General features: G+C 41.9%; 8 protein-coding genes, 1 long non-coding RNA gene, 1 other non-coding gene and 1 pseudogene across 19 annotated transcripts; 6 read left to right on the top strand and 5 right to left on the bottom strand.

Annotated features, from left to right (window-relative positions):
• Positions 1–4,379: 4,379 nt before the first annotated feature.
• CEP89 (centrosomal protein 89) lies at positions 4,380–133,761 on the bottom strand. Of its 4 annotated transcripts, none has more exons than XM_050923068.1 (19): positions 133,625–133,761; positions 131,477–131,583; positions 128,500–128,658; positions 127,624–127,825; positions 122,141–122,246; positions 116,838–116,869; positions 102,698–102,752; positions 98,798–99,016; positions 97,254–97,396; positions 93,684–93,734; positions 91,932–92,015; positions 89,954–90,061; positions 83,521–83,632; positions 80,373–80,553; positions 78,016–78,183; positions 73,423–73,564; positions 53,899–53,988; positions 31,007–31,176; positions 4,380–7,677 (listed from the first exon to the last, which is right to left on the bottom strand). In XM_050923068.1, the coding sequence occupies exons 1-19, from the start codon at positions 133,661–133,663 to the stop codon at positions 7,434–7,436; spliced, it is 2,412 nt and encodes an 803-aa protein (XP_050779025.1). In that variant the 5' UTR covers positions 133,664–133,761; the 3' UTR covers positions 4,380–7,433. The 4 variants fall into 4 exon arrangements, with proteins under 4 accessions (XP_050779025.1, XP_050779026.1, XP_050779028.1 ...); XM_050923069.1 differs by having other exon boundaries at positions 116,838–116,866; XM_050923071.1 differs by lacking the exon at positions 131,477–131,583 and having other exon boundaries at positions 133,625–133,737.
• On the top strand, positions 31,229–41,918 carry LOC127034358 (E3 ubiquitin-protein ligase RNF182-like). The gene is made up of 2 exons (XM_050923123.1): positions 31,229–31,297; positions 41,090–41,918. The coding sequence occupies exon 2, from the start codon at positions 41,106–41,108 to the stop codon at positions 41,829–41,831; it is 726 nt and encodes a 241-aa protein (XP_050779080.1). The 5' UTR covers positions 31,229–31,297; positions 41,090–41,105; the 3' UTR covers positions 41,832–41,918.
• LOC127034370 (uncharacterized) lies at positions 105,694–112,937 on the bottom strand. The gene is made up of 2 exons (XR_007769364.1): positions 107,313–112,937; positions 105,694–106,292 (listed from the first exon to the last, which is right to left on the bottom strand). It is a non-coding gene; the product is annotated as an uncharacterized LOC127034370 (long non-coding RNA).
• On the top strand, positions 132,875–146,419 carry FAAP24 (FA core complex associated protein 24). 5 transcript variants are annotated; one of them, XR_007769362.1, is made up of 6 exons: positions 133,941–134,090; positions 135,100–135,243; positions 141,181–141,320; positions 141,794–141,946; positions 144,016–144,993; positions 145,025–146,419. XR_007769362.1 is itself a non-coding variant. In XM_050923127.1 (5 exons), the coding sequence occupies exons 2-5, from the start codon at positions 135,132–135,134 to the stop codon at positions 144,262–144,264; spliced, it is 654 nt and encodes a 217-aa protein (XP_050779084.1). In that variant the 5' UTR covers positions 132,875–133,185; positions 135,100–135,131; the 3' UTR covers positions 144,265–146,419. The 5 variants fall into 5 exon arrangements, 4 of the variants coding, with proteins under 4 accessions (XP_050779084.1, XP_050779085.1, XP_050779083.1 ...); XM_050923127.1 differs by lacking the exon at positions 133,941–134,090 and adding an exon at positions 132,875–133,185 and having other exon boundaries at positions 144,016–146,419; XM_050923128.1 differs by having other exon boundaries at positions 133,928–134,021; positions 144,016–146,419.
• Positions 146,420–147,068: 649 nt separating this feature from the next.
• RHPN2 (rhophilin Rho GTPase binding protein 2) lies at positions 147,069–196,095 on the bottom strand. The gene is made up of 15 exons (XM_050923079.1): positions 195,983–196,095; positions 178,604–178,719; positions 169,847–169,975; positions 164,103–164,178; positions 161,314–161,391; positions 159,989–160,113; positions 158,890–159,056; positions 157,970–158,157; positions 156,214–156,370; positions 155,581–155,700; positions 154,812–155,006; positions 153,436–153,512; positions 153,204–153,350; positions 151,955–152,110; positions 147,069–148,520 (listed from the first exon to the last, which is right to left on the bottom strand). Exons 1-15 carry the CDS (start codon positions 196,037–196,039, stop codon positions 148,266–148,268), a joined length of 2,043 nt encoding a protein of 680 aa, XP_050779036.1. The 5' UTR covers positions 196,040–196,095; the 3' UTR covers positions 147,069–148,265.
• On the bottom strand, positions 174,645–175,070 carry LOC127034368 (10 kDa heat shock protein, mitochondrial-like; annotated as a pseudogene).
• A 17,130-nt stretch (positions 196,096–213,225) lies between the features above and the next one.
• Positions 213,226–242,789, top strand: GPATCH1 (G-patch domain containing 1). 3 transcript variants are annotated; one of them, XM_050923378.1, is made up of 20 exons: positions 213,226–213,322; positions 216,908–217,042; positions 217,402–217,487; positions 218,213–218,373; positions 218,729–218,826; positions 219,015–219,065; positions 221,013–221,257; positions 222,833–222,980; positions 224,269–224,348; positions 225,588–225,792; positions 229,402–229,680; positions 231,983–232,161; positions 232,422–232,549; positions 232,959–233,095; positions 233,470–233,636; positions 235,849–236,062; positions 237,613–237,720; positions 239,948–240,072; positions 240,644–240,792; positions 242,298–242,789. In XM_050923378.1, the coding sequence occupies exons 1-20, from the start codon at positions 213,247–213,249 to the stop codon at positions 242,326–242,328; spliced, it is 2,802 nt and encodes a 933-aa protein (XP_050779335.1). In that variant the 5' UTR covers positions 213,226–213,246; the 3' UTR covers positions 242,329–242,789. The 3 variants fall into 3 exon arrangements, with proteins under 3 accessions (XP_050779335.1, XP_050779336.1, XP_050779334.1); XM_050923379.1 differs by having other exon boundaries at positions 219,015–219,073; positions 221,021–221,257; XM_050923377.1 differs by having other exon boundaries at positions 219,015–219,073; positions 221,012–221,257.
• A 3,814-nt stretch (positions 242,790–246,603) lies between these two features.
• WDR88 (WD repeat domain 88) lies at positions 246,604–280,598 on the top strand. The gene is made up of 11 exons (XM_050922201.1): positions 246,604–246,771; positions 249,984–250,094; positions 255,899–255,987; positions 260,967–261,030; positions 261,570–261,708; positions 265,404–265,533; positions 268,454–268,638; positions 275,473–275,555; positions 278,822–278,890; positions 279,340–279,432; positions 280,356–280,598. The coding sequence occupies exons 1-11, from the start codon at positions 246,664–246,666 to the stop codon at positions 280,491–280,493; spliced, it is 1,209 nt and encodes a 402-aa protein (XP_050778158.1). The 5' UTR covers positions 246,604–246,663; the 3' UTR covers positions 280,494–280,598.
• Positions 280,599–291,673: 11,075 nt separating this feature from the next.
• TRNAT-AGU (transfer RNA threonine (anticodon AGU)) lies at positions 291,674–291,747 on the top strand. The gene has a single exon. It is a non-coding gene; the product is annotated as a tRNA-Thr (tRNA).
• Positions 291,748–330,489: 38,742 nt separating this feature from the next.
• Positions 330,490–364,812, top strand: LRP3 (LDL receptor related protein 3). The gene is made up of 7 exons (XM_050922817.1): positions 330,490–330,579; positions 336,478–336,525; positions 348,132–348,270; positions 357,393–357,601; positions 357,894–358,980; positions 359,483–359,615; positions 360,523–364,812. The coding sequence occupies exons 1-7, from the start codon at positions 330,513–330,515 to the stop codon at positions 361,336–361,338; spliced, it is 2,499 nt and encodes an 832-aa protein (XP_050778774.1). The 5' UTR covers positions 330,490–330,512; the 3' UTR covers positions 361,339–364,812.
• A 10,908-nt stretch (positions 364,813–375,720) lies between these two features.
• Positions 375,721–452,010, bottom strand: SLC7A10 (solute carrier family 7 member 10). The gene is made up of 11 exons (XM_050922829.1): positions 451,745–452,010; positions 399,126–399,330; positions 391,742–391,893; positions 390,426–390,551; positions 388,831–388,984; positions 386,601–386,724; positions 386,402–386,505; positions 385,144–385,240; positions 380,042–380,191; positions 379,421–379,598; positions 375,721–377,785 (listed from the first exon to the last, which is right to left on the bottom strand). Exons 1-11 carry the CDS (start codon positions 451,893–451,895, stop codon positions 377,658–377,660), a joined length of 1,569 nt encoding a protein of 522 aa, XP_050778786.1. The 5' UTR covers positions 451,896–452,010; the 3' UTR covers positions 375,721–377,657.
• Between the last annotated feature and the right edge of the window lie 35,577 nt (positions 452,011–487,587).

Raw genomic sequence — 487,587 nt, 5'->3', positions numbered from 1 at the left:
GGACAAACCCATTGTGCTTCCCCGGGTTGTTCTGGCCTCCCTTGTGTGATGGACCAAACTGTCCAAAGTCCTAGTTGGCACCCCCTTCACACCTCCAAACCCCAATTCCACTCTCACAGTGGATGCCTACCTCACCGTCTGGGGCGGCCACCTGAATGGTCACAAAGTCCAGGGCCTCTGGACAGCACGAGAAGCTAGGATGTGTCAACATCTTGGAGATGAGATCCACTTGTCTTGCTTGTCGGGTGTTCCTCCCCCTCATACAATCCCATCACATTCAACTGCTCTCCGACAATATGTCTGCAGTAGTCTATATCAACAAGCAAAGTGGTGCCAAGTCTCCCTCCCTCTGTGTGAGGCTGTCTATATCTGAAACTGGTGCATCAAGCACAGTGTTATCCACAGGTTGCATATCTCCCGGATGCCCACAACTCCCTGACGGACATGCTCAGCAGGTTCTTCTACACAGACCACAAGTGGGAACTGCACAGTCCCACCTTGCACTCCATTTTCCACAGGTGAGGCTCCCCTTACTGGGACCTCTTCATGACCAATGAGAACCATAAACTCCCCCTTTATTGCTCCAGAGGATATTGTGGAGGCAGTCTCCTAGGGCAACTTTCGGTATGCCTTGCTTCCCATTGCCCTGCTCCCCCAGGTCCTGTGCAAGATTCACCAGGACTGAGCAACGGTCATACTGATAGCCCCTTTTCAGCCTCACCAGTATTGGTTCACAGATCTCCTTTGTCTCTCCGCTCATCCCCCGCTTTGCCTCCATGCACATCCGGATTTCCTCACCCAGGCATAGGTACATCTCCAGCACCACACTCCACTCATGGCTTGGTATTTGAATGCAGCTCGCAAATAAACAGAGCATGCTCTACCCTGGTGCACAAGGTCCTCATGCACAACAGAAGACTGTCTACCAAGGCCTGTTATCAAGCGAAATGGAAACCACCTGGGATCACTGCCACCATTACCCGCTGGACTCCATATCCATTGCTATTCTCTTTGACCACCTTCTTCAACTCAAACTGCTCCTTAGACCTGCACCCCAAATTCATCCCTAAGGTAGTGTCTGCATTCCACCGCAACCTGTGCATCCACTTCCTGGACTTCTATCCCAAACCTCACACCTCTCACAGAGCCAGAACCTTGCACTCTCTTGATGTCGGCTGTGCACTGGCCTGCTACCTCCAACACATCTGTGCCTTCTACACTTCATCCAGGCTCTTCATTGCCATTGCCAAACGTGGCAAAGAACAAGCCTTCTCCTCGCAATGCGTCTCCAAATAGATCTCTGTTGCATTTACGAATGCTACTCTCTCCAAGATACCTCCACCTCTTGAAGTCACAGCTCACTCTGCGTGGATGCATGCCATCACATTGGCAGGACGTTTGCTGAGCAGCCACATGGAGCACCGTCCACACCTTTACCTCTCACAAAATCATCACTCCAGCAGTGGATGCAGCCATCAGCCATGCTGTCTTGCAGTCTATAATTTCTTGCAAATCCTCACACCCACCTCTATGCTGATGACTGCTTTCTACTCACCCATGTTTGGAATCCATATAGGGACCATAACTTGAAGAAGACGTTATTTACCTGTAACTGGAGGTTCTTCAAGGTGTGTGGTCCCTATTTGGATTCCAGTATCTGTCTGTGCTATGGACTATGCTGCTTAGTTGTAAAAGAGATACTGGAGCAGGGTCAACCCACATGGCCTCTTATAGTCTCAGCTGCGGACACAAGGATAACACACGTGCAGATCAGCAGACACTGGTACAGAATGGTTCTGGCTCTGACACATGGCGTGCATGTGCACCCACGTTTGGAATTGAGATAAGGACCATTCATCTCAAACAACCTCCAGTTACAGGTAAATAACCTCCTCTTCCCACTTTGGTTTAAATTATGTTATATAAATGTAAGGGGGCAAGTACTAGCTAAGGGAAACAGGATGTAGAGCATCCAGGAATAACTGGAGCAAAGAGGCATGCCAGCCAAGCTCTACCCTGCAGCTTGACAATAAGGGAGCTGCAAAAGTGATGCCCCTCAAACTGCTCCAGTGCTTGAGCATTTGGCCCATAAACTGTAAAGTGGATCTGATTACGTCTGAGCTGTAAGTAGAACCACATAAATCTTCTGATATCGTATTGCTGTGGGAAAACTAATCATAATCTTGATCACCTATAAATTCATAATAAACAGGATTAAACAAGAAGCTCTTTCAATGTGGCATTAGAACTGGTGGAGAAATGGGATAGTAATGTTCAAACAAATACCCTGTAAGCTTTATGAAGTGTTTCAACTGAAGTGTGATTTTTAGGGGGCATTTTAGTAAAACAGTAAGGCCAGCTGGTTTATACTGATTATTTCCTACAGAATTATCACCTGTTTAACGTCATCTGTAATGCCACGTGGCACAGCATACAATTTGATCACTATGAGATACAGATCTCTGATTTCAGAAGTGAAAAATCTTAGAAATATATTTTTAACACTAACTGATACAGATGGCTGTCTGGGTTTTTAGTTCTCTTGTTATTCCTTTTCTTTATGTGGCTGGATTTTATATAGCTAAAACACCACTTTTCGATGGTATCTGAAGAAATATTTTAAAACAAGTTCAAGTAAATTTTTGAGCCCCAATGCAAAAGTGTCTCAGTGTTTGAACCACTAGGCTGATGCCATAAAGTATTTTTCGTTCAGCTTCTGGATCAGCTACTTTAATTGCAGGGATTGTGGCAGTAAAGGAAAGGGGGTGCTCCCAGTCCTCCCTGGACAGCTGTAGCCCCGATTGGTACCTAAATAATATTACCAAACACATCTGCCAGGCCACCTGCAAAGTCCTGAAACTGAATGCAGATCATAGGTCTAATCCTGGCTTGGTGCACTGATACCATCTACTACCCAAGTGATGCCGTCAGATCTCATGTAGGGTGCTCTGGCCAGAAATCTGAGGAGGGTTATTTAAGTCAATGGTAAGTTGCTATGTCCTTATATTATTTTCCCTCTTACTCTATTTGGAAAGAGGTTGCTGCTCCAGTGCCAGCAATCCTTTTTCACTGGGTAACCTTTCACCTTCATACACACAGCCAATATTGATTCAAATAGTATATTATTTGCTTATTTTTAAATTCACTACTACTGGAAGCAAAAAAACGTATTTTATTCTTCTGAGTTAAAAATACACCCTGCTTTTTGGAGGGCTTCACTTTGTAGACAAAACATATTAATGAATTCCTGGTGCTGATCTTTTTTTCTCTGTCTTGTGTTTGGTTATGAATTAAATCTGTCATTCTGAAATAACAGATACAATAAAATACTCTTACTGCACCCACTGGGAATTACATGACTGTTAAGTGTTCTGGCGCTGGAGGGGACTCGTGAGCAGCTAAAAATCCAGAATCTGTCCACTTACTTTTGTCTCCAGTGGCTCATTTGCTTTCCCTAGAAGTTAAGGAAATCTTTAAAGGCTTTCAGGCTTTTGACTGGGACTTGGCATTAATTCTGGTGTGAACCACTATCATGCTAATTCAGTCAGGGACTCGTTTTAGTCAACATTATTTATGACTTTTGGATGAAGTATTTGTTTAACTGGCTGTACTGCCTAATAGCCAACTCTAACCTGTATGTTACAGCTTTTGTTATTTATTAGGATCTTGTATATTTTTTATTTTGGCTTTTTTACTGTATTTTAGTATACCATCTGAATGTAAATGATATTCAGAATAAAATGATTTGAACTAAAATAACATGCTTTCAAAGTAATAGCTTTCTGCATAAAAATGCAAAATGCACTCTTTGTCTAGTCCTAAGACCAACAGTTCACAATAAACTGCATTATTTTTCTACCTATAAACAGGCTTTAAATATAAAGTATTCTGAAATGAAAGCTAAACAAATTGAGTCTAATACTTGTTTTTCACTGGTGAGAGATTTAGAGGGAAATCAACTTTAAGCTGTGCAAAAAATAGAAGAAAATTACTGGTTTCTTTCATAACTCATAATTTCGCAGCAGAAATATCCCTTTAATCATTAATTCTATTTGTATTAACTCCATATTATATTGTGCACTCTAGCCAAGATGCTTTTACTTACTCTTCATTGTGAAATTTCTCTAATCTCAAGGGTTTCCAACATCTCTGGTTTGATTTTAAAACTCAAATAAACTCTTCAACTAATCAGCACTTTAATTGCACATATTATATACTTTCTAGGGCTAAAAATATGTATTTCAACATACTCATCAAAACAATCTGGGATGCCCAATCCTTTACATGCATAATTCCCATGTGCCTTTGGGAGCTTTTGGTATGCACGGAATGCGGGATTGGTCCCACATGGGAATATGCCATCACGTTTTCTGAGTTCCTTTAATCCAATGCAAATTTTATTTGAGAGAATTTCACAGGATGAGAACTTCTTAAAGAATATTTTTATTAAATTTTACATATTAGAAATGTTTGACATATAGTGCAGCCTTTGGTCATGCAAGTATTTATGATTATGTTCAATAAGCTAGAAAGTTACATTGTGAAGATACATAAAGGCACATAAAGTTTGTTTTAAAGGCCTAAAATGAGAGCTATACAGAGGAAAGGAGACACAGCAAAGAAGGAAAGGGAGGGAGGTGGAAGTGTGTCTCTAGGGTGGGCTCAGAGGGAGTTTTACTTTTGACCTCATTGGCACCAGAATTAGGCCAACACTGAGTGACTTTGAAAATCTTACCCCTAGTTTCTAACCAGTTATAACTGGAGTAGTTCATGCTGATCTGTTAGATGTAAGCCAAGAAGGGCAGGGTTTCCAAAGAAGGAACCTAAAATGTCCAGCCAGATGCAAACAGGTAATTAAAATCTGAAAAGTGTGTAATCTCTCCTATTCTTCGCCTGAGCACTCATACTGTGCATGGGAAATTCAGGTGCCCCCATTTTTAAAAATCTGATGCACAGTATCTGATTTTTTAAAACCTGTGAAGTACAAGGCTATGCAAAAAAATTGTGTGCAGCTCTCTCTGATATGTATGCACAATTACTGTATGTGCATGTCTAAGTTGTCCATTTGTGCACACTGAAGTTTGTCTACTATATTAGATGCAGAATTATGCATGTACATAGTCTGTAATGTTCTTCTCTGTATAACAGCTGAATTGATACTGTGGGTATTGCCTCTCAAATTAACATAGCCACCTCCAAGACCTCAGAGAAACAGGAGTGGTTGGGCTACAAGATCTAGTGAAAGTCTAAATGAAAATATTAGATATTATTAGCTCATTCTCTCAATCCTTGTCTGGTGTATTACTTGATCTTATTAGGTTTAGGCTTTTGTAATTTTACTGTTATGTCACAGCCATTGAACCCAAAAACATGATAATTTAAAAAAATTATCCTGTTTGTAGTTAGGTGTCTGGGGGAGAGGGAGATGATAATTCTGTCTTTGTAACTGAAAGCTCTAAAATGTAATAGTAAAGATAAAAGTATCTGGGCTGGTAACAAGTCTGCTGCAATTTAGTGATTTTGCACGCTTTAGACCCCAATTCAGGAAATCACTCGAGCGTGCGTTTAATTCTCATGGACTTGAATGGGACACAGAGCACACACCCTATCTTAGGGTATGAGCAACAAGCCTGTCTACACTGCAAAAAAAACCCCAGAACCCTGCAGTAGCAAGTCTTAGGTCCAGGTCAACAGAGTTGGGCTTACTGCGGTCACACTATGGGACTAAAAATAGCAATGTAGACATTCCTGCTCAGGCTTTGAAACCGGGCAAAGCAGAGCGGGTCTCAGAGGCCTGAGCTCCAGCCCAAGAGGCAGTGTCTACACTGTTATTTTTAGATCCATAGCATGAGCCCAAGTCACTTGACTAGGTCTCTCAGACATGCTGCCTAGAGGTTTTTTGGGAGTGTAGACATACCCATAGTGTTCAATATGTCCACCCTCACTAGTATCTGAGCACCTTACATGTAAAATCACTAAAGGCTTTGCTATTGGACTTCATGGAGTCTGTGGTTCATCTCTATTTTGGCATGTAAACTCTGCTGCTTGTACATTTTTCTTTTCACCCTTGTTTAAGCCCTCCTTCCTGAATACCAATGCTTTCCTAAGTGAGGCCCTTAATGTGAAGTAGAAGACTCTACTAAATAAGTGAACTCTCTCCCAGATCCACACCAATTGGAGTACATTTTCGTTTTTTATGTTGATTTTAAGGGACCTTTGTTTCCCTAATTTTATTTTTGCTGTTTAGTTCCTGTCAACAAGCATTATGAGATTATATATGTTGTAGATTTACACATTTAAGAAGTATTATTTTCACCTTTTTGTTTTCAGTTCACAAACAGCTGTCAGTTCTTTAGCTAGGGTAATAAAATTAGGCAGCAAGCTAAAAATTGCAGAAAGATCATAGACTTCCTCCTGCTGCAATGCCCTTTGTGAAGGGGTCTAGCTAGAGCAGAAAAAATTGAGGAGTTCCCTGCAAATTTTCTCTTAAAGGGGAAGTGGTTTCAGATGCTGTTGAATTTGCAGAGGGCAAAGCCGCCTGATCCTGGGAATGTCTCATGCCTCTTCTGACTTTCCATCCCCTTAGCAGCACAACTCCATCAGGAAACGTGCTGCTACTGGTTGGGTCCCTCTATAGCTATTCATAAGCAGTCATGGATTCAAGCAGCACTAACTCCCACTTGGATGTCTGTGAGGTAGCAGGGGATGTGGTGCCACTAACTTGCCCTGCCTTGTCCCCAAATTCCTTACGCAGTTGGCACTTCCTCTCTCTTTCTCCAGATAGAGGGCAGAGATTTTTTAAGACAATCAATCCTAATAGTAACACATTGCATCCAAGTATATTAAAGTGCTTTACAAACAGTGAAATAAAGATTAGACATTGCAGATGTTTTCTATGTATTTTTTGATTAAATCTCCACGTTTTGGATACTTAAACTACTGTATGAGATCGTTTATAGATGAAAACTGCTAGCATTTCAATTAAACCATATAAAAACATAAGCATTATTTAGCAGAGAGTCTCTGCTACAAAACAAGTGAATAGGAAATATTAACCCTAGGATTTATGTGCTCTGTGAATCTGGCAATTAAAATGCCAAGCTCTGCAATTATATATCCCTTTAATTTGATAAGTACTGCCAGCTTTAGAGTTGTGACTAGTGCTATACTACATTTCTACTGGATTAGCAGTGGCCTTTTATCAGATGACATCAATAATATTAAAATCTATATTAAAAATATAACTCTACGAGAGCGAGAATATGCTGTTATCAATTCCAGTTAATGTATATATCAGTATCAAAGAGCATAAATGCTTTTTTGTTGTAACATATTTTGTGGTTGAGGAGAGTCTGGCTCTACATCTGAATGATTATTCTTTTGTTTCTTTGGGATCATCCTTTCTTGTGCAAGATGTAGAGGCACCTTTGTCCTTAACAGGGAGGTTCCTGTTTACTTTGATTTTTTGTGGGTGATGGTGGTTTCACATCACAGTAGCTAAAATCATATCCAGAAATAAAGTCCTTCTGAGAGATTTCATCTAAATATGATTCATAAACTTGGACAGTGCTCCACCTGTTGTTCTTCTTCTCCAGAGATTTATGCAAGAATTCTTTCATTCTCCGGTTCTCTTTGGAGGTAGATTCCCAAACTATTTCAAGTTCACCTTCCACTTCTCTGAAAGAACAAAAATAAAAAAAGAGGATGCTGATTTCAAATTCAGTTAGTTTAAAAGTTCATTTGTACAGTATATGCCTTTAACATTTAACAAATAGTGTAATTGCATGATACACGTCTTCAAGTACCTGAAGTGTTTTAATTGAATTGGTCTCCATTGTGTTTAAAAAACACATTAAGTATTTTAAAAGGTTAGGAAGAGAGGATGTGATTAGAAGCAAGACATGAGTTCTGGGCTCATGCAATAACATATTGTAAGAAACACACTATTTTGCATCAGTCCTTCCCAGCACATGGATATGGATCCCCCTCAAAGCACTAGCCTGTGGTCAAAACAGTTCTTCCTTATTCCTCCACCATTTCTAGGGAATATCATGGGTCAATTTCTCCTGTTACACCAGTAGAACTCCCCATTTAAGTCGCTGATAGTTGTATTTGCATAAATGAAGGGAGAAGTCAAGCCCATGTCTGCACTTATGCTTGATTTTGCTCCCTCTCTGGACAGCTATGAACATGGCACTTGTACTGTAGGGGAGAGAAAAGAAACTCTATGGATGTTTAAAGAATCTGCCAGCAAAAGTCACTCATGCAGATATTACCCCACTTCCTTAGGCATCCAGTAGCATCACCTGCAGAGCGCACTTAGCCCTGCGAATAGATCCCAGCGGCTCTTGAGCACCGATGCATAGGCTTCCATCAAGCCACTTCTGACCATTTCATTGCACATACTGCTGTTTTTTTTTTAAATTGACTGGTTTTGGGGACAACTTAATCTAATGTTGACACTTTGATAAAATAACCCTTTGAACAAGCCATGATGATTATCTGCCACTTGCTCTAGGATGCTAAGCATGAGAATCCTGGTAGATGGTATCTTTAGAATATCTCCATTACCAAGGAAAGGAGCTGACGACTTCCTGCACTGCACTTCACGGAGTTACCTCACTCACATACAACTACTCTCCAAGTGCTGCCTAATTTGAATTTGACTCAGTTCCCTTCTTGTCACATCTGCTGAGAACGCACACAGTCTTGTCAGTAGGCAACTGAATGAAAATGGCTGTGATTTGATATCCGTTTGTACCTTTAAGGCTTCCTCTGGTCTTGTACAGTGGCTGGCTTTTATAACTGCACTGTGGTTTTTATTTGGCATTATATGCTTTTGGATAGGCTCACAACCTACTAGCTTAATGAAAAGCAAGTGGCTCTCTTCTATTCCCTGTATACCCATGTGATCTCAGATTAATGCATTCTAGATCAGCCTGTAAATAAGGGAATAAGTTGGCATAAATACTGATGTGTGAAAGTTAGAATCCTTGTATTTGACTAGGATTTTTTTAATTTTGTGATAAATATCTGTGTGACTTTCAGCTGATAAAGCATATGACCAGCTGTAATATGGCAATAAAGCTATTTCAGCATCATAACACTTAATTGTACTACTCAATTGTGCATCTATCTACATGCTGCCCATATGCTGATATGCAATGCCATTCTCAGATGTTCTGAATTTTTCTTTTTGGATCCAATGTTCATTTTAAATCTACACCACCTCTCTCTCCTACGTACACACATGCAGCATGTATATACCATTCACACACACAAGCCTTAAATCCACTCTTGAAATCTCGTCACTAGCTTTCTCTTGCCTTCCAAACCAAGGCACTATGTTATCCTTCCCTGCCTACAGCTCTGCCCTTCTTAATCTCTCTTGCTCCCCTTGCTCTGCCATGCCTCTCTTCTCACTGTGTCATTTCTGTGTTTTCTTTCACTCCATCCTTTGTATTTGGAACTTCAGAAATGGGTGAAATCATCTTAGTGAAAATGACTCTTGTACCGTGTAGATCTGTTGTAGGCCCTGCTCATTATTCGGCCAGGTCGGTAAAAAAGAGAAGCTTGCTGACATTTGTAGGAACTTCACACTGCATGCAAAAGATATTCGGGGGGAACTAAGACTACAGGGAAAGAGGATCCTGGATACTTACTACATTCCCAACAGCATTGAACCAGGGCGAGAAAATGCAAAATTTAAGAGCTGGAAGGGATTCAAAGAGTGCTAGCTGCTTAGAAAGGCAGAATGTTACATTATTTACATGAGACAGATTTTAAGAACTAGACAATGTTAAAAACTTTTGTTTTAATAAGATAATGCTGCTTTCCATCCCAAATTAGACAATGAAACCCACTTCAAAAGCAGGAACCTAAACAGTAACCAGAAGTACTGAAGAAAACTGTGAAACTGAAACAATTAAGGCTACACGAGACTTTCTTTTTTTAAAGAACTGCTTCTGGAAGTACAGTATGACCCGACCCCACTGGTGAATAGGAGGTGAAGAGAGTGGGGCTGTCTCTGAGGTATAGCAGAAATTTCAACAGGACCATTATTGTGTCTTTTTTCTGTTGCTTTTATGAGAGAGATTGAGTCCACCTCAGAACGGAAATAAAATCAGTGTTTTATGGATTGTTGCATCAAGACCTTTCTTAGTCTTTCCAGGTACATGCAGATATTTGCATATGCTGAATGCTAGTTGCAGTCCTCTCTCTTGCTGAAATGCAAGCTGCACTACAGCAAATACCTAATGTGAGTAGCATGCAGCTGGGTCTTTTTGGATGAGAACTTAATAAACAAGACTGTGTGTGACTGTTTTTCATACGGTTAGGCAGAAACCTGTGTCTTCCTTTGTGTGCTCTCTGAATGAGGTAAATGTGCGTGGCCCTCCTCTTCTTAGGAAATCTCTTGGTACTTTTTGGAATGTCCTTGGCCAAATTTCTCTTTGCTCTTGTGCAGAAGACTGTGTGCTGGCTTTCTCTAGCAGTGGTTGGATTTCAGTGTTTGTATAGAAGCAGCTAAGTATTGTTAAATTCCTTTAGTATGACAGGTCTTATAGTGTAGAAATGTGAAACATTAATAAATAACTGACCTGACACTACTCAGGGTGGGGAGAATAGCACATCTTAAATATTTTTGACTCTCTGTAGCCACTTGGCCCAAATCTGACTTAGAATTAAAACTGTGTGTTAAAAGGGGGTTTATGAATTCATTCTGGTATAGGGAGGTGCCAAGTGTTTAAAAAATACTCCTTCTCTGACACTTCCAGTCTCTCTGGAGCACACATGGAAGCCTTCACTCCTAGTGAAGGGGATTTCTGGAGAGTAGATGCTGTCCCTATACCACACAGAGCAATGTAAAACAAGCCTTGAAATGCACCTTTTCATATCTCAATTCTTTTGCAAGATTGTGTTAATTGTGAACTAAGCCAAAAATGAAGGTTGTATGGAGAGATTTGAAGGCTGGAAATCATTCCTGTGTTTCAGGAAAAGTGTTCCAGATAAAATGCTTTAACAAATCTCATTAAGCAAGTATCTGCTTCTTAAATATTTAATCCTTGAGCCCTGCAGGAAGTTGTGGGGGCGGGGAGAGAGAGAGAGAGAGTGTGTGTGTGTGAGAGAGAGAGAGAGAGGAAGAGAGAATAAATTGTGCCTCTGTTGTCTTTTGTAGCAAACTGGTCAACTGAGGGGATGCCCCATATCTACAAAATAAATTGCAGCACGCTGTTTTTGAGAGACCACTTGTGAGTGAATGAAAACCCAGCTAGTTTTGGGAACCAGGTAAGTGAGTGAGTTGCCATCAGAGCGATGTTCTGCTTGATGCATAATTTCCAGAGGCTTATCACCTCCTGACATTTGTATGGAGTGGGTCGTTCCCCCCCCTCCACTCTTCCCCCCTGTCTATTTAGATAATACATGGCAGTTGTATTGTCAGTTAGAATCTGGACTGCTGAATCTTTGACAAGAGAAGGGCCTGGGAAGCTCTGTAAATTTGCTGTAGCTTCAGGACATTAATGTGAAGCCTCACTTCCTGGTCTGTCTGTATTCCTTGCACCCATGAACTATTCAGGTGAGCACCTTAGCCTATTGTAGAATTGTTGGTTACAACTGCCTTCATTGCAAGGGGACTGGAAAAGGTGTGTGTGTGGGGGGGGGGGGGGAGAGGAAGATTCCTATGCTGTCCTGGTCTGTCCACCATTCCACAGAATGTAAGACTACAGGGGTAGCTTGGACCAGCCTGTCCAGATGATGCCTGCTTGGCCGGTAAACTGACTTTAGCCATGCTTATAGAGGACAAACTTGGAGTCCCGCATGGTCATATATTTGCATGCAGCCATGTGACCTAGCAACCTGAGGCATACTTGGGCCCTGGTGGATGGGTGAGACTGCAGCCAATGATTTTAGTGTATTATCCATTTTATTGTGTGATGTTATAATTAATATATTCATTGTATATTAATAAGAGTTAATTTGTAGGGTTATAAGAGTATAAGATTGATCAGTATTTAGAGGAACCGAGTATTAGACATGAGAAAGACAAGCTGAAACACAAAAACCTGTAGGTTGAGGCCTGCAAGACCTTAGCTTAGCTATTTTAGGCCTTGGAGGCAAGAATTATGACATAAATGACCGAGGAATAACCCAATGCCCTAAATTATGGGAAAAGAGGTACCAAGTGATAATATTGCACAAAATTACCCAGATTAATATTAGATCATAAAAATACCGTAAAGGCGCATCTGTCTCAGCCATATATCTTAACCAAGGGATACAAGTTGTGTGTCAATGCTAGTGAGAACAAAGGGAACTTACACAGCCTAGAAAACTGGGGTTGCTTAAGTCTCCAGGGGACACAGACCAATAAGAGAAAAGAGGGTTGACACTTGTATGGACATAAGCAGAATGTAGGTATAGACAGAATCATATTATAAAAGGGGGATGCCCAGAATGGGAAAATTGAGCTCCCTCTGGGAGACTCCAGTAGGAACCATCCCTCTGCTGATGACTAAGCTATGAGAGACCCATCAGACCCTAACACTATTGTTAAGGATGTGAGTATAAGTATATTTGTAACTCATGTATAGATCTCTATGGAATTTCTATATGCTTGGGTAATCATAACTTTAACTGTAACTTTAATAAAACTTGTAAAATAGACTAGACCAGTGGTTCTCACACTTTTTTTTCCACAGACCACTTGAAAATTGCTGAGGGTCTTGGTGGACCACTTAATGATCTTTCCAGATGTTGTTTGTACCATTCGCTAACTATTGTAAAGCGCTTGGATAAAAGCACTATATAAAAAAACCCATAATAATAAACTTTTTTTGTTCTACAGATAAAAGCACACAACTCTTATTTTAATATCAATAGTTTTACCTTTCTAATGCAATGGATGTGCCCTCTCTCACCCACCGCGGCAGCCCCCGAATTGCAGCTGGGAAGGAGAGCCATTTCTCTCCAGCAGCCACAGCCTTGGAGCTGGGGAAAGTCGCCTCTTTCTCTTGCTGCCGCAGCCCAGCACATCCCAAATTCCCCCCACCCCCACTTCTCACCCTACTGTCCCCTGAGTGAAGAGCTTAAAGGCAGATTTTTCCACAGATTGGAGCCTAAGCTAGAGGACTTTTTTCTCTGAGGTCTATATCTCCTTTTTTGGGTTGTCAACTTGTCTAGGCTGGTAGAAAGGGTGTCTATAGTATTGCTGAGAGTATTGGATATGCAGAGTTTTATGTCTTTTTCTTGGGCACCAGGGCATAAATTCCCAAGGATTGGAGGGTCACTCAGGAGTCATTAAATGAATGCAGTGTTTCATCAGTTGTAGCCAAAAAAAAGGGAAGCGCCCATCAAATGGAAGGTCTTCTGTAGTTTGCTGTATGTCAGGGGTTATACCATAATTATATAGCATTACAATTGCAGAGCCCAAAATCCTATAGGAACCATCAATGATATGTTCCCTATGGCCTTTGCTGGCTTGGAAAGTGCCTCATTAATTGGGAGGCTACCCTTCTTAAGTTTGCACCTTGAAGAATATCCAACAGCTTGTGGGTATTCTCCTGTAAAAACTTGGCTTGTATAACAATCGCAGAGGCCATTCTTCAAAGCAAATTCTGAGATTGTGAGGATAAGCCTGCGACTACTGAGTCCTCTGGGGAGGGCAAGGATAAATTGACTGCAGTCAAAGTAGCCTTCTAAGGCTAAGTCTACACTGGGGGGCAGGGGTCGATCTAAGATACGCAACTTCGGCGTATTTTAGGTTGATTTTACCTGGCCTCCATTTCCGCCTCTCGACTGCGGTAGAGTTCCGGAGTCGACAGCAGAGCGATCGGGGATCGATTTTATCACATCTACACTAGACGAGATACATTGATCCCCAATAGATCGATCACTACCTGCCGGTCCGGCGGGTAGTGTAGACATCCCCTAAGACAGAGCTCATTCCTCCAACAATAGCTCATCTTGTTTGGCTTGTTACTCAATAGGAAGAGCTTCTAGTTGTTCTTCTAGTACATGAGGTTCTGATGTGGATGGTTCTGAGGATCTTCTGGAACAGGGTGGAGCTCTAGATCTGGAAGATCTAGGAATCTATGAAGGGTTTCACATCAGCTAATATAGCACTGGAGGCCAAAATGTCTCAGGCTGCACAGGCTTCTCCTTGCTGTGTGATTGGTACAAATCCTGGTACCAAGGTTGTCCCTCTTAAAGTAGCCTGGATGATTCACTGGACTTTCTGTGGCTTGGCAGGGATTAAGAAGAGCTAGAGAAGTCTGACCCAGACTGAGAGGGGCCCTCCAAATAATCATTTGGCATAAAAGGAGCCCAACCAGGCAGGGCTACTGGATGACCCAATCTGTCCAACTCCCAGCTGGGCAGAGGTAAGGTTGGTACTGGTGGTGGTACTGCAGTCGGTAAGGTGAATGTTTCTCAAGAAGCAGGCTCTGTTGGAGGCAGTGCATAGCCTGGCATCAACACCCAGGCTGACAAAGGCCCTAGTACCGGTGCCAATGTTGAAGACTGTCTCGGGACCAATGAAAAGTGCATTTAGGTGGTGGAAGATGCAGATGAGGCAGTCTTAGATTGTGTCCTTTGCCCAGGTGCCGGCACATTCTGTGTCCGGTGCTGAAAAGGTTGAGGTCCTGGAAAGAGACAAAGGTAGTAGCAGCCCTGCAGACTCCTGCATCAGTGGCAAATCAGGGGCAGACAAAATGGGCCTTCGCTGCCTCATATGCCTGTGGGATTGTAGGCACTAAAACAGGCATCACTGAAACAGCTTGTGTTGGTACCAGGCTCACTAGCCACCATGGCAGTTGACGGTACAGTAGGAGGGATTTCTTGCCTTTGTACTGGGAGACATAGGCCAATGGCCCAGTTCTCCCCTGGGTATCTGGTGAATCTCATTGTTGCTCCAATCTACTTCTCTTGGAGCAGGAGTGGCTCCTATCAGTCTTATGGGTTCTTTTGCAAGGGACCTAGGGTGACCAGATTGCAAGAACAAGATATTGGGACACATGGGGAAGGGGCAGAGAACGCATGGTCCTGGCTCCAACCCCTGTCACAAGCTGTGGGTTTGTCAGGGGTACACATCTTCAACTCCCGCCGCAAGGGGGGGTGTCAGGGCTGGAGTAGGGGATTGGGACGCAGAAGGGGTGCTGACACCAGGATGGAGTTTGGGTGCGGGAGGTGGCTCAGGCCTGGGGGTTGAGGTGCGGGAGGGGGTGTGGGCTCCAGACTGCGCTTACCTCAGGCGGCTCCCCAGAAGTGGCAACTCTGCTTCTGGGTCCCAGGCAAAGGCGCGGCTAGGTGGCTCTGCGCGCTGCCTCACCCACAGCGTTTCCTGGCCAATGGAAGCTGTGCAGCAGGCACTCATGGCAGGGCAGCATTTGGAACCCCCCTGGCCGTCCCTGTGCCCAGGACCCAGCGGAAGATGTCACCATTTCCAGGGAGCTGCACTGAGCCAGGTAGGGAGCCTGCCAGCCCCATCCAAACTGGACACCTGGGAACCCTACAATATTGGGACAAATGGCATCCCGATCATACATCGGTCAGGACGCAGGACAGAGTTAAATATCCCAATTTTATCAGGACATCTGTCACCCTAGAGGGACCCTACAAGAGAAAGATTGTCCTCTCCTTTTCCATGAAGAGGAGTGCAAGCTAAAGGTCTGTTCGAACTCTCTGCCATAGTAACAGTTGACTATGCATGGACAGAATGATCTGGTGCCAGTGCTGAGCTAGGCCTCTGGCCTGTTCCAAGAGGTGCAGCTTGAGGTGTAGATCCCTGGAAACTTGAGTATGTTTCTTCAAGGAGTGGCAAATGTAGCTCCTCTCCTTGATGTGTCCTTCCTCAAGATACAGCAACAATGTGTATAGGGATCGCTATTAGGAATAGATACCTCACACAAAGGTCAGTGCTTGAAGTCCGGAGAGTGCTGCGTATCCCTGGAGCATAGCACCACCAACTACATTAACAAATAAACTATAAATAAAAATTGAAAACAATAAAGGAAACCTGTCTAAAGGATACTAACTGCTAACTATGTACAGAATGAAATAAGCTAAGAGCTAGCTATATCACAGAAAAAGGTGTGAGAACCATCCACGGAGTTCCAACTCAGCTGTGAGTGGTCGCTGTCAATGCCTCAAGGTCGATGACGATCTTTCATAGGTTTTATTTTTTTATTGGTCCTTTGGTGACTGAGGAGTCTGATCCTTGAACCACAGACTCATTAGCAGACTTGCAGGTGATGATAGAAGTCTGGGTTGGGCTGCAATTGCTGCGTGACAGTTGTCTGTCCTTTCTTTTCTGGCATTTTTCTCCAACCAGGGCAAGACGATTTTCCTCAAAAATGGACATTCCCTCTCTGACAAGTCTTTGCCAGTTATCCCGATCCTGGGCTACTGTCTCCCCAGTGTGTGGTGTCAATGCCACATCTCCTGATGTTTATCTTGCGAATATCTTTGAAGTGTTTCTTTTGGCCTCCCTGTTTCCCTTCTCCTTTGGTGAGTTGGGCGTACAGGTTTTTCAGGTGTTTTCTTTAGGTCACCCAAGTCTCACAGCCATAGAACAGAGTTGGGATTACTACCACTTTATAACCTAAAAGTCTAGTGTGTGTTCTCATGTTGTGATTGTTGAACACCTGGCAAGACAGTCTGCCAAAGGCAAGGCTGGCACAGTTCTTCTTTGCAAATGTATATCTTCCTTGCTGGATCTGATGATTGACCAAGAGCTGGCTGGTGGAGAAATTTTGTTTTGCTGATGTTCACAGTTAGCCCTAGGCTTTTGTAAATTTCAGAGAAGCTATTAAGGGCTATTTGTAGATCCTCCTTTGTGCAACTACAGGACAATCATCTGCATACTGGAGTCCGTTATAGTTGCCGATATTACTTTATTTCTGGCACAGAGATGAGAAAGGTTGAAGAGGTTGCCGTCAATCTGATATTGGATGCCTACCGCCCTGTGGTGGATTGTCTTGGGTCAGTGTTTTCATAGATGCCAAGAAAATGGAGAAAAGGGTGCGTGTGAGTACAAAGCCTTGTTTTACCCCAGTTCGGATGACAAAGAGTTCACAGGTAGAGCCACTGTACAGGATGGAGACAGTCATCTGGTCATGGAGGAGTCTTACAATGGTGATAAATTTGCTTGGGCAGCTAAACTTTGACATGATTTTCCACACAGCCTCACGGTTGACAGAGTAAAGGCTTTGGTTAGATCGATAAAGGCTATATACAACTCCTGGTCGTGGTGGTGACATTTTTCCTGGATCTGCCTGCGAAAATCATGTCAGTGGTGCCTTGTGTTGGTCTGAAGCCACACTGGGACTCTGCAAAAAGCAACAAAGAGTCCTGTGGCACCTTACAGACTAATAGATGTATTGAAGCATAAGTTTTCATGGGTGAATACCCACTTCGTCACTGGGACTCTGGAAATATTTCCTTTGCAAGAGGGAGCAGGCAATTCAGTAAGATTCTAGCAATAATCTTCTCAGTGATGGAGAGGAGGGCAATGCCTTGATAGTTGGCCCTGTCTCCCTTTTTGAAAATGGTGATGACGCTAGTATTATGTAAGTCAACGTGGATTTCTTTGGTGTTCCAGATTTTGAGGAGCAGCAAATGAAGGTAGTTAATCATTGTTTCTCCTCCCGTTTTCAATACTTCAGGTGGTATGCCATCACAACCTGGGGCTTTATTGTTCTTCATTTGTTTAATTGCTTTGCAGACCTCCTCAGGTGTTGGTGGGTTGGCAGAAGTTTCCCAGATTGGGTGCTGAGGGATGGAGTCGATGGTGTTGTCAGTCATAGCTGATTCTCGATTTAGAAGCTTCTGGTAGTGTTCCTTCCAGAACTCTTTGATGGATTCGTTACCTTTAAGAAGGGTACAATCATTTTCAGATCTCAGCGGTGTGAGGCCACATGAGCTTGGTCCGTAAAAGGGAACTGAACGGAGTCCAGGTGGTGCCACCTTTTTATCACCTTTGGAGGGGCCATAAGGAAGTGCCAGGTGCATGCACTGCCCTGACAGGTACTGCTGCAGAAAGCTTTTCCAGCTCCGGTGTGCTAGGCACATACACACCTGGGTGAAATACATATTTGCATCCACTCAAATACATTTTTACGTCCTGGGGCATGGGGGGAAGGTTGGATTTCAACAAGTTTCAGCTGGTCACGGTGAACTCTAGCCTCTCTTCTAGAATTCATCTCTGCCAGCTAGCATGTTAAAATCCAGTGTGCGCTGTCTGCATGTAGTAACTATTATGTTTTGAAAACTATACTTTTTTATTCTGGCATGGACAGGCCGTTGTTCTCTGTAATGGACTCTACTCTGGGATGGTCTGCACTCAAGGTGCTTTCTCTTCACTGGTACTTCAGCATGTTGTCTGAACAGCTCCTAGCTCCTGCTATCCCAGGAATCGAGCTCAATCTGGGTTTCTCAGGTGGTAGTGCGGAGTGCGGAGAATTAAGTATTGGGCCACCATCCAGCCTTATAACAGATTTATTTCTTTCTAAGTGGCTGGAATATAGAGAGGCAAAGAAACCTTGAGATCATAATGTGGTAGATATTTGTTTTTTTAATTATTATTATTTCAGCACTCTGCCTTTAATTTCCAACAGCAAGAGCCCTCCTGGGTTGTGGTTATGGTTTGGTGAACTTCAAGGCATCAAGATTTTAATGCAGTGATGAGACAAAACTAAGGAGGGCTCAACTCTGAACTGCAGTTTAATGTCTACAAGGTACCTGACAAAAATGAGGGGCTGAGAAGGCAAAAGAAATAGAGATCAGAATATAAATTCTTTGACGTGTCACTTTTCCTTCATGCATTGCTCAGTTCAATGTTAGCTGTATTGATATATTTAAAATAATAAAAAAGCAAGCATATTTGAAGTGGCTAACCTTAAAAGTCAATTTGGGTTTGCACCTCTTGAATATGGCCTCAACAGCAAGGGAGCCTTTGAAGGATCCTAAATAAAACTTAAATAAACTGGAAATAAAGCAGCTGAAGCTGCCTGCTGACTTTATTTTGGTCAAAGCATGTTGCTGTAAGGAAGTTCATCATATATGCCCTTGGCTTTTGTTTGCACTATGCCACAGTCAGAGTGTGGTAGCCTACAGTATATGGTGCAAGACATCTTCGTAATGTAGCTATTTGTTCTGTAGTCAGCTACTGAGAGGAGGGTATTATCACGAGGTTGTGGCTGGCAACAGTGGGCTGTCTTTCTATCCACTGATATTATACTTGTTTTGTTTTAAATTCTTATAAATGAACACATATGCAAAAGTATAGGGAGTCATACAAGGCTCTTCATAAATAAAACAAACTCCCAGTCCAATCAAAATGGCAGCCCAGCACTGCTCAGAACAGGAAGAGGGTAACTTGAATTTTCTGAGCCTACTGGAGCCTGAAAGGTTTTCTTTGTTTGTTTGTTTTTTGGCAGGGTGGCAGGGTCTGGCTTGCTATTGCCCTTTTCAGTCACCGGAATCTGGATTTAATCACTGCAAGGCCAGTACAGTCCTAAAACTTGGAGGCAATAAAAGGGAGATCTGTTAATCCTGGGTTTCCATTAAAGGTTCAGGTTTTCTCCTCTTTTTACACCACTCTTTGCCCATATTTTCCATGTAATGCTCCTACTTCACAGGGACCTGTTGCACCTCTCCAGAACAAATTTCTTCAGATCCTGCCCTGGCATTAGCATCCTGTTTTGACATTGTCTGTAAAGGCCCTTAGTTTAGAAGATTTCCTCTCATAGAACTGTGCTAAACATCATTCTGTCTTCTGTGCCATCTCTTCATTTTGGTCAAGAGTTAATAATTGTACATGTAAAATTAGTATTTTAAAAGTGGACATTCCTCCAGCAGTGAATAAAAATCCCAGTTCTAAACACGACTGTACAAGATAATAACCTTCTGTCTGTTTGTCATTAACAAATGATTGCCTAACTTATTAAAGATGAAAATGCAATTAAAATCACAACTAAGCTAAAGAGTGATGAGACTGAATACCCTACTTGCTGCTACCAAAAAGCGTTAATACTAAGATGTTTTAGGAGAGCAAAGGCAGATTCAGTGATTTTTCCCAAAATTGAACCTCTATTTATCTCAGATCCTCATAGATTCATAGACTCTAGGACTGGAAGAGACCTCGAGAGGTCATCGAGTCCAGTCCCCTGCCCTCATGGCAGAACCAAATATTGTCTAGACCATCCCTAATAGACATTTATCTAACCTACTCTTAAATATCTCCAGAGATGGAGATTCCACAACTTCCCTAGGCAATCTATTCCAGTGTTTAACTACCCTGACAGTTAGAAACTTTTTCCTAATGTCCAACCTAAATCTCCCTTGCTGCAGTTTAAGCCCATTGTTTCTTGTTCTATCATTGGAGGCTAAGGTGAACAAGTTTTCTCCCTCCTCCTGATGACACCCTTTTAGATACCTGAAAACTGCTATCATGTCCCCTCTCAGTCTTCTCTTTTCCAAACTAAACAAACCCAATTCCTTCAGCCTTCCTTCATAGGTCATGTTCTCAAGACCTTTAATCATTCTTGTTGCTCTTCTCTGGACCCTCTCCAATTTCTCCACATCTTTCTTGAAATGCGGTGCCCAGAACTGGACACAATACTCCAGCTGAGGCCTGACCAGCACAGAGTAAAGCGGAAGAATGACTTCTCGTGTCTTGTTTACAACACACCTGTTAATGCATCCCAGAATCACGTTTGCTTTTTTTGCAACAGTATCACACTGTTGACTCATATTAAGCTTGTGGTCTACTATGACCCCTAGATCTCTTTCTGCCATACTCCTTCCTAGACAGTCTCTTCCCATTCTGTATGTGTGAAACTGATTGTTCCTTCCTAAGTGGAGCACTTTGCATTTATCTTTATTGAACTTCATCCTGTTTACCTCAGACCATTTCTCCAATTTGTCCAGATCATTTTGAATTTTGACCCTGTCCTCCAAAGCAGTTGCAATCCCTCCCAGTTTGGTATCGTCCGCAAACTTAATGAGCGTACTTTCTATGCCAACATCTAAATCGTTGATGAAGATATTGAACAGGACTGGTCCCAAAACAGACCCCTGCGGAACCCCACTTGTTATACCTTTCCAGCAGGATTGGGAGCCATTAACAACTACTCTCTGAGTACGGTTATCCAGCCAGTTATGCACCCACCTTATAGTAGCCCCATCTAAATTGTACTTTCCTAGTTTATCTATAAGAATATCATGCGAGACCGTATCAAATGCCTTACTAAAGTCTAGGTATATCACATCCACCGCTTCTCCCTTATCCACAAGGCTCGTTATCCTATCAAAGAACGCTATCAGATTAGTTTGACACGATTTGTTCTTTACAAATCCATGCTGGCTATTCCCTATCACCTTACCACCTTCCAAGTGTTTGCAGATGATTTCTTAATTACCTGCTCCATTATCTTCCCTGGCACAGAAGTTAAACTAACTAAATCCTAATTCAGTCTTCTAGTTCATGAATTAGCTATCTCAGTCCACTCTGTAGTGATAAGCATCCTCATCACAAAGACCAACCCCACAACCAGAACACTTCATGATAATTTCATCCGAAAACCTCAGGCATAAGACTATATGGACCCTTTCCTCTGATTATATAGCATTGCAAAGTTTTGTATTGCTGCACCTTTTCTGAGGATGAACACAGGAAATTTAGTCAAGATTTTCAGGCTCGTACTTTACAAGTGCAAAACAGCCATGCCATTTCTTCAGAAAGTGTAACAGCTGTGACAAATTACTATGTACTGTACCACTGCAGAGGATTTATATGATATAATATGGTGTGACATAGAAAAATCATAGAGGAAGGAAAAGCTGTGTTCAGAAACATAAATAAGATGTGATAGCAAACCTGATTTCTTACCCTGCAGCTATTCACAACTTAGATTATTACATATGTAGATATAACATTTAATTTAAAGAAAGATGTGTGAAACGATATTCTTCATAAGCCTGCTCTATAAACAAATAATAGCATCAATCGAATATTACCTATGTTAAGTGGGAAAATCACACCAAATTCTTCTGAGCTTTGTGGGGCAAAAGGTTACTGTGAATTTCCAGTATTTTTGGAAGAAGGCTGTAAAAGTTAAGAAATACTGGGAACAGGAATTCTCTCAAGGGAATCCTAAATGTCAGTTTGAAAGAACATGGAATGTGTACATTCTTCCTTTAGAAGCTATCAAAATGTCTTTAGTAAACAACAATAATTTTTGTTGGTTTGTTTTTTGGGGAAAACTGTCTCTTCTCAGGTTGTTTCTAGTGATCACTTTCTTGTAAATGTTAGGACAAACTGAGGAAGCAGACAAGACAAAGAGATAAATGTTGAATGTCAAGAAGTTAGTAGACCCAGCAGTGTACTAGGAGTTTCCACTGCAGCTCAGCTACTCCAACATCTGATGAGAACCTCTGGGAAAAATTGATATACGTTATGCTGCAGGAAACAACTTAGGTAAAAGAAGACAGCCTAAAGAATTATAAATAACAGATTACACTTGGAATGGAGCTGCAAAAATGGAAAGACTACTACTGCACTGGTGACGCTTGGCTCATGGAAAAGGAAAACAAAGTTACAGATACACCACCAAGATAACCAGATATATGGAACATGTTTTCTAAATATTCTAAGAGAATTACAATAATTAAATATGCAGGATTGCTATAGCTTTCTTGGTTCCAGGATATTGGAGTGAGAAGGTGAGTGAAGTAATATCTTTTGTTGGACCAGCTTCTGTTGGTGAGAGAGAGAAGCTTGAGAGCTTACAGAGCTCTTCTTCAGGTCTGGAAAAAGTACTCACACTATGTCTATGCTAGCACTTTCGTCAAAACTTATGTTGCTGAAGGGTGTGAAAAGATACACCCCAACCGCCATAAATTACCTCAACAGAAGTGCCGATGTGGATGGCGCTATGTTGCTATCCTGCTGACATAATTGCTGCTTGTTGAGGATGGTTTAATTATGCCTACAGGAGAGCTCTCTCCCATCGGCATAGATTGGCTACATGGGAGACCTTACAGTGGTGCAACTGCAGCGGTACAGCTATGCTGCTGTAAGGTCTCTAGTATAGACAGCCACAGCCTTGTTTGCACAGATGTTGATCATTTCATACATCCATCCCACAAGATTTTACAACATTAAGTCAACCAACTGCATCCTTACCCTTGCTACACTGTGCAGCACCTAGCACATTAGCAGTAGTATTCTGAACCCTAGGAGTCTTAACCCTCTATTCCGTGTTGTATGTAGCATGTGTAATTGCCTGGTACTTTAATATAAAATATCACTATTTAGTAATCTCTGTGTCAATTTCAAGTTTGCAACTTTGCTTCAGTTAGAGACATAACACCTTCCCTGCCAAAGGTGACAAACTGAGGAACTTAACTCAGTTAGTCCTTCTACAACCACCTATTAGATGAAAACAACTGTTAATCTGTACCAGGCTAGGCTAGGTTCAAACTGGTTACTCAGGTGAAAAAGTTCTATCTCATTAGCAATGCCCTGAGACATTCAGGTCCTGTTTTCCATTTAGGGCTTGAGGGGAGGGTGTCATGTGACCTATAGGGAAGTTGGCTGCTTGACTCTTGGTCTCCTCAACCCTCATGCACTAATCCTCATCAATTAAGGCCTCTCAAGTAGCTAAACCATAACTTTGTCAGAAATTTACTAATTAGGTGAGGAGGACCCTTTTAGTTGTGTTATGAATCCTGCTGGGAAAAATAGAAATGCCAAATGACCCAAGCCTGAGCCCTGGTCTACACTACGAGTTTAGGTCGAATTTAGCAGCATTAGATCGATTTAACCCTGCACCCATCCACACAACAAAGCCATTTTTGTTGATTTAAAGGGCTCTTAAAATCAATTTCAGTACTCCTACCTGATGAGGGGATTAGTGCCGAAATCAACCTTCCTGGGTCGAATATGGGGTAGTGTAGATGCAATTGGATGGTACTGGCCTCAGGGAGCTATCCCAGAGTGCTCCATTATGACTGCTCTGGACAGCACTCTCAACTCCGATGCACTGGCCAGGTAGACAGGAAAGGCCCTGTGAATTTTTGAATTTCATTTCCTGTTTGCCAAGCGTCGTGAACTGATCAGCACAGGTGACCATGCACAGCTCATCAGCAGAGGTAACCATGGAGTCCCAGAGTCACAAAAGAGCTCCAGCATGGACCGAATGGGAGGTACTGGATCTGATCACTGTATGGGAAGACGAATCTGTGCTATCCAAACTCTGTTCCAAAAGACGAAATGCCGGAATATTTGAAAAATCTCAAAGGCCATGAAGGACAGAGGTTATAACAGGGACCCGCAGCAGTGCTGTGTGAAACTTAAGGAGCTGAGGCAAGCCTACCAAAAAACCAGAGAGGCAAACCCCCAGACATGCCGCTTCTATGATGAGCTGCATGCCATTCTAGAGCGTGCCCCTACAAGTACCCCACCCCGTGCTTTGAGTCCATCAATGGACTCTCATACAACAGGGGTGCAGATTTAGGGGACGAGGAGGAGGAAGACGTTGAAGTTAGCCGACCAGGAGCACCCATGTCTGCCCAGGCAACCCTGATCGACCTCACTGAGGCCGGCTAGGAGCAACCAGGAGACAGCAGCAGATGGCACAGTATGACTGCTAACCGTCTTTGCCAACTTGCAAAGGCAAGGAGCTGCTGCTGTGTAGCACTGCAGTACCGCATCTGTCAGCAGCACCCAGGAGACGTACAATGACAGTGAGCTGAGCGGGCTCAATGCTTGCCGTGGTATGTCATCTGCACGGGTGACCCAGGAAAAAAGACCAGAAATGATTTTTTCCCATTGCTTTCACGGTGGTGGAGGGGGTCTGATGACATGTACCCAGAACTACTCACAACAATATTGTTGCCCCATCAGGCATTGGGAGCACAACCCAGAATTCCAATGGGGGACGGAAACTGCAGGATAGCTACCACAGTGCAACGCTCCGTAAGTCAACGCTAGCCTTGGAACTGTGGACGCACACTGCCAACTTAATACACTTAGTGGGGGGACACACAAACAACAGTATCAAATAGATTTCTAAAAAATCGACTTTTATTAAATCGACCTAATTTCATAGTGAAGACATACCCATGAGTCTCCAAAGAAAAGTATGGCTGAGAAAATCCAGCAGTCTCACAGAGAGGACTTTGCAGCTATGAAGGACTTTCAAACTACCAAGTTTCATCTTTTATCTCAAGATATACATGGGCTCTCTAAAGATGTGGGGGAAGTCAAGGCTTATTTGACCTATTTAGAGAACTATGAAAAACTGCCATTGAACTGAAGGAGGTTAAAAGGCAGAATGCTTCTATAAGGCATGGACTAACCCAGTCTTGAGGAAAAGCGAGATCTTGAAAACAAATGACACAGGAGTTATTTGTGGTTAGTGAGGATCTCTGAAGGGCTGGAAGGAAAAAACACATGATTAGCTTTCTCCAGAACATACTCTCTGAGGTACTGGAATTAGATCCCGGCTTGCCGCCCCTGGAGATTGAAAGGGCTCATTGAGTGGCAGAGGCCAGGAGAGAGAACAAGAATCCTAGACCCATCACTTTTAAAATGCTAAGGTTTAATAACAAAGTTAAGAGGATATCTGCTGGTAGGAAAAAAGGAATTCAAGTACAGGGATTTTAAATTTTCTTTGTATCTAGACTGATGGGTAAATTTAAGCAAGACAGAAGTATTTAATGGCATCAAACAAGCTCTCAGGTGATACGATATCTGAGCTGTATTAATATCTTATGAGTCTCCTAATGAAGCTGACAGACTCTGTGAAATACTTCAGTACCCCCAGCAAGCACTAGAGGAACTGAGATCAGATCTCTGTAAGGGTAACAGCATGATCCTCTCAAAGGAAAAGAAAGAGGAGACTTTAAGCCCTGAAGAACAAGGAACTGTGACTTGAAAAACCAGGAAACTCATGTACATATATCTGACTTATCTGTATATTTAATAGTGTTATAGGGTATAATCAGTACTGTTAGACATGACAGTATAATATTTTAATATATTGATACACCAACGTATGTATATCTATATATTCATAGTAACTGTATTACCATTATCTCCTTATTTCTACTTATATTTATATCTACATTTATAAGTCTTATTTAACATAAGAACCTAATAACTTCAGAATGACTATACTGAGTCAGACCAATGGTCCATCTAGTCCAGTAGCCTGTCTTCTGAAAGTGGCCAATGCCAGATGCTTCAGAGGGAATTAAATGTATCAAGTAATTCACCCTGTCATCCAATCCTAGCTTCTGCAGTCAGAGATTTAGGTTTATTTAATACATATATTATGGTAACATGTTCATAACTACTTACCTGTATGTTATTTGTGACTACCTGTATCACTTTATATAGGCAGTTGTATATTCTTATGCTTCTACCCACAGTTAAGGTTTATACATTTATAATATGTGTATGGTAATATATTCATATGTATTCACACACATCGTCTGTCACTTCATGTTTATCTTTTTTCATTAATCTATTGGCGTATTTATAAACCATGTGCATATCAACATTTATATACTATATACTATTACTTATACATTGATATCTATGAAGCAATCGGTTCTTCAAGTGCTTGCACATGTCTATTCCAATGTAGGTTTGTGTGCACTCCAAGGACAATTGCTGGAAATTTTTCCCTCAGTTGTATCCATCAGATTGGCTCTGACGCCCTGTGGTGCCATGCACTCACAGAGCCAATATAAAGGGCCTGGCCTGCGCCCCCTCAGTTCCTTCTTATTGCCCACAGCAGTTGCTGAAACTGCAATTTTTGCTTCAGCAAACTTTCCAAGTGATTTTTCACTGTTTTTTATAGTGTATGTAGTTGAGTTACTTGTAAATAGTTAGTTTTTAGTCAATAAGTGTTTGGAGTTTTTTCTCTATCAGTTATTGGAGCTCATTTGTTACCTGATGCGGAGGCATGCCTCGGTCACTGGGCTTCAGGCCCTGTCCTTACTGTGGCGAGGCAATTCCCCTGAGCAACCTGCATTGCAGTTGTCTGAATTGTCTGGGAGAGACTCATATAGAGGACAGCTGCCAGATCTGCAAGGACTTCAAACCGCACACACAAATGGACTGGGAGGCAAAACTGACATACAAATGTGAGTTGTCAGCAGGGATTGAGCCCAGGACATTCAGATCCACAGCATAATCCTCTATTATTTGAGCTAAAGGGATAACCCATGGCAGAAACAAACTGTTGCGTATGTGGACCAGACCCTAGAGCGCGGCGTGTGATATACTCTTCATTAGTGGCTTACATAGCTACTGGTGAGACAGCAGGGGAATGTCAGGTATCTGGATACCAGGGTTCCTTTACTGGCTCTGGTTCAATGGGTAGAGGAGGGGTTGCAGGAAGTATAGCTAAGCAGTTAGACTGGCACATTTATTCTTAAAGTGTGGTTAAGGGAAGACGATGTGAGTCTGTTACGTTAGAGGTATGGGTTCTATTCCCAGATAGGGGTATAAGGCCTTATTCAGTTTATGAATGGCAGAAATATTAATATTGATCTTTGGAAGAGTGAGCCTAGTAATCATAGCCCTTCCCAGTCCAGTGCTCCTTTCTCTAGGCTAGAAGGAATTTTCTGAACAAGTATCTCTCTATCGTAAGACTGCCAAATGTGTGACCGTCATGCAAAAGGCATAACACTTAGCTATCTATGCTGTACAGCTATTTTAAATGATCTTGGTTCCTTTAATTACATTGATTGAGGTGTTAAAAATGTGTGTGTAGGAGAAAAAACTATTTTTGCACAGGTTAGAGCACCATCGTTTAAATATGCTGTCCTTGACCCTTTTTTAGTATCACATCTTGAATTAGAAGGTTGGCCATTTAGAAACTGTTTATTTAGAGACCCTGTTGCTCCATGAAAGCTTTGTATATTTCTTTAATAATATATTTTAATAATTCTATGTGACTCCATTTAAGTGTTTTTTTTAACATACAAAGATTTAAAATGGAAGTCATTTTCATGAAGACTGTTTCTGACACTGTTGTAAATGCAGACTGAATATGCTCCCCTGCAGGAGTCTGTAAGCTGTGAATTCTGCTCAACAGGAATGGCTGTTTTTAAAAATAGCACTCAAAGCTAGCTCATCTTCTAGCAATCAACTCCTCAAAGCCAGGTGAGTTTATGGCAGATCCTCCACATTTGTTAGCAACTAGAACAATGCATGCAATCATAAGCAAGTTTAGGCATAAGAAATAGCTTTGTTGGTTTTTTTAATAAAGTGCCCATAAATAATTATAGTACATCTAGCCTCCTTATGAAAGCAAAGATTGTCAAGGTATGAATAAAAGTTATAGCTGATATCCTGATCCTAGCTCTGTTATAAAACAAAATTTAAGAAAATAGTATGAGGAAAGGACATTGCATCATCCCAGGTTCTTCAATTTACCTAAGTGTATTGCTTTTGGTTAGAATTTAATGTCAGGGTCTTTAAAATTATTGTTTGATTTGCTTTATAGCAAGAATAATTGCTGTAACATTAACACAAAAACACTGCTAACCAAATAGTCCACATATCTTCAGTTAACTGTTTTATCACATCAGCTTTCCTGATTCAAAATTCTTGAACATAGTTTGATTTTAATTAAATGGATATTCCAAATGTACAATCTAATACATGAAGCCTGCATGTGGTAAGTTATTTTATACCCATCTTATTTAGTATTTAGAATACTTTTATCTTTATCACCAACTATTTTAAGTTCATAATTGAAATTATGTGTTGAAAACAGTTTTCTGTTCTGCAGATTTGTTCCTTGAACAGTGCTGGAGGAAATAAATCTATAACAGTCCATTACTGTCCCAGCACTAGTGATGCTGGTTGCCAAGCTACAGATGATTAGTGACATCTAACCTACAAGTAATTCTTCCCTCCACTTTATTCCTCTGTCAGTTAGGGGAGAGTGATAAAGATAAACCTTACAAAGCTAGAAATATATTGAATTGACAGATGACAAGAGCAATGAATTTTTATATGGCAGACATACTATAATATGTTAACATTCCTTTAAAATGCTTGGCTTGGGATGACTAGTAAATATGTTATCAGGTGACAATCAGAGCTAGAGCAATCTTGATTTGTTGACAATACAGTGTTTCAGAGGTGAATGAAACAACATAAGTGAGGTATTTTAACATAATTAATGATACTTACCATATTAAATTAAAAAATCTTTATAGTTAAAAATAAAAAGGATAGTCCTAGCTTTATAATAATAGGATTAATCTGGCTTTTCAGCTACAGGTATTTATCTATTTCAGTTTAGTGTTTTTTAACATAACTGCCACAGCAAAATACAAAAGATGAGTTGAACTAAAACAGGAGAATTAGAAAATGAATAGGAAAGTAGATATCAGAACCTAACATCAATACTGTACTTTCTATCAGCTGTATGCATCATTTTATGCTCCAGTAAACGTTATCAAGACTGAGCAACCATCAGTAAATTCAGTCAGTGACTACACGGTTATGAAAGGGACTGCTTGAATGTAAAGATAGTTCTTTGTGACATTAGTATGATTGTTTGCACAAACCATACTTTCCACTACTGTTATATTGGTAAATCAAAGAAAAAGCAGTAATATTAACAATGTTACAATGCCAAGTGAAAATGTAGCTTCTTAAAAGTGTAAAATTGAAGTTACTGATAGGAGAGTCTTTAATCAAGGAGAAATAGTCAATTCAGAGTATAGAAAAGAAAGTGATTAAGTATAGTCAGTGTATCTGTGAAAGATAATGTTTGATACCAATACTAATGTTGTTCAACTGTGGGGTTTAGATTGGCTAACTTTACCTCCTTTTCTTGGGGACATAAAGCCAATATCTAAGAAGCTCATATGATGGCACGATGGCTTTATACCGCAAAGTATATCACATAGTTCTCCTCCTTTAACTAGTTATTTTTTAAAACAGTTGGCACAGGCATGCGTGGAGAAGAGTCACTTAAATAAGTAAAAATCCTAAGTAACCATTTCCCAGACAAATAAAGAATGATCAGAATACTCTATTTTTCTGCCAGTTTTCAGAGATGCAGCAAAATGATGCTTATTATGTATCTACCGGCAATTGAATGCCATCTAATGACACTGTATGCACTAACAAGAAACAGAACTGTGCTGATCTTGTAGATGTAGATGGTACTCTTTTCGAGCTCTGATTTCCATCATTTTAAAATCCATATTATCTCACCATGGCTGAGGTGACTTGCAATATGACTGCTTAATTAGCTCTCACTTATTGTGCTGCTTTTATGCCGATAATGGGAATGTGCTATTAAGTCTTCCACCACCAGGGGAAAAAATCTCCTTAAGGAACTATTTATATTAATAGACTATTTCAACACTGACAGTCATAATCTTGTCAAAATCTGTTAAACTATTTTTATTTTCCTTTTGTGCTCTTGATGGTGGCAGTCTACAGTAGTGGATAATAGAATATTAAGATGTTATCATTATATATCACTCCAAAACTAGTCCCCTCTCGGTGTACTCATCTGACAAGGTTCTCTGACTGCTTTCACTTCCCATCTGTCAGAAAACTGTCAGCAAAAACAGTACTTCAGTCTTCACTGAAAGATAATTTATTTACTATCATATGTCCTAGTGATGTATAGACACACAAAAGAATTAAAGGCTGGATTCAAGTTGATATTTGCTACATATTTCTTTTTTGTTGAGATGCAATGAGCCATTGGGTGGATTTTTAATTAAGAACAGCTGTAGTCTTCCATGGAAAACTCCTTCCTTGTAAGATTATTTTTTGGAGGTGGGAAGAAGACAATAAGGAGCATTTCAGTATTTTCTATATAGCTAAGAGATGAGTGAGAGAAGGCTCCCAGAGCATACCAGATGGAGTTGTGATTAAAAGCAACTGCCTGCAGCTGTGCAGCTGCCCCCTTTTTACCACTCAATCCAACTGGCTTATTTTTGACTGTGACTGACTTACTTTTTCTGCTGCAGCACTTCATCAAGGGTTTCTTGCTTGTCTTGCAGCAGTCGCTGGAGATGCTTCATTTCACGCTGGTACTGAGAAGCCTTCCCAGCAAATTCCTTCTCTTGCTCCGTCATTTTGAGATTGATGTCTCCAAGCTTCCCAGCAGCTTTCTTTTTGTATACCTATGAGAGTTGAAGATCATGGGGAAAACGTGGTTATGGCAGTCTCAAGGATAATTACTATGGACAAAATAACCAGCTAAATACGTTTTTTACTCACTCGTGCCTTGCTTAAATAAATCAGGTAAGGTGCACTGATATGATCTTTTTTTAGAATATTTATTAATTGATAGGTATGATGCATGTACTTTCCACTGCATATATCAGAGATGTGTACAGTCTGAATACTACATATTATGCCTATGTTTTTATTTTGAGTGAAAATGACAGAAAGCAGGAAAACAAAATGGGTTTACTTTTCTGGCTGTAAAGCTGCTCTTCACAACACATGTTGCTTACCCACTAATTCAACAGTCAAGTCTAATTATCTGTCTACAACACAAAGAAATAGGAATAAATACTATTGGATGGCATATTTTTAATCTTACAACAATGAGAAAAAATTAGACTGATTTTCTTATTAAATTAACTGTATAATGGTTTTTCATAATATGAAAAATATTTTATTGGAATTACTGTACATGAACACTTTCTCCTGAAAAGGGTACTTTTCTAAAACAGCTCACAGAGTAAATATATTGCCAGAAAATATGCTCTATACATTTGTCATGTTAAAATATTTTGCCACTTCAGCTAGTAGTTGCTTTTTTAAAAGATTGTCCTAGTGACGTTTTTCCTTCCTATTAATAAAATAACCAATTATGTAAGTCTGAACCCTAGAAATTTTTAAAAAATACTTCTGATAAAATGTATCTCTTCAGCTTTTAGAATCAATTTCTCTGTTACATTGCATGTCACCATGTGGAACCTCCAGGAGTATATGGCTTGTCAGTTTAGCATCATGATACCCCATGCACTTCTTTTTTAAAGGGGGTTTTCTGCTAATGATTCCAGATGGGATACAATAATTCATCATAGGCTGTAATTTTGATACTCTCCTCACTACATCCATGTGATCTGAAAATAGAATCTTGTGCTGGAAGCAGCTCATGCAGTATGACTAGAAATTCTCTGAACTGAAATTTTGAAAATATTTATCTTCAACTGTTGCAAATTCAAATATGCCCACATGGCTGTAGTCTTAAAAAGACAGATTCTGCTTGCTTGTAAATAGGTGCTCTAGGGGAGAGGGATGCTGTAGAGAGCTCCCCCTTCCCCTTGTACATCGGCACATGGAGCAGCTAAAGTTTTCAGCTAAGCGTTTAAACAAGTGCTTAATAGGAATGTAAAAGGTTAACCAGATAAGCAGTAGTTTTACCAGTTAACCCGCCTTAACCGTTAACCCCCGAGCCGGCCGGCGGACCCCAGCAGCCCTGTGCTGGTCAGAGTGGTCCCAGTCTCAGCTGCGCCGGCCCTGGCCGGAGGGGCCCCAACCCCAGCCACTTAATCGGTTAACCATTTAAATGGTATGTACATCCATAGTGCTTAAGTCCATCCCTATCCAGTAAAGCATTTAGAACTTGATCCTAAAAGGTGCTGATGAACCATGCACCATTCCAGCAAAGAACTTAGCAGGTGAGTAGTCCCACTGAAGTCAATAGAACTATTCGTGTGCTAAGTGCTTTGCTGACTAAGGGGGGATATTCAAATTGGGCTTGTGCTTCCTGATTCTCCACTGCCCTGCAATTCTGTAGCCATTTACAGCTGTGCAAAGTGAACATAAAACATGACTGTTCTAATTTGATAATATTTTATACCCACTTTGCATTGGTGTAAACGAGTGTAAATGACTACATAACAGAATGGAAGGCATAGGAGTGTTTGTGTACCAGTGTGATAAACACCTAGTCAAGGCATGGCCCTGGCCCCACTCACTTGCAGCTAGAGCTAACACAAGCTCCACCCTTTTAAGCAGCCTCAGAGGGTATGTCTACGCAGTCTGTGGCAACAAGCCTCACAGCCCAGATGCGCAGACTTGGTTTGTGGGGTTCGCAGTAGTGCTCTAGAAATAGCTGTGCAGACAACACTTTGAAGTTGCAGCTTGGGCTCTGAAGCCTGATCCCTCACTAGCTCTCAGATCCCAGGCACCATTCTGGGCCACATCATCAAAGTGTAGTCTACACAGTTATTTTTAGAGCACTAGTGTGAGCCCCACAAAGCCAGGCTGAAAGGTTTGCTTCCACAGGCTGTGTAGATATACCCAGAGAAGGCACTCTGTCGGCATTCTGCCTGTCTCTGCCCTCCATATGCTGAATTCATTTAGCAGCACTTGCTGGTGTGGAACACATCCACACACCCCAACACAGATGTAGCTTTAGAATCAGAGAATATCAGGGTTGGAAGAGACCTCAGGAAGTCATCTAGTCCAACCCCCTGCTCAAAGCAGGACCAATGCCCAGACAGATTTTTGCCCCCAATCCCTAAATGGCCTCCTCAAGGATTGAAATCACAACCCTGGGTTTAGCAGGCCAATGCCCAAACCACTGAACTATCCCCCCCTCCCCCAAAGCTAATAAATTGGTCAAAAATGGGACAAACTTGGCCGTAGTCATTTCAGTTTTTAATCCTTCTGATTTACATTAATCTGCATTTCAGGACTCTTGCAGTTGGGGAGGAATCAACAAAATTGGGTGATAGATCCACATCAAATATTTGCCCCTCATCCATTTTTCACTATTCTGACATTTCTTTGATTCTTAAACCCCTACAGAGTCACCATCTTTCTTAGAGCTAGATTGGTAGCTCTTGGGCCTTGCAGAAGACCAATCTTTTTTCTACAAGACTTACTCTCTGCCTTGACAAAGCCTGGGACAGTAACTGGAAAGTTCTGGCAGAGGTAGACAGCTTGGAACGCAAAGGGTTTCTACAAGTCTACTCTGAGGACAGGTTACATGTAGACATCCCTTCTGTCCTCCTCCATACTGGCTTCCTAACCACACCTAAAAGAACAATTCAGATTGAGAACTACTTATCAACCCAGTCTGTCTGCAATCCACACCTGAGACCTGTATCGTTTGCTGGGAGGAACTATTATCTTTTCACAGAGAAGATCACCCACATCCAAGGTATCTCAGGATAGTGTGAACCAGAAACCACACACACATTGTATCTTGACACCTTCCTATTCAAAGTTCTGTCCATTCATGCAACAGTAAGTCCAGGATACATTGAACCTTCTTTGGGTCCAATCCTTGCCCTTCCTAGTTGGCAAAGGAAAGCGAAGGATAAATATGATTTCTTCCAAGAGAGATATGGTCAATGCACCATTTGAAAAATTAACTTTTTCCATCTCCTTAAAGCATGCCATAAACCTATGAATTCTGAAGAAACGGTCACTAGATGCAATGGAACTTGACATCTACTACCTGGTGTCAAATCTCCCTTGGACTTCTAGGTAGCATTGCATATGGTAGATCATACACTGCTGCTCTTCTACCTAAGAGATGTGGCAGGTATCAATGGAAATGTTCTAAAACTATTTGAATCCTTCCTCAAAGGCTGTACACAGGATAGTGATGGGCAAATACTCCTTTATCACTAGGCTTCTTGCCTGTAGAATACCTCAAGATTTAATTCTCTCTTCTGCCCTACTCGGCATCTATATATAGCCACTGGGGGAAAAGATGAAACTTCATCACAGGCTCACATACCAGAAATATGCAGATAACTCTATTATTCACATATGCAAAGACCTCAATCACTCAGATATCTTAGTGCCTGGTTAATATCAGCACATAGATGAGGAGCAGTTGGCTGAGACAAAACCAGGAATGAGGGAGGTTATGTTGAAGTAGGTTCACCAGACAGCAAATGTAAAAAATCGAGACGAGACTGGAGGGTAATAGGAGCCTGTATAAGAAAAAGACCCAAAAATCTGGACTGTCCCTATAAAATCGGGACATCTGGTTACCCTAATGTTGAGGTGGCTTTAATATTGTGTGTAGGATCATCACAGTCATGCACATGCTATGCATTTGTGATCTTTTATTTATATATATAAATAAAATCTAAAATATAAAATCTGTTTTGACTAAGTTTCACATTAAATAAAAAGAATTGCCATTGTGCATTGAAGAGGCGCGTTAAGATAAATGAAAATTCTGCATTTCATTAGTTACTTCAGACTTACTAAATTCATGAACACTGTGGAGATAAAATACTCTGCAAACTGATTCAGTATTATGAAATGGTATTAAAACACTGGACACAACTAGTGTTTTACAAGATTTCAGAAACACTGGCCTCTTGACACTGTCTGGAAAATGTATAGTCTGAGTCCCTTTAGGAGTAACGCAACCGTCAACACAGCCATGGGGACTTCTAGAGGAATTACTGTACTTCTAGAGTAGTCACTTGAACTTTATCCTTGTGTCTTGTAACATTATATAAGATATGCTATGCTATAATCAGCTTTGTAGAATGATTTTCAGAGTGGTGTTTATTTTCTTCAATGGAAGTCTCCTTGCTCAATATCTCTGAAAATCAAACCACTAAGCACCAAATACTATAGTCCTCATGCAGGCTCTCGGAAAAGTGCAGATAAAGTTATTTCTGTTCAAATTTGTAATATTTTCAAACCCAAGCTTCCAAATATCATGTCAGGACCCCAAAATTCATGAGACTGGCTTACAACTCATGAAATTTTTAAGCCAATAATGTGGCATTAATTTTCCTTCTCATTTGAGTCTTTAGGTTGCACTGAAGTCGTTTTCAAGGTTTTCGCAACAAAGAGGAGATGGTCTGCACAAATGGCTAGCCACTGATTTCCATTTCATAGAAACTGAGCACCACCACAACAGCAGGACAGGTATCTAAAACAGCTGTAATAGGAAGTCACTAGGGTCACTTTTTGCCCTTGTCATCTTACTGCTTTATGCTATGACCAGAGTTCAAAAGCTACATACAAGTTAAAAGTAAACATCTATATTAATTTTTCTAGGTTATCCATTACACTTCATCACCAGGCTTCAATCATTTTCCTATCACACAGAAGCTGTCAATGCTGTTCTGTATGTTAAATATAATAGGGCTTGATTCTCGCACCAAGACTTCAACCTAAGCCTTAACTTAAGGTAGTAAATGGTATCTCCATAAGGAAGGAATAAGTCTTCTTAATTACACATGTGTATCCTTTCTGTGCACATACTTAAGAAGCCATGGCTAGGAAGCAGCTTTTATTAAAAGAGAGAAAGAATGAACATAATAAATTAAATGGCTGGGTTGTCAGGAAAAAGGCAGAACCCATTTTTTGGAGATGGGTCTCACTGTTTTTGATGGTTTTGCTACTTGATACCTGGGAGTGATCTGTCAGTGAACCTGGAAAACTTGCTCAAGATTTAATAGACTGATGATGACCAATACCTGCCTAGTTATATTGGTTTGTTTGCAACCCAAGCCATTCTATCTTGTAAGAAATCAATAATCACTGGTATGCCTGAGTCTCTTGGTTCTGTCTGCCATTCTTCACACCAGAAGCAAAACTTTGACGAGGTTGCTGAATATTTTTTGACAGTAGATTTCTACCTTAAAGTCAGAAGTCTCTCTCTTCTCATAGAGAAGATGATCTGGCTTAGGTTTTCCTATTCTATAGTCACAGAGTCAGCTGCAGATGGTCTGAATTAGAATGTATTTAAGAGGTCTGTCATAAAGAATCTGTGGACTTCTAAAGAGCCTCTGCTCAGTCCATCTGCCTCTTGATTCAGGGTTCCTTTGGCTCTGACTGAAAGAAGCTGGACCTCTTCCAAGGACAAGGTTTGGGCTTCTGGTCCCACCATGATTGGACAAACCAGGATTCTGGTGGTGCCCAACAGTACTGTAAGGTAGCATCTGATAATCTGAGTTTAGAATTTGAGAAGAGCTAGTCTGACCACTTGAAGCTCCAGCATCATGGTTTTCTCCTTCTTTAGGCCTTGTGCAGTCAGATTGTTCAGGCATGCTCCCCACTGCTCAAGGTTCTTGTTGGCAATGAGCTCTAAAGGTTCCAGAAGCGTGTGAGATGACCCATGCTTTGTGTTTAAATCCACAAGTGTTGTATACACATGGAAGGCCTCTGGAATTTTTGTCAATGATATCTAAAATTGCAGAGGTTAGCAGGATATTATCACCACAGAAATTAGTGCCATCAATGCAAAAACTACATGAAGAGAAAGTAAGGCTGTGATTTAGAGCTACACATCAGGAAATTCAGAGCTTGGGCTCCTGCAACACCTAGAAGTGCTGCTTGGCACATATGCATTATGGGCCTGATCCAAATCCCACTGAAGTCAATTGAAAGACTCCCTTAGATAGCAAATGAGGTCTGTAGTGTGTAGCACTGGATAAGGGAATATACTCTGGATGACCAAGTTGTATGTTTTATTATGAATCAAGGGTCATACATATTGAAATGTCAGTAGTAGCCATTGACTTATCATATTATTGCAAATTATGACATTAAATGAAAATTTTAAAAAATTCTAATGTTTGTAATGTTTATTTATAGAGTGCCTAAAGTAAATACTCAACATACATACTTTAAAAAGCATAAATAATCTAAAATAATATTTCAAGACAATAAATACTGCCATGTCTACTAAATGAAAAGGAAGAATTCCCATCCCAATTCTCAGAAAAAGCCTGAGTAAATACAGGCATAGATGCTTGTAATGCTATTACTGGAATTTCTCTCTTCTATGTATTGGAACTAATTGGGGAAAAAAGCTTTTGCTCTTTAATACATACAATTTAATTTTTGATCAATAGGATGAATGCATAATTACACTGTTATAATAGTTTGTTTTATGTGCATATGCACTGAGGAATTACGTTGAATAACTTGGCAGTGTGTAGATTCTCCAGAGTAGTACCTAAGAAAGATCAATTTCAGTCACATTCTGTTGAACGGGCTGGGCTGAAGGGTTTGGAGTGTGGAAGAGGGCTCCAGGCTGAGCCTGGGGTAGCGGGTTGGGGTATGAGGGGGCTCTGGGAGGCAGTTTGGGTACAGGAGGGGGCTCTGGTCTGGGGCAGAGTGTTGGGGTACAGGAAGAAGTATGGGGTGCTGGCTCTGGGCTGGGGCAGAGGTGCTGGCTCCAGGAGGGGGCTCAGGACTGGGGGTTGGGCCAGGTTCCTGCTGGGCAGCACTTACCTCAGGCGGCTCCCAGTCAGCAGTGCAGCCAGGCTAAGCACGGCAGGCTCCCTACCTGCCCCAGCTCCCGGAAGGGGCCAACACACCTCAGGCTGCTGGGGGCAGGGCACATGGCTCCGCACGCTGCCCCTCTTTGCAAGCACAGCTCCCACTGGCCGCAGTTCCCCATTCACAGCCAATGGGAGCTGCGGGAGCAGTGCTTGCAGGCAGGAGCAGCACATGGAGACCCCTGCACCCAACCCCGGGGGAGCATGCTGCGCTAGTCACTTCCGGCAGTGGTATGGGGCCTTAGTGGCAGTACTGTGTGGCTGGACTTTTAGTGGCCAGAGATCACTGGGAGAGTCTCCAGGATTGACCAGTTGATCATGATTGACCAGTTGGTGACCACTGCTCAAGAGGAAAGGAAAATTAAAACATTCAGGTCAAAAATGGCAATCTGAGGGATTTTAGGAGCCTAGGTTCTTTTCTGGGAAGCCCTGACTGACCAGTTTTAACTGTCCTCAGTCTCTAATCACAGGGTATACTAAGATTAGATTGACATGTTATGATAAAGAAATTGACATAGCATACAGAACAGATTTCCATAATCTTGTCTTCTGAAGGTTGAATGCAGCAATAATGGTAATTGCAATACAAATTACACATTAAACTTGTTTTATTAGAGTCAGTAGAAGAAAGCAAATGAATTATGCTTCAGCCATAAATTTTTCTAGAATTGAATAACTGAGTTAAACTAGTGCATTGAGATTTCTTTAAAAAAAAAAAGAGTTAAAAATTCAGTAAAACACCAACATTTTTTCTTCTAAAAATAGTGACACACTTTCTACAGAGAGAGAACACCAGTTCCCATGCTGAGGATGTAAAATTGAGTTTAAAATGTAACTTACAAGGAAGATTCAAAAATTAAACAGCAAGCTTCTTTGAAATATATTTTAAACTGCACACATGAAGGAAACATTAGAATAATTTAGGATTCTGTGCATTCCTCTGTAAACAATTTGTAATTATTGATATTTAAATCCTGAAAGATGTCTTTCACTTAAGTCTACTTTTTTTATCCCTACCAAATATAGTGTCTCACGTCAGTAGTCATACAGTACATGGTTCACAGGTCAAAGACTCGTACAGCTGTTGCCAACATGAAGAAGCCTGTTAGATATCAATGTCATAGGTACCTTTGGAACTTTACCCATTAGAGTAGTTCAGTTGCCAAGGTGATTTATACCTTTTAAAGGGTCTGATAGTACACCCAAAATGGTAAACATAAACAGAGTAAAGAGACTCAAGATCATGACAGTCCCAAAAATAAAAATGGTGAATTGACTCAATCCATGAATTCAAATACTTTAGGCTCCAATCCTGCAAACATATGGGCATATAACTTCATGTACATGAATTCCATAGGAACATTATCTTAATAAAGTTACTTATATGTGTAAGTGTTTACAGGATCGATATCTTAATTTTTACTACTTTAAAAGAACGTGCAACTTTAATGCAAGCGGGGATTGGGTCCCATCATGTACCTCTTTAAGTCAATAGCAAAGCTTTATTATAATATCATCTTGCCTGTTTCCATTAACACAACCTGCTATGTAGTAATTTGAGCCTGATGTTCTGAGAAAGGACTAATTTTACTTACTAACAAATCAGAGTGGAAATTAATTAACTTTTCTGGAAAAAAGCTGAGGAAAAACACATTGCTGAGAAATGCCGTGTCACACTGGTCAGAAATTGCTATAGTTTCACAAACAGCTGTATAATCCCAAAGCATGACTAATACAAACGTGCCACAGGGAAACCACTATAGTTAAACAATCATGTCTCTGTTCAGTAACTTTAAATATATTGCACTGCTAAAATGAGCAACTGTGGTGCCTCCTTTTTGGATTCAGACATACAGAACCGTATTACAGGAGTATTCATGATTGATAACAAGATTCATCTCCAAGGCAAAGCAAACTATAAACACTTGTCAATGTTAGATTGTAGGAAGTGCCTTAGTAGTCATTTTGGGCTATATTACTCATACCTTGAATTACAGATAACATAAAAGTACTTTTGCAACTTAACTTGATGGCATTTTTAAAACTCTCTGTTCCACTGATGAACATTAAAATATCAACAGTATGCAATAACTGGCAATCTCAGATAAGAAAAAATGGGTTGCTGCCTGTTAGAACTGATGTATTCAGGTAAAGCTGGATAGAGAATCTTGCCTATATATATACCCACATGATGCTTGGTTCAGACAGTTAAAACAGCCCTTGCGTTTTCAGGAAAAAATAAAATTCAAAAAGGCAGGGATCCTGTGAAAAGTGATGGGGCGGGGAAATGGTACGTGAGGTGAAACTTAAACTCATGGTCTTCTGCCTCCTGGCCCAATGCTCCTTCCTTCCCCTAGATCAAAAAGTATTTTTATATGGCAGTGAAAAGGAGGAACATCCTTGTTTTTCTCTCATCCACATGTTCTGGTCTTCATGGCTGCTTTAAAGTGATGCACGAAAACGTGCATTGCAGATGGAATTCTCAGAAAATGTAAGAAGCAAGCCTCTAGCAAGTACTACTACTCATACGCAAATGGCAATTTTTCTGCAGCTTACATTCGGTCTGAGCCAGATACCAAGCATAGAAAACTTGAGCCAACACAGCTCAAACTTGGCAAGTTATATACAATTGAAAACAAAGGAGGTTATAGTGGAATGTTAGGCGATTTTAATATGAGGCTTGCTTCCAGCTCCTTTGCCTACTCCTTAAAACCAACAGTAGAATTTATTCTTGGGAAAATTAATGTCAAAAGATTTTTAGAGGCATACAGTAACTTGTTGTTTCTCTGACTTCTTCTTTTGACAGTGTGCCTAAATTAAAGATGAGTTACCCTCACACTGAAGGGGAAGAAAAGGTGCCAAATGATGAGCTGGAGTGCAAAATTTGTTACCAGAGATTTAACATTCATAGTCGTAAACCCAAAATACTGAACTGTCTTCACAGAGTATGTGCTAGGTGTTTGACTAAAATACTTCACATAGGAGATGGCTGTCCTTGCATTAGTTGTCCTTTTTGCCGCCGTGAGACACAGTTGCATGAAGATGAAGTTGAAGGACTACCTAATGATACAAACGTTATGTCCAAACTCATGTTAAAAGACAAAACAATATGGAATTCCGACTATAAAGAAGTAGTTTTAACACCAAAGAACTTGGCTTTCTCAAGCCCCTCTCATGGATCTTCAAATTGCTTAGTAATAACAATTATGGAAGTACAGAGAGACTCTACTAGGACGCCAAGCCAAAACACTATCTCAGATTATTACGCAGACCATAGCCTTGACTCAGTATCTGTCAGTTCTCACAGTCAGCTAGACCAAGATCTCTTCTCTAAGCTTTGTAATCATGTACCCAGAATACTGGTATGGCTGTTAGGATTTTTCTACTTTGGCTCACTGCCTCTTGGAATCTATTTATTAGTGATTCAGAAAGTGACCCTAGGAATTGTGTGCGTCAGTCTTGTTCCCTCAAGTCTAACTGTATGTCTTGTGTATGGTTTCTGTCAATGCCTCTGGCAGGGAATGTGTGACTGCTCTTCAAGAAGCTGAGGAATTGCGTTATCAAACTGTACATTTTAATTAAACTTTGAATGATAACTACAGACTTCCAATATTATGGACTATTAAGGTGATTGCAATATGATTTTAAGTCTTTCGTGGTCCCATTTCTTAGCTATAACTAACACAAAGGCCTATGTTTAAACAAACAAAAAGCACCACCACCATTTGTGTAAACTCCAGAAAATTGGCAAGGTAATATTATTATTAAATAGGTGGTAGCTAATATTACCCTTTCCTTGAACAATGTATAATTTCATAAACACCTCATCGTGTCAAGAATACACAGGTGAAAGTGATAAAAATGAAATTGATGTTTTCTACATTATGCTGGTACTATTTTTTTTAAAAAAGAATGAAGATCAGAAATATTTTGAGTACAACTTGCTATAAAAACATATTTCAAACATCACCTTAAATTACTTTTTCAAATTCTGTATGGTACTTGATTGGACACTTAAATACTCAGATGATGAGAACCAATACAGGATCTAGAATTAAAAGCAAAATAAAAGTGCAATAATTTTTTTTTAATTAAGAACTCATGTACTGTTGAAACCTTGGAGAAAGCAATATATAGTTAAACTAAATCTCAAAGGGACATAAAAACAAATTAAGTATTTTCGAAAGAGACGTTTCCAGAATCTTTTCAGAAACTATGGCTATTTCTAAAATATAATGCTCTGAATAGTGTATGTCAGAGCACATCAGAGTAGAAATGGCTTTAAGAACTGTCTTCAAAATGTTCTGTAAAAACGCCTACTAATATATATGGTGCCTTAAAATCAAGGCATTAATTACAGGCAATTTAAAAAAAATACAGAAACGAGTTTTTATTTTATATTAATGTTAATTCCACATGCAAAAATGGTTGATTCATTTTTCTGAACATTTTTATTGAACCTACTTGATATTGTTGCATTAAATTTTATTTTTAAAAAGGTAATTGAATTTTGTATGGTTCTAGTGTAAACCAGAATCTAAACTGAAAAATGGTATGCACGAGGGCTTTTATATAAAGATTTGTACAAAATAAGTATCTAGTAAATCCCCAAACTACCAATGGGTAAGACTTCTGAAGAATAATGAAATTTTGGTAGCAAATTAAGAATAAACATGCATAGCTTTAAAATAGGTGTTCTTACAAATCCATGTAATAAACATTATATATAAAAAACAATGGTTTTATGCTTTTTTAAGTGGTCATGCACTATTTCATTTTAAAGCAATCTATAGCTATCCCAAATGTTGTTTAATATGCCAACAGATTAAATATCAGCTCCTGATTTATTTTTCATTGAGGCCTCAAAATCAAAGATCATTTAACTTGTACTCTATGGAACTCAAAAGGAAATGTACGAAATTATTTTTTTTCTCCAGAAGAGCATATAAAAAGGTGGAACTGTGTGTCACTAAACCAAATCCACTCATGCACAAAGGCTAACTAAACAGGCTTCACAGAGGGATGGCATTCTCTCTGCCTGGCTTTTGTATACCCTCAGTGATGGGGATACACGCTGTACAGAGCCACTGAACGATTGTTCAGCTTCAGCCTGCTCCTTCCTTTCCCTTTCCCCGAAATAACCTTTTTGATGCTATGGGAGGGGCTCCATGAAGTCTCCCAGCACCCTTCCCTTCTCCAACATGCAGGTGAACTGCCCCCACTACACTGCTTTTTGGTTGTCACAAGTCTGCAAAGTTAAAAGTAGGGTTTGCCAAAACATGAACTTCACTCAGTCAGCCTTTCTATAAAATAAGTGTATTGTTAATTACTACTGTTAGTAGTATTAAAAGACCAACATAGGGCTGGATCCCCCATAGTGCTACATACTGTATAAATGCACAGTAAGAGACAATCTCTGCCTTGACAAACCACCTTCTCACAGGTTGTTCCTATAACTCAGAAAACGCTGATTTGATTATTCAGGTTCTGGTCTCTTGCTATCTAATTCAGCAGAGGCTGATAGTTTTGTGACCATAAAAGGCTCAGTTCTTGGGAAAGAAGGAATGTATTGTAGCACATCTTGCTTTGCATTGATCCCATGAATGATCTAAGGACAGCACTGACCGGCTCCTAAGCATTTTCCCATCCCACATAAAGTAGGGTCTGTGTAGTCCCAAGAGATCCTGCTATTCAAAAATTCCAAGGTTGTACACTCAAAGCATGTTTACAGTGGAAGATCCACACAAGCAAACTTCAAAGAAGAAACATCCTTTTCTCCTTCCACGCTCCTTATACTGGGATCTCTTGAATCTTTGTCACCTCTACTTGCAAAAGCAGAGAATACAATATGGCTCTATGTGAGAAACTGTGCTACTAGTTAAGATTAAAAAGGTACTGCAACTATAAAAATATTTAATAACTTTGATAATACTTGTGCTTAGATCAAAAATTAAGCTTATTTTAATTTTTTCCAGTTTTAAATCAATACAAGAATCAGACTCTCTACAGAACACTCAATGACTTGTATTTCTGTATATAGGATATTGTGGTTAAATTATCTATCAAAATCTCTATTTAATAGGCTGGATTAGCTGATATATGATTAGGGTGTAAACAAATTACAAGTGCTTGTAAGAAAGACATAAAGCTCATAGTTCAGATAACACCATAATCATGATTGCTGAATATGCTGCCAAACTTACTTCTGAGTGGTTGTCATATGCTTAAATAACATTTTTATTTTTGTTTGCAAGTTTTTTTGTTTAAGAAAGCTTTGTTAAAGACATGTATTTTTTTTTACTTTTTATTAGTTCCTATTTATGCTTTTCCTTTCTTTATTGCTGTAGTCCCCAGTCAGCTTTTTCAAATTTGCATTAATAATTCAAGGTCCTAATGTATTTAAAGTTTATCTTATGCTCTGGATTTGACAAGCTTCTGAAAATAAGAGACTTTGTCACTGAAAGTTGGTAGTGTGTATTGCACCTAAATTATTGGCTAATTTTTCTGAAAATGTTTTCTCCAGCTCATACATTAGTGTCACATAACATGACAAAAATGCAGTTAAATAAATGCAGATTTTCTGACATTTAAGAAGATTACAAACTGGCATCTTTTTAAGGGATGCATTTACTAAACTTGGATACATATGAATGGGAGAAAAACCATGGCTCAAGCATTTTATAACTGTATTGGTAAAACTGTAGAGTTGTGTAAAATTGCTACAGTGATACTTTGATTGTGATTACCTCCCCTAAAAACTGCACTGCTTCATTTTTTAACTTAGCATTGGTAAATGATAAACCTGAAAGAGTTCAAAATAAAATGAATCCGTATTTGTTCAATCTATAATCAGAATTCCTGTACAGCCAATCAGCCTCCCTGCTGAATGTGTGAGTCTCTATTTAGAACATCTGTGCTGAGAAAACATAGGAAAATGTGGTGATAAATCTGTAGAAACTTAAGGGGATCCAGATGAAAGCATGGTAACCAAATACTTTTAATTCCCTTTTTGAAAATGATTAGATTTCAAGATGACTGTCCCTTTTATTAAAATAATTCTTCATAAAAGACTGAGGGGGTGTGAAGTTGGCTGGGCGCTCTATACCGGTGCTAATGGCACATGGCAGCAGAGGGTGCTTAAGCTGCTTGAACAGGTACCACTGAGGGAAAAATTTCCAGCGATCATGCTCGGGATGTGTGCACTTAGAGTGGAATGCACATGTGCAGTCACTCAAAGAAGAATAAAAATTCTGAGTCCTTTGCCAGGACATAATACTTTTAATCTGCTCTCTTGCATGTAGGGAGAATACAAGATGGAACATGCCAGATGATCTTCCTGGCTTAGTTGATAGGCGAAGCTAGGCAGGCGGATGAGGGTGAATGGAGGATATTGAGCAGCTTATGATGAGGCTCAAGGAGTCCACAGCTCTCTTGACTAAACTCTAGACGTGCTTACAATATCTGTCAAGAATGGAGAAGGAGGCATGAGAGACCCATCGCTGACTGGGACCATCTCCCAGCATGCAGACAACATCTGAAGCAAAACCTCGTAGTAAAGAAGAACTACAAACTAACTAGTATCTATCTAAATACAATACGAGTGAAAGAAAAAAAATTAAGCTACACTATTACTACTTATTAACTATTAATAAGAAAAGAGGATAAAGTTGAGGAAATCTCAACAGGACAACTGCCAGAGCTCTGTCTCAGGCTGACGCAGCTGAGAAGGAGCTCAGGGTGGTTCACCCATGCAGCACTATACAACGTCATGGTGCATGAGACTAACATGCACATGTGGGCTGAATAGACGCTGCTATGAGAAATCTCCAGTAAAAGGCACAGGGGTTACTAGCACATCTAGAGTGGAGCACCCATAAGGACACTACTTGAAGAAGAAAGCTTACATATGTGCTACCCAGGGAATATGTACCCCTGGGCCCAGGACAGCCTCCCTAAATCTTCTTTCTCCTCTATATAGTGAAATGGTTTTTGACACAAGGAGGACCTCTGGACCTGGGGAAGATGGGGAAAGATTTGTCCTTATGGCGATACATTTACGAGAGGGAGAATTGTTTCCTATCTTGACTGGATCTCATTCCTTCTGCTCTGAAGAGGAAGCGGTCTCCCTTTGAGGAACCATTGCCCTTGCCTCAGACCATGCAGAGCACTGCACATTGAGGTGGGGCAGGGACAGATTCTGAATACAGTATAATTCCATAAATCTCATTTGATATCTAAAGGGCCCAATATTCTGCCATCACTTGTACATGTGTAATAAAGTCATGACTGCCAGTGTGACTTAGATTAGATTGCATAGTATAACTGTTATTGACTACTGTGACTGAAAAGACTATTAAACAGTAAAGTTCAGCCTGGATTGAAATAAAAAAAGAAAAATATGGATGAACTTGCTTTCAGATTTGATAGCTCTTATGTATTTATATTTTCACTAGAAGAATGGTATCTGTCAATGTAATTCCTTTCTTTTTGACTCCAATGAAAAGTGATTTTTGCAAATTACTATGTTTATGTAAGTGAAAATTTTTAAAAACCTGAGTTGCTCAATATATTTAAAAGTGGTGAAAAATATTGCACCTTGATTGGGTGAAAGGTACTGTAAATCTAGAAAAGGCTATTTAATTTTAGCAGAAAAGATCAACAAAATTAGACTGACTGCCAATGCACTTCTGTGGCTCTTCCATTTAATCAAATCTTTAACTTACAGCTAAAGAAAAAACAAAGAAGGCAAAACAAGCTTATGAAACAGAAAGAAGAAAACTGTCCTAGCTTGAGGTAATTTGACAGTAAAGGGTTATCATGTTTATCACTGTAGTAATTGCTGTGGAAAAATTAAAATGACGTATACAGCATTATATGGCTTTTTACAACATCCTCCTTATTAAAGTAACATTTTTGTCATGATATAAAAGTATAAACTAGTTTTATAATAGCATTTGAAAGCTGTAATTAAAATGTCATCACATTACATTTGACTTAAAATGGAGGTGAATTTAAAAAAAAAATCCAAACATCTCACTTAAGGCAGGAATTCAGGTGCCTGCTCTGCACACATTCCAAAAGCAAAAATGCAATGTTAGGTAGACACTTGTTGGCACACTGTCATGGATATGGTAAATATAGAGATGTCTGTGGAAACCAAACACAGCCATGTAACTCATGATTGCTAAAAGAAGACACACCCTTGGATTGTTAAGGTAGGAACCAGAGCCTGAGGAGGGTACTATGCCTAAGCTAGTGAGAGCCAGAAGTATTTAGTTAAGTTAGGGAAAACGGCACCCTAGGCAAACTTGCTTTTTAGTGACTCTGGCCCCTGCGGGCACCCCACCACCACTGCCCCAGCCCCTGCAGGCTCCTCACCCCCATCTTCATTTGCCCCCATAGCTCCCCAGACTCCCCACCGCCTATCACCTCCGGGCCACACTGCCTCCCTCACACGTTGAATATGTATTGAAAGAGGTGTCAGAGCTCAGTCTTGGCATAAATTAAGCACTGGCTGGGCAATCAGATAGCAGTGGCTGCTGGCTGGGAACCCAGCTCTCTAAAGGCAACACCTCTGCCAGCAGGAGCGCAGAAGTATGGGTGGCATGGTATATGGTGTATTGCCTCCTTACTTCTGTGCTGCTCTGTGGCTCATGGTGTCTGGTGCTCAGCCTACGGCTCAAGGCGGGCTCTGTGCTGTCAAATAGAGGTTGCATCTTGGCAGAGCCCATGGCCATCCCGCAGCCCTCTGACCACTCCTGGCTCACCAGGCATGCCATGTCAGATGAGAGGGGAGACAACTTTAACCATGATTCCAGGGGCTACTTAGGCACCTGAAAACTCTAGGGTATTTTTGCAGATAACTTAGGAACTAGCTGACAGGAGTACTGTATCTAATTCCTGTATAAAGAAAGAAAAAATATATACAAACATCAATTAGAGCCAATATGCAAATTTTGAGCAATCAGGAGATAATACAACAAGATATTCCCAAACCCAAAACTTGAGGTATCAATTCTTGAGTTTTAACATAGATATCAGAAATATAAGTTTGATTCTTTGTACACTATCTTTGGTAGAGATAAATAAAAATAAATAAAATCTGTTTATTTTCTCTAAGACACACGCTGTGTTACTCAGGACCGGCGCTAGGGGTTTTAGCGCCCTAGGCGCACGGCAATTTCGCCGCCCCGCGCGCTGGTCCCGCAGCTCCAGTGGAGCTGCCGCAGTCGTGCCTGTGGAGGATCCGCTGGTATGTGGCTCCGGTGGAGCTGCTGCAGTCGTACCTGCGGGTGGTTCACTGGAGCCGCGTGAGCAGCCGACTGTCCGCAGGCATGACTGCAGCAGCTTCACCGGAGCCGTGGACCCTCCACAGGCACCACTGCGGCAGCTCCACCGGAGCCACCTGCCGCCCCCTCCGGCAAAATGCTGCTCACCAATAATCCTGGTGCCCTAGGCGATTGCCTAGGCCACCTAAATGGAAGAGCCGGCCCTGGTGTTACTGCCATTATCCACTCTATTTCAGTCAATTGTTTTTCACTCCACTAAAATTGTATTTACTTAATTTTAACACAGGCAATTAAGTTTTTTTTCTCTTTTATTAAGAACAGGAATTTATTTTTCTAATTATTTTGGCATTTATATTTACTGATCACAATCATGTATGTGACTCACTAACATTTGACACTATCATTACTATGAGTATCATACTTGGAACTGCATTTATTTTTGTAAGAATTTTAAATTATTTTACAGATATAACTAAAAATTCAATATGAAAATAAGCAACCTTCATCTGCACAGTGTCTAAAGTTATGTGTTTAGCTTATTTTCTTTAATTGGTACTGCTAAGGTGAGTACACGCTAAATTTATATTTTAAAAGAATATTAGTATTTGATTGTACCATTTTAAATAATGAATGGCAAGCACAATATGGGAATAAAAGTAATAATAATTACTCCAGCCAGGACAAGTTAGGCATTTTAGAGCTCACTACTAAAAGAATTAAATTTAAGCTTAAGTGAGAAATACACAGACCAGTAAAAAAATAAAATAACAGCACTGTAATCCTTAATGATCTTTGAAAGAATAAAATTACCACAAATATATGTGCATTGCGCATTTTGACAGGAAGTACCAAGAAATAATTACAATAATAATAAAAGTGTGTTGGGGAAGTAAGTGTGTGTGTGTGTTGGGGGGAGTGTGCGTAACAGTGCACTGTTTTTTTAAGCAGAGAACTCACTAGCCTTAAGGCTTATTCAAGCAGCAGCTTCCATGCTTAACCCAGAGGCAGCAGCACAGACAGGCTCCCTGTCTCCCACGCCAGCTCAGTGAAAACTAGGTACACGAATGGGGGGAGGAGACACCTTGACATTAGCCCCACCCTACCCCGTGCTGCACAGCAGACAGGAGGCTCCTGGTCCCAATCAGCTTGGCCGGGGCAGTTCCAAGGTGGAGGGAGGGGCTGCAGGAGCAGCAGGGGAGGAGGGGCACCGCTACTCCAGAGGCACCTCCTGCATGCACTGGCCAATCCTGCCTACCCCGAAGGCTGGCCTTGGGTTGATCTCAAAAGACACACTGTGACACAGAGGCCCACTGTGCCAGCTGGCAACGCGTTCATGGTTCTTTACAAGCAACTCCTGACTCAGACCTGACAAACTTAACTATACCTAATACACTGCTTTCACGGTATTTATCCATGAAGGGTAGTATATGAGGTCGCTACTGAAAGCTTGTAACTTGTAATATTTAAGGAATAATGTAACTATATTGAAAATTATGCCATATAGTCAGAGTAAATGTTAGTCACCAGGCAATCATTTGTCTTGGTGATGGCCCATTCACGGTCTATGAACAAAGTATGATTCAGGGTGGAGGAAGACACTCTGCATCCATTCACTGAGGAGAAGTGGTATTTCATGACAGATTGGATTCAGCCAGCTCTGCAACACACTGAACTTTTGGTGCCAGGCAAGAACCTACTTTATTAGACAGAAAAGGTAATTACTACTAAGTGTAGGGCCTAGTGTGTGTGATATGATTTTGTTTTGCATTGTGTGACAAAGTCAAACCAGTCAGCTGTAAGAGACTTGTGGAAGGCAGATATACCGTCCCTAGAATGGTAAAGTTCCTTTTCCCCATGAGCTGAAATGTTACCTCAGGTAAACCAGGGACAACGAAGTCCAAATAAGGGCTGCCTGTGACTGTTAAAAACCCCTTTTCTGGTGCAAGAGAGGGAGGAGAGATGGGAGATTAAAGTGCATCAGGACAAAAGGCTTCTCCTGAGTGCAAGGCTGCTCTCCTCCATATATGGGAAGCAACCACTCTAATGGACTATTTGGAGAAGGATTGGCACACAGTGCCTTCATAACAAGACAACACCCCAGAAAGGGGGGAGGGAAAGGTATTCCCTTTTCGTGTTATGAACTTTTCTTTTTGTTTGGCTGAAAAGTACTCCCTGGGCCTACCCTGAGGTCCACCTTGTAAATATGGAAGAATAAAAAGCCAAGTGAGGAATAAAAACTCTCCAGAGTGGATCTAATTTACTCCAAGCTCCCCCACTGCCAGAGGGAGAAATGCCATGCCCAGCAAGGAGAAGGAGGTGCCTTTGCAAAACTGTAACTATTTGTTTCCATCACTCTCCCTTGTTTTTAGTGGAATCTCTATTCTCTCTTAAATAAACCTTATTTTGTTTTATTATAAATGCTCTCAAGTGCTGTGAATTATCCAGAAGTGGTGATTTAAGGCAGTGGGTCTTAATCAGTGATATCTATACCCCTGGAGTTGTGCAAAGGTCCAGGGGGTACATCAACTCATCTAGATATGTGCCAAGTTTTTACAACAGGCTACATAAAAAGCACTAGTGAAGTCAGTACAAACTAAAATGTCATGACAACAACTTGTTTAGACTGCTGTATATACTATATGCAGAAATGTAAGTACATTATTTATATTCCAGTTGATGTATTTATAATTATATAGTAAAAATGAGAATAATCAAATTTTCAGTAATAGTGTGCTGTGACACTTTTGTATTTTTGTGTCTGATTTTGTAAGTAAGTAGTTTTTAAGTGAGGTGTAACGTGTGGGTACTGTGGTGGAGCACCTCCCCCACACTGGCCTGTCAGGGGTTAATAGAGCCCTACAATGGCTGCACAAAAAGCAGCCAATAGGAAAGGGGTTGCAAGGAGCAGCCAATCATGGCCAGGAAGGCCCATATAAGAGGAGCTGCAGGGCAGAGCAAGTTCAGTTGCTCCTTTGCACTCGAAGAGCAAGACCTTACTGCCTTGTAGGAGGAGAAAAGCTAGTACCTTGGACAGAGCAGGAGTGAGAGTGAGCTCCTGGCAGACTGCTAAGATGGCATGCTGAGGCCCTGAGATAAGGGTGGAGAAGGTACTGGGGCTGCAGGGAAATGGCCCAGTGAAGTAGACTGAGAGGTTGGAGGCCATGCAGTGCGTGGCTGCCATTTACAGGGTCCCTGCGCTGGGACTTTGAGTAATGGCCAGGCCCAGGTTCCCCCTCACTCCCACTTGCCACTGAGGAAGTGCTGGACCACTGGACTGCAGTACATTCCCCCGGAAAGGGGGAGTACAAAGTGTGGCACAGTTGGAGGGCTGTGTCCTGAAGAGGACGCCATGGTCTCTGAAGCAACATGGGTCCAGGACTGGAAATGATGGTGGGCGAGACACCACCGAGAGTTGGCATACTGATCTGTGGAGCTGATCTGCAGAATGACCAGCAGGAAGCGCACCCTGTCACAGGTACGCAAGACATATCAGATACCTGAAAGGGGTACAGTAGTTGGAAACAGTGAGAGCCACTACTAAATAGGGATACACTGTTCATTTTGGAGCAGAGGATCTCTGAGTTTTGTGAGTAGCCAGTTTTAGGGGCTGGATGTCACAGCAGAATTCTTCAAGGGGACCCAGGGACTGGGCTGCACCTATCTTTAACCTGCAAGGTAAAGACAAGGCTGGCATAGCCTGGAGGAAAGTGCTTGAGGGGCTGACAGGTTGGTGGCATTAGAGAGCTAACACCCAGACTCCCTCACAGTAGAGGCAACTAGCACAGTAAGGGCACGTCTACACTACCTGCCAGATCGGCAGGTAGTGATCGATCTATTGGGGATCAATTTATCGCGTGTAGACATGATAAATCGATCCCCGATCGCTCTCCCATCGACTGCTGAACTCCAGCCCTGCGAGAGGCAGAAGCAAAGTCAACGGGGGAGCCACAGCCGTTGATCATGTGCTATGAGGACGCCAAGTAAGTAATTTTAATTCGATCTAGGATACGTCGACTTCAGTTATGCTATTCTCGTAGCTGAAGTTGCATATCTTAGATCAATTTCCCTCCCCTTCCCCCAAATCTCGCCCCCAGTGTAGACCAGGCCTCAGGGTCTAGCATATGGGCTCAATAGCCTGAAATAGAGACCCTAGGAGCAGCCATGGTTAGGGAGAAGGCTAAGCTGAACTCTGCTCTGTTATTGCTAATTTCTTTGTTAACAGAGTCAAACTGCAGGAAGGGTTGTGTGGACTTTATTTTAAAATAGATTGGAAAAGACTTAAAGCTCAACAGAAGTTTTCAATTATTTAAGAAAAACAATAATTACCAATGAAGAACCCAGTAAGTAATAGAATGTGTGACTAAGATAAACATAGGGTCTTGGGGTTCTGGTTTTTACCACTAATTGATTTGCCAAAAAAGACGTAACTTGACAATGCAGATTCTTGATCCCATCCTATCAAATCTCACTGTACATATAAGAAGAAACTTGTTAAGAAACTGTATGTGCTATAGAAAAAAACCACTGGGTTGTATAAATATTTAAACAGAATTTCTGTAGCATCAGACAGGTTAAAACTGTGAATGTGCTAAAGAATTAAAATATAATTCACCCAAGTTTGCCATTAAATTGCAATGAAATGCAAAAATTAATAAGAGATACATGGTAAAGACTATATACTTTTATAGCTGACTATCTGTATACTTTAGACAACACACTTAGGACCCGTCTTCACTACAAATACAACCAAGTTGAGGCACCCAGTTACTTAGATTTCTGACTTAATTACTCTACAAATGGAGCAGTGTGGTAGATAAGAGTATAACTGTGTTTTGGAATTAGGTTAAATCTTTGGATATGTCCAAATTCCCTGAAACTGAGGTACAACCCTATAGTCATCTGAATGCACTTTGACAGTTGTTGTATATGCATCTCAATACTTGTAATTCTAATATTAATAAACTCTAGGTTGAGAATATTTTTCAATTTTCCCCATTATTATGGACTTTTTAAAAGGTACAAAGAAAAGGGTTGGGATATATCCTGTAAAATAAATATGAATAAAATGTCTGTTTTTACCATTCTACAACCTGCAATAGCTCCTACAAATCATCAGAACACTATGTTCGTATATAGAAAGCAGTGCTGTGTAAAATATGCTAAAAATCCCATTTATCTTCTAAAATCCATTCTAAAAAATATCCATAAAATGTTCTTACAAAAATATACTGCTATATTGGATTAAGTACTGATTTTAAAAAAAAAAAAAGCAACTTGTAATAGATATGGAATGGTAATTAATATTTGATTTATGAAGTCTACTTACCCGAACCTTCTCTTCTAATCTTCCTAAGCGTACATTCCCTTCTATTATTTTGTTCAGAACTCCATGCTTCTCACTTTCCAAGCATTTGACCTGCAAACATAATATGTAGATGAATGTAGGTTTTGTATTCTGATATATGTAAGGAAAAGAAAAAGAGCATAATATTGTTTTAAAGTGCTGTTTTGCCATCATGACACCTTTTTGGGGTATGAATGGCTCTTACTACACAAGTCTATCATATACCTAACTTGAAAATGTCTTGCTGGCATTTCTAAAAGGAAGCGTGTCTCACAATGCCTACAGTTGCAGTTTTTGGAGAGAGGAGAGGCAGACCTAAGATGCTGATAATGTTCTACGAAGAGACAGAATGACCCAAAAGGGACTTCTCTGAATATATTCTTTCCTTGTATTACCTTACACTGAGGCTGTCAAAAGACATCGTAATTATTAGTAATTTCTCATTACTTTCTTGTATGGGAGGTATCTGTAAATATTATTTCCTTTTCTCGCATGCTCCACAAGCATTTCCATGCTATCATCCATCTTATCTGCTATGCTTGTAATGCCCTATTGAAACTTATTCACTAAGCCACTTTCTGTGCCACATTCAAATCTCTCTTACAGACCTATTTCTATGAAGACTACAACAAGCAAAAAAGAAAGATAACTAATCAATAGTAAATAAAAGGGGAAAGAACCAAACTATCAAAATGCATACGTGCCTCATTATTGTCACCCTATCCTTCCCTTCCCTCTTCCCCCACACTGGTCTGTTTCTGACCTGCACTTGTGCAGTCATGTTAAATCAGGATTGGACAGTTTTCTGGGCAGTGATTGTATCTGTGTCAATCCTTATGCCTTTTTTGAGTTTTGAGAAATAAGAATCCATAAGTTTCATCCACAACTATTGACAATAATATGTGTCAAGTTTCTATACCACCTTTTAAAAAGATTTCTACAAACAAATCATTAAGTGAAATGTATCTTATTTTTCAAAGTGCTGTTTCCCAGAAGTGTCATGACTAATTAACCTCCAAATTCACCTCCTTACACCCTCCCCAAATTCTCCTCTGGCTAGAGATCAGATATATGGGATTCCAGGTACAAAGGATATTTTTTGATGGAGGCTGAGGACAAAATCAGGCTTATATAATTGGGGGAAAAAAACAGCTAGAACCTTGACTATGGACTCACTACCCTTCCTTCAGAATACTTCTTCAGAGCTAGTCACACTAATTAGACTATACTGCTGTTATAATATTCATATATAGTACATACAATAAAAATGGTAGGAAAATGTGTTTTATTCAGTAGATGAAGGTTACTCACGTGTAACCAGAGTTCTGTGAGATGACCTGTGCACATTCACACTCTTAGGTTTTTCCCAACCCTTCACACTCTCAAAGTGAGCACAAGAGTTGAAATGTGCACAGGCCACGCAAAGAGGAACCTATTTTTAAAATAATACTAGGCAAGATCATCAGCTCATGTAAATTGGCACTGCTCTACTAAAATCACTTTTTATAAAATCGTTTTTAGGCTGCAATCTATATAGAAGAAGATTTTTACCCCCGTTTTTACACTCTCTGAAAAATACAGATTTCTAGCGAAAATGTTGACACATTGGTGGCACCAACCATGCCCCAAAACTCAGTGAAAATAACTAACTGTGGCAGTAGTTCATTATTGCTCTGTGAATAAAAAAAAATCCTGTGCACTCAGTTCATTGACTTCAAAAGGATTACCTGCTTTCATGCTCATATTTCATCCTGAGGGGAGTCTAAATGTCAGTGAACTGAGTCTGTAGTCGTATGTAACGTAAAGACCTCCTATAATATTCAGACTTAATATTTATTGCAAAACTACTAGAATAAATTAATAATATATGAGAAAAGCAGGAGATGCAGAAAAACAACTCCCTAGCACTCTACTAATTCTATATTTGTAGTGATTGGGCTTGATTCATGCAGGATTTGGGCAAGCTTCTGCTAGTACAGATCTGGGGCCCAATCCCCCCCGAGAGGGCTGTCCAGTTGCATAAAGGGTACATAACTTCTGCTACCTTGAGGAGTTAAAATCAGCCAGTATGTCCTTCTAAATCAGAGGTTCTCAAATTGGGGGTTGGGACCCCTCCAGGGGTCATGAAGCTATTATATAGGGGCTCGCAAGATGTCAGCATCCATCCCAAACCCCACTTTGCCTCCAGCATTCATAATGGTGTTAAATATATAAAAACATGTTTTTAATTTATGGGGAGGGGGTTGCACTCAGAGGCGTGCTATGTGAAAGGGGTCACCAGTAAAAAAAGAAATAAAAAATAAAAAGTTTGAGAACCACTACTCTAAATGGTCAGTATTGGTTGAAAAATATTTGAGACTCCTTACTGGCACTTTGAACTGCTTGAACTGAAAAGAGCCCTTGAAATAGCAGGAGGTCAGGTTTGAAGTACAGAGATGCATGAGGAAGCTTATGCATTGCCTTCATACTATATGCTTGGCTCAGTTCACTGTTATGAATCCATCACTTTGTCGTAAACACTAAGTTCACTCACAGATCTAAAAGAAAACAAAAAATTGAATAGACTGCAAATATGAAAAGATAAACTCTTAAATCCACTGACAGTATTCAAAAGAAAAATAACTGTGTTAGAATTAGTGATGCTTGACTGCATGTGAAGTATACACATCACTCCTGTCTATTCCAGAGAAACAACTCCCTTCACAGAAAATCAAAACTCACCAGCATCACAAAAATATGAGCTTTGTGCTGTCACTGAATGACATTTTGACTTAGTATGTGGCACCTGCATCATAAAATAATGATTTTTGACAGCTGCTAACACTGGATTATAGCTTAGCACTATTACTCAGACAAAACTGTTTTAAATAAATTGTTACTACCCTTTTATATTACAATTTGATTTTTATTAGAATACTGGCCTGATCCTGCAAACAATAAAGCTAACTCTGTGTGTGTACCTGCAGGATTGGAGCCATCAGGCAAATGCTGGGGGGGAGCTTGTTTTCCCTTAGATTCCTCTGCACATTAATCACTTCCATTCTATGTGTGGGAATGGGACAAGCTAGTGGAAATGTAACTCTTTGGACTATTACACACACTCATAACTGCTGAAGGAAATCTGCAAAACCATTAACACAACCTCCAAACTACATTTGCTTTTCTGTAGCTCCTATTTGGCACTGTGGAATCGTCATTTCCAGGAGAAACTGCTGGTGGAGGAAGTCTGGGAAGCACAGCTCCAATGGAGCCACTCTTTCTGAATCAGAAGTGAATGGTAGGGATCCCAGAGCATAGAGGCACAGAGTTCTGTTATTTGAGGGGACAGTGAATCAGCAGGAAAACTAGAGAAGACCACCTTGTTTGTTCTATGGGTGAGCAAAGAGACCTGTCTCCATAATAGAACAATTTGAGGAAAACTTTGCAAGGGAAACCTTTTTCCTCTCCCCAATGGCTCTTCCATGGGAAGGAGCAATAGGGACCAAACAAATATTCATTGATTATAAGATTGCTTTCCTATTAACTGTTTGAATTGCTCTCATGTCAAATGTGATAAAACATCAGAAATAGTTTTTAGTATGGGCATTTTTCCTGCCACTCGAAGTATGATAAATATCAAAACACTTTTTTTATGAAAGTGCATGTAGGACAAAAAAATTGAATTACTGTAACCAAAGTAATATTTGTACGTGTAAATAAATCACCTTTAATTTCACACATACATTCCACTGGCCACCTTAAATTAACTATTAAATATTGTAGGGAAAAGTCTTCAGCTGTTAAGTAACCTTAAAGTTGATATCCAGACTTAGACTCAAATCAACTTTTCTATAGCGAATTTCATTGTCAGCTTTTGCTGCAGGCACAGAATTATTCTCTAATTGTAACTGTAACTTTAATTCTTCAATTTATTAAGAAAATACATTTCCAATGCTTGTTTTTTAAATGTCAGCAGAACTTACAGGTGACCCAAATGAGGGGAGGGGGAGGAAGTGACAGTTATGTCCACTTTATTATGTAGGAAGGGGCATGGAAGGTTGCAAAGGGCCCTAGAAACTGTGAGAAGGGATCTTGAGAACTATCAGAGGGAGTAGTATCAAGCAACTGATCTGCCCTAAAGGTTCTCATATGTAGGTCTCCACCTTGTGATCTCATATTGTTCAACGCCCAGTAATCTAAGAAGGGGCCTTTCCAGCTACTTTGTCTGTGTAGAGTTGTAGTTGTCTTGAAGGGTTGTGGAATGTGAGACAGTCTCTGGGGGGTGAGGGGGAGACAACTGTTACTGACCTTTTGTAACTGTTCTTTGAGATGTTTTGCTCCTATCCATTCCATGATAGGTGTGTTCACACTGCGTGCACTGTTGCCTGGAAATTTTCCCTTAGTGGTATCCACTGGGCTGGTTCTAGTGCCCTCTGAAGTCGTGCACATATTCACTGATATAAGGGGTGCTGCTGGCCCCACACCCCCTGAGTTCCTTCTTGCCGGTAGCTCCAACAGAAGAGTAGGAGGGTGGGTCACGAAATGGACATGAGCCACACGTCTCTAAGAACAAATGTTACAAAAGGTTAGTAACTGTTTGTTTCTTCTTCGAGTGCCTGCTCATTTCAATTCCATGCAAGGTGATTCACAAACAGTATCCCAGGAAATGGGCTCCGAGTTCATTGATGTGCTTGCCTGCAACACTGCTCACCCGAAACTGGCACTGTCACAGGCCTGTTGGGTGATGGCGTAGTGGGAAGCAAAAGTATGAACTGACAACCAGATTACGGCTCTGCAGATGTTCCGTATTGTTATCTGCACAAGGATGATGGTTCTTATGGAATATGTAGTAAAGATGGCCAGAGGCAGAACATTCACCTGCTTATAGCAAGCTCATATACCAGCAGTTATCCAGGATGAGATTCTTTGGGCTGACACAGGTAGCCCTCTCATCCTTTCCACCACTGCTACAAAGAGTTGTGTGGCCTTATGGAAGAGCTCAATTTTCTCAATATAAAAGGCCCACCTAACATCCAACATATGAAGCTGATGTTCCTCTAAGTTTTCGTGAGGCTTTAGGAAAAAGTCAGGTAGAAAAATGACCTGGTTGTTGTGGAATTGTGCCACCATCTTTGGTAGGAAGGCAGGATGAGGATGCAGTTGGACCTTGTCCTTGAACACCATCTAAGATGGTTCTGACGTAAGGGCCTTGATCAGAGACCCTTCTGGCCGAGGTGACTGCCACCATAAAGACCTTCCAGGAGAGAAGCAGTAGGGAGCACGATGCTAACAGCTCGAAGGGGGGGGCCCAGTGAGCCTTGACAGGACTGGGTTTAAGTCCTGGGGGAGTTGGTTCGCAAACCTAAGGGTAGTCTTTCCAGCCCTTAGAGAAGCTGGACCATCATCTCATGAGAGAATACTGATCTGCCATCCACTGGAGGGTGGAAGGCTGAGATGGCTGCCAAATGAACTTCAATAGATGAGACTGCCAGGCCTTGTTGCTTTACGTGGAAAACATAGTCCAAGATAGACTGAAGAGAAGAACAGGATGGAGAGAGATCCCATTCGGAGGCCCAGCAAGTGAAACGTTTCCACGTAGCCAAGTAGGTAGCCCTGGTGGAAGGCTTTCTACTGCCTAGCAAGATGTGTAAACCTGTTCTGAGCAGGCCAAGGGGGCCATTTCAGATTTTGGGGGGAGGGGCAACTTTAACTATGATTTTAAGGGGCTACTTAGGCATCTGAAAACGTTAGGTTTTTTTGCAGATAATAACTTGGAAAATAGCCAGAAAGAGCACTGTATCTAATTCCTATATAAAGAAAGAAAAATATATATATACAAACACTAATTAATGACACATTTTAAAGTTTTATATGTAAGCTTAGAACAATCAGCAGATAATACAGCAAGATAGTGACAATCCCCAGCCTTGAGGTATCAGTTTTGGAGCCTTGACACAGATATCAGATAAGACGGTTACTCACCGTTGTAACTGTTGTTCTTCGAGATGTGTTGCTCATATCCATTCCAGTTAGGTGCGCGCGCGCCGTGTGCACGTTCGTCGGAGAAACTTTTACTCTAGCAACCCTGGCGGGTCGGCTGGGCGCCCCCTGGAGCGCCACCGCTATGGCACCCAATATATACCCCAGCCGACCCGGCCACCCTTCAGTTCCTTCTTGCCGGCTACTCTGACAGTGGGGAAGGAGGGTGGGTTTGGAATGGATATGAGCAACACATCTTGAAGAACAACAGTTACAAAGGTGAGTAACCGTCTTTTCTTCTTCGAGTGATTGCTCGTATCCATTCCAGTTAGGTGATTCCCAAGCCCTACCTAGGCGGTGGGGTCGGAGTGAGATGTGGCGGTATTTAGAACTGCTACGCCAAAGGCTGCATCATCTCTTGATTGTTGGACTATTGCATAGTGTGAAGTGAATGTGTGGTCCGATGACCAGGTCGCTGCATGGCATATCTCCTGGATAGGTACGCGCGCCAGGAAGGCCGCCGCCGCCGCCTGAGCTCTCGTGGAATGTGCCGTGAGGTAGCCAGAGGGGACATGAGCTAGATCATAGCATGCGTGAATGCATGCATTCACCTAGGAGGAAATCCTCTGAGAGGAGATTGGTAGACCTTTCATCCGTTCTGCGACCGCCATGAACAGTTGGGGAGACTTTCGGAACGGCTTCGTTTGCTCAATGTAGAAAGCGAGTGCTCTGCGTACATCTAAGGAGTGTAGCTGCTGCTCCCTCCGAGAAGAGTGGGGCTTCAGGAAGAAGACCAGGAGGAAGATGTCCTGGTTGGTATGGAAGGCAGACACAACCTTAGGGAGGAACGCCGGGTGGGGACGCAGCTGTACCTTGTCTTTATGGAAAACGGTGTAGGGCGGGTCCACTGTGAGAGCTCTCAGCTCGGAGACTCGCCTGGCCGATGTAATGGCAACCAGGAAAGCCGTCTTCCATGACAGGTACAGGAGCGAGCAAGTAGCCAGTGGCTCAAATGGTGGAAGCATGAGCCTGTTTAGGACCAAGTTAAGGTCCCAGGTAGGAGCAGGGCGGCGTACGGGGGGGGGGGGGGTAGAGACGCTCCAGGCCTTTAACGAATCGCGCGACCAAGGGGTGGGAGAATACGGAGCGGCCACCTTCTCCTGGTCGGAAGGTAGATATGGCCGCTAAGTGTACCTTCAGGGAGGATGTCGCTAGGCCCTGCTGCTTAAGGTACCAGAGGTAGTCTAGGACCGTGGGAATCGGAGCCTCCAAAGGGGTTACACCCCGAGTCGCACACCAGCAAGAGAAGTGCTTCCACTTGGCCATATATGTCGAGCAGGTGGAAGGCTTCCTGCTGCTAAGGAGGACATGTTGAACTGGTGCGGAGCAGTTCAACTCCGCTGCGTTCAGCCATGCAGGAGCCACGCCGTGAGGTGAAGGGCTCGTAGGTCCAGGTGACGGAGCCTGCCGTGATTCTGTGTGATCAGGTCTGGGTGGAGAGTGAGGGGGATGGGAGGGTCCACAGACAGATCCAGCAAAGCGGTGAACCAATGCTGTCTGGGCCACGCAGGTGCGATCAGGATTAGACGCGCTTTGTCCCTGCGGTGTTTCAACACCACTTTGTGCACCAGAGGAAATGGAGGGAAGGCATACAGCAGGTGGTGACTCCATGGCAGGAGGAATGTGTCCGAGATTGACCCGGGAGAGAGACCCTGAAAGGAGCAAAACTCCTGGCGCTTCCTGTCGGACCTGGTCGCGAACAGGTCTATGCGGGGAAACCCCCACTTCTGGAAGAGGGAATGGATGACATCCGGTCTGATCGACCATTCGTGACATAGGAAGGATCGGCTGAGCCTGTCTGCCAGCGCGTTCCTGACCCCTGGGAGGAAGGATGCCACAAGGTCTATCGACTGGGCTACGCAGAAGTCCCAGAGTCGAATGGCTTCCTGACATAGGGGAGACGAACGGGTTCCCCCGTTTGTTGATGTAGTACATGGCCGTTGTGTTGTGCGTGAATACGGAAACACAATGGCCGTGCAGGTGTTGTTGGAACGCCTGGCAGGTGAGGCGGACAGCCCTCAACTCCCGGACATTTATGTGGAGTGACAACTCTTGAGACGACCAGAGGCCCTGGGTACGCAGGTGCCCTAGGTGGGCTCCCCAATCCAGGGATGATGCATCAGTTGTTAGAGTCATCGACGGTGTCTGTGGGTGGAACGGCATCCCTGCGCATACTAGGGATGGGGTCAGCCACCAGTCGAGGGAGCGGAGGGGGCCGGAGGGGACTGTCACCAATACGTCTAGGTGGTCCTTGCCCGGGCGGAATACCGAATGAAGCCACGTTTGGAAGGGTCTCATTCGGAGCCTGGCATACTTTGTCACATAGGTACATGCGGCCATATGCCCCAGTAGTGCGAGACAGGTGCGAGCTGCGGTGATTGTGGAGGCCTGCAAGCTCCGTATGATGGAGACGATCGTCTGGAAGCGGGGTTGAGGTAGGTAAGCCCTGGCTTGAGTAGAGTCCAGGGTCGTGCCTATGAAGTCCAACCTCTGCGTGGGGACCAGGGTGGATTTCTCGGCGTTGAGAAGCAGGCCTAACTGGGAGAAGAGGTCCATAACCACCTCGACATGCTGCCGCACCTGCGACTGGGAGGACCCCTTAAGGAGCCAGTCGTCGAGGTACGGAAACACGTGGATCTGCCGTCGACGGAGGTGGGCGGCCACGATGGCCATGCACTTGGTAAACACCCTCGGGGCCGTGGAGAGGCCGAAGGGTAGGACTGCGAATTGGAAGTGCTGATGTCTGACCGTGAAGCGAAGGTACTTCCTGTGCGGTGGAAATATGGCAATATGGAAGTATGCATCCTTCATGTCGAGGCGGCATACCAGTCTCCAGGATCCAGGGATGGGATAATAGTTCCCAGGGAGACCATGCGGAACTTCAACTTGAGCATCCATTTGTTGAGGCCCCGCAGGTCTAGGATGGGTCTGAGACCTCCCTTTGACTTGGGAATCAGAAAATATTGGGAGTAAAACCCCTTTCCTCTCTCGTTTAGAGGTACCTCCTCTATAGCTCCTGCTGCGAGGAGAGACTGGACCTCCTGTCGGAGGGTTTGCTCGTGAGAGGGGTCCCTGAAGAGGGACTGGGAAGGGGGGGCGGGAAGGGGGTGAGGAAGCAAGCTGTAGGTGGTATCCTTGCTTCACTGTGCGCAGCACCCAACGGTCTGATGTTAACTGGGACCACGCCGGGAGGAAGTGGGAGAGGCGGTTGGAGAAGGTGGGGGAAGGATCCTGTCCTGAGGCTGGTACGCCGTCCCCGGGCGCACCTTCAAAAGCCGGACTTGGGGCCCGGTGGTGCCTTGGAGGGCCCTTGGTTTTGGCCTCCCTGGGAGCTGGACTGGCGTCTGCGGCCCCCCTGGCCACGCCATCTACTAAAGTCCTGTCTCTGGCGGGGTGGGAAGTATGGTCGGCGTGCTTGGGGCCTGAAGGGTCTACTCTGGGTCGCAGGGGTATGCATCCCCAGCGAGCGTATGATGACTCAATTGTCCTTCAGGTTTTGAAGTCTGGAATCCGTTTTGTCCGAGAACAAACCTTTGCCATCAAAGTGTAAGTCCTGGATGGTATATTGCAGTTCTGGGGCTAGGGTGGAGGCCTGAAGCCAGGATATGCGCCTCATGGTGATTCCCGAGGCCAAGGTTCTGGCTGCTGAGTCGGCCGCGTCGAGGGAGGCCTGTAGAGAGGTCCTGGCCACCTTCTTACCCTCTTCCAGGAACGCGTTGAATTCCAGGCGTGAGTCCTGGGGTAGTAGCTCGGAGAACTTACCCACCTCCGCCCATGTGTTGTAGCTATATTGACCCAATAGGGCCAGTTGGTTGGCTACATGGAGTTGCAAGGCCCCAGCTGAGTACACCTTGTGACCCAGGAGATCCATCCGCCTAGCCTCCTTGGATTTGGGGGCCGGTGCCTGCTGGCCATGTCGTTCCCTGTCGTTGACAGACTGGACAACTAGGGAAGAGGGAGGAGGGTGGACGTAGAGGTACTCGTACCCCCGAGAGGGTACCATGTACTTTCTCTCAACTCCCTTAGCCGTCGGTGGAATGGAGGCTGGAGACTGCCAAAGGTTATCGGCCGTGGTCTGGATAGTTTTAATGAATGGGAGGGCTACCCGGGTAGGAGCGTCCGCCGAGAGGATGCTCACTACTGGATCTTCTCTGGGACCTCCTCCACAGGTAGGTTGATGTTAAGGGCCACTCTGTGGAGGAGTTCCTGGTGGGCCCTGAGTTCTATCGGTGGGGGCCCTGAAGCTGAAGACCTGGCCACGGCCTCATCTGGCGATGAGGAGGAGGAGGATACTCCAGGGATGAGGGCCTCCTGGTTGGTCTCCTGCTCCTGGACTGGTTCCTGCTCCAACTGACCCAGGGAGTCTGGTGGCAGTTGTTCTTCCGACTCAACCGTGGGGGGGGCGGGAAACAGTGGCCTCTGGTACCCGATGTTCTGAGGTAGCAGAACGGGTCTGGGGCAGGGGGCCACCCTGGGCCTGATGGTATGCCCAGGGTGTCCAAAAACCCCACTGTTGGGATCCCACGTCCTGCGGGTGGGGGTCCTGGAACACTCCCAGTGGTACTTCAGGATCCTGGTCCCGGTCGTAGTAGCTACCCGCCTGGGAGGATGCCGACGTGCCTCTGGACGGCCATGGTGGAGCAGCTAAGGTTGGAGCTGAAGTCCCAACCGACCTTACGCCTCTGGGTTGTGGTGACCGGTGCCGGTATTGGTGGCGGTGCCAAGAGCGAGACCGGGACCTGCGACCAGGTCGGTGCCGGGAGGTCGACCGAGATCTCGAGTCTCTCTGTCTCGACCTGCTCCTGGAGGTGTGGTTCCCGGTGCGGTGCCGTGAGCTGGAGCGGTACCGCGAGTACCGGGTCGACGCTCGAGATGTCGATCAGTGTCGGGAGCCGGACCGGTGCCGGGAGCGTGAGCGGTACCGAGGTGAAGGTCGGTGCCAGGAGCCTGAACGGTGCCGAGGTGAATGCCGGTGCCGGGAGTCTGACTGGTGCCGAGACCGAGATCGCTGCAGAGAGTGTGAACGTCTCCTCGATGCGGAGCGTCCGCGGGACCGCGATCTGGAGCGGTGCCGGTCTGTGACGCTGACCGAAGCTGGTCTGGTCAGGGTCGGCTTGCCCATGGAATGCAGTACCCGTGCCGGCGGTGCCGGGAGTAAGGGTTGTGGTGCATCGGTGACCGCGATGAGATCCCTCCCCACGGCAAACGTCTCCGGGGTAGATGGTGAAGTAAGCTCTACTACGGTAGGCACCGGGACGCCGCCAGGTGCCGGGCTCGATGGCCCTCGTGGGGTCGGAGTCGACGGTGCTGGCTTAGTCGGTGCCGCGGCAGGTATCGGTGCCGGGCAGTCCGGCTTTGGTGCAGGCTCTGGCTGCGAGGCGGATGCTGGTGGGATGACCTGCGCCTTCGCCGTCTTCGACCTCGGGGAGAGGGAGCGGCTCGGAGCCAGTTTCGGCGCCGGCGGGGCCCGGTGCCGTGAGTCCTTGGTGGCAGCGCTCGGTGCCGCGGTGGTGCCTTTGCTTATCGGCTGGCTTGTGCTCGGTGTCGAGGGCGGAGGTGTCAGGGCCGCTTCCATAAGGAGCTGTTTTAATTTAATGTCCCGCTCCTTCTTGGTTCTCGGCTTGAAAGACTTGCAAATCGAGCACTTAGCCGATAAGTGTGACTCCCCGACGCACTTTAAGCAGGAGTCGTGGGGGTCTCCAACCGACATAGGCTTGTGACAAGCCGAGCACTGCTTGAACCCCGATGAGCCGAGCATGAGCTCCGGCTCCGGGTGCGAGGAAGGGGGTGAACCCCAATCCCCTCAATCACTAACAACTACACTATTAACACTAACTATATATATACAACAATTAACTATAATTACGGTATAACAACGATAAGAAGACTATGAGCTGCTAGGGAGTGTGGAGGTCAGCAAAGCCGCGCTCCACAGTTCCAACGACCGACACGGGCGGTAAGAAGGAACTGAAGGGTGGCCGGGTCGGCTGGGGTATATATTGGGCGCCATAGCGGCGCCACTCCAGGGGGCGCCCAGCCGACCCGCCAGGGTTGCTAGGGTAAAAGTTTCTCCGACGAATGTGCACGCGGCATGCGCACACCTAACTGGAATGGATATCAGCAATCACTCGAAGAAGAAACACAAGTTTGGATGTTAGCAGCATGGAGCTATACAAACAAATTTTGGCAGCCAAATCTTACAAATTGTTCAGAATGGTTTGGGTTTATGTTCACTGAAGGGCTTATACAAATAGTTACAATAAACACAAAGGATTAAATTGGAAGGAGATTTCAAGTGTGTTGCTGTAAGGATTGGTGAGAGTAAACATCACTGCTATGAAATTCACAGATGGTATTCAAGCTTGCGAGACTCTGCCGTACTCTCAGAAATGTATAAGTGAAAGTATAACAGGAGATATGAATACTTACCTGCTGGAAGAGAAGGAGATACAGCTGCAAAATGGCTGCTTGAGGGCAGCAGTTGAGGGGACACAGCTTCTCAAAAAGTATTCTAGAAAAAGGTACAAGAAAAGTGCAATCCCCCTCTGGGAAGATTTGGTAAAATCCAGGCATTCACAGAGGAATCAGTGTTTCTGTATCACAGCCTACAGATCTGACCCAGTGTAGGCAAAAAAACAGTGTAGGCAAAAGAGAGACTCCCACAGACTAGTGGCACTAAATGGCAAAATAAATGGCCACACTGGAGTACTGCTAATTCACTACAAAATTAGAGACTTGGAAAAAAATTGTGAACGTTTTAAGTGTAACTTAAACAATATTTGTGGTGGTGATAACACACATTTGTTTCTTCGCAGCAGGAAAGATTACAGGTGGTCTATTTTGAAGTGCTGCTCTTGCAGCCTGAAACATCCAAAGCTGGCTGTCTGTGAGGATAATTTATCCCCTGAATATGCCTGAGGCAGCATCACTCTCCCCATCTGAGCAGCCTCCTATCGACTGGTGTCACAAAGGGCTCGCCTTACAAGCAAAAGGCCTTTTTTTACATGTCGACATATGAAGGTGAGGGGCAGATCATGATGAAATCTGCAGCATCTTTCACCCTAAGCATAAAGTTTGAGAGCTTCCTTCCTCCCACCGCTTCCTGAGCATGTTTGTTTCAGGAATGAAAAAGTGCTGCAGAAGCTCCCAGCCCTGCTATTGGATCTACCAGATACACCCTTGCATTCTTATTTGCTGAGCAAAGACTAGGCCAGTGAGGGGAAGTGGGGAGAGGAGCAAGCAACATGGATTAAGTGTTGTCTGTCAGGACCTGCACCACTTTGCCTGAGATCTGAGGAAGAAACACTTGGCTACCCAAGTACGTTAGTCTCTAAGGTGCCACAAGTACTCCTATTCTTTTTGCGGATACAGACTAACATAGCTACTACTCTGAAACAAGTTCCCTGATGTTGATGCGCAGGGAGAGTTCTTGAGATCAGAGGCCCTGAGTCTTGAGGTTGTTGAGGTAGGCTCCCCACCCTAGGTCTAATGTGTCTGAGCCTAAGGCTACTAACAGTTATGGGGCAATAAACGACACTCCCTTCATTAATGATTTTGGGTCTTTCTACCAGTCCAGGGAAGCAAGGACCAGAGGCTGGACCATGAGTACTGAGTCTAACTTGTAGAAGTCTGCTTGAGGAGTAAACTGATGCTAGCCACATCTGGAGGGGCCTGAGGCACAGACTTGTACACTGTACCATGTAAGTACATGCCACCATATGTCCCAATAGCTTGAGACAGACCTGAGCACTTGTGATTGGGTGGACCGTGATCTTGGATATCAGATTTGACATGATCCAGAATCAGACATCCAGCAGAAAGGCCCTGGCTTGGGTCAAGTCGAGAACTGCCCTGAACAATTCTACTCTCTGAACCACGACCAGAGTTGACTTTTGCTCATTTATCAGCATGCCCAGAGCTCTGAAGGTAGCTTGGACTGTGCTGATGCTGTTCTGCACTTGGGCCTATGAGTGGCCTTTGATCAGCCAGTTGAGGTACAGGTAGACTTACCCCGTCGCCTGAGGTAGGCTGCTATGACCGCCATACAGTTCGTGAAGGCCCAAGGGCTGCTAGTAGGCCAAAGGGTAAAACAGTGAATTGGTAACGGTGTTGACCCACTACAAACCTGAGAAATCTTCTGTGGCCATGGAAGATAGAGATGTGAAAATAAGCATCCTTTAAGTCGAGGATAGCGTACCAGTCTACTGGATCCAGGAAGAGAATGATGGAGGCCAGGGAGATCATGTGGAACCTCAGTTTCTTGAGATATCTTTTGAGGCAACATAGGTCCAAGATGGGCCAGAGGCCCCCTTTTTGGCCTTCAGGATTAGGAAATACTGGGAGTAGAATCCCTTCCCTCTCAAGTCTTGAGGAATTTCCTCCACAGCCCCCACACATAGGAGGGATTGCACCTCTGGACAAGGAGAAGGGTCCCTGAAGAGGGATGGGGAGGGAGAGGTGCAAAGAAACTGCAGGGTATAACTGGCTGTAACTGTGTGCCGGGCCCAATGATCTGACATTATGAACCATCATGCAGGGCTGAAGAGCAACAGACAGTCCGAAAATAAAAGGGGAGACTAATTTGAGATGTGACAGGTACTGTGCCCTTGGGCACACCTTCAAAAGGCATGCATGGGCCCACCCAAGTATCTCTGAGACCCTCACTGGGAGGCTGACGTGGACAGGAGAGGTTGGCGCCATTTGTAACCTCTCCCTTTTCTCTTGTAGGGCTCCTGTCTTTGAGGTGTAGAGAACTAAGGAGGCTGTTAGGGCCTGAAGTGCTTCCTGGAAGCTGATGGGGTATAAAGGCCTAAGGAGTGCAGGGTTGCCCTCGAGTCCTTCAGGACGTCCAGCCTCATGTCTGTCTGTTCCAAAAAAAGAGCAGCTTTCAAAGGGGAGGTTCTGGACAGATTATTGGACCTCTTCTGGGAGTTCGCAGGACTGGAGCCAAGAACCACCTTATGGTGATGGCTGAGGGCATTGTCCTGACTCCCCAGAGCCACACCCAGAACTGCCTGATTGGAGGTCCTGGCTACATTCTTACCCTCTTTCAGGAGGGCAGTGAACGCCTGCCTCAATTCATGTGGCAGTGAGTCTTTAAATTTATATGCAGAGTCCCAAAGATTAAAATTGTATCTCCTCAGCAATGCCTGCTGGTTGAAGATACATAGCTGAAGGCTACCCATTGAATAAACTTTCCCTCTGAAAGAGCTAGTCTGTTTGCGTCTTTGTTTCAGGGTAGCGCTTGACTGGCTCTGCCTGTCCCATTCATTTGCTAGAGTGACCATCAGGGTCCTTGGGGATGGGGTGTTGCAAGTACAGGTATTCAAACCCACTCGCCAGTATACAGTACTTTTTCTCTTCCCTCTTTGAGGTGGAGGGCAGAGAAGGAGTTTTCCACAGGGCTTTGACTGCTCCCATCATCGCCTCACTGATGGGCAAGGCCATGTTGGAGGGTGCTGGCATCCAGGATGTCAATGAAACTGTGTGCTGACTCTTTGAGCTCTTCTATCTCTAGACCCAGGTTTGCCATGACCTGTTTGAAAAGGTCCTGATGGAACCTGAAATAATCTTGCAGAAGCAGGCTACTGGGCCATGCAACAGCCTTGTCAGAGGAGGAGGAGGATTGCACCAGAGGAGGGGCTCCTTTCTCTTCTTCCACTTCAACCCTGACCACTGGAGTAATCTCCTGGATGTTGGCACTGGGATAGGTGCCAGAGCTGGGATCTGGTGCCAAGTAGGAAGGAGTGATAGTCTGTTTCTCCAAAGCTACCGTATAGAGCTATGCACAGATACAAAATTTGTATCTGCATCTGATCCGCAAAAATGATCCACCGATATCAAGCTGATATCTGCAGATTTTGCAGAGCTCTATGAATAAGAGCAGTGGGAGGAGGGGTCCCACATTGCGGGAAACTCTGAGGGTTACGGTATGGCCACTGCATCAGCCAGAGACCTGCTGGACAGATACTGGCACCAAAGTCCGGTGGCACGTAGGTTGGATACTGGTGATATGCCCTGGGTGGAGCAAAAGATTCTACTTCGGACTCTGGAGAGGAGTCTTTTCTCAGGGACCATCCTGGATCCATACCCACTTCTGTCTCCACGTGATTCCGGGATTATGAGGAACGCCAAAGAGTCCATGACCGTGTTGCCAGGATCATGGTAGGCTTACCCTAGAGAGAGCCAGGAGTGCCTGGGAAGGAGCCCAACGCTTCCAGTTGCTTGGGCTGGCAAGTGCCCCCTTGTAGTCAATGGGATTGGAAGAGAGAAGAGGTTATTCATCACTTGGAAAGCCTCCAGGGCCAAGGGGACCGCTGGACTGCTGGCACTGCAGCAGCTTTCAGGGTCAGTAGAGGATCTTGCACTAGACTCAACGCTCTAGGCAGAGATGACAGTGCCATCTCTGGCTCAGGGGAGGCAGAATGGCCCAGCACACTGGCTTGTCCCTCTTCTGCACCAGCAAGCGCCCTCTCTTGGTGCGCTGCTTTTGTGCCTCTTCCTTGGCACCAGAGATGGAGAACGGTGCCAGAAAGAACATGGTGCCGAGGAAGCACTTCACCTAGATGTCAAAGTGCTTAGTACCAATTTGGAGCAGCTCTGCTATGAGAGAGGTCAGAGAGCTGTCAGCCTCTATAAGGAAAGCCGTCAGCCTAATGTCTCGGTCTTTTTTGGTGCAAGGTCTGAAGTGCCTGCAGATCTGGCACTTTGTCCTTTACTTGGGTTTCCCACAGACACTTTAAGCAGCTAGTGTGTGGGTCACTCACTGGCATAAGTTTGCCGCAAGAAGCCCTGAGAACTCTGGGGCAAAGAGTCCCTCAATGACAGGGGCTAATTATTCACACTACTATATTTGTTAACAATAAGAACTATACACACTAACTACAATAACTACAAACAGAGAAGAGTCCAACCACTGTTAAAGAACCCTTGCCACGCAAAAAGGATCATTCCAGTAACCGTCATGGGCGGTAAGAAGGAACTGAGAGGATACAGGGCCAGTGGCACCCCTTACACCGGTGCATATGCACATGACTCCAGAGGGCACTAGAGCCGGCCCAACGGATACCACTAAGGGAAAAATCTTCAGCAACAGTGGATACATCAAGCAAACACATCATGGAATGGTCATGAGCAAGTAGTCAAAGAATATCTTGGTTCCAATTCATAAAGAACATTTTCGAGTACGATCAGAACTTAATTCTGTTGTGAAGTAAATGGAGTTAAATAAAACAAAAGGAATGATGTATTTTGGGTAACCAGACTGCAAGTGTGGAAAAATTGGGATGGGGGTGGGGATAATAGGAGCCTATATAAGAAAACGCCGCAAATATCGGCACTGTCCGTATAAAATCAGGACATCTGGTCACCCCTAGATGTAGTCACATTAGTCTTTATTGCATATCAGGTGCACTGCTGCAAATCACATCTAGTCTGTGCAATGACAGAGGCTGTATCAGTTTTATTGCTGCAGTAATCTAGCTCCGAAGTGGCTAGGCTCTTTCTGAATAGAGGGGGCAGAGTTTCTTGGCCAAAGTGAAAATGATAGGCAACAATGTGAGCTGCACTGCCAACACATCCTATGAATGTGAATGGACAGAGTCAATCTCTAAGAACTCTGGTGACAGGTTAATTTCCCTATCATTGTGGCAATCTCTATATCCAGGAGTAGAAACAGACCCAGCATGACACTGAGACTTGTCACCAGATAATCTGTGGTGTGCTGCCTTCAGAATACTGACAGGTTCCATAGTGTTTTTCCCTTTCTGCTAACCACCTGTTTTTCCTGAGTTAAATTTGAGCCAACTACTTTTAATCTCTGATCATCTCTTTCAGGACTTAGGAAATCTATGTAACAAGGAGTTGTTGTACTGAGAAAATCGGCTAGGATGACTGTCATTTTACTTTTCTTTATTGGGTTGATGTTATGTTCTTTACTTTCAGGACCAAAATCATCAGGAGCTCTCCATGACCGTTAGAGTCCTAATGCTCATCAAGTTTTCAGTGTTTTCAGGGTCTTGCCCAGAGCAGGACTACACAGGCCACCTGGCCACCGGTCATCTACAGTGCCACATTAGCTTTTATTCATTTCACAGATAGTTTGTTCAAAAATATACTTTAACACTGCCTCAGAGTTAAAACACACTAAATCCAATTGAGGGGGAAGAGAGGAGGTTTGGATGAACACCAATGTTTAGATTTTTCTAAACTGAGCATATACAAATGAGCACAAATTTCTGCTACTTTAAAAGTAAATGGCTAGTGAAATGCATAACTGTCCAGAAATTATGCTGTATGTGAAAAGTAGGTGCACAGTTGCATGCACATTTTGTGGGTTCATCTCCATGCACACAGTTTACAAAACTGGGCCCATCAAGTCCTTGACTGGGATAATTCAACACTCTCAGACTAACTGTACACTGTTACAGTCCCCTACTCTCACTCTAATTAAGTCTGTTATATTATTTCTAATCATGGTCCCTGGGATTATTACAGTTGCTTTCAAACACTGATCTATAAAATCTCTTCTTTTGCTCTTTCTATCCACGTGCTCAAATCTGTTTACACACCTAAAACAGTGGTCTCCAACCTTTTTACACCTAAAATCACTTTTTAATTTAAGGGCAACTCAGGATCTACCCCGCCCCTTCCCCGAGGCCCTGCTCCGCTCACTCCATTTTCCCCCTCCTACCGTCGCCCACTCTTCCCCCACCCTCACTCACTTTCACCAGGCTGCGGTTGGGGTTCAGGAGGGGTGTGGACTCTGGGATGGGGCCAAGGAGTTTGCAGTGTGGGAGGGGGCTCCGGGCTGAGCATGGGGCAGGGAGTTGGGGTGCAGGAGGGAGTGAGGGGTAAAAGCTGTGGGAGGGAGTTTGGGTGCAGGAGGGAGCTCTGGGCTGGGGCAGAGTGTTGGGCTGCAGGAGGGGGTGTGGGGTGCTGGCTCCGGAAGGGGCTCAGGGCTGGGGTGCAGCCTCCTGCCAGGCAGCACTTATCTCAGGCAGCTCACTTATCTCAGACTCCCTGCCTGCCCGAGCCCCACGCTGCTCCCAGAAGGGGCCAACATGCCCCTTTGGCCCAGAGGGGCGGGGGGACATGGCTCCGTGCACTGCACCGCTCTGCAGTCACTGCCTCAACAGCACCCACTGGCCACAGTTCCCCATTCCAGGTCAATAGGAGCAGTGGGGGAGGGGCTCGCAGGCAAGAGGACTGTGTGGACACCTCTCCTCCCTGGAGCTGCGGGGGCATGCTGGCTGCTTTCGAGAGCGGCATGACCAGGGCAGGCAGGGAGCCTGCCTTAGCACAGCCCTGCTGCACCACCGGAGATTGCGATAGATTGGCAGAGCCTCTAGGATCAACCGGTCCATCACGATTGACAGGTTGGTGACAACTGATATAAACCATTACATTTTGAAATATTAATCCTCATGTTAGTTTTTTCTTTTTTTCATAATAAAACAAGGAAACCTGAAATATCCCTAAATAATTTACCAAATGTATAAGATGGTCACGTTCCTGAGTTATATTCTCTGCCAAGCTAATAAGATTTGCTAAGTACTGATGAGCTGCCACTTCCTTTTCCATTGTTTCATCCAACTGCTGTTTCAGAAGACATATTTTCTTCTGTGATTTCCTACAAAATATAAAGATAAAAACAGGAAAATCTTATTTTTAAGCACTAAACTACTATATAACAATTTAAAAGCATTGTTTTTGTGCATACATTAGCTTTTAAACGGTACTGTCTTACGAGTCAAATCACATGTAAGGAAAGATTCTGAAACAAGATGATTTTAAATATAAAAGGTCAATAATCTAACCGTAGTACATTTAAAAAAAAAAATCATACATCATCTTTGTCAGTTTACAGGAAGACCAAACCTCTATATCCTCTAATTTTTGTCTGTTTTGTTTCAGGCAATGAGTACTACTGAACTATCTGAATGACTAGCAAATACAGTGAAAACTTTCTAACATACTACATGGATATAAAAAGATGCTCCTGGAATGATAAATATTTTAAAAAATTCTTGTTCACTGAAATAGTTTTATCTCATGGGTATCATATAAAAGAAGTTTGTTCAGTATGGAACAATAAACTCTTCCATAACACTGAATAATTTACCAGTGTTTATTATTTATTAACTCATCATATGCAATCTGACAATTTATCTACTTTTATCAAAGACCTAAAAAATAATCAAATATTTTTTCAGATATGAACTGGCTCAGGATGCTTGGGTTACCACAAGCATAATGGCTTGTGACGACTTTGTATTCTTTCCTGATTTGATGGAGCACGTGATCATAACAAATAATCATTCCAAGAAATATCCTGTGATGCATGATAGTTAGAAATTCATGCTCAACACCGTGCAATAGAAGGGTAATCCAGCATTCTAATAATTACAACACTTTTTTTTTATCTGATGGTTCAAAAATACATTTCAAAATAACATTATTCCGATCATATTTTTGCATGTTCTGTTGTGTTGCAAAAAGCATCGTGGCATGAGACCCAGCAAATCTGACCCATACTTTGTCTTGCATATTTTTCCTAAATTCATTTGTTCACATCTTGGAGATTTTATTATTTTCCTAGGTTCTCTAACATTCTGTCCAGTTCATTACACACAGTCCGCCACAATAGTCTACTATAAGTTGATGATACACATATACTTTTGCTGTTTTTTATAAAAGCAGCAAAGAATCCTGTGGCACCTTATAGACTAACAGACGTTTTGGAGCATGAGCTTTCATGGGTGAATACCCACTTCCTCAGATGCATGTAATGGAAATTTCCAGGGGCAGGTATATATATGCTAGCAAGCAAGCTAGAGATAACGAGGCCAGTTCAATCAGGGAGGATGAGGCCCTGTTCTAGCAGTTGAGGTGTGAAAACCAAGAGAGGAGAAACTGGTTCTGTAGTTGGCAAGCCATTCACAGTCTTTGTTCAATCCTGAGCTGATGGTGTCAAATTTGCAGATGAACTGAAGCTCAGCAGTTTCTCTTTGAAGTCTGGTCCTGAAGTTTTTTGCTGCAGGATGGCCACCTTAAGGTCTGCTATAGTGTGGCCAGGGAGGTTGAAGTGTTCTCCTACAGGTTTTTGTATATTGCCATTCCTAATGTCTGATTTGTGTCAATTTATCCTTTTCCGTAGAGACTGCCCAGTTTGGCCGATGTACATAGCAGAGGGGCATTGCTGGCATATGATGGCGTATATTACATTGGTGGATGTGCAGGTGAATGAACCGGTGATGGTGTGGCTGATCTGGTTAGGTCCTGTGATGGTGTCGCTGGTGTAGATATGTGGGCAGAGTTGGCATCGAGGTTTGTTGCATGGACTGGTTCCTGAGCTAGAGTTATTATGGTGCGGTGTGCAGTTACTGGCGAGAATATGTTTCAGGTTGGCAGTTTGTCTGTGGGCAAGGACTGGCCTGCCACCCAAGGCCTGTGAAAGTGTGGGATCATTGTCCAGGATGGGTTGTAGATCCTTGATGATGCGTTGGAGGGGTTTTAGCTGGGGGCTGTATGTGATGGCCAGTGGAGTCCTGTTGGTTTCTTTCTTGGGTTTGTCTTGCAGTAGGAGGCTTCTGGGTACATGTCTGGCTCTGTTGATCTGTTTCCTTATTTCCTCGTGCGGGTATTGTAGTTTTGAGAATGCTTGGTGGAGATTTTGTAGGTGTTGGTCTCTGTCTGAGGGGTTAGAGCAGATGCGGTTGTACCTCAGTGCTTGGCTGTAGACAATGGATCGTGTGATGTGCCTGGGATGGAAGCTGGAGGCATGAAGGTAGGCATAGCAGTCGGTAGGTTTTCGATATAGGGTGGTGTTAATGTGACCATCACTTATTTGCACCGTGGTGTCAAGAAAGTAGACCTCCCGTGTAGATTGGTCCAGGCTGAGGTTGATGGTGGGGTGGAAGCTGTTGAAATCAGGGTGGAATTTTTCCAGAGTCTCCTTCCCATGGGTCCAGATGATGAAGATGTCATCAATGTAGCGTAGGTAGAGAAGGGGCGTGAGTGGACGAGAGCTGAGGAAGCGTTGTTCCAGGTCGGCCATAAAGATATTGGCGTATTGTGGGGCCATGAGGGTGCCCATAGCAGTGCCACTGATCTGAAGATATATATTGTCATCAAATTTGAAATAGTTGTGTGTAAGTATAAAGGCACAGAGCTCAGCAGCCAGTTGTGCTGTGGCATCATCAGGGATAGTGTTCCTGACAGCTTGTATTCCATCTGTGTGTGGGATGTTTGTGTAGAGAGCCTCTACATCCATGGTGGCTAGGATGGTGTTTTCTGGGAGGTCACCAATGTATTGTAGTTTCCTCAGAAAATCAGTGGTGTCGCGGAGATAGCTGGGAGTGCTGGTGGCATAGGGTCTGAGTAGAGAGTCCATATATCCAGACAGTCCTTCAGTGAGAGTGCCAATGCCCAAGATGATGGGGCGTCCAGGATTTCCGGGTTTGTGGATCTTGGGTAGTAGATAGAATAACCCTGGTCGGGGCTCTAGGGGTATGTTGATTTCTTCTGGTGTTAGTGTAGGGAGTGTCCTGAGTAGATGCTGTAGTTTCTTAGTGTATTCCTCAGTGGGATCTGAGGGAAGTGGCCTGTAGAATTTGGTATTGGAGAGTTGTCTGGCGGCCTCCTTTTGGTAGTCAGGCCTGTTCATGATGACAACGGCACCTCCTTTATCAGCCTCTTTGATGATAATGTCAGGGTGGTTTCTGAGGCTGTGGATGGCATTGTGTTCTGCACGACTTAGGTTGTGAGGCAAGCGATGTTGTTGTTCCACGATTTCTGCCTGTGCACGCCGGCGGAAGCATTCAATGTATAGGTCCAGGCTGTCATTTCGACCCTCAGGAGGAGTCCATGTGGAGTAAATGCACACCGCACCATAATAACTCTAGCTCAGGAACCAATCCGTGCAACAAACCTCGATGCCAACTCTGCCCACATATCTACACCAGCGACACCATCACAGGACCTAACCAGATCAGCCACACCATCACCGGTTCATTCACCTGCACATCCACCAATGTAATATACGCCATCATATGCCAGCAATGCCCCTCTGCTATGTACGTCGGCCAAACTGGACAGTCTCTACGGAAAAGGATAAATGGACACAAATCAGACATTAAGAATGGCAATATACAAAAACCTGTAGGAGAGCACTTCAACCTCCCTGGCCACACTATAGCAGACCTTAAGGTGGCCATCCTGCAGCAAAAAACTTCAGGACCAGACTTGAAAGAGAAACTGCTGAGCTTCAGTTCATCTGCAAATTTGACACCATCAGCTCAGGATTGAACAAAGACTGTGAATGGCTTGCCAATTACAGAACCTGTTTCTCCTCTCTTGGTTTTCACACCTCAACTGCTAGAACAGGGCCTCATCTTCCCTGATTGAACTGGCCTCGTTATCTCTAGCTTGCTTGCTAGCATATATATACCTGCCCCTGGAAATTTCCATTACATGCATCTGAGGAAGTGGGTATTCACCCATGAAAGCTCATGCTCCAAAACGTCTGTTAGTCTATAAGGTGCCACAGGATTCTTTGCTGCTGTTACAGATCCAGACTAACACGGCTACCCCTCTGATACGTGTTTTTTATAGTTCTGCATAATACCTGCTGCACTGAGGTAGGTACTTAAATTCTATGACAATATTCCCTTTTTACTTGTGAAATGTTTGAATATTGGGCTTAATTTCTAGCTTCACAATATGCCTACAATTACTGTGATTGCTTACCTAAATCAGGTAACTGGCTAATTATAATTTTCACATGCATTTTCTCAGTGCAGTCATGGTAATTGTGCATGAAAATTATACAGTTATTTGGCTAACATATTAAACATCAGGCCTGTATAGGTAATACAGAAGTTAAATCATATTTCACTGGAAAGACACACAAATTTTAGAGAATATACTTAATTGGCATCAATAAGACTTTCTGTGTCTGGAGAAGGCTGTAGGGGTCAAGGGCCAACAATATTTTTTCAGCGAGATATTACTTTGTTTTTTAAAATGTTAGTGTCGGTGGAAGGAGATATCCAAATGAAGAAGAAAAGGATATAGATAAACCTATTTGTCTTTTGTGCCATTTTCAGCTCAGCTTCCAGGATCTTGTTTTCAGCAACTAGGTCATTTTTCTCTAAGAGCAGGCTCTTTTTCTGTGCTTGCAATGATGCTAGCCTTTGCATTAGATCTTCCAGCTCAGCACTTCGCTTTTCCTGTTCCTGTTGCAACTGACTGCAGAAAAAGACAATATAAAATGGGTATCAAAGATCTACTTCACTGAGAAAATGGACAAGTTACATATTTGACAGTATATTATTGTTTAGCTTACATTTTACTTAGGTGTCAAAGATACAGATGTTAAAAACTTTGCTACAAGTCAAATGGCCAACAAAGCATAATGCCAATGCAATTACTCAATGGAAAGATGTGTACTGGCAACCCTGCTCTAAACAGGATTTATATGTATGCTATATAGTCAAATGTATCCTCTTCCTTCTATTTGGTTTTACTGGTAAATCAAATAATCACCACTAAAACTGCATGACCAGCAGTGCAGAAACCATGTCAATGGATTACTCTCAAAGGTAAAAACATGCTATGCCAAGAGATTAACACATTTCCATCATACCTAGTCTTGAGCAAAAATAACTCAGCTGAATGTCATAAAACGTAATGAATTAAATTCTAGACAACCTGAGGTAGAAAGTTAACATTCTCTCTTAAATATGTCCTTTAAAACTCAAATAATGCCATAAAATATCACAGGCCATCAAGCAATGAACATATTTTCATGGTGGAGGCAGGAGGTAGTAAAACAGTTCTCGGTTCATTAAAATAGCTTAGCCCGCATTTTTATGAGAAACTGAGATACATAAATTTAAAACACACTGATGGTTAGTTAGCTATAATTCATTTTAAACTACAAGACATTGAAGGGATTTAAGTTCTGATATATTTCATTTTTATTATTAAAAACTAAATCTTAGTGAATGGAAAGAGAAGAAATGTTTCTGCACCAGAAGAAAAAAGTAAAAGCTTTTTACTTTTCACCAGAGGCTTGTTTGATTCAGACATGTTGTTTGATCAGACTGGATTTATCAAAGTGATGTGCTCCTAGGACCTTTTAAGTTTATCTGTATCTTTCCCCTAGAGTATGGGTTAGCAACCTGAAATATTATAGACTGTTGGGCATGACATGTTTATTGCTAACTTTTGTTTATTCTGTAAGTGGTATCTTGCTAGACTTTTCAAGATTTTATAAAGGGGATGGACATTTAATTGACATATCAGATTTGTTTTTCCCAATCTGTTGTACTGTAGTGTTTGGCATTGCTTAGTGTTTTGTCCTGATCTCTCATACTTGAAATTGTGGAAAATGGAGAAAAATAGTGTTTTCAGTTTGAGATCTGAGTATATTTTATACATTTGCCACCAAAGAAGGGAACAAGAAATTGAAAACAATTCAGAAATAAGGAAAACAGCTTCTAAGGTTATTACAAATGTTAATATGAATTATCTTATTTTCAATAAAGCAGTTTTCTTATAACAAAAAGACTTCGGTATTTACAATACAAATTCTGCATCTTTGTGCTAGGGCATGAAAACCTAAGTTAAATGAATTTTTAAGATGTAATCAAGCAATGGGAATAGTCAAAAATATATTAGGATTTTTAAATTCAGTTTTAATTGTCCATAGCATTACCGGTAATGACATTTGTTTTCTAAAATATAATTTTTAAACCTAAGGTGCATTTTTTGTTTTAGTTTACATGCTGTTTTATCTAGGTATAAATATGGGTGAAATCCTGGTTCTGTGAACTGAATGGCAAAATGCCCATTGATTTCAATGGAACCAGAATTTCCCTGTTTTTATCAACCTACAAAATTAAGTTAACAGTTTTCTAAAATAGCATTTCTCTACCTTCTTTGTACTCTGCCAGCTACCTTAATAACATATGGATCTTGATGGAAAAGAACACTGGTGATTGGGTCCTGGTGCAGCAAAGGGATCTGTATGGGTATAAGAGCCTGCTCATGTGGATACTTTGCAGGATCGGGGCCTTTCACTCCACGTCTGTATACAGCAGGGTTAGGCAACCTATGGCATGCATGCCAAAGGCGGCACACAAGCTGATTTTCAGTGGCACTCACACTGCCTGGGTCATGGTGACCAGTCCGGGGGCCTCTGCATTTTAATTTAAATTTTAAATGAAGCTTCTTAAACATTTTGAAAACTTACTTGCTTTACATACAACAATAGTTCAGTTATATATTATAGACTTAGAGAGAGAGAGACCTTCTAAAAACATTAAAATGTATTACTGCCATGCAAAACCTTAAATTAGAGTGAATAAATGAAGACTCGGCACACCACTTCTGAAAGGTTGCCGACCCCTGGTATATAGTATATAGACCCATACCTTCTTAATGCATTCACCAAAGCAACATGCTCCTCTGCTGTTACTCTGCCATTCAGATTTGCTTTCAGTTCTTCACATGTGGAGCATAAAGACTTCAGCTGCTTCTGATTCTCTGATATCTCCTCTTCCTGGCTTTGTTTCTTAGCTTCCAAAACCATTAGCTGTTTGGTCAATTTTGAAACTTCATGGGGAATGAAAAAAAAACTGTTGACACAACAGAACTAATCCACAAATCAAGTCAAAATTCTAATTAAAACAATAGGACATAATTTAATAGCTGCATTAAGCACTGGACCAATCATTGCTTGACTTGTCAAATTAAGTATTGCACTTTCATCCTATGGCTTCTGCTATCTATCAAGCAGTTTAGCGAGATGCCAGTCTTATCCACAGTTAAGAACAAAGAGAAAATCCTTGTTCTATATCTGAATTTTCACTAACTTCTGGCTTGGCCAAAACTAAACCTCAACCAACCCACCTGAAATTCCATATGTGTGTTCTTATGGCAGGGCGTGGTGGGGGGGGAGTTATTTGTTAGTTTCCTGGAAGATTTGAGGCAAACTGGAGAACTGTTTGGAGAGAGTGTGTATGTGTGTGTGTATATATATATATGTGTGTGTGTGTGTGTATATATATATAAAATATAAAAAGCTGTTAACTTCTTGGATATTTTCTTGATGTATTTTGGCTCATCACAACCCCAGAACAGTTTGGCCTAGAAACTTCAAATCAGTTTGAATCTGTTGGTCTTGGTGAGGACTGGTGCCTTTTTAGTAGCTTTGAGTTACAGAATGAATGATATTTTTTTTAATTTAAAAACACTTGCTATGAAAATTAGCAGCCTGGTGGAGTTCCAAACTGTGCATGGGCCCTGATGGAAACTTCAAAAGTTTCATATGCCAGGTGCAGATTTTACACAGTTAGTATTGCAGCCCATGAGTTAAGACCTCTTCAATGTTCCCAGTCTACACAGAAACTTACCAAGACTGTGGACTTCTGAAAGCCAATTCAACTAAAGCACAGAAGCCAAGGGACTTTAAGATTTTACTTTTCTCATGGCTCTCTGAGAAGTCAAGGGAGGAACACCTATATGGCCTCTAATTTCAGTAATATATACCCTATAACAGAGGTGGGCAAACTACGGCCCGCGAGCCACATCCAGCCCATGGCACAGTCCTGCCTGGCCCCTCAGCTCCCAGCAAGAGAGACTAGCCCCCGGCTCCTCCCCTGCTGTCTCCCCTTCCCCACAGCCTCAGCTCCCTGCGCTGCCAGTGCTCTGACTGGCTCTGGCATGGTAAGGGACAGGGGGAGCGGGAGGATCTGGGGGGCAGTCAGGGGACAGGGAGCGATTGGATGGGGTGGAGGTTGTGGGGGGCAAGGTCAGAGAACTGGGAATGGGGGCGCTGGATAGGTGTGGGAGTCCCGGGGACCTGTCAGGGGGTGAGGGTGTGGATTGGAGCAGTCAGGGGACGGGGGGGGGTTGGATGGGTCAGGGGCTCGCGGGAGGGCAGTCAGGGGGATAGGAAGTGGGAGTGGTCAGATGGGAGCGGTGCAGGCTGTTTGGGGAGCCAAAGCCTTCCCTACTTGACCCTCCATATAGTTTTGCAACCCCGATGTGGCCCTCCAGCCAAAAAGTTTGCCCATCCCTGCCCTATAATGTAAGTGGTGAGTGTTGCTTAAAATGTACATAGCCAAAAATTAATATCCTTTAATATCCTCAGGTAAATTACACCTACAAGATTCCTTCCTAGGTTCAAAGAATCTCAGTGACACATCCAAGTTGTGTTATACATGGCAAATAGCTACTATTCTAGGATACTTGTCACATTTTTGCAATCATACCTTCAATAGAAAATGTAGGGCTTGTGGGACACAGTTAAGATTTTTCTGGGTGCATTAAACTGAATTTCCATACTTTCAAAATTATTTTACTTAGAAGTGTGGCTTTCTATATTCGGGTTTTAAACTACAACATATTTTAAGGTGTTTTTTTTCCCCTTAGATCCTGTTAAAAGTTTCTAAATGTTCATAGGATTTTGCTGGTATAATAATACACCAAAAGTAGCAGAATGATTCTTTATCTAGAATCTTTTCCCTCTTACTTTGTTTTCTTCCTTGCATGTAATTAATGTTCTGAAATCAACCACCAATTAAGGAGTACAAATCTGAATTAAACTGTGTATGTTGTGGGCTTGATTCCTCACTGCAAAAGATGTCATGAAATTTTAAGCAAGGTAGGTTATAAAAATCAGTAGACTCAATCATGTTATTTTTTAGATAATTAACTATTGTAAAGCAATGAACATTACCAACAAAACAGAAAATAAAATCACACAGACTCCAAATGATTTATCTTATACAATATTTAAATAAGATCATACTGTGTTTAACATATTTAATACTACATAAAGTTAAAAGCATTCAAAATTACTAACAAAACATACATTTATACATAAATAAAACATTATTTTAACTTCTGGTCACTATTTCCAGTAGAGAAAGTGACTTCTGATTAACACATTGTGGTTCAAGACAGTATGTATTACATAATGTCTGCAAGGGAAATAACTTGGATATTGATTGTAATTTATATTATTTTGACTTAACAGTGCTTTTAGGCATGTATTAATTAAAATAGTGCTGCAGTACTACCTCTGCTACAATTCAAGTAATCCACTCACACCCCAGTCATGGCCTCACAAAGTTGCCAGACCTCCTCGTTAACCTTCTTCCAGTGCTGGCCAAGACAGCCATCTATTACACCAGGAGAAAGCTGGACAGGGTAATGTTCTGCAACTATGGGGTCTATTTCCATTCCCTTGTCCATTTACAAATCCAGGCAGAGTTCCTCTGGGCAGTGTCCAGTGTCAGTGTCCTCTGACTCCCTAGATGCCTCTGAGGAACAGTGGGCACTGTCCAGGGTTCTCTGCTCGGTATCATCCTCCGGATCCCTGATTCTTTACCTCAGACCTCACCCTATTCCTGTTGATTCATTTGCTGTCTTCCGTATTCAACTGATGCCTGAGTCCAGTGGTTCTTCCTCATTAATTGAGGGGGAGGGGCCTTTAGTTTTGGGGAGGCCTATGCCGGCCCATCCCCAGTACCTCAAATAGTACAGTCAAAATAAGTAGCAATTGAAGTATCTTACCTTCCTGAACATGTTGGTTGTAACTCTCCTTTGCTTTAGCCTGCTGAATTTCAAGTTGCTCCATCAACACTCCATTTTCTTCCAAAACCAGCTTTGCCTGAGTTTGCAGCTGCTGCCTATGATGATGATTGATTTAGAAATAATGTACCACTCAAACATTAGTAAGTTAAATAATTAAAAGAAGACAATGAAATGAACCTTACATTAATTTTAGACTGGTATTTGCAGCTTTCTGTTCAAGAAGCTTACTGAAGATAACGACTGAACCCAGATTACTATAGGTTATTAGAGTGAAATTATTACATTACAATGTCATTTTCATATGAAATACCTCCTTAAAAGTAGGTTTTACTTTCTAGAATGTTGAAAACAAAATATGAATGAAGAGGGAAATGCAATGACAATGCAGAAAAAAAGATGTGTATGTGGATGGCAATTTCCTGAATATCCCTGAAAGACCTTATTGAATTAAATTTAAGTATCTTTGGGGTCCATTATATTAAATGGATAGTTTATGTATTATTATGGTCTGGGATTGTATGTACCCTCTCAAAGTAGATGTGATAGATGCGTGACCTGCGGGCTCAGAGGACTATACTGAACAGTGTGCCAGAAAAGAATGGACTCTTGGAAGAAAACACGGTAAGTGGTTTTCCTGGGGAATATCTAGGGGGAGGTGAATGCAAATTCCCCACACTCACCACGATTATGCAGAAACCCAGTCTTTTGAAGCTATGCCTCTGAGGAATGAGCCATTGTCTGCTGTTCACCGATTACATGAGGCCATGATAAATGGCCCAAGCTGTATAAAGGAAAGACTGACCTATTCGTGATTGTTCTTGTTCAGAATCTGAAACAGTTATGAACTTGTAATCACAGGAAAACCCAGCTATGGGTTTTGAAGGACTGACATCTACCAGAGCCTGAGGTTAGAGTTGGTGTGACTTCTGGTAAGCTTTTCAGCATGCAGTTCTTTTATTGTTTTAAAGTTTTCTCAGTAATGCTTTCCCCTTAAGAATAAATGTTTAGTGAGAGTTATGTGGGAGCTTGCTGGTGCCCCTGAGGGACCACAGAGTGGGTATAAAGGTGCGGTTGCTGTGATCTGTGAACTGTGATCATGTATATTTGAATTAAAGCCAGAGGGCTCTCATTTGTGCCAAGTGCATGAAGGAGGGGATAGCCAAATGCTTAATACTAGATCACATAACATATTTCTTCGGACTTGCTAAGTCATCAGTTCACGGCTTATAGATCTAGAAACAGCTGCCAGCGCTAGTCATATAAAAGCTATTTATGGGACTCGGAAAAGAAAGCCTTCTAATCTTAGCTACCTCTAGCATACAACTGACCCTTTGCTCTATACTAGGCATTAATATAGCCTTCTAGGAAGCAAATACAAGTTTTTTTGCTGTTAGGAAAAGTCTAAGGAACTATTTGTGTTCTGATGTGATAGCCAGAAAAGTAGAGAAGTATTATCCAGGATGCAAGCAGAGATATAAGAAATGTGGACACTCTGAAGACAAATAAGATGCCGTTCATTTGTTTGTGACCACCTGATATCATACAAAACCTTGATTAAAGCACCCACCAAATCAATTAGCTTAACTTTACCCAGTCATAAGGCAGAGGGCTAACAGTTATCAATGATATCAATATTAACAAAAGTTTATAGATGTGACCAAAACAAGAAAATTGTAGCCTTATCATATATAGAGTGTTGAAGTATGCACGGCTTGATAATATTGTCTTTTACAATACACAGAGTGTGCAAAATGACTATGTCAAAAAGACTATGAGTACGCAGCATCACAGGCTGTAGAAGGCCACACAGGACCTGGGTATGTAATCAAGTGGCTAGACAGTGCTGCTGCAGCTTCAATGCTATTGTTATTTGAGATAAACAGATAAATCAAAGCTAGGTCGGATATGTCTACACATGAGGCAGTTACACTTCTGACTGCAGTGTAGATATACTCTATACTCCCATTCTTGTCTAACTATATTATATAAATGTAGTGTGAGTGTTCATTAATTTAATTGCAACATGTTTGGATTAGGTTGCTTGTGGATGCCCGAAACACATCCTGGTGGCCACTAATCATTTGACCTTAAAATATGAAGCTGGGGTCTGATCACACAAGAATGCACCAATGATCATAGCTGTCCTAAAGATTCCTACAGTTCTGATTAGCAAATTGGACAATGATGGACAAAATCATTTTAAATCTGTGGGGAAATCTAGATAATAAAAATTGCCTCCCTCTCCCCAATATTTTGCTACTCATATGAAGGTGGGATTATGTTGCTAGCAGATTTTTTTTTCCCAAAGACTTCTGTAATTTGGGGAACAGCCAAATCCCTTGAGATTTCTAAAGTCCCTACATTTCTGAGTCCCTGCTGTTGGGCTAGTGCACCCTACCTGTGGAATTTGGAGGTGGTCCAATGTTATTACTGGTGGTTCTAGGACTAAGCTCTGCCCTTCATCTCTGGCCACCAGAAGAGTTCTTCCACAGCGGTAAAAACACTCCAACAACTAATCATTAGCATTAAGAAAATTTGATATAATGTATTAAATTAGCCTTAAGACAATATATGTCTATGTCTCCCTTTAGAGACAATTTATATTCTGGTCATTAACCAGACTAGTAGAGTGGCCTGAATTCAGAGAGAGCTGCTAACAGGGGGGAAAAAGTTACCAGGTAAGAAATTTCTCATTTTGTTGCACAGTTTCTTTCCTTATTCATTACTAAAGGGAAGTAGCAAGCAAGAAATCCTAGAAGCATGGAAGGAAAGGATAAGTAGATTTTTATAGTAGAATTACAGGCAGGAATGGAAGTCTCCCTCCCCTGCACCTCATTAAGCAAGAATTTCGTAAACAAAGGAGTTATGTGGGAACCAACCCAGTAGCAACTTCCTACAAAAGGATGAATCTGCAAAGGAAAGGAAACTTTGCAAAGTTTTTCAGATGAGGCTCATACATTCTCCACCAGTGCCTCTAGGGACTGCTGTGTATAGTTTCCCAGATACCTAGAATGCCAACTGGTGCAGGATTTTCACATCTTGCCTATAGCAACTTTGAGACTTAGGGCCTTAGCATTTTGCATACAATGAGATGAACAGGGTACAGTTGGCATATGTACTCCACTTTACAGTTCTAGGAATGCTCATTTTATGCCACAGCCTTCAAGGACACAACAAAATGATGAGATTCCAAGAATTGTAGAAAGAGAGAACTTACTTTAAACAGAGAGGTTTCTAGAACTATAAGAATAGTCTTTCTCTCATGAAAAAAGCAGTGTGGTTCTTGTATAGATCATCATCTCCTTTCTCCCAGCACCAAGGTTCAGTAGGGCTGATGTTATGAGTAGATTCCATCCATATCTGTTTTGAACCACGATTTGAGCTTGTTGGGGTGCTAACTGGATGGTTTTTTATACCATATTATACCACTGTCTCCTTGGATGTCAACTGCTTCTCTCTCCTTGCACTCTTCCACAGAAAACAATCTTAGGCAGTTGTTGCTAGAATAACCCCCTTCCATGGCCAAGCCATTGTGGTTGTTTCCTTGTAATGACTGTAGTCACAGACTGCACTTTCAGTCTTCTATAGATGTCATAATTTCTTAGCCTATCTAGCCTTTGTCACATCTAGAATATGTTTGAAGTTTCTGCTAAAGATGCATTGTCAGTACCCATGTTTCACGCTCATAAAGTAATGTAAGTACAATGAGAATTGAATATTATCTGTCTTTAGCTTTTCTAGATATTCATTTAAGCCTACAAACATTTTTATTCAGGCATGCAAATATTCTGCTGGAAGTAGCTATCTGCTTGTTGATGTCATTCATCTTCATAGCAGTTGTCATAGGTTATGATGGAACACAAGTAAGAGAAACTGTCTACTTGTTTAATGTCTACACCATAATGTCTAGTTTAGCCTGTTTCTTGATGTTACCATTAGTTTGATGGTTTGTTCATTCTCTGGCTGTTATGTACAGGTTAGTTGCTGATTCTTGGTTGTATTCCTCCATAGGCATTATCAATATATGTCTGCAAAGTCAAGGTGACTGATAATTTGCCCCAACATTTTGCAGCCTCCACCAGTGCTACTAAGGGAGTTTGACAAAATGTTTTTCTACATATAGAGCAAAAAGTACTGGACTGAGTACATATCCCTGCTAACATACATCATATCAGCCGCTAACACATATTGCAGTGGTTCCCAAACTTTAACAGCCTGTGAACCCCTTTCACTAACACGTCAAGTCTCACGAACCCCCTCCTAAAAATGAATATTTCCAGGGTTTTTCTCCTATACCTAAGTATAAATTATAAAAGCAGTAAACTTGGAAATATAAAAATTGTTTTTATGTCATGCTTATTAGACACTATTTAGTATTAATTACTATTTATCATTGCAGTATTTTTATTACATTATGAAAAAGGCAACACTCTTCCAAGATCTCACTTTCCTAGTTTGTATCACTTTGAATAAGCCTGTTATAAGACAACGCTCCTATGTTTCATCAAGAAGTATCAGATGTGAAACAGCAGGAAGGGATTTAAGAAGCCAACTCAAAGATTTCCTCCTACACAAGCATTCAGGTCTTGAGCAGTCCAGGCAAACAGTGCATGTTACAACAAAGCTTAAACTTGTTCATAATAATTTAAAAAACAATACTAGCTACCTATTTAATTTTAAAAACAGCAAAAAATATTCACCTCCCTTTCCGTTTCTTATAAGGAGTCTTGAAGTTTAAATCGCCTCAGTGTGATAGATATGCTTTCTTTGATCTGCTTAGCTCTTGGAAGTCCAGGGGCTCCAGGCTGCTGGCCCTGTGCTGCCCAGGGTCCCTAGGGACAGCTCTGTCCACCATTAGGGAATTTTTTTCCCCGAGAACCTCCTGTAATATTTCACAAACCCCAGTTTGGGAACCACTGCCACACAGACTCTGCAGTATCTGAATAAACTTGCTGATAAAACCATATCACTTGAGTGCCCTCTAGAGTCTCTCTGTTAATGGAGTCAAAAGCCCCAGCAAACACTCCCTGAGGGGGAGAAGGGAATAGAGAAGAGATTTAACCCCTAATTTTCATCCCACTTATTCTTTAACAATATTAATTGCTGCCTTGCAAAGGACACATTTGTTTTTTTTCCTTTTTGGGACCCAGACTCTCTGGGATTTGCAAGACTTCCCCTTGAGTACCCTGAGAAGCCCCCAATTTCCAGTGGGAGGAAGAAGAGCTGTGGAGGAGTCCTGCTTCTTCCCCTAGGGAGTGGAAGACCCACTTTGGTTTCTGGAGGAGGGGACAAGAAAGAGACTCTGGATCCTTTCCATGATTCCCATTCCATTCCAGACTTGTTGTGAGACTTACCCCCTGAGTTGGCCAGATAACTTTTTCCTCATTCTTAGACTCTTTTACCAAAAGCTCAGAAGCTCCTGAAGAGGCTTGTTTGCATTAGAGTCCCAGTTCCTTGGGGCAGTGGAGAACTGACATGCCAGTCTGACTCTGAGCACCACACACTGGCAATGTGCAAGATGAGGGTCAGCTAGCTGGGTATAGGAAGGGCACAAGTGATCCTCTGTAAAGCCTGTAAATGCTGCCTCACACATGAAACACCACTTGGATTTAAGCCAGGTGTTTGCAGGACAGTTCTGACATGCATGCCTGAGTGGGAGCAAAGAAGTCCAGAAAGTAGGTGCTGAAGCAGCAGATCAAATGGTTATAATCGCCATGTTGCTATTTACCCAATCTGCGGGGATTTAAATTGCAACAAAAGGTTTTAAAACAAAATGGTTGGAAGAAACTGAATCGCAAACTTGTTCTACCACCAAAGACAGATCTGGGTGGCCTGAGCTGAAGGGCAGAGCTTAGTCGTGGAACATCCAGCAACAACGCTGGATAGCCTCCAAATTCCATAGGTGGGGAGCATTTGTAATGAATGAGGACAGAAGCAGTGCAACAGAAATAGTCAATTCTGGTAAAGTTGAATAATTTTTTAATTAAACTTACTTTATTTGATTTTAAGATTAGTAAATTAACTGATTAAAACATTTGAGAGTTTTATAGATAAATGGTTAGTGTACAGTGTACACTGACTCTCTTCTCTTTTGGGATATGAAGTTTACTTCAAATTAGATCAAAGAGACTAAAAATCATTCTGATCTATTGTCCTAGAAAGTTCACAGATATCATGAAGATTTGTACATTGGACAGATCTTAACTAACATGTATCAAATGTATAAAATCTTTCCTACTGGTATTGAGCATTTGACATTAAGGCACTACGTTTCAAAATCAAACTCCCATTGACTTACATCGAGCCAGGATTTCACCTGTCATGTTTATATGCTCTTAAAAGTCTGTTTGTATAAGAGTAGTATAATAAGAGTACTTTTTCACTAATGCTAATAAATACAAACAAAATCCACTTGCCATTCCTTCAGGGTAATAGAACTATTTTTATTTAATTGCTGGTGCAGTTGTTCATTTTCCTTCACCAGTTCTTCAACTCGTATCCTAAACTTCTTCATGTCCTCCTGAAATACAAATAAATTCACATAAAAATATCAAAATATACACATTTTGCTTCAGCCTCATGCTATAAGAAATATTTTATTAACATATCTGAGTGTATTTATATCATGCAAGAATAGCAAGTTTACTTATCTGCCCATCATTAACTCAGTTTGTTAGTGTCAGTGCTGCTGAAGGAAGCATACCCATACCTACATTGAAAATTGCTTAACTGATTTAAATATAATTTGGTAAAAAATACATGCATTTTCTGTTTAAAAAAATAATAATAATAATAAAAAGGTTTTGGCTTCATGTCTTATGAAATAGCCAAATTATAACTCCTGAATAATGGAGGTTTATTGGAGTTACCAGATGATGCTATTAATTTTCATTATACTTGATTATGGAAATATATTATGGTGAATTTACAAGAACAGAGCCCTAGGTATCTTTTATTCTGCTTAACAACTTCATCCTTGTGAGGAAGAAGAATATTGAAAGATACAAGACTTTTGCTCTGAGGCTAAAATTTATTTCCTTGCAGTTGACCCAAAATATCTTCTTGTAGAGAGGAATGAACACAGCAGATGCACAGGAAAGCTTTGCAACTTGTGTCCATTGCAGAGGTGGGTTCTGTCCTCTCTCTAAATTAACCAATCACTGTTTTCAATAGATTCAGCGGCCAAGAATTCTCCCTGAGAGTAGGATTGCCAACTTTCTGATTGCAGAAAACTGAACAACCTTGCCCCACCCACTGCTCCACCTTTTCTCCAAGGCCACATCCCTGCTCGCTCCATCCCCTCTGCCTTCATTGCTCACTCTCACTCACTCATTTTCACTGGGCCGGAGCAGGAGGTAGGGGTACAGGAGGAGGTGAGGGCTCCAGCTGGGAGTGCGGGGTCTGGGCTGGGGCCAGGGATGAGGGGTTTGGGTGCAGGAGGGGACTCTGGGCTGGGGCCGAAGGGTTCAGAATATGGGAGGGGACTCAGGGCTAGGGTGAATGTGCAGGCTCTGAGAGCGAGTCTGGGTGTGGGAGGGGGCTCAGGGCTGGGGCAGGGGGTTGGTATGCAGGAGGGGGTGTTTGGGGTGCGGGTTCCAGGCAGCACTTAACTCAGGAGACTTCCGGAAGCAGCCGACATGTCCCTCCAGTCCCTAGGTGCAGGGGCAGCCAGGGGGCTCTGCACATTGCTCCCATCCACAGGCACTGCTCCCGCAGCTCCCATTGGCTGCTGTTCCTGGCCAATGGGAACTGGTGGAGCCATTGCTCAGGGTGGCACCTGCTCTGCAGGCAGGGGCAGCACGTGGAGCCCCCCGGCCACCCTTGCGCCTAGAAGTTGGAGGGACATGCCAGCTGCTTCCAGGAGCCATGCAGAGTCGGCTGATGCAGCCAACTGGACTTTTAACAGCAGCTGACCGGAGCCACCAGGGTCCCTTTTCGACTGGGCATTCCGGTCGAAAACCAGACACCTGGCAACCCTCCCAGAGAGGGTGGAAGAAGGCAGTGGTCACTATTAAAACCTCTGGTTTGAATAGTAGGGGCTGCAATGCAACCTTACAGTCTTCCCTATTGGTTGCAAAGGTGAATTCTTTCCTTCCCAAACTACAGTTGAGACCTCCGCACAAAGTCTATTTACTCTGGTTTTCACCCTGAAAAGGACAATTCTTGTACATCTCAATGCTCTGCCAGCTCACAAAAACAAAACAGAGAAAGCACGCAGAAACAACAGAGGGCATAATGTGTATGCAAGCCAAAAATCAGAGCAAAGCTAGTTCTAATTTTAGGCCTCCAGCAACTTTGACAAGATCCCTTTAAGGATTTCAACAGTTTGTGATGTGTTCCTATTTATTTCCACTTTACTGTTAATTTTTTTAAATTATTTGCCAACTTGCCTCATGTGCAAGATTTAAATCCTCCTTTTCTCGCATTCTGTCTTCATATGCCAATAGGAGAGGTGACAAGTATTTCATATCTAGCTGAAGAAAAAGACCCAATGTATTTTAATCCATGGAAATATATTCAAAAATATATTATAAATATTTTAGGTTCCTTTTTTAGTTCCATATTTAACTTTTAATGTAGTCAGATTCAAGCCAGAATTTAAGTAAAATGAATGAATACACTGAAAATGTAGAACTCCGCACAATACACAGACCATAGATTGTGCAAAAGCAAATGAAAAGATGAATTTTTATAAGCAGAAAATAAAGGCCTGATTTTACATGATGTTGTGTGCCCCCAACTCCCATTAACTGCATCCGCAGGTGATTTCAATGAGAGTTCAAGGGACCCACTAGCTCATAGAATTCCTTATAATGAGAACTATAAAAGACACTTTACATTGATTCACAAACTCAGAACACCATTAACTTCAATGGGAAATGTGAGTGCTTAGTACGTCCCAGGAGATGGCTCAGCACTGCAAGTTCAGCCTGTGTGCTAAATTCTGACTCTCATAGGTATTTTTGTAAGTTGGAAAAGTCACAGCTGAGAAAGAACTGCTCAACTGGTGAACCTGAACCTGTCCTGGCTACCTAAAAAACAACAGGCCTCACACTCAGCAAGTCCTCCATGGTTCTGATTGTGAAGGGGTGTGGTCGATTTTAGCACATTCTCACTGAGTGAACCCCAATGCACTCACCTTGCTTGAATTATTTGTGCTCTTGGTACATTGCGCAGGTGATGGTGCAGGGATTATGCAAGCATTCACAGGCCAACTAGAATGTCCATATTTTCCATGGACATTATTAAGCCAAGTATTGGTAAAGTTTGATCCTGCTTAGTTTGAGATCTGACAAAATCACACACCAAGGTGCTATGGCTACAAACTAAGAGCATCTTTTTCACTATCCTGCCAAATTCTAAATTCAGGATTGAAGTCAATGAGGCTATTCATGTGTTTAAAATTAAGCACCTGCATAAATGCATTCTGGTCCATACATCTAAGAAGTTGGAGGAAGGACTTTTATCTTCCATTTTTGATATTATTTAAAGTGTTTGACTAAATATAGAAGGGTCAGGAGGAAATCTTGAATTTAGGATTTGGCTGGAAAATTGAGACATTTTGTTATAAATATACAGATTTTATAAAATATAATTTAAGTATTTTGTTCCTCTTTTAAGATTACCAACTTTTAAAATATTGTTTTTCATAAAATTTTGCAGTTCTTCTTTAGGGAGGATATACTCTCTGCAGTAACTGGATAAAATATGCCATTTGTTGTCATTTGAGCTGTGCTTTTTTGTAGCTCTTTAAATAATCTTAAAAATACAGTTAATCAACAGTTCGTGCAATTACATTACATATTGGACAATATCAAACAATAGCAATTTTTTCCACTTCTCACTAATGTGTTTTTGAATGAAGGCCATAAGTCATAATAACTTTAATAGCAGATGTACATGTTTACTGCAGGGCTGAATTTTGCCCTCTATCTTAAATCATAGTATAAACATTAATAAATGCCCATCATCTCATAAATGCTAGCATGCAGTAGCTCAACACAGTATCCAAACAATATTCTGTAGATTTAAATATTTCTGTTTCAAATTTATTTGGAAACTATACAAATTTTAGAAAAAGCTAAAATTAAATACAACAATTAACCAATATATTGTAAAGGTAAAAATACTGATTTACTTACCAGCCAGGGAGGGGGTGGCCCTTTTGCTGGCAGACCTCCAATTTTTATATTCTAAAATAATTTTAGAAAATTGGAATTCAAATTAAACTGTTTCTGCTTTTTGATTCCTCAAGCATTGTCCACTCGCAAGCCGTATGACTCATAGGACTCTTTATACTCAGACATATGTTTCTAAGTAGATAATACGTATAATACTTACAGATTCACCAAAACTGAGACTTTCTATTCTTATTGACATCATGTAAAGCATAATTTAATCCAGGCTAGTTTTAGTAGTAAACTCTCAATTTAATTTTCATAAATATCTTAAATTCTCAGGTTGACACAGATATGTCTGAAGAGTATGGTATTATAAAAGGAACTCTAAATAGAATGTAGGAATACTGGTAAATTTTGGTGTGAAAAGAACCATAACAAATGGTCATGGTGAGGAAACCATTCCTTTCATGAGTTTATTTTAATAAGAAAAGGATTTTAAAAATCTCTACTGAAGGCAAAGGGGTATATTTTCCACCAGAAGCACACGCATAGTTTCAATTAAGCATAAAATCAAGTAGCCATTTTGATGTATCTGTGAAATTTATACAGCCTCCATTATCATAGTAACTGCGCATCTCACAATCTTTAATGTATTTATTCTTACAAGGTAGGAGGTACATAAGGACATAGAACTGTAGGGGACCTTCTGGATCATTGAGTCCAGCCTCCTGCTATCGCAGGCAACCCCGTTGTATCATCCCATTCATAAACATTCAGGCTGCATCCTGACAGTAAATATTCTTCCCCTTTGATAGATGGAGAACTAAGGCACAGAGAAACTGGGTGATTTGCCTATATTCAGAGAGGAAGTCTGTAGTGGAGCAGGGAAGTGATTCCAGGCTTCCCAAGTCCCTGGCTAGTGCTCTAACTGCTGAGAAGGATAAATGTGAAACTTCTCTTTGCTCAGTTACCCCATGTTAACACTTGCTTGCGTGATTTACAAAAAATAGTTGTAATTTACTTCTGATTATTTATAAGTCTTTCCATGGTGCTCAGCACCAATCAAAGGTTCTCAAAAGGCTTTATGATTAGACCTACTATCTAATTTAACCATACCAATGTCTTTCACTTTTCTAAGTATCTAAGCAATAAACGGAATTAAATGTATGCCTAGTTATACTGTGTACTGCTTAAAGTAGTAACACATTATTGTATTTATAGACTTACAGAAAAATATTGTGAATCATGACTACCATCACAGCTAGCATTAGTTTTCATTCTTGTAGTAGTCTCAGTAGAGGCCACATATTGAACAACCATTTACAAAAAAAAAAAGGCTACCCATTTGTCAGAAGCTTCATATTTAAAGCTTATTATTTCCACTTTCATCTATTTGCTAGTTCCTCCTTTCAAAAGCACTGAACTCAGACCACAAATAACAAAAAACTCTTGAGGATTTTGCCGCCAGCTATAAATTATGCATTTTAAGATATATTAAAACTTAAAAGCATAGTGGATTCTAGTCATATCTTTTGAATGAAAAAAAAAAAGACTTAGTTGAGAAATAGTAAGAAGGATGGAAGTATCTCTAGGGAGCTAAGGTGTAGGATTTACTGTCAAGAAGAATTAGCAGGTAGCAAGGTGGTTCTGCTGCAAAATGGCCTTTACCTCTTCTGTAAAAAGCTTAGTGAATAGATGTCTGAATCATAGTTCAATGAGCTTTCCAGCATTTGCAAAAGATTAGTTGATAAAGGAGAAGTATCTGAACGAGAAATGCCAGCAAGCATATAATTTACTGTTTCCTTAAATTAAGTATATTGAACAGCAGAGTAGCTAACCATGTCAAGTCGTTAAACTGGATAATATTTCTTAAATGCAGACTTTTTTTTTTCAGCCCAAAAGACTTCTTGTATCAACATTTTCTTTGTAAATCAGGGTTATGTAACTATTCGGATCTTACATTCATATGTTTCAAAAGAAAGAATAGATGACATTTGACCTGGAATTTAAATGTGAATCTCTACTCAGCCAATCCATCCTTTCCAATCCATCCTTTCTACAGCTAGTACAATAAAGTGGGCAGGAGGTAGTGCCAAAGTAACATCTTACTTGCAGAGAGCTAGGTCTTAAGAGGGAGGAAGGGAGCAAAATCCTTCTAAGTCTCAGAGGAGATCTTGAGCCCTCTAATGCCTGAAGGTCTGGGAGGAGAAGGAAAGAGAGGCACAGTGTTTGGTTTGGTTTTATACTGCCTGTCTGGAGTTTACAAATTGTTAGGATGGATGAAGGAAATAGAGTGTGAATTGAAGCCTAGAAATAAACTAGAAATAAAAAAAAAACATTTGTTGCTTAGTCTTGGCTTCCTTTGAAATTTCTCTCCAGCTGTTCAGGCTCTGGTCCTGCCAAAAATTCAACAGGGATTTTTTAAAATCTGTTCTTCCTACAGTAGGTAACTTGGTGATACACTTATCATTACTAATTAAGGCCTCCCTATCCTGCAATCTTATCTGTGCAGGCAGATCCTTATATCTGTGCTGAGTCCCAATGAAGTCAGTGAGGCTCTGCACATGGGGCTGCTGGCATGGATCTGATTGCAGTACAGGGGCCAAATGACTGAAGTTAATTGGTCTACTTATATGTTTAAGGAGTATTCATAAGGTTTTGTGGGATCAGGCTTTCAGTAACTGATTTATACACTCCCTACATTACAGATTGGAGATATTAAAAATAAAAATGCATTGTTCCCCTTTTTCCATGAATTGTACTATGTATTGGGGAAAGTAATCTCTTGTACCTAAGTGATGGCTGCATACTATACAGTTTCTGAAATGATAGAACAAATGAAGCAGACAGATAACACAGTATTTCTGTGCACCAGGGCTGCCCAGAGGCACTTCAGCGGCGGGTCCAAGAGTGGAAGGACCCCCCACCGCCAAATTGCTCCAGAAGAAGCTCCAGGGCCCCCCAAAAACTCTCGTGGGGGCCCCTGTGGGGCCCACGGCAAATTGCCCCTCTTCCCCCCCGCAGACAGCCCTGCTGTGCACAGGAAAAAATTAACTTTGATAGCTGAATAGTCTCATTACAGTAATTTCAGATAAATGTCCTATAGTCACATCATCTCTTAATTTTCTGGAAACCACATAAAAACATGAAAAATACATTGGTGTATCAGCTAGCTGCCTAGATACTAAAGTAGGGGTAGGCAATCTATGGTATGTGTGCCTAAGGCAGCACACACGCTGATTTTCAGTGGTGCTCACACTGCCCGGGTCCTGGCCTCCGGTCCGGGAGCTCTGTATTTTAATTTAATTTTAAATTAAGTTTCTTAAACATTTTAAAAAACCTTATTTACTTTACGTACAACAATAGTTTAGTTATATATTATAGACTTATAGAAAGAGACCTTCTAAAAAAGTTAAAATGTATTACTGGCACGCGAAACCTTAAATTAGAGTGAATAAATGAAGACTCGGCACACCACTGCTGAAAGGTTGCCGACCCCTGTGCTAAAGCGATCTATAGGTATGCAGATCCTTAAAATCTACCAAAACCCCCAAATATTTCTTTACAAGCAACAGTAACCAGGAATATTACCTCATCTTGGGACAATGGCCTGAATTTGGTTTGATAGCGACTCAATTCCACATTCAAACGATGGACAGCCATTTTCAAACCATCATTTTCATCTACCAGTTCCTGAGCTTGTTGTCTCAATGAAAGCAGTTCTGCAACTTCCTCTATATTTAAAAAAAATAAAACCAAATCACAACAGTCTGACAAACACATGACACCTGCATATTAACTTAGCTGTCAAAATTCCCTAATCAGAAACGGAAAAATTACAGGATAAATAACTTCTATTGCCACATTAGTAACCACACAAAAATTATTAAACTCCGAATAAGAAATAACAAAAGGAAGAGCCATTTCATGTGTTCTGTGGCATAATAACTAGTTAGTTAAGGGTCACATAAAAACATTAACATTCCTACATTTAATACTTATTTCTATCAAACAGTTTAAATAACTTAATTTATAAACTATTATTGCATGATAAATGTGGGTTTTGACTTCTGCACTCTAGGTAAACATTTCCAAACTATATTTCTATATCTTGTATGCTAAAAATGACATGGATGTGGAACAAAGAAATATGCAGTGCCTGTTTTAAAAAATAGTGGAGGATGGCTTTATTAGTTTCAAGTAATGGAAGTGAATGCCTTCTCTTACCCAAAAGGAGACTTTATTTCAGTGGAGTCCTATGCACCAAAAAGACTACAAAGAAAATGAAAACATGCTGTTTTTCTACTGAGGGGAACTCCATTTGTACCACATACTGCAAAATCAGTATTAAAATTCCAATAGATTATGTGTTTAAGAAACATGCAAAGCACTGCAGAAGAGTCCAATCTTGCTCCCATTCCACTAAATGGGAATTTTACTCCTGATTGCAATGGACTGGGCCAAAGTCTGAATCACCAATACCAGGACTGCCAAGGTGTTAACATGATTTACTTAAAGTTGCAAGGGAGAGGGACTGCTAGTGGAATTAAATTTTAACAGACTTAATTTTACTTAGCAACATATTCTGTTGGCCTTCTCCTTCAATGGCCAAAGGCCTGCAAACAGATATAAAGCATTATTACAGCTTCTGCTTATTGCAGATTCTCCTTTAGCTCAAGTAGTAGAGCTACCATATTGCTTTGGGATGCAGGGATTCTCAGCTACAGTGACTTTCTCACAAACTTAAAAAAAAAACAAAAACCCCTCACCATTCAGTGGACTAAAAAGATGCAAGGGACTCAAAAAAGACTTTCTTAATGTCTTCTGATGCATTGCTAAGGGACTTCCAAGGTGCCACTCCAGCACTGAAGTTTTTGTGGGATTTTGAGACATCAAGTTCACCTGCAGATTTATTAGACTAATTATGACCAAGACTTATTTAGCATTCCATAAGCTATTTAAAGAACAGAGCTGATTATATTCTGTTACCCTTGGAGAATTATTTCTGTCTGGATATATGCTGAGGTCACCCAATGTGGGGGCTCAGTTATTGAGGGGACAGGTTCTGAGTGAGTTAGAAAATAAAGCAAGATATAGTTCCCTTCAATAAAAGATACTCTAAAGTTGTATCCCACCTTCCTTATGTGAACTCTCTGCAGCTTTTCTACATTTTTTATTTTCTTTTTCCAGTGTCTTAAGTTTTAACTGTAGTTCCTTTATTTGTTGCTTTAGTTCCTCAAGTTGTAGGGTCATAGTCTGATTTGCATTGATTAGAGACCAATTTTCTTGTTTTAGTTCTTGGAACTTCTCTTTAGTTTTCTCCATCTGTCCTTGTCTTGTCCGAACAGATACATCTACAGATGACAGAGAAAACATGTTATAAAACATACAGTATTCACATGGTATTCAGACTTTTCTACATTATTAGCTCTAAGAGAGGGAAAAATAATATCAGTCTTTTCACAAATTACTAGCATTCTATTATGGAAAAATAAGTATAGCTGGTAGAATAAGAGTACATTAAGCTAGAATGCACGTTAAATTATTTTAAGGAAAGGATCCGTAGGACACAAATCAAATCATGGCACTGATGAGCCTGTGGGGCCAAGAGGGACAAAAAACTATGGAGTGAGGAAGGGTGTTGCGTAAAAGGATCATCACCTCTGCTCAAGTGCTTCCAGTTACCACCAGCAAAGGTAGTAGCAGGCTTCCCCCACCCCCAGTATATCTGCTGAGGTGAGCAGGCCAAACCTGCTGCTCTCTTCTCCTGCTACAGGTAGAGTCCTCTGTTGGGATGGTGTTGGAGGCTCCCCTCCACACCCCAAACAATTGGTCTTCTAGTTATAAGGTGGTAATTGGAGATATACCAATCTCCTAGAACTGGAAGGGACCTTGAAAGATCATTGAGTCCAGCCCCCTGCCTTCACTAGCAGGACCAATTTTTGCCCCAGATCCCTAAGTGGTCCCCTCAAGCACTGAACTCACAACTCTGGGTTTAGCAGGCCAATGCTCAAACCCCTGAGCTATCCCTCCCCCCACATTTTTGGGAAGCATGAGGTCGTTCATACCCTGCAGAGCTACAGTTTCAGGCTGTCTGCAGAATCAGGCAGGTATCACTGCATCAGTTATACTTTGATCACGTTTTCAAACTTTTCTCTGTAGCCATATGAGTTAGAAAACTTGCTTTTTAAAAAAATGAAAGTTGAGAGTCTATCCCCACCAACAGACTCCAGGAGCTGGAGTCCTAGGTATAAGAGGCTGGGGCCTACAGTGCCTACGCCTGAATCCAGCTCTGCTTAGGCCAACTGTAGAAGGAGGCTTCAGTAGTATAGATATACATTCCAAGAGCTGCTTAGGGAACCTGGAGTTATTATCTATATCTGTCTAGATATCAGATAGCTATAATATAGTGGTCTCCAACCTTTTTACACATAAGATCACTTTTAGAATTTAAGTGCAACCCAGGATCTACCCTGCCCCTTCCTCGAGGCCCCTCCACTTCCCCTGAAACTCCACCTCGCTCACTCCATCTCCCCTCCTCTATCCCTTGCTTTCCCCCCCACACCCACTTTCACTGGGTTGGGACAGTGGTTGGGAGAGGGTGCGGGCTCTGGGCTGGGACCGAGGGGTTCAGAGCGTGGGAGGGGGCTCCGGACTGAGCCTAGGGCAGAGGGCTTTGGTGCAGGAGGGGGCTCCAGGCTGGGGCAGAGTGTTGGGGTGTAGGAGGGGCTACAGGGTGCTGGCTCCAGGAGAGGGGTCAGGGCTGGGGCAGGGGTTTGTTGTGCAGAAGTAGGTCAGGATGCAGGAGGGGGCATGGGTTGATGGCTCTGGGAGGGGGCTCAGGGCTGGGGTGAGTCTTGGGGTAAAGGAGGGGCTGAGGAGTGCAAGCTCTGGGAGGAAGTTTAGGTTCAGGGGAGGCTCAGGCTGGGGCAGAGTGTTGGGGTGCAGAAGGGGGCATGGGGTGTTGGCTCTGGGAGGGAGTTTGGGTGCAAGAGAGGGCTCAGGGCTCGGACACAGTGTGGGGGTGCAGGAGGCGGTATGGGGTACTGGCTCTAGAAGGGGAGTCAGGGCTGGGATGCAGGAAGGGGTATGGTGTGGTGGCTCTGGGAAGGGCTTAGGGCTGGGGATTGGGGTGTGGTCTCCCGCCATGTGGCACTTATCTCAAATGGCTCCTAGTTGGCGGTGCAATGGGGCTAAGGCAGGCTCCCTGCCTGCCAAGGCCCCTCGCCGCTCTCGGAAGGGGCCAACGTGCCCCTGTGGCACCTGTTCGGGGGGGGGGCGTAGTTCCCCATTCCCAGCCAATAGGAGCTGCGGGGGTGATGCCTGCAGAGATGAATAGCATGTGGAGCCACATGCCCCTCTGTCCCCTAACCAGGGGTTGCAGGAGTGAGATGGCTCCTTCCGAGAGCGGCGGGGGACAGGGGCAGGCAGGGAGCCCGCCTTAGCAGCAGCCCAGCTGCACTGCCAGCCTTTAAGTGCCCGGAGGTTGTCATCGACTGGGGAGAGTCTCCAGGATCAACCAGTCGATCGCAATCTACAGGTTGGTGACCACTGCTATATTAAAACACAAGAGGCTTGTCTATATTACAGCCAGTTTATCTGGTATTGGGTGTGTTGGGAGTTGTTAACCTTCTCACATGGCATATGCAAGTGTGACGGCATAACAGCTTTTTATATAGGAAAAACCTTTGAAAGGAAACAAAAAAAAATCATAAATTTGAACATGCGTAAATATACCATAGACACCTCTTTAGGAGATCCACGGAGCTGTGCCTAGAATTGCTGGTTAGATGCAACAATCCATAGACTTGGCAATAGCTGAAGGCAATGCCATGTGTGGATGTACTGCATCACTGCAATTTACACCACTTCAGTCACATTGGTGCAAGCAGCACTGGTAAAATTCTCAAGTGTACACAAAACTTAGGTGACTGGGGAGAAGGGGAAGGATAAATGTTACAATATTGCCTTTCATTCAGATCTCCTAGAGTATGTCAGAAAGATGAAGATTCCCAAGACTCATGAGGTAAATAATAATGCTTAGGTATTATGAATTTCTTTAATTCCAAGTTCCTTCCTCCATATTTCACTATTGGCTTTATATTCTGTTAATGGCTATTTCTGTACCTGACCTCTCACTGGGAAGTCTGGCAAATATCATGCTTTATACCTGACACTTACAATGACTCTTCAATTTATTAGAGCAACAAGGGGGGTGAGGCAACATATTTTATTGGACCAACTTCTGCTGGTGAGAGACAAGCTTTTGAGCTACAGAGAGCTCTTCTTTAGGTTTGAGAAAGGTATTAAGAGTGTCACACCTAAATACAAGATCAAATAGATAGTTTAGCATAAGTAGTTAACACATAATCTAAAACACCATTCAAGGTGAAGTGGCCTGTTAACACCTTTGGAGACATAGGCCAAAAAGAGGGGTTAGTGGGTTACAGATTACTGTAACAAACATAAATCCAGTGTCTTTATTAATACCATTATTTTTAGTGTCCAGCAAAGCTTTGAATTCAAGCTCCAAGTCTCATCTTTTGAAAGTGTTGTGCAAGTTTCCTTTGGGGATGAGGACTGATAGGTCAGATACAGAGTGATCACTTTGTGAAAAGCTCTATGTAGCTCGAAAATTTGTCTCTCACCAACAGAAGTTTGTCCAAAAAGAGGTATTACGTCACCCACCTTGTCTTTCTCCTACCTGGGACTGACAAGGCTACAACAATAATCTTTAATTTATTAGCAGACATGCTATGAAAAGAAATTCCCTTAAGTGCCTATGATTATTACCTAAATTAATCATATTCAGCCAAAATGCATTCACATTTGGAAAATAAAAACAAATATAAATAATTCATGTGAAGAAAAGCCTGGAGTTACTGCTTTTGTACATGTCACTGAGTATTCAACCTTTTCTATCTCTTGTACCTCAAATATATAACTTTTGCTTTCTGTGTAAAAGCAGAAAATGTATTAATGTACTTTATTCTAAACCTTTCACTTTAGGTATTATGTCAAAAACAGAGTAGTACCTGGGGATGGTGGAGGCTTTTCGCTTAGTGGATTTTCAACTGCCAGTTTTTGCTCCTAGCAAATAAACAAAATAATGTGAGATAATTTGCTTTAACAGTTATCCTTTTCTATTTTAACAACCTCACCACCAACACAGAAACTACACTATTTATCAAACATTTAAGATCTAAGTTTTATCATTACAATTTTGTAGCCCTTAGTCTCTTTGTATGTAATGAATATTTTGTCTCGTTAAACGGATGACAAAAGAAACTATAAGTATAAGGGAGGAGTGTGCTCTTTTAGATAGAAACAGACTCTGTCGTTGCCTCCATTACCCCTGCTGCAAGTCAGTTTAATATCTCTGTGCATCAGTTTACCTATTTGTAAAACTAAGTATTAGCAGTGCTTGGCTAGTTAGGCTGAGGTATAGCCACTTATACATTTTTCCTCACTACTTGATTGATAAAAGAAAGGGGGGGGCGGGTTGTTTGTTTTTTAAGAAAAAGAGGAGAGAAACAATGGTTACTTAGAATAGTGGCTACAGTCCTTTGAGATTACTGCCTACATGAATACAATCTGTGCATGATGCACATGCCTTGGACTCAAAACTAACAATTTTCTAGACAACAGTGTCTGATGGCCCACTGACTTCAAAGGAGTTGAGAGCACTCAGCATCTATGAGGATTAAGACCTAAATTACATTGATCTATGGTAGTGTAAGTAATTTGTATCTAGCTATAAACAAATATTTCATTATATACAACCTGTCCACCTAGATAATTATACAGCGACCACACTGTAGTATCTGAGCACTTAAATTACAAAGAAAGCAATGCTAAAGGCCAGCTTCTATCCACAGTCACCTGGTAAAATACTATTTACTGGCAAAATCTGTGAGAGTTCCCACCTCCTTCATACCTCACAAAGTAGTAAGTAGCCAGCTGTTTCACTCATTTCTGGCCACCTACACAGATCTTTCCAACTGTGTAAATTGCATTATAGTCAATTTGCTAAGGCAATTAGAAATGGAAACCGCTTCCAAACTAGGGATATTTTTCAGATGAGAAGGAAGATTAAATATGTTAAACTTTTTAATTGTTGATAGAGACTAATGGTTTATTTGCTCATTTAAATATCAGTATAATACTTAAAAGTGTATAAATGAAAGTGTAGTGTCAAGGCATATAGTTGGGTTTTTCTGTCATATGACAGCCATCTAGAGTCCTCTAGTGGCTATTATAAATTGATTTCACTGTACTCTGAGTGGAGAACTCTTATACAGGAAAGCTAAAAACTCTGAATTTGTTTCCCTTAATCAACAAAGTGCTGGTGAAGGTACAAGAGCCTCACAAAGTCGTGCTGTGATCCTGTCAAGCAAAGCAGAATAGGGCTGGATCGAGAGACTGCCTTTGGATTCAGCAAGAATAACAGTTCCCGCAGTCTCCCCCGCCCATTGGAATTCTGGGTTGAGATTCCAGTGCCTGATGGGGCAAAAAACATTGTCGCTGGTGGTTCTGGGTACAGCCTCACCCCTCCCTCCATGAAAGCAGCAGACAACCGTTTCGCACCTTTTTTCCTGGGTGAACTGTGCAAATGCCATAGCACAGCAAGCATGGACCCTGCTCAGATCAAGACCGCAATCGTGGACGTTGTAAACACCTCGTGCATTCTCGTGCAGTCTGTGCTGAACCAGGACCTGCAAAGCCAGGCGAGGAGGCGGAGGCTACGGCAGAGCAGCGACGAGAGTGATGAGGAGATGGACACAGAATTCTCTTAAACCGCGGGCTCCTGCGCTTTGGAGATCCTGCTGGTAATGGGGCAGGTTCTAGCCATTGAACGCCGATTTTGGGCCCGGGAAACAAGCACAGACTGGTGGGACCGCATAGTTTTGCGGGTTTGGGATGATTCGCAGTGGCTGCGAAACTTTCACATGCTAAGGGCACTTTCATGGAACTTTGTGACTTGCTTTCCCCTGCCCTGAAACGCCAGAATACCAAGATGAGAGCAGCCCTCACAGTTGAGAAGCGAGTGGCAAAAGCCCTCTGGAAGCTTGCAACGCCAGACAGCTACCGGTCAGTCGGGAATCAATCTGGAGTGGGAAAATCTACTGTGGGGGCTGCTGTGATGCAAGTAGCCAAAGCAATCATTAAGCTGCTGCTACAAAAGGTTGTGACTCTGGGAAATGTGCAAGTCATAGTGGATGGCTTTGCTGCAATGAGATTCCTTAACTGTGGGGGGGCGATAGATGGAACCCATATCCCTATCCTGGCACCGGAGCACCAGGGCACCCAGTACGTAAATCGCAAGGGTACTTTTCAATGGTGCTGCAAGCACTGGTGGATCACAAGGGACATTTCACCAACAGCCACGTGGGGTGGCCAGGAAGGGTTCATGATGCTCGCGTCTTCAGGAACACTACTCTGTTTAAACAGCTGCAGCAAGGGAATTACTTACCAGACCAGAAAATAACAGTTGGGGATGTTGAAATGCCTGTCGTTATCCTGGGTGACCCAGCCTACCCCTTGATGCCATGGCTCATGAAGCCATACACAGGCACCCTGGACAGTAGTCAGGAGCTGTTCAACTACAGGCTGAGCAAGTGCAGAATGGTGGCAGAATGTGCATTTGGCCATTTAAAGGCACGCTGGCGCATATTACTGACTCGCTCAGACCTCAGCCAAACCAATGTCCCCTTTGTTATTGCTGCTTGCTGTGTGCTCCACAATTTCTGTGAGAGTAAGGGGGAGACCTTTATGCGGGGGTGGGAGGCTGAGGCAAATCAGCTGGCCGCTGATTACGCACAGCCAGACACCAGGGCGATTAGAAGAGCACACCAGGAAGCGGTGCGCATCAAAGAAGCTTTGAAAATGAGTTTCATCACGGGCCAGGGTACGGTGTGACTGTTGTGTTTGTTTCCCCTTGATGACCCCCCCCCCAATTGACTCATTCTCTGTAAGCAACCCACCCTCCCCCTTTGATTACAGCTTGCTTAAGGAAATAAAGTCACTATCGTTTAAAAATCACGTATTCTTTATAAAAAGAGGCAGAGAACTGACAAGGTAGCCCGAGTGTGGTCTGGGAGGAGGATAGGAGGGAAGGAAAAGGTTACTAAAAAAATTTCAAAGTAATGACAGTCTTTTGGTTGGGCTGTCCAAGGGGATGGAGTGGGCGGGTGCACGAAGCCTTCCGCCACACATTCTTATACATCTGGGTGAGGAAGATATGGACATGGTGAGGGGTGAAGGTGGTTACACAGGCTGCAGCGGCACTCTGTGACCCTGCTGCTGTTCCTGAAGCTCCACCAGATGTCGGAGGATGTCAGTTTGATCACGCAGCAGCCCCAGCATTGCATTCCGCCACCGCTGATCTTCCTGCTGCCACCTCTCATCTTGAGCGTCCCTCCTCTCCTCATGTTGGTCCCTCCTGTCCTCACGTTCACTGGCATCTTTCCTGTAATTTGATACCACGTCCTTCCAGTCATTCAGATGAACTCTTTCATTGCGGGTCACTTCCATGATTTCCGAGAACATTTTGTCTCGAATCTTTTTTTTTCCGCCGCCTTATCTGAGATAGCCTTTGGGATGGAGTAGGGAGGCTTGAAAAATTTGCAGCTGCATAAGGGAGGGAAAAAAGGGAGAGAAGTATTTAAAAAGATACACTTTACAGAACAATGCTTATACTCTTTCATGGTGAACAACACTATTCACCTTACATAGCACATGTGATTTCACTACAAGGTCGCATTTTGCATCTTAATATTGAGTGCCTGTGGCTCTGGTGTTAGAGATCTCACAGACGCAGGTCCGGGCAGCAGAATTCAGCTTGCATGCGGCCATGGTAAGCCATTGTCTTTCGGCTTCTGCAGCCTTCATATACACACTGCCCTCTTTTCCCAAATATCAAGCAAATCCCGTTCAGTGCTGCTTCTTTCCTGTTAACATGCAGCAGCAGAAATCACCCCCCCATCCAATTTTCTGGGATGATCACTTTACCCCTCCCCCACCACGTGGCTGGTATCATGGAAGATCACTGCTAATCACCCCCCTTTCCCCCGCACCGCGTGGCTGGTAGCAGGGAAGATCCCTGCTAGCCAAACACAAAAAAGCTCAGCGCCATTTCCCCCTCGCCCCCGCCTGGCTACCTGCAAGGAAGGATTTCTTTTAAGCAACAGGCAAACAACCCAGAGTGAATAACCATCTCTGTCCACTTAATTAAATTCCTGAATTTCAACCAGGTTACCATAAACGATATCACTCTCCTGAGGATAACACAGCGAGATAAAGAAAGGATGTTGCTTGAATGCCAGCAATCACCGGGACCATACGCAGCTAGGCTTTGTCATGCAATGATACCAGACTAATTGCTACATGCATGGCGTGGTCAAGTGTCCTACCATCATGAACGGAATAAGGCTGCCTTGCCCAGAAACCTTCTACAAAGGCTTTTGGAGCACCTCCAGAAGAGCTTCATGGAGATGTCCCTGGAGGATTTCCGCTCCATCCCCAGACATGTTAACAAACTTTTCCAATAACTGTACTGGCCGCAAATGCATCCCAAGTCCTCAGGGCAAATCAAGCATTAAAAAACACTTGCTTTTAAACCATGTTTTATATTTACAAAGGTACACTCACCAGAGGTCGCTTCCGTGGCTTCACTGTTTGGGCTAGTGGCTTGGGAGGGCTGGGAGGGTAATTCCGTCTGGGTGAGAAAAAGCTCCTGGATGTTGGAGAGAACGGAGTGCTGTGTGCTCTCTGCAAGGCCGTCCTCCTCTTCCTCCTCCTCATCTTCCCCATCCGCAGAATCCTCAGCCATGGCTGACATTACCACCCCCACCTCGGAATCCACGGACGGGGGTGGGGTAGTGGTGGCGGACCCCCCCTAGAATTGCATGCAGCTCAGCGTAGAAGCGGCATGTTTTCGGCCCTGCCCCGGACCTTTCGTTTGCTTCTTTGGTTTTCTGGTAGGCCTGTCTGAGCTCCTTAACTTTCACTCTGCACTGCACTGAGTCCCTGGTGTGGCCTTTCTCCATCATGGCCTTGGAAATTTTTTCAAATGTTTTTTCATTTCGTCTTTTGGAACGGAGTTCTGTTAGCACAGAATTCTCTCCCCATATAGTGATCAGATCCAGTACCTCCCGTGCGGTCCACGCTGGAGCTCTTTTTCGATTCTCAGGAGACTGCATTATTACCTGTGCTGATGAGCTCTGCGTGGTCCCCTGTGCTGGTGAGCTCTCCACGCTGGGCAAACAGGAAATGAAATTCAAAAGTTCGCGGGGCTTTTCCTGTCTATCTAGCCAGTGCATCCGAGTTCAGATTGCTTTCCAGAGCAGTCACAATGGTGCACTGTGGAATACCGCCCGGAGGCCAATACCGTCGATTTGCGGCCACACTAACCCTAATCCGATACGGTAATACCGATTTCAGCGCTACTCCTCTCGTCAGGGAGGAGTACAGAAACCGGTTTAAAGAGCCCTTTATATCGATATAAAGGGCCTCGGTGTGTGGACAGGTGCATTAAATCGGTTTAACGCTGCTAAAATCGGTATAAACACATAGTGTAGACCAGGCCTTACAGTAGCTGTGTTCCTTCTGGATTTGCTGTCCATATATATTTCACTGGCGGGTGCGCATGCACCCAGTGCACTCAAGTTTGGATTATTTTGGCCAACAGTGTCTTTTGGGGGCTGACCTGAGAGTCCTCGTGCCTCCTACCAAGGACATAAAGGGAGGAGCAATCCCAACAACCCCTCAGTTCCTTCGCCAATACAGAATTAAGGTGTTATCAGGTTTCATACCAGCGGGGAAGAGAGATGGGTCGTGGAATATACATGGACAATACACGTTAAAGAACCACAACTACTACATGTAAGTAAACATTTCCTTTTCTTTCAGTGCTTGTCCATATATATTCCACGGTTGGTAACTCAGAAGCAGTGACCTAGATCACTGGAGGTGAGTGCTAGGAGTCTACCTAAATAGCAGTTGTAGGAGAGCTCCACTAAAATTAGCATCGAATCTTGACACCTCCACTACAGGATAATGCTGGGTGAATACATGTACTGCACCGCAAATAGCTGCCCTACCTATCTCCAATACGGGAACTTTTCTTACAGGAACACCACAGTGATCTGGTAATAGTGCTCACTCTATTGTGCCCAGTAGGGTGAGCTGTCAGTCTCCTAGATGGGGCTATCTTGCTAATATATAATACAGCTAGATACAAGCAGAAATCCAGTCAGAAACTGTGTTGAAATGACCTTTTAGCCCTGTATTCATAAACTATGAAAAATCTGGGGGATATTCTCAGTGACTTAGTTCTATCTATATAGAAAGCAAGGGCTCTAAGACCATCTAAGGTGAAAAGCTATACCTTGCCTTTTATTTGAATGTAGTTTTAGGGGAAGAATAGGTAGACGGATGACTAGATTTAAGTTATGGGCAGGGATCACTGCAGTTGATGTTTCAATGACACCTTCTCTTTATGAAAAATTGTATATGGGGTATGACCCTACACTCTGTATTATTCATAGAGATATGATATGAATATAACTACAATGTGTTCTATGCAAGAGTGGTCATGTGAGATATCACTGGAAAGTTTTTGATTTACTGAATATGATTATCCTACTTTATACATGTATAATTTCTGTATCTGACGTTAGGAATATGGCTTATGTATCAGTTACAAAAATTTTTGCACCTGGGGAATGCCCACCAGACAAAATGCAATCAGTCTGGCTGGTCAGTCAAAGGGCCATTAGGGAGAACAATAGAACTTTAAAGATGCTACTTTCCCACCTTCCTGAGAAGTTTCCTGGGATGCTGCCTTGGCACTGCAGGGTCATGTGATCATGTCACCTGGTACTGGACCCCATCTTGGCCTACTAGTATTTTTCCATTAGTAGGGGATGGGGACCAAACTGGGAAACAAAGGATTCCCACCATATATAAATCCTATTTAAGACAGGGGAGTGAGTTAATCAGAATTCATTCTTCACTGAATCCTCGCCCAGGATGACTGCTGAGAACATCTAAAAAAAAAAGGGCGGGGGGGGAAGAGATAAGAGTTGAGCCCAGGCTGGAAAAGGTGTCTGGCCTATGAAAGAAATGCCTAAAACAACACTTAGGGTGAGAAATTACTACTTGTAACTAGTTTATTTAATGCATTGAGCTTAGTTTTCACATTTGTTTTATTTGCTCAGTAATCTGCTTTGATCTGTTTGCTAATCCTTATAATCACTTAAAATCTACCTTTGTAGTTAATAAACTTGTTTTGTTTATGCTAAAACCATTTGAGGGATTCTGGGGGCGCTGGGGGAAGCTGTGCATATCTTCTTCCACACTGAGAGAGAGAGCAACTTTCATGAGCTTATGCTGTACAGCTTTCTGTGCAGTGCAAGACCATACAAATTTGGGTTTGAAGCGTGTGTCCCTAACCTGTGTGTGTGTGCTAGAGGAGGCTTGAGGGCCTGGCACAGCAGGATAGGGTGAATGAGCCCAGGCTGCTGGAATGGGTGGGCTCACTAGGACTCCAGTACATCAGGTGGCACCCCAGAGTAGGGGGTAACCCATCACACGGGGGTCCTGCCATGACTGCCTCTATCTCCTCTACCCTTCCGATCAATGTTACTGCTACTCGAAAGATGTTTTAATGGAAAGATAAAACAGGGAACATGTTGCCAGTGGCTCTACAGGTGAGCCTATTAACCCCATTAGTACAATATTTAGATCCCAAGGAGGGTGAGCATCAATGACATGGGGACATACCCACATACAGCTTTTCAAAAATCTAGCTAGCATAGGGCCTGAAAATATGCACTACCCCTGAATTAGAGAGTGGAAAACTGCTGTTAGTGAGTTGGCTACTAGATGATCTCAGGAAATTCACTGACAATCCAGGGTTCTTTAAAGAGAGAAGGTAGTCCAGTATGTTTGGTATTTGTGACAGGGATAGGGATACTATCGTTACTGCACCTGGGCAGTGAATTTCTTCCATTTAGCTGCATAAGCACACCTTGCTGAGTCTTCTGTTATGGATTAGGATGCTTTGTATTTCAGATGAACGGTATCTTTCCACAGAGGTCAGCCAGATAGCATCCATACTGTGAGGTTCAGAGTGAGTAGAATGGGATGGAAGATTTGACTGCATCTCTGCAATATTATGTCTGCCTGGAGAGGCAACTGTATCCAAATTTGGATGGCGACATTGTTTAGGTCCCAATACCAGAACTGTCTCAGCCATGCTGGAGCTACCATGATTCTTTTGGCTGAGTCCTGCCTAGGCCTTCTGAGAACACTCAGGATTAATGGAACGGGAGGATAAGTATACATCAGACCTGTGACAGATATGGCAATTTCTTGAAAGATCTTATTGTATTAAGTTTACATATTATTGTGGGCCAGGATTGTACGTAACCTCTTGAAGGGGGAGATGCGAACAGATGTAGAACCTGAGAGTTCAAAAAGAATATACTGAAAACGTGCCACACAGGTATGAACTGTTGGGACAATTATGTGGATTTCCTGAGGAATCCCTAGGGCACAGTTAAAGCAAATTCCCCAACTACGATTATGCAAAAACCCAGCCTTCTGTAACTATGCCCTGAAGAGAGTGCCATTGTCTGGTGATTACGTAATATAAAAGGCCAAGCTATATAAAGAAATGGCTGATCCACCCAGCTGTTCTGGTTCTAAGACAGATGACCTTGTAACCATCGGAAAACCCAGCTGTAGGTTTTGAAGGACTGGCACCTACAAGAGCCTGAGGTTGGGATGACCTCAGGTAAGCTTTTTAGCATGCTTGTAGGTTGTTTTACTGTTTTCAACATATTTTCTCTGTACTGCATTTATGTTAAGAATAAATGTGCTTGCTTAGAAGGAGCTTTATGGTAACTTACAACCGCAGGCAATACATGGGTCAGAGCTTCCTCAGAGAGAAAGCAAAGCACGAGTGCCAACTTTTTAGGCAGTTTGCTTACTCGGGCTATCACAGTGTAAGGCATGGATCTGTGAAGCCTTAAAACTCCTGGTCAGGAAGGAGTGAGACACAAGTCTCTGCCCATGAGAGACAATGTCGGAGAGCCAAAAGCCTAAAATGTGTGCCCTTGGTGGAGCAAAAGGACGATTACAGGTACAGTTGCCCTGTAACTGTGACAAAGCCCAGGGACCATGTTATCATGAATGCATCAGATAGGAATCCCTAATTATGTCCTCTCTGGAGCAGAGGTTTTGATATTTCTCATTTTCTTTGGTGGCAAAGAGGTATGTGGTGCAATAACCCCACTTTAGAAATAGGTCTTGGATTATGCTATTACTGACCACTTGTGGGCACTTGAAAATTGTCTGCTGAGATGATCTGTCAAAATGTTCTGTAATCCTGATAAATGTACTGCTATCACAGTAATTTCATGGTGAATACAAAAGTTCTATAGATATACAGCCTCCTGACATAGAGAAGTACATCTTGCTCCCCTTTGCTTGTTATATAAAACACGACTATAGTAGTGTCCATCATTTGAATTATCAGTCCTTTCAGAAGCAGGAAGAAAGCTGTGCATTCCCGATAAATGGTTTTTAGCTCAAAGACATTTATGTGGAGTCATGTTTCCCCAGAAGTCCAAGTACACTGTGTTTTGAAGATTGTCCTCATCCTAGTGTGGAGACATCTATCACTAATGTCTTTGAACTCCCTCACAGAATTTCAGAGGATCCTTCCACCAATTTAATGATTATGGGCCTTCTGATGGAACACATACTAACATATCCACGTGTGCTTGGCCGATACACAGACTTTAACTACCCTTGCATGCAATGAGATTGAAGTCTGGAATGCTGAGTTACATAGGTACAAGAGGCCATGTAAGTTCTCAGACTGAGACAATTTCTCGACGATATCCTAGAGTGAGCGTGTAGGTGGGCAGATAGGTGTAGTATAGGACTTCAAATCTTTCTTGTGGCAACATGGAGTCTTATTGCTCTTATAGAGTCTATCTTTTTGAGTTGGAGTCAGTATTGACTTTCCTGTTTAATTTTAGGCCTAAAGAGGCAAAAGATGCAGAGTACACTGAATGGAGTCTGTTACTTTTTATGCAATATTCTGAAAATGAGACAGTCGTGCACATGTGAAAACACCTGTACTCCTTGTCTCTGGACTAAGCATTTCGTGACTATCGTGGGTGCTGTTGCTATGCTAAATAATAGCATCCTGATAGTAGGCACTGCCCACCTGAAATGTCAGTTATCTTCTGTGGCCAGAATTAATAAGAATAGCCATATTGGGTCAGAGGTCAAAGGTCCATCCAGTGCAGTATCATGTCTTCTGATAGTGGCCAATGCCAGGTGTCCCAGAGGAAGTGAACCTAACAGGTAATGATCAAGTGATCTCTCTCTTGCCATCCATCTCCACCCTCAGACAGAGGCTAAGGACACCATTCCTTACCCATCCTGGCTAATAGCTATTAATGGACTTAACCTCCATGAATTTATCTAGTTCTCTTTTAAACCCTGTTATAGTCCTAGCCTTCACAACCTCATCAGGCAAGGAGTTCCACAGGCTGACTGTGCACTGTGTGAAGAAGTGAAGAACTTCTTCCTTTTATTTGTTTTAATCCTGCTAACAATTAATTTCATTTGGTGGACTCTAGTTCTTATATTATGGGAACAAGTAAATAACTTTTCTTTATTCACTTTCTCCACACCACTCATGATTTTATATACCTCTATCATATCCCTCTTAGTCTCCTCTTTTCCAAGCTGAAAAGTCCTAGCCTCTTTAATCTCTCTCATATGGGACCTGTTCCAAACCTCTAATCATTTTAGTTGCCCTTCTCTGAACCTTTCCTAATGTCAGTATATCTTTTTTGAGATGAGGAGACCCCATCTGTCTCCTCATCTCAAAATGTGGGCGTACCATGGATTTATATAAGGGCAATAAGATATTCTTCTTATTCTCTATCCCTTTTTGAATGATTCCTAACATCCTGTTTGGTTTTTTGACTGCCACTGCACACTGTGTGGACATCTTCAGAAAATAATCCATGACGAATCCAAGATCTCTTTCCTGATTAGTTGTAGCTAAATTAGCCCCCATCATATTGTATGTATTGTTGAGGTTATTTTTCCCAATGTGCATTACTTTACATTTATCCACATTAAATTTTATTTGCCATTTTGTTGCCCAATCACTTCGTTTTGTGAGATCTTTTTGAAGTTCTCCACTGTCTGCTTTGGTCTTAATTATCTTGAGCAGTTTAGTATCTTCTGCAAACTTTGCCTCCTCACTGTTTACCCCTTTCTCCAGATCATTTATGAATAAATTGAATAGGATTGGTCCTAGGACTGACTCCTGGGGAACACCACTAGTTACCCCTCTCCATTCTGAAAATTTACCATTCATTCCTACCCTTTATTCCCTGTCTTTTGAGCAGTTTTCAATCCATGAAAGGATCTTCCCTCTTATCCCATGACAACTTAATTTGTTAAGAGCCTTTGGTGAGGGACCTTGTCAAAGATTTTCTGGAAATCTAAGTACACTATGTCCACTGGATCGCCCTTGTCCACATTTGCTGACCCTTTCAAAGAACTCTAATAGATTAGTAAGACATGATTTCCCTTTACAGAAACCATGTTGACTTTTGCCCAACCATTTACGTTCTTTTATGTGCCTGACAATTTTATTCCTTACTACTGTTTCAACTAATTTGTCCGGTACTGATAATCTGCTATATGAATATAAGAATCCTAGAGATCAAGATTTGCATACCAGTAATTTGGAACTAGAGTTATAATTACTGAGGCCAGAGTTACCATCCTTAACTTGAAATTGTGGGTGCAAGTGTTCAGTTGTCTCAGAACCAGAATATGGTGCTAGACACCTTTCTTTTGGGGAATCAGAAGGAAATGAGAATAAAGTCCCTTCCCATTGCATTCCTGAGGTACTTATTCCACAGCTCCAACATTTAGAAATGACTGCATCTCTTGATGTAACAATCTCCTGAGAGAGGAGTCCCTGAAATGTGAAAGGGAAGGTGTATGTGGGAAGGTCTGGAACAATGGTGCCAGAACCGGGGAGCTCCCACTTTTCACTGTGACAGACACCAGCCGCTTCTCCTCTTCATCCAGAGGCACCATTCCCCAACCAGGCCAGCGTGAAGCCCACCTGGGCAGCCCGAGCAGTTGTGGGAGCCGTGACAGACCCTCCACCTGCCTGGGTTGCAGGGGGGATGAGAGCCTGTGTCCCTGACCCCTAATCTCCCTGCCTGGTCCAGGGCAGGCGGACAGTCCATGACTCCATGCTGGCTCCCCACAGCTGCAGAGAATCCACAGACTTGTGCGTTGAACAGACAGCGAACTGGTGCTGGCTTAAGAACGGGCTTGCTAGGTTCCTCAGTCAATCAAGCAGGGCTGTCCGTTAGGCAGCCTGGCTGACTCGGCAGACTAACGGAATACTGAGCAGGCACAGCTGCAGGGCCTTACTCCTGACACTTCCCCAGGATGCACTGACCTTTTCAGCAGGAGCATTTTCAGATAAGACTTCCTAGCTCTTTGGGTTGTTTTAGAAAGTAATTTACAGAGAGCGCATCTTTCTGTAAAGTGCCTCTCACCCAGACGTAATCAACAAATGGTGTGCTCATCATTGAGAGGCATTACAGCCTAATACGAAGGACAATTTTTAAAACCTGGAGATTTGTGTTCAGTCATAATGATGTACCCCACAACAGGGCCTAACTCCCAAGTAAACAAAAGGAGTGAATTTCCTTCTAAAAGGAAGAAAGGAAACACTATCAAAACTCTGTAGCACTAATGACTGATTAACTGCTAAACACCTATATTTATATTTACATAGAAAAGAATAGTCAGCACAGTGAATGAAACTTGGAGTATGTCTACACTACGGGATTATTCCAATTTTACAGAAACCGTTTTTTAAAACAGATTGTATAAAGTCGAGTGCACGCAGCCACACTAAGCACATTAATTCAACGGTGTGCGTCCAAGGTACCAAGGATAGTGTCGATTTCCACAGCATTGCATTGTGGGTAGTTATCCCATAGTTCCCGCAGTCTCCCTCGCCCATTGGAATTCTGGGTTGAGATCACAATGCATGATGGAGCAAAAACAGTGTCGCGGGTGATTCTGGGTAAATGTCATCACTCAATCCTTCCTCCGTGAAAGCAAAGGCAGACAATCATTTCACGCCCTTTTTCCCTGGATTGCCCTGGCAGACGCCGTAGCATGGTAACCATGGAACCCATTTAGCCTTTTTTCACTGTCACCGTATGTGTACTGGATGCTGCTGACAGACGCGGTACTGCAGTGCTACACAGCAGCATTCATTTGCCTTTGCAAGGTAGCAGAGACAGTTATCAGCCCTATTACACCGTCCGCTGCTTTGGAAATTGGTGATGATGGTTACCAGTCATATTGTACCATCTGCTGCTGTCATGGGTACTCTTGGCTGGCCTCGCTGAGGTCGGCCAGGGGTGCATGGACAAAAATGAGAATGACTTCCCAGGTCATTCCATCTCAAGTGCACTGGGTGTATGTGCACCCAAAAGAGGAATACATATGGACAAGCATCTAAAGAAGAAATGATTAAATTGGAGGCTTGATGGGGCACTCTTTTCCTCCACTGGTACTAAACCAATGCCCCAGCAAGGTAATTATGGGACACTGAGCCTACATTACTTTTCACAAGAGTAGGAAGTGTTAAACTCAGTGTCCTGCCTAAATTCTAGCTCAGGAACACCAAATCCCCTTAACTTTGGTGAAGCTTGGAATAGATTCTGAACTTTTATATATGTCTCTTGTTGTTATATGCTACCTCCCTAAATTCCCCTTGCATTTCCACTTCTTTCTTCCTCAGTGCTTGTGTGAATCTTTCTGTTATGTAGTGTTTCTGCATCCTGCATTGTTGCTATGCTTCACCTCAACAGTGGTTGCATTTCACTAAAGGGTGATCCTGTTATAGAGACCATCCATATAATGTGCTTTGGGATCTTTTAAAATAAATGATTATCTTCATTAACCTATAGGTCACTTGTAAAAGGCTCCCTAGTGACAACAAAATAACTTTCATCAAGGTCAATTCTTAGTCATCAACCCCGCTGACTTTTTTTTCCAAAATGCATTGTAATCATTACCTTCACCATACCTTACCTTTAAATTCAGAACAGGAGGTTCATCTTCTGTTAAGGAAAAAAAATACATGGTCTTTGAACCAATTCAAAACAAAAATCTTTACAAATCCATAAATATTCCCAAATGAGTGCGCAGATTAGATAATTTAACTCCTCTTCCATTATAATCCAGATATTTTATTATAATATTGATATGATGTGTTTATTTTAGCTAATATTGCAGAGAGAAAACTGTGGGAGAAATCAAGTTTTATTGCTGTCTTCCTCTAGCTTATTTTTCTATTCTTTTAGGACCTCATCCAAAGTACAAATGAAATACTCTGCAGTGAGGCGGAGTGGCCTCCCACTGAGCCAGAAGGGGCAGGACCACTCTCTAAGCTTGGGTGGGTGGAGCCAGGCTGTGCCTGCCCCTCCCACCGGAAGTCAAAAGGCAGGACAGGAAGTATAAAGGGCAGGTCCTGGAGCTTAATTGAGCTGTAGACTCTGGAGGAGACAGATGCATTTTGCCCCTTTCTGAGCCTGGGGACAGAAGAGGAGCCCCACCACGCTGAGGACTGGCAGAGCTGCTGGAGAAGCCAGCTGACTGAGACACCAAGGACTTGCTGGGACTGCTGCTGACTACCTGCCCTGAGGAGATGGAGAACACCCACAGATCCAGGTACACCCTGAGGGGAGGAAGTGGCCCAGGGACAGCCAACTCCAGTCTGGCCGCATTGCTGCCTGAAATGCAGTCAGTGTGTTGCGGCTGGATTCCCCACTGAGCCAGTGGTGGAGCACTCTGCCACTGTTAAGGTCCTGGTCTGGGACCCAGTGGAGTTGGGTGGGCTTGGATGGCAGTCTCCCCACCATGGGCCAAGATGCTTCCAATTGTCTGCAGTCTACTGGAGCGAGAAATAGACTGCCCAATGCTCTGCTCCACCTCAGGGGAACTCCCCTTCCAAGCTCCCTAATTGTTTGGTACCCCACCCTGCCTGAAAGCCAGGGCCCTTAGACTCTTCTTGCTGCTCTGCCCTGCCTGAGCGCCAGAAGTCTCTAGACTGTTTGCTGCTCTGCCCTTCCTAAGGGCCCAAGCCCTAAACCTTTGCTGCTCTGCCCTGCCTAAGGGCCTGAGCTCTAGACTGTTTATTGCAGCCAGAGCATACAGATGGCTTATAGCCTGCCCGGCCTGAAAGCCAGATCTCCTTAAGACTGAGGGCTTGTCTACACTGGCAAGTTTTGTCACCAAAACTGCATTTTGGTGACACAATAGCAAGAGCGTACACACTACAATGGGACTTTTGTTGCAAAAAACATCCAGTTTTGGTGACAAAACTTCCACCTCTAAGAGAGACTTTTGTCTCTTCCCTTCCCTTTATTGTCAGCAAAAAGCCAGTGTAGACACTGCTGATTGTTAAGTCAACAGAACTGGCTCCAGCCAGTATCTCTCAATGCCTGCCCTGATTGCTCTGCTCAGTGTTTTTATCTCTGCTGCCCTGCAGGCATGTGGACATGATCTGTCGACAGAGGGAGCAAGTGTGAACACCCTTTGGTGATTTTTGTTTTGTTGACTTCTGGGTGTCAACATAAGTTTTGTCAACAAAACTTGATACTGTAGACAAGCCCTGAATCCACTCCACACTGAAATTCTAATTCCCTGACTGTAGGCGATGCCCATTAATGTAGTAAGATGGAGTGGCCTCCCACTGACCCAGAGGGGGAGGGACCACCGCTAACCCACTACACTCCTATTGATTTCACTGGGCATTGGTTTTACTGCTACTCTGATCAGGGCCAAAACAATTCTGTGACAGTCTAAGATTCTGAGGCTAAATAAGATTGTGAGGGCCGTAGATACAATAGTATTGGGTCCCTATAGGTACCTCAGACAGATAAGCTATGCTAAGGCCTGATCCACACTACAGTGTTAGGTGGATGTAAGGCACCTAATGTCAGTATACATGCTACAGGCTTGCTCCCACTGATGTAAGTGCCCTACTACACCACCATAATAACTCCACCTCCACGAGAGGCACGGGGCTTAAGTTGGTGTAGTTAGGGTGATGCAGTGCCCCTGTAGACACTGTGTTACTTATATCTATTGGCTGTCATTCTTAGCTGGAACTGTGAAATTGACAAGAACACTGGCTCTCGTCTCTCTAACAGGACTGCTGCCTGGTCTCAGCTCCAACCTGGGCAGCCACCCGGGCTCCCAACTCCAATCCAGGCTGCCACCTGGACTCTCAGCTCTCCAACAGGAGCACGGCAGCTGACTGGACTCTAGGCGCAGATCTCCCTGCCAGGAGCTTGGCTGCCCCCCAGGCTCTCTGCTCCCTGCCGGGAACAGGGCAGCCGCACTGGACTTCTCAGCTCCCCACTGGGAGCATGGCTGCACCTAGTGAGGAGTTTCGCACCGAGAGTCCAGTCAACTGCCATGCTCCCAATGGGGAGCGGGGAGCTGAGAGCCCAGGGGGACAGCTGGACTTTTGGCAGGGAGTGGGGACCCAGGCTGCCCGGGGGGGAGCTGCACACATTGCTGAGAGCCCTGGCTCTCAGCCCCCTCTTAAGTCAGCGGAAGCACTCCTGGTGAGGACACACCCCACCAACAGAAGAAGGGCAATCTGGGCACGAACCACTGCAGCAATTACTGCGGTGGCTGTAAGTCAACCTAACATAGTTTATAGGATAGACATGCCAGCTGAGTAGAGGAGACTCAGCATCTCGTGACCATTAGGAGCTGCAGATTTAGAGAACTCAGAATATGAGACTGTGGGGGAAAAGTAGGAGTTCCTTATCAGAATCAGGAGACTTAACAGGCTGCTTCTTGAATTGCCTGAAAAAAGACAAGCCATTGCTTGAGTGCACTCTCTTTTTCCATCAGTCAGATACTCTAAACATGCTGCCCTAATGATACCCAACTCTGACAGTCCAAGAATAGTGGGACCAACCTGAAAACCTGAACTGAGATCCCCTGAAGAGCAGCATAATTTCTTTACATTGAAAGAAAAGCTAAATGATTATTTTAAGCTTTAAGAGGTTATGATAATTGTATTATACATTTTGAAAGCAAAGAATACAATTACAACAATAATGAAAATACGTTGGGAGAGAGTTCAATTCATTTTAACTGATCTTGTATATATGCTAAATCTTCCCTAGTGCTCCAGCATTTTAGTGTTTTGTAGTGTTTTGGTACTAGGCTAAACGCATGAGCTACTCCCTCAAAAGCAGGATGGGAATAGATTAACCTAGTTCAAAACTGGGCAGTTTTAAATCACTGGAGAGGAATATAGGAAGAATAGCTGTTAAATGAAAACTTGCAACTAGAAATCTAGTCAATTTAAAAATATGACTTAGAGTAGCTTCAGGTATTACACTAGCTTATGAATTTCTCTGCCAATTCTTGAAGTTTTTACAGTCACGTTTATCTGTTAAAAATGTCTACTCTCTTCACGTTGAATACTCAGAGAAAATGGACTATAACAGAGTAAATGGTGAAAATGACTGTAAACAAGTACTGCCAAACACACACAGCAAACAACTTGGGGGTGGGGGGAGGGAAAAAGATGTTTTCCTCTAATCTTTTCAAGGTATAACTTTAGAAATTTGTTTTAACAATAGCAGCTAAAATATTGAGACAGAAATATTTTTTTAACTAGATAATGTCTCTAAGTGCTATAAAAAGTCACTCTTAAGCCTACTTATTAATAAATAAAATTACTTCTCTAAAATACATTTGCCAAATAATTTAATTCACAAGTCTTTTGTATTTTAGGCCTGACTTAGATTACAACTCATTTATTTTGTAGTAACTTTAGTAGAAAATCACAAAGATCATTGAGTCCAGCCCCCTGCAATCAGTAGCAGGACCAAGTACTGATTTTTGCCCCAGATCCCTAAGAGGCCCCCTCAAGGATTGAACTCACAACCCTGGGTTTAGCAGACCAATGCTCAAATCACTGAGCTATCCCACCCCACTTTGCATATATTTATTTTGTATTTATCAACATTGAATTTGATCTGCCATTTTGTCACCCAATTTGCAAAGTTACAAAGGGAGCTTGCTAGTCAGTTTTGGACTTAAATATTGTGAATAATTTTGTATTGTCCTCAATTTTTGCCACCTCACTATTCACCTCTTTTTCCAGATCATTTATGAATAGACTGAAGAGCACACGTCCCAGTACAGATCCTTGGGGGACCCCACTACTTACCTCTCTCCATTGTGAAAACTGACCATTTCTTTCTACCCTTTGTTTCCTTTTTACCAGCTATTGAGCCATGAGAGGACCTTCCCTCTTATCACATGACTGCTAAATTTTTTTCAGAGCCTTTGATGAAGGACTTTGTCTCAAATACTTTCTGAATATCCAGGTATACTATATTGACTGGATCACCCTTGTCCATCTTTGCTGACTGACCAAAGAATTCTAATCGATTGGTGAGGCATGATTTCCCTTTACAAAAGAGCTACTGACTCTTCCCCAACACACTGTGTTTATCAATGTGTCTGATTTTGTTCTTTACTATAGTTTAAACAATTTGCCACAGGGCTGTGAGCACAGGCGTGTACTTGGCATGGTTTACTCGTCCCCAACACCTGCCCCTTTTGCAGCATGAAGGAGACTCTGGCGCACATTTATTTAGAGTGCGCCAGGTTGCAGCCCGTTCCGGCTCCTCTTAAATCTCTTCTTGCATTTTTGGTTGCACTTTTCCCCTCACCTGTTTATCTATGCACTCCCCATCCGAGGCCCCATAAAGTTGCGGGATCTCCTTCTCACCCGCCTCTTGGCCCTGGCCAAACTAGCCATCTACAAAACCAGGGAGAGGAGGTTGGCCGACGGGACTTCCTGCGACTGTGGGGCCTATTTCTGCTCCTCCGTCCGTTCATGCATCCGGGCAGAGCTCCTCTGGGCAGCGTCCACTGGCTCCCTTGACACCTTCGAGGAGCAGTGGGCGCTGCCCGGGGTTCTCGGCTCGGTTTCCCCATCAGGTTCCCTTTGTTTGGCCCTATGACCTCACCCCTGATCCTGTTTTTTTCATTGGTTGTCCCAAGCAATTATTTGGTATCACAGACCTGTGGATCCTCCCCTTAGGCTGGGGGGAGGTCCTTTAGCAGTGGGTGGGCTTCACCTGCCCACTTCCTGGATACCAACAGGATGGAAGTTAGGCCTGTAATTGCTAGGATCACCTTTGGGGACTTTTTAAAAATAGGCATTACATTAGTGATCCTCCAGTCATCTGGTATTGAGGCTGATTTAAGCAATAGATTGCAGACCACAGTTAGTTGTTACCCTGGGAGGTTAAAAAGTAGAAAAAAATCACTTTAAAAGTATGTGTGTTTACCTTCCACTTGTATATTTGACTGATCTACTAAAATCGGAAATGCAGCTTCATGGGATGAAATTTCATTCTCATCAAGATCAACACTAGGAGATACTGGAAGCTTTACCTGGATGAAAATATCACAAAGAAGTAACCATATTATATAAATTCAGAGAACATCCTAAAAACAGTCCATGCACATTTGCAGGCACGCAGGTGCATGCAACACATTTATAGCATTAATGCTCACACCAGTCCTTAGAATGATCGTTGCAAGGAAATGTCTTAAGATAACACTTAAGTTCATATTTTCTACTTTTTTCCCTTTAGATTTACATCCATGAAAATCTTAACAGTAGATAACGAATTATGGTATTTTCTTAGCTTACAACAAGGTAATGGTCCCTCTATTTTGCCCAGTTAATAAGTCTGTAAAAGCACCTTACCTTTCACTGGTTACATACAGTATCTAAACTCACTGTTTATACATAAATCATATACACAATATGTCTCAATCTGTTCAATAAAATTACTGTGTGCATATTTAGGAAATCAAGAATATAATATACCTTAAGATTGTATTGTCTGAGCTGTTTTACCTGTCAGCTACATACTAGCACCCCATACACTTCTCTCTTCCTTTCTCTTTTCTTTTCTTCTGCTCTTTCACTGACTATCCTCTCTCTTCTTCACCTAAGGGTACTTTTTGCTTCCTTTCACAGATATAGCATTTTTCTGCTTCTCATCTACTCTGTTACTTTTCTTTCTGTCTGTTAAAATGTTAATATTTTGACACAAAGCTCCAAACTGCATTTTACATGTGCCCTAGAAGTGTTACATTGCGCGCGCTCGCTCTCTCTCTCTCTCTCTCTCTCACACACACACACACACACACACACACACACAGGCAGACAATCCAAATCTACTGGAATCAAAGATACAGGGTCTTTCTGATAACTGCTGTATAATTCAAAATCCCTCAGTCTCTAGGCATGCTGTCATAGATCCACAGGATCTGGTGAATGACCAGTTTGTAACCCATCCCTTGGGAATGATCCCTTTAGTGTGCCAGGCCCTGAGAACCCACATGGTTCTGCATAGGCAGGCCCCTAACCTCCAAGACTGGGCCTTTAGGTACCAGCAAATCCTGTCTTCCTCATGGCTCCCTGCAGCACATCCAGCCAAGCCAGACTCCCATGGGAGGTTTGTACTGTACCCCTTCACTCCCAGTGAGTATTTCCAGAGACAGTAGGCAGCCTATGGAATCTGAAAGTCCTTAGGTTAGCAAAGATAAGTCATAATCCATCCCAGCCAAGTTGTGATGGACTCCATCTCTGTCCCTATCTCTCTCTCTCTTTTCTCATCCCAGGTGAGAGCAACCAACCCTTTATCCCTTGGCTGGTCACTCCAACCTCCCAGTCATTTGTTCTCCAGGCAGGGCCATACTGAGTTCACAACCCCCGCCTGACAGTGCTTCCTCCTGTTGAATGTAGATCATTCACTTTCTGGACCCTCTGTTGATCTGGGTTGATTTCAACCAGTTCCTTAACAACCCAGTCATTCCACCCCAACAAGGAAGTGACACACACACTTCATATCTCCTGTGCTGTTCCACGAACAGCATTAACCCTTTTGCCCCTCACCGGGTGAGAATGCAAAATACAGAGGGCAACTGAGGCACATATAGGACTCAAACATATTACAAAAAATCTCCACTTCCTCACATAGGCATCTATCTGCTCATCACTGTGATATTGGAGCAATATCTAAGCTTCCAATATTCGTAAAAGTGATATTTCTTGTACTTCTAGGTTAAAAAGTAATCTTTATAACATACAGTAAATCAGTAATGGTTAGACACTTGAGTCTTCAATCTGACTGGCTGAAACAATAACCTCAAAGAGATCTTGATTCTGAGAACTATGCATCCCACACACAAACTATTGGCTCTTCCTACAATTACTCATCACCTCAAGATTAGATTATTCTAATGTACTGTCCATGGGGTTACACTTTAAGGTATTTGGAAACAAGCTGATGTGGCACATAGTTGTCTGTACCTTAAGTGGTGCAACAGGCACGGAGAACATTATACTAACAGTCTGAGATCTGTACTGGCTTCCAACTAGTTTCCAGGTAGAATCTGAAGTGTTTTGTCACCTGTAAAAAGCTCAATGGTTTGGGCCCAGACTACCAGAAGGACCACCTGTATCTCCAGGTAATACCGAAGCACACTGTGATCATCTGCAAAGACACTCAAGTTAACAGCTCCATATCTATGATGGACCTTTGACTCTAACTCGCCTCCCACCTCTGACAAAGGCCAGATTTTTGGCCTTTAGGGCCTGTTGCAGATCTCTATTTCCCCAGGCTTTCCAGGGAGGGTGGGTTGAAGCATGTGGTTGGGAATGGTTGAGTGCAAATTATTATTTAGTGGCGGTGGTTGCATTAAGACTCAACTTATTAAATGAACTGAGTGTGGTATTAAAATATGCTATATCATTAAGTGACTTTGGGTGATGGAGGTTTTGGTTTTATTTATCCTTTTGTTTGTATATGTGCATAGAGCTTGGAAGGATGCTCTTAATATATCTTGGTAAATAATAAGCAAACAGATACTATGCTCACTCAGTTGGACAAGTTTAAAGGAATGGGGTATGCTATTTCTAATCGTTATATAGGTTTTTGATGTGCAATTCTGCCAGTATGCTGTTTTGTAGATTTTAACCATCTTTGTGCATCAATAAAAAGCTGGTAGGTCAACTTTCATGCCTGCCAGCCATCACAATGTCCCTTTCAGGAAATATATTTCAAATAAATGTAAAAATATTGAAAACTACTTTGAAACTGCAATTTTTATTTTAAACTTGATTTTGCCCTATATTTTGTCCTAAAAAACAAAATATAGAAACAGCTCTATCTTATGACCATGTTATCTATTTGTAATTGAAGTAAGGTCAGTGAATGCATCCTTTGGTTCAGGAGTCAAGACTTTCTTGAATTAAGAAATATACATAAAATGATGTCAACGTTTACATAAAGCAAAGGTGATGGAACTGTTAGGCCTGAATAAAGATGTTGCAGACAAAACCAGGTATGCCAACCTGACCAAAGTCAGGCTAACAGAGGTTTGTGGGTAATCCCTGAGTGGAAAACACTGAGAAGCAGCAGCACGTCTCACAAGCGCTGGGAAAAAGTGAGATAAGAGAGAAGCTGCATTCCTGGCATAGTACCAGATGTGCTGTGTTGGGAGCAGCTCGTTCGAAGAACTGATAAGAGCCCTAGTTTCCCAGCCTCCTTGTCTTCACTCCTTGGTTTTGTTCTTTGTTTGTTTTTAACTCCTCTACATTTCTAACTTTAGGCATGCATGTATACTAAAGGTGTCTAGTTTCTAGTTGTTAGAAGAAGGGGGTGGGTTGCTCCAGTGAATAATTTATGACGCGATGGAACTGTCTATATAGGCTTATACTAAGATGTAAAGAGCAGGCTGGTTCTCTCTGGAGACGAGCTGCTCTCTATTGATGCGTGCACTTGTCAATAAAGAGCTTTTGATCGGACCTTGCTGGTGTTGCCTGTCTCTCTCGCGGTCAGACAACGAACTTTGCCGTCTGGGTTAGAGTCCCTGACAGAACTGATTCCTATTTCTTTTATACCAATGTCATTCAGGATTAATTCCACTTACGTCAATGGGGACGGACTAGTGTAAAACAGGTCTGAAAGCAGAATCAGGAAATGGGGTCTAATGTGTAAATCAAACAAGTTTTCCAAGTTAAGCTGAAGATTGTTTTTACATTTGTTGGTGAACGAGAGACTCCTTCTATAGCAGGTATCTAACTTTTCCAGCTGAACATATATATTTTCAGTTCCTAACGTATCTGAGCACAAAAGAGCCACTTGGTTGCTAGAGATAACACAGTCATAATGTTCAATGCCTACATTGTTTTAAATTTACTAGAAATTCAGGCAATTCTAATACATTAGGAACAAAATGTATTGTTTAGCTTATATTTTGATTAATAAAAGTAGCAGTTCTGTTGTTACGGGTCACTACGCTCCCTGAAATGCCTTTATATGCACGGTAACAAGTTATTTCCTATTATATCTTGAGAAAATACTGCAAGAAACAGAATTATTTTTTTCCAAGATGGAATGACTCCAAATCTAATCAGGCAAGGAAAAAGTTAACAGCCTGAGATGGAGGAAATGGGAGAGGGGCCCTTCCTCACACCAAAGAAACTGCCAGGGCTTCCAGTTATGAAGGGTGGATCCTCCAGCTGGGGCTCATTAAAACAGGAAGAAATAAATTGAAGGCATTAGTAAATGAACTTATTCCTTTCTAGGAGGAAAAAGAGGTTGAGGAGGCTCTTGGACTGGACCAAAATTCTCCTGGAAAATCTTCTATACAGAAAATCTTGATCCCAGGAGAAAGCTGTGCTTTGCTGTGGGGAAAACAGTGAGTGAGAAACTGTTTTGTCTTTTTATTTTGGATCTGGCTAAGAGAAGTCTTGACAGATGTCCTTACCCTTGATTAGGGCTGAAAATTCTCAGTTGTGGGTATATGGTGTCCTTAAAAGAGTAGGATGCTTTTTTTTTTTAATCTGCTGGTTAATAAAGGCTCTATGAAGCTATTTGATTTAATGTAACTTGGGAACAATCACAGGTCCTTAGTGGGTATTTTTAATATTTGGGGATCTGAATGCCTAAAACTATGCTACCAACCTTTACTGTCCCTCCAGCTATAGGCAGGTCCATAAAAATAAGCATAATCAATGGGGTAGGAGGAGGCAACTGAGGTTGACAAAACACAGAAGCTGAAATGGGCTTGGCAAGAAGACTGACTAGGAGATGGGGAGAGACTCAAAGCCAGATGGCTGGAGAGGGAGGGAGCACTGACATTGAATGAGGAGCTGAGGGGACTGGGGACTGGCTCTATAAGCCAGCAGTGAAACTCTGGGGACAAATTTTCAATAAGAGCTTCTAATCTTTCCAATGCAAACAACTGAGGGTACAAATGACACAGTTTAAATTACTATCTGATTTGTGCCCACAAACATTTGCAGCTGTACATCACGTTAACAGATACCTATAATCTGTCATTTGTGCCTGCAAAATTGCAGGTGTAAAATAAGGTTGGACTGCAGCCTTTGTGGAAAATTTTGCTTCCAAAATGTGGACTGAGGGTTGCATGCTTTCCTCAGCTAATTATGCAGCCTCACTAAATGTAAAATAAGGTGCCAAAATACCACATTTGTTTCCTGGCAACTTTTAAATCATTCTGACAAGAAAAACCCCCAAACCATCAGAAAAGTGGGTGACTCTGAATGTTTGAATGAAACTAACTTGGAGAACTCCAATCAGAGGTAAGTGAAGCATGAGGCAAGAATGAAAAATGCAAACTGGGAACAATGTGTATGAATAGCAGAAAAAGGTGTAATAACCCTTTTTCAGACATTCGGATTCTTACATTTTGTATTAAAATGTGCAAAAGAAACTAAGTGACCAACCTTTTTATTTTTATAGGGAACAGCATAAATAGCATCATTGCTGAAGCCTTCCTCTCTTTTCTCTGTACCCTGATAGTTGTGCTCTGGCTCTTTTTCTGTCTCTGAAAGATGTGTGTCCATGTCCTCATCTTCACAAAGATTGCCTGACCCTTCCAGTGACTGCACAGGAGATCTTTCACTATCATCATGCTTCCAATTGGGCCTGCAAATGGAGAACACTTTAAAATACAAAGTTGTTCTTTTCCAAAGAACAAAGGCTAGTAAAGCTGAAAGGGTCACACTGAACATATATATCAGATGCAACAGCAGCTGCCCAAAAAAAGACAATTACATTTCTTTAGCAGCAAACACAATGGTCCAGAATTTCAACTGTTCACACTCTTGTTTATGCCAGTGAAACTGGAAATTTGCATCCCATGCTTCTGGTAGTTAGACACATAAAACCGTGTATTTTTATGGGAATGCCAGATTGGGGACAGAGAAAGAGAGGTCTACCATTTCTACATATGGAGTAGTCTGTGGAGAATATAGTATGGGTCAAGGGAATTACCTTATGTGCAACTCAGATGATTCCCTAAAAATAATTGTGCAAATGGGAGTGAGTTGGCAAACATTCATATGCAGATTTTTACTAGTATGCCTTGCTGCACTATTCAGTCTTTCCCCTCTGGAGTCTGTGGCTATAATATTGCCATACATGAAATGGAAAATGGGGGAAAGGGAATGGGTGGGCACTCTGGACTCAGTCTAGGACACTGAAGGAAAAAAATAAGTGTAAATGAGTAACTTCAGTGCTAGGGATTATTATGAGTACCACCATATCACTTTCAGATTTTATTTCCAATGTGAAGTGCTAAAACAGGAAGCGTACATTACCCCAGTTTGAGCTCAGTGACTGTGGCATAGGGCTCAATAAAACATTCTTGTTCCAAACAGCTGGTATCACTTTCAGAAAGTGATCGTTGACGAGGCTGGGGAATAGCAACGGTACGCCCAGTTAAAGTTGTCACTAGAATAGCTGCTGCTAGGGCAGATCTAGAAGAAAGGAAAATAAAACAGTGAAATAACAGACTGTGATGTATACTCTATGGCTCAAAACTTGTAGCTGTACCTTTTGTGAAGCACCTTCACTAATTAGGCAGTAGCACAAAGATTAAGATTTAAATCATATAATAAAAAAAATCTTAAAATACTAAGGCAACTGATTTAAACCACCAGCCCACAAAGATAGTTAAGGCATAAACTCAGCTATAACTAGGCACTGCAGAATTCTGTGTAAAATGTATTCCATATCCCACTTTCTTACATCACATGCACAGAAATCTCAGTTACTTTCATGGAGTTACACATAAGAAACGGAGGGCAGAATCTGCCTCAAGCATTACACAGTACCCAGTATTGTCCCCAGGTGATGTGTTGTAAGGAGTACCCGAGGTCCTGCCATGTAGTTGGTGGGCCTATATTCCCTACTCTGCTTCTGCTGTTGACTTTGAGGCTGGCAACTAGTGCTGTAGGATTGTGAACTGGGATAAGGGAGAGGGAGTGTATTTTGAGGGGATGGAGTTGAAGGATGAGGAGAGCACAGGGAAAAAACAATGGAATCAGAGTAAAAAAGGTGAAATAAAATCACAAGAAAAGAGAGAACTTGAGGGCCAAAGAGAAGGTAGAATGAACTGGAGCTGACTGAGGACATACTAGACACAGGAAGGAAACAGATGGGGACTGCCACAGAAAGAAGACTGAAAAACAACTACCTGGAGTGAGGGAAAATGTACAGAAAGGAGAGAGAGTGGACTACAGTAGGGGACTAAAAATGGAAAGGAACAGAAAAATAACTTCTTATAACATGCACATAGTACTATGGGTATGCATTGCTAACTCAAAGGATATTTTATTCATTTTCTTACTTTAATACCTATTTTAGGAGTATCTGTTGAACGGGTGATTTTTTTAATTACATAATTCTTTAATAAATTGTAACTTTTTTTTCCCTTTAGTGTGGGGATATTAATGCATTCTTCACTTGAGGAGACCAATACTTCTAAAGCTAGTCCTGACAGCACCTAAATATATTGAAGTAGGAAAGCTTTTTTTTTTTTTTTTTAATTGTTTTCCTTCAAAACAGCTTTTTGGTGTTAATTCAGTCATGCAACATTTTTTTTCTTTTAGATTTTAATTCGGTTTCTAAATTCTGATTTAACTGAGGTTGCATTTTTTTGCAATTACTTTAACAATAATTTTTTTAAAATAATCTTATTCCACCCCTTATGACAAATTTCTTTCCCCAAATAAAAACCTACTATTTGGTCATATACCTCTCATTTCAATCAGTGCTTGCAGTTTAAAGAAAGCTTCTAGGCATGTCAAATTATGAAAGCAGTTATAAACACTATCAACTTGCCTCATGACTTTTCTTTTTTTTTTTAAATCTGTCATTTTAAAATATTGTACTATTACACTGAAAACTCCAGTAACAAAATAATCATAGCTGTTTACTAGACAGAAACTACTTTAATTTATTTCAGTGAAGAAGCAAAGACATATAGTAATAAGTTTCATAATCTGGGCACTCTTGGTAATAATTACTAAACCATAAAAGTGGTTTTACCTGGGTTAGCCAGGTAATACAAAGATTTTATAATTAAACTTAATTTTTCAGTCAATTACTCATCCAAACACAGCACAAATGTAAGCAACTTATTTGAAATTTATGGAGTTGTGACTGCTTATGCTTGGCATGAACTTGGCCTAAAACAAAACAAAAAAATCAGGCTATTTGATCAATCTGCCTCTGTAAAAGGCAAGTTTCAAGATTTATTTAACATTAAATGGCCTGATCCTGCAAACATACATATGAGTAGCCTCTATGAACTCAACTTTTGTCGTGTACATGTGCTTACAGGGTCACGCTGCCTACTTGTCTGCATGCGATGAACTGCAGGATTGGGGCTCTCTTTTGTACTGATGGTCTTATTTAGAGATAACGCAGTCACTCTGTAAGCAAACTAATAGGAATTTTGCCTGTGTGGAGGCAGCAGCATCACATTCTTAAACTTAAAGCTGCTGGGCCAGGGACCTTTGTCTACATTTAGAATGCTTGATATGCTGCTGGCCTTCATTAAATATTGAATATCCAGATGCTCAGTTTTCATGAAACAGATTTTTTTTATTGCTTAGACTACCTACAAGAAAATGGAAACTCAACAACCGCCACTTAATATTTCTGTACTCTAACAACACATTAAGTAACTTTTGTCAAAACATAACAAAAAAAAATCTTTTGGCATTGTCAAGAAATTACAGTGCTTCTCACACCTGTATTTAATCCTTGATTATAAGAAATAAGAGGAATTCTGTTTGCCAGAACCTAGGAATGAGCGACTGGGACACTTGATGACTACCTGTTCTGTTCATTCATTCCTTCTGGGGCACCTGGAACAGGCCTCTGTCGGAAGACAGGATACTGGGACAGATGGACTTTTAGTCTGAACCAGTAGGACCATTCTTATCACAAGCTCCACTTGGACAAAAATAGTCCAAAGTAGACCTTCTGCATGTAACAATTCCTAGTAATTTCAATAGGAGTTACATGTACATAAAGGCTAAAGGGTATGGCCTTGGCATTATTCTGGTATTAAGAATGGTTGGGGAAGGGGAGAATAATATAGATTTTAGTAGTTCCAACAAATTGTCCTATACAGAAAACATATTCCGCTTGAGAAAAAGGTAACGTAAAGGAGGTACAGTATAGATATGCAATTATTCTAATCATGCAGTTCTACTACACTGATTATTGTAATTCCATTGTAACTAATGATACTTAAGAGAGGAAAAAAGTAACTTTAAAACCTACCTGGGCCTTTCTGGAGAAGGGTTTGGACTACGAGGGGGAGGGGTGCGGGGAACTGCAGGTTTAGGAGCTATGGTAGCAGCAGGGACCAGGCCATGAGCTATATGTTTCTAGACAATTTAAAATAAAGTTAGTTGGCAATGATCTGAAGGATAACACAAAATTGAACATGTACACTCACCATACAAAACAACACAAAAGGGGAGAACACTTACATGCAAATTAATGTCCATAGATGATTTCAAGAGATTCTAGATACGATTTTTAAATTATATTAGTAATTGTTACCACTAGGCAACAGTTTGATTCATTCAAATCCCACAAGTGTATTTCTCCCATTACTCCCAAGTCACAAAAGTAAGGTTCTAAACTAGAGTTGCTACCACCACTACTTTTTGTGCATGTGTAGGGGTAGTGGTGCCAAAAAAGAATGTGTTTCTTCCAAATTTTTTAAACTCTGCCTCCCTAACATTACTGCAATGTGATCCTTGCTCTAGTGAAGATGACTACATACAGGTCACTAGTTGAAGGGTCTATCAGTACTACCTCTTCAGTCACAGGGGATCACCAGACAGAGCAACATGAGGAGATGGGGAAAGAAATTAAAATTACACCAGTCATAACGTTTAGTTTGAATGGGGGGGGGGGGATATTATGAAGTAGCTGCTGAGACTTGCATAATGCTTAGTACTAGTTGAGTAGAGCCAGCACTAGTGACTCTTTTGCAAGGGAGTTTGCTGCACCAGGGCCCAATCCTTTGGGCAAATTTCACTACTTTGGGGGGTATGTATTTAAGATTTCAGCTGAAGGGAATTTGTTCTGATCCTTAAATGTCCTTTTCTTATCTTGGTGTGGGAGCAAATTGACTGCAATACAAATTGGAAAGGAATTTTGCCTTTTCAGGCAATTCTACTAATTTACTAGCTCCTGAGTTGGTGCAACATAGAAACTCTCTCCTTCATTGAATCACTGCTTCCAGATCCTGGATTTAATAGACAATGTTCTGAATTGACATGACCCATCCTCTTTTTTTTTTAAGTGAAACATTTAATGGTCCAGTGATTAGTGCAGAGGTCTTCCTATTAGTATTAAGAGGTAAAAGTAACAGTGTGCATAACAGGCTAGTACTCCACCCAGAGCAGCAAGAAAGCAACAAAAAGCTGAACGATTCATTTTTTTATTCTCATAATGGAAAATAAATTTTAATATGCATTCTAAATGTTCTCTGAAACCCAAGAATGCACATGTCCGAATCAGTTTTTTAAAAAAAAGTTATGTGCTGGGTTTTTGTGAATTCAAGCCGTCTTTGCAATTTAAATTTCTATCTGTTGAGCTGCAGAAACAGCACAAGCTAGATGAGTGCACATGTGTTTCTTGGACAAGTCTAGGCAGCAGGACAAGTCTATAGGCATCACTACATTGTACAAGTGGCTATTGCCTCAGCCTGCATTGGTATCCCCACTTCTTCCCTGCCCCAAAGGTGAATTATAGGTTGGGACTGGCCGTGGGGGACACAGTGTGGCATTTTGGGGGCGGGAGCAGAAGACGGAAGAGGTAGTTAAAGAACGGAGTGAAGAGAGGGTGGGCCTTATTTACTGTCTCCTCCCAGATGCCAAACCACTCCTGCGCAGAACACCCCCTGATCATCCAGCATACCTGGGACGAGTCTTCTGGTTTTGAACAAGCCACCCAACCCTCAATTCGGACGTCAGGTTAGCGCCAGGCACGATGAGATTTACGTTGCCGGGGATGAGCGGCGGGGGGGGGGGGGGAGACAGCTAATCTGCAGGGTTTAGACGGTTCCCCTTTTCACAGCAGATAGAGACAAGCGAAAATGCTGCTAAACTTTTGTCTCAGAAAAGGGATAACGATGGTTCGCCCAGGACTCCCCTACGTGGGACTCTTGGCCACCCTCATTATCGGGATTCGCGTTTGGTGTCACGGGCCTGGGAAGTGCTTCACGTTCACCACGGTCTCTGCAGAAGGGGCAGGTCCAGCCTCTGGGGCCATTGGGCCAGCCTAAAGCCGGACTGCACGGAGCTCGGCCGCCTCCTGTTCAGCACTGGGGGGGGGGGTCCACCCGCGCACCGGCCACGTCCCCGGGGTCCCCTCCGTTGGACAGCGACCCCCTCGGACTTGCGGGATACTCACAAAGGGGCCCTTCCGGCCTCGCCTGAAACTAAGCGCCATAAGCGCAGGCTGAGGAGGGGAGACTAGAGCCAGACTGCGACCAGCCCCTCTGCCGTGGCCATCTCCACTCACAGAAGCTTCACAACCGGCCTTGCAACAAACGCGTTCCTGATTGGAGAAAGGGAAAGCCGCAGCCAATCAGCGCTGGCCTTACTTATCCTTCCGCTCCCCTTAGCAACCCTCAACCGTTACAGAGGTCTACCTTCCCGCCCGCCTTTGCTATTGGCGTCTCTCGACTCCCATTGGTGGTTGCCTGTGTCAATCATCTTCGACATTTGGCGCGGGTGACTCATGGGCTCTGGTTTGGTTTGCTCGCTGCCGCGCAAGCCGAGGACGGTGGTTCTGGCGGCACAGAACGGTGAGGACAGCCGTTCTATGACGCCAAACAGCTGCCGGGGGTCGAAAGCGGATCTCCCACGGCGCTCCTGTAACCCCGCGTCGTGGCTGGCCTGCCCCCTTAAACACGCTGATGGTTCGCGCCGGGGCTTGTGCTGCTGCTCTCGCCTATCCGATGGGGCTGACTGAGCCCGAGGTCCCTATTCAGCCTCTGACCTGCCTCAGGGCTGAGGCGTCAGTACAAGCCTTCACCTTAGTGAGGCACAACCACTCCCACTTAGGGTGACCAGATGTCCTGATTTTATAGAGCCGGTCCGGATAGTTGGGGCTTTTTCTTATATAGGCTCCTATTACCACCCACCCCATCCCAATTTTTCACACTTGTTGGCTGGTCACTCTATTCCCAGTGTGAACTACTGCTAGGCACTCGGGAAGGAGCCTGCAAGTATGTGCTGTGAATGTCTGTCTCCGTGAGACTAGTTGGCTTCCCTGGCACAGTTGCAAGTTCCCAACATCACTGACTCATGGGATATTTGGTGCTTTTTCTTAAAGTCTTGTTTCTTGGAGTCATGTGATTACAGGGGAACCTAAGTATGGTGCTAGCCCTCATGGTTGCAGAGAAAAGCTTGGAGAGCTGAGCCCTGGAGACTTGAAACTAGTGGACAAAATTAAAAAAACATTTTAAACTAATCTCATTTCTGGGAGCCTGACTGGATTTTTGGCCACTTGGCATTGGCAAATATTTCTTCAGTGACCTTTCTATTAAAAATACAAAAAACTTTTAGAGACAACTGAAGGAATTGAAAGGGCTTTTGAAGGTTGATAGATGAAATTGTGGGGCTGAACTTTTTAATTTTTTTTTTTCCAATTGATGGCAGAGCTGGGAATAGAACCTACCTCTCCTGATTTCTAGGCCTGAGTTTGAACCACAAAAATATCCTTCCTCTCCTTTTTTATTATTTTAACCATCTAATATAGTGCATTTTGAAGGACTGGCTAGAACCTGTTGTAGATGATTGCAGCCGGACTAGATTGTTGGATGGATTTTGAGGCCTGGGTAGTAAGGGATGAAATAACATTTTTCACATTCCCCTTTTTAGTTGCTGGTAAATAACATGTAAAAGGAGTTTAAATGACAGCAAAAGAAACCACTTCTGTCAAAGCAGGAGCTGTCAGTGTCCCTTACGGACATGTGATTGGAAATGAGAAATGGAGAGGGTCACAGATAGCTCAAGGATTACAAGGTAAGCATGTAAATAGAGCACAAAAATGTATGAATTAGTCTACATGTAGAGTAACTCTTTTCAAAGTGGTTTTAATACTGATTCCAGCTAATCAAACAATCTGCTTTGTCTTGTATCGAATTTTAAAATAAAGTAAACTGCAATTCTACTGGCTTAAAAGTTCCCTTTGGTCCATCATAGCATTGTTTTCCATATCCTAGCTTCAGTCAAGTCACTCTCACTCTCTGTGCAATACGAATGAGAAGCTGCCAGTAATGCATATTAGAATTCTATTTTTTACAAACATAGGCCCACATCCTGCAAATAGATCCATGAGGGTAGACCCCATTGAAGTCCTTGGGCTCTTGGGTATAGAGACCACATTAGTGTGCCTAGGTTCAGGATCAAGTCATATTTAGGAGATACTTTTAGAATCACATAGAAGTTAGTAGAAAGTCATAATAAAAAGCTTGGTTTTTGTTCAAAATGTGCTTTACTGAAGAGAGCTCCCATTCTTTGACTATATATTTTGGAAGTTAACACAAGAGCCTCCCATTCCCCTCTGAATCTTTCTCGTCACAATGAAAACATGCTTCAATCTTTCCCATCTTAAAACTGCCCTTGACCCCACGTGCCTCTCCATCTATCACCACTTCTCCCTTTTATCTCTTAAGCTCATTGAATGGAGCTCTTTACAGTTGTTTTTTGAAGCTTCTCTTCTCCAGTTTTGTCCTGGACCCTCTCTGTTCTGGTTTCTGCCCCTTGCACTCACTGAAACCCCTTTTTTTCTAAACTCTTTAATTACCCCTTCTTAGCCAAATCTCAGAATCAGTACTGCAGCCTCATCCCCCTTGGCCTGTCAGCTACCTCCAACACTGTAGACTGTGATGTTTTTTAAATATGTGCTCTTTTGGCGTCCGTGACTCTGTCCTCTCCTAGTGGTTCTACTTTTATAATCACCCCTTCAGATGATCCTTCTGTTCACCTTCTCTCCCTCCCTGCCAGCTTTCTGTGGGGATTCCACTGGGTTCTGTCCTTGGTCTCCTTCTTTTCTCCTTCTCCACCTTATCTCTGGGTAGTCTTACCCACAAACACAAATTCAACTACCATCTCTATGCTCACAACTCACAGATACACTTCTACTTCAGATTTTTCTTCTCTGTCCAAAGTAAAAACTCTGCTTGACTCTGATATCTTGCAGATGTCTAGTCATTGACTGAGCTCAACATGGCTAAAGCAAAGCTCCGTTTGCATACATCTCCTTGCTACCTCATTTACTGATCACTGTGGACAACACTACCATCCTGCCTGTCACTCAGATCCATGTCTTGGGTGTCCTTTTTGACTCGGACCTCTCTCTAGGTCCTCAAATTCAGATTATTGTAACATGTTGCTGGGGATACCCAGAGCTGTGAGCCACTGTGTTTTCTCTGCCTCACCAAGAGTGAGCTTTGCTGTAGATTAGATTGTCAGCTCTTTGCCACACCAGCCTGTCTTCCTTACCAGCAAACTCCTCGAGACTCTACCAGGGTTAACCCTTGCCTAGCAGGTAACAATCACTGAATTCCAGCCCCTGAGCTCCTCAGAGATGTCACTCTGCAAGGCCCAGCACTTATCACTATACATTTGCAGAAGACATTAAGTTCTCTGCTCTTTTAAAGAGTCAGTACATTGCAGCTTATTAACTTAACTGGGGTTAACACACCCTTCCCTTCAAACACTGCACTGAGTTGGTTTATAATAACAGTTTTTTTTAAATGAAGTGACATAAGTTAAGTGATACCAGGTAGAAGGAATAAAGATAGACTCGGTTACACAAGCAAAAGTAAAAATACACTTTCTCCTGGTTAAAACCTACATGAACAAGCAAGTCTGTTCAAGGTAGCTTCTTCACCCATCTTCCTTTCCTTTCAATAGCTGGCTAATTCATAGATAGGATCCCTGCAGGGTCCAAGGTGTTGGTTTTCCTTGTCTGCTTAGGTGAAGGATAACTTAAGGACATGCAAAAAGTCTTTTTTGTATCTTAAAGTCATCTTTTGTTTCTAGAGTCAAATTGAGCCCTTGGGGTTCAGTCTCTGGCCTTTTCTGCTCCTTATTCATCTTAACACTATGCTTTCCTTTGTTCTAGTTCTTTCCCAAAATAATAAAAACTGGAACTTTTCTTTGACTGTTCCCAGCCTTTTCTCTTGAAAATCACTTAAAACTATTTTACCAGTGCCACTGTAAAGTGCCACAGGTTTCTGCCTCCCTTTCCTTGGCTCTCAGATCAGCTTTTCTGGCTTGGTGTGCTTTCCATTTTTGGTGATCACAGTCCTCCATATTAGCCATTTCCATCTTTTTGGTCCACTTAGCCACATCCAACTTCTGTAACTCTGTCTCAGCCCGTTTGAATTGTGTGTCTGTGTCACTGGGGGCTACGTCTTTGCCTTTGTTTCCTTTAGCATGTTTACTCATATTTACACTTCCTTTTGTTCTAGTTCCTCACCCAAAATAAACAAACAGAAAATAATACAACTATAACCTTTTTCCAGCCAGTGATTCCACTTGAAAATCACTTAAAACTATTTTACCAGTGCTTGAAATGTAAACCGCAGTTAAAACAGCAAGCTATGTGTAAATCCTACCAACTACATCACTGTAACATGCTGCTGGGACATGAAATTTGACCCTACGTTCTGATAAAATCTTTTTAGAGAAACCCACTGTGTTGAAAATACACCTCTACCCCGATATAACACTGTCCTCGGGAGCCAAAAAATCTTACTGTGTTATAAGTGAAACCGTGTTATGTCGAACTTGCTTTGATCTGCCAGAGCACGCAGCCCCACCCCCTGGAACATTGGTTTACCGCGTTATATCCAAATTCGTGTTATATCGGGTTGCGTTATATTGTGGTAGGGGTGTAGTTAAAAGGGCTTTTGCCACAGGGTCAGCTTCTGTGTTAGACAGAGCTACTGCCTTTGGATATCTAGGGGCAAAATCCACTACAACCAAGATCTCTCTTCCCCTTTTGTGTTGGACAGGAGATAGGGCCCACAATGTCTGTTGCTTCCCTACATATCTTGTATCACAGGCAAGGGGTGAGGAGGAACTTTATAGAGTCATGCAGGTCTCTTCTGACATAACTCACAAAATCTGCAATAATTCTTCACATTATTCTGTATCCCTGGCCAGTAAAATTCTTCTTTAACTTATTGAAGGTTCTCTTTGCCCCCAAGTGGCCAGCAAAAGGACAGTTGTGGGCTAGCAACATTAACTCCCCCTAGTGCAGGGCAGTCACAACTAGTTGCTTGTATGGTTTCCCAGGTTTTTGTCCTTCCCCGTAGGAGCTTTCCTTCTTCAAAAAACCTTTCTGCATTGTCCCTTACTGAGGTTCCCTCAAGGACATGTCCCCTTAAGCACTCCACAGTGGGATCTGCCCTTAATTCAGCTGCAAAACACTGGCACTTGACAACAGGGACTGCTTCTGCAGTAACGGGTTAACTCCTCCCCACATAGCCCCACTCTCATGCTGCTACTTTCTGCTATGCAGGAGTTTGAATCAACCTCACCCATCCATGAAAACACACTGCTTCCCTCTGCTGAGCAAGAGCTGGAAGTGTTTCCTCTCCATCCACAGTAGTTTCTGTGTCTTTACCATTCCCTTCTGGCATCACAGAACAGTAGTCCTTTTTACTATGGGTTACAATATTAACCATTTTAGACATCGTTAAGATGTCACTTCCCACCAGTATTTTCATGAGAATACAATCTGACGCCCCAACTTTTTAAGGTACACTTTGAGCCTTCCCACTCCAGATGCACCTTACCCAAACCTTATATCTTCCCAGTGCCAGGAACTCTACCTACTGGCCAAGTAACATGTCATTCTCTTTGACCATGCTTTCCCTGACCAGAGAAATCTGGGCACCAGTCTCTCCCCACTCTAGGCATTCTTTGCCATTCACTTGGGCAACTTTAATAAATTCCATGACCACCTCCAACAGGTCAGACCTCACCAAATTAATCAAAGGCCCTGGAGGCACCTCTGTGCTAATGACAGCTGCTGCCTTAACCTGGGTTGGATGGGATGTGGCCTTAGATTCATGTTAGTTTAGGACAGTTTCTCACGTGTTTGGTGGAACCACATATGAAACACCTTCTTGGACTGTGCTCTTATACAGAGGCCCTGGGAGTATGATTCTAGGAAGGGATCCTTTCTGGGGAGGTAAGTGCCTGGTCTCCCAACTGCCCTCTTTCTTCCTAGAGATAAAACAGGGTCTCCCTTTTACACTGGGCTTCTGCCCCTCCCTTTGTAGCTTGTGGTCACGGATGCTTTTAGGTTGCATATATGCATCAGTTTAGATCAGCAATTTTTTGGGCTGAATCCAGGGGTTTATCCTAAATAGCTTAGCTGATCTCTTCAGAACTTGTGCTCAGGAACTGTTCCTGGGCTAAGAGATCAAAAATTTGGTCATAATTCTCTGCCCCCTTCCTCTTGGCCCATTTTATCATCAGATCACACAAGTTATACACATCTTGTCATTCATTCTGAGACCTCTAAATTTTGCTCTAGGCTTCAGGAGTAATCTGAAATCTTTTAAATACGGCCTTTTTAAACTCAGCATATTTCAAAGCCTGTTCAGTTGACATTTCATTAAATACATTTAATGCTTGGAGGGTTTAGTAATCAAAGTTGGGACTTCCTTGTCCTCTGGAATGTTATGTACCTCACATAACCTTTTAAAAATGGTCAAATATTCTTCAGTATAGTCTGCTTCCTTGTATGGAGGGCACAGCTTGTCCCAGCTGAGTATTTCTTAGTACCTGTAGCTGTGGGATCAGTCTGTCATGTCCAGGTTACATAACCTGTCCTTCACTTGCATGTCCATCAGTTGTCAGCATGCAGCTGCTGATCTAGCACATACTGTTTATCTATAATATACGTACATATGCAAACTACAGCATCTAATGACCGCAAGCCACAGAGGTAAGGACCTCTCTCTAGGTCCTCAAATTCAGATTGTCTAAATCTTGCAGTTTTTTTCCTGCATAACAACTCTAAGTTATGCCCTTTCCTATTCATCCACATAACTAAAACTGTCATCCAAGGTCTCACATTTTGTGTCTTGATTACTGCAGCCTCCTTCTCTCTGTCCTTGAGAAATGCAGTCTCGCCTTCTGACAGCCATTCAGAATGCTGCTGCAAAAATCATTTTCCTAGCCTGTCATTTTGACTGCGTCACTGCTCTTTGCATCCCTCCTATCTCCACTCTACCTATCATATCTCTCTCTATGTCATTTCCTGCCCCCCCAGTCAGCCCATGATACCAGTCATTTGTTAAAAGTTCAAACAAGCACCTTTATACTTTTTCTCCTGCTGCCCCTTATGCTCTGGTAATTATCTGCAAAACCACTTCATTGTGTTCCTTCAAATCTCTCCTTAGAGCTTTCCTTTGCTGTGATGCCTACACAAAAATCATGGCAGTTAAGTTGCTGGTGTGCTGAGAACACTGCCTGTCATGCTGACCAACACCGTCTCACTGTTTCCTTGTACTCTCCTGTCTGTATCCATCTCTCGTTTTATATTGGGTTGTATGCTTTTTGGGGCAGGGACTGTCTTTTTGTTCTGTTTGTACAGTGCCTAGCACAGTGCAGTTCTAGTCCATGTCTACGGTTCCTAGGCTCTACAGTAAGGCAAATAACATACATTTTTGCAGGATTGGGGCGTCTGTTTTTTAAGGGAAACAGTTTGACACCAATTTTCAAAATACATTGTCAGAAGAGAGTGAAGACTTTTCTAAGGCACACAATATATAGTCAAACAAGCTTTCTGAAGTCAGTGGGACTTAACCACATGCATAAGTGTTTGAAAGACTGGAGCATTAAGTTCCTGTATTTTAATGAAAAATATCTGGCAAGGCAATATAAAACTAGGTTTTATTCTTACAATTTTCTTTTTACAATCTTATTTTTAAGGGAAAATTAAGCTAATTCTTGAAGATGGCTTAGGATTTGTGGATTTTCATCTTTCACACAGATCTTGCATTTTGTATATTTCGGAAGCAGATTTGGTGGCAGGAAATGGCTTCAAAAGACGTCTTGTTCGGTTTAGAAATGTAAGTCCTACACAACGTTTAATGGGGGAAGGAAAAGCTCCCATTAGAAAACCTGGGCTTATTACCCCTTAATAGAAGAATCCACATTAATAATGCATTCAATTCATTATCCTAAGCTTCCCAAATAGAAAACATTCTAATAATCAGATTTTGATTAATATTTTGTATCCTATTGGACTTAAATTCATAAAAAAAGTTTTCCATCTGAAAACTGACTTAAACATCCACTAAATCTGTTTAAGCACTCTTGTTTTCTAGAATTTCAAATAAAATATTGCAGCAAATACTGTGGGTCATCTCTAGACCCATACTGACTCCTTTTTAGGCTAGTGTAAAAGGGAGTTTGATGTACATTTCCCTTTCCACCTTCTTCAGTATTGACTCTCTGATGAGCAGGGCTGTTGCTTTAACCATTTGGAGTATTGCTAGGTGTAAGATTTGTTTCCCCTCACTGTTGTTTTTCTTTATCAAAGGCCAGCAGTCTTCATGGGATTGTGATAGTTGAAAAAACCCAGATAAGTGATCAATACTTTCCGGCAGTGCAGAAGTTCATTGTGCTAGAACTTGGAATGACATTGCTTCCGGTGGCCAATCAGGGAGAAGCATCTCAACTTATTATTCAGCTAGTAAGTACTAGCGTCTGTGCCAGTGAGCAGACGTCAATTAAGTCTTGAAAATGTGTTGCTTTTTTCATGTCTCAGCAACTTGTATTCCAAGTTAAGAGTTAACACATGATCCTTTCCTGTATTTTCAACTCTGCTTTGCGGATTGACTGTGGAATAGAGAGGTCACTCAAAAATAACACATCGCTCCCTCCTTGTCGCAAGGGGCCAAACTTGGGGGAGACTGAATTTGGATTCCCCATGTGGGCATGCATTGAGGTGCCATTAGAATATGCCAGCAAGCTTTCTTCTTTGTCCAGTATGTGCGTGTTTAGGGCTTTGAGGTTTTCTCAGCCTAGGAGTACTATATCTATCTATGTTGTCTTTAAGATCTGGTACTCTCACTGCTATATTTCCAATTGCTCATTTATCTGATGTACTGGGAAACAGCAGATGGTGGGATCAGAGTGCTAATTTGTATTAGGAAACAAATAGATTTTTCTCTAAGACTTGGCAGGCCTTCATCTAAACCAATGGGAAATATATGTTTGCCTTTCCAAAATGATTGCTTTATCAAAGGCATTTGACTGTGAGGAAATCATCTGAGAAAACTGAAGTGCTGGTAATAAAGATCAGGTCAGACAAAGCTCTGCTTAAAGAGTTACTTCAGAGCAGAGCCCAAGATATGAAAGCCTCAACAGAGGAAATACAACACAGACCTGATGTAAGTAAAATTTTGGTTTTACTATGAAAACTGACTGCTCCCAGTGTGTTTTCAGGGTCACATTTGCTTCCCTTTGTGTCTGAGATAATCATTTATACTGGTTTTTTCTCCTTTTAATATTTCAAAGCCAATGTATTGGAGAGAGTAAGCTGGATTCTATTCCTTCTTGTGCACATCAACAGAAACATGTACTAATCTTGAATTACAGAATAATCAGTTACCCGTTTGAAAACCAACTGAAGACCATGGAGTTTGCACAGTTATCAATCAGAAATCTGAAGACAATAAAGTTATACAGGCGTAGTGAGAATGTTGTTTGGCTTTAGAACCTTTATTAAAAGTGCTGAATGAAATGAAAAGAACATGTGTTCCTTCAAACCTCAGATTGCGCTTACAGGGCCAACAATTATACTTTTTTTTTTTTTTTTGTAAACTTGAACAGTTAATTGGGAAATCTTGGGACTACATTAAATATGAAACCCCAAAATGCCACTTTTGTGTCCTCCTTAAGAGGACTGCATTTTAATTTTACATGAACTGATGACTGATCAGCACTCAAAATAGATTTTAAACAATTGTATTGCCTATTTGCTTTGAGTGTCCTACTGAGGCATAGACCAGTGACATTCCTTTTTTTTCCTCTTAATTCATGGAAAACTTCATACATTCTGTCTCTAGCAGATGAAGCCTTTGAATAGTTAATCCAACAAATAATACATGATCTGCTCTCAAACTCTCAACACTGCATATCTTGTAAAATCAACTATATACTTAAATTTTGACTTCTGAGTCTTTTGCAGACTGACCACTTAAAAATCTGTTGTTTGGAGTGTGAGGGGAGGGCAGCCCAAAGTTTGTATTTTCAGTCCAGGGCTGTGGTGGTGTCTGCAGCATCAGTGTCAGTAACTTTTTCTGTTCTTGTTCCATCCTTCCCACATGACCAGAGAAGTAAGAATGGGCGAGTATGAAGAAGGTGACTAGTCTCCTAGTTGCTACAGTAATGCAAATAACAACAAAGTTGAGACCTATGCTTTGAGACTGTCTGCCAGGAGTCACTACCCTCCTCTGGTCTGCCCTGTTTTTGTCCTCCTGTACCTGTACCTGTTATCTTAGCCCAACTAGTAGACTGTATAATTCCACTTTTATTCCCTTAATATTTCTCATGGCTCTATCTTTCTCAGCTAAGTTCTAGCAATTACACGTACAGTTACATTACATGTTACTCTGGAAAAGTGCATATTAACTGGTAAATGAGTGGAAGTGATTACAGAATTTCCTTTTTAACCTAAATGAAATTCTCTAAGAAAAACAGAAACCAGGGCTCCGCTAAATAAAAGGAGCTCAGCTTCTACTTTCCTTTTTGTTTCAGGTCCATGAGCAAAGTAAGGATCACACGAGTAACCCTTTTCTTCATAAGAAATGTTCCCAGCTAGCGGAGGCATCAATACTTCGGACAGTCCAGCAGATTCCAGGAGTTGGAAAAACAAAAGCACTGCTTCTACTACAGCAATTCGTAAGCATCCACCAGCTTTGCAATGCATCTGTCCAGGATCTCGAGCTAGTAGTAGGACAAACAATAGCACAACAAATTCATGCTTTCTTTACACAGACAAAGTGACATTCGCTCATTAATATCTCAGACAAACATGAGCACTTTCCCCTTTGGAAGTGGAGAGTAATCTTTGAGTCCTATCTAGGTGGAATTGATTTATATTTTTTAAGAACAATTCAAGGATGGACTCCATTTCCACATAGTGTCTATGCTGAAGGCATCGTCACCCCCAATCAGCAACTAAAAAGAGGTGAGCATGGATCTTGAGATTTCAGCCCGCTACTTATGTTACAGCTTCACACACACCACATATTGTCTTCTCCCCACCCCCAAACTCTGCTTGCATTGCCAGATCTTCAGCAGACGTATGTGGATGTAGCTGCATTTAAACCAAGTTGTGATATGTCCCCTTGTATTTCATGTTCTGAGTGCAGTTTCATGGTGATTGTCAGGGAATTACTTGAGTTTCTCATTGTGCATGAACACTTGAGTTGTGTGCTATTCCTTGTCTGAGCTGGTTTGCTTTTTTTCTATAAACCTCATTTAGGGCCCAATCCTATAGCCTCTGGTCATGCCATTTTGTTCTGTTCTCTTTAATGGGACTAGCATGAGTATGAGCTGCAGTACTGATCCTATGCTTTATTACTTTGGAGGCTGCTTTGAGCAGTTCAGCTGCAGTTTCTTAGGCTTTAAATTTCCATGCTCATTTGAATAGAGCCATTTTCTAATAACCTGCTGGATATTATCATACGTACTTCCTCCTTATTGCAAGATGTCCAATAAACTAGGATGTTTGTTCATACCTTTTAGTTTTTTCTGGATTAAGGTAACTATAATGCTTTATCGGCATGCCAACATCATCTGCCACAAATATACAATTTCACAGTCCAACTTCCTTTCTCCTTTACTGGCCCTTCTGAAAGTTTCCTATAAAGGAAATGGTTGCTGTGCATTCCTGGCTATCTTGGACTTAAACTGTCAATGGAGGTTCCCTGTCCTACCATTTCTTTAGAGCAAAATTGTCTCTTGCCCCAGACACCAGTTATGAAGTCTATCTAAGGTGGGCTACTTGCATTGCAGGTCTGTGTAGTGGGAAAGTAGCCTTTGCAGTGCTGCTGCTCCCCCCTCATTCAGATGGGTGGAGAGTGGCGAGGAAGGAGCAGGGAATGGACCCCTTCACACCCACCCAAGGCACCATCTAGTACAGAAGGAAAGCAATTACTGGTATGGACTCCTTATTGGTGGATGACAGTAAACTTTCATTCTAGCCCTAAATGTTCAAATTACTGAACGGCAATGATTCCTGGAACTATAGAGCTATTGCGCTCCTGGGGCTTGCGTCTGAGTTTAAATCTCATAAAATACATGTTCATGGTCCCTTCTCTCACTCCTTCCCACATACACGCTTTCCTTAAGTAGACTGTGGGGCTATAAAACCTTTCTGTTGTACGCTGTGATGTGTGTATTGCCTGGCAATCTTTTATCTGTGGGTACTGCAGGACAAGCACTTTTTAAATATTTCAAATGGCAAGCTGTTCAGTAGATTAAATAAATCAAGAAGGCAGGTAATTAGAGCAGTGACTATTAGTGCTAATGGGCTGAGCTGCTAATCTATTACCAAACCTGTATTTCCAAGATTTGGTAACAGCCATAGACATTCCTTGTGAGTGATCCTTGTAAGGATCTTAGCCCTAAAGTAATCTTTAAACATACGTTGGACAGAGTGTTTGTGCTGCACAAACAGCTTTATTTTTCAAATGCAATTTGCTGTGAAATTTGGTAATATAAATCCTAATGATTTTGGTCATTTAAAAATAAGCTCTGAGATAAGCTGTAATGAGTCTCCTGTGAGTTGCCAGAAAATATTGTAAAAGTTATGAAAAATTAGTTGGTATTTGGGTGGGGCGTCTCTGATATTTAGCCATGTGAGTGCAAGTACATTTTGAGAAAAAATTTTGATGAAAACAATTTTTAAGAGGACTGGTTTGGGTTTTTTGTTTTGTTTACCCTGGTAATAGGCTTAAATTATAAAAGACAAAGTAAGCCCAAAAGAGGGGAAGATTTACGTGAGCACTATCTTGTCATGCTGAGGGTTATTGCTGTATACTTCTACAACAGAGTACCATTGAATTGCATGGAATGTCAGACCTCAACAGTTTGTATTATATCACCCTCTAGTGACTGCAGCCTGCATAAAAATAAAATCTCTACTACCTGTGTCCATTGGAAATCCTTTGAGTCTATCCTAGACTGCCACATGATGGCAATCTAATTCAGAGTAGAGAAAGTGAATAGTTAAAGGAATAAGTGATTTGCATCATTTGTAAAAAATTTAATGAATAAAATTATAATAATAAAATAATAATTGAAGATGACAACCCTTTACAAAATAACTCAAGACTCCGGAAAAATTTTAGAATACTTTATCTTGTAATGGTGCTAGTTTTCTAGGCTTAGTTCCAATATTGCACAATGAAAGTCTAACTTGAGAAAGTTGTCTGCTAATTCAGTGTTATTCTTTATGAAGAAACTATATGAACATGAGTCTGCTAGCAGATAGCTTCAAAACGAAGTCAGTAGTGAAACTTTTGTAAGTTATACTGTCTCATCCAATCTGTAGAAGAATGAAAGAAGCCACTACTAAATGGCAGCATGATTTTTATTCTTAAATAAGCTTTCAAATTTAACATATTTACATCTATCATATAACACAAAACCAAACACGAGTGAAAGATTGTACCCACGGTGTCTCAAAATGTGCATGATACACACTTTTTTCCATTATTGGTTAGTGTTTTGAGTATCAAACAGCATAGATCTACTCTGTAGATAGCATCTTAATCTAACACTACAGTGTTAGCAACTTTGAAACAAATCTTCTCTCATAAGGAAATTAACACACAATTGCACTTTAGATGGCTTCCTAATTTGCTTTAGTTCAATATGGAGGTGGATTTGGCTACTTGCATTGTAAATTCTTTGAAGCATAGCCCTTGTTCTCATATGTCCATAAAGCACCTAGCTCTCATTTGGCACTATATAATAAAATAATGATTTATTGCTGAGTGACTTAAAGACCATTTTAAAAGTAGACACTTTAAAAGTGTGATCATAAATTGTGTATTTTGACTCTGATTATTTTTGCTGTAGAAGTCTGAAATTATACATAACTTTCACTCATTTTAACAAGGCTAATACTACAAAAAGTTTGTATTTTGAGTTAAATAATTTCAAGTTGGGAGCAAACCTTGTTTCTAATGAATTTAACAAGACGTAAGATATTAAAAGTTAATCTTGTTTTTTTTTTAATTAGTGCTGTCCGAGTCTTTTGTAGCTGAAATGTGATCTCCTTTTGATAGTTAAGTTATTGAAATTATTCTTTTTCTACAGTGAAATTCACATTTATGTAGAAGGAAAACACTCAAGAGGGCTCAAAGTGTGAGCTACAGGGTACATAGGCCTTGTACTGTTCCTTTGCACAGTGTAAATTTCACCTAAGTGAGTAATAGTTGTCATAACAAACTCCTCTGTTCTTGTCATTTGTTCTTTAGTTAGCCTTAGTTTAAACTGATGCTTAGCAATTTTTTGTTATGAGTACTAAACTTTTACATTTAAAAAAATCCTTCATTTTATGTCCAGTACTACTCTATATACAGTATCATATGTAATAAATAACTGTCATCTAAAGTGTGCATTGAAATGAACTGAAACATCCCCATACTGAAATTCCAAGAGAGTCCAGTTTCAGTTAAAGTAAGTTTTTGTTTTTTACATATGATTCCCCGATACCCCACACATTACTTCTGATTCTGATCAAACAGTACATGTAAGTTCAAACTCTAAACAATTAGTTTTCAAAGTTACTATTTTGCACCGTTTGGCCTCCAGTTGCATCAGTGTAAATGCACAGTAACTACACTTCATGTCAGTGGAGTCTCTATTTACACAGGTATAAAAGATTATTATCAAGCCCCTTCCATATATGTTTCACATTTCTGGCACATGCACAAAGATTCTTCTGCATTTAGAAATAGTTTCACATTAAACAGATTCTTCTCTTTAAAGACTCAGTACAATGAACTTTCAGTGTCCAGGACTGTCAAGCGAGAATCAAGTTTCTTCTTAGTCTGAGAACTTCCAGCTACAGCATAGGGAAGGCACAGGGTGCTTGCAGCCTTCTGCCTATTTTTGGTTCCCCAACTTAGAAAGGACAGTTTTGGAGTGGCTTTCTTGGTCTCATGGATTTTATCCTCTTCCATGGCTAAGCAGATCAAGGAGTATGTCTTTTGCATTCCCACGGAGTAAGTGGCACTCTTATTATGCTGTAGGAAAAGGAATGGGAAGAGGAAGCATTGATTTTTATTTTTTTAAATCATCCATGAGGGTTAGACATACCGAAGATAAGTTTGCACAGTGTGTGAATCATTTTCCAAGTCAGACCGCAGTATTCTTCTGCATTAATTACATTCTAACTGAATACAAACCCATCCAGAGTGCTGAAGATCGAAGTATTTTGCTTATGTCTGGATACAGGTGATACAAAAGGCAAATAAATCATAATGGGAGGTGTCCTCTGGTGAATCTTTCTGCAAAGATTGTCTGAAAAGTGTTAAATTATAATTCTAGATCCCAATAAGAGTTGTCAAGGGAAATGGAATGATTGTGTGACCACATTGGCTTTGCAAACACATCTCCACAGATATCTTCTTTTCTTGGGCATCAGGGCACAAGAGTGCCTGTTACTGCAGCCTATAGGGTTTGCCTAGTTGCAGCCCAGTGAGTGTTCACCAGGCTGGACCCCAGCTCTTCTCCCCAATGCTACAGGGAAAGCTGCAATGGGACACTCCTCTAAGATGCTCATAAAGTAGAGTCCTCTATATGGCTTATCCACAGCCACATCCTGCAGCGATTCCGTTGTATTCCAGCCTTCTGTGCTGGCAAAAGGCTGGGGAGGGGATGTGCCAGATTGTTCTTGGCTATTACTTATACTGTGGTTCACTTATATTCACAAAAGAGAGGCTTAAACCTGCGGAAATGATCAATTTATGAAGTTGAAATACAGGATGGCAATAGCATGTGCCTAAAGCTTGCTGGGGAATGCTGGAAGGTATGCAGCATTAGGCTTAGCTGAACTACAGGTTCTTTATTTTGCTCACACTACAAAAATTATTTTCTCTTGGGTTACTTAGGGTTTAACATTTTTTTTTTAAATCTTGTGATCATTTTCCCTGGGTCTAAAATTTCTATAGTAACTAAGTAACTGGATTTATATATTTTTGATTGGCAGGGTTAAAATAGTTCCTTAACCTCTGAATATCTAATCCATTAGTCAAGGATGCTGATCTCATCTGTTCATAGAAATAGTCAATTGAGCACATAGCTAGGAGTTGAAAGACTTAGGTTCTCTTTTCTCTACTCTGCCACTGACGGTGTGTATGCTTCTCAGTGTGGAGAAAATACACGTTTTTTTTCTGTCTAGTGCTACCAAATGGGGGGGTGAGGGAGGCTGGTGGTTTTTTACCACTGAGTAGGTAGTGCACTCTGTCTACACTATGACTTCCACCAATGGAGCTGCATGGACAGACAAAAATGTTTACAAATATTCCTAGAGTAAACATCATGTATAACCATGGGCAAGTCCATTCACTTCTTTCTGTTCAGGAGTTGCTCCATTTGTCAAGTGAAAATGACCCCACCTTTTTAAAATCACTCTGAGATGTATACATGAAAAGGCATGGTGGAAAGTGGTGATGATACAGTATTTGTAACTTTTTTTGTTCAATTTTTGTATACACCAGAAACTTTTTTTTTTAAGTTTTAAGTATTGAGTTTGCAGCCGGACAGTCTGAACGATAACATGGAGAGATGTGATTGATTATTTTGACTGCAAGCTCTGTGGGACATAAATTGTCTTCTTGTTAGATGCAAGTGCAGTAGTTAGCATAATGGGAGTCTCAGTCCTTTATTAGGGGTTTGTGCTACAATACAAATACAGTGTAAATTTCCCCCATTCAACTTTAAGGTTCAGGGAGAGGGAAAACTTGGAAGACACAAACACAGGCCTCTCTCTGCACTAAAGATATTGTCTAATTTGTCTGGTGCCAGTGCTAGTAATGGTAAAGCAGCAGTGTCGACCACCAGTTATACAATATGCTGACAAAAATGTCAGCAGCCATTTTAGACCGTCTGCCTTTACAACCATTTGTGGATATGCATGGGAGGTAGGCATGATATTTGCAGGGGGACAGTCTAAAGTACAACCTCTACTTTCCAGTCTTGCCTATGCTATGAAACAGAAATGTTAATGAAAATGGTTTTAAGCAACAGTTTTCCCAGAAGGCTTAAGTACTGGAACCAAATCTCTACCACGGTTTCTGACACAGTAGTAAACTGTTTCCCACACAGTGAAACTTCCGCTCTTGGTCCTTCTGCAGGAGCATTGAGATTTGTTTACTGCAGGTGTTATCAGTTGGCATGCATGTGTGTTCTCTCCATATGCGGTCCCATCCCTGCACAGATAGCTGATTCAACAGACCTCAGTAGCACTACCCAGAAAGACCACGGACTTGGTTTGATGGTAAAGGCACTCAGACAGGTTTGTCGGCATCAAAGCATGGTCCTAGTGCCCTGGGCTCCATGGTTACAGGTGCCCTAATACATGTATGCTCATGACAACGGACCAGCTCAGTCAGCATTAGAAGTTTCTGCTGCCCCCTCTGCTGACAAAGGTTGCCCCTTCTATGACTTTTCCTTTAATCCATTGATACAAACAAGTTATGTATTACATTCCTGATATCATAGGTTACCAACCCTATGCCTTGTACCTGTTGGTTTGAACAAAGCTTCCTCATTCTTTATCCCGTTCTACTATCCTTGTCTTACTTAGGGTTGGCATGTTCCTGTACCATCTCCTATGATTATATTATACCTCTACGTTGGGGTGTACCTATACTAGCCTTCTGGAATGTGTTTACATAAGTACCTAGTACTTCTTAGAAGTGCCTTATGCTTTAGCATTACTTGCCATGCCTTTGCTAAGTTCATGTACCAGACAGTGAACTTGTAAGCAAACATCTGCTTGATGACAGGGCCTGACATTTGGTAATAGCATGGCTTTTGCTGACTCGCATCTTGCACCAGGCCACAGGCGCTCTCTCTAGCAAAGCAGGCACTTCATGGAAGTAGGGCTTTTGAGGAAGGCATGATGTCATGGAGTGGGAAGCAGGGAGGGGGTCCATGAGCCTAGCTAGATATCCCAACAGCTACAGGAATTCCTTGCAGAATTCAAGACAACCCCCTACCCCCCGCCTGCCCCCCTTTAAGTTTCGGGGCAGAGCACCATACCGATTTTGGGTCAAGAGACGAGCTACAGAAGACAATCTCCACCCTCATGCTCAATTTGGAAAGAAAACTGATGTAACTCTTGGAATTACCAGTCGGATTAGTCTTTGTGGAGTTTCACTGCTAAAGCTGGCAAGACGGCCCTACATATATAGAAATCACCTAGGGCCTTCATTAAGCAAAGCATTTATACATAGGCTTAACTGTAAGCATGTGAGTAGACCCATTTATCTCAATGGAATCCTTTAAACACATGTTTTAAGTGCTTTGCTGGATTTAGGCCTAGATTCACCAGCAATCCACAACATCTGGCTATATCAAATTAGATAGCATTCACTACCCAAATTTTGAGGCTGGTTTTTTTCAATTTACTGAGTGTTCTTCAGGTTAGAAAAGTAGCTGTCTCATTACTTACCACAGAAGCCATCGTATCCTGACAACTAATAACCTTAATCTCAATGTCGTTCTCTCTCATGCTTTTGAACTTTTCCAAGACGTCATTCACTTCCAGCCATTTGGAATCCAGGCCATTAATTGAAACAATATAGTCTCCTTCTTTCAGACCCTTTAACTGTAAAATAATGAAGTGTAAATTAGCATCAGCTGGAGTTGTTGAAACGTTTTTCTCCCCTTCCAGGCTTCATCAACCAGACAGCACAGGACAAAACACCCAAGCACTATTTTAATGCACACAAAATGGCCCTTTTTTGTGAACGGCCATACATTAATTTGATTAGAGTATAATTATTAAATTTTCCTATCTCCTGTTTGTGGTGTTTGCTCTTCTATTTTTCATTCATAAAAATCTTTAAATATTTAAAACTGTTTAGTCTGGCATTCCCATCCTTTTACTATTAGATGTTTTATCCTTCTGTAATATTTTTCCTTTTCATTTCTTGCTTTCCCTTTTTTTAATTTGTTCTTTATATAAAAACTTATTTAGTCTTATGTTTCTGCCTTTTACTGAGCTTTAGTTATGCCTCTTCTTTTCTCTTGTGAATGTTTTCTCTCCTCTGTATCCCTCCTTTTCCATTTCTTCTCACTCACAAAAGAGGATTACATATTAGGGCACACCAGTATATTCTTTTCCCTCCCATACTTTTTCTCCTTCCTTTCCTGATATTTGGCGCTCTGCACTACCCTTTTTCTCATGGCTTTTCTCCTTCCAGCCTGCTGAAAAAGATTGATGAATAATGTATTTGATTATGGCATGTGTGGGTCATCTTTATTTATTAAATGTACACAAAAGAAGGAATCAGTCCTAGTTTAGATTTTAAAATTGTAATCTTCATATTAGAGTCAGGTAATATTAAAGTTAACACTGCACTGTTAACCTGCTCCAATTGCAGACGCTGTATGTAGTATGGCATTGCATTAATTAAAATCCAGAAATGCCAATACAAGTGAGCTGCATTTCCTGACGTCATGTGTTCACTTATCACTGCATTTATCTTGTCTTTTTTTCATTTAAAATGGATAATGTCTAATGTTGGTATTACATTTTAGTTCTTTAAAAAACACACTGATGTGATCGGTACAGAGAATATTTTATTTACACAAATCTGGGTGCATTACTGTTGCATATGACTTGGCTAGACTGAGAAATCACAGCAAATCTGGAAGAACCTAGAGAGAGAATTCTTAAAACTCCAATCTCTACTTACTGCTGCAGAACACTCTGGATCAAGACAGTGAACTTGCACAGGTGGGCCCCCTTTAAGAGTGAATCCCAATCCCCTTTCTTGACAATGGAAATTAATAGTGCGTGGGACTGTCCATCTCTGCTTGGCTGAAAACACAGGCAATGGACCCTGTAGGATGCAGAGTGGCAGAATGTAGTCATTAACAGCAAAATGGCTCACAAGCAAGTGTTAGGCATTATAGTGTACTACCTACCAGCCTCTCAAAGAAGTCTTTCACTTTCACCTTGGAGAACTGAGGAACAATCATTTCTACTTTATGCTCTGTTTTAGCTAAAACAAAAGTGAAAAAACATAAACTCGTTTTCAAGTTCCAGATAGATGCTTTCAGTCTCTGGCTTTCAATGGACAGGATGGGCAGAGGAAGCGTCACATGCTACCCCTTTTTACATTTAAGCTATTAGTTTCTCCTGTACCACTACTAGACTATAGAACAAGTAAGCTTGTCAGAACTCAACTTTTGTTGTTGTTTTTTTTATAATTTTAACAATTTTTTTTTATTTTTAAGAACTTTTTAAAATCAATTTAAATGTTCACAGTTGTGGGAAACAGAGGGCCAGACAATTATTTAATGACAGAGACAGATTCAAAACCTTAAAACTTAAACTATTAAAACCCAAATTGTCAATATCCCATATCAAAAATATACAAAGTAAAAATCCTTTAACTCCAATAAGTTCTCAAACAGTATTTTTCTTACTTTGCCAATTTGTACATTTGGATTATTATTGATGGAAATATTTGTGTGCATGTGTACAACAAAACTGACATTTATCAACGTTTGCCAATTAAAAATTTAATCCTTCCAAGACTCAGGATAAATCAACATGTGGAGACAGACATTATCTTAGCAAGATGAAATGTCAGGTTCCACAAGGTTTCTTCAGAGTAGTACTAAAAACCCAGAGAAAAGAACCCAGTCTGTTTATGCTTTTTAAAGGGGTAGATGGTATGGACTGATGCAGGAGGAAGCAGTAGCATTCAAGTTCACAGTCAACTAACTTCTCTTTCCTATATGATTTTCTATAGTACAGATCTTATGCCAATAACTGTGGGAAGATATTAAAAATATAATACAAAGTAAACCATATTTTGTAGCCAGAGAGAGATTTTAACTAATAGAAGGTGTTTTCTTCACCCACCATATCCCACAATATCTGGAAGATGCATTCACCAAAGACTGACAGGCTTTCTAAGGAGACCTTCTTATAATCATCCCCAAAATATGAAAGTGCAAAAAAGACTTCCTGAAATCTGATCTCAGGCAACCAGCCTATATGGTATGAATGTGTTTACAGGCACCAAAGTAGAAAAACTGCACAATTATTTCACTGTTACTTAGGGACTAATCAACAGTGAATCTAAGTTCACTGTACAAAACGTGCTTCTCCATGCAGTTTGGCCACAATTTTTTTGGTGTGTAACTCGAGACACCTTTAAAGGGGGCTGGTTTTTCAGAAGTGGGTGCTCACCACTTTCTGAAAACTAGGCCCCTTTTAACATGCCTTAACTTGGACACCCAAAATTGCTAGTCCCTTTAGAAAACCTTGATTTTCAGTTGGGGATACTTACGAAGGACAGAGGAAGCTTCCATTAAACTCAGGAAGTCATCTTCCTGCTCATGCTGAGCATACTTGATAAGTGAACGCTTGTGAGCAACTGTCAGAATCTCCTGAAGAATGTCAATATTCCGAAGCTTTTTGCACAAACCACAGACCCTCAGTGCTTCTTCATGATAAACAATGGCCTTGCGTAAATGTGCTTTCCCTAAAGAAGGTAGAAACCATTAGCAATTGTTTGCCTTTCATTTATTTTAACTGTAATGTAAACAATACATAAGGCTAAGATGATTTTTCTAACAATCCTCACCAAACATTTTATCCCACAGGAAGGCAAGGCTGAAGGCCCAATCATGTGATTCTTGATCAGCTAAGTGATTCTCATGTGAGTGGGTCCCACCGATTTTCTGGGAGCAACAGCATGAGTAAAGATTACTTATTCACTTAAGTGTTGCAGAATCAAACCCTTGACTTAAGATTTAACTTGATAACATCAGTGTTTTTAGTGCCTATGTATTCTTAATATAGAGACATTTGCAAAAGTAAGTCATCTTCATGTATAATTCTGAGTCACTGTAACACAGGAAGTTGGGACTATGTTCTTCCACATTTCAATTGATTTTAATGAGCTACATGGTGTAACAGAACCCAATTAATCCCATTATTGCCACAGCTTGAATTCTGTATATATATTGCTAACTAGATTTATTTGTATCAGACAGTATTTCTCTGTATTATAATTTAGAACAATTATACACTTGCTGAATGGAGTCTGCAATTACCTAATCGTTTTCGCTGAACTTTATCCCTTAAAATGGTTAGGGACGTCAGTCCTTCTGGCATGCAGTCATGCAGTTGGAACCAGGCCTTTTCCTGTTTGTCTTCATCATCACTGGGATGCACTATATCAACATACATAAAATGTTAGCTACTTTAATGTGTCTCTGTGCCAGCTACCTTCAGGCAGGTGGAGTGCAGATGGAGAGGTGGGGAGAGAGTAAGTAGTAACATTTTGGAAACATTCTTCTAAATATGTGATTTCACTCCAGTTTATTATTTTGACTTTTTTTTTAATCAAGAACTAATTTTACTAAATGCTGCCTGAACTCTAATTTTCTATTCATGAGAACTGATTAACTTAGTGATAATATTATTTAGCTCATAAATAACACTTTTCAAATCTCTTTGTAAGTATTAGCTAATAAACGTTCTTAATACTCCTGGAAAGAAGGGCAGAAAGTATTATTTCCATATTCCAGATGGGAAAATGACAGAATAACTCAAGGCCATAAAGGGATTCCATGGAAAAAGTCCATATTAGAACTCTGTGGAGTTCCCGGTCCTGGCCTCAGTACAAACCTTTCTTAATAGTAGTTGTTTATATGGATATATAAATAAAACCAAAGGATTCTTACACTGGTGGTCACTCAGTAGAGTAGCAACGAAGTAATGTGCCAGAGCTTTGTAATGGTCTGATTTTATTTTTGCCATATTTGACCAGGAATAAGGGACGTTCGCCTTGACTGGTGCCTGATTCATTGCAGTGTTAACAAGCGTGTAAACCTCTCCAACCTAAAATAAAACACACATCTAGATATGAGAAGTTACCTTTAAAACTAGGAGCTCTTTTATTAGCAAGAGGGGATATGATAACCATTTACAAATATTTGAAGGCTTATTTACACCACAGAGAGCAAGAGGAAATTTTACACTGACACAAGGACTAGGAGGATGAAATTAAAAGGAAAATTGAAGCTTTATCTCTAGAGATATTTAAAACCAGACTGAACACAACACTGTAAAATATATTGTATAGAATAATCCTGTATGGCATTGGACTAAATCACTTGGTCTTTTCCATCTCTAATTTCTATGATGTCACAATATGAAATATAATATAAATATCCTATATAATATAAATATCCACACAGTTCTATAATTTGCAAGCAAATCTTGGCTTATTAATGCAACTGAAAGGAGGGTAAAGCAGATCAGTGTTTTAATAAACACATTTGTCAGCTCAGGAAAGCTGGATTCAAAGTTGACATTAGGTTACACGTGAAATGAGTTTGGTTCGTGGAGGCTCTTTAAGGTTGGCAGGACAAATTTTGCCCATCCTATTTAGAGTCAGGTACTGTTTGACCTTTATCTGATAATATGAATTGGTTGAGTGAACCTGCATGTCTCATTTTGCTACCTATGTTCAAATGTCACCACCCTCCATGGAGTATGGTGGATTATCTTCCATGTCAGAGCCTGCCTTCTTATTTGCGAGTAAACCCATGAAAGTTTTGCAATCCCATCACTACCAAACCATAACTAACTCTTGCCCACTATGCTGCCAGTACAATACACAGAACTCTGGGAAGGATCAGTGAATTTTATGTATTTTTTTTGGAGGCGGGGGTCAGGAGGATCATTAGTGGGCAGCATATATAGCCAACCCCAGTTTCCAGCTGCAGAAGTAAAGCCAGGTCTGCATTTGGCAACAGTTAATAGGAGAGGGGCATAAGTGGTGCCACATAAGCAATTGACACCTCCTTCACATGTTGATCTGGGGGCAGAAGCTGGTCATCTACTTTATGGAATCAAATGCTATTGTCATAACTACTCATACATTTTTGTCAGAAATAATCTTATTAATTCTCAGTGAGAATTACAAGGAGTTGTGTACTTTAATTTGCTAAGATGAACCACACAGAACTTCAGTAAATAAATTATTCTATCCAGTTGCTGTTCTGGTATTTGTTTCCATTAGATACATTTTTTAATGGAACAGCTCTTATTATGTGACAAGATTACCTGCAGTAGCAGGGACTGGACTCAATGATCCAGGAGGTCCTATCTTCCTATTTTAGTGGCACTGTTGAGGATGTGTCAGTATTTCCATCATAACTAGCTGTATTTGTTAGAACATACAACCTTGCAAACAGATTATATTTTAGGTTCTCATACTGTGCCAACAGCTTGACATGAGTCCCTGTAACTTCATAGTTTCAGTTTGTATTAAAAACATTAACAGTAATTAGCATTTTGCACTCAATACTTTAAACCAAAGTCACAAAAATGCTTTAAAGGTTTAATGGGCACGATGGCAGAGTTTTAAGCTAGTGATTTGGCACTGGAAACAAACTTGGTGTGGGTTTAAAAACACGAAGTCTCATGGCTTACCTTAGCAACTTCTTGAGCCATCTTCACTAGTGTGAAAAATTCATTTCGTATTCCAGGTAGACTGATCTGCTCAAAGACACACTCTTGAGCTTGAGCAAGCATCATTTTGACCAGTACACTCAGCATGGCCGGGCTCATGTCATAACTTGGTGTGTGAGTAAATGTTTCCTTTAGGTAGTTTAAAATACCTGAATTTTAAAAAAGTTTTTCTAATTATTACAACAGAAAAGTCTGACCTCCAACCCTGCCCCTTCCACCCAAGGCCCCGTTCCTTCCGGGGGCCGGCTCCAGCCCCCCATACCGGTAAGTCTTCGGCTTTACTTTCACCCCTGCCTCAAGGGGTGCAGCTCCCATTAACTCCCACAGACACAGCAGAATAAAAACTCCAGTGATTCATTATGGGTATAGATCCTGCTCCTATTCGGAGTCAAAGGCAAATTTACCATTGACCTCAACTGAACAATAAGCTTGGTTTGGGATCAAAATAGATTTGATTGTTTTAAAATGTAGATGCTATAGGACTGATTATCCACTCCCATCACACACATTTACACAAGTAAATGCAGTTACAGTGATGTAATGGAGAACAGGCAAAGAAAAGGTGAATGTACAGCTAATTAATCATTAACTACAATATTCACTTTGTCTTTACCAAACATGTTCAGACAGCAGTTCCAGGTTTTTGAAATGTTAGACTATGGCTAACAGGAATGTTTAATTAAAGCCTAGTACAGATCCTTGTGAGGACCTTTGGGTTTCAATCCACCTCCTTTTCTGTTTAAACTGTGTTAATAAAACCAAAAGTCAATATTGAATGTATAGCTCTGTATGTAAGAGACAGATTGAGACCTCCCCAGAAATAATCTTCCCCCGTATTTTCAATATGCAAATGAACCACAGCTCCTTCTCTCTTTATATACCTGCAGCTCTCTGAAAAGCATCAACAGCATTTTCAAGTCCGGCCTTGGTCTGCCGATTACATCTTGTACCAATCTGTGTGTAGAGGGCTCCAATATTAAATAAAATACTGGCCTTTTCTAGCAACAAATTCTGCTGACAGACAGGGACGCCTGTGAAGGAATCATACCTGGGGGGATGGGAGGGGGAGAGGAAAGCAAAATGAAGTAAGTATAAAAAGAGAAGTGAGCACAGAGTTACCAATGTTTTCATTTTACTGTTCAGAAGAGAATAGCAGGATCTGTAATGCCTTTTCTGCTTCTGCTGAAACTTATGGTAATTCATAATCACATGCATGTAATGCAAATACATCCCTGAGCTCCAGGAGCTAGTGAGTGGATTTATTGAGCTTTCTTAAAAGCAATGTTTCCCTTCTTGCAATGCTTGACTAGAACTCAAATAGCTTTTCTTGACCAAATGGTAGAACTCTCCTGTTCTAGTCACAAACACAAGATTTAAATTCACTGAGTCACATTCTTCTCCCGTTGATAATGGTGCAGTATATCATAGCACTTCCCATTCTGAGCCAGTGCAGAAGTCTTTCTACAGTCCTCTGATATTTTCAACTATGTAGTGTTTCCTATTCATTACAAATTAAGATAGACAGTAGTAGATACTCTTAGCCTATAAATCTTGTAGTTCCAATAACACAGGACTGGATTGTGTTCCATACTACAACCTGAGCAAGGGATGAGGTGTAAATTGTACCACCCAAGGACTATCAGCAGCAAATCACAATACTCCCCCATTCTCATCATGCTGCCCAGCAAGCAGTAAGGATGTAGTCAAGGCTCTGCTCATTCCCCACCTGCTCCTATGTGCTCATATACACCAAGACCCAAAATCCAGGTAGGATGTGTAGATGTTTAAAGAGAATTCTTATGGCCCTTCATAGACCCTACCCCCAGTGTAGAAACTCTTTAGAACTTTACTGTACAAACTAAAGAGAGTGCGTATCAGTATAAATATGAAAACACACTGTCCAAGAAAAATATAAGTGTTTCAAATTACATAGAGCTAGTTCAAGGTTAACAGTATTCTAAAAAAAAAAGCCAAACTTACCAGGTAAATAAAATCCCCATTTGTCTGGTAGGTGGAAAAAATCTGTTCTCTACAAAGCCAAGTTGAATGAAATAGCTCATCAACATCTCAATGCCGGATTCATCTCTGCTGGGAGTACGGCAGGCCTTAAAGTTCAGATATGTAAAAACATACATTCACACAATGCATTCTGTTTAGTTTCAGTGTGAATAATGTAACAACTGAGAACACAGTTCTGCTCAACTAAAATCAGCGGGACTTTCGCATAATATAAAAGTGTCTGGAATGTAGGAATTAGAAGCATAGATTCATAGCGTGCCCTTGATGTGTGCACCCAACTCTGAATAATAGAGTTGTGCTGGAGAGGGCTGTACGTGGCCCTAAGGAAGCACATGGGAGACAGTGTGTGACAGGAAAATCTCACATGTTGAAATACAATGTTGGACAGTAGGTATTGTGTGAACTATAGAAGAACATTTGAACAAACAACATTCTATTCTAATAAATAGAAATTACTAGTATTGTGCTACAGATCCCTACTATTTACTCCACTCCTGCTTTCATGCCTCACTTCAAACCCTTTAGTTTATTCCCCCATTCCAATTTAAACAATAATATTTTAAAAACAAACAATACTTATGAATTTACAAGTTGTGTTAAACTGCTCAGTTACTTTGCTTTCCTGTTACATCATTTTATCACCCCCGAGCACTTCGTCACCCGTTTTATCTATATCATAGAATTAAAAGGGACCACAAGGTCATCTAGTCTAAACTCTTGCCAAAATGCAGGATTATATGTGAGAAATAGCCCTTTTTTCCCACACCACTGCACTGGGAGCTCCTACAGAGGTATATGTCCACTATGACCCCCTAAATCCTTTTCAAAGTCACTGTTTTCCATATTTCAGTCCTCCCACTCCCCTCATTCTATAGGTATGGCCTGCATTCCTTATTCCTAGATGTACAACTCTGCATACAGCTGTACTCTTCCATTTTGTTTGAATGGGTCCCCACTGTCAAGTAATACAAATCACACCACATGACTAGCCTATACTCATTATTTACCATTCTGCCAATCTTTGTCATTTGCAAATTTTATCAGTGTGACTTCCAAATCACTGATGGAAATGTTGCATTATAGAGTCCTTGGGATATGGAGGCTGTCATTTTATATATCTTGGGAGCTAAAACCAATGGAAGTAAAGTAACCTGCAGCAAAGTATTAGTCATTAAGAGTGCCATAATCTAACCATATATGAACATTATTAATAAAAAATCTGCAAGATTAAAATTGGATATGGTGGCACAGTCACAAAGAGAATTAACATGCAAAATCAAACCTACTTGTCTCAAATCCATAAGATCAGCTATTTCATCTTCATAGTCAGAACTGTCTTCACTGTAATGTTCCAAGATAAAGTCCTAAACAAAACAAAATGTGGAATATGCTTACTCTTTCAGGTCTAAGTTTCTGATTTCTCTGCAAATATGAAGTGTCCTGAATATTTAAAAATCTTCTGATTTCCAAAGTTTCTACTCAGTAGTAATAAATGGTGTTGTATTTATATATGTCAAATTTGCAAAAAAGGGGGGAAACTGTAACAGACAAGATTTCAAGGTAATATCTTTATCTTGTATCAAATATAAGAAACTCCAATCTTGCGTAGCGGACTCTAAACAGCTATAATATTTTTCTGCTATTTTTTCAAACTGAGTTAATAGTTTTGAAATTGACACCTGAACCTATTAAATACAAAACAACAAGGGAATCAAATGATCATGAAAATTCATTAATAGAAAGATATTGTGCCAAATTCTGCTCTTACTTATATTGGTGAAACTCCACTGGTATAAATGGCAGCAGAATATCGCCAATCAAGAATAACCTACAGATGAAGAAGTGGGGCCAAATTCTTAAGTGATGTCTAAGGGAGTCTAAAGCAGTAGAAGGGGAGCTCTCGTTTTACTTCAGTGTAACTCCATTGACTCCGAGGAGTAAGTTAAAGTAGGATGTGGTTTTTTTCAGCTTACACCTTCTTCTGGCTCCTTGTCATGGTTAGATGCACCAACTTAGATTCCCAAAGTAGGAGATGAGGGGGTATACAGAGCTAAGGGAGTCTGTATGTGGGAGTCTCAGTTAGTGTAAGGGAGTTTAGCTTACACCCAGGAGCGGCGCCAGGGTTTTTGGCGCCCTAGGTGGGGGTCCTTCCGCACTCCCGGTCGTTGGCGGCAATTCTGCCATGGGGGGGTCCTTCCACGCTCCCGGTCTTCGGGGCACTTCGGCAGCAGGTCCCGGAGCAAGTGAAGGACCCGCCGCAGAATTGCCGCCGAAGACCCGGAGCGCAGAAGGACGCCCCACCGCCAAATTGCCACCAAGGGCGACAAAACGCCGCCCTCCCAAAATCCTGGTGCCCTAGGCGACTGCCTAGGTTGCCTAAATGGAAGCGCCGGCCTTGCTTACACCAGCTTTACAATTCATCCTCTGAATTTGAGCTATAAAGTTCAAAAAGGATCCAAAGTAGTAGTGAAAAAGAGCTTTCTTCCTGATTGAAACAGCTATTTCCCACTAAGTAGCATGTAGAACTTGTACAGTTGCTGTCAATGAAAACCCAAAGAGAATTCTCCTTGATTCCAAACATATACTCATTTCTAAGACAGAACTCCCATTAAAGTCAGTGAGAGTTTTGCTCAAAAGAATGCAGATTAAAGTCCCTTGTGAAGCTCTGAATCCAACTGGCTCTTGGCTTGGTAAAACTGTTGCTGTTTACTTGCTCCATGGAGAATTATTCCCGATTGTTTTATTTCCCTGCCTCTGGCAAAGAAAGCCTTCTTCCATGGATTTCACTATCTAATTCAAATACAAATATGCTGAACATAGCTGAGCTCACCTGAATAAATATCCATAACAGGCATAGACTTTGCGTGCCCCAAGGATGATCTTTATGATGTTCACAGAAAATTATATTACATAATTAATCAAAACATAGAAGTAATAAAGACCTTTTAATTGAAAAAATGTTAAAGACTACATTTTCTGTAGGAGCAAAATTCTGCTCTCAGTTCTATCAAATGCAATTTCATGTGACTGCACTGGCAGCTACACCTATGTAACTGGGAGCAAATTGGATCCACTCTATGGTCTGATCCCTGGACCCAGTAAAACTATTTTGCACCATAAAGCCCCCTTAAAACTGGCACACACAGATAACTGGGGCTTCCTCTGTCCTAGCTGGGTATTCCCCTAGTGCAGAGCTGTCATTGCTGCCTCTGCACCTCTTCCTGCCCCCAGGCATAGCATGCTCTGGCCACGTTTCCTCCCCAGCAGAAAATCTTAGTCTAAATCAGAATCACTTGAATACACTGGGACTACCCTCCTGGGTGCCAAACCATCCCCCAGCTGCCCTTGTGGTAGGGGGCGAAAAAGGTGAGTACACCCAGTTTATTTAATTAGTCTTTATTTAGACTGTAACATCTGGATAGGGACCTTGTTTAATTTGTATTGTAGAGCACCAAGAACAAATTTGGGCAGTGTACAAACAATAAATGGTGGTGGTTGTTATTATCATCATCACTAGCTGGGCCATAGAACAGTGGGCATGGGTAGTGGGTGAACCTCAATATTCCCCCAGCCCTGCCCCTTCTGCCCGAGGCCCTGCCCCAGCGCAACCAGAGGAGCCCCGGCTCACCCCTTCCAGCCGCCCCATGCCAGCCTGCCCTAACCCAGCCAGCCCAAGCCGCCTTTGGCTGAGACCCTGACAGCTTTAGGGAAGAAAGGGAGCAAGGGTGGGGCCTCGGGCCAGAACATGGGTGGGGTCACTGCCTGGGTTAGGGAGGCTTAGAACCCCCAGCCTTCAATACCCACCGCCCATGACAGTGGGCCTGATTTCACTTGCACAGAAATATAAATCAACAGTCAATCCATTGAAGTCTCTGGGAAAGATCTTCTGAAGGACATAACTGATCTCAAATCCTTGATAATTCTTGGTGTGCTAAATTCTTGGTTCTTGATCAGATTAGTGCAAATAAAGCATAAAAATATGTTTAGAATTTGCACACAATGCTGCGCACCTTCAACCATACAGCAGTGTTACATGTTAAATATTGATTCTAAAATCTGTATCTTCGAAACTTACCTTAAGAGGGATTGTAAAGTCCCCTTCTTTAGTCTCCTTCAGGCCAAGTGGTATCAGGGGAATGCTAAAAGTCTCTCTGTGGCAAAAGAAAAGACAAACAGAAATTTAACTCCTTATTTTCTATTGTTCTGTTGGCAAAATTACCTGTGTTGTTCCATGTGACCATAGAGAGAAGGAGCTGTGTCTCTTGATGACAGCATATGTAACATGCACCTTTTTATTTGCACTAGGAGGCTTTCAGCATTTCAGATTTGTGTAACGCTCCCTTTACACAAACTGTTCTGTCCTACACAAGTTATTTTCCGTATTTAAAAAAAATAATTTTTATTATAAAACCCAAACATGAATGCTCCTATTTCAGGAATGACAGAAGTGAAGTAAACAGCTGCAGTGTTAGGCCATGTCTACATCTAAAATTTTGCAGCGCTGGTTGTTAAAGCTGTATTAGTACAGCTGTATAGGGCCAGCGCTGCAGAGTGGCCACACTTACAGCAACCAGCGCTGCAAGTGGTGTTAGATGTGGCCACACTGCAGCGCTGTTGGGCGGCTTCAAGGGAGGTTCGGGGAACGCGAGAGCAAACCGCGGCGAAGCTGGTCTCCTTTCCCGGTTTGCTCTCTCGTTCCCCAAACCCCCGAACAAGCAGGTCTCCTTCCCTGCGGTTTGCTGGGTGGTTCGGGGAACGCGAGAGCAAACCGGGAAAGGAGACCAGCTTCGCCGCGGTTTGCTCTCGCGTTCCCCGAACCCCGAGCAAGCAGGTCTCCTTCCCTGAGGTTTGCTGGGTGGTTCCGGGAACGCGAGAGCAAACCGGGAAAGGAGACCAGCTTCGCCGCGGTTTGCTCTCGCGTTCCCCGAACCACCCAGCAAACCGCAGGGAAGGAGACCTGCTTGTTCGGGGAACGAGAGAGCAAACCGGGAAAGGAGACCAGCTTCGCCGCGGTTTGCTCTCGCGTTCCCCGAACAAGCAGGTCTCCTTCCCTGCGGTTTGCAGGGTGGTTCCGGGAAACGCGAGAGCAAACCGCGGCGAAGCTGGTCTCCTTTCCCGGTTTGCTCTCGCGTTCCCGGAACCACCCAGCAAACCTCAGGGACGGAGACCTGCTTGCTCGGGGTTCGGGGAACACGAGAGCAAACCGCGGCGAAGCTGGTCTCCTTTCCCGGTTTGCTCTCGCGTTCCCGGAACCACCCAGCAAACCGCAGGGAAGGAGACCTGCTTGCTCGGGGTTCGGGGAAAGCGAGAGCAAACCGGGGAAGGAGACCAGCTTGATTACCAGAGGCTTCCTCAGGTATGCTGGGATACCTGCTTATTCCACGGAGGTCAAGAAAAGCGCTGGTAAGTGTCTATATTTGATTACCAGCGCTGGATCACCAGCGCTGGATCCTCTACACCCGAGACAAAACGGGAGTACGGCCAGCGCTGCAACTTTCTGATGTAGACAAGCCCTTAGAGATTTTATCAGGAGACTCCAATAACTTTTTTTGTGGACAGGGGGAGCTCTTGATTCCCCAAGAGTTTATTCTGCCTTCAAGTCTCAATTACAATTATAGTGTACAATTACTCCTTCTAGCCACCAGGGGCCTCTGTGATGTGAGTAAGGAGTGAAGGAAAATTGTCTGGTCTCTTCTTCCTTTTTCTATCTCCCCTGCTTGCCCAGCCAGAATGAGACACTGGGGGAGGAGGAGGCAGACGCCAGCTGCATTTGGCAATGTGGTGAGCGGGATGCTTGGGAATAGGCATAGGGATGGAAGCTCAAAGGGAAAGAGTCTGAAGAGCATGAGAGTTGCCCTTGAGCTGTTGTTCCCCCAGAGGAAGAGGGGGCCAAGGAAACAGAAAGTGAGGACTGACAGATCACTTGTCTGTATCAGTTTGGATCAAACTTTCCACATCTGGATAAACCACATGTGCAGAAACCAGCTGCTGCAGGGAGACATACACAGGTAAGGGCTATGATAATTCCATATGCTTCAATATTCTAGTATTCCATCAATGTTTGATATATATAAATTGTCTCTAGCACATTGGAAAGTAAGGCCTGAGCTCACTGATTTTGATATAAGTGGAGCCTGATAGTAAAAAGTTTGAGAACCACTGCATCATGTGTATTTAACTTTTAGAAAATGTTAGGGTGGGGGAAGAATTCAACCCTGGGAAGGCTCTCCAGGGAGAGTGAGGAGGTAAAAGATGGCAATGTTAAAAAAAACAAAAACAAAAAACCCTTGATCCTCAAGGAAAATAAAACTCTTGATCAACTCTTGATCACATTAGAAGAGTAATCTTATTGTTTGCTAGTGGGACTACTCATATGAATAAGGAGATCATGAGCATTTGGTCCCAACTGTGAAATCTGACTGTACCACTCTTTTCCTAAGCAAAATGTCCCATTTCAAGCAGAGATGTCAGGATTTCTTCCAGCTATTATTTACAATGTGTTGAGTGGGAAAGATGGAATAGTGTCTGTTTAAAAAAAAAAGAGTGTCCTTGGCAGCTGGATATGTTTATCTGATATTTTCTTTTTCCAGCAGACACTTAACTGACTTTCTAATAATTGTTCATAGTGACCTATTTTCACTATGAAATACTGTGGGAGTGATTCACTCACAGGTTGCTGCCAGCAGAACCTGGGATGCATGTCCCTGGTGCTGAAAAGTCTGCCAGGGGAGCAGCAGTGCAATCTACTCACAACTCCAGCTTAGCATAAGAAGGTCCCTATAGCTGGCTGGCACAATCCAGAAAGTAGGCAGAGCCAGTTGAGGAGGAGAAGAGCCAGGGCCCCAAGGAGCAGTGCTTATTCAGCTCACCTACCGGGCATCTGTTATTTCAATGCTTTTACAGCAGTTAGTTACCTTTGAAAAATAATCTGATAAAAGCCAAGGTACTAAAAATACTACACATTGATTTAATATGTTCTTTCATGATCCATCTTCATTAAGCAGCCAAGCTTGTGTACAATTTCCATGGACACCAGTGTTTCTGCCAATTCTAAGATGAATGTAAAGACATTCAGTATCTACTTTTAGCTACTGAAGTGCCAAACCCAGAGATTAAGTAATAGACTTCTCTAGTCTTATATACTGGGTGTGTAACACTCAGTTTTGAAAAACATCCTTTGACCACGCCATAAGGATTGGCCCACAGGCACACTAGCAGTATTTTTATGGCTACAGGGGTATTGTCATGTACATGCTCAGGGAAAACTCTCCTCCCACCTCCTGAATAAGTGTATAATATTCAATAGGAAGACAAAAGAAACAAGTGGTATTTGCATTTTCAGGAGTCCTGTCTCCACCTCAGACACTTTCTGGGCCAAATTTTGCCCTCAGCTTTTACTGTGAGGGTTGCACAGGTATGATTGCTGGGAGAATATGGCCCTCTGTTTAGAAGCAGATCTGCTTGACAGGTTTACCTGTCTTCTCTCACTTTCTGGTGTCTAAAAAAGTGTCAAAAAGTGCCCAAAGTTGTATCCATTCTTCAAGGATGGTCTTACCAGAGTTGTATAAAGACACATTATTATATCCTTTGATCAACAGGAGATCCCTGTCAACTGGCAAACATATGGTTCACATCATGCCTAAAACAGGAGAGAAGGGCATATAGCCCTCCTAAGAAGTACAGCTCTCTGAGAGCTCTGCTCTCTCTCTCTGTAGCAGTCACAGCGGGGAGACGGGTTGTCACTGAGGTAGTAATATGCCTATACCCCCCGTTTCCCCTATATGGCTTCCCTCTTCTTAGCACTATTTGGGACTTTCCCCTTTTCTCTGCACTACGTAAATGGAGGGGAGTATACAGTCTATAGATATGGAGAAAGAGTGCCACTCTTTGACACAGAAAATATTGATGTGTCCTTTATGCAGACTTGGTTAAACTATACATAACATAATACCTGCAGTTTTGGGTTCTTTATTATATAAACAACATTGGAAATGTAGGAAATAGTTCAAAGGAGGTCAACTAAAATGACAGTCACAAGGGCCACAGTTCCAACACTCTCCAGCCACAAGATCTTCACCAAAACCTGGGTCTTCACCTAAGTTCCCTGTAAGCTGTGCGGCCAGAAGCGGGGACCTGCTGCGGCCAGGGGAGGGGCACCCCCCGCAACCCCCAGCCTGCCACGGGAGGGGCGCCCCTCCTCCAGCCCCAATTTAGCCTGCAGCCCGGACCTGTCATGGCCAGGGCAGCATGGCTGGATCAGGCCCGGCCTGAGGTGCAGCCTGGGCAACAAGGCCCGGCCCCAGCCACAGCCAGGGAAGCACAGCCCAGACCAGCCTTGGAGTGGCCCGGACCAGCCCGGACCCAGGTGTGGCCAGGGCAGACCAGCCCCGGAGCAGCCCAGACCCAGCCTACCCTGCAGCCCCAGCTCCAGAGCTCCAGTGGCAGGGAGAGGCGCTTTTCCACCCCAGCCTAGATGCTGCTGCAGGGAGAGAGTGCTAGGGGGAGCCTTCTCTCCCCACCGTAGCCCCGGAGTAGCCTCCTGCACCCCAAACCCTTCATCTCCGGCCCCACCCCAGAGCTCATGCCCCCAGCCGGAACCTACACACCCCTGCACCCTACCCCTCTGCCCCAGCCATGAGCTCCTCATCCCCGACCCCATCCCAGAGCCTGCATCCCCAGCCAGAGCCCTCACACCCCTGCACCTCAACTCTCTGCCCCAGCCCTGAGCCTCCTCCCCTACTCCGAACCCCTTATCCCCACCCCCACCACAGGAATTTTGTTATATGCACCAATATGATGGTGATGTGTCACACAACAAAATTCATTCTGCACATGGGTGGGAAAAATTAGAGGTAACACTGGTCTTCACCATCAAAGAGCAGAATGTTTTAAATTATTTTCTCAAGGACTTGTAGGAAGGTTAGAGAGGTGGAGTATGTGCTTCTGGAGACTGTCACAAACCTGCTCCCTCTTCTGTCACTATCATCTTCCCTACTGCACTCCCTGTGCATGTTTGAGAGGTGGAAAAAATCTGAACAAAACATTTTCCCCTCAGAAAATGAGATTTGTGTGAAAATTTTCTATGGGAAACTTGATTTTGGCAGAATTTTCCTTTGGGAAAAACAAAATGTTTCATTTCACATCAGGACAATATTAATCTTTGTGTCCGCCTGAGTTGCTGCGGTGTCTAATGGGAGCTGCCCCCATTTTCCTCTATGGCAGGGTTTCTCAAACAGGGGTCGCTGCTTGTGTAGGGAAAGCCCCTGGTGGGCCGGCTGGTGTATTTACCTGCCCTGTCCGCAGGTCCGGCCGATCACGGCTCCCACTGGCCACGGATCACTGCTCTAGGCCAATGGGAGCTGCTGGAAGTGGCGTGGGCTGAGGGACTTACTGGCAACCCCTGTTTGAGAAAACCTGCTCTATGGGCCTTGCTCCCCTGCTCTGTACCTGGGGCTTAACCTCCGCAGCGCCTCATGCACCGTAGTGGCAGCTTAGCTACAAGGGAGAGACTGTGATGCATCATGTGAGATGTAGTCAGGCCTGGAGCATGGTCCATATTGGAGAATGGAGGCATGAGGGATCTTGAACTATAACTCCCATAAGGTACTGCGGCAGCTCAGGCAAGTGCACAAAGAGCGACTAATATACAGACTATGTGGTCAGGCTGTTGACTAACAAAGTATATTCTCCTTCTATCATGTTCTTTGTTCACTATTTTTTCATGTAATTACTGACCAGCATTCACACTCATCCAGCACCAGTTTTATTTCCAGTCGGTAAACAAAAGATGGGTTGATAATAGAATAGATTTTCACTTACTCTGTATTCTGATAAACTTCCACTGAGATATTAAGTCCTTCTAATTCCTCCTTTAAGATTTGTAGGTCTGAGTTTACAAAACTCAGTTCAAGAAGTGCCTGCTCTCGCACTTTGTTGTTGGTGGTTGCTCTGCAAAGAGAAAGAGATATGCACCTCTGTGACTTCCCAGAGAACAGGCTCTGTATTGTACACCAGCTTCGTTGAGCCCCCTTACTGGCATTCTCATCATTTTTAAGATTTTTTTTTCTTAAGAGATGATATGAGAACTCAAGTTTCAGAATTTACTTAGTTTGCTGCCAAGATAGAACTTGGAATAGGTTTCAGATACAAAACAGCATGCAGACACTTAACAGGTTTACTATGTGCTGATCTTTTTGGACTGATTTTAAGATTTAACTTTGAAGACAAAGTAACAGTGAAACAGAAGGGTTTACATCTTAATTATATTCTGATAATAAAAATCTGAGTTGATTACAGGGCTTTATACTAAAATGAGCTGTAAAGAAAAAAGTACATGTCTAACTTTGGTTAAACCCCCTCCCCCATGCCCTTACGATCACTGGACAATTCATTAATCATCTGGTATGATTACTGTTAGTATTATTTTCTTTAAAAACAAAAAACAGACACTTTTCTCCTCACAAGTAGAATTTCCCTTTAGTTCTGTTTTCCTGATGTGTCTGGATAATCATTTTCTTCCATTTGCAATTCATGTATAGGTGTAGCACCTTTTATACCCTTAGCATAATAGATCTGTCTTGAAATGTAGCCCCTAAAGCTTTTCTGCATGTTTCTACTTGGAGTATTTCTGGGTGTCGCTATATTAACACCTGCTTCTAGCATGAATAATCATATAAGCAACCCAATACTGTGTGGTACCTAGAAATCTCATGTTATTTATCATAAATGCTGTTTTAAGATAAACAATTGGCTGGCAACACAAAAATCCATTAAAAAGTTAAGATTGAACAATCGCTTATTTGCTTATGGATTGATTCTCTGAACTTTGGTCCATATAACCAAATAGTCAACAGCCCTATAGAATTATTAGTTAACAAGATCAGTATTTGCTATATAAACATTCCAACTTAGATTAGGACACACCTGCTAACCCATAATTCTCTGTGGAAGTATAAGTCTCATTATTTTACTTGTGTTTCAGCCAGTAATAAAGGAACCAGCATTTCCAGTTTTTCTCAAACTACGTTAAGAGAGGCTCTCTGTGGACAAAAGACTGGCTTGCTGCTTCTGGAGTCTGCTGAAATGCAAATAAAATCTCAATCTTTGATTTCGTTTCTTTTCACTTGAGGAGTACTTTGAGTTAGTCCAACTATGTGAACTATCACCCAGCGGCATACCTAGAAATGAGTCTGAAACACAGTTTGCCCTGGGAGCAGTTGTTTACCTCACAGCACCTACAAAGGACATACATTTAAATAGTCTAACTGAATATGTTCTGATACAATTTGATTTTAGAGATGTACTTGGACTTTAATTACATGGCACACACACACCAGAATTAGGTCCGATCCTACACTCCTTACTTAGCCAGAGCTCCTACTGAAGTCAGCAGCAGTTGCATTTTCAAAAAGTAGACAATGATTTTGGGTGCCTCTTTTTGGCATCCCATGTCTTCTGAAAATTAGCCCCAAGTTGGGCACCCAGAAATTAACACAACCAAATTCAGTGGCTGTTTTTAAAAACATTGGCCTAAGAGTTCTGCTTGGGTAAGGAATGCAGGCCCAGGTCCTTTTTGAGTAAGGTTTCAATTACTCATGTTAATAAATATGAGAGATGTTACTTTGAAATCAGCATTAACAACAATTTAACACATCTTAATTTAGAAAAGAAATGTGGCAAATTTGTAACTTTTATTTAAATGACTCTTCAAATTATAAGGCTGGTTATTAAGCAATAGAATTAAGAGAAATTAAGCAATCCGATTCCATGGTGAAGAAGAGGGTGGTATAAGAAAGTGGATGAAAACTCATACCCTAACTTCCCTCTAAGCTCTGTGGCCATGTAGCAGCCTATTAAGTGCTGTGCCTGCGGTGAGCAGAGATGCCTCTCCCCCAGCCTGGCCCGGCCCTGCTGCAGCCTGGCCCGGCCCTGCTGCAGCCTGGCCCGGCCCTGCTGCAGCCTGGCCCGGCCCTGCTGCAGCCTGGCCCGGCCCTGCTGCAGCCGGGGGAGAGGCGCCCTTTCCCCAGTCCCGGCCCAGACTGGCCGGAGCTGGGGAAGAAGCGCCTATCCCATGGCCCCGGCCTCGGAGCTGCTGTGGTGGGAGAGGCGCTTCTCCCCCCCCCCCAGGCCAGGTGCTTCTGCGGCGAGAGAGAGCTGGGGGAAGTTCTCTCTCCCCGCCATAGCACCAGGGCAGCCTGTACCCTAAACCCCTCATCCTTGGCCCCACCCCAAATCCCTCACCCCCCTGTACTCCAATCCTCTGCCCCAGCCCTGAACCTCTCATCCTCAGCCCAAAACCAGAGTCTGCACCCCCAGCCGGAGCCCTCATCCCCCCACACACCCTAACCCTCTGCCTCAGCCCTGAGCCTCTCATCCCTAGCCCCACCCCAGAGTCTGCACCCCCAGCCAGAGCCCTCACACCACCCCCCCCCCGCACCCTAATCCCTTGCCCCAGCTCTGAGCCCTCTCCCACACTCCAAACCCCTCGGCCCCACCCCCGCTACATGAATTTTGTTATGTGCACCAATAACATAACCTTCTTATTGGTGCACATAACAAAATTCATTCTGCACGTGCGTGGAAAAAATTAGAGGGAACCCTGCTCAGACCCACCAGAGTATTTGAAAGGTGTGTTTCCCCTCATTTTACAATCACTTTTCCTCATTGTTGTTTTTTAGTAACTCTTGTTTGCAGTGTTGTTGTAGCCATATTGGTCCAAGGATATTAGAGAGATAAGGTGGGTGAGGTAATATCTTTTATTGAACTTCTATATCTTTTTATTGGACTTCTATATCTTTTATTGGACTTCTGTTGCTGAAAGAGGCACGTTTTCAAGCTACACAGAGCTCTTAACACTTGTAAGCTTAAAACTTAAAAATCACTTGCTCCATTGTTTCACTGCCTGTGCTGTTAATTTGTTGCTGTGAGACTGCATTAGGAGTGAGGCTGGACTTCTAGCACTGTGTTTCTCTTATCATTTGGCTTTGGAAGAAAGAGATTCGAAGATTTACATGGCGTTTCAAAACCTGTACCAAAAAAAAGCAGGTGAAATGGTGGGCCAGCCTGTCAGTATTGACTGTGTCCCCTTTAGATTTGAATTTTCACCAAGGATTCTTTATAGATAAAATGTCCATTTTATATCTTTTTCTGGAAATTCAGCAGGAAAGTAAACAGGAAACTATATTTTAATTATTCTGCCGAATGTCTCTATCAGGGTAACTGATCCCAGATTCTTTCCTTTAATAAAACTCTTTTCAAATACATTTAGAAACTGTCACTTCTGTGGGCAGCAGAAAATAGCCAGCACGGCTGCCACCCCATGGGTGCATCACAGGCCTCCTGAGCTCCATAGTGAATGCAGGTTTTTCCTGTTGTAAGGGGGAATAATGTCTTTTCTGGGATCCACAGTCATCCTCTTCTCAGAGGAAGAAACGGCCACCATTCCACCTGATCAACATAGTGAGTCCCCTGAAGCCCTAATTTGAGACAGATTTACTCCTGGCTCATTGAGTGTCAGCCACCCGCTGGGTTGTTTTAAAGGAGATGCAACCCAAAGTGAATAGGGGGGTTAGCCAAGGAGATGTAGAGAGGTGCCAGGAAGCCAAAAGGTTAATATTTCCCTCCATCTAAGAACAAACATTTGTGATATTCCCTTATACACCATGAAGTGACTGCATTTCAATGAAGGTATTTGTACGTACACATAACACAGACCCTGATTTTCTGTGGGCGGGATTGAACCCGGGACCTCTGGAGCTAAATGCATGAGCCTCTACTGCAGTGGTTCCCAGACTTGTTCTGCCGCTTGTGCACGGAAAGCCCCTTGATGGGCCGAGCTGGTTTGTGTACCTGCTGCATCTGCAGGTTCTGCTGATCGCGGCTCCCAATGGCTGCGGTTCGCTGCTCCAGGCCAAAGAGAGCTGCGGGCCGAGGGACGTACTGGCCGCTGCTTCCAGTAGCAATCATTGGCCTGGAGCAGCGAACCACAGCCACTGGGAGCCGCAATCAGCTGAACCTGCAGACACAGCAGGTACACAAATCAGCCCAGCCCACCAGGGGCTTTCCCTGCACAAGCAGCAGAACAAGTTTGGGAACCACTGCTCTACTGCATGAGCTAAAAGTCATATGGCTCTTAGCTGAGGCTGTAGCAGACTCATTAATCTCTAAGTGGTCTCAGTGCCATTAGAGGGGACAGAACACCACACTCAGGAGCTGTGCAGGTTACATAAACATGTGACATGTAAAGTCAGAGAGCCCCATTCTGAAACTCAGTGCCCTTACCTCAGTGGCCTATAGAACAGCTCTTTGGTGAGCATGAAACAGAGAGATCTACAAATTTTAAGCAAAATAAATAGCCAAAAAATATCTCTATGGCAAGATGAGCACCAAAATAAAAGTCAGTCACTGAGAGGCAAAAAATCCCCAACTAGTGTAAATTGTCTAGCTCCATGAAAGTCATAGGAGTTAGGATGATTTACATCAGCTAAGAATATGCCCCTGAGTGTCTGTCACTTCCAACATCTCAGGGGTAAGGCAGGTGTGCAGGCAAGTGGGAATCTAGTCAAAAAAGTCATGCTTCAGAAAAGTGTTTGGTTTTTTTTTTCAGAGAGACTGGTTATCTGTTTATTATAAAATAAAAAACAGGAAATTATCTACATGATGGAAAAAGATTTCAGCACTTTAGTGGAATGGACAACTTCATGATACTGCAGCCATTTGAGAAATTTAGTCCACATACTTTCCAAGAATGTCACCATCTCTAAATAAGTAATACTCCTTGTCTTCCAGTACTACTTTAGTACGCCATATTCTGGTAGCAGAGTCTTCTCACCAACTTTAACACTAACTGGCTGAATCTCTCCACTCTTTCCTTTGGATCCCGATCCAACTGCCACTACTTTGCTTGTAGCACTCTTCCTTGAGATTTATCTGGAAGCATGATGCCTCCTTTGGTTACAGTCTCAGCCGCACATCTTTCAACCAGAAACGGTCAAACGGGAAGAAACTTCCTAAGTGTTTTCCCTGCCATGGCGCGCCGAGTCCCTCCACTCACCGCCCTGTGACTTACATGAGTAATTTTCTCTGAAGAAATCACATTGACTGAATTCTTGCTCTTGTACACTGAAAACTCTCCACAAACCCACAGATTCTCCAGTCATGGCAGATTAAAGACATCATATGAAGCAGTTTTAAATACCAAGCGGAAATCCACATCCACAAATAACAGGAGGGAGAGCTGTTGGGGGGAAATTAGCAACTAAGTGGTAAGGGTTAGATCAGGGGTTCTTAAACTTTTGTACTGGTGACACCTTTCACACAGCAAGCCTCTGAATGCGATCCCCCTTAGATTAAAAACACTTTTTTATATATTTAACACCATTATAAATGCTGGAGGCAAAGCAGGGTTTGGGGTGGAGGGTGACAGCTCGCGACCCCCCATGTAATAACCTCGCAACCCCCTGAGGGGTCCCGACCCCCAGTTTGAGAGCCCCTGGATTAGATGGTCCTTATTGTGGGACAATATAAGGCTTATACTGCAAGGCAGATATAGGTAGGGGCCTACATAAATGGTTTGTTTGTTTTTTCGTTTTTTAATATATAAAAAAGCCTTCCAACAGCAGGCAAATGAAAGAGAAATCCCCTCCCCACCACAGACCAGCTATGGGGTTTCCCCATAAACACTGCAAGGTCAGATTTTTAAGATAAATAACTCAGAGAACTAAAGAATACCAAAGTGGAAAGACAGAATCTCAAAAAGCAAGTGCACAAAAGGAAGGAAGTTCATGCTTTACAGATGTGAAGTTGGGAGATTGTTTTAGTTCTGTGGCAACCTGACACTTCACTCTAGATAGCACGCAGGGTTTCACACAAACCAGGGGAAGCCCAGAGATCATTTTATGCCATCAAGATAGGAAGCGTTTTTTCCTTTCAGAATCAGAAACTGGCATTACAGACAACTGAGCCTGTATAGCAGGCACCTGCAAAAACTCCAGGAGTGGATTAAGTCTGTAATGGGGTACAATTTTTAAAGGCTCCTATTGATTTTCCTAAGTCCAATTTTCAAAAGTCACTTAGGCTCTTAGGAGTCTAAGGCCTGGTCTACACTAGGAAATTAGGTTGGTATAACTATGTTACTCAGGGGTGTGAAAAATCCACTCCTCTGAGTGACACAGTTAAACCAACCTAACCTCCAGTATAGACAGCACTAGCTCAGAGGGAGAATTCTCCTGTTAGCTTAGCTACTGCCTCTTGGGAGGTGGAGTACCTACATCAATGGGAGAACCCCTCCCGACGGCATAGATAGCATCTTCACTCAAGTGTTGCAGCAGTGCACCTGTACCGCTGGAGTGGTTTATATGTAGACAAGCCCTTAGTCTCATTGAAAGTCAATGGGACTTAAGCTCCTAAATATCTAAGTGACTTCTGAAAACAGGACTTAGGCAAGTCATTCAGGCACTTTTGAAAATTTTACCATGGGGCCCAGGTCCAGGAACATTTTTTCTTCAACCTTCAAAAAAAATCTGGCCCACTGCGTCATCTAGCCTGCTGACCAAGTCAGTCACATGCCTCTCAGATGCAGTCTATTCCATCCTCTTCTTTCAGGTCATGTCATAATGAAGCCTAAGGAATTAAAAGGGGCACAATGGACATAGGTCCTGCATGAGCAACAGCTAGCAGCAATCAGCCATATGCCACGCTGCCTGCTGCTCACTAACTCACTATTCTGCTGGTGAGACCCTCTGCCAGTGGGCCACAGATCTGAAGGATCTTGGGAAGATCTGTTTTGAGGGAATCACACTCTTAAAGACAATTAATATTCAGAAAAATGTTCATTTATTTCCTTTACAAGCAGGCATCATGCTAACAACCACTATCTAATGAAAGACTCCAGGAAAAACTGAATTAGGATAATTTCAACAGTCTTCAAACAGAGTCATTTAAGAACTTGAGTCTAGTGCAATGCCCTTTTTCTGCAATACAGTGGCTTTCAAAATGCACTTTGAAAACATAAAAACAAAATACAGTAACTCCTCACTTAAAGTCTTCCCAGTTAACATTGTTTCATTGCTGATAAATTAGGGAACATGCTCGTTTAAAGTTGTGCAATACTCCCTTATAATATCTTTTGGCAGCCATCTGCTTTGTCCACTGCTTGCAGAGAGAGCAGCCCATTGGAGCTAGCTGGTGGGGGCTTGGAACCAGGATGGACCGGCAGCCCCCATCAGCTCCCTGCTTCTCTAAGTTCCCTGTGCGGCAACCACCATAGCCGGCAGTTCAGCTGTCCCTCCCCACACTGCCATGTGCTATTCCTGCCCTCTGCCTTGAAGCTGCTCCCGGGAGCCTTCTGCTTGCTGTCCGGGGGGCGGGAAGAGGGGGACTAATGTCAGGGTGTCCCCCTCCCCCCTGCTCCTGCACCCCACTTACTCCATCTCCATGGGGAAAGGGGAGGGGAGGACACGACATGAAAGGGCTCAGGATGGAGGGAGCTTCCTGGAAGAAGCTGCTGTCTCAACTTTCTGATCTACTTAAAAAGGCAGCGTACTTAGAGTGTGGTCAGCCTACTTAAAGGGGCAATCTCTCTCTCTCACACAGGGTGTGTGTCTCTGTCTGCCATGCTGTCTCCCCTCCCTCTATTCGTGCTGCCTTGTAGAGTGTGAGGCTACATTAACAACAGTGGGTTAACCCTGGAGGGCTCAGCCAAAAGCTAGTTCATCATTTAGCAGTAAGGCATTCCCTGGGAAATATCTCACCCTCTTCCACCCTCTGACTTCACCACCTCAACCAAGCTTCACAATCATCATCGCTGTGTACAGTATTAAATTGTTTGTTTAAAACTTATAGTGTGTGTGTGTGTGTGTGTGTGTGTGTATGTATATATATATATATATATATATATATATATATATATATATATATATATATATATACAGTCTTCTGTCTAGTGCAAAAAATTCCCCTGGAACCTAACCCTATTTACATTAATTCTTATGGGGAAATTGGATTTGCTTAACATCATTTCACTTAAAGTCACATTTTTCAGGAACATAACTACAACGTTAAGCGAGGAGTTACTGTATAACAGTTAATGACTTTATAGAGATGGGGCATTACATAAGGCTGTTAGCAGAACATCCAGCTGAGTTTATTCAGCAAATTAAGGGAGCAGCGAGGCAGCTATCTGAGAACTGAAGGACACCCCTGCTGAAAGAACAAAAAACATTTTGTTGCTTTAGACCGGGGGTCGGCAACCTTTTGGAAGTGGTGTGCCGAGTCTTCATTTATTCACTCTAATTTAAGGTTTCGCGTGCCAGTAATACATTTAACAGTTTTTAGAAGGTCTCTTGCTATAAGTCTATAATATATAACTAAACTATTGTTGTATGTAAAGTAAATAGGTTTTTTAAATGTTTAAGATGCTTCATTTAAAATTAAATGAAAATTAAGAGTCCCCTGGACTGGTGGCCAGGACCCAGGCAGTGTGAGTGCCACCGAAAATCAGTCTGTGTGCCACCTTCAGCATGCATGCCACAGGTTGCCTACCCCTGCTTTAGACAGAAAAGAGTGATGGAAACATACCGTAAAAGATTTTCAGCACCAGTTCTCAACCTTACTGCTTTCAGGATCTGCTGGTTTAGGGCAGCTCTTTGATTTTGCAGTTTGCTTCGGCCAGTCTCAGCCAAAGGGTTACATCCCTAGAATAAAGGAAGCAAATTATTTTTAAGAAGCTTACAACAGGACCAAAAGAAAAAAGTGAATAGCATTGATTTCAAAGACATGGATATGAAAATCTTAACCGATAAAGCATGACACGTAAAGCCATTTGATTAAAGAGTGTTCTTTATTTTAAACCTAAGAAAATTTATTCCCAAATTTAAAAAAGAAAAAAAAAACCTCAGCTCAGGCTGACGATTTCTCAGTTACCCTGCAGTAAATTTACAGTTACTTCCTTGATGTCAATGGAGTTTGTGTGAATCTTGAGCAACTACACTGAGGTCCATAGAGTTACTCCAAAGTTACACAACAGTGTGCCTGAGAGAAGAGATGTTGTATTGTCATGATAAAAATCCTAATATGATGGTAAAAGGAATGAAAAGTCACAGATCCTGGCCAGGGTTTTTTAATTAAAATCAATTGTTTTTTAAAAGAACAAAAGTGATTTTTAAGGGTAACTGAAAAGGCCTGGGACTCTTCAGTTTAACTTCTTCCCTAGTCTCCTCTGTCTAGAGGTCTAAGCCCTAGTTTCAGGCAGAACACTGTGCACAGTCGTCTACCAAATACACATAGCAAGGATGGCCAGCTCTTGAAATCTACCTTGTAGAATTCCACGCTACTATCTTCTTTCCATACAAAATACCAAAAATGTGCACCATAAAACACTGGATTTTATAATTTGCTTCATATGTACATGTCTCCAGTACTAAGTGTGATGGTTTGTCATCATACTAACTTCTGTTCTTTTCATGGAAGTGATTTAATAGCATGAGCTGGCCGTATGATGTTTGTTTATGGAGATACTAGCTAGCTCAGCATCAAATGACATTTGAAAAATTGGCTACCATATGGAATGACAGGCCCAATTTTGTGAGAACTGAGTGCTTTCAACAGCTCACAAGATCTGGCCCTTATAAAAGTGTATAGAATAACTGCCTTCAATGTTATTTGTCCAGCCAGGAATATCTACAATTTTTGTATGTGCTCTGCATATGAGTATAAAGCAGACCCTAAGACAGCACAACTAGTATATGGTTAAGACTGAGCCATTCTGGTTTTTGTGGTCACTGATAAAATGAAACTGTTATGGATGGATAAGTACTTTTTTCTGAAGTTTACACGGCTTTTCTAAGGAGGCAGAAGTAAAGCTGTTTGAGTGCCTTGTTTGAGAAGTGCAACCTTATCTATGGATTTCTTGGGTTTCTAATTTTTTTCATATGTTCTTGAACGGTAATATGCACTCACACCACTGATACACGCATGCAATCTTAACTACTTGATTTTGAAACAAGTAGGGGCAACACTTAGCACAATGTAACCTAACCCAAGCATACCTATTTAATATTTCTTAGGTGTCTTGTCTTCACAACTTGTTCAGCATTTATTGGATCAAGGCCTATGTTATGATTTCATCTAGCCTATTATAATTAATTTAAAAGTCCTCATTGCAATATTTAATTTTGAAAAGTTTGCATTTTACACGGTATCTACTAAGTAGGTAAAGTAGCAGGAGAACATGTGTAACCATCTACAGCAGCACAAAGTTTGCCAGATTGCTTGAAAAACATGTCAAGTTACATTACTCTCTAGTTACTGATGAGCTTCAGCACTGAAGCCAATTATAGTGGAGGCCTGAAATTCAAAGTTTTGGTGCATAGTAAATGTCCTTCTTTGTCAAGTATAGTGGGGGATTTACTGGAGAAAGCAGCCATATGTAGCAGACTCGTGCATTAATTTAAGGACAGTAGAATAGTTATCTCAGGCATGAAGATGCTCAAATGTAAAATTCCAGTTCTAGAGAATTTTATACTGTTTTATATGCATACAGAGATATCTGTGGAGGGTTCTTATGCTCACAGACTTTAAGGTCAGAGGGACCATCATGATCATCTAGTGTGACATCCTGCACATTGCTGACTACAGAACCTCACCCATCCATTCCTAAACATAACATATACCCAACAGGATGGCATGGTATCCCTTTCAGTCCTATGATTCTATGTCTAAATGGTTCCCTGATCTCTTTGCTGCTGATCTACCCTTAGCCTGCTGTGCTGTCCCCTCTCCTCTTGTACTGCCTATATTCCATTTTGTATAATCCCTGCCTCTGCTATAGCTGCTCATTATCATAAAATAAATCAATTCGAATATAAACATTGTACTTACTTCTCAGTGTATAGTATATATAACAGTATAAGCAAGTCATTGTATGAAATTTTAGTTTTAATGACTTCACTAGTGCTTTTTATGTAGCCTGTTGTAAAAGTAGGCAAATATCTCAGAGTTGATGCACCCCTGGAAGACCTCTGCGAACCCCCAGAGGTACGCGTACCCGATTGAGAACTACTGCAGTAGCTCAAGTGTACTAACTTGAGCTAACTACTCTAGTGAATACAAGACTTAGGACTGGATGTGCTCCCTCTCTGTCTGTCTGTTCTGCACTTTTGTCTCCCTGATGGAGGGCTCTCTTGGGACCAGGGGTCTGTTTCTGGGGAAAGTTGCTGCAGGACCCCTTCTGTACAGAGTCCTGGGGTAGCTGACTATGCCCTGGTCTACACTAGGAAATTAAGTCAGTATAACTATGTTGCTCAGGGGTGTAAAAAATCCACACCCTTGAGCGATGCAATTAAACTGACCAAACCCCCAGTGTAGACAGCGCTAGGTTGACAGGAGAATTCTCCCCTCAATCTAGCTACAAGCTTTTGGGGAAGTGCCACTGCCAATGGGAGAACTCTTCCCATTGGCATAGGTAGTGTCTTCGCTGAAATGCTGCCACATTTTAAGTGTAGACAAGCCCTATGTAGGATTCACTGGCAGGCTGGCTCCACTAGAATCAGGATGCCAGAGAACTGGTGCACAGGAGTCAGCATGGAGATCAGTGCCCTTGTGCAGATAACCTGTATCTCCAGCAGATGTCGGGGATCTATGCAGTTTGGAGTGAATTTTCTCTCCGTCTGCAAGGGGGGTAGGCATATAACTCTCATATACCTTGATTTGGATAAAAACTCCATGAAGGGAACCAAACTGTATTTTACCTCCTGTAGGATCTCCACCTCCACCATGTCTCACACATTAACAAACAGGTCTTTTTGCAGGAAAGTAAACTTTGGTTCCATGTTTGTAAAATGCCAAGAACATTGTTAATGCTCATGACATAGCTGGGATCCAGATCTCTGGTCTTAACGCACAACACTTTGTCTTATAGTAACTATTAAAATTACTCTCAAATGTTTCCTTTTCAATAGATGTTCATTAAAGTGTGACATCAGAAAAGTGGCTGCATAAAAATGGAAACTTCTTACTCAACAGATTTGTTCCTTGTGTGTACTGGCAATAGTCATATCTGTTTAGATGTGTTACATAACTTCCTTGTACTCCTGTTGGCTCTGCAGAGCCAACATATAGCTCTGAGAGGTGAGCTGGATTATATCCTGGCTCATGGATCAACAGTAAAATTATTCCAATTTAAGAACCTTTATTGCTACTGATGATGCTTAATTCAGAGATTCCAGTCTGAGTTTGCAGTTCAGGTAATTAGAAAAAGATTGTTTTATTTGTAAACTGAACAAATTTGCTATGAAATTAATAAACAATGAACCTTATGCTGCCATTTTATAGTCATTTTTTCAGAGTATAATTGCAGGTTATATATGCTGTTGCATATAGCTCAAATGCTATATTGAGTTCATAAAGCAATGAAACCCCCTGTGCTGTCTAAAATTCATGTAGTTATTTACTACTGTAACTTCCTGCTTCGGTGAATAGTGTTGGTAAACTACACAAACAGGATGCTGGAGTATTTTTAATGAATTCTTATCAGAGGCAAGCCCCATATGACTCATGTTATAGAAATGTACCACATACTCTTGATATTAAGTAACTTCTGCAAAGAAACTGAAGTTACATACAGACTCCAAAATCAGAAGAGATTATGTGGACTATCAGTGCTTCCCTGTGCAGGTTGCTAGCTTGTTTGATAGCAATCCATTGGCTAATTAATTAACAATGCAGACAGATTTCTGTTTAGTTCTTCTATTTATGATTTAGGGGACTTTTAAAGGAGGAAAGTGGGGGTTCCTCAGTGCTCTGTCAGGAATGTGTAAGACTAAGGGGAGTAAAGATAGAAGAACTGTACCCCTTTTTTCTTATTTTCCTAAAAATTGTGCAGGTCTCTCCTGTTGCTCATGACATCCAGGAGAATACAAGCCTAATCACTTGTTGATAAATTAGTCTCAATTTGCATAATTTTGTATCCAGACAGCTTCATCAAAGTTTAAGAATATCTGATGTAAGAGCATATTGTGGAGATGATCCCAGATTAAATTGTATTCTCTCTACATTTGGGAAAGCTGATTATCATGTCCTTGTTTCAGTAAGAGTGAAAGAAGGAAATGCAGAGAGCTAATAGGTTGTGGCTTCAAACATACCGCAGCACACAGAAATATTCAGCCTGAGAGATGATCATGAATTGAGACACACCATTTTTACTCTGTGTGTTGAGGCCATCGTGGCACTCGCTGACGTGGCTGATTTTGAAACTGAAAACAGTTAGCTTTCAGAACTTTGTCCCTTTAACACACAATTTGTGTTGGCAGTGAGACCTCTAAGCAAGCAGCACACTACCTGGTTCAACATAAAACCTGACAGTCAATAGTCTCAAGGTGACGCAGCTGATAATACTCTCCCCTGTGGGCCAGATGGTCGTTCAAGTTCCACATCATGACAGGGACCCAGATTTGCAGTTCAGTTTTAGGACACACTGCATCACCTTCTTCCTATTTCTGCCCTTTGCCAAATGAAAATTAAAGTTTCTCTGGCATGTTTCACTAACAGTATAGGATAACCCTAATGTCCTGGTTGATGGTACAATACCTCCCTCTGCAAAACAGATTCCAACATTCAAATCTAGAGCATGAACTATTGTTGAAAAGCATGCAGGTTGTGTAAGCAAACAGAGCAGTCACAGCACTGCTAGTACTTAACTAATAATTTGGGTACCAGCAATATGAAAAAGTTATAAATAAATATATTTTTGATCTATTTAACTATATTTATGTATTTAATATACACAATGGCACTCACATGATCAGTTTCTGTTATGGAGTATCTGAATCTGTTAATCAGACTACCCATACTTTGGGTTTACCGAAAATGTTTTGACTTGAAAGTTGGACAATAAGTGAAGAGCTTTTGTCTGACTGTGTCTTCTAAAACCTTTGGAGAACCACACTGGAAATGGATAACTATAGTTTTATTTATTTTAGTTCATATATATTAAAATCACCTAATCTCCACACTAGCTGTTATCATAATTTCTAAAACAACAGTCAATACTAAATAAGACTATCAATTAATCGTAGTTAACTCATGCGATTAACTCAAAAAATTGTGATTTTAAAAATTAATCATGATTAATCACAGTTTTAATCACACTGTTAAACAATGGAATACTAATTGAAATGTATTAAATATTTTGGATATTTTTCTACATTTTCAAATATATTGATTTCAATTACAACACAGAATACAAAGCGTACAGTGCTCACTGTATATTATTTTTATTACAAATATTTGCACTGTAAAAATGATAAACAAAAGAAATAGTATTTTTCAGTTCACTTCATACAAGTACTGTAGTGCAATCTCTTTATCGTGAAAGTGCAACTTACAAATATAGATTTTGTTACAAAACTGCCCTCAAAAACAAAACAATGTAAAACTTTAGAGCCTACAAGTCCACTCAGTCCTACTTCTTGTTCAGCCAATTGCTAAGATAAACAAGTTTGTTTACATTTACAGGAGATAATGCTGCCCGCTTCTTATTTACAGTATCCCTTGAAAGTGAGAACACTCATTCGGATGGCATTTTTGTAGTCCACATTGCAAAGTTTTACATTCCAGATATGCTAAACATTTATATGCCCCTTCATGCTTTGGCCATCATTCCAGAGGACATGCTTCCATGCTGATGACTCTCATTAAAAAAATAACGTGTTAATTAAATTTGTGACTGAACTCCTTGGGGGAAAATTGTATTTCTCCTACTCTGTGTTTTACCTGCGTTCTGCAGTATATTTAATGTTATAGCAATCTCGGATGATGACCCAGCATGTTGTTCATTTTAAGAACACTTTCACTGAAGATTTGACAAAAAATGCAAAGAAGGTACTAATGTGACATTTCTAAAGATAGCTACAGCACTGGACCCAAGGTTTAAGAATCTGAAGTACCTTCCAAAATCTGAGAGGGACAGCGTGTGGAGCATGCTTTCAGAAGTCTTAAAAGAGTAACACTCTGATGCAGAAACTACGTAACCCAAATCACTAAAAAAGAAAAACAATCTTCTGCTGGTAGCATCTGACTCAGATGATGAAAATGAACATGTGTTGGTCTGCACTGCTTTGGATTGTTATTGAGCAGAATCCATCATCAGCATGGATGCATATCCTCTGGAATGGTGGTTGAACCATAACAGGACATATGACTCTTTAGCACATTTGGCACATAAATATCTTGCAACGCCGGCTACAACAGTGCCATGTAAACACATGTTCTCACTTTCAGGTGGCATTATAAACAAGAAGCAGGCAGCATTGTCTCCTGCACATGTAAACAAACTTGTTTGTCTCAGCGATTGGCTGAACAAGAAGTAGGACTGAGCAGACTTGTAGTCTCTAAAGTTTTACATTGTTTTATTTTTGAATGCAGTTTTTTTGTGTGTGTAATTCTACATTTGTAAGTTCAACTTTCATGATAAAGAGACTGCACTACAGTACTTGTATTCAGTGAATTAAAAAATACTCTCTTATTTTTAGTGCAAATATTTATAATAAAAATAAATATAAAATGAGCATTGTATACTTTGTATTCTGTGTTGAAATTGAAATCAATATATTTGAAAATATGGAAAACATTCAAAAATATTTAAATAAATGGTATTCTATTATTAACAGTGTGATTAATCGTGATTACTTTTTTTAATCGCTTGATAGCCCTAATATAAAAATCTAGCAGCAAATCCCAATTTACAGCAAAGTCGTGATCTTAATGTTCTTCTGAACAACAAAAGACTTTAAAAGGGAGCTTAACACCAGAAAAGGAATTTGAGGTTGCATTGTTTCCACGGGTTCACATTATTTTCATACAAAAGTGCCATGGCATATTGTTTTTGACAGTGGCATGCTCTTGCCCTTCACTGGTGGAACCAAATACCAACAATCTACTTTATTTCTTTTCCCCTGGAGGGTCCCTATTGGATGTCCCCAAACACTTAGCAATTTTCTTCATGCCTTTTCTTCTACCCCTTGATGCCCTGCATTGCCAATTACTATATTTCTGGCCCAGAATGACTCAGCAAAAATCAACTTTAAAACAACTATGCCAAATTAGAGAAGCTGATGTTGAATGTAACGCAGCCCCCAGGCTGAGTACACTCATATCCTGAGCATTAAGTGGTTGCCTAGTACCATGATAATCTTGAAATGGGGAATCCCTGTAACACTACCTTTGCCCATATTGGTAGTCCATGCATAATATGGCTTTATTAACACAGTACCAGGAAGAGACATTGGATATCTGGAGCAAAAAATGTGAGCTGTCCCTTTTGATCCCCAATCTATGAGATACTGGTAGTTTCTTTGTAGACTAGGAAGATATAATACATAGCCCACCCTTACAAATGGAAAATAGCTGTCCAGAGTACAGTGATCAGAAGGGAAAATGTGGTCTGGTCCCCAAATGAAAAAGCAGATAGTATCCTTCATTTGACTGGATGCCAGAGCGCTTTACCTAAAAATAGATTTCTTTTTCAGCATCAGAAATTCAGCTGTGACGTACACAAAATAATGATTACTCAACTGTTTGGCAATCAGAAGAGGTATTAATGTCAGTGAATATGATGCATAGTAGGTATTTGAACTGAGAGGGTGAGTCATGATATGCTAATTAGAGATGGTGATGCAGAGTTGAAACTGGGTGTGCGTCCTTGCTTCTCCACCCAGTGTAACCTGTATTGCTTGTGAAGCAAAGGGCCTGATCCTGCAAACGCTTACACATGTGTGTAACTTTACTTACACAAGTTGTTTAATTGACTTAAGTAGGGCTAGATTTCTGAGTAAAGTTATTCGTTTGAGTAAGTATTTGTAGCACTCGGACTAAAGTCTGCCAATGAACATCATAAATATAATAATATCTTGTCCTGCTACAAATACCAAAAGTTTCTCTTGATATTTTATCAGTTCAGTGTTGTCAACTCTGTGATTTTATTACATGTATCTTTTGTTACTTGGTGTTTTTCTTGAAGCTACAGTTATTAGAGTCATGAGAATCTCAGCTTTCATTTTAAAAAAGCATGGTTGCATAGAAAAGCTGGAAAATATGAACCCTAAAGGCTCAAAAGACAGTAGGAAAATAGAGAACTAAAAACAAATAATTTTCTCTATAAAGTCATGAATCATGACTTTTTGGGGCCAGGCTCACATTTTTTTTTTAACATTTCATCTTTACAATATAGAATCATAGAACTTGAAGGGACCTCGAGGTGTGATCTTGTCCAGTCCACTGCATTCATGGAAGGACTAAGTATTGTCTAGAAGACCATCCCTGACAGGTATTTGTCTAATCTGCTCTTAAAAATCTCCAGTGATGGAGATTCCACAACGTCCCTAGGCAGTTTTTTGCAGTGCTCAACTACCCAGACAGTTAGGAAGTTTTTTCTTAATGTTTGCTTTGCTTCTTGTTCTATCCTCAGCGTTAAGAAGAACATTTTTTCCCTCTACCTTGTAACAACCTTTTAATGTACTTGAAAAGTATTTTCTCCCCTCTCAGTCTTCTCTTCTCCAGACTAAACTAACGCAATGTTTTCAGTCTTCCCTCATAGGTCATATTTTCTAGACCTTTAATCATTTTTGTTGCTGTTCTCTGGACTTTCTCCAATTTGTCCACATCTTTCTTGAAATGTGGTGCCCAGAACTGGACACAATACTCCAATTGTCAGTTGCTTCTAGGCTTTGCTATCAAATAAGAAATGGCCAGTTGCAAGTGATTGTGTATTGTTATCTAAATATTAAGACAGAATAATTGTTTTACAGAGATGGCTAGAAACATCAAACCAATAATATATTCCCTTTCAAGAGAAGAAAAGACTACATTCTTGTTCACACTATTTACTAGAATTTTCCAGCCAACCTTTTGATGACTGTTATAAGTCTATAACAGGGAAAAAAGGGAACCTTAAGATCTAGTGTAATTGCACCATGAACAGTTATGGCACTTACAAATAATTGTTTACTTTAGTTAATTTTTTTTTTTAACTCCAGGCACTTTAAAAAGGTGAAACAAATGTTTAATACAAAAGTTAATACATTAGTTAGAGATTTTTAAAATAGCCATAATATAATCTACACCAGTGCTTCTCAAAGCCGGTCCGCTGCTTGTGCAGGGAAAGCCCCTGGCAGTCCGGGCCGGTTTGTTTACCTGCCGCGTCTGCAGGTTTGGCCAATCGCGGCTCCCACTTGCCGTGGTTTGCCACTCCAGGCCAATGGGGGCTGCAGGAAGGGCGGCCAGCACATCCCTCTGTAGCGGCGAACCGCGACCAGTGGAAGCCGCAATCAGCCGAACCTGCGGATGCAGCAGGTAAACAAACCAGCCTGGACCACCTGGGGCTTTCCCTGAACAAGCGGTGGCCTGACTTTGAGAAGCACTGATCTACACTATACTATAGCAACCAGCCACAACATAATATTTGCCAAACAAAATCAAAAATAGTAATAATGCATCACAGAAGTCAGTTTCTTGAAGAGACAGTCTGGGTTGGTTAGTTCACTCTGAGATTCAGTTCTTTTTCCTGTTGGGGTGTTCCTGACATAGGGGAATGAGCATGTGTGTGACTGTGATACAGAATGAGAAAGGTAGTAAATTCTTTCTGTCTAATCATTGCAACATTCTTTCTCTCTTTCCCAAGATAGAAAAAAGGACAAACAGACAAATGAATATTCCTACGTAAAAGCTAATGATGGTTGCCTGACTACTAATCACTGTAAGAGCCCCACCAGCCCTGCTGGAGGCACAGCTGTAGCAGGTTAGCAAATGGAAACCTTATGCACAGGAAACAGGATAACACCCCAAACCTTACAAATAATAAGCCTAATATTTTAGATCAAGATCCCAATATCTTTATTGGCAGTAACCTTTATTATGGAGTTTTGGTTGGTTGGTTTTTGTTCCTTTCTTCAAAATAGGGAGAATTAACAAGTTCTGATTTCTTTTACCCTGACTGGTCTGCAGCACCCTTTTCTTTATGAACTGACCCAGCTGTTTGGTCTGTATGGCAAATATCCAATCAGATCAGGCCAAAGTAGTTTACAGAGACATAGTGCTAAGAAAGAGAAGCAGGATGAACACATCAAGCTGACCAGGACTTACAAATTAATTAAACTGGCTACCCTTTTAGTCCAGCTATAGCATAATATATATCCTACAAAGGAATCTAAATTCAAGACTCAAGGTTGGTCAGTCACCCCCAGGCCAGTAGAAACTTGGAATGCTGCAAAAGTGGTATGCTCAGTAAATGGGTTGAAGAAGCATTTTAAATCACTCTATTTCAACCTTCCTGATAGCTTTGGGAGTAAGTGATGATAGTCCACCTAGAGTAAGAGTTATTATAAATTGTGGATGGGAAATGTCTACTAGATGGAGCTGGTCAGAAAAAAATTTCTGTGGAAAATTCAGATTTTTTTGTTCCGTAGGATAATGGGGCTGAAAAATTAATGTTCCAATGAAAAACAATTAACAGAAAATGTTTAGCCAGTCCTACTACTAGATAACTGAATCTGCAAGTACAGGATGTGGTCTCTGGGACTGAATTGGAGCTGTTCTGTAATAATCCATGAATACTGTATGTTGACATGGTTATTGGGATGTTTACTGACTGAATATATTGGTGTAGTTTAATAGGGGATTGTAAGGAAAAACAAGCAGGAGGAAAAAGAATAGCTCAAGATAAGCCACTTCTCCACAAAAACTTGAGAGTTGAGATTGTGTGAGAAGAGGAAAAGGTCCCTGAACCCAGGAGATCAAAAGAAGCAAGGTACGTTTAAGAGGAAATACTCTCTCTAGAGGGGTGGTTTTGTTTGGGGAAACTAGAGTGGGACACAGGGCACCCATTGGGGTGTCTGAAGAAGTACCATTACCATCAAGGGATCTTCAGGTAAAATAGACGTGTGTGGGCAGTTTGTTGCTTTAAAATCCTCTCCCTAAATGCTTTGTTCCTACTGTAAAATAAATAATACTTTGGTTTAAGAAAGTTTCGTCCAAAGTTTTGTCAACAAATGAAGATTAAGGTAGCACAAACAAACAAAACAGAAGCCTCAGAGCTAAGAAAGGTTCTGAGAACCCTTCATAGAACAAAATATTAATTAAGCAAGAATGCTAGTTTAGCATTGGTAGGCTGAGAGAAGCAGGATTAAGCTTATACCTGTTAGTAGTAAAAGGACACTGTCCATATGTAAGATATATCAGTTGATGCAAATAAGTTGCTTTCTGTGGTAATGACAAAAGAGTTGCCAAAAATCAGAAACCCTACAAATTTTGACGTAGGGTGTAAACTGATCTATATTAAAAGTTTCACTGTTTGTATAGTAAACTTGTTCTTAAAATGATTAAAGACCTTTGATGGGTATCAGGAGATCTGATCTTTATTCCTAGCTCTGTCAGACTTCCTGGGTGTTCTTGGGCAAGTTCCTGAAGCAATCTGTGCATTAAAATAAGGAAAAATACTTCCGCACTTCAAAAAGATAGTGTGAGGCTAAATTCATTGTTTGAAAAGTGCTTTGAGATCCATTCATGAAAGGTGGTATTGAATAGAAAATAAATGTTTCTATTTGCTCCACTGTCTTGAGATTTTAAGTCAGCTGTTTAATTAAGTGGTTTTCTGATGGTAATACAAAGGAAGTATCTTTGAAAGATATCCTTGGTGCATGCACCAACAAAATTTGTGAAACAGTCCTTAAAGCCTTAGAAGAAAAAAGTACTGTGTAAAATAAGATCTTTACTTTAAACATTTCAGGATAAGCCTAAGAGTACAAACAAACAATGCAATCGCCAGTTCAATTGTATAGAGTCCTCTAGGGCTCTATTCAGGCTGGAATTTGATTTCCACACTTCAGGCCATATATACAGCCACAGGGTTTCCATGGCTTGACTGCTTTAGAGCCTAATCCTGTTCCAGAATCTAAAAGGGGGGTTTATTTGTAATGATTTGTGGAACTGAGGCTCTGATCTTTGACAGTATTATCTACCAATGCATAACAGGAAGTATTGTTTCCTCGCTTACATTTATATACACCTGTTGAAGACTGAAGACTTTATACTTTCAGCCAAACCGTTGACAGTTTTTCAAAAATTTGTTTATTGGACTAATCTAAACTCCTCAAAAAATCTAGAGTAGATGGGTGGAAGTGCCATTGTAATAACAGCTCATTCCAAACCTAGATACCCAGCCAAAAATGTATAATCCAGGTTTTGTTTGACCTGCATTTCTAACCTAGTTTTAGAGCAGTAGCCGTGTTAGTCTGTATCAGCAAAAATGAGGAGTCCTTATGGCACCGTAGACACTAGAGACTAACAAATTTATTTGGGCATAAGCTTTCATGGGTTTTAGCCCACGAAAGCTTATGCCCAAATAAATTTGTTAGTCTTTAAGGTGCCACAAGGACTCCTTGTTGTTTTTAACCCTAGTTTTGTAACCTCAAATTTCTTTTGGCATAAGTGGAAGTCTTGGGTGCATAAAAGAGATCTTATCTGGTCCATCAAAATGTACCGTGGACAAAGTGAAGGCAAACTGATCAGACTTCTTTCTAGTTTTGAAACAATGGACAAGACTTTGGTTTAACCGTAAATCTGAAGTAACAAATTAAAACTATGCCTATTTATATTTAAAGTAAACTGTATTTTTCCTTTTACTTGAGTCTTACATCAGTGCAACACCATTGATTTCTGGGGAGTTCTCCTAATTTACACCAGTGTAACTCAAAGGAAAATCAGTTCCATTTTTTTAAAGTTTGCCTAAAGAACATATATTTCCTTAAGAAGGTTGAGAGCTAACTGAAACACTGAGATAAATCAGGCACTACTGTAATGCATTTATTTTTATTTAACTTGTAAAAAATACTGCCTGTCTTATTTGTAACCTTTCTTCAAGTTCTTAAGCTTCATTTTCTAGCAGTCTTGATTTAAAGTACAGCCCATGAGATAACCAGATGTGTAATACTGCAGAAAAGTTGCTGGAGAACTAAGCACATCTAATACAAGCCACACCAAAAAAACAAACCAAAGGGCAATCACTTACCAGTGACTTCAGTGACGCTTTTCAAATTAGAACAGCAAAGGATTTGAGCCAAAGTTTGTTTGTCTGTCTAGCTACTTGTATGGCAGTATGAGCATCCCCATGGTGCTAGAACAGGGGTGGGCAAACTTTTTGGCCCAAGAAACACATCTGGGTATGGAAATTGTATAGTGGGCCATGAATGCTCACAAAATTTGGGGTTGTGGTGCCGGGGGGCAGGGAGAATGGGGGGAGGGCTCCAGCTGGGGGTGCAGGCTCTGGGATGCAAGAGGAGGCTCCAGGCTGGGACTGAGGGATTCGGAGGGTGGAATGGGGATCAGGGCTGGAGCAGGGGGTTGGGGCATGAGAAGGGGTCAGGGGTGCAGGATCCGGGCAGTGCTTACCTCAAGCAGATCCCAGAAGTAGTGACATGTTCCCCCCACTCCAGCTCCTACGCCGAGGTGCAGCCAGGCATCTCTACATGCTGCCCCTCCAACTCCCATTGGCCGCGGGTGCCAGCCAATGGGAGCTGCGGGAGCTGTATGGAGCCACGGCACGTGCGTAGCGGGGCAAGCCCCCAATCCCACTCCTCGGCTGGAGCACTGGAGCGGGGCAAGGCCCGGACCCCACTCTCTGGCAGGAACTCGAGGGCCTGATTAAAACGTCTGATGGGCCAGATGCGGCCCCAGGCCGTAGTTTGCCCATGCCTGTGCTAGAAGATGCACCTGAAACATTACTATAATGTCAGTCTTGAGTCTCTCCTGAGCAAAAACCACCAATCCTATCTAATCTGGAACTTTAGTGATATGGAGATGAACTACTACAGACAAAAGCTCTTTCACGCCACATGGCAGAGCAAGGTTCCTGCACCTCCTAAAGCCAATCTAGTCCAAATGGTGGTTGTAAATGCACTGTAGAGGGCATTTCTGCATGTGTGGATGTGATGTGTGTACAGTTGTACTAGGGGGGCCACAAGGTGGTTAACATGCCAGTTTTTAGACAGAGCCTTAATTTGTTTAAAATATGGCTACAGCCTTAGACCCTGATTTTACGCTGAGCACCACAGTGATGCATCCCTGCACCCATGCCCCTGCATTGAAGTTAGTGAAGCTCCACAGAGAGACCGGGGTTTCTCCACAAAGAGAAGGTGAGGGGAGTGGGTGGATGGGATTTAATAACTATAAACTGAATCATAGCTGCTTGAAGATGGCCTGAATGCCATCAAAGTTAATAGGAGCCAGCATCTTACAGGATTGAATCCTCAGTGACATTTTAATATTGGAACCTCTGCTATGTAAAAGTAATGCAGGTGTGGATCACTGCCTAAACCACCTACTCTGTTTAAAAAGTAGTTATAGAGATGTGCATGATAGATATTCCAGTATGAAGCCATTGATGAGTGTCTTATTTCCAGTCAGATGCAACATACATACATAACAAAATTAGAACAAATATTAAAATGTGGATAAGCAGTTGTAGTGGGCATGCAATGGGGAAAGAGCTTTGAGATTTTACATTAATGCACACAGTGACAGTGTATTCTATTATTTTAAAAGAAAAACAGCACAAGAGCTGAAGTGTTCATGCTGAGCCCTGTGAGGAAGTTGATGTTCACATTAAAGTTCACGGGGAATTTTGCCTTGCCAGGGAGCTTGGTCAGAATAGGCAGCATCAGAACTTTCTGAAGAGGCACCAGATGAAACCTATATACATGGGAGCACTCTAAAGAACTCACAAAGTAAAAGGTGCCCTAAGTTCAATATGTAATTTAATACCCAGAAAGAGCTTTGCTTAGTTTTGAGCACTGGTCCTAACTGTCAAGTCTTTGGCAAGCTAAAAATACTCAGCTCTAATCTAAATCCCCTATCACATTTCCTTTGCAGTTCCTGGGCCAGCTCCCTTTATCGGTTGCTTTTAATTAGAGTTAACTCAGCTTTAAACCAGATCATCTATATGTAAGGAAACAGCTCACAACATTTTGCAAAGAGTAAACAGAGAAGTAAATAAGTTAGACCATAACCAGTATTCATGAAATGTAGACTCTAAATGGATTAACAGACTGCAGGTGCTTATCTGAAGTAACATTAATAACTGTGGTTTAATATTAAAGATAGGGGGAGTCTTGGAGACCCTCCAGATCTTTTCAATGCCCTATCCTCTGCACTGGTGGTAAAAGCAGGAAGATATGCAGAGTTGGAGGCACTAGTACTGGGTTAACAAAAGTGCAAGTGTCACCAGGTCCATACTGGGAAGGGGCCTATTATGGACCCCTCTAACCCATCCAGAAGGCCAGGTCTGGACCCTCACACCAGGCAGTCCAGCACTAGGTCTTGCTGCCTGAGCGGCTCACAGCCAGCAGATCCTGTTCACCTATAGGGAGCTTGCCACCCAGCAGCCAAGCTTCACCATGTCGGGCTGGGCAGGGCTGCTGGCTGCAGGGCCAGCAGGCTCTCAGTTGTGTCGCAGGAACCTGCCCCATTCCCCAGTGTGGCTCCAATTCCGAGCAGTCTCCCAGCACCTGCAGGGCCCCCAGCTGCCTCCCCAGGGGCCAAGTTGGCTGGGACCTGTGCAGAGGCTGGTCTGGTCTTAGCCAGTGGGGGGGAAGGAAGAGCTGGTGGGGAGGCAGGTCCCACCAGGCAAGTGGATCCTGCTCCAGTCTGGCTGATCCGCACTGCTCCTGAGGGACCAGAGCAATGCGAAACCCGCCCCGCCGCGAGACCAGCCCTGAAGCACTGCTGGCTCAGCCCAGCAGTCAGTCACCTCCTAGTTAGGTGGGGGGAGCAGGGGACAGGGTGTGGAGGAGTGGGTCTCTGGGGAGTCTGTAGAGGGGCACCGGGCAGTGAGGGGGTAGGGGATGCTGGATAGTGGAGGAGGTTTGTATGTTTTGGGTGCTGGGCAGTGGAAGGCCTGTGGGGAATGCAGGAAGTCTGTGTGTGTTGGGGTGCGGCAGTGGGGGATCTGTCAATCCTTCCCCTGTGCAGTTGTGGGAAGGGCTATAGAGGGAAGGCACTGGGGTCTCTGTGGATGGACAGATGGTGTGCAGGGCGTTGTGCAGTTAGGGGGGTTCTGGGCATGGGGTCAATAGGGGTCTCAGCAGTGGGGCACGTTGTCTGGGGGGGATCTCCAGGCAGGGGGGTGCTGGGCATAGCGGTCGGGGGGGGTCTCTGGGCAGGGGGTGGGAGGGCATTAAGGGGTGTGGAGAGCACTGTGACAGTGCAGGCTGCTCCCGAGGGGAAGGGGCAGGCTGGCAACGCAGCAGGCCAGCCCAGTGTGCCTCGGGTGGCTGCCGGCTTGTAATGTGACTTCGCACTGGGCTGGGCATTTGTGTCATGCTCCATTGCCCCCAGCTGGCGCCTCGCTCCAGGGACCCCGCCCCTCCACACCAGGCCCCACTGCTTCCATGGGAGCCCACAAATATGTTTGGCCCTGGGCCCTCAAAAGGTTAATCAATCTGGCCTGGGGCGGCGGGGGCGGCACTTGCCGCAGACCATTACAGTCAGTCTGATTTACAGTAAAGAAAGGGGACTGGTGTGTAGGGAGACAAGACATCCCATATTCGGGGCTTTGTCTTATATAGGCAACTATCCTCCCCCACCCCCAAAAAGTGTCCTGATTGTTCGCACTTGCCAGTCACCCTTCTGGTGCGGGAGAGGCTGAGCCTGGGGCAGGAGACCCTGGCAGGGTGGGGGAGGAGGAGGCTCCCGTCCCGCCAGCAGAAGCTGTGTGGGAGAAGGCCGGCCCCAGCCACCTGTGTCTGCCGCTGGCCCCGCTCTCTGGGTCCGTCTGGTTGGACACCTCACCAGCGGCTGTCTAGTGCCAGCGGGCTCGGGCTAAGAGGCTATTTAACTGCGCTGCCGCTCTCCCGCCCAAGGTGCCACAAGCCCTCGCAGGCTCGGGGTCCCCGCGGAGCGGCCCGCCCTTACCTTTCGGAAATAGCCGCGCGCCGCCCCGCAGCCCCGGGGCACCAAGGTGTCCGTCATGTCCCGCCCGCTGTGCCGCGCTAGCCCAGCCGTGTGAGCGGAGCTGTGCCCGGCCTGAGTGAATCCCGTCCCGCAGCCCAGCTCCACCCCCCGCACGGGGCGGGGCGGCTGAGCCAGGCCGCGAGACCGCCGCCGCACCTCCCTGGCCTCGGTGTGCTGAGGTGGGTGGCCGCGACAAGTCACTTTTCCCTGGCTTCCGCTTGATCTCCCCAGGCGCGGGATTCGCCCTGCCCCGGGCTGTCCGAGTGGTACCCTGAGGGCGGGACGCGGGGTGGGGGGAGGCATGGAGGCCGTGGGCGGCCTGCTCATTTCGTTACCCCCTGATTTCCTTCGCTGCGACTTTCTGCTCGTGCCCTTGTGCCGCCACACCTACCCCGGGCGCGTTGTGTGCAGGCAGGCTTTAGGGAACGGGCAACACAAGTGCCCTGACCCAGAGCCTGCCTCCCGCCTGATTAACAGGGCAGCGCCCAGCCCGCTGCCTCGTTGTACTGGACCGGTGGGTGCCGTTTGCCTCGCTCCCCTCTTCCCCTAGCAAGAAACAGGTTCCTGTGATTCTGTTTAGTAAAATTCTGCCCCTACTCTCAACCTTCCTTATGGCAGGCACCCAGCCTGCTGCTGTCTGGACAGCTCTGCTGTTAAACGAATAATCTGTGGTGATGGCATATTATTATGTGGCCTCAGAAGACTTTATTCATGTTTGATGTATTTCCCCTGGTGCATTTTCCTTCTCATGCAATCGTGTTCAATACCAGGCTTGAAAGCTTGCAGGTGCACGTTTCATCAGCTCGCGTAGTTGGAGACAATGCCTTCTATTTGCCTGGAAATTGTCCCTGCAGGGCGCACTCTCCCTCTGGCGCCGGGCGCTGCTGGCTTTGTTTTCAAATACACATTGTCATACCAGTCTTCCTGAGGCCGTTTACTTCCCCTGATTTCTCTGTATTTGAAGCTTTCAAACTCAAGAGATAATATGGTCACCATGGCTCATTACTCTTCTCCATGAGTGATTCATTCTTCAGCGCTTGGGGGAGTATTTACAAAATGCTGGTCAAGATAATTAATAGCAGGAAAGAATTATTGTATGTGCTGTGCACTTACAGCACTCTGTTGTTTTCCTGTTAAAGCCCATTGTACAGCAAAATAATACAAATGATAATTCAGCAGCTAGGGGGGCAGGAACTGTTTTTATTTTTTCTTGTACAATCAGGCTCCATTATTTATTATTGTTAGCTATTTAGACTAATGTATTAGTTTTAGTACACCTTTGGAAATGGTTACACATTACACTTTTAAAAACAAATTCTTCCCAAATCGATATAATAAACTGTAACCTACTTCTCAGCCCTTTATCACCCAGAGGCAGCAGAAATCGGGGAACAATTTTGACAAAATCTGTGTTACTCAAGGAGCCTAATTCTGCAGGCTTTACACAGACTAAAGTCCTCTTAAGTCAATGACAAAAAAAATAAGTAAACAATGCAATATTGGACCCAAAATATTTGAGAGCGTTTTCCTCAAAATTGCACAAATCTGCAGCGCTTTAAATTAAAACCTCTCATCCAAAAAAAAAGTTCCATTGTATAACTGGTTTTGTAGGTATTTTTGTTAGTCGTACAAAGAATTTTAAATATTAGATACCAAAATAATGTGCTCATTACTGCACAGTCCTGACCTAAAGAGATCTGTGGAAATGTACTGATTAAAGATGCAATATATCAAAATACTTTCCCTTAGTAGAAGTGAGTGTTTGTGTTTCTTGTTTTTTTCCAGCAAATGCTCTGTAAGTTTAAAGTGTCTGGTAACCACAGTCTTCAGAAAGAAGACAGAAAATCTGTGGAGGCAACTCCCCATTATCTGGAGAAAATATCTTTGGACTTCTCTCTTCTTTTACTGCAGTTGCATTTTTTTAAGATACCAATGTTTGTAGAGTTATTTATGAGTTGTAGTCTGAAAGGCTGCACATCTATTCTGTTCCCATGGAACTGAGATATGTTAGAAACAGCAGCTCAGAAATTTGGCTCTAAGGGCCCGATCCTGCCCCTGTTTAAATCCATCAGAAATTTGCCGTGATTTCAATATATGAATTGCAAGTACCTTTCACTAATCTGTCAGTTGTAGGTCCCATCCAAGTCAAAAGCAAAGCCAGACCCAGCTGTTTTATCTTTTTAACTGTCTTTGCTGCTTTTAAAATGTGTGTGACTTCCAGAAGCACTTTCCATTCAATTGACTGACTACTACTGGAATATGACAAACTTATATGATGAATATAACGAATATAGTAATTTTCAATCTCTGAGCTCTGCGAGTCTTTTGAGTCTGCATTCCTTGTGGACACATTTGAAAAGTGCACCTTTGGAGAATCACCCATCACACTTTCTCAACAAAAGAGGGAAAAGAGAAAGCAAAGCCTGTATCAAAGGCAGTCATAAAATAATGATGATGAGATGTGTGGGAATTATTTTCAGAAGTTTGTCATAGTATTACATCAGTACATGATGATACTGTGTCATAACAATGCAGTATCAATATGCAAAGATTGCAGCATAATCAGGATAATCCTTCCTGTGGCTTTTGTGAGACCCCATTCATTGACAAAATGACTTCCCAGTTCTTCAAGGCTGGGGATCACTGTTTTAATATGTTGTCCAGTGGATAGTAAAGCTGAGCAAATAATGGATTTTTCAGTTTGGAGTTTCCTGACCCAAAAATCCAAAAAAGTGTCAGTTAAATTTGAACTGAAATCTTTTTTTCACTGATTTTTTGTTGAAACAAACTCAGAAAAAAAATTGTTTTGAGTTGACGCCAGTGATTTCAGTGGTATCGGTCAGGAAATTTTTAGCAGTGCATTTCAGAATCAGGATCAGGAAGTTGGTGAAACATTCACGCAGAGGAGATTGGAAATAGATATTAATTATAAACCAGCTTTGATTCTCTTCAATCTGAGGGACTTTCACCCCATTCTCACTGCCCTGCATATTTCCTACCGGGCACTTTTATTTACACTAGATTAGACTACTTTAAAATGACCCCTGACACTGATAACGGCTACTTGACCATAATAACATACTATACGTGTAGGGTTTGATCATATATTCCTTACATAAATCGATGGGAGTTTTATCTACATAAAGAGTACATAATCAAGCCCTTAGCAACTTTTCTCCCCAAGAACATGCAACATGTTGATTGTATCATTTCAGTAGCTATAGTTGAGCTGTGTAATCACTGGGTAGGAAAGCTCCATGCCCGTGGAATGTAAATCACAAGTTTGTACTTTCCAAGAGCTGATTTACTCTCAGACAGTCACATTTCTGATCTTTCTTGGAACCAGATGGCCAAGCATCCCTCATCTATTACCAGCTACACATTATTATATCTGTTTCCTTGCTATTAGAAATCTTAGGTAGACATGGACCCAAGCCACAAACTCTGCAGGGTTCCAAATAGGTAGTGATCGGGGTTGTGGGTTTGCTCCATTATAAAAATAGGAGCAAGAGTAAAGTATGGATCTGTCCTCAAAGTTTGGGGTGTATGGATGTAAGATCTTGGTTCAAGGCCACTTCTATTATTAGGAGAGAGAGACTATAGCAAAGTGCTACACTTGACATTGGGCTTTCTTTACCAAAACAACATTTCTTTGCTACTCACAGGTTTGGCTCTAAAGAAACATTTAGCATCTTTTGGTTAAAATAAAAATAGAAAGCACTGAATCTAGCTCTGAATCAAAATAAATATTCCCCTTTGTCTCTTTAAAGATCACTGTACTAGTTGATTTTCTTTATGTTTACAGATGAACCCACCACTTAATCAAAACAAAGTCTACATGAAAAACAGGCACAGAATTGCAAAGTTTTAAAACAAAGGGCCTAAACCTGGTCACACTGAAGTCTATGTAATGGGACCAGGATTTGGGCAACATCACCACAGACACAAAATCCTATGTGCGTTACATATAGTAGGTCAAATTTTCTTCTGTGACATTGGTGTCACCCAATAGCCCAATGTGTTCTTTCTGAACATCTGCCCCATGAATATGTGACGCTCTAGTCTTTGCTTTCTGGGCTGGGTACCTCCCTGTTCAATCATCTTAGGCCTGGTCTACACTGGGGGGCGGGTGTCAATCTAAGCCAGTGGTTCCCCAACTGGGGTTTGCGAACCCCTGGGGGTTCGCCCCGAATATTACAGGGGGTTCACCAGAAAAATTTCACTAATGGCCTACAGAGGACCCTGGGATTGGAGGCAGCAGGTGGGACCCAGTTCCAGGGAAGACAGCCCGAGTGGGCCCCAGGGAGAGCAGGGCTGGGCAGTTGGGGCTGTCAGCCTGAGCCCTGCCCCTTTCAGCAAGGGAGCCGGCAGCTCAAACCCCAGCACTCCACGTGGGACTGGCAGCCCCAGGGAGAGCGGGGCCAGGCAATTGGGGCCAGCAGCCTGAACCCCAGTGCTCTGAGCGGGGCTGGCAGCCCGAGCCCCAGGAAGAGCTGGGCTGGGCAGTTGGGGCCGGCAGCCTGAACTCTGGCGGTCAGCGGGACCTGCAGCCCGAGCTCAGTGGTCCGGAGTGGTCAACGGGGTCACCCAGCAGGAGCCCCACGGAATGCAGAGCTGGCAGCCCAGACCCTGGCACGGGGCCAGTAGCCTGAGCCCTGTGGTTGGCAGGGCGGCAGGAAGCTGAGACCCCAGATGCACAGGTGGCAGCTCAGACCCCTGTCCTTGTCAGACAGGGGAAGTTGGCATCGAGGGCAGAGTGAGCAGAGGCCATGCTGCACATGGGGGACGGTCAAAGCTAATTTGTCCCTCACACAGGGAACCCTTGTGGTGGAAGTAAAGCTGTTTGTGATCAAAACCAGCCGGAAGCACGTTGTAGCCAGCATAGCAGTGTTCAGGTGCCTCAGTAATTGTAACTTTCTCTGGAGTGCTGTTTTGCTTCAGTGAGGCTTGAGTGAATCTTCTCATTTTCTAGTTTTGTTGGTTGTTAGCAGTCTGTGTTACCAGACCTGAGACTTTATTTTTCTCCAGTGGTTCCGGACTTCCAAGAGCTATGCAGAGCAAAGCAAGTGCATTCATCACACTGAGGAACTTTAAACTTAAATCCCTGGAAATATTCATTTTTAGGAGGGGGTTCACGAGATTTCACAATTTCATAAAAGGGGTTCACGGGCTGTTAAAGTTTGGGAACCACTGATATAAGTTATGCAACTTCAGCTACGTAAATAATGTAACTGAAGTCGATGTACTTAGGGTACGTCTACACTACAGGATTATTCCGATTTTACATAAACCGGTTTTTTAAAACAGATTGTATAAAGTTGAATGCATGCGGCCACACAAAGCACAATAATTCGGTGGTGTGCATCCATGTACCGAGGCTAGCGTCGATTTCTGGAGCGTTGCACTGTGGGTAGCTATCTTGTAGCTATCCCATAGTCCCTGCAGTCGCCCCCACCCATTGGAATTCTGGGTTGAGATCCCAATGCATGATGTTGCAAAAACAGTGTCGCGGGTGATTCTCGGTAAAGGTTGTCACTCCATTCCTTCCTCCGTGAAAGCAATGGCAGACAATCATTTCACGCCCTTTTTCCCTGGATTCCAGACTCCATAGCATGGCAACCATGGAGCCCGTTTTGCCTTTTGTCACTGTCACCGTATGTGTACTGGATGCCGCTGACAGAGGCGGTACTGCAGCACTACACAGCAGCATTTATTTGCCTTTGCAAGGTAGCAGAGACGGTTACCAGTCATTCTGTACCGTCTGCTGTGCCATTGTAAATTGGCGATGAGATTACAGTTATCAGTCGTTCTGTACCATCTGCTGCTGTCAAGGGTGCTCCTGGCTGACCTTCGCTGAGGTCGGCCAGGGGCGCAAAGACAAAAATGGGCATGACCCCCCAGGTCATTTCCTTCTTTATATTGTATCTAAAAATAGAGTCAGTCCTGCCTAGAATATGGGGCAAGTGTACTAGAGAACCAGTGTATCAGAGAACCAGAGAGCACAGCCGCTCCATGTCAGGTTCCACAGAAATGATGAGCTGCATGCCATTCTAGGGGGTGCCCGTGCAACAACTCCACCCATTGCTTCCCTCCTTCCCCAACCCTTCTGGGCTATCATTGCAGGGTCCCCCCTTTTGTGTGATGAAGTAATAAAGAATGCAGGAATAAGCAACACTGACTTTTTAGTGAGATAAAATAAGGGGGAGGCAGCCTCCAGCTACTATGATAGCCAGGCAGGACATTAAACGGTGGAGGGGAGAGGAGCGCAGCATCCCGCTGCTATGATAGTCCAGGCAGTACAGAATCTTTTCTTTAGACATGAAAGGGGGAGGGCTGATGGAGTTCAGACCCAAGTTGCTATGATGAGGACGGTTACCAGCCATTCTGTACCCTCTGCCGGGAATAACTGGGATTTTTTTTCCTATTTTTATCCAGGTGCCCCCGGCCAACCTCACCTGAAGCCAGCCAGGAGCACTCACGGGCTGATGACGAGGACGGTTACCAGTCCTACTGCACTGTACCGTCTGCCACCGGGGAAGGGAGGGGAGAGGATGCTGCTGTTCATTGCCCCAGCACCATGTCTACCAGCAGCATGCAGTAGACGTACGGTGACATTGAAAAAAGTCAACAAATGATTTTTTCCCCTTTTCTTTCACGGGGGGGAGGCGGAGTAAATTGACGAGATATACCCTGAACCACCCCGGACAACGTGTTTGACCCTACAGGCATTGGGAGCTCAGCCAAGAATGCAAATGCTTTTCAGAGACTGCGGGGACTGTGGGATAGCTGGAGTCCTCTGTCCCCCCTCCCTTCCTCCATGAGCGTCCATTTGATTCTTTGGCTTTCCGTTATGCTTATCACACAGCACTGTGCTGTGGACTCTGCATCATAGCCTGGAGATTTTTTTCAAATGCTTTGGCATTTCGTCTTCTGTAACAGAGCTCTGATAGAACAGATTTGTCTCCCCATACAGCGATCAGATCCAGTATCTCCCGTACGGTCCATGCTGGAGCTCTTTTTGGATTTGGGACTGCATCGCCACCCATGCTGATCAGAGCTCCACGCTGGGCAAACAGGAAATGCAATTCAAAAGTTCGCGGGGCTTTTCCTGTCTACCTCGCCAGTGCATCCGAGTTCAGATTGCTTTCCAGAGCGGTCACAGTGGTGCACTGTGGGATACTGCCTGGAGGCCAATACCATCGATTTGCAGCCACACTAACCCTAATCTGATATGGTAATACCGATTTTAGCACTACTCCTCTCGTCGGGGAGTACAGAAACCAGTTTAAAGAGCCCTTTATATCAATATAAAGGGCCTCATTGTGTGAACGGGTGCAGCTTTAAATTGGTTTAACGCTGCTAAAATCGGTATAAACGCGTAGTGTAGACCAGGCCTTAGACCTACTTACTGCAGTGTTTTCACTGTGGTAAGTCGACTGCTGATGCTCCCCTGTCGACTCCACCTCTGCCTATTGTTCCAGTGGAGTATCGGAGTTGACGGGAGAGCGCTCGGCAGTCAATTTATCATGTCTTCACTAGATGCGATAAATTGACCCCTGCTGGATCGATCATTCTGGAGGTAAGTGTAGACATGCCCTTAGTTAATCTCAATTAACTTTAGTTAATCTCAATTAACTTTACAGGAGTAGTTAACAGTTAATGAGTTATAGTTAGTGAGGTAATTACTGTTAATTACCACTTTAAATGGATCACGGCATTAAACACATTACAATCCATGACAATAAATGCTTATAATAAACTGTTAACATATTTACAAACACGCTCCTAAATTGATTTTTGTCTAACCAAAAAAGATATTGAATCAGTTATATTTCAGTATGGATACTAATGCAATTTAATTATAAACCCCCCGGTGCCTTTTGGTGAACTGTGTTTTATTATTCCTATAAAATACCAGTGAGATGAAAGCACTTAAAAGAAGACAACTTGGTCTAAAAGTCTGCGATCCTTCTTCCATTGCAGTCAAGAGCAAATGTCTCATTTGTCATAGTTCAGGGAAACTGCACCTGTTTTCTGCTTCAGTGGTCCATGAAGGGCAGACACTTTAGGCTCCCCAGTCTTCAGCCATCACCTCTCTTGCATGGAGACCTGTGCCTCTCTTCCTCCTGACCAAGTTTTTCTAGGCTGTACAGTTCCCTGCCTATACTGTGTTATTCCTTCTTTCCTAATAACAGCTGCTATTTTTCATTAAGGCAGCAGCATACAAACAGAAGCACAATAAAATGGGACCATGTGGAGATGGAGGCATAGACTAGCCAATGCTGTTTTTCATGGCACATTGGCAGAGTGACCATATGTCCCATTGTGGCTGGGACATTCTGCTTTTTAAGTCCGTCCTGCACATCCTGCCTTTTTTGTCAGAACTTGGCATTTGTCCTGTTGGCAAGAGCAAATGAGACAAATACCCAGTTTTGCCAAAAACGTGGGGTGCTTCCCTAACGGGGGTGCAGAGGAACATTTTGAGGAATAAGCAATAACGCCAGCCCCTCATGGTAGGGCTTGGGCGAGCGACTCGGACCAGCCTCATGTGGAGTAGGAGGGTTCGGGTGAACAGCTAGGGTTAGCCTCACACAATGTCCCATTTTCACTGTGAGAAATATGGTCACCCTACACACTGGGCTATTGACTTGAAATTTTTCTTTACCTTTATTGAAGTTTATTGACACTAAAAATGTGAGCAGACCAGCTGCCCTAACACGGTTCAAATGTGTGCAAACATAAGAAAAAATATAAACCCTTGTCACAAATAAGGAAAATGTACATCATCACTGTATCCATGGCCAGTGGGTGAGCCGTAGATTTGGGGATGCTAATCCTCCCCAGCCCCACCCCTTCCACACACACCCAGAGCTCAGCCACCCTTCCCCCCCCCCCCCCGTGGCTGCTGGCCCTGCCCCAGGCTAGTGCCCACAGCCACCCCTCACCCCGGACCCGGAATGTCAGGAGGCCGGGCAGCGTGGCCTCAGTGCCCGCCACCGCTGGGGCCATGATGAGGGGAAGAGCTGCCTGCAGAGCATGGGAAGCAGGAAGGGACCTGGGGGCAGAGTGTGGGTGAGGCCACACCTGGCTGTTTGGGGAGGCTTAGCCTCCCCAGCCTATGATACCCACCACTCATGACTGTATCAGTTCTCTTCCCCTATACTAGAGCAGGTGTAGAATGCATCGGACACTGCTGATGATGTGGAGGTTCCATGGCTCACTGACTAACTTATCCAGACATTTATGACCGTAGGTTGTAGGACATGGTAAATCGAGGCAAATCCACACAGCTCGTCTGCCTCAGGGATCACTCCTCAGCTCATCAGCCTGAATAATAATACCTAACTCATATATTGTACTCTTCACCAGTAAATCTCAAAGCACTTTACAAAGGAGGCCAGTATCATTATCTGCATGTTACAGATGGAGAAATTGAGTCACAGAAGGTGACTTGCTCTGCCTAGTAGGCCAGAGTGCTCTGAAGAGAATCCAAAATACAGTCTTTCAAACACATAGCTGTTGAACTCCATGTTTCACTCCCTTATCTCATGATCTTGCCAGAGATACTGTCAGCAGCTTCTCCTTGGATCTTTGTCCTCCTTCTTTTGCTTCCCTTTACACTCCTTATCTTCCTTTCTTCACTTTTTGGGAGTGCCCAGTACTCCCTACAATGTCCTATTCAGCATACACAGCTGCATCAAAAAGTAGCAACTTTTATCTTAAAAGAACAACAGTTCTCTTTGCTGATTCACTTGGCTAGCAAACTTCTGCCTTTTGTGAAGCTTTGTAAAGGCGTTCTCTTCCAGGGATAGTTTTAGTTTTACTGCAAGGCAAACTAGATGAGGTCAACCACAAGTGGGGGAAGAGGGAAGAGAGAGGGTCATAGCGCTAGAGCTATTTAATGTTAATTATCTTGATGTAAAAAACCAACTCCCTTTGTGAGACAAGGGGGGTGAGGTGGTAATATCTTTTATTGGAGCAACTTCTGTTGGTCAGAGAGACAAGCTTTCAAGTAGGGTGGGACAGTCCCAATTTTGAGGTCTTTTTCTTATATAGGCTCCTATTACCCCACCATCCCCTGTTCTGATTTTTCATACTTGCTGTCTGGTCACCCTACTTTCAAGCCATACAGAGAGCTCTTCTTCAGGTCTGGGAAAGGTACTCCCAGCTTCACAGCTAAATGCAAGGTGGAACAGATTGTTCAGCATAAGTAGTTAGCAAATATTGTAAGGGACCCTTCAAAAGGTAGACTGACCCATTATCACCTTTGCAGTTATAAGATAAAAAGAGAGGGTTAGTGGTTACAGGTTGTTGTAATAAGCCATAAATCCAGTGTCTATGTTATGCTAAACAATCTGTTCCACTCTGCATTTTACTGCTGTGCTGGTAATACCTTTCCCAGACCTGAAGAAGACTTCTGTTTATCTCAAAAGCTTCTCTCTCCCACCAACAGAAGTTGTTCCAATAAAAGATATGGCCTCACCCACCTTTTCTATCTAATATTCTGGGACCAACAGGCTATAACTACATTGCATACAGCTCCCTTTGTGTCAGTAAAGACAAAGATGCAAAATCGGTCCTAAGCCACAGGGCGGGATGGCTGCTTTGCTGTGTGGTACAGTGTGGATGTGTGAATGTGGAGTGTAGTAAGAGAGAACCTTCAGTGGAACCTGAGTTAAGTACCAGCAGTTAAGTCAAAGCCTTTATTTCTTCTATAATTTTGGTAAAATAAGAGAGTTTAATTGATTTCATATTGTTTTGTGTTCTTCTTGTTGATAACGTTTTTAATCTCTTTATTACCAGGTTTAAAATACTCCCATCAATTAATCACCTAATTTTATGTATTTAATTAAGAAGTTTATAATGTGTTTGTTACCATGGCGTGTCAGTGACTCACATTTAGTTTAAAACCAAACATTACACTACCTATTTGAGAGGTTATTTCTACACAAAAGATATAATAAGCAGCCTCTTAACGTATTTAATTAAAAACAAATGCAATGAGAAGTACTGGCAAGCTTCACTCTGCCCTTAAAAATTAAAACAAAAATTAAATCCATCTGTCGGTTTAGGGCCTTCTTCCTGGTTTTGATGTATCCTCCTCTGTTTGAGCTTTCATATAAAAATGATGATGTTTCTGCTAGCCTCGCCTATCTGTGGCAAAAAACTTTCACAACATATATACCTACATCATTAACAATGAACTACTTAATTGATGGGTAATATATTAGTGATCCTCAGTGTTGTAGAATCTAGAGAGCTACATTGTCACTGTTGTAGAAAGGCACTGGAGTCATCACAGACCTCACAACTTTCCATTCCAGTTGAAAGGCACATTTCTTTGACCTTGCCCTGCAAATGGAGTGGAAAGTTGTGAGTTTTGTGATGATTCCAGTGCCTTTCCTTCTCTCATATAAATACACAGTAACCAGGGCTGGCCCTAGGCCAAATGGTGTCCAAGGCAAGGAGCATTTTTGGCTCCTCCTCCATTTCTTAAACTTTTGAATACCTTCTTTTTTTATTGCATTTGTAGCTCATTTAATGAGTTTGATGCACAATTTGCATGTATGATTTATCCCTGTCACATAAGATGATACATTTGCATGCTAGGATCTGTAAATCTGTATTTATTCATGCTGTGTATAAGCAAATAAAAAATGTCATTTCCCCATAGCTTATAGAAACTTTAATTTTAAGAATAACTGAAATGTACTAACATCAAGAAATTGAACTGTGCACCAACATTGAGTGGACCAGTATTAAATAGTGTCTCAGTAGGTAACAGCCTTAGAATGTTAACTCTAGTCTTTTAGTTCAAAAATTTGCTTTTCTTGCCTTTACCCTTGAGAACTGAACCACAGTGTCCAAGAGATCCAAACAGTGGCCAATGACATTTTCAAGTGATAAAATAACAAATGATTTCAGTCTTTTATATTGTTCCATAACTAGGAGTTCGATAGATATCTCTGGCATCTCATTAAATATGTTCTTTATTAGTCACTACTTACACTCTTCAAGTCTTAAACATAAGCACACTTTCAAATTACACAATAAAACAAGGTTCACAATATTGCAACTGTTAACTTACTTCACTTCAGTTCATTCTTATATCTCACTGTTTGGCTGGTGAGTCCCCACCCCTTGTATACCTGCAAGGGGATGGCATTCTAGGCAGTTGGAGGAAAATGTTCTCAGAACGTCTGGCAGATTTCATAAGATTCTACAAAGATCTAGAACATTCTAGGAGGTTAGTGAAAAATGAATCCAAATATGAAATACCTGAAACATGTTACTTCAAACATTTATTTTCTCTTTTGTCATAACAACAAAAACAGCACCCCAAGCCCAGCACCCCAGGTGGTCACTTGGGTTACCTGCCTTAAAACTGGCACTATTAGCAACATGTATATTTATTTATTAATAATAAAAAACCCTACAAAAATAAGACATTCCGCTACAAATGCTGCTCCACCTGGGGAGAGGATGAGACAACAAACATGTGACAGATGTGTAGTCATGTTACTTAATGAACTACTGGAAAGTGCTCAGATACTATGTGATGAGCGTCATATAAAAATATATATATAGAATGTAACAAAATCATCACATATTCTCCCACCAACTTATATAATGAATGCAAATTATTTATTGACTTGAGGAGATAACAGTTTACTATGAACAAAGTAAGCAACTCTATAATGCAAGATGTAATTCTCATCTGGTAAAGGAAAGTCAGTATGATTGAAGAAGGAGCTGGAGACTTTATTACCCCATCTCTCTGTGTGTACCAAACAAGACATGGAAGAGATTTGTTAGTAATGTTAATTTAGTGCAAAATCAAGCTTGTGTGTATGTGTCTTGATGGTTATAAAGTCTTTAGGATCAATTATTTACTAATCAAAGGAAACCTCCTACCATACTAGTAACTAACAGCTCATTTTACCATTAGGTATTCTGGCCAACTGCTCAAAGTAATTAGCAATGATGAGAAAAAAGATAATATATGTAAATATCCATTGTTCCCTTCTCTACAGTTTTAAAGCTGGATTAAAGCCACAAATTATGTAGATAGGGAGGATTCTATTTAAAGCTGTGTAAATATTTCCCATGAAAGCCTGAAACCATATGAAACTCATCTAGTTTCAGTTTGAACACAGAAATCAAAGCAGCTGAGCTCTGTGCAAAATATTGTTGGTCCTAAGAGCACCTGATTTAAATTCAAAGCAAAACATGTCACAATCTAGGATTAGAATGGAATTTCTCAAGTTTGAGTGTTGTGATTTCCCTTCAGTGTTTTAAAGAAACTTGTGACAGTTGCTCATATGGTAAATCTTCTGGATCAAAAGAAACCTCAATAACCCACCTGCAGCACAGAATTTAACATCAGATGTTTTTAATAAAGTTTTGCATTCAGCATCTTGACCTTGAATTAACCTGAATCTTAAGAAAAATGCAAGGTTGGGAAACCACTTGACTCAAAATGTACATAAAAGTTTCTCTCTGATAATAATGGGTAAAGCCATAAAATTAAAATGCAGAAACAGATTAAAAGTTGCAGGATTTCAGATCTAGAGGTTTGTTTGTATTCATTATATAAAGGCCAGTTTGCAAAAACTGGATCCAGAAACAGCCCAACATCTGGATGTATTTGGGTCCAAGGTTTTGGGGCAGGCCCAGCATTAGTTTCCACCCATACAAACCAAAAGTGGCAGGTTTGCACAGCTCTAGTTGAGCTCTCATACAACATACAGCAGTGCTTTTGCTGTCCACTTACATTCTAATAATTGATCACACAGCTGTGACTAGATATGATTAGGGTAAAAGGTAAATACTGTACGTAATCAAACCCTGCTTGTTCTCCTTGACTACAGTGAAGGAACAGGTTGGGTGGATGTCACCATTTTAGATTCCTACCTGGTGCCTAATGAGCCACACCCAGTGCTGGTCCAAAGGGCAGGTAAGACCTATCAACACACCTTGTGTATAGACTGTACATGAAAGGTAAACAAAGGTGACTGAGTTTACATCAGCTTTTTCTTTTAATAAAATGTATTTTCTCCTTTGTATAATGATTAATGCAGAAATAAATTTACTGAGAGAAAAAGAGAGAATGTGCTCAAAATTTCCTAGGGTATATATTATAAAAGTGGAGCTTATTTGCAGCAGCTAACAGACATGACTTTCCAGTTCACAATTGTTTCTAACACCATCTCAATAACTGCCTTACAGAGTAAACCTTCTTCATATGTGAACTGGAAAAAAATTGACAGCACAATTATTTCCCCCTACATCTTTTAGTAAAAAAAAATTTTTTGGACATCCCTTCTAACCATGTACACTAATTCCTTTAAAACAATTCCTTTAAAACTGTCTGTACAAGTAATTGGATACCTCAGGAGACCAGTAATAGCACCTAGAGCCTTTAACTTATATCTTCCTGGTTTCATTTAAATGAGTCTTTGGAAGGCAATTTGGTGTCTTGTGAAATGAAATTTTGTGGTCTCAGTCCAGTTCTTAGTGGACAGACATCCACATCGCAAATTCATACTGATTCCTTTTTGGGGCGTCCCCCAAAGTCAAGAACTAAATGGACACTGAAGCTGAACTGGCCCCTTACTCCTAGAAGTTGTCCCTTCAGGTCAGGGTTGAGGAATAGTGGCAAGCCACAACAGAGCTGTTTGTACTGCCACCTTCTGTACTGGAGAAGCTCTGTGCATAGAAAGAGGACTTCAGTCTCTAGGGTTGTGAAACTGACACCTTTCACAAACCCTAAACATATATTTATACAAAATACATTAGAGAACTAGTTCTATGATACAATACTCTTCAGAGAAACATGAACATTTCTGAAAGTGGTTTCTTCTTTGAGCCGACCTGTAGAGGCACCCTTCTTTCACCATGTCAACTCATTCATTAAGGAACACTGGAATAGACCTAGTCTACAAAATACACTTTTGGGACTGACAAAAATTGGTTGCTTAGCTGAAGTGGTCTTCTAATGAAGATGGGGCAGAACTGTACATTTTAGTGATACTCTGGAACAGTTTCTTAAGAAAAAGGTTATCTAATAATGGTGGTTTCTTGTACAGGTTTCATTTAATATTATAGATGGTTGTGAAGTAAAACCCCTGCCCCAAACTTTGCTTGCTCAGGACCATCTGTAGTATATCCTGGTAGGCCTTCATGGAATAAGGGGTGGAACCAAGTCAATTCACCCATGGCTGTCTTCTATCCTTTGGATAAATGAGGCAAATGTGAGTGATCACTAATGGTAAAATATCTAGGAATGTTAAGGAAATGTGTATGCCCCTGTTTAAATGTAACTTGTAACAAACTGGAGAGAATCTAGAGGAAACCAACAAAAATGATGAAAAGTTTAGAAAATGTGACCAATGAGGAAAAGATTGAAAGACCTGGCCATCTTCAATCTAGAGAAGAGAAAGCTGAGGATACACATAACAGTCTTCAACTACGTAAAAGGTTGTTAGTGGATGGTGATCAGTTCTCCATGTCCACCAATTGCAGTTTGCAGCCAGGCAGATTTAGGTTCGATATTAGGAAAATCTCTAAGTATAGCTAAGCACTGGAAAAGGTCCTAGGGATGCTGTGGAATTCCCATCCTTGGAGGTTTTTAAGAATAGTCTAGACCTGTCATGGGTGGCTAGAGTTTGACTCTTCAGGGCTAAGAGGGGGGAAAAAAAGTAGTAAAAGCTTATTTTGACACTATCAGCAGACATGACTCAATGAAAATAGAGAACAGCTCTGTTAAGTACCATAATGCAGTTTCTGCACAAACACTTTTTGAGTAGAGCAGCACTTTAAATAAACTGGACCAAATTTGGCTCTGTGAGTTTTATCAGTTGTAAGTCAGTAACATCCATGTTTCCCCTGTTCCACATTGAATACACATGGAGTATGTTTTACACTTTGATTCTGGAAGTGGATCTATTTCACAAAATTGCAGTTGCTATTATCCATTACTCTTCAATCCTGACAGCAGTAGTGATACTAGTACCCTGTCCTAGATTCTTTCCATGTCTGTTGTGGGATCATATCTGGGATTTGTTGGCCTTGTTAACTCTGAGTTTGGAAATTATTACCACCTTTCTTGCAAGAATCATGCTTAAACATGGTTAACTACAGTGTTTCAGACCACTCATTTGGAACAATACACTGTAGTACTTTTTATAGGGGTATATCTCATGCTCCCCAGGTTAAAAGGTCTGTAAAGGCAAAGGGGCTAGCTCCTGGGATCAGTAATGTTGCTCTTGAGTGACCTCTTTTGGCTGGTAAATGTAGCTCTGAAGGAAGTCGTATCCTGCCTATTCATCTTCATGGAGAAATGTTAGTGTTGCTGTGTGATAAAGCTACAGGAAATTAAAGATGGAATCGCAGAGGAACCTGGCCCCACTCGCACACCATTCCAGAAGAGGCACAGGAATATGAAAGGGATCTCATACACCTGTCCTGTTATGTCCAAGTTCATTGTGATTTTGCTGTGGTAGTGCTGCATCCTGCAAACATTTATGTGGTCATAGATGTTAGAAATGGAAAAGCCCTGTTAGGAAATGCAGTCTTACTCCCTCTGCAAGTACAGGGTTTCTTTCTGAATATGTTTTCTATTGTATTGCCCCATCTAGATTTAATCTTGCCAAGGGCAAGTATTAGTGGTGGTTCTGCTTGCTTCTTAACTTGGGAATATCAAGATGTAAAATACGAGCCAATGAATGATACATTTAAAATTATTAGGGTTAGAATTATTATTAGGGTGCCCACCCATCCCTCATTTCAAGACACTGTCTCCTATGTCATTGATTTGTCCCGTACGATGCCCACCCATCCATCCCATATTTTAAGATGTACTGAAATGTATGAAAACTGATCACAAGTTACATTTTAACCATTATATTGAAAGTTGATGACGATTGCATTGTACACCTGAGGGGAGCAGAAATATAACCTGAGAGAACAATATGTGATACTTCACACCGTCCCTCAGCACCCCAAGGGCTTAATGGGGGAAGGGCCCTGAGCTGCAGCAGCCCCCTGGGGTTGGGGGCTCTGGGCACCTGAGCGCACCCCCAGCAGCCGAGAGCCCACTAAGTCCGAGCAGGTCGCAGGTCGTTCTGCTCCATCCCCACGCGGCCATGGCAGCGCCCGCCGAGCGCCCCGCCTCTCTCACGTGACAGCGGCCTGGCCCCGGCGCCAGGCGCCCTGGTCAGAAGATGGCGGCGCCGGAGGCCAGCGACAGCGAGGAGGAGCTGGCGGGCTATGGCACCGCGCTGGAGCCCCTGCCGGAGGGTAAGGGAGCTCGGGGGAAGCAGCCGCCCCGATCCTGGCTTGCGCGGAGGCGTCCCCCTAAGGAGCCTGGCTAACGCTGCGGGCGGGCGGTGAGCGAGGGGCCTTGTCTCCCCGGAGCGCTCTGCCCACAGGAGGCGGGAGGAGCCTCCTTGCAGCCAGACCCAGCGGGGCAGTCCCCGGCTCGGCAGCCGCAAATCCTGTCTGCTTCAGGGAGCCAGACGAGCCAGCGTCTCTCGATGCCCGCCGCCTGGTCTGCGGCTTCCTTCTCGTCCTGTCTCCCGCAAGTGCCTGTCCCCTGCCCCGCGCCTGCGAGAGACCCGCCCGCTCTCCCCGGTCAGGGCTCAGTAAACACGGCCACCTCCGTCTAGCCCGCGAGGTTCCCTCTCGCCCGGGAAGGGAGAGACGGGGCCGGGTGGACGCATACTGACGCTGTTGTGCTGCGGGGTGTTAATAGGGGAGGACGGGGTTGAAGCTCTGGGCTTGGCCTGGTGGTTGAGGAGGCTGTTATGTCGCAGTTCTTAGTGCACACTGCACAGTCAACACAGTACCGAAGGGGAGGGATAGCTCAGTGGTTAGAGCATTGGCCTGCTAAACCCTGGGGTTGTGAGTTCAATCCTTGAGGGGGCCACTTAGGGATCTGGGCCAAAATCAGTACTTGGTCCTGCTAGTGAAGTCAGGGGCTTGGACTTGATGAGCTTTCAAGGTCCCTTCCAGTTCTAGGAGATAGGTATATCTCCAATTATTATTAAAAAACAACAACACAGTACCAGGGCAGGTCTACACTACAGCTGGGATCCACCCTCTGAGATCAAGAAGTGTAAGATAAGTTTATTATAGTAGAGTTTCTCCTGTCAACCCACTGTGGTAACTCTGCCTAAGGTACATCGACTCACGTAGCTGGAGTTGCATTGCATTGGTCCGCTTACCACAGTAGTGTAGACATAGCTTTGCGGGGGAGTGGGTAGTATGGATGATAGGCCAAGAGCTGGCAAATGTACAAAACAAACAAACTGGAGGGGGGGTGCAGGGGATTCCCTTCTAATCTTTGAGGTCTTATCTACACTAACCGCTGGATCGGTTAGTGTAGATAATTGATCCAGTGGGGGTCGATTTATCGTGTCTAGTATAGATGCAATTAATTGGCCGCTGAGTGCTCTCCTATCGACTCCGGTACTCTACCAGAACGAGACGTGCAAGTGGAGTCAACGGGAGAGCGTCAGCTGTCAACTTACCGCAGCGAAGACACCGCAGTAAGTAGATCTAAGTACGTCGACTTCAGCTATGCTGTACATGTAACTGAAGTTGTGTATCTTAGATCAACCCTTCACAGTAGTGTAGAAAAGCCCTCAGTTACTGAAATCTCAGGTGTTACTTGTTGCAGTAGGTGGTCCTTAGTTTTCAGACACGAATGTGATTAAGGCCTGCGTCTGCACAAGGATTTTGTACAAATTCAATTACGGTTGTGATTTTGTTTACCAAAATAGTTATACCAGTGCAGCTCATAGTGTGGACAGAGTTATGCTGGTATAAAGATGCTTTATGTGAGTATAGTTTATTTCCCTTCATATACAAGAATAAGCTAGACCACTTGTACTGCTTTAATAATACCAGCGCTGTTAAAGCTGTACAAATTCTGTCTGTAAACAAGGCCTAAGTTGACAATATCTCTTTGAACAATGTCACTGCTAGGCCAAGTTCTCAAATGACTGTGCTTAAATGGAACATGAAAAATCCTGGCACCATTGAAGCACTAAGGCTTCAGTTCTCAGTACATTCAGACTGTTTCAACAACCTGGAAGTTCCATGCATTTCTGTAAGGCCTTGTTGTTGGTGTTCAGATTTTTAAATATAAAGCAAAGTTATATTTATTAACATTGACCTTTTTTTTTTTCACGTCTGTACTCAGATGCAAGGCTTTTGCTGTAACAGAATTATATTTCTCATAAATGTTGGAATAGAACTGATGGAAGTAAACAACGGAAGCCCTCATTATTATTTACTTAGATAAAAGTAGAAAGCAATTAATTGTTGTAGAAGTTAGACTCTACAGTTGTACAGTAAAATCCCCCTGTGGTTTGTAGTGCGTCTTACCCAAGGTTTAAATACAATATTGCTCATTTTAATACTGTTTCTTATTGCCTTATAAGGTTCAGGGTCAATACTTTTTCTGCTATATCCAGTTTCATAAAACTGCCCTGCAGCTGGATGTAAATATTCATCCTACCATCAAAAACACAGAGTGCATGTAACCAGCTGTGGGTGGGTGGGTGTGCATGCGTGTACATGCACAGGTGCACTGGCTGCATGAATGTTTATCCTTCATCCCATGTATTGTATATGTACAGTATTATATTTCAAAGGTCAATATTTGCATAATGTAAGGATCCTGCCCTTTAAAGGCCAGGACAAGAGTTTTGAGGTCTTAGAGGCCTGATCCTGCAAGCACTTCATGGTGGGGCTTAGTGCTCACTGCTGTGAGTAGTGTTGAAATCAGTGGGCAGTAAGCACTGCATACAGCAATGTTTCAATTATCTATCCCTGAGATTATAAATCTCTTGGAGAAATGACAGTATTTTACATGTTTTTGCCAAGCCAAGCACGTTTTTGGTTTTCAGTATATAAGAATGAGTTTACACACAACAATGAGTTTACACAAAAAGGAGATTATATATACACTGTAAAAGTGCTTATTATGCAAATCCGTCTGTTCCCTTGAAGTCGTCTTGTTAAAACGTGATTTCGGCACAGTCAGCTGTATGAAATCTTTCAAGGTCCATGATCCTGCAATAGATTGCATGCAGCAGATGTTTGCACCTGTATGGCGCCTCATTGACTTCTCTTAGGGGGACGGTACTATTGCAAGTGAGGTTCTGGCCACTTAAATATATCCCTGACTTTTAAAGATCCTGTTGACTGTTTGCAATGATAGTGTTGTAAGTTAACCTCTGTATTGATTAATTTCAAAATTGGATCGTTGTATTCATCCTTCCAAATTCCTAAAGTTTCAGTTGGATATGATGATGATATCAGGGTTGGAAGGGACCTCAGGAGGTCATCTAGTCCAACCCCATGCTTAAAGCAGGGCCAATCCCCAGATGGCCATCTCAAGGCTTGAACTCACGGCCCTGGATTTAGCAGGTTAATACTCAAACTGCTGAGCTATCCCTTATGCAAGTCCTCTGTTATGATGTTAATAACACTTAGCAATTTTCATAATGCTTTACAGTCAGTGCTTAGAGCACCCTCTAAAATAGGAAAATAAATATTATTCATTGCATTTTACAGATCGGGACATTAAGGAGACAGATAGTTTGTGGTTTGCCCACAGCCATGGAAAAAGTCGATGTAAGAACTGGGATTAGGATTTAGAAACTCTTCATCACTGTTTTTATTTTCTTATTCTCTCAGTTCCTGTTTTAAATAGCAGCATGTAGTACTGGCATGCACACTTGAACTGCTGTCACTTTCCTCTTCAGAGTTGGCTGCTATTCCTGTGGGGAACAAATAGTTACTGAGAAGAGTGGGGATTTGATTCTCTGTTCAGGTTAACTCAGTTTCCTGTTTTTTGTATTTTGATAATTGTAGGTGAACGAATTAAGAAGCCAATTCCTCTTCAAGAGCAGACTGTTAAAGACGAAAAGGGACGATACAAACGTTTTCATGGAGCATTTAGTGGTGGTTTCTCTGCTGGCTACTTCAACACTGTTGGTTCAAAGGAAGGTCAGAGATTGTGTCTGAAACTAGTTCCTCTCATGGAGAAGAACTGCAGTAATACTTTATCAAAACATAACACTACTACATTTATTTTTGGGAAAACAAATGTAAATTGGTATTATGTATTTTTTTTCTGCTGATGTTCACTGTAAATAGTTATACTTTTCTATTAAAATGAACATCATTGAAGCTGTTACCCTTGGAATGCTCTGCTTATGGATGCATCACATTGTGTTGGCGTGTCCTTAATGTGTTTCTGATTAATAGAATGGCAAAATGGAAACATACAACCTTTCCTTGCTGCATTCATACATTATATTAGAGTTTCTTTTTATACATTTCTTAAAGATTTGCTTTCTTTTAAGGATGGGCCCCTTCAACTTTTGTATCATCACGTCAGAAGAGAGCAGACAGAACAGTCCTTGGACCAGAAGACTTTATGGATGAAGAGGTAGATTTTAAAAAATTATACAAAAAGTTGCGGCATGACAATACTTCAGATGTTTGGCCATTTTATCATTCTGTATGTTGTTGCATGAATTTATGTAGATATGGATAATTAAACCACTTTTATTGTAGATAGTACTAATAAGAAATTTGTAAGAATGATCCATTATTTTAAATTTTCATCAAATAACTGATTTAATCTTGTCAGAGACAAGTGTGCATTTAGTGGTGGTGGGTTCCGCTTACTACTTAGCTTGGAAATATCAGGATGTAAAATATGAGCTTCCCTACATTTGCTGGCATAGTTTTGAGGCTGATAGGTGTGGCTGGGAGCTGTTTTAGCCCTTGAATGTTTGTAGGCAATTTAAAAACCCTATTTTGTTCAATTAAGAGTCTTCTCGGTAGGACCTGTTTAAAACAAACAAAAAGAAAAACCTTACGAAACAGAAAGCAAACAAAACTTTCTAGGGCTCCATTATAAAGAAGCCTATGTAAATAAAGACTGTGATTTTTGAAGGTGCTTAAGGGGAGATAGGTGCCCAATTCCATTGAAATTTAATTAGAGTTGGACACCTAACTCACATAGGTGCCTTTGAAAATCCTGCCAAAATAAAGGGCATAAATTCCAAGTTTTCCTTGGATGGTCATCTTTAATATTAGTCTATATTTGAAGAAAAGTTATTTCTAATTAGAATTTTTCCATTTTGTGTGTGTGTGTGTGTTTCTCAGGATCTAAGTGAATATGGGATAGCCCCTAAAGAAATTACAACGACGGATGACTTTGCTTCCAAACCCAAAGATAGAATAAAAGAAAAAGCTAGGCAGATTGCAGGAGTAACTGCATCCATTCCAGGAGCCACTGCACTGGATGATTTAATAGCACCAGCAAAGTGAGTAGATACAGTGCCTCACCCCCAAAACACCTATGATGTATTGGCAAGTAAAGGAATATCTGACTACTGCAGTCAGTGCAAATTACTGCAAAATATATAAAATTGCCTTTTCAAAGGGACCTCCACCTACCTTCTTTTTTTGCACATGCAAATTTGCACGCACTGTCATTTGCAGTTGTGCATGCAAGGTACATATACAAATGATAATACGTGAAAAATTGTGCTTACAAAAAACTGCTAGGAAAATTTGGCACATACTGTTATGAATTTATTTATAGCTTTCAGGAGCCTCACTATGAATACTTTAAAATTAGGCTGTCAGCATAAATGTTTTGTTCTTAATTTTTCTTAGAATAACTATTGGTGTTGAATTATTGCGAAAAATGGGCTGGAAAGAAGGACAAGGAGTTGGACCTCGAGTAAAGAGAAAGCCACGCAAACAAAAACCTGGTATGTTCAATTAAGTTTTGAGTAATGGAAAATGAAAAGTTTCTAGTCTTCTCTATGCTATTGAGAAGATCTTGTAAAAACCTTTTATTTGCTCTGTGGTTATTATTATTATTATTTTTTTAATGTAACTAAGAGTAACTTACTGAAGAATTGTAACTTTATAGTATGGTGCTGTTATGTCTTTACAGACCCTGAAGTAAAAGTATATGGCTGTGCCCTACCACCTGAAGGATCTGAGGGATCTGAGGTATTATGCAGGCAAAAGTTTCTGTTTTTTATATAAAAGTAGTATTTGTAAGTTTATATTTAAAGTATAACTTTCAATATTTGTAAAAAAGTATAACAAAAAAATCTGACTGTTATATGACTAGAATACTAATATTTGTAGTGTTGATCCCAGAACATTAGCTAGACTCATAGACTCTTGGACTGGAAGGGACCGCGAGAGGTCATCGAGTCCAGTCCCCTGCCCTCATGGCAGGACCAAATACTATCTAGACCATCCCTAACAGACATTTATCTAACCTACTCTTAAATATCTCCAGAGATGGAGATTCTACAACTTCCCTAGGCAATCTATTCCAGTGTTTAACTACCCTGACAGTTAGGAACTTTTTCCTAATGTCCAACCTAAATCTCCCTTGCAGTTTAAGCCCATTGCTTCTTGTTCTATCATTGGAGGCTAAGGTGAACAAGTTTTCTCCCTCCTCCTGATGACACCCTTTTAGATACCTGAAAACTGCTATCATGTCCCCTCTCAGTCTTCTAAACAAACCCAATTCCTTCAGCCTTCCTTCGTAGGTCATGTTCCCAAGACCGTTAATCATTCTTGTTGCTCTTCTCTGGACCTTCTCCAATTTCTCCACATCTTTCTTGAAATGCGGTGCCCAGAACTGGATACAATACTGCAGTTGAGGCCTAACCAGTGCAGAGTAAAGCGGAAGAATGACTTCTCGTGTCTTGTTTACAACACACCTGTTAATGCATCCCAGAATCACGTTTGCTTTTTTTGCAACAGTATCACACTGTTGACTCATATTAAGCTTGTGGTCCACTATGACCCCTAGATCTCTTTCTGCCATACTCCTTCCTAGACAGTCTCTTCCCATTCTGTATGTGTGAAACTGATTGTTCCTTCCTAAGTGGAGCACTTTGCATTTATCTTTATTGAACTTCATCCTGTTTATCTCAGACCATTTCTCCAATTTGTCCAGATCATTTTGAATTTTGACGCTTTCCTCCAAAGCAGTTGCAATCCCTCCCAGTTTGGTATCGTCTGCAAACTTAATAAGCGTACTTTCTATGCCAACATCTAAATCGTTGATGAAGATATTGAACAGAGCTGGTCCCGAAGCAGACCCCTGCGGAACCCCACTTGTTATACCTTTCTAGCAGGATTGGGAGCTGTTAATAACTACTCTCTGAGTACGGTTATCCAGCCAGTTATGGACCCACCTGATAGTAGCCCCATCTAAATTGTACTTTCCTAGTTTATCTATAAGAATATCATGTGAGACCGTATCAAATGCCTTACTAAAGTCTAGGTATATCACATCCACCGCTTCTCCCTTATCCACAAGGCTCGTTATCCTATCAAAGAATGCTATTAGATTAGTTTGACATGATTTGTTCTTTACAAATCCATGCTGGCTATTCACTATCACCTTACCACCTTCCAAGTGTTTGCAGATGATTTCTTTAATTACTTGCTCCATTATCTTCCCTGGCACAAAAGTTAAACTAACTGGTCTGTAGTTTCCTGGGTTGTTTTTATTTCCCTTTTTATAGATGGGCACTATATTTGCCCTTTTCCAGTCTTCTGGAATCTCCCCCGTCTCCCATGATTTCCCAAAGATAATAGCTAGAGGCTCAGATACCTCCTCTATTAACAAAGTGGGTAATGTAATATCTTTTGCTGGACCAAGTTCTGTTGGTGAAAAAGACAAGCTTTCAAGCTACACAGAGCTTTTTTTCTGAATATTAATGATTGGATTAAGGTAAACCTAGAGCAGCTCCTTTTCTAGTCAGGCATGTGCAGTGATATCTGTATATATTTAGAGAACTGTTAAACTTTTTCAGAATTGGACTTCACCTTAACTAAATGTTGCTGTGGAACTTACATTTTTATACTGCTGTACAGAGTTTAATGTTTTATTTATTGTAATGTACTTTAACTTTGTAAAAGGATGAAGAGGATGAATATCAGCCAGAGAATGTGACGTTTGCACCCAAAGATGTGATGCCTGTAGACCTGACTCCTAAAGAGAATGTCCATGGACTTGGTTACAAGGGTCTAGATCCCACCAAAGCATTGTTTGGGGTTTCAGGAGGAGAATACCCCAATCTTTTTACTGATGGTTCTGAAAAGACAAGTAATCTACTTGGTGATCTGAGACATAGTAAAGGAAGAAAATTGGGTATCTCAGGCCAGGTAAAACATTACTGTATATAGTGTGTTGAAGTGCCAGTTATAGGAAATAAATATGTTTGTCTTCAAAATCTCTCTAAAATGGAATTATAACAAATTTTTAACGCAAATTGAAAATACCATTTCTCTTATTAAAAATAATACTGTGTACTACTCTGCTCCCTTTTCTCTGAGAATCTGAAAGAGAACATGAATTAAATCTTAATATACCTTGTGATGTGGGATAGTAGTAGTATACCAAATTTGAGATGACACAGATAGGTAAAATGACCAAACACCAATAAACAGGGTCAGCCTGAATCTTGAATTTAATATATTTTTATTGGTTGAAAGAGGCAAGGATCATTGGTTCTTTTTACAATATGCATGACATTCCAATATTAATATTGTGTTGGAAATAAATTGTGGGAGAGTGGAATAAAACGTGTACTTTTTTTTTTTTTTTTTTTTTTTTTTTTTTTTGCATTGAATGTACACTTAAAATTGCAGTAGAATCTGCAAAGGCCAAATGCTATGCTTCCTAGTCCATAATCAGGCAACACTTCTGTTTAAGTCAATGGCAATTTTTGAGGTAAATGTAGATATTTCTGTTATTACAGTGTTATTTCGTATTCTCAGAGAGCCAGGAACAGTAGAAAAAAAATGACACTTTCTTATCAATGTGAAGCAATGCTTTCATTAAATGTTCCTTTTCATAAGGTAGTCTCATTTTTTTCTACTGTTCCTAGCTTTCTGAGAAATAAAATGTAGATAATTGATATTTATTTCTCCATGAGGAGAAAGATGGAATGATCGCAAGAAACTTTATGTGGTTTGAGAACAGGACTGAAAGGCAGGCAGGCTACCTTGCTTCTGTTCCCATAGACTTGCTAACATAGACTTGCTATGAAGCCATGGTTGAGTCCATGAAGCTTCTATATGGCTTAGTAAGTTAATGGGTATAATGTAATAATATGCCGAGTGTGGTATAAGTAAAAATGAAAGTGGAGTAAAATGAGCTTTTTGTGAACCAAAGATGTTTAATTTTTGGCCATTTCCTTCCAACGCTGGGTTCTGTCAGCCACATTCAATTTTCCTTTAACACTATGCCCTGTGATTCATGTTTTCACACAGAGAAACACTCTCAAGTTATGTGATTTTTGGGAAGAAATAAATATGGTCGAATATGGTTATATTTATTCCCATTACGTTGTTCTTCTCCTCTTTAAAGGTCGCCTGCCAGCATAATTATTTTATTCCTTTAGAGCTCAACTTGTGCCGTTCATATTTAGATGGCAGGATACATTGTTAAGTGTTATAGCTAATCCTGCCAATTATAAACCAAACATGCGTCTGACATAGCGGTCCCAGTCCCTCTCCGCTGGAGGAGCTGGAGGACACGCTCGCTGATTTGATCATTGGTCTCCCATTTGGCAGGGTAAAGTACTTGCTACATGAAAGTTATCATACTGGTCCCTAACATGTAATTTTAATTTCAGAGTCTAAATATACATATTCTGACATGTTACTTTTTTCAAGACAGAACTGTTATATTTTGACACTGTAAAATTCTAACCATTTAAAATTTTTTTTTCCTAGGCTTTTGGTGTAGGAGCTTTGGAAGAAGAAGACGACGATATATATGCTACTGAAACATTGTCAAAATACGATACAGTTCTGAAAGATGAGGAACCTGGAGATATGCTGTATGGTTGGACTGCACCTATGCAGTATAAAAACAAGACAGGTAAGAATTATAGATAGATCTGAAGTTTCAGTATAATTATACTTAAAATGTATATAAGAATGCTAACCTCTATTTCCCAAATATGTTCTTTTATAAAGAATTGATATTTTCTAGCCCTGAGATCTCAATATTTCACCTAGTCTCATCCATTATCATTACTTGTTGTTCAAAAGCAGGTTAATTTAAAACTTCTGATTTCTTCGGTTTAGTCATGTATTTATCTGAAAACATTTTTTTTCTGCTGCAGTAAAAATAGTAAGTGAAAAGCAACACCACTATAAAAATACAGATGATATTAAGAGAGCTTATTCCAAAGTTGTCTATGGCCAAGGTATAAAATATTATATGGAAAAAATGTTAAATGTCATGGTTGAAAAGCACTCAAAAGTTAGGAAATGCCAGGATGAAAGTTGCCAATGCAATAGATATGAAACTATATTAGCATTATACAGCTCAAAATGACTATGAAAGAGGGCAGTTGTAAGAGGAAAATAATTACCACTAATAGTGGTAATTGTTCACCACTAACATTTGTGGTTATGGTTAAATATCTCAGAAATACTGTGTGCACTAGATTAGAACTAATACTAGGCCATGATAGCGTACACAATATTTTAATGTCAGAAAAGATGCATGAATATTTAAGAATCCTTCAGTAATTTACTTGCAAATGTAGGACCTGATTTTGTAGCCCTTACTAATATGAGTAGTCTTGGAGGTTTGAGTGGGGCTGCTCACATGAGTAAGTGCTATAGGATCAGATGTATAGCCATTTGCTATGTATCATGCAAAGCAGCACTTGGTTAAGTACTGTCTTTGGATTTAATTTAATGTACATACATAAACTTCTGAATTTATTTCAAAATGAAATTGCTTCCATCAACATTGGCTTGAATTTGGTTCCATCAGCATACATAGTATATAGCCAGTCGCAGCCATGGAGGCTTCGATAGATTCTGAATGGGATAGGCATGCCTCAGGGATTGTTGTTAAGCAAAAATTATGCAGGATATGAAAGTCAGTGGTAACTTTTGCATATTCTGTTTGTATAATACAATGCATGGTAGTATTACTTATTGCTGATTATTCACAAGTTGAGGAAAACTAATGGTTTTTAATAAGGAATTAAAAAATATCAGGACATACTAATTAAAGGATGCTGTATCAGAAAATAGAATTGTTTGAAATTGTTTAGTTAAAAAATTAAAGTTGAATATCTCTGTCTATGAAGTTAATTCTATAGTTGTTGGCTTTGAAAGTTATGACTAATTCTGTAATAATTTTATAGGAATGGAGAAAGAAGTTAGATATATTGGCAAAATTCTGGATGGCTTTTCCTTGGCTTCTAAATCATCAGCTCCAAAGAAGGTAAATAAAACACAATTTTTCTTTTAGCAAAAACAACTATTATAATTTTGCCATCTTTATGTGCTTAAATATAGACAATAAGTAATCACTCGTATGTCAATAATAATCAAATAATTTATGAAGGAAAGATGTAAACAAGCCTAATATAGATCTGTAGAGTGATATGCAATTTGACTGCCCCCCTTGGTTATTACTCTGTTCTACTTCATTCGTATTGTGTCTTGTAATAGGAATAAAATATGTTGGTTAAGTAACAAAGGTATCTTAAATGGTCAAAACTATAGGTTTTCAGGTTGATAATACAAACCTGAAGTTTGTCCATCCACTAGACATTCTAAATGCATTCAGAGCTGCTCACTACTGTTTGGCAGCAGTTTGGAGAACTGGTTTTAGCAAGAATAACGTATATATTCTGCTTGTCTGTTGTTCAAACATAACATCATATTTTCTTAGTGACCAAGATCTCTCAAATTCACTCATAGTGACAAATTTGTTTTAACCCTATTTTTAGGACTTAATTTTAAGTACAAGATGTATCAGTATAAGTGTAGAATGGGGTAAAATCCTAGCATATGTAAAATTTTGTGACAGTATGCTTTTCCTAAAGAGGAAATAGAAAGAAAAATCCACTTAGTATACTTTACCATAAGGAGGCTTTGGGACATCTTTTGTTCATTGAGGACTATTCTTTTAAAGATATGAAAACAGAATTTCAGTGGAGGATACTAAGATATTTTAGAAGCTTAGGGAAACTATTCAACTTTTAAAATTTAACGTTTGAAAGTGCATGTAATTCCCATTTTAAGGAAGGTAAATTCTTAAGCAATATCCAAAGCATTTTCTGAAATATTTTTTTTTAAAAAGCAGTTCTTGATTTGCTATTTGATCTATGGTATAATGTTTATAAACTGACAATTTGGTAATTATTTTTTTCAAGTTTCAAATGTTCCTGTTTATTACAATGCCATTTATTTATTGACTCAGACTAATTGAGCCTGTCCAGTTTGTTTGTTAGCTTACTTTTCTATTGTTTAATGTTCACAAATTAAGTTGACAGTACTTAAAGGAGTATACAGGTTGTAGATGTCCTTTTCTGCAAGTCTGAGCAGTATATACTAGTAGTCTATAGTAAGACTAACTTCTGTATGCTGCCCAGTGGTTTTGGTGAAGGACATCTCATCTATAAATAACAAATATGAAACTACATCTCTCACTGTGTTTTTCTGTTTGTTTTGGAAGACTTATATACCGCCTGACCTGCCAAGGGATTACAGACCAGTCCATTACTTTCGACCAGTGATAACAGCTAGAAATGAAAACCCCCTTTTACTTCAGGCATTAGTTGAATCAACTGGGAAACGTGAGACTGATACTCTACAGCAAAACAGACACACACTGAATGCATCTCAGAGGAGGGAATTGCTAGGAGAGACTGCTCTAAAAGGTATGTGACATAGTGTGTGACCATACTTCTCCTTGTTTCATTATAATATAGATTCACTTAACACTGACTAAATACTAGGTTATCTCCATAATAATTTTAGCACAGGAAATACTTGTTTACAGACTTGAATGTTTTTACAATCTTGAATATATATATTTTCTAATTTAATAAAACAAACTAAAACACTCCTTATGTTAGGCAAAATATTGGACAATATGATCCCTAAATGTCAATTACTGGGAATACCTACAGGTGTTTAAAGGAGAAAAGTGTGTGTGTGTGTGTGTGTGTGTGTGTGTGTGTGTGTGTGTGTGTGTGTGTGTGTGTGTGTGTGTGTGTGTGTTTAAAAAGGTATTTCATTTTTTCCTTCCATGAAGCTTAGTTTATTTTTTTTAAATTTCTGCTTGTGGGTTGTTTGTTTTGTTTTTAACCTTAGAAATTCAGATCTTGTGTAGCCTGGAAGATTTTATAGCTCTCTAGTAACTAATGTTACTGTGACATTATATGAGTCTAGAGAAAATAGCAAATAAGAGGAAAAGGGGATGTTAGACTTCTTAAAACTTTTTTTTTTTTTTTTTTGGTTAACATCTGTTTAATGTCAACCAGTAAAGGATACTGGAGAAAGAACATGTTAATTGCCTTTCCCTTCAGTTAAGTTGTGAGGCCACAATACTCATGCTGCGAGACTGGGTGGATTGATTTAAATCACAGATTTTAATCTATAAGCAGGTAACCTTTAGTAAAATAATCTATTTTAACCTTGCTTTGCATTTGTACATTTGAGTTGTTATGCTAAAGAAAGGTTGGTTCTCATTGGTTGCTAACCATTAAAATACGTTGACTGGCAACTAAATGTAGCCTTTGTACTAATTTTGTTCCTTCTTTTTGCTAACCAAGATATTCTGTATTTATACACATTTATTTAAGCAAGTATATAATTTAATTTACATTTATTCATATTAATTTTTACATTTACAGTGTCTAGAATATGGTAAATGATGCATTTCTTTACTAGATTGTGCATTTTTAATTAAATTTCTATTCAAACAGAGCTTGATACAAATCAAGTAAAAAATGAATAAGCAAGCATTTTAAATATTATTAGACAAATAAAACTATCAAGTGTATGTGATACATAAAAAAACCCAAGTCTTTATCAAAATTAGTTTTTCATTTAAAACTGACTTATTAAACAAAGGAAGTATTATATGTAGTTACTGAACTCTTTGTTTCTCATCACTATGTCCTACAAGATTTTAGAACTAATAGGCCTCATTCTCTCACATAGTTTTATTAATAGATTAGAAGAAAAGCCATTGCGTTTTTTACTTTTGAGTGAACTAGTCATTGAACTGAATTAGTTGAATAAACTGATATGAAGAAAACATTATTTCTTTGCATGTAGAAGAGGCTACTCTTTCCAGTAGCTGATTTAGCACTAGAACAATATCAGGTTCCAAATGCTTAGCCAGTGCACTTCCCACCAGTGCAGTGGTTTGACTTTCTTTAAAACTTGGCGGCAAACATGTACTGCTTAATATTTGGTATTTAATATAAAAAATGTTAATAGACTATAGTAAGTTTTTAGGCCTTGACATAGGTTGTCATCATTTCAAATTTAAGTTGAAATAGGTTTATTTATTAAAAAAAAAAAACCTACTTATTATTTAAATAAAAAAATCTGAATTTAATAAAAGCCATCTGATTGATTTGATTTTTTTCTTTAAATAATAGATTTTTATCCACCCTGCTCTGAGACCCCCTGCCCCCCAGAAGAAGGGGCCCCCGCAAAACCTGGAAAGGTCAGACTTCACATTTCTCAGTAAAAACCAAGGAGGACGCTTCCTTTTTGTCTTTAGCCTTTCAAGCCTTTTCCACACATCATAAATAAGCAAAATATGGCACAAACATAAACTTAAAAAAATATCAATTACAGGTCAGTCTTAAATAGCTGAGACAGAATTAAGATTGTGTAATAACATCAATAATGCTATTTTGTCAACTTTTAAAGCATTCCACCTGGCAAAGCTCCATGGCATGGCCTTTAACTTTCTGGCTCATGAGAACTGGAGATAGATACTCTCCGAACTAACAGTACTACTCTTTAGTCAACAGGAATAGTTGTTGGGTAATATGAATAATTCCCTCACCCTTGCCCCCGATGGCTGAGCATGACACTTCTGTAGCATCCCCAGCCCTTCTTCACTTGGGAAGCAAGTGACAGGGACCAGGAGTTGCACTGTACATGGCAGAGTTGCACTGCACATGGCAGAGTTTGGCACTGAGACCACTGGGCTAACCAAGCGCAAATTATAACTGAAAACAGCATAATAGATTGCATATAATTTATTTAATTATGTTTATATAATATGTTTATATAATAAAAGAAGAAAATATATGGGATTGTCCAAAACTTTCAAACCACTAATGTAACTACAGTAAAAGCTATGTTATCCATTACTTTACCAGCTGGAAATCTCTATAAACTGGCATTTCTGATCTTCCTTGAAAGTCCGGTTAATAGTCCGGTTGGTGCGGGGCTGGCAGGCTCCCTAGCTGGCTCCACATGGCTGCCTGGATGTGGCAACATGTCCCTGCTGCTCTAGGCAGAGATGCAGCTAGGCAGCTCTGCGCGCTGACTCCACCCCGTCCAGGTGCTGGCCCCATGGTCAATGGGAGTTGCAGGAGCAGCGCCTGGAGGTGGAAGCAGTGCGCAGAGCTACCTAGCTGCGCCTCTGCTTAGGAGCAGCAGGGACATGTTGCTGCTTGCAGGGAGCTACCCGAAGTGAGCGCTGCCCGGATCCAGCACCTCCTCTTGCACCTAAACTCCCTCCCAGAATTTGTGCCCTGCACCCACTTCCATGCCCCCGCCCTGAGCCCTCTTCCCCCATCCAAACACTCTCCCTCTTAGTTAACTGGAGTTTTTGACTTACCAATGCCTCCCATTTCCCCAACATGCCGATAACATGTTTACTGTATTAGATTCTGAAGGGTTTTTTTTTTTTTTAATGGAGCATATACATATGCTGTACAAAATTTTACATTCCAGATTTCTATGAAGTCTAGATTTTTATACTATCAAATGTAGACATCCCTGGTTTATAGTATGCCAGTTGATTTGTTTTTCATCATATGTATCTCTGTATATCTATCAGTACAGAGATCTGGTGGGGCACAATACATACGAATGAGTGTGAGGCGCTATCCTGCTCCTTTCATAAAAGATGCATCCACTCAAACAGCAGTAGGTTCACCAAAGATGTAGCTTGTAAAAACGATGAGTGTCTGTCTATAATTTTTTATACTAGTATAAAAATTGCAGTGAGAGCCACTTCTGGGGAAAGAAATCTCCTCTCTTTAAATGACTATTTAAAAATATTCCCTCAGGGTTTCCAGCAAAATTGTGACATTTAAAATTAACCACTACTAGAGTATTGATTTTTGATGATTGCTTGGGTATCTGAATGTATGTACATCCTATATTTAGACCCATTTTTGTTTAGGTAGGGAAATAATATACATGTAATATGTTTTATTCCTGACAGTAGAGATAGTTACAAAGATGTTTTCTTTTTCAAATATCTCGTTATTGCTTTTTTCTATCCTCAGGTCCATGTCCTTCTGTTTTGGAGTATCTGTCAGTGAAAGACAAAGAGAGAATCAAAGAAGCAAAACAGGCAGCTGAACAACAAATGAAAACACAAACTTTGCCTCAGCAATCCCTGAATATATCATCTTCCTCAGATGGTGTTCATCACAAGTGGCAAATGGCATTGGGGGGGCAGTTAGCCACCCCTGGTTCTAGTGACTTCAAACCATTTGCAAAAAATCCAGAAAAACAAAAAAGATATGAAGATTATATAGAGAGTCTTAAAAAAGGACAAAAAGGTAACTAGCAAATGGTCATGAAACTCTTCTGCATTTTTTTTATTTGGAAAAAGTTATTTCTGCAATTTTGATTAAGTATTTCATTTTAAGCTTCTCATAGGCTTGATTCCAGAATTCCATATGTAGTGCTTTTCCTTCTGTTTCCTGAGGCCCTAATCTTGCAAAATTTAGGCACATAAGTAATCGCATTGACTTCAGTGGGACAACACATTTAATTTAAGTGTTTGCAAGATTGGAGGCTTTGATCGTACTCATCTTAATTTCTCTGATCCCTTGTAATGTAGCTCACAACCTCACAAATGAGAAGTTTTCAACCTTTTTCTTTCTGAGGCCCACTCCAACATGCTATAAGAACTCCACGGCCCAGCTGTGCCACAACAAATGGTTTTCTGCATATAAAAGCCAAGGCCGGTGCTAGGGGGTAGGAAGTAGGGCAACTGCCCACCAAGCTACATTGCTCTGGCTTCAGCTTCTGCCCCAGGTAGTGGGGCTTAGGGGCCTGGACTTCAGCCCCATGCAGTGTGAGACTTCATCTCTCTGCCCTGGCTCACAAAGAGTCTAACACTGGCCCTGCTCATGGCCCCCAGGGGGCCCTGTACTTCTGGTTGAGAACCGCTGTCATGGACCATACTGTGATCTTCAGTTTTTGTTTTGTTTCCTTCTTGTTTACCTTCCAGCTCCATACCTTCAACCTGCTTTTAATACTCATCTCTCTTTTGTAATTAAGACCTATGTACTCTGGGTACAGTGGGACCATAGTAATGTTAATTTAGTCTGTCACCAGGAAGTATCTTTCATTCCCTACCCCCACACAACAGTTTCATGTTCCAGAATACCCATTGATGTAAAATATGATGATTTTCAGGAGTTATTATTTTCAGGGATGGGTATTTTTGCTATGCTCTCCAGACCACCTTGCTCCACTCTTCAGGTCCAGCTTAAAACCTTTCCCCCTGCTCCCCAAATATGCCAGGGAAATGGGGAGCTCGTAGTTGGCTTTATCAGTTAATATCCAGGGCTCCCTGTTCTTCAGTGGCTATGCTGTTCTCCAGGAAAATCAGCTACACAGCCTGTGCTTCTGGGTTCCCTCCACTTTCCATCTGCAAACTGGGCTTCAGCTCTGCTGGGCTTCATGGATCAGTGTAGGGAGCAGGTACTGTAATCCAGCTGACTTGCATTTGGTGGGGAAAACTGGATAATGAGAGATAGATCTCAGCAAGATGGAAACAGAAAACAAATGTCAGATGCCCAGTTGCAGCAAATTCTGTGGCAAAAATGCTGATTTTTGAGGTATTTTTGAAAAAAGCCATATCTACGGAGTCCATGGGGTCTCTTACTAAAATGAAGGAAAGCTCGGAATCAGAAGTTGGTCTGATAAAAAATGTTACTTAACCCACCTTGTGTCTCTGAGATGGAGGCATGTTACTACTTTGTTTTTTTTGTTATTTCAGGTGCATTTGGCTGTTCTTTGATGTTGAGTTCTGTCTTTGTGCCAGTAGTTTGTCTGCTTAGGACATAGATTGTGGCTTTGTATAAAATGGAACAACTTAAATGTATTTATTAGTAGAACTGGATGAAAATGCAGGAAATCTTGAAATAGTGGAAGGTCAAAAACCTCATATCAGAAGCTCGGTTTGGTGTTGATTTTGTTCCTGTCTCCTCTAGAAGCAAATATGAACCAAAATCTGTTCCTTGTAAACAGGAAGGGATGATTATTTATTTTTTTTAAAGCTACTTGGCAATCTGAATTTGCATTTATGAGCACACACATTTCATGCATCCAAAAAGCCAATTTGAATACTCAAGTACAAATCTAAACTTCACTGGCAGGTTCACATATTGAGCTTTTTACCTTTACATTTCAAGCATTTTGCTGGAGTTGTGCGTAATGTTTTGTTTTGTTTTGTTTTCTATGGAGCAATTCATATTTTGTATATGCCAGTGTACATTACAGAGCAGTGAGTTAGGTATCAGTAGTACAGTAATGGGTTAGGTAAATGAAGTAGCCATCATTCATTTGTCAAAGATTGGCATTCTGACACTATCTTGGGCTATCATCTTTGGCTACTGAAGAATAGTATATCCAGCAAGACACCCAGGGTTACCCCTGTTCTTTATTTCTGAAATTTTTGGCACATTTATATTCAACTACATATTCATCAGACCCTTGTGGAGATGAGCTTGGCTTCTGGCATTGTTTGAAAGAATCACACAATGAGTTAAACCAACATACAAGTGTATTTTATACTTTAAAGTAACTTTTAAGGGCTGCTAAGCATTTCTATCCTTTAACTTACAATAGATACACCAGAGAGTCATTCAGATCCAGGTATGACAGAGTGGGAGCGAGGAAGGGAACGAAAGGAGTTCTTCCATGCAGCGGTGCTCTACAAATCCTCCAACTCAGTCCTGTCATCAAGGTTTACTCGAGCCAAGCATGAAGATGACACCGACAAAGTGGAAGTTCCTCGAGACCAAGAGGTTCATGCTGTTAATAATCCTATATTGTGATTACTTGTGTTAACACAGTCCAATTTATTTAAAACATCATTGTAGAAGATAAATATAATGTTCTGTTGCCTTAAGAAACCAAAAGGAAATATACAATACTGCTCGCACAGCAGTAGTTAAGTATTTATCCTTTAAGTTCACTGAATCTTGACACCATTACCATAATAGCAGGCATTTTAAGAAGGTGATTATATTCTGTAGAGTATATAATCAACATTTGAATTTTACAGATGGATGTTGATGACAAAGAATCTGCAGTGAAGATGAAGATGTTTGGCAAGCTCACAAGAGATAAGTTTGAGTGGCACCCTGAGAAGCTACTGTGTAAAAGATTTAATGTTCCTGATCCCTACTCTAAGTAAGATGATTAATCAAATATCTTAATGCTTTCAAAAGATTTTTTTAATTGTTCTGAAATGTATGTTTGTGTAATGTTTGGGGAACATGCCAGCTTGATATCTCTGAAGGCTGAAACCCTCTCTTTATCTTCAGAATAGATGCAACCCAGGTAGAACAGCAGGCAGGCTTCCTTCTGATAACTTGCCAATTTGCTTTTTACCTAAAGTAGGAGGATCACCTCAGAGATACTTTGAATGGAAATACGTGATCCCCCCCACCCCCCAGAACATAGTGGATGCTCCTTTGTTAGGGTTTGTATTCATAGACTCTGCTTGTTTTGTGGATAATCTGAGACTTCATTTTCCAATGTTGTCCATCCATCCCATCATTAAAAACAACAATTGACAAATAATTTCATTTTCCTCTAGTTCATCAATTGTTGGATTACCCAAAGTGAAACGTGACAAGTATTCTGTATTCAATTTCTTAACTCTACCGGAGTCTACCACAACAACTATATCTCAAACAACAAATGAAAAAATACAACAGAATATCAATCCTAACAGTAAGTGGGTCAGCATTTTTATTAGTGTAATCCCAATAATTAATGATTTAAAAAACATAGATGTACTCGTCATGGAATGTGTAATACCAAGATGCAGTTTCCTTAAAAATAAATGGAAACAGTTTGAAAACTCAGAGCTACATATATAAGGCCAGAGCAGTTGAAATCAGTGGAGTTATACTAATTTATAGCACTGAGAATCTGGCCAATAGAGATCTTCTAGTTTTAAGATTTTTTATTTTTTAAATATAGGCAGTAATGATAAAGCAAGTATTAGTAAATAGTTGACCCGACCATGACATGCTGTGGTAGTTAATATAAAGCTAATTAACCATGCTGCTTGGGATCTTGTACCATTTTTTTTTTTTTTTTAGAGCCAAAGAAACCATCAAGATGGGATATATCTGACAAAGAGAAGAAGAAAAAGGATTCTATTAGTGAGTTCATAAGTCTTGCTAGATCAAAAGTTGATATTCAGCAGCAACAACCAGAATCAGTAATAGAAGACAGAAGTAGAACAAATGAACCCCTTCCCAATAAGGTATAAGATCTCCAAAGGTTTGACATTTTCAGTAACATTCAAGCTATTGCACATTGCTCTTCTCTTTGTTGATCTTGTTTTGAAATGCCTTTCCTTGTGCATGGAAAGAGTCAGTAGTAGCAACTCATGCTAAGTTAGAAAAGACATGTCTGCACTTGAGGCCACATTATGCCCTCCACCTGTGGGAAAGAGAGCTTCTACTCCACAGTGTCTCCTATGGAAGCTTCTCTACTGGGGTTCTGCAAGCACTGGGTTCCTCAAATGGAGAGGCTGCAGGCCCACGGCAGATCTAGCTGCTCTGCAGCATCATACATTCACAAATGTACTCTAACTTAACTCAGGTTCCATACTGTGAGCTTAAGCTTCCATCCCCATGAAAGAAGGGCAGTGGCAGGGGGGATCCTGGTCATCACAGCTCCTGCAGCAATACGTTGTCAAGAAGATGACGAAACCAGGAGGCAGTGTGAAGGCACCAGCTGGCTATAAGTGGCACTGCATTTATCTTGGAGTTCCATGGGTTCTTTGGCCTGAATCTCCCTATCGTGTGCAGTGGGAGGAAAAACACCAATTTTGCCCCCTGCTCAGACAGAAAATGGGGAAAAAACTCTGCAACAGTAAACTATTAAATTTTTAGTCTTCTTCATGGGGGAACATATTATACATTGATGGGGAATCTGGGATATTGCCATGACATTATTTAGCATTGAAATGCTTTGTATTTTTATTCACATCATTTTGCCCTAGAATTTCCTACATAAAGCACATAATTTTAATATTAGTGGTTCTCAGCCTGTGGGCGTGTGCTGCTGGTGGTGCATGAAGAGCTGGCGATCTCAGGCTATTGGCAGTCTTTGTTTCAATAAGACAGCTGAAAACAGATCTCTCATAAGCAGGTCGGTGTAGTTGCCACAGGAATATGTTTGAAGAAAAGCTGTGTCCATTTCTAGAAGTTGGAGGGGAAGTGGTCCAAACAATGGGGGGGTTGGGGAAACCGCAATCCTTGCTTTCTATGGAGAAATGTATAGTTTAGATGAAGGAAAACACTTGTACTTCTAATTCTTGCTGTTTTACTGAAGAAGCAAAACAGTAATCTGATGTACATGAAACTGCAGGCATGTAGATCTTGATATGAAGTAGGAAATTTATTTTGTTTGAATACTAGCTGCTATAGAGAGCAGTGTGATTCTATTACCTGTGGGGATGAATTGTGGAGACCTTCTGTAGCTCCAATCATGAGAAATTACAGGGGTTAACAAAAAGAGCACAAATTGGGTAGTTATCATAAATAGCAGTTACCTCTTTTGCTTGTGCAGTTTTAGCAGATATGCTGGTGGAGGCCATTTGAAAATTTGTCCTTAAAAGTGAAATTTGTTAAGGGCTATCAGTTTTTTAGGTTAGCAGGATAGCTCTTTTGTTTGCATTAACTAACATTGGTTGACTCACACACTTGACCTTGATTTTATTGTGAATGGACTTGGGGGCTTGAACAAGGCACATTTAATAAAGGGGTGAGGGGAATTTATTCTTTGGAAAGGGTATGCAGGCCTCTCTGTGGTCCATGTAAGGACTGTGGGGGGAGCTAGGCTGCAGACAGAATCACCCTACAGTCTTTGTAATCCCTAAGTGTTCTGCACTGTCTAGAAGAAGTTGGTGCAACTCATGGTGAGCAAAGGCAAACATGAGATCTGTGCTTACAGGAATTGTGTGATTATAGCTCATACATGGAGGACACAAGGGTTGCAAGTATAGTCTGGGATGATGGCTGTAGAGGCTGTGATGCCTTGGTAGGTTTAATTCCATCTACTATACCACTGATTTTCCTGTACAAATTCCATTTTTCTCTGCTTTGTACAGGGACTGATACATATTCTGAAGAAGATGATAGATTTGCTTGTTGTGAATTTAAGCTAAAGAAAAAGTATCTAGAGTCTATTGACTCAAAAATAAGAAGTGTTAATATTTTATATTCTTTCAAATGAGCTGTTCTGACCTGTATGAAAAAGGCACAGGATGAGGTGTCCTGTATTGGAAAGTGACTTAATTTAGCAGTATCTGAGCTCTACTACTGTTTATAGACTTCAGATTTACTGTAATTTGCTAATTTTCAAATGAAAATATCATTGAAAGTGTCACAATATTTTATCTTAATGGAGAGACACTTCTTTCCTCTGTCAGTGTTTAAATTTTTTTCCTTATGGGCACTGTTATGCAGGCAGTTAATGAAAGCACAGATCAGGAAAAAGAAGAAGAAAGAAGACCATCTATGGACTTATTTAAAGCCATCTTTGCCAGTTCCTCAGATGAAAAATCATCCTCATCTGAGGAAGACAGTGATGAAGAGGCACATCAGACACCTTCTTCTGTGCCAAACTCAGAAAGTACAAAGCCTGGTAATCTACCAGATACCTCCTCAGCTGATGTACAAGGTAATAGTTAACAGTTTGTTCAGTTTCATGAAGTTCTAGTAATTTTATAATAAATTAAAACATTATGAGCCTAGTAGAAAAATGCTTTACACCAGTCTTACACTGATGTTACTCTGTTGAGAACAGTGTAGTTGCATCAGTGTAAAACTGGAGTAATAAAATGCTGAATTAAGTGCTCACTATTTAAATATTATCTATATAGCCATAGGCCAATGACAGGTTTTACAGATACACTGTCAGATGCATTTGTTTGCTAAACAGAGTGAGGGATGAGGACAAATCCTGTATTACTCTGTAAAGAGAGCCCCAAAATTGGGTGATTTTATACACCTGTAATAAGGTGTATGATATATGATAAAGTATATATATTTAATGATGAAATTTTGACCAGACTGGAAATAAGTATAATTTTGCATTTATTTGAAAAAGGAATTTCCTTCCTATATTTTATTATCATTTAATATAATATTGAAATGGATTTTTAAATAGTACAGTAATATAGCTGTATCTCATCAGTTTTCACTATCGATTTACAAAGCAAATAAATTCATGGGATGAGGAGGAAGCAGTCTTGTTCTATTAGTTAGCAAGATTTAATAGCAGAGTATTATAGGTAGTTCTCATACTAGAAATTAAAGTAACAAAGTACTAGAATACATTTAATAGTTTACTAGGAAATATTAGTAAGCGAAATAACATTTATTTTGACATTTAGAGATGATGTATCTTTAATTTTTAAATTGACCTTTGTGTGCTTGCTTACCAACTAGAAAAAAGGCAATATGCAGTGGCTGTCTCAGTAATTAGTGCCAGTTAATCTAATTAGTGCAAATGGCAGATGGACTAATAAATTCCTAAATAAAAATAAGCTAATGCCCCCCATTCAAATGTAAAAGAGCCTTATTTCATAGTAAAAATACCAATGTATATATACTTTTTAATGTGGAAACTTTTCAAACTGCTAGGTCTATAATCACCTTTTAGGTTATTATCGTATCTTCAACACTGGAATTTTGCATAATTCTTGAAAAATTTGCAGGTGTGAATCTGTTTTTTACCCTTTAAGTTATAGATTATTTTGTTAATATTTATACTTGTGTTGCCTGCCTTTTTTGATTTTAATTTAAAAATCAGTAGCACTGTGATCAAATATTTGGTGATCCCAGCCAGTGCAACCAATCTTTGAAATGCACAGGAAGGTGCAAAAGGAAAAGGCATCAACTTCTCTTTGATATAGATTTTTGAAAAGTTAAGAAGGTTATGTACAAAAAAAAAAGCTTAAGAAATCATATATTTATGTAACTGAAGTCCTTTTAAAAGAATTTATGTAATTATTGGGGGCTTCTGAGGATCCCTTTAATAAGAAATAAGGGTGAGAATCACCTTCTGCTTCTTTGAAAAACTAGTAAGTGCAAAATCTAAACAAGGGTGCAAAATTCATTAGCTTGTCTTTATTTGATATTTCCTTTTTAATGGAATATTTTCTCAGCTGTCTTGGGTATGGGAAGTACTGTTTCCTTTTAAGTTAACCTATATGTTTGTTTTTCTAGAATGTATGGCTGTTACAAATGAGCCTGACCTTGTACCACCTCTTTTGAAGGAGAAGCTGGATAAGGAAGAGGAATTTGGACCGAGGTTGCCTCCAGTTTTCTTTTCTAGTAAGTGCTGAAGATTTTAAATTTTTACACTGAAAATATATGTTTGCAGTTATTTTATTTCTGCTCCCCATAAACATCTTCAAAGTTACCTCCTTATCTACCTTCAAATCCCCTTCTCAAAACTCTCCTTTGTTATGATGCCTACAAAAATCTGGTGTGCTAAAACCACTGCCTATCATGATAACCAATATTGTTTTATTACTTCCTGGTAGTTCCTGGTCTCTCTGCCTTCATCTATTGTCTCTTGTCTTTTATAGTTAGAGCCCTGTAAATCTGTGGATATCTGCTTTATATCCGTGAATATCAAATGCAGATATCTGCGGACCATTTTTGCAGATCGCGGATCAGATGCAGACAGGTGCTTTCGCACCCCCTGGCTTGAAGTGATTTCCATTATATACAGGGTTTACAGTTTGGTTCAATGGCTCTCAGTGCCTGCCATTATAAAAATTGTTCCAGCACTCCTGGATGTGGCTACAAATTTTGTATCCATGCAGGGCTTTAAATATAGGATCTCAAAGGTGGGGAAGCAGCTGTCTGCAGCTCATAGCCTATGAAGCTGCTTCTCCACCTTCCAGAGCCTATATCCCCCGCCACCCATTTACTTTGCAGAAGCAGCTGCCTTCCTCTCCAGCTGACCTGACACAGCAATATGAAGTTGGGAGAGGTTTCCTAAATATCTTGGATGCTTAAACCATAGCAATAGGAACATAGTGAATTTTGCTGCCTGTCTTGATCTAACACCTCCCCTTTCTCCATATACCTGGGAGAAAGGGATATAGGCTCCTTCCCCACCTTCCAGATCCTGTATTCCCTCTCCTCAGTATACCGAGAAAGAGGAAGTGATAGATCAGAAGCAGCTGTCTGCAGCTCGTAGCCAAAGAGGATCTGGAAGGTGGGGAAGTAGCCTCAGAGGCTATAAGCTGCAGACAGATGCTTCCCCACCTTTGAGACCCAATATACCAGGGGTCGGCAGCCTTCGGCTTGTCAAGGTAATCAGCTGGCAGGACATGAGACATTTAGTTTACATTGATGGTCCACAGGCACGCTTCCCCCTCCCCCGTTCCGGCCAATGGGGTCTGCGGGAAATGGCAGCCAGCATGTCCCTACACAAGGCTCTACTTATATTTAGACTGTAAGCCCCTCAGGGCAGGGACCATCTTTTTGTTCCGTGTTTGTACAGTGCCTAGCACAATGAGGTCCTGGTCTTATGACTAGGGTTCCTAGGTGCTACAGTAATGTAGATGAGGATAATTTCATTTTTTTATACTGTTTGTATTTCAGAGGGCAATTTATTGACTGGTCTTTGATCTGCAATTAGGTACTATGCAGAGATAGAGATACAAGTGAATGTTCCACTGGCTTAAAGCCTAGAGTTGTTAAGCAGCTGTCCCCATGCAAGTAGAAGGTATTTTTGGTACAGAGATATTATGGGTCAATAAGTATGTATGTGTGTGTATTAGTGTATATATATACAGATACATACATTTAATCTGGCTGTAAATTTGTGTTCAAGTCACTAAAATTCAGAACTCCTGTGTAGTTACTGTCTTTTACCCAGAATCAGACCTTACAGATCTTTCAGTAGGAGAACATATGCTGCTGCTATTACCTCTTGAATGTTGAACAGACAGGGCTTTTGTTGTTGTTTTTAATCCCTTTGTTTAACCACGTTCAACAGATTTAGAGTGAATAACAAGGCATTGTTACTTCATCTGTGGAAATTTTGCGCACAGATTAAAGATTCTATGTGTTATGTCATATAATTTCAATTCAGATCCAGGTCCTTTCTTGGAAACTATCAGAGCACGGGGGTCCTTCATTCTTCCCTACAGCCCCACATACACCTGTGTACATTAAAGTGATATTGTCAAAAGCTTTGATCCTACATTTGGATCCATTGACACAGACTTTTGTGCCTGTGAAGATTCCCACTGATTTCACTGGGGCTCTGCACAGACTCAAGAGTCAGTGCTGAAAGATCCTGATGCAAAATCGGGACCAAGGTTGACATGATGGGTTTTTTAATATCTGATTATAAAGGTATGTCTATAGAGTAGAGAAGTTTCAGATGAATTGGAATTCATTTGGGAGTCCCAAATCGCTTACGTAGCTTTGGAAATCTCAGCCCAAATATTAGGGATTTTAAATTTTTGTGTAGTTTAATATTGTGTTTGTCTTTTACTTGGTAATGCATTTATTTCTCTCTATTTGATTTTTGCTTTAGGCACTACTCAGAGGCATGAGCCAGTACCACTGGCAAGTTCTCTTGAAGCCAGTCAGAAAGAGAAAACTAAAAAGAACAAAGAAAAACACAAGGCTAAGAGAGAGCACAAACACAAAAAGGAAAAGGTGACTAACTGAAATAAATTGGTTCTTTCTTTCTTTGGACTGATTTCCTCAGTCAAGTGAAAACTACCATGATATATGCTAGATTATGGAAAACAGAAATAGAGTTGGGCTGCGTGGACACCCTCCCTTAGACGCACTTAGCACTTCTAGCTTAGAACAGAAGATACATTGGCTGAACAGGGTGCTGCTTGTTCTTTATGTGCTTAGGGACATATGCTTGTTCTTTATGTGCTTGTTCTTTATGTACATAGTTTGCTTAGATACTGCATAATACTGTAGAAAACTTTGATACAATATAATAATAAAATTTCTAAATATATGTTAATTTAATTTATTTAGTCCTTGCCTCCTAAAGACTGTGGCTTGTATTATTTAAAGTTTACACAACTGAAGATGTGCAGGTGCTGTTGTTACTGCTCTGCTCCAGTTAACTTTGGAATTTACACTGAAATATGTTTCCTGTAATCCCAGTTGCTCTTTTTTAGTGACCTTCTGTTTTAATTTGACCAACTCTTTGTAAAATTAAAAAAAAAAAATGAATAGCAAACTCAACTATTTCTTTTTTTAACAGAAAAAGAAACATAAGAAGCACAGGCACAAAGGCAAACACAAGAATAAAAAATCAGAGAAAAACAGTAGCTCAGACACTGCTGATAGCAGTGACAGCCTTAGTGACATAGAGGAGATCACAGATTTGTCATCCCAGGAACTTCTAAGAAGGTAAACAGATAATTTCCCAAAATCTTGGTAATTCTGGCAGCAATAATGAGCCAGATCTTTGCCAATGTAATTTGGTGTAGTTCCGCTGAAGTCAGTGGAACTACGCCAATTTAAACCAGCTGTGGATCTAGTACAATATGTTTGTGCCTAGAATACATCTTATTTTGCTAATCAAGTCTAGAAAAGATAATTTATCCTAGGCTTTTGGATCTAAATGTGCCAGATAAGAACTAGTTTTAAGATAAAGTGCTCCAGGGAAAAGAGCGTTGAGCGGCTAACTCTGCAAGCACTAGATAATGAAAGTTAATTTGGGTGAGATCTTGGTGTCATTGTAAATTACTATAAATGGGAATAAATACTGAGTAGGTAAGAGAAGTGCAAATGGTGAGAAGTGTTGTTCCTACATTTGTTCAGAAGACATAGTGAAGGTTAACAAAATTTATCCCTCCCCTGATAACTATGAGGTATTGCCTGATAGATTTTTAGTATCCAAAATAAATGCTGTAATCTGGCTAAAATCCTTCATAGCTGAATGACCCAGCTCCAGCAGACCCAGGTTGCTGGGCTGATTTTGGTTCAGTCAGGACTTGTCAATATCACACACCCGGTCACTGCTTGCTGGTTCTGTTCTTGTGAGATGGCAAGTTATTGACGTTTAGGAGCATTCTGTGCTTGAATACAAGGTACTGTACTAATATGGAGCAGGCAGGCAGAACTGAGTAGACAATGAGAAACTGCTTGAATCAAGTGCGCATTTGTTCAGCAAGCTGAAGTGAAGGTAGTAGGTCTAATTTTAGACAGCATGCTCTTAAATATTTTATAAACCATAGACTTGAACAAACCAGTATTAAGCCCATGAACAGTAGACGAGAACGCTGACTTCATTCTGCTTTCAAAGTGTGTTCCATACACTTCTAAAAAACGCAGCCAAATTAAACATAAGTAACTTCAGCTCCAAGAATGCTCTGGGTGGAGGAATCACTACATCACACTCCAGTTAAACCCTCTGGATGATTGAAGGAGTGACCTCAACATGTTCTGCAGAGTAACCACATTTTCTTTCTTGATGTAGGAAACTCATTGTGGTATAAGCACCTTAGTGGGACAAGGGAATATGAATAGGAAAACTAGGCATTCCAAAGGACTATTCCCATCCCTCCTCTGTTCATTAAAAAACAAGCAAACAAAAACCTGATGAGCACAATTTAAAAATGATTTTTAAAAATTAAGCTTTGTTTCAATATAACTTTTTTTTTTTTAAAGGTACTTTTTAAGGGGCTTGCAAACAGGTAGCTCATAATTTGCAGCCAGACCTGTCTTGTTTGTGAAAACTGACATGTTGGAGGCTCTTAGAAGATTTTCCAATTTTGTCTTATTAAAAGCGCAAAAACACATTATGGTTAAATTCAGATTGAGGATTTGAGAAACCTTTTCATTCTTGTTAAAGTGATTATATGTCCGTGATGATGGTGTGTATAACTATTAAATATGGTCTTTTTTTCCAGACTGAAACATCTTCCTGCAATGAAGCAGTAGCTTGCTTTCTTCAATACTGTATGACTTTTGGTCTGAAACTTTGATTTCCTCCATGATGGAAGATCAGTAATGTATAGATTGCACTGTAAATGTTGTATTTATGCTGAATATATGTTTGAAATAATAAATTTATACATTTGTTTTGTGATATTTTGCCATTTTAAACTATATGAATTGTGGAATGTTGGAAAGATCTTTCTATTTTTTTTTAACTGCTAGCATGCATTATCAAAAGTAATAGTTCAGGCTTTACATTTAATTAATATGAGGGCTATCGGTAGCAAGCGCGCGTGTATATGAGAGTAGGACTTCTCCTTTACACTCCGATGTTCTACTTAAAAGGTAGGCTCAAAATGGTGAATTCTTGGTTATTTTGAGGAACCCATTATAGTTTGATTAGAGCTACCTTTAATTTAAACGAAACTTTAGATATTTTAATAAACTGTATATTACAAATGGTATTTCTGGTGTGTTAAATCATTGTGTGAAAGTTCTTAAAATATTATAAACAAGAATATAAGTCAATGCTGAAAGAAGTGAAGCTAGAAAGTTAAAAAGGCATAATTTACATGAAAACAAGTCATTCTGTGTCTCATGCAGATATTCAGAATACAGAATTTCTCTGTATTTCTAAATGTGTTAATCTGCTTTTCAGACTTTTTCAGTATTAGAATTTTATATATTATCCATCACCATAGTATGGCTTTTTCAATAAATTAACAAATGGTATGATGCATGTTAAAATAGCATTACAGTACTGGATTATCTTGAACACTACCTACATAAAAAATTTCATCATCAGTATCGGCATTATTCTACATTCATGTTTATATTTAACGCAAACGTTATGTGAAAACCCCAAAGATTCTTCAAAATTTTCTTGCTTGCTCTGAGTATAAACCTGTGCTGTATTGTACACTTAAAAGGTTAAAATTTCATTAAAAGTCCAAATAAGTTTGTAAAGTCCTATTATGATTACAGGGTTGTTTATGATGTGAACTATAAAATAATACTGAACCACATGACTGTCTGACCTCCTTGAATGGATCAAGCTGTTAAAACCAGCTCATCATGATTTATTATGAGACTAAAAGAATGTTCTCCATTTGCAATTGCTAACAAAAAAAATCAAACAAGCTCAAGGTTTTAGATGATGTTGTATTGGACTAGCTAAAAATAAAGTAAATTTTCAGCATTCAGTCTTTTTAATAGGTCATTGGATTTAGAGTAAGGTGGTATAGTGTTGATTTAGGTTTTGTAATTTAAATTTAGCAATTAAGAGGGAACTTTATAGAAAGGGAAAAAGTTAGTAACAAATGTGGATTTGGAATGCTGTCTGGATTACAAGAGTGGGTAAATGAAGCAGCAGAATAAAAAAAAAATTAAAAGTAAACTCTTAAGTATAGTAAACAGATTTTTTTGGTACACTACCAGTAGTACAGTATTGTTATAAAAATCAGTGCCTCAAGATCTGCTTCTCTCAGAGGGAAAAAATGGCTCCTATAAAATCAGACACCAATTCTCAATCCTTTCCATTTAGAATTACCTCTCACTGATTATTTTAAAAAATTAAAAATGCCATGAAGATAAAAAGTCATTGTTTCTGTTTTTTTAATCTACCAGTGTGACACACAATTTCTTGGATTAGTATAATTTGACAGGATTAGAGAAAAATATTAACTTTTTCAATTTGTTTACCTGTACATTTGGCAGCACTTTTTGTATAGTTATTTTCTCTGTACAGTCCGTTCCTAGTTTTGTTCACGTGGGTCTCTTCATATAGTAATATAGGAGAAGAATATTTTAAAAGATACGAAAATCTGATTGCCATCCTAGAAAATTGGCAGAAAGATTTAGGAGCAGGTGTGGTCTTTGAAACTTTTTAAATGTCTTTAAAATTAATGAGTTTTCAAATTAACAGTGCCCCTTTAATTTCTTAAGTCATCATATATCCAACTTGTTTTTGCAGAAGTACGTCTTTGTAAATCAAAGCAGCAAAGAGTCCTTTGGCACCTTATAGACTAACAGACGCTTTGGAGCATGAGCTTTCGTGGGTGAATACCCACTTCGTCAGATGCATCTGAGGAAGTGGGAATTCACCCACGAAAGCTCATGCTCCAAAACGTCTGTTAGTCTATAAGGTGCCACAGGATTCTTTGCTGCTTTTACAGATCCAGACTAACACGGCTACCCTTCTGATACTTTGTAAATCAGAGAAGCCGTTTTCAACGGTGCATTAATAGAACAGGGATTTCAATCTTTCTTTTCCCTTGACCCCCAAACCAGCTCATTTCTTTCCTGACTCCAACCCTGTAACTTTTGTGGCCACACATTTCTAATTCGTATATTGTAAAAATTTAACAGCAAATAAATGCTTCTGAATAAGGAGTAATGAGTATGCCCAATGATTAAAGGAGTTGCAAGATAAGCAGTGAAGGGAGCCTTGATGCATTTCCCTGTACCTCTTTCCTTACGTCTGCAGAAACTCCATTTAAAGAAGGCAAAGCAGCTGGCAGAGAGCTGTGAGCAGTGGGTCCTGGCAGCCAGCTCCACTCTAAACAGCACTTTTCCAATGTTGAGAGCACAGTGCAGGTGAGAGTATAAAAGGTGCAGTGGAGGCAGGGCCGAACAGCAATAAAAAGGGATGGAGTGAGCTTCCCTAGTCCTAGAGCAGTGTTTCCCAAACTTGGGACTCCGCTTGTGTAGGGAAAGCCCCTGGCAGGCTGGGCCAGTTTGTTTACCTGCCGCGTCTGCAGGTCCGGCCAATTGTGGCTCCTACTGGCTGTGGTTCGCTGCTCCAGGCCAATGGGGGCTGCTGGAAGCGGCAACCAGTATGTCCCTCGGCCCGCACTGCTTCCCACAGCCCCCATTGGCCTGGAGCAGCGAACCGTGGCCAGTGGGAGCTGTGATCGGCTGGAACTGTGGACGCGGCAGGTAAACAAACCAGCCCGGCCCACCAGGGGCTTTCCCTACACAAGCAGCATCCCAAGTTTATAGACTCATAGACTCTAGGACTGGAAGGGACCTCGAGAGGTCGAGTCCAGTCCCCTGCCCTCATGGCAGGATCAAATACTGTCTAGACCATCCCTAATAGACATTTATCTAACCTACTCTTAAATATCTCCAGAGATGGAGATTCCACAACTTCCCTAGGCAATCTATTCCAGTGTTTAACTACCCTGACAGTTAGGAACGTTTTCCTAATGTCCACCTAAATCTCCCTTGCTGCAGTTTAAGCCCATTGCTTCTTGTTCTATCATTGGAGGCTAAGGTGAACAAGTTTTCTCCCTCCTCCTGATGACAGCCTTTTAGATACCTGAAAACTGCTATCATGTCCCCTCTCAGTCTTCTCTTTTCCAAACTAAACAAACCCAATTCTTTCAGCCTTCCTTCATAGGTTTGGGAAACACTATCCTAGAGGAAGCCAATTACCAAGTAGGCTGAAGCCCTTTTAGGTGGGGGAGATCTTGGGCAACATCCAGGTGCAGCTTGCATTGAGGTTGTGACCTTGTTATTGAGAAATTAGACTAGATGATGGTGTGATGAAAGGACATGGTTGGACTGAATTTGGGATGTTACATGCCCTACCCAAGAAGTGAAGACAAGTGAATTATGCAGCTGTCCTAAACTTATGCCAACAAAGCCTCTAGGCCTCATGCTCCACGTAATCATTTTTTTGTGTATCTTCATCTAAATACTCCCCTCTTTAAAAATATATATATTTATTTAGAAGTTATTTACAAGGATAGCACCGTTTAGTGCTTGCGACTTAACGCCTGATGCTTGTAGTGACCGTGTCCAACAGCACGGATCTTGAATATGTGAGTGGCTCAAGCCCAGGACTCCAGGCACCAAGCAGCCAGGTACTGATGTGGGAACCCTTCGCCCTGTAAGGTTTGACTTTACAGCTAGAGCCGAGATGGGGAGCTCTGGGCCGTTTGGAGGCCCCTTGACAGCTTGGTTTGCGGCCCCCCCGGCGCCGCCAGCCCGTGTCCAGCTGCCCTGTCAGCCCCAGGTCACAGCTGCACCGCGCTGACTGCAAGGGGGGCGGCCGGGCGGGCTGCGGCGCTGCTCCTGGCTGCGTGGGAGAGTCGAAGCCGGTGCCCTGCGGGCTGGGGCCAGCAGCCGCTGCTGAGGGTCAGAGGCCGGGCGGGCGAGAAGCGGCCTGCGGTGTCCTAGCGGTGGGTTAATTGCTCCAGTGTTGGGAAGGCGCCGGGATCCCCGCGAGGCGCGGGCGCGCGGCTGGTGGTGCGTGCGGTCCCCGCTGCCGGCTCTCGCGGGGGCAGCGTGACGCTAGGGGCTCCCGTGAGCGGCGGTTACCTCGGAGCCGTGGAGATGGCCGGGGCCAGCGGCGGGGGGGACCCGCTGGCGTTGGAGGAGCCTCCCCTACCCAGGCCCTCCCAGCCGGAGAGCTGCTTAGGCGACCAGGACAGGCTCGCCAAGGTGGGGGCGGGGAGCGGACGGCTTCCTTCCCGGGGGAAGGCGGTGCCTGGCTGAGAGACCGGGGGGGGACGGGGGCCGGCCGCCCAGAGGGGTCCCAGTGGTGGGGGTGGGTGAGAGACGGGGGGAGAGTGTCAGTGTCTGGGAGAGGGGGTGACAGCTGGCGGGGGCGGGGTGTTTCTGTCTGCGGGGGGGGGGGTAAGAGCAGGGTGGGTGAGAGACGGGATGTGTGTGTCTCAGTGCGGGGGGGGATACTGAGAGTGTGTGTGGGGGGGTCTTAGTGCCTGAGGCAGGTCTGGGGGGCGGGGGAGAGAGGATATCTCAGTGCATCAGGAGTTGGGGGGAATCAGTAGGAGCACTACTGGGATGAGCTGCAGACTGCCCTGTTCATATAGGGCCAATACATGCCAGAGGCTGCTGGTTGGGGACAGCTGGGACTAGATATTTTCTTCCACCACCTTCCCCTATCCGTGGAAAGTATCGCCAGCCTAACTCCTCTTTGCTACCAGCAGGCTGCCCATGTGCTCCTTTAAGGGTTCTTTTATTCCCAAGAGATCAGCCCACACAGCCAGGTCAATGTATAATTCAGATTTTACCCAATAATCACACTGTTGCCAATCCTTTAGTATCTGATATCTAAAGGTTTATTTATAAGAGAGAAGAAGAGAGCAGAGTTAAAATGGTTAAGGAAGATAAATATATATGCTATTTTCAAAGTTTTTATATCAGGTTTGAAGCAATGATATTACAGACTGCTGGTTTGTAAAGACTCTGGTAACTTCCAAAAGACTGGAAGGTCCTCAGTCCATTGGTTGGAATGCTCCTTTTAGGCCATGGCTACACTTACAGTTTTGCAGCGCTGGTAGTTACAGCTGTGTAGGGCCAGCGCTGCAGCGTGGCCACACTGACAGCTACCAGCGCTGCAGTGTGGCCACATTTGCAGCATTTGCAGCACTCTTGGGAGTGGTGCATTGTGGGCAGCTATCCCAGGATTCAAGTGGCTGCAACGTGCTTTTCAAAAGAGGGGGGTGGGGTGGAATGTGACAGGGAGCGTGGGAGAGACAGAGAGATTGGATTTTTGGAGCTGACACTGTTCTCAGCTCCGTGCCTTGCAAGTTGTAAGGACTGGAAGACACACAGTGCCTACCTTCAATCATTTTAAAAGTTCTGACCCCTTCCCCCACCCCTCTCTCATTCACTAAATGCAAATTATGCACTCCTAAATAGCCGTCAGACCAGATAAGCATCTGCTCAACATGGACTTCCTCCTCCTCTGCCCTGTGAGCCTGCTGTTTCTCTCTTCAAGCAAACAGCTGTGAACATTCCAAAGTAATTCCGCTGCCTGCCTCCGCTTGCTCAGCAAACAGGAGCTGTGTTTGTTTTTTAAATAAGCAGTTTGGCTGAACTCCGAGCTCCCCCTTTCTTCCGGTTTGTTGTGGACAGGAATTCTGGGATACCTCCTTATACCCCGGAGGTCGATAAAAGCGCTGGTGGGGTCCATACTTGCTGACCAGCGCTGGATCACCAGTGCTGGAATCGCTACACCCGAGGCTCGACCGGCTGTACAGCCAGCGCTGCAATCAGGGAGTTGCAGTGCTGGCCGTGCTTTGCAAGTGTGGCCATATCCTAAGGCCACGTCCAGACTACCCGCCGTATCGGCGGGTTAAAATCGATTGCTCGGGGATCGATATATCATGTCTAATCTAGACGCGATATATCGATCCCCGAGCGTGCTTATATCGATTCCGGAACTCCATCAACCCCAACGGAGTTCCGGAATCGACAGGGAGAGCCGCGAACATCGATCCCGCGTGGTGTGGACGGGTGAGTAATCCGATCTTAGATATTCGACTTCAGCTACGTTATTCACGTAGCTGAAGTTGCGTATCTAAGATCGATTTCCCCCCTGTAGTGTGGACCAGCCCTAAGTTGCAGCGCTGTAACCCCCTCACCAGCGCTGCAACTCTCTAGTGTAGCCATGGCCTTAGTGTAAGTCCATAGTCCAAGGATCAGAGCAGGAAAAATGGAGATGCTTCCAGGGGTTTTTATACCTTCTCCCATGTGGAGGGAACTTCTCTCAGTCTTAGTTTGTGGAAAATTACAGGCACAAGATGGAGTCCAGGATCACATACAGAGGCAGATTAAGGTTTCCTGGGGTCCTGGGCCAGAGCAAGTGGGGGGGCCCTCTCCACCCCTTCCACTTGTGGTCCTGTCCCTGTTCCTCCCCCCTCCACATGTGACCCTGCCCGTGGGCCCACCCCTTTCTTCCCCTTCTGCCAAGGCCCCACCCCTATTCCACTGAGGGTCTCCCCATTCTGCTCTTCCACCACTGTGGCCCCAAAACCAGACAAGCTGTCTGAGAACTCCAGTCCTGTGGCTGCAGCAGGAGTCCTGATGCTGGAACTTTCCCCACCCCGGCTCCTGGCTGCTGATGGGGTTGGTGGGCTCTGGGGGTTTCCCCCACTGCCTCCCCCAGTGCTGCTTCCTGGGAGGGAGCAGGGTCAGGGCAGTGGGGCTTTTCCCACCCATCTGGGTCTCCAGGCCCCTGGGCATGGGCCCCACAGCCCCAGTGGCTGATCTACCGTTGGTCACATGCCCTTGCATGCTTCGATGACTCATAGGAATGGCTGTTACCCATGTTCTGGCTAAAGTGTCCGCAGAAAGGCTCATGGGATGAGGACAAGCTTCGTCTGTGGCTCATTAAGAGTTTACTGTTCCTTAATAGGCCATCAACACATTTGAAATACAGTCAATATTCATACTTTTAGATGCAAAGATGATACTTGCAGACAAACAGGATAATCATATTTGATAGATTATAACTTTTCCATTGATACCTTACATGACATACTTTATGTAAGATTTGTTGCAGTTGTCTAACAGTGGCAATATTAATTATATAAATGGTCATATTTCAGTCATACAGTGTATACAAGGTACTTCAAGAATCAAAATAGATTTTTTGAAACTTAAAGAAGAGCAAGATCTTTGTCATGTACAAACAGGTGCTTAAAAAAAAGTGTTGCTGTGATCTGCCAAATCAACTGCAATCTAATAACAGAGAAAGATGAGTGTGAATGCTCTCAAACAGCAGGAACTAAAATATTTTAATCGGGTTATTACTTTCAGACTATCTCTTGAGGACTAACTTGTCAACAAGAAGGATTTATTATATAAGATAAAAAGTACTTTATCTTTGTTCTGTTCATTTACAGATTCACTTTAAAATTTTGAGAGGGCACTGTGATACTGTGAGCTCCTGCCATTTCTGCTTTGAAGATACAAAAATTCTTTCTTGCTCTTATGACAGAACAGTGAAACTCTGGGTATGTCATGAATCTAAAACAATTCAATAGTCACGCCATAATAATGTCTAAACCAAGCAAGAAATGTCGTGTAAGTATGGCAGTTGAGTGAGTCATAAATTGACCTTCTAAACAGCTTTTTATTCAGTCTGTAAAATAACTGAACTGTTTCACAGGTACAATTACAGTGGCAACGCTCCTATTCCATACTTTTAACATATTCTTTGACATTCAGCAGTGTTCCATGTAAGCACCTGGAGATGAATGTTCTTACACACTAGTGAAGGAGAGCTCTACTACAATATTATATAATATGTCAACTCTTTCTGGGAAAAAAACATTCCATTTTGACTTTTTTCAGTGGGAATGTCATCTTGTGCTGCTTTTATAGTGTTAATGAGTTTTTTTCCCTAATTGTCATGTTTTTTCCTCATTAATTGCCTGAACCTAGTCTCTGACTCAACAAAGAACTTATGTATGTAGACCCTATTGACTTCAGTAGGATTTTGACATGCATTTAAAGTGCTGAATAGCTGTGGACTTAAGCACATGCTTAAGAGTTTTGCTGGATCAGCGCTCTAGCTCTTTGAATAAAATACTTCACAACAATGGCTTGTTATACTATTTTTGGTTTCTTTTGATCCGGAGGTTCATTTTGCTCACCATCACATTGTTTGATGCGTACAGTCTTTCTTAGAGAATAGTGGGAATCAAGGATTATGCACTATAGGCACTAGATTTAGCTATCAGCAACGGCGTAATGTTTTTTACACTTTGCATGTGTTGCCTTTTGTTTGCAATGAAGTCGAGTCTATCTGTTCTGATGCCCTTAGCCAGTTTTATGAAGTTGCCCAGGGTTTCCACAAAATTCCAACCAGATTGGTTACAGCAACCAGGGTTACCTGAACTGAGGCACACAGGAACCCTGGCTGATGTGATGTGATGTGAAGGTTATTTATTTCAGTCTGTTCTAAAAGATGGCCCAGATCCTTATTCTTAGATAAGTACTATACCTGACATTCATATGAGCAGCTGACAATTCATTATGCCTGGCATATATGAACTGGTTTGTAACTTGATTCAAACACTTCCTACTGAAGCTGGTATTACGGGATGGTAATGCCTTAATGTTGTGAATACAGGCGGAGAGGCTATGGTGCTATAAAGAGATCTTTAGTGCTGCACTTTTATCCAGATATCATGCTTAGCTTCCATTATGACACGTTAAGAAATTTTCTAATGAACGTTTGGGAACAGATGAAGAACAAAGCTTAACTTGGGGTCAGCTCCGGCATCCACAGTGTTCAGCACTTCCATGGTGTCCAAGAGACTAGACTCATTCCATCTTTAGCTTCTCCCATGAAACAACTGAAGAGCCGCTCCCTTTTTGATAGGTTTCAAAGCAAATAATCATGATTACAATGATGATGTTTAAGAAAATATTTGTAGGAGGCAAGACAGTAAATAAATGTGTCCAACCAAGTGGATCATTAAGATGTTCACAATTTAATGTTGATAATTCCATCACATTGTCAGAACTATATACTCACTCCTCATCCTATCACAGAACTGAAATTTGTAAAGTATAGATTCTTCTATTTTAAGTGAAAACCTATGGTACCAAACTTGCATGTCAAGAGATTTAAATCAAAACAAGAAAATAATAAGGTAATTGCAGAATCTTCCTTAAGTAAACTAGATGGAGGGGACACGTGAAAGCCTGTTCATTGAAAAGAGAATATAATGTATTGAATATTTTTTTCTTCAAGTATGGAAAATTAGTACTGTCTGATGTGACTTGCTTATCTTGGGCATAGTTGTGTAAGAAAATTTTTATCCAGCGCTTCTTGAGATATTTTTTGTCAGGAGCTAAGAGAATCTACCTGAATGTTGAGGGCTTCCTTATAAGCAACACATAAGAGAGACAATGGTTCATTTATCCTGATAACTTCCACTTTGTCAGGACAACTCTGATTTCCTTCTTCTGTAGGAGTAGCTGGGCCAGTTAGGATTCATAAAAGACCAGGTTTGATAACAAAGAGCTAGGGAAACTCTCAGTTCCCTTTGAAGTCTCTGTTTCTTTTGAATGAGTAGGTATCAAATGTGTATCTAAGAAAGTATTTGGAATTCCTCTTGTGACTAGAAAGTATTTCACTGGCAGTGCACACATCCTTTGGAAAACACAAATTAATAAGGCACAGTACACATGATCTAAATCAGTGGTTCTCAACCAGAGGCACATGTACCCTGAAGGTATGCAGAGGTTCTTCCAGTGGGTACATCAATTCATCTAGATATTTGCCTAGTGCAGGGTTTCTCAAACAGCGGTTGCCACTTGTGTAGAGAAAGCCCCTGATGGGACGAGACGGTGTGTTTACCTGCCCAATCCGCAGGTCTGGCTGATTGTGGCTCCCACTGGCCACGGATTGCTGCTCCGGGCCAATGGGAGCTGCTGGAAGCGGTGCGGTTTGAGGGACTTACTGGCCGCTGCTTCCAGCAACTCCCATTGGCCTAGAGCAGATTAGGGTGACCTGAGGTCCTGATTTTATATGGACAGTCCCAATATTTGGGGCTTTGTCTTAATATAGGTGCCTATTATCCCCACACACACCTCCAATCCCAATTTTTCACACTTGCTGTCTGGTCACCCTATGAGAGAGATGTAGGGTGGGGATAGGACATGAAGGGCCTTGAAAGTGAAACAAGTAACTATGTTTGATGCAATAAAGCTAGGAAGATGATTGCAGCAGAATTCTGAATGGATATGAGCAGGGCCAGATTAATGTTATAATAAGAGAGACGTGAGATGGTCTGAGAGCCTGGAGAAATGTTTTGGCTGTGTGGATGGATAGGAAAAGCCGTATTTCAGAGAAGTTATGCAAAAAGAATATGTGTAGCTTGGATGTGAAGGCTAGAGAGGACCTGGTGAAATTGGAGGAGAGGCACTCCAGACAGTGACTGTAACAGTGTGTTTAATGAGGTTAGAGATTAAATGAAGTGGTAGTTGGAGAGGCAAGTGGGATCAAACGTGGTTTCTTTAAGATAGGAGAGACTAAAGCATGCTTGCATAGTAAGAAAAAAGAGAGGAGAGTGAGAAGTCGTGGAGAAGAGAAGGGAGGGGATTAAAGTGTGCACAAGGGAAAGCAGGGAATGGGATGGCATCACGGGGCAATGGAGGGATTGGAGGAGAGCAGACTAGGGGTATGTCTACACTATGGTATTATTCCGATTTTACATAAACCAGTTTTGTAAAACAGATTGTATAAAGTCAAGTGCACATGGCCACACTAAGCACATTAATTCTTTGGTGTGCATCCATGTACAGAGGCTAGCGTCGATTTCTGGAGTGTTGCACTGTGGGTAGCTATCCCGTAGCTATCCCATAGTTCCCGCAGTCTCCCCTGCCCATTGGTATTCTGGGTTGAGATCCCAATGCATGATGGTGCAAAAACAGTGTTGCGGGTGATTCTGGGTAAATGTCATCACTCAATCCTTCCTCCGTGAAAGCAATGGCAGACAATCATTTCGTGCCCTTTTTCCTCTGGATTGCCCTGGCAGATGCCATAGCATGGCAACCCTGGAGCCTGTTTTGCCTTTTGTCACTGTCACCGTATGTGTACTGGATGCTGCTGACAGAGGCGGTACTGCAGAGCTACACAGCAGCATTCATTTGCCTTTGCAAGGTAGCAGAGGTGATTACCATCCCTATTGCACCGTCTGCCATTGTAAATTGGCGATGAGATGACGGTTATCAATCATTTTGTACCGTCTGCTGCTGTCATGGGTGCTCCTGGCTGGCCTTGCTGAGGTCGGCCGGGGGCGCATGGACAAAAATGGGAATGACTCCCCGAGTCATTCTCTTCTTTATGTTTTGTCTAAAAATAGAGTCAGTCCTGCCTAGAATATGGGGCAAGTCTACTAGAGAGCCAGAGAGCACAGCCGCTCCATGTCAGAGCCCCAGAGATCCCACAGAAATGATGAGCTGCATGCCATTCTAGAGGGTGCCCCTGCAACAACCCCACCCATTGCTTCCCTCCTCCCCCAACCCTTCTGGGCAACCGGTGCAATGTCCCCCCATTTGTGTGATGAAGTAATAAAGAATGCAGGAATAAGAAACACTGACTTTTTTTAGTGAGATAAAATGAGGGGAAGGCAGCCTCCAGCTGCTATGATAGTCCAGGCAGGACATTAAAGGGTAGGGGGGAGAGGAGCGCAGCCTCCCACTGCTATGATAGCCCAGGGAGTACAGAATCTTTTCTTTAGACACGAAAGCGGGGGGGGGGGGGGCGCGATGGAGCTCAGGCTCCAGCTGCTATGATGAGGATGGTTACCAAGCATTTTGTACTGTCTGCCAGGAATGACAGGGAGTCATTCCCATTTTTACCCAGGAGCCCCCGGCCGACCTCACCGAGGCCAGCCAGGAGCACTCATGGGCTGATGACAGTTTTCCACCATTTTGTACCGTCTGCCATTAGGAAAGGAAGGGGAGGGGATGCTGCTGTTCAGCGCCATAGCACCGCGTCTACCAGCAGCATGCAGTAGACATACGGTGACATTGAAAACTGGCAAGAAACGATTTTTTTCCCTTTTTTTCACGGGGGGTAGAGGGAGTAAATTGACGAGATATACCCTGAACCACCCCGGACAACGTTTTTGACCCTACAGGCATTGGGAGCTCAGCCAAGAATGCAAATGCTTTTCGGAGACTGCGGGGACTGTGGGATAGCTGGAGTCCTCAGTCCCCCCCGCTCCCTCCATGAGCGTCCATTTGATTCTTTGGCTTTCCGTTACGCTTGTCACACAGCACTGTGCTGTGGACTCTGTATCATAACCTGGAGATTTTTTCAAATGCTTTGTCATTTCGTCTTCTGTAATGGAGCTCTGATAGGACAGATTTGTCTCCCCATACAGCAATCAGATCCAGTATCTCCCATACGGTCCATGCTGGAGCTCTTTTTGGATTTGGGACTGCATCGCCACCCATGCTGATCAGAGCTCCACGCTGGGCAAACAGGAAATGCAATTCAAAAGTTCGCGGGGCTTTTCCTGTCTACCTGGCCAGTGCATCTGAGTTCAGATTGCTTTCCAGAGCAGTCACAATGGTGCACTGTGGGATACCGCCCGGAGGCCAATACCGTCGATTTGCGGCCACACTAACCCTAATCTGACATGGCAATACCAATTTCAGTGCTACTCCTCTCGTCGGGGAGGAGTACAGAAACCAGTTTAAAGAGCCCTTTATATCGATATAAAGGGCCTCGTTGTGTGGACGGGTGCAGAGTTAAATCGGTTTAACGCTGCTAAATTCGGTTTAAACGCATAGTGTGACCAGGCCTAGAAATGTCTGTGAGGGAGAGAAGGAAGAGAAATTTGTATGAGGGAATGAGAAGATGAGCTAAGCAGAGAGGGAAAGTCAAGTTGTGTTTTGTCAATTTCCTCTGGGAAGAAATTTGTGATTCATGGCTCTCATTGTGTTAGGCCCTGTACAAAAAGTGTTCCCTGACTCAGAGAGCTTACAGTGAAAATATAAGAAAAGAGACAACAGGTGGATACAAACAGACAGTGGAGTAAAAGGACATAACGAGACAATATTGGTCAGCATGTCAAGTGGTGGTCTCAGGACCACGTCAGGTCTCACGACACCAATATTGTTAATTGATTTGTGTAACAGGTGAAAGGTCATTTTTTTCATGGATAAAGGTAATAATAATCATTCTGATTCTCAGATGCTACAACTGAGACCAAGTTCACTGATTTAAGATCTTTTATATGTTGTATTTTATCTTTTCAAAGTCATTAATCAAGCTCCTTTGGATTTATTTAAGGATGTTGAAAAAGGTGTTCCTGTTCAAGTCTTTGAAGAAGAACACACAGCTCCCATTTCTGAGTGCAGCTTGACTCCTGATAACAAAAGGTGACCTTTCATTTGTAGTTCATATGTAAGTATAAGTAGAGAGGAGAAAGTGGTGCTATTTGACTGCTAGGTGTTACACTTTTATAGCAAACGAAAAAAAAAACAGAACGAAACTCAGGGCAAATACACTGAGTATTGCTCTGATGCTTCCATATAGATAGATTTTTTAGAGAGGAAATTGAATTAATTTTTTCTAAATACACAGAAATCAGCTCGTTGAAGTACAGAAGTTAAACAAGTACAGATAGAAAAACTAGTTAGCTTATCTTTGACCATTTAATATTACTTCCATAATGCCATAAAATTAATGATTGTTTTGGTGTAAACAGATGTTTGAAATGAGACACACAAGTATTGGAACAGTATTCTGTTGTTATATTTAGAGCAATAGCATTTACAGAAATGACTGTGATGATTACACTACATAGTTAAAGTTCCAGTCTACTCATTCTAAGCTCAGTATTGGTTTCCTCTCTCAAATCCACAAAAAAGGCATTACCTCAAAACTGGTATGTTAGATCTGAGGCCAAAGTAGAATTTTTCTTCCAAATTTGATGTGAATTTGACAAAAGGTTCCTAAATTGAGACCCTACAGAAGTTCACTAGCAGCCAAACTGTGTTTGCCACATTGTAGCAAACTCCTCTGACAGAATGAAGGAGAGAAACTTTGGCCAGGTCTATGCTGTAGACTTGTGTTGGTATAACTATGTCACTAAAGGGTTTGAGAAATCCATACCCTTGAGCAATGTAGTTATTCTGACCTAACCCCCAGTGTAGATAGTGCTATGTCAATGGGAGAGTTTCTCCCATCAACATTGCTATCACCTCTTGAGTACAGCTTCTCCTTACAGTCTTCACTTAAGCACTACAGTGGTGCCAATGCAGCATTTTGATTGTAGACTTACCCATAATTTAGTTTACTGATCTAGCTAAGACTTTGTGTCAGATTGCTAGTTCAAGAATGATTTCAAAAGATATTAACTTGACTGGGAATTTTGCTAGAGATCATCGATTCTAGCAAGCTTACAGCATGTCAGATAACTGCCAGAGACCTATGCTTTCATTTAAAAAAAAAAAAAAAGTCTCTCTTTCTTGCAGACACTTGCCTCATAGTCAGGGCCGGCTCCAGGCACCAAACGACCAAACACATGCTTGGGGTGGCATTTTGGGGCAGGGCAATGCTTGGATATTTTTTTTTTTTGGTTCATTGGGGCAGCGCTGGAGGGTTGTTTTTTTTTTGTTTTGGCATCCCGGCTCTGGGGGAGCGGGGGCTTGGCGCAGCGCTGGGGGGGACAGGGGCTGGCGCAGCGCTGGGGGGACAGGGGCTGGCGCGGTGCTTGGATGGAGGGCAAGGGCACAGCGCTCGGATGGGGGGCGGGCCTTCAGGTGGCATGGCGCTCGGGGTGGGGCTTCGGGCAGTGTGGTGATCGGGGGGCTGGGCTTCGGGCAGCGTGGTGCTCGGGGATGGGCCTGGCGCAGCGCTTGGAGGAGGGGTGGGGGCTTGGGGCAGCGCGGTGCTTGGAGGGGGAGGGGTTTCAGGAAGCATGGCACTCGAGGGGCGGGGTTTTGGCGGTGTGGCACTCGCATGGGAGGGTACGACGGGGCGGTGTTCTTCTTTTTTGCTTGGAGCGGCAAAAATGTTAGAGCCAGCTCTGCTCATAGTGTAATTTCTTTGTTAATAGATATTAGGGGGTTTATTCCTTCACCCTCTCACTTCCCTGGTCCTTCTTGCATGATCAGAGAGCAACAATACCCGAAGTCCAAAGGCGCAAACAATTCGATGTTTATTGGGGTGAACTTCCAGCAAGCATGTTTCCATTTTTCTTCCTTAGTGTCCCCCTTCCCAGCTCTGACACCACAGAGCCTTGCCTGTGTCCCTGTTTCTGTTCCCATCCCCTGTTCCCATTTCCCCCTTTAGCAAAACATGATCCCAATTCCCCCATCCCTGTTCCCATTTCCTCCTCTCTCACATCCTGATTGACTGCAGACTATATAGTAAAACTTGAATTCTGCTTAACTATACCTTAACCAATCATTTTACTGAAATTTAACTAACCAATCTTAACATGTTGTAACATGGTTATTTAACCAATTGTATCCCACCACCTTAACTGGTTTACACCCAACAAAATTGCCTCTGTCTGCTATATAATTAATCACAGAACCAGACAGAGACCATGCAAATAAACATACAAAACAATACAGAAGAGAGGATTTTACAACTACATCTATACAGACATAAGGGTTTTCCAGCTGTGTCTATTGATAAGTGAGTTCTTATGAGACAGATGCTATGAAACTAAGTTTTCTTTTACATCTTCTAGGCTCTTCCCTTTCTCTGGAGGTGATAGATCGGATCACCTTCCTAACAGCCCCAGATTGCCTTATTTTAATATGGCTAAACAAGGCCGCAGACTGTCACAGTAAGAGAAGGCCATTACACAGACAGACAGTGATTTTTGATTCTTTCTTTTATATCTCTATAACTAGCTAAGTGATAAGAATGCACCTAAATTCTTAAAGTATAGGCCTTTGCAGGCAGGCCTGAATATCTATATCGTAACAATATATAAGCGTGGTTTTATATACATTATCTTCAGCAGTATTCAACATTAGATTTTTTCTGTTGTGAGACATCCCCCATGCTCTTTACTCTCCCAGAATAAGAATCATGAGATGATGGTGTCTTTAGAGAATGGAACATTATTTATTTTGTGATTCTGCTTTTTTGAAGAAGGATTCTTCACCATCCACATGGGGCAGAGAAAGTTATTGTATTTACTATGCAGTGCAAGATGTTGTGGAGCTCTTGCCTCCCAGTCTTGAAAGTCACTATCTGAAATGTTTTGGGGCCTGTGAAGTGGGAGCAGGTTCAGCTGGGGGGAATCCCAGAGCCAGCCTAGTCATAAATGTTAAGACGGAGAATTTCCTGAATGACTTGTGCTGGTGGCACAAGACCCAAGAGTGAGGACCCTGCAAAGTGTTATCTTCATAATAAGAAGGTAAGTAATTTCTGTTTGCAGTAATATTAACGAAGTACAGCTTTCCTCACTATTCCCCCGCTAAACCCTTTGTCTTAGTAATTTTTTGTCGTAAATGCCTTAAAATTCTCATCTCAGGACTTCCTTGCCTCTCCCTATTCCAGTCTACACAAAGTGGATGAACTCATCTTGCCTCCTCCTGTTCCAGTTGTATCATCCCCTCCTCGAGTCTCTTCATTGACTTCCTGTCTTTTATTATAGTGAATTCAAACTTCTTTTCCTTACCTTAAAGGTCCAACATAAACTGGCCCCTGCTGTTATGTCTTCTCATTCCCCCTTGTTCTCTATTTTCTTTATCCTCTGCATCTCTTTCTTTTCCTCCCTCTTTTCTGCACTTTCATTCATGCTAGCCCTACACTTGGGACAGTCTCATATCTACAAAGCTCCTTCTCTACTTTCAGATCCTTAAAACTCACTTCTTCCAGGAATTCTTCTGATCTTATTCTCATCAACAGCTTGTCCAACACTGCTTAAAACTTTCTATTTTAGAACCCGATACAATGCACATTAAGGAATGGGAATCTTTCATTTGGCTTCAGTGAGTGTTAGAGCAAGCTCTTCAGGACACACAACTTTTCTAGATTAGACTGTAAACTCTATGTATTTAGAGAGATGTAAAGGTATGCCATTGTATAAATTAATAATTTGTGAACTAGCCTAGGATCATGGGTTTCTTCTGACACTGGAATTTATATATTCCAAAAAGTTCTGTCTTGTCTGTATTGTTTATCAGCATTCTATATCTCTGCAGGCAGCTGTTATAATTTTGTTATCTAATGTCCTGCCATGGACATTAATCAGTACAAGAGCTGTAGAATACACAAACAGTTGAATGTGTAGGTCAAGCAATGTCTCTCGGGGTATTATTCCTGGTATTGCTATCAGTGGAGCATAGTCCAGATCAATTCCAATCAAGTTGGAAGATTGACAAAAAAAATTTAAAGTAGTGAAAAAACTTTGGTCACCACACTTTAAATATGCTAATAGTGCCTTTTGCTGTTGCCGGAGTTTTTGAAGATTGCTAAACAGACAAGCAGAGTTTCATAGTTTGTTGACCTTTATCTGTTTCCAGTCAAAAATAGCATTGATACATATGGCCTTTATGTGTTAGATGATGTCTACTGAAGAACAGAAAATACATTGTCAATTGTCAGAAGATTAATATATGAAATTCCTTGCCATCTAGGTTCCTTTTATTCTTTTAATATATTTTAAATCCATTTTCATGTTGAACTTGTATAAAATGATATTCAGTGACACTGTAATAAATTGGTCAAAAACTGAACAAGTGAAAAGCCATTAGGGTAATAAAGAATAATTATCATGTTCTTTAACATTCAGAATAAATGTATTTCAAATATGTGGGAATGTCTTAGGAAAACCTGTCAGTTTCCAGTAAACTTTATTAAATGGCTTTGTTGTGTAATGTGGCTTTGTATTTGTGCATAGCAAGGTCAGTGGTGTTACGCAGCAATATCAACTCCTGAAAATGCAAATAACTAGCAATGAAGATACTTCACATTCATAACAGCAAACCCACCGTAATTGCTTTACATGCATTTTAAAATTAGTGATAATTAAATAACTTGTAATAGGATGAAATGAAAATGAATAGGCTGTCTGCACTCCAAATTACATAGAAGGCATTCTTTTGTTAATTTCCAGTGCGAAAAATTCCAACTTCTATTTCAAAATTTCCAACTGACTCCTTTTTTTGGCTATAGTTTTTGCAAAAATATAAAAACAAAATATATTTATCTTAAATTGTTGGGAAGTAGGGAGAATACATAATTTAACAGAAAACTGAAGGTGTGTGTTTGTTTGCTTTTCCCCCCACAAAGACAAATTTGTATTGTTTCTACACTAACAGCATTTTAAGTCTGAGTTCTTTCAATGAAAATGTTGATTGTTGTTTTTGTTAATATGCTTAATTTTTAGAGTTATAACATCATCATATGATAAAACAGTAAAGGCTTGGGATATGGAAACAGGAAAAATGCTTGTATGTATTGATTTTTTCAATGAGTTTAGCTTTTAGCAGAAATTGGTAACATTATCAAATTCATAAAGATTTTTAAATTGGAGGTACAATAAAAAATGCAATTCTCACATTGGTCAATAATGTGATCTAGTTGGAGTCTGTAGGTTCGGCTGTGAGAGCGATTAACTGTGTGACCTAGGGCAAATGAATTTCTTGATATGCCTCAGTTACCTCATCTGTAAAATAATATAAGAATGATTAGCTACCCCACCCAGAAAGCTACCTTGCGGTTGAATTCATTTAATATTTCTGGCCAATTTTATGACCTCAGCTGGCCGGTGCTATCTAATTTTAAATTTCCTGCTAATGCAAAATATTAAGTAGGTTTTAAAAAATTGAAATACTGTAAACGCACATCTATCAGAGTTCATTAAAATATCAAACAGTAGCAAAAACTATTCCTTCTGAGCCTGTTTACTGATTATAGAAGAACTGATAAGAAACTGTCATAACTAATCCCAAAAAGCATGACTTTCAAAACAGTTTATTTTCTTCTTCAGTGGACTGTAGACCAAGAAGGCCTTGTAACTTCATGTAATATTTCATGTGATGGTAAATATGTGGTATCTGGCTTGGACATGGAAAATGCTATATGTGTTACTGATGCAGTAAATGCCACAACGGTGGCATATGTCCAAGGTAAGACTTTAAAACTTCACATTGTTTAGTTCCGTTCTTGAGTCTTGCATCTGATGAGATAATTTTTGATTGCATAAAGAAAGTCATAATAACTAGATTAATATTAAATTCAAGACCTGTTGGATTCAAACAATCTTTTGTGAGGTTGGGAAACAAACCAATGTGTGAAGAGGGGAAGCAGAATTTAAGACGACATATCACAGACATGCCTTCCACGTGGCAGTGAATATGGAACATCAGGATTTAATTTCTGTAGGATGTTTTTGTCCAGTCACACTTTGTTCAGCTTTGTCAATGCGTATTCAAATGAGTGTGTGCAAGAATCTTAACCATATATGTTGGTTAGCATTTTGCATCTCACCCTTCCTTTTCTCCCATCTTTTTCCTCTCCTTTTGAAGTGTTTGTTTTCTGTAATAGACTCCTCAGAGGATTTTTAATTCTAGATTTTTTCAGGATCACTAGATTGGTGTTGTCTGGTGTGAGTGCTGAATTTGAGATGCACTGATGATGGAATTTATCCCAGTTCACTAGGACTGGTTAAGCTTCCTGCATTACAATAGGCCCATGTAATCCCCTGAGTCTGCACAAGCCTTATGCGCTCTTTAAATGGTGTAGAGGGTCTTGGATGGGCTCTGTGCATTCTGGGTAAGTTGTATCCCAAGTCTAGTGACATGAGTTAATATTTCCTTTTGTTTTCTTCCCAAAACCTCTGAGATCGCTACTATGCTATCATAAAAGCATCAGGAACTGGAGGAAGATGGGATAAGAGAGAGATCAGTGGTAATATGGTGCATAGATAAACATGTAAGACTGAATTCCAGTGGTTGCTTTGCAGTAACCAAGAAGGCTTGTGTGTTTTCTCTCCGTATGTACATAAACGTATTGTCTTGTCAAATTAAACTAACTACAATTATTTGTTACAAATATCACTTTAGATTGTTACAGTTTTGAACAATCTAATTTACTTTTCACAATTTATTCAATTTTTCTTTTTTAAAAATTTCGTCTCTTTGGCCTGTAAAAAATCAACTATTTAATATCACTTTGCTTTATAGTCAGTTTCTGGTTTTCATAAATTGGCACAGTAACACATATTTGGGATGCAAACGCTGCAAGGGCATGTTTATTTGATTTAAAATAATATTTCCGTGACTTTGTGTTTGTTTTTAAAAAGTTCATGGAAAAACTTTTATTTGTCTTAGACATTGTAAGAACTTGTTTCTATAAAAACTATGTTGTGGACCAAAATTAGCCTGACAGTGGTTTTGATTTTTACGCACAATTCCCCTTTGAAAGCAATTTCAGTGCTGAGACCGCAGTCCAGAAAAGCACATCAGCACATGTTTAAGGACTTGATTCTTGGATATGCAGAGCACCTTCAACTCCATTGAAGCCTTTGATAGGAAGTATTTACAAAGATAATTGTTTTACTATGTGTCATAAAGTTTTACTGTGTGTCATGAAGTTCTACTTGCGCCATGTTTACACGTTCTCATTGCAGAATAGCTGACAACTAATATAACAAATATGAGTCAATATTTTCATAATAGCATTTCACTTTGGTAATATGTTGATAGTAAATATAAGATTTATATTTGCTCGTCTACAGTTTCATAGGATTGTATCAGGGTTCCCTCTCCACTCTGAACTCTGGGGTAGAGATGTGGGAACCCACATGAAAGACCCCTTAGCTTATTTCTACCAGCTTAGGTTAAAAAATTCCCCAAGGCACAAATTCTTCCTTGTCCTTGGACAGTATTGCTGCCACCACCACCAAGTGAGTTAGACAAAGATTCAGGAAAGGGACCACTTGGAGTTCCTGTTTCCACAAAATATCCCCCCAAGCCCCTTCACTCCCCTTCATGGAGAGGCTCGAGAATAATATACCAACTGATAGGTTAACAAAATGAGCACAGACCAAATTCCTGGGTTTTAGGACACTAAAAATCAATCAGGTTCTTAAAAGAAGAACTTTATTATAAAGAAAAAAGTAAAGGAATCACATCTGCAAAATCAGGATGGAAGGTAACTTTGCAGGGTAATAAAAGATTTAAAACACAGAGGACTCCCCTCTGGATTTAACTTTACAGTTACAAAAAAACAGGAATAAAACTCCCTCTTAGCATAGGGAAAATTCACAAGCTAAAACAAAAGATAATCTAACGCATTTCCTTGCTTTACTTACAATTATTGTAATTTTAGATGCTTATTTCAGGTAGGGTTTTAGGAGAGGTTTTTTTCCTGTCTGGTTCCTCTCTCTGTCCCGAGAGAGAGCGCACAAAGAGAGCACAAACAAAACCTCCCCGCACAGATTTGAAAGGATCTTCTTCCCTTATTGGTCCTTTTTGTCAGGTGCCAACCAGGTTATTTGAGCTTTTTAACCTTACAGGTAAAGAAGGGATTTTATGCTACCCTTAGCTGTACATTTATCAGAGACTGCTTAATGAATCGTTCTATTGTATGATAAATTTCAGTCTAGTATAATTATCCCTTCAAATCCGTGAGGAATGCATGTCATCAAATTAAATCAGATAATATCTGCAAGATTATTGCTTACCTTTTTACTTCAAAATTTCCTTTTGTCTTAGATATAGGCTCTTAATCCTTCTCTCACGTAGTGACAGCACCACAACACCCTTTTCTCTGCTTGGAGAATAAGATAGCTGCTGTCTACACTATTCCTCAGATTAGCCAAAAATCAGTGCTTAAGGAACAAAGTGTTGTGCCCTCCTCTAAAGAACTAGCATATCAACTTCATGACCTGCCAGGGGTTGCAAGTTTGGATGGCTTGCATATAATCTAATTCACTTCTTTCACAGGCAGTTAGCCAGAATGGCTTAGCAGAGAGAGTTATCTGAAGTCATCAGTGACTATTTTGACATGACATTCTTTCTAGGATATTTAAAAGAATTGTTATAAATTACCAATTAAAATCAGTTTGGAGTACATGTCATGAAATAATGTATTTTTTAAATATGATGTTTGTGCGGGATTCTCACTCTTGGACTCCAGCTCCCTAGTGTAAAATAGGAGGAACTATCTCCCCAAGGTCTGATGGTTTTTAAGACTAAAGGTTAGTGGTAAAAGGTAGGGAATCCAAGGCACCACTTCCACTGTTGTTTCATGCCCAAAGTTTATATTGCTTGTTCACGTTATTGTTATTGGACTTGTTCTTGTTGCCTGTTGAGGTTGTTGTTTTGGGGTATTCCTAGAGCTGCTTACTCCTCACGAATTAGAATCTTGGCTAGAAGATATCATTAGAGAAGGGGGAATACTGATTCTTATTCACTCAACCTACTTACCTCCTCTCAGAGTTCAGAAGGGAATTTTTTCTTACTTTTGATATTTTATTGTGCTACCTTTTGCCAGCTTACATTTTCCAACATTTGTTTGTTTTGTTATTGGCTAATTTTTGTTTGTTTTTTCCCCTTCATTTCCTACTTAATCAGGACTGGATGGTTTGAAGGGCAGTAAGTTAGTTCAGGTGTTTTGTATGACACCAGTTGGGGAGGAAGGGGGGATTGTGTTCCTACTCACTGCCCTTGGTGGGGAAAAAAAAACATCAAGAGTTTAAGGAGTTCTGCCTTTCTTGAACTACAGAGCTGAGACCCAGATGTGAGAATCCTGAAAATAGCATCTTCAAGGAAGCAGAATTACAAGGTAGGTAATATTCTTGTTTTGGTTTTTATTATAGGTCATCACAGAAGCACAATCACAAAATGTTGTTTTGACCCTGATAACGAGAGAGTCTCTTCAGTATCATCTGATAAGACCATCAAGCTTTGGGATATTATAGCACAATCTACCACTATCACAATTGATGAGTAAGAAAAAATAGTATATCTATATTAGGCAAGATTTATATGTACTTTTAAAAAGTATCAGAGAAATTTGTGTTACAACTTATACTGGGAAAATGAGCAGTAATTATGTAACCAAATAGCATAATACACATGGAAAGGCTGAATAACCTACCATCTAAATACACATGTAAGTGGGGAATGATCCCGCTATTATGGGGAACTGTCCTGGCTTATACACTACCCCATTGAAATGGGCCTAACGAAAGGATCTGAGTCCTCTCTCCCACTTCCTTTACCCAGAGTCCTGCCTGACCGCAAGGACTCCCCTTCCACTCTCCTGTGTGGCAGAGTCATCGTAACCCCAACAAGACTAGGCCCAGGATTCCTGAGGGGCTCAACCCCCAACCTTGTTGTGGTCACTTAGGGCAGGGGCTAGGGTGTCCCCACTCTAGGGTGCTCTCTCTGCACTGGACGCTTCCCTGACTCACTGATCATTACATACAGTTCAAAGCAAATACAATTTATTACGCAGCAATCAATTTTTAAAAATAAGGAAAAAATGGGAAAGGCTCAAGGAAAACATATAACGCTGCTCTGTGGCATGGGAACATCACAACCAGCACTCTCTGGAATGTAAGGGAAATTCAGTCTGTTCCTCACAAGTCCCAGGCCCCTTCTGAGCCCCTGGTTGTGCTGTAGGGATGGTGTGGGCCACACTCTCAGGCTTTAGGTGGCAGGACCCTTCTTCCCAGCGTAGCCCCCACCCTGTCAGGGTTACGATCCCCCTTCAAGTCTGACCTGCAAGGCCTCTTGGCTGGGGGTGTCTCCCTGCACTGGGCCTGCTGGCCAGGGTCGCCCTTGCTCTCCCTAGCCGCTCACTGCACTTGGCTGTGGACTGCTCCAGCCCCAGCTCCACTCTGCCTCAGCACTCCTGCTGCTGCTGCTGCTCTGTCTCCAGCTCTCTGGGCTGCTTCGCTGGCCCCATTGCCTCTGGTTACTGCAGCTCTCCTCCCAGCATAGGTCTGCACTTTGGGCTGCTTTTGTGACTCTGCTCCCAGCACTGGCCTGCTTCCTGGGCTGTTTTTCTGGCACAGCTCTGCTGCCCAGCTCAGCTTGGGCTCCTGCATTCTCCTTAGCTTGGTCCCATGCTGTCGACCCAGGCAATTCCAATTCACCAGGAGGACGGACTCCCCTGGCCTCCTGACTCCCTGATTAGCTTCCCTGTCCTGTCAGTCAAGCCGACCTGGAGCATTGGCCTCTCCCCATTGTTCCTGGGGACTGTCAGTCTCAGGATCCTGATTTCCCATCGACCCTTCCCCTTTCTTTTGGTACTGGGAGCTAGCCAACCAAAACACCCCCACTGAGTTTTAGTAAGGGGACAATTGTTCACTTACACAAGAAAAGGTTAAATAATATGCTATATACAAGCTTCTTGATGTGAATGATAGATGAGTTGCATCTGTAAGCATTAACTAAAGCTAATCATAGTTTATAGAACAATAGCATGGGGAATGTGCTGTTGAACTGGAAGCTAGTTACTGATGTTTCTCAGGACTAGCAACGCTGGATAATAACATTAACAAATGTGAAGAAGATGAAACACCATTTAGCATGGTTTGGGTCTCAAAAAGGACTGCAAAATGGAACATATACATAGTACAGGATATATTTTTGGAGAAGGATAGGTTTTGATCTGAGTGTGGAATCAGAGTAAAATTATCTGGAGAGAAAACTCACAGCTGGTAATTCACAATCTAGAGTTGATGGCTTATGAATCTGAAACTCAGGTGGAACCAAAAGGTCAAATCTTGAGAGGTTCAAACTGTCCCTTCATCATTCTGAGGTAAATAGATTGACTTCTGTGCACTGGCTGGAGGCATTTCAGATGAGAACATAACACCTGACATCCATTCTGATCATAGTGACTGTCAAGTTCCTATAGCACTATTCTTAATATTAGGGATTTCCCTAATATCCAGGCCACCTTTCTGTTGCTGAGTGTGTTGCTGCATTTTATGGGTGTATGTGCATGTATCCTGATCCTGAGAGAAGCTCCCACAACTTCCACTGAAGTCAATAATACATGAAAATCCTTATATAAAGATAGAATGCTATTGTCTGTGTAAGAAGGGAGTATGCAACAAATGAAGGTATCAGATGCGCTACTGAAAAACATTAACAATGGCGTTAAACAAATTCAATGGTTCTGGTTTTAAATCATAAAAGCATTTATCATAAATTGTATAAAAAAGTACTATTAAAGTTACCCTTAAAAGGATTAGGAATTTACTTAGAATGGGAGACACAGAGCTGGAACATTTTACTAATCCTTCTTTTAAATTGCAATGGATATAGCATTGTTTCCTGCAGAGATGCTTGTAATCCCTTCCCCATTGCGAATTGCAGGAATTGCTAAAGTCCTGTCAGGTTCTGGAACTTTGAGATTTCTTTCGTGAAATCCACTCCCTGTTCTCAAAATTTGAGTTCATTCTAGAATTCAAATCACTATATAGTTTCATGACATATATAGAGAGAAAGATTGATACTATTTATTTGAAGGCATCCATAGCTCATCCTTCAATGTAGGCTTTTAATTAAACTTGTGTGTAGTGTAGTAATCAGAGGATTTTTTGTTACCGTGTGGGTGACAAGAAGCAGGTGATAAGCTGTACTTAAAACTTGGTTAGTACTCAATCCTGTGAGATGTTAAACACTCTGACCGCATCCAGAAAAGCACTTAATCACATGCTTAACCTTTGGCAAATGAGAAGTCCCAGTGACTTTTACAGAACTACTCAGATGATAAAAGCTAAGAATGTGCTTAAGTGCTTCACTAGATGGGGCCAGAGTGCTCAGACCTTGCAAGATCAAGCCCTTACAGCATTCTAATGGCTTTGAAAATCACAGTATCCTGGTACAGTCATTTTCACTTGTATTTCAGGGCACACACCAATGTCATCTCAGACTGCTGCTTCACCATAGATGGTCATTACTTGTGCACAGCATCTTGGGACAAAACCTTAAAAATATGGGATATAAAAACAGGGGAGTTTCGTTATCATGGACCTATTTGTTTGAACCAAGGTCATGAAGGTTCTGTTAGTTCCTGTGTTTTTAGCAAAGATGGTGAGTTATGTTAAATACCATTATACATGTATATACATGTAGGTCATTTCAGATAAGTCACATGCCAACCATATGACTAATTTATTTCTCAATTCCAAAATTAAATGTTTTTCATTCTGATTAAATGGCTATACACATAATGTAACTAAATTGAAATTGATGGTCTGTATTTTGCTTTACTCAGACATCTGAAATGCTGCTTAATTGATATAATCAAAGATTTTCTGTAAAAAGATCATGATTGAGAGAATATAGTAGAAACAAACTACTGAGCCACCTAATGGACTGAACGCTTGCTATTACCCACCTGGTAATGGTTGTAAGGCACTCTGAAAATATAAAGCACTATATACAGTATAAGGATATATATTATTATTGTTAAGCATATTGAATGAGAGAGAGGATGTCACTGTATCTTTAGTCAGTACCTCCAGGAGTAAAGTTTCTGCATGGTTCAATTAACATTTTCCAATAATGTGATATTTCAAAAAAACATCTTTGTGGTATTTTGTGAGATACAGTAGAAGAGCACTATGACTCCTCTGTATAAAATGGTTGATATTTTAAGACTTTTGTATCCCAGGTAATAACTGTGTCCTGGACTAAATAATCTCTGAAGCTGAAGCTTAGATGTTAATTTGCCTGTGATAGTGCTATTGCAGAGTTAATGAAAACACCATCAACTTGTTATATTGAAATGGCATCTAGCTTCTTTGCTGTGCTTGGCTACTACAAATCTTCATGCCTTGATTGGCTCTCAGAACTTCCCATCTTTATACCCAGAACAAACATGGCCTTTTAAAGTACTGACCCCTCTTCACCTTGTGATCCCATCTAAACCCAGTCTTCTCAGTTTGGTGACTTCAATCCTAAACTACACACTTGGGGGGGGGGGGGGAGGGGAATTCTGGGAATGAAAACGTTGAAGGTGGTAGTACTAAGTAGTTTGGCAGTAGCATTCATAGGGATGGTAGCTAACTTGCAGATAGGCCTCTGAATATTGGTGTTTGGAAGTATCACCTCTGATTCAAAAATCTTTATTGTGGTTGATTCTGTTCAAAGCTAATCTGATAGGGAGATCATTACAAGAAAGTTTTCTTGACATTTTCCAACTAGCTCTGCCTCATGTTAGAAGAATATGCTCTAGTTTGGAGTTAAGGAAATAGATTTGCCTCAGGAAAGGTTTTGGAGAAGCTCCTAGTGCAGGGGTGGACAAACTTTTTGGCCCGAGGGCCACATCTGGGTGGGGAAATTGCTCGCAGGGCCATGAATGTAGGGCTGGGGTAGGGGGTTGGGGTGCAAGAGGGAGTGCAGTGTGCAGAAAGGGACTTGGGGCAAGGGGTTGGGGCAGAGGAGGGATGTGGGGTGTATGCAGGGGCTTGGGAAAGGGAGTTGGGGTGCAGAAGGGGGTGCACAGTGTGGGAGGGGGTTGGGGTGCAGGAGGAGTTTGGGGTGCGGGCTCCAGCCCAGTGCCGCTTACCTGGAGCAGCTCGGGGGTGGCAGTAGCGCACTCCGGTGCCAGGGCAGGCTCCCGGCCTGGCCCTGCGCTGCTCCCGGCACCATGTCCCTGCGGCCCTTGGGGAGGGGGGCCAGAGGGCTCTGAGTGCTGCCCTTGCATGTGGGTATTTCCCCTGAAGCTCCCATTGGCCGCGGTTCCTTGTTCCCAGCCTATGGGAGCTTCGGGGGCGGTACCCACAGGCAAGGGCAGTGAGCAAAGCCCTCTGCCCCCCCTTCCCCTAGGGGTTGCAGGGATGTGGTGCTGGACGCTCACTGGAGCAGCGCAGGGCCCTCGGGAGCACGGGGATGGCAGTCCGTCATAGTTTGCCCACCTCTGTCCTAGTGAATGAAGTGGATTTTAGCCACTGGTTCTCAACTGCAGCAAGTACTAAACTTACCAGTAAAAGAAAAGCTATAGTAATGAATAAATGTAGTTGTTTTGCTAGCCAAAGCTTAGTAATTTTAAAAATAACTTTTTGCTATTTTAACTTTTTTTAAATAAAATGTCTCATCAAGTTTCATGTCATCAGCATTTTCTTTTACTTTGTAAGCTCCGTTGTATTTTTGATAACAATTTTATGCCTATGTTTATACTCATTTAAAAAATCCAGGGACTTTCATTACCTTATAGATTCATAGTTTCTAGGACTGGAAGGGACCTCGAGAGCTCATCAAGTCCAGTCCCCTGCCCTCATGGCAGGACCAAATACTGTCTAGACCATCCCTGATAGACGTTTATCTAACCTACTCTTAAATATCTCCAGAGATGGAGATTCCACAAACTCCCTAGGCAATTTATTCCAGTGTTTAACCACCCTGACAGTTAGGAACTTTTTCCTAATGTCCAATCTAAACCTCCCTTGCTGCAGTTTAAGCCCATTGCTTCTTGTTCTATCCTTAGGCCATGGCTACACTTACAGTTCTGCAGCGCTGGTAGTTACAGCTGTGTTCGTACAGCTGTGTAGGGCCAGCGCTGCAGTGTGGCCACACTGACAGCTACCAGCGCTGCAGTGTGGCCACATTTGCAGCACTTGCAGCGCTGTTGGGAGTGGTGCATTGTGGGCAGCTATCCCACAGAGCACCTCGTCCCATTTTGGCGCTGTGGCTTGTGGGAAGGGGAAGGAAGTGTGCGGGTCTTTCCGCTTCCTGTTCGAACGCCCCGTGGTGCTTTGCTACACATTCCAAGCAGTTTGGCGGCATTGTGAGTCTGCAGCGCGATTTTTGAGATTTCTGTTACAAATGGAGCCTGAGCTGCTGAGGACCTTGCTGATGAATGTTGCCAGCACATCACACATGGCAGTGGAGCTATTCCTTCAGCTGCAAAGTGACAGTGAGGAGTCAGACGATGATATTGAAACGCCTGACGCTCAAGGCACTCAATTGCTTGTGGCAGTAAAAGACGTGCTCAGCACCGTGGAACGGCGCCTTTGGGCTCGGGAAACCAGCACTGAGTGGTGGGATCACATCGTCCTACAAGCCTGGGATGACGAGCAGTGGCTGCAGAACTTTCGGATGAGAAAAGCCACTTTCATGGGACTGTGTGCTGAGCTCGCCCCTACCCTGCGGCGCAGGGACACGAGATTGAGAGCTGCCCTGCCAGTGGAGAAGCGGGTGGCTATTGCAATCTGGAAGCTGGCAACTCCAGACAGCTACCGATCGGTGGCGAACCAGTTTGGAGTGGGAAAGTCCACCGTTGGAATGGTGCTGATGCAAGTTTGCACAGCCATTAATTGCACCCTGCTAAGAACTGTGACTCTGGGGAACGTGCAGGACATTGTGGATGGCTTTGCACAAATGGGTTTCCCTAACTGTGGAGGGGCAATAGATAGGACGCATATTCCTATTCTGTCACCACCCCACCTGGCATCAGAGTACGTTAATCGCAAGGGGTATTTCTCCGTGGCTCTGCAAGCGCTTGTGGATCACCGTGGGCGTTTCACTGACATTTACTCAGGATGGCCTGGAAAGGTGCATGATGCATGCATCTTTCGGAACAGTGCCCTGTTCAGGAAGCTAAGGGCCGGGACTTTTTTCCCAGACCGCAAGATCACAGTAGGGGACGTCAAAATGCCCACTGTGATCCTTGGAGACCCCGCTTACCCCTTAATGCCTTGGCTCATGAAACCGTATACAGGGAAGCTTGACAGGAGCAAGGACTGGTTCAGCTACAGGCTGAGCCGGTGCAGAATGACTGTGGAGTGTGCTTTTGGCCATTCGAAAGGCCGCTGGAGGTGTCTTTATGGGAAGCTAGATTTGGGGGAAAGCAGCATCTCTGCTGTTATATCCGCGTGCTGTACCCTCCATAATATTTGTGAAGGGAAAGGTGAAAGATTCAGAGAGGAACAGACCTCTGAGGTTCGACGCCTAGAGGATGACTTTGCACAGCCAGAGAGCAGGGCTACTAGAGAGGCCCAGGAAAGGGCTTCAAGGATTAGGGATGCCTTAAGGGAGCAATTTGATGCTGAGAGCCAACAGTAATGTTTGGTGCCTTTGCTGTGCTCCTTTCTACCTTGGGGTACAGTATTTACCACTTTCTGCAATAATAAAAACTATTGTAAAAGCCATAAAATCCTTTATTCAAAGTACAGTACATAAAAGGCCTGGGGGGTTAGGGTGGTGGACTGTACATTCAGAGGTTTGAATATGTCCTTTTTGGATTGCTGTTCAATGTCTGCTGCACTTCAGGATTACTATGCTGCAGAGTAATAGGGGTGGAGTGCACAGGGTAAGGATTGTAGTTATCAGGGCCGGTAGGTGATCGTACAGGTGTTGGGGGCAGCTGGGGGTAATAAGAAACTGGCTGCTGGAGAAAGGTGTTTTGTGCAAATACTGGGGAACAAGAAAGAGAGCTTTGGGAGGGTTGTGGGTTACCACGGTACAGATCTGCCTGCATGGCTACGAGAGACTCGAAAGAGTCAGTTTGGCGAGCCAGGAGGCTTATCATGTGCTTTGAGTTTTTTTTGGTAGCCAATTCCTTTCTCCTGCTTTGTGTTTGCCTCCACTCATACATTTTCTCTCTCCATTCCTGCGTCTTCCTACTTTCTCTGTTGTAGTGATTCATAACTGCTTTGATCAATTCTTCTTTTGATTTTCGTGGATTTTTTCTCAAGTTCTGCAAGCTACGTGAGGCCGGTGATCCGGCTGCATTAGTCAAGGTTACTAAAAAAAACATAGATAGAAACATGTAATACACAGAGGCTACATTGTTTATTATCACACAGTGAAGGAGTTTGTAGACTTTTTGTAGCATCATTCCCACATACCTAACATAATACAGAGAGGCCAGGGAAGCGAAGGCATGGCGAGCAATGGGGTGAGTGTTTCTGCCCCGACTTCACCTGGGAGGGGGAACTGACTGATGGCTCACTGGGGTTTATCTGCACTGGGTAGAGGAGGTAGCTGGTGGCCTGCACAGGGGACAGTAGGGAACATGAAGCTGTCGAGCTGCTGGCGAGGGGGGGCGGTCCGCGGAACTGCCGGCCTGCAGGGGGGGGGAAGACAGAACGCACAGCGGTGCTGGCTACCTGCTTGAAGGGGGGTGGGGAGACCGGAACGCACTGCGGTGCTGGCTACCTGCTGGAAGGGGGGGGGGTGAGACCGGAATGCACCGCGGTGCTGGCTACCTGCTGGAAGGGGGGTGGGGAGACCGGAACGCACCGCGGTGCTGGCTACCTGCTGGAAGGGCGGGGGGGGGGGGAGACCGGAACGCACCACGGTGCTGGCTACCTGCTGCCGGGGGGGGACGGGGGACCGCGAACCTGGCGCCCTGCACTGAAGTATCCCTAAATTCTCAACAGGGTTTCCTACTGCCAGATATATCACTGCTGCGTGTTACCTGGGAAGAGAAGGAGGGTCTTCTACAGCAATGTGGATTCCGCCCTGGCCCCTATGCAGCTTGCCTGTGTGCAGCCATGGTACCCCCACCCCTCGCTGCACAGTGGATCGGACAAGTTAGCCTGACCAGGACAAGGACCACGGTTGCTCTCCCTATAAACTTGCGAAAGCACATTGCCCACGCTCTGGCTGCAACTTTTCAAGAGATTACCGAGGCCGATTACAGAGACGTGATAGAGCAAATCAATGGGCTATTCCACACTTAGGTATGCATGCAGGCAGCCATAACCCAAACCGTCCTCTCCCAAAACACAAAATCTGCTTACTCCGAGCACGCTCCTCTGCTTCTTCTTCACCAGTAACTTCCCACTGCTGCGACTGGCTAGCCTCCTCCTGGCTTGAGAAGAGCTCCTGGCTGCATGCCTCCTGGGACTCTGGGGTGTCTCCCTCCACCCCAGTAGCCTGACTCTCGGCTTCCTCTACATCTTCCCCCTCTTCTCCCTGCTCTGAACTCTCCATCGTGCTCCTAGGATTGGCAGTGGGGTCACACCCAAGTATGGCATCTAGCTCCTTGTAAAAACGGCAGGTCGTGGGGGCAGCTCCTGAGCCGCGATTTCCCTCACGGGCTTTGCAGTAAGCACTGTGCAGCTCCTTAATTTTTACCTTGCACTGCAACGCGTCCCGTTCATGGCCCCTTATCAGCAAGGACTGTGATATCTGCCCATAGGTATCATAATTTCTCCAGCTGGCGCGCAGCTGTGCTTGCACAGCTTCCTCACCCCAAACACTGATGAGGTCCTGCAGCTCGGAACTGTTCCATGCTGGGGCTTGTCTGGGGCATGGAGGCATGGTCACTGATTGATTGCACTCCACACCTGGCTGAGCAAACAGGAAGGGGATTTTTTAAATTCCCGGGGCATTTAAAGGTGGGGTCAGCTGAGCCCAGGGCAGTGGAGTGTGCAGGATTACCAGAGAGGCTTAAAAGGTATGCTGGGATACCTCCTTATACCCCGGAGGTCAATAAAAGCGCTGGTGGAGTCCACACTTGCTGACCAGCGCTGGATCACCAGCGCTGGAATCGCTACACCCGAGGCTCGACCGGGTGTACAGCCAGCGCTGCAACCAGGGAGTTGCAGCGCTGGCCGTGCTTTGTAAGTGTGGCCACATCCTAAGTTGCAGCACTGTAACCCCCTCACCAGCGCTGCAACTCTCTAGTGTAGCCATGGCCTTAGAAGCTAAGGTGAACAAGTTTTCTCCCTTCTCCTTATGACACCCTTTTAGATACCTGAAAACTGCTATCATGTCTCCTCTCAGTCTTCTCTTTTCCAAACTAAATAAACCCAATTCTTTCAGCCTTTCTTCATACCTTGCTAGAGCATAACAAATACCAGTGCATTATTTAAATTCTGTTAACAGTCTGACTTAAGTCTGGATAGGGCTTGTTCTGTTAGTCTGTATGAAAAAACCCAGAGAAATAATATGGCATCTAATTTTGTATTTTAGCATCTCTTGTAGTGTCTGGAGCATATGACAAAACTATAACTCTGTGGGATGCAGGAGCAGGATATAAAAAGCTAGCGTTAAAGGTACTAAATTCCTATTTGCTCACTAGTTTAGTGAGAAGCTATACAAATGTACAACTAGTATGAGTATTGTGTATCTCTTTTACATTAACTGACGTGTGTGTCTTTTTCTCTCTCTTCCCCACACCCTAACCCTCATAGACATAGACAAGAATCTGTCATGTACTGTATGTGACTTTATTTTCCTGGAGACAATTTATTCTTTTATAATTACCGACTATTTTCTTTGTCAGGTGTGTTATTAACATACTACTAGATTTCTGTCTTACTGCATCAGCTATGTTAGTAACTGCATTGTGTAGAACAGCATATTTACCTTGGAAGATCATGACTTTCCCCCAGTAAGAGACTGGTCAGTGTGTGTATAAATTTAAAAATGCTATACCCCTTTGTATGTATATATGTATCTATATAATATAATGGTCTACATTAAAAAAATGTTAGGTCACAAAGGAGATGCACTCAAAAGTCAGGAAATGCTAAAGTTAAGGTTGTCCTTTCAACTTTAACTCTGCCCCCCCATTCGTATGTATTATAATACATCTTTCGTTAGGGGTGCATGCTTAACCACTCTCTTATTCAGTGTTCGGGGTAGATGGTGCTTAGTAAATGAGTCAGCTCCCAGCTGTGTGATATTTACTTTATCCTCATCGCTCAGCGTTAGCCCTTGTTTCTCATTCACTCCACACAGTACGACTGCCTCATACCTGAGGCAACAAGGTGGTACTTCTGTGGAGGAAGCACATTATGGTCCATGGGAGCTAGTAAGTTTAGTACTTTATGGTACACATTTTCAAAGGCCCTCCAAAATGTACCATTAAAATTTGATTATTGACTTGAAATGACCAGATGTTAACTGTGGACATGATGGATTTTACCTTTTAAGAGTACAGCTCTTAATTTCATGCTCTGACATGATGTCCTTAATCCAGTTTTGGTGACATTAAGATTGGTCTGCTGCCGTGTCCGGTACATTGACTGCCAAAGAAACACACTCCTTGCTTGTGGCAAGTGCAGAATACAGTAGCTGCACAGTTACTGTGGGAGGTCAGAGAGATGCAGGGTATCTGTTGCTCTAGTCACTGCAGTTTGCTGGCTGGCTGGTGCAAGAACTGAGTTTAAGGTTTTATTTTGAATGGTTAGGTGTATCATTTTCAAAAGGCCTCAGAGACAGTGACTGAAACTTACAGGTGCCCTCCTTGTGCTCGGGTTCCCATTTTGGAACTGTAAATGAGAAAAGATCAGTATTATACATCTGAATAAAATTCTGATGACAAAAAACATCAGTGAACTATCTTAATTGCTGAAAAAGACATTTAGCTAAAACATTTACCTTCAGAATTTTGTTTCTTCAGTCCTACTCTTTGTTCATCTCACTTAGAACTGACTCTTTGGTTTTAAAGAACTCACTCTGAACCCAGAATCTAAAATAAGAATTATCCTTCTTGCAAGTGACTGGGTGTGGAAGAGAGCTTGAGAGCACCAACTATCATCGCCACAAGGACTGCTTTGATATGGAAGTTACTGTTATGATCTAGAGTATGATTCAATAAGTCAGTCACTTCCAATGTTATTTAGGTATCTGATATTAATGTCCAATGCATGTGGGTTTTAAAACCTTTCAGTAGAACCTAGCAGTGAATTTAGAATATTAGTGGTGTTGACAGTAAGGCTATTTTTTTGTACCTCTGGCATACTTTTAATCCCATCTTTTCAAATCTGTGTGTGCAAGATGTGCTTGTATTATTTACACATGCAGGTACTATGACTGTATGCACAATAATAGTAATTTTACATGCAATTTTGTAAAGTTTGGCCACAATATGCATAAAGTTGGGCCATGTTATTGGTTTGATGGAGGTTGGGTAAAAATTCATTGAAGCTGGTGGGTGTGATAGCTGCCATTCATTCAGGATAAATCTAAGGAGCAGTTAAGCTCCTTTTTGGAGTAAGATAGTTGAAACAATAGGAGCACCACCCCAAAACATAGGTCAAATGCAAGGCTAGTCAGGAGCTGAGCTATGTGGGAGGAGAGTATGGGGAGAAGGGTGGATCTCTGGGTATTGTTTGATGTAGATGTGCACATCTGTGGGCAGAAGCAGGCAGAGAGAAGCAGCCAAAAAGCCAAGCAAACAGCAAGAGAAGCCCTGGAAATGTTGCTGGGAAAGAAAGCAAGGAGAGGAAGTTTATTGGGTAGAGTGCAAGCTGAAAAGAAGCTTTGAACACAGAGCAAAGAAACTGTCTCCTGTTGTTTGATACCCACTGTGTTCAGGGAAATAAGGACTTTGTGAACATGCTTTGTAAATGAAAACGATTGCATCAAAGAAATACATGACTCTAAAATGGCAAATTTACCATATATCCTACTAAATAACGTCTTTGCCTTTGTCCTTGTATTTTAGAAAATATGAATGCATTTCTTTTTGATAAATGTTAATGCATACTTTTCATATGTGAAGTTTGTCTATCAAAATGAAAAACATCTTTTTTTTGAACTGGAGGAGTTTTCTCATTCTATTAATTTTTTAATATACTCACTGTGTGGGTTACTTCTTCATTTTTGGTTTTAGCTTGATTCTCTTCTTGTTGTAGCAGACCTAATGGTGCTCTCACAAATCTCCATGCAACCTCAGTGATCATCTGTGCAGCAGCAAGCAGGACCAGCCCACCCAATGCAGCTGGCTGCCTTCTGAATCATCTCCCTTCCCTTGAAGTGGGGAAAGGCTAGTGGCTGCCCTCAAAGCTCTCCCCCTTGCCATCTGACCCACATCTTCAAACTGCTCTACACTATGTACACTAGAAAACAACTCTCTCCCTGTCTTTTTTTCTCCCTCCCTCCCTCTGTCTCTCTCTATATATATCTCCCTCTCTCTCTCTATATATATATATATATTTGCTAAATTATTTAAAAATGTAGAAAGGAAAACACACAAACAATTAATCACACACACACACAAGGAGGACTGGAACCAAAAATAACTACCACACTATCTGCCAGCACTGCATCCACCAGAACTACAATTCTAACTGAGATGCTGCTGTTACACAAATCCTGGATAGAGGATTAGGCCCTGTCAAGTATATGCAGAAAAAGATTAACCTGATAGCAGCTATTCTTCTGACCAGGGACAAGTGAGCATGCATAGAGATTTTGCTTACTGTAGAAAGGGCTGCCAGAATGGATTTGTGGGGAAGACAGCTATTTCCTTTATTATAAAAGTAATAAAGTTATTACGTTTGGTCTACAGTTACAATTTGCTTTGCTCCAGGGCCATGGAGACTGGGTGATGGATGTTGCAGTTAGCAACAACAAGAAATGGATCCTTTCTTCCTCAAAGGTAACAACTAACTTACAGATGTGGTATAGGAAGCTAATTTGGAAACAGATTTCACTATATATTTCAATCTTTATTTTAGAAAAATTATAGTGTATCAGTTGACTCAGTCTTTCATTTGTAGTTTTATGATTAGTTGAAAAGCAATTACAGAAAATATTAAAAGGAATTTTATATTTAGGTGTACATGTTTGGTGTGATCCATAAACTCAGTTTCTAAGATTATTAAATATTTGTGGTAAGTAAAACACATTTTTGCTTTCAAAGTAATGACAGATTTAAAAATAATGCCCTCTCTTATCCAAGAAGTTTTCCTGGCTTATAAATAGAGTTATTTGTGTTTGTGCAACTGATGAGGCCTTTATCCATTGGACAAATACTGTAGCTTACTGTGGTGCTTGACCAGTGATAACATGTATATACATGTCCTAATTGTAGTTTCTGACTTTTAGGATGCTACTTTGAGATTATGGAACATTGAAAAGGCTGATCACGTTCCTGCGGCAACAGAAAGCAGAAATACAAGAGGCTCAAAAATAGCTCAAGTAAGCATTATGTGGAGTTACAGCTGATGGGTCTGTCCTTTTAGTCTCCAAGTTATACCTCACTCTGTTCAAAATCAAAATATGAATGGCTGAAGAGACATTGTCAACAAGATTGCTGGGTTCAAAAATTGATTTACCTTATTTTTCTCTTTTGTTCGCAAAATTCATGTAATAATTTATATGCGAGTTGGGGAGGGAGAAGAGAGAATTTCAGAACAAATGCATCAATGCTTTTCTTTCTTTTTTTGAAAAAGTATTTGGTAAGGATGCAGAAGTCCATGTAAAGATGCCATTATATTTTTAGAAACAATAGCAAATCAAATAAAACATTTTTAAAGTAAAAAAATCCTTTGGCTTCCAAATCTGATGCTTAGTAGTATGATTGGCTGCATACAATACTGCTGGCCTCAGGCAGTGGTATTCATGCACTCATGTACATTTTTGGCTCCCTAGTAAACATAAAAAATATTGAGTTTACAAAAGAAGGAAGAGAAAATGTATTAAAATCACTATCAGAGGTTAAGAGGAGGGGGAAAGGAGAAATTTTGATGACAATTCAGTTTGTTTTAAACCATGTGAGATTGGGAAAGGGAAACCATCTTTATTTGTTTTATAAAACTCATCACACCCCCAGTGCTGTATAAACTACTATTAATAAATTTGCTAAGGCAATATCACAAACTACAAAAATATACTATAAATTTAAGAAAACTTCCTGCACAATGACTGAATGGGCCTGATTTTGAAGAGTATTGAGCACCCACTGCTCCATTTGAAGCTAATAAAAGCTGCAAGTGCTCAGCACCTCTGAAAATCTGGGCTGCATATTTATAGTTGAGCATCAGTGGTAAAATGATTCATGTCTGGCACATATGATTAACTAACATCCTTTTTGTTGTTTTTTAATTTTATGTTTACATCAGTGTGAAGAATGTGAAAAACCTTTCTCACTCCTACAGTGTGATGACTCTGAAGCAGTAACCAAGTGTGTATTCTGTCGACTGGCTTCTCCTTCGAGAAATATTTTGCCATTACCACCTATTGTAGCACCTGATCTCTAAATTCTTCCCAACAGACTATTTGTGCAAATATAGTTGAGTTTTTAAGTATATGCCTATACATAATTGTGATTATCAGTATATTATATTGCATATACATACAGAGGCAAGGACTTCCTCCATACTGCTGTGCCATTCAGTGATGTCTATGTTAAAAAAATAGTCTGCTGATTCATTGTACACATGTGAAATATACATACTGAGTTTTACAGTGTAACAGATGACTGGATCAAGTCCTAAGATTTTAAATCTATTCATATTGTACAAGAAAATAAAATTACATCCATCCCCGTTAAGTGAACGCACTTAATAAAGGTTGTTGTAACAAAGAAAATATGTGACTATGAAACTTGCTGACAGTTGTCCTTAAATTGTCTAAAATAAAACCCTCCTTTTTTTACTCTGGAGTGGAGTATACTAGAAATATTAAAAACATTTACATCAATTGAAATGCTAAAGGGTTTTGAAATTTGAATGTGGAGAAGGCATTTGGACCATGAGGTTTGTATTTTGCTTCCAACATCCCCTACAAAATGTTTCTAGGAACTTTAAATCACAAGAATACATTATTTGTGTTTGACATGACATGTGGCAAACTAGTCCCCAGGACCCAATCCTGCAAGGTGCTGTGCAGCCTCATTCCAGCACCGCTCAAGATTGGTCCCTAAAAGTCTATACCTCTGCACTAGCTCTGTGAGGATGTCAATTAATATGAGATTAGTGTTTCAAGATGTAGGGGCCTCATTCATCAAAAACATGTTTCAGCAGATTATATTATTTTAAAAGGGATCTATAAGGAGAAAAAATATATTGTACCAGTCTAGAATGCAGTTAAGCTATAAAATAAATTGAAATCTATTATGGGTCTGTCTTTCTCTTTTAAGCCATGTGAATTATTTAGCCTTGGTAGCTACAGTTGCACTTGACTCCAAGGAAAATGATTTTTTAAGATATAATATGCTTTATCCAGATTTTCTGCTTTGAATAAAACAATGAGGTGACAAGTTGCAACATATCCCAAGACATTGTCCTCTTTATTAAATATTGTTGGTTTGCAGTAAAAAGTTGAAAAATATGCAGTTTATATGGTGCTGGAATTATTTTTGGAGAATATATAAAATGTGCCTGTCTTATTGTTGGAGTAATTACCCTTAAATATGAATAATAATAATGAACTAATTTCTGCATGTTTGAAAATAATCTCAGTTTAATTAAATAATATTCTTATAATATTTGATTGGGATTGTCCTTTATTTGCTCTTCCTGTCCCATTTAGCTGAAAAATCAGACTTCTAAGATTTTCCATTGAGGGAGCAAAGCCAATTACTCTATAGAGGGATTTTTTGTGCATAAAATAGTATGACATTCAGAGACGGATAGGTTGGAAATTTTCTTTTGAAAGGGTCTTTTATTTCCCAAATTAAGAAAGACAAATCAAAAGGATACTTTGCTGTAGCAAACATAAATCTTATTAAATCAGTTTGTACTTTAATGCTTATTTAACAGAATCAATTTGATATATCAAGACAAAGAATAGAGAGAACTGGAAATTTGACAATTATATCATAGACCAGTGGTTCTCAACCAGGGGTCCGCGGCCCCCTGGGGGGCCGCAAGCGGGTTTCAGGGGGTCCGCCAAGCACAGACTGCATTAAACTTGCTATGGCCCAGGGCAGAAAGCCGAAGTCCCACTGCATGGGGCTGAAGCCAAAGCCTGAGAAATGTAGCTTCGCAGGGGCAGTTACTCTGCTTGCTACCCCCTGGTGCTGTCCCTGGCTTTTATATTCAGAAAAACAGTTGTTGTAACACAGCTGCGCAGTGAACATAAGACCTTAAGAACAGCTATACTGGGTCAGACCAAAGGTCCATCTAGCCCAGTATCCTGTCTTCCGACAGAGGCCAATGCCAAGTGCCCCAGTGGAGTTTTTATAGCATGGTGAGCACTGATCAGCATCTCCCCTTCCCTCCCCGCACCTTCTGGTCAGCTGTTTTGTGGTGTGCTTGAGGCTGGGGCGGGGGAGGAGGGAGGGCACGGCAAGCTCAGGGGAAGGGGCGAAGTGGGGGCAGGGCCTGTGGCAGAGCCTGGGGTTGAGCAATGAGCACCCCCTGGCCCATTGGAATGTTGGTGCCTGTAGCTCCAGCCTCAGAGTTGGTGCCTATACAAGGTGCCGTATATTAACTTCTGAAGAGCCGCATGTGGCTCCAGAGCCACAGGTTGGCCACCCCTGAGATAGAGCATTCAAGAGTTACATAAAAATACTTGTTTGATGAATAATGGCTCAAGAACTACTCAAAACTATCTAGTCTGTCCCTCTTGAGCTACTAGCACCATCTTCACTGCTGCCTGACTTCCTGTGTTTTTGCACTTCTCTGCAGGTAATTATGCAGGGGGGAGGGATAGCTCAGTGGGTTGAGCATTGGCCTGCTAAACCCAGGGTTCTTCTTCGAGTGATTGCTCATATGCATTCCAGTTAGGTGTGCGCGCGCCGCGTGCACGTTCGTCGGAGAAACTTTTACCCTAGCAACCCAGTCGGGTCGGCTGGGCGCCCCCTGGAGTGGCGCCGCCATGGCGCCCAATATATATCCCAGCCGACCCGGCCACCCTTCAGTTCCTTCTTACCGCCCGTGTCGGTCGTTGGAACTGTGGAGCGCGGCTTCGCTGATCTCCACACTCCCTAGCAGCTCATTTAGCTTTCGTTGTACATAGTTAATTATTGTATATAGATAGTTTATAGTTATCAATAGTCAGTAATTTAGTGTTGTTAGTTTAGTTTTTAGTGGTAGCGAGGGGATCGGGGTACCCCCCCCCTCCCCCACACGGGGAGCCGGAGCCCATGCCCGGCTCCTCTGGTTTCAAGCCCTGTTCGGCTTGTCACAAACCTATGCCTGTGGGAGACCCTCATGACTCCTGCTTAAAATGCCTAGGGGAGTCGCACTTAACTGCTAAGTGCTCAATCTGCAAGTCCTTTAAACCAAGGACCAAAAAGGAGCGGGACATCAGATTAAGACAGCTCCTAATGGAAGCGGCCTTGACACCTTCGCCCTCGGCTCAGAGCGCAAGCAAGCCGGTGAGCAAGGGCACCGCGGCACCGAGTACCTCCTCCAAGAAGGCGGCACCGAAACCGGGCCAGAGCCGCTCCACCTCCCCGAGACAGAAGGCGGCGAAGGCACAAATCGTCTCACCATCAGCCGCCCCGCAGCCAGACCCTGCGCAGAAGGCGGATTGCCCGGCACCGATACCGACCGCGGCACCGCCCAAACCGGTACCGTCGACTCCGGCCCCGCGAGGTCCGTCGAGTCCAGCACCTGGTAGCTCCCCGGTGCACACAGTGGTAGAGCTCTCCACACCTACTACCCCGGAGACATTTGCCGCGGCGAGAGAGCTGATCGCCATTACAGAGGCACCCATGCCCTTACCCCCGGCACCGCCGGTGCGGGTCCTGTGTTCTATGGGCAAGCCGACCCTGACCAGACCAACTTCGGTCAGTGTAACAGACCGGCACCGCTCCAGGTCGCGGTCCGGCAGACGCTCAGCTTCAAGACGCCGTTCAGGCTCACGGCGTCGGTCCCGATCCCGATCCCGGTACCGATCGAGCTCCCGGCACCGATCACCGCGACGGCGATCGCCTAGGCACAGGTCGAGCTCTCGGCACCGATCACCCCGGCACCGGTCAGGCTCCCGGCACCGGTCAGGCTCCCGGCACCGGTCGACGTCACGTGCGTCAACTTTGTACTCCCGGCACCGCTCCAGCTCACGGCACCGCAGGGAGCACCGTGCCTATAGAAGCAGATCCAGACAACGGCACTCGCGATCCCGGTCGACCTCCCGGCACCGAGCCGGTCGCAGGTCCCGGTCTCGCTCTCCCCACCGATACCAGCACCGGTCGCCAGTATCCAGAGGTGTGAGGTCGGTCGGCACCTCGGCACCGACCTTTGCAGCACCACCGTGGCCATCAAGAGGCACGTCGGCATCCTCCCATGCTGGTAGCTATTACGAACCCGAAGTACCGCTGGGAGAGTTTCAAGACCCACACACACAGGACACGAGTGCCCAACAGTGGGGTTTCTGGACACCATGGGCTTACCAACAGACCCAGGGTGCCCCCCTACCTCAGCCACGTCCCACTACCGCAGAGCATCGGGTGCCAGAGGCCACTGTTTCCCGACCTCCCGTGATTGAGTCGGACAAACAGCCGCGTCCAGACTCACCGGGCTGTCACGAGCAGGAACCAGAGGAACAACGAGACGCCGCACAGGATGACCTCATCCCCGGAGTCTCCTCCTCCTCCTCGCCGGACGAGGCAGTGGCCGGGACTTCAACATCGGGTCCTCCACCAATAGATCTCAGGGCCCACCAGGACCTCCTCCGTAGGGTGGCCCTTAATATCAACCTCCCCGTGGAGGAAGTCTCAGAGGTTCAGGACCCGGTGGTGAGCATCCTATCGGCAGATGCCCCTACCCGAGTAGCTCTACCGTTTATACGGACTATTCAGTCTACCACCGAAAACCTGTGGCAGTCACCAGCCTCCATCCCGCCGACAGCTAAAGGGGTGGAGAGGAAGTACATGGTACCCTCTCGAGGGTACGAGTACCTGTATGTACACCCTCCCCCCTCCTCCCTCGTGGCCCAGTCGGTCAACGACAGGGAACGACATGGACAACAGGCACCGGCCCCCAAGTCCAAGGAGGCTAAGCGCATGGACCTCATGGGCCGCAAGGTCTACTCAGCGGGGGCCTTGCAACTCCGTGTGGCCAACCAGCAGGCCCTTCTAGGACGTTATAACCACAACATATGGGTGGAGGTGGGTAAGTTCGCAGAACTGCTACCCCAGGACTCACGCCCAGAATTCAACGCATTCCTGGAGGAAGGTAAGAAGGTGGCCAGGACTGCCCTCCAGGCCTCCCTCGATGCAGCTGATTCGGCAGCCAGAACCATTGCGTCAGGAATAACCATGCGGCGCATCTCATGGTTGCAAGCCTCCACACTACCTCCAGAACTACAATACACTATCCAAGACCTACCCTTTGACGGGAAAGGGTTGTTCTCGGAGAAGACGGACTCAAAATTGCAAAATCTAAAAGACAATCGGGTCATTATTCGCTCTCTGGGGATGCATACCCCGTCCACCCAGCGTAGACCCTTCAGGCCCCAAACACGGCGCCCATACTTCCCACCCCGTCAGAGGCAAGACCTCAATAGACGGCGTGGACGCGGGGGACGCAGACGCCAACCCAGCTCCCAGGGAGGCCAGAACCAAGGGCCCTCCAAGTCACAACCGGGCCCCAAGTCGGGGTTTTGAAGGTGCGCCCGGGGACGGCTTATCAGTCTCAATTCAGGATCCTTTCCCTACCTTCTACAACCGCCTCTCCCGCTTCCTCCCGGCGTGGTCTCAATTAACGTCAGACCGTTGGGTACTACGCACAGTAAAGCATGGATACCATCTACAATTTGCTTCTTCACCCCCTTCCCGCCCCCCTTCCCAGTCCCTCTTCAGGGACCCCTCTCACGAGCAAACCCTCCTACAGGAGGTTCGTTCCCTCCTGGCGGCGGGGGCCATAGAGGAAGTACCTCTAGCCGAGAGAGGCAAGGGATTCTACTCCCGATATTTCCTGATTCCCAAATCCAAGGGAGGTCTCAGACCCATCCTAGACCTTCGGGGCCTCAACAAGTGGATGCTCAAGTTGAAGTTCCGTATGATCTCCCTGGGAACCATTATCCCATCCCTGGATCCTGGAGACTGGTACGCCGCCCTCGACATGAAAGACGCGTACTTCCATATTGCCATCTTCCCACCGCACAGGAAGTACCTCCGCTTCACGGTCGCACATCAGCACTTTCAATTCACAGTTCTACCCTTCGGTCTCTCGACGGCCCCGAGGGTGTTCACCAAGTGCATGGCCGTCGTAGCTGCCTACCTCCGTCGGCGGAAAATCCATGTCTTTCCGTACCTAGACGACTGGCTCCTGAAAGGTTCCTCCCAGTCGCAAGTACGACGACATGTAGAGGCCGCCACGGACCTCTTTTCCCGACTGGGACTGCTTGTCAATACCGAGAAGTCCAGCCTGGTTCCAACACAGAGGTTGGACTTCATAGGTGCGACCCTGGACTCGATTCAGGCCAGGGCCTTCTTACCTCAACCCCGCTTCCAGGCGATCGGTGCGATCATCCGGAGCTTGCAAGCATCCCCTCTCACCTCTGCTCGAGTATGCCTCACACTCCTCGGTCATATGGCCGCTTGCACTTACGTGACAAAGCATGCCAGACTCAGAATGAGGCCCCTCCAAACGTGGCTTCATTCAGTATACCGACCGAGCAGAGACCACCCGGATGTGTTAGTGACGGTGCCCCCCGACCCTCTTCGCTCCCTCGACTGGTGGCTGACCCCATCGTTGGTATGCGCGGGGATGCCATTCCATCCGCAACAGCCATCGATAACTCTAACAACCGATGCGTCATCCCTGGGGTGGGGAGCTCACGTAGAAAACCTTCGCACCCAGGGCCTATGGTCGTCCCACGAGCTAACACTCCACATAAATGTCCGGGAGCTAAGAGCAGTCCGCCTTGCCTGCCGGGCATTTCTCAGTCACCTGCAAGGCCGTTGTGTTTCCGTACTCACGGACAACACAACGGCCATGTATTATATCAACAAACAGGGGGGAACCCGGTCGTCTCCCCTTTGCCAAGAGGCCATTCTACTCTGGGATTTCTGTATAGCCCACTCGATAGACTTAGTGGCATCCTTTCTCCCAGGGGTCGAGAACACGCTGGCGGACAACCTCAGCCGATCCTTCCTCTGCCACGAATGGTCGATCAGACCGGACGTCATACATTCCATCTTCCAGAGGTGGGGATTTCCCCGCATAGACCTCTTCGCAACCAGGTCCAACAGGAAGTGCCAGGAGTTTTGCTCCTTTCAAGGTCTCTCCCCGGGGTCGACCACGGACGCTTTTCTCCTGCCGTGGACCCGCCATCTCCTGTATGCCTTCCCTCCGTTCCCCCTGGTACACAAGGTCCTGTTGAAGCTGCGCAGAGACAAGGCGCACCTGATCCTGATCGCACCTGCGTGGCCCAGACAGCACTGGTTCACGGCCTTGCTGGACCTATCTGTGGCCCCCCCAATTCACCTTCCTCTCCATCCAGACCTGATTACCCAGAATCATGGCACGCTTCACCACCCGGACCTGCGAGCCCTGCATCTCACGGCATGGCTCCTGCATGGCTGAGCTCGGCGGAGCTCAGCTGCTCTGCACCGGTCCAACATATACTTCTTAACAGCAGGAAGCCCTCCACTCGCTCTACGTACAGGGCCAAGTGGAAGCGTTTCTCTTGCTGGTGCGCTTCTCAAGGGGTGGACCCTACACAATCCCCAGTTTCCATAATCCTCGACTACCTCTGGTACCTTAAGCAGCAAGACCTAGCAACTTCCTCCTTAAAGGTGCACTTGGCGGCCATTTCAGCCTTCCGACCAGGCGAAGATGGCCGCTCCATATTCTCTCATCCCTTAGTCACCAGATTTCTTAAAGGACTGGAGCGACTATACCCCCCTGTACGCCGCCCTGCCCCTACTTGGGACCTCAACGTAGTCCTGAACAGGCTCATGCTCCCACCATTCGAGCCACTGGCGACGTGCTCGCTCACACACCTATCATGGAAGACGGCTTTCCTGGTAGCCATAACATCGGCCAGACGGGTCTCAGAGCTGAAAGCTCTCACAGTGGACCCACCCTACACCGTCTTCCATAAAGACAAAGTACATCTACGACCCCACCCGACGTTCCTCCCTAAGGTGGTGTCCGCCTTCCATACAAACCAGGACATCTTCCTCCCCGTCTTCTTTCCGAAACCACACTCTTCTCGGCGGGAGCAACAGCTACACTCCTTGGACGTACGTAGAGCGCTTGCTTTCTACATCGAGAGGACCAAGGGGTTTCGGAAGTCCCCTCAGCTGTTCGTGGCGATCGCAGAACGCATGAGAGGGCAACCTATATCCTCTCAGAGGATCTCCTCCTGGGTAACTGCTTGCATCCGCGCATGCTACGACTTAGCTCGTGTCCCCTCTGGCCACCTCACAGCACACTCCACAAGAGCCCAGGCGACATCGGCGGCCTTCCTGGCGCACGTGCCTATACAGGAGATATGTCGTGCGGCGACCTGGTCATCGGTACACACTTTCACCGATCACTATGCGTTAGTCAGACAATCTAGAGATGATGCGGCCTTTGGCGTAGCAGTTTTAAATACCGCCACATCTCGCTCCGACCCCACCGCCTAGGTAAGGCTTGGGAATCACCTAACTGGAATGCATATGAGCAATCACTCGAAGAAGAAAAGACGGTTACTTACCTTTGTAACTGTTGTTCTTCGAGATGTGTTGCTCATATCCATTCCAAACCCACCCTCCTTCCCCACTGTCGGAGTAGCCGGCAAGAAGGAACTGAAGGGTGGCCGGGTCGGCTGGGATATATATTGGGCGCCATGGCGGCGCCACTCCAGGGGGCGCCCAGCCGACCCGACTGGGTTGCTAGGGTAAAAGTTTCTCCGACGAACGTGCACGCGGCGCGCGCACACCTAACTGGAATGGATATGAGCAACACATCTCGAAGAACAACAGTTACAAAGGTAAGTAACCGTCTTTTGTGAGTTCAATCCTTGAGGGGGCCATTTGGGGAACTGGAGTAAAAATCTGGGGATTGGTCCTCCTTTGAGCAGGGGGTTGGACTAGATGACCTTCTGAGGTTCCTTCCAATCCTAATATTCTATGATTCTGGGTCTGCTATAGGAGAAAGAAAAGGCATACTGACATAGCCATGATTTGGTTCTAAGCATGGCCCATGGATTCCTGGTAAATTGGCATAGTGATCCCTGGCTTTACTGTTGAGGAAACCAAGGACCTTTATACCCCTCCAGATCTGATTGCAGGAGCAGAGCCACAGATTCATTAGCTGTTATTTCTATTTTTATTGTAATCAGTTTGCTTGGCATAGCACAAAATAGAGTGTTTGCCCCCAAGAAGCTAACACTGTAAAGTTTTAGCTCTCTGAGAGAGGAATTCCCACTGATGTCTGTGGACATTTGGCATGTGGAGGGCTTATCAGACTTACCTCTAAATTAGAAAAAATAACTTAAATTATATAAATTTATTTATGTAATGTGTGATCTTTTCAGTCATTAGGATAGTGTGTACTACACAAAAATCACAATATACATATACCCACAAATACATAATCAGTGGTATTATGACTTACTACAAATGTCTAAAACAAAATTAAATGAAAATGTTAAGGTCCTGATCCTCTACAGAGATCTGCTAGCATGGACTCTGTGCCCACTGGGACTCTGTATAATTGTGTGCCTAGGAAGTTTTGGAACTTAGGCATGTATAATCTTACATGCCTAAATAAGTTTGCCCTGGCAATTTTAATGTTTTGTGCCAATGCTAAAGTGTATGTACATGCACACACTCTCGTGCATCTCAGTGAGTTGCATGTATGGGCAGATCTACACTACAGTGGGGAATCAATCCACCAGCGGTCAGTCTAGCGGGTCTAGTAAAGACCTGCCAAATTGACTGCAGATCACTCTCCAGTCAACCCCTGTACTCGACCCCTGATGAAAAGAGTAGGGTAAGTTGACAGGAGAGACCCCTTGTGATGTAGACCCTGCGGTAACTTGACCTAAGGTACATCGACTGGAGTTGTGTAGCATAGGTCAACTTACCGTGGTAGTGTAGATATAGCCTATGTCTGCGACCTGCCAACCTGCTATTCTGATTCTGGTGCCATAGCTATGCTGTCATATCTGCATAGCATGGATAGGGTTGCCAACTTTCTAATCGCAAAAAACTGAAAACCTTTGCCCCGCCCCTTCTCCAAGTCCCCATCTCCCCTCCCTCTGTCGCTTACTCTCCCGCACCCTTATTCACTCACTTTCACTGGTCTGGGGCCGAGAGGTTTGGGGTGCAGGAGGGGGTAGGAGTGCAGGACGGGGTGGGGCTCCGGGAGGGAATTTGGGTGTGTGAGGGGGCTCAGGGCTGGGGCAGGGAGTTGGGGTGTAGGAGGGGGTGAGGGGTGTGAGCTCTGGGTGGCACTTACCTCAGATGGCTGCTGGGATGTGGCTGGCGCGTCCCTCCGGCTCCTAGGCATGGGGTGAGCCCATGGGGGATCCGCGCACTGTCCCTGACCCAAGCGCTGCCCCTACACCTATGAGCCAGAGGGACATGTCAGTACTACACTGGCTGCTTCCCAGGAGCCGCACACAACCGAGTAGGGAGCCTGCCTGTCCTGTGCCAACTGGACTTTTATTGGTGCTGACCGGAGCCGCCAGGGTCCCCTTTCTGACCGGATGTTCCAGTCGAAAACCAGACACCTGCCAACCCTAAGCATACATGCAGTCTACAGCGACAAAAGGTCTTTTTCTCTCACTGTTGGAACACCAATTTTCCAAGCGACTGTCTCAATCAGTGGAAAGATTCTTCCATCAACCTTGCTGAATCTATGCTGGGGTTTAGGTTGACATAGCTATAGGCTCGGCGTACCTCCCACCCAGCCCAAATTTGATTGGCCGCGAGAAGTAGCACATGGGGCCGCAACACCACTCGAATTTGGTGCGGCTGCTGCCCCTGAGATGGAGGCAGCCAGACCAAGCCTGACTGGCACTGAGACACATTGCAAGCTGGCACGTGGGGAAGCCCAGGGCAACTGCCCCCTTTGTCTCCTCTCCGCAACCAGGTGGCCCTGAAGGTGGGAAATGTTCTGTTTCAGCCAGTACAGTGGCTTGAAGGTGCAGTTCAAAGCTGGACAGCCACACGAAACCCTGGCAGGTTACCGTGCTCGGGCCTTGGATTTCCCACCCCCCTGAATGCCCTAGCTAGGGCGACCTACATTTTAAGTGTACCGCAGCCCCGGGTGGCAAGGGCAAGGTGGACCCCCCCCGCCCCCGCTCTGTGCGGGTTGGAGTGGGCGCCTCTGCCTGCGTGGCAGGCTAGGAGAGGGTGTGAGAGCCTGGGGGGGTGCCGCTGAGGCGCAGTATTATGCTGCGGGCTCGCAGCACTGCTGGGGCATTAGGGGGTGTCGCTTGCACCACAGCCCCACGCGGTGCCTGCAGGCACCTCCCTTTGTGCGAGAAGAGCAGCCGCCTGGCTGCCGCCATGGATGGGGCCGCCTCGCCACACAAAACAGCAGCCGGCGCCGTGGCTTAGTTGGTTAAAGCGCCTGTCTAGTAAACAGGAGATCCTGGGTTCGAATCCCAGCGGTGCCTCTACGGCCGGGTCCGAGTTTTGCCCCCGGTTATTTTTATCTCCGCTCCCTGCTTGTTTCCCAGGGCAGGGGCTCGTGGCGGGGCCGCCGCTGCCAGTGGTTCAGCTGGAGACGCCGCCGCCAGTGGAGCCGGGTTTCCCCTTCCGGAGCTAGTGAACGCCCTCCCCGCAGCTATGATCCCGGGTACCCCGGCCCTGCCCGGGCCCTGCGCCGCTTTCCAGAGTCCCTACAGTGCTTGGCCCCCGCTGGCTGTGCCGCACCCCGCGTAGCGCCCGCCCCCCTCCCTGCTGTGCTGTCCGCCGCGTAGCGCCTCCCCTCGCCCCCGCTGCGCTGCCCTCGTGTAGCCCCCCTGCCCGCTGTGCTGTCCCCCGCGTACCGCCTCCCCTCGCCCCCGCGTAGCGCCTGCCCCCTCCCCACTGTGCTGTGCCCAGCGTAGCGCCTGCTCCCTCCCTGCTGTGCTGTTCCCCGCGTAGCACCTGCCCCAGCCCTGCCCAAGTCTGCTGTGCTGCCACCCGCATAGTGTCTGCCCCCCTTCCCCACTGTGCCCCATGTAGCGTCTGCCCCCGTCCCAGTGCCACTCCCCACGTAGCACCTTCTCCCTCCCCGCTGTGCTATGCCCCACATAGTGCCTGCCCCCTCCCCGCTCTGCTGCGCCCCACGTAGCACCTCCCTCTTCCCCCGCTGTGCTGCACCCCACATAGTGCCTGTCCTCACGGCCAGTGCAAGAATATTTTGCACCCTAGGCGAAACTTCCACCTGGTGCCTCCTCCCCTACCCCCAAAGCATCACTTATTATAAACTTTCAAAATGAATACTGCATAATGTGCATTGTTTATTAGAATTAATACACATTTGGCTTGAAAATTTATTAATTTCATTATTTAGTTTACATATTTAATGAAACTAAATGGCCTTGAGTTTCCTGCACATGGCTAGAGTCTCTCCTGTCCCCACTTTCGGATCTGGAAAGGGCTGTTTTGGGGATCAGAGACCAGAGCTGGGAGTCAGGCTCTGGCTTCTATTCTCCACGCTGGCAGCAACTCACTGGATGACTTCAGGCAAGTTACTTCCCTGTTCTGGGCTACAGCTCCCCCCAGCACTAAGGTGTGAAATGGTTCCTTGCTCCTGGGCTGGAAAGTGCGATGCAGGTGGGAGCGGGTGTCCGAAGGCCTGTCTTCCCCACAGGTGTGAGGCGAGGAGAGTTCCAGCCTCTGTCATGATCATCCTGGTTGCTTTACTCTGCCCCAAGCCAATCGCTGCTGAAGCCCCTTACTCAGCTCTGGCCCAGGGCAGAGGCATCAGTGTCATTCTGGGCCTGATTTTCAGAGATGCTGAGCACCTGCGGTTACCCCAATGTCTATGGGAACTCCAGGGTACTCAGTACCTCTGAAACTCAGGGTAATTTATTTCAAATGCTGGGCCAGGACTGAGCCTGCAAAGGCAGGTCCATATGCACCTCTCAATCCACAGTAGATCTCCCATCAATAACAACACAAGCAATCAGGAGAATGATGAGGGGCAGTTGGCTCAATGCTGGGAGTGGAGAGGATATGGCCCTAATGTGATCACTGAACATCTACCTAGTAAAGTTATTAGTGCATCTGCTGTCATTCAGTAGGAGAACAAAAATCTCTTGGGTGCTGCAGTCTGCCCAGGGTTCAGCTGCACTTAACCTGAGTGCTCGCACACTTGCAGTGGTTGTGCACCATGCAACTGGTCACCCATGTTACGTGAAAATCTGGCTCTGACAGTGTTGTAATTAAACTTAACAGTTACTACCGCATTTCCTAGAGCTGTTGTTCCAGGCTGGCTACAGACTCAGACAGACAGAACTGTGTCGGCTAGACGCCCATCACCTTTGGAAGATTTTCCTTGTAGCCATAAGGGCTCGAGACAGCCATGTTTCTTCACTGAAAACTTACAGTGTGCTACCCCTGAATCCCAGATTAATACCTTGTATGTGCAGGTGCAGAGCTCAGGGCTTGAAGGCCTCTGGTCTAATGGTCTGAGCCAGTGCAGAACTAGGAGTCTCAATCTCCTATGTTCAAAACAGGACTCTGACAATGACTCCCCGGGTGACCTTGGGCAAGTCATGTCCCTGTTCTCTGCCTCAGTTTCCCCCAAAATGGGGCTCTATTTACCTGCTCCACAGGGCTGCAGGGATGGATGGGGATGAAGCCTTGGAGAGTGGCACATGCTGAGGACGGTTACACTTTTGCAGCTCTTAAACCCTGTATCCTCTCGCAGGGCCATGATCCACTCCCGCAGGTAGTCGTGGTCTTCTCTTCCTTTTGCCCCACCCCCCTCCCGCTGCTGCATTGCTGTCAATAGAGCCAGCTGCAGGCGGGCTGATGTTACCCGCTCTGATCTGCAGCTGGCAGCCTTTGGGCAGCAGCCGCTGCTGCGGCAGGGAGTCTGGGACTGCCAGAGCCAGAAGGAGTGGGCTAGGGAGCGATGTGGCAGCGTGGGGGCTTGCTGAGGAGGCAGCTGTGGACTGACGGGGGATGCGAGTAGGCAGTGATGTGGGGTGCGGCGGGGCCCGCAGTTGGAGAGGATGCCCGCAGAGGTAGGTGCTAATGCTGCTGCGAGCAGCCCGTCCCCTCGCCGGGAGCAATAGTGTAAAAAAAAATTGGGGGGCACCGCTTTTCGGCATCCCCAAATCTTGGCGCCATAGGCGGCCGCCTAGTTCACCTAGTGGTTATACCAGCCCTGCCTGCGCCCCTCTCCTCTCCCTGCCCTCCACCTGCTGTGCCCTGCATAGTGCCTTCCGTCTCCTTCCCCCTGCCTGCTGTGCTGCGCCCTGTGTAGTGCACCCCCCTTCCCGCTGTGATGCTGAACATACACAACTCCGGTAGGCAGAAGATGGATCCTCCAGCTGCCAATGTGCTCAAGCTGATAGGTAGCTGCTCTCTAGGAAGCTCTTGTCCCACCAATAGCTCCATCCTTTATAGGAGAAGGAGCTAATGCATTCACTAGCAGAAAGTCTGTAGTGGTGGTTCTTCCGTATTTACTGGTTTGTACCAGTGGGCTTATTTTAACCATCCTGAGTATCTGTAACCAAACTGTACCTTAAGTTTAGAGAATATGACATGATCCTTTTTTTTGGTCAAATAAAAATGACATTTTAGCATATTAAATTTAGCTGATGTGTTTTATATGTCCTGAACTGAGTACTTTTCTAATTGTTTGAACAAGAGATACTAAGCTTCTCTTTTGATCGGAAGAGCAAGGTTCAGAAAAAAAGGACAGAAAGAAAAGTTACCTCTATACACTGCTTCCCAGAGTGCCTTTAATGAGGCCAGAGGGTGTCTAAATGAGTTAACAGGGTTTTCTTTGTTTAGTGCCATTTCAGTAATTTCAAAGCAGCATGTATTATTAAATGCATCAATTTAACATCAAATGGGTAATGGATAGAGTGGTTACTTATTATTTATGGTGCATGTTATACATTACTCTGGGTCATTGCCAGCCTGAGGATGATTAATAGTGGGGATTTAATAATATTTCAATAGGGTGTTTTCTACTAGGCAGTTTATTTAACCACAGATTTACAATGCCTATCACCATTATTCTTGTCCTATAGAATATTGTGTTGACCCATGTTGCTGTAATTGAAGTTATACAGAGTAATTGGTTATTTTTATATTTTGAAAATATAAACCTACTATATCTTCTCATAGTAGGTTTAATCAGTATTTTAGAATGTTTAAACAAGTGCTTTAGAGATAGCTAAAGCGCACGTTAGTTTGAATCAAATTGAAGGAAACATCATATTTACTATAAAGGCTTAGAGTGCCTAGTCCATGTTTAATGTTAAATCAGTTGTGGTGGTGTATGTTTGGGCTGCTTAAGTTCTGTTGACAATTTCAGTTTTCTATAACAGAATTTTGAGGTGCCTATTCCTTGATGAGCTGAAAAGAGTATCAAAGGCCTCAGCCTTTCAACAGTTTTTGGAGATTTTCATTTACAAAAAGGCAGGGAAATTCCCATCTCAAAACTCTGAGTTCCATTGCTCTAAATCTTCAATAGCTTCTTAGTTAGGGAATGAACTTATTCTTTTCTCCTCTTTTTTTCCTATACTTGGCATTTATATTTGCAAAACGTATTACAGAAAAGTATTGACATCACTGAACAGCTTTGGGACTTTTTATTTAGCTTCCCCTACTGAAGGATTTCACAAATAAATCACTGTCTGTTTCCTGTGTAAAGTAGAAACAAGTTCTCTGTGCCGTTAGTAATGCTGGGTGCATAGGGGAAAAAAGTAACATTTTAAAACTGAACCTTCAAAAATATATATAACATTTAAGAGCCATATTCTGCCCTCAGTTATGCCATTGTATTGACTTCAGTAGTGTTAGTCCAGACTTACACCAGTGTAAATTAGAGAAGAATTTGTCCCTAAATCTAATGGCAAAAGGCCAAATCCTGCAAACATTACCAGGTGTAATGAGTAACATCAATGGAGTAAAGTTAAAGTGACCAGATGTCTCGATTTTATAGGGACAGTCCAGATAGTCAGGGCTTTGTCTTATATACTGGCCTATTACCCTCCACCCTTGTCTCAGTTTTTCACACTTGCTATCTGGTCACCCTAAGTAAGTATTAGAGGTCCCATCCACATGCTTATACATGTGAGTAACCGTAGTCATGTGTGAAATTCTGTAAGCTATTAAGGCTCTTAGTGTGAATAAAGTTACAAGAGACTGACATTGGTTTCTTTCCCCCAGTTCCTTATTCATATTGTCAGCTTCTGATTTGTGGTTGTTTAAGATCATCATTAACATGTGTGCAGAACTAGGGCTATCAGATCTGCATGCACAGAATTCTGTGCCTATACAGATAAATCCCTTTGGGGCTATGAATGGGCACAGCAGAATACATGCGTCGAATGTACAGGATCAGAGCTTCAGATTGTAAGATGCTCAAACAGGGATCTTTCAGCTGCATTTATTTATAAGGTACTATATAAATAATATTTAATAATAAGCAATATAAAAAGTAAGCATAATCCAAAAAGCAAACTTCAGACGTTAAACAAATTTTACATTGAAAACTGAAAAAAATGTATTTTGGAGCATTTGGGTATCCTGGAAACAAACTTCCTTGTACAGACTTTATATATAAATTGTATGGAGTAGAACAAAAGAACTGTAAGATGAAAAAATTCAAACGAAAGAATAAATTAAGGCCATATTGATCATATTACACTGTGATACTTTTCAGTAGTTCACTGATTAGTATTGTAAAGAAAACTCCAAGAAAAAGAAACTACTAAGCAACCTGCCCATAATGCTTCCAGCTGATCTTTAACTCTTGGAGTATATATCCCCAGCTTCATAGAAAACAATGATTTACAAAAAGTAAAATCTTGTATAAAGCATTTTTCTACATCTTTGATCTTATTGTATGATAAGAACAAAATTACACAACTTCTTAGGATCAGTTCTGAACTAAAACCCTGGTCAGAAATCCACATCAGAGGAAATTTTATTACGGATAAGGATGCGATTTAGTCACAGAGGTCATGGAAGTCACAGAGTCCCTGACTTTACCGGACCTCCATGACTTCTTCAGCTTCAGCTGTCAGTGGTTGTGGCCAGGGACAGAGCTGGGGCTGTGCGCCCCTTATCCCTCTGCGGCTGTGGCCAGAGCTGGGACTGTGTGCCCCCATGGCTGCATCTGAAGCCGGGACTGTGCGTCCCCGCCCCATGGCTTTGGACATGGCTAGAGCTGGGGCTGTGTGGGTGCAGCCGGAACCAGAGCTGTGTGCACCTCTGTCCCTTGGCTGCAGCTAGGGCCAGGGCTGTGTGCCCCCTGGCAGAAGAGGTTGGGCTGTTAGTGCCTCCCCCATGGGACTCCAGCTGTCATTCCCCTGCTTCCCCACTCTGTCCCGTTCTCTCCTGGCTATTTTTTGTAAAAATCACAGATAGGTCATGAACTCCCATGAATTTTTGTTTATTGCTCACAACCTGTCCATGACGTTTACTAAAAATAATTGTGATAAAATCTTAACCTTAATTATGGAATGTATTAGTGGTGTTACTTCAGATTGTGTAGTAGTCCTTTCAGACACTAGGAAAATGAGCACGAACATCCTGTGTTTTGGCAATTCTCTCACATACTGTATGTAACTAAACCAACTTGCTCCTAGCTCTTACACCAGGGGTTGGCAACCTTTGGCATGCGGCTTGCCAGGGTAAGCACCCTGGCGGGCTGGGCCGGTTTGTTTACCTGCCGCGTCCACAAGTTCAGCCGATTGCGGCTCCCACTGGCCGCAGTTCACCACTCCGGGCCAATGGGGGTGGCAATCCGGGAGATTTTAATAGGATATTTTAAGAAAATGACATTATGTCATGTTGGGGAAAACAACCTCCTGGAATAACTTCAGTCAGAGCTGGCAACCCTAGTGAAGGTTGGTTTTGTGTTGGTCTGTTTTGGATAAAGTGTTATATCAATCTCTGCACGGTTGTTTTTATGGGAACATGATTATTCAGGGTCTTTTTTTGCTAAATGTGGTGCAGTCAATACACATGTCCCGCAGCTTGAAGAAATGCTGCACACAGGAAGAAATCCGTATGTGAGTCAGACATTTATGAACACTTTCTACATGAGAGTGAATCTGTTAGATGAGGTACCAGTAAAGTATGTTGTATTTGAATTATTACATCAAAACCAATAATGAATATTCTTTTACAATTTATCAACAGGAATGGCCTGGTGAGTTAGCCAGCATGGCTCACGAGTGGGCTGATAAATGCACTTTTGAAAATGGTCAGTCTGAAAGACACTTTAACACATTTGAGGAAATGAGGCAAAATCTGAATAGATTCGGCAGCACAGATCCAATTTGTCTTGACTCCGAAAGAATGATTCTTTTTTTTTTTTCAGTTTGGCTACCCAGAGTAGTGAAGCCCAGCGTGCTGTAACAGATATGTTATCTGAGAAATAACTAATATTTTAAAACTATGTTTATAAAATGCTGATGCTCCTGGAATGAATCATGGCACTGATTTCTTTCCATAGATAGATTAACATAAAATAAATACATCACATGCGTTTTTTTCTGTGTTTTAAATCTAGCCAATCAGGCAAACTGCTCTCTCTGTACATAAACTCCCATTGACTTCAGGTGGGAGAGGGGTCAAGAGTCTTGTATGGATGGGTCTATTTGTTAAATGTTATAAAGAAATTCCTGAAATAATATGAAACCTGCTTGGATGTATTCAGTCACCATTCTGCTGCGGTATCAGTCTTTCCATATCCAATATATTTTCCAAAGTTTGCAACCACTCTGCTTTGAAAGGAAGAATTAAGCATGTCCAATCTGTAATGTTTGAAGAAGACAACCATTTCTTATTCACTTGTTTCAAAGTTTTGTACAACTTTGTGAGGGACAAAGGTGACTTGAAATCCAAAAAATCGTTCAGGACTCAGCCTTTGTCTCAGAGGGATCAAATACATGGGCACACCCATGTGATGGTATATCCAGGCCCTGACTCTGCAAATACTTACACATGAATTGTGAGCAGGCCCACTGAAATCCAAGTTAAACATGTACATAAGTGTTTGTAGGATCAGTGCCAAGGAACATTGATTCATTGACTTGTATGAGTAGTTCCATTGACTTCAGTGGGGCCATTCACATGCTCAAAATTGCTCACATGCATAAGTGTTTGCTGGATTGGTATCCCAGTTCTCTCCTAGTATTTATTTCCTATATCTAGGTAATATATAGCCAGTATCTTGGGACTTAAAGCAAACCCTCAAGAAATGAATTAATCAGCATGACTCTGAAGTGTTTTAATGCAAACATAAAATTGATATTCTCTTTTAAAAAATTTGGAAAATTATTCATGCTAAGATGATTCTATACAAATATTATGCCATGTAAAATACCATGGAAGAATGTTTTGTAAAGCAATTAGAAAATGTGAAACAAATGCTAACATTTAATCTTAATCATTTTTGTGTGCATGTGTATGAGCATGTTCTCTTTATATTTGTATAGGGTTATTTGACTCCCAAGTCTCTGGGGCTTTTGTTTGTTTTCGGACCCTTCATCCCCAAACCCCTTTCTCTTTGATTCCTCCTCCCTGCTGCACAGTTTAAAGAGTCTGGAGCAGCAAAAGGGGCAGGGAACAAAGAACAGAAAAGGATGAGGAAAGAAAAGTTAATTTAAAAAAGATCCGAATTCTGTGGCAGTGCTAATTAACACTCTGGGGACTGCTGTAGCCTGTTGAAGGCCACTTATATTTAACATAAGAGTGTAGTTACCAGTTTTTAAACATCCTTAAAGTTCATATGTCATCTGCCAAGTAGCAGGTTGGAGCAGCTGTCTGCCTACAAATATTTCCATTTTTGTTTTACAGGGACTTCAGCAAGTGTGTCGAGTTTTCCCACCCCCAGCACTTGCAACATCATGTCACTTAAAAAGAAATTGTACAGTTTATACCATTACATTGCTCTAGGTTACAGCAAGTGATGCTCATAGGTAGGGCCCTATCAAATTCACGGCCATGGAAAATGCATCACAGACCATGAAATCTGGTCTTTTGTGTTCGTTTACCCTATACTATACAGATTTCAAGGGGGAGACCAGCGTTTCTCAAATTGACGGTTCTGACCCAAAAGGGAGATGCGGGGGGGGGGGGGTCAGAAGGTACCATACTATACCTTTACATACCATGCCGCCCTTACTTCTGTGCTTCAGAGTTGGGTGCCGGAGAGTGGCAGCTGCTGACTGAGGCCCCAGCTTTGCAGGCAGCAGTGCAGAAGTAAGGGCGGCAATACCATACCATGTCATCCTTATTCTATGCTGCTGCTGGCTGCGGCTCTGCCTTCAGAGCTGGGCTCCCGGCAAGCAGCCACCACTCTCCAGCTGCCCAGCTCTGAAGACAGTGCCGCCACCAGCAGCAGCACAGAAATCAGGGTAGCAGTACTGCAACACCCCCCCAATAACCTTGTGACCCCCCCAACTCCTTTTTGGGTCAGGACCCTTACAATTATTACACTGTGAAATTTCAGATTTAAATAGCTGAAATAATGAAATTTACGATTTTTAAAACCCTATGATTGTGAAATTGACCAAGATGGACCATGAATTTGCTAGGGCCCTACTCATGGGGCAGTGTACCCAGGCATTTAAGTTAATGAACATTTGCAAGTGTTCATTAAGTTAAATGTGTTCTGCCAAGCAGTGTCATTTAAAAAGGATATAGGCAAGCAAGACCTGCTTGATTTTTCAACATACAGGTGAGTCTCATCTTACGCGGGGGTTCTGTTCTGCGGTTTGCGCATAAAGCGAAAAATGTGTATAGTCAAAATTACATTGACTTGAATGGCGGGCGGAATCACCCGTACTACAGGAACAGTATTAAAATTGTTATTTTTCTCTTTTTTGTTTGTTTGTTTTTGCCAACCGCGTAAAGCTGAAATAGTGCATGTTAAATGTGCGTAAGATGCAACAGACCTGTACTGCTAGAAAGGTGGTCTTGTATAGTCAGATAGTAGCCCTGGAAGTCAGGTGAGCTGGGTTCTAGTCCCAGGCTTAGTACTCACATGCTGTTTGATCCTGGGCAAGTTAACTCTCTGTAGTGCATTTTCTTACCTGTAAACTGGCGATAATGCTACTTCCCTACTTCACAGGGATGCTGTGAGAGTTAGTTAATATTTTGTGAAGCACTCTGAGCTCCGGGATAAAAGCTCTTTTTTAGTGCAAAGTGTGATTAATAAACCCAGTACTCATGTAACACAGGCCACATTTACAGGAGGTCTCTTCATTGGCATCAGCAAAATCCACCAGTTTATTTGGGCTCTGCATGGCTTCACGGGTCTACCCACCTGGATCTGATTGCAGGATTGGTGCCTCTGTTTGCAAATGTAACTCTTTGGAGGCTTAATTGAAAAGGTCCTTAATTGAAAATTTAGCCCTAAATATTTTTATTCTGTGTAGTATTCCATGCATCACTAGCAGATGTTCTTTGAGCATTGGGCTTGACAATGTATATACCACATATTTTACACTGAAATATTTTGCAGGGCTGGAATTTTTTCATTTTTGTGTCTCAAAATATTTCAGAGTTTTACAAGAAAGGGCTAGTGAAATATATTTGATATTGACAGGGGAGAGAAAAATATAATAGATGTAGCATGTGATGGCATAGTTAGAAGCTGCTTTAAAAATGTCTCAAGTCTTTTGAAAGCCAGCACACTGAAAGATGGCTGTGGACACACTGGAAGACAAATGCCCAATTTCTTATGACAGTTTCCTATACTGGTTGCAATCTTATTTTAAATGGAACAAATTAATGGTTGGTTGAGGACAGGTAATTCTTGAAAGTTAACTTAGGGACGGTGAATTGACTAACCTTTCTCAATGATCATCTGTGAGGGCATCATACTGACTACTTGATCCATCTGTTCATGCATACCAAGGTGTAACTGGCCCCCATATTGCGAGGTTTGACCCTCTTGCAGCCTACATAGGACACTGTACAAGCAGGATAGTAAGGACTGGTAAATTCTACAGTGATATTTTTAACTGCACATAATGGTGAATAAAGGCCTATTGAGTAATATTAAGAAATATTGTTTCTGGCCAAGATGGCTACCTCAGAATTTACAACATTCACATAAACATTTCTAGAATGATGATGAAGCATTAAAGTTATGCACGGATAGAATATCCAAGAAATGTACAGAAATGAAGAAATACACTCTTTTATTGTTTAAGCTGGATACTTGGATCCATTTACCTTTGGAGATGTGGTGGGATGAAGCAAGCTGGTATAATTTTGAAAGCAGTGACTGCTCAGGTCCTCTCTGTAGACATTACACAGAGTTAATGTGATAATGTCCTTCTCTAACATTTGATAAAGTACATATTATTCTCCTGGTCCTCATCTGTGGATTTTTACATTTAAAAAAAAAATCTTTCCTGTCTGGGCAAGGATGAAGCATATCAGATGTGGTTATGTGAATGGTCTGCAATGCCCTGGATTGTTCACCTCTGTTGTTTGTAACTATAGTCCTCTGTAAGTAGTACACAGTATATTGTAATAATTAGAAACTTGCATTTTACACTGCTAGATGTATTAATTACTATATAATGATTATTATCCTGCCACCTGCATATAATTCGTTTTTACTTGTTTAGTAGTGAAAGCTTTGCTTAAAATTACAGCAACTTGGTCAAGCGTACCTCTGGCATGAAGCTATTTAATCTTTATTCATGAACTCATGGAACCAGAGTTTAAAAGAAAATGTTATAACATACAATGTATAGACAGAATGTTTGCCATCTGGAACAGATGGGGCATACGTTATTGGTTTTATAGCAGCTTTCAAAATTCATGTGGGATGAATAAGTAAAATAATCATGAATAAAATTTGGGCCTGGGCTATTAAATATTCATGAAAATTTGCAAGACTGTGCAGGTAAATTATTTTTTGCCTCAGCAATGTCTAGCTTCTGTAGGTGAGAAAAGGAGAAGTGAACTGTTTTCATATATAACTTATAATATAGACACTATGTCAAATTCACCTTTGGTGTAATGGCATTGATTTCAGTGGCATTACACCAGGGATGATTCTGTCCTAATGATTATATATAATCACTTATGAGAACTGTGGGGAAGCCAATGGAACCACACTAATTTATACCACCTGAGGATCTGGCCCTGTCATAGGTCAGCTGCACCCAGAGTGCTCTCCTGCAGCAGGCCTGCCTCAGTTTCTCTCTGAATCCCCATGGAGTGTTCTCAAGTATAAATATAACCCTTGTGGGGTTCATTTATTACTGAAGTTCCATGCAGATAAATCATAAGAATCCCACAACCATAATTTAAAATTCCCTTGCACAGTCCCAAAAGTACATGCAACATGCAGCCCTGATGTCTTCACCGCACCCCAGGTCTCCAGCACAGCCCTCTCCTGTCCTTTATCAGCACAGACACCCCAAACCTGCCAACTCTGCTCTTCACAGTAGGAGCCCCCACAGCCTCTCTGCTTGGAGCATCCTTCACTCTTCCTGGTCATCTTGCAGTTTCTCAGGGTCCAAGTCCATCCACAGATCCTTCAGCCCTCTCCAGCCCTGGCTCTCTGGCTTGGGGACAGCAGCCAGAAAACCCCTCTTGCTGCTCTCATGCCCTCAGCATTCTCTCAGGTCCCAAATATACAGTCTCATAGCCAATTTCTCCCTCTTCCCAAGGATGGCCTGCAGAGAATAGCAGTGAGATGAGGTCTCATGTTGTGTAGCCTTTGCCAAAAATAAATAAATAAAAATGCGGCCAGAGCTTTTGAAAATGCTTATCCACAGGGATTTACTCCAATAAATCTTCAGATCCTAGATTATAATATCTAATACATTTGCCCAGAAGCTTTTTCAGTACTGAAGCCCATCTTGTCCTTACAAACTTTATCCAAAACTTACCCCAGTATGGTGACTTCATGCTCCTTGCTCGGTGAAGATGCCTGTAAGTGCATCATCACTTGAACTCCCAAACATGGACCAGATCAAACTTGATTTTTCAGCTCTCTGCTTCTAGGAGTAGCAAAAAAGTGACACAGTTCCTGCAGACAGATCTGCCCATTGGGGCCATCTTTGTCATACAGATAGCTGCCTAAAGAAGATAAGCCTTAGAGGCAGTCTAATGTTTAGTGGCTGTTTATTGTAGCAGTGATTGTAGGTTGTCGGGGTGGATATTTTCTTGTTTGCCTAAGAGAGCAAATGTTGCTGCACACTTATTCCTCACAGAGGTTTGGGTAAGAACTTTTGATGCAAATATTGACTGAAGTCTCTTCCCTCATTAACCCCAGTTTGTAAGATTTCTTGTTCATATTCCCTGGCATGCCATTTTGTGAAGTGTCATACTGTGACAGGCATGTCCAGTTACACATTGTCGTATTAATATAATTTAATGTGATATACATGTCATGAAAAGATTTTCTGGAATGTAATATGTCAGCTCTGAACTTCAGAGGGGAAAAAATAATTTTTTGTAGCCCATAGTTTGCAGTTGAGAAAACAAGGTCTTTTTGCATTGACTACTTCAGTGTCAACGTACAAAATGAGGTTCTACTGTTTGTGAAAAGATTTTAAATGGTTGTTTGCTACTTGAATCTTGTTAATGAGAATGTTAAAAATGACTTGTGGATGTGTTACAAGGTTTCCACAGTATTGTCTTACAAAGTAAAACAATAGTATTAAAGTGTGGTTATGGACAGGAAAGTGACTGTAAAAAATGGTTCCTTACCAGTACTGACTTGACAGTGGCACCAGTGGTGCCATGGCACTGGGCCCACACTCAGAAGGGGCCCTGATACCCAAACAGTGGCCCCACAACCCTGCTCAGTCTGTGCTCTGCCCCAAGGCCCCTTTCTCCAGGACACAACTGACCTTCTCTAGGAACTCCAGAATATTAACAACCTCCCTCAGAACACCATTCTTCCTGCCATGAGAGTTACTTCCCTGTACACCAACATTTCTCACAAGGATGGCATGCTACCTGCCTCAGATATCTACATGACAATGGACAATATTCTGATCTCCATCCCAAACACATCACCAGACTCATCCATTTCATCCTCACTCATAACAATTCTACATTCAACAACAAACACTTGGTCCAAACCATGGGAACTATCGTGGGTACTAGGATGATTCCCCAATAAGCCAACTTCTTCATGGGCTACCTTGATGAAGAATTTCTGGACAAATGCACCATGAAACAAATGCCTGAGGTACATTGATGATATTTTTATCCTCTGGACGGATGACCTAAACTCCCTCATGAATTTCCATCACAACTTCAACCACCACCCCCCAGTCATCAAACTCCCTCTAGAACACCACTGCACCAGCATCAACTTTCTGGACACCATAATCAACTGCAACAATGGAACTCTACATACAACCATATACAAGTTGCCCCCGGATCACTACATTTTCCTTCATGGATCCAGTAACTACCTCAAACACGCCAAGAAATCTATCTACAGCCAGGCACTCAGCTATCACATAATATGGAGGAGGGATAGCTCAGGGGTTTGAGCATTGGCCTACTAAACCCAGGGTTGTGAGCTCAATCCTTGAGGGGGCCATTAAGGGAACTGGGGTAAAAATCTGGGGATTGGTCCTGCTTGGAGCAGGGGGTTGGACTAGATGACCTTCTGAGGTCCCTTCCAACCCTAATAGTCTATGTCTATGTTCCGAGGAGAAAGTCATGGATACACCCCTTAACATACTTAAAACAGGTAGATTCCACCAGAGAAGTATATCACATCATGGAACAGGTCACCCAAATACCCTGTAGTGAGACCAAGTGGGCTCCCTCTGGACTTGAGAGTGAGGGACCACTACATTCTCCCTGATGGGTGGAGCCAAACCCACCCCACATCCCTTGTTGGAAGTACCGGGGTAGGGCAGGAAGTATAAAGGGAGAGCCCTACAGATCAGTTGAGCAGGAGCCAGGGAAAGAGACAGACATCTCCAGCCCACTCCAGAGCTGAACCTGTGCTGTGCAGTACCCTGCCCCGGGAGAGAGAGACTCCAGAGAGGAGTTGCCAGGCCTGCTGTCCACAGTGTACCCAGAGGAGACAGAGGACCCTTGGACTAGGGACTCTCTCCCCAGACTGTGGTAGGAAGTAGCCCAGGGAAACCAGACTTTAGTCTGGTTTTGTTGCCATTCGCCACTGTTAGGGGGCTGGGCTGGGACCCAGTGGAGTAGGGTGGGCCCTGATCCCTCTACCCCCTGCCACCAACCCTACCCCTGTGTGGTGGGCCATTCACTCCTAGACCAGAAGGCTTGCGTGTTGCTTGTGGCTTGCCCCAGCCAGAGACTGCCGAACCAAGACTGTTTGTGGGCTGCCTTAGCCAGGAAGCTTAGGCTAACTCCTGCTCCCTGCTCTGCCCCTCCCCAAGAGCCAGAGCTTCCCTTATGGATTGTTAATTACTGTCTGCCCCATTAATTACTGCTTGTGCTCTGCCTTGCCTAGAGGGCCAGAGCCCTAGACACTTGAATGGTGGCAGCCCTAGTTGTGAGAATCTGGGCTAAAGACCGCTTACTGCTCTGCCCTGCCCAAGTGGGCTAGAGCTCCAGACTGTTAAATGTTGTTTGTCCCTGCTAGGAGGCTATGAACTATAAACTGCTTACTGCTTGGCCCTGCCTGCGGGACCTGAGTCTGAGTGCTGCTGACTGACGCAGTGAGGCAAAGTGGCCGCCCTCCCCACTTGAAAGCAAGGGGCCACTGTATACCCCAAGAGAACCTGCTTCAATACAGGAAATATGAACCCACTGACCACACAGCCCTACTTACTGGTCACCTACCACTCCACACTAGAACCCATTAAACAGTATCATTAAACAGTTACAACCAATACTTGTTGGGAACCACATCCTGAAAGAAATCTTTCCTGAATCCCTTCTTCTGGCCTTCAAACAATCCCCCAACCTTGCCACACTTATCATCAGAAACAAACTACCCGCAGACCAGGACCCAACAACTCAAAGTGGCACCAGACCCTGCCATAACAACAGACACAAAACCTGCAGACCTATCTACACTGCTATGATGATCAATGGTCCATCCCTACAATGCACCTTTCATGATCTCTGGGTCCTACGCATGCCTCTCCCAGCCTGTGGTGTACCTCATCCAGTGCACAACAAATGCACCAATAACTATGTAGGTGAAACCAGACAATCACTACACTCTTGAATGAACTTGCACAGAAAAATGATAAAAGTCAAAACTGCCATAGCACTCACGGGAGAACACTTTTCACAAAATAATCACTCTATATCTAACCCCTCAGTCCTCGTCCTCAAAGGAAACCTGCACAACACATTCAAAAGATGAGGCTGGGAACCCTACAAGTGGCAATGTGCAGACTACAATTTATTCAGCAACAACAGAAAAACAAACAGTCCATCTCTGCTTTTACAGAATTCAGAAGATAATGGCTGAAGAATTAGGAAAAAGGAATCCTCTTCCATTTCTGTTGCAATGGATACTTTCACTCCTTCAAACTGTACAATGGTAGTTAGGTCGTGGTCAAGGTGTACATGTATGGGGATGTCTGCAATGTTAGTTGGGAAGATAAAACGGAATTGACCTCATTGATGACAGTGGCAAAACTCCCATTGATTATACTGGGGCCAGGATTTTACACAATAAAAATAAGATAATAAAGAATTTGTATAATAATGGAGGGAGGGAAAGCTGAGTCAACAGAAGCTGTGTGCCTATATCACAGGGTAGACTTTTGTCCATGTGAGTTGTGCAGGGGTCTCAGGATAGCAACAACTATCCTATATACTGTAGTGTTCATAATTACCTTTTAGTTACATGGGACCAAGAACAATTAGACACTGCACAGTGCATAAGAAAATGTTAAGGGACAAATTTTCATGATTTTCAATTAAAGCTGTTGAGTACTGAGCTTTTTTGAAAATCTGGCCCTAACATTTTTAATAGAACTAATAGTTCAAACTTTTCTCTTCATTAAATTATAGCTCTTTCTGATATTTTGTTTTTTCTTAAACAGAATATACTTTTTCATATTTAATTTTTCTTCTCTTTTTTCCCCTCATGAAAGGAACATGTAATAATCAAAACCCTGGTAGGAGCAAATAATTTATGAGCATTTACATTTTTTAAATTCATTGTAATATTTCCCTCTGAATTTATGTACAGGAAATTCCTAGCACAGAGAATATATTATAAATAAGTACTGTTAACTAAATATTATTGATTTGGTTGAATATCAGAAAATTACTCATTATATAAATTATTCAATTAACTTTACTTTTTTATTTGTTGACTAAATCATTTGACAAAGGGTATTCGACCAGATATAGAGCTGTTCAAATCCCACAAAAAATTATTTTCAAATAAATAATTTGACTATTAATAACAGCAAAGGTTGTCAAAAATGTATTAAACAAATAATCTGCTCACTCTAGTTATTGAAAAGGGTCTCTTGCTATTTCCAGTACTACACTGTTTTTCATGACTGTTTTAATTTGTATGTCTATCTCAGTCAAAAACTAATTACTCAGTCCAAATGCAAGTTTTTTCTTTTGCTGGCATGGGTTGTGCTGTTGTATTGAATCCTTCATGGCTGTTTGGATTGCTAAATTTCATGTAATAAAAGATGTACATGAATGCATTACTGTAACTAGGCAAATATTCCCTACCCAAAGTACTGGAGTTCCATTATTTCCATAACTTTAAAGCAACAAAGTCTCAGTTTAAACAGCAACTTTCATTGCACTAGCTGAATTCTAACATTTTGTTTTTCTCCCTTCTTTTTAATAGCATGTCCTTTAAAATGTAAGAATTGTGGGATCCTTAACCCTGATAATTGCACATGTGCCTGTGATGAAGGATGGGATTATATAGACTGTTCAGCTACAGCTTTATGGTTTAAGTAAAATAAAGATATATTCAGAACAAATCTTGATTACATAAGATTCTCATTCTACTGGCTGAGAAATAAAGGTTATTTAAGCTGTTTCTTACAAACTCTTGTATTAAAGCTACAATAAGGTATGTACTTCTTAGAAGTGATGTTCCTTTTCAAGAAGTAAGAATCAGGCTATGCTAGCTGATGCAAAATCTCAAGATGCTAAGGCCTCTAGTCAGCCAAAATGATATGTGGACTTTTGGGGTCATGAAGTGCTATGTATATTGACTACACAAAAGAATAATCTGTCCAGGGGAATAGGTAGTTCAGTGAAGCAGGTCAAAATGAATATTCTTTCCTGGCTGCCGTGGGAAAAATCGGTGGTTCTCAGAATTATTCTCGTGAGGTTAACTGCGATATATGCTGGCACTCAGGTGGGTCAGAGTTTGTGAAAGCATAGTCTGAGAGGATGTTGGAGCCTCTGTAGACCAGCAGTTGAAGATGTAAATTTGGACCGAATGGTGTCCTAAACTGTTATGTCTTAGCTTGTCTCTTAGTAAGATGCTAGTACAACTTCTTATGCTTTAATTAGATGTTGTGGGCCAAATTCTTATTTACACCAGTGGAAATGAGAGCAGAATTTAGCCATCTCTTTTAGTACCATCTTGTAGATCTTCTGAGCTAATATTTTCATGGGATTTTTACATCAGAGACTCAAACCAATGACATAGTTGCTGCCAGTTTCCATATCTCAGCAACCGTGAACAAGGTGCTCCTGAGAGCACTAAATCTATTTTTCCGCTCTATCTTGGCACTATTGACCTCATGCCTGATACTGATCATTACTAATTTGACTGGAAAACTATTGGTAGATACTGTGAAGCTGAAGTTGATCTAAATCTATCCACTCTGTATGTATCTTCTCCACTGCTAGATACTTCAGTGAAAATATTGGTGAGTGATTAGTATAGTAAAAATTGCCTGAAAAGGGCAGAGCTTAAGAAAATTATTCTTTGGCTTTGTTAAGAAAACACTAATAAATAGTTAATGTAAAGTTATGTTGTATATTGAAAGTGCTGTGAGCTTTTGTGCACCAAGATTTATGTATCACAAATGTTTTATTGCATACCTATTTTGTTTCCAGTGTACTATGGACATGTTACAGCGGCTTGTGGAAACTCTAAGGAGACTTTCTGTATAGGGATGCATCAAGTAAACTGTCCACAAATACAGCCAGAAGGGTGCAGAGCTAAATATGAGCAAGGTAGTAAGTAACGGTGATGGTTTCCAATTGGAATTACTGTACTTTATGTAAATATATATAAGTGGAATAAAATATTTAAAATTGCTTGGCAGTTAAATATTTGCCAGAGCCTCATCTTTAAGGAGTAGGAAATCTCTGTGATTTATGTCTCTGATCTTGCACCATTAAAGTCAGCAGGAGGTTGGTCACTGACTTCAATGAGTGTAGGGTCAAGCCCCAAATGAACTACTCATGGAATTCAAAAGTTGATGCTGATAAAGGAAATGAGAAGAATTAGCTGTAATAGAGCTACAGAAATGGATCAATGTCATGTTGCTTATTGAAACAACAGTACTAAATATCAGAGGGGTAGCCGTGTTAGTCTGGATCTGTAAAAGCAGCAAAGAGTCCTGTGGCACCTTATAGACTAACAGACGTTTTGGAGCATGAGCTTTCATGGGTGAATACCCACTTCGTCAGATGCATGTAGTGGAAATTTCCAGGGGCAGGTATATATATGCAGGCAAGCTAGAGATAATGAGGTAGTTCAATCAGGGAGGATGAGGCCCTGTTCTAACAGTTGAGGTGTGAAAACCAAGGGAGGAGAAACTGTTCTGTAATTGGCAAGCCATTCACAGTCTTTGTTTAATCCTGAGCTGATGGTGTCAAATTTGCAGATGAACTGAAGCTCAGCAGTTTCTCTTTGAAGTCTGGTCCTGAAGTTTTTTTGCTGCAGGATGGCCACCTTAAGGTCTGCTATAGTGTGGCCAGGGAGGCTGAAGTGTTCTCCTACAGGTTTTTGTATATTGCCATTCCTAATATCTGATTTGTGTCCGTTTATCTTTTTCCGAAGCGACTGTCCAGTTTGGCCGATGTACATAGCAGAGGGGGATTGCTGGCATATGATGGCGTATATTACACTGGTGGACGTGCAGGTGAATGAACCAGTGATGGTGTGGCTGATCTGGTTAGGTCCTCTGATGGTGTCGCTGGTGTAGATATGTGGGCAGAGTTGGCATCGAGGTTTGTTGCATGGATTGGTTCCTGAGCTAGAGTTCCTATGGTGCGGTGTGCAATTACTGGTGAGAATATGTTTCAGGTTGGCAGTTGCCTGTGGGCGAGGACTGGCCTGCCACCCAAGGCCTGTGAAAGTGTGGGATCATTGTCCAGGATGGGTTGTAGGTCCCTGATGATGCGTTGGAGAGGTTTTAGCTGGGGGCTGTATGTGATGGCCAGTGGAGTCCTGTTGGTTTCTTTCTTGGGTTTGTCTTGCAGTAGGAGGCTTCTGGGTACACATCTGGCTCTGTTGATCTGTTTCCTTATTTCCTCATGCAGGTATTGTAGTTTTGAGAATGCTTGGTGGAGATTTTGTAGGTGTTGGTCTCTGTCTGAGGGGTTAGAGCAGATGTGGTTGTACCTCAGTGCTTGGCTGCAGACAATGGATCGTGTGATGTGCCCAGGATGGAAGCTGGAGGCATGAAGGTAGGCATAGCGGTCGGTAGGTTTTCGGTATAGGGTGGTGGTAATGTGACCATCACTTATTTGCACCGTGGTGTCTAGGAAGTGGACCCCCCATGTAGATTGGTCCAGGCTGAGGTTGATAGTGGGGTGGAAGCTGTTGAAATTGTAGTAGAATTTTTCCAAAGACTCCTTCCCATGGGTCCAGAAGATGAAGATGTCATCAATGTAGCGTAGGTAGAGAAGGGGCGTGAGTGGACGAGAGCTGAGGAAGCGTTGTTCCAGGTCAGCCATAAAATATTGGCATATTGTGGGGCCATGCGGGTGCCCATAGCTGTGCCACTGATCTGGAGATATATATTGTCATCAAATTTGAAATAGTTGTGTGTTCACACCTCAACTGCTAGAACAGGGCCTCATCCTCCCTGATTGAACTACCTCATTATCTCTAGCTTGCCTGCATATATATACCTGCCCCTGGAAATTACCACTACATGCATCTGACGAAGTGGGTATTCACCCACGAAAGCTCATGCTCCAAAACGTCTGTTAGTCTATAAGGTGCCACAGGACTCTTTGCTGCTTTAACAGTACTAAATGAAATCTCTTCAGTCTTGTTTTTTCAAGTTAATATAATGCCCCTGTTATGGAGCTGAAAATTCATTCTGGATTTCTGCCTTTTGTAAAGTGGGTGGAAGACAGTTATTTGATTTAACTAATAAAGAGATCTGTAATTGTCATAATAGTCTCTCTACTTTCTAAAATTAACAAGTACCTCTTAATGGAATCATATATTAGAATGTGTATACTGGCCTAAAACCACATATATTACACACAGGCTGCTTCCCTTTGCATTTCACAATATAAACAGGCATGTATGCATATATTTTGGCTTTTTTTGGTTACTGTTTTAAGGTGGTCTTTGAGTAATGGCGGAAGATATGAAAACTCTTCATAAAAATTTCCCAAAGCAGATTCTTGGTTGATTTAGCAACTGAAACAGCAAAGTATGGTGAGCATCTAAATACTTTTGACAAAGTAAATACAAACATAAATATATGCTTTAATTTTGACCTATCAATTTAAATATTCTTAATCTTCACAGCACCTGTTAAAAATGTGACAAGTGCAAGAATGTGTTGTCAAGGAAAATATGCTACAAGGATATTTGAGTACTGATCACTGTGAATGCATTTGCCAAGATGGGTACCATGGGGATATTTCTGGTATGTATATAGTATAAGAAAGAACTGCATTACTCTAAAACTGTGCCACTCTCAAACCTCCGTGAAGAGCAGAGTTCCTTTCAGTTAGTTACTTTTTCCTGGAATTTTGTCTCTAATTGCTGTTTTTTTCTACAGTCTTATGTTGCCTTTATAACAGAATTCTTAAAAATATATACTTTTCACTGTACCCACTGTTGTTGTTTGCTTTTGTTATTGTTGCTGATTGTTGCAGCTTTCCTCTTGTTTTTCTTTTGGAACATCTGTTGAGTTTTTTAGTTTCCAGGAAGTGAGAATCCTGTATGGATGAGGTCCTTTGAGAAGGGAAAACTACCTACCTCTAATTCTGCTTCTCTGAAGGTTTTTGTCTTACAGGACTCTCTCATGTGCCCACCTCCCCACACATTTTCTGAGGTACTTTCCCTCCCCCACCCACACATTATTTTCTCCTTTCCTTCACGGGGTATTTTTAGATAATTTTAGATTGACTTTTCTTTCTGGGAGCTTTGCCTCCCACTCAAGCTGAGGAAATCACTGGAATGTTCTTATACATGGGGAAAGGGTGGCATATAATGGCCAATCGTGCATTCTACGACACTACAATTATACTGAAAGGTAAATAAATACGTGTAAACCTTAAGGAGTACTGCTAGTCCTGTGCTAAAGAGCTAATGTACAGGAACGAGGATCCTGCAAGATGGTATCTTCAGAAAAGCGGATGTGCAAGGTCCGTAATCTTTCCATATTGCTCATCATCAATGACAATGGCATGCATGGCCGAAGACCCACTATTCAGTGGCAATGGCATCTTCCTCCTTGGCTTCCTCCTTCCGTTTTTGGCAAAAGGTTTATTTTATCTCCTGTGCCTAGGCTGCTGTTTCTCCCACCTGATATCATGTTTACCTGACGATAAGGTTGCTTTGCAGCATTGTAGTATATTTTACAGGCCTCAGAAAGTGATCCTAGGCACCCCCTAGCTCTCTGCAAACACATAGGATTGCTCTGTTAATATGAGCTTGATCCTGTAAATCTCTGGACACATGACAACCTTATACCCTCTGTTTGCAGAGAGGGAATACAGCCATTCATCTGGCATGAGCTATGTGTGTTTTGTACCTGCTGGATAAATATTTTGCTCATTCAGAAGCGCTCTCAGTTGTTTGATTCTGTGATTTTTTTCCCCATGTTTTTAATATAATTCAATTCACACCATTCTTTATTACTTGCATGTTTTGCTCTGTGTGTATGGATGGCATCCATAGCTCTGTTCATAGTTAGAAGAGTATATTGGATTGATCTGGTTCTTTTTAAGCAGAAAAAAGCCATCTTTTCATGTTCTTAAGCTTCATTGAAAGATTTCAATGAGTTTGATTGTTTTGTAAATCTCTTTATTAGTTTTGTTCCATGGTTCGTGCTTATCCAATGTTCCCATTTTCTCCAGTTCTTTCAGTGATTTATTGTCATTTATCATACAGGTTTGTCATAACTGGCCTACCGTATATTAGTCATTAAACTACTCATTCATCTTTCTCTTTATTATAGTCAGCCTGTCTCTCTCTTCCTCCTCATTTTGATATTAAGTGTCATCTACAAATTTAAAATGGTCCACTCTTACTCTGGTAAGGTCTTTCTCCCTTGTGCAACATGCAAAAATAGCCTCCTCAATGAAGAACAGAAGCAAAATGATAAAGCCTTTCAGGGCAGCTAGCCCTTCTCTGTATTTACATGATGCATGATGTGGTCCCAATTCTTGACTGGGGCCTTTTACTGCTTATGTAATATAAATATTTACATAATAAATGGTACAATCGCTGAAAATGTCTGTTAGTGTGCTATCTTCTGATGCTTTTATCTATTGAAATACGAAACATCAGAGGTGGTAAGGTTTTTACATCACTGCACTCCACTTCATGGACATTTTAATGGTGGTTGCTCATGTGTGCCCTATGTCCCAGCCATTCTTAGTATTGGTATGATGCCTGCAGCGTGATGTGACATTTGGCCTATGAAGATACAGAAGATATGTTCTAATACTCTCATGAGAGCCCTTAGCTCTCTATCATCATATGCCTTTTTATGGATTACTTTTTTTCAATATATAAATTAACAGATTGATTTTCAGGTTGATGGGACACTACACTAAGTCCTGCTTCTGTGCCGAGTGTTAAACTGTCTATGCCATGATCCTTTGTGTATTATACACGTGTGAAAAAAATCCAAATATTTTGCGAAGAATTTGTAAAAGTAAAAGACAGGTGAGCGTGTATTCCTTGAAGTCCTTTTTTTAACCTCTGTAGAGCAGCGACACTGAAGCATTGTTCCAGATTTCTGAGCACTTCTCGATGCATATTAATAGTTTTGCATATGTTTAGGAAATGAGTTACAATTTTCTCTGTTAAGAATCCAAGAATTAATTAGCTATGAATATGAATTGAGAACAATACAAAAACATGGAGAAACTGCAAAGGGCATCTTAATAGCATATACTTAATGGACTCCTTTCTAGCCATAGAGGATACTCCTAAGAGTAAAGCACAAGATTCTTTATAGAAGAAGAAAAATGGTACAAAGGAGCCTTGTAGCCCAGAACTCATCAATGGAACTTCTAAAAATATAGTATTTTAGTGGAATGTGGAAAAACAAAGGAAACTAAATCACAAAATCTCTATTATACTATATCCATTCCAGTAGGTCTAGGCTACGCTGTATCCTGTCATTAGGACCAAATGCAGCCACAGTGTAAATCAGTCTCTGGGCCAAATTCAGTGAAGAAGTAAATGGCTCTGTAAGCCACACTTTGGGCGTAAGTGGTGATGTTAGTGTTATTGATTTCGCATTGAAGGACTATGCAAAATAACTTTATGTACATACCAGTGATGGCCTGAGGTAGGTGTGGGTGGGAAGGAAGAACAGATTTAAAAATGTTATTAAGATGATGTTTTTAAAAAGTGAACAGTACAGAGTTTAAGCATAGAAGTTTCTGGTTATCAGGGAATAACGTACAGATTATCAAGGGGTGCGACATTCGGTTTAAGATCAGATGGCGTGAGGAATACATAATCTGCAGTATCCCTGATTGGGGGTAAAAGATTAATGGGTCAAAGTACAGACATTGAGATATGAGGGTATGTTGTTTATATGATGGCTATGTTCAGGTGTGAGGTATAATGAGTGCATGCAATTATGAGGATGGATTAACCCTCCTTTGGTGAGATTTAATGTTTAGTGAATTTATGGTTCCCATTCATATGGTCCAATGGAAAAAGTCTCTCGGTCCCTGTCTCGTAGTCGATGCACGATGTCGCTCCGGCTCACGCCTCCTGGTACTGTCGGTGGCCGGTGATGTGTTCAGTGTAGCTGTCCCTGGATTGGATGGTGTCTGAGACTATGAGGCGCTGCATGAGCTGTGCGTAGCATCGCCCTATCCCGCAGGTCCGCAGTACACACTCATTGCAGGAGTCCCAGTCGCCCAGGGCTCCGACGATCAGGGCGTCCATCTGCATCTTGTAGCCCTTTGCTCTCAGGGTGTTGGCTAGGGTAGTGTACTTTTCCAGCTTACGAGCTTGGGCTTTGCGAAAGGCCGGGGTCCTGTTCTCAAAGGAGACTGTGACGTTGATGAGGATGATCTTTTTCTGGGCCTCATCAGTGATGACAACATTATTCATCCAGTGTCCTCATTTTCTTGCTGAACTAATGATAGGATGCAAGATAAAGTAGCCTTTTCTTCAACTTACATTTGGGAACACAGGACTATAGACTTATTTCAAAATGTAAGTGAGAGACTAAACAGCTCAGGGTTTGGAAACAGGACCAAGCTTTTCATCTTCAGGTCACAGGATGAACCCAGTGAATGCACATTAAAATGGTTCCTCTTGGGTCATGGAGTCCAGTCCCCTGCTATTGCAGGCAGCTTCATATAATCTAATTAGTAAATTTACCAAGCTCCATCTTAAAACTAGTTAGGTTGTTTTCCCCCACTACTCTTAGGGCAGGGCTGTTCCAGAACCTCACTCCTTTGATGGTTAGAAACCTTCCTATTTCCAGCCCAAACTTATTCTTGGTTTATACTTGAACCATCCTCAGCACTCACAGAGTCAAACTGAGCACTGGCTTCAGTAGAAGTTGTGCCTATTTATACCAGATTAAATTTGCCCCCCACATAGCACCAAATCATTTTTAATTATTGAATTCCAGGTTGGTAAGAGTTACACTGTTGTGCCTCATTTATTGACCAATATGCATCACAGATTTCAACCTTTGCAGAGGATATATAATGACACAGGGTGAGTGAGGTAATATTTTGTATTGAACCAACTTCTGCTGGCGAGAGAGAGACAAGTTTTAGAGCTTACAGAGAACTCTGTGTAAGCTCGAAAGCTTGTCTCTCTCACCAACAGAAGTTGGTCCAACAAAAGATATTACCTCACCCACCCCATCTCTCTAATATCATTGACCAACACAGCTACAACAACGCTGCATACAGTAATGATAATGGTAGAATATGACTTCAAATATTATTAAAGTCCTCAACTAATCGGTAATGTTACATATATACTTCAATCCCTTGACTCAATAGGGTTGTTTAAAGATGGCTGTAAGTCTTAATTATATATTTCTTTGCTTTTTGGGTATATTCAGTTTTATTTATTTCTGTTTGCAAGTAATCTTTTTATTTCTCCCTTTTTTCTTATAAAATTGGAAACTAGAAAGAAATGGCTAAGCAACCTGATGTTGATACTTTTCATGTGCTCTGATAGTGATTTACATGTTGAGCAAATAAAATATATCCCCCTTTCTTAAGGAACCATTTTAATGTGCATTCGCTAGGTTCATCCTGTGACCTGAAGATGAAAAGTTTGGTCTTGTTTCCAAACCCTGAGCTGTTTAGTTTCTGACTTACATTTTAAAATAAATGTATAGTAATTCACACAATTAGCAGGTGTTTGGCTATGCTTGTTGATGTGGGTGGTAGTGTCTATGACAGGAGTTGGCAACCTTTCAGAAGTGGTGTGCCGAGTCTTCATGTATTCACTCTAATTTAAGGTTTTGCATTCCAGTAATACATTTTAATGTTTTTAGAAGGTTTCTTTCTGTAAGTCTATAATATATAACTAAACTATTGTTGTATGTAAAGTAAATAAGGTTTTTAAAATGTTTAAGAAGCTTATTTAAAATTAAATTAAAATGCAGAGCCCCGTGGACCGGTGGCCAGGATACGAGCAGTGTGAGTGCTACTGAAAATCAGCTTGCGTGCCGCCTACGGCACGCCTTTCATAGGTTACCTACTCCTGGTCTATGACATCCTCTTCTTAACTTCTTTTCTGATTTAAAAGCAGGAAAACAATAATGCATTCAGTGAGACCTAAGATCTATGGAATAAGTTATCCTTATCTGCTTGAACTTGTATTATGTGTAGGATAATTCTCATATACACATACCTCAGACCCAATTAAACCATGTTCTTGTTTTTTATTTTTTTTTATTTTCTGATTTACAAGCAGATGAGAATTGCTACTGAGTCATTTCTAACGCTTATTTATTACAGTTTTTATATATCAAGGACCATAGAAAATCTTTCAATGACTCCAGCTAATAGAAAGAGTGAACATTTACATAGCTGAAGAATAAAAGGATTTATCATAAACTAAATTAAATTGTCCAAAGTCTGTTCACCATTAGATGTGGGGGAAGAGAGAGAATTAAAAATCAATATAGCATCTTAGTAGATCAGGGTCTCTTAATACTGTCGTATTATGCTTTTCCAATATGTTGATAATAAAAATTAACACTTAACCGTGGTATAAATCAATCCAAATATACAGTTATTAAATGTTAAAGGTTGACAGGGGATCTAGGAGGTTCAGTGGGTAGAACTGGCTTTTGACCTCTAGGTCACAAGTAAAATTAATGATGAGGAGTTCATTCTATTTGTAAGTCACAGGACTACTGCATAATTTGGCATGACTGGCACACTGCTGAAATGATACCAAGAACTGGAATTGCAGAGTGTATTGCAGGACAGGATACATATATGTTGGCAGCGGGGTATTTATGGAAGCTTGCAAAACAATATGCATTATTCCTGGCATAAACCAGTGCTATTAGTCCCTACCTTTTCAATGAATTCAGTGCTTGTAAAATTTAAAGATGAGTAGAGAGAGGAGAGACAAAAGACGTGCTCCACTTTGCCTGCTATCAGGTGGATTTAAAAAAAAATTACCCAAAATAGCTCCACTATAGCATCTGTTCTTCAGCTGATTTTGTCTCTGTGTAATCTTGTGTAAATCCCTTGATCCAGTTTTGTCAGGATTAGAATCTGAGACTGTCTTGGTTCCTCACCAAACCACGCTGCTGTAAACACTTCAAAATGAGACAGTGAGGAAATGGAAAAGATTCTGATCTGCATTCACTGGTATTAATCTGAAGTAACTCCGCTGACTTCAGTGGAGTTACTCTGTACTAAAATCAAACTCTAGCATGATGTATGTAGATAGTGAGCAAGGTAGACAGGCCTTCGAGTGTATAAAGATTAGGTAAGTCAGAAGTACTAAAAATTACATTGATTTATGCTGCCTGGATAACAATTAATAAAGCCAATTGAAACCTTTCAAGAGAGAAATTAAACTTTTTCAAGCAATTGTCCTAAAATAATTGCTAATTTAAATCTGGCCTGCTTAATATAAATTCTAGCCTAGATTGAATACTCAGGATATCACACAAGCCTTTTAATCTAGTTTCTTCACAAAAATTACAGATAAATTGCTGACCTCGGTGATAATATTTCTCCATGAATTATGTGTCATCTTGACCAAGTTGTTTGGCATACCTACTTGATCACGTTAACTCTCCACCTACATGCATCCGACGAAGTGGGTATTCACCCACGAAGGCTCATGCTCCAATACGTCTGTTAGTCTATAAGGTGCCACAGGACTCTTTGCTACTCTCCACCTGTTTCACACAGTGAGTGTGAGTTATTAGAGTTTCAATTCATTCTATCACACATGGATAATTCAGTTCTTAAGCTAGGACAAGAGAATTATCTATAGCTTGGTAATGACCTATGCATGATAGGTGGCGATAGGAATAGTGTGAAACTATTGGTTGCAGAGGGTCATAGAGAATTTGTTTTCTTTCTAGGGATGGATTGGCTGTTACTAAACGTAAATATTATAAATTACATGATGATACTGTGGTAAGTGGGGGGCATATAAATGTCTGTAGTAATAAAACAGAACAAGATACTGCGTGAGGTTGAGACAAATAGCGTTTATTACTTTATAAACTAACCAACTTGTATTTAATACGTACCAAGTGTTTAAAAGGGAGCAATCATGACTAAAACACATTCGGGTTTTCAGATTGTGTCTTATGTGCAGAACACAACATGTGTTATTCCCTCGGGTTGATTTAGCAAGACAGAGAGCAGTGTGTTGAAGAAATTTGTGGCAGCCAAAACTATCTCCTTAGATTAGAAAAACCTCACCTGAATGAATCCCAAGAAAAAGAATTAAATAACAGAAGTTTAAGCTGCAGTGAACAATCAAAACTAAATATAGAAGACTCTGATGTGGAGAATCTAATAAAAGTATAAAGTAGTCAGACTAAGTGTGCTTACTCACATGGATAGGATCAGGCCTGAACTTATTGCTATAACTTTCATAATATATGACTGTTGCTTCAGTTCTGCATTATTTTCTCTGACACCCTCACTTAAACTACTTTTGTAAGAAAATAACTTGCACTGTCAACTGTTCCCACTCAATAAAGAGACCTAGTAACTAAAAATATTTTTGCCTTATTATAAATACATGAGTTATTTTTGTGATCATGGTCAGTGAGGGAGTCATAGGCATGGAAACGGATGCATGTATGTGTCCATAACTCCAGAATTTTCAGTAGATTTATCTTTTCTCGGTAATGGTCTGCAAGAGCCTTGACCATACTACAGATTTTAACTGTATTAAAGAGAGTTTGATGGTTTAAAAGTAGTTAACATTTTGAAGCCACAGTCCAACCTTAGGCTACTGTTTTACTGTCATGTTAAATAATGGTGTTCAAATCATGCTGGAGAGAAGACTGAATGTGGTTCTGCTGAGCACAGTCCATGCAGTGCAAAGGCCATCTACATTTGTTTCCAGAGCGTTTGGGTGGGTGCTGTAACAAGATCACAAAATGGTTGTTCTTCTTTGAGTAGATGCAGACGTGTATTCCAAGTAGGCGTGTGCACCCTCCGCACATTTGGTGCAAAAGAATGGAGAGGGGCCTCATATAGCCAGTGGAGGGGCTACAGGCATGAGGTGCACACATCACCCATCTATGAGTACTGCTAACAGGGGCGGCTCTAGGCATTTTGCAGCCCCAAGCATGGCAAGCAGGCTGCTTTTGGTGGCTTGCCTGTGGAGGGTCCGTTGGTCCTGTGGCTTCGAAGGACTGCGGGAGGTCCGCTGAAGCTGCAGGACCAGTGAACCCTCCTCAGGCATGCCGCCGAAGGCAGCCTGCCTGCCGCCCTCGTGGCGCCGGCAGAGCACCCCTCGCGGCTTGCCGCCCCAAGCATGTGCTTGGTGTGCTGAGGCCTGGGGCTGCCTCTGACTGCTAAGCAAAATTCTGCAGCTCCAGAGTGCATGGTGCATGCATACATATTTGGAATACATGTCAGCATCACATTTCGATGAACCACAGTTACAGTAAGTAACTGTTTCTTAATCTGAGCCCTTCTTAAATCCCCCTTCTATTTTGCTTTACACTTCTCCCTTCTCAAGGTCTTGCATTACAATAACTATCCTGACAACTGTGACCTCAGTAGCTGTTTTTGGAACATACAGAGTACCTAGATTCTCTCTGTAAGCCAGAGACATATTCACTCTAACATCTATCTGCAAAACATGCATCTGTCATTGACTCATACATGCAAGCCTGCATATATGCATGCAGAAAGGAGAATTGCAATATCGTCATGGATACAGAACATACAAGTACCAATTTGCTTATGTAATTATCTGATTTGTACACAAAAAATGATATTATATGCACAAAAAATATGGCGGCAATTTAGGAGACAGTCTTTCAAAACTTAAGTCTATTTAAACTCCAAAATTTGAAAGCAGTTTACAGAGTGAGTGTGGTTTTTGTCTCAATAATTTAGTGACATGGATGAATTCTGCTAAAGTGAATAAGCAAATGAATATTTTTATTTCTGATGCGAATGTTTTACTATAACTGCAGAAAAAAGCAAAGAGATTTTTTTTTAAATGAGAGATGCACTTTACTCACAATTATCATAAAAAGAATTAATGCAGAATGTAGGGTGACTAGATACATCTTTTTATTAAAATAATAGACTCACTGAGGAACAGCTCTTTTATGACACATTCCATTATTGCAGCTACAGACCCATAATTTAAAAATTACTGCCCTAAAACCCTGGCAGAAATGATTTTGCAATCATTGTCCTGTTAAAGTTTAAGAATTGTCTGGTTAGGTTAGGAAGAATGTAGTTGTATTAAATGTGTTGTGATTTGTAGGATAAGTATAAAAATAAATAATTTAAGTTTGGTTCAGAAAATAACATTTTCACCTTATAGTTTGTGGCCAGTAGGGAAAAGGCTCCAATCAGCAAGTAAATGCAGGCTCTGAGAATAGTAAGCAGTGTTACTTGTCTACACTATGAGTTGTTTCAAGGAGAAACAAACAGAACTTTCACACCGTAGCCCCCTGACCAGGCATGAAACTGGTTTTCAAAGCTTTTCTGATGTGCAACACACACTGCTGTGCTCTTCTAGTCACCCTGGTGTCTGGCTGTGCATAATCAGCGGCCAGGCGATTTGCCTCAACCTCCCACCCTGCCATAAACGTCTCCTCCTTACTCTCACAGATATTGTGGAGCACACAGCAAGCAGTAATAACAATGGGAGTATTGGTTTTGCTGAGGTCTAACCAAGTCAGTAAACTGTGCCAGCGAGCTTTTAAATGTCCAAAGGCACATTCTACCACCATTCTTCACTTGCTCAGCCTATAGTTGAACATCTCCTGACTACTGTCCAGTTTGCCTGTGTATGGCTTCATGAGCCATGGCATTAAGGGGTTAGGCTGGGTCCCCAAGAATAACTATAGGCATTTCAACATCCCCAACGGTTATTTTCTGGTCTGGAAAGTAAGTCCCTTGCTCCAGCCGTTGACACAGACCAGAGTTCCTAAAGATGCGAGCCTTTTCTGGCCATCCCATGTTGATGTTGGTAAAACGTCCCTTGTGATCCACCAGTGCTTGCAGCGCCATTGAAAAGTACCCCTTTCGGTTTGTGTACTCACTGCCCTGGTACTCCAGTCCCAAGATAGGGATATGCGTTCCATCTATCGCTCCACCACAGTTAGGGAATCCCAATGCAGCAAAGCCAGCCAGTATGGCCTGCACATTTCCCAGAGTCACTACCCTTGATAGCAGCAGGTCCAAGATTGCTTTGGCTACTTGGATCACAGCAGCCCCCACAGTGGATTTGCCCACTCCAAATTGATTCCCGACTGACTGGTAGCTGTCTGGCGTTGCAAGCTTCCAGAGGGCTATCGCCACTCGCTTGTGAACTGTCAGGGCAGCTTTCATCTTGGTATTCTTGCACTTCAGGGCAGGGGAAAGCAAGTCACAAAGTTCCATGAAAGTTCCCTTATGCATGCAAAAGTTTCGCAGTCACTGTGAATCATCCCAGACCTGCAACACTATGTGGTCCTACCAGTCTGTGCTTGTTTCCCGGGCCCAGAATTGGCGTTCCATGGCATAAGCCTGCCCCATTGTCACCAGGATGGACAAATTGCCATGGCCCGTGCTTTTAGAGAAGTCTGTGTCCATGTCCTCATTGCTCTCATGACCGCCCTGCTGTCGGCTCCTCACCTGCCTTTTCAGGTTCTGGTGCTGCATATACTGCAGGATAATGTGCGTGCTGTTTACAGTGCTTATAACTGCCCTGGTGATCTGAGTGGGCTCCATGCTTGCTGTGCTATGGCATCTGCATGGAAAAAAGGCGCGAAACCATTGTCTGCAGTTGCTCTCACCGAGGGAGGGGTGATTGAGAGTTGTAGCTATCCCACAGTTCCCGCAGTCTCCGCCAACCATTTGAATTCTGGGTTGAGCTCCCAATGCCTGATGGGTCAAAAACATTGTCGCGGGTGGTTCTGAGTACATGTGGTTAGACCCCCGTGAAAGCAATGGGAAAAAATAGTTTCTCACCTTTTTTCAGTATCACCATATGTCTCCTGGGTCTGCTGGCAGATGCGGTACTGCAGCGCTACACAGCAGCATCCTCTTGCCTTGCCTTGCGGATGGCAGATAGTGCAGTATGGCTGGTAGCCATCATCGTCATCCTGTGGGTGCTTCTGGCTGGCCTCGATGAGGTCGGTTGGGGGTGCCTGGACAAAAATGGGAATGACTTTAGTTTAAGTTTTGGGTAATGGAGATTCAGTCCTGCCTGGAATATCATGCCAGCTGGAGACTTCTGCCTCAGGCTGCTCTCCCAGTCGGCAGCATCGTGCAGTCGCACCTACTCCAGCTACCCCTTGCTCCCATGGCTCATGAAGCTTGGACAGTAGTAAGGAGCAGTCCAACTATAAGCTGCGCAAGTGCAGAATGGTGGTTCACTCTACTTCCCTGTAAGCCAACTGCCCTCCCCTTCCCCCTTTGATCTCTGCTTGCAGAGGCAAAAAAGTCAGTGTTGTTTCAAATTCATGCATTCTTTATTACTTCATCACACAAATGGGGGGATAACTGCCAAGGTATCCTGGGAGGGGTGGAGGAGGAGGGAAGCAACTGGTGGGGTTTTTGTAGGGGCATCCCCTAGAATGGCATGCAGCTCTCATTTCTGCGGGATGTCTGACCTAGAGTGGCCATTTGCCTCTCTGGTTCTTTAGTAGGCTTGCCTGATATTCCAGGCAGGACTGAATCTCCATTACACGGCCAGGAGCACCTATGACAGCAGCAGACGGTACAGTAAGACTGGTAACCGTCTTTGCCAACTTGCAAAAGCAAGGAGCTGCTGCTGTGTAGCACTGCAGTACCACGTCTGTCAGCAGCACCCAGGAGACGTACGGTGACAGTGAGCTGAACGGGCTCCATGCTTGCCGTGGTATGTCGTCTGCATGGGTAACCAAGGAAAAAAGGTGAGAAACGTTTTTTTGCTGTTGCTTTCACGGGGTGGGGGCGGGGGATTGAAAACATGTACCCAGAACCACCCGCAACAATGTTTGCATTGGGAGCGCAACCCAGAATTCCAATGGGGGGTGGAGACTGCGGGAACTGTGGGATAGCTACCATAGTGCAACGCTCGGAAAGTTGACACTAGCCTCGGTACTGTGGATGCACACCACTGACTTAATGCGCTTAGTGGGGACACACACAAACAACAGTATCAAATCAATTTATAAAAAATTGACTTCTATTAAATTGAACTAATTTCGTAGTATAGATATACCTGTAGTATAGGAAGGATGTATGGTTCCAAAAGTAACTAATAAAGTAAAAGCTGCAGTAACAAGACAAAAGCAGCAAAGAGTCCTTTGGCACCTTATAGACTAACATACGTTTTGGAGCATGAGCTTTCGTGGGTGAATACCCACTTCGTCAGATGCATGTAGTGGAAATTTCCAGGGGCAGGTATATATATATATGCAAGCAAGCTACAAAAACCCCACCAGTTGCTTCCCTCCTCCCCCACCCTTCCCAGGATACCTTGGCAGTTATCCCCCCATTTGTGTGATGAAGTAATAAAGAATCTAGCTTGCCTGCATATATATAGCTGCCCCTGGAAATTTCCACTACATGCATCTGACGAAGTGGGTATTCACCCACGAAAGCTCATGCTCCAAAATGTCTGTTAGTCTATAAGGTGCCACAGGACTCTTTGCTGCTTTTACAGATCCAGACTAACATGGCTACCTCTCTGATAAGTAACAAGACAAACAGTCTTAAAAGAAACAAGCCCAAACCTTCCTATTGTTCTGCTGGTAAAGTGGTGGTTATGGTGGGGAGAAGATAAGAAAGAAAAGGAGTTGGGAAGAAAGGAGGCTGTGAATCTTATCTGGATTAAGACCGCAAATAAGAGAAAATTGTCTCCAATTGTTTTTTAGGTGACGTAATTGGCAATGACATTACTTGCTTGTTAGAGGGTATAAAAAGTAAACTGTTAAAGGGATTCATTGCTAATACCTGCCTGACTACATTGGAGCCCACCTGTATGGGTCAAAATGCCCCTGGATTTAGCCTATTTGTAAGTACTGTATACTGATCACATGCTTTTAAATATTGTTACTGTATTGGATGTAGTAACTGTTTATTGTTAGGCTGTTAGACATGTTTAGAGCAACTTTATAAAATACTATTTGGCCTTTGGATTTAATAAAGGAATTAATGGTTAAATTAGTGTTTGGTGGTTTTCCATATGAATATTAATAATTCCAACACAATATATCATTATTATTATTTTTAAATACAGAGAAATATGTACTTTAAAATATATTATAAATCATTCTAAATTGGCAGAGCATCCCAATGCCCTCTGTGCTATGTGTGTGAGGCCTTCTCACTTGTTCATAGACTTTGTTTTGCATTTTGTTTGAGCCAAGAGTATTATGTTTTGCAAGTGTGAAGTTCACCCAGGATATGGAGTCACCCAAAAATATCATTATAGCCTCATTTTACAGTGGTAATTTAAAAAAAAGCAGGAATCTTGCTCTAACATATTTTTCATCTCTCTTACTATTCTCCATTGAACCGTCTATTTCCTGTTGTTACCAGATCCCTTCCTCTCTATTAATTCATTTTACTTTTTCCTACTGTTCCCAGGCCTCATCTCTTCTCAAAACTTTGTACCAAGTATCCTCATTTTAAACAAAGCTACAGTAGTAGGTTTTATTTCAGTGCCGCCAAAATAGTTTCAAGTAAAAAATGCCCATGGAATGATTTCAGTGTAGGCATATGTGAATGTTGGTTGTTTTTTTCTATAGATGGAGTAATGTGTTTAAATTACACTCACGAATTAGGTAAGTGAAGATCATACTTTTAAGTAATTAATGTTTTTGTACAGCATGTATGTATTCTACATAAAGAAGCATGTCAGCACAGAAAAATTAAGTTTTCTCCCTCACATATTATGCTGACTCCTTTTTGACAGTATGGGCCAGACTTCCAGAATTGGGTGTGCATTTTTGCATAGCATGTATGATTACAATGTATGTGAAAATCAGGTATCAGCATATGGACAGCTACACATCAAACAGGTTATCTGTGAGTAAATGGATAATTTGTGCATGCAGTTCTGAAAAATTGGCAGGTTCTCCACATGTCCAATCAGATCCCTCCTTTTCAACATTCCTAAATTTTCCAATTATAGAAGTTTTAGCCTCATCTCTGAACAATTATTTACTTTTGAACCTGCCCTTGGTTTGCAAGAGATGGCAATTAAAAGTTTGCAGCAGCAGAAAACTTTCAAAACACCACAAGACAAGAAGGTTGTTAAATTTTCTTTTGCTATTCATAAGAATCATACTGTAGTCGTATTGTCTGCATATGCTGCTAATAGATAGCATTTACAGTTAGCAAACACCTGTTTGACTTCAGTATGTCATTCCCTTAAGCAGTATACTTGTATATTCCTCCTCATGAACATTATCCTTTATGTATATTTACTCTGCCAAATCTAATAGGTCGGTGAGAAATGCTTACTTACTCTGGATCCAAGGATAATGATAGAATAATGGAGTCTGAAGCTTTTATAACTGAATTGCACCTAATGCAACTTAGATTGTAAACTCTTTGGGGGCAGGGATGGAGATCATATGTGTTTGTACAGCACTAGCATGGTTTGTCCTTGATGCTTATTGAGTAACAAATCTTAAATAGCAATAACTGTTCACTTAGAAATTATATTTTAGTCGAAAACCTAATACAATTGTGGTCACTTTTCAGTATTACTGGTTATTCCATAATGTTGATAGTGTAAGTAAACAAGCAGAAAAACAATATGTTATACGGATCAGAATCTAACATAGTGTGGGCCCAGTTTCAGCAGCGTTTTAAGTAGGGGTACCACATGCTTTACCATTCTGGTAACACTTATGTGAAATAAGCAGAGACTGTAAAATGCAACCATTTTTTTAGCAATATAGAGACATTTACAAGTTGGGGCTTTCAATGCATACATCTGCTTTATGGGAGATGTCTACAAGGGATCAGGTAGGATCAAATTCTGCCTTGACTTGCATCCTAGCAATTGCAGTGTACATCAGAATTTGCAACAACATTTTGAGTATTCTGCTGGTGAGTAATAGCACACCTCCTAAAACCTACTGGCTCCAAATCCTAAATTTGTTCAGTTTCCAAATCATAATTAACTTAATCCTAATGGCCATCTCAAATCTTAACTGCTAAGCAGATCTCAAGAGCAGGCCCAAAATGTCTGCAACCAAGGAACCCTTGAAACAAAGTGGCAAATTAGGTCAAGTGGACTGGAAGTTTCTTTTAGGTTCTCCTCCATGAAATCAGCTAGATGCTAGGAGATGCCATTGCTTGCAGTCTTAGCTATCCTATAAAGTTCTCCTCCAAGCATGAATCTGACCTTGGTCACATCTGTCTCTATGATTCATGTATATGCAAAAGCCACCCACATGCTGTGGTTAAAGTAGGTGGGGAGCAGTGGGGAAAAAAAATCACAGGGGAGCATGACAGACATGGCAATTTCCTGCCATAACCTTATGAGACCTCATTGAATTATGTTTAAGTATCTTTGGGGTCCATTGTATTAAATGGATAAAACATAAACTATTATGAGCTGAGATCATATGTAACCTCTCAAGGGGGAAGATGTGACAGATGTGAAACTGAGGGATTCAAAAGACTATACTGAAAATATGCTAGTGTGGACTTTTTGGGACAATTGAGTGTGAAGTGGATTTCCTGGCGATTCCCTAGAGAGAGATTAATGCAAATTACTCAACTCCAGTTATGCAAAAACACATCCTTTTGAACCTATACTCTGAGGAAAGTCTTTGTCTGCTGTTACCAAAGACCAAGATCAGAGGCATGAGCTGTATAAAGAAATGGCTGCTCTGGCCAGCCTGGGTTCTGGTTCTGAATCTGACACTTATGAACATGTAACCATGGGAAAACCTAGATGTGGGTTTTGAAGGACACCTACCAGATTCTGAAGTTGGAACAGGGGTGCCTCTGCTAAGCTTTTTAGCATGGGTGTAGTCTCTTTAAAGATCCCCTGGTCAGGAGGGGGAGAAATGTGGGGCTCTGCCCAAGAAAGATGGCAGCCTAGAGTGGAGGCCCTCAAGGGATCACGAAAGGGGAATACAGGTGTATCTTCTCTTTATTGTGACAGGTAGTTTCCTCTCCTCTCTCTGGCCCGGAAGAGAAGCCTTTTGCCCCTAGCTCTTCCTCTTCCTTGTCGGGGTTGGTAGTAGTTTCCATCTTCTTTAACTGCAACCTAGAGGGGTCTCTCAAGGGTGTAGGCTCTGGAGTAGAGCCGGTATCTTACTCTGCATTTGTACAGGGCCAAATTCCCTGGCAGCTTGTCTGAGTAAAGCCCCTGGTTGCTACTGCAATACACACACTAAGGCCATATGAATAGGCAGGTTTCCTGGGGGCATCCTGCCTGCAAGTTGACCTCAGTGGTCACTGAAGGAAGGACTGGAATAGCAGTGCCCTCCTGCCTGGGCAGTAAATCAGTGCAGGAGCCCAGTCCCTGTGGGCTCAGCCCCCCGTGTCTCTAGGGGTTCCCAAATCTCTGCAGCCTCAGCCCCTCGTGCCTCTGGGGGATCCCCTAATCTTTGCAGGCTTAACCCCATGTCTATGGAGGTCCCACAGTCCCTGTATGCTTCATCTCCTGTCTATAGGGGGCCCCCCAGTCCCTGAAGGCTCAGCCCCCTCATGCCTCAGGATTCCCCAGTCTCTGCACGTTTAGCCCCGTGTCTGTGGGGGGCTCCAGAGAGAGAGACAGAGAAAGAGAGTGTGTGTGTGTGTGTCGGGGGGGGGGCAGTCCCTGCAGGCTCGGGAGGGGGGGGAAGGCGGGTTTCCCCGCTTGTCTCCCCAGCGGTCCCTGCTCTGCCTGCAGCCCAGGTGCCCCTGAGGTGACTACGGGGCCGCCGCCACTGGGAGCTAAGGGCGGCCGCGCGTCTCCGGCCCGGCCGCCGCAGCTGCACAGCGAGCGCGTCACGTGGGCGGCGGCGGCGCTGCGCCGTGTCCCTTCCACCTGCCCGGAGCGGCGGCGCGCGGGCCGGCCATGGGGCTGCGCCAGGGGCAGGCAGCGCGGGATGCTCCGGCGCCTCCACCAGCCCCCCGGGCGGCAGGGGCGCCCCGGGCTCGGCGTAGAGGGGAGGCGGGCGCGGAGAGCCCGGCCGGAGCAGCAGCGAATTCCCCCCCGGCGAAGGGCAGGCGGCGGCGGGGACCCGCCATGGAGAAGGCGGCGGGCGCGGAGCTCCGGCAGGGCGCCCTGGTGCCGCTCACCGCCATCTGCCTGGGTAAGTGCAGCACCCCCCCGAGCCGCCGCCGGGAGCCGGGGCGCTAGTGCGGGCCCGGGCCGGCTGCGGGACAGACCGACCGACCGACAGACGGACGCTGGGTGGATGCGGAGCGGGAGTGTGACGGACACGCTGGGCACAGCTGGGCACGGACACGCGTCCTGGGCACACTCTGGGTGTGGACAGTCACCCTGGCCACAGATGGACACATGGGCATCCTGGCCACGGGTGGGAACTCTGGGCACATTCGGGCACGTGGGCACATGGGCCGCATGGACACGGACGGGCATCTTGGGCACATGGGCACCCTGGCCATGGATGGGCACTTTGGTCACTGGCAGGTAGCCCTATGGAAACCCTGGGCACTCTGTGCACTGGCAGGCAGCCTTATCGGTGTTCTGGGCATTGACAGACACGGAGGCAGCTGGGGCACTGGCAGAAAGCTATGCCCACAGCTTGAGCATGGAAGCACATTGGCCACCTCTGGGCTCACAGGGCACAGATGGACATGCAGACACAGGTGGACACATGGCGGTCGTGCATGCTCCCTGGGCATGGCCAGACATGGATGAATACATTGGGCAGGAACAGACAGACAAGCTGGTCACAAAATATACAGCTGCTGGACACACTGGGCACAGTGACAGCACAAGCTTATGTACTTTGCTTGTGCAAGGAGACTGCAGACTGAAATGGGATCAGCTCTGCCTGCTGTGGGAGATGACAATGTCTCCTAGAGCTGCGGTCAGGTATGCCTAGGAGAGTGACTTGTGTGGCTGCATTTGTTCTCAGTTGTGTTCTCTGTTTCTGCATAGTTTTTTGTAAACAGTTATCAGTCTTGTGGTAGCTAGAGGTTGTTTATTGGAAGTTAGCAGCATCATAAGTATGTAAGTAAGGTGGGCGTTTGGGGCTTGTTTATGGTTTACAAATAAGTCAGCATGGTTTCCCTTAACAGCATTTCTTATTGTGTGTGTTCTATGCTTCACACAAATTCGAAGAAAAATAGAATATTCTTACAAATGTTACCAATTCTGCTGCCACCACATAAATACACAACACTTTTTATAACCAGTGTTGAGTGTTATTTATTTCAACATACCTGTACATGTTCAAACTTCATAGCAAAATCAGGGCCGGCACTTCCATTTAGGTGCCAGGATTATTGGGGGGTGGCATTTTGCCGGGGGGCGGCAGTCGGCTCCGGTGGACCTGCCGCAGGCATGCCTGCGGAGGGTCCGCTGGTACCGTGGCTTCGGTAGACCTGCTGCAGGCGTTCCTGCAGACGGTCCGCTGGTCCTGTGGCTCCGGTGGACCTCCTGCAGACACGCCTGCGGCAGCTCCACCAGAGTCGCGGGACCATCAAACCCTCCGCAGGAACGCCTGCGGCAGGTCCACCGGAGCCGCGGGACCATCGAACCCTCCGCAGGAACGCCTGCGGCAGGTCCACCAGAGCCGCAAGACCAGCACGCGGGGTGACGAAATGGCCGTGCACCTAGGGCGCCAAAACACTGGCGCTAGTCCTGAACAAAATACATATTAATTGATGGCTTAAAGGAGAAAGTTCATAATAAATTATAGTTTAGGATACACAGTGCAAAATCTGTGGATCTGTTATAGTTTCTGTTTTAACTATTTCTTCCCAGTGGTTTATAACATCTCTGTAAAATAACTTACACTGCACTGAAACTTGGTGTATAAGGGCACAGATGTTGGATAGATAAATATAAAATCTATATAAAATTTGAATTTAACTGCAATTCCCCTTGACTTTGAAACCATGATTGCAACCTTACATAATGCTTAGACAGTTTACCCATATTTGGACAATTTCCCCCTTTTTCATAGTCTATACCCTAATCTAAATCTTGTGATACACATTGAAGGTAGCACTTATTCGTCAACAGTGCCACAAGGACTCTTGTTCTTTTTGCTGATACAGACTAACACGGCCACTACTCCGAAACCTGTTAAGGTGCCTCTGTGTCCGTCAGTGCCTAGAACGCCATAGGGCTGCCTGCCATGCCCAGGTAACTGACCCCACATTCTGAACTGTTATGATACCTAGATATCTTGGCTTGTATTTGAACTATGGTGGCCTATCAAAATAAAAAGCACTTTGAAAAGGACCTTCTTTGCTAATATAATAAATTAATATTGACTTCCAAGAATACTTAATAGTAAATAATACTAATTGTAAAAATGCATTGTACAAACCCCTATGCTATGTACTTAGGCATCTAGTTTGAGCTGCCATCCATACTGCCCTGGCCACACTGCTATTTTTAGTGCAGTAGCTGGAGCAGAGCTGCCAAATGAATGTCCACTCCAGCTGGGAATCGCACCTTCCAGCTGCTATGTAGGCATATACCCATGGTTACCACTTACGGATTAACTTTAAATTAAATGATAATCAACTTCTGTAGAAGATATTTTTGGTTGCATAGTTTATTGGTGTCAAAGCAGAAGTTGACAAGAGCTATTTTGCAACCCAAAGGCCTCATCCTGAAAGGCAGAGCTCAGTGGAAGTTGCAGATGTTCAGAACCTTATAAGACTAAGGTCTAAAGCACAAAAGTGGACTGTACAATAAACTTACCGCATACAGTACAATCCACTTACTGTGGACTAGGAAAACTGTGACTCCTTGTTTTTCCCAGCTCTCCTGTTTCATCCCATGATTCCACTGAACTTTCTATGTGCTATTTTCATTGCAGTTTGTCTTCTATACCCATACCTTTAAGGATTCCAGTGTTGTGGGGAGACCTAAGGGCCAGTACAGATGTGTGTTTTCTTCTGGGTCTCTAGCATTTGTGAGAGCATGGAAACTTGCACAACTAGGACCTAACAGAAGGCAGTTTGATTTGCTATAGTCCCATCAGTGAGAAGGGAAAGGACATGGGAAGCCATGGACTGATTCTCCATCTGGGGAAGGTAAAATAAAACTCAAACTGCAGTTCAGTCCAAGGCCCTATTTACAATGCTGACTTAATTTGAAATGAAAGACAAGCACTCGGAACTCTTGGTCTCAGCCGCCAGAATCCTTTCTAGCTTTCAGCAGCCTGGGAAAGTAGGCACTCCCTTCTTTTTGGATAGCCTTTGCTAGAAACCTAGGTCTTCTGCTTGGTCCTGTCCAAGGGCCTTCCTTCAAAAATTTATCTTAATCCCCATCTTTGAAGACCAACCTAGAAAAGCATTTTATAGTGTCTCCGGCAGGCAGTCACATGATACTGAGTCAGCTGAACCATCTCCATCGTGTGTGCTATCTGCAGATTACAACTCCCAGAAACACCTAGTCTTAAAAAGGTATGATCTCAAAGGGCATAGCCCCAGACCTCAAAGGTACTTAGGTTCCTACCTTCCATTGATTTCAGTGGAAATTAGAAGCCTTAGTACCTTTGAGAATCTAGGTATATCCCAGTAACAGACATGCTTATGTGCCAGTGCTCTGTTATCATCATCTGGAATGTTAGGTAGAGTCAGGATGTCTGTATGGAAACTTACTGTTCTGTCACTAAGTAGTCTGAACTAAGCCTCTGAGTCTGAGCTTTTTCCTGAAATTGGCATTTAGTCAGTCGCTGCCCACTCAATTATAGTGTATCTTCAACTTGCCACTAAAGTCTCTGCTCCTTTCCCAACCGAGCGTATTAGTTTCTCTCTGCTTTGTAGACTAGCTCCCTTATGAAAAGCATGGAGGTACTCTGACCTAGGAAGACCAAGACAATCTGAAAAAGGTTGTGTGATGTGAGGAGAAGAACTGATCAGTGGATGGCGCTGGCAGATGTGATTAGATAGGAATATGTCTGAGCGAGAGCTAGCTGGGAAGAGCCAGATCGAGTGGCGTGTTGAAGCAGAGCATCAGTGAGCTTTAATACAGTATTAGAGTATTGCCCTAAGATATACTTACCAACATATCATGAGTAAGCTAACACTGTGAAACTAATGAATTAATTACACAGCATTACATACGTTACTGTGTGTCAATTACATAGTAAAATTGATGCTATTAAAGTAGTTTGAAGATAGTGTTAATAATGCTTATTAATACAAATCTGCACCTCTATTTCTAACACAGAATGCACAAACATCGCTACTCAATTGCCCTCCTGCCCCCATATTTTATTACAATATGCAATCCTTTTTAGCCATTTAGAAATTACAGAAGGTCATGTTACTGCTTCAGTTCTTCACTCCGTTTGCCACCAGCCTTCTCCTGGCTGTGTTCATCGTAATATCACCAATTCAACAATTGCAGATTTGTGTGATTAGTAGTCTGTTAGGGCCACTTGCTATCTTCAGTTGTTAGGGATCTCTCCCTTGAGGTGGTGAGTGATTAGCTGAGGTCAGTGAGGGTCTATTTAGCTTTTGGACTTTTGATTGCAAGGAAGAAACATATTCCAATCAGTGCCAACCAAGGTGGTCTTTTAATGTGGATTCCTGTCCACAAAAATCCCTACTGTTTGACACAGGGCACTGAATTGCTGTTATACTGGGATAAGTTTCAGTGGTGACCAGAACTGGATTTGAACTGGCAACTAAGGGTATGTCTAGAGTGCAGTTAGACACCTGCAGCTGGCCCAAACCAACTGACTTGGGCTTATGGGGGTTGGGCTGTGGGGCTGTTTTATTGGAGTATAGACTTCTGGCATTGGGTCCCAGCCCAGCCCGGAAGTCTATGCTCCAGTGAAACAGTCCCACAGCCCGACCTCTGGTAGCCTGAGTCAGCTGACATTGGCAAACTGCAGGTTTTTATATGCAGTGTAGACATAACCTTAGCAGCATATCCCATTCTCTGGATTTTCCAGTCCCCTGTGATAGATACTTAATATTTCTGTTATGCTAGTTTTAATTCTATTGTAAGCTCTTCTGAGCAAGGACCATCTTTTTATTCTGTATTTGTATAGCACCTAGCACAGTGTGGCCCTGCTCCATGGCTAGGATCCTAGGTGCTGCCGCAGTACAAATAATAATAATTAGGCGCAGTATCCCACGTGACTATCAGAGGAGAAGAGAATCAGGCCTGCTCTTCCTGATGTTGTTTTTACACTTTTGTTTCTGATCATATCTAAATTATTTTTCAGTGTTTCTAATGCACTTGTCACCAGAGTATCTGGATGCTGTGCATGGATTATAGAAAACTGTCCAAAAGGGTAGTCAGGAGTAGTGAAACCGCCTTATTCATGAGGCAGGTGCTTCATTTACTTCCATGTCAGTCTGTTGCTGTATCCCTTGCTAGAGACCTTCTGGTAATGACTGTTCTAGTGAATCACTCTTTCTGAGGCTGTATTCTGAAACATTTCCTCATGAGGTGAGACTTTGGAAAATGAAGATTGTTTGGGGAGTAATTTGGTGGTGGCAGGTATCTCCATATCCCTCATGATTAGCACTCATCTCTTTAAAAAAAACAAAACACAAAACCCTCCATTTAATAGTGTTGAATAAGTCAAACTGGGTGCGTTGGCTTTTGCAGCTTCTGCAGAGTGACATTTGTTGAAAAGGAGTAAACTTTGCTATATATAGTTGGGCCAAACTTAAAAATAATAATCATAATAATTAATTTCCAAAATTGAAACGGGTGAAGTGACGAACTCTTATCATACATGTTTTAGTGTAATTGCACTTCCTCCTCCCCCAATAAATAACCAGTAGAAGATAACTTAAAGTAGATTGGCAATGGATTCTCTTCGTAGCACAGTTGACAGACATTCAGCTAACATTCTATTTTCTGGATAGCAGAAGAATAGCAGATTATGTGAACTTTCACCACGGATAAGCAAAGTTCTTGTTTGAAGAATGCAGCACATATGAATGCAGTATCACTGCAAATGCTTAGAGTAAATTATTAACTGCCACTTCAAGCCAATGGACTCTGTAATGAATACTGTTTTTTGTATCTTACGCAGTGAATCTCTTCTTAACTGGGAAAATAGAAAGTGCTGTTACCTCATTAGGTAAGACACATTTATCTTATTTCCTCTAACCATTTGAGTTTCTTCTTATTTTGATGATGATGCTGCCATTTCCCCCCCTGCACGTAAAGCTGTTGCTGAAACTGGATGACTTTGTCAGAGAAGAAGTTTAATAATGGATTTTTAGAAAGTTCTCTGTTTTTACATTTTAAATCTCTATATGAGTGTAATATTTCACCAAAATCAATACTGCTGTCCTAGACAAAACATTTAGCCTTAGGTAATGTTCACAAATACACATCAATATTTTCAGCGGAAAAAATTCTTAAACAGAGTGAGAAGACAAAAGATTGAGATACTATATTTTATTGGACCAACTTCTGTTGGTGGAAAAGACAAACTTTTGAGTTCCACAGAGCTCTTCTTCAGGTCTGGGGACCGTAACCAGAGTGGTCAAGCTAAATATAAAGTTGAACACTGCAGTATCCCATCTTGTATGTAGCCTGAACACTGATCGACAGGGAGAAGTTGGTCCAGTGAAAGACATTACTTCACCCACCTTGTCTGTCTCCTATCCTGGGACCAACACAGCTACAACAACACTGCATTTAGGGTGACCAGATGTCCTGATTTTATAGGGACAGTCCCGATATTTGGGGCTTTTTTTAATATGGACACCTATTACACCCCACTCCCGTCCCGATTTTTCACACTTGCTGTCTGGTCACCATTGAGCAGTGTCATGTTTTTGTAGAAAATGGGAAGCCATGAAATTCATGTGTGTGTGTAATAGGGCTGTCAATCACAGTTAACTCATGCAATTAACTAAAAAATATTAATCATGATTAAAAAAATTAATCACAATTAATTGCAGTTTTAATCGCACTGTTAAACAATAGAATACCAATTGAAAAATTATTAAATATTTTGGATGTTTTTATACATTTTCAAACATATTGATTTCAATTACAACACAAATATATCAGAGGGGTAGCCGTGTTAGTCTGGATCTGTAAAAGCAGCAAAGAATCCTGTGGCACCTTATAGACTAACAGACGTTTTGGAGCATGAGCTTTCGTGGGTGAATACCCACTTCTTAAGATGCATCTGAAGAAGTGGGTATTCACCCACGAAAGCTCATGCTCCAAAACGTCTGTTAGTCTATAAGGTGCCACAGAACACAAATGTACAGTGCTCAGTTTATATTATTTTATTACAAATATTTGCACTGTAAAAATGATAAAAGAAATAGTGTTTTTCAATTCACCTCATACAAGTACTGTAGTGCAATCTCTTTATCATGAAAGCACAACTTACAAATGTAGATTTTGTTTGTTTTGTTTTTGAGCGTAGTTATATAACACTGTAAAACATTTACAGGAGATAATGCTGCCTGCTTCTTATTTACAATGTCACCTGAAAGTGAGAACAGACATTTGCATTTCACTTTTGCAGCTGGCATTGCAAGGTATTTACATGCCAGATATGCCCCTTCATGCTTTGGCCGCCATTCCAGAGGACATGCTTCCATGCTGATGACGCTTGTTAAAAAAAATTATGCGTTAATTAAATTTGTGACTAAACTCCTTGGGGAAAAATTGTATGTCTCTTGCTCTGTGTTTTATCCTATTCTGCCATATATTTCACTTTATAGCAGTCTCAGATAGTGACCCAGCATGTTGTTCGTTTTAAGAACCCTTTCTCTGCAGATTTGACAAAATGCAAAGAAGGTACTAATGTGACATTTCTAAAGATAGCTACAGCACTTGACCCAACATTAAGAATCTAAAGTGCCTTCCAAAATCTGAGAGGGATGACATGTGGAGCATGCTTTCAGAAGTCTTAAAAGAGCAACACTCCAATTCAGAAAGTACAGAACCTGAACCACGAAAAAAGAAAATCAGTCTTCTGCTGTTGACGTCTGACTCAGATGATGAAAGTAAACATGCATTGATCTGCACTGCTTTGGATTGTTATTGAGCAGAACCCATCATCAGCATGGACGCATGTCCTCTGGAATGGTGGTTGAAGCATAAAGGGACATACGAATCTTTAGCACATCTGGCATGTAAATATCTTGCAATGCCAACTACAACTGTGCCTTGCGAACACCTGTTCTCACTTTCAGGTGAAATTGTGAACAAAAAGCAGGCAGCGTTGTCTCCTGCACATGTAAACAAACTTTTGTCTGAGTGATTGACTGAACAAGAAGTAGGACTGATTGGACTTGTAGGCTCTAAAGTTTTACATTGTTTTGTTTTTGAATGCAGTTATTTTTTGTACTTAACTCTACATTTGTAAGTTCAATTTTCATGATAAAGAGATTGCACAGCAGTACTTGTATTAAGTGAATTGAAAAATACTATGAGGAGTCCTTGTGGCACCTTAGAGACTAACAAGTTTATTTGGACATAAGCTTTCGTGGGCTAGAACCCACTTCATCAAATGCATGGAGTGGAAAATACCAGAGCAGGTATAAATACATGAAAAGATGGGAGTTGCCTTACCAAGTGTGAGGTCAGTCTAACGAGACAATTCAATTAACAGCAGAATACCAAGAGAGGAAAAATAACTTTTGTAGTAGTAATGAGATTGGCCCATTTCAAACAGTTGACAAGAAGGTGTGAGTAACAGTATGGGGGAAATTAGGTTTAGATTTTGTAATGACCCAGCCACTCCCAGTCTTTATTCAGGTCTAATTTGATGGTGTCCAATTTGCAAATTAATTCCAGTTCTGCAGTTTCACATTGGAGACTGTTTTTGAAGTTTTTTTTCTTGAAGAATTGCCACTTTTAGCTCTGTTATTGAGTGACCAGGAAGACTGAAGTGTTCTCCTACTGGTTTTTGAATGTTATAATTCCTGATGTCAGATTTGTGTCCATTTATTCTTTTGCACAGAAACTGTCCAGTTTGGCCAATGTACATGGCAGAGGGGCATTGCTGCCATATATCATGTTGGTAGATGTGCAGATGAATGAGCCCCTGATGGTGTGGCCAATGTGGTTAGATCCTATGATGGTGCCATTTGAATAGATATGTGGACAGAGTTGGAACTGGGGTTTGTTGCAGGGTTTGGTTCCTGGTTGGTGTTTTTGTTGTGTGGTGTGCAGTTGCTGGTGAGTATTTGCTTCAGGTTGGGAGGCTGTCTATAAGCAAGGACTGGCCTGTCTCCCAAGGTCTGTGAGAGTGAGGGATCGTCCTTCAGTATAGGTTGTAGATCCTTGATGATGCACTGGAGAGGTTTTAGTTGGAGACTGTAGGTGACGGCTAGTGGTGTTCTGTTACTTTCTTTGTTGGTCCTGTCTTGTAGTAGGTGACTTCTGGGTACGCTTTTGGCTCTGTCAGTCTGTTTCTTGACTTCACCAAATGGGTATTGTAGTTTTAAGAACACTTGATAGAGATCCTGTAGGTGTTTGTCTCTGTCTGAGGGATTGGAACAAATGCGGTTGTATCTTAGAGCTTGGCTGTAGACAATGGATTGTGTGGTGTGGTCTGGATGAAAGCTGGAGGCATGTAGGTAAGTATAGCGGTCAGTAGGTTTCTGGTATAGGGTGGTGTTTATGTGACCATCGCTTATAAGCACTGTAATGTCTAGGAAGTGGACCTCTTGTGTGGACTGAGGTTGATGGTAGGGTGGAAATTGTTGAAATCTGACATCAGGAATTATAACATTCAAAAACTAGTAGGAGAACACTTCAATCACCCTGGTCACTCAGTAACAGACCTAAAAGTGGCAATTCTTCAAGAAAAAAACATCAAAAACTGACTCCAACGTGAAACTGCAGAACTGGAATTAATTTGCAAACTGGACACCATCAAATTAGGTTTGAATAAAGATTGGGAGTGGTTGTGTCATTACTGTTACTCACACCTTCTTGTCAACTGTTTGAAATGGGCCACTCTCATTACTACTACAAAAGTTATTTTTCCTCCCTTGGTATCCTACTGTTAATTGAATTGTCTTATTAGACTGACCTCACACTTGGTAAGGCAACTCCCATCTTTTCATGTATTTATACCTGCTCCGGTATTTTCCACTCCATGTAACTGATGAAGTGGGTTCTAGCCCACGAAAGCTTATGTCCAGATAAATTTGTTAGTCTCTAAGGTGCCACAAGGACTCGTTGTCGTTTTTGCTGATACAGACTAACATGGCTACCACTCTGAAACCTGAAAAATACTATCTTTTATTTTTACAGTGCAAATATTTATAATAAAAATAAATATAAAATGAGCACTGTATACTTTGTATTCTGTGTTGTAATTGAAATAAATATTAGAAAATGTAGAAAACATCCAAAAATATTTATATAAATGGTATTCTGTAATTGTTTAATGTTGCAATTAATCATGTGATTAAGTGCAATTAATTTTTTTAATTGTGTGATTAATTTTTTTAATCACTTGACAGCTCTAGTGTTTATATACACTCTGTCCTTGTTCCAATACAGGAAGATATAGAAATGCTAAGTGGGGGACCCCTAAACAACCTTAATTCTGCCCCTTTATTCCTGCCACATTGTGCGAGATGGATATGTGTCTGACCAGCATCACAGCTCGTTGATAAGTTTAATCCTGAATACCTTGCCTGTTTGGCCAGGAATCTGGGCAGCTGTGTACTTGAATGTTTCACTTGTGCCTTCAGACTTCTTGAACTAGATCCACGTCTCTTAATTTTCATGGAAGACTCCAGACTTACGATACTTTTTCCTGGCCTCCTGAGCAGCTACCTGAATCTCTTTGGGAACAAGGAGGCTTAATGGGAAATTAATATGACTGGAGCAACCTGAGACCAAAGAGAATAGGAGTTTATGTGGGTGAAACATTTTCCCCGCATTCTGATCATGAGGTGCTTTGAGGATAGAGAGCCTCTTGGTCACTTGGAAACTGCAACTGTGAAGATGCAGCTCCTGTGATTCATCTGTTAAGCAGCTGGGCAGGTCATAACAGCACTCCATAGAAAGACAGTCTCATCTGAAGGAGCCAGCAGCCTCAGAGCTCCAGCTGCTCAGGCTTCTATATGAACCTCGGTCCTGTTCTCCTGAGGGCTGGGAACTAGCTTGTCACAGTTATAAACTCCCTCTCTCCCATGACTTTCAGACTTATACAGCTCATTGGAGATTTAACAGGTGATGTAAGTGCAAAGTATTTAGATATTACTGGGCCTGAGAAAAATTATGAGGCCACTTATGTTCAGAAGTTTAGTCACGAGCCGCAGGATCCAGTTAGGTATTTTCAGCTTTGTTGTTTTATGCTTGAGATGCAAATAATAATTTCTCATTATTAGTATAATTTTCTAGTCAATAGCAATATTATTACTTATATGTATTATTATGGGTAACACTGAGTCCCATTGTGGGAGACACTATTCAAACACATAGATACGCATAATCCCAGCTCAAAGATCTTATAATCAAAATTTAAATAAGACATAATAAGTGAATGTGACAAACAATAGGAGGAAAAGAGAAGGCGGGAGGATGAAGTAACCATAAGATAACATGGTCAGCTAGTTACTGCACAACTCGTTGCTTTCAAAACAGAACTGGGGCTTGGGAGTGCAACTGCAATGGGAGAAGGTAGTTGGTCTTGTGGATTAGTTTACACACCAACGGAAGTGTGGGTGGTGTGCAGAACTATTTTAAAATATTTTTGGAACAAAACTGAACTCTAGTCAGCTTTCTGTCTGAATGATTCTTTAGCTTTTGCCCTGTATTCGTTACTCTGTGTTGTATGTGAGGTCACAGATTACTCCATTCAGGATTGCACTGCTTCTTGTTGATTTAGTTTAATTCAAGAGGTCTTGGCATTGCCATTTTAAAAATGGTGTTTCTGGTTAGAAGCTGGCAGAGGTAGATGGGTTTTGTTTCAGGAAGAATGTTGAGATACTGTAGCTCTTAAAGTTTCTAGGCTTGGTTCTGCCTTGGGTTACTCTGTCTTCTGGCAGTGCAACAGGAATGGTGGAAAGTGAATCTAGAGGGGCATTGTAGTGGAGTAAGTCACATGTAACTACTTCTGTGCCTGGGTTTTGTAGAGAGGGGAGAGTAGTCCAGTGCAGCTCTAAAATTTATGCTCATGGTGAGGGAGGGTCATAACAAGGGAGGGGCATGGCCACATTCCCAGAGCATTTGAGAATTCATTCTCTGCCAGTTTTATGTTAAAACTGCCCTTCCATGACTGAACCCTCAATGTAAGTCAGTTTTGCAAACACTCCTGCCTTCCCATTTTGTTGAATCTCTCTTCTGGTTCAGTTGCTTTGGCTGACCCAGGGGTTGCAGTTTGTGTCTTATCTCTGAGAACGTGGGTGGATTGATTCCTCTGTGTATAATGGCTATCACAAACACAAGGGAGAAATTGATAGGCATATGGTACTATGCATTGGAATCTTCATCATGGACATTTGGTACCAAGGAAAGCACTCTGTGATGCAGTTTATCTGGCCAGCAGACCTTGTGTCTGTTTACATTCCATTTGATCAGTAATAAGAATCCACTAGGGATTTGATTCAATATTCCATACAGAGGGCATTATTAAGATGCATTTCTGTTTGAGAGAAGCTCTCTGAGCCCAGATCTCTCATGGCAAGACTTGCATAAAGAATTTGTATACAGTATTTTTAAAAGATTAAATATTGTTGTCCTAAATATTGATTTTGTTTTTAAATACAGCATTTCTGAAAATAATGTACTGTTATTTAGGGCTTATCATTCTCTTGTGATGTACTGTTCTGGTTGGCTAATCTTAAAGGCAGGAAATGTAGGCTGTACTTGACTTTTAATAGACTCTGTTCTGACTCTTCAGAATTTACCTAAAAGATTGAGGAAAAACAGCTATTGAACAGTAGTTTGAAACAGCTGCCAGTAATGTTACTTATAAGACTTGCAGAGTTGTCCAGAATTTCTTTCTTTCTCCTTTAGAGCTTTTCCTTTTCACTTAGATGTTTTCATAATTTGATAATAGTAACACTGTCACACTAAAGTAAACTTTAAAAACCATAATACTATCGCATATGAAGTCTGGATACGTTTGACTTCAAGCCCTGTAAATATACTCATTAATAATCGCCATGTTTCCATCAATCTGTTTCTGAATTAAAGTCCATTCATATAATACTTAAACATCTGTTTATCATCAGTGGATGTTTTGTCTTTGTATGGACTGGGTGATTGGGTCCAAATGTATTAACATCAAAATCCCTTCCAAATCATGGAGTTATAATTATATAACTGGACAAGTGGCATATGAGGTGGCTTATTCTACTACTATGCTGTGGAGCTCCTTTTCTCTTTGCATTGATATCACTCTCCCTCTCGCTCTGTCTGCTTCCACTCTCTGCCCTTAACTCCCCAGTGATGCCCTTTTAGGTTATCACTCTAACCGAGAAAGCACCGTGAACTTAGTTTTGAACTGAACGCAAACTTAAAAACATTTGATGTGACTGAAATGACTTGTTTTCTGTTTTGTTACCAACATTTAAGGCTTTTAGTAAAAAGGTACTGAGATTTAAAAAATATATATTTATCATTTATTTTAGCTAAAACAGTCTCTATAGAAGCTGAAAGAACAGCAGCTTGGAAAGCAGACTTGAACTGCTCACTATGTATAAATAGCTCCCTATTATTTTGCAGCAGAGCCAATGCATAGTGGATAGAGAAGAAAGAGGAGGAGGCAACTAACTAGGAAGGAGACATGGTAATGAGCACTGATGGGAAATGAGGTACATCAAAAGCACGTGCCAGTCAAATGAGAGTTGGGTAAACATAATAGTACTTTTTCAGTTTGTCTTAATGTGTCAGTGATTTTCTGTCTGTGACACACAAATATTTTTTATTTTAATAGGACACAACAGAAGGATAAGCTTTGATATTAAACTGTTGCCCAATTAGATTAAAAGAACAGGATTAGTTGAGACTAACGAATTTATTTGAGCATAAGCATCCGATGAAGTGGGCTGTAGCCCATGAAAGCTTATGGTCAAATAAATTTATTAGTTTCTAAGGTGCCACAAGTACTTCTGTTCTTTTTGCTGATACAGACTAACATGGACTGCTACTCTGAAACCTGCCCTTTAGATTAGGAATTTTAATAAGAGCGGCGAAGCCCAGACAGAGTGTTCTTGCTCTGTTAGAGGAAGGAAGCCATTATAAGATTACTAGAACCAGTGGATGTTATCAGATAAATTGCCTAAATTGGCAAAGCTTTGTTTCTTTTATGTCCATTTCTGCTACGTACATTTTCAGATGAGTTATTTAGTTAGCATTGTATATAGTTCTTTTAGGGTGTTGCTGATAGCAGTGATGCAGAATTAACTAGAAAAGCACATCTGAAAAACTAAAATCTCATGCTGCATCAAATCTACTGCATGTACTTTCTAATATCGAAAAAGTTTAACTGTTTGAAGCATCTGTTACTCAGGGTCACTCTAGTATGATCACTCTAGATACTGCTCCATCTTAAAATTATGAAAACTGAATATTCTTGAAAGTGCAGTTTTTACTTGATCTTAAAAATACTGATTAACGGGTGAGCATTGTGACATTAGTCACTCAGAGTCACCAGTGTGTCTGTGTGACTCTTTCAAAATCAGGATTGAAATAATTTTGCATGGCCAAGATCTCTGTATCCTATTGTTCCGTAGTCATAATGCATAGAGTATCAACAACAGGTGTTAATACAAAACCCAATAATTAGTGTAAGGATGATAGGAATAGTTGTATTGCTGTTGGTGGAAGCCTTAGGACAATAATATATAACCAGTGGTTTTGGTTCCCTGGTCAGTGTGCTGAGAAGCTTTTTTTAAAGGGACCTAATATTTATAAAGTTTTAGTTGCAGCAGTTAGGAGATCTGATCTTTGCAGGCTCAGCCCATATGGTTTTAGTTCTGCCCATGATGCATTTATACAGTGATGATTGTGGAGGAGAAACACATTTACCATTCTAAGTACAATCTGTAGCAGTATGTGTAATGAGAGAACTTGAGAGCTATGGTGGGAAAATCTTGTGGATCTTATCTTCATTACAGTTGCATCCACTTCTCAATTTCTGCCGAAGAGCAGTCTCACTGGGAAGGCACTTTGGGACCGCTTTATTTTTAGAAATGTGAGCAGCCAACATTTTCTTGTTATAAAATTAATTGTGGAATTTTTATGTTGCAAAAATGTGTAATTGAAAACTATTAATGTAAGCTAGATGTCTGGGTGTGTTCGCTGTTTACAAGTTGACAGGAAAGTTTTTATATCCTATGCCTCAGGTAAGCTATCTGCCTAATGGTTTTTATATTCATGTGGCCTCCACTTAAAGTACAATACATAGTGCTTACTGCATATTAAACTAGTGTATTAATTTAAAAGTAAATTTTTTTTTGTGGGGGTGGATTTCCAGCAATAATGTTAGCCCATGATTTACAGCATGTTGATGGTATGTTTTGAATGTACATATTCACAAGGAAATCCAAGATTTGGAGCATCCTTTTTCTCCTTGTAAACTTCTAGGCTGTGAGAAGTTAGGCTCCCATCACAAGGTAACACATTCTGCTGTTAAGAGCAAATCATAAAATGCTTATTCTTGATTTGAAAATAGATTTAGAAATATTTTCAGAGCTAACAGAGAATGTTCAGACTAAGTATTAAATTTCACATAGTTTCCCTCCTATACCGTATTGAGTATATTTTGAGAAAAACTTTGGCCATTTGTTCTTGGAACATTTCACTTTCCTCTGCCATTGAATTGGATGTTTGCAAATTAGACATATTTGCGGTCCCTAATTTAATAATTGACACTCCCATAATGTCCTCTATATGAGTATCTGAAAGTGCTTTGAAAACACTGGGCTATATTTAGCATTCCTACTCCTGCACCTCTTTCCAGAAACTTCTCATTGACATCAGTAGTACTTGCTCAGGATTCCCCAGGAGTTTTGTGGGGTAAAGATTGCTGAATAGGGGCCCATAGGCATTTAAATCTCATAGCATCCTTTGGAGAAGGTAAGTATTATCACATATTTTTACAGAAGAGAAAACCGAAGTGGAGTGATTGAGAACCTGATTTTCTGAAAGTTAAAGACACAAATCTTATTGTAACTGCATGCCTAATTTGCATGCACACTAACTGTGACTCTATGCAAATAAGTATTTGTATGTGAAAATAGCCATTTAAATGTATAGTTGGCCATGTTGCAAATGCATTTGTGCTTTCAACTTAGCAAACCTTTTCTGTGTCTCAGGGCTTGGCTACACTCGAAACTCCAAAGCGCTGCTACAGGAGCGCTGCCGCTGCAGCGTTTTGAAGTGCGAATCTGGTCGTGGCGCCAGCGCTGGGAGAGAGCTCTCCCAGCGCTGCAGGTACTCCACCTCCCCATGAGGATTAGCTTGCAGCGCTGGGAGCCGCGCTCCTAGCACTGGGGCACTGTCTACACTGGCGCTTTGCAGCGCTGTAACTTGCTGCACTCAGGGGTGTGTGTTTTTTCACACCCCTGAGCTAGAAAGTTGCAGCGCTGTTAAGCGCCAGTGTAGCCAAGGCCTAACTATTTCAAAATCAGGTATGAAAGGGTGTTCTTTGAGCTGTCAATCACTCTTACCTCCTCCTGAAGTCATGAGAATTAAGGGTGCTACACACCTGATAGGATTGAGTCTGGAGTGACTTGGCCAAGGTCATACAGGAAGTCTGAGGCAGACTCAGGAATATAGCCCGGGACTCTTGATTCCTGCTGCATTGGGTTAACCACCAAATTAGCCTTCCCCTCCCCCACTTTACAAAACAAACAAACCTAACTCCATATTAGATACTCACCCACTTTCTCATTTATGTATCTTTTCTTCTGTTGCTTTTGAAATATAGGTATAAAATTTTCAAGAAATTTACAAAAAACATCTATGCCTTGTTAAATTAACAAACCATGTCGGAGTTCTGAACCTAGGTATTGTGCTACTGACTGAAAATTAGAATATGTAATGAATCAGTGTAGCTCAGTTGTGCAAATGGAGTGAAATAAAACCATATACTTAAACATATACATTTTCGTAAGAGCTTGGCTCTTGAGTGGTCTGTCTAAGCATATGGTTTAAAGCAGAGATGTGTTTGTACCAGTGCATCGGCTCTGAACACCCCCAAACTTCGGGAGTATTTGAAATCAGGATCTAATTTTGTCTCTTTCACTTCTTTCCTGTATCTGAGAACTCTCTGGCTAAAAATTAAAACTCTTGAGGCTTGTGATTTGATTAGGAGAATAAACAATTTTCCAGGAACTTACCTTTGAAAAGAAAGGTTCTAGATATTTCATGTTGAATATGGATCTCCTCCAGTTGCTGAGTGGCATACCCAGTCTCTGGGAAGCTGGTAAGTAAGTAAGACAGTTTTCCGCATCATTATATCCTCTTGGCAGATCCATGCAGGATTATTGATCGTATCTTTTTGGCAGATTCGTGCAGGGCTGTTGATCCTATTTTGTGAAGTGTCTGCTCACCTGCATTTAAAGCAGAAAACCAGGTGATAAAGATCAGGGTAGGGGAGAGAGAGCAATAAAAGGATATAGTTGTTGACTGTTAAGTTATCTGTAATCATTAGAAATTGAGGAAAGTTATTGTAGCTAATGTGTATTTTTGATTAGCTTCAACCTTTAACAAAAGAGCTTTTTTTTTCTTGGTTGACAGCTGCTTGCAGTGGAAAACTGGAACAGCACACAGAGAGACGTGGAGTCATCTATAGTCCTTCCTGGCCACTAAACTATCCTCCAGCCATAAACTGCAGCTGGTACATCCAAGGAGATCACGGAGATATGATAACAATTAGGTATGATTTGTAGTGTTCTGTTGAGATAACAGATTGCTTTGCTGAATGAAGCAAAAGAGCCTGTCCAATATGCTAATATGAAGTTGTGTCTAAAAGAACTTTAAAAATGATAGAGCTTTTGTGCTAAGAAATTTGTGGTTGATGCTTGATGAAATATAATTGCAAGTCAGGAGGATCCTCTCCTTTAAAAGATATCACATAGTCTATTTAGGTTTCTTAGGTAGTGAGAGAGCCCCATTACTGTAGTGTCTGAATCTCTCACAATATTTTTAATGCACTTATCCTTACAGTACTGCTGTGAGGTAGGGAAGTACTGTGATTCCCATTTGGTAGATGGGGAGCTAAGGCACAGGGAGACTAGTTTGGTCACATCATCTGAACAATCATTTTGCCCCTTTCTCTGTTTTAATAGGAATGGGGACATGAGACTTGGATTAGGCTAGGGTTTGAGTTTAGGGTTGAACGAATGTTAGGACTCAGGTCTGAAGACAGCAAAATCTTGAGTTTTTCCTGTGAGAGATCTCCTTGAGTTGGCAGAAATGTTATGATGTTAGTGAGATATGATCCATTTTAGGGAAACTGGACAGCTCACAGTTCTGGATTACTGTAGAGGGGTGGTTTAGATCTGGGCTACAAAACTACTTCCCATCTGACATCCATAGTTGGGAGAGTTTGGATTTCAGGTGGTTATTCTGGCTCATGTCTGATCTAAGGCCATTCTCAGTAGTCACATAAGGAGAAAAATCCATGGATGGCAGAATAGAACATGGTATCCATGATTTTCCTGTTTACTCAGAGGGCTGGTTGATAACTCCTTGCAGATAGCCAGGCTAGCATCCACATTGTTAGCAATAATGTAAATTATATTGGTATATGGCAGTGGGAAATGGACTCCTTTACCAAGCAGTAACTAAAGCATAAATAATGCTTAACGTGGTCTGAAAGAAGTCAGAGGGGTCTATCATAATCCAGGAGCAGCAGCTTTCGTAAGTTGGTGCTTAAAGTGAGTTGCTCAGCTCAATTTTATTTTTATTTATATATTTATTTTTTGCCTGGTCTGCAACCCCTTGCAAGTGCTCCATTTCCCCTCCCCGCTTTTCTCCTCCCCACAGACACACACTGTATTTAAGCACTGGGTATAAATACAGAAGGCCAGTTTTTCAAACAAGTCTTTTAAAATAGTCCCACAGAATTTACCAGCAACCTATCTGCATGCTTTCCCACCTCCCATTTGCGTACAGAAATACACTTTAATGGAAAAAGTGATCATTATGCAATAAGTGATACGAGTGCGGGCACGATCGCCAATTTTATAGGTTCATTTTCTGAAAGCCCATTTGAAAATTCGGCTCACAGAGATGTTTAAGATTCTCACAACAAAACAGAGAAAAGGGGCCTTTTCTGTAATTATGTCACAAAGTCGTACAGCATGTAACTGATGGTTCAACATGTCATCACTGCTCCATTAAATTAACATTCAGCAAAGCAAGTATTTCCTGTTGTTTAGCACTTCCGAAAATAAGCAATTACCATTAGAGTTAGCATTGATGACATAATTTCAGACCTTTCTGGGAAAGCACTCTTAATAAAAGAAGCATACACATGCGCGCACACACACAAATATGAAGAAGTTACTTTGAATGAGCATACTCATTTTCTGAGCTAATCACAGTATCCTCTTCAGACCGAGAACTGTGTTTTTTTTTCAAAGCAATATTTTTTTGTTTTTAATACTCCTGTGTTTTACACCATCTGCTGAGTTGTAAGCTCAGCTGCCTAAAAGGACTGCAAACCTCTTCAACTGCAGATGCTCTACAATTAAAAAGAAATCTGCCGCAGACGGAATAATAGGAGGGTTCCTTCTTCCATTGTTTGAAATAGGAACTAATTATAATAAACAAGCAAATGCATACCTGCCAGCATTTGAGATCCAGAAGTAGGTACATACTTTCAAACTCCATTAAAATATACTGGACTACAGAGACTGCTGGAAAATAGGAGGAAATGCACTAATGAAATACAGAACTTTGCTTTAGGTTTACAGATGGCAGAAGAGTCTAAAGTAGGTTTATATGGAAGTGTTCACTAAAAAAATACTTGGCCAAATTCAGCGCTGATGTAACCATTCACAACTCTGTTGCACTCCACCTAGGCATTATTTAATGAAAATACTGTTGTTTGTATTGTGGTAGCCCTCCCCAGCAGCTTCCAGGCTGATTTGGGCCCTCCATAATCCGTAGCAAAGAATTTGAAGTAATGGGGGAAGGATGACTACAGAAATGGTAGTAGTATGTTTCCATAAGTCAGATATGTGCACAGCTACATGGTTTTGAGTTGTTGTTTTTAAGTAAAGAGCTAGCAGTGTTTGGTTTTTGTCACTAGAGTAATCAGATGGCATTTAAACACACAGGGCCAACGTCTGCCCTAAGATTCACATGCACAAGTTTCACTGAGGACAATGGGAGCCTTGTGTGTATGTCCAAGGGAACAGTTTGGTTCACTGGTGACGGATGGGTTAAGATGTTTTGTTTAAATAGCTTATCTTCTAACGGAGTGACTCATACCAATTTACTTTGCATCCTGTGCACAACATTTCATTTGGAGATCTCTAAGCACTTTACAGCTATTCATGTATACAACACTGCTAGAAGGCTTGCAGTATTATCCCCATTGTACTTATGAGGAGACTGAGAAATAGCCAGGGTAAGTGACTTGCTCAGAGTCACAGCATGGCCATAGCGAAGTGGAGAATAGAATCCAGGTGTTCAGATTTTGTTGCATGCTCCTTCCCTAACATTCTTATTAAAAGGTATGGAGAGGGCAAACTGGTGTTGTTACCTTTCTTGATTCAATAATATTTTGGATTTTAGAAAGGAAAAGAATCCTGTGTATTGTATTAAACCAGCTGTATTTCCTTCTATCTTCTGTTCTCACTCCCAGCAAGACAGCAGCATTACAACATAGGATAGTTGAGATACACCAAGAATCTCTAAGGGATGAAATTACAATTGCCAGTAGTTATGGTAAACAAAATCATTGCAATCTGGGCCAGTTTATTCTAAACCTGTTATTCAGCAGCTTCCAATAAAACAGTGCCCTGTTCTACATGTGGATGAAAGAGATTGTCTCCCAAGGGCGTTCCCTTTGAACACTTTAGTTTAATATTTTCCTCTCATATGTTTGTATTGATTTTCCTCAGCAGCTTACCTTTTCATGCTTGCTTTTTTCCCTTCCATAGTTTATTTTTCAGACTCAGCAGAGACACGTTCAACAGTCAGAAAATATATTTGCTTTTTAAACTGCAGGCAAAACCAGCTGGCCTTCAAGAATCTCTCTGCAATCTTCCTAAAACAACATTTAGAATGAGAAATTACTACTTGTAACCAGTTTCTTTAGTACCTTAAGCTTAGATTGTATTTTTGTTTTCTTTGCTGGGTAATCTTCTTTGATCTGTTTGCTATCCCTTAAAATCCATCTTTTGTAGTTAATAATAAACTTGTTTTTCTAAAACCCAGTGTGTGGAGTTCATAACTGGAGAGCAAAAAGCTGTTGCCTATCTCTCTCCACACAGAGGAAGGGGATGATTGTCATGAGCTTACGCTATGTAGTTCTCTGTGCAGGACAATACGGTATAATTTTGGGTTTATCCTCTAGAGGGGGTGTGCACTTGAGTATTGGGCAATTCCTTAGCTGAGCCGTCCCATGCAGAGCTGATTTCAGTGTCTGTGTGTTTCTGCAGCCAGCTGTGTCCCTACCTGTGTGCTGGTGAAAGTGTGAGACGGGGAGCATGTCTGCAGCTTGCCACAGCATTACAGGATGAAAGGGAGTCCAGGCTTGTGGGTCAGGCAGGCTCAGTGGTACTCCAGTTGCAGGTGGCACCCCGAAAAGGGAGGGGGAACCTGTCACACCCTCCTTAACCATTTTAGAGTGCATATCTTGTATTTGTTTTTGCTTTAGTAATACAAGTCATCTGCCTTGTGAAAATTCAGCAAAGGTTCTCTTGAAATTCCTATTCACACCATCATAGTACAGGAAGCAGCTTGTAAAACTAGGTCCTGCTCCTGCAAACCCTTACTAATATGAGTAATCAATGAAAAGCAATGGGAGTGCTGCCTGTCATCCATGTGAGGCAGGTAAATGTTATCCTCACTTTGTAAGAGGGGGGTAAATTCTAGGAGAGGTTTAAGGCATAATTTTTCAGAGGTGCTGAACACCCACCATTCCCATTGCCTTCAGTTGGAGTTGTAGGTATTAGCCTCAGCCTTGACAAGGCAGGCTTTTTGTGTCTGTCTTGGGGTTACACAGCAAGTCGATTGTTGAGCTGGGAAGAGACGAACTTCCTGAGTCCCAGGTCCTTGCTCTAAACAGTTAAACAGAATTTTTTTTAATGAGCCAATTAAGCCATCAGCTATGTTCATAATCTGCCCTTGCTGAGAGAGTTTGGCAAACAGGAGTGACTTCTCTTGCTTAATTGGCTGTTCTGTTTTATATTGAGCCAGTGCTTTGCTCATCTATCCACAATATTTCATTCTGGATTTTTAATGGATTTTCAGGGCCAAGTTAGGTACTTAATCTTTTCTCTCTTCTGTACATCTTTTAGCACAATAGTTGAACCTTTTGTGTGTTATTATGCAGTGTTCATTTTTGTGCTGGACTCAGTCTTCGTTTTTCTTTCTACGTTTTAAGAGTTTGGGTATTCAATATTTTTATTGTGTAGCTGTTCACACCTAAATCACCTCCAAAGGGATGTAGATTCTTTAAACATAATATTGTATAACTAAATTTTGGCTGTACACTGCTGCTTTAAGTCCAAGCAGTAAAAGAACTCAGCAGGGCCTTGGCTTCATAGATGGCACATCTTTTTTAACTTACAGCAGTGACAATGAATATTGATGTTAAGCTGGTTTAATGCGTTACTCTCAATGACATGTGGATATTAGAAAGTTATTGGGAAAATGTCATTATTGGCCATTTCTTATTTTTTGGAGCAATTTTACAGACATTATACATTCAAATCTGAGCTTCCTGGATCCCCGCTGTGTATCAGAAGTAGTCTTTAGTGATATCATATTGGTGAAAAGAAACATGTGCTTTACCTATTTCTTGCAGAATTCTAGGAAAGCAGAGTTACAACTATCTTTCCATCAAGTCACATTAGAATTATTTTGGTCCTCAAAAATTGAATGTACCCAGTGTCTAGTGGGATATTTTTAATAGGTAGAACCTTGTAGTTTTATATAGAATTGATTTTAATAGTTCAGCAATAAAAACAGACATTTCAGAAAGAAAATTAACTGAAATTAATATTTCTCATTAAAGCACTTTTATTTCTCCCAGAAGATTCAAATTAATTTGGCCAAATTTCATGCTGTCATGTCCATCCCCCCCATGCCTCACTTGATTTCATTGGGGATGTATCACTCTTAATTTGGACAGTTGGAGGCCCAAGTCATTTTAAAAAGATACTCTCTATTTCAAAAGCAAGTTAACTCTTCACCTTTTTTATTAATTAACCAGAAAAAATAATAAGTGACTTATTAGCTCAATTGAAGGCTGCAAACCCTCTCAGGAGCTGTAAATTCATCAGCTTCGTTTGTGTCTTTTTCCTAAGAATGTATGAAATGAATCTGTATTATGTGTATGCCTTGGTGGTGTGCGCCTCTCCTCTCCTCTTCTATTTGTTGCCATTACCCATTCAACTGCCAGGCTGACCCTGCTGATAAAAGAATTTGCACTGTAGTTTGAGAGAGTTCAGTTGAATAAAATCTCTAGAATAGTAAATCTTATGTTTCATAGGTGGCGGGATTAAAAAAGTTGACTGTGGTAGCAGCACAAGATCAAATTACCAGTGGTGAAAGATTGGAAATAGTGGAGGTCTGGCAAATTAATGTGGCAGAAACTTCCTATGCAAAGATTCCTATGCAAAGATTCTTGCCTTTGTGATCGGTTTTTTAAGTGGTAAACCAATTATAATCTGTACATAATATCTAATTGCAAAGTACAACTCGATACCTAGTTCACACACATCAGCTTTGTTGGTCTGAAATAATTCCACAATTAAATTAGGTGGCGAAAACTTATTTCTGTTGCAGCATGCAGGCAGTTTAACTTGTCAGGAAGCTTAAGGAAAAACTATTTTTGGAGCGCAAACTCCCCATTCTCAGCAATACCCCTTTGAGGAATGACATATTTTACAGTTTGCAGGAGACTGTTCAAGGCCCCAAATTACTTTCCTTTTACCTCTTTTTATTGTCAGCACAGGTACAAGTTACCTTGTTTCTATATCTTGTTTATATGATTTAATAATAAACTAAACCCAAAATTTTCATGTCCTATGGCAGTTTTTTAAACTGTTTATTCCACAATATTTTCTCCAAAATCTTTAATTTGCTAGATGCTGATATTTAGGATTTGAAGTTTTAGATACAAATTGCTGAAGGGAAAACTTAATACATTCTGCATCTGATCTTTTCATATGCTGGAATGGCTGTTTCCAAGAGACATGCATCTTCATGGCCCCTTTGAAAGGATACTTGCTCACAAATACAATTCTGCCTCTGCACCAGTATTCTTATCCTATGATTTGAGGGGAGGGATGGTCTTGTGGCTAAGGATGGGGCATGGAGTTGAAGCCTAGGTTCTGTCCTGCTGCTGCCTCTGACTGACTGTGTTGCATTGAGGAAGATCACGTAACCTCTCTGCATCTCATGTTCTCGATTGGAAGATGGGGATAAAGATATTTCCCTAGCTCACAGAACTGTGATAATTAACTGGAAGACTTGTTATTAGTAATGTACCGTGAGATCCTCACATGGAAACCATCTTACAAGTATAAGGTGCTCTTAATTGCAGGCCCTGGACATAATGCAGCACGCTATCATCTGCAGAACATAGACATGGCAAGAACAGAGTAAGTTGCCAGTGTAGGGTAACTGTTCTGACTCTGCTGATTTTTTTTTTCTTTGTCATATCTTAAACATAGTGTGGTTGAAATTTCTTCATTTTAAATTACTAGAATTAAAATGTAAGGCAGGACTTAAGAAGGACAAATTTTGAGGATCATCAACATTTATTAAGCACATTACTGGAGAATTATAATCATAGAAATTAGAGATGGAAAAGACCTAATAAGTGATTGGTCCATCTCTCTCAGGTTATGCAGGATTGTTCCCTTCAATATATTTTTCTAGTGACTTTTTTTTATCCATTTATGACTGAGCATCTGTTATTTCACTTGATGGATTACTTCATAGGCTAACAAATATAATTGGCCGGCAGATATTTTTGTTGTTCCTCCATAATTTTCTCTGTTAGTTTCATCCCAATACTTCTACTTGTATGCAGTTTGCATTATTCTAAACAATTTCTTTCTTGCTTTTTCTTGTTTGCATGTCCATCTTTCATCATCACTAAGAAGGCTCTTGAAGGACATACTGGACAGAGAACATTTTAATTTACCTTTTGTGAATATTCTGCCTTCCCATCCTGGCAATGAAAATCTCTGGGACTACCTGGTTTACTAAATCCATAGGTTACCAGGATTTAATAGTATCACTGGTATTGGAGAATGATGTATTTTTGGGATGTGTCTTGCAAACTAGAGAGTGACAGAGAACATCACAGAAGGAAAGGATTTGGAACAGGTGAATTAAGCTATACCTCTACCCCGATATAACGCGACCCAATCTAACACGAATTCGGATATAACGCGGTAAAGCAGTGCTCGGGCGGGCGGGGCTGCACACTCTGGCAGATCAAAGCAAGTTCAATATAACGTGGTTTCACCTATAACGTGGTAAGATTTTTTGGCTCCTGAGGACAGTGTTATATCGGAGTAGAGGTGTATTTCTGTGCTGATTTATCCTCTGTCACCTAGATCGTTCTGGGGCACTGCATATTTTTTATTAGACTTCTTTGCGTTTTCACTTCAGTTTTGTGCTTTTAACCCCCCCCGCCCCTTCCATTCTGTTGATGCCATGTCCTCTGTCTTGCTAATCATCTCTCTTTGTCATAGACCTTTTCTGGATATTGTGTATGCATAAAAAAAGAATGACAATTATAGTTTGAGATTCCTGGCTAGGGTGAATTCTTCAGTCTTCATGGCAGCTTCACCTTTCTCCTTGCCCCAAAGAAAATGTCTTGGCTTACTTATAGTTTTCTAATGTTGTGGTGTTAGGTTTCTGATATTAATTTCAGACCGTCGTATTCTACCACTTATCTTTTCATGGAGCTTCCTCTGATATCTATGAAAGTTTCTGTGTAGAATGTGGCCCATCTTTTTGGTAAGGCTTTCTCCATTTCTGAGAGTTCTCAGTCCACAGTGTTATGTGGTTGGGGTATTATGCTAACTTTTAACATGCTAGCCTTAGGTAATCCCATTTCAGCATGCAACAGAAACAAAACTTGGTTTTGGTATCTTGGGTGTGTTTTTTGTGACAGCAACACACACACTCTCTCAAGGGGATAGCACCAGGGTCCTGGCCAACACTTCCTCTCTCGAGACAAAATTGTATTGTCTAGGGCTGTTGTAATTTTTGTGGAGCACTTATGTGAAGCTGGAAAGAATGGATTAGACTCAGGAACTGTTCTGCATTCCCTTTGCCTGTGCACAGGCCAAAGAGTTGGTTGTTTTCCTCTTCCAGTTACTGTTGGGGTTCTTTGCACAGCTCCCTATTGTTCTTTGTCCAAGAAGGGTTTTATTTATTCAGAGTTTTTTAAGGCGAGAAGGGATCATTATGATCACCTAATCTGACCTGCATAACTGTAGGCTGTAACTTGTGGTTGAATAGAGTATTTCTTTTAGAAAGGCATCCAGTCCTGATTTAAGAACTTCAAGTGATGAAAAATCCATCGTTTTACCCTGTCGGGGATTTTTTTGGGATGGTGTTCATGTAAGTTGATTTGTCAATAAGCCTTGTATATTATTGTGGGTTTTTTTGTATATGGACCTTGAGTTTCTGGTGTGGGTGCATTTTCTAAATGGAAAAATGATGACAACCATGGTTGCCTGCACAGTCATTGCACTATAAGTGTTTAACTTATTCCTATCAGATATTTGGGATGTGAAAGGCTGTGTCCTTAAATCCTCTGTCTTTCATTTGTGTTTTCTTTGCTCCTGGCAGTTTTAAGAACTTTGACTTGGAGGACTCTCAGAAATGTGCAGTAGACTGGCTGATGATTGGCCCCTCTTTCAAGAGGGAGGAGTACAGAGTGTGTGGATCCTCCATACCACCCTCCTTTATCTCTGCACGGGATCACGTCTGGATATTTTTCCACTCAGACGCATTGAGTTCGGGACAGGCTCAGGGATTTCGCCTTTCCTACATCCGAGGTAAAAATCTCTGTACAATTTTAACTAATTTTGTTGGACTACGCAGAAATACTTAACCACCCTGACCCCAAATCCTGTGACAAAAGTGGTTTCTGTTGACCAAAGTCTTCTATAAATGCCAGTGAGTCATTAGAAGCTTGTATATTTTCACTATTTGGCTTTATTAGAGAATTCTTCTGGCGAAGAGCTGGACCAAGAATCAATGGCTGCACGCTGGGATAAAATATTAGAACTAACACATGGCATCAGATGTTTCTAAACGTTTAAATATTTATTTTTTCCTCCCCCACAGGAAAAATAGGCCAGACTATTTGCCAGTCTGATGAATTCCACTGTGTAAACGGCAAGTGCATTCCCAACACTTGGAAGTGTAATTCCATGGATGAGTGTGGGGATAACTCGGATGAGAGAAACTGCACCATCCCTCCAACAGAGCCTCAGTCCAGCATCTGTCCCTCAGGAACATTCCAATGTAGCATAGCCCATTCCACCAAGTGCTTGATAAATGAGTTGAGATGTAATTCAGTTAAAGACTGTAGTGATGGTTCAGATGAAGATAACTGCCCTGACCTTGCATGTGGCAAAAGACTGGGTAATTTTTATGGGTCTTTCGCTTCCCCAGATTTATTCCGTGCAGATCACAGCCGGGCAGACCTTCGCTGCACTTGGTATGTGGACACACAAGATAATCGGCATGTCCTCTTGCAGCTTGATTTACAGTTAGGGTACAATGACTATGTAAAGGTGTATGATGGAATTGGAGAGAGAAGTGATAAATTAATGCAAACTCTTTCATATCACAACAACAGGCACTCGGTGAGCGTGGAGTCCTCAAAGGGTCAGCTCACCATTTCATATCATGCCAGATCAAAGAGTACTGGCCATGGATTCAATGCAACTTATCAGGTGAAAGGTTACTGCCTTCCGTGGGAACACCCTTGTGGAAGTGATGAGGAGTGTTTCACAGATAAGCAGCATTGTGATGGTTGGTGGCACTGCCCAAATGGCAAAGATGAAGAGAACTGTCCAGCTTGCCAGAAAAATGAATACCCATGCGAAGGAAACAGTGGACTGTGTTATTCAATACTTGACCGATGTAATAATCAAAAGAACTGCCCAGATGGCTCAGATGAAAAGAACTGCTTTACATGCCAACCAGGAAACTTTCACTGTGGCACAAATCTGTGTATCTTTGAGACTTGGCGCTGTGACGGCCAAGAAGACTGCCAGGATGGAAGTGATGAACATAATTGTCTGGTTATAGTGCCCAGAAAAGTCATCACAGCTGCTCTGATTGGGAGTCTTGTGTGTGGCTTGCTGTTGGTAATAGCACTGGGTTGTGCATTTAAACTCTACTCACTGAGGACCAGGGAATACAGGTGAAAATCTTGTATGTTCATAATGTCCTAACTTTACTAGGTGAGCTTTTCTTTCAATCACTTTAGGGGAAAGAATAAAATACCCATTAGAGTGAATTTTGAAACACACAGTAAAACTAAGCCAGGGTCGAATGAAACTCATGGGATTTAAAAAAATGGTCACTGTGCTGTTTATTTAGCAGTAAAAGCTAATAGCCTACATTTTGAGAAGTGGCTATTTGACTGTCTCTTCCTCTATATTTACAGAGTAATATGCCGGTATACCGCACTTATTTCTTTTGCATATCTCAGCCTCCTAGTCAAGAGAAGGGTTTCAGTGGGTTACAGTGGAGTTACCTTTACTTCTGTTGTTATAAAAACATCTGTTTTAATGTAGTACTGCCCTTCTGGCTGATGCCACTAGCCCTGAGGGAACTGGGAGAGAAGACTGTTTTTAGAAAGGTCTGTTTGTGTAATTTTTGTGGGTTCCTTCCCCATTTTACTCTGGTTCTGTTGGTTTCAGAGCATTTGAAACCCAGATGACTCGTCTTGAGGCAGAGTTTGTACGACGTGAGGCTCCACCTTCCTACGGGCAGCTCATTGCACAAGGACTTATCCCGCCAGTTGAAGATTTCCCTGTTTACAATGCATCGCAAGTAAATGGTTTCATTCTACGTTCAAACTATCAAAAACTGGATAGACTGAATGAATCTGAAGCAACAGTAACAATGAAGTCACTTTAATTTGTTGAAATGCTCTTGTAACAACATGATTTCTTCTGTATTGAGGAATTGCTGTTATACATTTTTAGTGATCTGGCTAAGTTTTCTAGATAGATGGGGACTCATGCGTATGCTGAAAGCTAAATAGATAAAAAAAAAGTTTTACATCAAAATAGCAATAAATAGAAAAATATCAAACTAAAACAGAAAGGAAACCAGCATTTCAAGCTGAAAGTACAAAAGGATTTCCTTTGTATAGAAAATACAGTAAAGAGTGTGGGCATTTGTCTTCTGACAAATTCTGGAGTTATTTTTATTAACAAATACAAAGCTTTTTAACAAAAAGTCCTGTTGTATTTTTGTAGTCTCCCATATCTGCCTTCCCCTCTCTCTCTCTGTCAAATGCATTTCACTCCCTATTGTGATAACTTCATGACCTGAAACAGTACTTGTAATTATGTAAGCAGAGGGGAGGTTTGAGGCATCAGCTGTTATCAAGTCCTCCTGGCAGTGCCTATGAGACAGGATTTGGTGGACCAATAGTGTGGTCCAGTATGGCAAATCCTTCATCTAACCGTGCTGAGTTGATTATTGCTGGGGTTGGGGCTTGTTAAATGCAAGTAGTGAGAAAAAGTTCTGGAGGAAAGAAGTTTGATGCAGAATGAGCAGTCTTTGGCTTGATTTTGAAGCAGGAGTTTAAACTTAAACTATAACCTTTCCGTCTGAGTAGCATTCTTAGGAGTCAGATGGAGAATTTAGTGGGCAGGACAGTCTTAGATATTTGATAGTGTTCTCCAGTGGAAACATCAAGAAATTACAATTCCTTGATTCTGTTTTATAGGCGTCTGTGCTGCAGAACATCCGAACAGCAATGAGGAGACAGATGAGACGCCACTCATCGAGACGGAATTCATCTCGGAGGCGCTTGGGCAGACTCTGGAACAGACTGTTCCACAGGCCACGAGTGAGAGGGCAGATCCCTCTCTTAACACCTGCGCACACTTCCCAAACAACACTGGGTGATGGAATTATCGATCACACCGAAGGGAATCTCCAGAATCCCTCACCTTCCCCTGAAGGACCTAATTCAGAGGCAGAGACCTATGGCCAGGTTAGAGGGCTACAAGAAGCTGGAAGTTGCGTTTTGCAGCCAGAGACTGATGCCACAGAGCCATCACCCTCTAGTGTTTTATCTAATACTTGCACGGCTGCACAGGCAGAGCCTGAGACTGGACACAGTGACAAATCTTCAGGTGCTGAGGAGACCTCCAGCACTGAGCTTAAACAGACCAAGAGGGTGGATTCAGGAAAAGCTTTCAGAGACCCTTTGTCTGAAAGTGTTACAGAAACACTCCGTGGAGGATCGGTATCCAGAAGGACTGTCACAGAGAACAGTAATTTAAACAGGAGTCATCCGCTGAGTGAAGAGCCATGTAGATTACCCTTAAAAAAGTGGGAGTCTAATTACTCAGACAGCCCTATGAATGTTTGTATTCAGGTGGATGGACAGCAGAGATGTTGCCCTCATTCCTATCGGGAAGAACCTTTGGGTATTCACGCGGCTTGTTGCCATTCTGTGGAAGTGCCAATGCTAGAGTCCTCTACTCCCCTCTCAGAAATCAATACAAGTGATGATGAATCATTACTAGTTTGCTAATGACATTTTGTTTTGACCCTGTAGATTTTGTAACTTTAAAATGTACATTTGCAGAGCACACTGATTATAATCGACACATCCGTGCTCTCAGCGTAGTCTGTTAGAACCAATGTGCATTTATCCCAGAGGGAGCAGAATACCTATGACAAGACTGGGGGACAAATTTTGTCTTTGTTGATATGCTTGAAACTCCAGTGGGGTAGAACTAGGCCAATGTATATGTTATGGGGCCAAGAGTGAGTGAGAATCTATTGTCACAATTTGGGAGTATTTCCATCCTCCTTTGTTCCGTTCATTTATTCACTTTCACGTTGCAATCAGGGAATTTGAGTTTGTTTAGTTTAAAGTCACTTACCATTAACATTAATGTGCTAGAGAGAAATCAGTTGGCAGTCTGTGTAGGTGTCAGTCACAGGGAGTTACAACTGTCAGTTTTCAGTTAGAAATATCAAATTGTTGTCTTTTTAGATTATTGGTTTTAATTAAACAGTGTTTACAGAGCCCCAAAATACATTTAGCAGAAAGTCAAATATAGGCTCCTCTTTCTCTTTGCTGAAAATTACCACTTTTTCTCTATTCCCTTCAGAAGTGTATTGTTGGCCATAGATATCCAAAAGCATCTATTGCAACCAAAGTTTCTGTATTCTGTATACAGAGAAGAATCAGGTATTTTATCTGCTATAACTATGTAATAACAAATTAGCCATGTTAATGATAACTGGAGTGCATTAAGCCCCATTTGCAGCAACACATTTGTATTATCAGATATTTTATCATATTCACAATGGTTTTGTTAAGTTTGAATCTTTTTTTTTTTCTTCTCTTTTTTTAAGGTCTTAGTATAATGCCATTTTAGGACATGGTCTAGAGCAGTGGTGGGCAACCTGCAGCCCGTCAGGGTAATCCGCTGGCAGGCTGTGTGACAGTTTATTTACATTGACTGCAGGAACAGCTGCTTGCAGCTCCTAGTGGCTGCAGTTAACCGTTTCTGGCCAATGGGAGCTATGGGAAGTGGCTCAGGCTGCAGAGATATGCTGGCTGCTGCTTCCCGCAGCTCCCATTGGCCAGGAATGGCGAACTGCGGCCACTAGGAACTGCAGCCGGTCAGTGTAAACAAACTGTCTTGCAGCCTGTCAGCGGATTACCCTGACGGGCTGCAGGTTGCCCACCACTGGTCTAGAGAGTTAATGAGTGCTTCCAGCTCTCATTAGCTACAGTGGGAGTTGCAGTTAGTGGATTTTTTAATGGTATACACATTGTTTTGTTGTTCTTTTAGATACATGCTAGCTGAAAAGATCGGCACCATTTTCAAAACTGAAAATGTGCAGACTTTGAAGTAGTTTGGGTAGACCCCTGTGCCTTTTGCTTTTTAAATTTTAATTAAAAACAGTTAAGCTATTTAACTGTGAAACATGGTGATGTTGCCTAGATAGGAGTGACTCACTACAGAACAACAAACGTTATCTGGTGAAATCCTGGCTCTGTTGAAGTGAATGGGAGCTCTGCTATTGACTCCAATAGGGCTAGGATTTCACCCCATATTTTAATGTACAATTTCTACTTTAGTTTTCCTCTTCTGAAGAAGCACATAATTTAAAAAAATGTCAGCAATTTTTTTTAGAATGGAGAAAATAAGTTAGTTGCCACTCCTTTGTAGGGAAGCAGGTGCAGGATAGTGTGTATCTCAGTACTCTGAGACTGTCTACTACTGTAGGACAGCTTCCAGTTAGGAAGTGAATAGGAGCCTTAACTGCAGATTGTGCTGACAGGGTTATTAATTGATCTTCTATGAAAACTACACAGGAGTTTAACCTGGGCTGCACAATCCAAATGGTCTTTAACTCCTGCAGGTCACTTGAATGTGATGGGAGTTGAACCTGTGCAGTGAAGGGTGAATTGACCTGAGTGTCAAGGTGTTTATCCTTTTAATGGGCTGTATTCTGCCCTTGATTTTTCTACAGAACTGTCAGTGGGAGTCTCAGCCAAGAAATGAGGTCAGGGCTAGGCCCACTGTGGTTTGGTTGGCTTTGCCAAATCATAATGTGAAAGAACAGCATTGATGTGCTTTATTTTTCCTCTGACACAAATTACTTTTATATTGTATTTGCCAGAACCAGGAAGAAGCAGAAGATTCAAAATTGTAAGAAGATTAGGAGTAGGCAAGGGTTTTGGTCAGAGTGCATTCCAGTAAAGAATCATAGTAACACGAAGTAAAAAATAAAAATACTGTTTGGTCCGATATTTCCTTCCACATATTTCTGTGGTCAGAGGCCATTTAGCCAAACAAAAAAGTAGTTTTGAGAATATTTTACTTTCCTAGCATTTGTAAGCATTTTAGGTACATTCCACCCTTAAAAGATCATGTACTGTAGTCATTAACCTGCCAGGGATGTTTGTGTCCAAGGCTACAGTTTTTAGTGTCTCTCTTTGTCTAAAAGTAATTTTAAGTACATAGAATTGTATTTATAAAATAGTAAACTTAGTTATAATTGGGTGGAAGATTACATTTCAGGGTAAATACTGTACAAACAAAAAGAACCTTATAAATAAATGTATATTTAATTCTGTTACAGAAACATATTTCTTTCTATAATAAAATCATTTTGATCCTACTAAGCCTTAAATTATATTATCATTATTGTAATGTTCTTCTGACAATTTAAGTTGAAATATGTACTTCAGAACATAACGATCTTTTGGTACAGCAGTGCACAACTAGTAACGCCATCCTTTAGCTTAAAAAAGATGTAACTTCAAATAATTTTAGTATCGCTTTCAGACATACTTTGCGTACTGTTGAAAATGCATTTTAATAACTAAATGGTAATTTAAACAAATCAGTTTTTATTTCTTCCTTGTATATTTAAGCATCACAACTCGAAACTGAAGAATTGAAGCTGTAATAAAGTTTACAAATGCCATCATCCAGGAAATGTTCAGCTTCCTCTTTGTGGAAACATATTACCCTGCGTAACTAAAATATACAGCCCTGTTGCTTTTTGAAAAGCACATAACTTTTTTGTAATCTGCAATAAACTGTGATTTTTGTTTTGTCTAGTATATTGCTTAAAGTGAAGAATCCCTAACTCTTGTTAAACATTTTGCAGGAGAAATCTGTTGTGTTCTGTAAGTACAAACGAGTTGTGCGTTACAGTATCATGGACTGGAGGGACTTGACAGAAGACATGAGGTTTGCCTTACTATAGACCTAGTATTTTCCCAGCTTTTAAAAATTTATTTAATTGTATTTAATTTTCCATGAAAAAACCTTTATTTTATTTGTTTTAATATAAATTGCATGTTCATAAAGGCTTAAAAATAGTTGGAAAAACTGTAACTAAGACAAAAATGTAAAGGAAAAATGAATAATAACCTTTTCTTTGTTCCTTTTGAGATTAGGGAAAATATCTCGCTTCAATGACTACATAAGCTGAAGTTACTAAACCAATAAAATTGTTCAAATTCTTATTTTTATGTTAATCTCATAGTGCACTTCTTGGGATCTTTGACGTTTTTGAATGAAAGGGGGAAATATTTTAACATTTTTAAAAAAATCATGTCTGATGTATTTAACTCTCTTTAACCACAGTTCTTTAGCAAGAATGGTGCAAGCATTAAAGAGAAAACTGAACTCCAAATGCTGTTAGTCTCTCTTGTTTCTGTTAAAACAGTGAGAGTCAGAGAGTGTCTGAACTTTCTGACATCTGTTAGTTTGTACTACAGTCGTCTACATGTAATTTTGTTGTGTAACTACCTTCTTGGGTGATTTTTGTTGATATTCAGCCTGCTGCAACATTTCGCTTATGTTTGTATTTATTCCATGAAACATTCTAAAACTTTACCATACTTTATCATGCATATGCCTTAGTTTGAACATGTAGTGCCAAATTGTCAAAGGTACTTAAAAATGCACACTCATAATTCCATGTGCTACCCAACATTTGCAAATCAAATATTCTTACATTTGCAGTTACCTTCTTTTCTCATCCATGTGCTTGTTTTTGTGTACTACATGCATTTGCATGTGTGTATGTATGTAGAAGCCCTCAAAAATTTTTATGTTCACTTCTTTAGAGGCATATCTGAAAATTTGTCCTTAATTCTTTACAGCAGTGGTATCAGTCACTCCTTTCAACTGAGTGAAAATGCATCGGTAGTACTGTGTACAAATGGTTTTAAAAGGCAAATATTAACCAACATTAACTCTGACATAACTTGTTCTAGGTCTTGTTCCATCTGAAAACAGCTTCTTTGGGTTCCTGGGTCTCCGAGCCTCTTCATTCTTCACAGCTACAGGGGATACTTGTAATTGTTTTGGTGAAAGTTCCCTCTCTCCAGCCTTTGTTCAGTTTTTCATAGTGGAGTCCGTGGCTCTTCCCTACCTGATTTTCAGTAGGTAACAATGGGACTCTTAGCCATTCTTGGTGCTGGTAGGGACCAACTACCCAGATTTAAATGCTGTTGTGAGGGGAATTGGATGAATTCTGTTGTCGTCAAGACTTTTCTACAGTCAAAAAGAGTGGGGTGAGCCGTGAGCATGACTTGTCCCCATGTAAATCTTATGACTGTACAAATCGTTAAAGTACATGACATGGTTTACGATAAAGTGCTTACACTGCTATAACTACAGTGGCACAGACAGTGACATTGTAACCCTAATACTGATGTGAGGCTGAACTGAATATAGTCTATACAGTGGAAATGGAGTAATTAAAACCCCCTAAACACCACATGCTCATAGCAAAACTCATTGACAGCCTCTGCAGCAGAAGAGATGAGTAAAATGGCAGATTAAGGAACTATTGCTGATCAAAGAGTTTGGTCTCCATGTGAAACAGGATTTTAATCTCCCAAGCAGCAATTGGTATTTTTAACCTGTGGAAATGGATAGATGCCTGAAATAGAATATTGACTTTGTCCTCATGACCTCAGTTCCGCAGGTAGCAAAAGTAATCATAGTATTTGTTTTCTTAGTCTATTGTTAACCTACCAAATTCTCTTAAACTGTCCTCCCTCTCCCAGTCTTGGCTTTGGTGTTCTTGGCTGCAAGGTTTAAATGGCCACAAAGAAATTTGCAGGATGACAGGAGTGAGTGGGACAGGCTTATTTTTAACTGCTATGTATTGTTATGCATTTCATACCTTATTAGCCTTTCTCCTAAGTTTCCTTTCCTATTAGAGCCGTTTCCTTTCTTAGGAGATTAGAATAAATAGAACTGTGGTAATTTAGCCTTTATTCCCTGTTCCTTCCATTGGCCCTTGAAAGGAGACACTTTCACCTTTGTCCATGTCAATGGCCAAAGTGCAGAAGGAATAATCCATGAAGATTTGCTCTGTTCGCACCAGGAGCTGGTGGAGCTGTGAAATTGGTCACACTGCTGTAATTGTTCACTTCTGGTGAGCGTTGGCCTTTTATAAACCATTCTGAAGAGTCTGGTGGGAGCTGCTCACTCTGTTGCTAGTGAGGAGTCAGCCAGAGCTGGTGGTTCATTGCTGCTCCACTGCTGTATCTTGGTGCCCGTGCGTGTACTGGGAGCATGGAGTGGAGGACTGATAGGCCTGACCTTTCCTCTGCTCCATCTCTGCCTCCTTGGGTCACTGATGCATGTGTTCCAGCTAGGGGCGGCTCTAGCTTTTTTGCTGCCCCAAGCATGGCAGGCAGGCTGCCTTCGGTGAAGCGCCTGCGGGAGGTCCCCGGTCCTATGGATTCTGCAGCATGCCTGTGGGAGGTCCGCCGGTCCTGTGACTTCAGCGTACCCGCCACCAAATTACTGCCGAATCCATGGGACCAGCAGACCTCCTGCAGGCAAGTTGCCGAAGGCTGCCTGACTGCCGCCCTCATGGAGATCGGCAGGGCGCCCCCTGTGGCTTGCTGCCCCAGGCACGCGCTTGGAGCACTGGTGTCTGGAGCCACCGCTGGTTCCAGCCTCTGACTTTAATGGGAGCTGTGCATGCACAGTGAGATACTCACAGCTACTGCAGTAGCTACAAAGTGTTTGGAGGTTTGTCCTGCCTTATGTACACAACATATTGATAATTGTCATGGCAAGTGACACTATAGGGAGACACTTCTATCAGGAATTTTTCCTGCAGCTGGAATACAGGGTGGTATGTGGGATTATTAAAGAATGAGGAGAAAAGACAAATAAGGGCAAACTTGGCCTAATTAGGCCACTGGTAATTACGAGTCCATCAGATCAGTCTAATGTATATTTCTAATATAGCAGCAGTTGGACATCTTTGAACACACCAGTCAAAACCCTAAATTTCTGTAAAGGGACAAAGTCAAAACTGGCAAGCCCAAAATTTGACATGCTGGTTTCTTGTATATCTGTTGAGAAAAGATAACCTAAGTACTGTGTTTTTTCTTTTAAATACTTCAATATTTCATTTTTTTAAAAAGAGTCACAAATAGCCCTAAAATAACACAGAGGTATGTGTAGCTAGCAGATGGCACAAAGGAGCTGGAAAGCAAACACGTTTCATTTTCAAGGTCACAAAGAGTTATAAACAACACTGAGCGAAAAGAATATGTGAAAAATACCTTGAGTGCGTCCTCTGAAAAAATATTTGAGTGCAGTCCTTGTTTTTGCTGAGGATAATTTATTGATCATGCTGCTTTATGAGTTTCAAGGCAGACTCAAAAGAAGCTCCCTCCCATCCCATCCAAAAAGGTTTGAGCTAATGGTAGTGCTGTGTAGCTGGCAAACTCTCCCAACATTATCCTGCGGGCAGTGGAAAATCTGCTTCCTTTTTAAAATAGAACGTTTTGGAAATGCCGGAGTGGTAAATATAAAGAAAATACCAGTTTCTGTGTTCAGCAATGTCTAAGAGCTGACACCTTTCCTGCAAGCTAGTAGCATCTTAGAGCGAGAAGTATTCTCAAGAGCAGCTGGATGGCAAGTTATAGAGTATGAATCATTTGTGCTAAATAATTTTCTCTGGTTAGAACCTCTGTACAGAATGTACTATGGGCCAGTGTTGATTATTAGGGGGCAAGTTGTGTCCCAAGGACACAGCATTTAAAAAGGGGTGGCAGAGCACCCCAGGGAATGAATTGTGCAGCTCAGGTAGTCTCAATTATCTCCTCCCCCCCCCCCCCCGCATTTCCCTACTCCGGGGAAGTAGTAATTTTCTGCTGGCCTCTATTTAATGCCCCTTCACCCCCCCACCCATACTTGCTCACAATACCTGGGTGGGGGAGGAGGGAGGCAAGGCTCAGTCTATTCATTGCCTAACCCCCCTACAACCCCTTTCCTGCCCATAACCTGGTAGAGAGGGGAGAAGCACAAAGCACTCGCTAACACTGTACACCTAGCCTGGGCAGTTGCATGGGGGTGAGAAGGAGTCTCATTGCCCTTTAAGCTGCGTAGCCCTGAATCTATCCCTAAACTATCTGTCAGCTGAAATGTCTATCTGTCCTTGGTGTAGATGAGAATTTTTACTGGCACATCAGGTGTGAAAGAAAAACGCAGGGGAGAAATGCTGGAGAGGCATAGCCATATGTGGCACACGTTGCCAAGTGATGCTTAGCAACCTAACATGGATAATAGCACTTTGCAATGCTGAGCATGCAGAGTGAATGACGTTTGCGTGTATTACCAGAAAGAGATTAGATAATGAGACTAAAGAGCTGGAGAAACAGAAGGTCGTCCCAGAGCCAAATGCAGCCCTGAAGTCACTGGGCACAATTTCATTGCCTTCAACAGAGCTATGCTCACAACAGGGCTGGGTTTGACCTTGAAGTCTTAGCATTGTAAAATGTGGCAAATCTTCAGTGTGGAAGATGAAGTGGGGCACGTGAAGTTTGGTCACTCTCAGGATTGTGATCAGAAGCTGAGGTAACAGCAGGGCTGGCTCCAGGCACCAGCGAAGGAAGCAGGTGCTTGGGGCGCCCAAGGGAAAGGGGCGGCACGTCCGGGTCTTCGGCGGCAATTCGGCGGTGGGTCCCTCAGTCCCTCTTGGAGGGAAGGACTGGCTGCCGAATTGCCGCCAAAGAATGAAGCGGCGTGGTAGAGCAGCCGCTGAAGTGCTGCCCATCACAGTTTTTTTTTTTCCCCTCTTTGCCACTTGGGGTGGCAAAAAAGCTGGAGCTGGCCCTGGGTAACAGGCATGGTTTAGTGATATCACCAGCCTTTGGGACCCTTCTTTCTATTGGAAACAAAGAAAAGCCACGTTTACAAAGTGTCTTCAACTGGGGATGTAATTTTGTCAGATTTTTAGTGTCACAGCAAAATGAGGGCACAGGCACAATCCATTGCAAACAAAAATGCTAGAATGTATGTATCTGTCCTGGATTTATGGGGGCAAATGCTGATTTTCATCTGCAAATTCTGCATTGCGATGTCTATTCTGGAGGTGAGATTGCAGCTTGTGTAGGCACACCCAAACTAACTTTATTTGAACTAGCTCATTAAAAAATAACAGTGTTGCTGCAGTGGCACAGGGCTAACCGCCAGAGCACAATCCTGCCCAGGCCTGGATATGTGCTGGGATGGATACTCCAGTTGGGATCACACCTACTGGGATGGTGCCAGGGTGGATACAAATAGATTTTAAAAAATATTTTTTTTCAATATGTAAATTGGATTCTTTTATTTAAATCTACTTTAAAATTAAATTTGAAATTGATAATTATGTTGAGACCTAAACTTATTAAAATGTATAAAAATTATTTATGCTAAATACAAAAAATAGTAGTAAGCAGTACATGTTGGCTGCCAAATTTCAAAGAAAATCAGACCACTGCACTGGTGGAAGTTACTGGCTATACATCTGAACAAGAGTTTGCTGAAGTGCTAAAGCAGCTTTTGATGGCAGTAGCCTCTACTGCAGGTTCAGATAAAATATTTTCTTTGTTTCAGTTTAGTAATCTAATTACTTTAGAAACCAATTTGGAGCAAGAAAAAGCAGGAAAGTTTGCTTTCTTCTTCCAGGCTCTGAATAATAAAGATCAAATACGTCAGATCTACTGGAAACAATCAATTTCATTAACTACAGATAATTTCTTTGTTTAATAAATCAGTTTTAAATTTAAAACATATTTTGATACATGCGTTTTCTCATGCATTCAGCACTTTTAAGGTAGTTTTATTTAATGAAAATAAATGCTGTTTTTGTGTATTTTAATTGAATTGGAATTTCCATCCCAATAGTGCTTGACACAAATCACAAAAAAAAAAAAAAAATCAATAAAACGTTTAAAATGAAGAGTCTGGATAAATGTAAGTTAAACTATATAATTGCTTAAAGATATATGTATAGGTACAGTGGTACCTGGTGAAACCCGGTATGGTTCAGTGGAGGCTGTTTCTGGGTTTACCAGGTAAAACTGCTGTCTGGATACCACAAAGATCTTGTTTTGAGTCTCAGTTTTAGTAAAATGCAGGATGTGCCCACGGCAAGCCCAATGCACCAGATGAGGGACCTACAAAGTGAAGAATGTCTGCTTAGAGTCAGGCCAGCAACTGAGAGACAGAACTTCAAAGATTTTTATAGATGGATCCTAAACCCAATACAAGGGAACAAATTAGAGGTATGTCTTCTTTGCTGTGTATTGACAGCAGTTCACAAACCTGCAGGATTTTGATTCACCAAAACTCATCAGTTTTGCTTAGCTTTAGTTTCTTGTTACAGGAGGTCAAATTAATTTTTATACCATGAAATCCATTTACAGCAAAGGAAATGGCAATGAGTGAGGACTAATCCTTATGCTCTAGAATTTCCAAGTCCCAGAACCCAGTTGTCATTATGGAGGCCTCAGCTACAGCTCCATAGTGTAAAGTTGTGTTGAGTTTTGCATTTACATGTACAATTTAGCTTTGTTGCTGAGCTGTTCATGTTCCTTTGATTAAAGTATTTTGTAAATCCTTGAAATATCTCCAATGTGAATGGACTTGTAATTGCAACTTTGCAGTAACTTGTTGATGCTTTTTTCAGAGTGGTGAAAATAGTATCCTTCTATGACTCTTCGCCTTACTCTGTTGAGGTAATTGGGGGTGCAAACTCTCATAATTTGTGTTTTAATTAGAACAAAAAAGTAAATTTCTTTGTCACATCCATCTTTTCACTGGCTTCCAAGCTGCTGTAAAGCTAACTTCAAGGTTTCTCTTCTGGTTTATAAAACTTTAAATACTCTTGTAAACTTTGTACTTAATTTCCCTTCTCCTCCAGTTGGATTTTCTGGATGCCGGATTGTTGGAAGTGCTAAGAACAGCGACAGAGCATTTTTCAACACTCATCATGGCCCTATAAATATCAGTATTAAAGCACAAGAGACTGTAAATCCATTTAAAAACTTCATTTGAAGCCCAATTCTTGACCCAACTTTTTCTACCAGTAATATGCTCAGTTGTATTTACTGGAGTTTAAGGCAGCTGGGTTTTGTTTTTGTGTGCAAGTGACTGTAATACCACCTGGGTTTTTTTTATTAAATAAATAGAAATGGGTCTATTTTTCAGCTCTAAACAACCCTATAACTTTGAGGTAGTTTATCCATCCCTAAAAAAATGTTGCTATTGAGGTATAAATGGTACATAATTCTCTCTGTGGTCATGGCATTTCTTTTTGAGAAGTGAAAAATTAATATCCAGCTTATATGGATTTATATGTCAAGTAAGGGGAAATTAGCATATTGTCAATAAAGAGAATATTAATAATAATATGATAGAGGAGGAGGAATCTAGCAATGTTTCAATTAGGATACCAAATATCTTGGGATTGCAGTGGTTCTGAACACCACCGGTTTCATATTTCAATCTCTTTTGAACGCTATTCACTCTGTTCTATCAAATATCAAGAGATTCCTGACATGACTTTTTGTGTCAAATGGGCTCCATTTTCCCCACCTTTCCCCTTTTATTTAAAATACTACTGTGGTAAAAACTGGCTGACTAGGCTGATAGTTTGCTTTAAAATGATAACAAGAACGTTAAATTTGGACTAATAAGCCATTTTTTACCATCTTGAGGAATGCTAGGACAATAATGAACATTCTAAAAATACCTAAGACAGAAAGAAAGACAGAAGTCTGGGTAATAGAAGTTTTAATGTCATTTCCTTCACTTATTTAAAAAGATATGAAGTCCATCTTAAATCATTAGATCTTTTTCTTTGGTGGAGCATTAAATTATCTTGCTGGCTGGGCACGTTGATTTTGAGTCAAATATTTTATAAATTAGATACTAATGTAAACATTTTTAAGTATGATTTTGTTGAGATTATAAATGAAGCTGTTTGTGATCACTAAATAGAACATGCTGAAACAGCTTTCAAATGAAGTGATTATGGATTAAAGATGGGCCGAAACTAAAACCCTGAATCCAAAACATCTCTAAGTTCAGCCTCCTGATTTTAAGCCCAGAGGGTTCTTATTTTTAAAGTATGAAAATGTAGCGGAATCAGGAAAGATTTCAGCCAAAAACAATAAACAACTGTGAGGCAATTGGTCCTTTAATTCTGATTTTCATTTCCTTAAACAAACAAACAATCTAAGTGAAACCATGACAGCAGTTGCAGTATATTATTATTTGTGCCTTTCTCATAACAGCACAGGCTTGTTGCTGAAGAGTTCTGCAAAGCCTAAACTCCAACCAACTTTCGTATCTTCATTGTTGGGGGAAATAAACTATTGATGGTAAACTCTATATAATTTGCTATCTTGTGATATTGGAAGGGGAAGGAATCTTTTCTGAAACTGTCACTGAGCATGAATTTTAATCTAAAGAACATCAGAATCTTGGTCATGAAAGCCTTGAAAGGCAAAGGTAAATCATTCTTCAGCACCGTGATGGGTGTCCATCCTCTGTCAAAAATGTGGCTTCATGTATGTAACTTTCATTTGCAAAGCTACATATTTATAAGATTATTTAAATATGTAGTCTCTCTAGCATTTATATATGTATATACATAACACACACTTTCTCTCTAACTACATATATATTTTAATAATCTCTTGATTAACCGCTTCATACAAAGAGAGGAGGGTATATTGTGCTTCCTTGTAAAATATCTACTGTCTGAAAGATCTGGATATATACCATCTGGATGTATATATTTAAAATAAAAACACATTCTAAATGCTAAATTCTGTTGAAAGATGCTTTCCTTGAACTTGCCTCATAGTCTGAGTCTCAGGTTCTGTGTATTTGTAGAGAGTAGTCCTATGGTACTTGACAAACTAAGAGACCAATTAAATCCTTAGTTGTTGTACCAAGGCCTTTAAAATACAGTAAATCATGATACTTGCAAATTAAAATTGATATGGCTATTTTAAAAGTAGTAAATATGATCATCTATATTTCTAAAAGTTACAACAAAGTAGTAGCTATTGGAATATTGCTTAGAGCTATTCTATGATTTTGCATTTTTCAAAAGATTCTTTGGTATGAAAATGGTCACATTTTTACATTTGCAACCACCATAAATTTACCAAATAAGCCACTACTAGAACTGTAAACATATCAATTTGTTACAGCTACCAACCTACTAAGGTACCTTCTATCAGCATCTGGTGGTAAAAAAATTAAGGACAGTTTCTTCATTGAACATAGGTGAAATGTGGAGTTTGTCTTCACAGGCAAGGTGAATTTTTGTGTGAGCACATTAGAAAAAATAGAAATATACCAGAATTTGTTCCTTTTTTTCCTGTTGCAATTATACTAGAAACACAATAGAGTTCTTTTTCTTCCCCTTTGACAGTAGGACTTTGCTAAGTTTAGCATAAATATCTGGTTATTGTAATGTTGTTTGCTGTGTTGGTCCCAGGATATTAGAGACACAAGGTGGGTGAGGTAATATCTGTTATTGGACCAACTTCTGTTGGTGAAAGAGAGAAGCTTTTGAACTACACTGAACTCTTAACACCTTGAATAGTCTCTTAGAATATGTGTGAACTACTTATGCTAAACACTCTGTTCCACCTTGTATTTAGTTGTGATAGTCAGGCTATGTCTACACTGCACTTAAGTCGTTCAAATTTTTTCGGTCAGGGGTGTGAAAAAAAATCCCCCAGAACGACACAAGTTGTAATGACAAAAAGCGCCGGCGTGGACAAGGCTTCGTTGGCAGGAGACGCTTTCCCGGCAACGAAGCTACCATCCCATGTTGGGAGTGGTTTTAGTTTTTTGTCTGGAGAGCTCTCTCCTGGCGACAAAGAGGCACTACATTGCTTATCTTACAACAGTGCAGCTGCAATGGCACATGTGCATCGTTGTAAGGTCCAAGTACCTTTTCCAATGCCTTTCTGTGCTGTCTATGCTTTTACTAAGGTCTTGCTTGTATGAGAGTGTCATAAACAGACAGTAAAGGGTTAAGAAGTTCACTTAGCCTAGCTGACACCTGACCAGAGGAACCAATTGGGGGACAAAATGTTTCACCCAGGAAGGAGGAAAGAGTCCTTTGTTCAGTTAGTTCATTAAGTTCTGTGCCAATGTGAAAAAGATCAAGAAATCACCCAGGGTAGTGAGTATTAGAAAAGGAATAACTTAGCTTATGTTTATTTCCTTTTGTGACATTGTCTTTTTGCATTAGAGGGATAATCAAATTGGGTTTTCTTCTGTGTAACTAAGGTTCTGCCCAGGGGAACATCCTCTGTGTTTTAAATCTGTTGTCTGTGACAGTAGCTTGTATGCTAATCTCTGAGGTATTTCTTTTACACTTTTTCCTTAATTAAAAGTCTTCTTTTTAAGAACCTGATTAATTTTTTCCTTGTTTTAAGATCCAAGAGGTTTGGATCGGTGTTTACCAGGAAATTGGTGGAGAAGTCTCTCAAGGTTAACCAGGGAAGGGTTACAGTACTTGGGAGGGAGAGATTTTGGGGGGGAAGACAGAGTTTCCCAAATAACTCATAAACAGCTGTTTTTAAATAATTTGGGTGGTGGCAGCAACCAGATCTAAGCTGATAATTAAGCTTAGGGGTTCTCATGCAGCTCCCCACATCTGTACCCTAAAGTTCAGAGTGGGGGTGAGACCTATGACAGAGAGTTTTACCAGTTATATCACTCTGAACTCCCCTGTGTGGCTACTATATGAGTGATTTTGGTTTAGCTTAAATCCTTTTCCAAGAAACAAGCTAAACCCAACCCTCTCTTTCCCCAGCTTTTAATACTATAAGTGGGGCCCTACCAATTTCACTGGCCATGAAAACACATAATGGACTGTGAAATCTGGTCTTTTGTGTACTTTTACCCTATACTATATAGATTTCATGGGGAAGGCCAGCGTTTCTCAGATTGGGGGTTCTGATCCAAAAGGGAGTTGCAGGGGGGTCGCAAGGTTATTTTAGGGGGGTCACCCCTGCTTCTGTGCTGCCTTAACAGCTGGGCAGCCACAGACCAGCAGCTGTTGGCCAGGCACCCAGCAGCGAAGGCAGCGTTTCGCCAGCAGCTGCACAGAAGTAAGCATAGCAATACCATACCGTGTCACCCTCACTTCTGTGCCGCTGCCTTCAGAGCTGGGTGGCCAGAGAGTGGTGGCTGCTGACCAAGGGCCCAGCTTTGGAGGCAGCAGTGCAGAAGAAAGAGTGGCCATATCATCCTTACTTCCGTGCTGCTGCTGGCTGCGGCTCTGTCTTCAGAGCTGGGCAGCTGGAGAGCAGCGTCTGCTGGCCAGGAGCCCAGCTCTGAAGGCAGCACTGCTATCAGCAGCAATGCAGAAGTAAGGGTAGCAGTACCCCCCCACCCACAATAACCTTGTGAACCCCTACAACTCCTTTTTGGGTCAGGATGCCTACAATTACACCACCATGAAATTTCAGATCTAAATAGCTGAAATCATGAAATTTATGATTTTTGAAATCATATAACTGTGAAATTGACCAAAATGAGCCACGAATTTGGTAGGGCCCTAACTATAAGTGTCCATAGGGTGGGGAGGAGGTTCTTGTATAACTGTCACTTTTAAATTCACACCTTAGGTTATACTGAAACTTTCCCATGTAGAGGAGGCCTCAGATAGATGGCCTGTCCTAGAAGCACCAATGATTAGCCAATACTTGCTCTATTGGCATTTGTTTGTTAAAGTAGCACATCAAATGTACAGACGTAAAGATTGTGGTACTTGAGGCTGGTGTTTTTGTTTTACACAAATATTGCTTGCAATTCCTGTTTGAAGAAAAAGTATATGCTATAAGAAGTGACTAACCAAGTTTAAAATTTGTTTAAATACATTTTTTAAAATCTGAAAGCTTGTCTCTTTCACCAAAAGAAGTTGGTCAGATTATAAAAGATATGACCTCGCCCGCCTTTTTTTCTGGTTATTGTAATAACAGCTGTTCAGATTTCATAATACAAACCCCAACTCCTTGTTTGCAAAACTGCTTGAACACTGAAGTTACTTTAGATCATATCACAATTTCCATGGTTTCTTTACATAATTGAATGATGACAAAAATGATCAAATACAGTGTAGAAGTTATACATTCAGCTCTAATGTATTCTATGTAAATACCCTGGATAAGCTCTTAGGGTATGTCTACACAGCAAAGAAAAGCCCATGCCAGCTGACTCAATCCCGGAGGGCTCAGGCTGTGGTGCTGTTTTATTGCTGTGTAGACTTCTGGGCTCAGGCTGGAGCCTGAGCTCTGGGACCTTCCCACATGTACGGTGTCAGAGTCCAGGCTCCAGCCTGAGCCTGGAAGACTACACAGCAATGAAACAGCCCCACAAGCCCAAGCCGAGCCCCACGAACCGCAGCAGTGGGTTTTTCTTTGCTGTGTAGACAGACTCTTACTGTTCGTTCTAACAATGGTCACAATACCCAAACTTGCAAATACATAGGCTTGGGTGTAACTTTGCCCTCAGGGGTAAAGTTATTCATTGCAGAAGTGTTCGCATAATTAGAGTTTTTTAGATTGTAATTTGAAAACTACATGGGTCATGTGGGGTCTGACCCTGTGCCAGTGAAATCAATTAGAGTTTTGTCACTGACTCCAGTGGGAGCATGAGTAGGACCACAGGCTTCCCCTATTCCACTGACTTTCCCCATTTTATTTTCACTATTGGAGGAGGCCCCAATCTTGAAATTTCCAGATTAATCTGCTTTACAGTACAACCCTAAGGCTGCTGGAATTGGTGATGAAGAACTTAGCTTACTGTACCTGCACTAAACTTCCTTGCTGACTGAAATACAGTCAGAAATAAATAACCAGCTCCTTATTTTATTTTTTTAGGAAAAGCTAAGAGCTAAATACTGTTGTAAAGGTGTTGCTCATTTCATGGGCTTCTGTATCCAATTTCTAAAAACATATTTTTTGTTTTCAAGAAAAACTCTTTGCAAAAATCAACATGTAAACAAAAAACTACTTCTGTCTCATCGATTGCTTCATTTCTTCAAGGACTTTTCACTTCCTGGTAGCTGAGAATGAGTGAAAGGCAGATCATCCTCTTCTGGAGCTCCCTCCTGAGGGTGGACGACGAAACACAACTTCTGTCCCCAGTATGTCATGGATTCTGTGAAAAACACAAACTCACTTTGTTAATGTGATTGTTTGAGAGGACTCAGATAATCATCTCTGATGTGAGCACATATACATTCAAAGCTCTGCTGTTTATGCAAGTCCAAGTATGGTGAGACTTACCCCAGCATACCATATTATTGCTCTTTTCCAGTTAAAATGATGAATTAATTTTTTTCCTAAAGCATTGAGTCTTGAGAGTCAAAGGACCCTTAGGGAGTTAGGCACACAATTCCCACTGACTTTCATAGGGTGGAAGGTTCCTAACCTTTCTAGATTCCTTTGGACAGCCTAGCCTTAAAGCAAAAAAAAATTTTTTTTTAAACCTCAAAGACCTCGTTCTAGCTAAGAGGTATGACTGCTGTGTGATTTATTTTCATTGGAGTGGTAGATCCTGGCTTTCCTGTCTTATGCATGTGGGAAGTCTGGCCGTACATTGGGATGTATATCAGTAACGTGCTGGGGGAATGAACACATTCAAAAGCGGCACAAACGTATGGTGGGAGTGGGATAGAGCTAATGTCTGATTTGCCAAAGCACTTAAGTGTTGGTTTATTATTTATTTAGCACTTGAGCTCAATGAGACTTACTCGCATGCTTAAAGGTATACTCCTGAACAAGTGCTTTGCTGAACAGGCCAAATAAGCAAGCTGGATGAATGGAGGAATGTGCAATGTGAAAGAGGGGCAGAAAATATGCAAAGGGAGAATTACAGTACCCTAAATGAACAAGTTGTAGCATCATAAAAATAAAATTTGACATCTCCTGCCTCTTCGCACAGCTGAATGCTCATAGTCCAGCTGAATGGAGTATGTCAGACTGGCTCAGCGTACTTCTCTGGGACCTGGCACTGAACCCAGGCTATCCCTATCTGGATACCATTATGAAATAATGATTTCAATAAGGTTACTTTTTGAATATTTCCCCAATGTACAAGCCACTGAAACCTTTGCTAAATTCTAGAAAGTGGTGTATTAATGAGAGAACTTTTGCACATGGGATGTCAGCTTCTTTGCAGAGAAGAACGGGTAAGCTAGTAGTGCTCTTCTGTATTTTCCTGACAGTCACATGATAGCTATACCTCTTCACCACACTCTCTCTCTTTTTTTTTGCTCTCTCTAGTCTGTTGATTTTTATCTGTTTCTCTATTTGCATTTCACAGCCTGACCTTAGCATCCTTATGTCTTATTGAAAAATTAAGCACTGAAATGTCTGTACTTTGAGAGAAACCTAGTTTCTTCTGTGTACAGGTTTAAGGTCTAAAAATTGGCAGGGGATTCTTTATCAATAGGCAGTTTTCCTATGCTCAGTTATAAATCTGATGATCTCTTGTGCCATATGCATCACGTTTTCCTGCTTCTAGCTTTATATTGTGTATTGGCATTAAGTTCTCTTTCATGTGGTCAAGAAGTAAATAATTGGGGTAAAATCTAAAGACTTTGATCAGCAAAATCCTGTCCAAAGAGCTCCGCAGAGCTGCATAATTTAATGGTAGTTTTGGTGAATGCCACACGGTCACTGGGACCCTTTGTGGATTGGTAGAAATGTAGACCTGAGAGGTTGAAACAAATTCCTACATGTTCACGAACAAACAGTGAGGCTGAATTAATGAACTATAATGTGTTCTTACCGGCTAGCCTATTTACACACTTTGGTTTATTTCTCCAGTACACTCCGAGAAAAAACACGGGCACTCCAGTTAATATGATAATTAGTCCAATTCCACAGACGACTGGCTCAGAATAGAAACTGAAGATCAGTAGAAATGCCCAAAATAGCAGGTAAGTGACTGGAACAAGGAGATTCACCTAAGAGGGGAGGGAAGAGAAGAGACGTACAGAAATGTAACAGCATTCTGCAAGGTATACAGGGGAGAGGCAGTGAGGGCTAGTGGATCGAGCAACGGATTGGGAGTCACAAGACTTGGCTTCTACTTCTATTTCTGGCAAAACACAGCTGTGTGAGTTTAGGCTTCACCTCGCTGTGTCTCTGTTTCCTCTCCCATCCTTTGTCTGCCTTGTCTCTTTAGACTATAACTACTACTTGGCAGAGACATGTCTCTTGCTGTGTGTTTGTATAGTACCTCCCACCACAGGGCCTCTAGGCACTGCCATAATAAACAACAGGAATAATAATAAACAGTACTTCAAGGTTTGATATGGGATTTGAGGGATTTGCTGTCGTTGACATATTCTTTAGATTGTTAATCGGAAGACCATAGGACTAAGAAATTTGGCTTAAATATGTTCACCTTGATAGGTCTGAAGATTTTGGGTTTCTTCCAGCGCAACACAATCAGGCCTATGATTGTCACTCCATAGCAGAGGTAGTTAATAAACGATACGTAATTAATTAATGTGTACGTGTCTCCAACAAGCATGATGATAATAGTGGTCAAACACTAAACAAGAGAGAAGCACATTCTTATTTGAGTCATCACCAGAAAAGCTTGCTTAAAAACAACAACAAGCAATTAAGTTCCTTTTATTTACATCCCATGCTAGGTGTTGCTACTGACTCCTATGTGTCTGTCTACTACATAAAAAGGGTGCCACAAAAACCCAGGATTGAATGGTGCCTATAGATCTATTTATAAAAATGCATGGAGAATGTTCCCTGAAATGATGCTCCTAGTCGTGGTCATTCAATAACCCCTGTGCATACTTGCAGAGCTCTCCTCACTAATAACATGAATGGCTTTGACAAGTACTTGAAGCCCAATATTCAAAGGGGCTTCAAACCAGCCTTTGCATGTGCAGAACTGCGAGTGCCAATTAAGAGGTTGTCTTTGAAAATGTTACTGTTGATATTGGCATTGGGTAAATTTGATGACCCAGATCAAACAATGACTAGAGGACACACCAGAAGTGGAAGGAAGTGGCCTGGATACCCAAAGAGGTAATGTGCGTGGAGTAAGAGATAGCCAGGGTGTGTGTAGTTCTCCCCATTTTTCCTACAAAATGACTGTGCACATTTTTAAGGCCAAACGCTGGGCTTGACCCTGCACAGCCACCGAGATGGTGGGTTCTGAATAACTTCAGTGATGGTCTGCTGCATTGGGGGTGGGGAACATGCGGAAAGATGAGTCTGCAACCTGTGCACTGTGAACCTCATCCACGGGGCCTTCCGGACTAGCATGCAAAAAGTTTCAGGGTAGCGATACAGGGAGTGTAGCTCATCAACCATGAAGGGGCCTGTAGCATCCCTGGTGCAGCTATGTGGTTGAGGGGTTTTCCATTCCTTTGCGTCTCTTGAGCACTGTTGGCTGAACTCTCAGCACAACCCAGATATTAAAGCTTTTTACAACAACCTTGGCTTAAGGCAGAATTTGTGATACTCTGTTCAGAAAGCAGTAGAACATCTGCAATGCACCATAGCTGAAGAATAGACAGCATCAATATTAACTATGTACTATGTTAAAAATGAACACTCTTGAGAAAAGGTCTGATCACATGCCCCCTGCTCTGCAGGCAGCATATTTCTAGTGTTTGCACTTCATAATGTATACGATCAGGTTGCTCACAATGGGAAGAGGGTGCTAATGAACAGTAAGACCAATTAAGCTGACTGATTTTTAACTGGAGAATGCTATAGGATCTAAACTGGTGTAAGCTTTATTCCCAGGCAGAAGCTTTCTGTAACTCACTAACTTTAATCACCAAAACTTCCCCCTTGAATTGAAGTTTGTCCTTGCTTCCTAATGAAATCAATGGAGTTTTTAATCGTGGACGTCAGAGGGCACAGGATTGATCCTAAGTGCTGCAGGTGTAACTACACTGGAGAACAGAGCACTTACTGTACATGCTTTTAATGGCTTCATTCCACCAATTTCTGTTATGTGTGTTTTTAAAAGCTGCTAAACTCTATGACAGGACTTCTGGCAAAATTAAAGTTGCCTGTTATGGGAAAGGATGGGTTTCTTGTAGACAAACATTCTGTGGTTAGTACATTTCTTTTTTCTAGGTGACCCGTATATAGTATAAAGAATAAAAGCTTTAGCTTTTCTTTTCTGTTTTCCCAGCCACTGGGACACACTGAAAATGACCTAGATCATTAATCTTTTTTGCATTACTACTGCTTAGAAACTGGCAGGTGGAAATTTCCATGTATCAGCTTGCTTATTTGTACTTGCTTTGTTTGTGAATAACATTATTAATGCTAATAGAGCTGGCGTACTGTTTATGGGCCTGATCCTGAGAGGTCTTGAGTGCCTCACTTTCCACTGACATTAGCCAGGAGTTAAGGATGCTCAGAAGATTGCAGAATGGGACCCAATTTAGGTAATTATTCCTCACTAAACTTAGGTTTTTCAAACATCTTTTGATCACATTTTTACCTGTATTCATCAAAACTCATATGTATTCTGTGACAGTGCTGTGTTCAAAAACTATAATAATCATTCATCCATATGCAGTGTAACTGTCATACAAATGACCCAAAACTATAAAGTATCATCCACTAAATTCCAGAATCTGAGCACCTGCAGATCCCAAGGTGGGATCCTAGAACTTCTCGTGATTTTGCTGTCCATTATTGTGAGCCTTCTCCCTGCTCAGATTCCTGATTCCCATGACTAGCTGGTTTGTGGTAATACCCCTGAAGGTGGGTGGCTCTCATGTGCCACTGACACCAGCAAATAATGCTAGAGATCCAAGTGTCTCACCACTCCGCAGCTGCTCATGTGAATCCCTAAGGGGATCTCGAGACCTTGTGGACTTTCATCCTGAAGCTGGTGACTTGAAAAGGTTTAAAATAGAAGAGCATAATATTTTGTCAATGTCATGTAATACCTCCATCTGATTTGCTGTAGGTACTCTCTTTGATTAGCTGGTTTGTGGCAAAGCCCCTTAGGCTGATGGGATCTCAGGTGTAGGTGACACTAAGGCAATCAGATCTTGTGTTCACTATATAGGGATTTGTCTCCAGCATAATCCTGATCAAATGACCCTGTTGCCAAATTGATTGGCCCCCATTTCCCCTTCAAATACTTTCTTGAGTTTTTAGAGTGGAGAGTGTTGCTTGTGTGCCATACTGTTTCCTCTGATGACTATCCTGGTGGACAACAGTGCCATGCATAATGCTTGGGAAAAGTTTCAAAACGTGTGACATAGGGTGACTGTACATCCTGTTTTGGCCAGGACAGTCCCTTTTTAAAGCCCTGTCCCAGCCGTCCCGACTTTTTTGGTAAAAGTGGGCATTTTGTCCCATTTGCTTTTGCTAACTTGATCAGCTGGCAAGAGCAAACAGGACAAATTCCCACTTTAGTCAAGAAAGTGGGGCACAAAGGAACATGTGCGGGTGGTGGCGGTGAGCAGCAATGCTAGCTCCACACAGCGGGGGAGGCAGGGCTCTAGTGTGGGGCGGGCAAGGCTTGAGCGAGCAGCAATGCCAGCCCCAGCCTTTGGGAAATATGGTCACCCTAATGTGATAGCATCCAGAATCATGGAATCATAGAAGTGACCGCAAAGGTCATCTAGTCCAATCCTCTGCCAAGGTGCAGGATTTGCTGTGTCTAAACCATCCAAGACAGATGGCTATCCAGCCTCCTTTTGAAAACCTCAGGTGAAGCAGCTTCCACGATCTGAATTTACTGAGCTGTGCACCCCAGTAAATAGACTTTTAAATGGTTTGAACCCCATTCACTTTAAATTAATGGCCACCTTGTTTAAACACCCGATTTTGGAAAGGAACAGCAAAAACATGATAATCTTCTGAGACCTTAACTAGGTCTACCTTAATGCACAGGCTATGATTTGTTAAAAAAGTCCTGATGCATTAATTAGATTTGCCTAAAGTCTGACATAATTTGCTGTTGTAACTGTGTATAGTATATTACTTTTATATTACTATTTATACAGAAATGAATATTTCAGAGCAACATTAGTACATCCTGAGATGTAAAATAAACCCCTGCCACTGAATGATTCAGTCATATGCAGTGTTGGTTCTGTAATTTGCACAGTAATTTAAAGGGAATGTTCTCTACAAACTGAGTAGCTGGCACTTGTTTGATTTGCCAGTTCTGCTCTGCACAGGGAGCTTGCTTATGCTCTAGCTAGCACAAAGTGATAGTCACTGACACTCAGCATGTTATTTGAGCTGATATATTTTATGGACAAAGGGACTTTGCTTCATCTGCATCACCACAGCTCGGCTGCCCAATGTGAGTCCATACTGGAGCTGAATCTTCCTGGTTTTACACACCGCACAGATTGTGTAGTGCAGCTCAACCAGAAAAGATTCCAGACATTGAGTTATGTGGGTTTGTATGGGCAGGAAAGATGCCAGGGCACTGCCACCTTTCGGCCAGATCATGATTTTATATAAACAAACTATGCAGAACGGTTACTGAGAAAAATATAATGCTGGGCTGTGATAGCACTACAGCTATAGCTAGCCACACACTGGGAGAATAACATCACCTATGGGTGTAAATCCTGGCTGCACTGAAGTCAGTTGACTACCACTGCAATGCAAAAGCCTCTTACTAGCTGCAGTGGGGCCAAGATTTCAGCCAATGTGCCTGTGAGGGAATTTTCATGCTAGCAGTTATTGAAGCATGAGGAATGTAAAATAAAATATAACTGCACATTTTAGTCTTACTACAACCTTTTAGACTCCTACTAAACTCTGGAAGGAAGTGGCCTTGATCCCCTTGATGTGTCGTGGAGTAAGAGAGAGTTGAGGGTGTGTAATAATTCTCCCTCTTTTTCTTACAAGATGACTATGCACAGTTTTAAGACCAAATGCTGGGCTCAACCCCACCACCTTGGTAACAACTCAATCTGAGTAACAACTTGTGGAACTCACTGCTATAAGATAAGTTTAGATTGTGTAAAAAACCAAACCAAGAAACAAATCTAAATCCTTCCTTTCTACCTTTTAAAGTAGCTTTTTAATGTAATTGGGTGTCCCCCTTGTTTTACTCAATGTGTTCAGCTGGTATATGCTTCTTTTGGATCTGTTATGTTGATCTTCTCTACTCACTTTCTTTACAGGGCCAATGTAAAGGGGAGACAACCTTATTCTCCAGAAGCTCAAGTTATCACTACAGAGCATCAATGTAACACTGCACAAAGCATATCGTTTTACTGAACGAGTAGCATTTAGCCCTGTACCTGGAGCCCACTATGGCTATTAGCTTGGCAGCAAGCTCTAAACTAACCCTGTGGAGTGGAATTAGCATTGACTACAGGGAGATTTTCTCCACATTAAACATTTGCACTGAACTAACAGAATCAGTAAAAGGGCTCACAATTTCTTAAATTAAGCATTTCAGTTTGCAAACAAAGATTTTTCTAAATTGCACTCCTGTTTAAGCAGATGAAATGTGACAGAAAAAGTAAAACTTACACACACTAGAAGGGCAGGGATTGGGGTGCAGTGTTTAACGTGAATCATAGCAAGCAAGCTGGGCAAGTGACCTTCACGAGCTCCAGAAAAACATAACCTGGGAAGCAGAATAGGAACATTCAGTATACAAGTTATTCCAACACTTAGCTGTATTGTTTCATCAGTCTTAATTGGCTTAATTCAAAGCCTATGGGAGTCCCTGAGTGGAAGGATTTTCTAGTCGCTAGGGTGCTAGTCTGATACTTTGGAGACGAGGGTTCAATTTCCTGTTTTACCACACGCTTCCTGTGTGCCTTGGGCAAGTCATTTAGGCTCAGATCCTCAAAAGGTATTTGGACATTAGTAGCCCATGTACCTTTGAGGAGGATCTGGGCCTTAGTCTCAATCTGGCTCATTAAATAAAGGGCTAATAGAACTGCCCTACCTCACAGGGATGTTTTGAGGATAAATACATTAAAAATTGTGGGCTCTCAGAGTCTCTGGGGATGGGAGCCATATAAATATCTACGATAGAGCCTAAATCAACAGTCTTTCCAATGACTAATGGGCTTTGGATCAGGCCCAGTATCTCTCAAGGTTTTATTTTTTTAAATAAATTGTTATGAATTGTTGTATGTTTTTAAATGTCGTCTGGTTTGTCAGGTCTCACCACATTTTGAGAGCACGAAGGTGCATGACTTGGCTAAGGCACTGAAGAGCTGTATTGTTATCTCTTTCCTGACAGATGTTTGTATTTTATTTTCTTTACAGAACTCATATTTCTATTAAATTAAAAAATGTAATAGACTATAGGCAAGATTCTAGTTCCAATTACGCCAGTGTAAACTTCCCTTCAAATGAATGGGTTTACTTTGGATTTATGTCCATGTCACTGAGAATGGAATTTGGTCCTATAACCCTCATTTCTTCAATCTACTTTTTGAACTAAGCATAATTTAGCTTGTAGCTACTGAAACTTTATTGTAAAATTACATTGTCTAAATATGTAACCAATGTTTTATTCTTAGTACAAATCATTCCATCACACCTGCAGACATTTCCAGTAGATCATAAGGGCTCTTTTGCAGGAGATCCTGCTATTCAGTATGATATCTGCTGACTGAAATGGAACAATTCATAATTTAATGCATCTAATGTGCCCAACACTGAGATCATTCTATAACACATAAAATGTTTAGCTAGCATTGTTGCAGCAAATTACATTAAAACATCCCCTCCCCAAATTAGACAATGTTCATAAAATTGCACTCCAGCTAACCTTGATGAGGTAAAAAGGTATCCATTTATTCCTCCAAATGTAGATAAGGCCACTGAGACTGGCATAACCCAGGAAAAATAGCCCAGTAACTTTTCACCAAATGTCTAAAGCAACAGAAGGCAGAGAAACTGAAATACACTGCATAGCACAGAACTGAAATTAAAGTATATTTTAGACATCCATGGAATGGTTTACTTACTACTGCCACAGCATTGGAGGACAAGAGCTCTTGAGGTGACATGGCAGTGAAATATGCAATATTGGTGAATGTATACACAAACGTCACCAATGGGATGGATATGAATATGGCACGAGGTAGGTTCCTAATTGAAGAATTAGGAGGTTTGATAAGAAATTACATTCGCATATAACTGGACCATACCACCCCACCCCTTGTCCCACCCCCTCATGGCCAGTTTTGTGCTTTACTGCCCTATTGCTACATAGAACAAAACAAGAGAAATTCCCCTCCTTCCTTTCCCCACCCCATATCTGTAGTTCTCTCAGTAGCTTGACATACTGCATTTCTGAGAATACTAAAACCATTACAGGTATGTGTACATTATAAATCCATATAACACAGGATATCACCATAGAGCTGAAGACCATCAAACAGAATTTACAACATGGCTGTGATGGAGATACCAGAAAGCTGCTTCTTCATAAAGAATTCCTGTAAGTTTTCTATGCTGTTTAACCTATTACTGTGGTAACTAACAAGACTAATAATGTTCCTGTAAGTTTAATTTAGTTAACACGAGGCTCTCTTTGACAAAAATGATGGCATGGAAAGTAATGGACTTGCCTTTTTCTCTCATTTATTCACTGAGAAACTTTGCCAAGTGACAGAAGCATGCTATAGACCCTGAGAGCTGTTTAGTGTGTACGCGCCACTCAGATTTTTGGCTTTGTCAGATTAGCAAAAAAGATTAATAAATAGTTTTCACCAGTGTAGTTTTGCAAGGTTTCGGTATAGACATGAGGTTGGGTTTTATTTCTTTTCCCTAATGAAAATAGCTTTATTGTATATTTCTCCCTCAAAAACTGTAGAATTGATAAAATTCTGTGGCAAAACTTTGTGAGTTGGAATTGGCATCTCTAACACTCTATTGATAACCCATCAGGTTAAACTATGTGCCAAACTTTTTTTTTTCTGTAGCTAAAGATGTTACAAAACACAAGCTGAATTATTTTTCTTCTTAAACTCGTGCATTTGATAGCAGTATCCTATTTCTGCTGGCAATCACTACATTAACTCTTTCCTCTGTTTCTTTTTTGCTCAGAAAATTCTGGATGTTTGTGAAAATGTTTACAGTTGCTTGAGAGAGCACCATACCTGCCTCCTTTCCCCCTGCAATTCTTTAAAGATTTATAAATATGCATAACTTTATGTACATGAACATCTCACTACTTACATAGGTTAAGTCAAAGTATGCAGATAAGTTTTTGAAGGACTGAGGCTGTAATTTGTTTCCATCCAGAATGTGTAATACCTGAAAGTATACCTTGCTTAATTGGGGTGAGGTATGTGTGCTGAACATCCAGAGCCAATTGAAGACCCAAGAAGTGTCATGTGAATTCATCATTCCATTTTTTCATCTCAGAAATTCTGAAACCTTTGTGCTTTTGCTGCTTATGGGTGGAAATCACTCTCCCCCTGGCTTTTCAACCATGATGAGGGATAACTCATTTCAAAGCCTGGACTATCAGCACCAAACCTGATGCCAATCACCCTTAGAGAACTTTATTTCTACAGCCAGCAGCCAGTATCCACACTGCACATACCACAGAAGAAGGCAGGTTCAGAAGTGTTTCATAAATGGAGTGGGGTGAGGGGAGGGGGAAGGGAAAATTCTGCCTCTTCTGTAAAAAGACATTTTAATCTCTTCTTTATGTGTTCCCTTTGGGGGAAATGTTGTCTGAAGAACCAAGACCACAGACAATATGTTTTCGTATTATATAGATATAAAATACACACACATATAAAATATAATGTAATTTTGTGAGGCATCCCATCAATGGTATAGATTAATATATAAACAATAGCTAGTTATGTTTAGTGCCATTAACATATAAGCAATAGGTAGCGATATTTATGTCTAGTCCCATTAATATAGATTAATATGTAAGCAATAGACAGTTCAATAGTGCCATGATATCAGTATTACACCTATATGATATCTTCGTTCGGTGAGAGCTATGCCTAACTTGATGAGCCAAAGACATTGTTAATTTCAGCACCTTCATTTAACTTGCCCCATATGGGATCTAAAAAGGGAGGTGATAACCTTAATAACCTTTACTTTAGGTATGTATAGATATTTAGTGATGTCAGTCCTGCTGCAGAACACTCTATGCATGGTACCAACAGACTGACCCCACTGTCTTTAACTCAAAAGTATCTGGGTCATATGGAAATAAATACTTGCCTGCGGGGATCAACTAATTCTTCTGTTACATAATTCAAGAAGTTCCACCCACTGAATGCAAATGACCCTTGAAGAAAAGCTAATGCTAACTGTCCCACAGATGGAGACATCCAAAAATTGAATGCATTGCTTGGTGTCAGTTCTTCATAGTTTCCTATTGACAGAACAAAAGCAAGAAGTTAAGTCAGAAGTGTAAAATATTTTGATGCTGATTGGTGGAAGTGTTGATTGGTGAAAGTTGTAAACTTCCTAGAATTGTGCCCATTCCATTTTATATTATGTTTACTAATCTTAGACTGTGCTTCACTGGTTTGCACCCTGATAACTGAGAAACATTAACATCAAACTACCAATGCTTCCTTTAGATTCTCATACAAAATTGTCCTGGGGCACAGCCTTGATGGTATAAATTGTCATAGCTGTATTGATAATAGGATGGATGCAATAGGCTTTCCAAAGAGAATTTAATTTAATCAATAGTAAAGTACTAGCTATATTGACAGAGCTGCCACAAAACCTGTGATCCCCATTGACTTCAATGGAACTATGACAATTTATATCAGCTCAGCATTGGTATCTGATGTCCTAAGCTCTCATCTCTTCTGAATGGAGTGAATGTCTCCTCTACAGCCAGGGTTCTTCAATAACATTCACTCTACTCAGAAAAAAACCCTGCAGGGCAGGTGGAATTTTTCAGGGTGTAGGGCTTTTTTATTTTTAACCTGGAAAGTGGTGCTCTTGCCTAATTATGCCCAATTTGTTAACCTCTCTTCCTGGTTAGTTGTAAATACCGTATTTCTGTCCTCTCTACATGACCCATTTCACACATGCTGAAAACATCATCCTCCCTTGGGTCCTGTGCTTTCCATGATGGGGCTGAATCAGTAAGATACCCAAGTACTTGTCTAATTTTAAGTATGTGAGTAGTCCCACTGCTTCCAGGGGAACTGGAACTACTGCTTACGTTGCTTGTTGATTTGGGGCCTTGTATACGGAGTTCATCAAAAGCAATTTAACATTTGAGGAACAGGTCACTGATAAAATTACACTATAAATCTACCCAGTGAGATATTTCTCAATATTTCAGTTCAGAGCTTTACTTTATTGAAAACAACAGTTTTCTCTGAGAGAGAAACTTGTGTAAGGATGCTACACAATTATTTTTGTACTATGTTGTCTGTTTGATAATTACTTATCACACTATGTTGAAGAATACTTCCTTTGTGACTGCATCCATACTTGGAAGAAATCCTGTAGCTTCAATTAACAGCAATTAACATTAATTATTTTCAGTTTTGTCACATATTTCTGTTCAGCTTACACAGTGGTGTCTTTGCTAGGCTCTGCTTGAAACTTGCCCTCCCACAGATCAAGTAACATCACCAGCTACCTCCTTGTCCAGTTTCTTTCAAATCCAAATGCTTGCTAATTGCAGCGGAGAACTCTGTCAGCAGGGGAAATGAAATAAGCCCTCAGAACTCTTCTCTGGCCTGCTAAGAACTAGAAAACAATGGGATGGGTGCAATAGGCTTTCCCAAGAGAATTTAATTTCACCAATAGTACAGTACCAATGTTTAGGCTCTCTCAGTGAGTACCTTTAAAGATCTGTATGAAGCCCATAGTAATGATAAGGGCCAAGGCTAACAGTTTTCCTGCTGTAAATATATCCTGGATGCGAGTTGCCCATCGAACGCTGGAGCTGTTCACCCAAGTCAGGAGTACTAGAGAGCAGAAAACTGAATTCAGTGGAACAAAATTTTGTATATTTCAGAATATTCATTAACAAATGCTGAGAAACATAGACTCCTAGTTTCCTATCAGCAGACCAGATAGAAATCTAGCTTGGGTTTGGATGGGTCTGACGAGCAGGATTAACTCCACCCTAGAAAACTGCCTGTTTCAGAAGGAAGTTTGCCAGAGCTCTATCTCGGATGCCCCATCAATACTTAGGAAGTCCTAATTGTGGGGAGGGACTTATGTGAACTGAGGGCATGTCTACACTACAAAATTAAGTCAACCTAATTTACGTTGGCGTACAGCTGCCGCAGTAATTAAATTACTTGTGTGTGTCTACACTTTGCTCCTTGTGTTAGCAGTGTGCATCCTCAGCAGGAGCACCAATTGAACTGTCAGTGTGGGGCACTGTGGGATGGCTTCTGAAAGCCAGCAACATCAATGTTAGCAATATGGTATCTATACTGACGCTGCGTTGACATAACTGCATTGACATTGACTCTATGCTTCTCATGATGGTGGAGTTATTAAAACAGTGTAGTGGGCAAGTTATGACAGCAGGAGCGAAATTTTAGTGTAGACACTTACATAGTTAGGTTGACATAAGCTGACTTGCATTGACCTAATGCTGTAATGTAGACCAGGCCTGAGGGGAAGTGGTGATTCTCTCCATCTCCTTTCATTCTGATTTTCTCCCCTCTGGGACCTTAGTAATTAATTAAGCAATGATGGCATTTGGTTTTTTACACACACATATAAAGGACTTGTGAATTGCTAACCCATTTGTTGAGTTAGCAACAGTGGCTTAAATGCAGTAAAAGGGTCTTTGTTACTCATACTGAGCCCCACCCCTTATTCACCTTTCAACCTGAACCTCGGACCTCAGTTTATATCTAATCCAGCTGTGCACACCTGCTCTTTGGTCCATTTCTTTGTGGAATATAGTACACAATGAAACTGAAAATAAGACTCAGCTGAGCCAGCATGATATATAGCACCTCCCCTCCCTACATTCAGCCTCCGACCACCATAGTGGAACTGCCTTGGTTGCTGCAAAGGGGACTTCAGTTGACCATTGGGGTGGGGTGGGGTGGGGGATAGATTTGCCCCTAAGAGAATATGAAACCTCTTTGACATAAACTTCATAGGAGCATAAAGAACATTAGGCAATACTCACATAAACACACCATGGAGAGGACCCTGGAGGCATTATAAGGTGGGATGCAATTAGGGAACACGGGTTGTAGAACATAGTTTGAAAATGTCAATGCGATAACAGCCAGGCTGGTAGGGTACATGATAAGCACTGCACTCCATAGCAGCAAAAAACTGTATTCACAAGAAAAACAATTGGTGCTGCTGTTACACCAATAAGAATCATTTGACTGTACAACAGTTTCATAATCTGATGACTATAGGAGCCTCAGAATTAGGTAGCTATTTTTCTAAACCCCACCAAAACAATCACTTCTCTGGTTTCCCCCACAACCTTTCTTTATTCTTATTTTCCCAGATCAATCTGTTTTTTCATATAAATTTGATGTGATGTAGCACACAGTTTAAACATGCACACAACAAGGAGTAGAGACATTCTGTCAGCATATTGAGTTAGCTTTGCATGTCACAATGAGAGTATCACCAATGGATTAAATGGTGCTCCTGGAAAGGAAAAAGATGGTTCTAGCATTATGTGTTACCACAACACACTCTTTGATCTTTAATCTTAAAGTTGTCTTGATCATTGTCTAATGGCTAGAGCAGAAGTTCTGAGCTATGTTCCTGGCTGGGCCATGGACGCTGTGACTTGTGTCAAGTTTCTGCCTGCCCTTTACTTATAGGTGCTTCTGTTTTTGTTAGCCCAACCTGAGACACATAGGACCTGAATTAGAGCAACTGAGCACCCGCAACTTCTACTGACTTCAATGGTAGCTGAAACGCTTTGCCCAAAAGGAGTGAACACTTTTGAAAATGTAGGCCTTTACATCCCTCAGTTGCTTACTCTGTGGAAGGGGATAAAAATACCTGCCTCAGAAAGATGTAGGAAGGCCTAGTTGATGTTTATAAAATGAGATTGCTGGCTGAAAGGGGTATATAAAGAAAATTTATTATTTTGGGTTATTTGGGTTGCTTGTCTCTGACGAAGATATTTTGATGTCCGCTGGGCTTCCTTCTTGCAGCAACAGAACCTTCAGACCTCACTTCTGAACACTTTAGAGGCATCTCCTTTGGTCAGACTTAGCCCCACAAACTTTCCACATGTTCAGTGGTTTTTACTTTAAGAGGGAAGCAATTATCTTAACTTAAAATACATTTTTTTTCTTATCAATTGGATGGGAACTATGTGGTAAGATATAATCAATACAAAACTAGATGCTACTGTTTCTTTTTTATAGATATATAGTAGTGGAATGCACAACACAGATGCAATTGTTTCCCAGGCACCTTTTCTTGGCTACTTTCTAGTTCATACTAAGGCTGCCTAGTCCAGGGCTGTTCTCTTATAAGCTCTTCTTTCCCAGCATGCCTTTCTGTAGCTGGCCCTTTAAATCTGGCAGAGCAAAGCAGCTCCAGCCCTAAAGAAGTCATTTTGAAACTCACTGTCCCTTGCTGCACCCTTCTTTCTTGTAGCTGGTAAGTGCTCATCATTCCTGTTATGTTAGTTTTCCCCTTTTTTGTTCCAGTGGAGCATGGCAAGTTCTCGAACTTCCTTTTTCTTATAAACTATTGTATCATTAACTTTGTAAATCAGCTGGCACATGGAAATAATTGGTTACATTTCCAAATGACAAAATGTACTTAAAAAACCCCACTACATTTCTCTCTCTCTTTACTTTTTTTGAGTGGCTCTTTCCCTCCATTTCCTATAGTTTTCATCTCTTTAACGAAGCAGCTCAGCCAAGTTCTTTCACACTGTTTATTATTATTTGTATTAACCAAGCGCCTAGAAGCGCCAGTCATGGACCAGGATACCATTGTGCTAGGCACTGTACAGACACTTAATTTTACATAATAATTGCTATCCTGTGGCTGTGTGAAAAAGCATAACACTGGGGGTTTATCTGTGCTGTTGGTAGCTGTCTTTGGGATGTGAATTTTACTTAGTTATAACACATTTTAAAGTAGAAGTTCTTTTGGATTCTCTCAAAAAGAATTTATTTGGATTATAATGTTAGAGCCTGAGGGTTAAATAATCAAAGATTAATAAGACTTAAAGATTGAAATAATCAGTTGTTGACAATGCTGACTCACTTGATTGCTTTTCTGGTCAAATGAAAGTGCCCCTTTCCCCTCAAACCAGCCTCTGCCTGTGTGTATGGAATTTTGATGGGTGTGGACTGGTGTGAGTGTGCTGTAGCCCTGACACCTGTGTGTGCAAGGACTGGAGTGTTTGTGGGGAAAACTCATGAGTTTTTTCCATGAATATTCTAATATCTTCATGTACAGTGGTGAATGCAGCTAAGTCCACATAGTGGTGTATACAGGTGAAAATACATATGCCTATTGGAAGCAAGAATTTGAAAATCAGGTCTTAAAAGCAATATCTCAGTCAACATCGGCAGTCACGTGTACATTGCAATACTAAACACATTAAAATTGGTGTTTGGTACTATGAAATTTACTGGGAATGTGAATAATTCATTAGAGAGATCTGATATTTAATTTGTTTCACATGGAATGAAACACATGCAGGTTTGATAAAACCAATTAAGTTAAATGCAGATTCTTGCCAGAGGATTATGAAGCTGAACTGTCAAACAGGGAGCTCAAAACAGAGATCAAATAATGATGAAAGGATGATACAATTAACATTAGGCATATTTTAATCTTAATATTGCTATTAGTCTCACGTGTTTTAATTAAATCCTGGTCTTGAGTAAAAGCTATTAACACTTCAGCCCAAACTGGTATTTGTTAAAAGGAATTCAATTTGTTCCTATTAAGTTTGGGGGAACTAATGCACAGATGGTTATGCAACATGATGAGGTGCCACCGTAATGTTTGGCTCTAAACTACAACACAGGTGGGAGAATATGATTTGCAGAACAGAAAAAGAACTGTTTTTGAGTAAACTAAGGCCTGGTCTATATTTAAAAATTAGGTCTACATAGCTACCGTGCTCAGGGGCGTGAAACATTCACCCTCCTTGAATGTCTTTATTAAGCCGACTTAACCCCCTCACTATAGACATGGCTAGATTGATGGAAAAATTCTTCTGTGGATTTAGCTACCACCGCTTGAGGAGGTGGATCACCTACAGCAATGAAAAAACCCCTTCAGCCGCTGTAGGAAGCATCTGCACGATGGCACTACAATGGCATAGCTGCAGTGTTGTAGCTGTGCCACTGTAGCACCCATAGTGGAGACATGGCCTAAGGTTAACTTGGGATGAAATGAGACAGGACTTTTTTGGACACAACTGTGTTTAAATGTCTGTATTGGCAGTGGAATACATAACTGCCAAACTAAACAGCAAGGCAAGTGGTTAAAGCTGCAGTGTTTTATCTTATTAACAGTTCCAGTCATGAAGAGAGCAGGCCAGGGGATTTTAACCCAAGTTGATAATACAAAAAGTTCAGTTTTGAAAAAAGAAAGGGCAGTTACGCCATGTACTCAGTTAAGTGCCCCAGGCGTTTGAATGAAAAGTCATTTTCCTGAGACTTGATTTGTGTGTCTGAGAATGTCAGGAAAGCAGAAGCTGAAGCATTATCTGATAAACTTTTGGGATTGCTCTGTAATTCACTATGGTGGAATCTGAGATGTTAAAATCATTCTCACCTTACCAAAGCTGAGAAGGAGTCAGACATTTCAGAAAAAGAGGTTTAGACAGTTTAAAATAAAAACTAGGGTCCATAGACGCTGACTTTTGTTTTTCCCAGTGGGTGCTCCAGCCCAAGACTCCCCCCGCAACTCACCCCTTCCCCCAAGGCCTTGCTCTCGTGCAAAGGGACACTGCTACACTGTGGGTTTTGTGTGATTACTAAGGAAAAGGACAGCAGAGTTATAGGCATGATTTTAAAAATGCCTAAGGGGAAGCCCAGTTCTCATTAGAATTAATGGAAATTGAGTGCCCCACTCCCGTAGGACATAAGTCTCATAAACATATTTGTAAAGTTCCCCGAAGTGCTGGATCTCAATCAGCTTGGCCTTAGAAATGCAACATTTTGGTTATTTTGTCCTTGATGATTTGCTACAGCAAAGAATTACACCCTAGGCGCACGGTCCTGCACTCCTTTCTCATCTTCCTACTGTACTCCTGGGACATGCAGGCACAGGGTCATTCCTGCCATAAAGAGTAGCACATAGGAGGCTGCTCCCATTTTCTTGTCTATACCCTTTCCTGCAGCTGCTTCTTCCCTCATCTCATGCAGATGCTCAGTCCCTTCACAAAGCCAATCTCTCTCCCTCTCTGCCCCCGCCCAATATCACGCACCATATTCCCAGCACCATCCTACCACTGTTTCTCCATCCCTATCCACCTACAATGCTCTTACTCCTATATGGCCCTTCCCATACCAGCTGCCTTCTGCTTATCTTTTCCTCCCTGGCTTTTAAGTAGCTCCCACGGCCCTCCACCACACGCCTGACTAGGATTCCCTGTTGGCACCCCACTTTTCTACTGACCAGGATTCCCTCTCAGATTAACCACTATCCCAGTGAGCAGACTTCTGTAGTGATAACTGAGGCCTAGTGAGCCTAACAGTAGGAAAGTGGATACAAGTTTATAAAGTGTTAAATAACTTATCACAATGAATGTTGATGGGAAAGGTGTAAAAGGGAGACAAAGACCAAATTAGTCTGAACAAAAAGGCCTAGTGAAATAACTCAATGATTGTTACAATCATGCCTAGTAAAAGAAAGAAGAGTGGGACTAGAAATCAATGGACTAAAATCAGTGTGTTGGAAATTAGGCCCAGTTGGTGGACAAAATAATCAGGGGATGGACTATTCCACCCACCACTCACTTCTGGGTCCTCAAAAAGAGACTTTGGGGGAAATTAGCAACCACAATGCTGGCTGCCTGAAAGATGGGAGACTACAAAGGGCTTCACCATTATAGCTGCCACTCTGACATCTCCTGGGATCCACAGTGACACTACTGAGCCTGAGCCTGAGAGATGTCCTGACCAGACTTGGCCAAAGAAAAGGACCCAAATGACATAATCACCTCCACTGGCTTCTGCTAAATCCCAAATACCATCTGGGGTGTGAGATTTAGTTACTCCCCTCGTGTGTTCTTTTCCTTCCCCACTTCCCCATCTGTCACTTAGCCAGAAAAGGTGCCTGAAGACTCCTCAGCTAAAACAACCCTGTGTCATACTCTTCTGACAGCCTTTGGTTCTCTCAGGAGCACAAATAAAGTCATTCTGGAGATAGAAAATTGGAGCATTGTTTTTCATCAGGAGATAAGATTATACTTCTCTTGATATTGCTTGGCTAGTGTAGACCTAAAGAAGAAAGCTGCTCCCACTTTGATTAGGAACTAAATCAGATTTTATTCTCCAGTTTTTGATTAGGGTTTTTCTCTTACTCTCTTCTTTTTTCTCTTACTAAAATTAATTGATATTGTAAAATTGTGGGGGTGAATACCGACTTTCTGGGTTCCCTTATATGAAACATTCATAGCATAGCAAGTGGCATTGTCTGTAGTGTCTTATGCTTTTCCCCTCATTTCAAGGAGCAGCCATGATTACAAAAACTGCTGGCAACATGTCCCTGGAAGCAACATTGCTAACCATGGGAAGCAGGTGGCAATGTGGAAGCAAGTGGCCCTTGTGTGGACATTGTGTTCCTGTAACAAAATCCCTGAGCTCAGCCGGGCTGGCTGTGTGTTCACTAGAAAAAAAATATGATAGTAACTTGAGTTGGCTACCTCCAGGTAAAATTTTAGTTGAAGACAAAACAGTTTGTAGTTTTCTTGAAAGTAAACCATAGTCTTTAAATTGCTTGACCTAGTATTTCATGTGAAAACTACAAACTGCTTTGTCTTCACTAGGATTTTGCCATGAGTTAGCTAACTCGAGTGAAGAATACCGTCCACCCCCCAGGGGAAAACAATGCCGCATACATGGAGCCATCTTACTTTCTATTCTCTAATGGAAGAATTCAAAGTAAACTCTGCTGGTTAAAATTTACGTTCTCCATTCCTTATCTTGAATTATTCCCACAAGGGCATAATGAGCCACTTAGTTCTTAAGAGATTAGGTAGCCTGGCTGTTTTAACGTCTTCAGTCCTGAATTCTTTGGTGCTATATTCAAAGTGTGTCACATAAGTGACTAATAGGTGTTTGAGGGATTTTAATAAAGTGATAGTTCATCTCAGGAACCTAGGTTCTCAAAGAAATTTGTTTAGTGGCCTGAATCCTGTGGTCAGTATCTGAAAGTTACCTTGTAATTTTTTACATTTGCAGTAGCTGTCTGTACACAGAAACAAACTAGTGGATGTGTGGGAAAACAGGACTGTAATCTGACAAGCATGAGCAAAGCTATAGTCCACCGGGAATGTTTCAGGAGTGCCTGCTTGTATTACAGGCCTGGGACTCGCTGTCCTGAGCACAACAGTTAGCTAAGATGAGAGAATATTTTTGTTTAATACTAAAAAAAGCCAATACCAACCCCCATTCATTTTGTCATTTAAGTTTACACAGAGTGTGTTTGCTCTTCATATATAAAACATAAAACACCTATTTTGATTATAAAATCGCCAAGGAATCCAGAAGGTGTAGAAGCATCTAAAATAGAGATGTGAACAGAGGCCAAGAAAGAGCTTTTTTTAAACTTACATTTAATATGCAGTATAAACTTATAGTTTATAGGCAATATAAACGTATAGTTTCTTACTCCTCCTCACTCCCTTTATCACTTTATTCCACTCACAGTTGTTCAGGGACATGTGGTGTGAAATGGCGTATCTTCCCTTCTACAAATTTTTCAGAATATCATGGTGAAGTGATCGGTACACTTCCAAGATATGAACCACAGTTAAATCCTGAAGTGCTTCTCTAGAAAATTTTAAATTTGGCCTGTAAGTGATTTACCATATCCTATTGTGGGAAGGTGAAATCACCGGGAAATCACATCACAGAAATAGGAGTATGTTGTCTCTTACTCTGATAATTAGGGATGGGCTTGGACTATGAAATCTAGCTCCAGTTCAAATTTCCCTGTGTCTGAGGGTGCTCAGATTCAGGGTATTGATTCAGACTTATCTTCAGTGGTTATATCTATATGTATATCTATGAGAGAGAGAGTAAGTAAATACCAGATGGTATAGTTTGCAACACTGTACTTTCACATCATCAGTTTTATTCAGTTGGCTGAGGTTAGCCAGAGAGTTTCTTTCACCAAGCTGAACTAAAATAACCAAAAAGCAGACATAGGTACAGGATAGTATTCTTTGAAAACGGTCAGAATCACTTAATAAAAGTTTCTTATAGACAAATAGACACTTTAATTGCAACTTCAGCACAAGGGAAAATTGACTTTTTACACTAAATATTTAATATAAAATGTTTTCAAAGCACCTCATAAATATCATAAAAGATGAAGGATGCAATACTTACCCAGCTAACCCACCAAAAATCTCAGTGACATAGGAATAATCCCCTCCTGATTTCGGGATAGCAACTCCTAGCTCAGCATAACATAAAGATCCAAGGACAGCAATCCCTCCTCCAAGCACCCAAACAACAAGAGCTAGTCCCACTGACCCAGCGTGTTCCAGAACTCCTTTTGGTGAAATAAAGATTCCAGAACCAATAATGTTACCTAGAATAAACAAAAGATTGGTGGAGTGTTAGAGGAAGAAGATAGATGTAAGTTCTCTCATTGCTCTTCTAAGGTTTGATTGCATTTATGTTTGCGTAAACCTTAAAGAAAATGTTGCAACTTAGCAAAAATCAAGTAAAATGGAGTGCATTAGGTCTGCTGAAGCAGTTTATGGGAAGCTGGTGAACATGTTTTTACTAAAGCACCGCAATTATACACATTTAAACAGTTTGTAAAAGTGTTCCCTCTCACCTGCACTGTCCCCAGCTATTAAAGGGTTCAGGAATTTATTCACAAAGAAAAGTATTTCATCTCCTTCTAAGAGGAGTCTAAGTAATATAAAGTCCATTTACAATATGGATCAGAGTTTAAATCAGGCTGGGCAAACTACGGCCTGTGGGCCAGATCCTGCCTACGAGCTGTTTTAAGTCGGCCTGCGAGCTCCCCCAGGGAGCGGGGTCAGGAGCCACACCATGTGGTTCGGCCCAACTCTGGCCTGGGTGCTGGGCTGGGGGTCAGACCATGCGGCTAGGCTCTGCTCCAGCACTCTGGCCAGGGCGCTGGGTTGGGGGCCCGACGCAGCTCAGCCCTGCTGCAGCACTCCAGCTGGGGCCCTGGGTAAAGGGCTGCACCACACTGCTTCCAGAAGCTGGGCATGGCTCCGCTTTGGCTCCAAAGTACTCCAATGGCCCCCTCCTGAGCTCCAATGGGAGCTGCAAGGGTGGTGCCTGCGGATGGGGCAGTGTTCAGAGCCGCCTGGCCACACCTCTGTGCAGGAGTCAAAGAAGGGTTATGCCATTGCTTCCATAAGCGCTGCTCAGAGCCTGCACCCCTAAGCCTCTCCCCATGCCCCAACCCCCTGCCCCAGCCCTGATCCCCCTCCCACTCTCCAAACCCCTCGATCCCAGCCAGGAGCACTATCCTGCATCCCAAACCTCTCATTCCCAGCCCCACTCCAGAGCCCGCACCCCAGGCCGGAACCTGCACCCCTTCCCACACCCTTCCCCCAGCCCTGATATCCCTCCCGCCTTCCGAACCCCTCGGTCCCAGCCCAAAGCACCCTCCTTCACCCAAAACTTCTCATCCCCAGCCCCACCCCAGAGCCCGCACTCCCAACCGGAGCCATCACCCCCTCCCACACCCAAACCCCAATTTTGTGAGCATTCACGCCCACCATACAATTTCTATTCCCCAATTTGGCCCTCGGACCAAAAAGTTTGCGCACCCGTGATCTAAGTGATACATGGTGTAGCTACAATGTGGTGACCAATCAGAGGCTGTCATCTGGGGCTCCGGCCAAAGGAACAAATGAATTTAAACCCATGTTATAGCTTGTACTTGAACAAAATCCTTTAAAAGGCTGAACTCCTTGAAGTCCATTAAAATCTTGATATTTTTAACACAAGCTCAGTGTCCATGGATTTTTAAGGCATAAATAATATTGTCTGAACAATATATAGGACAACGTGAACTTTGTAGTACTAATGATTGATACATGAGCTGAAGTAACGCTACCATTACAAAGTGAACACTCGATTGTTGCAGCATTTTTCTTTCATGTGGAACCTGTCTACTCTCACTGAACTCAATGGAAATTCTGCCATTGTCTTCCTCGGGTGCAGGAGCAAGCCCACAGACAGACAGCTAGACTTCTATGTTTTTTGCCGTCCCAAGCACGGCAGTCAGGCGGCCTTCGGCGGCATGTCTGTGGGTGGTCCACTGGTCACGCGGATTTGGCGTCGTCTCTGCGGGTCATCTGCTGGTCCCGTGCCTTCGGGACCGGCAGATCACCCGCAGAAGGCGGCCTGACTGCCGCTCTCACAGTGACCGACAGGCGGCTTGCCGCCCCAGGCACGTGCTTGTTGCGCTGGTGCCTGGAGCCGCCCTTGCCCACAGCGATCAGTCTCGGGGGTTAGCCCTAACAGGAGAGACATCCCTGTTAGATTTGGGGTTTTCAGTGCAATATCCTTATCCCGGCAGGCTCAAGTAGACATTTTTTTCCAACATCGAAACTTCTATGAAGAGAATAGGGAAACTCCTGCAATAATATTCTATAAAGAGACCTTTCTCCACTGTGTGCGCGCATACACACACAAAGTTGGCTAACTTTGAGCTACAGTTGTTGAAGTGCATTTCCTATCAATGCAATCACTAAAAATCCTGGATATCACCAGTTAATCAACATTGACATCTGGACCAACACACTTCATATGCCTGTCCACCCACATGTCATCGCACCAGATTCCCTCTTTCTCACTTTCGGCACAACAAACATCCTTTCACTTCTAACATATAACCACATCCAATGCACACCTCCCATTCTTCAAATCATGCTAGCATGCACAGCCTTAACTCTTATCTCAATTTTCTTTAGATAGAATTAACACAGACTTTCTCTGCATCGGTCTTCACTGCAGAGGACGTGGGGGAGATATCCATGTCAGAGCTATTCTTTTTGGGTGACAAATTTGAAGTATTATCCCACACTGATGTGTCAATAGAAGAGGTTTTAGAACAAATTGCTTACATTAAACAGGAATAAGTCACCAGGACCAGAGGCATTCAGCCAAGAGTTCTGAAGGAACTCACATCTGAAATTACAGCACTGCTAACTGTAGTATGTAACCTATCGCTGAAACAAGCCTCTGAATCAGATGACTGGAAAGTAGCTAATGTGATGCTGATTTTTAAAAATGGTTCCAGAGGTGATACTGGTAATTACAGGACAGTGAGCCGAACTTCAGTACTGGGCAAATTGGTAGAAACTGTAGACACACAGATACATATGCTCTGCCTCGTTAAGAGTCAACATGACTTTCGTAAAGGGAAGTCATGCCTTACCAATCTATAGAATTCTTTGAGTGTGTCGCTGTGGATAGTTCTCTGAAAACTTCAGGTCAATGCGCATCAGCAGTCAAAAAGGCTAAAAGAATGTTAGGAACTATTAGGAATGGGATACAAAGTAAAAGAGAAAATATCATAACACTGCTATATGATTCCCTATTGTGCCCATGCCTTGAATACTGTGTCTAGTTCTCAGCACCCCATTTCCAAAAGGATACAGTGGAATTGGACACAGTTCAGAGAAGGGCAGCAAAGAAGATTAAGTGTATGGAAAGATATCCACATGAGGAAAGACTACAAAACTGTTCACCTTGGAAAAGAAAAGACTAAGCAGGGATATAATAGAGGCCTACAAAATCATAAATGGCAAGGAAAAAGTGAAGAGAAAAGTGTTTTACCCTTTCCCACAATATAAAAACCAGGGGTCACCAAATGAAATTAATAGACATCAGGTTTAAGACAAACAAGAGGAAATACTTTTTCATACAAGGCACAATTAACCTGTGGAACTCATTGCCATGGGATGTTGTGATAACCAAAAGTATAACTGGATTAAAGAAAAAACTGTATAAGTTCATGGAAGATAGGTCCATCAATGGCTATTAGCCAACACGGTCAGGGATACAACCCCATGCTAAGGGTGACCCTAGACCTCTGACTGCCAGAAGCCATGGGTAGATCACTCCAACTGCCCTGTTCTGAAGCTCTGATACTGGCAACTGTTAGAAACAGGATACTGGTCTCACCCAGTACAGCAGTTCTTATGTTCTTATGCGTGGAAGTAAGCAGCTCTCTAATAGGAGGTATGAGAAGGCTGCAAGGTACAGAATGATCCACTTGAGGGGGATGGGACTGATGACTAGCTTGATATTTCCCAAGACAAAGAGTCACTATTTCGCCAGTGGATGGCCCTGGTGTTCAGAGGCGATGTGTGGGGGCAGCACTCGGGGTCACATGTCCCCTCCAGAGGTGCTGCTTGGCTTGTATTGAGCATGCTCAGTAACATCTGCTGAAGCTGCTGCCCTCACTCTGCCCACCCTCATCAGCAGGTACAGGTCATCTCTGCTGGTATTTGTTGCTGGAGGGGTGTCTCACAGTTGTGGACTATAACAGATGTGCTGAAGCAGGACTTTCCGGCTGCAGAATCTAGAAGGTTCCTAGCTCCTCACACATCAAACAGCTTAATCTCCCCCAGATGTCAGGCCACAGATAGATCTGCTAGCACACAGAGTTGCTGTAGTGCGTTGTCATGATAAATCCATGAAACAAAACAAAAAATATTCCACATCAACATAACAGACAACTTATCAAGATGCATCCTCAGAACAACATACTTTACATAAGGGCAATAGAATGAAGGTGGTTTTTATAACGGTTTGGAGCTGGGTGGCTTGGGCATCATAACAATGAATTTAGAAATGAATTTACACCAGCCCTGCTAAGGTGTTCACTCAGAGCTGCTGTATTGCTACTTTGTGTTTAAAGAAGTAGAGCATTTCCAAGCCTGCAGCTCAACCAAGTCAAAACACTAGGCCTCAAAACCTTCACTTTGGTGTCACATGGTTCAGCTGACATGGCATTTTATATATGCCTGCAATTCACACTGGTGTGTAAAATGTGGGTTGATGTGATATGGACTTTATTATTAGCTGTGTGGTACTGGATGGTGAAGGGTCTCTCTTTCTCTCACACCCACACACAAATAAAATAGGCCGAAAAAGGGCAGTTCAGGGAAACAGTGCATGAGGGTGAAAAGGTGCAGCAGCTTAAAATAGTACTGCTGCCAACGTCAAATGTTGAAAAACCATGAGCCAGGCCCTCGAAATCATGAGACTGGTTTAAATATCATGGGATTTTAAAAAAGAACATAAAATCAGTTTGAGTTCTTCTGATTTGCTTTCTGGTGTTTGAGCAATTAGTATACACTTGGTTAAATTTTCAAGCAACTTTCCACAACAACAGGCAGAAACTTACTTTTTTCTTTAAAAGAAATCTGAGATTCCTGAGTAATAAATTTGTCTCCAAGAACTGTGGCTTTTAGAAAAACACTTAATATTATGAGATTTTTGATAAAATCATGAGAGTCGGCAACCCTGTTAAAGTAGGGTTATTAAATCTGCTGTGGAACCAGAATCTCAAATAAAAAAGCAGATTTTGCTAGTGTGTTGGTATAGGAACTCAGTGAATAACTCATGCAGTTGGCGGTCTTCTATCTTGTAACAACACTGAATCTCTTCATAAATATTTCCCCCGGATGACACCATTTTTTGTATTAAAAACTACTAGGATGCTTTCCATTGGTGATTAATTGCACCTGCATATAAGTGGCACTATCCTCTGAGGCTGCATTAGAGTGCTACAATATCAGGATGAGGTAATCTCATGGTATCGCATTAAAAACTGGCGAAGTCCAAACAGGAGCAGACTCAGAAATTGATCCTATTTGTATTCAGGAAGGAACTGTGTGTGCATGTGCGTATGCACATGTGCAAAGAAACAGATTAAAGATTGATTGCAGAGTGCTGTTTAAGATTTCCGTTTGGATTTGCAGCCTAGTACAAATTTCAATGGATTATAAAACTGAATTACATCTTTTAAAATCAAATGATCTCCCCCCGTCCAAAAAAGCAAACAAAGTGCTGCTGTATCTCAAAATGATTAGTTTAAACTGTTTATAGGGTTAAACAAATATTTATCACACAAGAATATAGAAATATGCAAAATAGAATTTTCATCACCGTTTTGAAATGACTAAGTCCTGGACAGAATCTCACACAAAAGGAATTCCTATTGGACATAGACCAGAATGATTGAAAAATATGGTAGAAATCTGGTTAATATTATGTTTGTGGCAGAGCAGCCTTCTGGCTGACACTTGAGATCAGGACAGTGAAAATCTAATTAACATTCAAAATAACCTTCTCAAGGGAAGACAGTCACCCTGGGTGGAATGCTAAACTAGTCTGAGGGAACCTGATGAGTCAAACTGGAACAAGAACAGCTATTCAAACAAGTGATGTGCTGACAGGTCCAATGCATTCCTTTTGAGCGCTGCAGATTACATAAGAAAAAATTGGTACAATAAGACTGAATGCATAGAAATGAGTAATTTCAGGAAAATGCAAAAAATACAGTGAGTATTGTGCCAGAGAGAAGTGTATGACCAGGTGCAGAACTTGAGTAAACTCCATTATCCCTTGTTTTGACAGAAAAAAAAAGGGTTGTGTGTCTGGTATGGCAAGGCAGGCTATTCACACCTATCTATCAAAGTCACCTGAGAGTATAACAGACACCCAAAGAAAGGAGGGGAAGCTTCACTGACACAGAGGTAGGTGACTGAGGCCACATCTGCACTACAAACTTTGGTCGACACAAGTTATGTTGGCATAAAGCCGTCACAGTTAGTGTATTGCTTGTGCATGTGCATATTTGGCTCCTTGCATCAGCACTGTATGTACTTACTTGGGAGTGCTTGCGTCAATGCACGGTGTGGTGCACAATGGGTAGGTATCCCCGTGTACAACTTGTCACTGTTCAGTGCACTGTCTTTTGGGAAGTCTTGGCAATGTATCATTGGGCAGAAATGTGTTGTGCAGGGGTGACTGTGAGCAAGGGGTCAGCTTCCAAGTGTGCAACTCTCTCCATTCCATAATGTAATCTATATCCCATAATATTTGTAGATTTTTTTCAAAATCCCACGAACCTAGGCGACTCTCCTTGCTGTCTGCCATTTCTGACAGAAGCATATAGCCTGCACAGCTCTGCTGTATCGCCATAAGCGTTGCATACACAAGACACATGATCCTCCAGTATTTGCAGAGGCATAAGAAAAACCGAATCAGTGGGGAACATGATGATTTCTTGGACAGATAGCTGTGGGATATAATGAGAACCAATTCATGAAAGCATTTAAGCTTATGCTTAAGTGCTATTCTTTATTTGGATGGGCTGACTGCAGAATCAGGGCTTCAAATGTAGTCATAACCCCTTTCTGCAGCCAGCTGCACAATGTAATTCTAGAAGGAAGAGTCTGCATAAGAGTGAAGGTGCTGGGCTTTTTTCCCCCTATGTTATTAACAGCCCAAATATAGATGCACATTATACTGCAAGTGCAGCATTAGAACTGATGTGTTTCTCATTACCTTTGCATTGGTTGGAAGTTTCCACTTAAAAACTAGAGGCTATGTCTCAAATCAAAGTTGTTGTTTTTTCTAATTGACAACTCTGCAAATTTCACCTGAGATCTGAAAATCAATCTATTTCTTCTGGCTTTTGCATCACCACTAGTAATAACGATGCTATCATTAAATCTCAGTTGACAATGTTGCTGATCCATGAGACTGATTAGAATCCAGCTTACTCTCATACAGATGCATTGTCTCTGCATGGCTAACAGGATAAACCACTTATTTTTGTCAATAAAATTAGTATATGTGGCTGAAAGTCACACAAGAAGCAGATTTGTTGAATAACTGTGATTTTTAGTCCTTTTTCAGACTATAACTTTATTTTAAGAGCAACTTCAGAATAATGGCAAAATTAAATATTATATATAGCCCTTCTTTAGCTGAAATAGCACAGGATATTTTAATCTTTGATTCAGAATTAATTGGCTACAATTTGTACTGGATTAATAGGTCTTGATGTAAGTGAGTCATACAAAACATTTATAGCGTTAATGGATTTGTTCTGGGTCTCCCTTACTGTGAAGCTACACAGTTGGAACAGGGAGAAAAATCTGTATAAAAGATGTATAAAGATCTTGTTATACTTTGTACCTACGCATCAACATTTAGTTTCTTTCTTTCTTTCTTTCTAGGATCATTTTGATTCTAGTTTATAACATCTTTTGCTCAAATGTTAAGGTGTGTTTTGGTTTAATTTGCCTATTCAGATTAGGATGATATTCTTGTTTGAGGCCCTTGTGTTCAAAACTGTATGAATCATCCAAATACTAAATAATATGTAAATGGGTCCCCTGACTCCAACAGTAACCTCTCCTCTCTGCTCAGCACTCTGAAAGCTCAAGGTTGCTGCTATTTTCAGAAGCAGAAGGGATGGGCTAACATCCATCAGCTGACTTGCACTTATACTCATGCTACTCAGCAAACTGATTATATGAGCTTCCAGTCCCCAGCTAATTGTCATCTTTTTATTGCACTAGTTAACTTGGAGATGCTAAAATGCAAACCCTATCTAGTGCCACAAAATTAAAGAGAGAAAAATGAGAGGAGAGAAATCGTAAAATCTTAAAGATTCTATGCAAAGGAAGGTGTGAAAGTTAGGGACACTTTTTTTGGAATTGTGAATTAATTCATTGTGTTTGTACTGAATTCAAATCCTTCTGATGAAAGGCTTGAGTTCGCTTTATCATTGTGGCTTTCATGTTGACTAGGGGAAATTAAGTGACAGTTAATTTACCACCCAGCTTTCCTTACTTGCTAATCCAGCATAACAGGCAGCCTGGTTGTGTGACTGGACGAAGTGGGAGATAAAGAAGAGGTTAGCATGTCTATCAACAGTTGGGAAACAGCATGGTCAAACTATGACATAGCACACTGAGGAAAAGGAAAGAGAGACAGATGGCAATGTGGTGTATGGGTAGGGCCAAGGAGCTGGACCCTTGGTACTATAGCAATGAGCACAGTATAAATGCCTGAAACCCAGCTAGTCAGAAGACCTGGTTTCTATTCTAGACTCTGCCATCTGACCTTGGACAAGATACTGAACCTCTGTGTACCTCAGTTTTCCATCTCTAAAACAAGGACTATACTAACCTTTCCAAAGTGCTTGAGGTCATCTGGTAAAGGGCATTAAATAAGTACAAAGCATCATTATTATTATTATTATTATTCACCTTCCAAATTTGAAAGATGGTGGGCAAGAGTAGTGTATAATAGCATTTGCCTGATCCTTTCTATACATTCAAAATCCTTCATTACTCATGAATCCCTCTTTTTACCTAGTAGTGTCCTGATTGCCAAAAAAGCTTTCTTTCACAATCAGGCTGCTGTTGTATTAATCAGAGATACTATGGACCAAGTCAGTGAATTGTGTTTTATCCATTTCCATGGAAATAGTATAGTTTTCATGTCTTTATGAAAAAGGTAATGCTCTCTGGGTCTAAAGAAACGAGAAAGCAGGACAAGTGAATGAATGGGCGGTGTTTTGCAGGTTCTTTAAATACTGTAATTTGTAAACTTTTATCAGTTAAATTATCAGATTTACATCTATTAGAATCCTTGGTGTCCTTCATGTATGGAAATGTCTTGAGGCAAAATCCTCCTTGAAGTCTCATGGTAGACCTCTCTATGTTCTGCTCTTGCTACGTGTGAGGCTCCAATATGAGTTCAGTGCATACTGTAGAAATCTGTCATGAAGACCCGAAAAGATAACTTTGAAAAGTCAACAAAAATGCTCTCCTCTCCCTGGCTGCATAGATGAAGATGAAGATGAAGATGTCACTTTACCCTCTCCTCATCCCTAGATAGGAGAACTGCCTTCATTTCCTATTACTGTACTGACTCAGCAGCAAGACTTCTCTACCTCTCACAGCCCTGATGCTTCTCCTCTGACTGGGTCCCAGCAGCACCATGTCTCTGAGTTCCCCCTTTCCTACTTCCTGCTGCCACAGAACTGTCTCCCTGACACAGGGCAATACATGAAAGCAGGGCAGGTCTGTGTTCTTAGCCCCGGGGCTCTTCCATAGAGCTTCACTCACATACTCAGCCATGAAAACTGCGGGATCGGCAGCGCTGCTCTCCTCATGACAGCTCCTGCTGGCACCAAAATCACATGACTTGCAATTAATTTGTGTGAGTTTGGCAAAACTGTCCTCCCTAAGTTGCTTGGAGGCAAATACTAGGGTGCTGCCATCTCCTCCATCTCCCATCTCATCACTAACCTCTACACCCCCCTCAGCCTCCTTCCTGCCCTGACATTCCCTGAAGCCCCTAAATCTGCCTCCTGCTCCCCCCAGTGCCTGCTCCCCCTCACTCTTCCCATTCACCATTCACAGTGTCTCTGCACAGTCCCTGTCCGGTCTACCCCACTGAACCATAGGACAGCAGCCATTTGTCTGGGGCCTGGCTTCAATCTAATTGAAAACAGTGGGAGACAGAAGCTGATTTTATTAAGGGCAGCCTCACTTGCACATTCAGATAGGCTAATGGCAGCCATCTTGCTTAAAATCTGCCTGTTCTGTGAACTCCTCTACAGATGTGGCTCTTCCATAGCAAGAGGTACATTGGCAGGCAGTATGGGGAGGTCTGTATTGCCATTCTCATTAATGTACCTATATTATGGATAATTTGCTTCAGTTCTATTCACTTTTTGCTTTCATTTTCTGTATGGTATTCTCTCCTGTGAACATATGAGTTCCATCTTTCTTCTTGCAATGTCTTGCTGCTGATCAGAGGCCTGCTGAGAGAGCTTTCTGTTCTTTCATTGCCATGGCTGGAGTTCTGTTCTAAGGAGCTGTCACTCTGATCCTGGCAGAAGACATCACTTGACTCTGAAGTGTGTTGAGGCATTGATCACAGTTTGTAAAGAAACCGCAGAAGCGAGGATGCAGAATGATGTGTGTGGTACATACACATTTGCTTGAAAACCTTTTCATGACTATCCAGGCTCAATTTACTAAGAAAGATGGCGAGAATGTTTTTTGAGTAGGCTAATGAAGGAGGCTGTATGATCAATTCCAAAAAATCAGTAATTGGTGGCCACAGAAAACCAGACCTGAAGTAAAAGGATCCAATCTTACACTTCCTATGCAGCCAAATTACCATGGATGGAGCCCAGTAGATAGTGACGTATTTCCACAAGATGTATATTTGGACAGGATTGGTGTTACACATTTTCACTGTGATAATGTATATTCTACACAAACTTGTGATTTCAGATACTCAGTGAACACAATCATCCATCTGCAAAGAGCAGAGGACAGATAAAGGCCAATCTAAATTGTTCCAGTAGCAGCAATGGAAAAAACTAGGCAGGTGAAGGGTGTCAAGAGAAGAGTGTGAACCAGTCAAATAAATTAGATTTAGTCTCCACCTACTGGCACAAGAGTGTAACCCAACAGTGCAGATTTAGTACAGAAGAATCTCAAAGTCATGAGCTGACTGGTCAACCTAGGGTGACCAGACGCCCCGATTTTATAGGGAAAATCCTGATATTTGGGGCTTTCTCTTATCTAGAATCATAGAAGATTAGGGTTGGAGACCTCAGGAAGTCATCTAGTCCAACTCCCTGCTCAAAGCAGGACTAACCCCAACTAAATCATCCCAGCCAGGATGTCAAGCTGGGGCTTAAAAACCTCTAAGGATGGAGATTCCACCACCTCCCTAAGTAACCCATTCCAGTGCTTCATCACCCTCCTTGTGAAATAGTTTTTCCTAATATCCAACCTAGACCTCCCCCACTGCAACTTAAGACCCATTGCTTTTTGTTTTGTCATCGGCCACCACCATTGAGCCCGACAATCTAGCCAGGTTTTTATCCACCCTATAGTCCATTCATCCAATCCATACTTTTTTAACTTGCTGGCAAGAATACCGTGGGAGACGGTATCAGAAGCTTTGCTAAAGTCAAGGTATATCATGTCCACTGCTTTCCCCATATTGACAGAGCCCGTAATCTCATCATAGCAGGCAATCAGGTTGGTCAGGAGACTTGGGTTCAATTCCATCTTCCATCACAGACATCATGTGTGACTTTGTGCAAGTCAGTCATCACTACAAAAAAGGTATGTCCTTAACTCAAATTAGGTAACTCGAGTACATTTTTTTGTAGTGAAGACAAGGCCCTAATGTGCAAGATGGGAATAACAGCACTTCCTTACCTCACAAGTGCCCTTACCTCACAAGTGCCCTTACCTCACAAGTGCCCATCTTTAAAAAAGGGAAGAAGGAGAATCCGGGGAACTACAGACCGGTCAGCCTCACCTCAGTCCCTGGAAAAATCATGGAGCAAGTCCTCAAGGAATCCATTTTGAAGCACTTGGAGGAGAGGAAAGTGATCAGGAACAGTCAACATGGATTCACCAAAATCTATACTTTCATTTTTCTTGTCTTATCCACAATAACTTTGAAAGGGGGTCGGATTAAAAAAAAACCTAGTAGCCATACATGCTTGATGTTAATGAAAAGGCTTGTTCTAACTTAGAGAAATTGACCCATAAATTGTTCAAGAGCAGTTCAGTCATGCGAAAATATGACCCCTGTAGCAACGCCAAAGTCGGTGAGCCCTTGGGTGATCTACTCAGAATTTCTAGTCACCCAAATTCATTCAACCTCTGGTGTCTTCTAGCTCCTGCCCACAATGATTCCAAGATGTGTAACTGTACTGGAGAGGAGAAAACATGTAACTTTTTTTTTTTAGCTATTTCCTTCCTTTTTCACTGTTCTTGGATATGGGAACCACTCCCTTTCATATTCATTACCGCTAACTTCAATCACTCAGAAATCATGAGTCAGCCCTTCCCCCCGCCATGAGATTTTTAAAATAATACATTTCAGGTTCTTTTTACTTGCCTTTTGGTTTTTGAGTCTTTAGGGTTCATATTTTCAAGATTTTCTCTAAAACCATGAAACATACTTTTCTTTTTTTAAATAAAAGCTGAGATTCTTATCTATAATATTGACTCCAGGCACAGAGACTTTAAGAAAAATACCATATTGCAAGACTCAAGATAAAATTGTGAGAGTTAGCAGCATTGCTACTGTTGCCAGTGATTGACTGAGATGTGCATCAAATGATGAGAGAGAGAAAATAGCCCATAATGCAGGAGATCGTCAGATTTTATTCTTGTTTTTTAACAAAATGCTTTATGAGCCTGTAGTGAGATGGTGTGGCTCCCCTCTGCCCCGGAGCGGGATGAGCCCATCCAGAGACGGAGTGGGCGGAGCTAGGGAACTCAGAGCCCGCCCCTCAGAGGGTCAGGTGGCAACTCAGAAGTATAAAGGCTCGCCCTCAGCGCTCACTAGGGAGCGAATCGCCAGGCAGGCCAGACGTCTCCCGCCTAGCCCACGACTGGGAAACCCCCATGGCCCAAGGTACATGCTAGGGCTGGCCTGACTTGCCCTGCGCTCGCCACCCGAAGGATTTGCCAGACCTGCCCTGCGCCCGCTACCCAGAGGAGTTTCCGGGACTGCCACTTGCTCAATTCCCCGAGGAACCCATGGTGCTGGACCCCCCAGAGGACATCACCCTGATCCAGGTACTACCTGACAGGGAGTCTGGAAGTAGCCAGCACTGCCATAGCCGACGTCAGTGTTTGCGGCCAGGATCCCCACTGACTATGCAGCGGGTCTTCTGCTGCTGCGAGGTCCCCGGGCTGGGACGCAGTGGGGTGAGAGGGCCTGCGTCCCCCCTGCCACCCAACTCGTGGGTGGCAGACTCCCCCTCACCCAGGCCTTGGAGGCTTGGGCCTACTGTTGTTGCTCAGCCCTGCCTGTGGGCCTGGGCTCCTGACTTGCTGTTGCCCCACCCTGACCCAGGGGCTGGGCCTATTTCTGTTGTACCGCTATGGCCCAGACCCTGCCTGAGCACCGGAATCATTGTTGCCATGCCCTGACCCAGGGCCTGGGTCTATTTCTGTTGTACCGCTATGGCCCAGACCCTGCCTGAGCACCGGAATCATTGTTGCCCCACCCTGACCCAGGGCCTGGGTCTATTTCTGTTGTACCGCTATGGCCCAGACCCTACCTGAGCACCGGACTCATTGTTGCCCCGCCCTGACCCAGAGTCTGGCCTTACGGTGTTTATTCCAGTTACTGCAAGGTCCGCCAGGAAAGACTCCCACGGCCGGACTAATTCCCCAAACCTCAACCTCAGCAGTGTGCAATAAGCTGGTGTGGCTCCCCTCCGTCCCAGAGAGGGTCGAGCCCCAGCCAGCACCTTTACAGAGCCAAGTACAGACCTGGAGTAAATGGTGGAGCCTAAGTGAGATGACACTAGGGCTGTTATTATTTACAATAGTCATTATGAAAGTAGAGAGAAAGAGAATGGACAGGAAGTATTGAGAGGAACAACACTGTAGGAACGGGTTAGTACTTTGGAATACCTGTTATGAATACAGACACTCCAAATACATTAAGAAAACCATTTTAGGAACCCATTGCTCAGAATAGGGAGGATCTACAGGAGTGTTCTGGAAGGAAAACACAGGAGGACAGCATGCATGCTATTATTTATGTTGCAGAAGCCTCTAGGACTGGGATCAGCAGTGGTCCTGCCGCAAAGAGAACACAAAATGAAATCCGTTGGTACAGTATATAGGACAAAAGTAAGTTTGCTTTTTGCCTGCTGTTTTTCCTGGAGGCCAAGAAAGAAACTCTTAAAGAAACATTCTATGACTGATTTCCCCTTAAATTGCAAAGTATACACACAGATATGTAGCAAGACATAGAGCTGGACTAAGAATAGGTTCCATGATAGAAAATGGACAGTACTGGTAAGAGGAGCTGTAATCAATGGTCAGAGAGTTTTCTATAGCGATCTGAGTTCAGACCTGTGTCATTAGTAAACCATATAAATAACTTTAAATGGTCAGACCAACTGTAAACCAATTAAATTTGCTGATGACACAGAACTCTGAGAGGGCTGATGAAAACAAAGCAACTATTATATAAACTGCAGATCTGCCTTGCAACAGCCAGTGTTTCATAGTTCAGTGGTCAAGGGACTAATTGAGAAGGGACAATGACCTGTTCCTTATAAAAGATCAAATATAGTCTTGCTTGATGGATATCATTAATGGACCAAGTAGGAAATGCCCCAAAACTAAGGATAAATTGGTGCGTTCACATTTTGAATGTTCTACTTTAAGTTATGCAGGATCTGTCTAAATAGATGGAATTTGTTAATTTACACATTTGTTACTGACTAGTTCATTTGTGGACTGTGAAACCTTATTTTTATTATTATTTATTTGTATTACTGTAGCATATAGAGACCCCAACCAAGATCAGGGCCCCAACATGCTGGGCACACACCTGAAGCTGTAGCACTAGCCCTAGCATACACCTAGGTCTTCCCTGGAAGAGTTTGCCTACCTTTTCTATTGAGAATTTAACGTGAAAGGAGAAACATGAAAAGAGAGGTGGACTGACTTGCCTAAAGCACACAGCAAGTTGGTGGCAGAGCCAGAAATAGAATGCAGTTCTCGTGAATCCCAGTGAAGTGCCCAATCCATTGGACTACCCTGCTTCTCTAGTATGATCTTAGATTTCGTTAGTAGAAGGAAAAGTCTCTTCTTTAACTGGAGTTCTGTTACTACCAAACAAAATAGGGAATAACCTCAAGCAGCTGATCTAAACCATTTTGCCATCTGCTGTCTACTTTATATTTCAAATTATGTAAAATACGTTTTATTTTAAGTCAGTTGCCAAGCTGAGAAGTTTCAGCCCAATTAAACTGTTTACAGACATGTTGTTTGGATTTCTGTAAAAATAAAATAAAAAATGCCTAAGATGAAATAAACTGGGTCAGTGGCAGTATTGACACAACTCAGCACAGATGTATAAAAGAAAAGGTCTGCTATGCTCAGCATCTCCCCGTTTGGTTAATTATGTCAGTTGCTTCTTGGTCTTTGGGAGCCAAGAGCTCATAAGTGGGAAAATCTGTGACCATACTGCCATCATCTATTAGTGAATCCAAGACATGATGCACCCACAAAACCAGCCAAGTAGCAACTAAGCATAGCTTATAATGTTGGTTCTATTCACAGTTTCATCAGAGGATAGGATAGTTGAATATGTTGGCAGCACCAAAACCTGTTGTCTTATTTAAACTTTTATGTGATTTAATCGGTCCTAAGTTTCAAATGTACTAAGATAGTCTCCATGTCTTCTTTTTTAAGAGAACACACAGATGCAGCATCAGAATGTATACTTCCAAATATATATGCACTTGACTCAGAGTGAGTGCTGAGCTGTGTTCATTTAAGAGCTGATCCTGTACTCAGTTCTGACAGAGTTCACTGGGAATTGAGGGTGCTCAGAACCATGAACACTTGCAGGTGAGGGGCTTTACTTTTTGGCTGGTTCATGTATGGGCCATGTCCTGGACTCAGTACTTCAAGAAGCTATAACATAGACTGACTGGTCTCTTCTTTAACTATGAACAGCAAAGCTAAAGGGCCATGATTTAGCAAAAAACCTGAATTAGAGGACTTAAGTTCTTCGCTCAATAGGGATGGCCTTAGCAAACTTTTAATGATAAGGATGAGCTTGAGTGCTCTGTTGAGTGCGGGCCTCATTGAACAATCCTAGATATCTCATGTAATAGTTTAGAACAGAGATATTCAGACTGAGACTCGTGAGCCACAAGTGGCTCTTTAATGTGTCTTCTGCTGCTCTTTGCAGCACATGGTATTAAAACAAGTGGAGAACCACTTCGATCAGGGTGGACCGAATTGACCCTGTCAACACTGGTTCTCCACTTGTGAGGTAACTCCCTTCTCTTCTTGTGTCAGTATATAATGCCTGCATCTGTAATTTTCACTCCATGCATCTGAAGAACTGGGCTTTTTACCCACGAAAACTTATGCCCAAATAAATTTGTTAGTCTTTAAAGTGCCACTGGACGCCTTGTTGTTTTTTTGGCTACAGACTAACACGGCTACCCCCTGATACTTCAAATTTAAGTTCCTTTGCCTTCAAATAGGGTACCTAAAACACAGCATGAAGAATTGACTGGCAGAAATAAATCTATACAAAATAAAGGTAGGAAAAAAATTATTTTCATATGACTCAAAACTACAAGTATTGCATGGGTGGAAAATGAAGTATGGCTCTCCTATTAATGAGATTATAAAAAAATTATGATACAAAATGATTTAAAAGTAATAGAATGATATTTTAATGTCCATTGGAGATTGGCATTTAAAGAATGAAATTATCTTAGAATCTGACTTCAGTTCAAATATTTATGTTAAACTTAGCAAGTAACAACATGACCAGTCATTATGAACTGTAATTCCAGCATTCCAACTGGATTTTACTAGGTTAAGCATTTATAATCTGATTAGACTATGCCCAACTTTAAAGATTTTTAAAATTAGGCTACTTGAAATACTGACCTGTTCATTCTTTAATGCTTTACAGGTTTATGAAGAAGAGATTTGGTTTTGAGTACAAATATAAAAATCAGTTGAGGATTTCAGAATCCTGTTTTTTTGCTAATGGTGGATGGTGATCAAAACAAATTAAATCAAAAGCTTGGAAAAGCAGATAACAAATTCAGGCATACCTATAATAATATTGCACGATGCAGCAATACAAGACAATTTTAAATTACTTGTTTAGATATTTTAATCAGATTATTACCTTGTTTATGCCAAGTATTGTATTTTAGTTTTCAGAAATCTTTCATAATTGTGGACATTTGCAGAAGCTCATGATTTATAGTAAGGTATTTATCACACCATCCCTTTGTCAATGCAACAAACAGATTATTTTTAAAAGAATATAAATTAAACCTCAGTTTTCCAGCTAAATCATTTTGCTTAATAAAAAAAAACCTTTTAGAAATGTCAAAATAACTAATAGCACAAAGTTAAAGTGATCAAAGTTAAAGACAAATCCTGTTTGAGAGTTTTTCAGCAAGGAGAGATGCTTAGGTTCAAAGTTACACAAATGTAAAATAGCTGGCACAATGCTGCTCTCATTGAAATTAATGGCAAAATTCCCATTGACTCAGTGGGGAGGATACAAGACTATGCCTATTTCCTTCAACAATGTCGATTATTCTTTCTAACATACTGGTAGGTCATGCCTGAAGACTGTTTCCTATGAAACATGTACATGTTAATTTAGAAAATAATAAATTTCAGAAACAGGAAAATGCCATCCAGGCCCACATCCTTTCCTTTTGAAAGTATCTTAACATTTGGGAAGGTGGTATAGAAAGGTGACAAAATAAGATTGGTGGGTGTTAAATATTAAAACAATTTAATACAAACCTTGTGTACGAGCCAAATTATGTCTATCTTCACTTCAGTCCTAAAAACTAACACCAGATATTGCCGCTCTCTTCTCCCCACACCTATAACCTCCTCACCCACCACTTCCCGTCCCTCTGTGCTGTCTTCCTCCTACTCTAACCTGGATGAATCTGCAAAAAATACATTCCTCTTCCCAGCTTCTTTGCCCGGCTCCAGTGCCTCCACCTCTCCTATTCTCTGTCCTGTCTAGCTATGGGACAGTCATGAAGCATACTGCTGCCAGCACAGGTGATAGGGGAGGAAGAAGCTCTCATCTGCAGGGGGAGCTATGAAGACGGGCCAAAGGTCTTGCTGTCAGCAGGGTCCCCTCATCCCCACCACACTGCAGCCACACTGGGAGCAGGAGAAAGAGAGTGTGAGTGAAAAGGGGAATGAGGGGCAGAGTTATTGAGTGAAGGTGAAGGCCAGTGAGTGGAAAGGGGGAAAACACAACAAGTGTGAAGGAAGACAGGGCTCGGGGGGGGGGGGGGTGAGGGCAGGGAAAACAGTGACTGAGGGAAAGTGTGTCTGGGGAAATGCGGCTTACTTAGTGTGAAGGAAGGTGGGACCATGAAAATACAGTGAGTGTGAGGGAAGTTGGGGCTGGGGATTGATCTAAATAACTTAGATTGTAAACTCTGGGACAGGTATTGTCTCTCTATTATGTGTTTGCATGGTGGCTGGCACTATTGCAATATTACTTTTACATCTAATAGCCAATGAGTGTGAGACAGGGAGCAAGGGAACGAGTAAAGTGGCGGAACCAGTCAGTGTGAGTTACGAAAAAATGTAGAGAGAGAGAGTTTTTAGAGGGAAAATTAATGGAAAAATTTGCAACTAATTTGAAATTTATAGAGAATTTAATGTGAGGGAAAACATGGACAATAAAAAGGCTGAAGAACAGACACAGCAAACCTTGGGGGGAAAATGGAGAATAGGAAGAGGAATGAGGAAGAGGGAAGAAAACAGCATGGAGAGTTGGTAAAATATTGTTTACTTTCTATAAAGTCTACTTCATTCTCTAGGATTTAATGTCTTACACTGTTTACAGTAAAACTGTTATGGGCTGGGTAAACCTTATTGTTACTGGTCAAGCGTAACTACTTACATTCAGGATAAATATAAAGAAGCCATTGAAATAAGTGGCTGAAATAGCAGTAGTACCCAAAACACAGGTGTGAAAAATCTTGGGTTTCTCTTCAGATCATATAAATCTTTGAGTAGAAGATGAACCATGTGACCTAAGGGCTTTCAAATAGAAGGGAGCTGCATTTCCTTCAGTTTGGATTGATGGAACTGTTTTGAGGAACGCAGCACAAAGAGAGAGAGACAGAAGCAGCCAGAAAGCCAAGCAGACAGTAACAAAAATGATAGTAATGTGGCCCTGAAAAAAAGCTGAGAGCTTTTTGGGCACAGAGTGTTGGCTGGAAAGGCAGCTGGGAACAGTGAGCAAAGAAATTGTCTTCTGCTGTTTGATTCCTATTGTGTTCAGGAAACAGGACATCACTTATCTTTGTTAAAGAAACAAAACTGCATAAAAGAAATAGACTCATAGACTCTAACATCAGAAGGGACCATCATGATCCTCTAGTCTGACGTCCTACACATTGCAGGCCACAGAACCTCACCCACCCACTCCTGTAGAAGACCCCTAATCTCTAGCTGAGTTACTGAAGTCCTCAAATCATTATTTAAAGACTTCAGATTACAAAGAATCTGCCACTTACACTAATTTGAGTCTAAATACATGGCTCTCATCAATTTCTCCTCCTAAGTGGAACAACCCACAATACCCCACATTTTTATCTAGTAACTTGAGTCAAAAGGGATAACACAAAGAACGACCCTTGTTGAAATGTAACTTTGGGTTATGCACTAGAAGGATTTGACCATTCAGACCTGAAGTGAACTACCACTCTCATTTTCATTCTGAAATGTTGACTGGTTTGGTGACCTGGCTAATAATTACAGAATGTAAAGGGGGACTACTCTCCCCTAACACACTTCAGAGGTGCCTGCCCCCCAAAGCGGGCAGGGAGGAGGTGGGGCAGACCTGGTTGGGCACAGAGAAAAGGGAATGTTCTGAAACACCCTCTGTGCACCTTGGAACACTGAGAGAGATTATCCAGTTCTGCACCATCCCCACTGCAGGTTTGTAAGTATCAGGCATTCTTGAGACTGCTATATTTTTTTTCTTTGCTCCTACAAATAATTGTCTACAAAGCTGATACAAAATCAGAGGTTGGATTGAAAACTTTTTGAAGACCCTTCAAGTCTTCTGAAATCCTCTTCTTGCTAAATGTCCCACCACCACCACCTCTGCTGAAGTTAAATGAGAAGACTAACAATCTTCCGTCACTCAGCACATGTCGTCTTTTCTTCATTCTGCTAAGTTAGTTACTTGGCATCAAATATAAGAAACTATAAACTAATAACATTTCACTTTTTTACAAATCTATGGAAACTACATTAAAATAATGTTAATTATGACACCAATAGACAGAAGTTGAGGCATTAGAAGTTAAGGCAACAGCCTACCTTGAGGGGTCACAGAAGTGTGAGCAGGTCAGCCTTAACTTTGTATTTTTATGGGTCTTATTTGGTTGGTGTCTGTTGTCAAATTTTTGTTTCTAATATTCTTAAATGAGTTAAAGGAATCTTCCATAAAAGGTTACTTTTATGTATCCATTCCCTGAGACACTAGAAAGCTTTCTGTTTCCTCTTTATCTTTATTTGATATTTTAATGCATACAACAAAATGCAGTAAACAGATTAGCTGTGAGGCAACAATTTGATAGAAATAATAACAAACTAATACTTCTCACATGCGAAGACCCTTATTTACGGCAGTTTTGGTATTGGTGTGTCTCAGATAATTGTCAGTTGATTAAAACCACAGAATGGTGACCAATTGAAATTTGTGAAAATTAATGTCCAGAATTTCTGGAACAGCGTGGTGCCTATTCAAGCAACAGAGAAGCCAACTGCAAAAGAATTCAGCACATTGGGTCTTGAGCTCCTTTGAAAATGTGGCCCTAAAGTGTTACAATTAAACTGCTGCGGGCTGAGCATGTCTGAAAGTCTGGTTCTTAATTTAGGTGCCTAAATGGGAGCTGAGCTCTTTGCCTAAATTTGACCCCAAATGTGGTTGCTGAGCACTTGAGTATTCGACTCCGAGCTCTTTTGAAAATCTGGCTCTATATTGTTGTTTAAGATGACTGGGGCCATTTGGATAATTCTGCTTGTTTAAATCTGAGTTCAGAAATGGACAAATGTATCTTTAGACACAATTTCCTGGCTAAAGTTGTGTTTTGGTAGGTGTGTTTTCACATACTATGTGGTTCCTGTTTATCGAATACAGGGTAGTAGTTTGGAATTCTTTTCTACTAACAGTGGAAAAACACTTCTTAAAGAAGTATGGCATCTGCAAAGACTGAGGGCTACTCATGGCCAGATGCAGTCTGCCCTCAAATGCTCCTTCCCCTGCTAAAATGCTTGGTAATTTAATAACAAGAAATAATATGATTGGTTAAACTGTCTGGTCCTCTGAAAGTAGTTGTCCTATTGCCTTCCCTTTGACTAAGTAATTAGTGATAATTGCTGATAACTTTTCTTTTACAGAAGGAGGCTAGATTTAAACTTTCCTGGTGAAGTCTGTCTTATGTTGTTACTTGCAGATTTATTTCATGTGGATCATGCTACCATGGATCAGTTTGTATAATTATAGAAGGGAGGAAGATATATGTAGAATGAAACTGAATGTGTTAAAGAAGCACAGAAGTCTAGCATCAACACTGTAACAACTGCACCTGCAAAGCTGGGACCTTTGAGTGTAATTAATATAGTATTTGGAGCCAAATGCTAAAGGCCCTTGTCATAAACAGATAGTTAAGGGTTAATAGAACAGGAGTACTTCATGTCTCTTTTGCCTGTAAAGGGTTAACAAGTTCAGTGAGCCTGGCTGTCACCTGACCAGAGGACCACTCAGGGGACAGGATACTTTCAAATCTTGAGGGAGGGAAGTTTTTGTGTGTGCTGTTAGTTTTTGGTTGTTGTTCACTCTGGGGGCTCAGAGGGACCAGACGTGCAACCAGGTTTCTCTCCAATCTCTCTGATACAGTCTCTTATATGTCCAGAATAGTGAGTACTAGGTAGATAAAGTGAGTTAGGCTTATGTTTGTTTTCTTTATTTGCAAATGTATATTTGGCTGGGAGGAGTTCAAATGTGTATTTGGCTGGAAGGAGTTCAAATTTGTATTTTGCTAAAAGGATTTTAATTTGTACTTGTATACTTAGGCTGGGAGGGTATTCCCAGTATCTACAGCTGAAAGACTCTGTAACATATTCCATCTTAAATTTACAAAGATAATTTTTACTGTTTTTTCTTTCTTTAATTAAAAGCTTTTCTTGTTTAAGAACCTGATTGTTTTTTTATTCTGGTGAGACCTCAGGGGGCTGGGTCTGGATCAACCGGGGGAATTGGTGGGGAGAAAGGAGGGAAGGGGGAGAGAGAGGTTAATTTTCTCTCTCTGTGTTACGATTACTTTCTCTCTCAGGGAGAGTCTGGGAGTGGGAGAGAGAAGGAGGGGGAAAGGTGAATTTTCCTCTCTGTTTTAAGATTCAAGGAGTTTGAATCACAGTGATCTTCCAGGGTAACCCAGGGAGGGGAAGCCTGGGAGAGGGAACGGTGAGGGAAAGGGTTTACTTTCCTTGTGTTAAGATCCAGAGGGTCTGGGTCTTGGGGGTCCCCAGGCAAGGTTTTGGGGGGACCAGAGTGTACCAGGCACTGGAATTCCTGGTTGGTGGCAGTGCTACAAGTACTAAGCTGGTAATTGAGCTTAGAGGAATTCATGCTGGTACCCTATCTTTTGGATGCTAAGGTTCAGAGTGGGGGTTTATACCATGACAGCCCTGTTTTTGAAAAACATAATTTAAAATTGTTTCTAACTACCTGCTTTGCATCTGCAAGTGTCATTTCAGGATGCACCCATCTGAATATTTGGGTGGGCAAAACATAGATGTGAAAAATGAATGTACAAAAATGTGCATGTTCAACACTGCAGACACAATTCTAGAATCTGCAATCAGGCACTTTCAAGAATTTGTCCTTAATGAATTGGTGCACATTAGGACCCTTGTACACTTACGCACAGGTTATCAAACATTTAGATGACTACTGTACAGGACAGTCCTGCACTAGTGAGATGAATGGCTTGGATGACCCACGAAGTCCTACCTTCTATGATTCTGTGCAATAGTAAGGGAGAAGAGCACATTGCTAGGGCATAGTTCTATTCAGTTCAGTTTTCCTAAGTTGATGGCACTACAAAGTGTTTGTTAAAGAAGCAGTTTAAGGCTTTATGTTTTGTTTTAAATTCAGAGCTCCTTTTATTTAGCAAATCCCTTTGTCAGCTGCACTCACAATCTGCTCCTGTCACAGTTTTACAGTCCACTGCTGTATTTCCTGCTCCTGTGTTCTGACTCACGTACTTGGTCTGACTTCTCTGTTTCCTGTACTTCTGACTTCATCTTCCCCTCCTCTTGCCAATTTTGGTTATGTGGGTTGCATTTCATTATCAAAAAGAACAAGTTTATGGACATTGTACGCTACAGTGAGTGGTGCCATATGAATACCTAAGATAGACATATTGGGATGATCTTTTTGTTATGTTTCATAATATGCTTTCCTTTATATTTTTCCAAAGGACTATAGTTAAATAACCCTATATCTACAGCATGCCATTAAACTGAGAGTTGTATGTACAGTGCTAAAGCTGTGTACCCATGTGATGCCCTCTGCATCTTTCTTTACTGGGGGGAAATCCTGCCACCTTCTCTTCCCCATACTCTGGTTTGTTCAGGGAGGAGTAGGATTTGGAGGTAGGAATCCTGATAGGATAATGCTGCATAGCGAAGAGTAGACTTGTGAGAGTCTGTTCGAAGGGCTCACAACTCGTGGATAATATAGAGCTGTGCTCTGTGGTATCATCTCCTGCACTGCCACACATGGAGGTTTTGGGGGCTCACTGGGTGGATCAGGGTCTCTTTGACTTCTCTGACTGTTCCCTCATGTACTTTGGAAGTATCGCACACAGAGGGGATACTGCAATACTGAAGCCAGGGCAGCTACCACAGTAGCTCTGTGTGTGAAAGGAAAGATTCCTTCTCTCTCCCCAATCTCCATGGAGAAGATGAATGTCAAGCCTATCAGGCTTTGGATGGGGAACAAGAAGTTCCCTCTTGTGTTTATCCAATATTTTAATTATATTGAGAACATATATCTTTTATTTGAGCTCCTCCATGCAAGCCAATCTCAGAATGGAAATTTCATGTGCCCTCTCCTGTATATAGAACAGATTTGGAAATTCTCTTTATATAGGACAACTAGGCTGGCAGAACCTGAGAAGTCTAGGAGGAACGCATGCCTGTGCCTGTGTGCTGCTTTGTGAGGTACTACAGTAAAATGGACTTAATCCTCTATTAACCACTGCTCTCTGTCCTGCATCAGCTTTCTAAATCACTCTGTACCTCAGTACCCCAATTTGAACCCTGTGAATAACATAATCACATTGTTTAAAATCAGTGAGAGATAAAAGTTTAGAATGCCAAAAGCTGTCAGTGGCAGAGATGCTGCAGTTGGTTGGTGTCTTGTATAGAACATTGCTTCACTACTGATTAGGAAACACGTCTAAGAAAAGCAAACAAAAAGCAGAGATGTATCCCCTCAGGAGGGGGCAGAAGCCTGCCCATAGAGTAGATGTGGTCTGCCCCCTTAGCTGAGATAACACTTAACAGTGATAGCTTGCCCTCCAGGAATGGCAATAGCAGAACCTGCTGCACCTGCTTTTAACTTGTTGAGCTACAGGATTTTCAATATTTGTAGAAAAGAAAAAGAAATAATAAAATGCTGCTCTAAAATGCACTACATTAGAGTTTTTAATGTAGTAAGTAAGTACATTAGTGGCAATGGGGAGTACTATGGACAAAACAAAGACAACACCATAGGCAAATTGTGTGCCTCCATGTTTCAGTCCTACAAACCCAATTAGTAGGGCCTACTGCACCATTACTGACATATCATTTTATGTCTTGCCATGTAAAGTACTGATTTTGTATCCATAGTCTTCTGTCACTCGATGAAAATTAGCATGTTAAACAGACTGCATATTAGTAATGACTGATTGTTCTGTATGAAAGCCTGATCCTGCACATTGTTTATGTGCTCATCCTCCATGGAGGTACCATGATTTGTCCCAGTTAAAAAATACAGTCAATGAAATGATATTATATAGCTTCATGAGTTAAAAAGCCATACACTGAGAAGGATACATTGAATGAACTGTTCATAGGCATCCATGTGAATCCATGATCCATCAAAGGAAGCCTCCTAGTCCTTGTTCCTGCCCCCATCTTTCCAAAAAGAAAAATTATTGGTGCCATAGTGTACTATGAACAGCAGGCCCCACAACAGCTGTACCTATAAGAATGATTAATCCGGAAGAGCCAGTCCATTGAATGAACAGCTGTTGAAGGCAGATAGAATTTGAATTTATTTACTCTGATTTCATTTTCTCAGAAATATCAGTATGTACGTTCTCCACCCTGGCTACACACAGATTTTTCCTGCTAATGGATATAGCGCATTCCAGATCTGGGAGTCAGTAAGTGAATTCTGAAATTTGGTTCACTTGCTATAACACTGAAAACTATGGTATGACATACTAACCTGGGTCCTATTCAGGAAAACACATAAACATGTGTTTAAAGTCCCACTGAAATCAATGGAACTTAAGCATAAGCGTGGGTTTGAGTGCTGTCCAGAATAGCGATGGATTTAAGCAGGTGCTTAAGAGCTCTCCTGAATCAGGGTTCTGAACAATAAATATTTAAGACAGCAATCTAAAAAAGAACAACAACAAAGACACTTAAACCGATTTTGTTGCTGTATGTGAGTAGGGAATTATTGCAACAGGTCTGAAATTAGACTGTCAGGGATTTTGGGGCAGGAATCTTATCTCTGCTTATTATTCTGTAAAGCTCCTAGCATACTTTTGGGTGCAGTAAAAATAGTAATAATAATCTTACATTTGAGTACTTGATTTCACATTTTTAACACTGTGAACAAACTAGTTTTATTCCATTCAATATCTCTAAGTTATTTTAAAAGGAAAAATAAAGGAAAAATCTGAAGCTATTTGGCTTGCACATTTTACTGGCTCTGCAGAGACTGCATATTCCTTAACGGAGGCTTACTTGGGTTGTGCATTTTACAAGCTCTACGTGCCTGTGGATATTATGAACATCTCGCTCTGTAGCTACATGCTATGCACCTGCCTCAATAGGTGGGAGAACTTGATTGGGCCAGCAGTGAAACGGGGACAGCCCGAGCAGGGAGGGAAGGAGACATTGACTGAGGGACATCAGATAGGTCCACCCCTTGGGAATCTCTGGCACCCATTGGCCAGCTGAAGGAGAGGAGTGTGGATTGGCTAGAATTACCTAGCTCCCAGGCTTTAACCAGAGCAAGGGCCATTTGCAGTCTCTTTCAGCTCTGTTCCACCTGCCCCACCCTACCCACCTGAACTAGTAAAAGGAATCCAGCCTGACAGATGCTGCGAGTCTAGCTGATCACCCATTTGGGGATCAGGAAGGAGTTTTGTCTCCTGTGGGCCAACAGGCAGAAGACCAGGGAGTTTTTTGCCTTGCTTGCGGCAAGTACCTTCAAGAAATACTATTAGTACCTAAACAAGGTACTTGGTTGAATTATTAATCTGTTGCAATTTGTGGCCAGTTTCCAGTGAGGTTAAAAGGATGAAATGAATGGTTCCCAGAGGTAAAAGACCTGGGATTTTGCTGAGGAGCCTTGGGCTCTTGAAATAGGTTGAGACCATGTGGCCTTCGTGGGCCAAGGCCAGATCTTGTGGCTGAGGTCACCAGCCTTCTGAAGCCTCTCCCGACTTAGGGGTTATATGGTAGGGGTCTTGTAACCCCCACATTGGAACCAGTTAAATGCCTGGAAGAGTGGAGTGGGTGATGGGAGTAGTGCTCCTCCTTTGTATTCAAATTTAACAAAAGTTGCAGCCTGCTCTTTAAAATCCATCCATGTGTCTGCCCTCATTTTGCTGCTGTGTCCCCATCAGTGGCTGTGTGGAGCTACAAAGAGATTGTAAGTTCAGAGCTAAGCGAGTTGCTGCACTTTCAAGATCCACCACTTCTTGATATGAAACTATTAAGACCCTCATGTTTACAATTTCATCCTGCTTTAGTGGCTAAGTGTAAATTTCTGTTAACAAACAGTGCTCCAGTGCTGTACCAGCATGTGTGCCACTATATCTTTAAGGGCACTGGCCCTGATTCAACAAAGAATTTAAATATTTAATTTAAATATGCTTAAATTCCATTGTCTTAAAGGAGCCTTAATCTGATTCTTAAAGTAAACTATGTGCTTAAGTGCTTTTGTAAATGAAATATGCTCTCAGGAATTAGGGTCTTGATCCTAACTTTGTGTCTGATTCAGCAAGTTACTTAAGCACATGCCTGACTTTAAGCGTGTGTTTTAGTAACTTGCTGAATTGGACTTTAAATGGGATTTGCGAGTGCTCATTACTTCACAGGATCAACCCTCTAAATGCCTTATTAGAACTGCGGCATTGCTACCCCTAAAGGTTCAAAAATTGAATCAGGCTTCCAAAACTCATGAGATTGACTTAAAAAATGCAAGACATTAACAGTAAATAAATAGGGGGTTAATTTGCCTTTTTGTTTTTGAGACATTAGGGTTCATATTTGTAAGCTTTTCTCCAAAAGTATGAGGACTAGAATTTTTTTTAAAAAGCTGAGATTTTTATGTAATCACATGACTCAAGGAGTTGGGGCTTTGCAAAAAATTTCAAATATTGTAAGACTCGCTATAAAATCATGAGTTGGCTTTCTCTGGCCAACTACTAAATGTAAATACACTATGTAATTTTTCATTATACCTGCTCAGTTCTGTATTTTCAACCATTCTGTTAAAATCAGTGTTTGCAAACTTAGCACAGTACATACTGCTCACTGAGGTCCACTTGCACAGCAAGTTTGCAGTTTCCCAGTTCAGCTTTTCTTAAGTGATTTTTTTGCCACAAACTGGCAATGCTTGATTGTATTTATTTTACTCTCTACTAGTCCTCTGCTACAATAAAACTGTCACTTGAAAATGATTCTTCAGATGATTCTTTAAGGAACTTTTGCAATTTGATTCCAGGGTTATTTTCCTTAGATGCTTTTGAGCAGTGAAATCTTTTAACAGTGAAGTCCTCTTTTTTTAAGTGAAAACTTGTTACAAGTACACTGCCCCATGAAGAGAAACTTACACATACTAGTATAGCATGTCTTTGCAGAGACCTAGATCTCTGAAGGTGGGTACTTAAAGTTGGTGACTGTTTTTGGAAATGCTTGATTTTGCCCTTGTACTTCAATTTCCTCATCTATAAAATAGAGAGAATTATCTTTATGGACCTTAAAAAAAAAAAGCTATGCAGATTAAATAGTTAATGTTTGCAAAATACCCTGAAAATGGAAGTGCTAGATCAAAGCTAAGTATTATTATGTTTGTTTAAATGTCCACATGTGACAAGAGGAGACTGGACCTCTGTAACTGTAAATAACTAGAACAGACTGTATTTGTCCCTCTAGTTCTCAGCTATACTGTGCAATCTAAATACAGTACAGCCTAGTCACAAGCAACTTCAGTGAAATGTGACAGCTAAACTGATTTCAGTTATGTGGGTAATAAAGGATTAACTCTCTTCATACGCAGTTATTTTAATTTAATTTAGGGCCTGATCCTGTGAAGTGCTGACAACCTCAATTTTCATTGACTTCAATGGGATTTGAGAGCTCAGCACCTTTTAAGACTGGGCCCCTAATCTTTTGTTGGGAACGTAAGAACTATAGCAGGAGACATTCCATCTGTATGTTCTTACAGTATGTACAGGATTTTGATACCTTTGAATTATTCAGTTTAAATCTTAATGTGTTGCTAGGTAACTAGCCATGTCCACAGTGAAAAAACATCTAGACATTTTGTCCTCCTGGTCTTTGGCAGAGCTGTACCTATCAGTAACAAATTGTTTTATTATAACAGCAGTTGCCAACACTTTTGTAATAAGAGATTGGTCAACTTTTTCTCCACTATTTTAATTATATCAAAATAAAAAATTCATTCCAAGCTGAAATCTTGGCATTTGAGGACAGCTCAGAACCAGATATTTCTTTAATCTATTTTAAAAAAATCAGTCTGGTTATTTTAATTTACTTTAATCCCAACAAAATATTTATAAATTAATCAAATTTGACTGCTTTCTGCTCTTTTGTAGAGGATAACTTCTGTTTTAGAAAGATTGTGGGGGGTAAATAATTAGTTTTCTTTATGAGCTAACTGATTTTTAATTTTCAAAAGAAATATTAAGGTGTCACTTTACTAGAGTTTAAAAATACTTACTAGAGTTCAGGTTCAGCAACTATGTTCTAAAGGATCTTACTATACTCAATATTGTGGATCCATTATTGGTGGTGATAGTATTTTTTATTTTCATTCTTCCATTTTGCTGTTTACTGTTTATATCTAATAGGTATTTATGGCATTTAATACACATGCATTGTCACGTCTCTCTCAAAGTTCATATCAAGTCAAGGCAGCAGTTAAGAAGTAGACATTCTTTGTGTTATTTTATATGTACTTTCAGAGCACAAATGCTGAAATGTGTTTGATTTCATTTTTACAATTTAAAAACAGCAGTAAAACAAGACTGGGCCCCAGATGCCCAGGAAATAAGCCACTCGGTCAAAACAAACAATATGGGCTGTAAAAACAAAACAACTTGAGAGGAAGAGCAGCTGAATTGGGAGGAAAAACTAGTCCAAGATGGCCTATACTGAAAGGTTTTCCAACCAAGCTCTCAAGAGAGCTATAAAGGAATTTTAGGGTCATATTCAGAGAGGGAGTTCCACTCCCCCAATTTCTTTCTTCCTGTTCCATTCCTTGCTTATCCCTAACAAAACCTGATTATTTGGGCTTTGTGTGGAAAGGGAAGAATTTTCACTGTATAAATGTATATAATTAAAAGCAGTAAAGCCTTTGTTCACTCTTTGCAAAATCTGCAGGACTTATCCAGACACGTTGGTTGAAATCCTGGTTCCATTTAAGTCAATGGTAAAAATCTCATTGATTTCAATAGGGCCAAGATTTCACTCATGATCTTTTGGGGCACACAAGCTCAATGGCTGTGGAACACAGGATGCCCACGGAGCCACTGCAGAGAAGCACCAACTAGACAGCTGTTAAATGCTTACAGTAGAAAGATGGGATACATGTAAGATTTTGGATTAAAAGAAAAAGGATTGTTACATAGATCAGAGGAACTGAATCACACAGATACAGGAACAATTCCTTTTTGGGTCTCACAGAGGAACAAATTACATAACCTTAGGACAAACAGGCCAATATGGAACTTGATAATATATCACAGTTTTCAGAACCCGCTGCACACGGCAGATTACAAATTGTTAGAAATAAAACTGTTTTTCTCAAAATTGTTGGATAAAATAACAGCAAAAAGAGGTATGTCATTTTAGGAGCAGAAAAAGGCCCTTCAGCCCAGTGTAAAACAAATTGTCCTTTGTAAAACAAATTACCTGTTAAGACAACAAAAGTTCTGCCAATGTATCCAAAGGAGAAAAGTAAATTTACAAAAATTCCTAACCTACAAACACAGGTCAGTATGTCTAAATATCAATTGAAGATGTCTAGAAAAGAGGGCAAACTCTTTCTTGTCTTGCTCACACAAGGATGAGTGGTACTGGGCCCACAGAAAATGTGGCATTATTAACATATCTTTGCTAGACTTAACTTTTTCAGTAACCCAGAGCAATTAGTGGTCTCATTTAATGTGCATTATCACTGTTTTCATGATATTTTGTATTTCAACACCATGAAGCAATGTGGTGCATTAAAGAGGGAGTTCCAGCCTTAACTCAGTTTCCTGAAATTCGTGCGTTTCAATAAGATCCTTACGTTATTTAAACATAGTTTTTTGTAGTTTATTATTTTAAGATGTTTGGGCTGATCTAGATTATGTTACTTCACATAAGTGATGAAAGAGCCATTGTACTTTGCAGCAGAATGATTGTTACTCGTCCAGATCATTGACCTATTTCTTTGAATCATAAGTACACTTTCTGAAGTTCTGTTGCCTTCATTAATGCTTTACAATGCTGTGTTGTACACCACTATTTTGAAACAGCTTTGTTTGACATGTAATTTTTAAAAGATTATAAGGAGCGATTGAAAAATATGTGAAAGTTTTTTAAAAAGTGACTGTGAACTCAGTTTTCAGATGCCTAAGGGCTTCTTTTTCAGTAATACTTTATTTAGGATTGTACACAAGCTTAAATTAATAAGGACTAATTCAGCCCTAGTGTAACTCCATTCTGACACAAAACTAGGAGGGGATTGCCAACACTTTGGAGGATGGAGCTAAAATTCAAAAAGAGCTTGATAAACTGGAGAACTGGGCTACAGATGACAAAATGAAATTCAAAAAGGCAAACATAAGGTGCTGCACTTAGGAAAGAAAAACCAAATGCACAAATTCAGAATAGGGGATAACTGGGTTGGCAGCAGCACTGCTGAGAAGGATCTGGTAGTTGTGGTGGATTGCAACCTCAACATGAGTCAACAATGCAATTCTGTTGCCAAAAAAAAACCCAAAACCCAGCAGCAACAAATGCAATTTTGGGTTCCATTAACAGAGGTATAGCATGCAAGTCGTGGGAGATGATAGTACCACTCTACTCTGGCCTCAGCTGGAGTACTGTGTCCAATTTTGGTCACTGCTGTATAGAAAGCATGTAGAAAAACTGGAAAGGATCCAGAGGTGAGTGACAACAGTGTTTGGGAACTGGCTGTATGCTTTTAAAAAAATAAAAAAAGGGGACAACCTTGGTTCGAGTGATCATGAGCTAATTCAGTTCAAACTAGATGGAAGGATAAACAAAAATAATCTGGGACTAGGGTTTTTGATTTCAAAAGGGCTAACTTTAAAGAATTAAGGAAATTAGATAGGGAAGTGGATTGGACTGAAGAACTTGTGGATCTAAATGCGGAAGAGGCCTGGAAGTACTTTAAGTCACAGCTGCTGAAACTATCGGAAGCCTGCATCCCAAGAAAGGGGGAAAAAACCATAGGCAGGAGTTGTAGACCAAGCTGGATGAGCAAGCATATCAGGGAGGTGATTAAGAAAAAGCAGAAAGCCTACAAGGAGTGGAAGAAGGGTGGGATTAGCAAGGAAAGCTATCTTAGTGAGGTCAGAACATGTAGGTATAAAGTGAGAAAGGCTAAAAGCCAAGTAGAGTTGAACCTTGCAAAGGGAATTAAAACCAATAGTAAAAGGTTCTATAGCCATATAAATAAGAAGAAAACAAAGAAAGAAGTGGGACCGCTACACACTGAGGATGGAAAGGAGGTTAAGGATAACCTAGGAATGACCCAATATCTAAATAAGTACTTTGCCTCAGTCTTTAATAAGGCTAATGGGGAGCTTAGGGGTAATGGAAGAATGACAAATGGGAATGAGGATATGGAGGTGGATATTATCACATCTGAGGTAGAAGCCATACTTGAACAGCTTAATGGGACAAAATCGGAGAGCCTGGACAATCTTCATCCGAGAATATTAAAGGAACTGGCGCATGAAATTGCAAGCCTGTTAGCAAAAATTTTTAATGAATCGGTAAACTCAGGGGTTGTACCGTACGACTGGAGAATTGCTAATGTAGTTCCTATCTTTAAGAAAGGGAGAAAGAGTGATCCAAGTAACTATAGGCCTGTTAGTTTGACATCTGTAATATGTAAGGTCTTGGAAAAAATTTTGAAGGAGAAAGTAGTTAAGGACATTGAGGTCAATGGTAATTGGGACAAAGTACAACATGGCTTTACTAAAGGTAGATCGTGCCAAACCAACCTGATCTCCTTCTTTGAGAAGGTGACAGACTATTTAGACAAAGGAAATGCAGTAGACCTAATTTACCTCGATTTCAGTAAGGCATTTGATACGGTTCCACATGCGGAATTATTAGTCAAATTGGAAAAGATGGGGATCAATATGAAAATTGAAAGGTGGATAAGGAACTGGTTAAAGGGGAGACTACAATGGGTCGTACTGAAGGGTGAACTGTCAGGCTGGAAGGAGGTTACTGGTGGAGTTCCTCAAGGATCGGTTCTGGGACCAATCTTATTTAACCTTTTTATTACTGACCTTGGCACAAAAAGTGGGAATGTGCTAATAAAGTTCCCGGATGACATGAAGCTGGGGGGTATTGCTAACATGGAGAAGGACCGGAATATCATACAGGAAGATCTGGATGACCTTGTAAACTGGAGTAATAGTAATAGGATGAAATTTAATAGTGAAAAGTGCAAGGTCATGCACTTAGGGATTAATAATAAGAAATTTAGATATAGATTGAGGACGCATCAGTTGGAAGCAACAGAGGAGGAGAAGGACCTTGGGGTATTGGTAGATCACAGGATGACTATGAGCCGCCAATGTGATATAGCCGTTAAAAAAGCTAATGCGGTTTTAGGATGCGTCAGGCGAGGTATTTCCAGCAAAGATAAGGAGGTGTTAGTACCGTTATATAAGGCGCTGGTGAGACCCCACCTGGAATACTGTGTGCAGTTCTGGTCTCCCATGTTTAAGAAGGATGAATTCAAACTGGAACAGGTTCAGAGATGGGCTACTAGGATGATCCGAGGAATGAAAAACCTGCCTTATGAAAGGAGACTCAAAGAGCTTGGCTTGTTTAGCCTATCCAAAAGAAGGCTGAGGGGGGATATGCTTGCTCTTTATAAATATATCAGAGGGATTAATATTAGAGAGGGAGAGGAATTATTTAAGCTTAGTACCAATGTAGATACAAGAACGAATGGGTATAAACTGGACACTAGGAAGTTTAGACTTGAAATTAGACGAAGGTTTCTAACCATTAGAGGAGTGAAGTTCTGGAACAGCCTTCCAAGGGGAGTAGTGGGGGAAAAAGACATATCTGGCTTTAAGATTAAGCTTGATAAGTTTATGGAAGGGATGGTATGACAGGAGAGCCTAATTTTGGCAACTGATCTTTGATTATCGCCAGATGAGTATGCCCAGTGGTTGGTGATGGGATGTTGGATGGGATGGGGTCTGAGTTACTGCCGAGAATTCTTTTCTGAGTGCTGGCTGGTGAGTCTTGCCCACATGCTCAGGGTTTAGCTGATCGCCATATTTGGGGTCGGGAAGGAATTTTCCTCCGGGGCAGATTGGCAGAGGCCCTGGAGGTTTTTCGCCTTCCCCTGCAGCGTGGGGCATGGGTCACTTGCTGGTGGATTCTCTGCAGCTTGAGGTCTTCAAACCACAATTTGAAGACTTCAATAACTCAGGCATAGGTTAGGGGTTTGTTATAGAAGCGGATGGGTAGGGTTCTGTGGCCTGCTTTGTGCAGGGGGTCGGACTAGATGATCACATTGGTCCCTTCTGACCCTAGAATCTATGAATCTATGACAAAAATGATCAGCCATATAAGCAAAGGCTGAAGGAACTGGGTATGTTTAGTTTGGAAAAGAGGAGATTTTTGGGGCTATGTGCAGATCCTGCAACTCTCAGTGCTGCTAGGTTATACTTGCTGCAGAATTGTCTAGGCTGTGATGGCACTGATATCTATGATGGACTCATGGGGCTCCTTTATCATAGAATCATAGAATATGTGTAGCATCTCAATGGATATTTTGGAGATTCTATTCTGCTAAAGAGGAAAACATTTTTTGAAGGTCATCAGCAGCCCAGTGAAACCATATGTGAATGTGCATGTCATTTGCAAGGCCAGGACTGTGAATTTGGGAATGTTATGGTGATCATGCTCACCGATATTATTGTGACCACCTGGGCGAACAGTTACTGGATGAAGATGCTAGAACTCTAACTTTTGATGCCATGGTTGGTAAGAGTGAGGCATTTGAGAGGGCTCAGGCTGGAAGGGGTTCTATGTCTTAGACTGCTGCTCCTCTTGCGTCTACATTTAAACTGTCAGCTGCTCCTCCTGCTTCCATCGCCCAGAGTTTTATGATGCTACTGACTCCCACTCCACAGCCTCGGCAGCAAAAGTTGCCAGTTCTTCACTGTTTCTGCTGTGGTGTACAGGTCACTTGGCCGATTTCCCTGCCTGGCTGGCTAGAACTGCTACACGCTGGGCTTGCTGGAAGGAAGGACACTTTAAGTCAGCATGCCGCTGGTTCACAGTGATGGGAGGCTTGAAGTGCACACTGTAAATGTGAAGCTGCATGAGTCCACCTTTACCAGGGATGCTGATGTTTCCTTTAGTAGGCATGTGGCAAGGCACAGGTATCCCATATCACAGAAATTAATGGTACACCACTGAAATGCATGGTGGATATGGGTGCTGAAGTTAACCTTCTCCCCTCTGGGTTAGTTCATAATCTGGACATTTGCCCAACTATAGCGGTTATAAAAGCCTGGGATTTGTTTGCTTTGCAGACAGCGGGTGGAGCTGTACGCTCTGCTCTACAAAGGCATAGCCTTGACTGCAAAGTTTTACATTAAGGGCAGGCACTGCTGCAAATGCGGTTCCGTTATTGTCCTACGAGCTGTGCATACATGAACGCGCACAATACTCCTCAGATGTAGTCATGCTGGCTACAAGAGAACTCACACAGTACTCCTCCGGTGTAGTTATACCGGCTACAATAGAAGGGGATACCCAACATGTTGTTTAGTGACACTGATTTATTTAACGGCGATGGTGTTCTGTCCACAGGATATGTTTACTCTCTGCAGTTGGATTCAGACATCAAGCCTTTGCATCACTGCATGCTGTGTACCTCTTGTGGACAAGATCCATTTAGAACTGTATCACATGAAAGATAATGGTATCGTTTGGGAGATGGAAGGATCTATGGATTGGAGCTCACCCAGGATGACTGTAAACAAGAAGAATGGTGGCATTCAACTGTACACAGATTTTAGGGCACTTAATGAATATGTGAAACATGAGCAGTTTCAATTCCCGACCTTCAAAGAGGTGACATGCTGGGGAGGTGGATCCTGGATTTTCTCTTTGTTGACTTACCAATATGGTTATTAGAAAATACCTGTGGCTAAAAAATTGCAGTTCTTATTGACTTTCAGCACGTGATTTGGGAGGGAGTGCTATCAGTGACTCCCATTTTGTTTAGTTTCTGCTCCTGAGGGATTTCAGAGAGTGGTCTCTCAGCTCCTTGACAATATCCAGGGTGCCTCTTACCATCTGGATGACATTATCATCTTTGCTGAGACATTCCTGAGCACAATGCTATTCTGGAGCAGGTGCTAACCTGACTAACAAGCTGGCAAAAAGTACAGTTTTGCAAAAGATGCTGTAGAGTTTCTAGAGCATTCTTTGTTGGTCAGTGGTGTGAAACTGACACCTGAATGGCTACATGCTGTTCCTTTGCTACTGTTACCCACTGATGGTAGCAGTTTATGTTCATTCCTTGGCCAACCTCAATACATAGGTGGCCGTGCTCTGCCCCATTTTAGTACTCTTGTCAAAGCACTGTGGGATTTAACCCAGGGCCAGGGGCAGTTGGTTTGGACTAAAGCAGGGTTTTGTCAAGCCTCTGTCGGATCCCTACCCATGCTTATCTTGATCCAAGGAACCCAGTAGTGATTTAGGCTGATGCATGCAATTGGGGTGTAGGTGCAGTTCTGCTCCAGGAGGGATGGGCTATATTTGCATCCCATACTCTCACCCCAACGGAAGGTAAGTATTCCCAGACTGAGCTAGAATTTTTGCTATTGTACACTTCAAAGTCTATTTAGTGGGAAGACATTTTACATTAGAAACTAATCGTTTGCCTATTTCTGGGCCTCTATGAGTGTGAGGCTGTAGCAGTGGGTTGTTCAGTTACAGCAGTATAACTTAAATTTGGTACATCTCAAAGGAAGATGTAATTTACTTGCCAGTGCTCTTTTGAGAAATTCTGCTGGGTTGGTACCCCTGTATGCAGAAATGGCAGAGTACTTTGTCTACATTCTACAAAATCCATGCCAAGCTCATGGTGAATATATGTGCTATGTGACATTTCTTATGCATTGGAGCCCAAGTGGTCATCCCAGCAGTGTTGCAACAGTCCTGGATGTGTCTCATGAAGGACATTTGGGAGTTAAGAAGATGAAGGAACTTCTGCATAGTTATGCTTGCTGGCCGGGCTGTACTCAGACATTGAGCAGTGTATGAAGGCAGGCTCAGTCTGCACAATGCATAGAATTGCTGCTCCTCTGGCCTCTTTGAAATTGGTAGTCATAGACAGACCATTGCAGAGAATTGCAGTGGCTATTACTGGCCCCTCAACTGCATTTCATGATGGCTACACACTGATTTTTGACTGTTGTAGACGATTATTGACGTTACCCATTTGCATTCATAATTTCACAAGGCACCTCAAACATTGCCTAAACACTTTATTTGCAATGTTTGGGGCCTACCAGATAGCCTTGATTCAGATGATGGGACACCTTTTGTATCAAGAGAGTTTGAACGCTTTCTGACAAGTACTGGTATAGTACATTATAAATCTGCTGTGTACCATCTCTAAGGAAATGGGATAGTGGGGAGTCTGCGTGGGACTCTGAAGAAGCATTTACTGGAGGAATGTCGAGATACACCCTTCCCTATTGCATTGAGTCAGGGTTTATATGATATTCGGTGTACCTCATGGAAGTACGGGAGAAACCCCTTTCTACTGGCTCTTCAGCCAACCTGTGAGGACCAAGTTGTCTGTGCTGATGGAAGAAGGTTCATTCCACCCCTTCCCCTGTGAAAGTTGGATCTCTTGCCTTAAAGGGTTAGAAATGCTGGTAACTTGATGTAAATAAGAAAACTGCTTAGGCAAAGCTTGTAGCTTGCTAAAATTAAACTTTAATCGCTAGAAAGTGTGTTTTATTTTGTTTGTACCCATATCTGTCTCTTTTTATCTTATTTAATATCACTTATATTTCTGTTCTTTAATAATAAACTTACTCTTGTTTTATTATATAACCAACTTAGTGCTGTGTATTAAAGTGAAGTGTGAGTTTTCTGCTAACTTAGGCTGGTGTGTATGCTGTCTCTTTTGAGGCAGTGAACTTAATAATTTCTGTGAGTGTCACAGTGACAGGCACTGGACACTGTAGAGAGATGTCTCTGGGGGAACTTGGGAATTGGGTGTATGCTACCTGCAAGGCAAGGTTTAGCCTGGAGAGTCTTGAGGAGTTTGTTGGTGGAGCTGACACACAGTCTAATTGCCAGCAAAGCTCACTCTAGCTGAGGCAGTGAGGTAAAACAATGACTAACGGCTCTGAATGTCCTGAGCAGAACATCACAATAACACACATAAGGGAACAACGAAGGAAGCTATTAATTGGGGAATTATGGGAGAATGTCCCTGCCTGACTCAAGCCAGGCTGGCAAGGTTTCTCTTCCCAGGGCTGTGATACTAAGAGGATGCCAAAACCTTAAAGATGCTGACACAGAGAAGACAAGGGGGTTGCGTGGATTGTCAGCAGCTGCCCTGGGGCAACCTCTGATAAAGAGACCCACAGAGTGAATGCTGCAGCAGGGCAATCTGCATCTTTCAGCCCAAGATTGAGGTAACTGGGCTGAATGGAATTTACCAAAGATTGCAATGAAAGGCAAAGTATTATGGTTTTTACCCTTTGCTCTACATGCTATGTATCTTTGGGTGAATTAATAAAGCTTTGTTTTGAAGAAGCTGTTTTTCTAAGTCCCTTTAAGCAGCCACAGTCACAGCCACAGCTCCTGGAGGAAAGGGCTTACAGGTGCCAAACACAGTTGGGCCTGTCATATTTACAGCTGGGAAATGAGGGCTACCACCCAGAGATCCATTTCCAGAGTGGTTGAATAAAATGGGTCCACCTTTGAGAGAGAGATGGAGGAAGCCAGGAATGTCATCTGAGAGGTGCACCTGAGATGAGCAAAAAGGGGTCTAAGGTGAGTCTTTCCCTGTAACCACAACACAGTGAAATACCCATCTTCAGCAGCCGATGTTACACAAAATAGATATGAAAGACAAATAGATTTGTTTATTAAATTGAGTGATTAGCATGTGGATTCAATAATGGTGAATGACCTCTAGTGACAGAAAAGTTCCATAGTAAATGTAAGTTTCCAGATCTTCTTAGAATACGAAAGAGAGCTGATATACTTTGATAGTCTAGATTTGTTTGGCTCCTGTCCCTTATTAGCAGGACTTTACCCTCCCTAACTTTGCACTGATATTCTAATAAACTACATGGTCAAATCAGTGTTGTTTATATAACTTTGGAGTATATTTGATTTTCTTCCTTTCATTTTCCTATTTCCTTCATATTGTGAATCTCAATATTTATTTTATTTAGGAACTTATTCATCTCTTTCTTTAACTCCTGCCATGATGATGATTTCATCAACTGAGTCTACTGCTTTATTATCATATGTCCAAATTAATTTCAACTAAATTTTTGGTTTTGGGTCTCAATTTAGCAACTGTTTTGATTGTATCCTCCTATTGTTAATGTTTTCATCAACTTTGCCATTGCATGACTTTAACCACTACCTGCTAGCCTAAAACCAATCCAGAATAATAGGGAATAAAGGGTTGTACCATCTGATGGTTATTTTTGTGTCTGCACATTGTCTAGGCCCTTAATCACATGCTTAAATCTATGCCTATTCAGGACAGCACTTAAGTATGTGCTTAAAGTTAACTGTGTGTTTACATGCTGTCTTGAAGGGAAATGTTTTCCTGAATCACAGCCGTACTGGACAGGTGTCCAATCACATAATAGTTACCACAGTTGGTATTAAGTGGAAATCTCAGCAGAGTGGGAGCAAGAACTGAATGAGTAGGAGCTTCTTACCCCTAGAATTATCTTCTTCAGTTTAGAGGTGAAGTATATGGGGCCGGTCAGGGTTGGAAAGTTGTTTTTTTTTTTGTCTTTACAGTATCTTTCTGTGGGTGGCCAAAGGCCTGAGTCTCCTGGACCTTTAAAACACTAAATTCGTTTTAAAAATGAATAAAGCCACCTCAAAACGAAAACAGAATTTTGCCCTTGCACAAATTCATCTGCTCGTTGATTTTTTAGAACTGTAAAAGATTCAGTCTGGTCACTGCAATCTCACCTCTCTTTGCCACTGCAAATAATTCTACTTTCTTTATTTTCACAGTGGTTTAAATAGTTGAGGTGTTTTGTCATCTGGTTGATTAGTCCATATCCTCTCTCAATGCTCAAAAATGAAACTTTCCAAGGCACTCCTTGGAAACTTTACGAAGTACTCCTGATCAATGACCTATAGAGCAGTGATGATGATTCCATGAATTTCTATATTCATCTAAATATAGAACTCTCCACCCCATTTATCTTTTCTCCTCTTGTACTTTATTTTCAACCTTGTTCACCATCACATATCTGTAGTAATCTTGAATAATTTGCTTTTGATGTTCAACAACAATAATAAAGGGGAAATTTTCAAAGCTAGAAAGGGCAGTAAGGTACCCAGTTGCCATTGAAAGTCAATGGGAATAGGGGGCTTTACTTCTTTTTATGTCTTTGACAATCTCCCAAAAATGTTGTGCTCTGATCTTTGAAACATGAGAATTTCTTACTGGTGGAATTTTTTTAAATGACTGAATCTAGGAATCAGAACACTGGATACTAGCCCTAAAGTGGAACTTTGTGACCTATAGATTTTTCAAAAGTGTGAGCCAAATTCAGGTCCCATTCACTGAGGCATAGACCTATTAATTCTAAGTAGAGTTAATTTGGTCCCAAATTCTGACCTAAGTGCAGCCTCACTGGAAAGCCACCATGCAAATTATTATTTCCTTGTGCAGAAATAATCAATGGAAGATGTGAAATGACCAAGTCAGTGACCACATGCAATAAAATGGGGTAGCCATGCCCTGTGCCCCACTAAAGATCACTCCTTTGGTTTTGGAAAACCTAAACTGGAACACAACTTTATGCAGTGATATTGCTGACTATTTTTATGTATACAGCATTAATACTGAATAATATGTCAAACCATGCAGGAAATCTGTGTCTGGGTGAAACTGGAGGCATTTTGACTTTTAGTCTAGTGGATGCTGAGTGAATTATCATGCTGATGTGTTTGGCCTTTGATGGAAGGAAGAGAGGGTGCTCACTCTCTCTATAAATTTCCTCCTAGCCAGATTAACAAATTGCACTGGGAACAATGTTGTAGATAACCACTTGCCTAATTTAAGTACAAGGTTCAGTCCTGTAATACTTTCAGGCAAAACTCCAATGGAGGTCAATGCCTGGGGCACCTGTGGACTGAGTCAATAAGAGAGGCTGGTAAGCTAAAAAACACATTTACTAGTTTCCTTCAGATTTGCAGGAGAGCAAGATTTGTATATTTTCAATATTCTGCCACATACAATAATGGAAGCAGCAGGCAGGCATGGAAGAGGGATGTTGAGATGTGTACTTGACTCTGTTTTCTTGGTGGTGGGGAATGCAGTAGAAAAGCTGCAACTCTTTCTTTGGAGGACTGATGGAATTGTTTTGGGAACAGACAGAAAAAATATTATTATTAGGATAGATTACATTTTGGGCATTTCAGCTTTGACAAATACTCTGTAATTTTATGATGCCTGCCACCAGGGTAGGAAAGAGAGCACAGCAGCTAGGAGAAAAAAGCAAAACAAAACAAAAACAATGGAGGCTTCAAATGAAAAGTTTGTGGAGGGAAATTAAAATAAAAGGCTGCCTCTACCAAACCAGCTCTGCATGTTGTGAGGCTGCCAAACAGAAAAGGCTACATTATATTAGAAGGAAATGAATCAAAAGGCACAGGAAAAGGAGATTTATGGAATTGCTGAAAGCTGGCACTGTACTGCCAGACCAGAAGTAACACATTACCGAAGGATGCTACCTTTGTTTTCTTGTCTATCTAAGAAGTGGTGAAAGCCATTGTTCTAAAGTATTCAAATTTCTGATAATCCATGCAAGACACCTTAAGTATGGAGATTTCCAGTAGATTTTGGGACATCCATAATAGAAAACCCAACATTTTAGCTCTCTCATCCTAGTGGTTGCATTCTGCACAGCAAGAAGTTGTCACTTGTAGGGAAAGATAGAAAAAAAGTCATTCTGTACATAACCTCTGCCAACTAATAAACTGGAAACAGAGTTGTAGTAGAAATGCTGAAGGCTTTCCCTTAAGCATCAAGAATAGTACAAACAACTTTTTGAATCTCTAAAAAGTTCATAACTAAGATCACAAGACTGATTTCCATTGTATCCTGTTCCTCTCCCACAAAAGCATATGAAAATGATCTGCTCATGTAACATTATTATTTTTTTTATTGTTTTTGGTTCTTGCTCTTTGTACAGTACAGGGGTCACTCTGCATGTCGCATTCTCCTGGATGGAAATCAACTGTGGCAGGAAGGGAGAAGGAAAGACAAACAAAATTGTTTCTGTGTACAGCAAGACACAGTTAGGAAAATTGAATGTTAAATTGTTTTGTTTTTTCTCTTCTTGCTGCCAGGAATCTCTAATTAGAACTTTTTTTTCATCTTCTCTCTCCATGTAACCCACTTTAGATTGCAGAGGTGAGCTTTAAGCTCAGAACTTGCAGGATTTCCTTGGCACATTATCACGCTTAAGTTGAATTGTGCTATGTTTTAACTTGCTGCTGGAGTTGAAACATATTTTCCACTCCCAGATATCTGCCTTCAATGATCCTAATAGATAACTACATGCTAGTATGGCCGTAAATATCTCTATGGCAAGATTTCACCACCACAGTTTATTCAGCAGAGTGGTGGTACAAAAATACAAATCACTCAGAATCACTCCAAACTTTGGGTGGGCTCCTCTAGGTTTCCTTTTCTCCCTCAGAGTAACCTCCAATTTTCCCCACTGACAACATCAAACCTCTTCCTTTTATTCTTGGTTTTAAGACAGAAACTCATCATGCTGTATATTATATAATTCCAAATCATGGCCGCTTCCCAGCTATTCTTTTAGTAAGTCTGGATAATTAGGGTTCAGTAATTATGACTCTGAGTCTGGGCTAGGACTCAGGATTTCACTGCAATTTTTTTTTTTTGCAAAAACCTGATAGATCAGTAGCAGTCTATGGCCATTTGCTAGCAAGAAAGAAGTATCATGAATCAAAAATCTCACTGCACCCTTAAAAGTGATACTTCTGGGAGTGAAGTCACAGCATTCAGACAGTGGGTTGCCATTTGGGAGGGCAAAGTCAGGTAAACAAAATATTTTATTTAAAAAAATTGTCTTAGATGAATGTACCTGTAGATTAATAGGTTCTTCTGAACATATCCGCAGGTACCCAATGTCTCTTGAACCAGGTACATTGATAAACCGCGATCATCAGTAAAACAGGAAATATGTTGAGTTTTAGCTAGATCTGACTTCATGGTCCTATTTCTTGTTTTTCTAAAGAGTGTAATATAAAGAGACTGATTTACAAAATTAGCTACATGCAACTGACTGTAAAAATGTGCATGCAGCTCTGTACCAAATTTGTTTGTGCAAGTAACACAATTAGGTTAACTACATGAGAGCATGGCACATTAGATGCTTGCTACCTTTTGTACACAATTAGCCAATTTACATTGCAAAGGACATGTACATTTGCAGGTACATTTTGAAAATATAATGGATAATGGTGAATTTTAGGCTGAAAGGTTGTCTTTATGCTGCAATCACGAGATGTAATTACAATTTGTGTAGACATAATCATTTTAACTTTCATCTACCTAGCTCAGGTACCAGAACCACAACAGTCTGGGCTTCAGCATAAGCTAATCACCCAAGGAGTTATCCAGGATTCCTGGCATGCTTGTACAGCCCATGCTGCTGTGGTGTGACTGCTTCCTTACCTGAGCTAACTAGATTAAACTAGGTCAGGAATGTCTATGCAAGTGGAATCACACACTGAGATTCCTCTGTAGACATATCCTGTGTCACATTAATTATGTTGTAGTTTTTAATTGTTCTCAGTTTGTTTTTTTCTAACAATGGCATATGGTCAAAATTACATAAGGTCAAGTCCTGAAGTTCCTTACTTTGTTTGCTTTTACTCAATCTGTGCTCAGGCAAAAGTCCCATTACAGTCAAATATGGGTAAACATGGTCTAGATGAAATTACTATAAGGTGGGAGCACAAGTGGTTGAAAAAACATGCTCAGAGTAGTTACCAGTGGTTTGCTATCAAACTTGGAGGATATATGTAGTGAGGTCCCACAGGGCTCTGTTCCGGATCTGGTACTGTTTAGAATTTTTATTGATGACCTGGATGATGAAGTGGAGAATACACTTATCAAATTTGCAGCTGACACTGAGCTGGGAGGGGTTGCAAGTACTTTGGAGGACAGGATTAGAATTCAAAAAGACCTTGATAAATTGGAGAACTGGTCTGATATCAACAAGATGAAATTTAATAAAGACAAGTGCAAAGTATGACACTTAGGGAAAATCAAACACACAATTACAAAATGGGAAATAACTGGCTAGAGAGTTGAACGACAGAAAAGGATATGGGAGGTTATACCAGATCACAGATTAAATGTAAGGAAATAATGTGTTATGAAAAAGGCACATATGCTGGAGTGCGTTAACAGGAGTTTGGGGACATGAGAGGTAAGTCACAGGAGGTAATTGTTTCACTCTACTTGGCACTGGAGTACTGTGTCCAGTTTTGGTCACCACATGTTAAGAAAGACGTGGAGATGAGCGTGTCCAGATGAGAGCGCAAAAAAAGAAAAGAAAAAAGATACAATGTTTAGAAAAACTGTGAGGAAAGATTAAAAAGCTAGGCATGTTTAGGCTTCAGAAGAGAAGACAAAGGGAGACCTGATAACATTTTTCAAATATTTGGGCTGTTACATATAAAGAGGATGGTGGATCAATTGCTCTGCATGTCCACTGAAATTGGGACAAGAAGTAATGGACTTAATCTGCAGAAAGGGATATTTAGGTTAGATATTAGGAAAAACTTTCTAATTAAAAGGATAGTTAAGTACTGGAATAGGTTACTGAGGGAGGCTGTGGAATTCCCATCACTGGAAGTTTTTAAGACTAGGTTAGATAAACACCTGTCAGGGATGGTCTAGGTATGCGTGGAGGGATGACTTCTTGAGGTCCTTTCAAGCCTTACATTTCTATGATTCTATGTAAAGCATGCATAAAATATCAATGAATTAACACTTTTGGATTTAGATGTCTGTTTGCAAACTTGGTGTTTGAACAATTATGCAATAGTTAAAAAAATTATTTAATAAATGATAGAAGCACATGAGTAATTACTTTTAAAACTGCATTAATTTAATCTAGGTGAGTACTGGTGAACCTTCATTTACAGTATTGCTGAATCTATTCACAGGCAATTAATAGCTGAAACCCAGAATAGGTCTTCTTTTCTTGTATGTGGCTGTGTTTAAAACGGAGAGACCAGGTAGCATCTCCTACAGAAGCTCTCAGGCACATTACAAAATTCTGCAGTAGAGATGAATTGTCAGAGAGGTTTGTTACCACTACCAAACACAGCATCCAGCTCTGTAGACATTAAGAAATGGTCTCTTTTTGAATTGGAACAGAAGGTTTTTGTATTTAGTTTTGTATTTACAACAGGGTATCCCATAATTCTTTACCTCAACCTTTTGGGCTGTATTCTTCAAGTATTAGTTTGTCTGAATGCAAATGCTTTTAACAAGTTACAAATGTTACGAAGACTGTTCCTGCTTCACATCAGAAAATTATGCCGATGAGGGAAGACAGAAGTCTGTCCACTGGGATGGAGCAGTGGGGGTGTAGGCCTTTATATTCTTGCCTGAACATTGTATATTATTATTCATATAAGCAACTATTTGTTGGGGTTTCTTCATATTTATTTATGCTAAACTGAAATAGCATTTCTCGCCTCTCACCCCATCCTACTCCTTAGAACAGAGCTTCTCAACTGGGGGGCGGGCGCCCTAGGGGTGGCACTGGACTTTCGAGGGGGATTCACTGAGCCCTCTGATGGCTCTGTGGTTGTGGTAGAAATGTATGTGGGGCAAACGCCAGGTTACATCTCCACTCAATCAGGTTTGGCCTAGCTGTCCCTCTGCTGGCTATGCCAAATTTGAATGAGTGGTAGTGTGACCTGCCACACCAGATTGCAGTGCAATGCAGTGTTGGTCCTGCTGCCCTAGGCAGAATATGTTGCCCTGGGAAGCTGCCAAGTTTGCCTATAGCTAGAGTGGGCCCTGTGAAGAGGCAAAAACTTCTGAGTGTATATATATATATATATATATATATATATATATATATATATATATATATATATATATATATATATATATATATATATATATATCAATCACTGCCTTCTATGGGATGGAACTGGAATTGATCAACTATAGGGCATAGACCACCTATTAATAATAGCAAATAGAGGTTTTCCTTTAGCTCAAGTGGCAGAAGGCTGTACTTTTGGAGCAGGAGGAAATGAGTTCTCCCTCAGCTGCAGCTGTGAAGTTTCAAGTGGCCATGCTTTGTTACATAATGACAAATGCAAAATCTTGAGAGGCCATGGATTTGCTACAGTATCCTCCAGTACACCAGATAATGACACTTACAGACATGAAAGAAAGATCATCCAACAGGACAAAGTACTGTCACCAAATTGGCACTCTACCATCAATTCACTGTGCTAAGGAACACTTGGAAAGCAAAAGAAAAACTAAGAAACTATTTTTATTTCCAATTACAAATATAGTAGTCATGCTTTATTTGAAACAAATAGAAGTAGCAACCGCAGAATGTTCATCACATATGTATATTGTCTTGGTCATGTTATTTTTCAAATAACACCCATTCATCTTCACCCCCTTATTGTAAATTTTCGGTTTGAATTATTGGAAAGATATGATCTTTTAGGGTAGTGATCCATAATTAGGTGCTTGTAAGATTTCCCACTGAAAGCCCGACTTTACAAGGACTTCTAATTTATCAGTTTTAAATTTTATTGGCTTACGTTTTGGTGTAATGTGTACAAGTTAACCGTATATAGTAAATTACTTAATAAATTTAGGGCAAAATTATTTTCTGATGCATTTTCTGAGTCTAAAATGTACTTTTATTAGTTAAATATTGTATATTTACTATAATATGACACAGAGGCAATAACCAAGAATGTTGTATGCAAAATAAGGAATATACTTGCTTACCCCTTGACTCAGATGCAAATGAGTGGAGATATGTTCCTGCTGTGAAATCTTGCCCTATTGAAATCAGTAAGATTTTGACTTCAAAGGGGGTGGGATTTCACCGCTGACATTTAAACACTTGAAAAATGTTACAGACTCACTTTTTCAGATGATGCAAATCCAAGATAATGGCCAGAGTGGGGTTTGCCATCTCTTCAAAAGTTTGGCTATGGTTGCAGTTATTTGTTCCCAGCATTCACTAATTCTGTTTCACAGCAAATGTGCAGGAGAGGTTGATAATGCCACTTCAGGGCTATGGACAAATTGGTTGCTCTGTTAAGAGTCTTAAAATAGATATTCTATTGGGATGCTTAAGTCACTTAATAATACCTTTGGAGATGACTTTGGAAAGTTTTATGATTTCAAGTGCCAACAGACTGTGGAATGTAAAGGACTGATTGTAATGTTATATGCACAGGCATGCACTGGCACATCCCATATAGAAAGCCACTACTGTTATTACTCATAGCTGTGCATTAGTAGAGATTTCAAGATATGTGGCAATGCTACCCATATGTATGATATTCAAATCAAGTTTAGCATATGGGATTCTAGGATTTTCTGGGTGTTTTTACCAAAGCATGGAATAAAATTCAGCAGAATTCTCAGGATCTTTCTGGTGGTAAAGGCCATCTAACCCAGGATAGATTAAAAAATTGATTTAAAAAAATCGTATATTTATTTGAATACAGTTTTTTAAAATTAAAACTTATTTAAAATTAAATTTGAAATTGATAACCTACATTAAGGCCTAAAGTTATTATAGTCAATTCAAATAATTTAAATTAATACAAAAGACAGTATTAAGTAGTACATATTTACTGACAAGTTTTAAAGAAAGTCAGACCACTGAACTGGTGAAAGTCACTGGCTAAGCACCTGGAACCAGAGTTTGTTAAAGTGCTTAAACCTGTTTGTGACAGCAGTAGCCTATTCTGCAGGTGCAGAGATAATATTTTCTTCATTTCAGTTAATGTAATGCTGGATGGTTACCTGCCAAGATTTGTGTGAAGATGTCCCTTTTTTTTTCCCCATGTGGAAGTAGGGGTGTCATCTTCCTGGCTCTGTCTCTCACCATCATCCTACAACCATCCCATAATCCTGAGATCTCCTTGAGGTATCCAGAGGGAGACAGGAAGCAGGAGACTGGTGGACTAAGACCATCTTACCATGCCATAGCAATCAGTAGGAATTCCACTGTAAAAATCAGGAAAGCGTTAGGCTGTGGAGCTGCCCAATGCAGTGGAAACCTCTTTAAGGAGGATGGGGGTTAGGGATGGTGGAGAGGCAGGGCACAGGGGATCAGGAGAGACCACAGCAACTCTAGCAAATCTCTTGAAATCCAGGGAAGATTTCAGGGGATCTGTGGGTGTTGGGAGCTGTTCATTTCCCCTGCTCATTACTGAATTAAGTTACATCAGTGTTATTCCTACTCTGCACCAGTGCAGTACGTCAGCATTAGGAGTTGCACTGGTGTAATTACACATATGTAGTTATATTAGTGTCATTTTTTTTAATGTAGAAAAGCCCATACTCTCCCCAGTAATTATGCCATTGCATGCAGAACTCTTTGCAACATGACAACTCCCCTCTGTCTTTTAAACAATTTTCTTAATTATATTCTAGCAGTTCCATCAATCAGTTATATAGCAGTTATTATCTCAAGTGAATTAAATAAATTATAGGCCCTGTCTTGCCAAAGAGCAGAACCTGTCAGCGCTCTGTGACCCACCCAGGTTGTGCAGTCATGGTGACTACTTTGTGTCCTCATAGGGGGACACCTTCCCCTCCCAGAGGCTGTGTTAGACTCTATTGAGTTCAATTGCCAGTCTGACAGTTGGGTGCTTGTGGATGAGGTCGAGGAAGGTACTGAGTATGTATAGCACCTCCATGGCCTCTTAGCATGGGGCAGATTCCTCCCCTGCTGTAGATGGGGTGACACAGCCCAAATACATCTCTGACAGCTCCGAAACACAAGTCAGAGAAGGTGACAGGAAGGGATTGGGAACCCATTAGAATCACCACACCCCTATGGTAATTAATTGGGGAGAGGACATGAAGGGCAGGAGCCAACACACCCAGTTACAGAATTGCTCAGTCTGAGTGTGAGTTTTCCAGTATTTGGTAGTTTTCTTAAAGCCACAACTGCCAGATACATGTGACTATTTGAGAATCCCAGCTTTCAGTTATAAAAGGAACATTTCTAGCCCTCATGGTTCTCTGTCTCTGTGCTGCTCCACAGCTCACACTTGTGGCCTAGTTTATCTGCTCCCCACTTACACACCAGACTAATTGTTCCCAGCACAGTTTGAGCTGGTGAGCAAGTAATTCATGTAGTTTTCAGGGAGCTACATTCCCCGTACAGCTGAGTACAGCTGCCCCAATAATAACTTGCATGTATATATCACCTTTCACCTGAAAGGGGCCCCAAACACTTTACCAAGGTTAACAAGGGATGTACAAAAGGACCAGATTGTAACCTTACAATCTGCCCTGATGGTGTGTAGCTGCATCACCCCAGAAGCAGATTGGAGAATGAGCTGTGACTCTATCACAATTCCTACTATACTTCACCTGGGTTCTGGGAGGCATGTGTGTGAGTCTGTGCACCTGGATGTCTACATTCTTTGACAAATTGGGGATGGATCCAGGGCTCCTCTCACTTGCCTCTCCAGCCTCTTCCCATCCATTTGCTCCTAGTGAAAAATATTGGGTAAGTAGTCTGTGCATGGCCAAATGCCCCCACCTCTCACATGGCCAAGTCAAAATCTGAGCAAGGCCAAACAAGGGATCAAGGTTGAGGGTGGAGCTTATGTCCATGTGGGTAATTAGACTAGATAGTTACAGCCCTTAAGGAGACTCCTTGTTGAGTATGGCCCATAGTGATCATGTCACTCACCGCTGACATACAACCACCTATGAGGTGAACGTAGCAGTGGTTTAACACTGCACAGAAACACTACATAACAGTTTAAGGCATTAAGTGAATAAGAATAGCATATCCAAATGAAAATGAATCAAGAATTTAACTAAGAAGATTATAATTACCCAAACCGCATATGGCCAGCACACCAGGTTAAATGTCCCAGCTCTTGCAAAAAGATCTCTAACACCCTTTGAGATTTTGCCACAAGGCCTTTAATGACTATAGATGGTTAATACATAAATTTTACAATTTTACATGTTACAATGTAACATTTGTTATAAATTCATTTCCATTTGTTGGCATTGGTACTTTGATGCTGCATCTGAAGAGACTTTAAATCGGATTGTTAAAAGTTTGGGATACTTTGGGCACTATAGTTAAAACAGGTAAAATAACAGGTCTTCTTGGTGTGTTCCTTAAGTCACTCCTGAGTCAGGATGGTTAGTTTAATGTAACACTGCACAGATTATGTTCAGAAAAACTATTATGTTCAGAAAGGGCCAAATCTTAAAGCCATAACATAAGCAGTCTCAGTGACTTACTGATGTAAGTAAATGTTTCAGGACCAGGTGCTAGGATTCTATGGAATTTTGCATTGATACGAGCACGCAATATCAATTGGGATTACACACACATAGAGAGGTGTAAAAAGGGATGATTGAGTGTTGTACAGATACTCAAGAAATCAATATAGTCAGCTTAAATTTCTAAAATGTGTAATCAAAAGAACACAAAATCCATATAATGATAATGAGCAACTGGAAAAGCTGCAGATGATATATTCTTAATCTTAGTACAACTACAATACTCATTGTGTTCAGCAAGATGAGATCACTAAGATATGAAAGGCAATGCAAATAGTTCAGGTTCAGACCAGATTGGTTTTGAGAGTTTATAATTCAAAAGGAAATGTTAATACAGTACTTATTTAACTTTTAGCTATGTTGTCGTTAATTCTAATAGTTGGTTTTGCCTGTAGAAATAAAATGAACGGATTCCTTTTCAAGCATAGTGTTAATCATCAAGAAAGATGACTGGAATGGATTGTAGACTTTCGACATTTGGAGCAGACTCACTATCCTGTACACTTGTGCATATTTTTAATCTCCTAATTGTAAAGTGTAAGATGCTAGAGCTCTGGAAATAGGTACCAGTTATCACTTTTCATAAATACATTGTAAGAAATCATCTCTGTAATGAAACAATGTTATTTCTTTGTGGACGGTTTACTGGTATTGGAAAAATCTGATTTCATCTCGTCACTTAATATAGTTATATTAGTAGATGGAAGACAACTGTAATACAATAGATGACGGTCACTATGTTGAGGTTCTTATCTATTGACTTGAGTCTTGTGAATGGAGTTTTATTTGTAAACCAATTATATTTTGGCATTTCAGATTTAGACAATGATCTGTACTAGGCTTTAAATCAAAAGTGGTTAAAATCTATTTTGGGTTACAATGCTGGATGTTTTGGCTGACACCTTTAGGTCTTTATGTGGACTTCTACTGGTGCCTTTCTTTAAGATAGCAGAGAACTTGGGTTTGGTACATACTGTAAAATGCAGTGTGGAAGGTTCTGAATCACTTGTAGTTCAGCCACTTATATCTGCAGCTCCCCTTGATTAGGGTGACACTCTCTGTATATTGGTTTTTCAATCAGAACTGTCAGGAATTGTAGACTTTGGCATCAATCTATGCTCTGGCATATTAATCAGTGCTATAGCTTATTGCACCACCCACAAGAACACCTTTGTAAATGAAATGACATAATTCTAGGGGTTGTATCTATTGCTTTGAAATACAGGCAGCACATCATAAAGTTATTGTACCTAGGAATTTTCATTGCAGGGGAAGGACAAGTGTTTCATATTAACAAATGAGTGTCCATGAAATGCATTTTACTTATTATTCTCTCTTCTGTCTGTATATAATAGTGCTCGATAAATATTAGAGCTAAATTCATTAATCTGCCTCTCCAGGGTACAATGATGAAGAAATGAAATACAACCCCTTCGTTGTTGCTGCTGCTGCTGCTGCATGCACTCTGCAGGGAGCTTATCAGAGGCACTCACAGCCCTGATCTCTGCTCACCACCAGCCTGCGTGTTACCATTTACCGCCCCGCAGAATAATGCTTTCAGGAGTAACGGAGAGCGCCCCGGCTTAATGATAAACCCTTCTCCCAACGCGCGCACCAACCTGGGGTCACAGCCGGGGCCGCGCCAGCTGATGCTGCTACTTTTCGCTTTCGCAGAAAAGTTTCTCGCTCGGTGCCCGGCCGGGGCGGAGATCTCTTACCTATAATGATGGCACAGGCGCTGACGAGCCCGATCTCCTTCTTCAGAGTCACTCGCTCGGAGCTGCTGCTGCTGAGCGGCCGGGGCGGCGCTGCGGGCGGCTGGGCTGCGATGCTCTTCCTGGCAGTCGGGTGCCGATTCTCCCCAGCCATCTCTCCCCCGGGGACTCCCTTCCCTCTGCCCGGCTCAGCCGCAGAGCCGCTGGAGAGCGCCCCAATGGCAGGCGCATGCGCTGCTGCCCGCGCGGCACTAATGAGGACCTGGGCCGTGGCTAGCGGGGCCATTGGGGGGCTGCGCTGCCCCCCGCGCGGCGCTGTCGGGGGAGCCTCCCGGCAGAGAATCTGCCCCTTTCGCTTCTGCCCATGCTCCGAACCGCAGCCGCTCCGGGGGCTGCCCCGGGGGGACGGGTGCGCACATGCCCCTACCCGCCCTTTGCTCGGAGTTTCAGCCTAGTTCTGCCTGGGAGTGCTCGGGGAGCCGCCCCAAGAGGGGAGTGGGGGAGCTTGAGAAGCCGAGCAGGGGTGCAGGGTGTGCGACAGCCAATGGCAGGGCTGTAAAAATTACGGAATGGCTTTAAAATTCGGATCTTGGATTTAAACTAGTGGAACAGAAAACACCCAGGTTGTCAAAACCACCCCCAACGGTCTGTGTGCGCCGGCAGCTTCCCCGCCCCAGGACTAAGATTAATTGTTATGTAGCTGGACAAGCTGGGGGGTGCTGGATCTGCAAGGAACCTCCTCCCGTTGGGATTTGTCATGTTCCTGATGCTGGTGATACCCTGGTATGTTCCCAGGAAGGTTTCATAGCGCAGGGCCTTTTTATTGGATCAACAAATTGCCCGAGACATGTAATAAATCTCTCACTTCTGGGTGTCTTTCAAATCAGATTTTGATTCAAATTTTTCTTTAAACTATTTTTGTTTGTTGGCTGGTTGTTTTAGGCTTATTTTTTTCTCCAACAGAACTTACTAATGTCAACAATTTTCTTATTAACGTTAATATCTATAGAAATGCTTTGCCAGTTCTTTCAAAGTTGTTGCAAAAACAATATACATAGTTTATTCTTCTAATGTGCAATATAACAACATGATTTTAGGTTTATTTCTGAATAATTGTCTTCAGCCACAATCTTACCTTAATAAATGATGTGAGTATAAATGAGTAGTCTGGTGATGGAATAATTTTCCATCAACATTCTCTGAGGCTGGCTTGAAAGGGAGGATTGGAGAAGTCTGTGCTTTTCTGTTAACTTCAGCTACTTGTTTGATGCAGGAGATTAGTAAACTATGGCAGATGATGTTAAGTCCCAGAAGAGGTCTAGTAATATGATGATGGGTGACCGTCCTCTCCCATCCATGGCCAGGAGGAGGTTATCTATCACTGGGACCGATGCCATGTCCTGACATGAAGCCTGATTGGGAGGGGGTCTGGTACGTTAGCAGGGTATAGTTCAAAATGCTGCTTTCTTTGTTTTTACATTATCTTGTTTAAGAAATTGTGTTTTGTAAAAATCTTAGCTATTATAATACACTGAGTTAGTTGGCAAGGTTCCTAGGTCTTGGTAGCCTGTGACTGTTAAGATTAGGTTTTGCTTCACAGAAGATAGGCTATGTGCCGTATCCTACCTGCCCTCTGCATCTGTCAATGGTGTTTTAGTGTAGTTAAGACACAGACAGGTTAAGGTTGTGTCACAGAGTGTGGGGGAGTCAGGGTCCTGTACCACCCACTTCCTGTGATTCACCGAGACTCTCAGCCAGTTAGTAAAACAGAAGGTTTATTTGGTGACAGAAACACAGTCCCAAGTAGGACTTGTAGGTACAACCAGGACCCCTCAGCCAGGTCCCTTTGGGGGACAAGGATCTTAGACCCCAGACTTGGGGTTCCCTGCCTCTTCCCAGCCCGCCCAAAACTGAAACAAAAAAACCCTCCAGCAGGCTCTCTCCCCCTAATTCTCTCCCCCTCTCCCTTTGTCCAGTTTCCTGGGAAAAGATGTCAACTCGCCCCACCCACCTTCCTGGCTCAGGTTACAGGCTCAGGTACTGTCCCTCACCTAAAGTCATCCCCTGCTCTCTCATCCTCGTAAAAGTAAATGACATTCCCAGGTCAACTCACCCCGCTCCCTACTGCGTCACAGGTTGCAAACAAAATGGTGTTTATTGAGATACACAACAACAAACTAGGACTCCCTGTAACTAAGATAACACAAAGAATAACTGTTCGGTTGTAAACATAGATGCTGGAAATGGGGATGAACCCCAGAGCCCAAACCCTTATACAGTGGGGTTTTACAGAAATAACAGAGAAGGAATATACCATGTCTTGCAGACACTGGATGGAAGAACAGGAACACAGACAGGAACCAGGACTTCAGGGACAGGTGTCTGGAATGGGAACACAACAGGAATTGGACCTCAGGATCTTTGGTGCCAGGTAAGTAGATCTTCAGTATGGTGCCTTCTGTCTTCTAGTCTTGATCTCGTTGTCCTGCGTGCTGAATGCAGAAACTATCTCACATGATGATGGAACAGGTGAGTGGAGGTAAGACAAGGGAACCTTGGTAATTGTTGCTGGTTCACCTCAAGTCCTATTCCCTCAGGGCTCTAGCTAATAGTAAGGCTGGTACTCTGTGGGAGGACTTCTATGCCTCACTGGGATGATCTGCTTTCACAGCATCCAGAGACAAAGAGTACCCCTCAGAGGGTAAACACTCCCTTATATGCGTTCTCTGTTGCTAGGCAGATTCTACTGCCACAAGACACCACCTTTCCTGCCTTTTCCTTGCTTTGGCTCCAGACTTGAAAAAAGCACCAAAAAGCTTAAGGAAAAGGGGTGCCAAGATGGAGGAGAGGTTGTCCTTTTACCAATCTAAAATGGCGACTATGTACACTTAATAAATTGAACCTTTCCTACCCAACAGGCCCAGAGATTGCTTCTTTAGTACTGGTTGGACTATTGTGTGCTTAAAAGTGATTAGTAGGTATCCTTCCTCAAATGTGGCATTGACAATCTCAGGGAATAAGAGCCCAAATTAATACTGAGCATCTTTCATTAACCAGAAAGATTGGCCGATGAAGAAAGATGGCTTTGACACAGGAGGCCTGGATTCAATTTTTACTTCTGCCACAGACTTCCTATGTGACCTTGGTCAAGTTACTTAGTTCTCTTTGCCCCAATTTCCCAACTGTAAAATGGTGGACATAGTATTTTCTGACCTCCCAAAGGATGATACATACATTAATGCCTGGTATTGGGGTCTGGTGCTACCCAGACAGATATGGTGACTTAAATTTCCTGTAATACTTCAAGCATCTCTTGCTGTGTGAATGGACTGAATTTGCTGAGCATTAGTGGACTCACTGGTGAGTGTGTATTACAGCTGTCCCTCTGTGCCTGATCCACAGAGGATATAAGTCTGTAACAGCCAAGCTATGGAATCTTAGCTCTTTAGCTCAAGCTGTTTTTAGTTCTGAGGGTCCCCAATTCAGTCCTAGGTTTCTGGCCAAGATGGTGGCCATTATATTAACCGTCCTGAGCTTGGTGAATCGATGCTGTTGGCTTGAGATGAGTGATATGAGTGATCTACTCTGTGAAGTAGGTGGACAGTTCTTTACAATAAGCCATGCTGGCATCTTAGATTTATGTATGAAAGAAGAAATGGCATAGTCCAAAAATTCCAGGTGGGCATCAGTGGCAGAAGAAACAAAGATCTCAGACTGTAACAGCTGTGAAGTGTGATGGGAACTTTTTGTGTTCAACTCAATCTAATTTTTCTTGAAATTTGCACTGTAAGGTTGATCTGACAAATGAGAAATCACTTCAGGCAGTCAGTGGACTATTCCCACTGAAGGCAATAGAGTAATTGTAAATTATTTTACTATTTAAAGCAGTTTTATTCTGCTGCTATCATACATGGAAGACATCATATTGGTTTTCAAAGGTCATGTTTTATTCTCAAATTGATCTTTCACTCTGTAGAGCTGTTGTTTCTGAATGAATTGCTACAGTAAAGACTGTTAAAATGTACCTTGAGTATCTCTGTTTACTGAATTATTAAGGTATATTATAATAACCAAGATTTTTACAAACACAATTTCCCAGTGAAGTATGTAGGTAAGTAGTACTATCCTTACTTCACAGATGGGAGAACTGAAGAATAGCGATGAAGCTCTGAAATATTCAAAAATAGCCTCTTATTTTGGTTGCCTAACCTACGTTATGGTATTCAGAGGTGCTGACTACCTGCACCTCCCATTGATTGCAGTTGAAGAGGTGAGTGCTCAGCACTCTGAATATCAGGGCTTAAATATCTACAGTTGGGCCCAACATTAGAGGGCACTTTTTGAATATTTTGGCTTAAGTGACTTGCTCTAGGCCCTAAGTGATAAATTTATCGTCTTCTCCACCACAGTCTATCCCTTCCCAAGTGAGGAGAGTGTTTAAAAAAGACTGAGATTCATAGAGCTAAGAAGGGAAAAAAAATGTCTAAACTCACTGGAACCAAGTTGAACAGAGTACACCTCTACCCCGTATAACGTGACCCAATATAACACAAATTCAGATATAACACAGTAAAGCAGTGCTCCTGGGGAAGGGGGCGGGGATGTGCACTCTGGCAGATCAAAGCAAGTTTGATATAACATGGTTTCACCTATAACGCGGTAAGATTTTTTGGCTCCTGAGAAAAGCGTTATATCGGGGTAGAGGTGTAATTTAAAACAAACTGAGGGAGGAGGTTAAGGGATGGCACTGAGTTATGGAAGATATTTCACAGAACAGCAAGGACATACAGTCCTCTGAAGTCAAGGCACACTCACTGTTTGAAGGGAATAAAAAACAAATTTAAGGCTAGTAAATTACTGAACCTTCTTGGTTTTAAAAATATTGTCAGTATAATTGTATTTTAAAACATATTTCAGTGCCTATTTCAAGTCAGTCACATTAGACCAATATTGATTGTTAAATAGACCACTGTTAAATGACCTTCAAAGGGATTTGGGCTCCTAACTCACTTTGTGTGTGTGTGTGCATTGCCCCCTCTCCCAAAAAAAAGAGACCCCTGGGAGCAAGGCTCAGAGCCTGGGTCAACAGACTGGGCTCATGCTATGGGGCTAAATTTAGTAGTGTAGACATTTGGGTTTGGATATAGCCTGGACTCTGAGACCCATCTGTCTCACTGGCTTTCAGAGGCTGGAGGCCATGCCCAAATCTCTACACTGCTATTTTCAGCCCTTTAGCATGAGCGCCGCAAGCCCACGTCAATTGACCAGGGCTCTGAGACTCTCTGCCATGGGTCTTTTTCTGCAGTGTCGACATATCCTTAGGCTCTTTTGAAAAATGTACTCTTTACCTTAACATTTCCAGGGTATTTGGAATAGTTCATGTTACTTCACATCGCACAAAGCCATAAGGCATTTACATGATTTTGTGCCATCTGTATTTTGACTGAAATAAATGAAGCTGTCCTGGCACCATGGGAATTGAGAGACATGACAGTGTGCTAATTATAAAACTAATTTTGAGTAATTGGATATATTGCCAGCAAAGAATAAAAATAATGTAGGGTGATAGTTTCAAAAGTTTCTAAAAGACTTTTTGAAATTTTGCCCATAATTCTTTTTGTGTTCAATGGGTCCGCTCATCTGACTAATAGCTCTCTCTAATAAACCATTTTTCATGGAGTTAAGGTATTCCAAGAACCTATTGAAATGTAAGATCAATTAACTTTGAAGAACAACCAAAAAGTTCATTAAATACATAATTGTTTTGAAAGATGTGTTGCTCAGTCTATAGCACGATAAAAGAAAATTTCTTTAAGATACTGTTTTAATGGTACCTCACATCAGTCAGCTTGATAGATAGATTGCTTGGGGGTACATATTGGAGAAATTGTGCTGAAAGAGGAGATTTTATATATATGTGGTGGACATGTCCAGTCATGACAGAATATTGAGATGCAATTTGTAGCCAAATATAATAAATTGTTGGGTGTTTATTATCAAATTATCCTTTGGTAATCCTTCTGAGGCTTTCCTTTTGGTCACACAAAAGGAAATTAAGAATTAATCTATCATCTGCTAGTAGCTGCTAGGCTACTGATAGTCTGTCACTGGAAAAGCAAAAATAGTCCAACTATGGGAGGGTGTTATTATGGAAAAATTTAACACACTTGTTATGTAGCCAGCAAAAGAGGAGGACAAATAGATACTTAGATGTGTGGTTCAGTATTTTATTCAATACTCAGACAAAGAGCATTCACCTGCAAACCAACAAACAAACAGGCCAAAACCCCCCCACCAAAACCCAAACCAGCACAACGGTCTGTTTTTTAAATATTAACATTTGATAGACATAATTGGTCTGTTAAATATGCGTAATCAGAGATTTTACTCAATTTGGTAAAATCAACAGAAATGACGTGTCACGGGATGTTGTAATGATGCTTACTTTGTAATATGATAACACCTTGTTAAATGGAGAGATCTAACGAGTATTTTATTGTATAATGTTTTCTTACATAAAAGTTCATTGTTGTAATGATTATTGTTTTGTTTCTCATATTTACATGGTCCGTATTTGTAAACCTGTTCAAACTTCCTAAAGAAACAAAGAAGCACAGGCACACACACAAATAAATAAATAACAAAACAACAAAAAAAGAAAAATACATTACATTGAGTTTCTGCTTTTGCTGCAGTAGAATTTTGGGTTTACTTTGAGACATATTTATAATGTTCTTTGTGGTTTTGTGTAGTGGATAAAAATCTTGTTCAGCACACTTGGGCTAATTGCTGTGGAACACAGTGCACTGCCATGTTAAAAACTGAATATTTTAAACTCCATGGAATCAGCTAAACTTCTCCAGAGTTGGTTTGCGAAAGCAGCACGAATGTGTGTTCTGTATTCTGGCCGGTTCATGCTGGTCTTTACCAGATTTATATTGAGAAGTGTGTGAACCTCACTCTCTGATTTATAGGTCCTGCCCCAGGATCCCTCTTGATGGTTTTCATCACACTGTATGGATTTTTTTTTGTGCTCAGGTATTTTATTAGTAATAAGAAACCAAAGTAATGAAAAAAAAAGCACTGCCCCAGGAGGACTTGTTAGATGATCAATAAGCAACAGGAGGAGGACCCCAACAGCAGTCTAAACTTCTTTACTAGCTCCTCTAGCAGTTCTGTATGTACCAGAAGTGAAACCAGAAGGATGACAGATGGAACCCTGCACGAGAGAGCCCTTAGGTCACACTATCTATTGAAGCCCTGGGATGGGCCTGCGCATTACTAAAGGCTGCCACTGTGGTGGAATGTCCACCGCTCACAAGACTTGAAGGGGTTAAGGTGGCCAGGTGGGCCAACTAACTCCCTATCCTACACCTGGGGGAGAAGCCAGGGAGCAGGGATTGATTAAATGAGACTCAGTGGGACAGGAACAGGAGAGGCCTATGTAAAGCCCAGGAGCTGAGAGCATCTGACGGCTGCAGGGAAGTAGTCTGCTGTCACTCCCAGGGTGAAGGAAGGTGTGTTTGGGCCTACAGTTACTCCCTGGAAGGAGGGCTGGCAAACCCAGAGAAGGAGGAGAGCTAGAAAGGTAGGAAAGGCTCAGGAGAAAGGTAGCAAGGGATGGGGTAGGACAGACCTGCTGATGAGAGGGCCCCGGAACTGGAAGTGGAGTAGAGGGTGAGCTTGGGTTCCCGTACCAGCTACTGGGGAAGTGGTGCAGATCACACAGCAGAAAGCAGACTGCCTGGGACAGTTGGCCTTGGAAGACTTTGATATCCTGGAAGGGGAAGACCATAGTGACCTGGCTGGAGGACTAAGCCATGAATCGAAAGATGCAGCTCCTCGAGCAAGAGGGGCCACAGAATGAGAGAAGATGATAAACGGAGAGACCACCAGAGGAGGGTGCAACACCTAGAGGAAGCTAATCCCCAAAGCCACCAGGCTGAGGCACCCTATCAGTGAGTGAACCCTATGACACCCTCCCTCAGTTTAAGGGGAGGAGCCACCAGACCTAGGCATTAACTAATTTGGGGGAACAACGAATGAAAAATCAGGGATGGGAGTGAAGGTCAGATGGATAGAATCAAGGATCCACAGGAGGACACTGAGCAAAGAACCCCGGACAGCTCCCACTGCACCTCGAAGGCATCCAGGGAGGCAGTTGTCACAGCCCAAAGGAACCCTGCCCAGAGATGTGATTTCAAGAGGGACCAGAAGTAGGCCCCACAGTCAGAGTTCTCCCTGCACTCCATCCAGCTTCCTCCTCCGGGTATGTGAATTCCCACTTTGGAGGAGGAGGAGGTTTATGAGGAGGTTTCACAACTTTGCGGAGCCACAGAGGGTGTGTGTAGATCAGGAGGTGTGGGGAAATGTAGAGCCAGAACCTCAGGAGCAGGCATACCCAGAATATGTGCCATTGTCTCCGTCTTGCTGCAGAAAGGACAGGAGTCAGGGGAGTTTATGGACCACATAACGTGCATGCCTGTGCTCACAACTCCATGAAGGTACCACCAACTCATATCCCTGGTGGGCTGTGTGGCCCGAGTGGAATGCAGATTGGCCCATCAGAGTACTTTGCCTTCCTTGGGTGGTAACACCACTTCTCCACTAAGCACAAGGTTATAAATACATGGTTTATACACCAGATATATCAACAAAGCCTGATAATCAGTGGTATTAAAGACTGCTAAAATCTAAAAGAATCAGCATGGACACCTGGTCTCTCACCATCACCATGAGAAGATCTCATTCCAATGACACCTGCAGAGTTTCCATATCATACCCTATCTGAAAACCAGACAGACAAGGATCAGAGATCCCAGATGGACCTGTTTTGCTCAGACCACCTCAATCCCTTTTCCCTAAAAGAGAAAGCTAGATATGGGACAGTAATTGTGAAGACTGGCAGCTCTGAGAGAGAGGTTTTTGAGGAAGGGTCCAACAACTGCTCCTTTGAGCGAAGCTGGCACCCTGCTTTGGGGAATCACAATAGGGATATTCTGTTCTCCTGCTGCTGGGCACAAAGCTTTCTGATGGGCACTTATGTGCAGTACAGGACAGAACTTAGTCCATGATTGTAGGCAATAAACTTCTAAGTTTGGCTTAATTACTAAGTAGTGTCAGTATTATAATAGGGCAGGCAATTCTATCAGAGCTAAAGTGGAGTATCACACGCTTGTTTTAGAAGGCTGAGCTAAGAGTTACTATTACTCTATGAAAGGCTAGTTTTAGAACTTAAACTTGTATTTTGAACCTATTTTATTCTGCCAACTACAATAGGAAACAATCATGTTTTTCGTCTAAATCTGTTTTAAAACATTCATTCATTGTGACTTTTGCCTGTGTGTTCATAAACAGTAATTTCCCTTTTTAAATTTTAGGGACATTTTCATCAGCTCTGAAGGAGCAGGCAGGTGGCAGATCATGACACGAGCTTTTGATATGTACAGATCCATAGTGAAACATAAGAGTTGAAACAGTAGTGAGCCAGAAAACCTGTTGTAAAAGGCAGCAGTGACAAAGGATTACCCACGCTAGCTGCCAAAAAAATGTTCTTTTTTTTTAGGCTGAGTGCCTGTCTGTTTCACTGCGTTTTCAGCATTAGGATGAAGTGGTTTTTGGTTGCTTTTTTATTTAGGTTGAATCTTATCTAGTGGTTAACATAACTATGAAAAATGTGTAATTCAAAGGCATGTATATTTCTAATTCACAGTTGTCTAAGACAATTCTCAGGAGTAAAGACTTCTTTTAGACTGCCTTGGTTCTGAACATACTGTATCTACTTGAATGATGAAACGTTAGTAAGCAAAAAAGCCAAAGTTCTTTGTAGGAAGGCAATTGCTGCATAGCAACTGCACAGAGAGGATGCAATCAAGCTTGCTTGTGTTCTCTTTTCTTGCTATTTTTTTCCTGATTTTATCAATGCTTTGATATGTACAGAAAATATTAAAGATGTTGTTAACAGTTATTTCATTATTTCATTCATTGGTACTTCTGATATTAAAAGCAAACAAATCAGTTTAATTATTGTACTTTAAGAAGAATATTTAGATTGAATTAAACTTGTCACAAGTGATGGAATTGTGCCATAAAGTTTGAACTTAGATATGAACACAAAATGTAAAAAATATGTTTGGGATGTCTGCAAGGGCAGAGTTAAGATATATAGAGGGATATTTGTCAAGGTCAGTAGGCCCCAAATGTAACCTGTTCCCCTCCCCCAGTATTTATTTGCAAACTCCCTATAGTTCTTTCTCTCTCTTTTTTTCCTCTCAAAACAAATGCTTCACCGCTGTTTTCTTAATACTTTGTTTTGATACCAGTATCCATGAGCAATCCTACAAAAACAGATTAGAATATGCCCTGCTGGAGGAAAAATATTTGATAAGGAAACATAATTCAGTTTCAAACTTCAAGGGACATTGTATACAAAAGTGAGGAAATAATTGTTTTGGAATGATGAAAAATATCCTAGCAGTATACTTTTAAGCAAAACAAGCAGGCATGTTGAGAGCCCATGTGATTCATGTCCATGAAGTCATTCTTAACTGATAATGTTTTATCTTGAATAATTGTTGAGAGTGAAATTTACCATGGCGAGGAGGATGTGTGTAAGGATTGTCCAACAGTTAAGCCACTTGGACGGGCATCGCTAGAATTAGCTGTGCAGGCATGCCCTCTGCCAACCCTGCACAACATGTACGTTGGATTGGCTGGCACCAGAGCGCATGTCTATGTTGCATTTAGACACCCTCATCTGGCCTGTGCCAGCAGGCTGGGGCTTTGGCTAAGGGGCTGTTTAATTGCTTTGTGGATGGTTGGGCTCTGGCTGAAGCCCAAGCTCTGGGACCCTCCCATCTCGCAGGGTCCTAGAGTCCATGCTCCAGTGCAAGCCTGAACGTATACACCACTATTAAACAGCCCATAGCCTGAGCCTGCATGCCTGAGTCAGCTCAGTCACAGGGGTCTAACTGCAGTATAGGCATACCCAGAGAGGCCAACAGATAGAGGATGTTTGGAGGTGAGCCACAAGAGGGACTGTGGGATTCCATGACTGTACAAATCCCAATGGCCTTATTTTGTGTAATCAGTGCATAGTACAAGCAGCTATGGCTGAGAAAGCTTGTCTAAAGCTCTTAGACTGAGAGGTGAATTTCAGCATCCAGGAGAGGGACAATATGAAGCCTTTTCCCTTAAAATAAAATTCAGGTAGACTTAGAGTAAATAGCATTGCCAACTTTCACAATATACTTATAAGTATCACAACACTTTTGGTCTTTTCTGTCCATCCTCAGCTCCTGGAGTCACGTTTTTACATGAGAATCTCAGCAATCATTTAAAAAAAATTAGCCTTTGTGGTGGCGGAGAAAAGATTGAACACATGAATCCAATGGCTCAAAATAGCAGAAAGCAAATAAAAAGGACTCACAATTTTATTTTAAAATCATGATTTTTAAGCCAAACTCATTTTTGAATGCTTGATGTTGATAATACTGAGTAAAAGTAGATTGAAAAAAAATTGATTTGCAACCACAGCTTCCCTAGAGTAGACGAATATCTTTTAATGTTTGGAAAAAACAACATATTTACACTTAGACCACGCAGCGATGCCACTTAAATGTCAGCATTTGCCAACAGTTATCACATATGGTATCGGAGCACACTCTAGCTTTCCTCTATGTTTAGGAAATAATTGTGTGGTGTCTGCTGGCAAATGCTCAGATGCTGATGTTCATAATTAACACTCACCCCCATATGGGGTAAAATCCTGCTCCACCACTGGCCAGTCAGCGTAGTGAAATTGTGTGAAAAGTTCGTATGTCCCCTTAAAGATCTTCACTGCTTATTGGGGCCTCTGCAGTGTGCTGGTTACATACAATTTACAGTTAAATCACTTGTCCTGGGTCACATGGGGTTAAATTCAATCCACTACAGAAGGCCAGCACAGTGCCTAAAATGAAGGACTTTTGTGGCTTGGATGGTATTTAATGCCCCATGGCTAGTGCTCAGGATTCTTTTTATAATCTCAAGTTTAGTTCCTCAGTTATCAAATACTTGCTGTAAACATCCTGTTTTTATCAAAATGTGCAAGGGAGTTTCAAATTACTAAACCATCTTTTCCCTCTGTCTTTAACCCTTTCCTTAAATGATTGAAATATTTCCTGGGTTTCAACAAAATACTTCCCTACAAAACTGATAGTCTAGTCACTTTCCCCACCAAACACAGACAAAGCTCCCTGAAAAAGGAAAAATAATTGTTGCTTCTATATTTCAGTCAAGGTTTGGTGAGTGCCAGTTGTTTTCAGCTTTCGGCTGAAACTATAGCTGTTTTCTTGGTCTGGCAGGGTCCCTGCTCCATCTCAGGTCAGTTTGGGTTGGAGGCAAAATGCAGTTATAGGATAAAGTTTATTTTCCCTTCCTGGTGGCAGCAACCAACAGAGACAGCATCAAATATACAAAGATCCAGTTCAGGACCAGCTCAGGGGCATCATTAACCTCAGGAAACACATTAAAGATAGTGGGCAACATTTCTAAACAATAGCTCTGAAAGAGGAAATGTAACATTTACAATTTAAGATCTTAAATTCTTAACAGAAGTGAATACAAAAGCCTGTACTAATGCAAATACAGGCCATCAGCTATCATTAAAGCACACATGAACATGTACATATGTCCTGCTTAAATATGCAAATAGCTGAATACACATATGCAAACTGAGGTTTGCACATATAATTTCATGTATGATTCTCACCTATATGCCCCTCTTCTCACTCCCCTTTTGTATTCCTAATGTGCCTACATTTATATTTTCTAGGCACTGCAATTATATGCACATGCAAATACCTACTTGTGTGAATCCTCTTGCAAACAACTTACACTAATGCACATGTGGATGTGTTATTTGTATATGCAAGTTTAGAGACAGCTAAGGAAATTTGAATTTTGGATTAAAAAATTGGTAGCTCTGAAACACATACCAGATGACTCAAAGGGCTAGATCCACACATTAAAATAGATTTTGGCACCCAGAAAGCTGATTTTAGAACTGAATGCAGCTGAAAGCTGTTTTGGAATAGAGGCTGGAAATGAACCTCTACGATATCTCCTAGTACTAATCTTATACTCAAATGTCAAACACTTCATAGCTCTTAATTAATACTTCAAAAAACTACATAAAATGGGAAGTATTAAAACTAATGAATGCTGGAGGAAGAGGAGCTCTATAGCTGGCGTTTTAAAAAATGTTGGGTGGAACTATCTTGGGAGCTGTTAATGAAACTAACTAAGCTGAGTTTGGATATCCCTGTATGAATTCATAGAACCATAGTATCATCAAAATGTAGGGCTTGAAGGGACTTTGGGAAGTCATGAAGTACAGCTCCCTGTGCTGAGGCAGGACCAAGTAAGCTGAGACCATCCCTGACAAGTATTTGTCCAACCTGTTGTTAAAAACCTTCAGTGATTCCATAACCTCCCTCGGTAACCTATTCCAGTATTTAACTATCGTTAACATTAGAAAGTTTTATCCTGATATCTAACCTAAGTCTCCCTTGCAGCAGATTAAGCCCATTACTTCTTGCCCTGTCTTCAGTGGACATGGAAAAAAATTGATCACCGTCCTCTTTATAACAACCCTTAACATATTTGAAAATTGTCGTCAGGTCCTTCTTCTTCTCCTCTCAGGGCTAAACGTGCCCAGGTGTTTTAATCTTTCCTCATAAATTATGTTTTTTCCTTTGTTTTTATTGCTGTCCTGTGGATTCTGTCCAATACACCCAGAATTATATTAGCCTCTTTTGCAACTGCATCAAATTGTTGACTCATTCAATTTGTGATCCGCTGTAATCCCCTAAGTGAGTGATGCCATCTGCAAGTTTTATAAACTTACTCTGTGCTCTGTCATCCAGGTCATTAATGAAAATATTGACATCTGTTGCTTTCATTGTGCTAGATAGCATAATAAACTCTCTTTGGTACATTTTAGGCCTGATCCTACAAGTTGCTGTAGGATTTGTGGTCTCTCAGAGTATTGCAGGAGCCACCAGCCTTTGCAAGTTCAGACCCAGGCCCCCTTAGTGATGGCTGTCAGACTCCTTATCAGAGACCAGTGGTGGAACTTCACTACCCATCATTTGAGTAACTGGTTTGGCAAAGTGTCGGATACTTTTGTTATGTAAAAACTGACTAATTTGAATCACAGAGACCTGTTCTGCTATCTGGCTCCCTTTAAAAAAATGTGCTATTTAAAAACACCGAGTAGCCTCAACCCTGTTTATTGTGTATTCTTGCTTTAGTTGTAATGAGTGTTTTATTATAGGCCACTTATAACCGATATCTTTTGCATTCTGTGACTGGAATTGCATGGGGTGTTGTTGCAATTCTATGACTGCATAATGCGGACCAGAATTTAGGCAAAACCTGTTTGGTAACACTGTAGCGCCAGCTTGGTACCTCGGTCTGCAAACTACAGACTCAGGGAGCTAGGGAGTTTGTGTGTGTATCTAGCGCCTGAATCAAGAATCTCCTCTCTGTTTACCACACCCAAGTCCTGTTCTTCTAATTGAGAAGGTTCTGTGAGATTTACTCTATACCATCTTCTGCTTTTTTCTATATCTTTACTGTGATTAAAAAAATAAAAATTTATCCCTCCTCCAACTTTCCAAGCCCTCCCCTTACCTTCCTTTTTTATCATTGTGGACAACATCATAATCTTGCCTGTCATTCACACATGTCACCTGGGCATCATCTTCAACTTGGACCCTTTTTGGTCTTCACATCCAGGCTATGTGTAAATTTTGCAGATTGTCTCCTATCCATCCACACAGCTAAAATTCTCATCCAGGCTTGTATAATCTCCCATCTCAATTACTGCAACATCCTTTTCTCCAGCCTTGACAAATCTAATCTTGCCTCACTCATATCCATTCAGAATGCTGTTGGAAAGATCATTTTCCTAGCTTGTTGCTTTGACCATGTCACACCTCTCTTTACATCCCTCCACTGGCTCCTCCTTTATCGTGTCAAATATAAGCTACTTATTTCCATTTTCAATGCTCTTCATGACGCTGATTCCTGCCTCCATTTGAAAATTGTTAAATTTTCAAACAAGGCACCTTCATATTTTCTCCCATACTATCCCTCATGCTTGGGAGGAGTTTCCAGTAAATATCTGCCAAGCTACCTCATTATCCTCCTTCAAATTCCTCCTTAAAACTTTATTTTGCCGCAATGCTTAAAAAAACTTGATAATGGGTAGGCCTCTGATGTGCTGAGACCACAGCCTGCCATGCTGAGCAATAGTGTCTTTTTGTTTCCTATGCTCCCCCCTCTGTCCATCCTTTTGTTCTGTGTTTGTGGAGTGCCTAGTACTATGCCTATGGATCACAGTGACTATAGTAACACAAATATACAAAAAAGACAGGTAAAATGTTTCTACAGGCTCTAAATAAGTTGTTAGGAACAATCTCCCATTAGCGTGGAGTTGGGCTAGATGACCCAATAGGAAACAGAGATGGAAAAAAGCTGTGATTTATGTGAATATTAAAGTTGACAAACTAATGTTTTTTGACTTTTCATTTTAAAGTTCTCCATAGTAGCATAACTTACTGTTATTTATCATTAATGTGATCTTAGTGTACTAAAGAAATCTCATATTTTTTCGGCTTCATATAGATAATGTGAAACTGAATAACTTTCATATTAATCTGTGTTAAAGTGCAGTTAGGTAAATGGCAAGCCTTAATGCTTCACAAGGACTGTGATTTGTAGAAGCCTTATTGGCACTGACACTGTATTTTGTGTTCTCATTTCACTGTAATTGTAATGGTTCTTTGTTTTTTCTTCCAAGAATATAAACATTTAAGAAAGGTGATCAATTGTGTGTGTGAAATATCTAGTTTTTTTTTAAATCAAGGCAAAAATGTTGCATGTCAAGTCTTATCTTAACATAGGATATTTGCAGTTTAAACAGCATCATACAATTTTTCCCTCCCATAATCCAGGCTAGCAATGGGCTTTGTAACCATAAATAAAACTAGTACTAGACTGCAGTCTAAATTTAATGGGGTATAAGCCTACTCTCCTAATCAAGCATGATTCCCATTGGCTCAAGGGAGAGTTTTACCTGAGTTGATTTAGGCCAATGATACAGATATAGACATTTAAATTTCATTAAATATAATCTTTGGGACCAAATTTAAACCTCAATCTCTGAAGAAAGAGGAGATGAAAACTCTGGATATGTGTCAGCTCAGGACGGGATGCAGAGATAAAGTTTCTTGAGACCTTAAATGACTGTTTCTTGGAGCAGCTAGTCTGGAACCCACAAAAGGAGAGGCAATTCCTGGTTTAGTCCTAAGTAGAGCACAGGATCTGGTCTAAGAGGTGAATATAGCTGGACCACTTGGTGATGGCGACCACAATGTAATTAAATTTAACATTCCTGTGGTGGGGAAAACACCACAGCAGTCCAACACTATGTAAAATGAAGAAGTTAGTGACACAGAAATTAAAAGGTAAAGTGCCAAAGTGGCAATTAAAAGGTAAAATGGAATCCCTGAATGGAATAGAAACTTTTTAAAGACATCACAATAGAGGCTCAACTTAAATGTATACCCCAAATTAAAAAACATAGTAAGAGAACAAAAAACGTGCCCCCATGGCTAAACAGCAAAGTCAAAGAAGCAGTGAGAGACAAAAAAGCATCCTTTAAAAAGTGGAAGTTAAATCCTAGTGAGGAAAATACAAAGGAACATAAACTCTGGCAAATGAAGTGTAAAAATATAATTAGGAAGACCAAAAAAGAATTTGATTAACACCTAGCCAAAGTCTCAAAAAGTAATAGCAATTTTTAAAAGTACATCAGAAGCAGGAAGTCTGCTAATCAACCAATGGTGTCACTGGACGATAGAAATGCTAAAGGAGTACTCAAAGATGATAAGGCCATTGTGGAGAAACTAAATTACCATAATTCTTTGCATCAGTCTTCATAGCTGAGGATGTGAGAGAGATTCCCAAACCTGAGCCATTCTTTTTAGGTGACAAATCTGAGGAACTGTCTGAGATTGAGGTGTCATTAGAAGAGGAGGTTATGGAACAAATTTATAAATTAAACAATAATAAGTCTGTAGTTTGTAACCTATTATTTAAATCAGCTGCTGTACCAAATGACTAGAGGATAGCTAATGTGATGCCAATTTTTAAAAAGGGCTCCAAAGGTGAGCCCAACAATTACAGGCCGGTAAGCCTAACTTCAGTACCAGGCAAACTGGTTGAAACTATAGTAAAGAACAAAATTGTCAAATACATAGATGAACATAATTTCTTGGGGAAAAGTCAACATGGTTTTTGTAAAGGGAAACCATGTCTCACTGATCTACTAGAACTCTTTGAGCAGATCAATATGCATGTGGACAAGGGGGATCCAGTGGATATACTGTACTTAGATTTTCAGAAAGCCTTTGACAAGGTCCCTCACCAAGGGCTCTTAAGTAAAGTAAGCTGTCATGGGATAAGAGGGAATGTCTTCTTATGGATTGGTAACTGGTTAAAAGATAGGAAACAAAAGGTAGGAATAAATGGCCAGTTTTTAGAATGGAGAGAGGTAAATAGTGGTGTCCCCCAAGGATCTGTACTGGGACAGTCCTATTCAACATATTCATAAATGATCTGGAAAAAGGGGTAAACAGTGAGGTGGCAAAATTTTCAGATGATATCGAAGGGGAAATCACTCATTTGTTCTCTTCTCATTCTAACTTTCATTTTCTACTATTCATCCTTCTTCATCTCCTCTTGGGCCTGACTATTTTCATTACGGAGATAGTGTGAAATAAGCATATAAATGTGAGAGAGTGTCACCAAATATCAGTAAGAAGTATAGATCCCAAGATGCTCATGAGTTATAATAAGTGACTTGGTGCCGTGAGGCCCTACACTCCACCTGACAGAATTCCTCTGTTTGTAATGCAATAACGTTTGACCACCACATCTGATCAATTACAAAATTTCAGGGACTGTTGTAAGAGTCAAGGGGCAGAATCCTACTAATTTTCATGAAAAATAGAAGACTAGATGGGGCAAATGAGGGACACACATAGCCCCTTGCATCTGCTTAGCAGAGCCATCCACTTCAACCACCTTTGCCATGGTCTCTAGGTCAAAGAACCAGTTGATGGCAGCCATTCACACCTTCCAGCATAACAACACCCCCATCTCAGCCCATCCTCCCACTGCAGTTTAAAATTGTGACACCCTGACTGACTTATCTCCCAGTCAAAACAAAGAGAAATCAGAATGGTGGGGGGAATGGGGATGCGTGCACACAGAGGCTCTGGCTATATAACAGCCTGGGGGGTCCTAGTATGGAAGGAGGGTGGAATGAGGGGCACTCAAAGCCCCAAACATAGGGGGAGAACGGGGATGGCAGGGAATGTGAGGGGTGTGTGTGTGTGTGTGCGCGCACGCACAGTGAAGCCCTGGTGGAGGTAGGAGTGTGGCTTGAGGGAATGGGGGCCAGAAAGTGCTTCTGTCGTGGTGGCAATGGGGGACCATACAGATCCCCTGGCACTGAGGTGGGAGAATGGGGGACAATGATACTGGGGAGGGGGACATGGTTATAGTGAAGGGGGGAATGGGAGCCACACAAAGACCCTGTCATGGGGAAAACGGGGAAATAGAAGGACATACAGAGCCACTTGAATGGAGTGAGGGGGATGCACTGAGCTTCTGACATGAAGGAGGTGGGGGGCTGCAGGGAGTTCTTGAAATAGAGCTGGCTGGGGAGGATGGCTAACAGGCAGTAAAGGGAATGGAGGCATGCAAGGAGCCACAAGTGTGTTCAATGAGTTTAGCCTACAGAAGCAACCCTCTAGTAGTAAGGAAAATCAAATTCTGTTTTCACTGTTAGAAGAGAAGGGAATGTGACTGAATCTATTTGCTAACCACCACTGGCGTAACACCTGTAACCTAGCTAAGGAACCCTGGGAAGAACTTTTCCTTCCGCTACTGTCCCTGTATGCTGCTGTGGCAGAGTAAAGGGGCTAGAAAGGTCCCAAATCCAGTGGGGGAGAATTTCCTTGGTACAAGAACTGAGTAATACAGCCACAGGATATCATGTGAGGCCCCCTCTAATACCCCAGTGCAGGGCACGCATGCTGGAAGGGACCTTCTAACTCACTGAGCTCACTCCTCAGCTGTCACAGGGAATCCTGTCATATAATCCCATTCATACATTATTCAAGCTCTAGTTTAAAACTAGGTAGGTTATTGGCCCCCACTACTCCTACTGAAAGGTTGTTCCAGAACCTCGCTCCTCTGATAGTTAGAAACTTTCTAATTTCTAGCCCAAATGCATCTGTTACCAGTTTATACACATTTGTGCTTATGCCAATGTTGTCCTTTATCTTAAATAGCTCTTTTCCTTTTCTGCTGTTTACCCCTCTCCCCCACCCAACCAAGTTTTTATAGGGAGCAACCATATTTCCTCTCAGTCTTTCTTTTGCTAGGCTAAATAAGCAAAGCTCCTTTAGTTTTTCTTTAGTCTGACAGGCCCTCCTTTCCCATAATCATCCAAGTTGCCCTCTCTGTACCAGTAGGAGATCATTTTTCTTGAGCATGGGTGACCAGAATTATACACAATATTCCAGATTAGGTCTTACCAGTGCCTTGTACAATGGCATTAATACTTCCCTACCTCTACTGGAAATACCTCGCCTGATACATGCTACGACCACATTTACCTTTTTCACAACAACTTCACAATGGTGGTTCAGACATCCTATGATCAACTAATACACCAAGGGCTTTCTCTTCCTCTGTCATAGCCAACTGTTCAATTTCTATATTATAGCAGAAATTCTTATTATTAGTCCGTATGTGCATGACTCTGCACTTTGTACTATTAAATTTCATCCCATTTCTATTACTCCCACCCTCGACTTCATCCAAGGATATATGCTAGGGCAGGGAGAGGACAGGGCTATAGTGAATGGCAATTCTGGGTGGCACTGGTGCCCACAGAGACAGCTCACCTTGAGCAATCATAATTGTGGATCCCCAGGGCTGCCTAGATGAATCAGTGCTAGTTTTTAGAGCCGTGAGAAGCCCAGAACTAGGTGGGCACAAATGAGGGATAAACCCATGTTAACCGTTGTTTGACTGCATGTAAAGAAGGCTTGTATGCACCAGGAAATTGACCAGAACGAACATTACTGAATGAGCTTTTCTGCAGTAGTTATTCTATAATAGTTCCCCGTAGCTATTCGTGTGGACTCTATTTGGAATAAGTCACTTTATTCCAGAACAATTAGTGAACTATGTGAATTTTAAAATGTTCAATTTACATTTTTTAAATTATTAACAACGCTAATAAATTGTTACAGAAATATTTTTGCAGCGCTAACTTTACAATTCTACAATGAATAGGTTTGGTGCATGTGCAAGTTTTGATATGAAGGCTGGTCTTCCAGAATCTGCAAAGCTAGGGTGGTGCCTGACTAGGAAGGTAGCAGTTGAACAACTTCTCCCTTCCTTGGTTTTAAAAAAAAAGTCCTCCATTTCTCAGGTTTTCTGTCCCAGTTAATTCCAGGAAGTTCCATCAGCTTTCCCCCACTCCCTTCATAATTCTGACTTGATGGGTCAGCTTTTCTAATTCTAGCATTTTCAAAAGTTTGGGGGCTCAGTCAATTGATTTAGGGGAGTGACATCGCTTCCAACAACTTGTGATTGTGATTCTTACTGCAGCTAACAACTGGATCATCCATTCTTTTTAACCCTTCTACAGCATAGATTTTTGAGTAAAATTCAACAGAAACACTAACCCAGGAACACTAGTTTATCTGACAACTGGCAACCTGCCATCTCCTTAATAGTATCCCCAACATCTTTCCAAAATGTCTTTGTTTTTGGATGAGTCTGGCTTATGTGAAGACATCCATCCATTTCATTATACTCTCTCCAGCATTTCCCTGTCCCTGCACCCTAGATACATTTAACTAAAATTTGCATTTTTAATTAAAATAACATCAAAAGATTTTTTTCAAATTAGGTGCTCTCTCTAGATCATGAAATAAATATGATTTATTTGTTTATCAGATTCCAAACAAATGTTGGCCATTGTAACCTATATTTATATATATGTATATACATAGCTCTGTTTAAAAATAAAAAAATGTTAAAACCAAATCAGTTTCAACCAAAGCACCATCTCTATAGGTACACTTATCATTCTTTGCGAACACCAGTAGATGGCACTCTCATTCTATAATTGAGCTGCATTTTTGAGTTGAAATTGTTAGTTGTACTCCGATCATTTTAAATAATAATTTTCTTGGAGTTCAGCTTCTTAGATGGAAACAAAATTTATTATAGCAGTAAACGTTTTCATTGTGAAGACAGTGGAGGCTTGTTGAATTCAATGCAACGTTTAGGGAAAGAAAATTGAGTTGCAGGGCTTATATTCTTATGGATTTAAAAAAATCTAAAAATCCTTCTATGTATTTCTGTGAAGGCTGTATACATGTACTATGTGATGGGAAAGAGGATCTTATTTTGTGATAATGGCTGGAATCAGTGCTACAGATATGGCTACATAATGTTGGTTATGCTATATCTCTGCTTTACAATACTTGAAGAAACAAGTTGCGAATAAGCAGGATGACACTGTCACTATTTGGGGAGATCCTGTTCTGTGTTTTAACAATTCAAATATTGGTTGAAATATATTTTATGCATAGATTGTTCTCAGATCTTGTGTCACAGTATCAGGTTCATGTGTAAATATTCTTTAGGTTGTTTACAAAGCATTCTCATTTATTAATCTAGCTAATTATATTAGCTGTGGAATGCTGTTTTCTTCAGTTTCCATTTGTGATTAGGCTGCTGATGGTACTAAGTACATATGATTTCATTTTGATGGTGCAAAATCTTTTGGATCATAGCTGCAATTAATCTGATGGCAGTGCTCTCAATGACTGCTCCGAGGGATACACCTCAGCAACTGGTGGTAGGAGACTCACCTCTCTGGAAACTGATTTGTCCATTACAGCCTGCACTGGGTTCAAACATTAGGGCATAATGAAACAAATTTTTGTGGCCAGTTTATTGAATAACCTTTGCAATACAAAAGACTTTTTTTTCCTTACTAACCGCATTTCAAGAAAGATGTGGAGAAATTGGAGAGGGTCCAGAGAAGAGCAACAAGAATGATTAAAGGTCTTGAGAAATGACCTATGAAGGAAGGCTGAAAGAATTGGGTTTGTTTAGTTTGGAAAAGAGAAGACTGAGAGGGGACATGATAGCAGTTTTCAGGTATCTAAAAGGGTGTCATCAGGAGGAGGGAGAAAACTTGTTCACCTTAGCCTCTAATGATAGAACAAGAAGCAATGGGCTTAAACTGCAGCAAGGGAGATTTAAGTTGGACATTAGGAAAAAGTTCCTAACTGTCAGGGTAGTTAAACACTGGAATAAATTGTCTAGGGAGGTTGTGGAATCTCCATCTCTGGAGATATTTAAGAGTAAGTTAGATAAATGTCTATCAGGGATGGTCTAGACAGTATTTGGTCCTGCCATGAGGGCAGGGGACTGGACTCGATGACCTCTCGAGGTCCCTTCCAGTCCTAGAGTCTATGAATCTATGAATAAGTCAGGGTTTCTGTTATATTTTGGATCTGTAATTAATCATCACTTATATCAACTTTCTCCTTTGTCGCTTTTTAAAGTGCATTAAAAAGGTGTCATATACACTATTATTCCCACATTTCAGGTGGGCAAACTGAGGCATGCTGTGGTTAAATGACTAGTCGTACGTGTTGCAGAGTTTCAGTGGCCGAGTCAGAAATAAAACTTAGATCACCTGACTCCCAGCCTGGTATCATATCTGTGTGTGAGATGTGCAGATGCCAAGGTGATAGCCCCAAACATAATTTTCTAAATAAATAAACATGATCTTCTTTTGTAGATCATTCACAGATTTCACGTACAGCTCTTTATGGTGTATGCCTATTAAAAGAATCCTATCAAATTTGACAAAAACTAAACTGAAAAGCTCATTAAAATGTTTTTTGTAAACAACATACTCCCGATAAACAGGAAAACCTTTAGACTTCTACAGTGAGGGCTGAAACATGACTAAAATTCCGGTGTGGCATCCCATCAATGACAATTCCAGGGCACAGAGTTTGTTGGAATTGCAAGCTCCTGCAAGCACCTCAGATCATTCCTCCACTTCCTCTCTCTCACTGCTCCAGGGTACAGGAGTCCTGATCCCTGGAACACTCAGCAGCGTTTTGTTACTTTCCGTACTCAGCCTGCTCACAAGACAGAGAGAGATGGAGTATAGTGATACGTGCACAGTCAGACACATGTGTATCCGCCCAGCTTCACAGAACACTTCCTCGTCCTCAGCTGGCTAAGGACCTGTCACCTGGAATTTTAAAAGTCTTGAAGCCCCTTTATAGAGCTGCTAGTTTTCTTTCAGAATCAGATGGACATTTAAAACGTGCTAACCTTGACTGATCCTTTAACAATCCAATTTTTTTTAGGAAAAAGTTACACGGGAACAGGGTCACTATAGAGGGGCAACGTGGTCCAGTGGATAGTGCGCTGGCCTGGGACTCAGTGATAGATGCTCACCCTTTGACCTTTGTGACCTCAGGCAAGTCACATTACCTCTTTGTTTCTCAAGATAATGATACTTGCTTTCCTCTGTAAAGTGCCTTGAGATCTGTGGGTGAAAATCTCTACCTGCCTATTTGTATCATACGTGGTCACCTACTTACAGACAACAAACAACTTGGCAGGGAGTTAGTTGTTTGCCACATCATCCCAAGCTTCTACTTGCATATTGCCTTTTTGGTAGAAAGGGTTGGGTTCTTGAGGTGTTTGCTGACTAAATTCAGGATGTAGGTGGGCCTGGTTAGGTTTTCTGGGTGCGTCTATCTGTGAGGTTAACAAGAGTGCAAGAGCTTAGAAGGCCCAAATGTAGCAAGAGAGCAACTTACACAAATACGAGTGCAAGGAGGAGATGCTGTAAACCAGTTTGACTCCTGTGGAGTTTTTGGAACAACCTTCAAATATACAATGTGAATGTGTTGGAAAGTATAAACAGAGCAAGGTGAATGGACTCCCCTCCATTTGGGCTAATCTTCTTCATCTGTTTGGAAGCATCACTCACAGCGTCTCAAAAAGATGCAGTTGGAAGCCGGTACTAGCATTCGTTTGCTACCTGTGCTTCATGATTAAGGAAATGCAAAGAGAATTTGTAAGCTAAATGAATCTCCACTGCTATAACTGTGACACAAGGACTATTTTTTAGAGCTAACCCTCAATAAACTTCACTGACATCCTCAGGTTCTTCTTTCTCTCTATCTCACTGGCCTTCCTGTAGTTCTCTGGGATCCTCCCATCTTGCAGGGTTCTAGTGCCTGGGCTCCAGCACAAGCCTGAACATCTCCATTACAGTTAAACCAGCCTCTGAGCCTAAGCCCCCTGAGCCCGAACCAATAGGCACAGGCCAGTTGCGGTTTTTTAATTACCATGTAGATATACCCCAAGTCTCCACACAAGACACATCCTGCTTCAAGATGTTTTAGCCTCCTACATGTCCCTGAAAAGGCCTCTCCCTGGATACCCTTTCCCTAGTGCTTGTTTCTGATTTCTGCCTCTGATGTGAGCAGTGTCTGCTGCCACTCCACCGTAGATGAATCGTCTTCCTTGACTGTCTTTGTACATATGCTTAAACCCAACCCAACTTGTGTTTGCCAGCTCCTGATCTGACACTCAAGTTGGAAGGTGGATCATTGAGGAAAGAAACTCATATTTAGGGGATCAGGGTGCATTTCCAGCAGGGCAGGAGAGTGGCTGGAAGAGGAGCAGACTGGCTTTCACTGCAGACAAGAGCCTCAGCCTGTCATTTTGCCCCAACTGCCAGAAATCCTTCCTTACCCTGGGTTAAAGCGCCCCCGTGTTGCATACCTGCCAGACAGTAGGTCTGTCAGACCTGCCAGTGTTATACAGCCAGTTGCACAATGTTCTAAGGTATAAACTGCCCATAAATGTCAGAACTAATGCAATATTTGACAAGGAAGAATACATGTTGGGGAAACAAGCTCATGGTAAGAATTGCAGTTTTGTTTAACCCTATGCAAATACAGATGATTGGAAAGGGTGTTTTCCTAAACAAAGCAAGTGCCTCAGGCTATGTAGTACTTCCTGCACTCCGAAAGAGTTTCGTCTTGGACTCGGAGTGCAAAAGAGAAGAATAAAATGAGCCAGGACACCAACTCTAGTAGCAGTAACAGCTCTGGAGCAAGGCAGGCCAGCACAGTGTGTATGCTGAGTCGAACATAGTGAGAACTTAGGGCTTGCATCATCTTCATACTCTGGAGCAGCCTTATCCTCGCTACTCATGTGCCTTAAGTTAAGCATGTTCTTTAGTGCTTTGCTGGCTTGGGGCCACAGTCAATCTGTTTTCTTGTAAGAACGTTTTCATGTTGAAAAGTATCTAGGTACCGAATAAGATCCTGTCTTGTACCAGGAACAGCAAAGTGTTGGCAGCTCAGACAAACTTCTTTTTTCTACCTGAGTTGTGGACCATTCAAACCAGACGCAAAGTAAATCTGCAAGGCTAATCAAAGAACCTGTTTAGTTTGGCCACTGCTATGGGCCTCACTTCCCGGGGAGAATCAGAATGACTCCACTGATTTACAGACAGCATCTGCTCCTCTAGCCTATATGTTGATGGAGGAGTCTGAACTGGAAAGATAGAAAAGATAATTAAGTTAAAAATTGGGTACTCTCTCAGTAGAACAACTGGGTGTGTGTGTGCACAGGGAAAGAGGGATTTAAAAAAGTGTGCTGGCCAAACAGAATCAAACCGTTGCATGCTGGATAAGTATCTTTGACACTGCTGAATCTACCTTTAATGCCTGCCTGTCCCATTTAGATCCTGTCACTCGTTGCTGATAGGGCCTTTTGACACATGAACCAATCTCAGCCTATCCTTTTCAGGAAATCCAGCCTCCTAGCACCCAAACCCCACTCTGTGGGCTGAGAAATATTTATTGTGGCTGCTTACAGCTACTAAGTAGTAAGCATTTCTCTCCAGCTTCCCTGTAGTTACAATACTTTGTTTCCTTCTACATATAAATGTGCATTGCCTATTCCTTGCCATTGGACCAAATCCTGAAGTCCTTACTCACTTTCTGATTTGCCTTTCCTTGGACAAAATTTTCATTGATATCAATTGCAGTATTGCTTGATTAAGGGGTTAGTAAAATCTGAGAAAAGATATTAGGATCTGGCCCATTCCAATGACTCAAACTTATTTACTGTAAAAGACTCATTATTCTTATGACTCAGACTTTTGAATCCACACCCTGAGTTACTTTGAAATGAAACTGTGGGATATAATAAAACTCAATTATATGGATATGGTATTTTATTAGGAGAGTTCTTAAAGACTTGATTTATTACAGCTTGCGGACCAAGTCATCAGCACTTGTTCGTTAATTTAAAAAAAAATTTTGTTTTGTTTTGTCCCAAACACCTTTATGTAAAGTGAAAGGAATCCTCGCCAGTTAGCTCACTTTACACATCTTCATGGAGGCTAGACAGCACTGTCTATGGAACTTATATTGCTCTGATTAATGTTGTGCCAGAGTGCATCACACTCTTTAATGTATTTGTCCTTGCAACAGCCCTGTGAGATAGGGCAGTATCATTATCCCCATTTTACAGATGGGGAACTGAGGGACGGATCCTCAAAAGTATTTAGGCACCTGAATACCTGAGGTCCTGGGCCAGAGAGGCTAAGCAGCTCCCCAAGTTCATATAGGAAGCCTGGCAGAGTAGGGAATTGAACCAGTGTCCTAAGATACTGCCCTAACCACTGGGCAATCCTTCCTCTCCAGTAATCCAGGAGTGAGATAACACCAGAGAGCTTTCTTTATACAAACTTGTAAATAATGTTCATACTGTATATCTTCCATATACATACTTCCTCTCAAGGAAGAATAATCATATAACTCTGAGTTACTACAGAGATTTCTTTCCCAGGTGTCTGGCTGATGGGTCTTGCCTACATGCTCAGGGTCTAACTGATTGCCATATTTGGGGTCAGACCCTGGGTTTTTTTTGCCTTCCTCTGCAGCTGGGGAGTCACTTGCAGGTTTAAATTGGTGTAAATGGTGGATTCTCTGTAACTTGAAGTCTTTAAACTATGCTTTTGAGGACTTCAATAACTCAGCCAGAGGTTGGGGGTCTATTAAGGAGTGGGTGGGTGAGGATCTGTGGCCTGCAGTGTGCAAGAGGTCAGACTACATGATCAGGATGGCCCTTCTAGCCTTAAAATCTATGAGTCTATGTTAGAAGTAAAAAGTGTGTGAAAATGAGAGAGAGGTGGAAAACAAGAGTTTAGTTTTTAAAGACACAGATTGCTGCACTCTAAAGGATGAATTTGCCTATAGGTCAGGATGACAAAATAATCTGTAATCAGCTAACAATGTGGAGGAACATTGTTTTTCACTGGGAGTCCGTGAAGTAAAGGTTTTACATGTAGGTTCATGTTTGATAAATGCCCTTTTTTCTTTAAAGTGCTTGTGAAAAGTGAAAAGGCAGCTCCAGTGCCTGAACTTATCTACTGAACAAGCTAGCAGCTGTGCAAACTTCACCATGCTGCTCCACCATACACCACGAACCTCAACTGGAGGTGTAAATTTGTTGGCCAGCTCACCACCAAGGAAGGACTGATGCCATAGCAGAGTTTGTTTCAGACCCTGGACTCAGATCTACTCTCTCTGTCCAGCTTACACTGAACTCGTGCTGGCCTTTATAACGACCAGTGCTCATCAGGCTGTCACCTGATCTCTAGCCCCACAGCCTCAGCTGGGAGGAAGTTGATGGCAGAGGAGTCTGTACTTGGCTGCCTGTGCTGTTTTGGTTGCACCTCCTGCTCTTCAGCTAAGGGCTGTGCGTTGGCATGGCCCAGGTGCTTCCCATAGAGAGCTGAGAAAATCCAGTGAGAACTGGGGCTGGAGGAAGCCCAAGAGAATTGGAGGAGGAGGATGGAGTGGCTTGCTGCTTTTGGGGTCACACTGTGGTTTGGAACAGGAGGGCACAGTTGGAGCCCTGGAGTGTCTGGTGGTTTGGGGGGACCCTGAACAGGGGATGCAGCTGTGGTGGAATGGTCTGGTGAGTGGAAAAGAGGAGGCTGCTAGAGTGGGGGTGGCTGGAGTTGAGCATGGCAGGGGGGTTTAGAATGCCCCCAGGGTAGAACTAGTGGAGGGTGCTGAACAGCCAAAGGGAGCTCCAGTAGTGACTGCGAGTGAGAGAGAAATGGGAGCAGCTGGGTCAAGCGGGTCAGCAGCAGCCACACGGGCTGCAGCTCTGCCTGCAACCGTATAGGACTGGTGACTGCAAGTAATCCAGATATTAGACTGCCAAGTGGAAGACAAGTGGAGAACTAGTGGGCAAGGCTGGAGTGTGCACAGGGGGCTGTGGCATGTGCAGCTGGGAAGGTGATTCTCCTCCTGGTGCTGGTTGTGGCAGCGGGGTGGGAGGTGGGCAGCTATATCTTTCAGTTGGATATATCCCAGGAGGAGGAGAGATGAGTCCCACAACTGGTCCAGCAGACACGCTAGTAGTATGTACTGCTGGCAGCAACAGAGAGACAGTTCAAAACAGAGAGAGGATACAGCATCAGCCACTTGGGGTAGCAGAGCCACTGTCCCAAGCACGAGGTGGGGAGGTGTTAATAAGGGGAGGATGCCTCTGCTTCTAGCATAGGCCAGGCGAAACAAGCTCTCTTGTAGGGGAATAGTAGGGTGCTCTCTTCTTTGGGACTCCCATTTCATGGTCCTGAAGCTAGAGGGGTGTGTGGCAGTGCAGCAATAAGAAGGGAGAGGCTGGTGCGGTCTCACCTCGGTACTTTGGTGGGCCAAAGGAGCAAGGGAGGGCTCTAGCGGCCTCTCCTTTACAGGCTCTGGTGCTGGAGAGACCAAAAGAGAGATTGGTGTGAGTGAGTGACAGCGTCTATGGATTGAGGGTGGAAGAGTGGGTGGGAACTGCACCTCAGGGTGGTATTGCTTTGTCCTCTTTCTCTCTCTTTTTTGCCCCTAGGGGAGATAGTTATGGTAGAGAGTGCGGCAGGTGACTTGAGAGGCCCACGGGGAGAGTCAAACGAGGAAGGAAAGAGGACTTTGAGGGTGTGGGGATCACAGTCTCCATTCCATGCCAGTCCTTGGTCTCCCTGCTGAAACTGCAAGTAAAGGTGCCAATTCTAACTATGTTTGTGACAAGGACCTCCTTCTAGAACTCTGCAACCACCACATTCATTTTGCTTACGCCATCCGTAAACATTTTGATAGTGACTTCCAGTCATTAGGAACCTGGGGTAGATTTGAAGTGGTGACCTAGAGATGACAGGCTCCATTTTAGGCCACTGTCAACCTCCAGAAACATCATCTTTTTTACCATAAATCCTTTTGATAAGAAAGAGATACCTGTATCAGTTTCTGCAGCATGTGTTCAATAATTCTTCTGCATCAGAAATAGGCTAAATGTTCCCTGCCTATTCCTTCACAAATCATTTAAATTGCATTCTTATAGTTTATGGAATGTCCTGTATGACATGTATTATTCTCTGTTCAATAAAGCATATAGGCTCAAAAATATGGCTCGTCCATTTGATCTCTGAGGATGGCTCATATTTTTAAATGATTTTTACCTGTAGAGTCATTAAATCATCATCCATTTTCTGCATCACTGCTAGGAAATAAATAGGAGCTCATGTCAGTGTAATGAAAAGACCAACAGACCAAAAAAGCTGGCTCTTGAAAGATACAATAGATCAACAGGATAGCCCCATGTGGAGCAAATGAATGGAAAATCATGACTTTTCTGAAAAACAATATATGCAATGGTGGATACCTCTGAGACCAGCTGTGCAGTTCCTGCAGGCATTTTACTCACTATTTCCTGGAATGCACACTAGCTTCCAAGCCTAATGCCCACAGAATTCCCATGGAAATGAAAAGCAGTGAGTGGTAGGTGAAGATGGGGAGGAGGTGGGAGGAAAAACATGCCTGTACACGTTACAAAACTTTAAAAAGGTTCCCACTCCTCCATATTTAGCATATGTTCTGAGGGTTCTTGAACAATGGATTTGCAATGTACCAGCACAAAGTTATTTAGTTGCAGGTACACTTAACTAACTGTGAAGCACTGAAAGAAATGGACTCCTTTTAGTAGCCCATTATTCTCACTTCGACCTTCCTGGGAATAAAGTATTATTGTACTGAGATGTGATATTAAGCCCAAGTTGCTGCCTGCAAGCTTGAGAGAGGCTCTTATGCTCTTTGTTTCTGTGGTTTGTCCGCTTCTGCATTTCTGAAAAGAAGCATATTTTGAAGGGAACTTTGAATCATTGTTTCCCACAGCGTGGCCGCCCATGGTTCTTGGTTTTGCAGGTACTTAGTCTTGATCCTGAGCACCCAGCTGGTAACATTTTGCATGCTATGGGTGAGTGAATTACTTGTGGAGGTAGAACAAGTAGGAATTTCTGTTTCTTTAAATCTATAAAAATAGCTGAGAGGCGTAATGCACAATAAAGCTGCCACATTAACACGCACTGTGCTGTCTTCTCATTGTTTTGATATGCAGCAGTGGTTTTATGGCTGTCTCGGAGGGTGTTATGAGCTTTGTTTCAACAGGGTAATAGTCCAAATCCAAATTTTGCTTCATTTTTATATGGTTTCAGAAAACTAAAATTAAAAAGAGTGGCATTTGCATTTACCCTACTCTTCACAATTACAAGGAAGGTGCAAGAATAATGAGAGTTGGTTCCATTTAACATGAAAAATTCCGAAATGCTTATCTATTTTTTCTGAGAACCAGAGCTCAAGTTTAAGGTGAATGAGCACAGACTCTTTTCCTCCTATTCCTTTCCCCTCTTACTCTATTCCCTCCCTCCTCCAATCCACCTTGTCTTTCTTTCCTCCCTCTCTATTGACTAACTCTCCTCATTCATTCCACACCCTACTTGCATTATGATCTCCTCTTTGCGCTCACCTTCTCTTCTCTCTTTCCTACTCCATCCCACATTCCCTTTCCCTGGCTGTTGCTGTGTCTGCACAAAAGTGGGAGGGGGACAGGAGGAAGGGTGAGTCTTGGAGTCCCTTCCCCACCCCGTCCTGTGGACCAGGAGCACCTTCCCCTGGACAGACTGATAACACTGGAAGTGGCCAAAAGAAGGGGAGCCCTGGCTGCCTTTCTTTTCATCCTCCCCTTTGAAATGGGTGGTGGCAGCAGCAGTGACTGGGGGAAATGCTCCCCTTTCCCCAGTAGAGAAAAGCCTTCCTGTGCAGTAGGCTCTGATCGGGGCCTGGTGCCTGTATGCAGGCCTAGAGGAAGCAGTAGTCCAACCTGCCTTGGGAACTAGGAAAACTATAGCTGAACATTGCTAGGAGGAGACTGCAAATTGAATGGGAGATAGAAATGTAGTGGCCTTATACTTTTCCAGTGTTTGCAGTATGAACGGCGAACACTCTTGTACAGTACTAAATTCTCTGGGTAAATGATGGGGCCCTTTTTAGAGAGAATTTCATGTTTGGCATTTCAAAGGAACCTCAGTTCCTCCTTTGCATTCATTAATGGCTTATATGATGTTGTATTCCAAAAAGTATTACTCTTTTCTGCTAAACAGTAACAGTGGAGTTTCATAGTATTCATTGACTGCTTGGGAGTTCTGCATCATGCACTGCCACAAAGTGAGATTGCTCAGCGTGGATTTGCTACTTGCAAACCTATTTAGCTGGCTCATGGCAATTTGTTGTATATTTACTGTGGGACCTCCAGAGATCCTCTGCTAGGTGGTGGAGTCTGTATGATAATGCCTCAGTCTTTGGCGTCCCAGTGGAGACAGTTTTAGAATGGGGTCTCCATGATGGTGCCTCTCTTCTCCCCTGCACATTAGTTTGCTCAGTTCAAAATGGCAAAGAAGCTTTTATTTTTAAAGTTTCTCTAGATGAGCATGGTGGATCCCCTTTTCAATAGGTGTAGAGGAGGACAGTTATTGGGATGTTCTTGGCTAGAATTCCTACTAACGACTCCCACGTTACTTGTTGCACATGCACCTTCCTTTGCCAGTCTGGACTCTCATGTTGGTCCTTGTAGGACTCTGATTGTAGGGCTCCATCTGATCAACCTCTTGCAGAATCGAGTGCCTATAACATAGAGGTGAAGCAAACATAAGTTACAACAAGCAGTCGGCATAACACTGTAAGTATGTAAACTCTAGTTTCCTTTTGAGAAGGATTGTCTCTTCCTCTGTTTTGCAGATGTTATATATCATTAAACACACTGCTGGCACTTCACAAATAAGAAATAATATTAAGTTCTGTCCCTTAGGCAGTAAGTCCCTTGTGATATATGCACTTTGTATGATTGACCTGACTGTTTGAAGGAGAGCCACGTAAATACAATGACAACAGCAAAGTCATTCTTCAGTGTCTTCATTCCATATATGGAAAATGTGTGTGTACATGCAAGGAGAGAATTTTGCCCTATGTAGGTAAAGTAAGATGGAAAAGGTTTAGATTTGCTTGTACACACTGCTAAGGAGAATTTGGTTAGTTGAACAGTGGCTCAACCAATTGCTATGTCTTTAATATATTGCTAGGTTAAATTATAGAACTATTACAAGAACTTTGAACATGCTGATTTCCACTGCTTTCAAACATTCTACCAAGGGAAAGAATGGGACAGTTCAGACTACTGTGAACAAAGTCCTAGAGAACATACTACAGGAGCCTGACAGAGAGTAGACAAAATGACTTAAAGTGTTTTAACTATCTCTAATTCATATGGTTTTATACATGAGTTGTTACTTTTGATCTTATTCTGCACTGTCAGACTGCAACTCTGGCTGGGATGTGTCACTAAAACTGCAGCCCACCTAAGAGAGAAACTAGCCGTGCATGAAGATATTTAAATAGTGAGAGAGATCTAAAATCCGGTCTAAAATTCTTTTGTAATATGTTCTTATTTAGTAAATATTTTCCAGTTCATTAATGATGTAATAAATATAAAAGGGACTTGATACTGCACTGATGGGAGTTTTACCAGGAACTCTGTTACTACGATGATGGGCTGTATAAGAACCAGGGCTGGTGCAACCCATTAGGCGATCTAGGCGGTTGCCTAGGGCGCTAGCATTTGGGGGGTGGCATTTCAGGTCCTACCGCGGCAGCCAGATCTTTGGTTGCTCTGGTCATTGTCGGCATTTAGGCAGAGGGAGCTGGGGTAGAAGGGTGTGGGGAGGGCCCCCTGCAGCAAGTGAGGGGGGGCAGCATGCAGGGAAACTCCCTGCCCCATCTCACCTCTGCTCCACCTCCTCCCCTGAGCATGCCACCCTGCTCTGCTTCTCTCCCTCCCAGGCTTGCAACACCAAACAGCTGATTGGCGCCGCAAGCCTGGGAGGTGGGAGAAGTGGAGCGGCGATGGTGTGATTGGGGAGGAGGCAGAGCAGAGGTGAGCTGGGGCGGGGAGCTGCCACACGGCTCCCTGGGCTGGGGGGAGCTGTCGTGGGGGGGTTGCCTCAGGGCAGAGGGGGGGATCTGCCATGGGGGGGGCACCTCAGGGCGGGGGGGGAGCTGCCCCTGGGGGGCGCCTTAGGGTGGAGGGCTGCCACAGGGCTTGAGGGGTGGGGAGGCACAAGGTGGAAGTTTCGCTTAGGGCACAAAACATCCTTGCACTCGCCCTGATACGAACCTGAATGGATAGATTGATTGGGCTAAACCAGATTATGACCCTGGCTATGCTCCTGGGCAGAGGAATGAGGGTGTATGAGGGTGCACCCTTCCTTCCCTGTTCTAGCTACCTGTGTCATGAGTAGCAGCGGGGGGGAGAACAGATGTCTGGTTCAGGTAAGGGGACATCTCATTCTCCCTTATTACACTGCATAGGAGTGTAGCCAGGGTCACAATCTGGTCCTGTGAGTTCAATTGCTCAATCTTTCTAGGTCTTGTTAAAGGATTCTTTAAAACAAACCAACAAAAAAATTCCTACCTCAGAAAACAGAGCCCATTCCAATATTCTTTGCTAATTGACTTCCCTGGGATATTTGGGCATAGAAGGTATGTAGATTTGGGCCCAATATGTTAATTTTTTTCCTTCAAACTTCCTGTCTCAGACCTGTAATTTGACCCTTTCTGGTTTAGACCATAATTCTGCAAATGTGTTTTAAAAAGTAATTTCCACTTGTTCACCTCTGTCAACATGACATCATTTGGTAAGTGTACATTAGCACACGGTAGTGGGAAAGCCTGTCTTTTATATACACCCAGGCCTGGTCTACACTACGCGTTTAAACCGATTTTAGCAGCGTTAAACCGATTTAACGCTGTACCCGTCCACACTATGAGGCCCTTTATATCGATATAAAGGGCTCTTTAAATTGGTTTCTGTACTCCTCCCCGACGAGAGAAGTAGCGCTAAAATCGGTATTACCATATTGGATTAGGGTTAGTGTGGCCGCAAATCGACGGTATTGGCCTCCGGGCGGTATCCCACAGTACACCACTGTGACCGTTCTGGACAGCAATCTCAGCTCGGATGCAGTGGCCAGTAAACAGGAAAAGCCCCGCGAAATTTTGATTTTCATTTCCTGTTTGCCCAGCGTGGAGCTCTGATCAGCACGAGTGGCAATGCAGTCCCAAATCCAAAAAGAGCTCCAGCATGGACCGTACAGGAGATACTGAATCTGATTGCTGTTTGGGGAGACAAATCTGTTCTATCAAAGCTCCGTTACAGAAGACGAAATGCCAAAGCGTTTGAAAAAAAAAATCTACAGGCTACACAGTGCTGTGTGACAAGCGTAACGGGAAGCAAGAGACTCAAATGGACGCTCATGGAGGGAGGGAGGGGGTACTGAGGACTCCAGCTATACCACAGTCCCCAGCAGTCTCCAAAAAGTATTTGCATTCTTGGCTGAGCTCCCAATGCCTGTAGGTTCAAACACATTGTCCAGCGTGGTTCAGGGAATAGCTCGTCAATTTACTCCCCCCTCCCTCCACATGAAAGAAAAGGGAAAGAAATCATTTCTTGACTTCTTTCAATGTCACCCTATGTCTACTGAATGCTTCTGGTAGACGCGATGCTGCAGCAGTGAAGAGAAGTATCCGCTCCTCTCCCCTCCCCGGTGGCAGACGGTGCAGTAGGACTGGTAAACGCCCTTCTTATCAACCCGTTAGTGCTCCTGGCTGGCTTCAGGTGAGGCTGGCCAGGGGCGCCTGGGTGAAAATAGGAATGACTCCCTGTCATTTCCAGTAGAAGCTCAGAACGTCTTCATCATAGCAACTGGGGGCTGAGCTTCAATCAGCCCCCTCCCTTTCATGTGAAAAGAAAAGATTCTGTACTGCCTGGACTATCATAGCAGTGGGATGCTGGACTCCTCTCCCCCACACTGCTTAATGTCCTGCCTGGACTATCATAGCACCGGGAGGCTGCCTCCCCCTCCTTTTATGTCACTAAAAACTCAGTGTTTCTTATTCCTGCATTCTTTATTACTTCATGACACAAATGGGGGAGACACTGCCACGGTAGCCCAGGAAGGTTGAGGGAGGAGGGAAGCAACGGGTGGGGTTGTTGCAGGGGCACCCCCCGTGAATGGCATGTAGCTCATCATTTCTGCGGGATCTGACATAGAGCAGCTGTACTCTCTGATACACTGCTTCTCTAGTACATTTGCCCCATATTCTAGGCAGGACTGACTCTATTTTTAGAAATCATAAAGGAGGGATTGACTCGGGGAGTCATTCCCAGTTTTGCTTTTGCGCCCCCGGCCGATCTCAGCC

The sequence above is a fragment of the Gopherus flavomarginatus genome, chromosome 14 (genome assembly GCF_025201925.1).
Source record: "Gopherus flavomarginatus isolate rGopFla2 chromosome 14, rGopFla2.mat.asm, whole genome shotgun sequence".
Lineage (NCBI taxonomy): Eukaryota > Metazoa > Chordata > Testudines > Testudinidae > Gopherus > Gopherus flavomarginatus.
Note: the sequence above shows the minus strand (reverse complement) of the source record. Positions and strands in the feature narration are given on the sequence as shown.

Excerpts from the sequence above, each read along its gene's own strand:
- LOC127034358 (XM_050923123.1), top strand. The coding sequence starts at position 41,106 with ATGAGTTACCCTCACACTGAAGGGGAAGAAAAGGTGCCAAATGATGAG.
- CEP89 (XM_050923068.1), bottom strand. The coding sequence starts at position 133,663 with ATGGCGCTTAGTTTCAGGCGAGGCCGGAAGGGCCCCTTT. Across the intron at positions 90,062-91,931 it reads ATTTAAATCTTGCACATGAG|GAGGACATGAAGAAGTTTAG; the intron begins GCAAGTTGGCAA and ends TTTGTATTTCAG. Across the intron at positions 83,633-89,953 it reads TTACCCTGAAGGAATGGCAA|CAGCTGCAAACTCAGGCAAA; the intron begins GTGGATTTTGTT and ends CATCATAGGCAG.
- FAAP24 (XM_050923127.1), top strand. The coding sequence starts at position 135,132 with ATGACAGCAAAAGAAACCACTTCTGTCAAAGCAGGAGCTGTCAGTGTC. Across the intron at positions 135,244-141,180 it reads GATAGCTCAAGGATTACAAG|GGAAAATTAAGCTAATTCTT; the intron begins GTAAGCATGTAA and ends CTTATTTTTAAG. Across the intron at positions 141,947-144,015 it reads CTCAACTTATTATTCAGCTA|GTCCATGAGCAAAGTAAGGA; the intron begins GTAAGTACTAGC and ends TTTTTGTTTCAG.
- RHPN2 (XM_050923079.1), bottom strand. The coding sequence starts at position 196,039 with ATGACGGACACCTTGGTGCCCCGGGGCTGCGGGGCGGCGCGCGGCTAT. Across the intron at positions 178,720-195,982 it reads CGCGCGGCTATTTCCGAAAG|GGATGTAACCCTTTGGCTGA; the intron begins GTAAGGGCGGGC and ends CCTTTATTCTAG. Across the intron at positions 153,513-154,811 it reads GGAAGCTTCCTCTGTCCTTC|CTAAAACAGAGCATAAAGTA; the intron begins GTAAGTATCCCC and ends CTTTTGTTTTAG.
- GPATCH1 (XM_050923377.1), top strand. The coding sequence starts at position 213,247 with ATGGCGGCGCCGGAGGCCAGCGACAGCGAGGAGGAGCTGGCGGGCTAT. Across the intron at positions 217,043-217,401 it reads CACTGTTGGTTCAAAGGAAG|GATGGGCCCCTTCAACTTTT; the intron begins GTCAGAGATTGT and ends CTTTCTTTTAAG. Across the intron at positions 233,096-233,469 it reads ACAGAATATCAATCCTAACA|AGCCAAAGAAACCATCAAGA; the intron begins GTAAGTGGGTCA and ends TTTTTTTTTTAG.
- WDR88 (XM_050922201.1), top strand. The coding sequence starts at position 246,664 with ATGGCCGGGGCCAGCGGCGGGGGGGACCCGCTGGCGTTGGAGGAGCCT. Across the intron at positions 246,772-249,983 it reads ACCAGGACAGGCTCGCCAAG|ATTCACTTTAAAATTTTGAG; the intron begins GTGGGGGCGGGG and ends GTTCATTTACAG. Across the intron at positions 265,534-268,453 it reads ACCACTATCACAATTGATGA|GGCACACACCAATGTCATCT; the intron begins GTAAGAAAAAAT and ends CTTGTATTTCAG.
- LRP3 (XM_050922817.1), top strand. The coding sequence starts at position 330,513 with ATGGAGAAGGCGGCGGGCGCGGAGCTCCGGCAGGGCGCCCTGGTGCCG. Across the intron at positions 336,526-348,131 it reads AAGTGCTGTTACCTCATTAG|CTGCTTGCAGTGGAAAACTG; the intron begins GTAAGACACATT and ends CTTGGTTGACAG. Across the intron at positions 348,271-357,392 it reads GGAGATATGATAACAATTAG|TTTTAAGAACTTTGACTTGG; the intron begins GTATGATTTGTA and ends TGCTCCTGGCAG.
- SLC7A10 (XM_050922829.1), bottom strand. The coding sequence starts at position 451,895 with ATGGCTGGGGAGAATCGGCACCCGACTGCCAGGAAGAGCATCGCAGCC. Across the intron at positions 390,552-391,741 it reads CCTCTCCATGGTGTGTTTAT|TACTCCTGACTTGGGTGAAC; the intron begins GTGAGTATTGCC and ends TCTGCTCTCTAG. Across the intron at positions 379,599-380,041 it reads AAATCTTCAGACCTATCAAG|GTGAATCTCCTTGTTCCAGT; the intron begins GTGAACATATTT and ends CTCCCCTCTTAG.